This window comes from Trachypithecus francoisi, unplaced genomic scaffold, assembly GCF_009764315.1.
Source record: "Trachypithecus francoisi isolate TF-2019V2 unplaced genomic scaffold, Tfra_2.0 Lachesis_group0, whole genome shotgun sequence".
In the NCBI taxonomy this organism is placed as follows: Eukaryota; Metazoa; Chordata; class Mammalia; order Primates; family Cercopithecidae; genus Trachypithecus; species Trachypithecus francoisi.
The window spans coordinates 6,551,251-7,046,018 of record NW_022681453.1 but is presented as its reverse complement, the minus strand read 5'-3'; the positions used below and the strand labels follow the sequence as shown (position 1 = coordinate 7,046,018).

Genomic DNA, 494,768 nt, shown 5'->3' with positions numbered 1-494,768 from the left:
CTCCAGATCATATCAGAGACCTTCATGGCAGCCCCTCTCATCACAGGTCCCAGGAGGAAAAAGTAGGTTTGTGGGCCCAGCCCAAGTCCTGTGCTGTGTGCAGCCTAGGGACTTGGTGCCCTGTGTCCCAGCCACTCCAGCTGGGGCTGAAAGGGGCCAACATACAGCTTGGGCTTTGGCTTCAGAGGGTGGAAGCCCCAGGTCTTGGCAGCTTCCACATGTTGTTGAGCCTGTGCATGGGTGCACAGAAGTCAAGAATTGAGGTTTGGGAATCTCCGCCTAGATTTCAGAAGATGTATGGAAATGCCTGATGCCCAGGCAAAAGTTTGCTGCAGCAGCAGGGCCCTCATGCAGAACCTCTGCTAGGGCAGTGCAGAAGGGAAATGTGGGTTCAGAGCCCCCACACAGGATCCCTAGTGGGGAGCTGCCTAATGGAGCTGTGAGAAGACAGCCACCGTCCTCCAGACCCCAGAATGATAGATCCACCAACAGCTTGCACCATGTGCCTGGAAAAGCTGCAGACACTCAATGCCAGCCTATGAAAGCAGCTAGGAGGGAGGCTGTACCCTGCAAAACCACAGAAGCGGAGCTGCCCAAGTCCATGGGCACCCACCTCTTGCATCAGTGTGACCTTGATGCAAGACCTGAAGTCAAAGGAGATCATTTTAGAGCTTTAAAATTTGACTGCTCTGTTGGATTTTGGGCTTACATGGGCCCTGTAACTCCTTTGTTTTGCCCCATTTCTCCCACTTGGAATGGCTGTATTTACCCAATACCTGTACTCCCATTGTATCCAGGAAGTAACTAACTTGCTTTTGATTTTACAGGCTTATAGGTGGAAGGGACTTGCCTTGTCTCAGGTGAGACTTCTTACTGTGGACTTTTGGATTAATGCTGAAATGAATTAAGACTTTGGGGGACTATTGGGAAGGCATGATTGGTTCTGAAATGTGAGGACATGAGATTTGGAGAGGCCAGGGATGGAATGATATGGTTTGACTGTGTCCCCACCCAAGTCCCATCTTGAATTGTATCTCCCAGAATTCCCACGTGTGTGGGAGGGACCCAGGGGAGGTAATTGAATCATGGGGCTGGTCTTTCTCATGTTATTCTTGGGATAGTTAATAAGTCTCATGATATCTGATGGGTTTATCAGGGCTTTCCGCTTTTGTTTCTTCCTCATTTTCTCTTGCCACTGCCGTGTGAGAAGTGCCTTTTGCCTCTTGCCCGGATTCTGAGGCCTCCCCAGCCATGTGGAACTGTAAGTCCAATCAAACCTCTTTTTCTTTCTAGTCTCAGGTATGTCTTTATCAACAGCATGAAAACAGAACTAATACAGTGGGTATTTTCCTGAAAGACAGCTTATCTTGTGATTTTCCAGGTTATAACATCGTTATAGTTATTGATCCCTGAAAACGAGTGTTTTTTTTTTTCTAATGGCTCCTAAAGAAAACTGCCTGCAAGGATTCTGGTTGCTTAAAGTGAACCAATCACTGTTCTCGGGGGAAAAATGTCAGATTGACAAAGCTGGTTCCTGGGGACCACACCTGGTGGGGTGTAGGAGGGTCAGCACTACTAAACTGCAGAGTAAGAGAAGAGGATTTCTCCAAATAAGGAATAAATGCTGGCAGAGTCACGTCAAAACAGGTAAGAGATTAATGATTGCGCCATCACAGGCAGCAGGATCATGAGAGAGGAAAGGGAGGCAGGCAAGCAGTGATTCCAACATTCACACACACTCAGGAGCCAGAGGCAGGAATAAGGACCTCAGTGGGGATGGACTCTACAAATATATCTGACTTTATTTAACCACGCCCCAACTGTTAACCATGTAGAGTGCTTTCCAGTTTCCTTCTACATCAGTTACTGATATGGTTTGGCTCTGTGTCCCCACCCAAATCTCATCTCGAATTATAATCCCCTTGTGTTGAGAGAGGGAAGTGATTGGAGCATGAGGGCAGTCTCCACATGCTGTTCTCATGATAGTGAGTGAATTCTCATGAGATCTGATGGTTTAAAAGTGGCAGTTTTTTCCTGTATTCTCTTTTTTTTTTTTTTTTTTTTTTTTTTGGAGACGGAGTCTCGCTCTGTCGCCCGGGCTGGAGTGCAGTGGCCGGATCTCAGCTCACTGCAAGCTCCGCCTCCCGGGTTCACGCCATTCTCCTGCCTCAGCCTCCCGAGTAGCTGGGACTACAGGCGCCCGCCACCTCGCCTGGCTAATTGTTTTTTTGTATTTTTTAGTAGAGACGGGGTTTCACCGTGTTAGCCAGGATGGTCTCGATCTCCTGACCTCGTGATCCGCCCGTCTCGGCCTCCCAAAGTGCTGGGATTACAGGCTTGAGCCACCGCGCCCGGCCTCCTGTATTCTCACTTCTCCCTCCTGCCACCTTGTGAAGTAGGTGCCTCCTTCCCCCTCTGTCTTGATTGTAAGTTTCCTGAGGCCTTCCCAGCCTTGCGGAACTGTGAGTCAATTAAACTTCTTTCCTTTATAAATTACCCAGTCTTGGGTAGTATCTTTATAGCAATGTGAAAACAGACTAAGACAGTTACTCTGCTAAGAATTACTTTCTTTTTCATTTATTTTACAGTCATATTTCTTTATAATTGTAAAATAAACATATGTTCACAATAAAATGCAGATGTGTTCATAATAAAATGCAGAAAGATAAATACCTATATTTTTGCCATCCAGGAGCAACCAAATGTCTGCATGTGTGTAGATACACACATACATATGTATATATACATACACAAAATTAATATCATACTTCAAAATTTTTTGTGTATGATTTTATTTAAAACTAAACCAGAAAGATTTTCTGTCATTGAATAGTCTTTGATATCAGAATTCTGATAGCTATATATTTCATCATGTAACTTTTATCAAAAATGTTTAACCATTTCTTGATTTGGGGACATTTAAGCCGCATCCATTTCTCCACTATTATATCTATATTAGGTATAAATATACGTCTGCATCTCTGATTATTTCTTTGGCATAGATTTCCGGGAGTGGTGAAACAGGGCCGAAGTATGTGAACAACCTTATGAGTACAAATACAGACTAGCCTGGAGCCAACCATAGCAAGGTGTAAGGTAAGGGGAAATGACTACATTCTACAAAGGCTCAGACAATGGGCATGGGGAAGGTGGGAAGCCAAGAAGAACTAAGTTGAACATGAAGACTGTAGCACTTGCCTCATGAAGCAAAAAAACAAGATTTGTTTAAGCTGGTATTCAATAAGATTAAATCTTGTTAATAGATGAATTTGGGGGTTTCTTGTTTTAGTTAGGCAGCTGTCCCTAGTGGATTGACCCATAGCAAAACAAGCCCTCCTTCACCCCTCACCCTCATTTCACTTCTAATTCAAGTTGAGTCTCATCTGCCCCCAGCTACTCAAGCTGTCCTCAAAGAGAGTTACCCCCACCCAGGAATGCAGATAGAACAAAGTGAAGAATTTTATTTACCAGGAATACTTCATGGTCTTTTTTCACACCACAGTCAGAGAAAGGGAACACTTCTCAGAGCACTCCACAAACTGCTTTGTGGAAAGTAAGGAGAAACAGGGGTGGGGGACAAATAAAGAACTCTCCAGCATCCTAGGGCAACCTGGCAGAAATGGCAAGTAGGGGCAGGAGCCCAAACAGTTAGCTACAACTGGGAAAGTAGCACTGGGGTGAAGGAGGAGGTGAAGAGGGACCACTGTGTGGACCAAAGGAAGGAGGAGAGATTTTTAGGGGCTGCCATGAATGAGCTTTGAAGAAAAGAACTCTAGCTGAAGAGGACTTACGGGATGCTTTCTAGAAGGTGCTATGTATCTGGTCTGCTTCTTTAGGGACACCAAGGGTAAAGATATACATAATCTTCAAGGCTTCCAGAGGCAACTTCATGCTTCTTTTGAATATGACTCTGTACAGAGTGAGCAAAATATGAACCCACCATATTCTCCTTGGAAAGAGGAACTCACTCTGTTTTGCATAGGATGTGCAAAATTTATTCACTACACTTTCTTCCTCTGTGATACTCTGCTTAAACTCTTAATGACTTCTATTTTATGGCTGGATTGACTTGTCATGTAATTGTGGAATAGGTATTCTTTTGGTCTTTGCTCTATAAGTTTCTTTCCTCACCTTACCACATCTGTTAACTAGTAATAGCCCATTATTATGGCAAAAACCTTGCTTTACTTGTCCTTGTATACTCTACAGATTTGATCCATAACTTTATACCCAGTGTTGCAATATTTGTACTTGCTTGGTTACAGTGAAGGCAGAAAACAATAACAGTGACTTGAAGGAGAATTTTTTCAGCTATTAAAGAAAAGAAATCTGCTTTGTCTTCTTTTACTCATCAAATCCATAAACATGTATTGAGGATTTAATAAAGATGAAACTCTTATTTCTTCAGTCTATTGTACCATCTGTTATCCTATGCACCTCAAGAATATGACTTTTCATCTGTTGATCATTTTAAAATTGATTCTAAGCAAAGAACATCCTGGAAAGAAGAAGAAAGCAGAGTTTTGGAAGAAGAAAGTAGTTTTTCTTCCAAAGTCATGGCCTCTATTGTCCTGGGGAGTTCTAAAGGGCAAAACACCCTTTTTGTATTGAGATGTTTATGGTTCCTTAATCAAGAAGTGTTGTGGCTGGATAATTAAGGTATGTACTTGACTTAGTTTATCCTACCTGAGGATGAGAGAAAAGAACTGCAGAGGTCCAAGGTAGGAGAAGGGAAGAGGCCTTAGGATACTAGCCTCAAGGTGAAACAAGGTGTCTCAGAGGCAAGAGATGTCAGAACACCCTCCTCAAAGAAATCGTGGTCCTGAAAAAAACTGGGCAGGGACTTCAAGAATTAAATATATGTGTGTGCTCTACTACACTAGAGTAAGAAGACAAATGGAGTATGTATTAGTCCATTTCCATACTGCTATGAAGAAATACCTGAGACTGGGTAATTTATAAAGAAAAAGAGGTTAAATGGACTCACAGTTCCACATGGCTGGGGAGGCCTCACAATCATGGTGGAAGGTGAAGGAGAAGCAAAGGCACATCTTACATGGCTGCAGGCAAGAGAGCATGTGTAGGGGAATTGTCCTATATAAAACCATCAGATCTCATGAGACTTACTCACTATCAGGACAACTGCATGGGAAAAACCCACCCCCATGATTCAGTTACTTTCCACTACGTCCCTCTCACAACATGTGGGGATTATGGGAGCTACAATTCAAGATGAAATTTGGGTGGGGACACAGCCAAACCGTATCAGAGTAGAAGGAAGATAATAGAGTGGTGCTGTGCTCTTCAAACAATTATTGGTGTCTTCTTTCACCACGTTGGCTTCCCACCAAAAACCTGGCACACAAACCAGATATGTTTTCTGCTAGTCTCACAGGCCATATGAAAGCAGGAACTTTGTCACTAATAAGGGAATTAGGATTATTGAGGGAGAGACAGCGAGATATTGTAGAGTGATCAATCCTTCATGTTTGCCTGGGACTCTCTAGGCTTTCACATAGAAAGTCTGGTGTTCCAGGAAACTCTCAGTTCCTTTGAAAACCATTGCAGTTACTCTTCTCACCTACCTGGAGTGATCTTACAGAAAATTCAACTATCCATGGATTCATATAGACCTACTTTTTTTTTTTTTTTTACAACTTCAAAGTGTCTAGATTGCATCTGCACAAATATCAGTTATTCAGTTATAAAACCAGAAAGGCAGTGAGTATTGGACAAGACCAAATATGGGAAGTGTGGGAAATCAGCTTGTGAATGAATTTGGAAACATCTCATTGCAAACACAGAAGGGGGATATCTTGCCATGTTTTGAGGAAGCAAATATAAAAATATAGAGCATTTATTTTTTACTCATTTAAAATATGTTGAATGTGGTTGATATTCTCTTTATTATGGATGTAAGTTTTAGTGTCAATAAAGGTTTTTGTTTGTTCATTTGTTTTAGATATAATAAATGTAACTATTTACAAGGGATTTCCTTGGTTAGTTTGCAACCAGCCACCAGCCAGTGCTTCTCATAGTCTTCACTTTTTCAGCTTTGAATTATCCTAACATGACATGAAGAATGCAAACCTTGTACTTAAAGAAGTGCTGTTTTTTCTTAATGTTCTGTTTAGAACCATCAGCTTCACATCCTGCTGACACTACATGTTCAGGGTCTCTAACCTAAACCAGGCACTCGACATTTCCAAGTCCTCTCCACGCTCTCCTCCAAATGCTAACCTTACCACTGCCTCCCCCTCTTTTCTATAATAATTCACAGAGAACACAAGATGCACTAAAAGGTCACCTCCTTGCCTTCCTGCCAGAAGAAACTCAACCCCAGTCCCACCCACACCCGTTTAACCCTTTCTCTGGTCATAGTAAAATAATGCTTTTCCTGTCCAGGGCTTATCCCCTACCTGTGCTGACTATCCTGGCCCCCATCTCAGGAGCCCCAAACCATAAACTATCATCATCTCTGCATCCATATACTTTCAGCTGCTTTTCCTCTATGACTCCCATCTTCAGCATTTGGACATAACCAACTCATTTCCACCTGAAAAGAAATTATTTTTCTATCTCAGTTGCTCTCAGCTCTGTCTGCTCATTAGAATCACCTAGGTGTTTAATAAGTTTTTGGTACCCAGACTGTACCTCATAACAATCAAGTCAGAATTGTCAGGGGTTGGGGTCAGGCATCAAAATTTTTTCAAGCTCCTCACATGATTCTAATGTGCAGCCAGGGTTAAGAAATACTGATCTAACCTAATCTATCCCTCCACCTACCCTCATTTGTCCTCATTCATCATTAAACTTGACTTGTTGCCTCCTTTTTCTGACCACTTATTCACACCTCTACCACTATAATTTGGCTCAGTGTACTCCACTCCCCAATGCTTCCCAATGCCTCAAGGTCACTGAAGAACTTTTCATTGCTAAATTCCTCTTTTCAGTCATTACCTTATTTGACTGGGCAGCACTGACCCTGCTGACCATTCCTTCCTTCTTAAAGCATTCTGCTCTTCTCTGCTAGCTTTCCTCTTATCCTCCTTGGCCTCTTTTATTCTTAGGGTCTCAGAATTCATCCCTATTCTTCTCTCTCTACACTCCCATGTTGGGCAATCTCATTCACTCTCTGGGCTTTCACTGCCATCCATATGTTAGTGACTCCCCAAAAGCCTAAACAGCTTTCTTGGACATCTCTCTATCCAACTGCCTTCAAATAGCTCTATTTGGATATCTCAGTAACACCTTCAGCACTATGACTGAAACATGTTATTTCTTCATTGTTTCCTATATCAATTTGTATCCAGTTGCCCAAATAATGTTGGCATTACCCTTGACTTGCTCTCTCAAACCCCCATCCAATCAGCCATGTATCTTCATTTAGAAATGCTGACTAAACCTAGAAGCCCTTAGACCTAAATTTGGTATACAAATCTAAGCATTTTAATTCTGTAAACCAGTCAGAAATAAATAACCCCAATAAAAACTCTTGGTGTATCTGTTGCACGATTTATTATGTATTTATAAATACTATGTGCATATTAAGTATTTGAAAATGTGTTATGATTTATTGTATACTGCTTTAAAATTCTACTTGCTTTCCCTTTCTAAAAAGAATCATGCAGCTGTTCATTGAAGGAGGCACATATTTTAGTTTTCTTGCACTGTTTCAGCTAAGAATGATGTGGTCCACATGTGATGGGAACCCTGGAGGAAAGATCAATTTTGGGGATGATACTATGCTCCTGGTTAAAATCCTGTGACCATCAGATGTTTGTTCTCAAAGGGAACAATGTAAAAAAAAAAAGTTATAAAAGCTGTTTTTCTTACTCTTTTACTAAACCACAGTTACTGAAATATAAAATAAGTTCCAGTTACCAGTTCTAAGAGAGGCTGCTTTTCCATAGGACCCCTATGTGGCTTTTAGGAATTTCTGGGGTTAATAATTTGTCTTAACATCAAACCCCTGCTTCATTTCTTCCTGCCCATCTGCACATTTTGCATGCATAGAAGCTGTTAGTGTGCATATGTATCCCATCCTTCGCATCTGGAATGAATATGCTTTCAAAAAACAGTCTCATAAGAGTTCTAAAGGAGGCAGTGAGTACTTGGAGGGGGTCCAGCCTCACGCTGCAGACGGTGCCATGGCAGTGGGGAGGGAGGTATAGTTCACAGCTCCAGATCAGCTGGTCTTTGCTCCATGGACCCTCTCTGCTCTTGAATGGATGGCACAAGTTCTATGCATTCACTATGTATGAGATGCTTTCACATGGCACTAAGTAGTAAATCCATGAAGGAGAACAAAAGGCTATTTTTAATGAATGCAGAATAATGTCTGCTCCTCTTTGTTTGAAACTTGGAGCAAAAAAATTAGTGTAAAGGCTAAAACCAGTGTCAGTGTTAATAATGAAGAAAAACAATAGTGATCATCAAACTTTCTAACTTGCTGTGAAAGGGTAAACAAATAACAATGGGCCAGTTTTGATCTTGGGAGTTTCTCAATTTTTTTCACCTAGCTCCACAGAAAGCCAGTTGCCTGTGAATGTAATGGTTTATATGGTTTTAAGTCATGCTACTGCCTGAGAAGGCTGCTAGATGGGAAGGAAGAGGGAGGGAGGATTTGATGTAAGAAAGAACATTTCAAACGTTAGGATGGGATAGCTGGGGAGCATTTGGAATGTCTAATCTTGAATTCAGTCTTTTTTTACGCCTAAGTTTGTAGCTGTAAGTTAAAGTTGTAATAAAGGTTGGGATTGAGAGCAAAGTAACCAGCACTAGCTCCTTACTGGTTTTGACACTGAGCTCCAGCCACAAAGCAATTGTATTTGGGAATAGTGGCTGACAGCTCAGGTCAGGCCTGGAAACCAGAGGAAAGGGACAGAATTACTTTGGAAGATTCTTTTTACTTTTATCTTGCACTCCTCAGTGCCTAGCACAGCTCTTCATATACAACTGGCACTCAAAAATGTTTGTTGAGCTGATGATTTGCTACCAACTGGACAAACACAATAAAGGGAGGGGATAGAAGATGTGGAGACACTTAAATGAGCTTGTGCAGAGGAGCGAGAATTGCCCAAAATAGTTAAGAGTGACCCCAAGGAAGGGAAAGAGGAAGAAGTGGCTGATGTGCCCTGTCTCAGATCTTTTGATGGGATGACAACACAAATGCTTTGATACTCGGTTAAGGCAAAGCAATGAGAATCAAATGCAATCTAAACCATTTACAAGGAAAGGCACAGTTTGTTTTGGAAGGATAATTTGGGGATGTTATATTTATACATACATTCATCCTGGGAATGGACATCCTACTCAGTAGGGGTCACCCTTGATCCCTTACTAAGGTTTAGCCAGCTAGGAAGCAATGGAGTGGCTGTACCCTCCAAGTTAATACTTCAACATAGGGTATTTCTCAATGGATTTTTTGAAATACTACACTGATTTGGCAGTTGTTAAAGCTGTGATGAAGTGGCTTTAGAGGAAGTCCATTGAAAGCAAGATACAGTCTGTTCATCTTAAGACTGAAGCATCAGCTGTCAGACAGAGTGGTGGAAAGGGTCATCAAAGGTTAACACATTGTTTTATATGCTTATTCTTTGATAATCATTTTTAAGAATTATCTGTTATTCAGAAATGAAGGCTGATGAAAACTTTTATATTAAACTTATTTATGAGCCATCAAGTACCAACTCTGAGGGGCTGTTGAAGGGTGATTCGTATACAGAGGTTCGCAGCAACGAATAGAGTAAATGAGGTTCTCCAGGGGAGGGTACAGAGAGAAAAACACAGGACTTGGGACAGACCAGGTGAGCTTGTACCTTTTAGGGAAGCACAGAATGATGAGCCTCAAAAAAGAGAGAAGGAATAGCCAGACAGGATCACAGGAGAACCAGGAGAGGCCACTGGGTGATACAGAAATCATGGGAGTTTCCAAAAAGAGGGAGTGAATTTTAATAAATTATAATAATGATATTTATAGATGTATTCCATTATAGTATTTTATTTTGCTAATTAACTTCTTAGTTCTGCACTCACCTAGATATTTTGGGCCTTAATGATCCACAAACATATGAAACCTATCCAGATGCTTCAGGAGCATATGCGTTTTGAATAAGTCTACCATGACATGACTCCTGAATCAAATATTGAATCACGTGGTCTGACAGTGAGGCAAAATATTTGACATTGGGTGGTGCTGGAAAACTGTGAGTAAAGGTCAGTTATGGGTGTTTCCTCCCAGCCTTTGCTCTGACACTGAGGAATCATAATCATGATATCTTCATGGGGAAGCCTCTCCATCTCTCAGTAATTTTTACTTCCTATTTAAAGACTACTTCGCAGGCCTTTATTCCTTGTTTAAAAATAAAGATTTTTAGGATGATTTCTACTCTAAAATAGTACTCATTAGAGAAAATCCTCATTACATAAAATATAAGAAATTGGAGAAAATTACTCATTATACCAGGATCCAGCCTCTGTTAACATTTTAAAGCACATTTCTTTTCTGTTTTTTTCTCTACAGACTTAAATTTTTCCTTTTTGCAGTTCTGCTTCTTATACATATTCTATAGGTCAATTTTTTCCCACTTGACATTGTGTAATACAGCTTCCCACTTTATTTTAACGTCCTCATAAAGATTGTTTCTAATATTTGCATTACATAATTTAACGAGGTCCCTATGGTTAAATATTTATATTAATTTCTGATCTTTACTATCACAAGGAAACTCTGCCTTTCGTGCATTTATTCTTAAAGCTTTTATAATTTGTCACAATATTCAATAGATTAAGAAATATGAATGTTTTTGAGGCTACTGATTTAATTTGCTATATTACTTTCTAAGTCGATTCCCTGTGGTCTGTGATGAGCACAGGCTTTGGAGTCACATCAGGTTGAATCATGGCTCCCTGGGCTGGAAAGAGACACTTAGAGGCCCTCAGCAACAATAAGAGTGTGTGTGGCTACCCACCCACTCATTTAGGAAACTCAAAGAAATACAACACCTAGCTGAAAATCAGTTGTGAGGATGGCTCATAATGAATGTTTCCCTGTGGTATCTACTTTAATGTTTTTATTTTTTAACATGAAATGTCAAATTCTATTTAAAATTTTTTCTCAAAAATATTTTTGAGGGGGCCTCCACTTCACCAGTGCTATTGGCACGTGTTTGTTTCATTTATGGAATCATCTTTCCACAAAGGGTCCTTTGTAGCAGTGAGACTTCAGCAAGTCAGTGGGTCTCTTCAAACCTTCTCCTTAAACTACAGATAATAATAATACTCATTTCACTGGAATAAGGGTTAAATCCATTTGCTTGCTTTGCATACTGCTTGCCATGTAGTAAGCACTCGATAAATGATAGCTGCTGCTGTTATTTTTAAAGAGCTATGAGAGTTTACATTCTCAAATGCCACCAAAGTATGGCAGTACTCACCTTTAAAAAATCTTTTGTCATGTAATAGTTTTTAAAAACCAGATTCTCGTTCTTGATTAATTTACCTTTCTTTGATTACTAATGAGGTTGAAACTTTTTTCCATATGTTAATTAATCGGTTATATTCCCATTTAGAATTGCTGAAACTTCTTTTCCAAGTGTTAGTTAATTGGTTATATTCCCATTTAAAATTGTGAGTTCTATGGGTTCAAACCTCAGTTCTTCAATTTACTTGCACTGTTTAGGCCTTTGGCAGTGAGCAATGGAACACCCAGTTTCCACAGGACTAAATATTAAGGAAATGTACTATCTCCCAAAAGAGGAAGTCCCTAAATAGAGCTGCATGAGGGAAGGGATGAGTATGATTAGGGCTCAGACCTTTTTCCCTGAGATGGTGTGGATCTGCCCCACCCACTTGATCATGAGATCATGCACTTGCAAACATTCTGTTAAAAAAAAAAAAAAAAAAACACGCTATAAGGTGGACATTTCTACTTGACCCAGGTAGAAACTGAGGGTTAGAGATGTGTAGAGGCACGCCTAGTCACTTATCTAATGAGGCATCTTATGTTTTTGCCTATGAGACAGCTGTTTCTTCCCAGCCCCACCTCAGCCAGGTTCATAATCAAACTCTGATTTCCTTCAGATAGCCACTCCTCCATCCTCCATCACCCTGTATGCAGGTGAAGACTTCCATGTATCACACTTACACACAACAGCATCCAGAAACAAAAAAAGCCACTGTCTGTTTATAAGGGCAAAAAATTATTTGCCAAAGCCCCTTAGATGATTTCTCCCTCTCTTGTTAACCAGAATTTGCCAAATATCCACTCCTGATCACGGGAACCACACTTTCCATTCCACATTGAGACCATTCAGAACCCACCTCCTAGTCTGGGGATGGGCCAGGCTCCCTTGAACACAGGGAAATGTACCTGCAGGGAATCAGGGTTCAATTATGAACCTGGCTGCTGTGGGGCTAGGAAGAAACAGTTATTTTGTAGGAAAAAACAAAAGGTACCCCATGAGGTGAATTACTAGGCATACTCCTCTATAACTCTGACCCTGAGTTTCTAACTGGATTGACTGGACACATCCACCTTGAAGTGTTTTTTAACTGAATGTTTGCAAAGCATCCAGCACAGACCTGGCCTGGGGTAGGTGTTTAGAAATTAAGTTTCTGCTGATTTCAATTCATATGCCTGAATATTTTACATAATAAGCTGTTCTTCATATTGATGCAAAAGTTATTCTAAGTTTATAGAGAATGTTTTAATTGAGGGAGTAAAACATTTATAGAAATTTATAATGTTTGTGTGGTCAAGTGCACTAATTCTTTTCTTTTTAAAATTTCTTTCAACACTTTCAAGTTTAGAAACTACCCCGATCCCTTTTTACTTCCTCTCACTTACAACTACTACAAAAGCATATTTTTTTTCATCTGGTATTTTAAATGTGATTTGTTATGTTCTTTTTATTCTGTATTGGATTTGGTATGATGTTAACTATAAAATGAGGATCTATTCTGATTTCTTTCCTAAGCAAGTATTGAATTGTTTCAGTATCATTTACTAAATAATGATTTACCTCATAGATTTGAATGCCTTCTTTATGACAGATTATATTCTTACAAAAGTTAGGACATGAGACCAGGAAAATCTCTCCTCATGAAAACCAGAGGAGTAGGGAAAAAGCACCCCACCCACACCCTCCTACACACACTGCAACCAAATCTGTCAGTTTAATAATTGACAGTTGTATAAAATTTAGTCTTTTCACCTGGTCGACTATTCTTCATTTTCTCAAATCTTCCTTTAGCGCATTCAGTTGATTTTCTGTAGTTTTGAGCCAAGCTTGGGTATTACCTGAACTGTGAACAACCTAGCCAGGAGAAACATCATACATCCTGCAGAAACCCCAGGACCAGCCACTGCGTGCCACTTTGCCACTTTGACATTAGCACCAGAATTTGAGAACTCCTTCCAACTACAGAAAATCTACTGAATGCACGAAAAGAAGTCCTCACAATGCTGAGTCAGGTTATTATAGTTATAGCAATTCTTCCCAACACTTATAATTTGTAGCTCTTAGAACAGCATGCTGGAGTTTCCATGTGGCTGCCCCATGATTTTGTCCATGACAACTTCCTTATTTTTTTTTAGCAATAAATATAGTACAAATTCGCACACCTTTTTTCATCTTCAGCTACCCTATCATTAGTACACTATGCAGCAGAGACTCTATTTTTGTAGCTAGTTCTGTTCCCACTATTCTTCGACTCCAGCCAAACAGGATTATTCATTAATCCTTAAACACACTGTGTACTTTCTCGCCTCCATTCCTTTTTCTATGCCATTCCCTGAAGCTGACAAACACTATGCCACATCCTCTCTCCTCATCTTCTGTCCAAATCCGAACCAACAATGTTTGACATACTGGAAATAACCTTATAGTTAGATAAAGATATTTAAATTCAATAGAATATTATACAATAACCAAAAATGAACAAAAGAAGAGGTAAAAGAGGAGGAGGAAGAAATGTTTACTAAAATATGCATAAACAAATTCTATGAGTAACTTGATTATAAATAGGTATGTTGGTCAGGTTTTGATCAGCATGACATAAGGACTACAGGAACTAGGGTGGCCATGTCAGGGCCTAGATCCTGAGACCTGTCCTTGCTAAAACTAACTCTCTCTCATACCTCCTCTTCCATTTCTCATTGTTACTTTTTTCTACTGTACGTAAGTCTCTTCCATCACAGACAGACTTTCTCGTTGGAGATTAAGGGAGGATTACGGCAGATAATGGCTACCAGAATCCACAACTCTGTGAGCGAGTCCTAAATTTTAAAAATCCCCAGGAAGAATCTGACAGGTCAGAACTGACTCACAGCCCCACTTTAGACCAATCACCATACTCATAGGAATGGCTATCAGGACTGGTCAGATCTAGAACAAGAGACCTTTCCTGTCATCAGGGATGAGGGTACCATGATTGACAGGCTCATCAGAATCACCTGTTGGAGTGGAGAAGCAGTAGCTTTCCAAAGGAAATGTGTGTGTATTGGAGTGGAAAGAGGGGAGCAGAAGATTAGAGGAGAAGCAGCCAAGGTGCTGAGCAGAGAAGAAAAACAACAGTTGCATTCTACAAATTGGCATGCAGGGCCATCTGTGAATTACCCCTGCCACTGCCACAGCCTCCTTTTTCTTCACTCTGTACCTCTCATCCTGTGTAAGGGATATTCTGAACTAATTAGAGTTCTGCAACTTCTGGGTTCCACCTTTGCACATGTTGTTCCTTCTTTCTCTAAGCCTTCCTAGTCTTTCTGCCTCTACCTGGCTAATTCCAACTCATACTTCAGCTGATATTGCAGCTATCACCTGCTCTAAGAAGCCTACAAGGATTCTACACTTGCCCCCACTCAGAGTTTTAGAATCTCACATATGCTTATAGTGCTTGAAGCTTACCTCTAGCACAGCTCATATCATGTCATATTGTGATACACTCCAGCTAGTTTAAGCAGAACAGGATTATTACAGGATCCAAGTGAGCTTACAGAATTTCTGGGAAGCTGGGGAGCCAAGCTTGGGTATTACCCGGACTGTGAGCAACCTAGCCAGGAGAAACATCCACAATCATGCAGAAACCCCATGGCCAGCCGCTGCCTGCCACTTAGCCACTTCAACACTCCACCAGAATCTGAGAACTCCTCAATAACTGTCGCTAGAGAACCGAGCACCTCAACTGCCCTTCCAGCCACCAGAAGAACATGTGGCCACCTCACAGCAGCTGCTTTCATCTTCCAAATCTCTGCTTGGCAGAAGCTCGGTCATGTGAAGAATCTAGATGCAAGGGAAACTGAGAAATGTAGTCTTTTCCATGATAAACAGAAGGCTGAGTCATATTGAATGAGCCAATTTCCCAGTCTTCTACCAAACCTTCCACAATAACAAATTTGTTGTTAAGGGCAAACCAATTTATGGTTGTCCTACTGTCTTGGTAAGTAGTTTCGTTGTCTGTATAAGACCTTGGTTCCTAGAAATACTTTTAATTTAATATCCATTTTTATCTAGTACTAGTATTGCTAGGCCATCTTTGTATTGTTGTTGTTGTTGTTGTCACTAATTTTCTGGTATGTCTTTTTTCATCCCTTTATTTGTAATCTTTCTACGTTATTTTGTTTGAGGCATATAACTTATAAACAGATATATACCTGGATTTTTGAAAAACCTATCTAAAAGTCTTATCTATTAATAGGTGAGTTTAAATCTGACAATTTATCTCTGACATTTTATGGTTCCGATTTGTGAAGTTCTTTTTTTCCTCCTTTTTTTTTTTTTTGTCTTCTTTTGGATTATCCTAATTCCTTTTCTTTTTCTTCAACAGGTTTGGAAATTACACATTTTAGTTCTAATCATTTAGTGGTTTTAACAGACTTAGGTTTATATATTTTTAACAAAGTCAGTAGTTAATCCATATATCTAGCCTCTTCCTGCACAAGACAGAGCAATGAAACTTCCCTCCTGACTCATCATTTTCCCCAAATGCTCATGTTATTATTGTCTAGATTTTGATTTAAAATGTTTTTCTCTGTGCTTGAAAAGAATCACACAGAAGAGCCCCCCTCTGTATGACCACTCCATCATCTTGATCTGGATATTACAATAGCCTCTTTATCTCTTCCTTTCTCTGAATTCTTCCTGGCTTCATAGCCTTTAACCCCCATTCTTGAGTCCCCATTCTGTATATCATTTCTTCCACAACTTACAAAGACCCCTAGTTCCCTCACTCCTTGCCTTGCCACTGTACCACCCTGCAAACCTTCAATTTGGGAGAGGTGCCCATATGTATCAAGAACAAGAAAGCACTGAAGATTCTCAAGCCTTCTAACCTACTCCTGTCTTCTGTTTTAGCACGTGATCCTGCTTCCTACTTTGGAGGAAACAGAAACCATCAAGTAAGAACTCAACATTTTCCACTTCCTCTACCATAAATTTATCTATATCCCCCACCCATATTTCCCCCTCAGTCTCACATGAAACTATGACCTTCCTCCACTCCTAGGCTAGCTTTAGGACACAGTTCAAAATTACTACTCCTGTCTGCTGTATTTTCAACTCTCCTTTATTGCACCCGAGACAATACTAGCTAAATCAATACCTTGCTTGTAGAGAACATTCGATAAACATTTATTACATTAAATAAATATAAATAAATGAATAAATCTGTCAGGCAAGATATTTACTAAATGGTCATAATAGCTACATTTTCATCTGATATATTGTTAAGAATATTGAGATATTGTAAACACTCAGCAGTGTTACTTTTTACAAATATTTGAAGATCATATCAATTTATGGAACAAATATCTGAGTCCTACAATTGTCTTATTCCGCATGCTGGGAAAAGAGAGTGAATAAGACAGACAAAGACTTCACTCTCATGAGGCTGACATTCTAGAGCAAGAAAGCAGGAAATAAACAAGTAATCAGATAAAATCATTTCAAATGGTGGAAAGGGCTATGAAGAAATTAAAAGAGGATAATGGTTAGGGAGTGGCATGTGTAAGGGAAAATGAGAAGGCCAGGCCTGTGCAGCAAAAACATAAAGAACAAGGAGGAATAAAGTGTGAGATGAGGAAAGGAAGGCAGTCGCCAGATCACAATATGATTTATAGAGTCAATTGTAAGTGCTTTGGGATGCCATTGACTTTTTATAACTGAAGAAAAACATTCATAATTATAGTGTGCACAAAAACTGTACAACTTGATCACACAATCACACACACACTATTCATGAAACAACTATCCAGCCCAGTTCAAGATATAGAACAGTTCCAAACCTCAGAAGATTCCCTCATGCCACTTCTCAATCTAACCACCCCGTCCCCAGTCCTTAGCAAAGGTAAAGTCCAGTAATCAATCATTGGCCTTCTGTCAATGCAGATTAGTTTTGCCTATTCTTGAACATAAATAAATAGAATCATACAGTACAGACTTTTGTATGTCTTCACTTGCTTAATCCAGGAGATTCATCCATGTTATGGGATGTGCCAGTAGTTCATTCTTTTTTATTACTTGTTCTATTTTGTTGTACAAATATATCACCATTTATCTATTGTGCTGTTAGTAGACATTTAGGTTGTTGCCAATGTTTGTATATTATAAATAATGCTAGTGTAAATAGTGTTGAAACTTTTGATGGACATAGGCACTCATTTATTCTGATATATGCCTAGGAGTAGAATTATATATATTTAGCTTTATTAGATGTAGCCAAACAATTTTCCAAATGTGTCATATATTCCTTTTTACTAGCAGTGCATGAAAGTTCTAGTTTCTTTACATCCTCAACAGTATTTGGTATTGTCAGTCTTTTTAATTCTTAAAAAATTTTAGCTATTTTGGTGGGTGCCTAGTACAGGTTGAGCATCCCTAATCCAAACATTCAAAATCCAAAATGCTCCAAAATCCAAAACTTTTTGAGCACTGACATGGCACCACAAGTGGAAAATACTGCAGAAAAATCACCTATAGAGGACATGATAAAAATCTGTGATGGGCTTATTGAAGGACTAGAGTAGTGTGCATTCATAACAGAATAAGAATTCATGTCAATCTATAAAATCAGACTTGTAACACAAAAACCATAGTTAATGAGGCAGATGACTCTGGGGGAAATATTTTTAAAAGCCATCCAGCAGAAAGCTTCCTCATCCATAGAGGACCCACTTGCTGGTCCCTCAAGTGCTTCTGATGTTTCTTCTCACCTTTAAAAAATGTGTATATAGTAACCTTTTAAACAAAACACAGCATCATAGGCAGAGACTGAAAGCCTGCCATTGTTTGTTGTTGCTGTTGTTTAACAGTTAATACATTATTCTGTTGATGCTATTGTTCTGCCTAGTTTCTGTAAACCACATTATTTTTTCACTGTATTAATATTATGTCTTTTTTTTTACAGTTAAGTGATTATGTGTAAATAAATGTTAGAAAATGATTACTTCTTGTTAGCATATCAATTCAGAGCCAGGAATGATGGTGATGCCATGCAACCACAGATTGTCCACATGGGTGGCTGAGATAGTGACACCTTTGCTTTTTGATGACACCTTGGCTTTCGATGTACACAAACTTTGTTTCATACATAAAATTATTTAAAATATTGTATAAATTTATCATCAGGCTATGTGTATAAGTTATATGCACAATATTGTGTTTAGGCTTGGCCTCATCACAAAATATCTTATTATGTATATACAACAATTCCAAAATTTAAAAAAGTCTGACATTCAAAATACTTCTGGTTCCAAGCATTTTGGATAAGGGATACTCAATCTTTAGTATCACATTGTAGCTTTAAGTTTACCTTCCTTGATGATTAATGATGTTGAACACCTTTTAAATATTCAAATCATATATTTGAATTTAGACCATTGATGGTTTAGGCAGAAGTTTGATCTTATTCATATTTTTAGGGATACCTCTTATTGCTCCATGGAGAATTGGCTGTAGGGAAATACAGTGGAAGTAGAGGGAACATTTAAAAAAACTATTGCTGTAGTCCTTTCAGTGGATGTAAGTGGCTTGGATAGATAGTAGCAAAGGAGTTAGAGAGAAGTGAAAAGATGCAAGATATATTCTGGAGGAAGTCTAGCAAATGTGCCTACCCACTGGCCATGGGGGAGAAAAGAGGAATCAAAGGTGGCCTAAACAGCAGAATGAATACTGGCATGTTTCCCATGGTATGGAAACCCCAGAGCAGGTCCATTGAATGTTAGGAGGAAAATTATAGGAGATGAAAGAAGAGACTGAATCATACCGCAGCAAACTATGCCAACCCCAAAATAAAATTTAAAAAATTCCAGTCACAAACTGTGCTCAAAGAAACATTCTGGGCAGAGAACTGCAATGGACTTTGACTTGCTTCCCTGTCTTGCAAATGAACTCTGTAGCACTGTGCAATAGGAGTTTGCCAGCAAAACTTATATGACTTATTTTATCACTAATGTCGGGTGTTTTGTTCTTTCCTTCCAAGAATAAATATGTCTCTACATAATGAAATGAAAAATCAAGAAATTTAAAATTAGATTAGTTTGGAAATTACTGGCATTTTTCTTCTTGTGTGAGGTCACTCTGCCCTTGCAGGCCAGTGCTGGGGAAGTGACACATTTCTTTCTCCATCCCACACTTCTGCTTATTTTCATGCCATAAAAAGCAGATCTTCAACATTTCAAATGCTTAGTGCATGTGGCAAATATTTTTATCCTCATTTAAGACTTTAAGTTATGTTATGTAAAAAGTAGCATGCCAGACCACTAGTTTACTAGGCCATTTTCATACAGAAAACAAAATTCTGTCTTTGCAGAAATAATAAGCTGACTCTTCAAGTTGCCTGGTATTAGCCTGCCTGCTGCTTTTAGGTGGTGCTTTTCAGTTCTCAAACCAGTGACAACTCCGCATAAAGAAGAACCTCATGGTTGTTAACAGCTTACTATAGATAGTCCCTGTGCTAAACATCAATCCTGTGAGGTATGCACTATTATTATCTCCATTGAACATATGAGAAAACTGAGTTCAGTAGCCTGCCCAGGATCACTTGGTTGATAAACAGCAGGGATGAGATCAGAACCTAGGTTTATCTGAATCTAAAACTGAAGCTTTTGATGGTTCCCAAGCTAGGACAGTGTAGGTTGGAAATTAAGTGAGTGTGTGCCCAAGCCAGCCCCCGTGGATTTGCATCACAGCTCTATGATTTACTGGCCATGTGGCCCTAGGCAGTTTTTTCTGGGGACCATCATGGTACCTATATCATTGGATATTGTAAGAATTAATAAGTTAACATATATACAACACTTAGAACTGTGCCTAGGTTATGCTATGAAAGTGTTAGCTATCACTTAAAAAATAGCTTTATTGGGCTGGGCACGGTGGCTCAAGCCTGTAATTCCAGCACTTTGGGAGGCCGAGACAGGCAGATCACGAGGTCAGGAGATCGAGACCATCCTGGCTAACACGGTGAAACCCCGTCTCTACTAAAAATACAAAAAATTAGCTGGGCGAGGTGGCGGGCGCCTGTGGTCCCAGCTACTCGGGAGGCTGAGGCAGGAGAATGGCGTGAACCCGGGAGGCGGAGGTTGCAGTGAGCTGAGATCTGGCCACTGCACTCCAGCCTGGGCGACAGAGCAAGACTCCGTCTCAAAAAAAAAAAAAAAATAGCTTTATTGAGATATAATTCACATGCCATTCAATTCAAACATTTATGGTCTACAATTCAATGGTTTTTAGTATATTGAAAGAATTGTACAATCAGGCTGGGCGTGGTGGCTCCCATCTGTGATCCCAGCACTTTGCGAGGCCGAGGCGGGCAGATCACAAGGTCAAGAGATCGAGCTCATCCTGGCCAACATGGTGAAACCCTGTCTCTACTAAAAACACACACAAAAAATTAGCTGGGCATGGTGGCACATGCCTGTAATCCCAGCTACTCAGGAGGCTGAGGCAGGAGAATTGCTTGAACCCGGGAGGCAGAGGTTGCAGTGAGCCGAGATCGTGCCACTGCACTCCAGCCTGGTGACAGAGCGAGACTCTGTCTCAAAAAAACAAAAGAAAAAGGAAAGAATTGTACAATCATCACCACAATCAACTTTAGAGCATTTTATCAACCCAAAAAGAAACGCAGCACCTATTAATAATCACTCCCTCTCCCATCCCACCTCCAGCCATAGGCAACCACTAATCTACTTTGTGTCTCTATAGATGTATAGATCTATAAGAATCTATAGAATATAGATTGCTTATTCTGGACATTTCATATAAATGAAATCACGTATGTGTCCTTTTATTTCTGGCTTCTTTCACTAGCATAGCATTTCAAAGTTAATTCATATTGTAGCACATATCAATACTTCATTTCTTTTTATTGCTCAATTATATTGCATTGTGTATATATACCTCATTTTATTTATCAAATCATGGACATTTGATTTGTTTCCACTTTTAGCCATTGTGAATAATGACGCTATGAACACTTGTGTACAAATTTTTATGTGGACCTGTGTTTTTATTTTTCTTGGGTATATATCTGGGAGTGGAACTACAGCTATTGCTTGTCACTGCCTCTGTCTCTGTATATGTGGATATGCAGATGTAATTCTCTCATATAAACACAAGCCTTGGGGTTTTTACTCTAAATGACCTAATGTGGTAACTATCCTTTCTGTTTCATTTCACAAATGAAGAAACTGAGACTCTGGGAGATGTGCCTTACTGCTTCTTGGTCTGCAGCTTTGCCCAGGCTATCTCCCCTTTTAAGCATGCCCCCTTGACTCTTCGTTTGTCAGTCCTTTGGGTTTGAGCTAAGGCCTTACTTCTGGCCAGGAAGCCTTGATTAGACCCCCTGGCTGGGGCAGGTAACCTGCTCTGTGCCTCCACGATGTCCTAAGGGTTGCTTTACCATCAGCTTTGTCACATTTTCCTGTACTATCACAACCAACCAGGTGGTAAGATGCTAGGGAAGGGGCACTGTTGTCCTCAGCTCTGTCTTCCATGCTAAGCACAAGGGCTGGCACGCAGTGGTTGTTCAATAGATGTTGGTAGAAGTTAAGAAAGGAGGAAGGAATCTGGCCCAGATACATGCTAAAAAGTGACACCTCTGGTCTATCAGACTGATAAAATCTTTTCTGTCACATCATATGGCCCTAGTTTGAATTGATAAAAGAGAAAAACCAAGGAGTGATTATTCAGATTGGAAAAAGAGTCTTTCCTTCTTTTTTTATTTTTTAAATTAATTAATTAATTATATTTTAAGTTCTAGGGTACATGTGCACAACGTGCAGATTTGTTACATACGTACACATGCGCCGTATTGGTGTGCTGCACCCATTAACTTGTCATTTACATTAGGTTTTTCTCCTAATGCTATCCCTTCCCCTTCCCCCCACTCCATGGCAGGCTCCAGTGTGTGATGTTCCCTGCCCTTTGTCCAAGTGTTCTCATTGTTCAATTCTCACCTATAAGTGAGAACATGCAGTGTTTGGTTTTCTGTCCTTGCAATAGTTTGCTCAGAATTATGGTTTCCAGCTTCATCCATGTCCCTACAAAGGACATGAAATCATCCTTTTTTATGGTTGCATAGTATTCTATGGTGTATATGTGCTACATTTTCTTAATCCGGTCTAGCACTGATGGACATTTGGGTTGGTTCCAAGTCTTTGCTATTGTGAATAGTGCTGCAATAAACATTCGTGTGCATGTGTCTTTATAGTAGCATGATTTATAATCCTTTGGGTATGTACCCAGTAATGGGATCACTGGGTCAAATGGTATTTCTAGTTCTAGATCCTTGAGGAATCACCACACTGTCCTCCACAATGGTTGAACTAGTTTACAGTCCCGCCAACAGTGTAAAATTGTTCCTATTTCTCCACATCCTCTCCAGCTCCTTTTGTTTTCTGACTTTTTTTTTTTTTTTTTTTTTTTTTTGTTGAGACGGAGTCTTGCTCTGTCGCCCAGGCTGGAGTGCAGTGGCCGGATCTCAGCTCACTGCAAGCTCCGCCTCCCGGGTTTACGCCATTCTCCTGCCTCAGCCTCCCGAGTAGCTGGGACTACAGGCGCCCGCCACCTCGCCCGGCTTTTTTGTATTTTTAGTAGAGACGGGGTTTCACTGTGTTCGCCAGGATGGTCTCGATCTCCTGACCTCGTGATCCGCCCGTCTCGGCCTCCAAAGTGCTGGGATTACAGGCTTGAGCCACCGCGCCCGGCCTGACTTTTTAATGATTGCCATTCTAACTGGTGTGAGATGGTATCTCATTGTAGTTTTGATTTGCATTTCTCTGATGACCAGTGATGATGAGCATTTTTTCATGTGTCTGTTGGCTGCACGAATGTCTTCTTTTGAAAAGTGTCTGTTCATATCCTTTGCCCACTTTTTGATGGGGTTGTTTGATTTTTTCTTGTAAATTTGTTTGAGTTCTTTGTAGATTCTGGATACTAGCCCTTTATCAGATGGGTAGATTGCAAACATTTCTCCCATTCTGATGGTAGTTTCTTTGGCTGTGCAGAAGCTCTTTAGTTTAATTAGATCCCATTTGTCAATTTTGGCTTTTGTTGCAACTGCTTTTGGTGTTTTAGTCATGAAGTCCTTGCCCATGCCTATGTCCTGAATGGTATTGCCTGAGTTTTCTTCTAGGGTTTCTATGGTTTTAGGTCTAATATTTAAGTCTTTAATCCATCTTGAATTAATTTTTGTATAAGGTATAAGGAAGGGATCCAGTCTCAGCTTTCTACATATGGCTAGCCAGTTTTCCCAGCACCATTTATTAAATAAGGAATCATTTCCCTATTTCTGGTTTTTGTCACGTTTGTCAAAGATCAGATGGTTGTAGATGTGTAGTGTTATTTCTGAGGCCTCTGTTCTGTTCCATTAGTCTATATCTCTGTTTTGGTATCAGTACCGTGCTGTTTTGGTTACTGTCATCTTGTAGAATAGTTTGAAGTCAGGTAGCGTGATGCCTCCAGCTTTGTTCCTTTTGCTTAGGATTGACTTGGCAATGCAGGCTCTTTTTTGGTTCCATATGAACGTTAAAGTAGTTTTTTCCAATTCTGTGAAGAAAGTCATTGGTAGCTTGATGGGGATGGCATTGAATCTATAAATCACCTTGAGCAGTATGGCCATTTTCACGATAATTGATCCTTCCTATCCATGAGCGTGGAATGTTCTTCCATTTGTTTGTGTCCTCTTTTATTTCATTGAGCAATGGTTTGTAGTTCTCCTTGAAGAGGTTCTTCACATCCCTTGTAAGTTGGATTCCTAGGTATTTTATTCTCTTTGAAGCAATTGTGAATGGAAGTTCATTCCTGATTTGGCTCTCTGTTTGTCTGTTACTGGTGTATAAGAATGCTTGTGATTTTTGCACATTAATTTTGTACCCTGAGACTTTGCTGAAGTTGCTTATCAGCTTAAGGAGATCTTGGGCTGAGACGATGGGGTTTTCTAAATATACAATCATGTCATCTGCAAACAGGGACAATTTGTCTTCCTCATTTCCTAATTGAATACCCTTTATTTCTTTCTCTTGCCTGATTGCCCTAGCCAGAATTTCCAACACTATGTTGAATAGGAGTGGTGAGAGAGGGCATCCCTGTCTTGTGCCAGTTTTCAAAGGGAATGCTTCCAGTTTTTGCCCATTCAGTATGATACTGGCTATGGGTTTGTCATAAATAGCTCTTATTATTTTGAGATATGATCCATCAATACCTAGTTTATTGAGAGTTTTTAGCATGAAGCGCTGTTGAATTTTGTCGAAGGCCTTTTCTGCATCTATTGAGCTAATCATGTGATTTTTGTCTTTGGTTCTGTTTATGTGATGGATTACATTTATTGATTTGTGTAGGTTGAACCAGCCTTGCATCCCAGCGATGAAGCCAACTTGATCTTGGTGGATAAGTTTTTTGATGTGCTCCTAGATTCGGTTTACCAGTATTTTATTGAGAGTCGTTGCTTTATTAAACTACTTAGAACAATCTTCTTGTAAATAGTGAGCCCCTGGGAAAGTGTTGCTTGAAAGACAGTGTGTGTATCACAGTGATACCCAGGATGCTTTTAGTGGTATATGGAGGACAATTTTAACTTCACAGTCTATTATTTATTTCATATGAATATAGAATATAGCTATATTATATGAATATGGCTAGGATATAAGACCCACAATATCATTTTTAGGAGCAGGCTAAGGTCTTTTTTTTGTTTTTGTTTTTTAAATTAAGACTATCCTTTTTTTTTTCTTTTTTCTTTTTTTTGATGGAGTCTTGCTCTGTCACACAGGTTGGAGTGGTGCAGTGGCGCCATCTCGGCTGACTGCAACCCCCGCCTCCCAGGTTGAAGAGATTCTCCCTGCCTCAGCCTCCTGAGTAGCTGGGATTACAGGTGTTCGCCACCATGCCCAGCTAATGTTGTATTTTTAGTAGAGACAGAGTTTCACCATGTTGCCCAGGCTGGTCTCAAACTCCTGACCTCAGGTGATCCACCTGCCTCGACCTCCCAAACTGCTGAGACTATTCAAAATATCTATTAAATAAGTAATGGTGCAGATGAAACACAGATATAGGAAATCTTGTATAGGTGGCATAAAATAATTCAAGTTTTAGAACACCATTTAACATTTAAAATGTGAAAAGTTCTAAGTACAAAGTACACTTTATAAAACAGTGCATGTCCAGGTTGACTGAACACACAAATCACCTCAAATCTTGCTACAATGGAGATATTGAGTCAGCAGACCTGTAAAGGCTCTGAGGCACTGTATTTCTTACAAGTACTCAGGGAGTACCGATACTGCTGATCCTGGACCACACCTGGTTATAAAGCACAAATGAAAGTATAAAGTAATAACAATAATGCTACCTGCTACCTTTTGAGTTCTTCTATGCACTAGGTTCTCTCTCTCTCTATATATATATACACACACACACACATATATATATACACATACATGTATACGTGTGTGTGTATATGTGTGTGTGTATATATATACGTGTGTGTGTGTGCTTTATAGATGTCAAACTTAACAGTATTTGCAAAAATCCTGCAAGGTAGTTATTAATATCTCCAGTTTACAAATGAAAATTTAAAAATCAGAATAATACTACCTACTACCTTTTAAGTTCTTCCATGTACTAGATACTGTTCTAGGTGTTTTATAGATGTCAAACTCAGCAATGTTCACAAAAATCCTGCAAGGTAGTTATTTATATCTCCAGTTTATAAATAAAAGTTTAAAAATCAGAAATGGCTTGACTTTTAGACACAACTTTTTTTCCCCCCACAAATCAGGACACACAAACAGCAAGGAAATGATAATATCCTTGTCTCTATTATTGTCATTATTACTGTAAAATAAATCAAGCTAGAGGGGCCTGAACTATTGCCTTGATTTTGGCCAGTGCAAGTTCTCAGCATTTGTTCCATTCACAAGTCCTGTCTGTGACCTCAGTGTGAGATAGAAAGTAATCTGGTCTAAGGATCAAAGCCTGAAGTTTTCCCATTTCCCCACATTCAAAACAAAATAGCTCTGGGCAAGGGATGCATTTCTATCCCATGGTTATAATGAAGGAAAAAAAAAAAAAAACCTACTAAAGTCCAATTTGGATAAAAAAGCATTCTTAAAACAAGTAAAAATAAACATATACACACATACACACAAACATACATATGTTAATGCACAGAACAGTTTCAGCTGCCTGCAGGGTGTTTTTTTTGTTTTCTCCAGTTAATACTACTAATTCATTTTCACATGGGTACTCTGTGAGTTAAACACTTTACATTTATATGGTTTTTTTTTTTTTTTGTAAAGATTCCAACATGCCTAATTAAGAATAAACCCAAGGGAATAAAAAAATAAAACCAATGATTTCCTTTCAGAGGGCTCCAGGGCCCTTTGTGGTGTGGTAGGGGGAAGGGAAGGGAGTCTTCTATTGCTAGTCACAGGCCACTAAGGTGCCTTCCATAAAAGCCTTCATGAGGGAATGTTATGCCCTACCTGGCTAAATAGCAGATTTCAAAAACCTAAGGGCTTGGGCTCAATCTGGCCTGTTTTTGTTTTTTGTTTTTTTTTTCTAAGTTGGGAAATGTCCTTATAAATCTAGGCATCTGGGTTTTCTGGAAAAATTGGAAGACCTGGAAACAGTGGGACCAGATTCTTGCAATAGCTTCAGCCTACTTGCAGCAAGGAGCAGCTGTCCCTCTTCACTTTCCCAGCAGTCTTCACTCATTTCCATTACCTGCCTGGCCCTGGAGGCTACTGAGTTTGGAATCCCTAGTTTATAAGTAGAGTTTTTGAACAACCAACCTTTGCTCTCCTCATCATTATCCTAAAAAAAATCTGTCCAAGCAACTATGTGTTGGAACAATGAAAAGCAGTGTCCTTTTAACAAAGTGAAAGCAGTTGGTTCATACAAGAATTATTCATTGACTCTGTGGAAGCCAATGTGTCCGGATTTTAAATAATCTGTGTTGTTCAGATATGCAAGTGACAAATTCCCTGTGTTTCCCTCCGTGTCATGCAACTGGTCGTCAGTTGGTATACTCTTGGCCCAGTTCCTGTGAGGATCATGTTAAGTGATGGGAGTCTAGAGGTGGCTCAGCGATTATTCTGTCCAGTTTGCTGGTAAGTGGGAGTTGAACTCCCCAGGTCCAAAATGGTCAACAGAATGAATGGATGGTATATAGGTATATGGTGGGGAGAGATGATATCCAGAAAACTGAGATACCTTTTTTAAAAGCAGATACTTTTTCATGCTTGATTTAGAGGTGGAGAACATTACAGTCCTCTAATCTGTTATTCATTCAATAAATATTTATTAAGCACCAACCATATGCTATGCACTGTCCTAAACAGGGAACGCAATAATGAATGAGACTGAATCCCCTGCCCTGGAGAAGTTCAGTCTGGAGGTGGTCATCCAAATATATGTACCTTGATAGCTACGTGAAAAGTGACCGATGCCACCTGATAGGTGGAGCAAAGACCTGTCCATTATGTCATATTCCTAATCCCAAAGAGATTCCACAATATTCCCATCAGTTTCATTCCTCCTTCTACAAACAGACAGATACATTTTGCTTTGAAAAAGCAGTAGCAGAGGTGGGCAGGACAGACCAAACTGGGGCTGTGCCGAACTGCAAAGGAACTGTCACTACTCAGGTAGAGCCAACCTTTAGTAGGCAGGCACGCTGCAAGGTTGCCAGAATGTCGGGGTTTGTGAGGAAAGCCAGAAATTGGATTTTTTAATACGACATCTTCTTTTTTGATAGTGTTTTAAAACATTTTAAAACCCAGTGTAGATTAACAAAAATGGGGTTTCAGGCAAGTTTAATTAGGGAGTCCTAAGACTGTGATCTGATTTCAGGAGTCCCCATGTCCAACCTTTTCATTGTATTTAACATCGCATCTTACCAAGAACTGGAAGCCTGGAATTTGCTTTTTCCAGGAAGTCCCATTGGGTCTCTCATGTTTTCGAAAATCCAACACATTGAAATACTCAGACTTCCTGTGTATCTCTTTCATTTCTCTCTCTTCTCCCTCCTTCCACTGCCTCTCTTTCTCTCTCTCTCTCCCTTTCTCTCACTCTGTTACCTAAAAATAATTATCTTCATTAAAAGAGTGGTAATTTGAACACATTTATCAACAAGTTGTTCTTTAAGAGTAACCTTTGAAATATATAAATAATTAAAGGCATCATTTGGTTCTTCTGACATTAATCTTTAACTTTTCATATTCATGTCACTCTGGCTTGGAATCAAAATCCTTCACCAGGCACTTGTCCTTTACTTCTGAACTGGTCTTGAGCTAAAATGCCCCTGAGTGGCTTTATCGTTCAATGCTTACAAAGACTTTGTTCTCTATTATTCACAGGTGTCCCATTCACCTTGCCTAGACTGTGTAAGGTAATTACATGAATGGTTTTGTTTGTATTTTCTATCTCCCGATTCTCAGAGCTGCTTCCTTTTTATCCGACTGTAGCTAAAGAGAAATAAGATAGAATTGAGAGGGTAAAGCCTCCCTGGCTTTTCTTTTTATTCAGAGAAAATATTTTCATTCTTTAACTATTCACTGCAATTTCTCACCTCATTAGGACCTAATTTATGGACAATAAGTAGAATTAATTTTACTTAGTAGCCCTAGATTTCTGACTTTCCTTAACAACATTCCAGGGAGTCTTAAGCTTTAATAATTCTTCACCTTCCTTGCTTTTCTAGAACCATATTCTAAAAAGCCAAAGCAAAACAGAAAAACCAGTGTCCCTAATACAATATATTCATTTAAAACATTCTAACATCTTGAGACACTCTGATATTTGGTCTTATTTTTCTAATCTCCTTATATTTGCCATCAAAAGTATATATGTTGAGCATGGTACTAGTATAGAAAGCACAGAGACCAATGGAACAGAATAGAGAACCCAGAAATAAGCCCAAATACTTACAGCTGACTGATCTTTGACAAAGCAAACAAAAACATAAACTGGGGAGAGGACAACATTTTCAACAAATGGTGCTGGGATAATTGGCTAGCCACATGTAGGAGAATGAAACTGGATCCTCATCTCTCACCTCATACAAAAATCAACTCAATGGATTAAGGACTTAAATAGAAGACCTGAAGCTATAAAAATTCTAGAAGATAACATTGGAAAAACCCTTCTAGACATTGGCTTAGCAAGGATTTCATGACCAAGAACTCAAAAGCAAATGTAATAAAAACAAAGATAAATAGTTAGGACTTAATTAAAAGAAATAGCTTTTGCACAGCAAAAGGAACGCTCAGCAGAGTAAACAGACAATCCACAGAGTGGGAGAAAATCTTCACAATCTATACATCTGACAAAGGACTAATATCCAGAATCTACAAAGAACTCAAACAAATCAGTAAGAAAAAATAATCCTATCCAAAAGTGGGCTAAGGACATGAATAGACAATTCTCAAAAGAAGATATACAAATGGCCAACAAACATGCAAAAATGCTCAACATCACTAGTGCTCAGGGAAGTACAAGTCAAAACCACAATGCGATTCCACCTCACTCCTGCAAGAATGGCCATAATCAAAAAATAAAAAAACAGTAGATGTTGGCATGGATGTGGTGATCAGGGAACACTTCTACACTGATGGTGGGAATGTAAACTAGTACAGCCAATATGGAAAGCAATGTAGAGATTCCTTAAAGAACTAAAAGTAGAACTACCATTTGACCCAGCAATCCCACTACTGGGTATCCACCCAGAGGAAAAGAAGTAATTATACAAAAAAGACACTTGCACACACATGTTTATAGCAGCACAATCTACAATTGCAAAATCATGGAAGCAACCCAATGCCCATCAATCAACAAGTGGATAAAGAATCTGTGGCATATATATGTACGATGGAATACTACTCAGGCATAAAACAGGAATGAATTAACAGCACTTGCAGTGACTTGGATGAGACTGGAGACTATTATTCTAAGTGAAGTAACTCAGGAATGGAAAACCAAACATCATAGGTTCTCACTGATATGTGGGAGCTAAGTTATGAGGATGCAAAGGCATAAGAATGATACAATGGACTTTGGGGACTTGGGAAGAGTAGGGGGTGAAGGATAAAAGACTACAAATAGGGTACAGTGTACATTGTTCAAGTGACAGGTGCACCAAAATCTGACAGATCCACTAAATAACTTATTTATGTAATTTAATACCACCTGTACCCCAATAACTTATGAAATAATAATTTTTTTTAAAAAGGGGAAAAAAGTGTATGCATTGAGTATTGCCAGCACTGACTCTCCTCTAGAAATACCTTGTCCGTCAGGAATTTAAAAGTGATGGTTTTACCATTATGACTTTAAGCTGAGGCCTTAGTAGTTAGCAATGCCTAAATGTGATCTAATTTTCTGATAATGAGGAAAGTGACAATTTACAGAGCCCAAGACAATAATAGCAGCTGGCATTTTTTTAAGTTGCTTACTACATGCCAGCATTTTTCAAATCACTCTGCCTCTCGGCTGATTTAACTACTGTTATCATCCCATTCCTATAGGTGGCACAGCTGAGGCATGAGGAGGCACTATGATTTGCCCAAGGTCACAGAGGTGGTGGCAGAGTATGTATTTGAAACCAGGCTTCTGGCCCCAGTCTGTAGCCTTAACCATTTGACTGCCCTACCTCCTGGAATTGAGATAAAGCAAAGCAGAGATATGGTTAAAGCTGATGTGTTTTTCTCTTACAAGTTTGCCTTGAGAACATTTAGCTCCTTCTTTTGTCCCAAATTCTTCATTTGTAAATTCCAACAGTCTATTTACCAGAATGTTGTGGCAGCTCATTATTTAAATGTGTTCATAGTTCCTTGCAAGAAAGGCTACATACATATTACAGAACTGCTTTAAAAATATATGAAATGTGTTCACCTGAATATATGACGGTTGTATTTCTCACTATAAATAAATAAATGAGTGCTGATTTTCTGAGTCCTAAGGACGTGGTCGCACCAGGTCCCTCTTCATGGGCTCACAGTCCAGGCTGCTGAGACTATGGGGCTGAAGGTCAGACCCTGTCCCAGGTGACAGTCCCCTGAGGCCTCAGGAAAGTGCCTCCAGGGCAGTGGCTAGGCCTCCTCATGCCTTTGCATTCAAACCTTCTACAATGCTGAGTGCCATGGGAAAAATATGAAGAAGCAGCGAAAAAATGGATACATTGTGGTTCACTCACACAGCAAGACATACTAACTCAGCAAGAAAGAAAGAATGAACTAAATTACTGTACAACATGGATGAATTTCACAAGCATTGATTTTGAAAGAAGCAGGCATAAAATAATACATATTATATAATTTTATTTATATAAAGTTTAAGAACGGGGAAAACCTGGTGTGGTAGGTGGAGCATATACAGACTAGGAAGGACACTAGAGAAATTTGTGGAGTAGAGAAAATGTTTTGTGTATTGACCTGAGTGTGGTTATATACAGATTCATACATATGTAAATATCATAAGGTTGTACCCTGTTGATTAGTATATATTATGTATATTATACCTCAATAAAAAATAAAATGAAATAAAAATTACACAGAAGACTGTCAAGCTGAAATCACCTTGGGATTTGAGGCCAGCACTGAAGGCAAGGACCAGCACACGATAGGGTTTGAATGCCAAGCTAAGCAGTTTGGAGTTCATTTAGGAAGCCCAGGGGTCTAGTGAAGAAATGACAGGATCGATTTCGAGTGTTGAAAGCTCATTCAGCATCATTCTATATAGAGGGAGCCCTGCAGCTGGAGCAAGGCAGAAAGCAGGGAGACAAGATCACTCTAAAATTCCTCTTCTGGGAAAAACCTAATTATGTTTCTATCAATTTGGTGAGTGTGCACTTTCTTTATACAGAAAATGTTCCCCCCATGAAGCTGGAGCAGGAGAAGGAGGTAGCTATATGTGTTCACCTTGCCACACTTGGCATGCTGACAATTTAGAACTGTTTTTCACCACGCAGGCTCACAGAGCCTTCATGCTCCCCAGGGCAGGCCTTTCTGGCTTCTTGCCTTTCTCAGCTTCTCACACTTTCCAACCCCCAACCCCTGTCATTGTCGCAGTTTTCTTCCTTTCCTCACAGCAATTGCATGGAGGAGGACAAGGTGGTTACTGCTGGCCACGCTGATCTAAATAAAATGCAGGGGTCACAGGTCATTTCCATGGGGATTGTGTACAATTTGCATACTCTCAGTCAGGCACGCTGTCAAAATCCAAGCAATTTTCCATATTAAATATTGCTCACTTAAAAATTAACATTTTGAAAAATGGAACTGGGCACAGATAATTTTTAATGTATCTATATCATAGCTGCAGGTCTTTTAATTTTTTTATATTTGTTTGGAGCTGTTTCCATTTATTTAATAAACATTTTTAATATAAAACTGCTTAAAGTATATCTGTTTATTCATTTTAAAGATATACACATAGGAGAACACTATATCAGTAACCTGGGCTCTTTTCTGAAAGCTACTTCAGGTACGCTCTTGTATTTTTCATCAACACTGAAGTATCCACTTACAGACCATTAAATGAAGTAGGATATTTAGACTTAAAATCAACACATTTCAGCATCTGTAAGTCTCTAATTAAAAAAATGACCAGGTGCAGTGACTCATGCCTGGAATCCCAGCGCTTTGGGAGGCTGAGGTGAGAGGATTGCTTGAGCTCAGGAGTGTGAGACCAGTCTGAGCAACACAGCGAGACTTCATCTCTACTAAATATTAAAAAAAAAAAAAAATCAAGCATGGTGGTGCGCTCCTATAGTTCCAGTTACTCAGGAGGCTGAGGTAGGAGGATCGCTTGAGCCTGGAAGATTGAGGCTGCAATGAACTACAATTGAGCCACTGCATTCCAGCTTGGGTGACAGAGTGAGACCCTGTCTCAAAAAAAAAAAAAAAAAGTGTGTGTGTGTGTGTGTGTGTGTGTGTGCACACATGCACTGGGAAAGACAGGATAATGAGAGAACAATGTTGAACTTGATCACATCCCTAAGAAGGAAGAAAGAAAAAATTGATGGTGAGGGGTCAGCTTTGTGCACTAGCCACTAATTGATAACTATTAATCTAGGATGACTTGGTCACTGCCTAGATTGATGGAAATGGGAGAAAGGTTGGAAGGCAATTTAGATATATAAGATGGTTTTTTAAAAATGAAATTAATGCAAAATATTCAATGATGAACAAACTATAAATTATAAATTTAAATAACAGGATCTAACCCTGCATTTGCATGAGCTTGTCTCATTTGCCTCACCCTAATCCTGGCCCTAGTTCCAACAAAACTTTATTTACAAAAATAGGCAACTGACCTGTGAGCCATGGTTTGTCAATTTGGTTTTTTAAAGCATTGCATTAAAATACAGTCATGGATTGCTTAATGATGGGGATACATTCTGAGAAATGCATCACTAGGTGATTCTGTCATTGTGCGAACATCATAGAATGTAGTCACACAAACCTAAATGATATAGCCTACTACACACCCAGGCTATATGGTATAGCCTATTCCTCCTAGGCTACAAACCTATACGTTACGTTACTGTACTGAGTACTATAGGCAGTGGTAGCACACGTGTTGTGTGCCTACACGTATCACTTAGGCTACACTAAGTTTATTCTAAAAGTTTTCTCTCTTCAATAATACATTGACCTTGGCTAGCTGTAACTTTATAAAACTTTTAATTTTAAAAAACTTTCAGATGTATTTGTAATAACACAGCTTAAAACACAACACATTGTACAGCTGTAAAAAATATTTTCTTTATATCTTTATCTCACAAGATTTTTTTTCTATTTTTAAAAGCTTTAAAAAAAGTTTTTAAACTTTTTTTTGTTGTTGTTAAAAACTAAGACACAGACATTCTTAACCTTGGCCTACACAGAGTCAGGAACGTCAATATCACTACCTTCCACCTCCACATCTTACCCCACTGGAAGGTCTTCAGGGGCGATAATACACATCGAGCTGTCATCTCCTATGATAAGAATGCCTCCTTCTGGAATACCCCCTGGAGGACCAGCCTGAGGCCATTTTACAGCTAACTGTTTTTTAATATGTAGAAGGAGTACACTCTAAAATAAGGATAAAAAGTATAGTGTAGTAAATGCATAACATGGTCATCTATTATCATTATCAAGTATTATGTACCATACATGATTGTGTTGCTATATTTTTATATGACTGGTAGTGCAGTGAGTTTGTTAACACCAGCATCACCACAAATACATGAGTAATTTGTTGCACTAGGACATTGTGACAGCTACAATGTCCCTAGATGATAAGAATTTTCAGCTCCACTATAATCTTATGGGACCGCCAACTGATAAAATATATTTAACGTATCTTTATATATTTTACATGTGGTTCATCATTGACCAAGATGCTGTTATGTGGACTTATATTTTTTATCTTGATTACTGAGTATTTTCTGCATTACCTTAAACTATGTGCCTAAGGTGAGTACCTTGCTCACCTCACCCTAGTTCTGGCTTTGAGTGGAACTGGTAAATTGTGACTTCCTTTCAGGTTAAATGACAAAGAAGTTTTAATGTAAAACAAAGTTATGCAAAATATATCATGTAAAACAAAATGAAGTTACATGTACATTATGTTTATGTAATTCCTCTTACATATAACTGCCTTAGACTCCAGATAGTACAATTTTTATGAGTGAGAGAGAAGATGGACCACATGGTACCTTCTAGTCCCAGGTGGAGTAGATCTAGGCACAAGAATCCACCAGATCAAAAGCTCTTTCAGCCAATCAGGAGCAAAGGAGCAGTGCCAGTACATCCAGAGCCGACACTAGGGTTTCAGCAATTCCCACATTACTTTACCGTATAGTATCCTCTAAGCTCATATTTTTGTGGTATGTCTAAGGTTTGTGTCTCCTGAAGCTTCATGTCATAGCTACTTGATAGGTCATAAGCACACATTATGGTTCAACAGCAACTCAGGGTTTCAAAGAAAACCACAGTGTACAGATGAGGTCAGAATTTCTTCAGGGTGTAAGTGGTGATTTGTCTCAGTCTCATGATTTTCATGCACTCATTTCCCAAATAACTCTAGTCTCAAAGAGCACATCTCAAGCGTTACACCTCTTGCAAGAAAGTACAGTACAGCGATTCCCTGTTCCAGGACATTATATGCTTTAGTGAGTCATTAACAGGATATTTCATTTTCCTACTAAGGTGTCAACTAAACTCATAATCCCTTCTAGGGTCAGCGTGATTTCCTTCTAATTGATTTAGTACATACTTAAAGATTTCCTGATGTCCAGTTCTGGGAACATCACCATCCATGGGATCAGCATGAAAGTGGTCACAGTTGTCTTTAAAATCTGCAAACAGTTCTCAGAATGGTTAATGTGATGTTTATCACATCTACCCCTAGAAAACCAAACTATTAATTTACTTGTGTGGGAACATTTTGGGCTCATCTGTACAATCATTTATTTTGGGGCAAGTTCATTCCTTGCCATTTTTAACTATTTATATTATAGCTTTTGGGCTTAGTTGTTGTCAATTGTGATAATTATATCCAGCAAACTTTTTTTCTTCTCCCTTTTTTAAAAAAAAAAGTTTTCTTTTGTTATTATTGTTGTTGACTTTGAACATATGATGAGGTCTTTTCTCTTTATATTTTACCAGCTAAACTATTTGATATATTACAAATAAGTAACACATAGTACATAGTAATTTACTAAAGAAGATAAAGTTAAGTCACAATGAGTTTCCTGGAGCCAAAGAACACCCTTTTCTTTTCTCTCAGGCCATTTGGGATATAAAATTAGAACAAACCTAAGAACATGTTGGTATGCATCTTTGTGCTTTGGTTGCCAAGTACAAGAGGTGGAACATGTCTCCAATAAATATCGTTGGGGGCACACACTCGTGCTGGACAACCCGAAAATGAGTAACCTGTGCTGGAAAGAACAGAGCGCTCCCTTCAGTAATTTAAAAGTTTCTTTTTCTTACTGTGGCTGCCCATACATGCTGGGTAGTTCGGTTGGCAGGATCATTAAGTACTAAATGCTCCACAGGAGAGAACAAGCCCAAAGTGCTCCAGAAGTGCAAAAACGGGAATGCTCAGTGCAGACCTGAGAAGATAGAGTCCACAGGTGAGCCCAGAAGAGCCAACTGCATTCTGGCAGGATGGGGAGCAGTCTGGCTAGCAGGGTCTCCCAGAAGTTAAGGGACACCAGGGCCACGTCCATCCTTTTAAGAGTCCTGGTATATTAAAAAATAAAAGCTGAAGAAGGTGTTAAGATTGTGGTATATTTTGGGTGTTTACAACAATTATAATTACAAATTGAATATATTTATATCCCACTGATATATTTCTAGGGTTGCTCCCCCTCATTGGAGATTACAACCAAAGTCCACATTTGAGGCTACCAGTGAATGGTAGGCCCTAGCTAAACACCTTCCTGGCTGCCGGTGCCACACAGTTCACCACCAATTTGGACCAAAGAGTCCAACTGGCAAGGCACATGCTGTCCTTAGAGTTTCTTTCTTACCCTGTACCTGGAAGGCCTGTGCCCCAAGCAGGCCCTTAATAAGTACATATTGAATAAATGAATTGGCCAGTCTTGAAACATCAGCAAGACCATTCTCATCTTGTTCCATTCCTAAAATGCTTCCCCTTCCCAACTTGATTCACCTCAACCATGTATCCTACTCACCCTCGAAGTTCTAGCCAAGCACCGTGTTTTCTGTGAAGAGTGTCTGCTGCTGTTACTATACCTACTTTCCTCTGTGTGCTCAAAAGTCCTCCTGCATTTACAGTTAGAACCATGTATAATAGTTTGGCACCCCCACTCCCAACCCAGCCTGGAGAATTCAAACTCTTTACAGCCAAGAACTATGTCTTACTCTTCTTTTGGATCTATAGTGTACAGCCTAAAGTTTTCTGTGCTGCCTTGACATCTTTGAGCTTCCTAGAGCCCCCAAAACTTAACTGTGCATTCTGCTTTTGCCAGATATGCCTTCCCCAATGGAAAAGACTCTTCACTTGGCTAATTTCCCTATTAGCTAAACGAGCTGCACTCTACCTGGTCTTCAACCTAAGGGCTTCTACTTCCCTGTTAGCCTGTGAAATTATTCAAGTAAGCCAGTCATCCTCCAGTGGGAACCAGGGGTCACTCCAGTCTGTGTTGCTACAAAGCTTGCCTCCCATAGGCCATGCTTGTCCACTATACTCCTGAGTGCAACCCCAAGTGACCCTACATGGTGTCCTGTGTCCTCCCCTAAGTTGTGAGCATATGTGCATCATAAACTGCCATTAATCTCACCTGTCCAGTGTGGGGTGCTGGGTGTTCCACCATCTCATACTATTTAGGGTGGGGAATTCCTCTTTCAATAATGGAGTGAATAGAAGGTGATCAGAACAGTATCCCACACAGAGGTGTCACTTGCTAAATTTGTGCCGATTGTATCATCTTCATTTGATGAAGTTCCTAACCAAGTAGAAGACTGGAAATTAATTAAATATTTGCTGTAGATGACTATAGATTTTTCTACAAATAATCCACTTGAAACATATAGCAACAGCTTCTATTTGCATAATTATGCTTTAAGCAGTCTTTTTCTTTGCTGCTTATCGTACTGCTAACCAATACAAGCAAAATTGCCTGAGAGCAAATCTGTACTTAATTTCTGTACTACTGATCTGACATTTACACTGCAATCCTTTTTTTTTTTTTTTTTTTTTTTTTTGAGATGGAGTCTCATTTTGTGGCCCAGGCTGGAGTGCAGTGGCGCGATCTCAGCTCACTGCAACCTCCACCTCCCGAGTTCAAGCAATTCTCCTGCCTCAGCCTCCTGAGTAGCTGGGATTACAGGTACCCGCCACCACGCCCAGCTAATTTTTGTATTTTTAGTACAGACGAGGTTTCACCATGTTGGTCAGGCTGGTATCAAACCCCTGACCTCGTGATCCACCCACCTCGGCCTCCCAATACATTGCAATTCTTAATAAATAATCAAGGTAAATTGTAACTGTGTCCAGCCATGGAAATAAGATTCCAGTATCAGTCAACATTGGGTATAATCAAGAGACTAAAAACAACTGAAAGTGCATTAGAACTCAGACTTTCCCCCCACAATGACCTACTTAAGGTATTGCATTGTCTCCCTTTATCTCACTTCTTTGTAAGCAAAATGGCAACACTTGGAGGCACTGAAAGAGAGACTTCTAGAATCTGCAATTAGTTTTCTTATTAGTGTTTCAGGGACAGTTTCATCCGCATTGCTGTTATTTTAACACTTGGTTTCCAAGGTCCAAGAGAGAGAGAGAGAGAGAGAAAAAAAAGGCACGTATTTTCCCTTCTGGGGGCTCCTGCTTTTTATACTAAAGCAGTAGGGGGAAAATGTACACCAGCAAGCAGTTCTCCTGTCCAGTTTCCAAGTCACACTCATCAGTAACGGGCCTCAGCCCCTCCCAGCACCCCGCCACTTCTCTCCTCTGCTGAGGGCTGGATGGGTGGGGACTGGGGCTCTGAGAGGGACCAGGGGATCAGGAAAGCTCAGATCCACGCCTTACCACTCCTTGACCACACTGGAATGTGATGACTAGCTTTTCAGCCTGGGCTCTGCATGACAAAAGTTAGTGGAAAACGGTCATTAAACATTTCCAGCAAACTTCAGACTTCTCCAAAGGACAGGGCCCTTCTCCGAAGGACCGTCTGGCGCCTGGATTAGGCGGCTCCTAGCCTAGCCTCCCTGCTGCTCCTTTTCCCGGAGTGGTCGGTACACAGGACGTGCCGAACGTGCGATTATTATAAGGCTATTACCAGAAGCAAGGGGATGTGCTCAGGGTGAGACACAGGCAAGGAAAAGACATTTCCAAACAACCCAAACAGCTTGCGACTGGGGACAAACCATTTCACAGGGGCGGTGGGGAGCCAGCCGACTGGCTGACCCGGGGTGCGTGTGCCCAGAAGCTGTGCGGGCCCAGTGTGCAGACGCTCTGGCTGCCCACCGCGCGTGCTCAAGTTCCAAAGCTCTGCTCTCCACAGCTGCTGGAAAAGGTGGAAGAAAGGACAAAATAAAAGGAACTTTCCCCACACATCGCTAAAGGGAGTGGGCAGGCAGGGGGCCAAGCTCTGAAGAAAAACTCTAAGAGATCTGCGGTGAATGGAGGAGAGGCCCAGGGCAGAGACTGGTGCTGTATTTGTGTCCAAAATTTGCCTGCTTTCCTGCTGTTTGCTGCTGGCTTGATTGGCCAGAAAAAGTCCCCACATTTTACCCCTAGATATGGAGACCTTTCTCAGTACTCCACACACACATTATCCAGATTTATTTAAATAAGAAAAAAAGCAGAGGGAAAAATATTTTTCATAAATATCTAGTACTAATAGTTTCATGTGTAAACTGCCAGTAACTGCATATATACATATATGTATATGTTTTTAAACCAGAACATACCATAGTTGTGTAATCTATTTTAAGAATAATTTGATTGTGGTGGAAAACTCATAACTTTAAATTTACCATCTTACCATTTTTCAGTGTGTAGTTCAGGAGTGCTAGCATATTTACATTGTTGTGCAAGAGATCTCTAGGACTTTTCCATCTTGCAAAATTGAAACCCTATTAAATGCTAATTCCCTCTCCCCTCTACCTTTAGCAACTGCCTTTCAACTTTCTGTTTAATTTTGACTATTTTAGACTCGATATCTGAGTGGAATTATGCAGTATTTGTCCTTTTTTGACTGGTTTATTCACTTAGCATAATGTCCTCAAGGTTCATCCATGTTAGCATGTGACAGAATTTCCTTCTCTCTTAAGGCAGCGTAATATCCCATTAGATGTGTATACTGTTATACATTTTCTTTATCCATTCATCTGTTGGTAGACATGTGGGTTGCTTTCACCACTTGGCTATTGTGAATAATGCTGTGATAAATCTGGGTGTGCAAATACCTCCTCAAAATCCTGCTTTGAATTCTTTTGGATATATACCCAGAAGTGAGATCTCTGGGTCATATGGCAATTCTATTTTTAACTTTTTGAGGAACTTCCGTACCGTTTTTATAGTGGTTGAACCATTTTACATTCCCACCAACAGTGTGCAAGGATTCCAATTTCTCTGTATTCTTGCCAACATTTGCTATTTTCTGTTTTTCAGATATTGGCCATCCAAATGGGTATGAGTTAATATGTAATTATGGTTTTGATTTATCTTTCTCTTATGATTAGTGATGCTGTGCATTCTTTTCATATATTTGTTAGGCACTTGTACGTCATCTTTGGAGAATTATCTATTTAAGTCTTTTGCTCATTTTAAAAATCAGTTCATCTGTGGTTTTGTTATAGAGTTATAGAAGTTCCTTATATATTCTGGATATTAACTCCTTCTTAGGTATATAATTTGCAAATATCTTCTCCTATTCCACAGGTTGCCTTTTCACTCTGTTGATTGTTTCTTTTGATATGCAGAAGTTTTCAGGTTTGATGTAGTTCTACTTGTCTACTTTTGCTTTTGTTGCCTGTGCTTTAGGTGTCTTAGCCATGAAATCATTGCCAAATTCAATGTTCCAAAGCATTTCCCTTATGTTTTCTTTTAGGAGTTTCATAGTTTTAGGTGTTAAATTTTGTTCTTTAATCTATTTTGAGTTAATTTTTGTATATGGTGTAAGGTAAGAATCTAACTTTATTCCTTTGCATGTGGATATGCAGTTTTCCCAGCACCACTTGTTGAAGAGACTGTCTTTCCCCAATTCTATCACGCTTATCTTTTCATGTTAAGAAATATATTCAACTTCATGATTTTTAAGGCTGCATAGTATTTCATACAAGCAGATACATCATGATTTACCCAACCAATCTTCTATTATTGAATAACCTAGGTACGTTCAATTGTTTCTGGATCATAAAATACAATTTCCCTCTCTATGTAATTGGCTTCTAGAGTTGTCACTTTAGCGAGGCTTTTTGAAGTTTCCACATTCTTTCCAGCACTGCTGCTCACAAACTCCCACCTCCATGCCCTTACAAATGCTACTTTTTTACTGCTAAGAATTTTATCATACTCCATACAGATATTATGCAGAAATTCAGTATTCTTTTCATTGTGGTAAGAAAGTGCAGCTGGGAGTTGGGAAATGCGGATCCTAAACTGAGCTCTATCTAGCATTGTGTTAAGAAAAGTACAGTGTAACTGGTATGGGCTGAATTGTATCACAACAAAGTTCATAAATTGAATCCCTAACTCCCAGTGCCTCACAATGTGACAATAGTTGGAGATAAAACTTTTAAAAGTGATTAAGTTAAAATGAAGTCGCTGGGGTGGGCCTGAATTCAATCTTACTGGTGTCCTTATAAGAAGAGGAAATTTGGACACACAGAAAAAGTCCAGGGACTTATGCACACAGAGGAGAGACCATGTGAGAAGCCAGAAGTTTGCTATCTGCAAGCTAAGGCGAGAGGCCTCAAAAGAAACCAAACCTGCCACACCTTGATCTTGGACTTCTAGTCTCCAGAACTGTCAGAAAATACATTTTTGCTGTCTAAGTCACCCAGTTTGTGGTGCTTTGTAAAAGCAGCCCTGGAAAATTAATACAGCAATGCTTGAGTAAATTACTTGAATCTGTGAGCTTCAATTTCTTTCAAACAAACTAGAGGATGAGATTATGAGATCTGGACTATTCTTAAACCTTAAATATGTGATTTATTTTAATGGGGTCGCACTAGAGAGAACACTAGCACACATAACCAAAAGTACAGAGAAAGGACAGACTTCAGGGCTGATTCTGTGGATTAATCTTTCGAAGGCCCAGATTTATTTATTTATTTCTTTATTTACTTTTTAATTGCCTCTTTGCTCTGCACACCACAGTTTGGACTTTTTCCTAAGTCTACATATCTTTACGATGCTGAGATAGATGACTGCCAGCAGCAGTAAGGGCAAAATCCTTTCTTATTTACATCTAAAACGGGCCAGCACACTTCTACTTATATTTCATGAGTCTGAATGACTTAAACATGTCCATTCACAACTCACTCACTCATTTAGAATTAAAGATACTGTGAAAGGCTTGGAGCAATAATCCAGCTGGAAAGGACATAGAGAGGCAATAGTCACGTCCACTAACACTAGGAATAAATTATTTAATTTCTGGTTAGGTGTGATTTCTATGTAATCATCATGCATACTCAGAAAAGTGAGATCATAATCTACAAATATATTTCAAACATAACATTTTATGAATACTAACCTTAACAGTTAATATATTAAGTATATTTTGTAGAGATATTTAACTACATATTTAATGATTTTTGATATCACTGTTTCCTTTGTGCAGTTAGAAACCAATATATTATTTTCAGGTCTTAAATATTTAGGCCCTGAAAAGCTCTTAGACTTTAGGCATTGTGTGCAATGAATGAAAAGGCCCTAGAGGCAAGACTGAAATGTGATAGTAATTAAGAAAATCCAAAATGTGATAAACTATTTTGTTCTTTGCTAGAAGAAAAATTATGCTTATGGGAGAAACAAAGTCCCTCTGGAAGCTGGGAAAGGGGAAACAAAAATTGTAACAATTTTCAATGTGTATCCAGCACCATCCACTGAAATAAATTTTGACTAAAAAAATCAAAGAAGTGTGGGCAGGCACTACTAGAAACCCCTTTTCCTTACTAATATATCCTTGCAGCAATGTGTCCAGCAAAACAAAAACAAAAACCAAAGCCAATAAAAAGAGCAACAAATAACAACAGCAACAATACAACAGGAAAAACAGAAAGAATTGTCTTTTTCACTTTTGCAAACCCAGGTATCATTTGACATAATACTAGCCAATGAAATACAAGTGAAAATCTGCTGAAGATTTCTAGAAATTTTTGTGTTACTATAGGTGTCTCCTTTCCTCCTTGTTACTTTCTTTTTCTTCCTCTACCTAAAATGCAGACATATGGCTGGAAGCGGAGTAGCCATTCTTTGACTAGAAAGTGACCAGGAAGAGAAAAGCCCCACACCAAGGATGGTGAAACAGGAAAGGTAGAAAGAGTCTGGAGGTTGATGATGTCCGGAAGCTGCCACTCCAGTCCAGGAGTGCCCACCTCTAGACACATGAGAAAGAGAAATACCTATTTGGTTGAGGTTCCTAATGTGGTTTCTGTTGCATGCTGATCTGATTAATGTAACCACATGGAAAAGGTTAAAAAAAAAAAGTAAAATTAATTTAAATAATACATTTTATTTATCCTATATATACATGTCATTTTTACAGGTAAATATAAAAATTATTAATAATGTATTTTACAATTTTTCACTGGAAGTTTTCAAAATATGGTGTGTCTTGCAGCACCTCTCAATTAGGACCAGCCACATTTTAAGTGTTCAATAGCCCATGAATGTGTCTAGTGAGTACCATATTAGACAGTCCAATTTTATAGCCTTAAGTATCATATTCAAAAGTTTTGAACTTTACAGAATATAAACAGAACCATAATTTAACTTCTAAGAAAAATGAATATATTAGAAACATTAACAGCATTATGTTTATTTCAAACTGCTATGGCTTATAGTTTTTGAAGATGAAAACTAAAAATGTAGTCAATTTCCAAGATGTTAACCCAAAGGCAGGGATATCTGCTGAGTCCTGTTAACCTTAGGTTGCTTCTTTCATAATAACATTTTAGGGGTATTTTAAAGAAGAAATAGAAGCCCATAAGAAATAAAACTAAATCAGTTACCACAAATAACTATAATCAGCATAGTAAGAAATTGTCTTCTTGAATTTTTTTTTTTTTTTTTTTTTTTTGAGACAGAGTCTCGCTCTGTTCCCCAGGCTGGAGTGCAGTGGCATGATCTTGGCTCACTGCAACCTCCGCCTCTCGGGTTAAAGCAATTATCCTGCCTCAGCCTCCCGAGTAGCTGGGATTACAGGCATGTGCCACCATGCCCAGCTAATTTTGTATTTTTAGTAGAGACAGGGTTTCTTTTTTTTTTTTTTTTGAGACAGTCTCGCTCTGTCCCCCAGGCTGGAGTGCAGTGGCCGGATCTCAGCTCACTGCAAGCTCCGCCTCCCGAGTTTACGCCATTCTCCTGGCTCAGCCTCCCGTGTAGCTGGGACTACAGGTGCCCGCCACCTCACCCAGCTAGTTTTTTGTATTTTTTAGTAGAGATGGGGTTTCACCATGTTAGCCAGGATGGTCTCGATCTCCTGACCTCATGATCCGCCCGTCTCGGCCTCCCAAAGTGCTGGGATTACAGGCTTGAGCCACCGTGCCCGGCCGACAGGGTTTCTCCATGTTGGTCAGGCTGGTCTCAAACTCCCGACCTCAGGTGATCTGCCTGCCTTGGCCTCCCAAAGTGCTGGGGTTACAGGCGTGAGCCACTGCACCTGGCCCTTGAATTTTTTATGTATTAATACTTTCTTTTCCCCCTGAGATGGAGTCTCACTGTGTTCCCCAGGCTGGAGTGCAGCGGTGTGATCTCTGCTCACTGCAGCTTTTGCCTCCTGGGTTCAAGCAATTCTTCCTGCCTCAGCCTCCCAAGTAACTGGGATTACAGGGGTCCACCACCACGCCCGGCTAATTTTTGTGTTTTTTAGTAGAGATGGGGTTTCGCCATGTTGGCCAGGCTGGTCCTGAACCCCTCACCTCAGGTGATCCACTTGCCTTGGCCTCCCAAAGTGCTGGGATTACAGGCGTGAGCCACCACGCCCAGCCTATCAATACTTTTAAGACAGTTGAGATTACACATTTTATACTAATTTTTATTTTTAACATTATTTCGTAAGCATTTTTTATATCATTAAAATTTTTTCAAAACATTCTCAATGATTACCTTATACTATGTCTTCATATGAATAAACTATAATTTGTCTATTACCTTAATGCAGATACTTAGGTTGTTCCAAACTTTTTATTACCGTAAATAATTTGTTCCACTATCTTCACACATAAAACTATTCTCACAACTTGCTTTATCTTCTTAGGATAGATTCCCAGAGGTGAAATTACTGAGACAAAATGCGTGAACACTTCTTAATCTTCTGATATAGACTTGCCAGACTGCTTCCAGGAAGATTAGAACCAATTTACACTCACAAAAAAATTGTGTGAGCCTTTATATCCCTACATACTGTTACAAGCATTCTGTATTAACCTTTTTCTTTTCTTTTCTTCTTTCTTTCCCTTTCTTTCTTTCTTTCTTTCTTTCTTTTCTTTCCTTCCTTCCTTCCTTCCTTCCTTCCTTCCTCCTTCCTTCCTTCCTTCCTTCCTTCCTTCTCCTTCCTTCCTTCTCTCTCTTTCTTTTCTTTCTTTTTTTTTGAGACAGGATCTTGCTTTGTCACCCAGCCTGGAGTACAGTGGCATGGATCAAAGCTCATTGCAAACTCCACCTCCCTGGGCTCAAGTGATCCTCTCACCTCAGCCTCTTAAGTATCTGGGACTACAGGCCTGTGCCACCATGACCAGAAAATGTTTTTATTTTTTGTAGAGAAGTGGTCTTACTTCTCAGGTTGGTCTGAAACTCCTGGGCTCAAGCAATCATCTTGCCTTCCAAATGCTGGGATTACAGGTGTGAGCCACTGTGCCTGGCCCTGTATTAACCTTTTAGAAAAGGTACTGGGAGAAGATAAGAAAGGTGCTAATTTATGAGGAAACTATTATCTCAGTGTGCTTTAATTTTGATTAGTTGATTACCAGTTAGAATAAACATTGTTTGCTTTTGTTATGTAACAACTGTTTTTTGTCTTATAATTTTTTATGCAGCTTATGTATTAACAATATGAATACTTCATCATGCTTGTTTTAAACACTTTTTCAGTTTACTTACCTTTAAATTTTATTTTTAAAAGTCAAGTTTATTGTGGTATACTTTTCGTACAGGAAAATTCATCCTTTTTAATACAAAGTTCTATGCATTTTCAAAAAATGTATAAAGTTGGGTAATTAGCATTGCAATAAAAATATAGAATACTCCATCATTTCCAAAAAATTTCCCCATGCCCTTTTATAGTCAACCCTTCTCCCACCTCCAGCCCCTGGCAACCACCCATCTGTTTTCTGTCCCTACAATTTTGGCTTTTCCCGGATGTCATATAAATTGAATCATATATAATATAGCTTTTTGAGTCTGGTTTCTTTCAATTAGAATATAACATTTGAAAACAATCCATGTTATTGTGTATGTCAGCACTTTGTTCCTTTCTTATTGCTGAGTAATATTCTATTGTATGGAATCCCACATTTTGTTTATGCGTATACCAATGGAAGGACATTTGGGTTATTTCTAGTTTTTGTCAATAATGAATAAAGCCACTGTAAACATTCACATACAAGTACTGGAACACAAACTTTTATTTCTCTTGGTAAAAATCTAGTGGGATCGCTAGATTGCATGGCAAGTGTATACTTAACTTCACATGAAAATGTCAAACTGTTAAAAAAAAAGAAACTGGTCAAACCATTTTCCAAAATGGCTCTACCATTTTGTATTCCCACCAGGAATGTATGAAAGGTTCAGTTGTTCTACATCTTTGCTGTCTCTTGGTATTGCTGGTGTCATTTTTCATGTGGGTTTTTGAATTGTCATTTATTTGGATTTTTTAGCTATTCCAATAGATATATAGTGGTATTTCATTATAACTTTAATTTGCATTTCCCTGAGAATGCAAAAACAAGCAAATAATATCTAATGAAATAAATATCCTAAAGAAAGTAACAGTGTTTGTGAATTTAAATGTATTGATCTTTTAATATATTTTTTCCACTTGTTTTAGATTAGAAAGTTCTTTCTCAATGAGAAATTAGAAGAAAATTTAGCTATAATTTTAAGGTTTTCAAAAATTATTTGTTCCAAATTATCCACCATTTAGTCTATCTGGGTACACATTTATTTAATTAGCTACCTATATGATGATGGTGAGCATCTATATTCATGTTTTTCCCAAAAAAAAAGGATGATCAGGTTTTTCTATAACTTTTATTGACTAATCTGTTCATCTGATTTACTTGTGAAGTCTCGCTTATTAAAAAATAGAAGCTGTTTCTAGGCAACCAAGTCAGTTACAGGTATCTATCTGTCCATGCATTCAACAATTATGTATTAAGCACTTACTATGCGCCAGGCACGATTCTAGTTTCTGGGACTATAACAGCTAAAGAAGTAAAGCCCCTGATTACCTGGAGCTTATATTCTAGTCAGGACAGGAAGAAAATAATTAAAGAAATTAATAATTGTATAATATTTTGTGTGGTGATAAATGCTAAGAAGGAAAGTAAAGAAAGTAAGACGGTAAGAGGCATGTAATGACAAGCAAGCACCCTTTTGGGCAGGTTGGTCAGTCTGACCTCTCTGAGAGAGATATGAGTAGAAACCTGAATGTATTAAAGTAGCAAGACATGGAGATATCTGGAGAAGAAGCTTTCTGGACAGAGCCACCTCAAAATGTAAAGACTTCATAATAGGAAGGAGGCTGGCATGCAGGGGAAACAGCAATGAGGCCATTGTGCATGAAGCTAAGCCATGGAGGTGGTGAATAGAGATGAGGTGAAAGTGAACTCTGAGGGCTCAGATCACATACAGCTTTACAGACAATTTTTATACTAAATTAGACATAAAGCTACTAGAATACTAAGCATAAGGTGATGTGATCTGACTAACATTTTTAGATCACCCTGGCTACTATGTGGATAATTGTTTAAAACATTTAATTTAAACAAGAATGAGTCTATTGAAAGAAAAATAATAAGTCAATGATGATAGTGCAAATGGTACTTGGATATAGTAAAAATGATGAAGGTAGTATGTTAATGCCCAAAGTGTGGGAAACACTGGTTTAACTGGTTACTGTTACTATCCAGACAACTACAAATTCCTGCAAGATTTATGACCAGCCATTTTCCTCAACCTTCTTGATAATTCTAAGAGTTCTCCTACTGATTCCTCAATAGAGATTTCTCATCTTTCTGGTATTCAAGTCTGGTTCCAGGGCTTCACACTTTACAACGTTATTGCACATCTATTATTACAACAGAGCTTAAGGGAACTCACCTCAGAAAGGTCTGAAATCTTGAAGTGAATCAAAGCTCTCCCAGCCTCCATCAGTGATCCAGCTGTGTGCTCTCAGGGCACCAGAGAGAGAAGGCTGCATAATCACAAATAAACTGCCTTGAAGGCATATTCAGGCAGAACTTCCTCAATTACAGCACCTGTAGTTTTGGACTGGCATTATCAACAAGCAGTTCAGAGAGTTGTGGTGTGATTCCAGATGTGCCAAGGCAATCTCCACAAACAGTTTCAGGTTATGATTCCAGGAACAGGGTTTGAAAAATGCCTTGTTACCCAACTGAATGAACTGGGGAAAAGTGTCTATTTGTTTTTGAAAAGTAATCTATACTCATGGTTAAAAAAAATCCAAACAGCACAAGAGCACACAGTGAAAAGTTTAAAAAGAAGCAGTATGTACACAACGCTATGAATGTCTTAGCATATGCATGGAATGTTTCTGGAAAGATGCATAAGAAATTATTTACTCTGGTTGCCTCTGCAGAGGGAAATCACAGGGGTCTGAAGTGGAAGGAAAATTAAGAATTTACTTTTTACTGATTCTTTGTACTTTCTGAAGTATGACTGAATATTTAATTATGTGTTTATATTAATTTTTCAATTAAAACAAGTTGATAGAAAACAATACAAATATGGCATTCATTTCTGTCACTCCCATTAGGGGTCCTTGAAGCTCTCACAGCAGAGGCATTTAGCCAGGGTACCTCAATTCTAGCCAGAGCAAAAGACAGTGTACTTGAGCCTTGGCTTCCTAGATGCTGTTGAGCCAGGATGGCGTGGAGCCCCCTCCTAGAAGTAGAACTATAGCCTTACCTTACCTCGAAATAGAACTGTAGAAGGAAGGGGAGCGTTCAGCTTGAATGCCAGCTCTGCGACCCATTGTAGGACAGGAGACAAATTACTTAGCCACTCTGAGCTTCACTTTCTTCATCTGTGAAATGGGGAAAAGAATACCTGTTGTTGGTTTTTTTAATGACACAGAGGGCTTTTGTGTATGCAAGGGAGCACTTCCAATTACTTGGGTTTTAGTTAACATACATTATGTTAAAGGAGTTCATTTTAAAACCTGATGTTTCTTAAGCCATTAAGCACAATATCCAAATATTATTTTTATATTATATTTAAGCTATTATACATTAGATGACATATTTTCATAAATCAGATGGAATACAAATGGCAGATACAGAAAGCTCGAAGGAGATCTAGTCCCAGATGACCATGGAGTACCATGCTACTCTTGGACTGACTACATAAAGATTTAAGTGAAAGAAAAATAAAGTTCTATCTTGTTGAAGTTATTGTTTTTCAGGTCTCTATTACTCACATCTAGACTTAATTCTGACATGTATCTTATTTGTTTTACCCTCCTCAATATCAGAACCCTTTATTATGAGCTAGAAGATCTAGATATTTAGATCTAATTATATCTAACATATAATTAGATACATAGACTCCTTATAAAATCCATAGTTTTAATTGTTGCCATATTAGGGTAATAGGTTCAGGGGCATTTAAATTTTTCTTTTATGACATGTTTCAGATAAATTAGGACTAAATAATAAGGTCAAATTGATTATTTAAAGAATATTCAAAATGTTCCCTTTAAAAATGAAAAAAAAAAAATAACATTAATCAGTGATGCCTGCCCCATGCCAGGATCTGTGTGAGATACGGGCCCCTCTGTGGTGCATGAAGCAAGCCCTGGGCCCTCAGCCAAGGTAACTGGAGTCTTGGGACTAGCTGATTGTACCTCACCTATGAACCCTTCTAGCCTTTGGCTCAACCTCCTCCCCATCACCTCACACTGTCAGGCTGTCTTTCCTCATCTATTGTTCCTAAAGAACCGTGGCAGAACTATAACAAGAGGCTGGAGATTTTTCTTTCATTTAACACTTAAAATATTTGAAATTGTACGAGATGACTCAATTCCAGGAAACTTCAAGTATCCTGTGACACTTGTTCAGTGAAGTGTTGAAAAAAGGCCTGCTCTAGGGTCTTATGGAAAGATGTGAGCAAGCCAACTTGTAGGAGGTAAGAACAAAATGTAACTTCAAGAGTGTCTCTTTCATTCCCTTGTGGTTTGCAACATCATCTTCTCTGCCCTACTCCTACAATGTTCTCTTGAGCCAAGCCTCTGTGTGTTGGCATCAGAAAAGCTCTGCATCCCTGCCACTGGCTTCCCCATAGCAACTGGCTAGCACCCTCCTCCAAATTCTATTTATGAAAGCGTGTGTGTCTGTGTGTACTTTAATTATAAACTCCTTTGAAGGGAATATTTATCAAATAATTTTAAAAGCCTTGATATTAAACACTATCTTCTTTAGTTCTCTCATCTATCCTTTAAGGTTGGCACTGTGAGGCCCATTTTATATACGAGAAAACTAAAACTCGGAGGTTAAGAAACTTTCCCAGGGTCTCAAAGCAAGGATGTACTGAAGCTAGGCATTCATCTCAAATTCATACGATTTTCTCTGTTACCCCCTCAGCCATGCCAGAAAGAAACTGGGGTATAAATGTCACTTGCTGCCAGCGAAATGAAAAGATCACAGGCTTTGGAATCCAACGTACCTGGGTTTAATTTCATTTGGTTATTTCCTAGCTAAGTGACCTTGGATAATAGACTTAAACTCAGTTCTCTCATCTATAAAACGGGAATAGTGCCTACTTGATTCGATTGTCAAGAGAATGTAAAAAGGAATTGGACACAGGCTAGATGCTACAGTAGCAATGATGGCTCTTTAAAATTAAATTTTAATATTCAAGATAATAGGCTGAGAATCCAGCACATGCCAGGTCTAGGAGTTCCACTTTATTTTATTTTATTTTATTTATTTTATTTTTTTATTTATTTATTTATTTATTTATTTATTTATTTATTTATTTTTAGAGACAGGGTCTTACTCTGCCACCTAGGCTGGAGTGCAGTGATGTGATCATAGCTCATTGCAGCCTCAACCTCCTAGGCTCGAGCAATCTTCCCACTTCAGCTTCCCAAGTAGTTGGAACCACAGGTGTATGCCACCATGCTGGGCTAATTTTTGAATTTTTTGTAGAGACTGGGTCTTCCTAGATAGCTCAGGTTGGTTTTGAACTTCTTTACTCAAGTGATCCTCCCACCTTAGCCTCCAAAAGTGCTGGGGTTACAGATGTGAGCCATTGCACTCAGCCTTGATTATTATACTTTTAAAATAGCATTGAGGAAATATAAATTCATTCCTTCTACAAATGTTTATTGAACACCTACTCTAGCCCAGGACTATCTGAGGGACTGGGAATCCTGGAACTTATATTCTAGCAAGGTACTAGTGGGGGAAACAGTAAAGATAACAAACAAGTTAATTATATAGTATGTTAGAAGATGATAAGTGCCATGGGGGGAATAAAAAGCAAAGGCATGAAGGAACAAGTTGCAGAATTATACAGAGAGGTCATAGCAGGTCTCACTAACAAGGAAAGATTCGAACAAAGCTTTGAAGGAGGGAAGGAGTCAGCCAAGCAGACATTTGAAAGAAGAAAGTAGGTACATTTACCATTGAAGCTAGTGAAATTCACATTGCAAGGTCCCTAACTTGCAGGGGCCCCTTCAAGGCCTGAAATCTAATTTTGTATTTGTGGTTTCTTAAGGAGGATCCACAAAATTGCATATGTTTCAAGATTTATCCCCACAGGAACATATTTTTTGGCAGAAGGACCAGTTAGAGCAAAGGCTCTGTGGTAAATGTGCCTGAGCTGCTCAAGAAATAGCAAGGAAACCACCATGGCAGGAACAGAATGAACAAGAGAGGTGAGAGGATCATGGAAGGTCTTGGAGGCCACTTTACGAATTTTGATTTTTATGAGGAATCATGAGAGCTTGGGGCAGAGTTGTGATATGATCTGACTTATGTTTCAAAACATTGCTTTGCTTAGTATATTGGGATCAGACTTAAGAGAGGCCAGGGCAGAGTGCAGGAACTGTTGGGGGCCATGGCAGTAATCCAGGAGGGAGAGATAATGGTGGTTTGAACCAGTATGGAGGCAACGACAGTGGTGAGAAGTGGCTGGATTCTGCATATTTTGAAGGTCAAGTCAATAGGACTTCCTGATGGATCAGATGTGGGTTGTGAAGACAGATGAATATTGAAAGTGATCAGACAGCATGAGGTCACCAACAAAGTGAGCCTAAAGGACAAAAGAGGACCAAGTTCTAAGGCAGGTGGCATGCAAACCCTTCAAGAAAATAGTTTGGAAACATTATCCTTATATGTGATTGAAGTAACTATTTCAGATGAAGGTATATTGAGATTTAATTCATTCAGTATTACAGCTTTACTATACAGATTGTTTAATTAAATTAAACTAAACTGTAGTGTGTATGAGGCTCAATCTTCCCTCTCCCACTCTGAAATTTAACTGAGAAAACTTATTACATTAGGTCAAGGAATTTGAGTCTACAGACAAGGGGTCTAGTACCAGTTATACTGTTAATAGGACTGCATGCCAGTCATTCAAACTGTCTGTTCTCAATTGCCTCATCAGTGAGATGTGAATTGGAACAAATGTTCCTTCTTTTACTGCATTGATGTTCTTCATCTTCAGATGAGTGTGTACCCAATCATTTTGTTTTGTTTTGTTCTTGCTATGGTGTAAGGAAGATAATTTTGAGCAAAGGCAACTTGAGTGCTTTATTTCTCTCCTTCACGCCCATGTTGATTTGTAAGGGAAGGATACACACTGAACCAAATGCTTCAAGCAAAACTGAGTCAAAATATACTCCCCTGTCTCTTTGCAGGATTCCTCTGAGAATATATAGTGAATCTCCTGAAGTTCAATGCAATAAGTGCTCCATTGGTGCGGCAAAGTGGAACCTTCTATAGGTATTTCATCAGACTTTTGCCATTAAAGAGAGTACAAGGCTGAATGAAGCCAGAGGCAGCAACTCCTTTTTTTTTTTTTTTTTTTTTTTTTGAGACGGAGTCTCTCTCTGCCGCCCAGGCTGGAGTGCAGTGGCCGGATCTCAGCTCACTGCAAGCTCCGCCTCCTGGGTTTACGCCATTCTCCTGCCTCAGCCTCCCAAGCAGCTGGGACTACAGGCGCCTGCCACGTCGCCCGGCTAGTTTTTTGTATTTTTTAGTAGAGACGGGGTTTCATCATGTTAGCCAGGATGATCTCGATCTCCTGACCTCGTGATCCGCCCGTCTCGGCCTCCCAAAGTGCTGGGATTACAGGCTTGAGCCACCGCGCCCGGCCAGCAACTCTTAACTGTGTTGGATCATGAACCCCCTTGAGAGTCTGATGCAACTACTCCTCTATCTGGTCAACAGGAAAAACATCATGACCACCAAATCTTAGAAATGGAACCCTCATTCTTTTTTTTTTTTTTTTTTTTTTTTTTTTTTTTGAGACAGAGTCTTGCTCTGTCACCCAGGCTAGAGTGCAGTGGCTCGATCTTGGCTCACTGCGAGCTCCACCTCCCGGGTTCATGCCATTCTCCTGCCTCAGCCTCCCTGGTAGCTGGGACTACGGGCGCCTGTCACCACGCCCGGCTAATTTTTGGTATTTTTAGTAGAGACGGGGTTTTACCATGTTAGCCAGGATGGTCTCGATCTCCTGACCTCGTGATCTGCCCACCTCGGCCTCCCAAAGTTCTGGGATTACAGGCGTGAGCCACCGCACCCAGCTGGAACCCTCATTCTTTAATAAGTAAGGAGGCTGAAAACAGAGGTTAAGAGACTTGCTCTAGCCCTTGATATTAGTAAGTAAAGACTGCAAGCCTAAAATTCAGGTCTTGACTCTCAATGTTCTTTCCTTTTTATGAAGTTGCTTGGTAAATTTCATATTTCCCCTATTTTTGATACAACACTAGTTTCCTTTTCTGGTCAGTGGGTGAGGGGCTATGTTTTGTTCTTAACAGCTTTATTGAGATATAACTCACACACCATAAAATTCGACCAATTAAAATGTAGAATTCAATGGTTTTTAGTGTTTTCAAGTTGTGCAAACATTGCCACTATCTAATTTTAGAAACTTTTTTCTCCTACACAAGGAAATACCATATGTATTAGCAGTCATTTCCATTCTTCGTACCCCGCAGCCCCAATCTACTTTCTGTCTCTGTGGAATTCTTTATTCTGAGGATTTCATATAAATTGAATCATACAATATGTGGTCTTTCGTGATTGGCTTATTTCACTTAGCATAATGTTTTCAAGGTTCATTCACATTGTAGCATGCATCAAACCTCCTTTTGATTGCCAAATAATATTCCATTACACAGAATGTTTTGTTAACCTTTTGGTAAACAAATGATGGACCTTTGGGTTTTGTCCACTTTTTGCTATTACGAATAATGAAGCTATAAACACTTGTATACAAGTTCTTGTGTGAACATGTTTTCATTTCTTTTTGTATATGCCTAAGAGAATTGCTGGGTCATGTAATAACTTATGTTTAACATTTTGAGGAATTGCCAAACTGTTTTCCAAAGTGGCCACATCATTTTATATTCCTACCAGCAATGTATACAGGTTCCAATTTCTCCACATCCTTGCCAACAGCTGTTATTTTTAAAATTATCTATCACAACCATCATCATTATTTTTATTATTATAGCTGTCCTAGTAAGTGTGAAGGGGTGTACATGTATGTGGTTAGTGGCTACCATATTAGACAAAGCAGAGTCAGGGGCTAAAATGAAATTTAAAAACCACGTCATACATTCTACACTGATTTTTTTCAAGCCAACAAGTGTTGAACTTTTACTATGTGGCAGTTACTATACTAAGCATTATCTTGGACTATCTCATTTAATTCTCACAATATATGATGGAATAAGTACTGTTACTGGCTATAAGGGAAATGCCTGCACTTTAGTCAGGAGTAGGCTGAGGTGGCCTTCATCCACACCGTGACTCAGTGGATTTGGAGTACAAGTGCACAACCCTGCACATTATGTCATGTGAGGGACATTAGGTGATCACCCATGTGAGCTTGTGCTTGGCTCAGAGCCACTATTGTCTCTAAAAGATATAATTACTCTGCCGATGCTGTACATATTGCTCGCTTGTGCCCAGAAAGAGAGTAAAGCCATGTCAAAACTGTCTATGATTCCTTGAGTGTTTTTCCAGCTACCCATCACTCACCCACTGATTCGCCTCAGACATCAGTTAGAACCTAACAATTGGCATCATGAACAGGATCCTGAGGTGAGTGAACCTTCGGTCCCCACTGATTCTGGGTCATCCATGTGGCCACAACATGGGTTGTGGTACCCGGTGGCAGCTGTGCTGCTCAGATAGGCTCTGGTGGAAACTTGAATGGTATTAGATGGGTCCTCTGTGAGCATGAAGAAGGCACTGAAGGAGCTGGAAGTGCAGAGCACCGAGAAGGAGAGAACTTTTGCCGGCAGAGTTGTATGGGCATTTTTGACTGTGCTATGAGAAGTACACACACAGTCCCTGAGAGATGCAGCACAGCATTTGCAGGTGAGCAGGTCGCTGGCACAGGGCGAGGTGACCACACCCTGAGTGGCTATGGGCAGCCATACAGACTGTGTGGAACAACACCAGTGAAATACTGAAAACCATGAGTAAATGGGAGTTGTATGCTGAGTTGGTGCAAGTCATCTGGGAGATGGGTATGTGGCAGGCTATGTTTGACTTGAATACCCAGAGGCCAGATGATGAACGTTTCACCTCCCACATGAAGGATCTCATGTTGAGTTCTGTGCCCCCGTGTGTCTCTGGCTCCCTAGCTGCTGTCCTCACCCTGTATGTAGGGCACTGCATACATGAAGTGACCACTGCTATGGCAGCTCTTGGGGAAGCAGAAGGCTGTCGGTGGGACTGAGAGGTCTACGCTGTACAGAAGGGGAAGATGCTCTGCCCACAGGGCCCCTCCCCCCATGGGAGAAAAGAGGGCCCCAACAAGTAACATGCTCACAGATGTGGCTAGATTTGATTTTGGCCGGGGTTGACCGAAAGAAACTCAATAAGCAGCCCAATGAAGTACTCTTAACTTTGTGGAGACAGTTGTCTCTGGAGCAGCAATTCCAGAAAATGCCCAAGGGGGAGAAGGACATTGCTGTGTGACCCAGTCCCACCTGGACACTTCAGCTCAAAGACTACTTGCTGCAGCCAGGTGGAAATGTAGAGCTTTTTCTGTTTGATTAGGGAACTGGCTGAGGTGCCCATCTTGGGGGGATACCAGACAACCAGCAGCCACATGTGGAATTAGTGACCCACTGGTCTTCCACCAGCCTACAGTAGGTGCTGGTGCTGGTGGATACCGGCACAGATTGTGGCCTTGTTTATGGGAACCCAGATAAGTTTCTGGGCTAACCTGCTTACATTGATGGATATGGAGGCCGGTCAGTAGAAGAGAAACCTGTATCTCTGCACCTTGGCATCTGCTGTTTGGCTCCCCATTTATATGCTGTTTCTTTCTCTCCCATACCAGAATACATTCTGGGGATGGACATTTTACATGGCCTGGCATTACAAACCACACCCAAGGAATTCAGACTCCAAGTGCATGTGGTGAAGCCAATGCTGCGTGGACATACACATCACCAGTCTCAGGTCTTGCCACAACCCCAACAGGTTACTTCCACCCGTCAATACTGTTTGCCAAGTAAGCATACAGAGATAACTGAGACAATTAAAAAGCTGGAGGAGGTGCAGATAGTGTATGGCACCCACAGCCCCTACAATTCTCCAGTGTGACCAGTTAGAAAGCCTAATGGAACTTGTTGGATGATGGTGGACTATCGGGAACGGAATAAAGTAACACCCCTTTGCATGCAGCTGTACTGTCAATCATGGATGTGATGGACTGTTTGATGACAGAACTGGGACAGCATCACTATGTAGTGAACTTGGTCAATGCATTTTTCTCCATTGACGTCACTCCAGAGAGCCAGGAACAGTTTGTATTCATGTGGGACAGGCAACAATAGACTTCTACAGTGTTGCTGCAGGGCTATGTGCATAGCCCCACCATATGTCATGGTCTAGTTGGAATGGATTTAGCTCCTGGCAATGTCCAGAATGGGTCCACCTATTCCATTATATTGATGATATGTTAACCTCTGATTCTCTTGCAGATTTAAAAGTGGCGGCACCCTTCTTGCAGCAACATTTAGCAGCACGCGGTTGGACCATCAATGAATCCAAGGTCCAAGGGCCTGGATTAGCTGCCAAATTCTTGGAAGTTATCTAGTTGGGTAAGACAAAGGCCATCCCAGAGGCTATGACTGATAAGATTCAGGTATATCCCTGGCCCACCATGGTGAAGAAGCTGCAGATTTTTGTGGGGCTCCTGGGATATTGGTGGGCATTTGTGCCCTTTTTAGCTCAAATGATAAAACTGTTGCATTGGTTAACAAAGAAGAGAGCTAGCTGGGATTGGGCTGACGCGGCTGAGATCGCCTTCCTGGCAGCCAAGAGGGCTATTCAGCAGGCACAAGCCTTATGGGTATATGGGTAGTTCACCTGGGGCACCCATTTGAGCTGGATGTGCATGTGACCACAGATGGTTTCGGCTGGGGGCCTGTGGTAGTGCATAGAGTGCTTGCGAATGCCAGTAGGCTTTTGGTCCCAACTATGGAAGGGAGCTGAGCTCCAGTATTCCCTGACAGAGAAACAGCTAGCAGCTGTATATGCCACCCTTCAAGGTTGTGAGAGTGTGATAGGATGGGCTGCAGTCATCGTGTGGATAACTTACCCAATAGTGAGATGGGTGCATTCACAACCCGCCGGACTGGGACGGTGCAGACATCCACTTTGGCAAAGTGGGGTGCCTATATGGAGCAGCAGAGTACGCTGAGTACAAGCCCCTTAGCAGCAGAATTGCAAGAGGTCTTGGGACCTGTAGTTCTAATGCAAGATAAGGCCATGAGGCCTGAGGCAGCCCTAGACCCTGAACCTTCACCATTTAAGGAAGGGCATCCCTCCATTCCTCATGGGGCATGGTAAACAAATGGGTCTAGCTAAGGTGCTACTGCTGCCTGGACCACTGTTGCAGCCCAACCTAGTACTGACACCATATGGGTTGAAACCTGGTGTGGACAAAATAGCCAATGGGCTGAACTTAGAGCAGTATGGATGGTGATCACAAAGGAGGTGACACCTATGGTAATCTGTACCAATAGCTGGATGGTCTCTCGAGGCTTAACCTTGTGGCTAATTACCTGGCAAATACAGAAGTGGCTAGTTGGACACCCACCCATTTGGGGCCAAGCCACGTGGCAAGACCTCTGGGAAACAGATTATCAGAAAGAGATAGCTATTTATGTGTCAGGCCGTATGCCTTTGGCCACCCCTGGCAATGATGAAGCAGATGCCTTGGCCAAGGTCTGATGGTTAGAGTCAGCACCTCCACAAGATGTGGCCTTGTGGCTACACTGGAAACTGGGACATGCGGGGGGTAAACTGATGTAACAGGTCAATAAGTGTTGGGGTCTGTCCCTGCCCATGCAAGGTATTTGGGAGACTTGTCAGAAATGTCTGGCATGTACTCACGTATACTCTAAACAGAGGCAGCTGCCCAGTGTTATACACGTGATGATAGGGCGAGTGCCCTTGACCAGGTGGTAAGTAGACTACTCCGGGCTGCTGCCGAAGTCACAAGGGTATACGCATGCACTAACAGCTGTGGACACGGCTACAATCCTGTTGTTCACCTATGCTTGCAGGGTGGCCAACCAACAGAACACCATCTGGCCTCTGCAACACTTAGGTGCCCTGTATGGTCACCCTCTGGCCATTGAGATTGATAGGGGAACACATTTTGCTGGACAACAGGTATAAGAATGGGCACAAGAAATGGACATAAAGTGGGGATTCCACATGCCATACAACCTGCAAGCTGCAGATATGATTGAGCGATATAACAGGCTCTTGGAGAATGGGTTACGCTTGCCTGTCACCCTTGTCTTTGCGGGGCTAGAGTTCCAGGCTGGACCTGGTGCTCCAAACCTTGAATGAATGGCTACGGAAAGGTAGCCTGGCCCCAGTGGAGGCTTTGTTACACCGAGCCACTACCCTCATTCAGTTGCAGATGCATACCAAGGATGACCTCCTCTGTCCAGGTATGAGGATGAACGGTAACCTGCTATGATGAATGTTGCCTGCCCCAACACCCCTGAAGGCAAGGGAACAGAAAACCTGGCTGTGGCCATGGACCCTCCAAGCCCCCACTGCAGTGGTTGGCCATTGTAGCTCCCTTGGGGGAGGGCCTACGGTATGACTTGCATGTCACTCCTTGGGTGTTCAATACATAGTCCCTATGGTTGATTGTTTGTCGGGGAATGGCCAGGGTAGGAACCCTCCTCAGGGGACATATGTACTGTCTGTGTGGCCTATTATGAGCTCCCCTGTGACTTTTGCATGGAGACGGGATTCAGAGGAACCATGGGGAGCTGAGAAGGTATGGCAAAAGCCCTTGGTGACCACGTTGTTATCCAGGGATGAAAGTTTAGCTTGTATTTTGCCTGAGGGATGTGATTTACCTCTGTTAGTACCTGTGTCTGCTCTGTCATTTTGGCCGTAGGTTAACACGTTCCAACTGCATTGTGGACTGGGCCCACACCTACGCTGAGGTGACCAATGTTTCCAACTGTTGGATCTGTACCACCCTTCCAGCAGCAGCTGCGGACAGCTTGCCTTGGCACATACACCCCGCGTCTTCAGTGAACTGGACATGGTTGGAGACTTGGGGTCCCATGGCTGATGCCTGGAATACAATGCAGTAAGCTTTGGACAAAGGACGCCTCAAGGCCCATGGTGCACCCACCCCCTGGCTGGCCCATAGTGTTTATAATGGGCGGGGCTGGCTAATGGGGGAACATGTAGTACCCTCAGCCCAGGTGCCGTGATGCATAGAGTAACATTGGGATAACACCACTGTGGGATGTGTACCTGTCACAGCCTGTGTAAACATAACACATGTCACTGTATCGAAGGTATGGTGGAACAAGCAGCCCCACCAAGGTTGGTTCCCGATGGATGTTGTGGCCCCCGGGAGTTTATGGATCTGTGGGGACACAGGGTGGCCTTACCTACCAGCACACTGGACTGGACATTGTACCTCGGGGTGGCCTTACACACCTGCCACGCCCATGCCACCTGCCGTGTGTTTTTCCCACATTGCCCAGACCCTTGCATAACTGGGAGGCACTACACTCTCAGTTTTTGTGAGTGCACAAAGCCCCCAATAGTTACCCCTTGGCAATGACTGTCCCTGGAGCAGGTGTCATAATTGTAGAAGCACAAGTTACTGCTCTGTGTGGCCTATTATGAGCTCCCCTGTGACTTTTGCAGAGCACAGTACTTGGGCTCTGAATTACACCCAAGTGGCCCTCCTGCTAATGGATGAGGTTGATCAGATCAGAAAGGTTGTGTGGCAAAATCAAATGGCCTTAGACATAGCAACAGCTGCCCAAGGAAGCACCTGTGCCTTTTTAGGAACATAGTGTTGTACCTTTATCCCTGACAATCAGCAGAACATAACAGTAGCTCTGCAATAGCTCTCATGGGAGATTAAGGCGGTCCAGAGCCTTACTGATGACCCCCTGCAGAAACAGTGGACATCCCTAGGCTCTGGCCTACTCTGGGCCCTAATAGTCATAAGTAGCATAGCTGGGATCCTAGTAGTGAGTTGTTGCTCTCTGTATTGTTGCTATTGTTATTGTTATGGATGCAGGGCTCTGCCCTACAGGCACATGTCAATGCCCAGAGGGCACCCTTAGCCTTGGGGGTAGAGTGTAAGGGAAATGGCTAAGCTTTAATCAGGAGTAGGCTGAAGTGCCCTTCCAGCGCAGCATGACTCATCGGGTTTGGAGTGCAGGTGTACAACCCCACACATTATGTAACCACACCATGTGAGGCGAATTAGGTATCACCCACGTGATCTCGTGCTTAGCTCAGAGCCACTGCTGTCTGTAAAAATGTATAATTACCCTGCTAACACTGCACATATAGTTTGCTCATGCCCAGAGAGAGAGAGTAAAGCCATGTCAAAACTGTCTACGATTCCTTGAGTGTTTTTCCAGCTACCCACCACTTGCCCATTAACTCCCCTCAGACCTCAGTTAGAATCTGACATTTTATAAACGAGGAAAACAGTTTAGAAGTTTAGTTACTCATGGCTGGTAAGTGGCAAGGCCAGGATTTAAGTTTAGTTCTGTTTGTCTCCTGAAGCAGTCTTTAGCCACTACACTGTACTGTTGAATATTTTATTTAGTAGATTCACTTTTGTAAAATGATTCTAATCACTCATTACTTTTCTTTCTTTTTTTTTTTTTTTTTTTTGAGGCGGAGTCTCGCTCTGCTGCCCAGGCTGGAGTGCAGTGGCCGGATCTCAGCTCACTGCAAGCTCCGCCTCCGGGTTCACGCCATTCTCCTGCCTCAGCCTCCCAAGTAGCTGGGACTACAGGCGCCCGCCATCTCGCCCGGCTAGTTTTTTGTATTTTTTTAGTAGAGACGGGGTTTCACCATGTTAGCCAGGATGGTCTCGATCTGCTGACCTCGTGATCCACCCGTCTCGGCCTCCCAAAGTGCTGGGATTACAGGCTTGAGCCACCGCGCCCGGCCCACTCATTACTTTTCAAATTCAAAGTTTTACCCTTACCATGTGTTCTCTCTACCTCCTAGGGATATCTAGTACAGTTGTTTTCAAACTTGGTTAGGTATCAGAATCACCTACTTGAATATGCTTCATTCGCTTTGTAGGTGTTTCTGATATATATCAAAGTTTGAGAACCATTGAGTCTGTTAGAATAAGGTTCAGCTATAAAGAAAAGAAATAGTGCTATAAACTACTTTCTTTTTCTCCCCCATTAGGAAGCTCAGAATAGTCATTCTAGAGCTGGTATCAAGCTTGATGTGGGAAACCAGACTTCTACTTTCTTTGTTTCATGTGGCTTCCATTCTTCTAAAGTCATCTCATTGACCAATTGCCTGTTGGAGCTTCATGTATTATGTCTGCATTCTAGCTAGCAAGAAGGTGGAGGAAGGGTGGAAGAATACATACCTTCTTTTTAATGATTGTCAGGAATATGCACCACTTCCACTTAATCCCAGGGGTCAGAATTGAAACATACAGCCATGCCCTCCTGCAAGGAAGGCTGGGAAAAGTAGTCTTTATTCTGTGTGGCTACATAGGCAGCTAAAAGTTAGACATTCTCTTATGATGGAGGAATTAGGAGGAATAAACATTCAAGAATAATTAATCTCTGTCACATTCAGCAGGGAGGGAAATTTACCTAATCCTTATATCTACATTTGACCATGAGACCTAAGAGAAATTCTTTCTATGAGAAGTTTTTAGATCTCATAATGAAGATGACTAAGGCAGTGGCTCTCAAACTCTGCTGCACATTAAAATCGACTGGGATCTTACAAACTAATGATGCCTGGCTTCCACATCCAATCATTCTGACTTAGTTGGTGTGAAAGAGAACCTAGACATTAGGGTATATAAAAGCCCCTCATAATGATTTTGATTTGCAGCAAGAGTTTGTACTAAAGCAGGGAAAACACTCCTAAAACTTTTCCTTAACTCTATCACAGGATCTTCAACCTAAGATACAAGTAGTGTGGAGAAGATCCACTGACTGTTGCTTTGCTCCATTGATGGGATCCTATTTTTTCCTGTGCCATTGAAATCTCAGCAGTTGAACTAGTGAATGTTACTGGTAATAAAGTTACATCTGACCGGGGAAGATTCATTATCAGTATCGCAAAAGACAAAGACAACTCAGACGATGTATCCTACTCACAATAGCCAGGGACATTTTCATGTACAAAGAACACATTTTAATTGTAGCTATATTTATACACATGTTATTTGTATGTGGCATGAAAATAGCTATTTTGGTTTTCTGTGTGTGCATGCATGTAGCAGGACCCAGACACAGTAGTGAGTCATCCTTAAATACAGCATTTACATTTTAAACACAGGAACCTAGTCAAATCAAATGCGGATGGCCCTCTCTATTTGGCAGTACATTTGTCATCTGGAAGCTCAAAATAGCCTTTTAGAGATCTAAGCAGTTTGAGCTAGTGGGATCTCAACCTATTACTAGCTGTCAGATATTTTATCCATTCAAGCAGATAGGTGGGCAAAGGTTATGTTTTCTTTGAATTGCTAATGCAGAGGTCTGCCTTTTAAGTTGAGATGTGAAATGAGAAGAACAGGAGTAAAAGAGGAAATTCTCAAAGACGAAAGCTAGATAGGTCATTTCATTGACCTCTTCACCTTCAGAAAGAATGACATTAAAACATTCTAAACAGATGAGAATCTATACTATTTTTATAGCTCTTCAATGACAGGATTGCACAACCACATTCTTACCATACCACATTTCATTGCAACAATTTGCAGCTAGGAAATTTCTTTTTGCATCTAACCCAAGGATTCTGACCAGGTTGATCCCATTTCCTCCTCGCTGTTCTTCAGTTCAGAGGGACAACAGCATTCTTTATAAAATTATCTTGGTACTTACGTAATTAAATTAGTCTTCAGGTTTCTCGTTTACAATCCAAATATTAATAACATCCCTTCACACCTTCCTTTTAAATAGTTTTCAAATATAATCATCTTTGCAGCAATCTTCTTTTAACCTGGGGTTCCCAGGCTTGTTTGCACATCAGAATCATCTGAGGAGCTTCAAAAACTTCTGATGCCTGTGTCCCACCCCCCAGATATTTTGATTTAAGTGTCCGGAGTATGTACTAAAGTGGGGATTTTTTTTTAAAGATTCCCAAGTGCTTCAAAAGTGCAGCAAGTTTGGAAACCACTATCTGAACCTGCTGCAGCCTATTACCCCCTTCTTCTCTTTGCTAATAGAACCTTGATAATAGGCCCAGATAAGAAATCATGAGTGGCCTAAAACAGTGGTTTCCAGTTCTGCTACCATTAGAATCACCTGGAGAGCTTTGACTGTAAGGAAGCCTGGACTCCATCAACAAATTAAATCAGAACATCTTGGGGTGGCACCATGAAACGGCATCTTTAAAAATGCTCACCAAATGATTTTAATGCACCACCAGGGTTGAGAGCCATTGGTGGAAGTCAGTGACTCTCAAAGTGTTTTTTAAAGTCCGGAAGCATCCGCATCAACTGAGATATTTAAGTAATACAAATTCTCAGGTCCAAACCCAGGCCTACTGAATCAGCATCTCGGGGTGTGGAGCCCAGCAATCAGTGTTTTAACAAGTCCTCCAGGGGATTTCAATGCTTGCTAGAGTTTGAGAAGCACTAGTCTAAACCCATTACGATAAGCCTGTTCCCTGATTTCCCAGCTTTCCTTCAACAACAGGTGGCTATGTGACCCAGTTCAAGCCAATGTCACCCAGCAGAGTTCTACTGAGAAGAGGTGGTTTCTGGGAAAACTTTTGCTTTCTTGGTACAAGGGAACACACATCATGCACTTCTGCTTCTTCTTTCCTTACAGTCTTGGGGGTAAGCAATCCCTGAAGCCTCAGCTGCCATTTTGGGACCATGAGCAAGTCACACTTGTAGAAAGTCCAAGAAAATCACAGTGATGCTGCCCAATACCAGCAGTAACTAACCTGCAGACTTCTAGTTATAAGAAAAACCCTATTTGTTTAAGCCATTGTTAGTAGAATTTGACATTGCTTGCAGCTGAACAAAATCTTTTATACAGAGTCAAATTTCTAAGTACCTTTTACATGGAGAAAACTCAGAACTGAACCCAGTACTTTTACTTGGAGCTAGTAACACTAAATTTCAGGAAAGGTTGTCTTCTAATTGCAGTATTCTAAACACTTCATCAGTAGATCCTAAACCTGGCTGCCTATCAGGATTACCCGAGGAAGCTTATCTTAAATGATTTGTGAACCTCACCCCAGATATACTGAATTTGAATCTCTCAAATTTGGACTGGGAGAATCTGTAACGTAACGAGGTGATTAGTATCCCTCAGCTGACCCCACTCCACAGCATGGCTGAGACTAGGGTGAGGCAAGTAAAGAGCCCAGGGTGCAAAATTTAAGGAGGCACTCACTCTCAGGGTTGTGCAAGCATAGGGTCAACAGTTGCATGTACAGAGAGTAGATGCCTACTTAAATTTTGTCCTAGGTGCCTCGTTTGGCCTCTTCCTAGTCTCTACCCTGATTCAGATAAGGTAGATGTAACAGGTGGTGCCTGTCATTTGTCATAACATGGTGGCAACCCCCAGCCAAATATTCCTTTACAAAAATTCACTGATTGTTCCAAATGAATTATTTTTTAGTAGTGGTTCCTGCATCATAAAGACATAGCCTATACTCTATAAATAATGATAATATGTAGTTTATTTTCAATTTGGGTTATGCATCTAGGTGTCAAATGACAACAATTTCCTTCTGAGTTGAAAAATACTATAGCACTGATTGTCTCAGCCCCTGTTGACCCACAGAAAAACAGGAATGTGATCCTGAGAGAGAAGAATTTAATTAGGTGAGTCAATAGGTGTCAGATATCAGCATGTTGGTGGCAGAATCTAGGGCTACAGTCCTCATGTAGCTACTAAATAATCAAGTATTGGTTACTTGTATTAAAAGTGGAAACTAGTAGGTATTGGTAAAAATGTGTTGAACTTGGCTACTCCTGTTTTCCAAAAGCATTGTAGGACACATATATGCTGTAGTCTCCCAGAAATAGAAGTGTGGGTAACTTAACCCAAAGTTGTGGTTTCTGTGTCCAGCCTGTGTTGGATGGTGTGTCAGCACAATGAATGCTGAAGAATCTCTGTGGACTGTCATTCTAGAGCTTCCTAAGAATGCCTCACTAGGGTTGGCAGGGAGGTAGGGGTGCTGGCCAGGCAGACGAAGGGAAGTCCACACATGGCTTTGGTTGAAGCAGTGCCAAAGGCCAGGATAAAAGCTTTAGACTTGTTTAACTCTAGATTTTAGGGCTCTAGCTTTTGATTTTATAGGTGTAGTACTGATGGGAATAGCTGGTGGTAGGTAGCAGGAGGACAGCCTGAACAAAGTGAATATACAAGGTTCCTGTCATCATGGCTCCCTACTTCTGCAGAGGTGGCGTTAGAGCACCTTTCATCTTAATGTGACTAGTGAATACCCCAGCATCAGGCAGATATTTCACACATGCTTGCCAAAAATAATAACCACTCTTTTTTGCCTGACGGATGCTAGACACTCTGATTCTTCGATCTATGATTGTCCCTCAGGTCTATGGCACTAGGAATAGATGTCCTGCATCTTACCATGGAGAGGGAATTAGTTACAGTTCTACTGGTGAACCAGGAATTAACTTTACTGGAGGCAGCCTCTCTACCTCCTTTCCTGACAGTCATTAAAGCAGGCAAGGTGGCACTCAGCAGCAACTGACAAGCTGGAACTGAATTAAATCAACACCTGAATGGTCAGAGGGTTTAGAAGGAGCCAAAAATGTGTTTCCCAGGCAGGATGATTGAGAACCCACACCTGGTACCAGAGTGCAACACACAGGTGCCTGCCAGGGCACCCAGGCAGATATGCTATGCTCCTAGTATAGGGTGGGTGGAGGGGGTCCTGCCTACAATGTCATACTCCTTTAAACACAGGTCGGGTGTTGCTACAAGATGCATCCTGAAGTATGAAGAGAAGAAATGACACAATACCTGAGGGTTGTTTTGACATACTTCAATTTAAGAACTTCAGCAAAGAAAAATAATAAAGGAGGCCAGATAAAGCAAATGTAGCAAAATTGTGATCATTATTGAATCTGGATGTTGGATATATAGGGATTTTCTATTAGGGTAAACAGGATTATTCTATTGCCCTAACAAGACAAAAAGGAATAGAATAATTTTATGGTACATAGGATTGTTCAAATTGTTCTTATTTTGTGTATCTGAACACTTTCATAATTAAAAATCTGTTTAAAAATTCCGATCAATCATTATAAAGCTTGTAAACCTTGCATTAAGTTGATCTATGCCTTTGAATACTACTCATTTCTTTCAGATGACAGCAAGCAATAGGGAGCCAGAACTGCATGGAATTTGGTTTGAAATGTCCTCCTCATGCAGCCCCATCCACCACCACCTACTTGGGCTCAGAACCCTTATTTTTTAGTAAAAAGATGGCAGGACTGAGGCTTATGAAATCTGAACATGAGTTCTTGTTCGTATATTAACAGTGAGACCTGAAACAACTCACTTGCCTGCTCTGAAGCCTCCTTTCTTCCTCTGTAAAATGGGGATGATCCTTTAATATCAGCCTTGCAGGTTACTGGAGAATCACATGAAATAACATACCCTGTGAAGTGTGAAGGCAGTGTTGGTTGTTATTAACACCAGCAGCATGACCTTGAATCAGGCAACCAAATACTGTCTTAGAGCCCTCATCTATGAGACGAGTGAGGGGATTATATCAGGGTACACAGGCTCTGTGAGAACCACTTAGGAGGCATGTTAAAATTCAGATTCCAGGCCTTCTGTGGTTTGGATATATGACCCTCCAAACCTCTTGTTGAAATTCAACCCCCAATATTAGAGGTGGGGCCTAACGGGAGGTGTCTGGGTCATGGGGGCCTATCCTTCATGAATGGCTTGGTGCCAGTTGTTGAGGTAATGAGTGAATTCTTGCTCTATCAGTTACCATGACACTTGATTGCTTCCTCTCTGGCTATGTGACCTCTGCACATACCAGGTTCTCTTCCCCTTCTGCCAAGAGTTTGTCCCATGGTGAACTGAAGCCCTCACCAGAAGCAGATGCTGGTACCGTGCTTCTTGTACAGCCTGCAGAACTGTGAGTCAAATAAACTTCTTTTCTTTATAAATTGCCCAGCCTCAGGTATTCCTTTATAGCAACACAAATGGAGTAAAACAGGGGCCCACCACAATCTACTAATCAGGATTTCCAGACGTGGGGCATAGAGAGGTTATACAGCTGATTCTGCTTTGCAGCCTAGTTGGCGACAGCTGAATTCAGTAACTGTTGGGGTCCTTTCATGCTCTAACAGCCAAAATGGCTGTTTGGGAATTTTGAGTTGATTGAGCTGAGTTATTTTGATGGTTAGGTGCAGATCACAGATTTGGGGTAATTTAATGATGATAAACAGTTAAAGAGAATCAGAATAAATGAAGGGGAGGAAGCTGGGCACTGGCGTGGTGGACTGTGGCCTTCATAGCTAGGAGTAGACATACACATTAATAGAGTGGAGGGGGCCACCTGTTCTGCCCATGCAGCTGTCATATAAAAATGACTGGGGACAGGGGCTTCCCAAGCCACCTGAAAGAGCTTATAGGAGGAGAGTGAATTGTCTCAAATCACCTATAACTCATACAGTCTGTGGAACTCTTAGGGTGGCTTGTCCAGGCAGCAGGCCACATGTGGGAGGGTGGCCTTGAAGTCCTGGCTTCAGGCCTACAGCTCCTTCACTGCCAGGCCCACACGATTGGCTGTCTACCACGCCTGCACTCATCCTACTGGCTGCTCCTCTGCTTATCCTCACGGTACATTCCAACATTTGTGAAGGCTTGCTCACAAGTCTCTCTTCCCACATTCTAACTTCTTTCAGAATTCTTGTTTGTCTCATCTGAAAAGCAATCCAGTTCAGTATTTGTTGACTGCATGTTATATTTAAGGCCTTGTGCTAAGGATCTCAGTTAACACAAACAAGAGGAGAAAGGAGTTGTGCCCTTGAAGCATCAGTCAAATGTGGGGAGAGAGGAGAGAGTCAGACAAAGCACACAGATAACCCAAACCCCCCAAAACTAGCAAGTACCCTGAGAATAGTGTAAGTTGTGAAAGGATTTCAAGGAGGATGATCACATTCAAAAGATTTTATGGCAAAGGTGGTATTAGAAATGGGTTTTGAATGGTAAGTAGATTTTTACCAGGCAGGGAAGGATTGGGGGACAGTAGGAACAAAGACACAGAGGTGGGGAAAGAGGATATGTATTTGGAGAAAAGCAAGCAGTGACATCTTGACGAGGTCTTGGGAAAAGGAGGAGGCCAACAGGACCCAAAGGTAGGCTGGGGCCAAACAGAAGCAGCACTTACTTCAACTTGGTAAGTAAGAAAGGTTCCTGAAGGTTTTTGAAAAGAGGCCTGACATGATCCAATCAGTATTTTGAGAAGTGTGAAGACTAGAGAGCCAGATGGACTAAGCTACCTAGAGGGGATGGGACAAGAGAGTAATGGGCCACAGGGGTTCCCCAACACCTCAGCTCCCAGAGTCCAAGAAACCATGGAGTCAGGGCTAAGAAGGAGGGTGTCATGAGGTGTTATTCTTAAAACTCTTAGGATGAGATAAGAAGCCCTCCACTCTAGACCTATACCTGAGGTCGGGAGAGGTCAGTGCTTTCCTGCTGTAAACCAAAGGCATACAATCACCGTTCCTGAGAGAGATTTTTTTGAACATTGGCCAATTGACCTTCTATTAATATTACCAGTCATTCCATGAGGATCTGCAAAACAAAAACAAACAAAAGTGATTGAAATGAAGGCTAGGACACCTTGTCTTCTTTGTACCTGAGAACTTCTAAACAGCCCCTGAGTGTAGATTTTACTCTTTCATGGAAGTTTCTCTCCTCCCCTTCTTTATAGGATCTGCAAGATCCCCCTCTCTGATGGCTTCATCCCCTAGCATCATCTGGCCACTTCTCCTGCTCCAAACCACCACTCCTCCTGCTCCAAACTACCATCTCTCATCCCAAATACTGCCAGAGCCTTTTAGCTGCCTGCTTGTACTCATGCCCTCTCCCTGTTCCCCCTCCAAGTCACAGACAGCCAGAAACAAACATCCAGTTATGTTAAAGCATACATAACATCATATCACTGCCTGGCTTCAGCCCTCCAATAGGCCTCTCATACTTAGGTTAACATCTGAAGTCCTTAGTGTGACCCACGTGGTCTTCAGTGATCTGGCCCCTGTGTCCCCCTTTACCCTTACTCTCCAGCCACTCTGGCCTTTTGGCTGTTTTCACACCCACTAAGTATGTGCCAGACTCAAGCCTTGTCCTTGCTTTCCCTTCTGCCTGGAATGCTCTCCCCCAGGTATTTGCATGGCCCACAACCTCACTTCCTTTAGAGTTCTTTTAAAATGTCACCTCCTCAGAGAGGCATTTCTGAATCTTCTGGTCCCTCTCTGCCCACTTGCCCTGCTTCATTTTTCTTCATAGAGCTGACCACAATAGACACTTGTATAATGTCTGTGTGCTCCAGCAGAATGTAAGCTCCCCAAGGATAGATCTCCATTCTGCCACCTCAGTTTGTTTGGGGCCTGGATAAGGGCTAATGTCTCAATAAATATTTGTCAAATGAGTAAATTGTAGCTCTTCTTTCTAGCAAACACCTTCCTCTGGCTCTGCCTTTGTTTCTTAGTCCTCATTCTCTTTAGTCTTTGCAGAGTTTGATCTAACTTAGTACCATGTCTTTCCCTTTGATCAGCATGGAGCTGAATTCATCTGTTACAGCTCTGATACTTTCATGGGCTCCGTCAGTATAAATATGCCTGAGGATTCAATCCTTACTCTTCAGCTCTTTTCTCTACTTCCCTCCCTCAGCCTTTCCTCCATCTTCATCTCTTCCCTCTGTGCACATGATGCCCTAATATTTACTTTCAGCCTAAACTCCTCTAAAAACTCTCCTTCCAAATGCCTCCTGGGCATTCTAAAGGCACCTTATGTCTCATGTACTTAAAAACTTCATTCTCTTCTTCACTTTTCTGTCTGTTAATGGCACCACTATTTTCTTGACCCCTGAGTTAAGAGCTTTAGAGTTGCTTTTTCCTTCATTCTTCAGACCCCTTTCAATTAGTCACAAAGTTCCTATTGAATCTTTCTTTCAAATGGCTCTTACATCACTCCCACTGTTTCCATTGCCATAGCCATGTTCCTAGTCCAGCCTTTACCTACGTGACCAGAACCAGCTTGACTTTGTTGGTAACGTTCCTGCTTATAGCACCCTATTTGAGGCCCCTTTTTCCTATTATCTCTACTTCAAGGAACTCCTCCAGGCTCTGAGCCAACTAACCTAACCTCACTGATGACATGCATTTCCAGTACAAGTTTGGTTCCCTGTTCACCCCTGCACTGCCCAAACCTGCCAACCCTGATCTTAATGTCTAGAAGCCACACAGGCCAAGCCCACCAGTTCCACAGCCTGCACCCAGCTCCTAGCTCCCATTTCCCCCAGTGTTTTACTCTGTTTGTGCAGCTCTAACAAAACACCTGAGACTGGGTAATTTGTAAAGAATAGAAATTTATTCTATTTATGCTATTCCAAGGAGGTTTGGAAGTCCAAGATTAAGACACTAGTAGGTTAGGCGTCCAGCAAGGGCCAGGTCTCTGCTTCCAAGATGGTGTCTCAAACTCTGCTTCTTCCTGAGGGAATGAACACTCTGTCCTTGCATAGTGGAAGACATAAGTGCAAAAGGCCCTACAGTGCTTTCTCCAACCTCTTTTATAAGATTGCTAAACTATTCACAAGGGTTCTGTCCTCATGACTTAATCACTTCTTAAAGGCCCCACCTCTTAATACTATCACATTGATGATTAAGTTTCATAAGAATCTGGGGGAGATACATTCAGACCATAGCATCAGGAAATGAGGTTTGAACCCCTTGCCTTTACTTTCCTATCCTTATTCCCAGCCTCAAATAAAAATCAGAATATTTTTTCAGAATCATTTTGAAAGAGCTGTTTTAAGGCTTGGTTTCCCTCCCCAAAAATTATTAATGGGGCTGGGTGTGGTGGCTCATGCCTATAATCCCAGAACTTTGGGAGGCTGAGGCAGGTAGATCTCTTGAGGTCAGGAGTTTGAGACCAGCCTGGCCAACATGGTGAAACCCTGTCTCTACTAAAAATACAAAAATTAGCCAGGCATGGTGGCAGGCACCTGTAATCCCAGCTACTCGGGAGGTTGAGGCAGGAGGATCATTTGAACCCAGGAGGCAGAGGTTGCAGTGAACCGAGATCATGCTACTGCACTCCAGCCTGGGCAACAAAGTGAGTGAGACTCTGTCTCAAAAAAAAAAAAAAAAAAAGTATTAATGGCTTTCTATTTCCTATAGAATGAAGACCATATTCTTCAGCTTGGAACTCAAGTTTGCTACCTTTTAAGCCATAGAATTCATAAAACAGGTATAAGACTCAAATGCCAAAAGGGCCTGGGAAGATAATAGAAGTGAATCATATGGGTCCTATATAAACAGCAAGGAGTAGTATGGACTGTGGCAAATGGGAGAACATGTGTCCTGTTCAAAGGTGAGAGCTGGCTGTTGCCATGAAGAAATTTGGGCTGAAGGTTGTCAGATGTTCTGTTTATTCAATGGAGGCTAGAAATCTGAATTTTTAGGCCAAAGTTCCTGAGTTTTTAAATGTTGGCTCAAAACAAAAAGTAAAGCGCAGTGCAAATAAATCATATCTGCAGGCTGGATCCAGCCTCAAAGATATCTGTCTGGAATTCTGCCCTCAATGGCAACCAAGTTGGTTTATTCACTGTCTATCAAACACTCCTTACAAGTTTTTTTTTTCCACTGTTCCTGATCAACCTGGCATGCATTCTCTGTTGGTCTTCACCTGGAAGTCCTGGCTCCTTCTAGTCCCTTTACTTCCTCCATGAAACTTCCTCGGGCAACTCTGACCCTGAGTAATTTTTTACCTCTGCTCTCATAGTACTCATAGCCCCCAGCCAACACAGAGAGTGAAATAACTAAACCAAGTGTCAGAGGAACTGGGTCATACTGCTCCCTGCTAACCAGTTAGGTGACCTTGGCAAGGACCAGCATCTTTCAGAGAATCAATTTTCTCATCTACAAGTTGGAGCCAATAATTTTTGTCCTATCCCATGTAGACTTCAGATGAAATAACACAATTATAAACTGTAGAACATAATATAAATTAATAATCATAAACCTAAGAAGTGCCTTTTATATGGTCTGAGAAGCACGTTCCATTTCCCTGATCCATTCAAACTTCTACTCTCCTAGATAACTATTTCATACCCTTCTTTCTCTCTTCAAAACTTCATCCCCAGGCTAGGCTGATAACCTTGTTTCCTATTTCACTGAGAAAATGAAAACAATCAGAAGAGAATTTCTACAAGTTCCCACCAACACATCTACCACCCACTAGCATATGCATCCAAACTCTGCCCTTTTTCATTACTGTGGATGAATCTAGCAAAGATCTAAATGTGCACTCGATCCTATTGCTTCTCACCTACTGAAGGACACTTCTTCAACAATTCTCCTTTGTCCTGCATCATCAGTTTTTTCCTTTCTACTAGATCTTTCTCATCAGCTTAGATCTTTCTCATTGGCCTATAAAACTTAGAGTAAATAAAAAAGACTGTCTTGATTTTACTGCTTCCTTCAGGTATCTCCTTGATCTTATACCAAAACTCAAGAGTTGTCTGTGATTGTTGCCTCCAATTCCTCTCTTCCCATTTCCTTTTCCCCACTCCCCCTGTTTTTCTCCTTCTTTGTAGAGCCTACTCTAATCAGGCTATTGCTCCCATCCCTCCACCCATATTGCTTTTGTCAGAATCTCCAGGCCCCACCACACTGCTAAATCCAGTGGCAGCTCTTAGCCTTCATCTTATTTGGCTCTTGAGTAGCATTAACAGAGTTGAGCATTAGGCTTCCAGAATACTACACTCACCCGCTTTGTCTCCTACCATGCTTCTGACTGCCTCTGTTGTCTTTGCTGGTGTTTTCTCATCTCTACAACATCTAAATGTTGAAGTGTCCCAGGTCTCAGTCCTTCAACCTCTTCTCATTTCTTTTGCATTAAGTGTCTTGGTGATCTCATCTAATCTCATGGCTTTTAAAGTCATCTCAATACTGCCAATACTGATGATTCCCAAATTTATAGAAATCTAACCCTTCACTAAACTCCTAACCTGGAAATCAAACTGCCTATTCACTTGATGCTAATAATGATCTCAAACTTAGCACGGCCAAACCTGAGCTCTAGCTTCCCTTCATACCCCCACATCTCTCCTCCCAAAGTATTTTCTTATCTGGCAGAGCCCATTCCTTCATCCATCAAATATTTATTGAGTACCTATTCTGTGCTAGAGCCTGGTGCAAATGCTTATAGGCTTACTGATGGCCTGAGGGTAGAAACAGCAAAATTCATGTAGGGTTGGCATCACTCATGATGCCTCAGTTTTTCATGCTCACAGCTTTACTTTCAAAACATATCCAGGATTGGGCCACTTCTCATCACTTCTACTGCTGTGATTCTGGTCCAAGCTGCCTTCTCTCTCACCTGGCTTATGGCATTACCCTCCTAATTGCTCTCCCAACTTTTTTAGTCTTGCTCTTTTGTGGTCCATTCTCATGCCAGCAGCCAGAGCAACCCTCTAAAAATGCAAGTCAGAGCATTGTCACTTTGCTGCTCAAAATCCCCTGATGGCTACTTATCTCACTCCACACAGTCAAAGTCACTACAATGGCCAACAAAGTCTTTCCCACATCTTCTAATTTCTGATTGCCCTCTGACCTCATTCCCTAAAGTCCTCTCTCTTACTTATTGTGCTCCAATAATTCTGTCCTGTTTTTAGTTTCTTTCTTTCTTTCTTTCTTTTCTTTCTTTTTCTTTCTTTCTTTTCTTCTTTCTTTCTTTCTGTCTTTTCTTTTTTTAAAATTCCTTCCTTTCTTTCTTTGGAAAGATGAAAGAATAAATGAAAGAACTGGATAAATGAAAGAATGTCTACATGCCATAAAAATAAAACCACTGTGAAGGGCCCTTCCTTCCTTCCTTCCTTCCTTCCTTCCTTCTTTCCTTCCCCCTCCCTTCCTTCCTTCCTTCTCTCTCCCTTCCTTCCTTCCTTCTTTCCTTCCTTCGTTCCTTCCCTCCTTCCTTCTTTTCTTTTTCTTTCTTCTTCCTGGAACCTTTTTGGCATGGCCCTGTCTCAGGCCTTTGGACTTGCTATTCCTTCTTCCCACAAGGCTCTTCCCCCAGATATCACCATGGTTCATTCCCTCAACTCCATCACGTCTTTACTTAAGTGATACCTTATTAGCAAGGCTTTCCTAGGTCCCCCTATTAAGACACTACTTTCCCTTTCTCCCTCATGCACAATTCCTTACATTCCATATTTTCTTTTCCTCTGTTATTAGATGGTATCAAATCTACTGCAGTTGTCAACATCTAACATGCTATATATTCAGTTAACTTGGTTTTATCTGTCTCCCACACTAGAATGTAAGCTCTACACAAGCAGGAATTTGTTCATTCGTTTGTTTGTTTTCATTGATCTGTAGTACTGAAACAGCACCTAGCATGTAGTAGGCATTCAATAAATATTTGGGGGAATGAATAAATGAATTTGGCAGTTGATCTCGTTATCTCTTTGTATTTTTTGTTGTATTTCATGTGCATTTTATTAGCCTTTCCTGTGAATATTTTAATACCTTTTACCAAATTATAAAATCATTTACATATTTTTGTTCCATAACCCAAATAGTACTTCCAACTGCACATAGAAGATTTCTTTAAAACGGGAACATTTTCAATAGTACTATTCTTCTCTAGACTTCAACTCATGCACTATTTCTTTTTTGTTGTTGTTGTTTGTTTGTTTGTTTGTTTGTTTGAGATGGAGTCTCACTCTGTGGCCCAGGCTGGAGTGCAGTGGCATAACCTTGGGTCACTGCAACCTCCGCCTCCTGGGTTTAAGCGATTCTCCTGCCTCAGCGTCCCCAGTAGCTGGGACTGCAGGCAACTGCCATCACACCCAGCTAATTTTTGTATTTTTGTACAGGTGAGGGTTTCACCATGTTGGCTAGGCTGGTCTCCAACTCCTGACCTCAGGTGATCTGCCCACCTCGGCCTCCCAAAATGCTGGGATTGCAGACGTGAGCCACCACACCCTGCCCCTCATGCACTATTTCTAAGATCCAGTGGCTTGTTTTCTACTTTGCACTCAGCCATGGGTAGCCCCAGGTCCACTCAGTATTGGGAAGAGGCAGGAGGATTTCCCATTTGGGTGGAATGGGCAGATCTGTTCACCAAGACAAAGTTGCAGTCAGAGACAATCCAGGTAAACAAAAAATTGTAGAAATGCAGGCTTGTTAATTTACATTTGCAAATTATGGCTAACAAATTCTCACACTCCTGCTTGTCTTCATGATGGCCTTGTGGAAAATAAAAAAACTAAACTTCCTAGATTGGATTATTGCCATGATGGATGTCAAAGGCCTTCCTCAGAAGGATTCTAACCATTCTGGCTAATGACCATCCTCCACTTGCTTGATCCAGGGACAGCAGTGCCCACCTCACCCACCTGCCTTGAGGATCTCTTTGAGGCATTAGAGAACAGGGAAGTGCATGAGATTGGCTCAGACCAAGTACTGATTCTATTACATTACATTTCGATTATATTTAGACTCTTACTCATGGTCCTGACAACCAATTGCTTTGTAATATATAGTCTGTCTTCTGTATTACATTATAAGCTTCCTGGGGTTTTAATTTATTTTTAACTTATCTCTTGTTACAGTCATCCTTTTCTATTCCTCTCAACCCCTACCTCCTGTGGTTTTGTGTAATATCTTGCACACAGTAGATACTCTCTGCTGGATAAATGAAAGAATATCTAGATGGTACTAAAAATAAAACCACTGTGAAGGGCTTTCTCAACCTGGGTAGGCCCGTCTTCCCTCTGAACTGTCTTTAGGATTAACCTGCTTGATTTTGCTTAGGCAGAACTCACCTTCTACTTCCAAAGTGTGATGGGATCAGGAGTAGTCACTCATACCTGTAATCCAAGCACTTTGGGAGGCCAAGGCGAGCGGCTCACCTGAGGTCAGGAGTTCAAGAAGAGCCTGGCCAACATGGTGAAACCCCTTCTCCACTAAACATATAACAAAATTAGCCGGGCATGGTGGGGTGTGCCTGTAGTCATCCCAGCTACCCGGGAGGCTGAGGCATAAGAATCACTTGAACCCAAGAGGCAGAGGTTGCAGTGAGCTGAGATGGCGCCACTGCACTCCAGTCTGGGAGACAGAGCGAGACTACATCTTAAAAATAAAAACAAACAAAAAAAAACAAATAAATAAACAAACAAACAAATAAGTGTAACAGGATGCTGGTCCGTGGGTTGTAAGAATTCTGTGGCAAGGTAAGTGCAGAAACAGAAAGTAAGCATTTAATAACTTATATAGCAACATGACATTGTCTTTAAACCCAAGCACATGATGTTTGTGATAATTCATTTTTAATATATTTTACAGCAGCAATTGGTCATGATAAATTAAAAATGATTTTTAAAAAACCCTAGTTGTTCCCTATGGGTAGCAAGAAGCACTGTTTTAATGAGTTTGCTTTCAGTCCTTTTCTTTATCAAGGTGCTTGATAATATGTGAAAGCGGGGCTTCCCAAATTTTTGAACATACTTTTGCCATGTTGCACAACATCATAACTATTTCTTTCTTTAAATAGAACTTTTATGTCTGACTTAAGTTTATTTTTAAAACACATGATCACAACATAAAGGGAAGACCAATATCAACGACCATGAACAAAAGTTAATTATAAAAATACATGCAACAAAACAAGGCAAACAAATTAAATTCTAGCCAGAAACCTGCCAAAAAGCTCTGAACATATGGCCTGTTAAAACAGTAATAATAGTAACAAGCAAGTGTTGGAAAGGTGTTCAAATCCATTAGCTCCAAACTGAAACAACCTCCTTGTTGTAATCAGAAGGAAAGAGAATTAGAGGGTCTCACTGTGTAATTCAAGGGCACTTCCTGCCCTGTCATTGTACATCCCAGAGCACCAGCTGCAGTGACCCAGTTTATGAAAGCACAGACAGTGTTTCCAAGCCTGGCATAGGATGCATGAAACATGTTTGTTTTAGTAGATAGGTGGCATTTCCAGAGGCTATAAGACATTATTCTTTAAAGAGTCTGTGTTTCAGATGTTTGTTTATCAGGGTTTTGTTTTTTGCAACACAGAGCACACTTTCTCCAGAAACAATGATATAAATAGGACCACAGAAGCAAGAATGCAGATGGATTACTTCACATTTGCAATGAAAAAGAGTAGCAAAGAAGGCTATTGCAAATGTGTGGTGTGGTGTTTCAAACTCACAGGCTTTCTCTGCCCTAGTGGCTGCTGGTTCTAAGCCTCCGGCAGGCAGTCCTTTCAGGAGAATGGGACAGAAGGGCCAGGGAAAGCCTCTGGCAGCCCATAGGGCTTCTGAAGTCCCTGGGAGGGAAAGTGTCAGCCCCCCAACCACTCCCTGGACTTAGCAGTTGTCACAGGAATGGCCCTTCTTTGAAGCTGGGGGGCTTAGTGGTTATGGCCAGAGCAAGGAAGGTGAGCGCATACCGAGAGGAGCATCCCTCCTGCCAACCTAGAGCTTCAGGGAGTCATGAGACAATCCAACTATCCTTCCTGACGAGTGCTAGCACAGCGAGGCTGAATGTGGGGAGGGAGCACATCCGGAAATATCTCCAATTTATTCAGAGCGGGGGTTCCTCTCACCTCCCTACACCTTCTTCCCAGTACTGCCTCTGCCTGGAAGCCGGCTAGAGGCATTTCCTTTACCTAGTATTTCACTCTTTCTCCAGAAGCTCAGCAAGTAGAGCTGACAGTACCCCAGGGGACTCCTACAATTTCCTCAGTCTCCAGGGAGATGCCTCCTGAATGAAATGATCTAAGAAAAGAAACACACACAAATACACACTCCTTCCTGTTCTCTCTCAAGCACCAGAATATTTTCTGCACTGGGCTCCCACACTCAACAGCCTCATTATTCTCTCTGAGATTTTCCTCTCCTTCCTCATTCCCCTGCCTCTGCTACCACTCCCACCTTTCATGCAAACACATGCGTGCCTGCACATACACACACATTCATGCGGTTTCCGCACAGCTATCTCTGAGGGTAGGGACAGCCACTAAACAGAGCGGAGGAACTAGATCTTCATCTATCTTGAAAATTTGCCTCAAGCTCAGTAGATGAAAACTAAGAAAGCTGTTCTGGTAGTTACTGGAGGGCACATAACTCTTTTCCCATTCTCCTGTTAAGTGTGGGAGCCCAGAGCAGAAAATAGTTTCCTCCCCTCAACCCATCCCCCTCATCAGTGAGCCTATAACTCATTTCAAGCCTGCTGTTGAAACCGAACTTTCCTCAGCCAGGACAGCCACAAGAAGTTATGGCTTCTCTTCTTCCACCTCCCTTGCTCTGCTCTGCCATCCCCCCAGTTTAGAAAACTATGTCTGGCTTTTCTATTTTTGCTGTTGATGAGATAGATACAGAGCTAACGGCAAGACAGTGTGTTCAAAATAGTGAGGATACATAGGACGAATTTGTTTTAAACAGTATTTTAGTTATATTTCCAAATAATACGCTGAATGAATGTTTTTTTCTTCAACCTCCAGACCCCCTTTCAGGTGAAGCATCTCTAAAAATAATGCAATGGGTCCAATTGTTAATCTGAAAAAAGTACAATAAAAACACTACAAGAGCATCCAGAAGTCTGGAAACACAGATGAAATTGTGCACTTATTATTTCAGATTAACAACGAAATCCACTGCCTTAGAGATTCATCACCTGAAACGTAGTTGAAAACAAAAACATTTTGAGTATTTTTCAAATGTGAATACCATAATTTTTTTTTTTTTTTTTTTTTTTTTTTGAGACGGAGTCTTGCTCTGCCACCCAGGCTGGAGTGCAGTGGCCGGATCTCAGCTCACTGCAAGCTCCGCCTCCCGGGTTTACGCCAGTCTCCTGCCTCAGCCTCCCGAGTAGCTGGGACTACAGGCGCCCGCCTCGTCGCCCGGCTAGTTTTTTGTATTTTTAAGTAGAGACAGGGTTTCACCGTATTAGCCAGGACGGTCTCGATCTCCTGACCTCGTGATCCGCCCGTCTCGGCCTCCCACCATAATTTTAAAATGCCAGTTTCTCCTATGCTTTGTCCTGTAATTTTAAAAATTTAACAAGTGGACACTATGATTGGTGTACATTCCTGCCTACAATCTTCCAAGTTAATTGGATTAATGTAAGAGCTACTTGTCTACACATAAACCATCCTATGGAAAAGACTGACCAATTCAAATTAGGAGTGAGCTTCTAACAATATATTTACCAGAAAATACCAAAACTGAGCATGATTTGGGGTTTTGCATTTTAATGAAATCCTGAAGCTTCCAATAAGAGTAGGAAAGGGTCACAGTATTCTATTTCTCTTTTACTCTGAAAATAGAATTCTAATTACATAAATATTCTGTCTGTATTACACAATAAATCTAAATAAGTGAGAGGAAACTTTTGCTTACAATTTTGTCACCTCAGCAGATCCAACTTTTTGTTCGGCCCTGATCTTTTCTAGCCATTGTGGATAATCACAGTGGGTGCATTGTGCCATTTTCAATTAATACAATTTCAGAAGCATGTTTCATGTTGCTGTGTAGTCCTTTTAATCTACATTTTAATAGCTATATCATCTTTTACATTATTTTCCTGTTGTCCAACATACATTTCATAATCTTTTCTATAAGAAATAATGCAGAGAATCTTTGTTTATTTGGCTTTTGTTCCCTTATGGATTACTTGTTCAGAATCTATTCTAAGAGGTTGTCTCAAAGGTCAAAACCCTGCATATGAGGAGGTTTTTATTTCCTCTAATGACTGAGGAACTCTGAAGGTTCTAGCCACAGCCTCCCACCTTTTACATTTGAGATAGACATTTCTCCATCAGAAATGTATCCAGCCACTGCAGCGGCCCCTCTAGAATGCTAGGACAAGCTCAGGTTCATTTTCGGGAAAGTAAAGGCTTAAAGAGTATGATTTAACCCATATGAGCTTGTTATGTGTTATACATAGTTCCTACAAGGAGTGTCACCAACACTTTAAGATTATAACAATTTCACTGAAAAAACAACTCATAATCAAGTAGGGACATTTAAAGAGTGGTGTGCCCTTTTTTTTTTTTTTTTTTTTTTTGAGAGGGAGTCTCGCTCTGTCGCCCAGGCTGGAGTGCAGTGGCCGGATCTCAGCTCACTGCAAGCTCCGCCTCCCGGGTTCAGGCCATTCTCCTGCCTCAGCCTCTGGAGTAGCTGGGACTACAGGTGCCCGCCACCTCGCCCAACTAGTTTTTTTGTATTTTTTTAAGTAGAGATGGGGTTTCACTGTGTTAGCCAGGATGGTCTTGATCTCCTGACCTCGTGATCCGCCCATCTCGGCCTCCCAAAGTGCTGGGATTACAGGCTTGAGCCACCATGCCTGGCCTGCCCCTTCAATAAGTACAAAATGGCCCTCACATTTGTTTTAATTTGCATTTCTTTTACCACTAGTGAGGTTGAACTCCTTTCCATGTATTTGTTTACTGGTTATTTCCTCTTGGAAGAAGTATCTCTTTCCTCAGCTCATTTTGTACGGCATTTTATAGAACATAGATTTTAAGCTTTTTCATTAACGCTAGTGATATTTTCCAGTTTCTTTTCCCTCTTTAATGTAATTCTAAAGATATGTTAATGAGCTATATTCACCTTCTATTCTCACAGAATTGCTTCAGAAAACTTTGGATACTGGTTTTGTTCAAAGGGCAGATACAAATCACTAATATGCATGTTTCCAAAGACAGCAATAGAAAAGTATCAAGTGTTTGCATTTTTATAACACTCCAGGTATAAAGAATAGAAATGTTTTCGTCAATGCTAAATTTATATGGTTAACTCACTCTTTTGCACAGTATAAAAAGAACAGTCAATTAAAATAGACTAGGACTCTGGGGAACCTTGAGGTAGGTCATGGGGTTAGAGCCTTTGGAATGTGGAGAGACAGGAGCTGGGCTTTCTTGGGATGGCATAAGATAAAGGCATGTTATGCAGGATGGATATGTGCAGGTGGACTGGCAAGCAATGAAGTAAGAGAACGTTTTCCTTTCTCTCATCTTTCCCATTTACTTCTCTTTACCCCTTTCTTATCACTGCATCTGATTTCCTTAAGAAGTAGTATGCAATTATTTTTAATATCTCGCTTCCTTTCCTTTCTTTCTGCTCATTCCTTCCCAACTCCTTTATTTTCCTTTTCTCATTTGATGGCAGTATAACACAATTACACTAGGGTCAGACAATCTGGGTGTCCAGGCCTTACCATTTCATATTGTTTGACTTTTGCCAGGTTACTCTCTGAGCCTTAGTTTATTCATCTTTAAAACAGAACAATAATAGTACCTATTTCTAGAAGCCTGTTATGAAGACAAAAGGAGAAAATATTTGAGTGCTTAGTACAGTATAGTAGACTACTTTATTATTCACAAATATTTGGTGTTTCTCCCTGGGGGAGCATTAGACTTCCCAATCCCACTGATGTCAGCCTAAGCCATGAGACTTGATTTAACCAATGAAACATGAGTGAATGTGACACATGACATCTTGGGGAAGAAGACTGAAGAGCCAGTAAACCATTTGCTGTGTTTCTCTTTTCCCTCTACCTTAATGACCTGCAATGTTCCAGATAGCTATTGCTTCATTCCTCAAAATCTCATAGTTAAGAAAATATAGACTAAAGTCAGAGCTAGCATACAATAAAGATCTAAAATAGCAAGAAAGAAGCCTTTGTTATTACAAGTTATAAGCCACTGAGCTTTGGGGATTGCTTGTTATCACAGCAAACCTAGGCTATACTGACTAATGAACACAATATATGGCATATTGAAAGTGCTGAATATTCAATGCTAATATTATTCATAATTATTCTCTTTTCTCCTTTTATCCTCCTACCATAAATCATAACTCTGCCTCATGGGGTGAAGTAAAAATTGAGGAAAGAAGTAGATCAGAAGCTTTGAAGAGTTTTTTTCCAGGTAATGGTAGGACCAGCCACTGGGAAGAAGTCATTATTCAGCAGATATAGGAGAGAAAAGAGAGTTCCTGAAGATTCCATTATTTATCTGTAACTAATGTATGAAAGCTTGACTGGTTTTTTCTGAACATTCACATAACACAAATATACAACATGGAATATATTTCTGCTCTACATTTATTGTCCCTGGAGAAAGAAGATGAATGAATGCTTACTAAGTTATGAAATTGGTCATAATTAATGTGAGATATATGTAAATGTATTATTTATGAATGAATAAATAAGCACTACTTACTGAAATCCTAAAAGCTGGTGAGAATCTTTAGAATCCTTAGGAATATTAGCTCTGGCTTAATTCAAACAGAATAATCAATGCTCGAAGTCAGGGGTATTAGTTAAACTATTTTTCAGAGTTCCTGAAACTCTTGAAATCTAAATATTTCCAGTATTTTTCAATGGATTTTCTCCTTTTAAAATTCTCCTTTGTTTACGTAAGCTATAATTTGTCAATATTGCAGTACTTTGGCCTCTTTTCAAAAGTTACTGACTTCTGCTTTTAATCATGATGGAGCAACTGGGTCTAGACATACCTTCCCGCTCTAAGCAAAATGTACGAACAATTGTTTGTAGTCATTGAACAACAACAGGTAATTCAGTGCTCTGAACCCTGAGAGAAGGGAGAAAAATAAGATGAGCCCTGCAATAGTACTAGCTTTCTGCCTAGGATACTCTTTTTATGGTGGTGTGGCATGGCCAAGCAGAGTGTGGCAGTCTTGCCAAATTGAAAGATTAGAAATTCAGAAGGTGGAAGCTGGGATTGGAATAGCAGAGTTGTAGGAGGGAGAATTCTACTAACAAAAGAGAGAGAGAGAGCTTCAGAAACTTGAGTAGGGGTAGGGCTGCCCTTGAGATCGTTGCTGAATAAGTCATCATGAAGACATAGGGGGAAATTCCAAAGAAGCTTCATTATGAAATGACTGGGGAGTTGTAAACCAAACAATTCACAGTGTTCTCATAGGCCTGGAAATCATTTGACTTCTTTCCAGCTGGAGAAGTGTGTCCTTAATGACAGCTAATAACATAGCTTCCAAATACATGAAGTGAAAACTAATAGAATGTGAGGAAAAATAGACAAATCTACAATTATAGTCAGAGGTTTCAATACTTCCCTCTCAGTAACTAATAGAACAAGTAGACAAAAAATCAGTAAGGACAGAAGACTTGAACAACACTACCAATCAACTTGATCTAATTGACATTTGTAGTCTACTCTACCCAACAATAGTAGAATACACATTCTTTTCAAATACACACAGAATAATCATCAAGATAGACCATATTCTAGGCCATCAAACAAGTGTCAATAAACAGAAATCATTCAGAGTATAATATCTGACCACAAGGGAATTTAATTAGGAATCAAAAATAGATATCTGAAAAATTCCTAATTACTTGGAAATTACACTACACACTTCTAAATAATTTATGCATTAGAGAAAAAATACAAGGGAAATTAGGAAACATCTTGAAAATAATACAAATGAAAATACGACATATCAAAATGTATGGGATACAACAAAAGCAGTGCTTAGAGGGAGATATATAGCTCTAAATGCTTACATTAGAAAAGAAGACAGGTCTAAAATCAATAAAGCTTTCAACTTAACAAATGATAAAAAGAGGAAATAAAACGAAGTAAGCAAAAAGAATAAAATAATAAGTATAAGAGCAGAAATCAATAAAATAGAACACAAAAGACAAAATCAATGAAATCAAAAGCTGGTTCTTTGAAAAGATCAATAAAACTGTTAAGTCTCTAGGTAGACTGATCAACAAGAAAAGTATACCAACATTAGAAGTTAAAAAAGGAACACTACTACAGATTCTATAAATATTAAAAGCATAAGAATGGAATATGAACACCTCTGGCAATAAATTTGACAACTTAAATGAAATGAACAAATTCCTTAAAAGACATAAATAACCAACCTTGATTCAAGAAGAAATAGAAAACCTTATTAGCCTCATATTTATTAAAGAAATTGAAGTTCTAATCTGGGTTTTACTGCAGGCCCAGATGACTTTAGTGGTGAATTTCATCAAACACTTAAGGAAAAAATGGTATCAATTCTTTACAAAATTGAGGGGGCAAATTTCCCAACCCATTTTGTGATGCTACCACTACTGTGATATCAAAGCCTGACAAAGACATTACAACAAGAAAAGGAAAGCACTGACTAATATCTCTCATGAACATAGATACAAAGATCCTCAGTAGATATTAGCAAATCATATCCAGTAGTATTTAAAAGGATGCTGTATCATGATCCAGTGAAATCTCAGGAAAATGAGGTTGATTTGAAATTCAAATGTGATCAGTGTAAGTCACCATATTAACAGAAAAAAGGAAAACACTATATGGTCATCTCAATAGATACAGAAAAAGCATTTCATAAATGCTTCATTTATGACAGTCTCTCAGGATATCAAGAACAGAAGGAAACTTCCTTAACATAGTAAAGGACATTTATGAAAGGCTGCAACTAACCACATGCTTAATCGTAAAAGACTAGATGAGAAAACATGGGAGAAAATCTTTGTGAACTTGGGATAGGCAAAAGTTTCTTAGAATAAAAATAAGGACAAATCATTAAGGAATGATAAATTGGACTTCATAAAATTAAACCTTCTGCTCTTAAAAAGACAAAATTAAGGAAATGAACAGACAAGCCACAAACTGGGAGAACATATTTGCAAAATATATATTTGACAAAAGACTGATATCCAGAAAAATTTTTAAAAACCCTCAATAGGAAGTAGTCAACTCAATAGTAAGAAAAAATAATCTAATGAAACAAGGGGCAAATGATTTGAAAATAAGATATAAGAATGTTGTGTAAATACAAGAAAAGATACTCGCTATTTATCTTCAAGGAAGTACAAATTAAAACCACAGTGTGTCACCACTGCACATCCATTAGACTTTAGACAGGCCAAAATTAAGAAGACTGAAATACTCGCTGTTGACAAGGACATGGATGGTCAGAACTCTCACACGTTGCTAGTGGGACCATAAAACACTACAACTACTTTGGAAAATAATTTGGCAGTTTCTTTTTTTTGAGACAGAGTCTCGCTCTGTCACCCAGGCTGGAGTGCAGTGACGCAATCTCGGCTCACTGCAAGCTCCGCCTCCCGGGTTCACGCCATTCTCCTGCCTCAGCCTCCCGAGTAGCTGGGACTACAAGCACCCGCCACCACGCCCTATTATTATTATTATTATTATTATTTGTATTTTTTTTTGTGAAATTAGCTAATGTAACTAGCAATTAGAATGAGATTCAGTTTATATATTTGGAGGTATAATGGAAAACTCTTGTGAGGAGTCTTTTATTGCACACCAAGAGAAACATGAGAAAGAAAAATAAGTTGCATTTTTCTGTATTTTTCCCGAAATGAAATGCTTGGCAACATCCTCAGAAAGAAAAAGAATACACGAGTAATATGAAAGAAAACTATATAAAGGATTTAATTATTTCTTCTTTTTTTTTTTTTTTGTTATACTTTAAGTTCTAGGGTACATGTGCATGACGTTTATATCATGTATAACTCCCCAATGCAATCCCTCCCTCCTCCCCCCTCCCCATGATAGGCCCCAGTGTGTGATGTTCCCCTTCCCGAGTCCAAGTGATCTCATTGTTCAGTTCCCACCTATGAGTGAGAACATGCGGTGTTTGGTTTTCTCTTCTTGTGATAGTTTGCTAAGAATGGTGGTTTCCAGCTGCATCCATGTCCCTACAAAGGATGCAAACTCATCCTTTTTTATGGCTGCATAGTATTCCATGGTGTATATGTGCCACATTTTCTTAATCCAGTCTGTCACAGATGGACATTTGGGTTGATTCCAAGTCTTTGCTATTGTGAATAGTGCCGCAATAAACATACGTGTGCATGTGTCTTTGTAGTAGAGTAATTTATAATCCTTTGGGTATATACCCAGTAGTGGGATGGCTGGGTCATATGGTACATCTAGTTCTAGATCCTTGAGGAATCGCCATACTGTTTTCCATAATGGTTGAACTAGTTTACAATCCCACCAACAGTGTAAAAGTGTTCCTATTTCTCCACATCCTCTCCAACACCTGTTGTTTCCTGACTTCTTAATGATTGCCATTCTAACTGGTGTGAGATGGTATCTCATTGTGGTTTTGATTTGCATTTCTCTGATGGCGAGTGATGATGAGCATTTTTTCATGTGTCTGTTGGCTGTATGGATGTCTTCTTTTGAGAAATGTCTGTTCATATCCTTTCCCCACTTTTTGATGGGGTTGTTTGTTTTTTTCTTGTATATTTGTTTGAGTTCTTTGTAGATTCTGGATATTAGCCCTTTGTCAGATGAGTAGGTTGCAAAAATTTTTTCCCATTCTGTAGGTTGCCTGTTCACTCTGATGGTAGTTTCTTTAGCTGTGCAAAAGCTCTTTAGTTTAATTAGATCCCATGTGTCAATTTTTGCTTTTGCTGCCGTTGCTTTTGGTGTTTTAGACATGAAGTCCTTGCCCATGCCTATGTCCTGAATGGTACTACCTAGATTTTCTTCTAGGGTTTTTATGGTATTAGGTCTAACATTTAAGTCTCTAATCCATCTTGAATTAATTTTCGTATAAGGGGTAAGGAAAGGATCCAGTTTCAGCTTTCTACTTATGGCTAGCCAATTTTCCCAGCACCATTTATTAAATAGGGAATCCTTTCCCCATTTCTTGTTTCTCTCAGGTTTGTCAAAGATCAGATGGCTGTAGATGTGTGGTATTATTTCTGAGGACTCTGTTCTGTTCCATTGGTCTATATCTCTGTTGTGGTACCAGTACCATGCTGTTTTGGTTACTGTAGCCTTGTAGTATAGTTTGAAGTCAGGTAGCGTGACGCCTCCAGCTTTGTCCTTTTGACTTAGGATTGTCTTGGCAATGCGGGCTCTTTTTTGGTTCCATATGAACTTTAAAGCCGTTTTTTCCAATTCTGTGAAGAAAGTCATTGGTAGCTTGATGGGGATGGCATTGAATCTATAAATCACCTTGGGCAGTATGGCCATTTTCACGATATTGATTCTTCCTATCCATGAGCATGGTATGTTCTTCCATTTGTTTGTGTCCTCTTTGATTTCACTGAGCAGTGGTTTGTAGTTCTCCTTGAAGAGGTCCTTACATCCCTTGTAAGCTGGATTCCTAGGTATTTTATTCTCTTTGAAGCAATTGTGAATGGAAGTTCATTCCTGATTTGGCTCTCTGCTTGTCTGTTACTGGTGTATAAGAATGCTTGTGATTTTTGCACATTAATTTTGTATCCTGAGACTTTGCTGAAGTTGCTTATCAGCTTAAGGAGATTTTGGGCTGAGACAATGGGGTTTTCTAAATATACAATCATGTCATCTGCAAACAGAGACAATTTGACTTCTTCTTTTCCTAACTGGATACCCTTGATTTCTTTCTCTTGCCTGATTGCCCTAGCCAGAACTTCCAACACTATGTTGAATAGGAGTGGTGAGAGAGGGCATCCCTGTCTTGTGCCAGTTTTCAAAGGGAATTTTTCCAGTTTTTGCCCATTCAGTATGATATTGGCTGTGGGTTTGTCATAAATAGCTCTTATTATTTTGAGGTACGTTCCATCAATACCAAATTTATTGAGCGTTTTTAGCATAAAGGGCTGTTGAATTTTGTCAAAAGCCTTTTCTGCATCTATTGAGATAATTATGTGGTTCTTGTCTTTGGTTCTGTTTATATGCTGGATTACGTTTATTGATTTGCAAATGTTGAGCCAGCCTTGCATCCCAGGGATGAAGCCCACTTGATCATGGTGGATAAGCTTTTTGATGTGCTGCTGAATCCGATTTGCCAGTATTTTATTGAGGATTTTTGCATCGATGTTCATCAGGGATATTGGTCTAAAATTCTCTTTTTTTGTTGTGTCTCTGCCAGGCTTTGGTATCAGGATGATGTTGGCCTCATAAAAAGAGTTAGGGAGGATTCCCTCTTTTTCTATTCATTGAAATAGTTTCAGAAGGAATGGTACCAGCTCCTCCTTGTACCTCTGGTAGAATTCAGCTGTGAATCCATCTGGTCCTGGACTTTTTTTGGTGGGTAGGCTATTAATTGTTGCCTCAATTTCAGAGCCTGCTATTGGTCTATTCAGGGATTCAACTTCTTCCTGGTTTAGTCTTGGGAGAGTGTAAGTGTCCAGGAAATTATCCATTTCTTCTAGATTTTCTAGTTGATTTGCGTAGAGGCATTTATAGTATTCTCTGATGGTTGTTTGTATTTCTGTGGGGTCGGTGGTGATATCCCCTTTATCATTTTTTATTGCGTCTATTTGATTCCTCTCTTTTCTTCTTTATTAGTCTAGCTAGCGGTCTGTCAATTTTGTTGATCTTTTCAAAAAACCAACTCCTGGATTCATTGATTTTTTGGAGGGTTTTTTGTGTCTCTATCTCCTTCAGTTCTGCTCTGATCTTAGTTATCAATTCAACAGGAAGAGCTAACTCTCCTAAATATATATGCACCCAATACAGGAGCACCCAGATTCATAAAGCAAGTCCTTAGAGACCTACAAAGAGACTTAGACTCCCATACAATAATAATGGGAGACTTCAACACTCCACTGTCAACATTAGACAGATCAACGAGACAGAAAGTTAACAAGGATATCCAGGAATTGAACTCATCTCTGCACCAAGCGGACCTAATAGACATCTATAGAACTCTCCACCCCAAATCAACAGAATATACATTCTTCTCAGCACCACATCGCACTTATTCCAAAATTGACCACATAATTGGAAGTAAAGCACTCCTCAGCAAATGTACAAGAACAGAAATTATAACAAACTGTCTCTCAGACCACAGTGCAATCAAACTAGAACTCAGGACTAAGAAACTCAACCAAAACCGCTCAACTACATGGAAACTGAACAACCTGCTCCTGAATGACTACTGGGTACATAATGAAATGAAAGCAGAAATAAAGATGTTCTTTGAAACCAATGAGAACAAAGATACAACATACCAGAATCTATGGGACACATTTAAAGCAGTGTGTAGAGGGAAATTTATAGCACTAAATGCCCACAAGAGAAAGCAGGAGAGATCTAAAATTGACACTCTAACATCACAATTAAAAGAACTAGAGAGGCAAGAGCAAACACATTCAAAAGCTATTTGTATTTTTTTAGTAGAGATGGGGTTTCACCGTGTTAGCCAGGATGGTCTCCATCTCTTGACCTCTTGATCCGTCCGCCTCTGCCTCCCAAAGTGCTGGGATTACAGGCGTGAGCCACCTCGCCCGGCAGCAGTTTCTATAAAGGTTAAACACATACTTACTATATAACCCACCAATCTCATGTGTAGGTATTTATCCTAAATAAATTAAACCCTACATTTGCTTATATTAGTACATGAATGCTTACAGCGGCTTTATTCATAGTAGTCAAAGATGCAAACAACCCAAGGGTCTATCAACAGATGAACTGATAAATTGAGATATATACATACAGTAGTATATTACTCAACTGTTAAAGAAACTACTAACACATGCAACAACATCAGTGATCTCTAAGTTTACTGAACAAAATAAGCTAGACAGAAAGAGTACTGTATGAATCTATTTATATGAAATTATGGGAAGGAAAATCTAATCTATAATTAAGCAGTTTAGTGGTTGCCTAAAACTAAGTGTTATGGGTCAGGGAGCATGGACTGCAAAAGGGTGCAAGGGAATATTTTAAGGTGAGGAAAATGTGCTATTTCTTGATTATGCTATGCATGGTTGTAGTCACTTGTTAAAATTCATTGAACCGTAACTTAAATTGGATGCATTTTCTTGTATGTCCATTATGCCTCAGTTAAAAAAAAATTTTTAGGTTGCGCACAGTGGTTAAGGGTACATACTCTGTCAGCCTGGGTTGGAAACCCAGCTCCAGCTGTTATTAGCTGTGTGACCTTGAGCAAGTTACTTAACCCTCCTTTGCCTCAGTTTCACCACTTGTAACATCAGGATAATAATACTAGTACCTGCCTCATAGGGTTGTTGTAAACATTAAATGAATTAATATAACTAAAGTGCTTAGACAGTATTAATGTTATTACTGGTGTTTTAGTTGGTCAGCTGGCCTCCAGGGGCACCAATTTCTGAAAATGGGCCACTATCTCCATTGTTTATTCTTTTCATCTCACATTGTTCTCATTGCTCATCTCTAGTTTCTAGCAGATGGTTACACACATGGTAGATACTTGATAACTATTTGTTTAATGGATGAACTATTTCTTAATGAATAAACATTTATTCAACATATTGCATGAAAAATGTACCTGGTGATGGAGTTTCTGTTTGGGGTGATGGAAAAGTTTTGGAAATAGTGGTGATAATTGCATAACATTGTGAATGTTGCTAATGCCACTGAATTATATACTTAAAGTGATTAAAATGGCACATTTTGTTATAGATATTTTACCATAATGAAATAAAAAGTTTATATATACCTAATGGACAAAAGCCCTACAGCTTTGTATTCCAGCTTTGCAGAGACTTCATAACCTCAGAAGAGTCAATATACTTGTTTCGTCTTGTCTATGGCTAAAACATGCAGGAAAATGATGTTCATTTGTAAAGTTCTTTTAAGTCTTTAGATGGGGGATGTTTGTGAACATCTCAACAGGAAAAAGAAGTGAAATTTGGGTCTATTGTGAGACACATTAAGTACCAAAAATGCTTGATCTATCAAGCATTTGTCTAGTAAGATAAAATTGCCACCAACTCCACTACAGCTTGCTTCCCACACAAAAGCTATAAAAAAATAGAAGATTCTGCACCTGTTAGCAAAATTATGAATTGAAATATCTTGAGTTCCGGTGTTAAGTTGCTCAATAACTGTATGATTAACACCCTTCGTCTTCAGAACTTATGTAACATGATTTACCTGAATATCTTAAATACCTCTATAGAAACACTGATCTTGCTAATAATGGTCAGTTTTTAGGAAATGTTCTCAAAGTGGCAGCTTGAAAAATATCATTAGTTTGATTATTTCAGACCCATTTAAAGCACATGGATGAGCGTTCATATTATGTATATAAAATATTTACATATTCTTCCTTTCCTTGACAAAAACTACTTCTTGAGAACTCATGCTGTCTGAAATGATTAAAATTACATATACACATTCAAAGGAAGAACAAAGAACTTTAGAGCTTTAGTAGTTGAATTAGTTTGGACTATTGTGTAGTGTTACTTCCTACCATTAAGGCAGGATAAAAAGAAATCCAATAGTTTCACTAAAAAGAAAATTTTGTTCATTTCTTTCTCTTCATTTCTCTTTTTACTGCTGCATGATGAGTAGAGAAAACAGGAAGCACGTCAGATTCCGTGGTGGAGTCTGCTATGTATCCTGGCTCTGGTAGACTATGAAAACCTCAATTAACTCATTTTCAAAATACCACTATGATAGAAGTTTCTCTCCTTCAAGGAACCGGATTCACTTACAGTTACTAATCTGCAAAAAGACACAGGGAGACTTTCATGAAGAAAAAAGATACATATGGTAAACAAACCATATGTATTATTTTCTTTACAAAATACACGAGCTAAAGCTTTGAATGAAACACCAGGTGGGGGTTGGCAAGATATTTTAAATATTTCGAAAAGCTCAGTAAAATTTTATTGACATTAAAACAAAAGTACCTGATCTTGCTTTTGGCTTGCATTGTTATGTTGACTAAATGCCCTAATTAGGGGTTATATACATCTAATTGGGGATTACATATGATTTAAAGTGAAAAACAATTATCAAATGGTAAACGTAGTTTGTTTAGTAAGCAAATGTTTTCAAAAATATGAGGTCCTTGTTGGAAAAGCATAATGAACAAATCCTTACTGATGAAAATGTTGTAAACCATGAGTCTGTACTAATCATTTGGCAATTAATTAATAAATACTGCTGCCAGTATGTATTATTTATTTATTATTTATATCTTAACTTCTGCTGAAAGTATTTACATAGTCTCACACTACATATTGTTCTTTGAATATTTTGATTATTTTTTAATCTGCCCTATGAAATAAGAATCTTTAAGGAAAAGGAGATAAAGATATCTATAAGAACATTCTGTTTTTCTAACAGGCAGTTTCTGGCACTTAGTGAGTGGTTTTCCCTTGTCCTCCTCACTGACCAATGGGTTGTTGGTAGAATTTTCCAGTCAGATCCATTCGTTGCACTCATTCAACAAATACTTACTGAGAGCCTACTATGTATCAATTGCTGTACCAAATGTTAAGTGTAGTTAGGCAAAGGATATATATATATATATAATAATTACATACATGTATGTATATATGTATGTATATATATAAGTATATATGTGTGTGTATATATATTCCATATATATATGGTGTAGGCAGAGAGTGTTCAAAGGAAAAGGGGACAATTTATGCAAAACTTTGAAGCAGGAAAAAGCTGGGCTAGCCCCAGGAACTGAAAGGACAGCAAGTTTAAGCTCTGTGGGCGAAGAAGAGAAGGGAATGAGATGAGCTTAGAGAGACTAGCAAAAGCCCAATCATGCATGGCCTTGTGAGCTACAGTAAGTTCTTAAATGTTTACTCTCCAGCTGTTCTCAGTGAAGATATTGGGACAGAGTTGGACTGAAGATGTCAGGAGGTATATCAGAGAAATCAGTTTGGAGGCCATTTCCAGAGTCTAGATGTTGGCTTAAATCAAAGTGGTGAACGGATGGTAGGAACCACAGAACTTACAGATGAATTAGATGTGGGAGATGGGGGAAAGGGAGAGATTTCTGATCTGAATTAAATGGAGTGCAGTTTACTGAGCTATAAAGACTTGGGATTGACAGAGCTCGGAGGCTTTCAAGGGAATCTAGAGTTTGATGGAGAGTATATTATGTTTGAGATGCCTGAGAGACATCGAGAGAGACAAAGAGAAAGGTTGAGTTACTAATTACATTTGCAGGTCTGGAGCCCATTAGAAATATAGTTTATCAGCATATATTGATAATATTTAAAGAAATGTCAGAGGATCTCTATATTTTAGAAGTTGAAGAGAAGAAGACTATCTAGAAATAGCCAAAGTAGAAGGGAAACTAGATGGGTAACGTACCAGAGATCAAGAGAGGAGAATGGTCAGCTGAGAAGCATGCAGCTTGAATGCTGTTGAGCAATGAGCATGAGGACAAGCAAAGAGACTATTCAACTGCATGCTACCAGGGTCACTGGAGGCTTTAACCAGGCAGCTTCAGAAATACCTAGGATGCTGAAGGCAGATCAGAGAACATGGGAGAAGTAAAGCATTTTGAGACAGCACAAGCAGACAACTCTCTTTGGGAGTTGGGGAGAGTACATAAAAAGACAATTCAAGAGGAGGAGACAGATTTGGGGGAGGGAAATGGAGGTGAGATGTGAACTAAGGTTTCAGGTATGATGAGCTTCACTCAGGTAGCTGCAGAGCATCCAAGTGAAAATATCTTACAGAAGGCTGGATTATGACTCAAGAGAGAGCTTGGAAAGCATGCATGTGCAGTCAAAACTGGAATAAGAATCTTTAGCCCAGCTGGGTGCAGTGGCTGACACCTGTAATCCCAGCACTTTGGAAGGCCGAGGTGGATGGATCATGAGGTCAGGAGATAGAGACCATCCTGGCCAACATGGTGAAACCCCATCCTACTAAAAATACAAAAATTAGCTGGGCGTGGTGGTGCGCACCTGACTCCCAGCTACTCAGGAGGCTGAGGTAGGAGAATCACTTGAACCCAGAAGGCAGAGGCTGCAGTGAGCCAAGATCGTGTCACTGCACTCCAGCCTCGGTAACAGAGTGAGACTCTGTCTCAAGAAAAAAAAAAAAATGTTTAGCCCAGAGCCCCCTTTGACGTTACCCTGTCTGCTCCTATAGTCCACGCTCAAGGTCCTGACATAAAAAGGGAGATTTAACACAAAACCCCTCTTCCAGGCATAAGTCCTGGACTACTCTGCTCAGCTAGCAACCATTGGCTCTATCTTCTCTCTAGAATCTATAAGCCAACTCAGTTCCTTACCTTGCCCTTTGACTTATTTTTCTGCAAGCTGAATTTCTACGAGCAGCATTTCTGGACTATAGTATGTTTTGATCTGATGGGTCACAGGCAGCCGTGCACCCTCTTAGGGACCACTGGATATTGGAATGGGATGTGGTATGTTTCTCTGTTCTTACTCTGAATGGCACCTCACTTCTGCTTGGTTTCTGTAGGCTTTGCTAAATAAATTGGAAACTTAGTGTTTCCTGGGATCAGTTAGTGTGGTCTGTTGGGCCATCTGTGGCCCAAGAGTTTCCTTCAATATTAGGGAGAGGAGAGAAGTTATGAAAGTCAAAGGAGGTGGGCGGACTTTTGAAAGTGAAACCCATTATGTATGACTGCTGAGTTTTCTCAGCACTTTTGCGAAAACTGGTTTAATAAAGATTCCTCATGAGAAGTGCTTTCTCATGAAAGTAGCATACAAGTATATTTATAGGCTTATTTTCCTTTTTTCAAAATAACTTTAGCATACACCTACTCAAATAAGCTACCAATCTCATATGAACTGACTCATTTGTCAATGATAAATGCAGACGCCAGTGTGGGGGCTGACTACTCCATCAAGAACATATAAAGTATATTGTGTTTTTAGCTTAAGCATGTTGGGAAGCAGTAGACTTTTCTTTTTCTTGTTGTTCTAATGGCATCATCCACTGACTCGAACATGGTTTCTCTGTCCTGAGAGAGACTGTAAGTTCATTGCAAAGGGGACAAAAACACAACATGGGCAGAATGTAGGAGAGATCATAAACCTCAGAGATGATTTATGGCACACCAAGAACGGAATATCTCAACTTTATTGTATTAGTTTCCCAGGGCTGCTATAACAAAGTATCACAAACTGGGTGACTTAAAACAATACAAATGTACCATCTCAGTGTTGTGAAAGACAGAAGTCAACATTAAGGTGTCAGCAGGGCCATGGTTTTTCTTAAACCTATCAAGGAATCCTTCTTTCTCCCTTCATAGCTTCTGGTGGTTTGGCCTTCCTTGGTTTACAGCCGCAGAACTCTAATCTCTGCCTTCATTATCACATGGCATTCTCACTGTATGTCTCTGTGTCTGCATGTGGCCATCTTCTTATAAGGATGCCAATTATATTGTATTAGGGACCCATCTTAACTGATTACATATATTTCCAAATTATCACGACTCTATTTCCAAATAGGGTCATATTCTGAGACACTAAAGGTTAGGACTTCAATAGATCTTTTCCAGGGGAGATACAGTTCAATCCACAACACTCATATTCACAAAAAGAAAAAAAATGGGCCGGGCGCGGTGGCTCAAGCCTGTAATCCCAGCACTTTGGGAGGCCGAGACGGGCGGATCACAAGGTCAGGAGATCGAGACCATCCTGGCTAATACGGTGAAACCCCGTCTCTACTAAAAAATACAAAAAACTAGCCGGGCGACGAGGCGGGCGCCTATAGTCCCAGCTACTTGGGAGGCTGAGACAGGAGAATGGCGTGAACCCGGGAGGCGGAGCTTGCAGTGAGCTGAAAGCCGGCCACTGCACTCCAGCCTGGGCGGCAGAGCAAGACTCCGTCTCAAAAAAAAAAAAAAAAAAAAAAAAAAAAGAAAAAAAATGAAAAAGAATAGTTATGGATAATGGGTTGAGAGGCTAGCTGTCCCTATTACTGTTCTTAGACTACTCCTTCTTTACCCTCATGTAATAAAAAGAAAAAATTGCTTCCTGGGAACTCCTGCTATTTGGCTAAATTGCTCTCTCTTCCTTTCTTCGGGTAGATATGGTTGTGTACTTATTGATCACTTACTACTCACCACTAAATATTGGGTAGAGGTTCTCAAATTTTGTTGTATATTTCATACTACCTGAGAACTTGTTGAAAATATACAGAAACCCAGGCCCTATCCTACTTCAATAAGCCTGGGCCCCTCTATCTTCTAATGGCTCTCTAGGTGGATTCTAATACACTCTAAAGTTTAAGAACCACTGACCTTGGGCTTGCAGTCTTTAAACCCCAACTTTTGCCAGCATCATGGAAGAATTCATTATCTGCAAAGATGACTCAGCCATCACCAAGTCTTCTCACACCTTGACTTCTTCACCCTCAATGACCTTCTAGTCCACTCCATCAGGGCCAGCTATGTACACAGCCACATTCTGGACCTTGTTATCATTATTTTACTAATCTGATGTAATCAGTATTATAGTGAATGAACTGAATTTTATAGAGTAGAATGATAATACAAGTTTGGTTTTTTTTCCTCTAAATCACTCTATTAGTCCATTCTTGCATTGCTATAAAGAAATACCAGAGACTGGGTAATTGGTAAAGCAAAGCGGTTTGATTGGCTTACGGTTCCGCAGGCTATATAGACAGCATAGCAGCTTCTGCTTCTGGGGAGGCCTCAGGAAGCTTTCAGTCATGGAGGAAGGCAAAGGGAGAGCAGACATCTCACATGGTAGGAACAGGAGCAAGAGTGGGGAGGTGCTATGCACTTTCAAACAACCAGATCTCATGAGAACTCACTATCTTGAGAATAGCATCAAGGGCAGTGGTGCTAAACCATTCATGAGAAACCACCACCATGATCCAATCACCTCCCACCAGGCCCCACCACCAACATTGGGGATTGCAATTGAACATGAAATTGGGGTGGGGACACAGATCTAAACCATATCAATCACCCTTTTCCAACTCCTCTATAGGCTAGTTGTTTTTTTGTTTGTTTGTTTTCCTTGTTCCTAGTGCAGATTTACTTTCCTGGCTTCTTTCAGGTCATAAAAATTCTCTTGGTAACTCAACCACAAGAATGGTCTCAGTTCAGTAATTAAAATGTTCAATAAAATTTGAATGACACTCATAAAAGTTTGAGCCTCCCCACCCCCATCTTGTTGCTGCAGTAGACTGGAAAATCTGAGGGGGTGGGGAGAAGGGATGAAAATACAGATGGCTGCTTCTTCTCTCTCCTCTCTGTCCACCCACACCCACCTTCTTAACCCCCCAATTAACTATCTCTGTGTCCTTCAAGGGTTGGATCAGGAAAAGGGAGGAGAGGTCATCAAGGTCCCACTTGGTAGGCACAGACACAGTCACCTATGGCAGCCTCTTGGCATGGCAGAATCCTGTTGCTCACTCTTTCCTTCACTGGGTATTTTTGTGAATTTCAGGGAGATCCTCCCTTTGGAACATCCAACTATTCTCCCATTGTGAAGGCAATGACTCTCCTCAGGCTGGCCCCCTACAATTCTCTCCTTAGCCCCTGGCCACTCCCTTCCCTGTGGTCACATACGCCCTCCAGCCAGTTTTGGCATCTGAGGTTGCCCCAGGCAAGCTTCTCCACAGGCCCACATCTGGCTCAGGAGAAACAGTCACCCACCCTTGCCTCACTGCTTGTGGATGCACAGTTTGCTCCCAGTGCCCCTGCCCACTTCTCCCCTTTCCTCCCCACCTTCTCTAACCTGGATGATTTGCACAGAGCTACTCGTACCAGTCCTTAATGCTCTTCAAACTCCAGAGGCACATTGAAACCTCTTCAGGTGATTTTGATACAGTATCCTTATTTGAGCTAAGGAGACAGGGACGCCATTACCTTTCCCCGTGAGAGAGGGAAGGAAACACCCAAGGCACTCCAACAATTCTCCAAAGAAAACAGGTCTCTCAATTTCTCAATTTCAATACTTGTACACACTACAGGTGGTTAAGGAATTAAGTGTCACACAACCACACTGACCCTCCTTTGGCAAACGTCGCCAAGTGATATAGCTCCTCATTTTGGCACTTATTGTTTTCCTTTAAGGTTTTAGGGTCTCAGTCAAAACTAAAAGAGAAAGGGCCCCAATTGAACATCCTGTTCACACAGCACATTGCTCCCCAATTTAGGAAATGATTAGCTTGCTTATTAAATGCTTCTCACTAGGACTACTACAATGGCCTCAAGGAGATCCTTCTTAATTCATGGTCCCCTCTATTTTCTCCCTCATCACTAAGCCCTCTCCTACTACTAATTCCCTCACAGGTTAGATTTCATGGTACATACTTTCAGTAATCTCCTTGCCAATACCTTAAATTCTCTTGTCTATCTTTTCCTCACATCCATCTGAAAAAATCTCAATCCTGGATGAACTCAACAGCTCACACTCTCCATGCCTGTGCCAAGGCAGCTGAGCCACTGGCAGCTGAAGTAAGAAACACAAAAGGGCAGACTGATAGAACTATAATTTTAAGGTCAGTAACTCTGGGCCCTCCACACTGCCAACAATGCTGTTACAGTTCTTTGGCCAGCAGGCTCTCTTATTCTCTGCAAGAGTCATCTCAAGTCTTCCACACTGTCTTCAACCTCTAATCCCCTACTGTGCTGTCCATGCTCAAAAGATGCCTCACCTTTTATTTCTTGGAGACTACAAAATTAAATAACTTCTTCTCCTTAACAAATTTACTATCCAACCTATACCTTCACCCATCCTATTCTCTCTCCTTCCTGTTAAAATAGAGATGGTCTTAGTGCAAGACCAACTCCTCTGTTTCTTGTTTGGATCCCATCCCCTCCCACCTTCTTAAGAAGGATACACCATTAACTATCTCTTCTCCTAGCTTCAACCTTTCTCTTCTGGATTCTTATTAGTATCTAAAGATAGTAAAGTCTCCCCCTCTTAACACATCTGTACACTTAGAATTACTTCATATATGAAAGTTACTTAACCATCCATATTACCCTATGAAGTAGATATTCTTTTAGCCCTGATTTTTAAGAGAAACAAGTTCAGAGATATTCCATAACTTGTCTAAGATCACATGGCTGGTAATTAAAGTGAGATTCAAATCCAGGTAGTTTGATTCCATAGGATTTTCTAGTCTCTGGATTCCCTGTTTGTCTGTTTTTATTATCTATTCTTTCTCTAGATTTTCTATTGCATTGTCTTATCTCCTTATGATCTGCTTCCTTCCCACTCTCCCACCCCTAACTTTTATTAAGATAAATTTGAAAGTGACAGAAAAGCTGCAAGAATAATACAATGGGCTACCTATATACCCTTTTTCTAGATTCACACACATAACTATGTATATATGCACATACATATATATACACAAAGGCAGTTACCCAATGACATGATTCAAATTTCAGTGACTAGGCTTACTAAATGTAATTACACAAAGTACAAACTTCACTGCAAGAACTTCAGTCTGCCAATCACTATGTAATTAACAAATGTGCACCATGATCAGTGACAGCGACCAATCATTCACTGCTTTCAAAATCTGTCAGCAATTGATCACTGCACATGTTTTTCAGTTCATGCACAGACAGCAAGACATGAAATTGTGTTACTTCCTTGTCTCCCAGTGATAAACTCACATAATATTTTATAAAAATAGATATTAAAGGTCGGGTGCAGTGGCTCATGATTGTACTCCCAGCACTTTGGGAGGCTGAGGCAGGTGGATCACGAGGTCAGGAGTTCAAGACCAGCCTGGCCAACATGGTGAAACCCCCCCGTCTCTACTAAAATTACAACAACAACAACAACAACAAATTATCTGGCCATGGTGGTGCCTCCCTGTAATCCCAGCTACTCAGGAGGCTGAGGCAGGAGAATTGCTTGAACTGGGACCAGGTAGGCAGAGGTAGCAGTGAGCACCACTGCACTCCAGCCTGGGCTACAGAGCAAGACTCTGTCTCAAAAAAGCAAAACAAAACAAAACAAAATAGATATTAAAAAGAGGAAATTGGCCAAGAAAAATGAAAGTGAAGGAAAAACATGAGAAGTAGTAACATTGGAAGTGAAATTCAAATCAAACAGAGTTATAGAAAAGATAGTTGGCTATGGCAATGTTGACACTGTGATCATTAGAAAGACTAAAGGTATGCAGTCAGGGGAACTTAGTAAAGGTGAAATTATTGACATTAATGAAGAAAGTGGCTGTGACAAAAAAGGATGAAGATGTCCCAGAGGAAGTGACATTGCCAAAAAACTTCACAAAAAAAGTAGGTAGATTGATAGAATTAGAAAATCTCTTTAGAAACATTTCACAACAGTGAAAATGCAAAGGATAAAATAATGCAAGCTAATCCAAACTTAGAAAGGAATATGATGATTTGTGAAAGTGGAGAAAAGATGCTTCATCCATAAGATAAGTTATATAATCAGAAGAAGCAGCATGGTTCAAATTATTCTTGGTAAGTTTCTTGTTGTTGATGTTGTTTGTTTGTTTGTTTGTTTTTGAGACAGGGTCTTGCTCTGCCACGCAGGCCGGAATGCAGTGGCATGATCATGGCTCACTGCAACCTCTGCCTCTTGGGTGCAAGCCATCTTCCCACCTCAGCTTCCTGAGTAGCTGGGACTACAGGCACACACCACCATGCCTGGCTAATTTTTGTATTATTTTTAGAGACACAGTATTTCACCAGGTTGCCCAGGTTGGTCTCAAACTCCAGAACTCAAGCAAACCACCTACCTTGGCCTCCCAAAGTGCTGGGATTACAGGTGTGAGCCAGCAGGCCTGGCCTTTGGTAAGTGTTAACAAAGAAATAAAACACTTTAATCCTCAATATTTCTAATGTTTTAAAATACAGTGCACTAAATACAAATTAGTTTTGCTTTTTTTTTTTTTTAACAATTTTCTGCATTTATGATTGACCATAAGAGTGTTCTTAATGTTTTGGTTAACATTTTTAAAGGTGACAGAACAATTGTGATTTTCCCCATTGATTATTAAAAACACTTTGTAGTTTCAGCTTGCATGGTCATTTTTATAATCTTGTACTACCATATCTTTTTACAGTCCTGCAAAATGAAGACTGCATGCATAGTACAGATACAGATATTACAGAACCATTTGAAAGTCCTCTACATATAAAATGATGTTTCATTTCCTACACATTTCAACATATATCGCTTTTAAGAACAATGATATTCTCCTACATGATCACAATATCTCTCTTATCACACTCAAGAAATTTAACATTGATACCATAATATATCTAATATTCACTACATATGCAAATTTCTTCAATTGCCTAAATAACATCCTTTATAGCATTTTAAAACATCCCGTATCTATATTAGGTTTAGGCATTGTCTTTCCTTTCATCTAGAATAGCTCCATTGCCTTTTTTCCCCCTCTCATGACATCAATAGTTTTTAAAGAGTTCTGTAGAATGTCTTACTATTTGGATTTGTCTAATGCTTAGGTTTAAATTAAATATTTTGGCAACAACACTACATAGATGATGGTTTGTCCTCCTTTATTCATTAATATCAGAAGGCTTGTAATGTTCATTAGTCCCATCAGTATTCATTTTTAAGCTTGATCATTTGGTTAAGGTGATATGTGTTGGACTTCTCTACTGTCAGATTATCTCTTTATGTTATTAATGAGTAATGTATAAGGAGATACTTGGAAACTATGACTATTTTCCAACCTCTCACCTAGTGGCATTAATATCCATTGATTATCCTTTCATTGTCAATGAAGAGCCATTCCTGGCTCTTCAGTTTACCTCATATACTATTATTATTACTTTTGTAATTGCAAAATGGTGATTTTCCAATTCTGTCAATCTGTCCACATTTATTAGCTAGCATTCTTCTATAAAGAAAAGCTTTCCCTCTTTTTTTGTACCCCCTCCTGCTCCTTTTTTTTTTCTTTTTTTTTAAGAAAGAGTCAGGAGTTCAGTGGCTACCATCTCAGCTCACTGCAACCTCTGTCTCCAGGGTTCAAGCGATTCTCCTGCCTCAGTCTCCCAAGTGGCCGGAATTACAGGCACTTGCCACTATGCCCACCTAATTTTTGTGTTTTAATAGAGACAGGGTTTCACCATGTTGGCCAGGCTGGTCTCAAACTCCCAGCCTCAAGTGATCCACCCATCTCGGCTTTCCAAAGTGCTGGGATTACAGGCATGAGCCACTGTGCCAGGGCCCCCAACTTTTTCTGAGTATTTTTATAGACTCATGGATTTTCTTTTTATCCACTATTTTTTAATGAATTACCATCATTATTCTTTTTATCATTCAAATTGCCCTATTTTGGCCTGTAGGAGGACCTTCAATTTGATTTCTTTGTCCTTTGACTTGTGACCAGTTTGTGAATGCTTTCTTGGTTATTTTTTATGAGTGCTAGATATTGCATTTGGATCATTGTAAAAATAGTTTGAGACCAAGAAGAATGTTATTTTTCTTCAAGGAATTTTTATATGTGCTTCTAGTAAGAGATTAAGGCCAGTAGCAATCCTACATCACCTTAATTCAATCCAGTTGGAAGGCCTGAGAGAATCCGAAGTGGGTGGTTCAACCCCCCAGGAGGGTTGGCCTATTTCTAGTTTACCCTTACTCTCATGTAGTCCTTTGGGTCCCAGCCCAAAACCTGGCATCACTCCCCTTGACCTTCCTTGAACTTCAGTTTTATCTCCCTATCCTTGTTAGTCTGTCAAAATTTCTATTCAGCTTCTCAGACTCCTATTCGGAAAAGTGGTTCTAAATGCTCTACTCATGTCTGAGTTTCCTTCTCCCAGATATTATTCCAGATGTTGTCATGTTAACTCTCAGAGTAAATTTCAAATTATTTTGTCCAACTTTTGTGGTTTTACTTGGTAAGAGTGTTAGCCAAATTGCCTAATTCATTACTGGAAGTGAAAGTTTGCCTCATTACGGTCTTACTTTTAAAAATTAAAATATGATCATGGCATTTTCCTAATTAAAGCACTTCAATGACATCATTTTTTCTTCAGAATTCTTAACTAGGAGGCCTAAAGGTCTACATTTCCAAGTAATATCCAGCCACTCTCCTTCTCACTTTCTATTTTCCAGACACAGTGGTTCTCTTTGGCATGCCACAGCTTCACGATTCTGGCTTTGCACTTAACATTCTGTCCCCGACCACCGTTATCTGCTCCCACCCATATCCTTTTGATCTAGTTCATGCTTACTCCATCATCAGAGCCAACCAAATGTTTCTTCAGCAGGAAAGGCTTCTTTCAAAGCACTTATTAAAGTTTACGGTTGTAAGTTGATTTGAGTGGTTATTTGAGTTAATATGTCTTCTTCCATATGCAACATGAAGGCAGAGATCATGTCTGCTTTTTTCACCATTGTGTGCCCAGCAACTACTTGTAGCAGGCATTCAACAAAATAGAGGAATAAATAAAAATTATGCCAACCAACAAGTTCTTTTCTGGGTCACTTATCTGTGTAACCATACTATTTATTTTCACCAACTCCCTGTACCTAGGGTTCTGTCAATGCAGCTAACATTTCCTGCCTTTCAACTTTGAGGTCTGATAAAAAGTTTTGGTTTCCATTTCTCTAATGCTGACATTTACTTCATTTCAATAGAGAGCTATTTTTAACCAAAGTAACATTGTTTTTTGGTGACTTTGCAAAACTTTCAAACCAAGAGGTTATCTTTGTTTCAATGTAAACACACTGATAACTGAGAAAAAAGCCATTCAGAACCTTGATTTCTAATTTAGCTAACTCTTCAGAAAGTGAAAAATAAAAACCAAAGAGTCTCAGGCAGGTGATGAAGTAAAAATAATGCATACAGTAAATAATGCTGCAAGTGTTTTATTTGGCTTAGTATAGATTTCCCCGGTACCATAAATTTTCATCTGTTTTGCATTTGAAAATAAAAGACAGCTGCTTCCTTAGTCTGTAGGCAAGAAGCCAGTAAATAATGGGAATGCTAATTGATACTATAAGTTTTTGTTTTAAGGCCAAATTTAGGCTTACATTACTAGGAACTTGCATGAGCCTGTACCGATATTTTATTTTCATATGTTTGGCCTGGCTATGAAAACATAACATACAAATATCAACTGTTTGATTTCTTTAAAGAAAGAATATGTCACATAACATACAAATATCAACTGTTTGATTTCTTTAGCCTCAAAGTCATTTCTCAGTCAGCTTCCCAGAATGGGGTCATCAGGTCACAATTGGGTAATGGGAACTTTAAATTAGCTCATTTTTATAGGAATTACAGCTTCCTTCTGCAAGAGAAATATGATATGAGTGGACACACTACTGGGTAACACCTCATTCCCAGACTTCGTGAAAATAAATCTCCCTCCTCTGCAAGTGCAAAATATGGCCCACTGCTCCTCTTTTAAAAAACACACTTTTAAGACCTCCTAATTAACCTACATGTAAAATGGATGAATGAACATGTTTGCTACGTAAGTTTGGCAGTGGGGACTTTCTTAGGTATGGTTGCAAGTGGCTCCAACGTCTCCCCTAAACTTTAGACTTAATTATGCAATTTCCTACTAACTTTCCCACTTAAATATCTAATATGTCTCAATCTTAACAAGTCCAAAACTACATTCTTGTTTCTCCCTGTTCCCCAAAATGTGTTCTTCCTACAGTCTCCACCATCTAAGTGAAGGACAGATCCATTCTTCTAGTTGCTTAAACCAAAAACTGAGGACCCATTTTTGGTTCTTCAGTTTCCCTCATACACCAAATCCTCTCAGCTTTACCCTCAGCATGTGTCCAGAATCTAACCACCTCTTTCCATTATCATGATCCAGGCCACCATCATCTCTTGCTTGGTCTATTAACTAATCTTCCTGTGTTCATTCTTTCCATCCTCTCCACACAACACCACAGTGATCCTTTTAAAAGGTAAATTATATAGATTTCTGTCTCAGGGTAAAATCCAAAGTCCTTACCATGGGCCTAGCCTAAAAGATCTTATGAAATCTGGCCTCTGGCCATCCCTTTGACCTCATCAACAGTACTCTTGTTCATTCCACTCCCATCAAACTGGCTTCTGTGATTTCCCTCTAATACGCAAAGCTTGTCCCTACACATGCTATTCCATCTACCTGGAATGCTCTTTCCCTTATGCCTTCATTGTCCTCAGGCTTCTACTTAAATGTTTTCTTTCTGGGGAGGCCTTCTAGTAACAGCACATCATATTTTTGAAAACACTTCATTTCCTTTTCCACAGTACTCTCTAACACCTTATGTAGTGACCACATATCTTGGTTTTTCCATGAAAGTCCTGATTTCAGCTGTACTATATTGACATAATTGTGAATAATTATTCTCAAAGTGTCCTTTTTAGATAAAGTATGTGGTTGTCCTATCCTTACCATGTCTTGTTTTATTTTTACAGCTTTCATCGCCACCTGATACCTCCTGATACCACCTGTCTTCCTCTTATTAGAATGTTAAGAGTTGACCATTTATTTTATTCTCTACTGTATTCCTAGCACTTAGAAGTACCTAGACCACAAATGCTCAAGAGTACGTGTTGAATGAATAAGTGAAGTCATTGATTACATGACTTATGTCCAGTGCTCTACTGGGAACCAAAGAGAAGACAAATACAACACAGTCCCTATTCAATGCATAGGGCCCATGAAATTTAAATATATATGTATTTACATATAGTAAATGTATATATATTATTTATATAATAAATGTATTTATTATATAATATATATTATTTATATATATTTATTTAAAGTGGCTCAAGTGATTCTCATGTGCAGGTCAGTTTAAAAACCCAGGAGCTATCTGCCTAGTGGAGGAGTCAGAGATGAAAGGCAGGTGAGCATCAGAATGAGCTCTCTTTAGTGAATGGCTAGGATGTCCAGTCTGCCAAAATCACCATATTGAATTTGGACATCAACATGAAAACGTATGCCGCGTACAGGAGACTGCATAGTGAGGCTGCCAAGGAATATTAATGAATTCAATTTCTAAATTCTATTACTGTGCTGGGGGAAAACAAAACAAATAAACCAAAAACCTTCTTTACTATAAAAACAGAGTATTGGCTTCTCAGTGCCTGAATAGCAAAAATGGGAACTCTTCATGTCCCGGAATGTCTTTGACAGTATAAGAAGTGGGGAGTGGAAAGCTTTCCCACAGAGAACTGTGTCTGGGGCTGGATGAAAATGAGCACTCAGTCACAATTTATTTGCTGTAGGAAAGAGATTTGTAACCAAACACATGCACATAAACTCTAATTACATCCTCAGGATAAATTCACACAAGTAGAAGTGCTGTTAACTCAGATGATCTCTGCACACGATTATCAAGATCTTTAATTTTAGTTGGGAATTCACTTTTTTTTTTTAAGTAGAGGTTTTAAATTTTTTTTTTCTATTGGATTTTAGATGTACCCCAAGTAAAAAACAGCTGAGTCTCTTAACATTCTAAAGAATAATACTTCTAGCTACTTCAAGAAATCTGCTGATGGTAATCCTCTTCTCTGACAATATAGTTAGACTTAATTCATCATCTCTATGCAACTGTCCCTCGGTATTCTCAGGTACAAGGTTCCAGGAACTCCCAAGATACCAAAATCCATGGATGCTCAAGTCCCCTACAGAAAACAGTATAGTATTTGCATACCCTATGCACATCCTCCATCTACTTCAAATCATCTCTGGGTTACTTATACTACTTAATAAAATGCTATGTAAGTAGTTGTTATATTGTATTTTTATTTGCATTGTTTTACTGTTTTCTTTCCTAAATATTTTTGATCTATGGTTGGATGAACCTGTGGATGTGGAGTGTGCAGATGTTGAGGGCTGACTGTATTTGGCCTTGCATGTAAATCTCTATTATGGCACTTACCATGCTAGTGTGTTTGTTTTCCTACTTGGCCACACCCATAAGCCACCTCCTCCCCACCCACAAGTGTTTTAAAATACTATGAGCTCTTAAAGCAGTAGTGCCTTGAGAATTTCTGCAAAGTGCAGATTCTCCTGACCTGTTCTCTGAGATTCAGGAGGACTAGGGCATCTGCAGCAGGCTTTCCCAAGTGATTCTGGGTGGTCAGTTCACAGACTTCCCTACAAGAAACTGACAAATGGAGACTGTCTTAGTCACCATTGCATAACTACTGCTAGATAAATGTGTGTTGAATCAATTGATTGAATGATCAGGAAAACATCTGGGGATTTCTCTGAGGAAATCATCTCATATAGAACTAAAGCCAGTTAGATGAGACAGTACTTTCAGTATGTGCTGTGAGAATTACTCAACTGGTCCAAAACTGAAGGGGATCGAAGAGAATACTTGACTGTTAGGGATCTTGAGAAAACAAAACAGTCAAGCAGATGATTAGGCAATTTACAAATGCAAATCTTAGATAATCAGAATAGTTTGTGATCTTGCTTAAGCATTTTAGAACTTGTCCTATTCACACTTTATCTGTTTCATTTTCTGCTAGGCCTTGGAACCCTCACCTTTCCCAGACAGAAGCACTCTGCTGCCTTGTCAGTTTCAAGAGGGAGGAAACTATAACTGAAGAGATATTTTTAAAACTTGGAAATGGTCTCCAAGGTGCATATTCCATCACCTTATGAAAATATGAATTTTAAGTTTACATTTATCAAAGCATGCTTGTTCATGACAGGCTCTAAACCAACCTACCTTTGAGGTTACCTTTAATTCATTAATTCCCTACCTTGCTGCCTGACATATTCCCTAGGAGCATTTTCTAATTTTCTCCCACCAACATCATATTTAAAACCTACTTGAAGTAAATAAATTACAGCCCAAATCTTATCTTGTTCTAGAATCCCACGAGTGCAGGGAAATAGGAAATCTTCCTTCGGGTAAGTTCCAGGAGTTAGTTCATTATAACAACATCAAGACAGTATTTTTAATAATAAATTTTATATGTTTAAAAACAACAGTACTTCAGTTGCCTAGATAATAATAGTTTCATTTTATTTATTTATTTATTTACTTACTTACTTACTTACTTACTTACTTACTTACTTACTTATTTATTTAGACACGGTCTTGCTCTGTTGCCCAGGCTGGATTGCAGTAATGTGGCCATGGCTCACTGCCACCTCCTTGGCTCATGTGATCCTCCTGCCTCAACTGCCTCGTAGCTGGGACTATAGGTGCATGCCACCATGCCCGGCTAATTTCTTTTTGAGAATTTTATTAGCCGGGCATGGTGGCTCACGCCTGTAATCCCAGCACTCTGGGCGGCCGAGGCGGGCGGATCATGAGGTCAGGAGATCGAGATCATGCTGGTTAACACGGTGAAACCCCGCCTCTGCTAAACAATACAAAAAATTAGCCGGGCGTGGTGGCGGGCGCCTGTAGTTCCAGCTACTCTGGAGGCTGAGGCAGAAGAATGCTGTGAACCTGGGAGGTGGAGTTTGCAGTGAGCCGAGATGGCGCCACTGCACTCCAGCCTGGGTGACGTAGCGAGACTCTGTCTCAAAAAAAAAAAAAAAAAAAAAAATTGGTAGAGATGGGGTCCCACTGTTTTCCAGGCTGGTCATAAACCCCTAGCCTCAAGCAATCCTCCTTCCTTGGCCTTCCAAAGCACTGGGATTATAGGTGTGAGCCACTGCATCCAGCCTCTTTCACTTTAGATATATGAGATACACGTACATATGCAATTTTGAGTTAAAGAATAAATTACTCTTACATATCCACTCATAGAAAACATTATAGCTTGGACTTAGCCCTCTTAGATAAGGAGTTGTCAGTCTGCCATTTACACAAGTTGGCTGTATTTCCCATATACAGCATGGGAAATACTGTATTTTAGTACAGCAAAGCTAAAAGACAAAGCCTTTGTTTTCAAATCTCAGGTTTTTCATTCTGCTCTGAGTCATGTTATTCACTGTTTCCTTATGTGGTAACAAAAAATGATTATCTTTCCACAAGAAGGATGTTAGGAAATTAATTAACAATTATAAAAACAGAAAGCAACAGAATATTGGTATTTACATTTGATAGCACTTACTGTTAATGAAAATGAAAACTGGAGGCCTTGGGTCACTTGAAATTCAAGTAAGAAGGAATGGCTTTTATATTAATAAACTATTCATTGTAAGTACTCTACTGATAACTGATCAGTCATGCTAAAGGCAAATCCGGCAGATAAGAATGACAGAAATTATCAATAAAAGGAATTGGAAATTAAAATATTTCCATTCTATAAGCATATTTAAAGATAATTTGGCCAGGCGCAGTGGCTCATGCCTGTGTCCTAGCACTTTGGGAGGTACAGGCAGGTGGATTGCTTGAAGCCAGGAGTTTGAGACCAGCCTGGCCAATGTGGTAAAACCCTGTCTCTATTAAAAATACAAAAATCAGCTAAGTGCGGTGGCCCATACATGTAATCAAAGCTACTCAGGAAAATCACTTGGACCTGGAGGCGGAGGTTGCAGTGAGTCAAGATTACGCCACTGCACTCCAGCCTAGGGGACAGAGCAAGATCCTGTCTCAAAAAAAAAGAAATTTAAAAAGTAAGGGTAATTAAATAGCTTATTAAATAGCTTACAGTCACATATAAAAAGTATACACATGCATATGCCATGTATACATATATATTGCATGTACATATGTGTCTTTTATAGTTTTGAAGAGTGCTCAGGGAGGAACCACATCTTATTCATCTATGTGTACTTATAATATTTAGTCCCGTCACTGGAATGTAGTAGATATGCAGTGAATAAGTTATGAAAAAAAGTGATTTGACATGTGCAATGAGAATGAACTAGATAAGCAAAAAATATAATTACTTGGAACATTAAACAGCTATTTGTTTAAAAGACAATATTAACATGGAAAGCTGTTTATGACATAATGTTAGGTAAAATAATATAGAAAAATACCTTGAATAAGACAGATCATAACTATATCAAAGTGTTAAAATGAGATTTAGAGACAGGGTTTTGTTCTGTTACCCAGGCTGGAGTGCAATGGTGTGACCATAGCTCACGGCAGCCTTGACCTCTTGGGCTCAAGCAATTCCCCTGCCTCAGCTTCCGAGTAGCAGGGACTAGAGGTGCATGCCACCGTGCTCAGCTAATAAAAAATTTTTTTCCATAGAGATGGGGGTCTTACCATGTTGGCCAGGCTGCTCTGAAACTCCTGCCCTCAACTGATCCTCCTGCCTTAGCTTCCCAAAGTGCTGGGATTACAGGCATGAGCCACTGCGTGGTCAAAATGAGACTTTAAAAGGTTCAACTATGGGCATTGTTATTTCTTCTACTTCCTGTTTCTTCTTTAATTAACATGTTTCTTAATCTTACAATAATTTGGTATATTTACAGAATTATCAGGAAATGTTACAGGAGTTGTATTTGTGACAGTTCTTCTATTTCTGACATACCAACTCACATTACTATCTAATTGGCAGAGCCTAGAAGACGACTAGTTAGGAGACATGATAGTTTATTAGCTAAGAATGTGTTCATCTATACAGAACAGGTAACAGTTTAATAAAATTGGGATTTACTTTTTAAACATATTAAGTCTAGAGGCAGCCAGTCTAGGATGGCTACAGCAGTTTCAAGATGTTATGAGTGACCCAGTTTCCTTCTATCTTTCTGCTCCAGCATCCTTAGTTTGTTGTTTCCATCTTTATATATTCCACATCACATTCACCTTCATTTTTGTCATGAAACTCCATCTCCATCCTGTTATTATTCTAGAAGAAAGAACAAAAGGAAGAAATTCAAGGGGTGACTCTGTATTAGGAAAGGAAATGCTTTTCTAGAAATCTCAAGCATGTATCTAGAAGTGTATCCCACAGCCATCCATAACTGCAAGGGATCTAGGGAAACGAATTTTTCAGGTAGGCACATTGTCATCCTCCTTCAAAAAAAGATGGGCCACATCTGAGGTAGAGATTGTAGAGGATACCTTTTCTGGAGTAGTAAAACTTCAGCAGTCTGAGGAGCCTAAATCCAAGATTTTGAGTTCAGAATTTGGTGCCATTTTTCCCTTTGAGGCAATTAACATTCAGAAAGTAGTAGTGGAGAGAGGCTGAGAAGCTAGCCAGAGTTTTCAACTGCCTCAAGGGGAGTGGGTGTGGGATTGGGTGGGTAAAAATTTTGAGTTCAGGACCTAAGGAAAAAAGATTTTAAGCTGCAACTGGGTTATACCATGGAAGTAACTTTTAATTATTCTCCGATTGGATTAAGGTGGTCTGTCCCTAATCTAAATGACTACCAATATGTCACACCTCCCAATATTCACAATCTTGTGTAGTTCCTTCCCACACTGACGCTGAGCTTGGCCATGTGACTTGCTTTGGCCAGTGACACATTAGTAAGCATGATAAAAGTAAAGGCTTGCACATTGAGGCTTGTCTTTTTGGAATGTCCCTCTTGCAATCCTAAGATTATGATGCTGTGAGGAAGCCTAAATTAGCCATATGGAGAAGCTATGTAGAAAAAAACCAAGGTATATAGCTAACAGACTTCTTTCTGTTCCAGCATCCTTAGCTTGTGGCTTCCATCTCCATATTTTCCACATCATGTTCACATTCATTTTTGTCATGAAACTCCATCTCCATCCTCAAGTCCCAAGACTTATGACCCTAGTTAAGCCATTCCAGCCAGGCCCCATTATGCCCACACTAATTGAAGCCCCAGACATCATGGAGCAGAAATGAACCACCTGTACTATGTCCTGACTGAATTCCTGTGCCAGAGAATTCAGAATCATGAGCAAATAAAAGAGCCATTGTTTTAAGTCGTTATATTTTGAGGGTGGTTTGAACACACCATAAACAACTGAAGTACTACTAAAAGCATGAAGAATCTATAACAACCTAATTGTTAGAAGGGAGTGGAATTAAAAATAATCTACAAGAAGGCACAAAAGGACAGAAAAGAAACAGAACAAACGAGAAAAATAGAAAGCCAAGGGTAATATGGTAAATTCAAATATGAGCTTCTAGTCAATTCTTTGTATGAGTAGACACAGGCCAAGATCTGTCTCAGTAAGATTTTAAATGTAAAGATCTTCATCTTTTACCTATTGTCCTCTGAATTCCGCCCGTATCATTCTCACCTTAGTTTAATGGCCCTGCCTTGATGCAATTTGAAATAAGCTGCTGAGGAGATAACACCCTTAATCTATTCATTGCTGGTGTGCTTACCCAGTCTGGTTTAGAACAGTTTAATAAAGGCTTAGAATCATAATGTCTATGATTATTACCTCTTAACTCCTAGTTTTACTGACTTCCATGTCTGGAATTACCAGCACTTTTGTTTTTTCATATATACGGATTATATGAACTAAATGTATTGTTTCTTCCTTCACTACTGAAAATCTATTCAATATATGGAGTTACACTTTAAAGTATTTTACAACCCAGAAAATATGGCCATTCCGTATGTGCTGTATATTTCAGAGGTGCTCTGCAAGCTCCATGAGGACAGGCATGAAGTCCAGGCTACATGATTGGTACGTAATAGACGCTCTGAGAGATATTTGCTGAATGAATAAATTAGTCACTACGGCGTTTGTGGGCTTTAAAACACAAGTAAATGCGCTTCTATCGTCAAAACCTCAGAGCTAGGTTCCCCTTCTGCAAGGTGGCGTACAAGGCCCACGAAACAGTCGGCTGCCGCAGGTGCGCAGCCCGTCCGGCTTGTCCCGCGCGGGGCAGGCGACCTCGTCTGGTGGCAGTGGCGGAGGCAGCCGTTTGCTTCCTCACAGGGTGCGTCGACATCAGGGGCTGGAGGCATCTGGGGAGGAGGCAAATAAACAAAGCCAACCGCACCGAAACAGGTCGTTCCGTTTCACATCCTCCCTCGGATGCCTGGGTCTCCTCGGAACAAAGTGACCCACCATCTGTCCGCAGGCAGGTGGAGCCCGTCCCACGCGGCACACGCCTTCCTTTCTCACAGCCGCGTGGAGACGCGGACACGCAGGGACACCGCCGGCGCGAGAAAGGACACGCCCCCTCGCGGGAATACAAGTCCACGGCACACAACCCGCGCGCCTCCCCTCGAACGAACGCGCACGCGCGCGCAGGGGGCGGGTCTTCTTCTCGGCACCCACTGAACGCCCGGCCTCCTCACCCCACCCCACCGCGCTCCGGCCGCCCAGGCTCCGCCTCCGCGACGGGCCGTCGGGAGGAGGCGACCGGAAGCCACTTAAAGCAGAGATCGAGGTGACAGGCGAGCTGGCTGGACTCGGAGCGCGATCGAGGCTTTCTGCGTTCGCGGCGGCGGAATGGCCCGTGCGCGGCTGGCCGCGTCGCCGCTCTGTGGTCCCTAGACGCCGGGGCCCGCCTTCGGCGCTGACCTCCGTCGCGGACACTGCTTTCGACTCGGCTCCTGTCGTCCGTTCTCTCAGGGTCCCTTTCAGGTAAAGGGCTCCGGGAGGGCACTGAGGGGCTGAGGGACCCTAGCAGGGAGTGCGAGCGCCGGCCTCGCGGCTCCGGCCCCGCGCCAGCAGTGTGCCGGGCTCTTGCGGATCGGGTGATTGATTTTGAGACTGCCCTTTGTACCGAATTCACTCGGGTCCCGTCAGCATCAAGATGGAATTGGTTACACTTCTTAGGCACTTAGAGCCTCTGGCAGGTGTATACATCAGACCGAGGCGCCGAAGGATTTAGTTGGGGTCGCCGGCGCCTGCCCCTTCCCGGTTCGTCAGGGTGGGGGCGCGTCTATGCGGCCTCCCCCGCGGGCCGACCTCGGGTGCTCTGAGGCGCCGAGGAGCCCTTCCCAGACCCGGGGGAGGGCACGGCGGCTGCGGGAGTCTTCCGGCTACCCCGCGTTTCGGGCTGCAGCCGAGAAGTTTGGAAGCTGTTTTCACGTTAACTTTGAGAGCGCGCAAGTCTTCGTCTTCCTCCCCGCCGCCGCGGGAAGCGCCCGCGGCGTTTCCCCGGCGCTTCGCGGCTCAGTTCTGCGAGCCCCCAAGACCCGCTGGACGCTCTTCGGGAGGTGGGCTGAGGGGGTAAAGAAGAATTAAAGGGAGAAGGCGCTGCGAGTGGCCTCTGGGATGTAGGGAGGCCGGGGCGGGTCGTTGGTCCGAAGGAGGCTGGACAGGGGTTGGGGGGCGCCCAGGCGTCTGCTGAGGGGAAGGCGGGGGCGGGGACGCCCGGGAACACCCGGAATTGCAGAGCCGGGCGGCGCCTCAGCGGCGCTGCGCGGACTTGGCGCGGCCCGGGACCAGGAGCTGAGCAAACCGCCGCGGCCGGCAGGAGGCGTCGCTCGGACCCGGGCTCGGCGCCGGGGTGTCGCGCGGCGGCGGGCAGGCAGGCTTTGGAGCGGCGGTTTCTTCGGAAAGTGCATTCGGCCGGGAGTGATGGAGAACCCCGGCGTCACGAAGTGAGGGGTGTCGCGGTGTGTCGCCTGCCGCTGGAGACTGGAGGATGTGTCCTTCGCATCTTTATTTTCCTGTTATGAAAACTAATTGAGGAACTAGGTTCTAGTGGCTTTCCCCCTCCAGCCACTCCTCCAGTTCTCTGCTTCTTCCTCCCAGTTTTGTTTCCGAGTTTGATGAAGGGCAATAATAGGAAAAGTTGCGCCGGCGCTTGCGTGTGTACGCGCAGACACACATATAAATAAAATCGATTTAGTGTCTCTTTTACCTTGATTGAGTTTGATAGGAGTGGTTAGAGTGTGTGCGCGTGGGGAAAGCGCAGTCCGGTTTGGTATGGTGGAGAGGGAGTACCACAATCTGTGCCAATTGTGCCTTGAGGCAATAGCACCAAATGATGAATAATAACGCCTGGCTTGGCTGCTTTCCAGTTGATTTATGTCTCGTGTCAGATCCCTTCTTCTTCGTGAAGCTTTCCCTAACAATGCCAGCTCACAGTGAACTCTCCTTTTTCTGCCTTTTCTTTTTGTACTTATCATGTACATTTAACACTTTGTTATAAACTGTGCTTTGTATTTTACTTTTCTAAATGTGATGGACTTCTTACACATAGATTTATGACTCTCTCCAATTAGATTTTTAATATTCACTTTTGATATGTGCTTTTCTTAACTAATTCAGCCGACAAAATATATGTGGAACACCAGCTGTGTGCATTGTGGTAGCTAGGCACTTTACTGGGCACCTAGGATTCATATTTGATTAAGTCATGGGACCTTGCGTCACAGATCTCTTTCAGTTTATTGGACAAGAGAGAAGAGGATTAATTGCTCATCACCATTCCTTTCTCACCTGGCACAATCTCAGTAAATGTTTTCAAATTTCAGTTTTTTTCAAGGGGTCTGATTCTTGGAAGAAAGGACTTTTTTTGTCTCTTTCAGTAGTTGATTAGGAATCTGAAATTTGGTGTGTGTTTTATATTGTTTTATTTTGCTATAATATGCCTTCATTTGCCCTTTAAAAATGTATATGTGTAACTTTTCTGAGGACGAGAACTAGGAGGCTTTTTCTGTGTTACCAAGTTGTGCTTGTCTTCTGACACTGTGCAGTGGTTGTTGCTGATGGGGCTTCGTTACTAAACACACCGTTATATTCTATCAGTAATGGTAATGTTTTTGGGGGTTGCAGAAGTAGACTCAACATTCTTGGGTAGTATATTAGAGCTTTCTGAATATAGAAATGCTTAACAAACTCCTGGCTTTCTCCCATATAATATTTCAGTTGAGAACCCCTGTTTCTTGTGTATATTCTTATACTCTTAAATTCACTCACTGTTTAAGTTTGAAGTTTATCTTTCATTTGATGAACTTTTAAACTTTTTGTCAACTCATGAGATAGGTGATGCATCAACAACTATGAAGAGAACCGCAAAGCTGAGGGGAAGTGTGGTTTCCCTGCTGTCATCATCTAGACACAGTTATTTCTACCTCCCATTTCCCACCCCACTCTAGCCTTATAGTAAAAATTCATAACCTGGCAGAATTTCAAACTGTTGTGTATTCAGCCCACAAATGCATGCCAATGGCCTATTGAAAGACTCTTCTACTTTTACCTGCTGTGTGCTTTTGAATAGCCTTGGGTGCTTTGGAGCCTTAATTTCTCAATAAAATTTAACATTGGCCTGTAAAAACTAAATATAGTATAAGAGGAATGGTTTCAGGGAATTAGGACAAAAACAAAACATTTTAGTGAATGAGTGAAATCCAGTTGCTGTCAGTTTGTAAATGATCATCTTCCTTCCTTTCCTCGTAGAATTTTTAGACTCTGAGGAGCAGTTGGAACTAATCCACATCATGGAAATGGAAACCACCGAACCTGAGCCAGACTGTGTAGTGCAGCCTCCCTCTCCTCCTGATAACTTTTCATGCCAAATGAGACTCTCTGAGAAGATCACTCCATTGAAGACTTGTTTTAAGAAAAAGGATCAGAAAAGATTGGGAACTGGAACCCTGAGGTCTTTGAGGCCAATATTAAACACTCTTCTAGAATCTGGCTCACTTGATGGGGTTTTTAGATCTAGGAACCAGAGTACAGATGAGAACAGCTTACATGAACCTATGATGAAGAAAGCCATGGAAATCAATTCATCATGCCCACCAGCAGAAAATAATATGTCTGTTCTGATACCTGACAGGACAAATGTTGGGGATCAGATACCGGAAGCCCATCCTTCCACTGAAGCTCCAGAACAAGTGGTTCCAATCCAAGATCACAGCTTTCCATCAGAAACCCTTAGTGGGACGGTGGCAGATTCTACAGCAGGTCACTTCCAGACTGATCTCTTGCACCCAGTTTCAAGTGATATTCCTACTAGTCCTGACTGCTTAGACAAAGTCATAGATTATGTTCCAGGCGTTTTCCAAGAAAACAGTTTTACAATCCAATACATTTTGGACACCAGTGATAAACTGAGTACTGAGCTCTTCCAGGACAAAAGTGAAGAGGCTTCCCTTGACCTCGTGTTTGAGCTGGTGAACCAATTGCAGTACCACACTCACCAAGAGAACGGAATTGAAATTTGCATGGACTTTCTGCAGGGCACTTGTATTTATGGCAGGGATTGTTTGAAGCACCACACCGTCTTGCCATATCATTGGCAGATCAAAAGGACAACTACTCAAAAGTGGCAGAGTGTATTCAATGATTCTCAGGAGCACTTGGAAAGATTTTACTGTAACCCAGAAAATGATAGAATGAGAATGAAGTATGGGTATGTATTTATAACAATTTGTAGAACTGTTGTTAAATGCTATAGAGAAGGTAAAGAAGCCTAAAAGCTTAGTAGGGTGGTTCTTTCAGTAGTAACAGGTTTTCTTTTTTTCCACTATTATTCTTTTGACTATGCTATCCTGATTTTTCATGGTGAGTGAATGCAGGCTATTAACTCAACCAGACAATGAAGGTTTTATGATTTGAACAATTCATATGTCACTCAGTTCAACGTGCGTGTGACTGAGAAGTTGCACATACATTAAATATTGTGAATTAAATACTGTTTTAATCACCCAAGAAAAGCTGGCTTTTGAAAGAAAGTCTGGTGAATCTTACTATAACATAAATAATGAACACCTAATTTGTTTCATTTTAAAGCTCTGCACATTGAATAGCTATTATTTTTAAAGAAGAAGAGTATTGTCGAGAGATGTTTGTGGTCCTCTTCATTTCGAATGGTATAAACATCTTTTCTGTGAGTGATTCAGAAGTTCCTCCCATACTTCTGGATCTTTTTATTAGTTTCCTTGGAGCTTTTCTCCATTAAGTTTATATTATAGATAAAATAAACTTTTCCACAATTTAGGATACTTTTTTTTTGACTTGAAAGAGTCCTTTAACAATCAGTGAAGGGATGAATTTATGTTAAGATATGTTTATTACTCAAACAATTATCCTTGAATTTTGGTATGCAAGATGTATGTATACATGTAATTCAGTTCTTTTAGTATGGATGTCTAAGCAGCATTCACTGGCAGGGAACTGGTATTTCTACATCTGAATTCTTCTTTAAAATTTAAAATGAAGAAAATGATAGTTGCCTGATGTAAAGTTGCTTGTGCAAAAATGGCTATATAATAAGCATTAATCTTTGCATCTCTAAGTTATTTCTCCTGTAGCATAGAAGGAGCTAAAGTGTGTGGTGTTAATAGCTATTTGTGTATGACCAAGAGTAAGGATTAAAATTAAAAGGGAGAGAAGAGCACTTCTGTCCATGCTGCCTGATTGGGGAGGCCATGAGGGCAACCTAACAGCTTCATAGCTAATGAATGGCCTGGTATAGTACTGAGATGCATGACCTATATTGGGGTGGGGAGAGGGGAGTGGAAATACACTGAATATACCATCCCAGAAGTCCAGGAGAAAACACTTCCTTAAGAGTCATCTTTGTTCACAGATATGTTGGTTTACACTACCCATGTATTTAGAGAGTCAGCAAATGATGGCAGTAAACCATTTCCAAGTTGTCTGATTCTGATAGTTTTCATGTCAACCTTCTGAATCCTGACTGGTGCGAGAGCTTGTTCGTATTACAGAAATTGGTCTTTTTTTTTTTTTTTTTTTCATTTATCTCGTTCCCCTTAAGTAATAGGTGAATGGTTGTCTTTTAATAATTTTAATATTTCAGTTATATAGTACAGAAATCCATGTGTCTTTTTAGCAACTTAATTATCATGAGACTTGAACTTTGCATTTTGTGTTTCAAAAGGGAAGTGTGGAACAAGAAGAGAAACAGTATAAAGCCCAAATTCAAAAGTATTACATAGAAGACCCTATGAGATAAAAGTAAGGTCATATCAAGAGTGTAGTTTTCCTGACTGTAAATGTATTATCTTAATAATATATTACATTTAAGATTCCACCTTGCTTTGGTAGTGAATATCTTATAATACAGCTAAGTACTTTTAACTTACTTTTTAAAACCAGCATTGGAAGAGAAAAATGTTTTTCCATTTTATCTTAAAAATCTTTTTAATAAAGTATTTTCCAAAATCTCTGTTGCCTATGAGCTAACAATTCTAATTGCTATGTCAAGGGTAATTAATTTTATATATTCTCAAAGCCACTCTAATCCTTCTATCTCCAGATTGCAAAACTCTGCAGAACAGTGGCTCCCACTTCACTCTCATGAAGCAAATTTCCAGTCTGCTGAGTACTTCAGCATCTTGGTACATTAAGTTTCTATCTGTTTGAATTGATCAGGAAGAAACTAGCAGGATTATTGGCCAACACATGACATTCTGTTACCATGAGAACAAGGCAAGACAATCATTTTGATCCTAGAAAATCCAGGAATTCTTAGGTCAGGAGCATATGGGTATTTTTTATCCTTTGGTAAGATTATTTTGCTTAAGAATAGACATAGATATAGGCCCATAAGCATGCATTATTGTATTATGAGGTAGTTGCAATGGGTGCTTGATTTCCAAATCATTTTTAATGAAGTAAACTAATGTTTATCTGACACTTGGGAGAAGAAAAGTATAAGTGAATTATTATAATTATCATTGCTCCTACTACATTGTTAGTGGTAATAAGTGGTCCTATCCTGGGAAAATAGCAAAAAGTGTTACCTGTTAAATTACTAGTAAAGTGAAGTTCTCTGAAGATTACAGGAAGAAATGTTGTAATATAGCAGATAGCTAAGTGTCAAAAATTAGGCTTTTGGGAAGTTGACCTGTGGTCATTGCAACCTGGTTTTCCTTGTATTCTAAAGCGATGTTGTGTTTCCTGGCAACAAGATGCAGATAACGGCATGTTGAGCCTTGCTGAGAGATTCACAAACAAGCTGAAGCAGCCCAGGTTCACATGGTTACCACATTATTTGGCTAAAGCTATTAATCTCTGTGGTCAGGCCTGTAAAGCTGGTCTATCTGTGCAGATTGCACATAACCAGGAAGTATGTGTTCAGCTGTGTATATGTCCAAGTTGGAACCAGCAGTCTTTGGATTCAGAAATAATGAATAATGAATGGCAGTTGTTTATCCCACTGTTTTCAGTAGTTTATATGGTTTGGTAAATCATTATATTCTGTATCCATAACATCTTCATTGTGTGATACTTGGGGAAAGTTCATAGTTCTGGGTCTCTAGCAGAGACGAAAGTTCATAGTTTCAAACTGCACAGATAAAAATATTTTTGTTTAGCTTTGCAAATGTATTGGATTTAATACCTAAATCTAAATTAGATGTATAGTGTTCATTTTATTCTCAGGAATGAAATTGGAAAGGAAGTCGAACTAGATAAATTCACAGGACCTTTCCAACTTTTTAGTCAAGATGCTTAGATACTAAAAGCACATTAAGAAAGGATTTCAATAATACATGCTTATTTATTCCTTGTAATGAAATTATGATGTGATCCCACTTTGCTTTCTCATTGTACATCTACAAACGTTCATTGCCAACATCAACCGCATACTAGTGTGTATGAACTTCCCAGATATAGATGCTGAGGCTTCTTTTTTGCACACGAGATGAGCCTTGGAGAATTTCCAAATTCCAAATATACAGTTGAGAAACAACATTGAGTGTTGTGTTTTAGATTAAGAAAGCACAGTCTCGAACAGTATAGGCACTCATCCTTAGTAGACGATGACATTGGATGGCAGAATTAAGCAGTTTTAAAAGAGCCTTGCACACTGTGGAGTACTGTTGTGGATAATTGAAATTATGGAGGTTGTGCAAATCTCTCTTTAGCAAACAAGATCACCACTAGTTTCATATTACATTCATTTTAAATTGAACAATTTTCTAGTTATTTCCACCTATCAAGAAGGGACACACTGCAAACCTTATTTTGGAGGCTACCTGCAGGTGCACATATAACCAGTGATTGTTTCTAATTCTGAATTTATTGAAAGAGAGTGGAGGTGAAGAGGAAAGTTGCAAACCCTGAATCCATTATTAATTTTTTTCAGAGGACAGGGTTTTTTTCTTTTGGGATTAATGCTCACTGATAGGGAGTTTTAGTTGCTTTAAGACTTAAGGCTAGAGTCTTGTCATAGTTTTAGTTGCTGAGTGATTTTGATTGCTAATTGCCCTTAGAAGTCTATTTTCAAAATCTGTCCAAGGGACAGTACCATTAGATAACTTCACAGAAACTCTATATAAAAGAGAAGTGTATATTAATGATCATAAAAAGCATATACTGTTATAATCCCTATATGACTTGCATAGTGAATTAGCTAAACTAGGGCAAGCTCCTGAACTCTACTGGAGTAGTTAAATTAGCCAAGTTAGCTGTGGCGTGCACAGCTGTGATGATGTATGAACTAACTCATTACGTGTTATTGATAACACTGGAGAGAGGAGAACAGCTGAAACTTACTATGCCTTGTGACTTTTGGTAGTTCTTGAATATACACAGCTGGATGAGTTTAAATTTATTTTAAAAATTTCTGCCTAAGAGAAAGAGAGCTCCATAAGCAAGAACTGTGTTTGAAGTGACTTTCAAAATGTGTGCCTTGTGCTTTAGGATAAAGCAATCCAATGAATTATTTTTTGTACTTCTTTATGCTACTATTTACATATGAAATACAACTAATTGGCTTCTATCTATACTAATCCAGAGAAGTTACTGGATCTGTGTAGAGCTATCATGGGAATCAATAGCAATCATTTATTCCCTTTTTGGTTTTTCATCAACAAGCAAATTAGACTTTTTGAAGCAGCTGCCACCTGGCTTCAGGTTGGGGTCATTCTTTTCCTGATGTATTTATGGTAATGAAAATGAACCTTGTCAAAAAGATTTATAACTTTTAAATCAGACAGTTGGAGGAAATAGCTTATAAGGTTATGTGGCATACCCTAAAAATAATTGCATGATACATTATGTATTTTATCATTGAGTTAAATCCAAAGCTCTTACTTTTTATTGTAAGTAAGAAAAAAAGGGAATACGAGTTGAATATCTCTTATCCAAAATTCTTGGGGACCAGAGTGCTTCAGATTTTGGGTTTTGGAATATTTGCATAATGCCCCAGTTAAGCTTCTGAAATCCGAAATGCCCCAGTGAGCATTTGGGTATCATCTTGGTGCTCAGAAAGTTTTGGGTTTGAAACATTTCCGATTTTCAGATTTGGGGTGCTCAATTTATAGTAGTAACTCCATTCAGCATTTAAAACTTCCTTCTGCACATAATGGGCATGAAAAAAAAATGCTACTTTTGACTGATAACTCTGTTGTGTCCCTGTAAATCTACTTTGTATTATACTATAATTATCCTATTATACTAGAATTTCTAGATCATAGATTTACAATCTACTATAAAGCAAAGATAAACTTCATAAGTTCTTCTGTGTATTTCTAATCGTGGTCAGTGATCCTCAGTTTTATTCTGGGTTTGGGTGCTATTCCTAAAGGGTAAAGCAGTATGTAGTCCATGCAAACCTTGACTACTCAAGGAATGCTACAGAAATACAGCTATTTGAAATTATGACTTTCTTCCCATGGTTTCTTTTATTTTTATTTATCATCTCCTGATTTGAGACCACGAGATTCTGCATCCTTTGTCTGATGGTGATGATTCTGGATTGCATTTAAATTAGGACCTTAAGTCCTCTTAACCTTGGCCAACAACCTTTAATAATTATCAGTCTCCAATTTGTGAGTTGCAGTTGTCTTTTTGTGGAAGGAAAACTTAGTACATGTGTATATCATTTTTTGCAAAGGAAAAAACATTTCAAATTGCAAGATAATTATTTTGGCACAACTTGTATGGCTAGTTCAAATTGGACACTGTCAAAGTTTTGAAAGAAACTCACTTTGTAAAAGTAGTAGAGTTTCCCTTTTATAGTAAGATTGGGGTCTTAAGGTAAAGTGAATTTGAAAGATTTTTTATCTTTGAAAAAGACCACAGTGCTGAAGGTTAAGCCATTTTCCCTTTCATTCTGGGTTTGAAATAGGTGATAGCCTGAGAGCTTGGTTTTACCTCTACTTTGCAACACCTTAAACATAAACTGTACAAGGAATAAAATGCTTCTGAAGTTCACCATTTCTGGGAGCAAACAAGCTACATTTTAGATGTGAAAGATTTTTTTTTTTTTTTTTTTAGACAGAGTTTCACCCTTGTTGCCCAGGCTGGAGTGCAGTTGCACCATCTCAGCTCCCGCAACCTCTGCCTCCTGGGTTCAAGCAATTCTCCTGCTTCAGCCATCCTGAGCAGCTGGGATTACAAGCATGTGTGTCCATGTCTGGCTAATTTTGTATTTTTAGTAGAGACGGGATTTCTCCATATTGGTCAGGCTGGTCTTGAACTCCCGACCTCAGATGATCTGCCTGCCTCGGCCTCCCAAAGTGCTGGGATTACAGGTGTGAGCCACCGCGCCCGGCTGATGTGAAGGAATTTCTTTAACAAAACTAAATAGGGCTTATTTTTATATTTATAGATTGTTTATGACAGTGCTTTCTAGGGACTGAAAATTATACCATATACAGACTCACCGCAATTTAAAATTTCTTCCTTCAAACATTAAACCTAATCCACCCCAATCCCTGACACAGTAACTGAAAGCTTCAGATTTTTAATATAGATAATTCCTTGTTAATAGGGAATTTGAAATTACAAGTGATATGTTCTGAAATACGTTTTTGAAAATTAAGGATTTTATGTACAATAAATTCTGTTTGTAAAGATTTATATTCAATCTGTGAAGAGGACAGTATTGCAGACTTGAGCTAAATATAATCAATTCTGTGATTAGGAACTCAATTTTTAGAAGTTGATGACATTAATAAACTTCTAATTGTCATTTGTGAAACTTCCAATTTTCCTTGCTGACTTAGCTAGTTACTGTTACTAAGGCAAGCATAGAAGAGAGTTAACTAAGCATTCCTATTTGCGTTTCCACACAACAAAATGTATCTGTCTCCTGGATCTTTCTCTGCTCTGTGCTGTTTACTTACTGGTAACACCCACTTGACAAGTAAAGAACCTTTGCATGGTCATCACAATGAAAGGATAAGTTCTTACAAGAGTGAGAATGCTAGAGCAACTATTCCTTTTCACCTTCTACAGAAACCAGTGACTTTCGAGTATGTGTACCACAAAAAGTTGTGTAAGGAGTGTGTTGAGAATCTCCCATGACTAAGTTGTCTGAGGAAGAGTTCAGTAAATTTGTATTCTTTATGCAAATAGAAGTCCTCTGTTTTGGTGCTATTGCCTCTGAGTATAAGGAAGGATTTGTGAAGAATATGTTGAAACATAGTACTTGTAATGATTAGAAAATATGTTTAGGCTACACTTACAAGAATTTCTCTTTATTACATTAGCTTTTTTTTCTTTTTGAACTAATTTGGAGAATTCTTAAATTGTCCCACTTATATAGCCAAAGAGTTTGGATGATCATCTTTGTCTAATTTTTCACCAGCACTTGAATGGCAAGGGCGGGGATCAAAGGGTGAACTTTGCTTGCTGTAATGCATGTGCTTTCAGAATCTTGCATGCACCCTGTGATCTTCACAGTTCCTGCAGCTGATCAAGGTGTATAGAGGGCAGATGGCACAAAATACTCTAAATAATTTCCTGCTGTGGTTGGTCTTTGGTTTCTGACTGTCACCTGGCTTAGCTCTTTCATTTCCAGGCATTTAGAGAGTAAAAATTAGCACAGGATAAACACTGGGTTTGCCTTCTAAGGTTTAATTACATCCTAATAAAAGAAAGACATCCCCAACAGAGTCAGGGCAAACTATGTGAAACAGAAGGACTTTTGCTTGCTTGCTTTCTGACATTTGGATTATCCAAATGCTGGCGGACATCAGAACCATTATGTAAAGTGTTTTACAAATTTGTTACTCAGAAATAATTTCGACTCTCTTAACTGATAAAATTGAATCTATCACAGAAACTTGGCTTTGTAGAATCCAACTCCCTCAGAAAAAGTTACCAATTTAAGACTATGTTGAAAGGTTTTGTTATAGCTTATAAAACCTAGACAATAAAAAGACTGTCTTTTCGATAGGAAGTCTTTTTCTCCAGCAATTTGTTTAAATAACTATCAGAGTGATGAATTCTCTATATATAGTTTGCTTGTATGCATTCAAATCTCTAGTCTCCTGAAAGCTGTTTACTCATCTCTGGGTTGTTAGTATCAAATACGTAGTAAGTCACCAATGAGTATATTTCTGATTCTTTCATTGATCAGTTAGTTCATCTGGACTAATTGGGGAAAAAGCCAAAGCTAAATAATAGAAAATTCTGAATAAAAACCTTTTTATGGGAATCATTTGTGATTTAAAAGTCAAAGCAGAAATAAATTAAGCTAATAGTTTATATCGTACTAGGCATTATTAGAAAATATTTTTGTGATAACTATAACTAGTATTTATGTGTAAATGAGTGCTGAATTGAGGTATTTGAAAGCAACTTATTTTTAAGTAATTTTATCATTTACATACAGTATTATATTTATGTAGAAAAAATTATAAACACATTTATTTTATTCCTTTTTAAGGGATGTCAAATTCTATATTTAAAAAATTGAATTAACCACTATTTGTGCCTTGAATACATGGGAGACATTTTTTATTGTTTACTTTGAGATTAGATAGAAACCTCAATTTAAAAAATATTTTTCTTAACAGAGGGGCTATCTACTCTTCTTTATAAAAATCAGTGATTGCATAATGTAAGGTAGTATAAGGCATGCTACCAATTTTTAAAAACTAACCTGTGCCTTCTATCCCAGCTATTCTTACAGAAATTAAGTTTCACTTTCTCATCAGGCCATGGTTGCGAAGTATGTCTCACTTATAGTACCTTCTGTAATCTTAGGACATGTGACTGAACTTGAATAAAAGTTAAGGCTGTATGACATTTCTGGTACCTTCATGGTGCAAAATTTAATCCCACACTACCATAAATAGATGGCAATGAGATCTTCTGATCTTATAAGTGTAATTTTTATTTATGAAAGATTTTAGACTTATCCACATTTTATTGGAAAGTCTTTTTGTGTTCTTTGCTTTGATCTGTAGTTTTGTAATAGAAAACAAACAACAAAATAAGCCAGCATAACAATATTTTAGTAGGTTCTTTTCCTTAAGTAGATATTGTAATTTGCTTTTAGTGGTTGCGTTGGGGCCGGTGGACTTCATTGTGTGGTATTATTTATTAGGGGTTTAGCAAACATCTAGATGTATGCAAATGACCATGTCTTAGCATCAGTGTGTTTTGAGAATAAGCTGTGTTATGTTTGTTTAGTTCTCCGCATGCTTTTGGAGAATGTATAATTAAAACGTTTAAAAACAGATTATCTTTTTTCATTTAGGAAACTTACCTCTCTTTCTTCTATCTCTTATCCTTTCTTTTTCATTTCACTGGGTTCACTTCTAGAATGACTTTTAAGACTACAGATGTCTAACAGTTTATGAATCAGACATGAGGTTTGGCACACAGATAAATGTGATTTCAGACAGCATCCTTCCCACTAACTTGCTCCCTTCTTGGAAGCAGGAATTTCCAAGATGTCTCAGGAGATACCAAGGGAGCAGCAACATAGAATTTTGCCTAATGATCACTTCTTCAAGAACTGATCCCGAGAAATACATTGTATCTTAAGGTGGGGAACACTTTTACCTACCCAAAAATCTTTTGAGGTATTTAGATAAATCCATGATCTGAGTTTTATGTTAATAGTTTTACAGTGTCATAGTGTGGTAATTAAGTGTAGAATTTTAAACTCTGAGGCTGGGTGCAGTGGCTCACACCTGTAATCTTAACATTTTGGAAGGCTGAGGCAGAAGGATTGCTTGAGACCAGCCCGGGCAACATGGCAAAACCCCGTCTCTACAGAAAAATACAAAAATTAGCGGAGTGTGGTGGAGCGTGCCTATAGTCACAGCTACTGGGGATGCTGAGGTGGGAGGGTAGTTTAAGCAAGGGAGTTCAAGGTGGCAGTGAGCCTAGATGGCACTATTGCACTCCAGCCTAGGTGAGAGAAGGAGACCCTGTCTCAAAAAAAAAAGAAAAAAAAAAGTGAAAGAAAAATTTAACCTCTGGTGAGTGTTAAAAGATACTGCTTTGGATGTAAGCATTTATGAATAAGTTTTATTGCCGCCCCCCACAACAGTCCTCTGCTACTTACTTATAGCAAAAATCTTAATTAGCGACAGAATAAATGACAGTTTTGCTTCTAAAGAAGAAAATTACAAATGCATAGTTTTCTGAAGTTTAATAACTACACTGTTTTCACAAAATGTGTTGGTATTGTGTATGCCATGGCTTTGATTCTCATCACCTTGTAACATATTTGAAGGGATATAAGCTGCCAGATATTCCAGCATTGCTAAATGAGTCCTGGAAATATCAAAGCCAGGTATCAAAAGCCAGCTATATTTTGTTCGCCTGTGAAATTCTTTAGCAGCGGCAAACGTATCCCATCTGTCATGCCTGTCTCAAGCCAGTAGCAGAACCTCAGTACTCTCCACATTGCATTTAATCTTTATCCTTGTATCATTATGGCACTCCGTTTTGGGAGGTATTTTCACTTTACATCATAATAATAAAAGGGCACTACTAATTGTGTATGGTGAGTCTAGCTGATTAAGGTATGTGTTAATTAGTTTGAGGTCACAGGCTTATCCTTGTAGAAACCAGTTAACTCTTACAGGCAGGAAGCCACAGTTCTGAAGTCTTACCGATCTGGTTAAAACTGTGCAGAGTAGGGTTCAGGAAACTTTGTATTTAATCAACCTATGCCAAAGTCTGAGTTCTTTGTTTTATTTCTATCACCTTCCCACTTAAACCTGCTGTACGTCTTGTAATTTGTCTCATTAATAGCACCGTTATCCAACCACCCAGACCAGAAACATGGGACACATCTTACTCTCTTTTCACTCTCTTCTGACCCACATGTAATTATCCTTCATGCAGTTAAATTCTAACTCTTAAATCCTTCAAATCATTCCTACATTGCCTCCTTAGTCCTCTTTTATCATATGTCTCGTGCAGTTCTAATAACTATAGATGACTGTTCATAGAATAATATTGATAAATATTCTAATATTTAGCAGATGAATGGTTTTCTCTCTCCACTGCCAAAATAAATAAGTAAATCATTCTTCTATACCACTACAATTGGAGTGACCTTTGTAAAGGCAAGTCTGGACTTTGTTGAAAATTCACTGATGTTTCCTACTGCCCATAGAATCAAGACCTAACTTCTTAACACAGCAAACAAAGCTCTTCATTATCTGGCCCAAGCCAACTTATCCAGTCCAGTTTTATCCCTTATTTCTCATAGATACATATACTCTAACCTCCCACATGAACTGTGTGTGCCTCTTGCACACTATTCTTGTGTGCCTTGTTTGGTTAGCTTCTACACATGGAGTCATTCTGCATGTGGTGTCCTGCCTCCCATTGTTTGCCTGGTAGCTGGACCTTGCTCACATTTTATCCACTCTGGGACAACTCCCTTGACCACCTTTCTTGACACCTCTCCCAGCAGAGGTAGGCCATCTGCTTCTGACCACCTTTGTGCAACATTTCCCACTATGCCACAGGGTTTCCTTTCCCCACTCAATTGGTGCTCTGTGTCATTTTGCCTTTTTCATTTTTTTGTGACCAAAGCAGAGCCCAGTACCAAATTAATGTGTCTACTTTAAATTACTTTGCTTTTCTTTGGTCTCATTTTCTTCTTGGTTACAAACACTTTATAAATAGAGAAACTGCCTAAAATGGTTACACTCTTTACTGAGCTCCCAAATGCATAAACCCAAGAGCTATTTATCTGAGAAAGAAGTTGTGTTCTTACTATTTTCTATTTCATTTAGCATCTTTTTCTTTTTTAGTTTTGGTTTGCATTCCAACTCTGTTTATTATTCATGTCATAGGTCCTTTTTACTTTCTCTTCAGGATCTTAAATACTAAGATATTAGTATACTTATTAAAGAAATGTGTGTGGCATGCTGTCTGACTTAGTGTGGGTGTTGGTGCTCTGTGCATTGGTAATGTATGTCGGAAAATGTTGGCTTAATTGGTATGTGTAGATATTTGTTGAATAAGAGGAGAACCATTGTTACAAAGCATCTAAATTATGAGAATGGGCGTCCTTTTCAGCATTTTAAATTAGTGTTGTATATGGATTTTTATAGCGGGATGTGTGGTGGTGTGTTGGTGAGACATGCAAAAACAGAATTTTTAATATTTCAGCGGTTCAATTTCATTCTTTCCTTAATAGCAAAAATCAGCAGTCTGTTCACAAGGTTTTGTTTTTTTCTGGTCCATGATAGGGCTGTATCTTAGATAAAAGAATACTGATGGATTTAGCCATGTGATACAAATAGCAAGATACAAATCCTCCTGTAGAGTGGCTATCACTCATACTCTTTTTTGGCCATCCCTCAGAGATGCCCTTAGGCCAGACGGAGTTTTCATCCACAAGGATTATTGCACCTTGCTTTTACAAAGACACCCTCAATCTCTAGCACTGGCTCTCTTGCTCAGTTTCCAACATCCTGTAATTACTGCTTTGATTCTAACTTATCTGCTCAATACTTTAAATTCCTAACCTTATATCTTAAGGCTCTGACACCCTGGACTTCAGCATCCTCAGTTCGTTGCCTGAAGTCTCTCACATCACTTGTTTTACCCCCTTATAGGAATTTACAGTTTCCCATTTTCTCATCTCTCAGATACCCCTGTTTAGAAGGTCTCCTTTTCCAGCTACTTATACCAATCCTGTCTCCACTTGTCTTTCAAGAAGCAAAGTGCTTGGAGACCTCTTTTTCCTTGTTCTTACACACAGCTCTTTACTTACCAGTGATATTTCCTGTATTTAAACTGCTCCTAAGATTCTTTTTCTTGCAGAAAGTTATCTTGGATTGATAAAGTAAAACCTCTTAATTTTCCTGATGTTTATCCATTACTGGATGCCAATAACCACCTCCTCTTCCATATTGCTGCATGTTTATTCTTTGTCTCTTATTTCCTGAATGTACTTGCCACTGATGAATTTAGACAGGCAGATGTACTGCTTCTTTGGCTACATTTTGTTAGTTATTCCTCTCTTAACACTCCTGGAAGACAGGGACTATATCTGTTTAATTCTTTGTGTATTGCCCAGTAGATCCCACCATCACGATTACCACATATAGATGACTCGTAACTGCTTTCTGATAATAGGAAACAATAGTTTGGTAAGGAAGAATGTGGTGGCTGTTGAACATTTGGTATCCATATTGCACGTATTTATGCTGATGCAGATTATGGAGGAAAAAATCTCTTGGCTTTAGATTTTTAAAGCATTCCCTGTTTAAGGGAGAGCAGGTGGTAAAATTAATCTCACAATAAGATAATTTAATGTTTTTCAAATTTGTGATTTTGTCTCTGTCAAGTTTAGAAAAAGCATATTGAAAATCAAATAGAGCTATAACAGCACTTTGATACATCAATCCAAAGAACAGTTGATTGTAGTAAATTAGGATTTGTCGTAGAAACGTCATAATGCCCAAAGGACTGACATGCACGAGAATGTAGCAAAAGCTGCAGTTGTAGATGTCTTTCTCATGCAAATCATTATCTATGAAGTCTCAGTAATACAGGCTTAAACAGAAATTGCTGGAGTGATGTCCAGAATAAAATCTGACACTAAACAGCAAAAAGCATTGGCTGTTTATATTATAATGCATGTTAACATAATGACTGCTGTTCTAAGAACTCCTTAAAGGAAATACTGAGGATTTGTGACTCATAATTGGGAACAGTTGCTGGGCGATAAGCTTAAAGCAGGAAAAATATGTTTAGAAACTTGAAACAGTCTTAACAGGGAGAAAGTTTTTTATCTCACTTCCCAATCATAACATCAGATTCTCCTGAAGTTAATGAAAATTGCTTAAGGCAACTTGATAGGACGTTTAATTTAAGCATAGGAGTTCCAGTTTTCAGGACTTTTTTTTGTTTTGTTTTGTCTGTTTGTTTCACTTTTTAGGATTTCCCAGAAACATTTTTCTGTTTGAGTTAAATATTCCTATTTACCATAAATCATTTTAAAACAGTGGCCAAATATTATTTTAAACTACATTATATTGTCTTGTTTCATGCTTAATTAAAACTATATGTTGTTTTTGAGACCACATCCAACTAGTTAGTACTCTTTCTAAGCAAGAAGTTTGGGGTTTATTGGCAAGATCTTTAGGAATTTTAAAGGAGTATACTGCTTTTTATAAGTTCCATACTTTTTGGCATCATTGGTTATATGATTGAGTGTTTTTTTCAGTGTAGAACCTGATTCATAAATTGTGAACACTGGGATGGAGAATGGCAAGTTATTTGCATAATCAGTTTTTCAAATATTTGACTGCAGAATCTTTTGTGCACAGAATACCTGTTAATAGTTTTTGAAACAAGTATTCCAAGAGCAGATTTTGGAAAATGTGCTAGCTAACAAAACCCATAGATCAAATTTTTTTTAAGACAGAGTTTCACTCTTTTTGCCCAGGCTGGAGTGCAATGGTGCAACCATAGATCAAATTTAATATCCTTTTCAAAATCCTAATTTACAGCAAGGAAATAAGTTAATTATTGGGAAAATCTGTCTCAGCAACTAGACTTCACATGTACCAGTCTTTCTGAATGCCACTAGATCTAGAGTATTTCTTGTGTTGTAGACATCCATTTAGAAATCTGTGGTAGACTATGCTACAATATCTATGCTGTTATCATATATTTAATTTTTTATATTTTCTTATAGTAACTTTCAAACATACACAAAAAAGAGAAAAGAAAGAAGAGTATAATGACCATTATGCCAGTTATTTGAAATAATGGTTCAAATGTTTCCAACTCTAATGAAGTTCCATAAAAGAGGAAACACAAATGTTGTTATTGGTCTACCTTTTATAAATTATTAAATGAGTCTGATTCATATAGTGGGACTTCCCCTCCAGCAGTATGGAGACATTTGTAAAGTAATGATTCAGCAGCAGTAGACCAGATAATAAGATGACCAAAATATTCTCAAAGCTAAACCTCATAATAATCCAAACTATTTTTGTTCTTCATGTTTTGCCAACATTTTTCAGCCCACGGGATAAAAGATAATATTGATGTTGGGTGGATTAGTACTGGCTTTATCTGGATTCATTTTATTTTTCCCTTCTTTTGTTGTCTTTGATCAGGCAATACTGTGTATTCCTATATTGTCTCAAGTAAACGGATGGCCTCTGAAAAAAAGGTCAAGCTTCAAGAGAAATTTTCTTTTGTCTATATTTAGTTTCTACATAGCTTCATAGTAAAACTGACTCCCTGATTGGCTGAGGCCAGCCCACCGTAGAGTGGAGGGTGGGCTTATTTTGATTGGGTTAAGCCAGTAGTGCTGTGGGGTTAAATCAACCTTACTATAATTCCATGGCCTAGAAATTTTGGTCTTGATTAGAAAGGGCATGTAGGAAATGGATGTTATGGAAACAACCAGCAATAAATATGCTTTTACTCCAGGTAAAGCAAGTTTAGAAAATTCTGCCAACAGGCTATGCTATATATTTTTAATGTCCGATGAGATTTTTGGGTATTTTTGTTTTACAAATGTATTAACAGGTTTTTGGGGGTTTTTTTGTTTGTTTGTTTTTTAGAGGACAAGAATTTTGGGCAGATTTGAATGCCATGAACGTGTATGAAACAACTGAATTTGACCAACTACGAAGGCTGTCCACACCACCCTCTAGCAATGTCAACTCTATTTACCACACAGTCTGGAAATTCTTCTGTAGGGACCACTTTGGATGGAGAGAGTATCCTGAGGTATTTACAGGTTCTTTGTTAACAAGTACATTTTTCAAATTTATTTATTTTTTCTTCCTCTATTCTTTTATTCTTTCTTTACAACAATAACTAGGCAGAACTATGCATATAATCAAACAGCTTATGAATATAAAATTGAGTCTCATTGATACAAGAAAACTTTTCTCTTTTTCTTAAAATTTATTTCTTTCCATTAATTTGAAATCCAAAGATAGCATACCACTATTATCAGATTAATAAAATGCTTTCCACAGAATCTTACATTATAGAGATGAAATACTTTGACCTGTTGCCACCTATGGAGTAATTTTCACGAAATGAGAATTGGTATAACTTTTGATTATATCTGGCTCCTGGGCTTATGGAGATTGGATCAAGTGTTACACATAGGATTTTAGAAGCCCAATGGAAACAATCGCTCATGTCTCTGGAAGAAGTACTTGGAAATGTTTATTGAGCTGTGGTCAGAGAAATCAGTTATTTACAATTTTCTCCTATGTACACTTGCATCCTTAGTCTGAGACAGTGATAATAGCCCTTCAGTCTCAAAGCAAGGTTTTAAAATGATGATGGTTTACTTTGCTTCTGAATGACAATTGTGAGTCGTTTAAACATCCTCAGATGGACTTTAGAGATTAATTTCACATTCCAAAGATCTGACTTTCTCAATTTAAGTTCATTTCCAGCATTACAACAGGGGAGAACAACTTACCTACCTTACTTTTATTTTTAAAGACAATAGCAAAAGAAGAAAACCTAGTATGTTAATTATTGTAAAACACAATATTAAACTAAGTAAGCTTAAGTAATCACTAGTATCTGCCTTCCAGAGAGAATACAAGGCTGTTTAAAATGTACTCTCAGAATACGGCCGGGTGTGGTGGCTCACACCTGTAATCCCAGCACTTTGGGAGGCCGAGGCGGGTGGATCACAAGGTCAGGAAATCAAGACCATCCTGGCTAACATGGTGAAACCCCGTCTCCACTAAAAATACAAAAAATTAGCTGGGCATGGTGGCTGGTGGCTGTAGTCCCAGCTACTTGGGAGGCTGAGGCAGGAGAATGGCATGAACCTGGGAGGCAGGGATTGCAGTGAGCCGAGATCGCGCCACTGCGCTCCAGCCTGGGCAACAGAGCGAGACTCCATCTCAAAAAAAAAAAAGTACTCTCAGAATACTTGGTAATCACTAGTTATCTACCTTCCAAATAGAATACAAGGCTGTTTAAAATGTACTCTCAGAATACTCAGACTGTTCCTGTGTTTTTCCTCTGAGAAGGTTTTTGGGTTTAGAACTTGAACTTTATTATATACCACCACCTTTTCAAAATTAATTAATTAATTAATTTATTTATTTATTTATTTTTAGAGATAGGCTCTTGCTCTGTTGCCCAGTTGGAGTACAGTGGCACAATCATAGCTCACTATAATCTCGAACTCCTGAGCTCAGACAGTGCTCCTGCCTCAGCCTCCCAAATAGCTGGGACTACAGGTGCATGCCACCATACTCAACTAATTCTTATTTTTTTATTTTTTGTGGAGACAGGATCTTGCCATGTTGCCCAGTCTGGTCTTGAACTCCTGACCTCAAACAGTCCTCCTTCCTCTGCCTCCCAAAGTGTTGGGAGTGGCTCACAGGCCTCTCACAGGCGTGTGCCACTGGGACTGGCCAACATCACTATCTTTAGTTCCTGTTTTGAAAACTCCCTTAAGAAATATGAACGAAAACTCTCTATAATATTATTAAGGCTCAAAATAGAATAAAATAGTTCCCTGGGCCCTACATACTTGGAAGGAAAAAAAAAATCTTAGCATATAAAGGGAGTTAATTAGACTCACTGTACTTTATTGAAATTCCTGTGAGGTTAACTTTTGTCTTTGGTTAAATTTTCATTTTTAACCATGATTATTTGTTAACTTTCCTTTTTTTGTTGTTATCTTCTGTTTTCTCCTCCATAGTCTGTCATTCGATTGATTGAAGAAGCAAACTCTCGGGGTCTGAAAGAGGTTCGATTTATGATGTGGAATAACCACTACATCCTCCACAATTCATTCTTCAGGAGAGAAATAAAAAGGAGACCCCTCTTCCGCTCCTGTTTTATACTGCTTCCATATTTACAGTAAGTGTTGAGTATAAAGTCTCAATCTTTACTTTCATTTTATGTAAATGCACTCCTGAATACTAGAGAGAAAAAATATCTTAAGAGTCTACCTTGGTTAGTACCCCTAGAATGTGAAATTTCAAATTATTCTTTGGATTTTAATTCCTCAATAAATGGAGTGCAAATAAGCTACAATAAACCCAGTCACACTAAAAGAATGAGTATCTTACTGGATTTTTTAGAGTTAACATTTTTCCACAACTAAATATCATTGTGTCTGGAATGAGGCACAGAACTTGCATTCACCTCCTTCACGGAAGATTTTTTTGCTTCCATGAAACTACTTTCAAGATGAGACCCTTCTGTGTTACAGGACAACTTAGCCAAACTTCCAGGTTAAGTGAGGAGAACCCTACAAGGTGATTTCTTGATTTCCTTTTACTTGAGTGAATTTGAATGGGAAAAATTCATCTTTTCAAATAATGTACACTCTCATTTGCTAGGTAAGCCACTTCTTCTTGTGATACTCACTAAAATTACTTGTCATACTGAGAATACAGCTTTTTTAATATAAGGTTAGGACTGAACCTACCCTTCTGAATTGTAGGTGAGCTTTTCTTCCATTTTTCCAAGCGTCATTTCTTCCTTTCATCTTCAGACAACCCAGTGGCACATCTTTATACATACCAAAAGGTGGGGCACATTACCATTTGCATGCCCACCTTTGAAAATTAGTATCTCTAGGGAAATCATTATGTACCCTAGTCAGATATACTATTTTTAGAGACTGATTTTGAAAATGATACAGGTTTACTTGGTTTTATGAACTTTACAGGTCTAGCATAATGGTTGTTTTTTTGTGCTGATCTTTGAGGTAAAGATACCATTTTTATATTCCTACTGTTTTTATTCTAGCTCAAACTGTTTTCCCTAAGTTGTTATGACAGAATCTTAGTGATTCTAATCCTGTGATTGCAAGGGAAACAGTAAAAACAAAATACAAATAAAAATCCTTGAAGTGATCAGTATCCAAAAGAAATTTGTAGTAAGACTTATTTTAGAAATATATATTGAATTGGGTTAGGTGTGTTCTTTCTTCTAAGTGGCAGTTTGAAAAATTTTACCTTGTAGGGTTTCTTAAAACATTAGAACTAGTAAAAATGCCATTTCTGTGATTTTACTAGCACAGCTGGAGATAGTGTCAGTGTCCAGTAGTTAAGAATATATTGTCCTCCTGGTGAGATAGTAGAACTCATTAGTGAGACCAGCAGCTTGGCATGCTGAGCCAATCAAGCAAGATACAACTTCTGTGTGAGGTTAAGAATGCAAGTTCTGCATTGTTGGAAAGTTTTAGTGAATGGTGAAAATGCATCTGTTTTGATCTCAAGATAAGTAATTATGGAATATGCCCTCCTTTTTTATTTATTTTTTTTGAAACTTAGGCTTGTTTTGTAAAAGTATGAACTATAAAGATAAGCAGCAATACAGTTAATGCCACAAATATACCTTCATTATACAGGCATATCTTGTTTTATGGTGCTTCGCTTTATTGTACTTCACAGATCATTGCGTTTTTTACAGATTGAAGGTCTGTGGCAGCCCTAGGTCAAGCAAGTATGTTAGTGCTATATTTTCAACAGCATGTGCTCATTTTGTGCCTCTGAATCACATTTCGGATATTCTTGGGCTATTTCAACTTTTCATTACTATTGTATCTGTTATGGTGATCTGACCAGTGACCTTTACGTTACAGTTGTTTTGGGGTGCCTAGAACAGTACCCACATAAGACGGCAAAGTGTTCAAGTGATAGGAAGAGTTATACATCTCTAACTTTAAGTCAAAAGCCAGAAATGATTAAGCTTAGTGGGGAAGGCATGTCGAAAGCTGAGATAAACCAAAAGCTGGGCCTCTTATGCCTTAACATTAGCCAAGTTGTGAATACAAAGGAAAAGTTCTTGAAGGAAATGAAAAGTGCTACTCTAGTAAGCACGCAAATTACAAGAAAGTAAAACAGCCTTCTTGCTAATATAGAGAAAGTTTTAGTGGTCTGGACAAAAGATCAAACCAGCCACAACATTCCCTTAAGCCAAAGCCTAATCCAGAGTAAGGCCTTAACTTTTTTCGGTTCTTTCAAGGCCGAGAGAGGTGAGGAAGCTGCAGAAAAAAAGTTTAAACCTAGCAGAGGTTGGTTCATGAGGTTTAAGAGCCCATCTCTGTAATATAAAAGTATAAGGTGAAGCAGGGAGTGTTGATGTAGAAGCTGTAGGAAGTTATCCAGAAATCTAGCTGATATCATTGATGACAGTGGCTAAACTAAACAAGAGATTTTCTTTTTTTTTTTTTTTTTTTTTTTGAGACAGAGTCTCACTCTGTCGCGGCCCAGGCTGGAGCGCAGTGGCCAGATCTCAGCTCACTGCAAGCTCTGCCTCCCGGGTTTATGCCATTCTCCTGCCTCAGCCTCCCGAGTAGCTGGGACTACAGGCGCCCGCCACCTCGCCCGGCTAGTTTTTTGTATTTTTTTTTTAGTAGAGACGGGGTTTCACCGTGTTAGCCAGGATGGTCTCGATCTCTTGACGTCGTGATCCACCGGTCTCAGCCTCCCAAAGTGTTGGGATTACAGGCTTGAGCCAGCACGCCCGGCCAAGAGATTTTCAATGTAGACAAACTTATATTAGAAGAAGATGCCATCTAGGACTTCATAGTTAGAGAGATGTCTATGCTTGGCTTTAAAGGACAGGCCTGACTCTCTTGTCAAGGGCTAATGCAGCTGGTGACTTTAAGTTGAAGCCTAGGGCCCTTAAGAATTATGCTAAATCTACTCTGCCTGTGTTCTATAAATGAAAAAACAAAGCCTGGATGACAGCACATCTGTTTATAGCATGGTTTACTGAATATTTTAAGCCCACTATTGAGACCCGCTCAAGAAAAAAAGATTTCTTTCCAACTATTACTGCTCATTGACAATGTACCTGGTTACCCAAGAGCTCTAATGGAGATGTATGGGAGATTAGTGTTTTCATGCCTGCTATACAGCATCCATTCTGCAGCCCACTTATCAAGGAGTCATTCTGACTTTCAAGACTTCCTATTTTAACAGTATATTTTGTAAGGCTATAGCTGCCATACGTAGTGATTCCTTTAATGGATCTGGGCAAAGTAAATTGGAAAACTTTTGGGAAGGATTTACCATTTTAGATGCCATTAAGAACATTGTGATTCATGGGAGGGGGTCAACATACCAACATTAACAGAAATTTGGAAGAAGTTTTATTTCAGCTCACCTGGATGATTTTGAAAGGTTCAAGACTTCAGTGGAGGAAGTCACTGCACATGTGGTGGCAATAACAAGAGAAGTAGAATTAGAAGTGTAGCCTGAAGATGTGACTGAATTGCTACTATGTCGTGATAAAACTTAGATGCGTGAGGAGTTGCTTCTTTTGGATGAGCAAAGAAAGTGGTTTCTTGATATTGAATCTACCGGTGAAGATGCTGTAAAGATTTTTGAAATAATAAAGGGTTTAGAATATTACATCAACTTAGTTGATAAAGCAGCAACAAAGTGTGGGAGGATTTACTACAATTTTGAAAGAAGTTCTGTGGGTAAAATGCTTTCAAATGGTACTGCATGCAATAGAGAAATCTTTCATGAAATGAAGGGTCAATTGATGTGGCAAATTTCATTGTCTTGTTTTAATAAATTTCCACTGCCACCTCAACCTTCAGCAACCACCACCCTGATTAGTCAGGCCATCATCAAGGCAAGACCCTCCCACCAGTAAAATTACTATGACTCACCAAAGACTCAGATGATTGTTAAAATGAAGTATTTTAAAAGTAAGGTGTAAATATTCTTTTTTTAAAGAACTAATGCTATATGTACTGAATAGACTATGATATAGTGTAAACATAACTTTTATATGCACTGAGATACTAAAAAATTGTGTTACTATATTGCAATATTTGCTTTATTGCAGTGGTCTGGAATAGAACCCTCAATATCTACTAGGTAGTAATATATTCATAATATGGGCTTACAGGAGAACAAAAATAGTTACTCTTTATTTTCCTTTTTCTTTTAAAAATTTTCTATTTTAATCTTTCTGTCTAAAACTGATAATCAGATATAAAGTAAGAGGTCAGCAAATCAAAGAAATATTAGGTAGATAAACTTCAATGAGAAAAGAGCAGAGAAATAGCCAGTCTACCAGGGTGAGATAGGTAAATGCAGTGATCCTATCTACCCTAGAGTGTGGGGCTGAAGGACCTAGTAGGGAGAAAGATGAGGGGAATTGGTTCCAAAAAGCATATTTTAGAAGTAGATTCCAGAGGCTATGATCTTAGCCAGGGAGAACGTTTCTTTTTTAAGTAGTTTTTGTTTTGTTAAATCTTTAAAACTTTTTTGGAGACAGAATTTCCTCTATCGCCCAGGGTGGAGTGCAGTGGTATGAAAATCATAGCTCACTATAACCTTGAACTCCTGGGTTCAAGTGATCCTGCTGTTTTAGCCTCCCAAGTGGCTGGGACTTACAGGTAGATGCTGCCATCCCTAGCTAATTTTTTCTTTGGTAGAGACAAGATCTCACTATGTTGCTGAGGCTGGTCTTGAACTCCTGTCCTCAAGCAGTCCTCCTGCCTCAGCCTCCCAAGTAGCTGGGATTACAGGCATGATGTTTTGTTTTTAAGTGTTTTTAAATGCAAAGGGTCAAAAAATAAATAAATAAATAAATAAACCCAACAAAAAGACATAAGTGTTAAAGAGGCCACAATTCTCAGGGAATCAGTGTCTAAGAGTGGAAAGAGTGGGGTAGGAGGTTGACTTAATGAATTTTCTACAAATTCAGCTGTTTTTGAAAGGTTTCTCTTGCTTTTTAATGGGGCTGATAAACAGGAGTTTATTCTTTAATAATCTTAGAATACTTGAATTGAGACTGCATAAGCAAACAAAGCTTAGGGGTTTGGGGGTTCAGTGCTTTCAGCTGAAAGAACATTTATCCCATGCAGTCACCTCATGGTCATGAGAATGTCTGGCACAGTTTCTTTAATACCCCCCTCAAAAGGATAAAATGAATTAATTTATATTTCATCGCTGAAATTGATTTGGTAAACATCTTTCAAAATGGTAAGGGGAAGGAGGGAGATAATAAAAGGTGACTTTGGATTCTGAAAGTTCATTCTTCAGAGATCCTTGTGTAGAAGCTCAATTCCCTTTGACTTTGCCTCTCTAGAGAAGGCTAGTGTCAGTCTGTGAAACGTGCAGTATATCTTTGGAATACCCATGAGGTGAATACAAACTCATCATTCTCAGAAAATAAAGGCACATTTGTAACTGCTTGAAATATAGTTTTTAACCCATGGCAACTAGAGTGTTGAAGCCCATCAGACAGATGTGTATATGCATTTTTATGTTTTAGGCAAGTTAGGATGTTGGCTTGTTACAAGTAAGCATTTATGGGTTGGAATGGATGTTAAGCATATACATAGTCCAATTTAATATGTTAGAATGGATAGGATTTATTTATCTCGGCTCATCTTCAAGCATATGTTAGTAATAACAGACCTCCATCCCCCCCCTCAAAAAAAGGAAAAGCTGTATTTGAAGATTTCATTTTGTGGAACGGGTCCATAGTAGTGATATCAGAAAGAAAAGGGGCAGAATCTCTTCTGTTGTCACGGCTAGGTTTGCTGTACAGGCTGACAGTCTGAAACCTCTAGGGAAGAGTGTTTGCGGAGAATCTTACCTTTCTCCTTCAAACCAGGAGACTGTGTGGGTAACTTCAACCCCTGATAATAATAGAAAACCTAGTGGGCTGGGGACTTACCCTTTTGTTTGCAAAGCTTGATAGAGGGAAGAGCTATTAAATAAAAATAAGGGGCTTATATTCTTTGCTTCCCCGCCATTTCTCCAGAATAGTGATGGCTTTTTAAGGAGTTACAGATATTTGAGAATCTGATTAAAGCAGTGAGGCCTCTCTTCAGGAAAGTGTACCAGTGAAAAATGTACCATTGTACCAGAAAAATGTATCAGTACTGAGGATCCAGAGGAATCTGTGTGGGCTCTGAGAAAATGCTACAGAGGACAAGAACTGTTGTGCCTTTCGTTGTGAAGGTTGGATAAACCAGCAGCACTTTAAATCTGTCCCTGTACTTAAAAGCACCTTGGAGATTCAGTAAGCCCTGGATCCACCCATCCAGGACTCTCTGTCTCACCAAGAGACTTTGAGGCACAGTAAATTGAAGGCATAGTCACTTGTAGAAGGTGAGGGTTGGAGATGGCAGTCATGCTTCCATAACTTTTAGCTTCTTGAAAGTCATCTCTTAAAAGACTGTGTGTTGATGATGATAATGTGGTGGTTGTGGTGCTGGTGGTGGTGATGGTGGTGGTGGTGGTGGTGGTGGTGGTGGTGGTGTCAGGCAAAACTAGGTTGGAATCCTAGTATCCTGTTGATCACTTTCTAGCCTTGTTTTTAAAAAAGAAAAAAATATAAATTGTGAAACATATGGAACTGAAAAGAGTATGAAATTAGAAACTATCTAGATGGGCCTGGCCTAGATTCAAATTCTGTCTTTGCTCTTTGCTAGCTATACTTGGGCAAATTATTTAATCTCTCTAAACCTCAGTTTCTTCATTTGAAAAGTGGGGATAACCAAGTCATCTTACAGAGTTATTGTGACAATTAGTGACGTTGTATGTAAAAATGACTGGCACATAGTATTAATTGGCTATGATTATGATGGGAGAGATGGTCAGCTATGCTCTTTGGAGATGAGACACACAAAGCTGTAGTCTCTGTGTCACAAAGCTCTTACGAAAATTTCAGTTTCCTAATCCATTTTGGCACACATTATTACTTCCTTGTGACCAGTATGTGCCAATGAGTGTTATGGCACCTGGCCCTGAACTAGGTCTCAGGGTCAGGATTTCCTTGCTCTTTACTTCTTCTCTTTTTCTCCATTTCAAAAATGGCCAAGAAATATGATTTAAATTTAAGCAAATCTAGGCAGGAATAAGTAACTTACCAAAGCTGCTACTTATCTAAAATCATTGTTCAAAATAAAGACATGAATTTAAAGGCTCACGGATATGCATTCTGGTGTCTAGAGTTTATAGTGATTAGCTCCATCTTAAGCACACTCAAAGCTGTAAAAGTTGGATAGTATTGGTGGTTTTGTTTCTGTATGTGATCTTGGAAAATGAAGCAAATGTCAAATATTTATCAGCATTCAGGTCCTGTTCCATAATTTTTGTTTGTTTTTATACAGAAATTAAAGTAGCTTTTTTTTCTCCCTATAAGCTCCCTCCTTGCTTCATGCCTTACTTTGTCTCCCACCCACACATCCTTTGGTAATGAAATCTTTTCTGCTTAGTATCAGCACATTTGGAAGAAAACATATAACAAAGTTTCTTTAGCTATAGGTAATAAAGAGGAGTCTAAGATTCAAAAGTAAAGGTATTTGTGAATTGGCTCTTGCTTGTTTGCCTTGTAGCTATACATTCCAGAGTTTTGTCCACAGGAAGGAGGCCCAGAGAAGACTAATAATAGGTTATTCATGTACAGGCAATGTTTGCTGTAAGACTTTTTTTTTATTAAATAGGTAGTATTTTTTATTTTTTAAATAAGCACTTAAGCTGTACAGATTATAATATTAAGTAGACACTGATATAGAACACTATAATGTGAGGCGTACTTAATTCTTAATGTTTTACATTGATGTTTCTTCCTCTCCATTTTAGGACACTTGGTGGGGTTCCCACACAAGCTCCTCCACCTCTTGAAGCAACTTCCTCATCACAAATCATCTGCCCAGATGGGGTCACTTCAGCAAACTTTTACCCTGAAACTTGGGTTTATATGCATCCATCTCAGGACTTCATCCAAGTGCCTGTTTCTGCAGAGGATAAAAGTTATCGGATCATTTACAATCTTTTTCATAAGACTGTGCCTGAATTTAAATACAGAATTTTGCAGATATTGAGAGTCCAAAACCAGTTTCTTTGGGAGAAATATAAAAGGTGAGTCAGATGTATGAAAAGTTCAAGAGAGCTTTATTGTAGCTAATGTCAAATGAGGAACATAATAGTAAACATTTGCGCAGAATTTATGTTCATATTTTCTGTGTATTAACTGACATATAATCCTCATAACAGCCATAAGTAGGATTATTACAGTTTACATTTTACAGAGAAGAAGAAACTGAGTCACAGAAAGCTTACTTGCTGCAGGTCATGCAGCTATTATGATACGGTGCTGGAATTTGAACCCAGGCAGTCTGGCACCAGAGGCCTTGCTCTTAATCTCTTTACTGTGGTGCCTCTCAAGTCAACAAACTAATGTAGTACAAAGGGAAGGAATACATTTAGATTTCAGGAATCTCAGAATCTGAGAGACCCTCAGATTGGAGGAATTAGGCAAGGAGGGCATCCGGAGGAAGGAAAACACATGAGAACTCTTAATAGATTTAAGATGAAAGAGAAAGCAAGTGAATGATTGGTGGAGAAAGAAGGAAAAGGGCTTTTCTACAGTGGAAAGATAAGTTTCCACTTTTAATGGGATCTTTGATGGCATTTTGCCCTTGATAACTAGTTTAATATTTCCTACTCATTAAAACCATAAAGAGAAGGTTATGACTACATCATGCCTGTTAAATTGACCTGTATTTCATCCTTCTGAATTCCCTGTCTGTTCTTTCCATTAGGAAAAAGGAATATATGAACAGGAAAATGTTTGGCCGTGACAGGATAATAAATGAGAGACATTTATTTCATGGAACATCCCAGGATGTGGTAGATGGAATCTGCAAACACAACTTTGACCCTCGAGTCTGTGGAAAGCATGCTACAATGTTTGGACAAGGCAGTTATTTTGCAAAGAAGGCAAGCTACTCTCATAACTTTTCTAAGAAGTCCTCCAAAGGAGTCCATTTCATGTTTCTGGCCAAAGTGCTGACGGGCAGATACACAATGGGCAGTCATGGCATGAGAAGGCCCCCTCCAGTCAATCCTGGCAGTGTCACCAGTGACCTTTATGACTCTTGTGTGGATAATTTCTTTGAGCCTCAGATTTTTGTCATTTTTAATGATGACCAGAGTTACCCTTATTTTGTTATCCAATATGAAGAAGTCAGTAACACTGTTTCCATTTGAAAAATCTTGGTACTGCTAAATTATTTAATATGAACTCAATCCAGCATTTGTAGCAGGTTTTGAATGGGTGGGACTGGGTGGGGAACAGCATTGGACATTAATAGGGCACTTTTCAGACCCATTTTTTAAAGTGCTAGAAAATGTTTTTTTAAAAAAAATACAAGTTTTAAAATGACCACTTACTCTTTAATTATATACTAATTATTAGTGTACTCAGTGTGGAAAAGACTACAGATTACACACTCTTTTCATTCACACTTGTACATATAGACAGCAATGTTATTAGGAGCATTAAATTGAAAAACTGAACAGCCTAATTTAAATGTGGCTTGGGCCTGATAAAAGTTTGACCAAATGGAATGGAGGCTGTGAGCCATGTGAGGATTCTATTTATTTATTTACATTTGATAAAACTTACAGGAACTAGTACTACCATGCATATTCCCTGTCCAAAGCTTCACTGCTTTGGTATAAGTTTATGAAATTCTGGTGAGTAGAAAGAAATTTTTATTTCTATCGGTAGTACTAAAATGTATCAGCCAACCAGAGAACATCAGTGACTTTAACTTCTGCAGAGTTTGCCCCAGAATTCAGAGTTCTGTTTAGAGGAAGTTAAAACAACAAAAAACCATTTGAAAAATGTTTGTCACCAGCAAAATTTTTCACTAACTAGTGATATGAAATGTGATTTTTGTGTTGTTAAACTTCAACTTTGGAAAAAGTCTCTTTCACTATCATCCATTCCAATTTGAAGGAGTTGGACAGCTAATTCGGTTAAAGGCAGTCTTCAGGATTAGAAGTATTACTTTCTTTTCGAGTTCCAGACCTCGCTTGTGACTGAAAGTTTTAGAAAAAGGAAGTACATCTACAGCTGAATTGCTAAGGTTATATTACTGTGTTTTGCACAAAGTATATTAGCAAAAGTATTTGCTGGAATTATTGGTAGATGGCAGTTCCACTCCTACACCTGCTGTGTCAGATACAATTGGGTTCCCTGGCTGACTCTACCTTACTTACACTACTTACTTAATAGAAACACAAACTTGGAAATTGTGCCGGTGGCCCAGCACAACGTTTGGTGAATATGCTGTTTCCTCAGTTCAGAGAGGTAGCAACTAGGTATACTCCTTATAAAAAGCAAATACCCAGATTTACAAAAGTGAGAGTAGTCGTTCACAAAAGGATTCACCATGGAATTCTTTCAGTTGCCAAGCTCTCCTGGTATGTTTGTGGTTATATCATTTACACAAAACTTTTCAGGAACTTGTGTTGTTTAAGCAAGATGTATCTGTACTGATGTCTCAGTGAATCAGTCTGTTTATTAAGCACTTATCAGGGCTTCCACACAGTTATTTATTTTGCCCTAGTTAATCCTGTTGTTTGCTGCCATTGGCATGAAATGGCCAACTGTGGCTGTTACAGTTCTTTCATTCAATTATAACTTGTAAACCAGTGACTCCTAATCTTTTTCAAGTTAAGACACCTTACCATTGCTTATTTGGTTTTATGAGACTTGTTCCTTTTTTTCTCCCTAAGGAAAAAGAAAGCTTTATGACATATTTATTTTTTTAATAAAACTAAGCAAAAATAAAACTTATGGTAATTCTTTAAAAATTTGTTGTGTTTTGGTTCCATTTAAGATCACTGGATTAATACATAGTTGGTGATCTGTAAACATTCATTGGTTGGTTAAATGTATGATTGAGTGACTGAATGAACAGACCTAACCAGAACTTGCTGCTTAAACTTTTCTGCAGTGGGAATATGCAGAAAGTACATTATCTAGCAGTCCACTATCATTCACAAGAGAAGAGTCAATATTTTATTTTGCAGATAATACTTGGAGAAAATGGACAAGTTTTTTGTTTGTTTGCTTTGAGACAGTCTCGCTCTGTCACCAGGCTGGAGTGCAGTGGTGCGATTTTGGCTCACTGCAACTCCACCTCCCAGGCTCAAGAGAGATTCTCCTGCCTCAGCCTCATGAGTAGCTGGGATTAAGGCAACCACCTCTATGCCTGGCTAATTGTTTTTTTTTTTTTTTTTTTTTAGTAGAGACAGGGTTTCATCATGTTGGCCCAACTTCTGACCCTCAGGTGATCTGCCCACCTTGGCCTCCCAAAGTGCTGGGATTACAGGTGTGAGCCACTGCACCTGGCCTCGAAAACTTTTTGAGCATCAACATGATACTGAAAGACAATGCTCATTGAAACATATCAGATTCTGGATTTTCAGATTAGGAATGTTCAACTGGGAAATACACAAATACTTAAAAACCTGAAATCCGAAACACTTCTAGTCCCAAGTGTTTCCCGTAAGGGAAACTCAACCTGTATCAGCAGACAGCTGCAGAGAAAAACATAAGCAGGTTGTCCCGTTCACTGGGTGTGAAGGAAATATAAAAAGGAATTGTATCGCCAGGCATGGTGGTTCATGCCTATAATCCCATCATTTTTTTTTTTTAATTATACTTTAAGTTCTAGGGTACGTGTACACAATGTGCAGGTTTGTTACATATGTTTTGGAGGCTGAGGCAGGCAGATTGCTTGAGCTCAGGAGTTTGACACCAGCCTAGGCAGCATGGTGAAACCCTGTCTCTACAAAAATAGGGAAATTAGCTGGGTGCAGTGATGTGTGCCTGTGGTCCCAGCTACTCAGGAGGCTGAGGCTTGAGCCCAGGATGCAGAGGTGCAGTGAGCCAAGACTGACTAAATAGAAACCCAATACCATACTGTCAGTTTAAATGAGAGGTTTTTTCCTCCTTCATTTAAGGAAAATAAGATTACTACAAATGTTTCTAGAAATCCTTAGTTTGAATCTAACAGTCAAAACACATTTTAGAAAATCCTACATAGTACTTTTCTAGAATCTAATCCATACCACATATGTTATTGCCATTACCATGTGGTTTTAAAGAAATAACTTAAGCTCGTCTATCGTAACTAAACTGTACAGCCTTGAACAAATCACTTAACCTTCCACATGGTTAATTTTCTCCTCTTTCTCGTCTTTGACTTTTTTTAATGACTATAAATGATGAGACTAACTTTAAAACCCTACATTGCAAATTTTTTTTGTAAAGTGTTATACAAACAACTTACAGTGTGCTTACAAATTAAAAGCCAGATACATTTTCCATTAAAAGATAGTTTTAAAAACAGTCCCATCTAGTTTATTGATTTAAGTACTCTTATTATAGCCAAGTTGAAGAAATTAAACTTTTTACCTTCTTTAACTTTCTAATCTTAGTTACTTGTAAGTTATTGTTATAGAAAGAAAAAGATGCTATTGAAAGGTTTCATCAGCATTAATTAGTTGGTCTTATTTTATTGCTGGACTCACTTCTTCACATATCTTTTGGAAGACTTAACTCCTGTATAGAACTGTCAGATGGCAGCTCTTTTGAGGCTTTAATCTTACATGAATGGAAGTATTTGTGTGGTAGAAGTGTTTCATGAACACTTGCCAAATTCTTCAAGCTAGAGGAGCAGTGCCCAGCCATTTTAAATATGTCAATCTCATCAATTATCGTAGTAATTATTAATTACCTAATGATTTATAAAATGCAGAATGACCAAAAGCTACCAGGAATTCAATGATTTTTTTTTTTAAATCAAACTTGGATTACTCATCACAAATGTATATATCTAAGTTTGATATGCAGGATATACTTAGTCTATAGACATATTTGATGCTTAAATGGATTAACGGTTCCTTATGATAATTCCCATATGCTGCTGGTGTTCATAGTTAACAGGCTAGAACCACTGGGCTAGACTATTTATTAATGTTTCAGTAATTTCCTTTTGTAACTAGGTGCATGTCCTTAATTATATCCAACCTTAAAATAGCCTTAAATCAGATAGCTAATAGGTTCAACCCAGTTCAAGAGCCTCTAACCCTTTTAATGCTTAGCAAGTCTTAGGTGCCGAATTGTCTATTTGGTGGGCCTCATGTTAGATACATCAGAGCTGCTCTTCAAAGTGTATCACAGTATATTAAGGATCTCATTTAACAGATCTGCGTCGCGAGAGTACACTAAACAGATGCTATACAGCACATGATAATATAGTACTCTTCAATAAGAATAAGAAATTATTGTGCAACCATCAGTTTATAAATTGTTTTTTGAACAGCAGTGATAGATTTGGGGCATTGGACAAAGGTCTCACTTGAAGGTCGTGCATTTTATAGTATTTTGGTCAAGAGTTAAGTCATAGTTTCTAAACTGGGTGTAATTAACTATTCCCTATAGGAGTAGCAATCATGAGTCTAATTAGCATTAGTCTCAGTGATCTAAGCTAATTGAACCCAGTATATATAAGCGTTAGTTCCAACTACTCATAAATGCAGCTGGATTTCTAAATGCCAGTTTCTATCCATTACTATAGATTTATGACTATATTTTTCTAAGCTACAAGTTTGTAGTCTTATTTATAATTGTTGATAACATAGGCACATACAAGTCAGTGCTAGACAAGAGTGGGAATGCAGATTTTGTGAGTCATTGTTAGGGGAACTCAATTTTGTGATAAATTAGTGTCATTTACTTATCACAAAGCAATGACTTACTCACAAGCCTGCCCAAGAAAGTTATTTGCACAATTTGCGTATGTGGCTTGTGGGCTGAGATAAAGAATGTAAAGTAGAAGAGTGCCTGGCTCTTGATATACAATCAAATTTTAATGAGTGGTAGTAAGAATAGCAGTAGTAGCAGCAGCAGAAGGAATAGTAAGTACTGTGGTAGGCCGAATAATGGCCCACAAAAGTGTCCAAGTCCTAATCCCAAGAACCTGTCAATATGTAACCTTATATGGCAAAAAAAGCACTATTGATTAGGAATCCCGACTCCTGAGGTAGGTTATCTTCTAGTGAGCCTAGTGTAATCACAAGGATCCTTATAAGGAGACAAGTCAGAGATGGAAAGATGCTCTGCACTGCTGACTTAGAAGATGGAGGTTGACACCATGAGCCAAGGAATGCAGATGGCCTTTAGGAGCTAGGAAACGTAAGAAAACACCTTCTCCCCTAGAGCTTCCAGAATTAATGCAGCCCTGCCAACACCTTGATTTTGGGACTCTGACCTCCAGAACTGTAAGTATAAATTTGTGTTGTAACTGTAAGTATAAATTTGTGTTGTTTAACATTGCTAAGTTGTAATTTGTAATAGCTGCAATATAAAACTAATATAAATAGTAAAAATAATAGTAATGATATTGGAGAGTCATCAGAGAACTGTTCCAATATAAATTAATAATTAAAACGAGCCCTACAAATGTGAAAAATTCACAAAGCCTGTTGAAAGTGTTAAAAGTTGTGTGAAATTCCAAGAGAGTAGACTACCAGTGGCTTTCCAAAAGTGGTACATCTACATGCTGAAGACAAACCCCATTTAAAGTAAGATTTCTTCAAAGAAGCAGTTAAATACTGAATAATGGCAAGCACTACAGTTAGTCAGATAGCCCAGTAAAACAGATCTCTTGTGGAAAATGGGGGAGAATGCAAATTGGTTAGTGAAAAAGATGTAGGATGGAAAATCTTAGCATTGAGATTGTCTAATAGTAAATTTACTTTGCAGATTCAAGCGTCCTTTAGGTGTTTTTACATGGGGAAGAGAACCAAGCTAGTTTGAAAGTTATTAACTAGCTCAGAGCCCAAGAAATTCCTTTCTCTGGGATATAAATTAGCTTTCTTAAGCTTAGCAAGGTACAGAGTTTTCTTTAGCCCCTTGTTCATAAAGAATATTATCTTTCGTAAAGACATTGTTAAGGTCTCAAACCTTATTAAGAATAATCCCAGCTCTAACCAGCTTTTTATTGTTCATAAGCAGGAACTTCTTACCAGAGGACCTCATTTGAAGCTTTGCTTTGAAGGATGGGACATCCACTTAACTTTGTTCTCTATTGTACGTTTCTCCAAAGAATCTTGTGGAGAGGGTCACGGTGATTAGATTGTTTCAGTAAAGACACACAAAAATATCTTAAATTATAATTAATATAATGAATTCCATATCTCTCCTAACAGAAATCTAGAACAGATTAATTTAAGATTGATTAATTCAAAGGTGCAACATTTCCAAGGATTCTGTGTGATTCTCTTGGCTCTTCCCTCATGATTGCAAAGACTGTTCTGGCTCCAAATACTACATCTCGTTTGCAACATCCAAATGTAGAAAGGGATGATCCTCATGAAGTGCCTTTTTTTTTTGGTCTCATAAGAGTTAGAAAAACCTTACAGTAACACTCTAGTGGACTTTTATTTATGTCTTGCTCTCCCGGGTTGCATCACAAGACCATGCCTAAACCAATCCCTGGCAAGGGGACAGATTCATTATGAATGCTTTGAACTAACCAATATTTACTCCCTAGGGAAAAGGAGTTATCCATTAAGCAAGTGGTCACCCATACCTGAACAAGATTGGGCTTCTATTTGTAAGGGAAAAAGAAAATACAGTTTGGCCTACAAGCCATAATTTGCCAATTCCTATGCTACTGCAGCATTTTACAACTTCCCTGAGCCTTCTTAGGACCACCTGGGACTGTGAAAACTAGATTCTGGACCCTTTCTCAAACTTCCTGAATTTTGACAAGCATATTAGATGATTCTTAGAGAAGGCAAGTTAAGAACCCTATGCCCTGTGAGGCCCTCTCCCTCATATTGTGTGATGGAAAAGACAGAGGAGCCCCCCACACTAAAGTAGATGCTTCGGCTGTTTCTTATCCAGACATGGGCTCACAAGAACATTACTGCTATGATTGTGTCTGAAAAAGCCAACTGACATATAACTGAAACAATTTTTGGGATAATAGAACTCATAGGTGCCAGACACTGTTCTAAGCACTGTTCATTCATTAACCATTTTAAGCCTCATAACTTTGTGAGGTAGCTACTGTTATTACTCCCATTTTACTGATGAACAAATTAAGGCCTCAAGAGGTTAAGTAACTTAACCAAGGTCACATAATAAGTAAATAGAGGAACTCAGTTTAAACTCAGGCAGTTTGGTTTTGGAATTTGTACTTATAGTCACTGTAGCCTGCTTCCACCTATACTATATACCACTTTCATTCAATTCGGATAATTGAACCAAAAGTTAGTTTTTGATTTGTTACTTGAGATGTTCAGGTACTGTTTCAACTTTTTGCTTCTAGCTCCTACTATAGAAGTGCTTCTAACTACAGGGAAAGCATTATTATTTTTTTAATCTTGTTTTTGAGATAGAACCTTTTTCTGTTGCCCAGTCTGTAGTGCAGTGGCGTGATCATGGCTCACTGCAGCCTTGACCTCCCAAGTCAAGCACTCCTCCTACTTCACCCTATTGAGTAGCTAGGACTACAGATGTGTGCCACCACACCAGGCTAATTTTAAAACTTTATTTTGTAAAGATGAGGTCTCACTATGTTGCCCAGGCTGGTCTCCAACTCCTGGGCTCAAGCGATCCTCCTACCTTGGCCTCTTGCATGAGCCACCATGCCCGGCCTACTTTTTAAAATCTGATTTCCATTCCCTCTCTGTTCTGTATTAGACCATATTCAGTTTTTTAAAAAAAAATGGAAAGGCTTTAGGAAGGCTGTGCCTTCATGGCCAATGTTATTTGTGAAGGCATGCCACAGTGCTTATAGTTTCCACTCAGGGATCAGTGATGGATCATGAAGCTACTGCAAGAAGACTTCTACCATTGCACTGATACACCCTCCAAGTGAAGGCAGTCCCAACCCTGCTGTTCTTGTTCAACAGAAACCTCCCATTTCTGGAGGGTGAGAAACCAGCTGGCTCCAAGAGTGGCAGATGTTCAGTCTCTTACTGGGGTGCCAAGTGGATTGAAAACTTTTCTGACTAGAGTTTTCTGTCACAGGATAGCCAAGCACCTAAAGGAGCCAATAAAGGCAAAGGGTCACTTACAATTACCGATACCCCTTTTCACGAGTTAAAGAGTTGTCTGGATGGCACTTGGTCCAGGAAGTAGAACAGGGAGTTTTCTCCAGAGACAAAAGGAAACAATAGGGTGAAAAGGGTAGAAACAATATTATGGAAGCTTGGTTACATGCTTAACAAAGCTCAGGATCAATCCCAAACCTGAAGATGCCAATGTCAGAGCCTATAGTTGGGCTGGGTGGAAGCGAGAGATCAGAACTTGGAAATGAGTTTTGTTCTATCCTTTTCTCTAGAAATGGGGGGAAAGGGTATCTGGCTAATACACAAAAAAAGTCAGAAGCAGACAGCTGGCAGACACGCCTATAGAATTCCCAAGATAAAGAATTTGGAGAGCTTTAGCAGCTTTTCAGACAATTGCCACAGGGCCTCAGAAAAGCCAACAAGTAGGTAGTAATGGCTGTAGTGATAGTGATCATTATTGTTGGGGTGATGATAGTGGTCCTTCATGTTGATGGTGATTGTGATGTTCATGATAGTAGTGATGGTGATACAGCTGACCCTTGAAAAACATGGGAGTTATGGACACTGACCCCTACACAGTTGAAAATCCACATATAACTTTTGACTCCCTCAAAACTTAACTACTGTTCACCAAAGTCTTACTGATAGTGCAAAGTTGATTAACATATATTTTGTGTATGTATTATATACTGTATTCTTACAATAAAGTAAACCATAGAAAAAATGTCATGAAGAAAATTATAAGAGGAGAAAATATATTCCCTGTTCATTAAGTGGAACTGGATCATCATAAGGTCTTCATCCTCATCATTTTCACGTTGAGTAGGCTGAGGAGGAGGAGGAAGAGGGGGTTGGTCTTGCTGTTTCGGGGGTGGCAGAAGCATAAGAAATTCATATGTAAGTGGGAATTGAACTGCACAACTCAAACTTGTGTCTTTCAAGAGTCAGCTGTATAGTGGTGATTGAGATGGTTATGGTGGTAGTGGGGGTGGTGATGTTCATGGTCAGGGCGATCAAGCAGGTCATGATGATGGTGAAGGTAATCATAGTATTGTTGCTATTGGCAGCGGTGGTGGTGAAAAGGGGAGGAAATCTAGACACATAGGACTTGATTGAGAAAGGGGTTTAATAAATGTTTTATTGACCTAGTTCCAGCATAGAGACTTGTAGAAGGGAAGTACAAAAATGTTGACCTTGATCTCTGCCTAATAATTCAATCTAATAACTTTGGAGTCAAAAGCTTCTATTGTTTGTTTAGGGAGAGATAGTGACCTATAGTGAATGGCATTTTTATTTAAGATACTCTTAGCTAATGGGCTTCTTGATTTTGAAAGTGAAGTTTTTGCATTCACCCCATTCTTGATGAAAAGAGGCAGGGCTATCTTACTGTACAACTCCAGGAAGCATTCATTATTCAGTTGTCAGTGTGAATGGCACCCCCAGAAAAGTTTAGTGCCCAGACTGCAGCTGTACTCATGGCCTTGGCATAACAGTAGCCTGCAGTAGTCTGAGAAACTGGGGGCTGGGGTCTGAATTCAGGGAACATTTAGGAAGACAAAGTTTTCTGAAAGGAAAAGAATAGTACTAACAACAGGGAAACAGGCCAGGCTCAACACTGGACAGAATTATTAAGACATTCCCAGCAATGGGCAGCAGTCCATGAACTTAGGGCATTGTTTGATACCTAAATTGTAAATTCTTTCCAGTTCTTAATTGTATTTACCTGTGTTACTCACAAGTCTTTTTTATTATTATTATTATACTTTAAGTTCTAGGGTACATGTGCACAACGTGCAGGTTTGTTACATATGTATACTTGTGCCATGTTGGTGTGCTGCACCCATCAACTCGTCATTTACATCAGGTATAACTCCCAATGCCATCCCTCCCCCCTCCCCCCTCCCCCCTCCCCATAATAGGCCTCAGTGTGTGATGTTCCCCTTCCAGAGTCCAAGTGTTCTCATTGTTCAATTCCCACCTATGAGTGAGAACATGCGGTGTTTGGTTTTCTGTTCTTGCGATACTTTGCTGAGAATGATTGTTTCCAGGTGCATCCATGTCCCTACAAAGGACACAAACTCATCCTTTTTTATGGCTGCATAGTATTCCATGGTATGTATGTGCCACATTTTCTTAATCCAGTCTGTCACTGCTGAACATTTGGGTTGATTCCAAGTCTTTGCTATTGTGAATAGATCCACAAGTCTTAAGAAAGTCTTACAATAGTTACTCTTAGAGTCATGTAGATAAGGAATAGATAAGCCTGCAGGTGATAGAGAACTGAGCCAAGAAAGGGACATTAGGCAACCAGAAAAAATGTAACATAGCAGAAGAATTCAAGTACTGCTCTAGGCTGAATGTTTGTCTTCCCAAAATTCGTATGTTGAAATCAATCCCCAGTATGATGGTATTTGGAGATGGGGTCTTGGGGAGGTGATTAGGTCATGATAGAGCACTCAGTGGGATTAGTGTCTTTATAAAAGAGACCCCAAAGAGCTCCCTATTCCCTTCTGCCATGTGAAAACACAGCGAGATGATACCTGTCTTATGAACTAAGAAGTGGGCCCTCACCAAATCTGCCAGCACCTTAATCTTGGACTTTTCAGACTTCAAACTGTGAGAAATAAATTTCTATTGTTTATAATTTCCCAGTTTATGGTAATTTGTTATAGCACTCTCAATGTACTCGGACAGGACTTTCTACAAAAAAATTAGGGGCATATACTTAGCTTTCCCATAAGTGGGATGGGAGGAGTTGAATTATTTTATTTAAATATTAAAGAAAAGGTGACCCTGGAAAGCTGGAGAAGTTGGAGATATATAGGTACAATAATTATATTTATTGAACATTTACTATGTGCTAGGCTTTGGAGTAAGTGACTTATGTGCCTTATCTCAATTCACCATTAAGAAAATAAGGCATACAATAAATTATTTTAATCAAGAGAATGTAGCCAGTAAGTGACAGAGCCCTATTTAAACCTAAATCTGCTAAATTCCAAGTTCACACTCCAAATTATTGATCACTAATTTTTTGACTATACATTTCTATCACTGAAAACTTTGGGAGCATCCACTCCAATGTATGTATATTTATATATTCATAAATTATATATGTATTTTCTCCATTAATAAATACATTATAAAACAAATACAAAAATAGAAATAAATTAAGAAATAGATTAATATAAAAGATAAAAAGATTTTTAAAAAAGAAATGTTAGTATTTTCATATTTATTAAATATACACAAAATACTTTTTTGTTCTCACTAAAAAATATTAATAGTAGCTGGAAAAAGAATATCCCAAAGACATGTCTGAATGGAAGAAGCCCATCACTGGCTGAGCTTACTAAATCATAATACCACTTTTTCATTCTTAATCTCCTTAAGCAAAAATTTCTGTTGAAAATCAGCTAGCAAACATTCATATTTCTAGAGGTCTATCAGTTGTCCTTGCAAACTAATAGAAAAGTGTATTTTTATAAATTTTATTTGTTTTGAGACGGAGTCTTGCTGTGTCCCCCAGGCTGGAGTGCAGTGGCGCGATCTGGGCTCACTGCAAGCTCCGCCTTCCAGGTTCACGCCATTCTCCCGCCTCAGCCTCCGAGTAGCTGGGACTACAGGCGCGCACCACCAAGCCCGGCTAATTTTTTTGTATTTTTAGTAGAGACGGGGTTTCACCGTGTTAGCCAGGATGGTCTCTATCTCCTGACCTCGTGATCCGCCCGCCTCGGCCTCCCAAAGTGCTGGGATTACAGGCTTGAGCCACCGCGCCCGGCGTATTTTTATATTTTTAACATATCTCTTCAAATTTTACTGAAACTCTTCATTTAGATAGCTTTTAAATGAAAATTCTGCTTCCAAGTGTTTCTAAGAATGCAGATATGGACATTTTTATGTGATAATACTTTTTAAGAAACAATTACATAAAATGGAAACACAACATTATTTTTCAAAATTTTTCATAGTAGGTTTCTTGTGAAATTACATAGGTTTTTCTCACTCACTGTTTAAAAGTGTCCTTTTACCTTGAAAAGACAGTTTAAATTGTGAGTCTTTTTTCATTTTTCCCCCAAAATATCTTCTAGGTCATTAGGATCAGCTACTTGTCGTCAGGGGGAAAAAAAAAAGATCAGCAACTTTGAGAGGTGTGTTTTCATAAAATAAAAATATCATGAGATAACCTGGGTGTAATATAAAGATTTTCATGGGTACAATTCTCCTTCCCACTGTCATCACCCCCTCTCCCACAGTCTTATAACATTTTGCAAAAGTGGAGCTATTTAGGACAAGGTTTGGCAAATGTTTTCTGTAATGGGTTTGATAGTTACTCTTTTAGGTTTTGTGGGACATATGGTCTCTGTCACAACTACCAAACTCTGCCATTGTCTGAAAGCAGCCATAGACAATATGCAAAAGAATGAGTACGCTGTGCTCCAGTAAAACTTCATTTGCGGCCGGGCGCGGTGGCTCAAGCCTGTAATCCCAGCACTTTGGGAGGCCGAGATGGGCGGATCACGAGGTCAGGAGATCGAGACCATCCTGGCTAACACGGTGAAACCCCGTCTCTACTAAAAAAATACAAAAATCTAGCCGGGCGAGGTGGCGGGCGCCTGTAGTCCCAGCTACTCAGGAGGCTGAGACAGGAGAATGGCGTGAACCTGGGAGGCGGAGCTTGCAGTGAGCTGAGATCCGGCCACTGCACTCCAGCCTGGGCGACAGAGCGAGACTCCATCTCAAAAATAAATAAATAAATAAATAAAACTTCATTTGCAAAGATAGGCAGCAGGCCAGAGTTGGCTCAGGGAACATAGTTTGCCAACCCCTAATTTAAATTATATAATCCTAAACCCACTCAACCAAAAGCAAACAAAATGCAATATGTTACAACACCCTGAAAGGGAAAAAAAGGGTGGATACCTCCCTCTGCTCCAGGAACCTCTTATTCTTTCTGGAGGGTCCTATGCCTACTGTACATGATATGTGCTCATTCAACAGACAGCCCTAATGAGAGCATTAAAATATGAGGAAACAGCATTTTTTTCTTCATTTTTTAAAGATAAAAATAAATAGATGTTATAATATTTGTGTCTTTCAATTGATCATTAAATGCACCCCACTTTCAAGATACAGGCTTAAAGCTACTGCACATCTTCCTGCAAAAGCAGGTCATTGCGGTAAAAATGGTAAAGGTACACAGGACCTTTACTCTCTTCTTCCAGCTTTCAGATGTGAGGCACCAATGTGATAGCTTGGTGCCTTCAAGGATGAAGTTCAAGTGTTTCAGAGATGAACTAATGGATGAAGAAACAGAACAGGGCTTGTGGCTCTTGGACAAACATTTTAATCACCAGACAAGGTCTATCTAGACACGGTCTGGAAACCAGATGTGTCAAACACTGAATAAATAATGTTTCCTTAGTGAATGACTGCAGAGACCACAGCGAGGTGCGGAAAATTTGGTACCCATTCTTAAGGAATAAGGTTAACATAAGTTTAACTTAAGACGAACTAAGACAGACATATAAAAATATAGTCTGTCTGCCAAAGTGTCACTGTGCATCACAGACCCACTCCCAAGTGAAGGAGGGAGGAAGTCACTCTGACTGAGCAGAATGGTGTATTTCACCATCTCTAGGAGATGTGTTACCTGAGAAGATATATGATAAGGCACCAGATTTTTTGAATTGTGTTCTTTCACAGATAGCCACAGTGGCAATAATTTAGTTGATTTGATCAAGACAGACTGCCAGTTTGGAAAATTCTGGTAAAACATGATCTACTTGATGTAAAATGATGTGGTTTGTTTAGACTTATTGAACTGGAAAATGCCAAATTTCTTTTTCCTTGGCACCACATGAGTATTGTCTGCAATACCAAGTGCAGAATCCCAGATCAAATCAAGACATCACCAAGCTGATGGTGCAGTGTCCTTAAGCAGCCATGGCTTCCCCTGAAGACAAAGGTTAACTCTATCTTCTCTATTTCATAAGTTTGAGCTAGAGTCAGCTTATATGTGTCAAGTATTTGTAAATCTGGACATTATTTGTCAATTAAGGTTCCTCTGATCACATTAAGTTTTGTGGGCCCTTGTAGACCCCCGCCCCGACCCCCTCTGGAAATTCCTGCTCAATCAACATATTCTGTTCTCTTTGGGACAGAGAAATGGACCATACAGTTTGAAACAAAATGAATAGAAATGTGAGTAGAATGTGAAAGCAGGAAATTAATGTTACTTTTCAAGTAGCAAAGGACTCTGCCTAGAGAAAGCTTGAATTCTAGTCTCAGCTTTTCTTAGAGCTTTGACCGTATCACTTAACCTCTCTAGGTCTCAGTTTCCTCATCTTTAAAATAGTGGGGCAGATCTTTACTGTCCTTTCCAACTCAATTTCTCTTACAAGAAATTGTAAATCTGTAGCTTAAATCATTAATAGTAAAGACTTTGACCTTAGAGACATAATAAACTTCATAGGGAATGTCATCTGATTCCAACTGAGTGACTCTAAAGAGGCATGTCAAAAATAGAAGGTGGAAAATACAAGTCAAAATTCAAGATTATTCACAATTGTCACACAGATCTCCACAGGACTCTCAAGGCATATTTGCTGCCTGTATTAGAGCAGTCCCTCCTTGGGATGGAGCTACTGTCAGAGTCTTGAGTTATAGAATTCTTTCTGAATTACTCTTTCACTCTCTCAGGTTTTTCTCTCTCCACCTCTGCTATCTAGTGCCCACATGACACCACTTCCCCTCCCTCCCACAAGAATACTAGAGGGTATGTGTTGTTAAGAGCCACAAAAACAAAAGCCTTTCCTGAAACCTGATCATGAGGACAAGGGACCCTGATGTGGAGCGAGCCCAGCCTTCTCTAATGACCCACTTTTTGATAACTTCCTCTCCTATGACCAGGTTCTGTCAGCATACATAACAGGCCTGCGTTTGGAAAGGCCTGCACTTCGCAAGACCTCTTGCAATATTGACTCTGGCTTTCTCCCTTGGGGCTTGTGCCGCAGTGGAAGACCAATAGCTATTGAGCTGGCGTCCAGAAATACCTTTTATCTGTACCCTACTTCACAGAGTGGGTAGACTCTGCCACCAACTGATAGCATTCATTTCTTGAATGGAGTGTTCAAAGATTCTGCCAAAAAGATGATGAGCAGTTTCTGTCCTTTTTTCCCCTTCTTGGTCAGGTTGTGCTCTCTGACTCAGCTCCACATGCAGCTGCTCTCTGGGGTGTTACCATGGCTTTTTGTGATGAACCATTTCTCCTTCCTGCAGCCCCACTGGGACTCAAACTGTAGGCCACGCTGCCAATTCTCCAAGCTCTGCCCCTGTGCGAATTCTCACATCCAGCTTGTAGTCGATGGAAATTTTTACAACTGACTTAATTTCTCACAATTCCACTAGATACATATTTAATACATTTTTAAAATAGATACTGAATGTCATTTCCATGGCTCTTTCAGATTATTGATGGGAAACTTTCAAATAAAACTTGTGTGTGCTTAAGTGCTTTATTTAACAGGAGACAGATTTTATTTCCACAAGAAGCAGAGATTATAAGTATTATTAGGTGTCCTTCCCTGGCACAGCATTGTAGGAAACAATAGTGATTGTGCTCAAAATACAGCAAAAAAAAATTTTGATTTCCATTGTGTTTCTTAAAATTTTACTGGTAGCTAAAGGCTCTTATCAATCTGTAATTATAAATGGTCCAGAATATAAATTAGCTGTGAGAACTGAGAAAAACATTTCAGCTGGAGCAAGTTCATTCTTAGAAACCAAGACCTACCCCACCTTAGAAGAGGAAAAATTATATATGTGTTGGAAAGTTTTTCAGAAAAAAAATCATCTTTTTTCAATTCTCTATCTGAACATTGATCAAGTTAGTTATTCAAATCTTTCAATGGATCAGAATTGAGTGTCCTATCTTCCAAATAGCGCAGGATATCTGTCCTAAGAGAAAATGCCTTTTCTGAAATGTTTCCTAAAGACCATACCCAAGCACAGGCTGAGAAATGCCCATACACTGGGCCAGCCAAGAAGGTAACTACATGACTGATTTTAGGAGCTTTTCCCCTTTTAACATTTAAAATGTATTCCAGCTGAAACTGTGATGTGTAAGTACACATGGAAAGAACTTTGGATAAAATATATCTGTAATTATTTATACTGCAATGCTTTATTTTGCAAAACATCTGTTTATTTAAATAGCTAATGTATGCACAAGTAAAAACAATGTGAAAGTTACAGAAGGACATACAGAGGTTATAAGTATTGTTTGATGTCCTTTTAATTCTAATTCTCCCCTAACCCCTGCTGAGGCAAAAACTGTTATCAGTTTTTTTTAATATATCCTCCCAAAGATTATAGCATATGAAACAAAACACATAGTTCTTGCACCTTGCTCTTTTTCATTTAACAATTTATCTTGGACCCCAACCTCATTGTTTAGTGGCCAAAAAGTGTTCTCTCGTATGAATGTTCCATAATTTACTTAACCAACCCCCGACTTGCATATGTACCATTCTTTCTATAGATTTAATTCCTAGAAGTGGGATTATTGGATCAAAATGCATTTTAATTTTGGATAGATACTGCAGTGTTGCGCACCTTAGATATTGAACCAATTTACCAGCATTCCCTGAAAACGTCTGCCCACCAAAAAGAAAAAAGAAAAAAAATAGTATGAGAGCACAATGGTCTCCTAATCAGTCTCTTTGTTCTATTTGACTTTATATCCTTATGGATTTGCTTTAAAAATAGAAAAGTAAATGTAACAATGTGATGCAATTAGCATAATATTATCATTCAGATCTCAACTCAAATGTTACTCCCTCAGCAAAGCTTCCGGACCACCTCAACACTCACATCCCCAGTCGCTCTCTAGGCCATTATCCTTTGTGCTATCTTAATATTGCTTGTTACTATCAGCAGTTACTTTGTTGCTTCTTTGTTGATTTGCTTATTTTTTCCCCCTACCAGCCACTCACCACTAGAAGTCTTGGGAAAGCAGGAAGCATTCATATTGTTTGCCCAGCATTTTGAACAGTACCCTGGCACTGATCAACACTCAATAAATGTGTGTTGAATGAAACCCTGGGTCCAAAGATAATGTTGGTACCAAAACATGTGAGTTTGCTCTGGAATGAGTTTCCAGAGCCCTCCAAGAAAGACACAAGCTTCAGGCTCAGAAGAGTTTCTAATGCATTCTGAGTATATTCTACAGACTTTGGGGGAGGAAAAAGAGGTTCCCATCAATTTCAAGGAAAACAAATGGTGCTGGTAGAAACTATCCAGTCATTTGATTAGGACCTGAAGAAAAATAAACTGCATTATTCTTGGTTCTGAGCAAACTATGGGTCAAAATGAAATATACATTAATATTTGTAAAGTGGTTTGAAGAACAACATTTTAAAATGAAAAAACAGAGGTCTTTGACTTTTAGTCGATGAAGCACTGTGTTTTGAGGAAGTTTCGTCAGGCAGTATCTGCAGCAGAGTGATTCACAGAATACAGGTAGTAATAAATGAGTGTGTGTCGAAGGGGTGTTCCTAAATCCTGGAAAGGTTATTCAGCTGGGTCCTGGGTGTGGCTGACAGAATACAGGTAGTAACAAATGAGTGTGTGTCGAAGGGGTGTTCCTAAATCCTGGAAAGGTTATTCAGCTGGGTCCTGGGTGTGGCTGACAGGTTTAGCTAGGCCTAATTAATTGGATTCAGCCCTGTGGGAAACTTTAGTAACGACTGTTGGTATAAACATTTCACACCACCCATTCACTGGCTTGGCACCAGGAAGACATGAAAATGTCATTTGAGCTTTCTAGATGTTATATATCCTGAAAGATAGAGGAGACATGTGAATTTTCCCACTGGAAAATATTTCTCAGTTTTGATTAATTAAATACCTGAAGCGGGTTCCTCTTAATTGCTGAAAAATGTGAATTTCTCAGAATAGTGACAGAATCTGCTGCTCAGTTTCTTATGTAAAAATTGCATGTAGGCTTTTAGGCATCAGCACCATGCCAAGCGGGGGCTTTGGGACTTGAGGCCAAATTTATCACCATCGGGCCACCTTCCCCAATTCTTTATATGAACAACTGGTGTTTTCTTAAGCTTATATGAAGTGCTACGAAAGCATGGTTTCAAGGTCCAGCTGGCACCCACTTCCAGCTGAATTGCTGTTCCTAATCCTCCCTATAGAGAAGACACTCCTGGGCATGGTCATCCAGACTTGAAGACAAAGGAGGAAGCAGCCATCCCTGCGCTGTCTAAAGACAGCCTCATTTGTCAGGCTCTTCTGACAAATGAGGTTCTTCTTCTGAGGTTCTTCTGCTGGTCAGATGTACCACCTCCAGGAAATTTATTCTTAGTAGCCTTTCATAGAGTTTTCTGGTGTAATCTCAGTGAGCTCAGCCATCTAAGTGAACTTCTGACTTTGTGGAAGAATGTTGCGGGACTGGGTGATCCTGTGTAGGACAAACCAGCAGCACTTGGTTTAGGAGAACTTCTCCAAGTCTGCCAAGTGGTTTCTTCTCAGGCTCAGGCTCTACAAGTAGAAACTTCCAAATATTAATATTTAACACTTAGCAAAAGGGCCTGATTGTCATACAGGACCCTCACTCTAAGGGCTGTACCAAGTTCTGACCCCTCTAGACCTGGGCACTTGAGCAGCTACCCTCTCCAAAGCTGGGAAGAAAAGATAATGTAGAATTGGGAGTGACCAGAGGCATTTAGGATTTCTTTGAATCACCTGATTTCTAAGATATAAGGACCAAAGTTGATCCAAAGGGTTAATACTTCTTCACATAGTATATTTTCCCTAGCCCTTTTGTAAAATACCCTTCACAGAAAAATGAACTACACATTTGGATTTAAGAAATGTACAAGACTCTGAAAAGAGGAAATGCTAGAATTCTGCCCTGCGGAAGATTCCCCAGTACATTTCCATACAAGTTATCAAATATCTATCTGCCTGCCTTAGATTTTCTATCCAGGAAATAAGGATTTTCCTTCAACTAACTTAAATTTCCTGAAGAAAAAGGTAGAGAGAAACAGATATTTCCTAGCATGTGAAATTGGGAGCACTGTTAGATTCCCACTCACACGAACCACCAAGATTGTTTCTGAAACAAAATCCCATCAAATTGAGTTGCCCCTTACAAATGCTCATTTTGCCAAGCCTGGCTTAGTCCTCACATTGTCTGCCCTTCAAATGAATATCTCATATCTGTGGATCAACTCAGTTTTGCAGGGCTGAGGGCACAATGGTGAGGATAGGGCTTTCTCTGTAGTTTCTAAACCTTCTACATGACTGTTCAGTCCAGGACCTGTGGACAGCCAGCGTGGCTACAGCTATAGCCTAATCCTGAGGCAAAACTGTATTTAAAAACCCAGTGTGGGGTATCAAGTCAGGAGATCTGAGATTTTGTCCCAGCTGAGGGAGTGTGAACAAATCATCTGACCTCTATATATTTATACTTTGTGGCATAGAGGCCATTCTATGAATGGCTATAAATGGCTATAAATAGACGATCAGATCATCTGTGATTTCTTCGGAGACCCTCAGTCACAAGCCTAGTTAAATGTCCTTTCTCACTGAGGTGGGTAAAAGGAGTGCAGGGTTCACAGGGGCACCAGCCAGACAAGGCCTAGCTGTTATCCCCAGTGGCTAACAGAATGTAGTCAAGGTTCATTCATCACTCATCTAGTACTTACCGAGTCCCTACTGACCTGAGCCAGGCACGGGTCTAGGCACTGGGGATAGAGCAGCCAAGAAAACATCATCATTTCCTGCCTTCATGAAGCTTCATTTGCATATGGCATGAGAGGCTGGCCCACAGTCATTCCACTACAGAGCTGGAGACTTTAGAGAGCTAAGGTGCTAGCACTCACCCAGTGCTGCATTTTTCATATGTGTATTGATGTGTTCTCCCTGTCAAGCTTACAAGATATCCCAAGAGTGTAAGTTGTCCAGAGGCAGCAGAGCCACCCAGGGTGGGAGCAGATGAATGTAAGCCTAGCCCCAAAAGTAGCACTTGACCCTGTTACTGACACACTTGTTGTGTAGCCCTGGACCAGCAGCTCCCACTTTAGCCCATTTCTTTGTTGACAAAGTAGGGATGATGCTATGTGCTTGTCTCCTAGGAATGCCTGTGAATCATTCACCAGTCACTATTGGAAAAGTCCATTTCAGACATAAGGGCAAGTCAATGAAATGAGCTTTGCAACCTGCCTTCGCACAGCTAACTTGCTGCTAGCCTTTCAGGAGACCCACGTGTAAACACAGGACCGTGTAATTAACCTGATGTCAACACCAGCTGTACAAAGGCACAAGGCTAAGGGGAGTCAGGTGGCCCAGGAGAGAGAGACAATCAGCAAGCTTTGGGAGAGAAAGAGCCCTTTTCTCTGGCTCTTTATTCAGATCCCTTTAAGGGAGGAATGACCTACCAAATGTGTGTAAACAGTTTCCAGGAGTGGTGAGTTTCATTCACACAGAGAGAACAGAAAGTTAGCCTGGAAGGCATTTATTTTTTGAGAGGCCATTGGCAGCCAGTGGCTGTGGGCATTTATCCACGTTCTTCAGGTGGAAGCCTGAATTGCCTCCAGCAAATAGTTTGATATGGTGGTGTCTGTTGTGCTAAGTAGGGCATGGAAGATGCACTGCGTTTGGTCCTGGTGGCTGCTGACAGAGTTGGGGGAGAGGTGGAATTTAATGGTTAAATCTCTATCCCCCATTTTTCCCAATGTTTTTCTTCACATGGGAAAAACCTAGATATTTTGATGAGATTATAGTGAATAAAGCAACTTGAAAGCTGAAGGAGTGAAAGAAAGCCATGTTATAGCAACAAAAATTGTGAAAGTGAATTCAACATGAGGTTAAAACATAAAGAGCTTTGAAGAATGTGAGGGCAAGACATGACATTGCTAAGGGATTCTTGTTTCCACAGCTTAAAGGAAACTTTTTAAATCAACTCGTTATCCCTCCTCCCCTCAGAAATAATGAAAAGCTTACCCTAAGAAAGGTAGAGCATCCTAGCAAAGGAAGAAATGTTTTGAGTTTAAGCTGATATAAATTAGGAGCCAGACTTCTTGCTTATTTGTGACTAGTAGCCAACAGCCCACCTGCCCTCCCTTCCTTCATTCCTTTTCTTCTTTTTCTTCCTGTCATTACTCCCTTCTCTCCCCCTCTTCTAACCAGGATTAACACGTTTTCATAGTTGAAGTAAAAATGGACACCTTTTTGACCTCTCTGTCCTCTGAGGTGTTCAAAGTGCATCACATGCCTAGCTTGACTGAAAAGTTACAAGACAGAGTTCCAGGTCTGGCTCTGGGAGATCAGTCCCATCACTTTGCAGTCATAGGGCATTGTTTGGGGGATTATCAGCGTCCAGAGAGGGAGTTGGGCAGGCAGGCAAGTGACCCGGTAGGAATGCGAGTATGTGGCAAGCAGTGCTCTGAGTTAGTTTCACAGTAAGCTGCCCTCATTGCCTTCACTGTGGGAACTGCATCCCGTCAGAGCACCTGGAAGGCGCAGGTACACATTAGAGGGACCAGGTGCTGCACAGCCTTCTCAGGACAAGGTGTCTGACTGCAAGGTTTCCTGGCAAATTCCACACAGTAAGAACAAGACAACAGAACCAATCACTGCTGCCATGGACTTGAGCCCTTGTGCCTTCTTTCTGTCAATCCCAGACTTCCTGAGACTTCAGTGGGTGCCTCAGAACCTGCTGCAACATGCCATTCCCAACAACACCCCCCCTCTAGAAGAGCTGTCTTTTGCCCTGGATTCATAGAATAAGAACTACATGATGATGAATCCTGACTTCAATTCTGAACAGTCAGCAGAGATGAACTCTGAACTACATTGGTGGTTGGTGTTTTTTCCCTTCCTTTTCATATTTCGTTTGGGCTCTGGTCATTCTTTGTGAAACTGATCCATTTTTTATTCAACAGTTAACTTATGAACAAACAAACATTGGGAGCTGCAAGCTCTCACTGGGGTTGTTAGTATATTAGAGTGATGATTTAAGAGCAACGAGCCTTAGAAACGGCCAGACACAAGGACCACATGTCACCTTGTCAACATGCTAACACCTGCAGGGTCTTTTGGGAATGGAGAAGTCACAAATGAATGTCCTTTGTACTCTCAAATAGCAAACTTTTGACCCAGCGCAGCAGGCCCAGGATTTCACCCTCACAGCGCTTTCTTCACTCTGACAGGAGCTTCTTGGACAAGCAGGTTTCCGCACATGATGTGCAATGGCTAGAAGGATGTGTTGGATGTGACTCCTCTATGGATTTTCCAGTATCACACTGTTCCTGTGCTCAGAACAGCAAGGTTCCTTTGCTTTTTGTGAAAACACGTCTGTTGGACTAACCTTGCAATGCCACCCATAGCATGTTCCCACAGCTGTTAGGAACTATCTGGCCCAGGCAGTGGACTTGGTTGTAGATACACTGTGCAGACCTATGGGACTGCATTGGGATGAATTTTGTACAGTTAGAACTTTGGGGAAAAGTCACTACTGCTTATGCATTTGTCAGGGATAAGTGCTGACTTACACTGGGTTTTCCTAGTGTATTTTTTTCCTTCCCCCAAAAGGTGGCATTATCTTTTAGAAGGTTTAAAAAATACTAAGCATAGGTTACCACAGAAATTATTATATTTCTTACCACTTAAAAAAATTAAACAGAATTACAAGAAGGCAGAGCAATGTGTTGATAATTGTAGGAGCTAGGGAATAGCTATGAAGAGGGCTATTATGCTATTTTCTATATTTTTAAGTACATTTGAAAGCATTTAAATAAAATTTTTTAAAGACTCTGAACACCCAATTGAAATGATATAAAGACAATTTTTTTCTTTATTCAACTCAACTACTATTAAGAATTATCAGGCCGGGCACAATAGCCTGCACCTGTAGTCCTAACTTTTCAGGAGGCTGAGGTAGGAAGACCATTTGAGGCCAAGCGTTTAAGACTGTATTTTGCTATGATTGTGCCTGTGAATAGCCACTGCACTCCAACCTTGGCAATATAGAAAGATCACATCTCTTTAAAAAAGAAAATTAAAGGATTATTAACTGAACACTTGGAGGATATTCTATGTGCCAGGCTTTTATATGCATGATTTCTAAACCTCACAACAATCCTGTGAAAACTGGATAATTGATCCAACTTACAAGCAACATTCATGGGAGCTAAATGATTAGCTCAAGCCACTTATCTAGTAACAGAGTCAAGAGTCAAGAATTAAACTCAGCTCTTTCCATAAGAAGAACAACTTTCCACAACTCCATTCTACCTTCAGCTTTGTGTGAATGCAGAGTAGGTGATCACCTAGACCAGTGATTTCCAAGCTCAGCTGGTCACAAGAATGGTGCAGAACACAGACTCTTAGGTCCTTCTCCTACAGAGCAAAGGTCAAGAGTAAGGTTGGGAAAAGCTGAGTTTTACCCTCAGGTGATTCTCTTTGGGAGAATTTAGGAAATGGCTATACTCCAATTCTTCTTGATTGCTGGGTCTTGTATTCCTCCCTCCCCTATAGCCAAAAAAGAAACTTGCTCCTTCAAAGTGTCTTTAAAAGTTGCCTTTTAAAATGTATTGCTTTTGGGCAGCATAGAGCATTACAATACAGTCCTACTTCCTTTCCTTTGAATTAATTCATTACATAGCTGCTTTTCCCCTGTTGGGAGAGGACGTAACATCCTAAGAGCATGGAACAACTCCTGCAGGGGAATTATTAAAAGATGATAAAAGGTTGCAAAAAAGAGGGTGTGGAAAATCCAAGGTCCTTTCCTTTGCAATTTCATCTAAGACCAGCCAACACCACATACTTATGGATGTACATTTGATCACTGTACATTGTAAAGTCTAAAAATAAAAGAAATCTCATTGAAAGAGAGCATCATGCCCCCCGTTTCTATGGAATATTTGAATCCAGTAATCAGTTCTGTTTTGCAAAGGCCAATTTTGGTATCTGAATTTTCTTCCTCACTGCCTAGTCTTGACTTGTGTAGTATTTGCTGAATGGATGCCAGGGTCAGTCCCAGGCCAGAAAGAACAGTGGATATATTAGAGTTGCCAAGGGTCAGAAAGAGAAGCATTTCACATCATAGGTCTGAGTTCCAGAAAACCATGAAATTCCTGAGCTCTTTGGAGACACTGGCATTCAAAGACAGATGGATTATCGCAGCTTCTTTTCATGTCTCAGGCGACTGCATTGGGTTGTGAAAATCTGCAAGAAGGAACACACACACACACACACCCTACCTAAGAAAACCACATAATCTCAGTGACTCCTGACAGTCTTTGACAAAGGTTTATCCTTCTCAATACCGTATCCACCCCCAATGAGAGGGATCCAGAGGGCTTTTTAACACACCACTGTGAGAGATGAAAACACACACAGGACTTTTCTCCCATTTGTTTGCTTCTCAAATCTAAGAAAACATTCAAGCTGATGGCTTCTCTCAGCCAGCTGAATCAAGAGCAGAGGGATAGTGAATAATGTCTGCACTGACCTCAAGTCCAAAGATGGCAGCCTTCTTCAAAGAAAGACTTCCTTGAATGTGTCTGTGTAATCTTGAAACAGGGGATAAGGGCGGTTTTGGTCTGTGGGCACCCAAAGTAGGAATGGATCTTGTATCCTTCCAGCCATCACACTAGGTTGGCTGGGATAATGACTAGACACACCGCAGAGATGCTGGGGTTCACTATCCGCAATTACTCTGAGAAGAGACTGTATGGCCAACTGCTCTCACAGTCTTCTCCTGGGCCCTGAAAGCATCCAACATGGACAGTGGCTGTTCCAACAGACAATCTCCTCAGAACCATTTATATCATTATATGACCTTAGAGGCCCAGGCCTCCATGCATATAAAATCTTAGGCCTGGAAAGCACCCTGGAGCCACATAACTGTTGTGCCTGCTCATAGCAAAAGACAGATTTCATAAGTGAACTTTCCACTTATCCCTTTAAGCTCTAAAATGTCTCTGGTAAGCTACTTCTGAAGGAAATATTTCTAATCTAGGTTATCTACTAACCTGTTTCATTAAACAGACGTTAAACATAACTCAACAGTTTCTTAATAACTTGATGTCTCCCTTAAGTTTCAGTTTTCCCATCTGTAAAAATGGAGAAAACAATAGCCCTGAATTTATAGAGTTATTGTCAGGACTGAATGAGACATGACATATAAAGTGCTCAGTCCAGAGCCATACCCACCATCAGTGTTAAATAAATAGCAGCAAGAATCAGGACACCAGAAGTCCTAGCCAGAACCATCAGACAAGAGAAATAAAGAAAAGACATCCAGGTAGGAAAAGAAGTCAAACTCTCTCTGTTTGCTGACAGTCTGATTCTATACCTAGAAAACTCTAAAGACTCCACCAAAAGGCTGCTGGAATTGATGAATGACTTCAGTAAAGTTTAAGGATACAAAATCACTGCACAAAAATCAATAGCATTTCTATACATCAATAAGGTTCAAGCTGAGAGTCAAATCAAGAATGTAATCTCATTTACAATAGCAGCCCATATGAAAAATAAAATACCTAGGAATATATCTAACCAAGAAGGTGAAAGATCTGCACAAGAACTGCAAAACACTGCTGAAAAAAATTACAGATGACACAAACAAATGGAAAAACATTACTGCTCATAGATTGGAAGAATAAATGTTGTTGAAATGACCATACTGCCCAAAGCAATCTACAGATTCAATGTTATTCCTATCAAACTACTAATATTATTTTCCACGGAATTAGAAAAAAACTATTCTGAAATTCATATGGAACCAAAAACGTGAATAACCAAAGCAATTCTAAGCAAAAAGAACAAAACCAGAGACATCACATGACCTGACTTCAAACTATACTGCAGTTAACTAAAACAGCATGGTACTAGTACAAAAAGACACAGAGACCAATGGAACAGAAAAGAGAACCCAGAAATAAAGCTGTACACCTAACCATCTGATCTTTGACAAAGTCAACAGAAATAAGCAAGGCGAAAAGGATACCCTACTCAATACCTTTTCCATATGCAAAAATTAACTAAATCTAGATTAAAGATTTAAATGCAAGACCTCGAACTATAAGAATCCTAGGAAAAAATCTAGGAACTACCCTTCTGCACCTTAGTCTTGGGAAAGAATTTATGGCTAAGTCCTCAAAAGCAACTGCAACAAAAGCAAAAATTGACAAGTGGGCCTGATTAAACTAAAGAGCTTCTGCACAGCAAAAGAAACTATCAATGGAGCAAACAGACAATCTAAAGAATGGAAGAAAATATTCACAAACTATCCATCTGACAAAGGTCTAATATTCAGAATCTATAATAAACTTAATTCAGCAAGAAAAAAACAACCCCATTAGAAAGTAGGCGAAAGACATGAACAGACATTTCTCAAAAGAAGACATACAACAAGCCAACAAACATATGAAAAAATGCTCCACATCACTAATCATCAGGGAAATACAAATTAAAACCACAATGAGATACCATCTCACACCAATCAGAAGGGCTACTCTTAAAAAGTCAAGAATAACAGATGCTGGCTGGGCTGCAGAGAAAAAGGAATGCTTATACACTGTTGGTGGGAATGTAAATTAGTTCAGCCACTGTTGAAAGCAGCTTGGAGATTTCTCAAAAAACTTAAAAGAGAACAACCATTCAACCTAGTGGCCCCATTACTGGGTATATCTCCAAAAGAAAAGAAATAATTCTACCAAAAAGACACATTCACTCACGTTCATCACAGCACTATTCACAATAGAAAAGACATTAAATCAACTTAGGTGCCCATCAATAGTGGACTAGAAAAAGAAAATGTGGTACATATACACCATGGAATACCGTGCAGCCATAAAAAGGAATGAAATCACATCCTTTGCAGCAACATGGATGCAGCTGGAGGCCATTATCCTAAACAACACAGGAACAGAAAACCAAATACCACATGTTCTCACTTAGAAGTGGGAGCTAAACATTGAGTACTCATGGATATAAAGACGGCAACAATAGACACTGGGGTCTACTAGAGCACGGTGGGAGGGCAGCAAGGGTTGAAAAATGAGCTATTGGGTACTATGTTCCTATCTGGGTGACAGGATCATTTATATCCCAAACCTCAGCATTACTCAATATACCCATATAACAAACCTGCACATGTACCCCGAATCTAAAATAAAAGCTGAAATTATATATATTATATATAATTTCATACATAAAATATATAATTTTATATAATTATATATAATTATAATTATTTATATATAATATATAATTATATAATATGTTATATGATTATATATTATATATAATTATATATAAAATATTTATATAATTTTATATAATTATAAATAATTATATAAAATATATAATTATATATAATAAATAACATATTAATTAATATAGTTATATAATATATAATTTATATACAAATATATAATTATATATAATATATTATATATGAAATTATATATAATTATATATAATAAATAACATATTAATTAATATAGTTATATAATATATAATTATATTTAATTTATATATAAGCATATAAACTATATATATAATTTCATATATATGTATATGAACCAGGATACCATGACAGTCATGGCAAACGAAACTATCAGATATCATCTCTGTTGACAACACAGTGACTGTCTCTGACAGCTCCCTGCCACATTCTCATTCAGATTGTTGTTTCTTATTTGCTGCATACTGGGGAACCAGAAAAATCAAACATGTCCAGAACTATCTGTTTATATGACCAATTAGAATCAATGCAAGTCAAAGTGAATGCTTCCATATGTAGCTCTGTGTGTCATATTTGATCTGAAGAGACTTCCCCCAAACCAGGAATAGAGTCTGTATTTTGAAGGGTTGAATATATCATAAATTAGTTATCCATGGTCTAGTTATCCATGAGCTATTACTGTACTTATTACTCCCTGCATATACAAGGTCATAATTCTCTTTAATAAAATAGTTTTTTGTGTTTTTTTTCGTTTTTTTTTTTTTTTTTTGAGACGGAATCTCGCTCTGTCGCCCGGGCTGGTGTGCAGTGGCCGGATCTCAGCTCACTGCAAGCTCCGCCTCCCGAGTTCACGCATTCTCCTGCCTCAGCCTCCGGAGTAGCTGGGACTACAGGCGCCCGCCACCGCGCCCGGCTAGTTTTTTGTATTTTTTTAGTAGAGACGGGGTTTCACCGTATTCGCCAGGATGGTCTCGATCTCCTGACCTCGTGATCCGCCCGTCTCGGCCTCCCAAAGTGCTGGGATTACAGGCTTGAGCCACTGCGCCTGGCCAATAAAATAGTTTTAATCACATATCTTTGAGATCTTGTTGGAAGTTTGTGTTTTCACCTTCTGGCAAAGAGGCATGCTAGAGGACACTGGAAGTGATGTCATCAACATAAAACAAAGCCATGGCTCCTTGTAGGACCATCCAGACATAGGGATACTAGATGCATATCAAGCCAGGAGAAATCTCTATAGTCTTAACTGTGCAAAAGCAAATCTCACAGGGGAATAAATTTACCTCTGACACTATAAGAAGGGTAATGGAAAATGACGATATGTTTCTGGGTTGGAAGTTTGGCATTGGCTGCCTTCATCATAAGAGAATCAGTGTAATATCATGTAAGTGTCCATTATGAAGCCAGATAGATATAGATGTGCTTTTGCAGTCAACTGTGGTCGATTATGCTAGCTTAGCGCCATTCATTCTTCTTTTGCTAACAGCACTCCAGTCCAGAAATGGGCAAGTGACTGAAGACTGGCCAATCTGAACAACTTATCCTAAAGGGCTCACAGTGATTGTTTCAGATATAAATATTCTAGCCAGTGAAAGCTTACTGGGATTTTATTGGTGCTAATAGGAAAGAGTTTCCTTTTAAACTGGAGATGCAAGCCTAAAGCTGCTTGTGGCCATCTTGCTGATCTGAGCATCAAACAGATGTACATCATTTAAGTACATCATTTAAGCCCCTTTATCCAACAATATCAACACTTTTCAATTATAGATGCAAGTTCTCTTTTGATTTTTTTTCTTGAGCTAGTTTGAGTTGGTTTTGGTCACATGCAACTGAGAGATTTCTAATAATATGGTCTGAACACTTCTCAAAAGAAGACATTTATGTAGCCAACAACAACAACAACAAAAAGCCCATCATCACTGCTCAATAGAGATATGCAAAATCAAAACCACAATGAGATATCATCTCACACCAGTTAGAATCGTGGTCATTAAAAAGTCAGGAAACAACAGATGCTGGAGAGGATGTGGAGAAACAGGAATACTTTTACATTGTTGATGGGAGTGTAAATTAATTCAACCACTGTGGAAGACAGTGTGGCAATTCCTCGAAGATCTAGAACCAGAAATACCATTTGACCCAGCAATCCCATTACTGGGTATATACCCAAAGGATTATAAATTATTCTACTATAAAGACACATGCACACATATGTTTATTGTGGCACTGTTCACAACAGCAAAGACTTGGAATGCCCATCAATCACAGACTGGATAAAGAAAATGTGGCACATATACACTATGGAATACTATGCAGCCATAAAAAAGGATGAATTCATATGCTTTGCAGGGACATGGATGAAGCTGGAAACCATCATTCTCAGCAAACTAACACAGGAACAGGAAACCAAACACCGCATGTTCTCACTCATAAGTGGGAGTTGAACAATGAGAACACATAGACACAGGGAGGTGAACATCACACACTGGGGCCTGCTGGGGGGCAGGGGGCTAGGGGAGGGATAGCATTAGGAGAAATACCTAATGTAGATCACGGGTTAATGGGCGCAGCAAACCACCAGGGCCCGCATATACCTATGTAACAAACCTGCACGTTCTGCCCATGTATCCCAGATCTTAAAGTATAATAAATCTTTTTAAAGGCATTCTTATAGTACATTTAAGATGAAAAAAATACAATCTGAAAATTTACAGCTCTTAGCTCTGTGTGTCCTCATGGTAGCCAGCCTCCAAGATGGCCCCCAAATGAACTTTGCTTGCTAGCATTCATATGCCTGAGTAGTCCCCTCCCACACTGACTTATGGCTGGGCTGTGTTACTATTGAAGACAGCAGAAGTAATAGTGTGTGACTTCCAAATGTAGGTTAAAAAAATGCACTTCAATTTCTACCTTGACTATTTGAATTGCTCATCCTAGAGGAAGTTAGCCACAATACTGGAAGAACACACATACACACACACACAACCATGTGAAGAAGTCCACGTTGAGAAAATTAAGACCTCCTACTAATAGCCAACATCAGTTAGCCAGCCCTATCAGTGAGCCACCTGGAAATGGATCCTTCAGCCCCAGTCAACCTTTGCAAACAACCTTGCAGTCATGACTGTATCCTCATGAGAGATCCTGAACTGGAACCCCGGCCTACCAATTTGAGTCCAAATTCTTAACCCACCACTATGAGACATAACAAGTAATTATTGTCGTTTTAGGTCACTGTGTTTTGGAGGGATTTGTTACACAGCATTAGATAACACAGACTTCTGCCACTTCTCATCCCCTACCCCTGATGGGAAAAACAGGACTCTGTTGTAATGTGTACTTCCCAGGCTTTTGTTCCTCAAAGTCTCCCTCCGTTTCTGAGAGTTCCCAGAAGGGAGGTGACTGCCACAGTGAAATCCCTCCCACCATGTGCCATCACCTTCTCTGAGGATCACCATCCTCTGTCCGGGCACTGCCCTCACTTCCGCAGGGATCAGTACCCAGTGACTGGACTGTCCTCTGGCTCCAAAGCCTCCTCCATAGGCGCTCTCAAGTTCCCAGAGTTCCGGCGTCATGGACTTTTGTGAGCCCAGGGCTCACTGTGTCCCCTGCAGTAATGGGGCTTCTTCTCTTCCTCTTTCTGTTCTATCACTTTAAACTTTGACTTGCCCAGGAAGTTTGGAATGTGTAATTTTGTACATTCTAAATGACATCTTGGCAGTCCATCTTGGTCATGATCTCGTTCATCATTGGAACTAATAGCATTTTCTTTCACACAGAGTTGCCTAATATAATTTTTTGTGAAGATGGAAACATTCTGCATCTTTCAGTATACAGATTCAACAGAGTAGCCACTAGGCACATGCGATTACTAAGCATTTGAAATGTGACTAGTCTAATATAACAATTGAATTTTCAGTTATATTTAGGCAGCCACACATGACTAGTGGGCTTCTGCATTAAACAGCACAGCTTTAGATGCAGTGGTTGGCAAGTAAAACACTTTCTCTTGACCGGATTTTGCAATAAGATAAATGTGACTTGAGAGCAAAGCTTTAACACCAATGTTTTACCCAATTTTAATAAAAGTGGCTCTTTCAGTTATTTCGGTACCTCCTTCCATCTCCTTCACAGGACTCAGATAGGAGCCCAGGGCTGACTAATCCCACCATCCTCCAGACTTGTCCACACACAACTGAAGCCCAGTGATGGGTGTGACTCTCTTTCAAGTCTGCTCTAGCTACAATCAAACCTCGAGTCTCAGGGTAGGAAAGGATGTGGAAGTATATGTAGTCCACACTTCCACAGGCCCTTCGCTATTTATGATTCTGGAATTGTTTACTAGGCAGTCCCAACTCAGCAGCACATAAACAAAATGGCTTTACTTTTTCCAATCACTATCTTCCAGTTTGATTTGCTCCTAAAAATAAAAAGCAAAAGTCTTTTCCCTTAGCACATTGTAGACAGATTCCTTTACTCTTGTCACTTTCAAACACTAAACTGAGGTTGGTTCACTCTAAAACCTCTTTCCCGTATCTAATTCAGAATGCCCTCTGGCCTACTTCCCTCACTTAGTTTTACAATCCTCCAGGTGTTGGAGTGGGAAGGTGTAGGAAAGAGGGGACCACACCATTCCCTGATGTGGAAGATCCAGCTTGAAAGGACATCTTCTGCCACTTCTCAGCAACGCTCTGGTGGCACACCCCACAGCCTATTGTTTCTGGGTCCCTATGCCCAGTGGGCAGGCCTCTTGGGTAGATCTTGACAAGACAGTTCAAGACTCACACTTTCTCCAGGTGCAAACCATTCCTCGGCTGCCGTCTCTCTTCAGTTCACTTTCTCCTGCTCAGGTAGGCAAAGGGGAAACCTGCAAGTCCATAGCTGAAGCAGATGTCCAGCTGGGGAATGAGGTGCTGCTCTCTCCTTCTTGCAGCCCTTCCCCCATTTCTTTTGCCTTGGGGCAGGAGTGGACAGTGGGGAATAGGGAGTCTCTTCCTACTGTAAACCTTGTCTAAGGCTGTTGGCCTAGATGACTTCTTTCCGCTCTTCTCCATACAAAACAAGCAGTGAGGTGGTAGGGATAGGAGCAGGGCTGACTGTGGAAGCCTAGGGAAATAGTATCTGGCCCTGGTTTCTGAGGGCTCTCTTTTGAATGTGAGGCATTTAGCACCTCTTCTTTTCAGCTAGGACCCTAGATACCAGGTCCAAAGCAGCAGAAAAACTCATTCCACCAACCGTACTTATTATCTTGGGCAGGAAGTGTGGATCTTGGTACTTATTATCTTGGGCAGGAAGTGTGGATCTTGGTAAGCTGCTTATGGTCTTGGGTGAGCTTCTGGTAGAAGGGCTGTAGGCAGAAGCCGGCTTTGGTGGGGCATGTCTGAAGATCAGAAGCTGGACAGAAACCCCAGCACCAGGAGTAGCTCCCTGGATTTTCAGGCAGTGTCACCCCTGTTCTGGGGTCCTCACATTGGGCAATGACTGCTCTGCTGCCTTGCTAGGCCAGGAGGACAGACTCCCAGCATGCTGGCCCAGGCCTGAGGGTAAAACTCTTGGCTTCCTTTGTTGACTCACAGGTGGGTGGTGGAGGAAGTTCCAGCCTAAAGTGGTCTTACCCCTTGGGATCACAGACACCAGGGGCAGTTGAGTTTCCCTGGCGAAGCAAACCTTGAAGGCAGGGTCTGGGGGGCAAAGCAGAGGGTGGGTGCTCTGCTAGGCCTGCTGCCATGGAGGACTGGCACAGCGGTAGTTCACAGCAATTCTTGGGAATGGATTATTCTCCAGTGTCACACTCCGTATCTGGCCCTTGCACATTATTAGGCCAAATGCCAAGCTACTGCCATTCTTAGTGACCTGCACAATCAATCTTTGTGCACAGATGCCCGTGGAGGCTAATGGGAGTGGTAGCTCAGGCCAGGTTCTAGCATCTACTGCCTCCCCTTGACCTAAACCACTATCCTGTCCCAGATACCCAAACCCTGTTCCCATCTACCCAAGAGGAAAACAGCTCCTCTGTCTTTCCTTTTTTCTTTCTCTCTCTCTCCTTCCTTTCCTTTTTACACCCAGGATAGTAGGGACAGCTCACTGCATACCTACTATTCTCAGGGAAGCTTGCTGCATTGATTCTAAGGTGGTAGAAGTATCTTGTACTTCTCTCACTAAAGAACAGAAAATAAAAAAAAGAAAACACAAATTAAATCTCCAGGACATGGTTCTGATAGAGTACCTGCTCCCCGTGTACAGAGGAGAAAGAGAAAGAAAAAAGCACCATTGCTCTTAAAGCATTAACCTCACATCGGCTTTTGGCAGTCTTTTTGTAGCCTGAATATGTCCCCATTCTCAATACCATCTGTTCTCACACACTCGCAGTCTTTAACTGGGCCAAACACTCCTATGACAGGTGAAAGATGACTACACGCAACACAGCCTGTGAAGGAAATGGGGTTTCTTTAAACTCACTGAATTCTGAAACTTACTTATAATTCATAAGGAAAACATCCAAAACGAGTGCATAATAAAAATTATATAATATGATTGCCTTGTCTCTTTATTAAAAGGAAGATATAGAAGCTGAAAGCTGGGTCAGCCTTTCCTCCACTCCCTCAACTGAATTGCTTTTTCCTTGTGGTTTGACCAACTTTTAGAAGACTTTCTTTTTTTTCTAAAAAAAAACAAAAACAAAAAAAACTATTGGTTCTTTTTTCTCCCCCTTTTCTTATTTATTTATTTATTTATTTATTTATTTATTTATTTATTATTGAGACGGAGCCTTGCTCTGTTGCCCAGGCTGGAGTGCAGCGGTGCGATCTTGGCTCACTGCAAGCTCCGCCTCCCGGGCTCACGCCATTCTCCTGCCTCAGCCTCCTGAGTAGCTGGGACTACAGGCGCCCGCCACCATGCCTGGCTAATTTTTTTGTATTTTTGGTAGAAACGGGGTTTCACCGTGTTAGCCAGGATGGTCTCCATCTCCTGACCTTGTGATCCGCCCACCTTGGCCTCCCAAAGTGCTGGGATTACAGGCGTGAGCCACTGTGCCCAGCCTACTTATTTATTTATTGACAGGAACTCACTCTGTGCCCAGGCTGGAGTGCAGTGGCGGGATTATAGCTCACTGCAGCCTCAAATTCCTGGGCTCAATCCTCCCACCTCAGCCTCCCAAGTCGCTGGGACCACAGATGTGTGCCACCACACCCAGCTTCTACTGGTTCTTAAAGACGAGGTTTTGCTCACTGCACTCAAGGTAACATTTTAGTTAGAATTGTCGTGGCAATTTAGACTATTCGTTTTCTCATAAAAGAGTCATGAAGCAGTATTGTTCCATTGTATTTATGAGAACATTGAGGCACAAAAATTTAGGAACATTTCTCCAAGGTTATTATAGATGAATTGACCTAAGATTTTAAGTCACCACGCTGCCTCATATATTTAAGCAGTTCTGCCATGTTGATTTTCTGATAGGCTATTTCCCTTTAGTTCTTGATGCCAATTTCTTTACCAATATTATAATTTTGTGTTATCTGATGGTAGGTTTAGAATGATAAGCATATTAATCAGAAGTGTCACTTTTTTTTATAGTGGCTTAACAAAATATGTAGGTAAAATGTGCCCAGAATTTTGTCTTAGTTTCTGTATATTGTTTCAATTATCTTATTGGCAAATCTTATTTCTAATGCTTGTTTTAAATGAGTCCTTACTAGCCTCTTGGAAAAAACATAGAAGGGGTAATAGTTTTAAGTTACTGCATAAAATCCTCTTCTCAATGTTTAACTTTTATATGAAGGGATCTTCTTTCATGCTGTGTTTCATGTATATTACTACTTGGTCTGTGTGTTCTAGAATTATTTTCCTAGTTTGTTATCTTTGTTTCCCTTAGAACCACCAAGATTCCCCTCTTTTTCTACAGATACATAGCCAACTGGCTTTTCTCATTGCTTCTTTTTAAAAGTATTTTCTTCTTTCATCCTTTGGTCACAGGCAGCACTAACATCACGCATCACACAGGGAGTAAACGTTAGTACTCCCTGAGTGCTTGAAGGCTTCAAACATGTAGGCCAGCAATGTAGGCGGGAGTTTGTCATTCTTGGTCACAGGAGTAGGAACCTAAGTTGGCCCTCAGCGGCCCTGTGTGCAGCAGCTCTGGGCAGCACTCATATGCCTGTCCTCTTCCCTAGAAACTGGCAGCATTCTCTCCTTCCCTTTCACCAGAAACCTCTTCATGTGGCCACTAGGATGTGCTACTTGAGGAGCATAGTGCCAGCATTTGCTTCTGGTGAAGGCCTCAGGAAGCTTATATTTATAGTAGAAGGCAAAAGGGGAACTAGTGTATCACGTGCGAGAGAGGAAAGCAAGGGGGTGTTGGGGGAGGTGCTGGGCTCTTTCAAAACCAGCTCTCATGTGAACTAATAGAACATAGATCAAGAAACTCACTCATTACTGTTGGCATGACACCAAGCCATTCATGTGGAATTTGCCCCAGTGACCCAAACACCTCCCACTAGGCCCCACCTTCAGCACTGGGAATCACATTGCAACATGAGATTTGGAGGGGACAGATATCTAAACCACATCACCAGGTCTATGGACCACTGGAAATTCAGCCCTCTCTCCGATCCCCATTTTACACATGAAGCCCAGAACAGGAACATGACTTTTCCGGTATCTATGGCCATTTAATGGCAGAACTAGGATGCAAAATCTCCCAACTTATTGCTCCATCCCTTTTTCTAATAAGACACAGAAATAGGCCGGGCGCGGTGGCTCAAGCCTGTAATCCCAGCACTTTGGGAGGCCGAGACGGGCGGATCACGAGGTCAGGAGATCGAGACCATCCTGGCGAACACTGTGAAACCCCGTCTCTACTAAAAAATACAAAAAAAAAAACTAGCCGGGCGAGGTGGCGGGCGCCTGTAGTCCCAGCTACTCGGAGGCTGAGGCAGGAGAATGACGTGAACCCGGGAGGCGGAGCTTGCAGTGAGCTGAGATCCGCCACTGCACTCCAGCCCCGGCGACAGAGTGAGACTCCATCTCAAAAAAAAAAAAAAAAAAAAAAAAGACACAGAAATAATGTACTAGAACTATGCTTAAGGGGAGAAAGGTGTTCTACCAGCATAATAAGAGCTAAAGTACTGAGCAAATGTTCAATGTCAGGGTAAAAGGAGTAGCAAGCGTAAGGATATACAAGGCCAATCACCAGGAATATTGTAGAGGTTTGAACCCGTATTCCCCACGGCCAAGTCTGAGTTTACATGCACACTCAAAAACACCAAGGCCAGGCATTTTACACAGAGAAAAGTAAAATGACCCAGATACGGGGAAAAAATTTGCCTGGTGTATGTTTATAACCCCTGCTTCCTCCTCTTTCCCTTCCAAGCTTTGGACTGGTCCTGAGGTGTAGAGTTTGATGAATTCACCGTGAAGATTTAGAGGCCCAGAGCCAAGGACATCATTGCAACTCCTGTGTTCCCAACACAGAGCACAAAAGTGAGGGTAAGAATGTGTGATGCAGGTGTTTTTTGTGTTAGAAAACAATAATAAAACAAAACAAAAACTCCAGGGAGGCCCTGAAGGAAAGAACATTTTAGGTCAAAAATTAGGAAAAACTCGCTAAAACTCAGTCATTTCTCTGATGATCTAGGGAACTTACCTCCTCGCCACGTTCAGATCTCTCTTTTTTTTTTTTTTTCATAGCAGTGCAGTAAGACAGAAACTATACTCTGCAGAACAAGTTCATGTCGATCTTTTGGATTGTCTGTCTTGCTTCTGTGCTTTAAGAAATTATCTCAGTAAACATAGAAGGCAAGCAGCATGACTGGCATTTTCCCTAATTTGATTCAGCCCTCAGCATCACTGCTAGTAAGGAATAGGATTCTTTTTTTTAACCCTTCAGATGGCACCAGGGCAAATTCCACAGTGCATTCATGAGTCAAGGGACAGTATCTCCATGCGAGAGATATCTGTCTGGCTGGAATTTCTAGATGGCTTTCCCACTATAGGAATCCAAGCAAACCATTGTCATTCTTCCCTCTCTAGCAAGAGAAAAGAAAATCTCAGCCTTTAGAGCATTCGTCTGGCTCAAGAACATGGGTTTTCTTTCCTGGAAACAAGGACTGGCTCAGTGAGACCTCGAAAGTTGGTGCTTTGTGGTGTTACCAAAATGCCTATTTCTGGCAAGCAATGGGGGGAGGTGCTACTTGAGGGAATCTTGATGCGCCTCCGAGTGAAGCAACACATTCATTATTTAATAGTTATTCAGCATCGGAGAAATGTTAGCCCAGGAAAAGGCTGAACTTAGACGACTTCACTAATAAGAGTATTTTAAGAATTATAAACAGAAATCACACTACATTAAATAGTGCGTTTCTAAGCTGAGTACAAGATAAATTGGCTGACAGGCTGAAAAGGGAAATAAAGAACTTAGTTGTGGATTCACAGTCTTGTGAATGAGTCTGTAACTGGTAGCACTGGGTGAGCCCATTTCCTGTGCCCTCCATCCTAAGGCCTCACAAGCACCTCAGCACCTGGATACTCCTAGGACTCCTCTGTTACCAGCCTCATGTGCTGGCAATCACTGAGGCAATAGTGACACTGACCCAAATAAAGGAGTCAGAACCATGATATGGCACATAATTCAGTATCTTCCAGGCCTCAACAATAACCATTTTGTGTCCATAACTTCTCCTAAGAGACTTTATTTCCCAAATAATCACCTACTATAGCAGTTCTCTAAGATCCCTGGGAAGGCCAAGGCTACTTCAGGTGGTCCATTAGATCAATCTACTTCCATAATCACACCAAGATGCCATTTACCTTTTTCACTGTATTGACACCTGCACTGATGATGTCAAAGCAATGATGATGAAAACTGCTGATGCCTTAGCATATTTCAAGGCAGTAGCATCAAATAGCTATTGTATTCTTTACTGCCACCCATTTCATAGTACTCAAGAAAAAATCACTGCCAGTTTCATTTAAGAGTGTCCTCAATGAAGCTGTGAAAACTACTCATTTTATGAGATCTCAACCCTGAAGCATACATGTTTCTAATACTCTGTGTTATGAAATGGGAACGCGCATAAAGCACATACATCTGTTGCATATGAAAGTACAATATTTGTCTCAAGGAAAAAGCACTTGTGCAGTTGTTTGTGTTACAAGCTAAACTAGCCAGTTTTGTCATGGAACATCACTTTTACTTGAAAGAATAGCTGGGAGACAAACTACAATTACTCATACTTGGGTATTTGCCAGGCATTTATTGATTGAATAAATATTGTACTATATTCAGTATAACAATGAATGCTTTTGGTTGCAAGGAACAGAAATGACTTTAACAGTAAAACAGTTACATCTCATAACTAGAAGTCAAGAGACAAAAGAGCTCAACAATGTCATAAGATCCAGGTGCTTTCCGTCCCTCTGCTCTGACCTCTCAGTGTTGGCTTTCCTTGTGTTGCAGGTAGCAAGACAGAAGCAGAATGTCCAAGGCATCATGTTTAGGCAGGACAATGTCCTGAGACATTTTTTTCCCCTTCTGTGGCTTTCTCTTAAGGAAGAGGACACTTTTTCTAGATTGCCCCTGCAGACTCACATTTTATTGACCTGAATTTGGTCACATGTCTATCCCTAAATTAATCCCTGGCCAGGGGAATGGGACATGCCTTTGGACTACTCAGTCCCAATATGGGGTCTAAAGGTGGGATAAAGCTTCCCTGAGGCAAAGGCCTGGTGGGTGAAGGGCTGATCACCCTTCAAAACAAAATTTGGGCTTTGTTAACTAGGAAGAAAAATGGGAGACTAGAAGAAACCTGCAGGCAATCACACAGGGACCACTCCATTCAGTAAACGAAGGTCTAGAACAGTGGTTACCAAATGTGAGTCGGCAGCCAGGCTACAAAGGAATCACCTGGGAGCTTGTTAAAAATATAGCTGAAAGTGTAACGTGCATATGAATTGCCTGAGGATCTTGTTGAAATACATATTCTGCATTTGCAACAAGCTTCCAGATAATATAACAACTGCTGGCTTATGGACTACACTTTGAGTAAGAATGATACAGACCTTCAAATTACTGACTCAGAATCTCCCAAGTGATCCTGGTTTGAGAACTGGGTTCAATGTGGTGAACATCAACAATGTACAAGATTGGCATTCATTCATTCATTCATTCATTCATTCATTAAGTATTCATAGAAACCAAGCCCTGTGCTTATTGCTGAAACTACAAAGCATCCATATGCTATTGGGGAAGAGGAGTGGGCTGACCTGGATACAGATATCTTTAATGTAAAGTGAGAAGGGCTCCAGCAGAGACATGCACAAAGCGTTCTTCCATCTGATCAAGGAGCAAGGAGTGACTTCGTAGTGAAGGTGGGCTTGACGGGAAAGGTTTCACAGAAGAGGAGAGGACATTGGAGCTGAGCTTTCCTTAGGTGCCCAGAGTCACACAATGTATGTGCAAGACAGCCTGGAAATATGAATGAGCCAAGTACATTCAGAGACCAGTGAGAATGTCTCTGTGGCTTATGTACAGGCTGAGATGGGGTGGGGGAAGCAAAAATTAGCCTGAGGCTAGATTATGAGAGGCCTTCAATGCTGTATTAAATCACTCTATAGCAGCTGTTCTCAACCTTGACTACACTTGGGGAGCTTTTAAAAATCCTGATGCCGGCCAGGGGCTGTGGCTTATGCCTGTAATCCCAGCACTTTGGGAGGCTGTGGCAGGTGGATTGCTTGAGCTCAGGAGTTCAAGACCAGCCTGGGCAACATGGTGAAACCCCATCTCTACAAAAAAATACAAAAATTAGCCTGGTGTGGTGGTGTGTGCCTGTAATCCTAACTACTTACGGGGGCTGAGGCAGAAGGATCTCTTGAACCTGGGAAATCAAGCCTGCAGTGAGCCAAGATTGCACACTGCACTCTAGCCTAGGCGACACAGTGAGACTGTCTTAAAAAAAAAAATCCTGATGCCCAGACCACACCCTAGAGCAATTAAATTCTACTTTCTTTAGGGGCAGAGGAGGGAGGAAAGCAGGCATCAGTAGCTTTTAGAGGAGGTGATCCAGCGTGTTGCGAAAGCTGAGAACCACAGCTCTACAAGAGCTAGTGCCTGAGCAACGTGTTTGCATAGAGCATGTTCTTCAATAAGGCTAGAGCCCTTCCTTCCTAAATGTACTTTTCATTTCCATTTGATATTCAAAATCAGAATTATTAAAAAGGGTTTTGGCCCGAGAGGTCATGTGATGGGCACTGAAATGGAACTCCTCTGCACAAGGGCCTGTGGGATGCAGGCAGATGAAGCCTGCCCTTTGTTCCCCTGCCTGCATTGGTGAAAGCGGATCCCCGTGAAGCCGCTGTCACTGGGCAGAGGGCACGTTTTTCTCTCACTAGCCTGGACCACAGGGATCTTTGACTAGAAATACCTGCAAAGTGTTTGCTGAATGAGAATACATTTCATCACCCCACCCTCTTTTCCTAACTGAATGTCTGTTCAAGAATTCAGGTATAATTTTATTTGATAAGATGAAAAGATGAACTGTCCACATTGTGAAGGCTGACAGAATAATCTTTTTGTAGGTGCTTCACAATATGAATTTGAAATGCTCGCTCTTGTTTTGATCTCTGTACTCAGGTGCCGACATGTTATAGTTAGGAGAAGTTGTCCCTTCTCTCATTTATCAGCATTAAGGTTCCTGAAATAATCTTTCAAGTGTCCAAATGTTGCCATAAAATGCTCGTCACTGTTGTCTCCTCAAGTTGCTGAATTTCTGGGGTGTTTTGAATTTTTAAAATATATTTTAAGCACGTCAATATATAAAACAAACATAACTTTAAAAAGAAACAAAAAGCAGCACTCTAAACTTGTTTACCATCTAACTCAGGCCCCCAGTTTTCAGTCAATAAATTATTCAACCCTCCCACCCCATCTTCAGTGGAATGGAACATGCTCTTCTGCTGTGTGACAATGGAGAAAGGAGGGTGACGTGTGCAACTGCCACAGCCCCCCAGCTTCCTGGGAATGCCCGCCTGACTTTGGGCAGACATTGATGTGGCCCTAATGACTATTTTGACTGTGTTCTGTTTTACAGCTCTACCCAACACACAAGAGGTGAAGTACTGCTTTGTTTTCAGAATTAAACTGTCTCCCAGGAAGCCTTCTGGGGTCCCCTTTGCTTTTCCTTGGAAAGGCTCCAGATAAGAGGCAGGCTGTTGTTCCTCCACAGCAATTCACAGGCTTACTTTTCAAATAATTTACCCAATCTCTTCCCTCCGTGATAGCCCAGGCTTTCCCCACAATCACATGATGTGACCTGTAAAGAAAAATAAAACAAACACTTATCTGGAGTTCTGACTCAAAGAACTGGATTCTATGGAAATTACAGGCTTTTGCTCTGGCTGTACAGATGTGACTAGGAATCCATGCCATTGCTAATGCAGGAAGGGAACTGGCCTCCATGTGCACAGGCCTGCCAGTGTGTGGGTGGCCCAGGATGAAGCCAGCCCCTCCTGGACAAGCCTCAGCTGGGTTTGAGTCTCCAAGCAGGAGGCCTGGGACTCACACCTGTCCACTTATAATGTGACAGCCCCCACCACTAAACTTGCATTCACACAGCCCCAGAAGATGGACTGTCTCCAGCATCCTCACTTGTGTGGTGGCCTCTCATTCCTGTGGCCACTTTAACAGAGCTTGGCTCACCCAGGCCCCTGCTTGGATACAAACAAGCTAGCCTTTGATGACAGGAAGGGAGTGGAGATTCCCTCAACGTCGGAGTTTTAATCTTGGTTCTGGGGGACATCACCTCCCTTTTTGTGGATCGCTGATTGCTTTCAAAACACCAGGAATCATTTTACCTTACAGGGCTAGTGTGTGCTATGATTAATTTAGCTAAGGCTCTTAGAAAACAGTAAATGGTGAGCAGCCCTGTTAGTTCCCTTTTTAGAAAGCACTTTAACACCCCTGGGCAGCTAGTTTGATGAGAAGTGCTACTCACCGTGACTCTCATGCACATTCCTTTTTCTTGACTGATTCTCGAAAGGCTTTTCAGTCCCTCTGATAAAAATGCACTGCTTCCAAATGAGTCTAAAAATTAAGTAGGAATACAAATTTTATCTTTAAAAAATCAATCCTAATTTCTAATGAAGGAAAAAGAAGAAATAATTTCATGCTAATTAGGAGGGAGAGACATAGCCTGCATTTTGGAGATAAATAGGACAAGCGTTTGAGTTTAAAGTTTAACTGGAAAATGTCTGCCTCAAAGGAAAGCTCAATTTGAAGAACTTGCTCACAGCCTAGGGATCTCACTCAGCCATTCTTACCCTTTCCCCTTCTCTTTCCTTTCCTCTCCCACCCCCTCTTTCAATGCCGAACCCCACAGGCCACGGGAGTGAGTCTTTACAAGGCGCATTAGTACATCTTGGGTGGTGCCGAAAAGCAGGGATTACACATGCTGGAGACAGTTTGGCAGCGGATGTGCCTTAACCCAGCTCTGCGGATTCCACATTCTTCCCCTGGAGGGGGGCAGTCTCCGCGGTTGCCTGAAATCCCACACTGCCAGCAGCCAGGGGTTCAGCAAATGCCTGGGGAGCTGAAGGGTTTTCTGGAAACCTGTCCAATCTCTGCCTGTCTCTGGGGTTGCACAAGGATGTGCCAAACTTATCCCGTTTGATAGTTTTAAAATTGCCGCTTACATGTGTTTTTAATTTTTATGTAATAAAGGAATGAATGCTTTATAATTAAAGACCAGTTGGTGATTAAAATCAGTTTCGTTGATGACTAACAAACACAAATAAAACCAGATATAAATCTTTATGAGACCTGTGAGGCCCACAGCAGCGACAATTCCTCTTCTCCTGACCATGTTTTCTCTGAAGCAGCAAGTCTCTCCACTCTCCCCCAGCTTTGTTTTGGCCTAGTGTAATTCTCTCTGGCTTCTACAATTGCCTATCCTTTAACCTCCTGTTTTTGATTACCAACTAGTGTTTATTTTAAATGTAGTTACTCACCAATTAAATAGAAATTAGCTACATTTACAGACAGGGTTCCTGATTACTGCTTCTTCCTTTGGCAACTATTCATTCTTCTTTAGGCAGTCCTGAAAGCAGAAATCCCAAGGTCCAGATCACTGTGCCAGGGCACCTTAGGGTAGCTACCTGTTAAGTCCAGAGTTGAAGGAAGTAGGGATGAGATGCTCTCTTCGCCCATTGGGACCTGGAGCAAGCTGGGCTGTCACTGGAGATGTTTCCTGTTGTAATTCAGTTAACCATTTTTATTTTTTTTTTGACAGAGTCTTGCTCTGTCGCCCACGCTGGAGTGTGGTGGTGTGATCTTGGCTCACTGCAACCTCCACCTCCCGGGTTCAAGACATTCTCCCACCTCAGCCTCCAGAGTATTTGGGATTACAGGTGCCTGCCACCACGCCCGGCTAATTTTTGTATTTTTAGTAGAGACAGGGTTTCACCGTGTTGGCCAGGCTGGTCTCAAATTCCTGACCTCAAGTGATCCACCCACCTCAGCCTCCCGAAGTGCTGGGATTACAGGCGTGAACCACCGTGCCCGGTCAACCCATTTTTGATTCAAGACAGACTCTCCTACCAGTAAGTGAGGCTTATTTCACAGAAGGAGGAGGAAGAGGAGGAGGTGGGGGTGGAGGAGCGGAGCAGAGGTGGGGAGAGGAGGAGGAGGAGGTAGAGGAAGAAGAAGAGAAAGAAGGAGGAGGAGGAGGAGGAGGAGGAGGAGGAGGAGAAGGAGGAGGGGGAGAAGGGGAAGAAGCCATCTTCAACTTTTCTTTGTTTTTTAGGACAGCTGAAATCCATCTTCCTTTTCACCCAAACACTGATACAGCTGCCTGTTTGGGTGAAGGAGAGATTCCCTTTCTGGTTTGGGTAGAGCACATAGGCTATAGCAGTCAGCATGAGGGAACAGCCAATATGTAGGCTTAATATTTTTAAATCAAAGCCATTGTGCTAATCACCCAGATAATCTGATATGGATATCATTTATTCTAAAATGAGAACAAGAGACACATCTATGACAGAATTCACTAGTGTGATCCTTTTTCAGTCCCAGCATGTGCTTCTGCAGATTCAATAATGTCTATATCAATTCTATAGGTTGTATTTCAATGTATATTGCTTCTTCATAAGGAAATGTCTTCTCCCATTGCTGTGGTTTGGATATTTGACCCCTCCAAAGCTCATGTTGAAATTTGAGCCCCAGTGTTGGAGGTGAGACCTGCTGGGAGGTGTTTGGGTCAAGGAGGCAGGTCCCTCATGAATGGCTTGGTGCCATCCTCATGGTAATGAGTGAATTCTCACTCTATTAGTTCTCACAAGAGCTGGTTGTTCAGAAGAGCCTTGCCCCTTCCTCCTGTGTCTCTTGCTGGCTCTCTTGCCATGTGATCTCTGCACACAGCAGTTCCCCTTTGCGTTCCACTGTGAGTAGAAGCAACCTGAAGTCCTCAACATAATCAGATGCTGGCACCATGATTCTTGTACAGCCAGCAGAACCATGAGCCAAATAAACCTTTTTTCTTTATAAATTACCTAACCTCACATATTCCTTTATAGCAACTCAAAGATGCTTACAAGGGTCAATTAACTTTGTTTATAATAGGAAAGAGTGGAAAATTGCCCAAAGGCACAATAGTAAGTGATTGGGATTGGTTAAATAAAATAAATTACACATTCATTTAATGAAATACAGTTCAGCCATTAAAAATGGAAAGAAAGGACTTCCACTCTGTAGAGAGATAGAAGAGACATCATTCTTACACTTACAATGAAGGTAACTGAGTTAACTTCAAATTCAGAACTTTTTTTGAACTTATTAGAGAGCTAAAGTGTCAGAACAAACAACAGTCTCAAAATCTGAAGGCACTGGGGTCAGCCTGATGCCTGAGGACACAGAATAGACCTGGTGTTGGAGCATCTTAAAAGTTTTGTCCACAGTTGCCAGCCTGGAGACTGGGACATGGGGGCTTGCATGGCACCAGGTTTCACTGGGGCAGGTCCGGTGCTGTTTTCCAAAGTTACTTAGGGGAGCTGAAGGGTTTTCTGGAAACCCTTACTTAGTTGACCCTTACTCAGGTCAGCTTATTTCTTCCCCATCCCTTTCAGGGAAGTTATATAATTAATTTGTAACATAGTAAAATGCATTTATCACAATCTGCATTCCATCTTTTCTCTCATATCCTGGTTGAGGTTTTGTTGTTGTTGTTTTAATTTTACTTTAAGTTCTGGGATACATATGCAGAAAGTGCAGGTTTCTTACATAGGTATACATGTACCATGGTGGTTTGCTGCAACCCATCGTCTAGGTTTTAAGCCCTCCCTCCCCCTGCCCAACAAGGGAGGGAGACAGACCCCCAACAGGCCCCAGTGTGTGATGTTCCCCTCCCTGTGTCCATGTGTTCTCAGTGTTCAACTTCCACTTATAAGTAAGAACATGCAGGGTTTGGTTTCCTGTTCCTGTGTTAGTTTGCTGAGAATGATGTCTTCCAGCTTCATCCATGTCCCTGCAAAGGACATGATCTCATTCTTTTTTATGGCTGCATAGTATTGCATGTTGTATATATTCCACGTTTTCTTTATCTTGGTTGAGTTTAAAAAAAAATTTACATGCAATAAAATTCACCTCTTGTGGTATAGTTCTATCAGTGTTGGCAAATGCACGGAATTGTACTATGGACCACTATAATTCTATACATAATAATTCCATGACCCCAAAGTTTCCTTGTGCTACTCCTTCATAGACAACCCAACCCCCAACCCCTGATCCGCTACCTACTCATCTGTTTTCCTCCCTATAGTTTGGCTTTTCCCAGAGTGCCATATGAATAAAATCAAACAATTCTGGGTCCAGCCTCTCAAAATGCAGGTAAGATTTATCTGTGTTGTTTTGTGAATTCAGCTTTACTGCTGGTGGCATTCCATTACATGTAGGTACCACAGTTTGTGGTACATCTAGGTTGTTTCCAATTTTTAAATCAGCTACAAATATTTACCTATAGGTTTTTGTATTGTAGGAGACCAGAATATGCCACCCCAAAATATGCTTCTTTAGCATATGAATTGTTTTGTGCTCATCATTTTGAGAAACTACAGACACAGAAGAAGATCTGAAAACAGAGTAGAAGTTGCCCTTTTATAAAGGACATTTATGTCGATAAAGAAAATCTCCATTTGTAAGGGTGTCTCCCTATGTACTATGAAGAGAAGGACAACATTACGTCACTAGAGACTCTTATCAAAGGACAAGGCACCAGACTTATATCTGTGTAAGAAATCTTACTCTTGTTATCCTGCTTTCCTGGGCATCTCCTTATGTCTGTCCTTCCTCACATCCTTCCCTCTTTATTTCAGTAGACAATTGTATTTAAGCCTGAAATCAAAGCCACACTTTTGGGATTTACTTATTTCTCTGGGTATCTCCCATGTATAATAATGTATACATGTTGTTAAATTTGTTTGCTTTCCTCTTGTTAATCTACTTTTTGTTATAGGAGTTTGTTCTAACTAAGAATCTGAAGGGTAGAGAGAATCCTCTCCTATAGTTTGAACATCTTTTCTTTTGTTTTGGATATATAGCTAGGCATGAGATTGCTGGGTCATATGGTAGGTATATGTTTAACTTTATAAGAAACTGCCAAACTGTTTCCCAAAGTGGCTGTACCATTTGGCATTCCTACCAGCAATGTATATGAATTCCAATTGCTCAGAATTCTCACCAGCACTTCAGATTGCCAGGCTTTAAAATTATAGCTATTCAAATAGGCACGTTGTGGGTGTTTTAGTGTGGTTTTAATTTGTATTTCCCTAATGATTACTAAAGAACATTTTTTATTATGCTTATTTTACATCTAAATATGTTCTTTTTGTGGGGGAGGGAGGATGGAGTCTTGCTCTGTTACCCAGGCTGGAGTGCAGTGACGTGATCTTAGCTCACTGCAACCTCCGCCTCCCAGGTTCAAGCGATTCTCTTGCCTCAGCCTCCCAAGTAGCTGGGACTACAGGTGCGTGCCACCACGCCTGGCTAATTTTTCATATTTTTAGCAGAGATGGGGTTTCATCGTGTTAGCCAGGGTGGTCTCAATCTTCTGACCTCGTGATCTGCCCACCTCAGCCTCCCAAAGTGCTGGCATTACAGGCGTGAGCCACCACGCCTGGCCTAAATGTGTTCCTTAGTAAAAACTCTGATTCAATTTTTTGTTTTGAAAAATTGGGTTTTTTGTTTTCTGGTTGTTGAGTATATGAGTTCTTTATATACTTCAAATATAAGTCCTTTGACAGATGTGATTTTAAAATATTTTCTCTTAGTTTGTGGCTTGTCTTTTTTTTATTCTCTTAATCAAAGAACCAAAGTTTTTGCATAAGTTTTTAAAAAATTTAATACAATTTATCAATTTTTTCTTTCATAAATCATGCTTTTGAGGTCATATCTAAAACCTGTTTTCCTAACTCAGAATTTCTCAACAGATGCACAATTGACATTTTAGACCAGATAATTATTTGTAGTGGGGACCTATCCTGTGCCTTGTAGGATGTTTAGTAGTATTCCTGGCCTGGTCTCTACACATCAGTGCCTGTAGTGTGCATGTGTGCATGCATGTGCAAACACACACACACACACACAGGCCCCAAGTATAACAATAAAAAATGTTGCAGACATTGTCAAATGTCTCCTGAACTACAAAGCTGACCTTTGTTCAGTGGCCTAACCCAAGGTCATATACACATTGGCCAGGCTGGTCTTGAACTCCCAACCTCGTGATCCGCCCTCCTTGGCCTCCCAAAGTGCTAGGATTACAGGTGTGAGCCACCGTGCCCGGCCTGACTTTCTCCTGTTTTTTTGTTTTTTTTTTTTTCCTCAAAAAAGTTTTATGGTTTTATGCTTTATGTTTAGGTCTATGATCAATTTTGAGTTAATTTTATATGAGACGTGAGATACAGGCTGGGGTTCTCTTTTGTCATTTTAGTATATGGACAGCTATGGTCTAAATGTTTGTGTTTCTCCCAAAATTTACAAGTTGAAATCCTAACCCTCAAGGTGATGGTATTAGGAGGTAAGGCTATGAGAGGTGGTTAGTTAATGAGGGTCCTTATAAAAGGGAACCCAGAGAGTTCATTGGCCTTTCTGCCATGTGAAGACACAGCAAAATAATGGTTGTCTATGGACTAGAAAGCCGGCATTCCCTAGACAGTAAATTTTCCCACATCTTGATCTTGGAATTTCCAGCTTCCAGAACTGTGAACAATAAATTTCTATTGTTTATGAGCCACCCAGTCTGTGATATTTTGTTATGGTAGCTGAGATAGACTAAAATGTAGACATTCAGTTGTTCCCAGGCCACTTATTTGAAGAGACTTTCTTCTCTCTATTGACTTGCATTTGTATCATTGTCAAAAATCAGTTGACTGTATTTATGTGGGTTTATTTCTGGTTTTACTTCTCTGTTCCACTGATATATGTGTCTGTTGTTTCTACATTACCACGGTCTTCATTACTGTAGCATTACAATAACACTTTAAATTAGGGGGTCCCCCAATATTATTTGTTTTCTAAAATTTTTGGCAAGTCTAGTTCCTTTGCCTTTCTGTATAAATTTTGAAACCAGCAGTCAACATCTACATAAAACGCTGCTGGAATTTTGATTGAAGTTTCACTGAATCAATCTAACAAATTGGGCAGAATTAACATCTATCTTAACATACTGAATCTTCTCATCTATGAACATGGTATATTTCTCCACTTATTTGGATCTTCTCAGGTTTTTCTTCAGTGTTTTTTACTTTTCAGCATACAGATCCCACATAATTTGTTTCAGTTTTATACTTACATGATTTTTGGTGCTATTGTAAATGGTATTGTTATTTTAATTTTGAATTCCAGTTTTCCTGCTATTATATAGAAATACGATTGATTTGTATGCATTGACTTCATATCCTGAGACTTTATTAAATTCATTAGTTAGTTCTAGGAAGTTGTGTGTAAGCTGTTTAGAAATATCTATGTAGGAAATCTACATAGTTACGTTATCTGTGAATAGTGCTGACATTCCCTTTATTTCTATGTATTGTCTTATTATAATGGCTAGTATTCCCTGGGTGATATTAAATGCACATTGTGAAAGAAGGTACCTTTGCTTTGTTCTCCATCTCTGAGAAAAGGTCTTCAATCTTTTACCATTAAGTGTGATGTTGTGATGTTAGATGTAGATTTTTTGTAGATATTTTTTATTAATTTAAGCAACCTTCCTTCTTTTCTTTTCTTTTCTTTTCTTTTCTTTTCTTTTCTTTTCTTTTCTTCTTTCTTTCTTCTTTCTTCTTTCTTTCTTTCTTTCTTTCTTTCTTTCTTTCTTTCTTTCTTCTTTCTGTTTTTAGATGGAGTTTTGCTCTTGCTGCCCAGGCTGGAGTGCAATGGCACGATCTTGGCTCACTGCAACCTCCACCTCCCAAGTTCAAGCAATTCTCCTACTTAGCTGGCATTACAGGTGTGTGCCACCACACTCAGCTAATTTTTTTTCTATTTTTAGTAGAGATGGGGTTTCACCATGTTGGCCAGGCTGGTCTTGAACTCCTGACCTTAGGTGATCCACCTGCCTCAGCCTCCCAAAGTGCTAGGATTACAGGCATAAGCCACCACACTCAGCCACAAGTTTTCTTTTATTTCTACTTTGCTGTAGAAATAAAATAAATGAATACAAATAGAATTTTGTCAGATGCATTTTCTGCATCTATTTTCTTCTGTAATCTGTTAATAGCTTACAATGATTGATTTTTTAAAAGTTGAACCAGTCTTACATTCCTTAGTTCATTGCCTCTTGGCCATGGTGTATTATCCATCATATATATTAAATTTTAATTTTAAAAATTAAAACATACATATACATATAAATATTTACAGAAAACTTACAGAAATAGATATATAGATATATCTATGTGTATGAGTTAGTGCACGTGTGTGTGTGTATATATATATGTAAAACACACACAGATATATATCTGCACATATATCTCCAAGCTGTATCCTCTGAAAGGGGTTAGAAACAATGATGTCTCGGTTAAAAGGAGAGCACCTAACTCCTGATGACATCGGTTTCTAAATACTGTCCTCCAATAATAGGAACCAGGAATCATTGGAGAACTGTCTGATTCTAGGGCCGGGGCAATGGAAATAAATATGAGTCTGGATATCTTGTGGTGTTTCAATGTAAGGAAATTAAAAAATAAATAAATAAATAAATAACATAAAAAATGTGCAGGAACCAATCTGAAAAAGCTACCATGAAACAATTTGAGCAACAAAATAAATAATAAGAGTACAATGTTAGTTTATAACTAAAAGAATAAATATCCATGATTCCACAAATAAATGAATAAATGATTAAATAAATACATAGGTGGGAGAAAGGGAAAGCTCTTTTTTAGAAAAGAATCTCAGTTATTATAAATATAGAAGGCCTGGGGGAAATACAAAAGTACCATTAAACCCCATAGTAACCATTGCTGCAGGTTAAATCCTCCAAGGATTCTAAAAAGAATGGGTGAATGTTCAAGTAGAAACAGAATTTTGCATAGTCTCCAAGTATGTCTGTAAGACTTTGTATGACTCTTCTTCAACTTCAAAACTTTTTCTAAATAAAAAGTAAAATATAATAATAAGGGAGAGAATACTTAGTGATGTGGAAAAATGTTTATGATCTATTACATTTTAAAAAGCCATTTGATTCCAATTTTATGCACCTAAACACTTATACACATACAAACAAACAACCAATTAAAAAATTAAATTTTGATTTAAAATAGCTTATACCATTGGTATCTCTTGGTGGTGGCATAGAGTGCAATAGTAGTGATTTCAGTTTTATAGCATCATCATTATTATTATTGCTTATCAATATTTTCTAAAATTTTCTATCATGACCATGCATTCATATTAGAATAAAAATACATTTAAAACATTCCTGGAGGATATGTTTCATGCTTCATATTCTGCATTGTTTTGAAAACAATAGTGGGTGCTGTCAAAGCGAACTGTTGAATTGAAGCAGTGCCTTACTATTTCCTTTTGCAAAATAGATCATCATCCACCTAATTTATATTTGTATACAGAACCTATCTTAGTGCTTTGGACAAAATAGTAATAGTTGAGTTATAAATATAGGTTTTGCTCTATTTAAGTTAGTATAAAGTTAAGAACATCTGGAAAAATAACATGTATGGCATCTAATAAATGGAAATCACAGAAAACATTTAGTGCTAAACATTATCCTAAGCACTTTACATATCTTAATTTATTAAATCATTAGCACAACTCAGAGGGGCAAGGATACTACTATTACCCTCATTTTACAGATGAAGAAACCAGGGCACAGAGATTAAGTAATTTGCACAAGGTCACACAGCTATAGCAAGTGGCAAGCAGTGATATAAAGCACTTCTATATTTATTGTTATTTAACTTCTCACAGCAACTCATTGAGTTAGGTATCTTGATCTCCAATTGTCAGATGAAGAAACTGAAGCTCAGAGAAGTAAGTGACTGGCCTAACTAAAAGTGTCAGGGCTGGGACACTTGACCTCAAAACCCTTGCTGTTTCAGCTATAACATGCTGCCTCTTGCATTAACATGAAGTGGGCAAACCAAAACAGGATATTACCAGAGAGCTGTCAAAACACATCTCCAGTGGAGAACTCCACATGTGGATTAGTTCTTTCCCAAGTCTGCTTAAATTTCACACCATCCACCTACAGGGTTGTTTTTTTTTTTTTTTTTTTTCCTACCAGCTGAGAATGGTGACATTTCTTCTTCTCTGGTCTAAATCAGAAAAACTTGCAGCACTACAGTAACCACTAAAGAAGGTATATATTAGCTTACAGAGATTTTTTTTCCCCCCTCCCTTAATTTAAAGAGGCAGGGAAAAAAAAAAAAAAAAAGATACAATCCTGCTTCCATTCTTGTCTGTGAGAAAGTGACAGTGGGCATTCTCAGGCAAAAAATAAAGTAACTTCATTTTTAGAGTAAACGCCCTGTTGACAAGTTGGCAGGGCTGCCTTGTTTGGAAAAGAATGTGCAGAAAACTCAAAGGATAATTAGTGTGAGGTAACCTAACAGCATGCAGCAGGGCTGTAACGTGTCTGGCAGAGGCAGATGTGGCCACACAGTTCATTAACGCTGTATAGTTTGTTTAATTCCAGTTGGGGTAATTAGAGAAGGCTCTAGAACCTGCCTAGAGCTCCAAAATAGACTCTGATTTCAGCAGCAGTGGGGTAGATCTAAGCCACCACAGTGGGCCCCAGGAGATTAGAAGATTAGAATTCCTCACAAACCCATTTGCTTTTCTTTGACAATCGTCTCTGCACTGGCCATCATGACAGAGGAGAGGAACAGCATGATGGTCATAATAAAGGAGAATTTTTAAACTGGCTTTACAATGCACTCTATGGTGATTCCATTATTTAGCTTATCTCTTAACTTATATTTTGCTTAAGTGTCCATTAAAATCACAGCAGTTTCTCATTTTTATAGAGTGAATAAATTTTAGTAAAATTGTTTATGAAGTAATTTTTCTATTAATGTAGTTTTATCTTTCTAATAATTTCTTTTAAGAAAATTAAAGCTTTTTCATTGGAGAAAAAAAATTATAGGTAATATTGGATGTTTTGTATATAAAAATGTTTGATAGGCCTTTGAGAATTATATCACTTTTCTGATTTCTCTCCTAGGCTTGCTTACCTTCTTTTTTCTCCCCTCCTTTCATATTGCTCTTCCTCAGACCATGGAAATCACACCTGTGCCCAAGATTCTCTGTCTCCACATTCACAGCTCTTGAAATTCAGCTCTGATAGATCTCTTTCTGCTTGTGTATTTATACTGCCCAACAGAGCTAGGATGAACCATTACATACAGCCAATAGATGGCCACTTTAAAATAGAAGGGGCCACGACTTGATGTTTCCACTTAGTAATTCTCTCGTGCAAATGACTATTGCATTTTATAAGTTCGCTGGACCTGAAAAATCTATCAGATGAATTTGTTTATAATGCTACACTTGCAGTATATACTTTCTGATCCTAGCAACTGATGTGAGGGAAACAATCCAGCTATGCTGAGCAAATAGGGAAAGCTGAGTTGCTGCTAGATGTTTTTCAAAAGTCTTTCTCTGTGTGGTTAATTGGCCAATAGATAACCAAGTGGCTTTGAGTCTTTTTAAAAAAAGTTAAATAAGAACAGATTTTTTTTTCTAGGCTACATGTGTAGTCTGTCAGAACAACACAACTATTTGCCAAATTCCTGTAGCCCCTGTCTTTAGCAGAAGAAAGAGAACATGTGTGGCTTTTGTTTATAGCTGTAGGTCAGTGTGGTGTGTCACTGATCTGATCAATGCTACCATGTACCCTGGGCATGACTCCAGCCTCCCAGCAAAGGATTGCTGCATCTTTCCAGGATTTGCATTGAGACATTACGTATGTTTTCTTTCTCTCTTTTTACCTGTCTTTTCCTGACTGCCTAGAAGGGGTAAACTTGCTTTGCTTACCCATCCATCACCCATTTGGACTCCCACATCTAGTTTTCTATGGAGTAAGGCAAAAATAATTGTGAGACTTCTCTCCTACCACATTAGAGGAGTGGTGACCAACATCCCAACATAAAGCTTGTTGTTGGTACCATGCCCAGTCTGGCTTCTTATCCCTAGTGAAACTGAGTAGTTCAGTGAGAACAAGGTATTACCCAAAGTCAGCTCCATTCAGCAAATGGTGTAGGCTTCCTGGCTTTGTTTCCTCAGCTCTGGAGTTCATCACACCATAAACCACAGGGACTTTGTAGGCATGTTATTGTATTAGCACCATACGGAGACTGCTCATGGAACTCACATGCAGAATGTGTGATGTCAGAGCAGTCCGCATGAATCCAAATTTTGTGCAGCTGTTAGACACAGATGTTTCATTTCATCTTTTATGTCAGCACCATCCCAATAAATCCACTGATCCTGAGATTAAAAAGTAAAGAAAACTCTGTGTGCTCACACATGTTTCAGAGCCAGGAAGCTCTATACCACTTATATGTAGATGTACACTCACTACCAGGGGTCACATCAGAGCTATGGCTCTCATACTCACAGAAGGACAAACATAGCTGTGGAAATCAATAGAAAAGCAAATGCAAAAGGACAGTAGCCCTCACACAAATCAGAAACTATTATCTAGAATCAGATGCACTCTTTGCAATAGGTGCCTGCAAAGGAAAATTTCAGGATGGACGTTGCAGTTTCTTCAGAAGACATTTGATAAAAATCATTCAACAAAATGAATTGGCTTCTGAAAAAGAAAAGTCTTGGCTAATGAGTTCCCCTGACTCTACCTTACAAGGCTTCCTTGGGTTTGCCTTCACTGGGGCAAGATATATCATTGTCTTTTACTAGTAAAAGAAAACCTTCAAAGATTGCCACCCAAACAATGCTCATATTCAAAAATAAATAGCTCTCAATGTTTCCTTGGATTTTAGAAGGCTACACACATGTTTTTAAATGCCTGAATTTTTAATTATATATGCTATTTATGACTCTCCATAATGTGACTAGATGTGTTATTTAAAAATAAATGGTGAGACTGGATTTTCTGTGATTCATTTTGGTTAGGTTGGGGTTCTTCATGACTTCATAAAGAAATAGAACTTTGGGGATAAAAAAAGAGGGCAAGAATTCTCTGCTTTTCTGGACAGGTGTGGGCACACTTTCTGGCCCCAAGTTAAGACTTTGTTTCAGGTTTTTTTTCTCCCTCTTTGCCTCGTCCTTATCACCTCACTCCGGGGACTTTTACAGAGTCATCTTCTTGCATTGTGAGATGGCAGAGTAAAGCCTTGCACACACATTGCCCTGTCTGAAAGTGGCTCATGCACAAGAAACATGTGGAATACACATTGCCCTGTCTGAAAGTGGCTCATGCACAAGAAACGTGGAATTGTTTGTTTGACTTGTCTTCCCTCTCCATCATGTTTTGTTGTACTTTTTTTTTTTTAATCAGAGAAAACAAAACAAAACTATTCCAGCTTATCTTCTGAAGAAGATAGAAAACATTCAGCTGCAACATGCTGTGAACATTTTAGGGCATGCTTCTCATTTCAGATGCATGGTGTGCCTAGCTACTTAAGACAGAAAATCCCCTGCTGTGTTCTCTAGGCAGGCACTAGAGCAGATTTTGTGAGATCCTGGACTCAGTTTAGACTCTGGCTCTTCATGCTCAGTCATTAAACTGCCATAGGAGATGTAACTCTACTTGGTATTTTGGGGAAGATCCACTAAGTGGCTCCTCCCAAATTTGGTGGGGAGAAGAAATGGGTATCAATTTAGCAGCAAGGGGAAAGTGTGCTTGAAATGAGGCTTACTCAGTTTGATTTGGAAGATATTGCTCTTTGAACACAAAGTTATGCTCCATTGCACCATCAACTTCAATGATTCTACTCTGTCACCCAGGTCGGAGTGCAATGGTGTGGTCTTGGCTCACTACAACCTCCACCTCCCAGGTTCAAGTGATTCTCATGCCTCAGCTATTCCTGAGTAGCTGGGACTACAGGCACATGCCACCATACCTGGCTAATTTTTGTATTTTTAGTAGAGATGAGGTTTCACTATGTTGGCCAGGCTAGTCTCAAACTCCTGACCTCATGATCCGCCCATCTAGGCCTACCAAAGTGCTGGGATTACAGGCGTGAGCCACTGCGTCCAGCCAACTTCAAAGATTCTTGAAACTCTCTGGACCTGGTAAAAGATGCTAAAGGGCTCAGGGTCCCTTTTGAGTACAGTGCTGGCTAGATTGTTGTAACTCAGGGGAAGGAATTCATGTAATAGCGCATGGCTGACAAGAAACTGCTGGAAATTCTCATCTAGGAAAATCAGAAGGTTTGCATGGAGACCTCATGGCAATCATAACAATTATACAAATGCCTCAAGTCTTGAAAGCTAAACCTTGTGAAAGGTTCAGTTCTTGGTGAATGAGACTCTTTTAAATGTTTTCTTAACTCATTCTTTTCGTGACTCATACCACTCAAGACTAGGCTGTCATTCTTCTATTAATAATCATATTGTTTCCCCTGTGATAAATATATATCCATTTAATGAGTTCATGTAGGAATTTGCAGCATAAAACAAATCTTATAAAAAAGTAATATTCTTTTTTTATATTATTTTTTCCTTTTTTTTTTTTTTTAATTTCCTTTTGAGACAGGGTGTTTCTCTGTCACTCATGCTGGAATGCAGTGGTGCTATCTTGGCTCACTGCAACTTCTGCCTCATGGGCTCAAGCAATCCTCCCACCTCAGCCTCTAGATTAGCTGGGACTACAGGCACACACCACAATGCCTGGCTAATTTTTTGTATTTTATGTAGAGGGGTGTTTCACCATGTTGCCCAGGCTGGTCTCAATTCCTGGGCTCAAGTGATAGGCCCGCCTCAGCCTCCCAAACTGTTAGGATTATAGGCGTGAGCCACATGCCTGGCTGTACTCTTATATTATTGCTGTTTTTTATATCCCTCACTCGCAACACCTTATTCCCTGAAAAGATAACTCATCTTTGAGTTGAAAAAAAATCCAGTAACTCTTTCACTGCAGAAAATCCTCTAATCTGTTCCTACCAAGGTAATGAGACTTAATGATCAGATATTCAAACACATGTGATGAGAATACATAAAATTTAAAAGTGGACTAACCAACCTCCTTTTTGGCTTTATCCTAAATAGGCAGTTTATTTGTCTGATAATCTAATTTACCAAGAAATATTTATTTCAAATAATTGATCATAATTTTTTATTCTCTTATCCTTCCAGTATTTTAATTATGCATATGTTACCCCTTTTGATATTGTCCACAGTTCTTCAGTGTTCTGGGTTTTTGAGATTCTTTTCCTCTTTGTGCTTCAACTTGGGAAGTTTCTATTTAAACTATGTTCAAATGCACTGATTCTTTTTTTTCTTCAGCTATGTCCAGTAGGTAAACCTGTTGAAGATGTTTTTCATTTTTGTTACAGTTTTCCATTTCTAGTATTTCCTTTTGTTTCTTATATCAGTAGTTTCTATCTCTCTGCTGATATTATCGATTTGGTGTTACATGCTGTTTATTTTTCCATTTGAGCCCATAACATATAAATCAGTAATTTTAAATTCCTCATGTGACAATTCCAAAATCTGGGTCATATCTGATTCTAGTTCTGATGATCTCTCTGTCTCTTCTTCTGACTGTCCCTTTCTTATCTTTTAGTACACCTTGTGATTTTTTGTTGAGAGCCAGATATTATGTATTTCTTTTTATTTTTGTTTTTTTGAGATGGAGTCTCACTATGTTGCCCAGGCTGGAGTGCAGTGGTACAATCTCGGCTCACTGCAACCTCCACCTCCTGGGTTCAAGCGATTCTCCTGCCTCAGCTTCCTGAGTAGCTGGAATTACAGGCACATGCCACCATGCCCAACTAATTTTTGTATTTTTAGTAGAGTCGGGGTTTCACCATGTTGGTCAGGCTGGTCTCGAACTCCTGACCTCATGATCCTCCCACCTCGGCCTCCCAAAGTGCTGGGATTACAGGCATGAGTCATTGCACCCAGTCAATATTATGTATTTCTAATAGGTACAGAAATAAACAGGCCTTTGGTGTGAGAATTTATGTTAATCTGGCCTGGAGTTGGGCTGTGTTTAATGATTGTTGTAGCTGTAATTTCCAGATGCTTCAAATTCCTTTAGTGTCCTTGTTTTTGTCCTCTCTCTTGCCTTTGTGGCTTCCTTTGTATTGTCACTCAGAAAGAGTCTGGATCATGCAGTTCTTTCAACTGTAATCCACTGAAAGTATATTGGTATGGTGGTAAAGTATGGAGGAGGGGAGGTGTTCTATAATCTTCTAATTAAGTCTTGTCTTTCAGTGGGCCTATGTCTCAGGAGTGTGGCCTTCACAAGTGTTTCTTTCCCTCTTCCCTGATATAGGATCCTCCATCACCCAACCCCTCCTTCTCCTACCATACTCGATTCCTAGTGCCTTACTATGTTTGTTTTGGTTTTCCTTTTGTTTCTTTTAGGTTAGACAGGAAGGCTAGGAAGTGGAGTGGGGTGAAAATCCACCCCACCAGGTGGAATAAGGCTTCAGTATTGCCCTATACAGTAGTTTCCACTTATTTGTGGCCAATACGTTCCAAGACCCCCCAGTGGATGCCTGAAACCTCAGATGGTACTGAACTCTACATATGCTATGTTTTTTTCCTGTGCACCTGTGGTAAAGTTTAATTTCTGCATTAGACACAGTAAGAGACTAACAATACCTAATAATAAAATAGAAAAATTATAACAACATACTGTAATAACAGTTATGTGAATGTGATTTCTGTCTGAAAATATCTTTATACTCTATTCTACTCTACTCTACTCTACTCTACTCTACTCTACTATAGGTAACAAAGCATGAAAAGAAAAACTATGGATAAGGGGTGGGGGAGACTATTGCAGTAAAGACTTTCCTCTTGGAGAGTAAGCTTTTGCTATAGAGAAGAATCTGGGAGGGTTACACTATTACTACTCTTTCCATCTCCCTTCCAGGGCCACAAGGAGGGTTTTCTTAGCTCCTCACCCTGAGAACCTGGTGGGATTCCAAGGGAGAAACACCTCAAAATTGTGGGAAGAAGTATTTAATACCCCCGTGATTGGGGATCCTGTGTTCTCACTGTCATTAGTCCACACTCGACTTCTAGTAATTCTTCACATTTACCAGTGAAGTAAGTGTTGCTACTCTTATTCCTCCAGCGGCTTCTGCTGTATCTCTCTGGATGCACCTGTCTCCAGATCTCAGGGTGTGGTTTACTCTGAAAGTTTAGTTCTCTCATAGATTCAAAAAATCATTGATTTTTAGTTTGTCCAGCTTTTTCTCGTGGGGATGGGAATGGTGACTTCCAAGCTTTTTACACACATCAAAAACAAAATTACCACAAATTTAGTTATAGATCGAATTGACTCTTATTTTCAACTCATGAATTTGGGCATCCTCCAATTCTACAAAAATAGAACAACAGCTCACCCTGGCAATGATAGAACAGTGGGTTTTGTAAAGTGAGGACAAGGAAACAGAACAACAGAACATAAAAAAGCTGACTGAGCCCATACCTGTAATCCCAGCACTTGGGAGGTCAAGGTAGGAGGATCACTTGAGGTCAGGAGTTCAAGACCAGCCTGGGAAACATAGTAAGACCTCATCTCTACAAAAATAAAAATAAATGAGTCAGGCACAGTGGCATATACCTGTGGTCCTAGCTACTCAGGAGGCTGAGGTGGGAGGATGACTTGAGCACAGGAATTCGAGGCTGTAATCAGTTATGGTCATGCCACTACACTCCAACCTAGGTAACACATCCAGACTCTGTCTATAAAAATAAAAATATTAAAAACTGATTGGTTAATATCAGGTTACATTCTATGTAAGAATTAAAGCAGACGAGACTTCCTTAACTGACTCAGGTAGACTGGTGTCTCCCGTTTTCATGAAAAACTGGTCTGTTTTGGGATATGTCTGCTGTTGTAAAATTTCACTTTGTTTATGTGGCATTTAGCATGAGTGACTCCATTTTGATTTGGTCTGGTTTGTTGGAGCCTAACGTGGGATCTCGGTCCAAAACAATGGCCTCTATAATTTTTGTTTAACATATGTCAGAATGGACACTAGAAGTCTACAAACTAAAATAAAATCCCAGACTGGGAATGGCGGCTCACACCTACAATCCCAGTACTTTGGGAGGCTGAAATCAGAGGATCCCTTGGGGCCAGCAGTTAAAAATCAGCCTGCACAACATAGTGAGACCCCATCTCTACAAAAAAAGAAAAAAAAATGGCTGGGCTTGGTGGCATACACCTATAGTTCTAGCTACTCAGGAGGCTGAGGTGGGAGGATCCCTTGAGGTGGAAGGAGTTCCAGGCTGAAGTCAGCTGTGATCATACCACTGCACTCCAGCCTAGGTGACAGAGTGAGACCCCCATCTCTAAAAAATAAAATGAAATCTCATTTTTTGCCTTTCAGTTTGGCAAATATTAAGAATGATAATAATACTCAGTATTAGAGAGAGAGGGAAAAAATGGGCATTCTCATATTGTGCTAATATTGCCTTTCTTGAAGGCAGTTTCACACTATCTGAGTTTAAAATGCCCAACTCCTTTGATGCAGCACTTCCACTTGTCAGCTCGTAGGAATCCATCCTAAAGACAAGCTCACACAAGTGTGAAAATATATGTACAGGGTATTTACGAAATAATTGTCTATAATAGCAATACACTGGAAACAATCTAAAGTTCCATCAGTAGAAGAATGATTAAAACACAAACTATGATTTGTTTATTCTATGGCTATTGTACAGCACACTAATTAAGTAGATAGATTAATAAACAAAATGGTAACATGTTCATGATATATTGCTGTGTTAAAAATCAAGTTATAGAGTAGTATGTAAAAGTGATATTATCATGGTAAAAACAAAACAAGCACTATGTGTGCATGTGGGATGAGGCTGAGTATCAGAAGTAAGTATTTGTATCTCCTTAGAAAAATGTCTAGAAGTATAGACATTAAATTCTTGCGATTAATAGCTTCTCCTCTAGCAAAGAGGAGAAAACTTCCATTTTAAAGGAGATTAATACATTTTAAAACACGTGTGCACTATTTTTGTAATTGAAAATATGCACACACAAATCAAGCATGTTCTCTTCTTTGATTAAAGAGAAAGCCGTTTGGGAAAAGATGGCAGTAGCCTTTGCTTCATGTTTCTAAGCAATTCTAGGAATCTCAAACAAGTTGCATTTCTGTCTGAGTAAAAGTCCTCTTAGGAATTTAGCAGGGGAAGAAAGTCATTTCTCTGCCAGTGGAATGGGTTGGTGAATCTTGGCATGTGTAAAAGTGAGGGCAGGGACTGTGTCTATTTTATGTATCTTTGTCACTCTACTATCTATACTATGTTGGACACTTAGCAGGGTCTCAGTATATATTGGTTGAATTAATTATGTAAAAAAATGACAACGTCTCTGTGACAAATTACTATACTATGTGCTATAGGGAAATCTGGCAAGCAGTTAATAGGAAGTTTCTCTGTTCTTAATGAGTATTCTAGGATTTAAATACTGAAGTTACTAGCACCATAGCAATGTTGAAGAAATGAACCAGACCTAGAAAGAATGCTGCTCACTGACTGAGAATCTTTCTCAGACTGAAAGAGCAATGAAATTGCCTTGGCAATTTTCTCTCTGCCAGCTCATTAAAAGGACCACAGACTCAGGAAATGACCTAAAAGTATAACATTTTAGCTTTAATTTTTGCATTCAAAAAATAATGTAGCCAATAGGGCCACAGTTAGGATTTCTTGGGGTTATCATAGGTTGTAGTGTTTGCCCACGAACTATTGAGATTAAAAGACAGAGAAGAGACCAGAATTTATTAAGCACCTCCTACCTACTCACTGAGGAACTAGGCACATGGTACCTAGTCTAGTGACACTAGTCAATCAGCATATGGTACCTCATTAAATCTCACAACAAGCTAGTGAAGTGTTGTCATCATCTTACAGATGAGGAAACTGGAAATGGGAGGACTTGGATAACTTGTCTCAGGACACACAGCCAGAAAGTGGCAGAGCTGGGATTTGAACAGAGATAGGCCTGGCTCCAAATGCCATGCTTGCCTCTCAGGCAAGCCAACCTGGACTGGTTGGCTTTGGCATGCCTCACTTATCATATGAACATGAGAAAAGTCCCTGTAGAAGACTCCTAAGGACTTGGTTACAAAGAACTAATTAGACTGAACCATCCCATCTGTAAAACTAATACAGAGATTTTACACCCATATGTAAGATCCCCACCCCATCTTTAACTTCTACAAGCCATGGGGATATGACTCAGTATTACTGAACAAGACTCTCAAAATCTTGAGTAAACACAGGTGTGCTGTATAATTCTCTGAACCCATCCCAGGATGCAGACACCCCCATACCGAGACAAATCACAGTCTCAGTGAAGAACTGCTTACGAGGTCATCAGTGATACGGAGACGATCACTTGTTATAAACACCCTCATGGAATAATGTTCTTCGTTTATTTTTCCATAATATTTGCTAACTCAGATGAAATGATTTTCATCTTTATTTTCACCACAGCAGAAAGTTAACATGCCAGAGTGCTGCAGCTTTCAGCACGTTTAGGCAACATTTGAGTCCTTCTCTCATGTGTCTTATGCCTGGGGTTTGGCCTCCATTTAGAGTACATTAAATGCTACATCTATTTCCTTGACACACTCTCCTGGGCCTCTATATGTTGAAATGCCTCAAATTATCTCCCTCTGCTGCCTGCTTTTCTCTCCTCCCATAGCTTGATATATCTTTTACACACCAATCACATCCACTTATTTCTCCAGCCTTCATATCTCCAGTCAGATATCCAACAGATACGTTTATATCTCCAGTTAGATATCCAACAGACATCTTTATATCTCCCGTCATATATCCAAAGCCATCTTTGTAACAGAGCTGCAAAGAAGAATTCTTGATTCCTACCTTCATCGCAAACCTATACCTCCCTTGCACCCTGAATTCGGTTCTCTACCTCAGTAAACATCACCACCAAACCTGAACATTTTCCTGGTTTCCTACCTTTCCTTCACCTCTATATCTAATTCTTCAGCAAGTTTGCAGATTCTACCTCCAAAACATCTCAAATCCATCCACTTTACCTCATGATATTGCCAACATTAAGCCACCAATCTCTTGCCTCAACTACTCTAATCTGGTCTTCTTGCTTCTGTCTATTTCCCATAAGGCAGCCAAAATGATAAATTTAAAACATAGGTAATATTGATCTTTTGCTTGAAATCACTCAATGTTTCCCAGTTGTATTTTACCAATGGTCAATAGGACTTGCATTATCTACCTCCTACCAATCTCTATTCCCCCACCTCGTATGTCTCTTCTAACTTGCAGCCCTGCAGTCGTGTTGTCCCCCTATTCTTTGTACATACCAAGGTTATTCTCCTTGGGGTTTCCCTTGCTGCTCCCCAGGTTTTCCCCCCAGACTTTCCATGGAGTCTTTCTCATTATTTAAGTCTAAGCACAAATGTTACTTCCTCAGTTGTTCTATGACCATCCTAAAGTAGTTATCCTTTATCAGTCTCTATCACTGATTTAATTTCTTCATAGCACTTTTAATTTCTTCATAGCACTTACAATTATCTAAAATTATTTTGTTCAGTTGTTTATTTACATGTTTATTGTATGCTTTCCTCTGTAGAATGACACCTCCACATGAACAGGGAGCTTTTCTCTTTTATTCAGGATTGTATCTCCAGAGCTAATTTTTAAAAAACTGAAATAGCAGTAGACGTTGGCTGGGCAATTTTCTCTCTGCCAACCCACAGAATAATAGATCACTGAATCGCAAAATAACCTAAAAGTATAAAATTTTAGTTTTCAGTTTTTTATTTTAAAAAATAGGACCAGAATTAGGATTCCGAATCAGAAACAGACTAGCACATAGTAGGTGTTCAATAAAAATGTGTTGACTGTGGAGTGCACACTTGCTTGAACATGATTACAAAGAAGTGAAATCCTGCCCTTAACTAACCTGAGGCTATAATTATGATAAGAAGAACACTGTGATGATTTTAAGCAGCATTCTAACTAAATGACAAATTCTGGCTTCTGTTAAAAATTTGCATTGCATTGTATCATGACTTGCTGGATCATTGATCATATCAGCTGGACATTGTGAAACATTCTCCACTTGAATCCATCCAAAGAAGAATAGTATGGGGGAAATCTGCTTTCCTAATTGTGAATAGTTACCTTTACTGAACATTCCTATCTGATTTTCATCACTTCAGAGGTCTAACATAATTTCTAAAGTGCTGAGATGGTCAAATAAGGGCTGCCCTGATTTGTGACCTCTATCTCCCCTTCAAAACAATCCCTTTCAGTTAGTTAAATTGGACTCTAGCAGTCCTGGCTTCCAGTCAATGAGTCAGTAGTAAAGAGGGCTGATTGCCTTTGAACAGCACTATTCTTCAGCAGAGGTCCATGATGAGGACCCCAATCCCTTTTAGGGTAGTAGCATCATTTTGCTCCTTCTCTTTCTCCTTTCAAACAGTAATATATTATTTATTCTCATCACTACTTACAAACGTTGTCTGAAAGCAAAGATGCAGAATGCCAACACTCAATAGAAGCTTGAGCTTTCCTTTTGCCTCCTAAGGAGAACTTCCAAATAGAGGCATTTTATAAACAGCTTGCATGTTCTTTTAGAGAGGAAATTGGAGGAACTGGCTGAATGAATATGAAACATGGGGCTGTATGAAAGCTTTTTCGTCTGATAAATTGTGGGTGAACCTGAAGGAGCAGAGGAGACAGTGGTTCTTTTATTATCTGCAAACTGAGCCAGAGACATGTCAAATGGCCTAGAGTATCTTCTTCAAACTGAACTTTAACTGTAGGTTAAACAACAACAACAATATAAAATTAAAAACAGTCTTGAGAAGTTGCAAGGAGGGGTCATTCACTTCCATTAAATTAAATTGGGCAAAGTTGTCTTTTGCAGGGTGTAAGAGATTTATTTCAGAAGTTTATGTCAACGAAGAGTGCAAAATGAGTTCAAGTCAGATTCCACATAGATTTGGAAGAAGGAGAACATACAAATCACAACGAATGAAGTAGGGAAAGGTTTCCTGAGAAGTCACAGCAGTTAAATTCTTTGGGTTATTTTTTCGTTTGATCTGGAGAAGGGAATGCAAGATGACTTACACCTGCAAGGGAGTTAGGCTATGCTGTTTGTTCTTGAGACTCAGGAAAGTAAAAAATCTCATTTGAGCTTAGTTGAGGTTTGAGCATATTTTAGGACTAAAACATGTAAAGACAAGGAAATTCAGAGTTAGACAGATCCTTGGGGATCTTCTACTCAATTTATAGATGAAGTCACAGGTCTAGAAAGGTCTATGTCCCAAAGCTAAAAGTGAAGTTCATTTTAGGCTTACACCACTCTCCTCTTAATCTCTCTCTCTCTTTTTTTAAATCTGTCTCTCTCCCTTCTAACTTGGAAATTCTAAGCCTATTTGAAACTACGTAGTAATAAAATACCTTAGAAAAGGATAATAGGCTGGACTTCATGTCGTAGTTGGAAACACATCTCCAATGCCAAATGAAAAACAATTAGAAAAAAGTGCAATAGAAGAACTTACTTCTACTTAAGACAAATGTTCATGAGTGCTTCTGTTTTATGTATCAAGGTATTCCTTTATTTTCCAGAGGTTTCCAAATGAAGAGAGTAAAAAGAGCTTTGGTACGATTTGATGATGGTAATTTAAGTTCCATTTTAATTTCTATTCCTCAAATCTATACCACTCCACTCCCAAAGTCAAATGCCACCTATTTGGATTCTACATCTGTGTACTCAAAGAGAAGCTGGAGACAATGAAAGTTCAGGCATGTAGATCTACTGCATCTGGAATACTTGGACATCGGCATCTTGATTTGCAAGTCATTAAGGAAATATTTTAAATTATTGTGAGTCAAATTATGTCACTGGCCTTCTGAAAACACGATGGCCTCAGAAGTATCCCCTAGGATTTAGGCCCACCATCACTGACACCAACTGAGAAAAATAAAAATTCTTTAAAAACAAACAAACAAAAAAACCTCATGCTCTATCCTTTTAAGAAAAAAAATTGGCCGGGCGCGGTGGCTCAAGCCTGTAATCCCAGCACTTTGGGAGGCCGAGACGGGCGGATCACGAGGTCAGGAGATCGAGACCATCCTGGCTAACACGGTGAAACCCCATCTCTACTAAAAAATACAAAAAACTAGCCGGGCGAGGTGGCGGGCGCCTGTAGTCCCAGCTACTCGGGAGGCTGAGGCAGGAGAATGGCGGGAACCCGGGAGGCGGAGCTTGCAGTGAGCTGAGATCCGGCCACTGCACTCCAGCCCCGGCGACAGAGTGAGACTCCGTCTCAAAAAAAAAAAAAAAAAAAAAAAAAAAAATTGTAACTCTCTTTACAAGAAAACAAACTACTTGTACAAAAAGTGCTCTCTTGAATTAATTATAGTAGTGAACATCGGAAACTATCTTAATATCCAATAATAAAGTAGTGATTAAGTAAGCCATGGCATATAACCTACATAAAATACATGCAGAGATCAAAAGGGATCATTATGGGAACTGCAGCAATATGGAAATGCTTACTTAATAATTACACATTAAGTATCTACTATATTACAGGATTCTTCCAGGTGATGGAAATAAAGGAGTACCTCAGATAGTTTGCAATGTACTAGAGGAATTACACATGAATAAGCATTTCAGGAAAAAATGATGGTGAGGACAAAGGTGTGGGGGTGTGTTCTGGGAGCTCTAATCCATTCAGTATGCCTGGGATGAAAGAAGTAGGAGAGAGACAGAAAGGCAGGCAGGGGCCAAATTAAAGGGGCCTTGAAATTTATTCCGTGTATAAAGAGTTGCCATTTTAAGTTTGAACAGGATACAATGCATGACTAGTCTATGTATATAGTTATGTTTTCCTTAATTAACTGAATACATACATAGTCATATATTCATTAATTCATTTGTTCATTTAATTTAATAGTCATATATTCATTAATTTGTTTGTTCATTTAAGGATCACTTACTGAGTTTGTCCTCACTTTGATGAACATAGGTGATATAAAAATAAATAAAATATGATCTCTATCTCTGAGCCCTAACAATCTAGTGTTAGGGATACTGTCATCTAAGAAAATAGTAGGCCGGGTGCAGTGGCTCACGCCTGTAATCCCAGCACTTTGGGAGGCCGAGGCGGGCAGATCTTGAGGTCAGGAGATTGAAACCATCCTGGCTAACACGGTGAAACCCCGTCTCTACTAAAAATATCAGAAATTAGCCGGGCATTGTGGCGAGCGCCTGTAGTCCCAGCTACTCGGGAGGCTGAGGCAGGAGAATGGGGTGAACCTGGGAGGCGGAGCTTGCAGTGAGCTGAGATAGGGCCACTGCACTCCAGCCTGGGCGACAGAGAGAGATTCTGTCTCAAAAAAAAAAAAAAAAAAAAAAAGGAAAACACTAATACGTATGATAAGCACTTAAAAGGAGCCCTCTGCAAGGTGCACAAAAACAAACGCTTTGGCAGAGAGTGGACAAAATGGCTTAGATAGTCTTAATAGAGAATGATTATAAGTCTGGAAAACAAAAAACACATAAAAAATTTCAACCAAGAGGCCAGGTGCAGTGGCTCACGCCTGTTATTCCAACACTTTGGGAGGCCGAGGCAGGCGGATCACAAGATCAGAAGTTCAAGACCAGCCTGACCAACATGGTAAAACCCCATCTCTACTAAAAATACAAAAAATTAGCCGGGCGACATGGCAGGCTCCTGTAGTCCCAGCTACTCGGGAGGCTGAGGCAGGAGAATGATGTGAACCCGGGAGGTGGAGATTGCAGTGAGCCGAGATCGCGCCACTGCACTCCAGCCTGGGTGACAGAGCGAGATTCCGTCTCAAAAAAAAAAAAAAAAAAAAATTAGCTGGGAGTAGTGACGTGTGCCTATAATCCCAGCTACTCAGGAGACTGAGGCAGAGAATTGCTTGAACCCGGGAGGTGGAGGTTGCAGTGAGCCAAGATTGTGCCACTGTACTCTAGCCTGAGCAACAGAGTGAGACTCTGTCTCAAAAAAAAAAAAAAAAAAACCCAAGAAATTTTAATATAAGGAATTGGTTAACCAGATCTGGAGAACTAAAAAGGCACAATGGGCACACTGAGGTTTCACAGAGGCAGTAGCTTCACAAAGCAGCTGCGTGCCCCTCGGTCTGAGTAAGCAAAAGGAAGAGATTGGGGTTATGTGAATTTAGAAGCTTGAAGACATACCTTATAGACATAAGACTTAGACCTCAGGGAAGGGGACATTAGCCGGTAGTGCTTGTGTTTCTGAGGAAGGTGGGATGAAACCTGGTTATGAGAGTGCCAACAAGCTGGATACTGGAAACAACTGCTGCTGTCAGGATAAAGGGTCATTACCAGGTAACAAGGACTGGAACAGCAAGCAAATAGAAGGAACGAGCCCCTTCATCCTCTCATGCCTCGTGGTCTTCCTTTAGTGTCCCACACAGACAGAAACCAAAGGAATTTTGCTGGCAAAAGAGAAAAGTGGTTTGCATAGTCCCAACCCGAGCATCACAAAACAAGGTAGACAAAGGTGGGTTTGGAGATGACAGAAAATAGCTTAATCTCTAGCACAAGAGTTTAAAATCTTATAAAGTGAGGAGGCTGGCTTAAGGGAAGGCATTTCAGACAGAAGGAAACCACATGTGCAAAGACATGATGCCATCCAAGTGCTTGGTGCTCTTGGGAATTACATGTACTGAAAACAGTTGTAGCCGGAATACGAAATAAATTGGGAAACTATCAAGAAGTGCAACTGACACTATAGAAAGGGACTTTGTGTCCTGAGAGGTAGGGAATTCCATGTTAAGAGGAAAGCAGGATAATACTTTTAAAAATCTCATTGTATTTTTCCTTTTCAGTAATTCAGGATTTTTTTTTCAACCTTACAGCCATTAAAAACAGATAGATTCTGAGGCTTTTTATCATTCTGGCTTCAATTGCTAGCATGCCACTGAAATTGATCTTGTCAAAATCACCAAAAATCCCCAAAAAACCCATGTCAAATGCAATGCCTTTTCTTCATTCTCATTGTACTCGACCTGTTAACAGTACGCAACACAGATGAGAATGGTCTCCTTTTTTTTGACTAACTTTATGCTCAGGGCTGGGGAAACATCACACTGTCTTGATTGTCTTCCTGAGTCACTGAACTCTTCTCAGTTTTTATAGCTGGCTCCTTCACTTCTGCCTGATATCTGAAAGTTGGGGTACCATACGACCTGGTTTTCAATTTTCTCGTCTACTTCACTTTCGCCTTAGTTGTTCTCTTCTGGTCCCATGGTTTTAAATGTTACTATGTGCTAATGACTCCCAAATACACACACACACACACACACACACACACACACTGATCTGAACTTTAAACTCATATATCCAATTGCATACCTCACATTCCCAGTTGGACTTTTCTTTGCAAACTTAATGTACATTAAAAAGGATTCCTAGATCGGAGGATCATTTGAGCTCAGGGATTAGAGGCTACAATGAGGTAAGATTGTGCCACTGTACTCCAGCCTGTGTGACAGAGCAAATCCTCTTCTCTAAGGAACTCTTGAGTTCTGTTCTAAATTTGATTTTCTCCCAGTCTAAGTAAATAACTCTATCATACACCCAGTTTCTTAATCCCAAAAAGCTAAGATCCAAATCAATTTGGAACCTCCCCTTTCTCTTATCCTCTGCATCTAATCCATTAGCAAGTTGTAGGTACTACCCTCCAAAATATATTATGAATCCGTCTTTTTTTTTTTTTTTTTTTTGAGAGGGAGTCTCCTTCTGTTGTTGCCAGGCTGAAGTGCAGTGGTGCGATCTCCGCTCACTGCAACCTCTGCCTCTTGGGTTCAAGCAATTCTCCTGCCTCAGCCTCATGAGTAGCTGGGATTACAGGCACATGCCAACACGCCAGGCTAATTTTTCGTATTTTTAGTAGAGACAGGGTTTCACTGTGTTAGCCGGGATGGTCTCAATCTCCTGACCTTGTCATCTGCCCTCCTTTGCCTCCCAAAGTGCTGGGATTACAGGCGTGAGCCACTGCACCTAGCCATGAATCCATCTTTTTTTTTTTTTTTTTGAGGCGGAGTCTCGCTCTGTTGCCGGACTGGAGTGCAGTGGCCGGATCTCAGCTCACTGCAAGCTCCGCCTCCCGGGTTTACGCCATTCTCCTGCCTCAGCCTCCCGAGTAGCTGGGACTACAGGCGCCCGCCATCTCGCCCGGCTAGTTTTTGTATTTTTAGTAGAGACGGGGTTTCACCGTGTTAGCCAGGATGGTCTCGATCTCCTGACCTCGCGATCCGCCCGTCTCGGCCTCCCAAAGTGCTGGGATTACAGGCTTGAGCCACCGCGCCCGGCCCATGAATCCATCTTTACTCCATCTTCTCTGCCATTTATCCTCATCTAAGCCACCATCCTCTCTTGCCTTGACTACTGAAATAGCTTCCTAATTGATATCTCTGCTTCTGTTATTGCCTCACCGTAATTTACTCTCCACTAGCTAGCCAGAATAACCTGAGTTAGAACAGAACATGTGCTACCTCTGCTTAAAATCTTCCAAAGGCTTCTTGCACTTCAATTGAAATACAAACTCCACACCATGACCTACAAGGTCCTGCTGAGCTGACCCCCAACTACCTCTGGGTTCCCTGCTCACCAAATCCATCCCCATTAGTTTCCTTTTACTTCCTCAAATATGCTAAGCTCTTTCCCACTTTTAAAGGCCTTAGCACGTGCCCTTGGCTCACTGCATGACTTTATCTCCTCATCATTCTGCCATCAGCTCAAATATCCTCAGAGGGACCTTTCTTACCTCCTAATAGTGCCACCCACCACAAAACATTTGAAATTATTTATTGGTTTACATGTTTGTTTCTGATAGCTTGGAATTGAATTCTTTGAGGGCAGGGCCCTGTCTATCTTAGTTATCACTGTATCCCTGGAACCTGGAATAAAGGCTGGCACCAAAGAGGTGCTCAATAGATATTTATTGAATGGATAAAAGCCTCCCTCAGAGGGAGTGTGTGTTGTGATAAAGAAAAAGAACAGCTGACTGAGGCTTGTAGAGTGTCTTGCTTTTTTTTTTGGTAAACCACTATGCAAAAATGGGCATGCAAATGGACCTGGTAGAAAAAGGCGCAAAGAGAAGTGAAAACAACTGATGTTAGGAATAAATGTTAATGTCATTTCTTTCCATTATTGTTGTTTTACTATTCGTTTAATAAATCAAATTAGTAGAGAAAATTAACTTTTCGTTCACATATTGTCACACTGAAATGGGCTATAGTCAGCTTATAAAAACAGATAGTATTTATGATTCTGGAAGAAGAAATGAAACCTCATCTGAGTGTTCCTTTTCACCTTGTCTGACAATCTAATTTATGTTCAAGACACTAAACTTACACATTTATTTAAAAATCTTAAATAATACTCCATCTCCACTGCTACCATAATGTAATTTAATTTATAAATATATATTTCATGTTTAATCGATTTTGAAGGAGAGATTTGAAAAATTCTCAATATTTATATTATTTTTCTCTTGGCTTTCATTATTGTTTTAGTAATATTTTATTTGGATGTATAAATGAAAATAGACCAGGGCTAATACTCCGCTTGACAAACAGAATGTATTAGAATAGTCAATAAATGATAATAAATATGTACCCTACAGTTGGTTAGTGTCTAACCATCTAAAGTGACCCTGCCAATAGCCTACAGATTTACTGGCTATCTCAGAATATGACTTTCAACTTGGAGTCCCTCCTCTCTGCATAGTCCATTTTTATTTATATAGACATGAAAATTTATTGCTGAAAGTAGATTAAAATGCCACTTTGTATACTCAATAATCATCATTTTGCTTTTTCCATTTTCAGCTCTCTAGAAAAAAATGCTTAAATGTTTAAATGTCTCCATATATGGTGCTACAGAGTTTGTTTGTTTGTTTTCCTATGTGAAGTGTAATGATTTTTCAATGCCTTTCTGGGTACTTTTGGAGATGGTAAGAAATCTAAGCCAAGAATCCAGGAAAGGCCAAATTCTTCCTTGGTCCATCTGCCTTTAGACAATTTTAAGAACACTCTATCAATTTCTCAATTTTGTTGATTAGCAATCAGCTGATTTGACATTCTTGGTCCACTGGGCTTATCCCATCCCCAAAAGGTAGGCACTGTCATTCCCAGAAAAGGTAGTGCTAGAAGCATCATGGGCACCTGGGACCTCAGTGACCCTCTGGCCTGATTTTTCTTTAGCCAGATGAAGAGCCTGATATAGAAAAAGTTGATAGAAGTAGTTCAAGCACACACAGCTCTCAGCTTGTTGATGGCAGGAACAATATTGAATCTGAGATTCCAAGCTCTTACTTTTTTTGCTTTTCTCTGTTATATCTTACTACATCTTTTACTGTTGTTGAAAACACAGACATTATCTTGTAAGAATACATTAAAATGCTCTGTCCCAACCTTGCTATTTACCCTTACCCACATTCACTGGGACAATCAGTAGAGTTCTCTGAGCATTTAATGTGATCTACTCCATCTTTCGGCAGGGAAATTCATTACTAGCTCAGAAATACAAACTGGTGGTTTATTGGACATTGCTTATGAGTCTGGGCTTCACCACTAATTGTGTGAATTAATTAATTGGTCAACTAATTGAAATAATTAAATGAAATAAGTGGGTTGGATAAGTGGCCTATGATGTACTTCCCAGCTCTTGTATTCAGGGTTTTTATGAGCTATCATTGTGACTGCCAATTATCTTGTCCGTAGGTGCATTTGGAACACATAATAATCCTTTTAGGTCTCGATTAAATGAGATCATGTTTTTTAGTGGCTTAGCCAGTTTTGCTTCCTTATTTTTCCCATGTTGCTTTCAGCGCTTAGTACCCTAACCCTCTAATACTGTTTTTTTTCCCTCCAAATTACCACTAAATATATGGTGACCTGTCATTCTGTTCCGGCTAGTCTGGTCATTTTGTTTTGGGTCAGGGAGAGGTCTATTGCTAAAATCAGTAGAGAAGAAAATCTTCCAGGGATACTCTACAGCATCCCAGGGACCAAGTCAACAGTTGTCACACTTAGGACAATCAATATGCCTCTGATTAAACTAAGTGTTGGTGCCTGGTCCTAAGGCCCTAGGAATCCTTACGGGGAAACTGATTTCAGAACTTAGCCCAGAACAGGTGCTTAGGACAGATCCTCTTTCTTGGAGCTTTTGAGTAGAGTCACAAAAGGTGGGCCACAGACAGAAGAGAGCATCAGAGACTCAGAAGCATGATGTGTAAAGGTTTAAAGCAGAAGCAATGAGGTAGGAGAAGACATGAAGTGGAGAAAAGTTACAAAAGGAAGGAAGATAAGAGAATGGCTGAGTCACAATAATTGTGGAGTCACTAGATAAATAAACAAACCTGAGGTGATGACCAGATGACCAGAGCTCTTGTCATACTGTGAGAGCTTCAGATACCATTACTATACCATGTTCTAGTTCTCTGTGAGACCGGGTCACCTACAAGGGGCTTCTTGTAACTCTATAGTTTTCCATGTGTTTTTCTAGCAATTTCTGTCTCCTCAAGCAACCTAAGTATGCCTCTGTACCTCGTCAAGTAAAAGAGCCTAAATAACACAGTATCTTTGTCAAGTTCACACCCTAAACCATTGGAGTGCCTGCATATTGCGTGGCAGTAAGCACGCATACAGTGAGCCAGCATGCAGTAAGCCTTCAGTAAAGTTTGCTGAATAAAGCTGAGGAGTGTGTGATTACTTTGGGAACGACTGAGTCCATGTTAGGCCGGCAAAGAGTCTTTCTATATTTGGATCAAGGTATATCCAAAGTTACCTGAAAACTTGCGGGCTGGAGCAAAGTGAAGCCTTGTGAGTAAGTGAAGGAAGAAATAATTTAAGTAGCAACATTACCAGGAAGGGCCTCAACTCAAAATATTTTTGCCTCCAACTTGCCATACTGCCTAAAATCTAGACATGATATTAACTCCTTCAGTGGAAGGCAGTGGCTTCTAAGTGCTTGCTTACAAAGTATTTATGTTCTGAGACAGGCGTAACACGTAAAGCTGTTATCGTATTTCATATCTTAGTGTGCATTCATTTGGCAAATGCATTTCTAGACAGATTTTTGTCCTAGGAACTGAGGAAATAGGACTCTTGATGGTGTCAGGTCATGGAGTGTTGGAAGGTGGTACTTTTGGAGCATGGAGCACTACTGAAAGAAATTAGGATGACCACGTGGAACAACATAAATTCTGGTTACTCCTAGTGAAAGAAGAGGGAAGGAAATGGTAGAGATGTGAAATTCTTCCAGGCCTCATTCTAGATGACCCCAATTACCACATACAATACAAAAAGAGTAACAAAGATGATATGTGTTGTATGACAAAGATTTTAGGTTTTGGAATAAGAAGATTTGAGCTTTATCCTCTACTGCTGTTTAATATATATGAAACTTAGGGTTTCTGGGCTTCAGTTTCTTCATCTATAAAATGGGAGATAATAATATATCATTCTTCAGAGGGAGGTGGTAGAAACCATCTGAGAGAAATGGTAGTCAAATGATTTCAGTAATTGTAAACTGCACGTGTTGCAGTTCAGCCTGGAAGGAGCAGGGACATAAGAGCGACCTTAGTTGAGAGTAGGCACTCCCTGCTGCTAAGGCCCCCTATCTCTCCTAGACCCAGGGAGAAGTACATGGATTGACTTTTCTCCCACCTCACATGACAATGGTGGTTACTCATCAAATCAAAGTAAATCTAGAGGTTTTTGCTGAGGAAAAGTTATGCTTTCTTTCCTGATAGACAAGAGCACTGGCATTAAAGGCACGTGAGACATTTTTTTCCCCTCATCCTTTTCCTATCCTTTCTTTTCTAAATCTCTTCCAACAGATAGGTATGGCAGTTACAAAGCTTTAGTTGCAAGTTACAGAAAACGTGAATCAAGCTGGTTTAAGTAATATTGGAAAGTTAATGGTTTATATTACTAAATGTTCCAGTGATAGATTTTCAGGTAAAGCTTGATCCAGCAGCAAAATGATGGCATCTAGGGCCTGGTTTCTTCTAATTGTTTCTCTGTTCTGGCCTTCATAGTATTTGCTTTATTTTAATGCTGCTACTCATCATGATCCTAAGATAACTGTCACTTGATTCAGTGCTTTTGTCTATCAGGAAAGAAAGCATAACTTCTTCCCAGCAAAAACCTCTAGATTTACTTTGATTGGATGAACTTAGGTTACACATTCCCTTTGAACAAATCTCTAGCTAGAGGAGATAATATACTGGATAGTTTAACCGAAAGCACATTATCCATTCTGGGGCTGGAGGTGGATTCAGTTGTCCTAAAACCCCATGGATCCCAAAGCAGTTTATGGGCTGATAAGAAAGTGAATGGGGAGAAATGGATACTGAGGAGGTGCCACTAACAAAGACCACTATTATAGATTAGAAGATGCCGTCCTTATATGTAAAGCTGCAGTGTCCAAATGCTTAGAGACTTTGTCATTTGAAAACTAGAGCGCATATTGTTTAAACCAAATTTGGTGTGTCTACTGTAACAGAAATTGACTTTCATCAATACGCATGAAAAACAATCATTAACCTTTGGATTTTGTGATTTTATAAAGCATTGAATTCTATACTTCTGTGCTCTCAGGAGGGAAGCTTTTTTGTTTATACATTTTGGCCATTTTCAACATGCTCTAAATTGAAATGGAGAATGTACTTTTTTTTTCTTCTTGTGTAAAATTGAATAAGCAACAGCACAATGCAGGAAGTCAGTCTAGCCACAGCAAATCTGTACTTGTTTTTGTGAGAGGATGGGAAGAATGAATATTTGCCCTGTGGCATCAATTTCCTGTTTAATATTCTCCAAGAGGCATTTGGAAAATGCCCAGAAACACAGATGTACGTAAATGCCACACATAACTTGTTTTCATGAGTGGAAAGAGGAGCCTATAAAATTATGACAAGGCTGGTTTACCCTCACCTCCTGATAGTTGGTGAGTCACTCTACCTTTCACTTAATGATTTGGAGGATGGATTATTCCAGAGTTTGGCACTGGAAGAATAAGCAGTATAGGAATAGCATGGCTTTTGGCTTCTTAGCCTAAGTTCTTATTCATTTAAGGCTACTTTTATCCCAAAGTTTGACATATTCCTGCTGGAAACTGCCTGTAAGAAACGTATACGTGGCTAGGCGCAGTGGCTCACGCCTGTAATCCCAATACTTTGAGAGGTCAAGGCGGGCGGATCATGAGGTCCAGAGATGGAGACCATCCTGGCCAACACGGTGAAACACCGCCTCTACTAAAAATACAAAAAATTAGCTGGGCATGGTGGCGGGCACCTGTAATCCCAGCTACTTGGGAGGCTGAGGCAGGAGAACGGCAAACCCGGGTGGTAGAGCCTGCACTGGGCCAAGATAGGGCCACTGCACTCCAGCCTGGGTGACAGAGCAAGACTCCATTGCAAAAAAAAAAAAAAAAAAAAAAAAAAGAAATGTATACGTACTAGGACAGGCTTTATAAAGCAAGCAAAGAAACAAAATCCCTCCCAAAACAGAAACTTATCTTTAAGATTTGCAGACACAAATTTGTTTTCAAACCACAGAAAAACATATTTACATACCACATAATATCTCTTAAGGCATGGGCAGATGTGTTCTTACCCAGACCACTTACACACCATTTTTGGACATCTTATTTAAAAGGTCATGATGTGGTTGAAGAATCAAAACCTACTTTTGTTCAACAACTAATCTCTAGGGTTACTATAGAATTTAAAACTTTGACACAGAAAATTCAGATATAAAGAATCTGTCCTCTAACTTACCCTTTTGAGCTACCTCCTGACATAAAGATGAGAAATAATAGTTATGATCTATTAGGCACCTAGTCTGAACAAGAAATATCTTTCTGTATGTTAATGCTAATCCTTACAATACCTCACTATTTGTTCCATATCCCCTCATCTTATAGATGAGGAAATTGGGACTTAAAGAACATAAATAACAGTCTAAGATCACTCTGGTAGCTAGTGGAGCTGCATTCAAACCTAGATCTGTCTGGCCATAAAGCCCAAGCTCTTTTCTCAAATTTAGAAATTGTCAGTCTAGAATTCCTAAATGGGCCTCAGAAGATTCTCAAGAGCCTAAAATTGGGTGCAAATCTGTAAGCATATGTGTATATGCATTTTTCTGGGGAGAGGATCTAAAAATTGTATCAGGTTTATCAGCTCTATTTACAAAGCCTATCACAGTCTTGAAGACAGTAGGCACATGATAAATATTTGTTCAATAAATAGTATGGGTCTGTGACACTAAAAAGGTTAAGCATCATTCTTTTATTATATGTCCCAGTACTGCTGTAGCTTGTCCCATTACCTATGCTATGGTTTAACAGATTTGAATTTCCAATTCAAAACTAGTTTTGTTTTGGACATATACATTCATTCTTTTTTTTTTTTTTAAAAGAAGGTTTAAAATTCAGAATCTAGTTGATATGCCATTTAAAACTATTTGATATTTATGTTAAAAAATTTAAAACTTTTATACAGTATTGTCCAAGGATGATTTTTCTTAAACAGATCACAACAGTGGAAAGGACTGCAAACTATTTAGACTAGCAGTATGGAATAGAAATAGAATGTGAGCTCCAAATGCAAGCCACATTTGCAATTTTAAACTTTCTAGTAGTCACACTTTAAAAAGTAAAAAGAAACAGGTAAAACTAATTTTAATAATGTATTTTATTTAAATCTCTATATCCAAAATATTATCATTTCAACCTGCAAGCAATATCAAAGATTACTGAGTTATTTTACATTCTTTTTTTCATGCTAAGTCTTGGAAAGCCAGTGTACATTTTACACTCAATTCAGAAAGCTCCCTTCTTCATACTTGGTGGCCACATTGGCTGACGGCTGTCATACTGAACAGTGCATGTAGAGACTCAGGTGACTGAAAGAGGTGGACAAGGTTGATGAAGCCTGCAACGAAGTAGGGAGAAAATGCAGCAGGTTTTGGCACGTGAGGAGACACTTCAGTGATCCAAAGTCCAATGATGTGAGGTCAGGCCGCCAGCTCATATTGCCAAAATTGCAGCTTTGTAGATGATTATTAAGATGGGCCCAAGAAAACAGCATAACATTCAGCATTTCAGCAGAAGTCTTTTTCTATTCCTACAGTCACCTTTTCTTGGAAACAGACATGCACATGGGTGCACATGTAGGGGAAGATGTGATGCAGAGTGACTAAAGTTACGCCTAGTAATTATAATAATTTGTTCTTTTAACCACACCTAGAGCGAAGGATCTATGAGATGTTTTTTATTTTTATTTTTATTTTTTGAGACTGAATCTTGCTCTGTCGCCCAGACTGGAGTGTAACGGTGTGATCTCGGCTCACTGTAAGCTCCTCCTCCTGGGTTCAAGCAACTCTCCTGCCTCAGCCACCTGAGTAGCTGGGATTACAGGCGCCTGCCACCACGCCCGGCTAATTTTTGTATTTTTTAGTAGAGATGGGGTTTCACCATGGTGGTCAGGCTGGTCTCAAACTCCTGACCTCAGGTGATCCACCTGCCTCAGCCTCCCAAAGGGATCTGTGAGTTTTATTGTGTGGGGTTTAGGCAGTCTCTGGCCCCTTAGGAGAGAAAGGAGAGTAGAGGTCCAGAGTTGCATTCTTCCATTTTACTGATAAAGGAAGGAGGCTACAGAGAGTCTGAGTGTATAGACTGCAAGACCAGACCACACCTTAAAAGAGCCCAGGAAATTTTGTTCCATATCCTGACCAAGCTTAAGTCACAGATACTATAAGCGCTTTTTGAGGCGCAACAAAGCCTTATCCTACTTTACGCTGTGGCTTGCCTCTTCTGAGGCCAGACATATGGCACACTTAAAACACCTTCTGCTACCAGGCAGGGCAGTTATGTTATCTTGAAACCCACAGATGTAAAATTTCTTTTCTTTTTTTTTTTTTTTTTGAGACGGCGTCTCGCTCTGTCGCCCAGGCTGGAGTGCAGTGGCCAGATCTCAGCTCACTGCAAGCTCCGCCTCCCGGGTTTACGCCATTCTCCTGCCTCAGCCTCCCGAGTAGCTGGGACTACAGGCGCCCGCCACCTCGCCCGGCTAGTTTTTTGTATTTTTTAGTAGAGACGGGATTTCACCGGGTTAGCCAGGATGGTCTCCATCTCCTGACCTCGTGATCCGCCCGTCTCGGCCTCCCAAAGTGCTGGGATTACAGGCTTGAGCCACCGCGCCCGGCCGCCTATAACTTTTCAAACTATATTTCTTTTTTTTTTTCCCCAGGCTGGAGTGCAGTGGGGCAATCTCGGCTCACTGCATGTTCCGCCTCCCGGGTTCACGCCATTCTCCTGCCTCAGCCTCCCCAGTAGCTGGGACTACAGGCGCCCGCCACCGTGCCCGGCTAATTTTTTGTATTTTTAGTACAAACAGGGTTTCACCATTTTAGTCAGGATGGTCTCAATCTCCGGACCTCGTGATCCACCCACCTCTGCCTCCCAAAGTGCTGGGATTACAGGCATGAGTCACCGCACCCAGCCATATTTCTTGTTCTAAAATTTTCAGTTACTTAACATGACACGCATGATATTGTCTTCCTCCATAAGATACTTATAATCCATTTGGGAATTTATACTTTGGTTAGCAGGGGTACCATATCTAGAATTCTCCCAAACTGAGAAATTATCTGAATCAATTTGACATGGTTTTATTTTATCCCTGGCCTTAAATTAAAAGCATTTATCTTAGACTGAATGTTAGATGTTTTAAACTTTAAAAAAAAAAAAATGAAGACCTATATACAACTTGAAGAAAAATGAGATACTGTTTACTTGGGAATCCTCAGTTTTAACAACCTCATAGCATCCTGATAAATTATGAAGCATTTATAAGATAAATCCAAATTATCAGAGAGTAGACTGGTGTGAGGTTCCACGTGACTGGTAAAAATTTCTCCAACACCACTGTTACCACTACTCTTACCAACACCATCACCAGCATTACTACTACCATAATTGTTACTACTATAGGTCGTCTTCCATATCCACAAGTGCCACATCCATGGTTTCAACCAACCACTGATGGAAAATATTTGAAAAATAAAAAATAACAATGCAACAATACAAGTAAAAAGAATACAGTATAACAACTACTTCCATAGCATTTACATTGCATTAGGCATTATAAGTAAGCTAGAAATGATTTAAAGTGTATGGGAGTATATGGGTAGATTATATGGAAACACTACATTATTTTACATAAGGGACTTGAGCATCACAGATTTTGGTGTTGGAGAGGTGATTCCTAGAACCAATTCCCTGTGGGTACTGAGGGAAAATTGTACCACCATCATCACCACAACCAACGTGCCTCTCCTTCCATAAAAGACCTACAAAAATAACATTTTATGGGGAGCTTCTTTTGCACTTAGGGCTACATCTTCGCAGCAGGTTACAAGGTCACGGCGTGGTAGGAAGAGGAAAGTGTAGCATCTGTAAACCAATCCACAATCCAAACAATTTTTTCCTGTTTTATAATGATGAAAAGTTACTTGCTGAGGTACCATCGAATAGCAGAATAGAAAAGTCTAAGAAAGCAATTAACTAGCAGGGTAAAAATACAAGTCAGAGATGAGTGCTGCTGAAACCCCATGGGGAGTAATGAGATAAGAATTCTTAGGGCTTAATTCATAACAGAGACAGAGTGTGGAGGAGTGGATGGGTAGGCAATGACTCATGTCCCCTGCCCAGGGTACAATCTCAAAATAGTGAGACTGATCCTGCAGGCATATATGAAAACCAGTCTCAGAACTGCACTCACTAGTCATGGATGATCTTTGTGCTGGTTAATTTCTAAGACGGATTTTGTAACAGAGTGGTGCCCTGCTCACAGCTAGTTTACAATCAGAAGTAGCTGAGGAGGCTGGTTCTTCAACATGTATGATCTTGAGCAAGCTTCCTAATTCTCTGAACCTGTGTCTTCATCTGCAAAATGAGAATAATTCAGAATAAATTAGAAAATGCATAATTACATAGAATCTTCAAAACATATTGGGAATGATAGTGATAATGTGGACCTTGTTTACCAGCAGAATGCTTGCCTTCTCTCTATTCATCCCCTCTACATTCCTAGGAAATAGGTAGTATTATTATCTCCATTTTACAAATGAGCAAGGTTACTAAAGCTTATCAAGGTTAAGGTCACACAGCTTGCAGAAAGATTTCTTCTATTATACAACTTGATCTCTTTAACATGTAAACTGTGTAATTTGCAATAGTTTGAAAATCAATGGAAGATGAAAATGATCCAAACCCCCAAAATAAATACATATAGGAAAAGTCACTGATCTGGACCAACTGCATTCAAAGGAAATGCAGTTTTATTAGTTTCAAGGACATACAGTAACCAGAAAATGACTAACAAGTGCTGGCAGTTCAGGCCCAGACTTAGTAAATAGATAAAAATGATTAGCATATCTAAGAAGTTCTTGCCTTGCTTTCTATAATGGTTAACACTGAGTGTCAACTTGATTGGATTGAAGGATGCAAAGTATTGATCCTGGGTGTGTCTGTTAGGGTGTTGCCAAAGGAGATTAACATTTGGCAACAGTCACTGGGCTGGGGAAGGCAGATCCACCATTAATCTGGTGGGCACAATCTAATCAGCTGCCACCGAATATAAAGCAGGCAGAAAAACGTGAAAAGGCAAGACTGGCCTAGCCTTCTAGCCTACATCTTTCTCTTGTGCTGGATGTTTCCTGCCCTCAAGCATCGGACTCCACAGTCTTCAGTTTTGAGACTCGGACTGGCTCCCCTTGCTCCTCAAGCTTGCAGACAAGTCTATTGTGGAACTTCGTGATTGTGTAAGTTAATGCTTAATAGACTACCCATTATATATATCCTATTAGTTCTGTCCCTATCAGGAACCCTGACTAAAATACCTTCATTTTGAATAGAGTGTTTTATAAATAAAAGAAAGCTGAAGTGTTGGAAAACAAATTATTTTCTCTGGTAAGTAAATGTTTCTTTTCAACTATTACTTAAAATGTTTACTTATTAAGCAATTTTTTTTACAGATAGCATAAAAGTACACCTCAATCCCTGCAGAAATAATTTTAAAAATTAGAGATTAAAAATGTCCAAATTAAGTTTTATTGTAAATGTTAAAATTTCTAACCAGGTTGTGTTTTAATTCTTTAAAATAGAATGTTCTAAATAAATGTAAATTTCTAAAATGTTTTTCAAATCTTAGTTATCCAAACTTCACAAAAAAGATTTATTCTGGTATGAGCTATGTCCTTTGTTACTTGACAGAGTTTTTGAGAAATGCAATTTTTTTTTAAATGAAATACTTATGTAATTTCTGGTTACTCTTTATGATGGAAAATTGAAAGAGAAGAAAGTGTTCAGACTATGGGTTTTGACAACACTGGTGGTAAGTCCACCCTCAGTCACGAACCCAAGACTTCCATTCACTTTGGTGTCCCAGACACGGCCCAACTTGGGTGTAGAATCTTTTAGCTATTGCTGTTAATCCATGTAAACTATCTCAGTGAAATGTGTTCTCTTTATAAGTTAATGAATTATTGCAAAAGAACAATGAAATTTTTTAAAAATTATATATGGATGTCCCAAACCATGCCAAATATTTTGTGGTTTTCTGGGAATACAGAAAAGGTAGTTATTGGTATTGAAATAAATGCAGATCTTAGTAAGTTCCAGCTGTTGAACATATGATCACTACTTGGGAGAACAAATAGCAATATTTTTTCCATCCCCAGAGTACATTCTGCTCTTGATATGCATGCATAACTACAATGAACAATTAATGGGAGTTACAGAGAAAGGAGGCTAAAGGACTACATTTCTTTTCTGTTGCCTAAATGAAACTTCATTTGGTTGATATCTGTCTAGAGTTAGACTTTCCAAATGATATAAATGCTGTGTTAGTATTTTAATTCCATTTTGATAGGATGTCTTTCTTTAAAAAAGCCAACGAAACATCTGTAATAAATTTTTATTAGGTGGCATTTGGTTTTTATTACATATTTGTGGATATAACTAAATTTAATGTTAAACAAACAAGTACTAAGCACCTGCTTTATGACCAGCACTATAACCTGGACAAGCAAAGGAGAAGCACCAGGCACTGCCCTTGAAGAACATTAAGTTTGAGTAAACAAGTAAAACATGTTTATTCAAAATCACAGCTATGTAGAGTTGGAAGGTACCTCAGAGATAATACAATCTTAAGTTTGCATATTGAAATTCCAACATGGAGTTAACAGAAGTGAAATATCTGAACAAGTTGAGCAGCATATCATGTTGGTGTCTACACCTGATGTTAAGGGACAGCTGCTTTCTTTCTCAGTGAGTTTTCTGCCACCTCAAAATGTGGGTCTGTTCTGATCTTTTTCAGAGTGTATATAATTCCAAGCTTTCCAAAATTTCTCAGTTTTTAAACACTGTCAACTAATTTGAGTTTTACTAAGGCTGAATGAAACACATATGTGGCCCTTATCCAACCAAGACAGAGCAGGACCCCTCTTAAGAGTCTGCTGGGCACCTCCCACCCTGCTCTCCAAGCATGGAAATAAAGGAAAATCTTGAGTTCCTTCAAGGGAAATTCCAAGCACCTAGCGAGCCTCCAGAAGTAAATGAGCAATTTAGCCCTGGCACAGTGACTCACACCTGTAATCAAGCACTTGGGGAGGCCAAGGCAGGCGGATCACCTGAGATCAGGAGTTCAAGACCAGTCTGCCCCACATGGTGAAACCCTGTCTCTACTAAAAATACAAAAAATTAGCCAGGTGTGGTGGCGTGCACCCATAGTCCCAGCTACTTGGAAGGCTGAGGCAGGAGAATCGCCTGAACCTGGGAGATGAAAGCTGCAGTGAGCCGAGATTGCACCACTGTACTCCAGCCTGGGTGACAAGGCAAGACTGTCTTAAAAAAAAAAAAAAGTAAATGAGCAACTTGATAAGCAATAAGGTAATAGTAGCTTAAAACAATAGCCAAGAAAGTTATTCATTAGATGTTTGATTCCCTATAGAAACTAAAGATATTAATAACATCCTAACATACATCCCTGAGTTGTTTTTCAGAAACTTGGACACTATTAAATGGAAAATGCTGTCTGCTGGCATGTAGACTTCAGGTAAAGGGGAACTGAGGACCGAACTATGAGCTCTGTTCTTTGTTCTAAATTTCTTCCTGAAGAGCCGGGAGGAAGTCACATCCACAGGCTCAGCATTCCTTTCTGCAGACTCCAAATTTTTAGACAAAGCTTCACCTCCTTAACCAATAAAAAATCAGAAAATCTTTGAATCTACCTATGACCAGTGGACCCCTGCTTTGAGATGTCTGGCCTTTTCAGCTCAAACCAAAGTATAGCCTCTATGCGTTGACTTATGACTTTACTTAAAACCTCTGTCTCCCCACCTTTAAAAACCCCTACATGCAAGTCATTGGGGAGTTCAGGTATTAATCATAAGCTTCCCAATTCTCCCTGCTTGGCACCCTGCAATAAATGCCTTATTTTCTTTCACTGCAAATCTCAATGTCAGTGTTTGGCTTTGCTGCACCGGGCAGGCAGACCAAAGTTTGGCTCAGTAACACAATCTGTGGCCTGCCATTTTGCAACCTCAGATCTGCAAATGAAAGGCCTAACCCCTTGATTTTACAGATGTTGAAAATGGTCTGTCCAAAGTCTGAAATTGTTAGCCAGAACTCATAGTCCAAAGCTTTCTTCACATAACGATATCCTCTCTCAACAAGAAAATAACTAGATGACTCAAAAAGAAAAACATTGTGTTATAAAGCAACATGTTAAAAACAAATTGAAGCACAAGATAATATAATGAAAACTATAGGGGTAAATCCTGTGGGGAGGAGAAGTAATATAATGCTCATGGCAGGAAGAATTTGAGAAGGCCTTTTTTTAAGTGGTCTTTCAGCTAGATTTTGAGGAAAGTGACTAATAAAAATTGACAAACAGAAAAGAGTGAATGGAATTCAGTAGAGGGAAATAGAATGAAGAAAACATATGTCTAAGAATTGGCAAATAAATGTGCAAGACATCATAGAGAATTGGTTGGCTTAATTGGGGAGTAAAAATTATGTCAGCATAATTCATTCAACAAATATTTGTTGGGTTCTGTGTGTCAGGCACTGTTCTAAGTCTTAGGAACACAGTAGCCAGCAAGAAAGCTAAATTATAGGCCCTTGTAGGCTACTTATTCTAGTGGCACAGATAGATAATAAGTAAGTGAAAAATAATATGAAGTACTATGAATAAAATAAAACTAAGAAATGTGATGGCAGTGGCTGTACGTGTACAATATTAGACAGGATTGTCAGGGAAGGCCTCGCTGAGGAGATGGCATTTGGACTGAGTCCCAACAGAGAAGAAATCATGCAATGACCCATGTGAAGAGTTCTCAAGGCAAGAGAGAAGCTAGCACACAAGGCCTGGCTAGGAACGGACAGGAAGAACTGAGCATGGCTACAGCAGAGTGAGCTGTGGCAAGGGTGGTAGGTAATGAGGTCAGAAAGACAGGCAGACACTTCTTAGGCCTGGGTAAGGAATCTGGAATGAAATGAGGTTTCCTACAGGGAAGCAGTATAAATTCATTATAAATGGAGAGTTTCCAACAAGAAAGTAGCATTATTTGATAAGAAAAGGAAGTAGAGAATAGAGATCCTTGAATTGAAGCCGACGGAACGTAGTCAATTTCTGGGAGATGCTATAAATTTCAGTGGGCAGAACAAGAATGAAAATGGGGAATAAGAGTCTCTTCTGTTTACTGAGTGCAGAATGGGTTGGGGTCAGGAGCTCTGGGTGAACCCTGTTGTAGATGCCCAGGTAAAAGGGAGGATTATAATTCAGTCAGGAGTGGTGGAAATGAAGAAGAGGAAGTAAAGTATCATGAACACTAAACAGAATGAATGGATGTAAGTCGGAACAAATGAAAGAAAAAAACTGTTGTGAGAAACATGCACGTTTCAGTGCTGGGAGGCCATTTTAGGAAGTGGCCTTAGTAACTTAAGATGAGAGAGAACTATCACTTTGTAAACTTTTAGGGAATCACAAGACATGTATTACAAGCAATTAGAAATATAAAATTAGAGGCCTTGGGGGTGACAGGCCAAGGCAGCAGAGAGGTTTGGAACTACTCTTTGTATCAATAAAAATGGAAGCTAACAAGAGGTTTAACTCCCAGAAGGTAATGGAAAGAAAGAGAAAGAAGTCAAAAAAACAAATCCTAAATATATCCACAGCAAGCATGAAAGTTCAGTGTCGCTAGGTGTTTATTCTGTTTTATTTTTTAAACTGGTCTGTTCAGTCAAGGAAAAAAGAACAAAGCCCCTTTGTGAATTCGGGGCTGGAAAAAAATAGCTTGCTGGAAACAGACAGCTATTCTTTATCAGTGTAATAAACACTAATATGTTTTATTGTAAGAAAGTATTATTTGAAACAAAATTTAAAGACACTTAAAATTTACACTCAGTTGAATGGATTCTCTGTAATCTTTACTTGCTATTGATGATTACTCAATGTCTGAATGTAAACTTGAGTCTTTTCCTGGATTCTCCAGCCTCCCTACACAGTCTAAGGCTGATAGTCCTGAACTTGAAGACTCTGAGTTTACAAATCAAACTAAACAAAACTTCAGCCAGACTTAAAAAAACAAACAGCTCTTTACTTTAACCATAGGAAAGCATTAATTTTATCTTTCAACAAAAATAAAATTTGATAAGACCTTTAATAGTAGAGGAATAACTGTTTTAGCATAGCATAGAGCAGGAGATCATTTGAGGAATAAAGCAGTTGATCGTTTGGTAGGAAGACACTTGACTATTGTCAGTTCCTCTTAAAAGTAAGAATCAAAGGCCAGGCATGGTGGCTCATGCCTGTAATCCCAGCACTTGAGGTCAGGAGTTTGAGATCAGCCTGGAAAATGTGGAGAAACCCCATCTCTACAAAAAAAAAAAAAAAAAAAAAAAAAAGCCAGGCATAGTGGTGTATTCCCGTAGCCCCAGCTATTCGGGAGTGTGAGGTGGAAGGATCCCTTGAGCCCAGGAGGTGGAGGCTGCAGTGAGCCAAGATCATGCCAGTGCACTCCAGCCTGGATGACAGAGTGAGGCCCTGTCTCAAAACAATAAGAATCAGCACTGTAAAATGAGTATAGAGAAAAACAGCAAGGACCAATTTTACCATTCAAAATGCCACATTGTGCCTTCCCTGAGAAAATGCTGAGAAAATTATACCATTCTGAAAAATTCTAAAGAAATTTATTTGAACTGTTTTTAAAATGCTTCCACTTTTGGGTTTGTGTTTTGGGAAAATTACTAGTATTGTTTTTGTAAACATTAAATATGTTCACCAGTGCTCATCATCAAGAATTAAAACAATGCAAATCTGAACATGAAAAAAATCATCTCACTTTTCACCGCATATCATTAAGAGTATAAAAACTTATCCAGCTGGATGCAGTGGCTCACACTTGTAATCCCAGCACTTTGGGAGGCCGAGGCGGGAGGATCACGAGGTCAAAAGATCGAGACTATTCTGGCCAACATGGTGAAACCCCGTCTCTACTAAAAGCACAAAAATCAGCTGGGCATGGTGGCATGTGTCTGTAGTCCCAGCTACTCAGGAGGCTGAGGCAGGAGAATTGCTTGAACCTGGGAGGTGGAGGTTGCAGTGAGCTGAGATCGCGTCACTGCGCTTCAGCCTGGTGACAGAATGAGACTCCATCTCAAAAACAAACAAACAACCAAAAAAAAACTTATCCAGATGCGTTCTCCGCATATATGTAAATAAGAAGATAGGTAGACAGAAGGGTAAAAATGTAGCATGGAGATAGAGAAATACTTTAATGAAAGTTAGGTACTGTGTGGCTATTTTTGGTAAACTGTATTGCATTTCATTTGACCTGAATTTCAGTAGAAGAAAAGGCAAAAAATAAAGGAGGAAAAAGATGGAATAAAATATCAGAAAGCATAAAAGCACTATAGTACTTTGGCCTGTAGTGCCATGCAATTATGAAGTGTGCTAATACTTTGATTTAGTAGACATTTATTGGCTTTATGTATGTTATATATGTATGTACATGTTTAATACTTCATTTTGATATATTACCCTGATTAACCTTTCATGTTTAACCCATTCCGTTATAATGTATAAAATGGCTTTCCATCAAGAGAACATATTTTCCATTGATATATGCTAAAAACTAAGAGAATGTAGTATAGGCAACCCTCTCTTTGCATAGTTCTGATATGCATGAATTTCAGTTACCACATTTTAATTAAATAATACTAGTCCTCCATTAACACAGTTCAAGTTTCAGTTACCATGGTATATTAACTGTAAGTAATCATATAAAGTACAAAGTTGGCTCCTATAGCTCTTGACAAATCACTAAGTAAATAACAAACACGTATCACGATCCATGACCAATTACATCACTTCCTTCGGAATAGTGTGTGATTGGTCACTGCACATCTGTTATTCGGTTTACCCCCAGACAGCAAAGTGTACAGCTGTGTTATCTTCTTGTCTCCCAGTGATTAACCCCTGTAACATTTTCTAAAAATGGGTAATCAAAAAAGTGAATAGACTTAGATGGAAGTACAGCAAAGAAATGAAAAGTGAAAGTGCTGGAAGTGAAATTTGAATCCAATATAAATGGAGTTATAGAAGAAAATGCTGACTGTGGCAATGTTGACACTGCTGGGGTTTCAGTGCTTCTAGATATGCAGCCAGAGGAACTCATCAACATCAGTGAGGAAAGTGGTTGTGATGAAAAGGATGACAATGTCCCAGAGGAAGTGATTCCAGGAAGATATTTCACATTAAAGAAACTCTAGGAGGCCAGGCGTGGTGGCTCACGCCTGTAATCCCAGCACTTTGGGAGGCTGAGGTGGGCGGATCACCTGAGGTCAGGAGTTCAAGACCAGCCTGGCCAACATGGTGAAACCCCATCTGTACTAAAAATACAAACATTAGCTAGGCGTGGTGGCAGGTGCCTGTAATTCCAGCTACTCAGGAGGCTGAGGCAGGCAGAGGTTGCACTGAGCTGAGATTGCAGCATTGCACTCCAGCCTGGGCGACAGAGTGAGACTCCATCTCAAAAAAAAAAAAAAAAAAGAAACTCTAGGAGATATTTCAAGACATAAAAAAGGCAAAGGATAAACTGTTGGAAGCTGATCTAAACCTAGAAAGGTATACAAAATTTGCCAAGGCATAGAAAAGATATGGTAAGTTATACAATGAGAAGAAGGCAAGTACTGTTGAAACTACTCTTGATGAGTTTTTTACAAAAAAGTAAAACACTTTGCTCCTCAATGTTTCTAATGCTTATAGTATATTAAATGTTAATTTTTACTATTTTTTTTCACTTCTTCACACATTTGTAATGACTGTAAGAGAGTTTTTAACGTTTTCTCAAAAATTTGTCAGGGACGTGGAATAATTACGTCCCACCAATTATTAAGATCCCTTCCCATGGCTTCTGCTTGCAGTCTTTCTCATGATCCTGTGCAAAAGTGAGGTCTGCCTATACCTAATTATATCATGCAAATTAGCACTTATTTTGTCTCCATTTCATGTATCTTGACTACCTAACTAGATTTTAAACTACTTAATTGCAGAAATAAGGCACCCTCTAACTTCCACATTGCCTACCTCACCTAGCACATCATTGAATATTTGGTAAGTGCTTAATTAGTACTTACTGATTCACTAATTATTCTTATATTGAATGTTAGGGTGTTGATAGTGTGAAGTCATAATAATAAACATTGTTTTTTTCATTAGAGTATAAGCTTTACCGTTCTACTTTCCACTGTTAGGGCTACAAATATGACCTCTAGATTGTGCCATGCTAGCTCCAGGGTGCACTGCTGCAAACAGTGACCTGTGGATTTCCTTCATGTACAACCTTTATAATCCCACAGGCAGCCCTGATGCCCATTCACAGAACCTAGAACAAAGGCACAGAATAAATATTTGTTGATGAATTTAATTAATAATTACTGTGACTGTGCACTGCACATTACTTTATGCCAGATGTTTTACATACATTATCTCATTTTATCTTTACAATAATAATCCTATGACCCCAATTTTATAGATGAAAAAAGCTTAGCTCAGAGAGATTAAGTGACCCACCCAGGAAGGACATGTTAGAGCTGGAATATGAATCCAGGGCTGTCTTATTCTAATGTGTCTCAGCCACTACAACTGATGAAAAACTGACATCAGTGCCATCAAATGATGTGGAAATGGATTATACAGAAAGATGATGCAATCAAAAATCTCTTCAAATTCACTCCTTTTTTAAATCACAGGCCTGTTTTGACAAGGTGAGTACTTCTCATCAAATTTATGTTTGCATAATTTTCCATTTATAATTTCCCTTATGATATTCCTTTTTTAAAAAACTAATTCTCAAAAAGAATCACAAAAATGTATTTCCTATAATATTAGCCATAAGTGGTAGAATATGAGACATAAATAGTAAAAAATTATATTATGGTTATTTAGGACAGCCTCTATATTTATAGGTCACTGTAAAAAGTTCTTCTGTTGTACAAAAGTATGTGTGAGTAACATCTGTTACATTTTCAAAGGTTCGTGTTTTTTAAAAAATTGGTTTTCTGCTTTGATATATCATTTGATAGACACTTCTGGCTAATAAACTATTGACTGCAGGGGAGAAGTATCACTGTGGTAGTAGACAAACTATAAATATCTATTCATTTTAATTTCTTACCATAGTAACAACACACCAGATCAACCACAGTAGGCCTTTCATGGGAAATGCCAGGTAGCACATGAAACTTGAAGAGGCCATCATGGACTATAAGAGGCTGTGACGGAGCTGGGTAAACCCACTATTACTAGAGAGCTGTTATCACTGTCAACTTAGCAATGCCCCTGCTTCACACTTGTTTTCTTTTACTTTGTATATAATAAAATATGCTTTTGACTACTCTTCTCCCCATAAAATAGACGCATATATACTATTTGGTGGAAGTTTCCATTTGAATCCACTGCTGAACAGATATTGTGCCTTACTATCTAATTTCTGCCCCCCAGCCCCTTCCCCTTTCCTCTCTGAGGATTCTGTTAAAACTGCTTTTTAAAATCAGGATTTTATTCTTTGAATTTATCTCTTTGATATTTGTTCTACTTTTAGACTCTTGCTGTGTGCTATTTACAATGCCTTTTTCTGGTAGTTCACTTTGCCTTCGTTCAACCCTTCACAGTTGTCTTCCTTTTCTTTCAACAAGAAGATCAACTCATTTAAAAGATCAACTACATTTAGTAAATGCTCAGGTAATGTGGCACCTTGGCCTGTATTTGGGACCTAAAATGATATGAATAGTGGTCAGTTAGTAGGGCTCTTCTGTTGACATTCTCTCTTTCAGATATCTCAGCCTCCTTGGGGCTTAAATCATATCACCTCTGTGCAGATTCAATCATTTAACAACTATTGAATACTTGCTATATGCCAGGCCTATAGAGATGGTGGTGAAAAATACTCCTCTTACTTTCATTGAGCTTACATTTTCATGGGGAGGATATTAAACAATATAGTAAGTAAAAGAATAAGCAATATAAATTCTGATAGATAAGTGCAACTGTAGGGGAGGAAAAATTTTCTCTACTCTTTTAGTTTCTGTACCTGAAAATTGTGAATTAACTGAAGAAAAGCATACACATTTTATTTGATGTTAATATTGTTACATGGTATGGGAGCTTCACAAGAAAGATATGAAAATCCCAAAGAAACAGTTGGACTCAGGGATTATATACCATTTAAACAAAGGGCAATAAATTGTGGAGAAGAAACTAGACAAAGGAAAGGGGTTTTGGTTCATAGGGGTGGTAAACTGTGGGAACATGACTAGGAAATATATGGGTGAAACTAATAAAATTTAAGGGTTATTCTTAAATTTTATTCCTTGTGCACACTCATCTCAGTGTCAACACCTCATCTCTGGTGACAAGAATGTTCTTTTCTTCCTGGTACCAGGAATACCAGGAAGACATTTTTTTCTGAAAAAACAAACAAACAAACAAACAAAAAGGCCTTTTGCATCTGCTGTCTCTCGATTACCTTTAGCTCAAATGGTTAATATGTCAAAGCAGCTCTGATCCCAATCACTATGAAGGCAGTAAGTGGGTACTATGGTGGGCTGGGAATGTACTACTTTAAATAGGGTGATTAGGGATTATGTTTTTAAGAAACAACATTTTCTCTGAGAACTGAAGGTGATATGTTGGTCAATCAGCCTAAATCCCAAGAAAGACATTTTCAGGAAAAGGAAGCAGTACGGAGGTAGCAATGAGCTTGTCCTGTTTGAAGAGCAGAAGAAGGTCAGGTGGCTAAAGAGGGGTAAGCAAGGGTGAGAGTGGAGGAGGTAAGGCCAAGGAATAGTCAGGGGCTGCATCCTGTGAGGCCACTGTGGGTCAGGGAAGGCATTTGGGTTTTATTCCAAATGTAATAAGGTGGGACTCCTGAAGGATTTAAAGAGGAGATACATATGTCAATGTATATTTTTAAAAGTTCACTCAGAATATGTGTGTAAAATGGATTTTAGGAGGTAGGATAGTGTATTAGTCTGTTCTTATGCTGCTAATAAAGACATACCTAAGACTGGGTAATTTATAAAGAAAAAGAGGTTAAATGGACTCACAGTTCCACATGGCTGGGGAGGCCTCATAATCATGGCAGAAGGTGAAGGAGGAGCAAAGGCTCATCTTACATGGTGGCAGGCAAGAGAGCATGTGCAGGGGAACTCCCCTTCATAAAACTATCAGATCTCGTGAGAATTATTCACTATCATGAGAATGGCATGGGAAAAACCTGTCCCCATTACTCAATTACCTCCCACCCATCCTTCTCATGACATGTTGGGATTATGGGGTCTACAATTCAAGATGAGATTTGGTTGGGGATACAGCCAAACCATTTCAGGTAGTAAACATGGGAAGAATGGTTGAGAGCTGAATGGTGGCTTAGATAAGGTGACAGCAGTAGAAATGGGAAAAAGCAGATAGATTTAGAATATATTTTAGAAGTAGAATCAGCATGACTTGCTGATGAAGTAGATATAGGAGGAAGAGGTAAGTAAGGAATTTTAAAAAGACTGTTAGGATTTGACTTGACTATTATGGTGTATTTATTCAGAAGGGAAGACTAGGGGAAGAACAGGTTGGGAGTGAAGAATTAGAAATTCTGTTTGAACATGTTCAATGTGAGATGTCTATTAGATATCCCAGGGAGATGTGTACAGTAGAGCTTGGATTTCAGGGGAGGTTGACATCTTGCCCCTAGGTTTGAAGAAAAGTTTGAAGAGCAGTTTAAGAAAAATATATATATATGTATCTTGAAATCAGGCATGCTGGGTTCAGTGGCTCATGCCTGTAATCCCAGCACTTTCGGAGGCCGAGGCAGGTGGGACCTCCTTGAGGTCACGTGTTTGAGACCAGCCTGGTCAACATGGTGAAACGCTGTCTCTACTAACAATACAAAAATTAGTTGGGCATGGTGATGCAATCCTCCTGTAATCCCAGCTACTTGGGTGGCTAAGGCAGGAGGATCACTTGAACCCAGAAGGTGGAGGTTGCAATGAGTGGAGATTGAGCTATTGCACTCCAGCCTGAGTGACAGAGCAAGGCTCTGTCTCAAAAAAAAAAAAAAAAAAAAGATTGTATCTTCACTAATTAATGTTTGGCTCAACTGCCTCATTTTGGAAAACAAAATAACTGATGACAGTAGGTTGATACTACAGGGTACTTTTGACATTTGCTGTCAACTCAATGTAGACAGTATTTCTCAGAGTAGCATTTTCAAAGTGTGCATCTGGGAATGTTCCAAACAATTTCCCAATGGATTTTAAAGTTAGACTTACTGGATTTAAATCCCAACTCCATCACTTACTAACTTCGTGACTGTGGCAAATTACTAGATTCTCCAGGTCTCAGTTTCCATGTGTATAAAATGGAGATAATAGTGGCTTTGCAGGGTAGATTTCATCAGAGGCCTCTTACAGTCTTACGTGGAAATTACATGGAAGGAGATACAACAGCAATGAAGGTTATGTTGTCTGTGGTCCCAAAGCCAATTTAGGCTGGAGCTGGACTGACCCAGGAGGAGTTGCTTAAGGTGCTCAATTCGGCAATATAAAAAGAACTGAGCCCTTTCTACAGCCTCCTCCATTTTGAGATGTACTATGAAGATAGTGAGGCCTGCTGCCAACTGAGGAGGATGTGGAACAATACCAGTCTTGGCCTTGGGCTATTAAGACTTGCCTTAAGAAAGAATGCACGTTTGTTGTTCAGACAGATACTGGTAATGCAGTGCTTCTCGAACTTAAGTGTGCGTTAGAATCCCCTGGAGGGTTTGTTAAAGCTGAGCTTGCTGGACCCTACTCACAGAATTTTACACTGAGTAGGTGTTGGATGCAGCTGAAACAAATTTCCAGGTGATACTGATGCCCCAAGGACCATACTTTCAGAATTACTGCCCTAATGCATCTTAGAGACCTAGGAAGTTGGTGTGACTGACCTCATAATCTGTACCTGTCATAGGCAGGAGTTATCCATATTGGCAACAATGTTAACAATGAATACAAAATTCTCAAACTATGGGGAAATCCCACCTCTAAATACAAAGTCTCTCAGCTTCCAACATCAACTAGATCAGAAACACAGTTGACATAAAGTTTATTTAAAAAGTAAGAAACTTCCCTAAAAAGCACCTTCCCCTGTGTTGTACATCATCCAAGGGCTTGGCTTCCCTAGCTGAGACCCCTGCATTCTCCATAGACTGCATTAACTATAGAAATTTGGACCAGACAGTAGCCTGACCAGAAGCACAACTTCCATGCCTCATTTGAAATGGCACACTTCCTCATGGAGATTTGTGTGATCTATCTTAAGAATTTCATCTGGGGCTTTCAATCATACCTTAGGTGGTCAAATTTGGCCCAGAAGAAAGAAAAGGCTGGGAGTTTCTCTTAGTCCTAGTCCCAAAAGAAGGCTTCATTTCTACTTTACAGGCAACTAAGAATAACATAGTTTTTTTCTTTAATTCATTCTTTTTCTCCCTGTGTTAGTCTATACGGGCTTCTATTGACAAAAATACCATAGACTAGCTGGCATATGAACAGTACAAATTTATTCCTTACAGTTTTGGAGGCTGGAAATCCCAGAGCAGGGTGCTAACATGGTTGACTTCTGGTGAGGTAACTCTAGGCTGTAGACTGCTGACTTCTCATTGTATCCTCACATGGCAAAGAGCAGAGAGTAGCATGCTCTCTCATGACCCTTATAAGGGCACTAAACCCATTCATGAGTGCTCTGACATCATGAGCTCATGTAATCTTTACTTCCCAAAGGCCTCACCTCCTAATACTGTCACACTGGGGAGCAGGGTTTCAAGATATAAATTTGGGGAGGGGAACACTTAGTCCATAATACTACCCTCCTATTTCCTGAAGGGAAGTGACTGTGCAGGTTTGTTCCATTTGGATCCTCTGGTCCTTAATATTCCTGTCAGAGCCTGTATTATTTCCTTTGGAGGCTTCTTTGATGTCTAATTGGCAGCTAAATCTCCTCTCTCATGTTGTCACAATCTCCTTGAATTTTTTTCTCTCCCAAACATCCCTATTGCTGTTTTCCCTTTGCTTTCTGGAATTAATGGGTAGATCAATAGTCAGGTCAAGCTAAGTTATGCCGCAATAACAAGTTACCCTGATATTTTAGTGGTTTAAAACAAAAGCTTTTCATTTACATTAATTCCTCATTCATGTAAATAGCAGGTCATCTTCAATTTCATTCCATTCTACTTATTTTTTCCCTGTCATCCAAGCCATTAATAGTTTCTTGGGAATCTACAAATGATCTGAAGCCATCTTTAGTTGAGAAATCGAGAAAGGGAAGAAAGAGGTTAAACAGGGAGAAAAAAAGAAAAGATGCTCCTCTCTTTTTAAGAAGCTTAAACTGATGGAATTCCATATGTATCCACAAAACTATGCTTCAGAGGAAAATTTCATCTGTCCTGCTCAGCATAGGCTAATGACATTACCAATTGTTGGTGGTCATTTTAGTCATTGATCCTGTTTGCTATGATTGTGCAGAGATCTCGGGGTACTTAATGAACACTCAACTCCACTGTGTCCACAAAGTACAAAGGCTTAAGACTGTTCGAAGAGTTACTAAGAGGATGCATATGCCTATGACGGAAACAAAAGTGAAGAGAATAAACATTTTAAGTGAAGAGAAAATGGTGACAGTTGCATGTGTAAGGGATGAATTATTTCACAGAAGAAATAGTTTTGAAGGACAAAGAGAATCAGGAAGCAATTGAAGAGCTGGGCTTTTGCAATCAGGAGTAATCAGCAAGAGATGAGGCAAAGTGATTAGCAAAATGGGAAGCCTGGTCCTTGGAGTTAGACAATCAGAATCAACACAGATGTCCTTTAGCCCGTGTTAATTCAAAAGGCCAAGTGTTTGTTTGAGAACTTAAAGGCTAAATATGTTTGTGGTAGACCAAGGACAGGCCTGCCTGCAAAGTAAGTGGAAAACTACACCCTGCTGCCCAGGTGTAGATAAGGAGAGATTGCACCAGGCTAGGCACAGCAAGCATTTTCAAGATCTGGAATCTGAACATTAGCGTGAATGAAGCAGCTTGCTGGGTAACTAAATTTTTGCCTTATATGGTAGCATAAGTTGTTTCTGGTTGCTAATGTGGCTGGAGGTATGAAAGATAGTAAGCACACACTTCTGGGCTCCCGTGACCTCCAAGACATCTCATTCTCTCCAGTTGCCAAGACCATCAAATTTATGTCGTCTCTGGAAAACAAACGAGGCAATGGACAGCTGCATCTCCCTTACCTCATATCTATCCTTTGTACTGCTTACATGCAGCTTTGGAAGTAAATAAATCAAAATAAAGCATCTCTGAACTGAACTCAAAATGTAATTCTTGCCCCTTCTCTCACCTAGACCAGACTCCAGTCTGACTGTATAAGGTGAAAGTGCTGCCAGGGAAGCTCTTGCTAAAAGCCATCAGTGGTCCATTAGTTCAAGATCTAGCCCCATCTAAATTGTCAAATATGTGGTAAGTGTGGGTATTATATCTGCTGAGGTCAAGGGATTACTACTTCAATAGATTTTCAATTCTCTGTTTTGGTAGGAAAACAATGCCCAGGAGAGAGAGAGAGAGAGAGAGAGAGAGAGAGAGAGAGTGTGATGTATAATCAGCAGACAGAAAACAAGTACATCTGATTTAAAAGGTTTAAGAACCATCTACTTCCTAAAAGGTGGAAATCTGTTCATTTATTGTAAGCTTACACTTCTCTTAGTCACATTAGACAGTAACAATGGGTCCCAAATCCCACCTGCTTGGCTTCTTTTTCCCCTCTAAATCTCTCTCCCTGGGCACCTTTACAAACCTCCAGGGCTCCTTACAACACAGTATGAATAGACCCACCTTATGCAATATTAGTAAATTATAGTCCAAACTGGAAACTTATGAGAATGAAAGGAGCACTATTAGTAATCAGGCCACACACATAATGGGGACTGTCCTGGGAAACCTGGGATTATATTTGCCCTTATAGATATGATAACCCAAGTGTTTGTCCAAGGCTCCTTCCAATAAGACCCTGTTCAGTCAACAGCCCCTGTTAAAAAGGCAGCTCTAGGCTCATGGTGACCCTGAGCCACCAGACTGGACTTTAGTTGAGGTTGTAATAACCAAAGTTGGTAATAAGCCTGGGCTGGTGACTTTGGGAGACCCTGAGGAGGCTGGGCTTGACATGACAAGCCTGGTCAAGCAGATTCTCTCTTTGATGAATAAAAAATACTAACTAAAAGACATTGGGGGGCAGTGATTCTACTTTTTCTGCCTCCACACCATTCACATGTGGAACATACTCTCCCATTGTCAGTAATATCTGTTATTACACTGCAGCAATTCTCAACTGCTAGGGAGTGGGAAGGGTAAGTGGCAATATACGAATCTCCAGCTACGTCTACCAAAACTACAAATATACACACCCTTGACCAGGTAATTCCAAGTCTAGAAATTTATCCTCCAGATATAATTGCACACTCATAAAATGATGTATATCAAAATTATTCATTGCAGTAATGTTTTATTGACAAAATGTTGGCCAAAAAAACCCTAAATTTTGATCAACAGGGAACTGATTAAATTATGAGACATCTATAAAAATGTAAACAATAATTGTACTAAATGAAATGATCTTCAAGATATGTTAAGTGAAAAAAGGTATTAAGAATGAAACATTTGGAGAGGAGATCCACTGATTCAGTATTATCATGGAAATCTGTTAGAACCAAAGGCATACCCACATCTTTTGCATGCTTTCATAAGCTTTCTAGTAGCTTTGGTGTTTATTAAATAAAATTCCACTCCAAAAACTCCAAAATATGTAGTTGACCTTTTTCTGTTATTCCTGTTGTTTAAACCTACTAATGCAGTGAACTGAATTATTGCCATGCACAACATAATCAGTCCTCCATACTTAGGAGAAAAATGTATTATTTTGAGAATTAAAATATATGCAAAAGCACATATTTTATTCATTTGTTTCCTTATGATTTAAAGCAATTGTCAAGAAGCCTACATGCTTTTAGGGTGGTGGCCTGCTTTAAATGCTGGTGTGTATTCTATCATATTTCAAGTATGATGTGGAGGGTTCGACATTATTTTAACTGAACTAAGAACATGTCACAATACAACTATAATTGGAAAAACTTTTGGGGAGAGTTTTTTGCTTCTCAGCAGAAATGGTTCAAGTATGATAGTGTACAATTGCTTACTTTTACAAAATGCTTCTCTCTGTCCTATGATGTTCTATTATAACTTTGTTATAACCATTGTTGTCTACACACACACATGCACACTACTCCTCCTTCCTCCTTCTCCTGCTCCTCCTTCTTCAGACATTTCTAAGATAATTTTTTTCCCCTGGGGGAAGATAAGACTTAAATGTTAAAAAGGGTAGAAAATATTGTGGGATCTTTGCTAGAATTATAGAATATTTGTGGCTGAAATGGCTTTAGAAAACATTTGCCCAAAGATTTCATTTTATAGATAAGGAAACTGAGACTCAGAGAGCCCAAGTTACATACCCAAGGTCACACAGCTGGATGGTCAAAGGCAGGACTGGAATCCATTTCCCCTGACTCTCAGGTTGAAATACTGCAGATTCATCAGAGGGAGTAAGACTTAAAACAATTTATGAAAAAAGTGCCATTTTGAAAAGATATTCCCTTGCTCCTGGATACCTTCTGCTGCTTCCTCCACTTTCTTATCAGTACTTTTGGTTGAGACCCATAGCCCAGACTTTTCTGTGTCCTTTACCTGCCGCTAACTTTTCTTTTTATCTTCCCCCAACTCTACTCCAATTCTTAAGTGTACTGCTGCTTCTTCCTAGTAAGAAAATATTTTACAAACCTGCTTAGAACTCAAAGGAGGTCACTGGGAAACGGACTGCTTAATGCAAAAGTCTAACGGTAGAAATGTAGACAGCAATGGAAGAGGAGCTTTTATGTTTTAAATTAAGTAACACGGGTTGGAAGAGGGGAGAGCTCAGTTGGTAAAGTGATTCTCAGCCTTTAAATAATGGTTTAAATAACCATCAAGGCAACAATCAACTGCCTAACTCTTCAACCATCTGTGTATAAAGTGAAGCTTAAAATCTATAGTAAATATGAGAACTATTATTACAGGATTGCCCGTTAAACCTGTAAAACAGCTAACATTTTTAAAGTTCTTTATAGTTTAAAAGGCACTCACACATCTATTATCTTCTTTGGGCCTTAACCATGTTGGCTCAGTGAGGCAATCCATATTGTTATTTACAGGTAAAAACAGAGGTTCAAAATTATAGAGATGCATTCAGAGTAGAGTCAAATCTAGGTTTGAGTCTATAAATCTCATGTTCTTTTCACTTCACTACTTTATCCCCCAGAAAGCCTGACAGCTGACCTTCACAGTTTTAGAAATTATGGAAATTGCACCAAAGCAGTTTAGAAGGTTATATTAATATCATTTTAAGACAGCATTTCTTGGGTGCCTGACAGATGAGGTCAGAATGTGAGGCACATGCATATATACTGGATAGAACACAGCTGGTTTTAGATGGTTCAAATATGATAGTACCAAGTTGCTTAGTTTTATTTTTATGAAAGGCTTCTCTCTTGCACAATACACATGGAGATTTTATTGATGAGAGAAACTGGTATCTGTGGGAAAGTGCGCTTCCTAATTTTAAACCCCAGTAGGAGACTTGTCTACCCAATCACAAGATCTGAAGAGGACTCCTGCTCCTGTTCTCCTTAGGGCCTGGAAGAGCAAAGCTGAACAAACATTCCCTTCAGACAGCTCGGTCCCCCATCACCCAAAAAAAAAGAAGGGAAGGGGCTGGATTACTCATGCGCTGTTACTCTTTCCTAACTCAGATAAGTCACTCTCCCCTTGGGTAAAGTAAATGAGGCAACAGAGGAGCCAGGATTATTATGGTAATAGAGCTCCCTACACACAGGAGGAGACATCAGGAGTGGGAAGGCACGTTCCACCCTACTCGTAATTAGTGAAGGTTATATGACTTAATGTAGGTGAAATACTTAGGGTCTGGTATACAGTCAGTACTTGATTAATGGAAGTCTTTTAGTTTGAAATCTAGAGGCTCATTTCTGGTTCCAACTCCTCCATTAACTTTGTGGTGATTCAGGGCAAGAGACCACATCTGTCCTGTTCACTGCTGAATCCTCGGACTAATACTAGTGCCTTGCATAGTACTGGCAATAATAGTAATGGTATTTAAAAAATTAATTATCCTGTCTGAATTTGTTTCTTCATCTATAAAATGAGGAATTTGATCTTGATGACATCTAAATTTCTTCATGGCTGTAATGATATGATTTTATAATAGTTAGGCTCAGTGAGTCTGATACACCTCTGCAATTTTTCTGGTTTTTAAAAAAAGACAAAAAGATTTACTGCCAACATTGACATTTAACTTTTGTATATAGAATTCCAATATTCAGGCGATTCAAGTAGAATAGCAACCTATGTATAAGTCTCCAATCATGTTAGAGTTAACTATTTTTTCACTATCCCCCCAATATCCTGGTCAATTTTAGTGATTGTGTTAGCATTTTCTTTCATTTCTTATAACATAAAAAAAACCTTTCATTTTGGGGAGATAAAAAGTCTCTATGAGTAAAGTGTCCATAGGTATGCTGCTCTATGGTCTCTTCACTTTAAAAGTTTAGGGTTTTTAGGGAAAATTTATATTCAATGTTGCCAAACATTCAGATAGTTATTTTAGAAAATAATCCTTTTCTTGCCCATTGAGCCAAAAAGCAAATCCATTCTCCAATTGTTACCATATCAGAGATCAGAAAAGGCATTCAAAAGGTAATATAACAGAGCACAAAGTTGCCTAGTCTAGTCCAGATCACTTTTTAAGATGCCTTTGTGTCTTATTATCTTTACAACTGGGACCTACAAACACGGGCCCTATTATCCACTATGCAGCTAGAAAGTTAAGATGCTTCAGAACAGGGCATGCACAAAAGAGTAGAATTTAGAATTTTTTTCATTAGGAAATATAAAATTTTTATTTATATTTGAACATATTTACCAACAAAGGCAAATATCATAAATCTAAAATGAATAGCCTCAAAAGGCACAATGAAAAATACTGCATTAGCAATACTCAGCAACTCTGAAAGAAAAGGTTCTTCAAGACTCAGATCTCCTTTATGCCCTGCTGTTTCAGTTTGAAGTCTAAAAGACAATCTACTTTGTGTCTGACTTATTTTCCTGTCAGACAGGAACTGGAATTTGAACTTTGCTCTCCAAAAGCCAAAGGCCAACTAATTTAGAAGGAGACTCTCACAATCGATGATGGTTTCTTCTAGTTTCATTAGTTCTGTCTAAAGTGATTAAAGGATTTGATTCCCAGATAACCATGATCCTTATTGCTATTTTTACAAATCACATTAATTTCTATACTTAGTTCTGATCACTTGTGGCATTCCTGAGACAAGTCTGGATTCATGTAGCATTCCAACCCTGAGTGCCTTTTCAAGTTTCCAACAGAATCCTGTGCTGGTAAGTGATGATACCTTTATTGTAGTAGCCCCAAGGTGTGGAAGTTGTTTCCTGTGGCCTAGACTCAGCCCAACCCCTTCACTTGTTGAAACATCTGCAAATACTTTGTTCATTTCAGAGACATCTGACCACAGCTATGCTCCCATCTGGATTGCTTCCTTTTTCCTTATTGCTCATACAAAGCATCAATAATCTGGAAAGGCATTCAGTAAGAGAAACAGGGAGGGCCTAGGGATTAGAATGGGAGGTTAGTTCTTATGGGTTTTCTCTCACGCTCATTCATTAATTGATTCATTCAACCATCATCACTTATTGGGTAGTACGAGCAATGCAAATATCAACAAGCAGCAGTATCTGTCCTTAAACAGGGAAAATATATATTACATGCCACATTTATTGTTTCAGGTGGGAAATTATATTAATTAGTTTAGAGTAATAAACTATATTTACCAAGTGTCTTCTAGGAGTAAAGTTCCACAAATGCTTTAATTCTCTTATTTTTGGTTGATATAGTATTTATGGAATATTTTACTTAACATCTTTAATCTGTCTCCCCACCTTGAAACCACATAAAAGTAAAAGCAACACTCTCAAAAGCCTTTTGTAAATAATAATCATTAATTTAAAAATCTCATAGGAATCTTTACTTAAGTGAAATGACAAACTGCATAGTACAGAGTAATAAGATTCCTTCATATGTTTCATTTTCTTTAGGCCTTTATGTTAAGCTACAAAACGAACTGCTTAACTATTACTAGGAATAAACTATCTTTTAAAAGGTGTGAATCCAGTTGGATCATTTCTATGCCCTTATAAGACATTAATTGCAAGTTTGTTTTATACATTTATATTATGCACACATTTGTACATTTTTAAAAGTTACATTTAAAAAGTTACATTTATGATAATCACATCATACAAAGATCTAATTAACCTGGAGTTGTTGAGCAATAATTGTACCATCAAAGCGCCAGGAGATTTAAGGTGTATGCAGGGTGTGGCCCATCCACCCAGAGTTTCAAAACCACATGGTTCTTCAGGTCCTGTTGGGGCTCATCTATCTGCACGTCTCCCCTGCAGGAGTTTGGACTAATCAGGTCACTACACCCTGACACAGCAGTCTCCAGTCTCTACCACTCATTGTTTGCAACATGATGTAATGTCAACAGACCACAGAGAAGTTAGCAACAGGGAAGGGAAAACACTTTAATCTCAAGGCCATCCCCAGGGTTCAGCAGGACATATATCCTATATCAAATTATCTGATATCAAATCCTACAAATGAGCTCGGCCAAAAGGTTGAGCCACGCTGTCTGACTGTATCATGTTCTCCAGTTGCAATGCAAAACTGAGGCAATCTGTTGTGAGCTGACAATTCTTCCTGTTTGCTAAAATTGAAAAGGCAGGTTGTTGTCCGTCGTTGCTTTGCTTTCTTTTTGCTGCAAAACATTTCACACAGCATCATCATGCCTTAGTTAGTCTTCATTTATCTAGATACTAGACATCTTGGAAGCTGATAGGGGTTGGTTCACTTCTTCAGCCTTGCCTTCTCCTCATCCCCCAATGTTCCCTGTCTGGCAACTCATAGCAGAGCAATGCTATTAAATACAACAGGAAAATACATGCCAAAGGGCAGACAGGGGTTAGATGCCTGAGAACTCTGAAGAACAAAGAGAGCTACTATGGCCCCATGGTGCTTTTGTTCAAGATGCCCCTACCTCGGGAGGATGCAAAACACCTGTGTTGGCAGATGAAGCTAGGTCTGGAGTTTAATGCCTACCTACCTCCTCCACCTGGCACCACCATGCAGCCAGCAAACTGCACAAGTGCCTATGACTCTGGTAAAAATGATACACAGACTTAATATGATGGCAGAGAGAATTAAGAAACATGAGGACAACTTTAATGGGGAGAATGATGGAAAGCAAAGTATTGTATGCTATTGTCTTATGATTTTCTAAACAGGAAACCTTGATGAAGGACTGGTATCTGCCTTCTGATTCCAGTTAAAACTGCCTACCACTGTTCTGCCTTCAACTCTCTTTCCAGAAAGCCCCTCTGTCACTACTCTTCCAATCCCTCTTAAGGACCCTCCACCAAGAGCTTAGAACAGGAAAGAGTTTACACAAAGATGTACACAGTGCATTACTATTCCTAAAGTAACATGCATTAAATAGAGAACAAAAACATTTAAACATGAAGTAATCAGTTTTGTCTGTTCTCTGCTCTATCGCCAACACCTAGACCAATGTCTGATACACAGTGGGGCTCTTAATATGTTGATTGTATCTCTAGACTTTCATTCGGCAATAGAAAATTATACCAAAAAGGTCCCTTATCTTCAAGATTCCACACATCAAGTTAAGAAAAGTTACCAAAAGTTAGTTTTCTCCTATACACTTCATACACCAGAGGTCTCCACTCTCAGAAAATACCATCACCACAAATACTACTGTAATAGTATTTAACTATATAACAGTATATTAATACTATTATTACAGTAGTATATATATTACTAATCACTATTATATCATTATTAATTATATATGCATATTATTAGTGAAGTATAGTAGTACTGATTAAAACTTCCATTGCACATCATGAAATATTGGTACAACGATGAAGATTCTATAAGTCAAATATTTTATATAAAGGTGCAATCTCCTATACTGTATTTCAGTACTTGATGGACTACACACAAATGAAAAAAATTGGTGACACTACTGTATTTAAAATCTATACTTTTAAAATTTTACATGTGGGTTGTCCTAACAGTGGTGTATTAATTTATAATAGTTGAACGTATCATCCTCCTCCAAGGATCTCGAAGCACCTGTAGTGAGTAAGGAATAGCTCCCTCTATACCTCTGCCAAGGTAGGTATGTTGTAAGCATTATTTCTATCATACCAAGATCGCACATGAGTCAGTGGCAGGGCTGGCACTACTCACTCATGACACTTTAGTTCACAGATCTAACCATTAGAGTACTGCCTACACATTAATTCATTCCTTTCTTCATTCATAATATTAATTTAATGCAGTTTGCTAGGCACTAAGGATCAACTCCTTATTTCCTACTGAACTCACATTATATGAATATGACGATCTGTAAAATAAATAAATAAAGTAAAATAAAATAATTCTGGCCTGGGCATGGTGGCTCATGCCCGTAATCCCAGCATTTTGGGAGTCCAGGTGGGAGGATCGCTTGAGCCCAGGAGTTTGAGACCAGTCCAGGCAACATAGGGAGCCCTTATCTCTACAAAAATAAAAAATCAAAAATCAGCGCGGCGTGGTGGCGCACCTGTGATCCCAGCTACTGGAAAGGCTGAGGTGGGAGGTTCGCTTGAGCCTGGGAGATAGAGGCCGCCATCAGCCCTGACCACACCACAGCACTCCAGCCTGAACAACCAAACAGACCTTGTCTCAAAAGGAAAAAAAAAAAAAAAAAAAAACAAAAAAAACTGATAAAAATTTTAAATTCACGGCAGAGCTTTTTCTGTACCCGGTGATTAATCCTAATTGTTTTATAGTAACATACCTATCAGTGAACCAAATGTATACTAAGGAAATGACTGAAATACAGAATTTTAGAGAAACGCTCTTATGGCCGGGCGCGGTGGCTCACGCCTGTAATCCCAGCACTTTGGGAGGCCGAATCACGAGGTCAGGAGATCGAGACCATCCTGGCTAACACAGTGAAACCCTGTCTCTACCAAAAATACAAAAAAAAAAAAAAAAAAAAATTAGCCGGGCATAGCGGCGTGCGCCTGTAGTTCCAGCTGCTGGGGAGGCTGAGGCAGGAGAATGGCGTGAACCCTGGAGGTGGAGCTTGCAGTGAGCCGAGATCGCGCCACTGCACTCCAGCCTCAGTGACAGAGCAAGACTCCATCTCAAAATAAAGAAAGAAAGGAAAGAAAGAAAGAAGAAAGAAAAGAAAGAAAAGAAAGAAAATGTTCTTACGTTATAGATGTTATTTGATCTGTAATCCCAGCACTTTGGGAGTCCCAGGTGGGAGGATCGCTTGAGCCCAGGAGTTTGAGACCAGCCCAGGCAACATAGGGAGCCCTTATCTCTACAAAAAAATAAAAAATTAGTGCGGCGTGGTGGCATACCTGTGATCCCAGTTACTGGAAAGTCTGAGGTGGGAGGATCGCTTGAGCCTGGGAGATAGAGGCTGCCATGAGCCCTGACCACACCACAGCACTCCAGCCTGAGCTGGAGTCTGTCTCTAACATGAGGCTTTTTGACGCTTGCCCGCACAGCTTTTTCTGTGTCTAATTAGAAGTTTCCGCTGGGTATTATTGTTGAGTTGGTTGGTACAAGATGTTCAAGACCATGAAAAGATGAATGTAATAGCTTCCTCATGGACTGCATTTTTTTTCAGTTCCTTTGTCCTTTTAAGTAATCTGTTTGTACCCTGACTCTTACTGAATTCACAATTATTCCTCTTGCCAAACCATGCTTCCAGACTTGACTGTATAAATTAAATTTCATGCACGCATATGTAAGCCGTGTGTACTGCCTGTTAAACTAAGTAATATAAACACATTGAAGGCACATTTGAATGACGTTTGAATTCCGTGTTAGTTTTTAAACAGTTATCTACCGGGCAAAGTGTAAGACACAACCATTAACAGAGGTGATTTTCAGTGTGCTTCTTGAAAGCCCATTTACTCATAGAATCCAGCCTCCTAACCATGCAAGTTGCATTTTGTATGGTTTTCTTCTCCGGCTCCCCACCCTCTTAGAATAGTTCTGACGCCCCCATCGGTGACCGCCTGGAAGGGGCTGATCCACCCCCACCTCCCTCTGCTGGAGCGAATCGCCGGGCGGCTGTGGCCACCCGGCCAGAGCCGGCGCTGCGCTGCGTGACTGGCTGTATGTCTCAGCCCCGACGCGGTGGTTATTCAAACTGATCTCATCGCAGGTCGTCACGACACGCGCTTCCCCTCGCCTGCACGCGGCGTGGCGTGAGAGGGGCCTTGGCAGCCGGCCACCCACCCCTGATCCTTCGAGGCCCACAATGAAGCCCATCCTACTTGCAATAATGGCCCCAGTCTCATCCCAGTCGTCAACAAAGAATCTACCCTACACAGCGCCGGCCCTCGCTCCTTTCAGCCTCAGAGAGCGCTGCCCCTCACTGCCCCCCAGCGCACGTCTGGAGGCTGCGCCGGGTCGCCGGGGTCAGCCGCCCGGTAACGAAAGTCGGGCCGGGCTCTCGGCTCCAGGCAGGCGGGGTTAGGCAGCTCCGCAAAGGCCACTAGCTGGGGACCCCTTCCCGGGTCTCCTAGCCCTGGGCGGGCTGCCCCCGCCCCTGCCTGCGAAATCCAGGCAGCGCGCTAGGCCGCCTTGCTGCTTTCGTCGCCAGGCCAGGGCCGTCCGACGGAGCGGGCAGGGAGCAGGCGCCAAGGAGGCTGACTCCCCGCCAGCTGTCCGCTTCTCTCACGTTTCGCAGCCTGAGGTGTTTGCGGTATATCGGGAACGGACACTTTTCGGCGTCAAAATGAGGGCGTCACCTGCTCGAACTAAAGTCGACGGAGGGCGTCGGGGGCCGGAGGGAATATGGATTCCTCGTCGGATTACGCGGCGGGATCGGCACGCGAGGCAGGCTCTGGGCGCACCAGGAAGCCCGAGCGTGCACAAAAGCGGCGGAAGCAGGCGGCGGGGGCGGGGTCGGCGGGCTGCAGGCACGCAGGCGGGCGCGGCGGCCTGGGGTTGCGTGACCTGCTGAGCTGCGGTCGCACGCACTTCGTGCTTCAGGCGGCCGTCGCCGGGCGGGAGGTGCAGGTGCTGGAGGGCGGCGCCCGGCTTCCACTTTCAAAACACCGCCGGGGAGGCAGTCACGCTATATTTCTGGGACTGGGAGTGAGTTCACCGGGGGAGGACACGGCGTCCCCTTGTTATCAGAACGTGGGTAACATTCAGTAATAAAACGCGCTCGGACAGGATGTATTAAACGAATTGGGAACCGGAGCTGCTCTTTCCATAAGCAATCAAGCTGGGGAAACTTTCAAAGGAAAGCTTTAAATTGCGATGCATGGTGCACAAGTGTGGTTCGTGTGACATGCTTACAGAGAAAGGAACCAGAGCAAAGACGGTGGCTTTGGGACGAAATTTCTGTTCACTCTGCACAAAGACTAATTACAGAGTCGTGATTTGGGGCATGCTCTCATTCCTCCCGGAAGCTTTCTTTGCAGTGTTTTATTTTAAAATCAGAGGTGCCTGATCTCCCTGGCATACTAACTTCAGAGACCTCATTTATATGATGACTCGAAAGCCCCAAGGACATAAAAAAGGTGCCGCATTTTAAGACGCCAGAATCTAAGTTCCCTCTCAAGATCATGTGAGCAAAAAGTGTTTTGCCCGCACAGATATCTATTTACATAATGTTTGTAGATTTGCAGATAAATCAAGTTTAGAGGGCGAAACAAAAAATGTTAACACCACGATAGTTTAACACAAGAGCACCCAGTCCAACTGGAAGTTTGGGAAATTCCACATTAGTTTATTTTCTATGCACTTAAACTTTGATTTGGTGAATCTATGCTCACTTATTTCCCTATTATGACTCGTAGGCCTATGGTGCCTCGTTACACACACATTTATTTTTGTGATACATGTAACATTATAGGAAAGGGGGGGATTCTCTAGGGTTGGAATAGACACAATAAACTCGTAGGAAGCTTTCTTAAAAATACATATTCTCATCTCAGCTTACGGCATGTGGGAAAAGAGAGCAGGATTCACTGTTTAATTTTAAAATGTTCTCCCAGCTGACTGATTCTCACGTTAAGTACATGTGGGATTTTTTTTTTTTTTTTTCCTGGTCTGCCCAGCACACTTACTTTCTTCTGGGACAGAACTGCCTACCCTTCCTGCCTGGATTCTGCTTCTGCCTTTACTCTTCTAGAATGTAGTTAGAAAGGGAGGTGTTAGTGTGTGTGGCCTTGCCTACTTGGTCCCCACAGTTGGTCGAGAGGCATATACCTGACTCAAGCTGAGCCAATGACAAACAACACTTGACTCCTCTGCCCTCAGTAATTTGGTTAAAAAGATTGCATATCATTCAAGGTGTGCCAAAGAAAGTCATTTCCTGGCAATTTTCTAACAGGAGGGCAGGAATAGATGCCTTCTCCCCAGTTCCTTTTGCTGACAAAATTGGACCGTCAGCCACCACTGCTCTGCCATGTGCGGAGACTGCCAACAATAAAAGAAAATGGAACCAACTTTCATTAAGTGGTAGATTTTAAGGGCTGAGCCTTTTTATGGCTTTCGCAAATTTCACATTGCTATCTGAGATTCTCAAAGCAATACTGGCTCCTGCTTTCCTGAAACTTGTTTACTTCTTTTGATTCTATGAGAAGAGAGATATATTTATAGAAATAATAAAATGTACATTTAGAATGCTGTTTAGAATACTGTGGGTTTTTTTTTTCCCTTGTAGTTAATAACACTATTTTTAACTTGCTTTTTTTCACAGAACAATTTATTGGGACATTCTACCACATCAGCAAAGAACCACATCATCATTTCTAACAGCTGCACGCTCTTGTTTGAGTAAATCAATGTATTTCACGTTTTAGTATTTCCTATTTTTAAACATTTTAAGACTGTGGTGAATGCTGAATATATGTGCTAATAAGAAAGAATTTTCCTAAAGCCTCCAGCAAACGTCTCTTGGAACTTCTAGTCATTATTGGATCATAGACGCTTTCTGATTTAATCACTGGTAAAGGGGAAGGTGCTAACAGAGTTGATCTAATCTGAACTCACTTCTGAACTTGGACTGATTCATGTGTGCTTGGGGTAGGACGAAGGGAGGGCAGTACAGAGGTCTGAATTCCTGAACAAAAGGAAGAAGGAGGATCACGTGTCAACTCTAACAGTTTTGAACATTTCAAGGGGTTTAAAACATAATAAATGTTCTAATTTTTCACCCAAACAGTAGTGTTTAAGATTGCTAATTGCTCTACATCATTGCAAACCAGGGCTACTATAATTATTTTAATATTTTTCATGTGTTTGATAGATCTCATAAAATGCTGGATATTTGATATCAGTAGTTCCTAAGAAAATATCTTTAAGATGATTTGGAATTCATCTAATGGCATTAAAAACACTATTAATGGAGGCAGAATAAAATGACAGAAAAATTTTTATACTTTGTTTCCTGTAAATTCAGTAGCTATCTAAAATAATAGGTATAGAAACATTAACTTCATCTTTACAAAGGGAGAATGAAATCACTTTTACCAATCACTTGTCAAAACAAATGTGAGTTGGATTCTTAGATTCTTCATTAGAATCCTATGAAAATCTCAGAAATGAAGCAATAATTTCACTAAACCAAGCAAATAATAAAGTACAAAAGTTGTTTTTAAGTGTATAAGGCAGTTATCAATTTTCAGTCTTTGAACTTACTAGCATTTATTAAGTGCTTATTATGGCCCATTTATTGGATGCTGAGTTTAATAAAGGGAATTTGGTTAATTTACATTATAGAATAATCTCTTTAAGAGCTATCAGTACCACGTTTTGAGCATCAAATTCATTACAAGAGTGTTCAGTTAGTGCCATTAGAGCTTCATTCTTTTTTTTTAAATTGAGACAGAGTCTCACTCTGTTGCCCAGGCTGGAGTACAGTGGCACGAACTCGGCTCACTGCCAACCTTCACCTTTGGGTTCAAGCGATTCTCCTGCCTCAGCCTCCCAAGTAGCTGGGATTACAGGCATGAGCCACCGTGCCCGGCCTATTCTTTTTGTTTTTTAAAAATATAATAATGTAATAAATACTAAGTTGTATTTGGCACATAGTACAGTTTTGGATAAAAAGCTCTTATCAGTAGTGAACTTACCACAGGAAATACCTTTACAATAATCAAAGGTTTTGCTGTAATGCTTGACTTACTGTTAATATTTGAGGATATTTATCATTTAAAGGCCTAACTTGTCTCATCGGAAATTTTGTTCAATAATCATATTCTCAGGGCTAAAAAGAATTCGGCACACAATTTATTCCTGCACAGATGACAAAGCATTTGAACTAAAGAGAAATGCTATTTAAACATTGTGACATTTATTTTATTAGGTACTCAAGTTTGCACTGTATATATGATGGATTTAAAAAGATACAGAGCTTAAACCCACAAATAGTATTTTGTGGTCTAAGCCACCTCCAGACTAGAGTTATTTGTGGTCCAAAATATGCAAAGCAGCTTTTTAAAGCAGTTTAAAACTTTAAATGTTAATAATGTTAATAGCAGTTTTAACAAACATAAAATGTTAAGAAAATCCAATCCACATCTCGGTGGGAACAAAATGTGTTGGGGTAAGTAAAACAAAGCAAGTGGTCCCTTGTGGCTGTTTTTGAAAACTGGAAGCGACATCAGAAAAGTCATGAAGACAGTAAGTGTAAGACAAAGTTAGGTTTACAGAATTAAATACTTTTTGGATATTTACATGTTACTAATCCACTATAGGCTGATGTCCCCTGGGTAGTAGCTGGCTGGCAGAGTCAACTAACACTGTATGTGAGGCCCAAGTGCTTCCTCTTATATTGGGTCCAAGTACACTTCTGTGCTCATGTTAGGCCATGCCCTCAGCCATTTCCATTATTTGTGTGAAAATAATAAGTAGGATCTGACTTGAGTTATGTTTGGAAGGGTTCTCAATTGGATGAGACATTGTGTACGAAGTGCCTGGCAAATAGAAAGAGCCCAATAAGTATTAGCTTTTCAAAAATGTTAGGTTTTTTTCTTTTGTGCACTTGCCTTGGATGGAACCCAGAAATAGCAGTGAAAGCTGTGGTTGCTTCCAACCTGCGAGGCCTGTTTGTAACTATTTAATTCCCATTTTTGAGGGGACAGAGTTGTACTGGGTTCTGGTTTGCAGGATGAAAATAAAGTTGGGGCTAACTATAATTTTGCCATGCTCCCTTTGTACAGTTTTAAGCTCGCTTTAAAATTAGCAATCTTGGGCCAAGCGCAGTGGCTTACGCCTGTAATCCCAGCACTCTGGGAGGCTGAGGAGTGTGGATCACAAGGTCAGGAGTTCAAGACCAGCCTTGCCAACATGGTGAAACCCCATCTCTACTAAAAATACAAAAAATTAGCCAGGCATGGTGGCAGGTGCCTGTAGTCCAAGCTACTAGGGAGGCTGAGGCAGGAGAATCCCTTGAACCTGGGAGGTGGAGGTTGCAGTGAGCTGAGATTGTGCCATTGCACTCCAGCCTGGGCGACAGAGCAAGACTCCGTTTCACAAAAAAAAAAAAAAAAAAAAAAGCAATCTTGGATAGAGTTCCTACACTGTTATCAGAATTGCAGGCAACATGCCTCTTGTACATGCTTTTCATGGGGGCGGAGGAGGAGGAAACAAAGGAGGAAGCTTAAAACTACTTTTTGAAGTGAATAAGAAGAACAATTCCTTGATGGATACATATTTACATATTTTATGTAAATTCACAACAGTAACAAAAGCACAGACACTGTGTCCTTATAAACCAACACAAAGTTCTGCAGACCATGTGGAAAGCCCTAGGTTAGTTGCTTTAGAAAGTCTATTCCAAAAACTAGAGAGCATTTCCTTCCCCAGGGGTCGCTGACAATATGGGGTTGGGAGGGGGGAAATTAAGGGTCATAAAAAGAAGTTAGCAGCTTAATTTGGTTATTACTGGATAATTTTTAAAAGTCGCAGTAAAAAGCGAAAATTCGCTCAATTAAAAATTAATGGGGGCCGGGCGCGGTGGCTCAAGCCTGTAATCCCAGCACTTTGGGAGGCCGAGACGGGCGGATCACGAGGTCAGGAGATCGAGACCATCCTGGCTAACACGGTGAAACCCCGTCTCTACTAAAAAATACAAAAAACTAGCCGGGCGAGGTGGTGGCCGCCTATAGTCCCAGCTACTCGGGAGGCTGAAGCAGGAGAATGGCGGGAACCCGGGAGGCGGAGCTTGCAGTGAGCTGAGATCCGGCCACCGCACTCCAGCCTGGGTGACAGAGCAAGACTCCGTCTCAAAAAAAAAAAAAAAAATTAATGGGATAATTCAAACTTTATTCAATATGCCCAATGATGGGATTATTTTAAATTGTACTTCAGTTCTAGTATGGACAGTAACGGGGTGGGAAGAAGGATCAGGGAGGGCAAGTGAGAAACCTGAAAAGACAGAGACCAAGACAAAACACCAACACAGGGCACAGGATTCATGGCTTTTTTTGTTTTTTTTTCTTAAACCTAATTTGTAACATCTTGTCACAACACTTCCTGTGCACTTCTTTCAGGAATAACACTTTTTGCTGCTACCTTTAAAAAATGTCATTCTTCATAACTCTTATCCCTTGAAATTGTTACTGGGGTCCACTGCTTTCCAATTTTCTCTTTGTTTTCTTTTTTTAAGAGACAGGGTCAGGCTCCTTCACCTATACTGGAGTGCAGTGGCCAGATCATAGTTCACTGCAGCCTCAAATTCCTGGGTTCAAGTCATCCTCTCATCTAGGCCTTTCTGAGTAAAGACTACAGGTGTGTGTCACCACACCATGCTAATTATTTTTTTTATAGTGACAGAGTCTCACTATATTGCCCAGGCCAGTCTCAAACTCCTGGCTTCAAGGGATCCTCCTGCCTCAGCCTCCCAAAGCTCTAGGATTATAGGCATGAACCACCATGCCCAGCCCAACTTTCTATGATAATGAAAATGTTCAATATCTATGGTGTATCATACCTACATGACTACTGAGCACTTAAAATGTGGCTAATGCAATATAACAATGGAATTTTTAAACATACTTTATTTTAGTGAAATTAGTTACAGGAAGCCACCTTACTGGACAGTGCAGGTCTAAGGGAAATTTACAGTGGAAATTGGTCACAAAGGCAATATGCAGATAAATAAACACAGATGAAATTAAACCACAGAGTGAACTGCAGCCTTTGAACTAGATTTTCTCCGATCCTTAAAGCGTTGCTTTTCCTTATCCTATACACAAAATACTCAATAAATAAAACTAGCCTCAGAACAGAGTGATCTTGCATCAGGCGTGCAAATTTCTGTCCCAGATAGGTACCGGTTTTGGTGCCCTATATCTAAACTTCCATTATTACAAAATGACAGCAGTCTTACCTTCACTATCCCTCAGATAAATATGAGGATGAATAGCTCTGAAAGTTATTTGGGCTTCTCATAAGCATATTGTACTTGACCACTTGGTTGACTGTCCTCCAGGCCTCTTAATCCTTTCCTCTTTGAGGGAGTGGAAACAGAAACTCAAGGGTAAGCACTGGGGCAAAAATATCAGTCAGGTTGCGTGTACAAGATACATCTGCTAGACTTTAGTGCCAAGGAATAAGGCACTGAAGTGTTCAGTACTTCCTGGTGTCATTAATCAATAGTTATGAGTAAGCAGTTTGGTGTACTGATACTGCTGTGCGTCATTTAATCATTTATCTAAATCTATAGGTTCAATTAATTTTCTTTGTATTTACTTAACCTTATTTTATTCAGTAGCAAACCAGTCTCTTTGCCTGCTAGAGAGCCATCGATGTTTTCTCTGGTTCTTGGAAGAACTGTACTTGGACCTTATATAATCCCCAGAAAGGCAAGATCTGGACTACGAATGAGTCACCTGCTAATTATACCAATGGCTGCTCCTTCCTTGACCAGTAACAGAGTATTACCCTATCTCGGTATGCTGCTCTGCTTGTCGCGTAGTAGGTCAGTAAGTATTTGTTTTGTGAATGAATGTATGAATAAAGGGAAGTTTGTCACGTGTAAGGGTGGGTAGCCTGCGATAAATAAAGTGTAGACTAGGAGGTCTCAAAATACTTTTTGAACTAAGCCCTTAATCTTCACTACTTTGGAGTAGAATGGAAATGTCACCAACGCCTTCCCAATTAATTTGCCCTTGCTGTAATGACTGAAACCAGAACTTCCCTTTACACCCATGACCCCTACAGGCATCTCTTTCCTCCGCTTAAGAACAGTAACTGCTCACTGCTGTGTCGGCCACATAGCCCCAGAGCCGGGGTGAGAGGTAGGGCTATAGGCTCCTGACTCCCGGCAGTGCCTCTCTCCAAATCCCCACGAGGGTGGGACAGCTCCCTCCATCTCAGCAGCCGCTACCAAGCACACGACCCACTCTCGCCCGCCTCATCCCTCGATCCCCTTCCCTCCTTCTCACGGCACTTCGCGTAAAACTAGCCCAGACTTCCCAGCCCCACCACCAGTTTTCCCACTTCCGCCCGGCCCGTGAGGCCCTGGGCGGTGCAGGGGGGCGCTGACGACAGACGTGGGCCATGACGTCGCCGCGCCCTGACGTCAAGCCGACGGGCGGCGCGGTCGCCCGGGAGACCGGGAAAGCTGTTTCACACCCGTCGTAGTCGAAGTCGAGGTGAGGGACGATGGCTTTCCTCAGCCTGGGATGACCCGGTCCACCGGAATGCAGTTCCGGAGTGGAGGCGTGCTCGCACCCGGGGAGAGGACCAGAAAGCTGAGCCGCGGTGCCCCAGCGAGGGCACGAGGTCCCGGGCCTGGACTCCGCCGCCACGCTCTTCTGCGGCCCCTTCCTGCTCTCTGCCAGCCCGCGGGTACCAGGCGCGGTCCGCCTTCCTCCCAGCCACAGGGAACGCGCGGCTCTGCTTCCTCACCCCCGCACCTTCCTCCTCCTCCTCTTCCGGCCACGGCAGGTCCAGGGGGAACGGGGTTAGAAAGGGACAGATTTGAAAGCCGTTCCAGCAGTTTTGTCTGGCCTTGCTTTTGGTTTCTGTGCGGAAGATCCCGCCGCTTCAGGGAAGTCTTAGGACGTGAACTCCCGCCTTCACCTGCCCCTGACCTGCTCGTAGTGGGGTGATTCACGCCAAGGGAATGGTTCTTTACGTAAGGGCTTGAAAGCTGAACGTGAGTTAATGGCCTAACGTGACACTGGTGTGAGAAACGGAATTGGAAATGAACAAGGACGTGTCTGCATTTTAAATTAAAAAATGTCTTTTCCATGATCTTGTTAGAGAGGAGGTTCACAAACACCCACGTAGCTGCAGCCACTTATCACTGCACCTCTTGCCAAAGTGCAGTCCACACACGTGCAATGAGAAAAATTAAAGGGACTTGTTTGATAACACACGCAAAACTATGTAAGACTAAATTTTAAAAAATTACAAATTTTCTGTTGCCAAAAGGGAAAGAGACCCTTCTTCTTTCTCGAGAAACTTAGTATTTGTGAATTCTTCCTCTGTTTATTTAATATGTATGAAAATCTTTTTTAAAACCTAGGAATGCTTTTCTTGAGGACCTGGAAGCCATTTCTTTAAAATGTAAACATCAAGGAAGATAGGGCCCCATCTCCTTGTCACTTTGGGAGTTTAACCTACCCGCGTTATTCCTAATTGTAAACACCTGCTTTGTTATAGCGCTATGCATTCCTTAGGAGGAAAGCCGTTAGCTAACACAGGTGGTTACCCCAATTACCAGATGAATTAAAGAAAAAATATAAAAGAATGTATAGAACACTATGTTAAGCCTTCTTCCATGAGGACACGTTACCAATTTCCTTGAGAATGTGTGTGACGGATTATATCTCCTTGACTGTATTAAGAAGAGTGGGATTTCCTTCTCTTTTTGTAACCTCATTAGCAGATTAGCTGTGATGTGCATCAAAGTCTAGTTGAATGCCTAATTACTAATTGTTGTCTTTCTGCATTGTGGAGCATTTTCTGAGTTGGCAGGATATTTTACTTTTAATTTCCCCCAAATAATCAGAACCTGCGAATTCCTCCCCTTCTTATGCTAAGGCCATAAAGTTGGAATAGATTCACAATGAGGGCACTACACAAAAACTGTTCTACTGGTGCTTTGTTTCTACTGTCATTAGATCCGTGCTCTCAGATAGTTTTATGGGTGAAATTTTAAAAGGATGTTTAGATGGTAATTTTTTGGAAAATTCTCCCAATAGAGTTGAAGTTACTGTTTTATTTTACTGATGGCAAATCCACCGTTAAATGACAGAAATGAGAATAATGAACCTTCTGGGCTCCTGCCACATGATTATGACAAATCTGCCAAACATCCGATTATGGTTGGACCTCTGCTGACATGGTTAGTGGTACCTCCATTGCAGACCTCAGTTAACTTTAAGACACATGTAATATTATGTTTTATGTGGGAAGACATAAAGCTCGTTAGTTTTTGGTTTTAAACAGCACCTCACTGAAATGAGTCTTTGTGCTAACACGAGGAACAAGGAATCTTCTCTTCCACTAGTGGTTGCATCATTTACAGAGATAATGCCACTATAGGACTTCTTGACAACTACAGTTTTCCTGCTACCTTGCTGTATGGCTGGGGTTGCTGTCTCTGATAGAGTACGTTGCTTCTCCAGTCTCTCTTTTCAAAATCCCGCCCTGATTGAATGCGAACAACCTCAGGAAGCCTTCAGTAACTCCCACCTCTCATCTGAAACATAAGATATTTTCCTCTTTTGAACTCTTAGACTGCTCTTGTCTATAACTCATGGTCCTCAGGCCTTCTTCCCTGCTATGGAATTGTGCCTGTATCCTCTGACTCTGCTGCCACTGCTCTCCCCCTTCTCCTGACTCCTTAGATATGTACAAACAGCCCTCACTCGTGAGGGAAAGATTTAAAAAAAGAAAAAAAAAAAAAGGAACCCAAAGTGCTCCTCCGTTTATCCTCTGTGGTTTTATGAAAGTAGTGACTCACTTTTATATTGAATGGCTTTTATTAGCAAAAGAAAATCTGTTAAAAGTAAAATATCTGCATAAAATTATGTAAATGTCCATCTTAGATAAAATTGGCACTTGACTTATTTTTTGATCAGTCTTCTGTTCAGTATTTGCATATGATATTTAATCTGGTAACTCTAAATTCTCTTTTTCTGTATTTAATCCAGCATTCATGACACAATTGCTTTTTTCATCTGCTAAACTTAAATGCTATATTTTCATACTTTTTCTGGCAGCATTTCAGAAAAATACTTGATTTTTAAAATATACTGAAATGTGTATTTAAAATTTTAGTCATTATGTATTTGAAAAACAATTGGTAGTAAATCACAGCAGAAATTACTATTAGACTATAAAGTTCTAATGAAAGAGAAAATATTCTTTCTAACTTAGCAGTCTCTATAGTTCTCTCCTGTTCTATTGGCCCAATAACTAATGGAGAAAACCCTAATTGTACTTTCTAACATTGAGCTGATGAAATAAGCATCTGTTGAAACAGTTATCACCATTCATCCCCAAATCCTCCCAAGAATTTATAAAGCATCTTAGTTTGAATGTTCTCTACATTATTTCTGTTTGACTGTTGCCATCAATGTTCTTAGATTTCTTTTTGCTTCGAAGCTCTCTTACCATATTTTGGGAAGTTATGGATCATCACATTCCCGTGCATGCTTTGCCTGAAGCAATCCAAAAGGTATGCTATTATATTGTGTTGCTACAGCCTAACAGTGGGAACATTTAGTAGTTAGATAATTCTGAAACCTAGAGGAGTGAATTCATTAATTTTGGTCATAGGATCTGAATGAATTGGTGGAGTGGGAGAGGGAATAATTATTATCATAAGGAGCAGAATTGTAGAATTCAGTTCAGTATAAAGAATTTTGCTACTACGAAAGAAGACATATATCTAATTCCAATACAGTATTTGACCAGGTGGTTGTGGAGCCCTAGTGAAAAGCAGGCATCAGAAATGTCCATGTGTGTTTCAGTGGGGCTGGATTTCTAAGCCTCTATTATGGTTTCACCAACATTAATTCTCAGTACTTACTATGTGCCAAGCACTGTTTTAAGCCCTTTTTATGCAGTTGACCCTTGAACAACATGGAATTAAATTGTGTGTGTCCACTTATATGTGGGTTTTTAAAATAAATATATTGGAAAATGTTTTGAAGATTTGGAATGGTTTGAAAAAACTCATAGGTGAACCAATAGCCTAGAAATATTGAAAAAATTAAGAAAAAGGCATGTCATAATGCATAAAATGTACGTAGACACTAGTCTATTTTATCATTTACTACCATAAAATATGCATAAATCTGTTATAAAAAGGTAAAATTTATCAAAACTTATGTACACAGACAACAGACTACATGGTGCTATTTGCAGTCAAGAGATGTAAATAAACATAATGATGAAGTATTAAATTGTAACTACATAAAATTAACTGTAGTATATACTATACTAATGTAATAATTTTATAGCTACCTCCTGTTGCTTTTGCAGTGAGCCCAATAATTGTGATTATCTCCTTAAAACACTGTGTGGTAATCATGGCCATGTGAGCAGTTCCTCCCTTCAGGAAAAAGTGATCTTGAAGTTCTATTGTATTTTTCATCATGTTTAGTGCAATTTCACAAGTTTTGGGTAACACCAAAGGACACATTTAGCATGTCACTACCTGATGCTGGAAGTACTTTCAAGAAGCAGAGAAAAGCCATGACATTACAAAGAAAAAGTTGAATCGTTTGATATGTACTGTAGAATGTGGTGTGCAGCTGTGGTTGCCCACTATTTCAAGATAAGTGAATCCAGTGTAAGGACCGTTGTATATATCTAAAGGAAATTTATGATGTTGTAGCTACAGCTATGCCAACAGGTGCAAAAACCATGTACTTTTTGCAAAACCTCTTATAACGAAAATCCAGTTTTTATGTGGGTGCAGAATTGCTATAAGAAAGGCATACCTGCAGACTCTAATATGATTCAAGAAAAAACAAAGTCATTCCACATAGTGAGCAGAGAGTGGTGAAAAGTCTGGGATGTTAGTGGTTGGAGGAAATGGGGAGGCTGGAAATGGAGTAGGAAATCTAGGATACAGCCAGGTGTTGGAGGATCTTGGATGCCCTGGGAAGGAGTTTGGATTTTAAGCCACAAAGGAAAAAAAAAACAAACATCATTATATGGCAACTTACAAAAAAAGGTGAAAGATCTAAAGCTGGATAATTGAATGCTAGCAAAGGATGGTTTGGTAATTTTTGGAAGAGGTTTGGCTTAAAAAAGAAAAAGGATAACAGGAGAAGCATCTTTTGCTGACCAAGACGCAGCAGACAAGTTCCCAGATGTCATTAAGAAAATCATTAAGAAGAAAGGGGGTTTTGGTTTCTTTTTTATTGCTTTTGTGTGTGTTTGTTTTGTTTTTTTGCAGTAAAGAAAGTTTAATTGATATGAGGCCACTGTGGCATGTAATCAAATCAATCTCCAAAAATTAGCAGGCTAGGGATTTTCAAGGATAGTTTGGCAGGTGGACTGGGGCTAGGGTATGGGAGCTGCTGATTGATTGGGGATGCAGTCATAGGGGTGCAGAAAATGGTCCCAGTGTGAAGACGGAGAGTCCAAGTGGGACATCAGTCATTAGAAATACAAAAGCCTGAAGAAACATCTCAGAAGGCCAATTGTAGGTTCTACAATAGTGATGTTAATTACAGGAGTAATTAGGGAAGTTGCAAATTCATTGGAATAATGGCTCCTAGTCATTTACACCTACATATTAGCAGAATGCAGACCCCTCTAATTCTCTTAACCTGTTGGCTAAAGTTTTACAAAGATGGCTTAGTTTAAGGGATATTATTTAAACTATAAAGTTCTCCCAAAGTTAGATTGGCCCACACCCAGGAATTGTGTATTAGTCTGTTCTCATGCAGCTAATAAAGACACACCTGAGACTGGGTAATTTATAAAGGAAAGAGGTTTAATTGGCTCACAGTTCCACATGGCTGGGGAGGCCTCACGATCATGGCTGAAAAGCAAGGGATGTCTTACATGGCGACAGGCAACAGAGAACTTGTGCAAGGGAACTCCTCTTTGTAAAACCATCAGATCTTGTGAGACTTACTATCATGAGAACAGCATGATAAAGGTTCACCCTCATGATTCAGTTATCTCCCACCAGGTCCCACTCATGATGTGGGAGTTGTGGGAGCTACAATTCAAGGTGAGATTTGGGTGGGGCACAGCCAAACCATGTCAAATGACCAAGAGCAGTTTGGAGGTTAAAGACAAGACTGAGTTGGTTAGGTCAGAATTTTCTCACTGTTACAATTTTTGCAAAGACAGTTTCAGTCCCCCTCCTTTGGGTTTCATCATACCTTATTTTTAATCTGTGGGTTATGGAAATGGAAAAAGGCTGACCGCCACTGTAACGTCTTCCTGCTCATAGGGGCAGATTTGGAGTAGGAATTGCCCTCAGGGTAAGAGGATTGAAACTGTCTTGTAATTGTTGGTATGTATTCATGTGTGCCAGGTTGAGGTCCCAAGGTCTGCATAACAAAACATTGGTGCCCTTGTCCACAACTTTCATACAGCACTTAAGTGAACAGGTGGATGATAAGACAAATAATGAGCCCCAGCATAAGGAGAGAAAGTCCTCACTTCAGGAATCCCTGTAGAACTGACCTGAAGCCTTAAGGGATACAGGTGATTGACCCCAAGAATCAATCAGATATGGGGTCATTAGCAGAGACTCAAACATAGTGGACAAGGCTGGAATCTAATAACAGTTGTACTATAGTTTTTTTCTGAAACAAATTTTCTCTCTCCAGTTCCCCATTTCTACCAAACACAAATCTTAGTAGGACCAGTTTATTTGCAGAATAAGTTCCAGTCCCATTATATTTGGCCTGTTTATTTGCATAAAATGCAGAAAGAATAGTTATTTGCCACATAGATTCTTTTTCTAAAAATAATTGGTTTTGCTGGAATTTATTTCATAAGGAATCTCAGATTAGACCTTTTAAGAGTCTCTAGCCCGGCCAAGGATTCATCTGTGCCTGCAGATACCTGTATGAATTGGGTGAATTTCTCTCTTCTTGAGGTCCCACAATGACTTGGGATTCCTGGGTCTGTCAGAAAGTGACATTCTTTATTTACTACAGGTTAGGAGCCCTGTAAAGGACAAGGTATGAGACCAGTATTTCCAAGGGGCTGTTATCAGCTCTGTAAGTCAACCTCAGTTACTCAAAGCAGCCTGAAACCATGCCATTTCCAGTCAAAGCCTTGGTAAAATAATCAGTATCTCCAGTTGTGTCCTGTTACAGAAAGCAAAGTAAAGCAAAACAAAAAGCAGATTCTTATTGAACTTATGCAAAAAACTATATTGCCATATGCTAAGAATACTCACAATTAGTTTCAAAATTCTGGAGAAATCAGGTAGAGAGAAATATCCTCCAAAGTTTGCAGATAGAAATATGCTTCATTCAATTGTTAAAAGGTATAAACAGCTCAAAAGGAAAGTTGTTGTATTTTTTGACCCTGAAAAACAGAAAGGATCAGAAATATTTCAAACAGTCATAGATTATTTCATTATTCTCTTAGTTCTGACCATACAGTTAATTCCTGTTCTGTTTAATATTCATGAACACATCAGCTCTTCCTGAGAGTCCTAGAAGTTTTTCCCTCTGTTAATGGCACAATCTTTAAAGATATCAGAAATGTGCATTCAAGAGCACCTGTTAGAGTCCCATAGCTGATTATAAAATCACCTTTTGAGAAGGATCAAAGTTAAAATAATTTTGGATGACAAGAGGCTTAAAACAGCAATGGTTTAAGACTTAACAAGGAAATTTGGTTATTTTTGTGGCATACAATTTAGTATAACAGTTATTACTGATAACATATACTAAGTCATATTGAAATTATAGGAATCTTGCACAATTCTGGAACACATACCAATAACACTTTCATATAAATACAGCCCAAAGAAAGCCAAATACCAATTCATACTTGACAGTGCTCACTCTATAATTTCAACATGCCAGATAAGCCAGATGTCTCTTTTGGACTTCAGGGGACCTAATATTGAAGAAGTTAATGAAATCAAAAGGACTTAATTTAGAACTTGAAATTTTGATTTTGGAAGGTTTGTCAAATATCAAAGATTTAGAATACTTACTGTTACAAAATAGTAATCATTATTGGTTACTCATTTAGCAGAAGTGATAACTCAAAAATTTCAAAAGGCAAAAACCTAAACAGCATACCCAATAAAGATAGCATGTGGCTGCCTGAGTCTCTCTCCCCTCTTTTTCCTTTTTTTTTTTTTTTTGCAGTTTACTTAAAAGGCAAAAACCTTTCATTGTGGCTCAGTATTAAAAATAAACTTTGTTCAAAAGAGGAAAACCAAATTTTACCTTTGTATTGATGTACTACTAATGTTAGGCCCAATTTTCAAATAAAACCTTATAAACAAATCTATACAGTCTTAATCAATTTGACCATAAGGTAAGATTTTCATAAACCCCCCATAACTTTTTATAATTTATTAAAGAGCAGATCAGTGTTCTAAGAAAACCATTATTCTGACACATGAGTCCAGATTCTGGCCTTGTAACAATGTGCTTTTTATTTTAATGTTTTAATTTATAGAAAAACTAAATAATCCCCTTCAACTTTTGGCTACATTGCTCACACCCACAGAGCTTCCTTTATAAGATCAATCTTATATAAATCTTTTATAGCTTGCTTAAACCTTCATTATTGTCATATCTTTTTGGGACAATCCTCAAAAACTCTAAACTCAACATGATTACTTGCCTTTGAACAAAAGTCATGTTTCCAAGCCAAAAACACATTCTGCTTTCTTTATATAACTTGTATGTAAACTTTCTCTAGTAGTCTCAATGTTACTATGTTAACGTTTAGTGACTTTTATTTCTGGTTAGGAACCTGGTAAGTAAGTAATTTTAACCATGTGTCGGATTACAGAGCCTAGGACAAGGACAGAGCTTCAGACAGTGTCTGACTCTTCCTAGCCTAGTCGAAGGACAGGGCTATTTCCATATGTCCCCAGATCTTACCTAGAATCTAATGGCTGAAGAATAGACAAGTCAGTTTTCAAAAATATCATAGAAGTAGTTTATAACCTTAAAACATATAGCAAAGACAGTATTCAGTCTGCCTACTTTAGACCAAATGTCTAAATTTTGAAGATGTTTTTATTTTACCAATAATTTTAAAAACTAAACAAAGATTTCTAAAGTCATCTACACTAAAAGGCATTAAATTTTCTATTTTTCTGACAAAATATTTTATTTTAGGGCTCATTCTTCCCTAAACCAGTTAATTAGAGCTCTTTTATATAAACATCCCACACACAACACATATAATTACATGGAAGGAAATGAATCTGGTAGTTGTAAGATTTTTTTGTTTGCCAGTTTTTAAGTTTCTGTTTCCTATTTTAGACTATCAGTTTCTTGATTACCTATTCTCTGCCCTAAACAATTGTCAGCTAGGCAACTCTAAATTTGCATTTCTAAAGGGACAGCTCCTAGGTGAAACAGGATAGAGAACTTATATTTTAAAAGCACGGAGCTGAGACATTAAGCCAGAACATTGTACGATAAGAGTTTCTAATACACACAGGCAGGCACCCTTACCAGTGGGGGTTTTCTTAAAGATGTAAATTTCTAAGTTGGATTTGTGGCTTCAGGGTGGAGCCCTTCAAAGAACAGGGCCAAGAAAGCGTACAGCTTCCAGGGCCTGGTAGGCAGAGCTGGAAGGTAGAACAGATCCCCAAAAATCCAGGGCTCCATTTTTATACCTAATCCTGGGTCCCCCAAAAGAGAAACACTATAGGACGAGATAGTGATTTTATGATGTATCTCACTGCAAGGAGATTTTCGCTGAGGCTAGTGGGCAACCCAAAGCCAATCAGCTCAATCTGTAATCAGTCCATTCCCCAATCCATACTTTCCAGGTGCCCAAGAACATGGTTGTCTTATTCAGTGTGCAAAGAACCGAGTATCACCCTGTAGTAACTCAATTGTAAGTGTCTGCCATTAGCCATCCCTAAGCTAGGTAAAAGCCATCTCTTACCTAGCTATTACACACCAAGGCTAAAAGTTCTCTCATAAAGCCTCTCTCATAAAGCGATTCCTTCCTTCCTTCCTTCCTTCCTTCCTTCCTTCCTTCCTTCCTTCCTTCCTCCCTCCCTCCCTCCCTCCAAGTCTTGCTCTGTCTTCCTTTTTTTATTTTATTTTATTTTATTTTTTTGAGATGAATCTCACTCTGTCACTAAGGCTGGAGTGCAGTGGTGCAATCTTAACTCACTGCAACCTCTACCTCCTGGGTTCAAGCAATTCTTTTGCCTCGGCCTCCCCAGTAGCTGAGATTACAGGCGTGTGCCACCATGTCTGGCTAATTTTTGTATTTTTAGTAGAGATGGGCTTTCAACATGTTCAAGACTGGCCTTGAAATCCTGACCTCAGGTGACTCACCTGCCTTGGCCTCCCAAAGTGCTGGTTTTACAGGCATAAGCCACCAAGCCCAGCCAAAGCAAAGTAATTTCTGATACCCCCAAAAGTTAAAAAAGGTCGGATAATGTAATACAAAACAGAGCAGAGTCAGACATTTTGAGAAGGATTTGTCTACTTACAATTTTGTGGGTTCCATGAGGAAAGCAGGTTTTTCCCCAGATGGGGCCTGTGGTACCTCCTCTGTTTTTCCTAAGGAATCCCAGGCTGGCAAAAAGAAGTAAATGGATAAACAATTCAGCCAACCAAAAAGAAAAAAACTTTTTCTCAAAAAAACAAGATCCAAGAAGGAAAAAGCATAAAGACCTTTAAAATATATGTATGGTGTAGATATCAACTTTTAATTAAGCCAACTTTTAACCATAGAGCTTCATTAAAGAAATCCTTTTAAATCTTTTGTTACTATACTTTAGCCAGGACAAACATCCTCTGGCTTTTAAGCTTTTTTTTCCCCTCAAAGGTCTTCTCCTAAGTGAAACCAGTGTCTTAGCTAAGATTATGACTTATCCATGGATGCATGAGTTGTCTCCAAAAGAGAAGGCAAGCATTTTTACAATGTCTAGAATAGCCCCTGAGGTAGCTCAGAGAAAAGAAAATTCAAGACAGGAAATCAGAAGCTGTCCATGGAGAAGAAAAAAATCAATAAATGGCAAAAGTCCCACAAGTATCCAACCAGAAATGACTCATTCTCAAAGCCAGCAATTGAACCCAGACTGCCACTATAAAAAGGTAAAGTCTTAGCTACTGAGCTACAGCATGGGGCAGCTGCCATTGCTCTTCCAGGAAGGAGTGTGGGGCGTCATTTTCAAGCTTGTAAAGGATTGTAACTGCTCGAGAGAATTTTCTGAAGCTAGTTATGACATTATTCATCCTTTTTAAAATCTTTAATTGTGGAGAATAAAAGATTTCTAAAATTTCTTTGTTTGTTTTTTTTAAAATGGTATACTCAGTTTCAGTAGTGACTTAATCTGAGTCTTTTACAAGCCCAGATGTTAATGTTCCAGGATTTTATCATATAAGCAAGAGGTATTCTTAGAGAGGGGATAGATGAGACATCTTCATCATCCCCAAGAATTCACTCTCAGTAATGGCTTAAGATAACAAAAGATGACAAGAGCTCTGTAGAACTGCAATCTTTTAAGACAAGACTCACCCAATGGTATGACACATTTGGGATGAAGAGTGTGCTGAGTTATCTCAGATACCTGGTCCTCTCATACTGACGTGAACCAAAAAATTCCTGCCCTTTGAATGGTGGAGACCGAGAGTATATCCCCACATAGTCACAAAGTCAAGCTCCCAAGGATGTAAAACAAGATGAGAGGGAAATCTTGTCCAGATTTTATTTCAGGGACCTGCAGCAAAGTTTGTAACTGACCAGCCCACAGGGCCAACTTGAACATTGGGCTTATAGGGATCCTAGGACCTTGTTATATCCTAGTGTGCCCCTCTCCATGACAGAAGATACATAAAGATAAAAACTGAGAGGAAAGGAATGAAACAATATGAACGCTCATAGCACAAAGTACACCAGATTTGCTACAACCTCAGACTAATCACACAAATCTTTTTCCCGTTAATCAGACTTTGCAAAGGAGACAGTGATTTTTACCATTGAATCAAAACAGTTTGCACAGAGAGAGGCCAGAAGCCTGACTGATAAGAAATCCTTACCCTTTTGCTGGCATGCTAGCTTTCCAGGTTCCTTTTCTCTCAGCAGCTTTTTGGACCCTGCTTGCTGTACCATAGCTATGGGGGCCATGCCACGTTACAAAATAAAATAATCTCTTTCTGTTTCATGGAATCATAGTCAAAAACCTCTTGTTTTGCAAGATGTAGCCAAGCTACATGGGGGAAACGAAATGACATTTTTTATTCTAGGCAGAGGAAAATACACATGACAAAACAGAGACACCAGTCACCCCGCATAGCATCCAAATGTTGACCTGGCAAGGCTTAAAATTGTCTCTGTTGGCCCGTGTTGTCTTTGATCCACTCAAAGTATGGTGGGATGTTCTCCAGCCAGGAGTTTCAATGGGTGATCTTTGAGCAACATGGAAGAGTGGATAGTCACCCTGAATTAGACCTGTTGAACTTTCTTCATGGGTCACAGAATGTGACCAACCAGACAAACTAGTAGAGCCTCCTGGACTTTCATCAGCAATTCTTTCAGGGAATTCTCTCCATATATACAAATACAATTAGATAAAGACAAACAAAAAGGCCTTCCAAACCAGGATTCCTAACCAAAAATTTCCAGAAGTAATTCTTCTGAACTAACCTCTTACTCTCTAACTGGGGAGACATCTCCTCAAACCGAGACTCTTCCTACTATTTTGGGAGAGCCAGCTAATGCCCCCAAAGGAGCCAAACCAGTTGGGAGAAGGAAGAAGGTTCTGGCTGTGCTTAGAATACTCAGCAGACCAGTTTAAAGATGTCTTTCTAGGAAGGATGTCTTTCTCCACTGCAATTAGGCCCAAGCACTATGGGTCAACAGGGCCTCACTGAGCAAGGACAGCACCAAACATGGCCTTCAGTTCCAGAGAAATAAGCAGCTGCCAGAGCTCACCTACAATTCTGCCATACTGGTGGGGGCTGACAAACTGCAGGCAGGCACCCACAAAAGCAGATCCCAGACAGACCCCCAGATTTATAATAGCCCGATGGGTTCTTCCTGCCTCCCACACAGATGAAATCAAGCCACTGAGACCGTGGCATTGCAGTAGAGAAAGAGTTTAATGGAAATGAGGATGGCCATGCCACACAGAAGATGGAGTTATTACTCACATCAATCTCCTAAACAGGTTTTTAATGCAAATGAAAGTGCCCTATTCTGGAAAAAAATGACACAAAATACATTAGTAAGGAAGAGAAGTGAGCACCAGGATTTAAGGAAGGAAGGGATAGCCAACTCTATTGTTTTGTGCAAGTGTAGTCAGGTTTATGATCAGTACTGCCATTATCTATAAAACTGCTAATCTCCAGCCTTGATGGGAAAAAATAAACATCAGTTGTTAGTCTTTTGGTTGTGCAACACAAAGGCTTGGACAAGGAGATAACTTTTTCTAGACTGATTCCATCAATGCTTTGTCCCTGAAGTTAGGAACTACTTCAATAGTACTCTATGGAAAGGACTGTCAATGCTATGGAAGAGAACCCTGATAGAACATTACCAGAGTCTTGAAAGATTACACCATTGAAGATGACACCATTATAGAAAAAGCCATGAAAGTCGTCAAGCCTGGAACAAGAAATTCCTTCTAGAGCAAACTGACCAGACGTTGTGCATGACTTCAAAGGATTTACAATGGAGCCAATAAAGGAAATTATAAAAGAGAATGTGGATATGGCAAAAAAGGTCAGAGGGTGAAGGAACGGTTTCAAGATACTAATCTTGGAAAAATTCAGGAGCTAATAGACACCACACAAGAGGAATTAGCAGAGGACAACTTGGAGATGATTTTTTTTTTTTCCTGAATCAGTGCAGATAATGAGAAAGAAGACATAGTAGAGGCAGTGCCAGAAAACAAATTCATGCTAGATAATATGGCAGAAGGGTTTCAGTTATTCAAGACTGCTTCTCACTTCTTTTGTAATATGAACCTTTCTATGATAATGGCACTGAAACTAAAGCAAAATTGGAAGAAGGATTGGCACGATATGGAAATACTTTCAGAGAAATGAAAAAGCAAAAAAGTTCGACAGAAGTTATGACATATTTCCTCAAAGTTACTCCAAGCGTGCCTGTCTTTTCTGCCTCCCCTTCCACCTTCTCCACCTGTGTCATCCCTGAGACGGCAACACCAACCCCTCCTCTTCCTCTTCCTCCTCAACCTACTCAATGTAAACATGAGAATGAAGACATTTTTGATGATCCACTTCCACTTAATGAAGATTAAATATATTTTCTGTTCCTTATGATGATTTTCTTAATAACATTTTCTTTTCTTTAGCTTACTTTATCAAATATGCATTAATTGAATGTTTATATTATCAGCAAGTCTTCCTGTCAACAGTAGGCTATTAGTAGTTAAGTTTCTGGGGAGTCAGAAGTTGTACTTGGATTTTCAACTATGTGGAGGGGAGGTTGGCATCCCTAATGTCCGTGTTGTTCAAAAGTCAACTATATATCAACTCATTTAATCTAATTGACACTCAGTTCTTTAGTTTTTGTGCTATTCTCTTCTCTTTTGGTTCACATCTGTACTCAGGATAGGGCATTTTTCCCATATTTAGCTTGCAATCCATACATTGTTAATAGTATAATTTAAAAACATCTCGTTTTGAAAAAGTTGACTTAAATTGTGAGTTATAACCTCAAACTTTAACTATCATTAATCTTTCAGGTTTTTCAGTAAATCTACAGTTAACTGTTAATTAACAACCAATCTGTTACATTTTGATTAAAATTTGTAGTCAGCTCTCAGATATGCTTTTGTCCATTGTGCAGGTTCCTTTGGGCTGCCTGTTAACATTAATCATGCTATTGATTTAACGTGATGCTTACTGTTGCTGCCTGCCCTTCAGGTTTATGTAAACTGTAACCTCGCAGGAACAGGAAGAGAAGTCCATTTACCATAAAAGACCTTTTAAATCATTACATTCAATTATCTTCACCTTTTAAGTTAGGTATAAAAGAGTAAGCACGGAGAGGGTTCAGCTATACTTGTGCTCACCTGAGAAATAGTGCTTACATATATTTGAAGACATGAAATATCCTTCCTCTTGCCCTGAACTAAGTTCCTTTCTTGTACTAGCCTAGGTGTGATGGAAATTAAAAGAAACAAAGCAAAACAGACAAAATCTACAAGAAACAATAGCTGCACTTCAGACCCTAATCACCTCTCAGGCAGAGGATGTATAATGACATGAAAAAAAAAAGCTCTACAAGACAGTGTATGATTTAGTGCCTTGTAAGATAGTATCTGCTATGAGAATGAAGAAAGTGGAAAGAGGAATCCCTGCATGGTGGGATGGTCAGAGGGGGAGCTTTATGCTGTAGGTGAAACTGGAGTTGCCTCTTGAAGGCCTAGTATTTCCACAGGCAGCAGGTAAGGCATCCTAGGGCAAAGGAACAGAAGCTTTCTCGTGAGAAAAGCTGGCTAAGTTAGAGAATGTTTAACAACTTCAGTGTTTTGAGAACATAAAATATGTGTTTATTTTGATAAGGTTTTTATGAGAGTTATAGAGTGTTTTCTCTCATGTTTGAGATACTTTACAAGTAAATTGTTTAAAACATACTAAAACCAAGCATTTCATAAATCTGCATTTAGAGTCTAAAGCAAGAATAGCAGGCAGCCATCCAGGCAGTGCAGAGAAATGAGGACACCAGGAGAGGCTCAGCTGCTTAAGGTCCTGGACAAGTGTGCTAGTCTTAGACTTGGTCATGTTAAGTGCAGCTTTGCACTTTTTCAGACCTAAGTTAGATGCATTTATACCACAAGTATTTATTATGCCTCTTATGTGCCAGTCCCTGTTTGGGGTGCTTGATTTTAAAGCAGCCAAAATATGTATATACATCCCAAAGCCTATGAAAGCACTGTCTTTTAGAATAAATGTGTTACATAACTTCTTACCTATATTTGATTTACCTAGATTGTCTGTAATTTACCTTAATTTCCTAATGACTGGGCAGTGTATCTATTTAGTCAACTTGCGTGTATTATTCTATACAGAATAATATTAGAGAGATAGATCAAGGGTCCCCAAACCTCTGGCCACTGATTAGTACCAGTCCATAGCCTGTTAGGAACTGGGCAGCACAGCCTGAGGTGAGTGGCAAGCCAGTGAGCATTACCACCTGAGCTCTGCCTTCTGTCAGATCAGCAGCAGCATTAGATTCTTATAGGAGCAAGAACTGCACATGCGAGGGTTCTAGGTTGTGTGCTCCTTATGAGAATCTAACTAATTCCTGATGATCCGAGGTGGAACCATTTCATTCCAAAATCATCCCCATCCCCCGAAATCCATGGAAAAATTGTCTTTCACGAAACCAGTCTCTGGTGCCAAAAAAATTGGGGACCGCTGATTAGATATATAGCTTATAGTGGTAACAGGAGCCATTTGGATTAGAACCATTTCACTTCATCGTGAAGAAAACAAAGACTTTTTTTTTCATAATGGCTTGGAAATGGCTCTCTTTCTTTATTGAAGAAAAAAGAACTTGAGATGGGTGGATCAGTGTGCAGAGACAGGTCTTTCAAAGGCTGTTTTTTTTCTTTCTTGTTCTGTTAACTTTTTATGCTGGCTTCTCTTTCTAGAGAAGTCCCTGCTGTTTCCTTTTTTTTCCAGTGTATAGGCAAGGAAGGTGAGTGTAGAAATCAGGAAAGAGAAGGTGAGGGCCTTTCCTATTTTTTTCTTTATATATTTTTGCTACGTGATATGGAAATAGATGGCTGGTAAATTAGAATTTGAAAATGACTATGCCACACTGTACTATTAATACCAAAATGAGTAGTAGAAAAAGGACAGTTGCAAAAAAATGTAAAGGTGGTGGGGGAGATGGCTAGCAAAGAAAAAATGTAGAGAAGAACTGTGATGATAAAAAGCTACAGTTAGAGAATCCATTGCCTGATTAGAAGGCTAAGATTGTTAAACCGTTTTCCCCTGGTGGCATCTCCTCAGGGAATTTTAGGGAAGAAGGAATAAGATAATCTTGGACTCTCATGTTCGAGTCCTTTTCCTTTTTTATCACAGTTCCTGACTGAGCATAGTATGCTTGTCAGACTTGCATCTTCTTAAGTGGCAGAAAATGTAAAAGCGGCCCATGGGCTAGAGAGCAAAATCACATTTGGCTCCTTTTTCTACTGCTGCACCGTGCAGGTTACTTCTGTATGTATTTAGATCATATCTCTTTTCTTTTCTTTTCTTTTTTTTTTTTTGAGACGGAGTCCTGCTCTGTTGCCCAGGCTGGAGTGCAGTGGCGTGATCTCGGCTCACTGAAAGCTCAGCCTCCTGGGTTCTCGCCATTCTCCTGCCTCAACCTCCTGAGTAGCTGGGACTACAGGTGCCCGTCACCACGCCCGGCTAATTTTTTTGTATTTTTGGTAGAGACGGGGTTTCACCGTGTTAGCCAGGATGGTCTCCATCTCCTGACCTTGTGATCCGCCCGCCTTGGCCTCCCAAAGTGCTGGGATTGCAGACGTGAGCCACAGCACCCGGCCGTATTTAGATCATATCTCTAAATCTGTTCTCTCTCCAGGCTGAGCTGACTCCTACCTGTCTCTGACCTCAGATAACCAGCAGACTTACTAGCATTTTCATTAAGTATTCTGAAAGCAGAATACACTTGAAATGATAGTACTGTTCTGGGTTTAGGATTTTATTGCCACAATTTAAGACTAAAGCAACACTTATAGATCAGTAAAGTCATACTATAATTGTATATCTCTTTCCCTCGTGAATGTCAATCCACTTTAGAGACATATGGACTCCTCTCTTTAGAAAAGAGCAATGAATAATTTTCCTTTTGCTGTTTTTGCTAGGGGACATATGTGGAAATCAAAACAACAGCAACAAACTAGTGGAAAAATCAGTTAGTTTGCAAGAAGTGAAACTGATCTTTTGTTTTTTTAAAATGGTGACAGAATGAACACTTGTAATAAGATTTTAGCTTCAGGAAATCTTTATTACCACAGGACACAAAAGTAAAAAAAAGAGACCAGAGTTGTTTATTTTGCAAAACAGAAGTAGCGATACAAGGGCTAGAGAGCGCACTGTTCTTTCAGGGATAACAATCCCTTTCCCCAGCAGTAACAGCTCATTTTGTCCTGTTTCAGTAAAGTAATTTTAGTACTTTGGAACTTTGAAATTTATTCAGAATAACAGTGTTACATTTCCAAGCACAGATTGTCATTGCCAGAAAAAATAAACTTAATTTCCAGGTTATTTTGGGCCACTGTGGCAAGGTTCAGATTTTGTGTTGAGTTGAAGTGGAAGAAAAGGAAAAAGAATGGTCATACAAATGTTAGACCTAGCATCCTGGGAAAGTTGTGATATGTGTGTGTGTATGGACGTTTATGTGTTATGTGTTTTTAAGCAATTGTAGTTTTATTAAAACCTTATGACAAAGGGAATAGGAAGCTGTATAATTTTTGGAGAGACTATTCACTTAATATTGTGACCCAAGGCAGTTCATTAGAAAAAACATTTTCTGCAAAATATTATGTGTCTTGAAAAATCTGAATTTGTCAATTTGCACTCAAAAATACTTTTGCCAACTGACCATAGAAGGTCATCAAGTTCACTAAGGTGAGGATTCCCAATGGAAAAATAGGTATTGGAGGAAGTATGCTTTGGAAGTATATATAGATAGACATAGGCATATCATTTATAATTTATATAGTATAAAGCCAACATTTCTGATATTGTTCAATAACGTGTCTTTATGGATGAATCTCCGGTATTTTAGTCCCAGAATAATTTTTTTCTATTTTTATTATTTTAAAATTAAACTTCTTATTTTGAAATAATTGTAGATTCACACGCAGGGTAAGAAATAACACCAAGAAATTCCACGTATTCATCATCTAGCTTCCTGCAGTGGAAACATCTGGCAAAACTGAAGTGCAGTGTCATAACCGGGATATTGACAATTGATAAACTGATACAATCAAGATACAGAACACTTTCATCACAACAAGGATTCCTCATGTTGTCCTTTTATCACCACATTCACCTTAACTTCCCCAATCTCTTCCTTACTCCCAGTCCATGGCCCTGGCAACCATTGGTCTCGTCTCTAATAATTTTATGTCAAGAATGTTATATAAATGGAACCATATAGTGTATAATCTTTTGGGACTAGCTTTTTTCAATCTGTAATTTTCTGGAGCTTCATTAGGTTGTGTGTATCAATAGTTTATTCCTTTTTATTGCTGAGTAGTATTCCGTGGTATGAATGTACCAGTTTGTTTAACTATTTACCTACCTATTGAAGGGCATCTAGGTTGTTTTCCAGTTTTCAGTGCTTTACATATAAAGCTGCTATAGACATTTGTTTATGTGAACATACGTTTCCATTTTCCTGGGATAAATGGCCAAGAGTTCAATTGCTATGTTATATAGTAACTACAGGTTTATTGTTTTTAAAGACACTACTAAACTGTTTTCCAGAGTGGGTATACCATTCTACATTTTTTACCTGCAGTATGTGAGTGATCCAGTTTCTCCACATCTTTACCAGCATTTGATGTTGTCAGTGATGTGTAGTGAGTGATATCTCATTGTGGTTTTAATTTGCATTTTCCTAGTGGCTAATGAAATGATGTTGAATATCTTCTCATGTGCTTATTTGGCATCTGAATATCCTCTTATGTGAAAGGTCTCTTCAAGTCTTTTTGCTCATTTTCTGATTAGACTTTTTTTTTTCTGCTGAATTTTGGAAATTCTTTATGTAATCTAGGTACTAGTAAGATATGTGGTTTTCAAATATTTTCTCCTGGTCTGTAGCTTATCTTTTTATCCTCTTTGCAAGGTCTTTTGCAGATCAGAAGTTTTTAAATTTGATGAAATTCAGGTTATCAGATTTTCCATTTATGAATCATGCTTTTGGTATTAAATATAAGAGGTCTTTTCCAGTTTAGATCCTGAAGATTTTCTCCTATTAATTTTCCTAAAAATATTTCTCTAATTTTTTCTACTTTTATATTTTATATTTTTGTCCCTACTTGTAGAATATGTGAGGTTTAGGTTGAGGTTCCTTTTTTTAAAACAAAATATATGGATATCCAATTGTACCAGCACCATTTGTTGAAAAAGCTATCTTTCTTTCACTGAACTGCTTTTGTACCTTTGTCAAAAATCAGTTTGGCATATTTATGGAAGTCGTTTTCTGTTCTGTTCCATTGATCTATGTGTCCTTCCTTCTGTCAATACCATACAATCTTGATTACTATAGCAATACAGTATGTCTGGAAATCAGGTAGTGATTCCCCCACTTTATTCTTCTTTTTCAGCATTATTTTAGCTATTCTAATTCCTTTGGCTTTGCATACAAATTTGAGAATAACTCTTTCTACATATAAAATATCTTGCTGAGATTTTGATAGCAATTGGATTATACCAATTTAGGGAAAATTGATATCTTTACTATTTTGAATCTTCCAGACCATAAATTTAGATCTCCATTTATTTAGATCTTCAATATATTTCATAAGCATTTTGTAGTTTTCAGCATACAAGTCTTGTACGTATTTTGTTATATCTACATCTGAGTATTTAATTTTTTGGAGCAACTGTAAATATATATATATTATATATATATAAATATATATGTATTGTATTTTTAATTTCAGTGTCCAGGTGCTCACTGGGTATATATAGAAATGCAATTGATGGTTCTGTTTGTATCTTGAAACATGCAACCTTGCTGAACTTACTAATTCTAGTTTTATTGTTGATTTCTTGGGATTTTCTATGTGGGTAATTATGCCATCTCAATTAGGGAGAGTTTTATTTTTTCCTTCTGATATGTATGCCTTTTATTTCCCCTTCTTGCATAATTGCTCTGGCTAGATATTCTAGCACTATATTGAATAAGTGTAGTGAGGGTGGATATCCTTGCCATTTTCCCAACCTTAGGGGAAAAGCACTGAGTTTTTTACTACTAATTATAATAAAGCTGTAGGGTTTTTTTTGTAAGTGCCCTTTACTAAATTGATTTTTAAATTGATAAATAAGCAGGCTAACTTAATGATGAGGAAGGGTCCTAATGGCTTTATGAAGTAGTCAGGTGGTCTGTGTGACTAATGAGCTTGAAGTATCTATTGCCCTATCTCAACAACTTTCTCCTAATCTGAATGAAATTTACTAAACACTCATTGTTTTGAGTAAAGGCATCTTATTGAATGGAAAACCTCTTAGAAGGATTAATATTTCATACTGCTATCACTCTTATCTACAACGAATAGTTTATTCTTGTCTGAGCACAAAAAGCATCATATGGAGAAGGAGGCACAATTTTATTTATTTGTTTATTTATTTATTTATTTGGAACAAGATCTTGCTGTGTTGTCCAGGCTGGAGTGCAGTGGCACCATCTCAGCTCACTGCAGCCTCTGCCTCCTGGGTTCAAGCAGTCCTCCCACCTCAGCCTCCCAAATAGCTGGGACTATAGGCACACACCACCATGCCTGGCTAATTTTTTAAAAAGTTTTTGTAGAAATAAGGTCTCACCATGTTGCCCAGATTCATCCTGGGCTCAAGCGATCCACCCACCTCGGCCTCCCAAAGCACTGGGATTACAGGTGTAAGCTACCATGCTTGGCCAGGAGGCACGATTTTGAAATAGAGAATGCCACAATTGGGCAGCAGGAAGGTACTAAGTAGTTTTTCTAGTTCAAGCACAGACAGGAGCTCTGAAAAGGATCTGAAGCCTAATTTAACCTTTTAAAAATTTACATTATTTTCATATTAAATAACTGTAATTTTAGAAGTATGAACACTGCATTTGAGAAGTGTGTTTCACAATTTATTTTCAAATGGTTCTATGTTTGTTTAATATACTGCATTTGTTACTGTCTCCTCCGAAGTGCATCTTGTAGAACACCAAAACATCCTGTTAATGACAGGCCTTTTGTCAAGAATGACAGCGTGTCATTATTTTACTTTCAAAATGAGAGGATGATATAACACCAAGTTATAAGAATGAAGCACAAATTATATTTCACAAAAAGCAGACAACTTCATTTGGGAACATAATTACAGTATTTCATATCTTCTCAAGTTTCACAAAAATGCCCTAAGTAATTAGCTCATATAGACACTAATAATTTGAAAGGGTTATTACTTTTTTTTCTACAGCAGTTTTGCTTACAGGATGTTATTTACAATTTAATAGCATTGAAAAATTTTATGCAATATACTTATTTAACATTGCTCACGTAATGATTCAGGTAAAGTCAGAAGACGACTCTTGTGGACCTATTAGTTTAAAATCACATTGTCTCGTTTTCTACATCATAATGAATATCATGTTTTCTCTTTCCTTGCTGGACTTCTAGAAAACCTATTCTCTAAAATGTATTACTTCACATAAAATACATTTCAGCCTTTTCTCCCTTGACTGCTATGATGAAATAACATTCTAATAGCTTTCACAATGTGAAGTTTATAGCATTTCTGTTTCGTTCTCAGACTGCAAATCTACTCCACCCATCAAGAGTTTTCTTTAGAATAAAGATAGGATACTTCGTCAGGAACAGGGCAAGAACTGCAATTAATAGGCAAGGATTAATGATGAAAGTGACTTACAGTAAGCAACAATTTTCAAATTGAGAAGAAGAGACCGAAATGCAAGATGGACAAAAATTTTAAGAAAATATCCATCTATTCCTAATTAGTTCAGGTTTATTGACATAAATGGATTATATTTCTGAGGGCCGATAGTGTCTTTGAATAGGATTGCAGAGCCACTCTTGGTTATGTTTGAAGATGTGTAGAGAGTAACAGGATAATGAACAAATGCCATTTCATGTATACAGTGCCCATAAATTACAACCAATTAGCTTAATTTCAATCAGAGACAAGATTTAGAATATATTATGAAAGGGTGGTTTGTGAGGATATATTAGACAAAACAATAATCCTTGAGCCAATTTTATGTTCACTGAGAGCAAGCCTGTAGGCTTTGTCATTTCATTTTATGTAGGATTACTAGATCCAGGAGCCATATTAGGCATAGAATATATGGACTTTATGAAAACATTTGACAAAGTCTGTCATAATATTCCTGAAGACAGTATAAAATAAATATAGACTGGTAACAAAGATAATTGGATGATTTAATGATCAGATTAAGAGTTGTACCTGAAATGTGCTGAATAATAGAACAGTATCAACCAATGTGATATTACATGCTGTGGAGTTCTGTCCTCAACTTAGTCAGTTCAGCATTTTAAAATCAGTGAGTGAGATACATAAAATGACTTATAAGGATCAGCTTTGCAAAAGACATGAAGCTTAGAATTTCCTGGATACCAATGGCAATAACTAAGGCAATAACCAAAGGCAATAACTATGTCTAAGACATATATATCTATGTTATATACTCAAATATATGTGAGTCTGAGATAACATAAGATATATATTTTTATATATTTTATGTATTTACATTTACATCTGTAGTTTTGTACTTGGATCTGAAAAGCCAAATGCAGACATAATAGAATGGGAAGTTCTGGTTGCAAGGAATAGGGAGCTTAAGGGAGAAAAGGGAAAACAGTAGAGGAAGATTGGGCATGAATTCCAAATGGCAAGTAGGGCAGCCAGGTCTCAAGAGGGACTGAAGTGAGGAACTGGAAGCGTTTGGAGTTCCTTATTTTCTCTTTCTGGAGCTACAGTGTCCTCATCTCAGCTTCTGTCTGTGTGTCTGCTCATTCATGTCTCAGATTTTAGTTATGTTAGTTAATTTGTATCTTGTACATGACATTTTCTAAGGTGACCTAAGTGCCTGAATCTTCAACAATTGCAGGCCCAGTTGGCTCATATCAGCTGGCGCTTGGTCCTTCTGGGTCTGATGTCCAATCCTGGTTCACCAGTCACCATGGCTAGGGTAGATGGGTAGAGGGAGTCTTAGTCACATTGCCAAACATAGCAGCCAGGGCTGTGGAAAGTGGATTATCTAAAATGGAAACATAGATAGAAAGGAAATAATTGGTATATTCAGTATAATGAGACATTGGTTTGCACTGCAGTATTTTTAAGATCAGGGGTTTTATGTAACATAAAGCCAGTTATGGTAAATAAAAGCAAAATATAATTGCTAAAAATATGAAAGACCAATGAGATCTAAGGTTTCATTAGAACATATTACAATGATATTAGTAATGAGATATTAGAATGAGAGAAGTTTGAGTCTTCTCTTACTATATTTCAGTGAGACCAGCCACACTAAACTGTTGCATTCTGGACACCATACTTTGAAACACATGTAGAACATTGGAAAAAATTTAGAGAAATCTAGAATAAGGAAGAAATTCAACTGAAGCAATTGTAAGTGTTGACCTGAAGAAGAGAAGACATAGAATGTTCCTGATAGCTGTCTTCAAATGTTAGAAAGACCTTTGTGTGAAAGAGGCCTGGGGATGTCACACATAGTTTCTAAGAGGACTGGAACTGGTGCGCACTTCAGGGAGGCAGATTTGTGATGAGCCTGAGAAAGGATTTCCTGAGAGACAAAATTGGCAGAAGATGGAACAGAATGCTTTAGAAAGTGGTTTCCCATCATTTGGGATGTTAAAATAAAGGATAGGCAACAACGTATTTAGGTTGAAGTAGATTAATGGAATTGAATCCATGTAGAACTTGAACCAGGTTATCTTTATGATTACTTTTAAACCTGATGTTTTATAAATCTATACATTTTATATAGTGGCAGTTGGTTGATATAGTCATTACTCTGTATCCCACAATACTGTATTATGGTTTTGAATTTAACATTTTTATTATTAAAGTTTAAATGAGCCAAATTTTATTTTATAAAAATGTGTTATTTTCTTCCAGTTGACATTTCTGTAATGACTTTGGTAGGTAGATATGGTGCCATTACTATTAGTTACAGAAACAGTTTCTGTAGTTTCAAGGGAGGTTACTTTAAGAGTAAATCTTGTATAATCCAAGAGTTAATTTCAAATTTAGTGCCCTGGAGCAAGTATTTTATGAAGCATCTCTTATCCTTTGTGAATAGGAAAACAAGCAGAGGCTACTGAGAAAAATTTATACTAGAAACAGAAAAAAGAGCTATCTCCTTTCTGACCTGGCTAAAATTTCATTTTTCACTGGCTGGCCCTATGCTGGCCAGAAGTCATACAACACTTTATTTGAAGGAAGGAAGAGGATCTATCCAATATACATGTGATAGATAAATATAATACAGTTGGTTAAAGGCACAGGTGCTGGTTTTAAATAGACCTGAGTTTTAATCCCAGCTTCTCCACGTATCAGCTGGTTATTTAACTTCAGTAGTCTCTGTGGGTTTTTTTTTTTTTTTTTTAATCTATAAGATGGGTATAACAATACCTATTAAGAACTGACTTGGGGAGAAGAGATTAGGTTCAAAGTGTTTTTCCTATTTGTAGATTTATGACAGAATGTTAAATTTCTGTAAAAATCATAAAATGCTGAAACGGAACAGAAACAGAATTCATTTGGTATAATGTCATACTTTTACAAATGAGGAAAATAAGGTCTGATAAAGCCAGGAGAACAGAGCAGTATGCAATTAAAGAACAGTGATTTCCTCCCACTTTGTGGAAAATTCATCTTAAAACCAGAATTATAAAGATTATACATTTTTCACTATTTTTGGTTTTATTTTACAGAAAATATTGTAAGAGTAAATCTTTCTTAGAGATACCATGGAGAAACAATTGCTCAGAAAGATCTTTTTCTAATCCCAGGATTTTGTGTCAGACTCAATATGCCTGTTTAAAATTTTTTATACAAATGTGGGCAATGTCATAATTATTGCTCCAAGGCATAGTATACTATATATTTAGTTCGTTCAACCAGCATGTCTACAGTATCTTCAGTTGAACTTTATTTTTCATAATTAAAAAAAAAATTTAATAAGTGTATGTTCTGTTTCCTAGATGTTGCCTGAAGAAAAAGTTTGTAAGTACTGTGGAGTCAGCTATCTAATTCTTCATGAATTTAAAGCTATGGAAGAAAAAGTGAAAGCAATGGAAAAAGAGATGAAATTTTATCAAGGAAGTGTAGATCGTGAAAAGAGACTTCAAGAAAAACTGCATTCTCTTAGCCAAGAACTTGAACAGTACAAAATTGACAGCAAATCCAAAACAGAAAGGTTAGAGTATGTTTTTCCTTTCTATCATTTATTTAGTTGAAAGAAAAGTACAGGAAATAAATACACTTTGAATGTTTTTCTGAAATTTCTCTACATCAGGTATAGTTTATACTTTAATACATTTGTTTGTTTCTTAATTATATTAATAATTACTAAATATAATTATTATAGTTTGCTTTCTTTCGAGGCATATATTTACTATCTGAAAAATTAGAAATCAATTAATTTAGTAACCACCAGCTGAGACGTTCAAGTTTTTTTCTCAGGTATATATCTTACGTTTTATTATTAGGAAAATTTTTCTATCAAAAATCAGATTAATTTTGGTAGTTTTTCATACATTTATTTTTAAATGGCTTTGGATTTTTAGATTTGTAGAGTAAGGCTTTCATATTTTGAAAAAGATGCCAAGACATTCAAATTAGTGTATGATTTTAAATTATTGGAATTGGAAAAAAATTTAAGAATGGGTTTCTAATATTGTAGAATCTAATCAGCAATCTAGTCTGCCAGAGACACTTCAATGAGCCTATACAGAAGAGTTTTTGCTGGTGTTTTATAGCTTTTCCTGTGAATGAAAATTTCTTGATTTAAAGTATTGACAGTTGATGTTAAGAGACCTTGAGTTAATGAATTTAATGAATAACATGTCTATGTAGTGGAAACTTGCTTAAGTCTCTTCGGATTAAATACTTCTATTACATTTTATTAAAAATATTTATATAAAATATGTAATTTCATTAAATGCCAGTTAAGCCAGATATTTCTTAGTTTTTTTTTTACAAAAAAAGTAGTTATAGTTTCTTTAATTTCTGAATAATAAAGTATTTTATGATATTTTCATGAAAAAGCTTAAAAATTTGAAGTATTGTTTACAATTTTTAATTTGGAGGGGTTTTACTTGTCAGGGATTCTTTTGTTTGGTGTATTCACACCTTGCTTTCTTTAATAAAATGTAGTATACATGTAAGACGTAAACACATGAAGTAAAAGAAGTATAGAGAATAATAAGGCAAGAAAGTCTTTGTACCCTGCTAATTGTACTATTACTGGTACCCTGCTGATTGTACTGATTGTATTCTTACTGGAGGTAAAAATCATTTTTTTTTTTCTTTTAAGATAGAGTCCTGCTCTGTCACCTAGGCTGGAGTGCAGTGTCATGATCTCAGCTCACTGCAGCCTCTGCCTTCCAGGTTCAAGTGATTCTCCTGCCTCAGCCTCCCAAGTAGCTGGGATTATGGGCACACACCACCACGCCTGGCTAATTTTTTGATATTATTAGTAGAGACAGAGTTTCACCATGTTGGCCAGGCTGGCTCAAACTCCTGACCTCAGGTGATCTGCCCACATGGGCCTCCCAAAGTGTTGGGATTACAGGCGTGAGCCACTGCGCCCGACCAAAAATCACTTTTAATGATTTGGTGTATGTCTTGCTAGATCCTTCATTGTACCTTTACCTTTGTTACAAATGTGTTTTCTTTTCTTTCTTTCTTTTTCTTTTTTTGAGACAGGGTCTTTCTCTGTTGCCCAGGCTGGTGTGAAATGGCACTATCATGGCTCACTGCAGCCTTGACCTTCCGGACTCAAGCTGTCCTCTCAAGCCTCCCGAGTAGCTGGGACCACAGGTGCACACTACCATGCCTGGCTAATTTTTGTATTTTGTAGCTTTTTTTTTTTTCTAGAGATGCGGTTTTGCTGTGTTGCCCATGTTGGTCTTGAACTCCTGGGCTCAAGTAATCTGCCTGCCTTGGCCTCCCAAAGTGCTGGGATTACAGGCATGATCCACTGCACTCAGCCTTATTTTCTTAATATGTGTAGTTTATATCTTTTTCTCTTAATAGACTAGTTTTAACATAAGCAGTATATCAAACATACTGTTGTGCTGCTGACATTTGCCGCTTAATTATATATATTGGAAATTGTTCCATGTTAATGTGTGTAGATCTACCTTGTTCTTAACTACACCAACATTTTTCTTACCAAGAACATGCTATAATTTACTTAATTTTCTTTTCAAAGTTTATATTATTTCCAATTTTTGTTATTACATGTAGTATTTGTAGTTATGTTCTTGTGAACATATGCTGTTCCAAATGATAAATTTCTAGAAGTGAAACTACTGAAAGAAAACAAATGCCAGTTTAAAATTTTGATAGGTATTATACCAAGTAGTCCTTTGAGAAAATAGCATTCACTTACATTTGGCCAATAGTTGATGAAGTGACCACTTTCCTACATTTTGTTAATATTGGGTTTTTCTTAATTTTTTTCAATCTCTTGAGTGAAAAATATTACCTCATGGTTATTTAATTAGTATTTTTTTTTGCCAAAGAAGCTGAACAATTTTTTGTGTATTAGACATTTATATTGATTGCCTGTAAACATATATTGCCCATGTTATTGGGTTATTTGCTTATATTTGTTTATTTGTAGGCACTTTTAATGTAATATTGGCATTATACTTTGTTTATATATGTTGTGAATATTTTCTCATGGTTGCTTGTCCTTTCACTTCATTGTATTTTTTTGCTGTATCTTTTAAAAGTTTTAATAATATCCTGTGCCAGATTCTGGTTGGTTAGAGTTTTGTGTCAAGTTCTTTTAGTTGCAAACAACGGAAACTTATCTGACATGAACCTAAACACAACAGAGAATGTATTGGAAAAGTACGAGGTGATAGCTCATTGAAAGGAAGGAAAAACTCAAGAACCCTGGCTTTGGAAATGGACTGGAAACAGAGCTTGTTCAGGGATCTGGGAAGTCTGGGGTAAATTCACTCAACTTCTTTTTCCTTGCATCATTCCCTTCAAGATTCAAATCCCAGAAGAGTCTCACTGGCTTTATTTCCTTTACGTGACCACCCTCCAATTCCACCCCCTTAGCCTGATGAAGGGGATAACCTTGATTGATAGTTCTATGAAGACTTCATACAATGAAAGCAAAGGTATTCACTAAAAAGAAGTTAAGAGTATTGTTATCAGAAGATGAGGGAATAGACTCAGGCAAGTAGAAACAACATGTGTTTAAACTTATTGTATCAGAATTACCTTTTAAATCTATTTAGTATTAATTTTGTATATAATTTGAGGTAGATTTCCAATTTCATGTTTGTTGTTTCTCAGATATCTGGCTGTTGGCCCAATATCATTTATTAAATTCTTCATCCTCTCTCTCTTGAGTTGAAATGCCACCTATTAATTTTTCTTCTAGCATATTTCTGGATGCTCTGTTTTGTGTTATTGATTTATTGTCTATCATTGAGTCAGGGCCACACTTTTAACTACTTTAGCTTTATAATGTTTTGATATTTTGTAGGACAAGTGTTTGGTTTGCCTTCGGGTTACCCTGGCTTTTTAGTATATTTTCTTTTCTGGATGAACTCTAGAATCAGCTTGTCAGATTCCATAAAATATGCTATGTTATGATTTAGACTGGGATTGCATTTACTTTCTAGAGCAGTTAGATTATCTCGATAATTGACATCTTTATAATCTTGAGGCTTCTTATCCTGGAACATGGATTCCTCATTTATTCAGATGTTCTTTAAATCCTTCAATACAATTTTATAATTTTTAAATATACTCTGTATTAGTTTAATCCTTGGACATATTTTTGTTGCTTTTGGGAAGGATGCCTTTTTATTACATTTTTTTTGAATGCTGTTTATTTCTGTAGCTAGCTTCCTTATTGAATTCTTTTATTAGTTGTTAGGACTTTTTAATTTTCTTGAATATTTGTTATATATGTTTATCACATACACGTACATGTAAAACAGTCACATCATATGCAAATAGTGCCTGTCATCTTTTTATTTCCAATAGTTATACCCTTTTCCTCCTTTTTCTTGTCTTATTAAATTGGATTGGACCTGTAGAACAGTGTTGAATAGTAAACTTGTAGAATGCATCTTTATATTTATTTGTAAGGTAATGCAATCCTGTCTAGGATGTTTCTGTTTTAAAAAGAACATCTGCTATAGGTTTCTTAAAGATACCTTTTATCAATTTAAGGAATTCCTTCTTTTATTTCTAGTTCTTTAAGTTTATTTAAAATCAGATGACTATTGAATTTTAATAAATGCTTTTCTGTCTTCTATTGAGATGATCATATGATTTGTTTTCCTTTAATCTGTTAATATAGTAAATCATACTAATGGATTTTCTAATATGAAGCTAAACTTACATTTTTGATAGAAAGCCATTTTGATCATGTTCCGTATTTCAGGGTTCCCAGAGTCTCATGTATTTGCTTGCCTTCTTCATGATTCTTGCCACTGCTATAAGTACTCTGCACTGTTCTATTTTTCTGTGAATGCTCCCTTAAATGTATGTATTTCTATGCATATAGTAAGTGGAAAAACATTTATCACTTGCCATAAATAAAATATTTAAAAAATAAGTATATAACTACAGGTTGAGTACCTTTTATCCAAAATGCTTTGGGTAAAAGCATTAAATAAAAGTACTTTGGTCCAGAAGTGTTTTGGATTTTGGAATATTTTCAGAATACATACCAGTTGAGCATCTAATCTGAAAATCCAAAATGTGAAATGCACTAATGAGTGTTTCCTTTGAAAATCATGCTGACACTAAAAAAGTTTTGGATTTTGGATAATTTCTTGATTAAAATAAAAGTGTTTTGTCTCTGTAACACTAACAAAATTGCCCATGCTAATAGTAATATGTGAAATAGTTTATGAAGAGCGTTGTTCTTTTGAAATAATACTGCTAATATTTTACATAGATATTTGTGTCTTCGCAGGTGAGGTTGGCCTATAGTTTTGTTTCCTTGTGGCATACAAACTATGTTATACTTACCTTTTCTAATAAGTTAAGAAGGCTTTCATCTTTGGTGTGCACCAGACATCTTGAATAGCACATGAGTGTTTTGTTCCTTGAAGCTTTGGTAGATCTTCATTAAAAATGTATTTTGGTGGGGGGAGGGTTGGTGGAATTTTGATGACCTATTATAGTTCCTCTATAATTATTGGTTTACTTATGGATTTTTACCTCTTTTTGAGTCATTTTTGGAAATGCTTTCCTGGAAAATCAAGCATTTCACTTGGCATTTCAAATTTCTTGATGTTTAGTATTATATAGTATCCTCTTATTTAGAAGCTTTCCTCTGTATTTGTTATGACTCCATTTCTCTTTCCTTGGGTAGCTTATTTGTGTTTGATTGAGAAGGAGACAAGAAAGAGAGGGAAGGACAGAGAGTGTGTTTTTCCTAGGAAAATAAACAAATTTGTCTATTTTGGCCTTTTTAAAGAACCAGATTTTTGTTTAAATTATTCAAATATGTTCCTTTTTAAAATTTATATTTATCAGGCCAGGTGTGATGGCTGATGCTTGTAATCCCAGCAGTTTGGGAGGCCGAGACAGACTGATCACCTGAGGTCAGGAGTTTGATACCAGCCTGGCCAACATGGTGAAACCCTGTCTCTACTAAAAATACAAAAATTAGCTGGGTGTGGTGGCAGGCATCTGTAACCTCAGCTACTTGGGAGGCTGAGGTGGGAGAATCCCTTGAACCTGGGAGGCGGAAGCTGCAGTGAGCCAAGAATCATGCCACTACACTCTAGCCTGGGCGGCACAGCGAGACCCTGTCTAAAAGAAAAAATATATATATATATATATTTTCTATCCTTTCTTTAATGTTTAGTTTTCTTTATACTCACTTGGGTTGAAGTCTTTGGTTAATTTATTTTCAGTCTCTTTTTCTAGTAAATAAATTTAAAGCTATTAAGTTTTCCTGTCACAACAATCTTTGGCAACAACAAACTTTTTGATGATAGTATTTTATTTTCATTTACTTCTAAATAAGATGAAGTTTAGTTTTTATTTCCTTTTTAATCCAAGAAGTACTTGGAGGAATGTTTTTAAATTTCTAAATGGATAGATTGTTTTTTGGCTATCCTTTTATCTGTGTCTATTTTTATTCCAGGTTGCCAGAGAATGTAACCTATTTGGGAGAATGTATTAAGAGTTTAGTAAACAATAAGTTTTGGAAATATTCTGTAGTTACTCTAAAGGGTGCATAGTCTTCTTTTTATGGATGTAACTTTCTAATAGATCCATTAAATTACACTGGTTAATTGCAGTATTCAGATTACATATATTTTTACTTAGTTTTGTCAATTCCATTTGAAAAACCGTAAGGGAATATTGAAGTCTTTCAAAATGAATATGGATTTGTCAGTTTCTGTTTATGTCAAAATTAGGTTCATGGGAGTATATAAAACCTATCTTTTTAGATTTTATATGTTTTGCTAATATAGAATATCCTTCTTGACCTTAAATTTTTCTAACACTGGATTTAAAAAATTATAGTTTGTATCTTTACACTTCACAGATGTTTTATACTGACTTTTTAACAAATTAATAAACTTTATTTTTTAGAGCAGTTTTAAGTTCACAGCAAATTTGAGTGGATCAGAAAGTTTTCATGTAACGCAGTTCCCACACTCACACAACCTCCTCTTCACACCACAATGATACATTTGTTATAGTTGATAAAGCTATATTGACACATCATCATCACCCCAAATCCATAGTTTACATTAGGTTTTACTCTGGGTGTTATGCATTCTAAGGGGTTTGACAAATGTATAAAGACATTATCCACACTTGTAGAATACAGAATAGTTTCATTCATACAGAATAGTTTCACTACCCTGAAAATACTCTGTGTTCTACCTATGCATCCTCCTTCCCCATTAACACTTAGCAGCCACTGATCTGTACTGTTGGTGTTTGGCTGGAGTAGGGCAAGTACTGCTAAGAATGCTTTCTGTCATTCAGTCACCCTTCCCATACTCAGCTAGGTGGATTAAATTTTTCTTGGAGCTCTTTTTTGTCTATGGATGTTGGTGGTTCTGGGTTGGAGACTTCAACAGCACCTTGTCTGGGATATGTGAGAGTCAATGAGGAAAGTCAGGGATTTTATTGCCTTGGTATTTATCAAGTCCCAAGGTCCCTAGGCCATCTGTCTTCTTTCCACTTTTCAGAGTCTTTCTATGCTGCTTGTGTTACGTTCAGGGTGTTTTAGTTGTAAGAAGGAGGATCTGGGAACAATGGGACTACTCCATTTTGGTGGAAATCTTGGGTTGGTTTTTTAAGTCAAATTAAATATTGTTTTGAGTAACTTAGAATATTTCTAAAAAAGGTAATTGGTTAAATTCTCACAAATGTCAGTAGATTACAGAAGTCAGTAGTTACACAATGAAATGCATCTCTAAGTGGCTATTAAACATTTCCTCTTCAGTTTCTCCTCTGCTTATGCCAAATTGAGACTGTCATATGGAGAGGTAATCCACAGTAATGTAGGCTTGTTTATGAGGGACGGCACTTAAGAGTTTGGTTGATCGTAGTTGGCAATTATCTCATGTTAGGTAAACCAGATAAGTCAGTTTAGAGCAGTCAGCCCAAGAATGGGGCTACCTAAGGTAGGTACTAAAGGTCGAGAGCTAGATTGAGTCTATAGTTTGAGACCAGATTAATGCAGAGAGTGTGCCTGAATTTACAAATGGTGAGAATTGGAGGAAATAAGTGTACCTGGCTGGTGTAGAGAGTGATGGGGGCAAACAAGGCAGCTTTTGTTAGTCATTTTCCTTCCCTGGTAAACCTACTTACCTCCAACCTAGACTGGCTGGATCAGTTAAGAATACAATCTATGGTAAGTGGCTTAAATGGACAAAGGTTTATTTCTTGAAGGAAGAAGAAGGGGTATGGGTAGCTTAGTGATGTCACCAGGAACTCAATCCCTTTCTCTCTCTCATTCTGTCTTCCTCAGTAAGTAGGCTTTTAGCCTCATACTGGTCTTATGATTTCATGATGGCTTCTGCATCACCAGATGCCATGTTTAATTTCTAGGCAGGAATATGAAGGGGGAAGCAGTCAGGGGAAATGCTTATATTAGGAGATCAAAAACTTTTTCAGAAAGCTTCACCCTATGTGCCATTGGTCATGACTACAGAAGAGTCTGGGGCATTGACTGCAGGGTGTTGGCTTGTTGCTCCCTGAAACAATATCAGGTACTGTTGTAAGGAAGAAAAGGAAACAGACACTATCAGGGCCTGCTCACTGGGCCATTAGATTTTTCTCCAGAGTATCACGTGTATGCTTAATTTCATTCATTGAGAAGAATAAAAGTAGTATCTTGAGAAAATAGATATATCAACAACTCCCTTTGTAAAAGGTCTTATCTTTTATACATGTGTCATCCAGGCTTCTGCTTTTTGTACTTTTGCAGCACTTTTTGGTGTTTATGGAAGTAGCGTAAGGGGCATTTATGCTAAAAATGATTGGGACAACTTAATTTTGAATAATCAAGATTTTATAGAACGAAGAACTGATGTAGAACTGTAGTTCTTATAGGGTGGGGCCTACTTCCTAGGGAACTATTGTCGATCTCTGGGGCCTTTTCAATCCCTCACATTGCTCTTGAGATTCTGATTTGCCTATTTTGGGACGTGTTAAGAATTCAGTCTACAGTACAATGAGGACTGTTACTGATAGAAGTGTGTTTGGGCAAAGGAACATGGGAACGGCAGGGAAAAAAACGTTGAGTACCATTGTGGAAACACATTCATTTTCAGGCCATTGAAAAATGGCTCCAGTAGACACAGGGCCATTAAAAAATTATTTAAATCTGGAAGTTCATGTCACTTTTTTTGTCTAGATGTATAGATATGAATTTATTACATTGATGTTTGTACTATGCATTACTTGAACTTTGAGGAACCTAAACAAGTTTATTTATAGCATGTAGACCTAAGATACAGCTCATCTTTTTATTTCTTTTCATTTTTCTCCCACGCCAACACTAGATTGTGCTACACACCAAAGTCCTTAGGTATAGAACATACTATTTTCTTTTATTTCTTCTCTCCATGAACATGTGCAAACAGTAAATAGAAGTTGACAGGTGTTTTTATGATCAGTATAAATAATGTTTACCTGAGTTTCCTTGTTACTAAATCTGGCAAGGTTATGAAGATTGATATTTATTTAACAATATTGTAGACCTATGTATATGTATGTATCTTTTATTACCAGTATAACTTTGAAAGCCCTTCGTGTATAATTCTGATGTTGCTGTAGCAACATGGTTACCAAAATAAGGTACATTTTTTTTCTGCTTTGTCTTTTTAAGGCATTCTTTTTCTCCCAAAGCTTTTTAATCAGCAGTAGAGAGTTTCAGGCCCAACCACTTATTATTTTTTCTATTCATCTTTCTACTTTGAATTTCCCTTGCTTAAAATTGGTTACTTATTATTGTAACAAATGAAATATAATTTTTATTGGCATACATATAGTGGGAATTGTAAGAATGAATTCGAAGGGATGCAGTGTATGATATGGTATAAAAAGTATAGGCTCTGCTAGTACCTAATCTTATGACTTTGCCCCTTAATCTTTCTGTGCTTTGGTTTCATCATCTGTAAAATGGATAAAGAGCTACTTCACAGGGATGATACACACATTATGCATTGCTTGGTAGGAATTCAGTTACCTTTCACTTCCCTCACCTTCCTTTTTCCTTTTTCTATGTTTGTTAACTAAGGTTAATAGCATACTGTTTCTCCCTATAAATATTGTCACTTTCGTACCTAACTTGGATATCTAAATAATTACTGATTTCACAAAGGAAGTTCTTGAGTCTAGGAAATATCCTGATCTCAGCTCTCCCACAATTAATTCCAATTTAATTGGTATTTTAACCAAAGCCTAGCCCAGCTTTGGTTAAGTTCACAGCCAGTGGAGTTCCACTCAGTGGAGTAGAGATTTTATGGAAAGCATAGCTGTAGAACTCAATCATTGCTTTTGTTTATTATATCTCCTTTCTTTGCAAAAAGGATATTCATTGATTTAAAAGGCATAATAAAATAAACAACATAGGAGGGAAAATGGAGGGAGATGTTGGACAAAAACCAAGAATTTGAATATGTCGACCTCAAGGGTTAAACGTTAAGTTTGGCTTTCTAGCAAATCCTTTTACCTGAGCTCCAGGGATTTTCATACTCATAGCCTTTTTGTAGGAGTAGGAATAGGGCAGGGGTTGGGGAAGTGGGTTTTTTGTTTGCTTATTTAAGCAAGGCTGACTTAACACTGGAAGAAATCCCCAGGAAGTCTAAGGGAGCTAATTCAGGAGAGTAATTAGGCTTTGGTGAGAACTTCTACTATCTATGTATCTGAAGCCAGTCCTAATAGGCAATAGGTGGCCACCCCGTATAATGCTGGACTCAATGCTGCTCTTCATCAATGAGGCAGGAAATTATTTTAAAGAGTGCACCTCTGGCTTGTCTTTCAGTTAGCTTTTCTCTTGACCCTCATGCCTCCACCCATCTCCTTACTGCCTCACTTACCGTAACGCCTGAACAAACAAGTCAGATCATGTTATTTTAGCTTAAAAATAGGTTAAATTTTATTTGTTGCAGGTTTGAATTAATACGTCTTCACAAAAGTGGACAATTTGAATTTTTCTCAGATTCTTTATATATTATTTACATATTTATAACTGGCAACAGCTTTCAAATAGGAGAAAAATGAATTAACTCATTGACTAAGGTATGATCCTCACCTCTTATATCCATTTTACAGATGGCTAAGCAAACACAAAGAGATTAAATAATGATGCTCACACAGCTGGTCAAGTTCTTTATCTTTCTCTTTTATATGATACCACTATTCAGGTTAGTTGAAGAAACCAAACAAATACAGCTATGGTAAATTATGGTAGAGTGAAGAGACTGTCATTGGAGGTATGTATTTTAAAGGGACAAGGCACACCAGATCTTGAGCCTTGTCTTGTTGGACTGAAGAAACTCAGTTGTACAAAAAGCCATGCAGTGTTAGCAAGAGACAGGGTTGGTTGAGTTGGCAGAACTGTTAGGGAAGCTGTCCCTAGAAACATTTTGAAGAACTCAACAAGAAATCTTCATGTATTATTTGCCACATTTTAAACTAAAGTGAAGATGTAGTGAGATGGAAAATCATTTTAATCAAAGTGGCTCCACATTTGAAGTCACTAATTTAGACATCCCATTCTTTGTGTACTTCTCATTGTCCAGCTTGATCAGTTTCATTGCATCTTGAAGTCTACTTTCTCTACCTTCTCTCTTTCTTTTTCTGTTATCACTTTCTTTCTTCTCCAGCTTTGATGCCATGTTTGTAATGTCAGTCATCCTTTGACAGTATCTTCAAGTCCCATTTACATTATCCTTCCATCATATCAGCTGGGAAAACTGCTAATGTGGATGACTCCAATTAACCACACTCTTCATGCAAGTACCCTGGCTGCCAGGAATCTGGCAGTGCTTATTATTTCCTCTTTTTATGGTATTTCCATCTTTTCTTTCTCTATAAGCTCCTTCTTTTCCAACAGTATTTCCTCAGGACTCCAAATAAACAAACGAAATCTTCACTTAAACTGAGGCATCTTCCAGGTACTTTCTTAGCTCCCTCTTGTCATGCCATTCTTACTGAATAAATTACCTGGACTTACTGCTTTCATTTTGTCACATCCATACATCACTGTAATTTGGCTTCATTCATTTCCAAAAGTGTTCTAATTCAGATCATCATTTATTTCCATGTTACTAAATCCAAAAAGTATGCTAGTTATTTGTCTTTCTTGACTTCTTAATAGCATTTGACACAGTATTTTAGCCCTTGTATCTAGAACACTCTCTTATTTTACTTTCATATCATATTCTCATTTTTGTGTGGCCTTTCATGATACCTATTGCTTTTTATTGTCCTTTTTTGGCCTCTCCACTTCTTCCTGCTATGTAAATACTGGAGACTTCCAGGGACCTGTCCACAGCTCTCTTCCATTTTTATTCTACATTCTCTTTTCAGTTTCCAGTTGCTTTTATTCAGCCCTGAGGATTTAGTTACCCTCTCTTGATGTAGGCTTCTGAATCACCACTTCCACTTCTAAGTTTTCTTGTGAGCCCCATACTAATCTCTTCAGCTCTTTTTTTAACATCTTCACCTGGCGTTCCAAAGTGAACTGCTTATCCTCCTTCTTCTTGTGTTCTACCTGATACTCTTGTGTTCCTAACTTTAGCATATGTTACTCCCATCATCACTCTGCAGCATTAAGGTAGTGTTGAGGCTGTGTTTTGCAATCAGATTGCCTGGATTTGAATCCTGGCTCCATCAGTTATTAGTAGCTTGGACTTGGGCAAATTACTTAAATGCCCTTTGCCTCAGTTTTCTAGTCTGTAAAATGGGAATACTAATACTACCTTTGTCACAGAGTTACTCTGAGTACTGAATGGGGGTGTGTGAGATTTGTATCTTATATGGATTTAATAAAACATATGAATTGCTTATATAATGTAATTATGATTATCATCCATCCTGGGCATTATCTTTGATTCTTCCCATATCACCTTCCTCTTAAATATTTCTTGAATCTGTCCATATGTTTATCAATTCATTCAACCACCATGCTAGTCCATTCTTTGCTTTAACATCTACAGTCATCTCTCTATCATCTCCCTGTTGCCCATTTTCAATTCATTCTTTATTCTGCAACCTGGTGGTTGTGTCAGAATGCATATTGGATCATTGCACTTTAACACTTTATCTGTCAGAGGTTCAAGTTTTCTTTAGAATAAGGCTCAAAATCTTCTCTATGGTCTGAGAGTCTGGGTGACCTCTCACCCTTGGTTATCCCCCCAACTTCACTCTCTTTGTTTCAGTCACCTTAGACTTTTTTCCCCTGTTTTCTAAGAGATTATCTACCTCTTTTTGCTACCTCTTTCTGCTAAGAGATTATATACCTCTTTTTTCAGGGTTTAGCTGAGATGCCAGATCATCAGGACGGCATTTGCCGACCTCTAATGGGGTTCCCATGAACATCCTTTGTTTTCCCTTTTATAATGCTCCTTAAATACAATTATTTGTTTAATGTTTGCATTCCTGGCTAAGTTCCATAAAAACGAGTCTAATTCTTGGCTTTATCTGTTTCTAGTACCTAACAGTGTCTGGCACATAGTAATGCTCTGAAAAATATTTGTTGAATTAATTCATTTATGAGCAGATATGAAAAACGTATGATTGCTATGTTTGAGGAATTCTCCTTTGTCTGATTGTTATAGGCAGAAGAGCTGAAGTTTCTCTATAGATGCTGGGAAGGCCAGACACTTACTTTCCAAACCTACCTTGAAATTAAGGATGACTTTCTGTGAAGGTTCTGTTCAATTAAATGTGAATGAAAATCTGCTGAGGGATTCTGGGAAATTTTGCACCACCTCTTTCCTTTCTTTCTTCTTCCTCTTCCTCCCCATAATGCAGAGGACAGACTGGAGGCAGATTGGTCTTCTTGCAATGGTGAGGTTACTGTGAGGATGAGCATGACGTTTTAAGAAAGACAGAAGGATTCTTAGTCTTTGATGATATCTTGGTGTTCTTGTGCCCACCCTGAAATGCCTCTCTCCAGACGTCTTACTATGTGAAAATAATTAACCACTATATCATTAATATACTATAGTCTGGTTTCTGTTATATGTAGCCAGATGCAATCCCTGATAGGTGCATATAGTGCTTACATAACTTATTTGGTACCTAGTGATATGATGTTTTAGGATTGTAAACCAGTGGGCAGATGGCTGGATGGCTGGGTGGATGGATGAATGAGTAGCTAGATGGATGGATGGACAGCAACCAGTAGATTATAAACTACTGGAAAATAAAGACCGTATTTTATATTTTTTGTATTCCCCTTCCCCACACCCAACTCTATGCACCCTGCATACTGTCCTTCATATAGTAAATGCCCAACAAGTGCTTCTTGATGATAGTGTTGATTGAGGTTTGAAGAGGATATTTCCTTAAGAATGGTTCTGAGTTACAGGTTTCATTTGGATTCTGAAAATGAAATCTCCTAAGAGAGCAGCCTCTAGACTTAATTTAAAGAGATACATCAACATTTGGGTCAATATTTGCTGTATCTCTGGTAATTTAGAAAATGAAATACCTTGTAAAAGTAAGAATAAAGGATGTATCTTGGCAAATGGCCTTGCCAATAATGTTCAAAACAAAAGAACCATTATTAAATGAAAGGATGTCAAGTAGTATAATTCTCTGCTGATATAGCTTATTATAAGTAAGCTGACCGTAAAATTTGTAGTCCAAATTGGAAATTTTTGAGTAAAAGGAGGTGCTATCAGTAGTTATTCTTGAACAATAAACTCAAACTGGAACTGTCCTAGGACTTATGATTAATTTTAAGAAAATAAGTCATTTCTATATGTCAAAAAAGTCTACAATTTTGATACAGATTTGAGTTATTAGGTTGGTGAAAAAGTAACTCAGGTTTTTGCCAATAGTGTGAAAATCTCTGAGGCCATTCCCTTTTCAGCATTTTGTACATGTGTATTCCCCTGGCCAAAATAAACTACCCATTTGATTTTTCTCTTTGTGGTTAAATTATTTTTATACCTCAAGATTCTTCTTTTTTATATTGTTACCTCCAATTACTCCAGTCCACAATAATCTCTTTTTGATATTGGATAGCGCTTACATTTTTTTTTTTTATTATTATACTTTAAGTTCTAGGGTACATGTGCATAACGTGCAGGTTTGTACTTGTGCCATGTTGGTGTGCTGCACCCATCAACTCATCAGCAGCTATCAATTCATCATTTATATCAGGTATAACTCCCAATGCAATCTCTCACCACTCCCCCCTCCCCATGATAGGCCCCGGTGTGTGATGTTCCCCTTCCCGAGTCCAAGTGATCTCATCGTTCAGTTCCCACCTATGAGTGAGAACATGCAGTGTCTGGTTTTCTGTTCTTGTGATACTTTGCTAAGAATGATGGTTTCCAGCTGCATCCATGTCCCTACAAAGGATGCAAACTCATCCTTTTTTATGGCTGCATAGTATTCCATGGTGTATATGTGCCACATTTTCTTAATCCAGTCTGTCACAGATGGACATTTGGGTTGATTCCAAGTCTTTGCTATTGTGAATAGTGCCACAATAAACATACGTGTGCATGTGTCTTTCTAGCAGCATGATTTATAATCCGTTGGGTATATACCCAGTAGTGGGATGGCTGGGTCATATGGTACATCTAGTTCTAGATCCTTGAGGAATTGCCATACTGTTTTCCATAATGGTTGAACTCCTTTGCAGGGGGAGATGCGCTCTTATTTTTTGAATTTCCAGCTTTTCTGCCCTGCTTTTTCCCCATCTTTGTGGTTTTATCTGCCTCTGGTCTTTGATGATGGTGACGTACTGATGGGGTTTTGGTATAGATGTCCTTCCTGTTTGATAGTTTTCCTTCTAACAGTCAGGACCCTCAGCTGCAGGTCTGTTGGAGACTGCTTGAGGTCCACTCCAGACCCTGTTTGCCTGGGTATCAGCAGCAGAGGTTGCAGAAGATAGAATATTACTGAACAGCGAGTGTACCTGTCTGATTCTTCCTTTGGAAGCTTCCTCTCAGGGGTGTACTCCACCCTGTGAGGTGTGGGGTGTCAGACTGCCCCTAGTAGGGGATGTCTCCCAGTTAGGCTACTCAGGGGTCAGGGACCCACTTGAGCAGGCAGTCTGTCCCTTCTCACATCTCAACCTCCATGTGGGGAGATCCACTGCTCTCTTCAAAGCTGTCAGACAGAGTCATTTGTGTCTGCAGAGGTTTCTGCTGCTTTTTTTGTTGTTGTTGTTTAGCTGTGCCCTGTCCCCAGAGGTGGAGTCTACAGAGACAGGCAGGTTTCCTTGAGATGCTGTGAACTCCACCCAGTTCGAGCTTCCCGGCGGCTTTGTTTACCTACTTAAGCCTCAGCAATGGCGGGCACCCCTCCCCCAGCCTCGCTGCTGCCTTGTGGTTAGATCGCAGACTGCTGTGCCAGCAATGAGGGAGGCTCTGTGGCTGTGGGACCTTCCCGGCCAGGTGTGGGATATAATCTCCTGGTGTGCCCTTCTGCTTGAAGCGCAGTATTGGGGTGGGAGTTACCTGATTTTCCAGGTTTTGTGTGTCTCAGTTCCCCTGGCTAGGAAAAGGGATTCCCTTCCCCCTTGCGCTTCCCAGGTGAGGCGATGCCTCACCCTGCTTCAGCTCTCGCTGGTCGGGCTGCGGCAGCTGACCAGCACCGATTGTCCGGCACACCCTAGTGAGATGACCCCAGTACCTCAGTTGAAAATGCAGCAATCTCCGGTCCTCTGTGTCGCTTGCGCTGGGAGTTGGAGACTGGAGCTCGAGATCCTGTCTTTCTCATCCTCTTATTAACCCCACTAACACTTACATTTTTAAACGTGCAGCAAATAGCTATATACTGTCTTATTTTGTATTTTATGTGTTCTTAAGTTTCAGCTTTTAAATATGTCACTATCTTTCAGAACAGACACTATGTCTTTATCTGCCCTTGTATTACCCATAGGACCTTGCATAATGGTAGGTGCATCGTAGGTATTAAATAATATGTTGAGTGATTGAGATATGTGAGATAAGTCATGAAGCCAAGCTTTTCATACCATATCTCATTTTTATTTTACCACTATACATAACATAGGAATATTTATATACCTACTGGAAGGTACTAAGCTTATCTGTTGTTGTATATTATAAATGATTTCCATGTCAAGAAAGGAGAAATGGAAACAGTGTAGCTCTTGCTGATACCTCTGTTTTCCATTAACAATAATGCATGTACGCCTATAGATGGCTGTCTGCCAGGAATTGCATCATTTATACTGGTTTTTAATATGCCTCCTGGCATTTCAGTTTCCGTTCTCAGCAGGCAACCTTACTCACACTGAATTCTCTAATATTTGTACTCAGGTAAATGCCTAGAGAGCTGTGAAAGGTATTTCTTCCTTTGCATCTTTGTGGTTTCAGATGGTTGGAAAGTGATTTATTCAAATATAATTTAAAAGATGAATCATAATAATTTCCTAGAATGTATATTCCATTTTTCTATTAATGGACGTGAATTTTTCTGTATTAAGTTTTGTCTCCTATATATGATTACTCCCGGGCTTTGTCATTGTCTGCCCTCAGAAGATAAGGAATATATCTTACCTGCTGCCAGAGAGCAGGCACCCTGTGGAATGCCTGTGCTGGAGCTCATAAAGGGAAGCAAAGAAAGAGGTAAAGGAAAAATGAAAAATTATTAATACTTTCCTTGAACAAATTGGGGGTAGAGTGTGACAAGGAAGCAGGGAAGAAGGGAGAAGAGATACATAGAATGTGTAATGATTAAGCCACGGTATTTGTGGTATCCGTCACTTTGAATTTCTATAATTTCTATAAATTTATAATTTCTAAGTTGAGAGTATTTCAAATTATCTCTTCTGGCTACTTTAAATATAAAATACATTGTTATTAACTAGAGTCACCTAACTCTGCTATCAAACATTGAGACTTATACCTTCTATCTAATGTATGTTTGTACTCATTTACCAGCCTCTCTTCATTCCCCCTCCCACCATACACCCTTATCAGCCTCTGGTATCTATCAGTTTTCTCTCTACTTCCATGAGATCAACTTTTTTTGCTACCTTCTGCATGTAAGTGAGAATATGCAGCATTTAACTTTCTGTTCCTGGTTTATTTCACTTAACATGATGACCTCCAGTTCCATCTATGTTGCTGCAAATGGCATGATTTCATTCTTTTTTATGTCTGAATAGTATTTCATTTTGTATGTATATCACACATTTTCTTTATCCATTCTTCCATTGGTGGACACTTAGGTTGATTCCATATCTTTGCTATTATGAATAATTCTCCAATAATATATATACTGACATACTGATTTGATATACTGATTTCTTTTCCTTTGGATAAATACCCTGTAGTGGGATTGCTAGATTGTATGGTAGTACTGTTTTTAGTGTTTTGAGAAATCTCCATGCTGTTTTCTATAGTGGCTGTACTAATTTACATTCCTATCAACAATGTATAAGAGTTCCCTTTTCTCTGTATCCCTACCAGCATCTGTTATTATTTTCTCTGTTTAATAAAGTAGCTGTTCTAACTGGGGTAAGATGATATCTCATTGTGGTTTTGATTGGTATTTCCCTGGTGATTAGTAGTGATGAACATTTTTTTCATATACCTGTTTTGTATTTGTATGTCTTCTTTAAAAAAATGCCTTTGCATGTCCTTTGCCCACTTTTTAATGGAATTATTTGGTTTTTTACACTAAGTTTTTTTTTTTTTTTTTTTTTTAAGTTTCTTGTGTATTGTGGATATTACTCCCTTGTCAGACAAATGGATTGCAGGCATTTTCTCCCATTCAGCAGGTTGTCTCTTCATTCTGTTGATTGTTTCCTTTGCTGTGCAGAGGCTTCTTGGTTTAATATAGTCCCATTTGTCTATTTCTGTTTTTGTTATCTGTGCTTTTGAGGTCTTAGCCATAAAGTCTTTGCCTAGACCAATGTCTTGAAGTATTTTACCTATGTTTTCTAATAGTAGTTTTATAGTTTGGGGTCTTACATATAAGTCTTTAGTCCATTCTGAGTTGATTTCTGTATATGGTGAGAGAGGTGTCCAATTTCATTCTGCTGGATATGGATATCCAATTTTCCCAGTACCGTTTATTGAAGAGGGTGTCCTTTCCCCAGTGTGTGTTTTTGGTGCCTTTGTTGAAAATCCTCTGGCTGAAAATATGTCAGTTTATTTCTGGATTTTCTATGCTGTTCTCTTGGTCTATGTGTCTTGTTTTTTATGCCAATTGCATGTTGTTTTAATTACTGTAGCCTTGTAATATATTTTGAAGTCAGATGATGTGATGCTTCCAGCTTTGTTCTTTTTGCTCAGGATTGTTTTGGCTTTTTGGACTCTTTTGGTTCCATGCAAATTTTAAGATTTTTTTCTATCTCTGTGAAAAATGACATTGGTATTTGAAAGGGACTGCATTGAATCTGTAGATTGCTTTGGTCATTGCTATGGTCATTTTAATGATATTAATTTTTCTGATTCATGAACATACAATGTCTTTTCATTTGTTTTTGTCTTCTTTATTTCATCAGTGTTTTGTTTACCTTGTAAAGATTTTTCACCTCCTTGGTTAAATTTATTTCCAGGTATTTTTTTGGAGCTATTGTAAAGGGAATTGGCTTCTTGATTTCTTTTTCAGCTAATCCATTATTGGTATATAGAAACATTACTGATTTTCATATGTTAATTTATGTCCTGCAATTTTACTATTTTTATCAGATCTCAGAGGTTTTTTTTGCTAAAGTCTTTAGGTTTTCCTAGATACAAGATTATAATCATCAGCAAAGAGGACAATTTGACTTTTTTCCCAATTTGAATGCCTTTTATTCCTTTCTCTTGCCTGATGCTCTGGCTAGGACTTGCAGTACTGAGTTGAATAGGAGTAATGAAAGTGTGTATCCTTGTCTTGTTCCATTTCTTAGGGGAAGGGCTTTCAGCTCTTCCCCATTCCGAATGATGTTAGCTGTGAGTTTTTCATATGTGGCCTTTATTGAGATATGTTCCTTCTATGCCTAGTTGGTTGAGTTTTTATCATGAAGGGACATTGAACTTTATCAAATACTTTTTCTGCATTAATTGAGATAATCATATCTTTTATGTCCTTCATTCTTTTGATGTGATATATCACATTTATTGATTTGTGTATGTTGAACCATCCTTGCATCCCTGGGATAAATTCCATTTGATTATGATGTATTTTTTTGATGTGTTGTTGGATTTGGTTTGCTACTATTTTGTTGAGAATTTTTGCATTTATGTTCATCAGGGATATTGGCTTGTAATTTTATTTTTTAGTTGTGTCCTTGTCTGGTTGTTTTCTTATCAGGGTAATGTTGGTCTCACAGAATGAGGCAGGGAGAATTCCCTCCTCTTCAATTTTTGAGAATATAGTTTGAGAGAATTGGTATTAGTTCTTCCTTGAAAGTTAGGTGTAGTTCAGCAGTGAAACCATCTGGTCCTGGACTTGTCTTTGTTGGGAGACTTTTTTTTACAGATTTAATCTCATTGCTCATTATTGGTCTGTTCAGATTTTCCATTTCTTCCTGATTTAATTTTGGGAGGTTGTATGTGTCCAGAAATTTTTCATTCCCTCTAGGTGTTCTAGTTTGTTGGTGTTTATAGTTGTTTATAATAGTCTTTTGTATTTCTGTGGTATCAGTTGTAATGTCTTCTTTTTCATATCTGATTTTATTTATTTAAGTTTTCTCACACTCTGTTTTGGGTTAGTCTAGCAAGTGGTTTGTCAATTTTGTTTATCTTATCAAAAAAAACTTTTTATTGATCTTTTTCATTTTATTTTATTTTTGTAGCCTCTATTTTGTTGAGTTCTGCTTCAATCTTTATTATTTCTTTCCTTCTGCTTATTTTAGATTTGGTTTGCTCTTGCTTTTCTAGTTCCTTCAAGTGTATAGCTAGATTATCTATTTGAAATCTGTCTACTGTTTGATATAGGTGTTTACTGCTAAAAGATTCCCTCTTAGCACTGCTTTTGCTATTCCATAGGTTTTTGGGATGTTGTATTTCAATTTTTGTTTGTTTCAAGGAAGTTTTTTATTTCCTCTTTATTTTTTTCTTTGACCCAAAGTTGTTCAGGAGCATGTTGTTTAATTTCCATGTATTTGTAGTTTCCAAAGTTCCCCTTGTTATTGATTTTTAGTTTTATTGTGGTTTGAGATGATACTTGATACAATTTTGAGTTTTCAAAATTTATTGAGAATTATTTTGTGTTCTAACATATAGTCTATCCTGGAGAATATTCTATGTGCTGGTGAAAAGAATGTGTATTCTGTAGCTGTTGGAGGAAATGTTCTGTATATGTCTGTTAGGTCCCTTTAGTTTAATGTACAGTTTAAATATAATTTTTTTTGTTAATTTTCTGTCTCATGCTGAAAGTAGGGTGTTGAAATCCTCAGCAATTGACATATTGAGCCGATCTCACCTTTTCAATCTAAAATTTACTTTATATACCTGGTTACTCTGGTGTTGGTTTAGAATTGTTATATGCTGTTGATGAATTGATCCCTTTATCATTATATAACGACCTTTTTTGTATCTTTTTTACTGTTTTTGACTTAAAGTCTGTTTTATCTGATATGAGTATAGTTACTCCTGTTCACTTTTGGTTTCCCTTTGCATGGAATATCTTTTTCCATCTCTTTCTTTTCATTCTATATGTCTTTACAGGTGAGATGATTTTCTGGTAAGCAGCATATAATGGGGTCATGTTCTTTAATCCATTAAGCCAGTCTGTATTTTTTAAAGGGAACATTTACTCTGTATTCAAAGTTATTATTGATATGTGAAGGCATGTTGCTGTCATTGATTTCTGGTTGGTTTGTATATCCTTTATTCCCTTCTTTCTCCCTTTTTGTTTATCACTGGAGTTTGGTGATATTCTGTAGTAATCTTTGAGTTTGTAACTCTTCTTTGTTTGTGTGTTTGCTCTACCAATGGTCTTTATATTTTGTGTGTGTTTTCATGATGGTATTTATTGTTCTTTTAATTCTGGATGTAGGACTCCCTTAAGCATTTCTTGTAGGACCAATCTAGTGGTGATGAATTCCCTCAGCTTTTGCATGTCTGGAAAAGACTTTATTTCTCCTACATTTATGAAAGATAACATTACTAGGTATAGTATCCTCACTATATTAGTTAGAAGATTTTTTCTTTCAGCACTTTTAGAATATCATCCCATTCTTTCCTGGCCCATAAAGTTTCTGCCGAGAAATCTGCTATTAGTGTGATGGGGATTCCTTTAAGTGATTAGAGACTTTTCTCTTGCTATTTTTAGAATATTCTCTTAGTCTTTGACTTTGACAGTTTAACTATAATGTCTTATGGTGAAGACCTTTTTGAATTTATCTATTTGGAGATCTTTGAGCCTCTGTATCTGGAAGTCAAAATCTCATGCTAGACTTGGGAAGTGTTCATCTGTTATTTTGTTAAATAGGTTTTCTAATCCATTTGTTTTCTGTTGCCTTCTCTTCTACTTGATCTACTCTATTATTTAAGCTTTCAAATATATTTTGCATTTCATTCAATGAATTCTTCAGTTCCGGAATTTCTGTTTGGTCCTTTTTTACAATATCTTTCTCTTTGGTAAAATTGTAATTTATATCTCAAATTGTTTTTCTAATTTCTTGGTATTGTCTTTCAGTATTCTCTTTTTTAAAAAAAGGAAGTCTTTTTCATTAGAATTATGTTATTGCTAAATGATCATACATTTGTTTCATATGCTTATCAGTCATTTGCAGTTTGATTTTTCATATACTACCTCTGACCATTTTTATTTGGGGGAGGCTTTTTAATAAACTAGTAGTTCTTCTTATAAAATAAAGTTATAATTTTTAACATGTGTTCAGACATTTTCCCTTGGCTTGTTGTATGTGATGTTTTAAAAAACATTTTTTTTTCAATCGTTTTTGGAGCACAAGTGGTCTTTTGTCACATGGATAAGTTCTTTAGCAGTAATTTCTGAGATTTTGGTGTATTTATCACCTGAGCAATATACACTATACCCAGGGTGTAGTCTTTTATCCCTCACATCCCTCCCACCCTTCCCCCCAAGTTCCCAAAGTTCATTATATTGTTCTTATGCCTTTGTATCATCATAGCTTAACTCCCACTTATAAGTGAGAACATACAGTATTTGGTTTTCCATTTCTGAATTACCTCTTTTAGAATAATGGTCTCCAACCACATCCAGGATGCTGTAAATGCCATTATTTTATTCCTTTTTAGGGCTGAGTGGTATTCCCTGATGTATCTATACCACATTTCCTTTATCCACTCATTGTTTGATGGGTATTTAGGCTGGTTCCATATTTTTGCAATTGTGAATTGTGCTGCGATAAACATGCATACACAAATGTCTTTTTCATATAATGAGTTCTTTTCCTCTGGGAAGTCAGTAGTGGGATTTCTGGATCAAATGATAGTTCTATTTTTAGTTTTTTAAGGAATCTCCACACTATTTTCCATAGTGGTTATACTAGTTTACATTCTCATTCTCACCATCAGTGTAAAAGTGATCCCTTTTCACTACATCCACACCAATTTCTTTTATTTTTTGATTCTTTAATTACAGCCATTCTAGCAGAAGTAATATGATATCACATTGTGATTTTGATTTGTGTTTCCCTGATAATTGGTGATGTTGAGCGTTTTTTAATGTTTATTGGCCATTTGTATATCTTATTTTGAGAACTGTCTATTCATGGCCTTAGCCCACTTTTTGATGGGGTTGTTTTCTTGATGCTGATTTGTTTGAATTTCTTTAGATTCTGGATATTAGTCCTTTGTCAGATGCATAGTTTATGAATAGTTTCTCCCATTTTGTGGGTGGTCTGTTTACTCTGTGGATTATTTCTTTTGCTATGCAGAAGCTTTTTAGTTTAATGAAGTCCTGTCGATTTATCTTTGTTTTTGGTTGCATTCGCTTTTGGGTTCTTGGTCATGAACTTAATGACTACACCAACATCTAGAAGAGTTCCAGTGTTACCTTCTAGAATTTTTATTCTTTCAGGTCTTAGATTTAAGTATTTGATCCATATTGAGTTGATTTTTGTATATGGTAAGAAATGAGGATCCAGTTTTATTCTTCTACATGTGGCTTGCCAGTTATCCTGGCACCATTTGTTGAATAGGGTGTCCTTTCCCTACTTTGTTTTTGTTTTTTGTTGTTGAAAATCAGGTGGCTGTAAGTATTTGACTTTATTTCTGGGTTCTCTATTCTGTTCCATTGGTCTGCATGCCTGTTTTTATACCAGTACCACGCTGTTTTGGAAACCATAGCCTTGTAGTATAGTTTGAAGTTGGGTAATGTGAAGTCTTCACATTTTTTTTTTTTTTTTTTAACCTAGAGTTGTTTTGGCTATGTAGGTCTTTTTTGGTTCCATAGGAATTTTAAGATTGTTTTTTCTAGTTCTGTGAAGGATGATGATGGTACATTGATGAAAATTGCTTTGAATCTGTGGATTGCTTTTGGCAATATGGTCATTTTCACAATATTGATTCTACCCATCCATCAGCATGGGGTGTGTTTCCATTTGTGTTATCTGTGATTTTTTCAGCAGTGTTTTGTAGTTTTCCTTGTAGCGATCTTTCACCTCCTTGGTTAAGTATATTCCTAAGTATTATATTCTTTTGCAGCTGTTGTAAAAGGGATACAGTTCTTTATTTGATTCACAGCTTAGTCATTGTTGGTATATAGCAGTGCTGCTGATTTGCTTACATTGATTTTGTATGCTGAAACTTTACTGAACTCATTTATCAGATCCAGGAGCTTTTTGGATGAGTCTTTAGGGTTTTCTAGGTTTACGATCGTATCATCAGCATACAGCAGCAGTTTGACTTCCCCTTTACCAATTTGGATGCCCTTTATTTATTTCTCTTGTCTGACAGCAATGGCTAGGACTTCCAGTACTATGTTGAATAGAAGTGATGAAAGTGATCATCCTTGCTTTGTTCTAGTTCTCAAGGATGATGTTTTCAGCTTTTCCCCATTCAGTATAATATTGGTTGTCGGTTTGTCATAGATAGTTCTCATTACCTTAAGGTATGTCCCTTCTATGTCAATTTTGCTGAGTATTTTAGTCATAAAAGGATGCTGAGTTTTGTCAGATGTGTTTTCTGCACCTATTGAGATGATCATGATTTATTTAAAAATATATATATATTTATGTGATTTATCACATGTATTGACTTGTATATGTTAAACCATCCCTGTATCTCTGATATGAAACCCAATTGATCATGGTGTATTATCTCTTTGATATGCTATTGGATTTGATTAGCTATTAAATAGTATTTTTGTTGAGTATTTAGCATCTATGTTCATCAGGGATATTAGTCTATAGTTTTTCTTTTACTTTTTTGTTATGTTATTCCTGGCTTTGGAATTAGGGAGATACTTGTTTCATAGAATGATGTAGGGAGGAGTCCTTCTTTATCTTTTGGAATAGTCTCAGTAAGATTGGTATCAGTTCTTTGAATGTCTTAGAGAATTCAGCTGTGAACCCATATAGTCCTGGACTTTTTTATTGTTGACAACTTTTTTACTCTGTTTCAGTCTCACTGCTTGTTATTGGTCTGTTCAGAGTTTCTATTTCTTCCTGATTTACTTTGAGAGGGTTGTCTATTGACAGGAATGTATCCATTTCCTGTAGATTTTCTGGATTGTGTGTATAAAAGTGTTCATAGTAGTCTTGAATAATGTTTCGTATTTCAGTTGTACTGGTTGTAATATCTCCCATTTCATTTCTAATTGGGTTTATTTGAATCTTCTCTCTTCTTTTCTTACTTAATCTCACTAATGGCCTATCAATTTTATCTTTTTAAAAAACATCTTTTTGTTTCCTTTGTTTTTATTTTTATTTTTTTTAGAGACAATGTCTCACTCTGTTGCCCAGACTGGAATACAGTAGCACGATCTCGGCTCACTGCAACCTCCACCTCCTAGGTTCAAGTGATTCTCTTGCCTTAGCCTCCTGAGTAGCTGGGATTCCAGGTGTGCACCACCATGCCTGGCTAATTTTTGTATTTAAATGTATTGAGACTTGTTTTGGTCTATCTTGGAGAATGTTCCATGTACTGAAGAAAAGAATATATATTCTGCAGTTGTTGGGTAGAATATTCTGTAAATATCTGTTAAGTTTATTTGTTCTAAGATATAGTTTAAGTCTGTTGTTTCTATGTTGATTTTCTGTCTTGATAACATGTTATATGGTTTGACTGTGTCCTCACCCAATCTCATCTTGAATTGCAGCTCCCATAATTCCCACTTGTAGTGGGAGGGACTCAGTGGGAAATAATTGAATCATGGGGGCAGTTTCCCCCATACTTGTTCTCATGGTACTGAATAAGTCTCATGAGATCTGATGGTTTTGTAAGGGGAAACGCTTTTTCACTTGGCTCTCATTCTCTCTTATCTGATGCCATGTAAGGTGTGCCTTTTGCCATGATTAAATAGTCCATTAAACCTCTTTTTTTATTTTTTTATTTTATAAATTACAGAGTCTTGGGTATGTCTTTATCAGCTGCATGAAAACGGACTAATATAGTAAATTGGTACCAGTAGAGTGGGTCACTGCTATAAAGATACCTGAAAATGTGGAAGCAACTTTGGAACTGGGTAACAGGCAGAGGTTGGAGCATTAGGAGGGCTCAGAAGAAGACAGGAAAACGTGGGAAAGTTTGGAACTTCCTAAAGACTTGTTGAATGGCTTTGACCAAAATGCTGATAATGATATGAACAATGAAATCCAGGCTGAGGTGGTCTCAGATGAAGATGAGGAACTTGTTGAGAACTGAAGTAAAAGTTATTTTTGCTATGTGTTAGCAAAGAGACTGGTGGCATTTTGCCCCTGCCCTAGAAATTTGTAGAACTTTGAACTTGAGGGAGATGATTTAGAGTATCTGGTGGAAGAAATTTCTAAGCAGCAAAGCATTCGAGAGGTTACTTGAGTGCTGTTAAAAGCATTCAGTTTTCATGAATCAGCATAAAAGTTCAGAAAATTTGCAGCCTGACTATATGATAGAAAAGAAAAGCCCGTTTTCTGAGGAGAAATTCAAGCCAGCTACATAAATTTGTATAAGTAATGAGGAGCCAAATGTTAATCATCAAGACAATGGGAAAAATGTCTCCAGAGGATGTCAGAGACTTTTGTAGTAGCCCCTTCCATCACAGGCCTGGAGGCCTGTGAGGAAAAAATGGTTTTGTGTGCCAGGCTTAAAGGTTCTCTGCTGTGTGCATCCTAGGTACTTGGTGTCCTGTGTCCTAGACACTCTAGCCATGGCCAAAAGGGGCCAGGGTACAGCTCAGATTTTGGCTTCAGAGAGTGTAAGCACAAGCCTTGGAAGCTTCCACGTGATGTTGAGTCTGTAGGTGCACAGAGGTCAAGAATTGAGGTTTGGGAACCTCTGCCTAGATTTCACAGGATGTATGGAAACACCTGGATGTCTAGGCATAAGTTTGTTTCAGGGGCTGGGCCCTCATGGAGAACCTCTCCTAGGACAGTGAGGAAGGGAAATGTGGGGTGAAGCCCCAACACTGAGACCCCACTGGGGCACTGCCTAGTGGAGCTGTGAGAAGAGGACCACTCTCCTCCAGACCCCAGAATTTTAGATCTGACAGCTTGCACTGTGCACTTGAAAAGTCTGCAGATGCTTAATCCCAGCCCATGAAAGCAGCCAAAAGTGGGGCTGTCCCCTGCAGGGCTTTCAGACCTTGCCCCTCCACATATGCCTACTCCATCAGTGGCACCTCCTGGGCTCTCCTGCACTTGCTGGTATCCATAGCAACTCCCCTTTGTCCCCTGGACTCTGCTCAAGAAAATTTGTACCCAGTCAAAATCACTACCAATTTCAGTTGGGAGCTTCCTTTGCCCTGTGACCCCCACTCCAATTCTGCTGGCTACCTTCCTCAAGGTTCCCTGTCAGATATAGTCAGGGATGGCTTCACTGGACTCAAGCAGGAGACTGGGAGTATATGCAAGGCAGTTACCGCTGCTACTTCTACTTTTATGTTTTGTGGGACTCCCTAAGTCCATTTCATCTCTAGGTAAGGTTAAAACCTCCCATGACCTGGATTTCCAGATTCCCCAGTGGGGATGTGTGTTTGGAAGTAGGTTTTTTCCCCTTCACACTTTGGTAACTCAGTTTTTCACCTGTTTTGCAGTTTGTAGCAACGTGCTACTTCCTTCAAAGGATCTGTTAATTCTGTCTTCCTGGTATGTTCTTGCAGTAGTTCTTGGAGCAAAAGATCATGGTGTGAGTCTCCACATGCTGTTTTGTCCATCCATGTGGGAGCAGCACATTAACTCTGTCTCCTATCTGCTGTTTTATGTTATATGTCTGTTTTTCAATATTCTCTTATAGCTCATGGAGCTTCTTTAATATCAATATTTCGAATTCTTTTAGGGATTTTGTAAATTTCTTTTTGATTGGGATCTGCTCCTGGAGAATTATTTTCTTTTGCGAGTATCACATTTTCTTGCTTTTTTATATTTTTTTATTTGTCCGTATTTTTATGTTAATATCTGAGTCTCTGGTGTAACAGTTGCTCCTCCCAATTTTTAAAATTTGCTTTTGGAGATTTTCTTGTCACCTCTCTGCCTTCTTGGTGGGCCCTTGAGGTGCACAGTGCAGGTGTGGAGTGAGGCCGTGAGTGTGACTGTAAAGCCTAGTATTGGAGCCTGGTAGGCAGAGTGTGGGGTGCACAAGAGCTACAAATGTTACATTAGTAAAAAGTAGAATTTTTTTTTAGGGTATGTTACTTCATATTCAGAAATGTGTTCATAAATATTATGAACTGTTATGTAGATGTTTTGTGTGGCCAACAGAATGATGCTTTGAATTCTGAACACTCTATTGAAAAATATTTTAATGATTAATTTATACATTCTGATGTACATATTGGTGCAAGTTCTCTGGTAATTGCTCAGGAGAGAGCAATCAAACAAGAACTCATATAGTAATGTGAATTTTAATCATATAGTTAATCTAATTTAGAATCATTTTTATTAGACACAAAAAGTTTAAAATTGAGCATAGTTTTTGTGTTACAGTTCTGGGATTGGGGTAATCTTTCTGCCTCTCCCCCAAACATTTGATTAACATTTTATAAAAATTTAGGTTAGCTCATTCATTCATTCTTTTTTCCAGACGGTATATCTTGAGAAATATATTTGAATATTCACCTCTCTATATGTCATTTGAATAATTACATGTGTTTTATATCATTGTTACTATTTTGACAAACTCAAGATAGTTGGCCATCTATATTTTATCATTAATATGTAGATAAAATCATAATAGAGGGAATCTAGTGATCTATATCAGAGAATGGAAAGAATATCACCCTTTCAATATATGTAATGTTGTCTAGTATGTAGCCTCAGTTCATGTAGCTTTTTAGTATCTTTGATGGCACTATCCAGTTGAATGTGATTGCATAAGAGGGCTCAAAAAAGGTAGCACAGTAGGAGTGGGGAGAGGATTGGGTTAGGGAACGGACAAAAAAGTAAAGCAATTGGACAACACTTCTATTTAAAAGGAATGCACAGTTGATAGAAATGGTAATGTTTATGTTCAATCTTAACAGCAAAATATATTTCAATCTCATGCTTAGACTGGAAGTAGAACATTGCCAGCTGAAAAAACGAATGCCAGATCTACAACATTCTGTCACTGAGCCATACGTAGGTCTGTGATTTGTTTTCCTTAGCTTTTCTTAATAACTTTGTTTTTGCAAAATAAATATTTTTTTTGAAATGAAGTTAATGGATTTATTATTATGTTAAGCCAGAAGATTTTGGAGAGGCACAGAGGGAGAAACAAATAAAAGGATTGAAAGGGCCTGGTTAGATTTGGGAGCTGCTAATAGAAAGAAAGAGAGAGCTAATTAAGCATGCCATGTTCTCTAGCTCCTTTTATTTTGCTTATGTTTGTTTGTCTTCTCTTTCTCTAACCTTTTGCTTTTAGCCTGTCTTTATTTTTTAAGTTTTCTGTTAAAAGCAGCATTTTCTTCGAATACTTGTCATCATCATCCTTCTATGTCAGATTTTGTCCAGTATTCTCAGATTCTTCTCACCAGAATCACATTCCAAACACAAGCCTGTCTTTGTGTCTTTTTAAAAACTCAGTGAAAAGCAAATTAGAATATGAGCTGAAAAACAAAACATACTTTGTTAATGTCTTTGAAAAATTAACTTTAGCATAACCTGTTTTGTAGCTCTTATTTTCTAAAGAAGAAAGTTTATTTTCTTGCAAATGCTAAATCATAGATTTCTTTATTAATAGTCTTATTTTCTTTGGCTAGATATTGTATTCACTCATATGCTTGTACCTAGGAGACTACATTATCATTTTCTCCATTTCCTATCCTCTTTTAAAGGAAAAAAGTTGGTTACTGAAGTAAAGCTCAGAATTGTCACTGAGTTAGAAGAGAGTCATTTAGTACCTCATTTTACTCTGTAATATTTGCCTGATATTATATGTTATTATGAGAGGAAGGACTGCAACTAAAAAACTTTCTAGGGTTGATAGCGAGAATTATACTAAAAAGTTACATTTTGCATAATTATAAGCATGTTTTGTTTATTGTTGCTGAAAAAAAAAGAAGAAAACCCAGCAGCAACCACCACTGTACCTCTTTTTTTCTCTAATGCCTTTCTTTTGCTCAAATCTTAAATCATTTTGGAGGCAGTTAGAAGGAGATGAAAATGATTTGTTGTGGATACTAGAATATTAAGTGGTCTGGCAAGCATTTGGATTTCTCTCTCAGAAGGAAAGGAGAAACATGCCAACTCTTTACCATGCCGAAATACAGAAACTAATGGGCTGATTCTGAAAACATCTTATGCCAGTGAAAACAGATGTTTGTTTGTAAGAATTACCACCTAATTATTTTCCTCTGTGAACCCCTGGGTTTTGTAAGAAGAGATTTAAAAAAACATATATTTGGGAATACATGTAAAGTTAATATCCTGCTTAACTTTTCTTCATGCCCATAACATTTGTGGTTTTTAGCTGCTACTAACTTCCTTTTCTTGGTAATGTCATTCCTCACTCCTCAATTCCTGTGAATCCCTCTTAAGCATCTTTTAAATCAAAGCAGAATTCAAAGTACAGTGTACAGTAAAAATCCACCTTTCAAAATGATATGCAAAGAAATAATCAAAAGGTAAAAAATCAGAGCAAAGGATAGTCCCACTACATATTAGTAGCAAGATAAGAGTCAGGCTACCTGAGTTCAGATCTCAGCTTGGGCACTTGCTTGTTTTGTCGCCTTGTTCGTTCAACTTTCTTACATCTCTGCCTCTCCATTTCCTCATCTGTCAAATGATGTTGATATGGGTCTACCTAATAGTAAAATTGTGATGTTTAAATATGATAGCTCATGTAAATTATTAAGTCCAATGCCTGGTACTTGGTAAATGCTCAATAGAATTTTATTTTTGTTTTGTTTTATTATTGTTATTATTTGTATAAAAGTTTTCTTAACTTTAGGAAAATGTTACTCTGAAAAACATTTTAATATCAATAAAATAGCATATAAAGTAACATTCTGAACTAACTCATTTATTTAAGTGCCAAAATGAAGAGAAATGTAATCTGAGAAGTTATAATCAACTCAATATATATTGTATAGCTTCACAATTCAGAGTGGTTTCCCAAGAGCAATCTAAATCAGTAAATATCTAAATGATAAAATATTAATTCATTTAAGTACATATAATTGATAAAACCAAGACAACAAATTATTATGTGATTTACTACTTTGTGGATTTGCTTTCATAAGCCCCTAACCCTAATATTACAATTTTTAATTATTTCTAAATATGAATAATTCATATTATTTTTCTGAAGTTGGTAAACAGAAATTATATTAATATTTCCATTGTAAAAATGCATGCAAACTTCAGCCTAGCCTTTTGTTCCAACTATCAGAAATTCCCTGTCATTGTGTTTGTAATCAGTAAGTTTAATGTAACATTATATTTACCAGACAACTGAGACCTCTCCGTGTTGGTAATTGAGATCAGTGTAATCAGTTTACCCCAAAGTAATGCTTAAGCAGCATTATTTTGACAGGCAACAGATGAGAAAAGAGGCAGCAACCCTGGATATGGACAGTTAATTGTTTTTTTTTTCTAAAAGTCATGCTTTTTTTTTTTTTTTTTTGAGACAGAGTCTCGCTCTGTCACCCAGGCTGGAGTGCAATGGCGTGATCTTGACTCACTGCAACCTCTGCCTCCTGGGTTTAAGTGATTTTCGTGCCTCAGTGTCCCAAGTACCTGGGATTACAGGTGCGCACCACCATGCCCAGCTAATTTTTTTTTTTTTTTTGTATTTTTAGTAGAGATGGGGTTTTGCCATATTGGCCAAGCTGGTCTCACACTCCTGACCTCAGGTAATCTACCTGCCTTGGCCTCCCAACGTGCTGGGATTACAGGCGTGAGCCACTGTGCACAGCCGCCATGCTTCTTTTTAACAACGAGAACTGAAGAATTTATGGGAAACTAGAAAAGCATCTTTGTGTTTGTTTATACTGTTACATTTCAGAAGAATTTAATTTTGGAAAATACAACCCAAAATTGCTTAAGGGTAAGAAAAAAGTATATACATTTGCCTTTTGGGGTTATATGAGTCCATTTGTAATAAATTATTAGTACTTCAGAATAGGTTCAATACTGTCTAGTTTCTAGGAGTGGAGGAATTGAAGGGCTTATTAATCTTTTTAATCTAGATGAGGGAAGTAAGGACCTAAAGGGTTAGTAAGAGACAAACATAAGGTTTTTGTTTTTATGATATGAATGGAAGGTAATCAGTGAGGATTAATCTGAGGGGCAATGTTATTATCTGAGAGAACAGTTCAAATTAATTATAGTTGTCACTTCCCATAACTCAACTGAATGTAGTTCAGTTTCTTGTGACAAGTACATAGCTTACTTGAAGGGACCGAGACCTGGAGTTATAACCGTCCTTTGGCTAGGACAGGTGTTGAGGAAAACAGCCGAAGCCTTAGGTACTATATAGGTGTAGTCTTCCACCACCATTCCCCCTACACGTACCTCTCAAATCTCCAAGATATTTGATGTTTCTAGATGAGTAGTTAACAAGAAAAGTTCAGGGTGAAATAATAATGAATTGTCCCAACAGATGGCAGGGTTCATTTTGGGGAATCCAAATGTCTAATCACTTAGCCAGGGACAGTTAGAGAAACTGAATTGCAAGACTGTATTCTTGGCATGAAAAGAGAATATTAGAGATCTTGGTGTTACCAATAAAAGACAAGATTACAAGAAACCAAGTTGTAAGCCTACTATTAAAGCCAGCCCCGCCCCGCCCCCAAAAAAATCAGCGACAGGAATAAATTGATGCAGAGTTGGACAGGGGTTTCTGAACTCAGACCTGAAATCAGGATTGGTCCTAACAGTCAGGGGAGAGGGGATGAGAAGAAGAAAGGCAGGTGGGTAGGAGGTCTCTAAGTGGGGGAATCATATGGCAATAGATGTGAGATAGAATAAACACCACCAGACTGAGGGTAGATAATTGATGTTATGTATCAGTGAGAGCATCTATAAGTTGAAGAGACAAGATTCTGAAGGAGAGGACTCAATGGGAGGACAGATCGGTAGAAGGGGTGGGCTCAAGCAATACAAATATTCCTGGACCAAAGTCTCTGGGGAATTTTCTTGGGTAAATTCTAGTAGATTGAGTTTCTTAAAATGAAAACATAATTCTTGCTTTAAATCCTCCAAGGGACCCATAACACTGAGGAAAAAATGCAAATTCCATAACGTGGCACACATGATCTCCAGTTTGCCTTTGATTTTTGTCATTACAGGTGAGCAATTAAGAATTAACTAGAATGTGCCATCTTCTTTGAAGCTACTGTGCTTTGGCTTAATTCCTTTCTGAAATTTCCTGCTTGTTATACCCTCCTCTGCCTCACACTGACCATAACTCATTCTTTACCATTCAGCTTCCTTGACTGAGTCCTCCTCTTATGCTTGCATAAAATTTTGTGCATACCAGTTGTTATAGTACTTACCCTTGGTGCTGGTTGACTGACCAATCAATCTTATTAACTGGAGTTCTTTGATGAATGACTATATGCATGACTAAGATGAGACTCTGAGAGGAGTGAATTATGGCTAAAATTTAGCACAGTTTGATGGTCTGCTTGTTTGAAGGGCCTCAGGCCTACTCATGATAACTTCCTGTTTGCAATGAAGGAGTCATCCAAAAACTTTCAAAAGATCAACCTTATCTGGCATCTGATTCTCAATAGAGCCCTTTGTGGAATACTGGTGTCTTATAAGGTCAGGATATATAGGAAAATCTCTGTTCTTGAGGGACTCTGGAATTCTGATTATGCCTTGGCTGTCAAGGGAGGTTTCAGTTTCTATATTTTGGAGAGTGTATTTTGAAGAAATGTAGAAGAAATTACATAGTCTCTGTCTTCCAGTCTGGTGGAGGAATGGCATTGGGGAGGACTTCTTGGGTGAGATTTTTATTCATGATTCTTGAAGCAGATACCTGGAGATCAGATAAGTCAGACTTTTTAGATTTCACAATGTAAGGGAGTTGTGGTGTGACAAAACACTATTTATTAATTATTTGTGTGCATCTGTGTATATTAGCCCTATTTATATTTTACAAGAAAAGTATTAGCATTCAGCTACAGTAAGATTATAAGAATAGCATCTGATATAGTTTAGATGTTTGTCCCCTGCAAACCTCACATTGAAATGTAATTCCCAGTGTTGGAGGTGGGGCCTGGTGGGAGATATTTAGGTCATGAAGGTAGATCCCTCATGACTGAATTCATTCTGTCCTCACCACAGTAAGTGAGTTCTCCTGATCTGATTGTTTAAAAGTGTGTGACATGTCTCCCCATTGCCTCTGCTTTTTGCCATATGAGATGCCTCCTCCCGCTTTGCCTTCTGCCTTGACTCTAAGCTTCTTGAGGCCCTTACCAGAAGTAGATGCTGAAACCATGCTTGTACAGCCTGCAGAACTGTGAACCAATTAAACATCTTTTCTTTATAAATTACTCAGCCTCAGCAATGCAATAATGACATAATATAGCATCTCCAGGTATAGGACTGTCTATCTTCTCCCATAGTCAAAGAAACCATCTAGATCTGGGGCAGAAAATTGGTCTTGGGGTAATGGACATGGTCCAACTACCCCTTCCAAGTTGGGAACAGGATGGGGCACACTGACCTGCTGAAGAGTCTTCCGATTCTAAAGCAGTGGGCTAATGGTGAACTTAGAGGCTGAAGTGAAGGGTCAGGAGTTGGAAAGCAGTTTGATGACCAAGAAAGTTTATGGGGAAGTACCAAAAGCAATCACCTGAAACAGTGTGTAGGAGAAGGAAGTCTTTAATGGAGCAGACTTCGTCTTGGTCAGGAGTACCCTCTGAAAGGGACAGTTCCTCTGGACAGGTGAAGCCTCTTTGGGACTCACCAGGAAAAGAGTAATGTCTTTTTTTAGATGGAGTACCTGTTATCCATTTGACTTTCCCTCTTTTGCTGATACTTTCTGATACCCTATTGAAGTGAACAACACTTTAAATAAAAGTGATCACATAGAATAATTATAAAATTAATACTAAAAACTAAAGCATTGCTCCTCAAAGTGTGTTCCAAGGGATTCCTAAGAAATTTTATTGAAAAAGTTATCTGTGATTAAATTTATGTTTGGAAAATATTCTGCATCTATTCTTGGTGAATCATTCTGCATATTAGCATAATGCTATGATCTGAATGGTTGTGTCCTTAAATTTTTATGTAGTGATATTTTTCATAGAATTAGAAACAACTATTCTAAAATTCATGTGGAACCACAAAAGATCCCAAATAGTCACATCCAATTCTAAACAAGAAGAGTAAAGCCAAAAGCATCACACTACCCAACTGCAAACTATACTACAAGCCTAAAGTAATCAAAACAGCATGGTACTGGTACAGAAACAGACATGTAGACCAATAGAACAGGATAGAGAACCTAGAAGTAAAGCCACAAACCTGCAATCATCTGATCTTCAACAAAGTTTACTAAAACAAGCAGTGGGGAAAGCACTCCGTATTCAATAAATGCTGCTGGAAAAACTGGCTATGCATATGTGGAAGATTGAAACTGGACCCTTTGCTTTTACCATATACAAAAATTAACTGAAAATGGATTAAAGACTTACATGTAAAACCCAAAACAAAACGTAGAAGAAAACTGAGGCAATACTTTTCAGGACATAGGCATGGGCAAAGATTTCATGATGAAAACACCAAAAGCAATTGCAACAAAATAAAAATTTGATAAATGGAATCTAATTAAAGAGCTTCTGCACAGCAAAAGAAACTATCATCACAGTGAACCTACAGACCACCTACAGAATGGAAGAGAATTTTTGCAGTCTATTCATCTAACAAAGGTCTAATATCCAGAGTCTACAAGGAACTTAAACAAATTTACAAGAAAAAACAACCCCATTAAAAAGTAGGCAAAGGACATGAACAGATGTTTCTCAAAGGAAGACATTCATGCAGCCAACAAACATATGAAAAAAAGCTCAACATCACTAATCATTAGAGAAATGCAAATAAAAACCACAATGAGGCCGGTGCGGTGGCTCACACCTTTATCCCAGCACTTTGGGAGGCCAAGGTGGGTGGATCACCTGAGCTCAGGAGTTCAAGACCAGCCTGAGCAACATGGCAGAAACCCCATTTCTACAAACAATACAAAATTTAGGCATGATAGCTCATGCCTATAGTCCCAGATACTTGGAAGGCTGAAGCAGAAGGATCACTTGAGCCCAGAAGGCGGAGGTTGCAATGAGCTGAGAATTGCACCACTGAACACCAGCCTGGACGACAGAGGGAGACCTCATTTCAAAAAAACACAAAAACAGAAACAAAACAAAAACAAACACCACAATGAGATACCATCTCATGCCAGTCAGAATGGCAATTATTATAAAGTCAAGAAACAATAGATGCTGGCAAGATTGCAGAGAAAAAGGAATGCTTTTACACTGGGGTGGGAATGTAAATTAGTTCAACCATTGTGGAAGACAATGCACGGATTCCTAAAAGTTCTGGAAGCAGAAATACCATTGACCCAACAATCCCATTACTGGATATATATCCAGAGGAATATAAATCATTCTTTTATAAAGATACATGCACGTGTATGTTCATTGCAGCACTATTCACAATAGCAAAGATACGGAATCAGCCCAAATGCTCATCAATGATAGATTGAATAAACAAAATATGGTACATGTACACCGTGGAATACTATGCAACCATAAAAAGGAACCAGATCATGTCCTTTGCAGGGACATAGATGGAGGTGAAAGTCATTATCCTCAGCAAACTAATGCAGGAACAGAAAACCAAGCACCACGTGTTCTCAATTATAAGTGGGAGCTGAACAATGAGAACACATGGAGGGAAACAACACACACTGGGGCCTGTCAGATGGCATGGTGGGGGGAGAACATCAGGAAAAATAGCTAATGGATTCTGGGCATAATATCTAGGTAATGAGCTTATCTGTGTAGCAGATGGCACCTGTGTAACAAATCTGCACATCCTGTACATGTACCCTGGAACTTAAAATAAAAGTTGATGAAAAAAATAATAAAAAATAAAATGGACAAAGGACATTAATAGATGGGTATCTTCTCAAAAGAAGATATACATGTGGCCAAAAAACATATGAAAAAATGTCCAGCATCACAATTCATTAGAGAAATGCAAATCAACACCACAATGAGATACCATCTCACACCAGTCAGATTGGTGATTACTTAAAAGTCAACAAATAACAGAGGCTGATGAGGTTGCAAAGGAAAGGGAATGCTATACACTGTTGTATAAATGTGAATTAGTTCAGCCACTGTGGACAGCACTCTGGAGATCTCTCAAAGAACTTAGAACTACCATTCAACCCAGCAATGGTGTTACATATACTGAAAGGAATATAAATCGTTCTACCATTTATACATACATATGCATGCATATGTCCATTGCAGCACTATTGACAATGGCAAAGACATGGAATCAACCTAAATGCCCATCAGTAGTGGACTGCATAAAGAAAATATAGTATATTATATACCATGGAATACTATACAGCCATAAAAAAGTATAAAATCATGTCCTGTGCAGCAACATGGATGGAGCTGGAGGCCATTATCCTAAGCAAATTAATGTAGGAACAGAAAGCCAAATACCACATGTTCTCATTTATGAGTGGAAGCTAAACCTTGAGTACACATGGACACAAAGAAGGGAACAATAGACACCGGGGCCTACTTGAGGATAGAGGGTGAGAGGAAGGAGAAGATCAAAAAACTACCTATTGGGTACCATGCTTATTACCTGGATGATGAAATAATTTGCACACCAAACCATGTGACACGCAGCCCATATAACAAATCTGTATGTGTAACTTAAAAGTTGGAAAGAAAAAATTCATGTGTTGGAATCCTACCCCAAGATGATGGTATTCGAAGATGGGGCCTTTGCGGGGAGATTATGTCATAGGGCTCCACCCTCATAAATGGTATTAGTGTGTCAATGAAAAGAGTCAAACTCTGTAAAATTTTGAAGGGATTTATTCTGAGTCAAATGTGAGTGACCATGGCCCGTGACACAGCCCTCAGGAGGTCCTGAGAACCTGTGCTCAAGGTGGTTGGGGTGCAGCTTGGTTTTATACATTTTAGGGAGGCATGAGACATCAATCAAATACATTTAAGAAAAACACTGGGTTAGTCCAGAAAGGCAGGACAACCCAAAGTGGTGGGGGCGGGGGGAAGCTTCCAGGCTGTAGGTAAATTTAAACATTTTCTGGTTGATAATTGGTTGAGTTTGCCTATAGACCTGGGATTGTTAGAAAGGAAATGTCCAGGTTAACATAAAAGATTGTAGAGACCGGGGCCTGGTGTGGTAGCTCACGCCTGTAATCCCAGCACTTTGGGAGGCCAAGGCAGGTGGATCACCTGAGGTCAGGAGTTTGAGACCAGCCTGGCCAACATGGCGAAACCTCATCTCTACTAAAACTACAAAAATTAGCTGGGCATGGTGGCAGGCCCTGTAATCCCAGCTACTTGGGAGGCTAAGGCAGGGGAATTGCCTGAATCCAGGAGGCAGAGGTTACAGTGAGCTGAGATCGTGCCGCTGCACTCCAGCCTGGGTGACAGAGCAAGATTCGTCTCCAAAAAAAAAAAAAAATTGTGGAGACTAGGGTTCCTTTGAAGACTTATAGTGACTGCCCTTAGAGACAATAGATGACAAATGTTTACTATTCAGATCTTTAGAAAGTGCCAGACTCTTAGATAATCTCTTTAGGATTAGGAAGACTTGGAAGAAAAAGATCTAGCTATGTTAATAGAGATTCTTTACAGATGCAAATTTTCCCCCACAAAGGACAGCTTTGCAGGGCCATTTCAAGTTATGCAAATAAACATGTTTTGGGGTAAAATATTTTGATTTTTTCCTCCTCTAGAAACGTTATGCCAGAGTAGGGTTGGAAAATAAGTTACAGCATATAGGGTTAAATAAAACCCATCTGATGAGAATTTATGGTTTGTAGGGCATGACTCCCCAAAACCCTTAGATAGGAATTTGGGCAAGATAAAAAAAAAAAAAAATCAGAGCTTAGTCCTCAAATGCATTTATTAAAGAATTCCCAGAGAGAGCCTTTGCCATGTGAGGTTATAGTGAGAAAAAGACCATCTGTGAACCAGGAAGCAGGCCCTCAACAGACACCAGACCTGCCGGCACCTTGATATTGGACTTCTCAGTCTCTGGAACTGTGAGAAATTTCTGTTGTTTATAAACCATCCAATCTATGCTATTTTTGTTACAGCCGCCCAGATGGACTAAGGTGCACAATAAAAGCTCTTAGAAGCATTACAGGAAAAAAAACCCCAAGATTATTATTTCCAATCTTAGTTTACTGTGAAACCATTTTTGGGATGTGATGGGGAGCTTAGTGTAGAACACACTTTGACCACACTAAAATATGGGTTAAAAATGTTAGTAAAGTATTTGCTGTGGCAAAGAAACTGCTAAAACAAAACAAACAAACAAAAAAACAGGATTAAATTATTTTATCCGAACCAAAAGGAAATTGAGAAGCTTGAGCTAGGATTCCCCAAAAGATTTAAATGAAAAACCATCTGTAAAACATGTTGCATAGAGCCTTTCGCATAGTTGATGCTGAATCTCTTGTTGCTGCCATTGCTGTTGCTGTTGCTGTTGCTTTGTTGTTTAATGGGGAAGGAGACAAAAAAGAGCTACTCTTGCCAGCTGTATGAAAGACAGGTTGCTGTCAGTGGGGTAGACATCAACTAATTTATTCCTTAACTAAGGAACCATTATAATTTTGGAGCAGTCATGGTTTCTTCTTGCTTTCAGATTTTCATATCTTGGTAATTGTCAGTACAAATTCAAACTTTCCCCTATGGTTTTCACCATTCTCTGTTCCTATCTCTATCTGTATTCATACACATATATATGTGTGTGTGTATATATACATACACGTATGTATATATATTTACATATATGTGTACATATATATGTGTGTGTGTGTGTATTTAAGTGTGCAAATAAAAATAGAATTTATTTATTCTAAAGAATTCCTTAAGTAAATGGCAGGCAGCTACCCTTTGTAATTTGCAGAGAAAAATATCCACGTAGCAAATTTTTGAATTAAGTAGTGTGGCAAACTCAAATGCCTAGGAGTTATCTAGAATAAATGAGTAAAACAGACGGGGGGGACTATACTAAACCAATAAATACATACTCATTAAAGATAGCAGCTGCTCCAGGAGACTGGTTTTGTGGGAGGAATGTGGGTCCATTGTTTTTGAATCACTTGACTTTTAGAGAGGTGGGGAATCTAGGTTCTTAGCTAAAATCTTTCCAAGTTTAAATGTTTATGCTTGTAAAAAACAGCACTCTGCAAGACAGATAAAACATGTTCAAAGACCAGTTTGTGACTTCTAAATTAGGCAAATATCAAACTGCACATCGTGTAACCTAGGCAAATCTTCATACCAACTCAGCTCTAAGTTCTTTTTATCACAGAATCCTTTACAAAGCAACTAGTGTAGTGATGCTCCTAGCCAGTCTTATAACTAAGGTGGTTTTTGTGAATCTCATAACTATCCACTTAAAATTAACTTGAGATCACAGTGCTATTATTTGATGATCTAAAAAAAAAAAATCACATTACATTTCCTAATGGTATTACCAGTAGGCAAGAAACTTTCAATGCAAGGATATAGGACTTGAGTTAGAAAATATTTAGTGAAACATTGGTAACAGAAAAACTGGCCAAAAGTGAAATATGTTTCCTAATTGTTTGCTAGATTATTTGGCTTATTATATTGTTATGTGATTTGATCACTTACAGTTGAAGAGAATTTTCCTCAGAGTATGGCAGACAGTAATTTGAATTTTGAATAAATACTACTACAGTTTTTTGTGTGTTTTTATTTTTTAATGGTGAAATGAAGAGCATATAATATCTTGTTAAATGATTCAGCATTTATAAATCTTTAGTTGGGCATTATTAACGAAACTTTTTGAATGATCTTTGTTTTGGAAGTAGCCATAATAACTCACACCTTTTTGGGTTATTTTTTAATTTTTTGAACGATTAAATTTTTTTAAAGAGATGGGATCTTGCTGTATTGCCCAGCCTGGTCTTAAACTCCTTTCCTAAAGTGGTTGTCCCACTGCAGCCTCCCCATCCCCAGTAGCTGGAATTAAAGGTACAATCCACTGTGCCTAGCTTGATTATTAAATATTTTGAGAAGAAAATAAAAGTCTTTCTAACAGATTTTCTTTTCTTTCCTTCATTAGTGCAAACAACTTCATTCTTCTTTTTCCTTCCTTTTCTTCTTGCCTGCTTTCAACAGTACTTGTGATGCAAGCATATTCTCTAATTGGAAGGTTCTTCATACTTTCCAGGACACACAAAGAAGCAGCTGGGTACTTGCCTCTCTTGGTTGCCTCCTTTACCATATTTATCACAATATAACTGTCTTATCTTTTATACTCTTCATACCTAACCATGAGCCTCTTGAGAACAGGTGCCATTCCTTTTTTCTCAAATGCTTAATTATGCCAGGTATTGTATCATGTACATAGTGGGCTTGTAATTTGTATTTTTGAGTGAATGATTTTTAGTTTTCCCTTTTCTCTCTAGTGCAATTAATTTTATCAGAGAATGAAAATAGTAATCCAGAGGTGTTGCATATTCTCTTTTCCTCTTATTGAACCAGTTACTGTTGCTTCAAATCCAAAAATGGAAGAATAGAAAATCTCAAATATTAATGATCCTTTTTTAAAATTTTTTATTTTATTTATTTATTTATTTTTGAGATGGAGTCTCACTCTGTTGCCCAGGCTGGAGTGCAGTGACGTGGTCTTAGCTCACTGCAACCTCTGCCTCCCGGGTTCAAGTGATTCTCCTACCTCAACCTCCCAAGTAGCTGGGACTACAGGCGCCAGCCACCACACCCGGCTAATTTTTGTGTTTTTAGTAGAGACGGGGTTTCACTATGTTGGCCAGCCTGGTCTTGAACTCCTGACCTTGTGATCGACACGCCTTGGCCTCCCAAAGTGCTGTGATTACAGGTGTGAGCCACCACACCTGACCAATGATTCTTTTCTTATAGTTCTCTGCCTTATTTCCAGAAGCTCACATATAATTTTCTTGAATGTTTTCAAAGAAAAACAGAGGTATAGACCAGGGTTTAAAACAACAAATGTAATCTAGTGATATTTTGGGGTGCATCAATAAATGAGTTTTGTATTGTTTCAAGTGCTTTCACTCTTTTCATAGTTTCAAGCGTGAATTTATTATTGATTTGCTGATCTATTACCTATTCTTTAAAAAAAAATAAATCTTGTTTTCACTGTGCACATTATAGAATACTTGGAAAATAGAAATAGATGAAGAAGACTACCCTTAATATCACTTCATAAAATAACTTATATTAAGTTTTAGGAGTCCGTCTCTTCTTTTAAAATGGGTTCGTTATATTGCCCAGTGAATGTCAGAAATTATCTTTTTAAAAGTGTATTTCAGTGAGAAAAATATTTAAAAGCTGAGTTTCACAATTAAAATATGTTATGTTTTCTGTAATAATTTTAATAAAATTTTTAGTCTTTTATAGACATTTTATTATTCAGGGTAAAAATAATAAACAGATTTAGCTGAGGGACAAACATATAGCTAAAGATCACTGAAGGCATCCTGGACATCATGTAAGACTACTAAAATTGGGTTTCTAGAAATTGTTTTACATTTCATAACCACCAGCAGTAAAGAAAGGAGGCAAGGCCAACTTTTTAAATGGAGTAGCTATGTGTTCCTGTATTTGGAGAACAACTTTTTTCTTTCACTTAAGGTGCTAGTTCCTGGTAGAAATCACCTTTCACTAATAGCATTCCTCAGAATACAAATCATGTTTCCTGTTAACCTACTGAATACTATCTAGCTTATATTATAAAAGCTTTCATAGAGAAATGCTTGAGTTATTTTTATAATATATATAGTTTTAAGAACATTTAATTATACAGTTTAATATCCTGATTTTAAAAAATTAGCACCATAATGTAAGCATTTTTGTTATTTTATACCTACTGGAAACATTATTTTTAATGACAAATATTATATTGAGTAAATAATTTTCTTACTGAACCGTTTGTATAACTCTGAGATTTTTTTGCCACTGCAAATTATTGCAGTGATTAGCTTTCTTCAAAACCAAAGCAAACAAAAATGTTTTCTATATTTAGATCTATTTCTTTAGGCTAGATTCCCAGCAGTAGAATTCCTGGGTTAAAGAATTTGAGCATTTTTATGCTTCAACTAGTCTATAAAAATGAATATTCCCACAAATGATGTTAGAAAGTACCTTTCCATTGTAATTTGACAATATTGGTTATACTCACTTTTGATATATCTTTGTTAATTTGTTAGATTAAAATATTGTTTTAATTTCCATTTCTCTGACTTTTAGTGATTTTTTGTTTTTTACTTAGAATAATTATTTCCCCTTAATTACATATTTACTTTTATTTGCTTATTTAACTGTATACTTCCCATTCTTAAGGATCGGTAGAAGCATCCAGTCTTCAAACCAACTTCTTGTAAGTTAATTTTAAGGTTGTTATATGATAGATCCTGGGCCATACACTATTAGTTACGACTCTTGGTTGTAAGTGACTAAAATTTAGCTTGAACTAGCTTAGGCAAAAAGTGTTTAATGGATGATAGGTTTTAAGGAAAAATTGAACTCTGGGAAGGGCCTATGTAGTTAGACCTTACGAATAACCTTAACAAAGGACATTACTACCCTTAAGATTTTCCTTTTGTATTTCATCTCTGCTTCTCTAGTGTGTCGGCTTTATTCTCTTAAACTGCAAATCAACTTTCTCATAGAAGGAAAAGTGGTTGTCCACAGTTCCTAAGTTTTACTTCTTACATCTACTGCTACCTGAAAGGGATTGCCTATTGTTTTCTCTAGTCCCAAGGAAAGAATTCTACAGAAGAACTCTGATTGACTCCGTGTTAGGGAGATGTTTTATCCACTTAGCCAGTTGGGTTGGGTCATAGAACATGGAAACTTCTGTGGCAGTCTTATTATTGTTTGAAGCTAGAAGAGTGAGTGGAAAGAAACAGTTCCTTGAATAAAGGGTTAATTCCCCAAAGAAAGGTAATTATATTGGGTGGCCAAACAGTGATTACCCACTACATGACAAAGACTATCCAAGGATTTTTATATGCTTTTCTATCCTTTAGAATTCATAAATAGAAGAATATTTACCAGTACCTACTGGGCATTGTTACCAGAGCTGGGAGAGAGCAAAAAGGGAAGTAAGAAACATTCTTGCACTAAAGAATAAATAATGTGATTTTATTAAGGATACTTTAAAATGATGGTAGCAGTATTTAAGACAATGTTTTATATAAACAACATGATTTTATTAAGAACCCTTTAATATGATGGAGATTTTAGTTTTTCTGAAAACTATCTTCTATCTCCTTATCCTCAAGAAAAATACACTAAACCCTTTTGCCTCCTTTTGTGAAGTTATGTATCAGCTCTGCAATACAGAATCATGTGGTGGTTGTTTTTTTTTTTTTTTTACTTTTTAAAATATTTTTATTTTTGTTTTTAGAGACAGGGTCTCACACTGTGTCACTCATATTTAGTCCCAGGCTGGAGTGCAATGGCATGATCATAGCTTACTGCAGCCTTGAACAGCTGGGCTCGAGCAATACTGGTGTCTCAACCTCTGGAGGAACTGGACTACAGACACGTCACACTACACCCAGCTATATTTGCTATATATATTTGAGACAAGATCTATCATATAGCATGCATATATAAATATATGCACTCCTCCTCCCTGTCCTCCCAAAGTGCTACAATTATAGGCATGAGCCACTGTGCCCAACGTGTGTGTGTGTGTGTGTGTGTGTGTGTGTGTGTGTGTGTTTTAAATTAAGTCAGGGTTAAGATTTTTAACTTCTGTTTCTGCACCAGTAAAACTTGAGTACCATATTCAGTCAAAGAAAGATCTATTATTTTAATAGACTATCTAAATATTGAAGAAACAGGAAAATAGATGAAGAATCAAAGATCAAATAGAGCTCGAATTAGTTTAATTAAATGAGGTTAATTTAAAAATCTATGTTGAGTCAGTCTAATGCAGGTACTTGTTTCCTGCTTTTTTGGGAGAGGTGGGGAGAAAGAGATAGAGGGGTGAGGGAATAAATATGAATGTGTGGTATCAAAGTCAAACCAATAGCTTTAGAAGATAATGTTGTCGGAATATTGAATCCCTTACCTGTTAGCAAAGGTAAATATTTATGATCCTTAACTCAGTAGGGCAAGCACCCTTAAGAAGGAGTCAAGTTATAAAGGAGTAAATTTGTTGTCAGTGTACTGATGTACTAAAAGTACATTGATATTATACAGGATAATGACTCTTCAGTATAAAATTAAGGCTATCTTAACAGAAGGATATATCTGAGTAAATTAGAATTCATAGGAAGACATAAATGGGTGTCATGTTAATTTTCTAAACAGAAGCAGTATAATACCACTGAAGAGGAAATTAAGTAATTGTATTCTCAAATAATTTGGTTTTAAATATTGCTACTGTTCCATACTCCTGTGTGTTAGTGACATTTCTGGTCTTGTGCATTCTCTTGTTGACATTTTTGAAGTTGCCATAGCTCCTGAGAATGGGTACAGTGATTTAGATTTTGCCTGAAGGATTTCACAAGGTGCTTATGAGTTCTCTGCAATATAAGAGTTCTTTCTGGTTGTATTAAATATTAAATTATTTATCTATCTGTAATAGTTGCATCCCCCCATTCCCTGCTTCCTTAAAAGGCAGTTTAATTTTCTGAATGGATTCAGGTAGTGGTTAATTTCAAAGGAGCAGGTATAGAAGCCACTTCTCATAATTGGCAATTGTATGTCAATTTCTGAACTCTGTTTCCCAAGAACTCCTGAAGTACTACTTGGTTTTGATTGATTTCTTCGTCACAGTTCTAATTTTCCCCTTGATATTTGGATACCTTTGCCTGTCCCACCTTAGTAGGATGTAATCCTGAGAATCCCCCACTTCACTTTTTCAGACCCGGAACTTCCACCTGTCATCTTTGATTGCTGCAAAGTCAGTTTGAGGGAAAGACTACAAATAAATTAATCTTTAGAATCAGGAGCTTGACAAAAAAGAGTGCAGATAACAGGTGGCAAAATCCTCACTGATGTGGCCCGCTTTCTTGTGTTTTCTAAAGTGTTTCATTATAGAGTGGAGGGAAGTTAAAAGTGAATTTTAAAAGTATTTCCCTTTAGAATATTTTCATTATGAGTAATATTAATCCAAATGGAAATAATTAAGAAGGGACTATAATATCTTTCTCTAATTTGTTTTACAACTCAGTGATTCTCACATGCCCCATTTTAATTATGTTAACTAAGAAAAACAGAAATACTTAAGGTTAATAAATGTACTTGTTCTCGTGGTTGCATTGGCAAGAGGATTATAATACAAGTCATCTAACTCCCAGTACAGGACTCTCTCCACTAGAACATGCTGTTATTACCCACTGTTTTAAGGAACACCCTCTTACTAGACAACATTATGTCCTTACATCAACGTAGTGTTCACATTCTGTGCCGAATTATGACTGTTAGAGAAAACTGTGCTAGCACAGTACATACTGTATTGTAGTATTTCATGAATTATTTCATAAAGTTGATGTGTATGGTAAAAGTAAACATTTGTGCTTTTCCAGTAATGTCATTTTTAACCATATCATTTTGATATGAAAGAAGAAATGTAGACTATTATAGCCAAGTCAGAGTGAACTAATGTGACCACACGTCTCAGGGAGTTTAGTTAGATGGCTTGAGAAGCTATTTGTATGTGACATTCATTTGGATAAATATATATTAAAGAAGTGACCTTGGAAAGTGTTTCAGTGTGCATGTTTTTTAAAAGTATAAAGAGAAAAACATTTTATAAAAACAGAGAATTCTTTTCTGAGTGAATGTTAATAGCTGGAATGGGCTTCTATTAAGGAATGTTTAATACATATGTTTAATCTTATAATTTAGCAGTGTACAATATAAGCTTAAATATCAACTATTTTTGCATTTTTTCCATTTATAAACCTGAGATATTTTTACACAAATGTAATGAGACTGTCTGGACTTTTTAAAACAATCTTTTTAGATCTTTAAGTAACACATAGATACATCTTCATTTTAAATAATCTAAATACAATAGGAAAGAAAGCTAAAGTTCCCATGACCAGCCTTCTCAATCCTGATTCTCTCTGTAGAGATCACCCTGCTTTAACATGGATGAAGATCATTTCCTTTCTTTTTCTAAAGTTTTAAATACATATATGTACATATAGAACTATCATGAAAATATATGGTTTCATGTCATATTTATTGATCTGTAAGTTACAGCTTGCATTTTTTCCCCATTGATAAATCTTGGCTTTCTTTCCATGCTAGGACATACAAATCTACTTTATTATATATTTATTTTTTGTATAGTATTCCATAGGACCATAGGTTATTTAACTGTTCCTCTAATACTGACCATTACTGGCATATACTGACCATAAAGACTGTTTCCTTTTTTGCTATTAATATTTCATAACTCCAAAATTTAAAATGTACCCACTCTTTTATACCATAATTTGCACTAGAGATACATTTGACTCATATAGATTACTCATTGTAGGTGCTCAAATCATTCCTTTAAAAAAATAAGTTTAGATTTATACAAAGTTCCAAAAATAGTACAGATAGTTTTCAGATACACAACTTTCAACAATGTTAGCACTTTGCATAACTGGGGTACAATTATAAAAAACTAAGAAATTAACATTGTTATACTGTTAACTAATCTACAGACTTTATTTTGGTTTTATCAATTTTTCAATAATATCTTTTTTTTCCAGTCCAGAATCCTATCTGGAATTCCACATTGCAGTTAGAGTTCATATCTTCTTCTTAGACCTCTTTTACCTGCGACAGTTCCTCAGTCTTTGTCTTTCATGGTGTTGAGGCTTTTGAAGAATACTGGTCATTTATTTTGTAGAATATCCCTCAATTGGGGTTTGTCTGATGTTTACTAATTATTATAATGAGATTATTTATTTTTGGCAAGAATACTACAAAAATGATGTGCCCTTCTCAGTGCATCATATCAAGATGTATATCATGATGTCAGTATCTTATTACTGGTGAAGTTAACCTTACTCCCTTGGCTAAACTGGTATTTGCTAGGTTCTTCCACTGTATAGTTATTATTTTTCCCTTTGTAATTAATAAATATCTTATGATAGATATTTTGAGACTATCCAAATATTCTGTTTCTTCTCAACCTTTGACCTGTTTTTTTCAGTAACTGTCAATAGAATTTGCCTGCAGTGGCTTTTACTGTACAGTTTTAATGGTGATTTTCTCATTCCCTCTTTCCTTCTACATTTATTAATTGGAAATTTTCTGTGAGAAAGAGCTGTCTTTTATTACTCATTTTTCATTCATTATTTATTTATATCAGTGTGGACTCATTTACTTTAGTTTTGTGGGTTATAATCCAATACTATCATTATTTTATTGCTTGATTGTTCTTGTTTTGGACATTAGTAGCTTCCTTAGGTCAACTTGTGCCCTTTTAACCTGCCTCTGTCCTCTGTTGAGTTCTTCTTTGCTTTCTGGCATCACAAAATGTTCTAGGCTTATCTTGAAGTTTTCCTGCCTTAGCACTGGAATCAACAGTTTTCTAAAATGCCCTGATTTCTTTAATTGAAGAATGATATTTAGAAACCAGCATCTGGGGTTTGGGTATGTTCATTGTTACTTTGCTTCTGAGCATTCATTGTTTTTGTCATTTGTACCCTTCTCTTGGGTCATAACACTAAGAATATTCATTATTTGTTCCTTAATAAATGAATTTAAGGCTATACATTTTCCTCTTGATACTTGATATGGTTTGGCTGTGTGTCCCCTCATCTTGAATTGTAGCTCCCATAATTCCCACATGTTGTGGGAGGGACCCAGTGGGAGATAATTGAATCATGAATCATGGGGACGGTTCCGCCATACTGTTCTTATGGTAGTGAATAAGTCTCATGAGAGCTGATGGTTTTATAAGGGGAAAACCCCTTTCACATGGTTCTTATTCTCTCTGCCAGCCACCATGTAAGACATCCCTTTTCTCTGCCTTCATCTTCCACTATGATTGTGAGGCCTCCACAGCCATGTGGATCTGTGAGTCAATTAAACCTCTTTCTTTTATAAATTACCCAGTCTTGAGTATGTCTTTATCAGCAGTGTTAGATTAGAAAATGGACTAATTAGAAAAATGGACTAATAAAGTACTTTTATATGTAGTGCTTCCATTATCCTTTATTTCTAAATAGCTTATAATTTCCATTTTTATTTTCTCTTTGGCCCAAGGATTATTAGATGTATGTTTAAATTTTCATGTATACAGATTTTTTTACTGCTCTTTGTTGTTAATTTTTCATATAATTTTATTGTGAGCAATGAATGCAGGTATATGTTGGTTTCTTTTTTTTCTTTTTAAGAGTATCTTAAGATTTCAACTGTGGCTAATTACATGGTCAATTTTTTTGATTATATGATGTGGTGAGGAAAAATGATTACTAGATATAAAATCTCAACTATTAAATATATCCATACATCAAGTTTGTTAATCTGGTTATTTAAATCTTCAGGCCGGGCGCGGTGGTTCATGCCTGTAATCCCAGTACTTTGGGAGGCCAAGGAGGGCTGATCATGAGGTCAGGAGATGGAGACAATCCTGGCTAACATGGTGAAACCCCATCTCTACTAAAAATACAAAAAATTAGCTGGGCATGGTGGCATGTACCTGTAGTCCCAGCTACTTGGGAGGCTGAGGCAGGAGAATCGTTTGAACCTGGGAAGTGGAGGCTGCAATGAGCCGAGGTCGTGCCACTGCACTCCAGCCTGGGTGAGGCAACAGAGTGAGAGTCTGTCTCAAACAACAACAAAAAAAAAAACAGAAAAAAAAAACTTCAATATCTTTACCTATTTTTATGTTATTGTGATCCTTTCCATTTCTGTGAGAAAAGTATAAATACATCCCATTATGATTAGTAATTTGTTTTCATTGGATTTTTAACAGATTTTTCTTTATATATTTTGGAGCTATGTTGTTTTTCTTGGTGCATTGGGCTTTTTATAAAGATGAAAATTTCTTTGTTCCACTTAATGCTTTTGCTAATTTTTAACACTAGCATATGTATGTTATTTTAAAAAGCATCTGTCTGGACTATACTTTTATAAGTCTTTATTTTCTACATTCCTGTGTCAAGTTTTTAAAGATGTGAACTCTGAAAACAATGTTTGGTTGACTCCTTTCTTTTAGCATAATAAGAGAAGTCCTTGCCAAGGTATTAAGTGGGGATGAAAAAAGAAGATTCCTTAAAAATCTATTCTTTTCCCAATTAGGCAGAGGTTTTATTGTTATTACTATTTTAGATTCAGGGGGTACATGTGTAGGCTTGTTACATGGTTATATTGCGTGATGCTAAGCTTTGGGGTATGAATAATTCTGTCACCCAGGTAGTGAGCATAGTACCTAATAGTTTGTTAGCCCATACTGCTCTCCTTCCCTCCGTTCTCTAGCAGTCCCCAGTGGCTGTTGTCCCATGCATATTTAATCTTTTTTTTTTTTTTTTTTTTGAGACGGAGTCTCGCTCTGTCGCCCAGGCTGGAGTGCAGTGGCCGGATTTCAGCTCACGGCAAGCTCCGCCTCCCGGGTTTACGCCATTCTCCCGCCTCAGCCTCCCGAGTAGCTGGGACTACAGGCGCCCGCCACCTCGCCCCGCTAGTTTTTTGTATTTTTTAGTAGAGACGGGGTTTCACCGTGTTAGCCAGGATGGTCTCGATCTCCTGACCTCGTGATCCGCCCGTCTCGGCCTCCCAAAGTGCTGGGATTACAGGCTTGAGCCACCGTGCCTGGCCTGCATATTTAATCTTTAGCTCCCACTTATAGGTGAGAACATGTGGTATTTGATTTTCATATCCTGTATTAATTTGCTTAGGATAATGGTTTCCATAACAATAGATACTGTGGGAGATAATTGAATCGTGGAGGGATTGATTACTAGGGGTTGGGTTGAAAAACTAACTGTTGGGTACTGTGGTCAGCACCTGAATAATGGGATCATTTGTACCCAAAACCTCAGCATCACCCATGTTCTATGCTGTCTGTTTACTCTGTTGATAGTTTCTTTTGCTGTGCAGAAGCTCTTTAGTTTAATTATGTCCCATTTGTCAATTTTTGTTTTTGTTTCAGTTGCTTTGAAGAGTTAGCTATAAATTCTTTGGCAAAACTGATGTTGAGAAGGCTATTTCCTAGTTTTTTTTTCCTAGGATTTTTTTCTAGGATTTTGACAAACCTGCACCTATATGCCCTGAATCTAAAATAAAAGTTGGGAGGAAAAATGATAATGGACTCCAGCTGCACCCATGTTGCTGCAAAGGACATGACTTCGTTCTTTCTTATGGCTACATAGTATTCCATAGCATATGTGTGCTACATTTCTTTATCCAGTCCATTGTTGATGAGCATCTAGGTTGCTTCTGTGTCTTTGCTATTGTGAATTAGTGCTGTGATGAACATGTCTTTTTGGTAAAACAATTTATTTTCCTTTGGGTATATACCCACTAATGTGGTTGCTGGGTTGAATACTAGTTCTGTTCTAAGTTCTTTGAGAAATCTCCAAACTGCTTTCCACAGTGGCTGAACTAATTTACATTCCCACCAACAGTGTACAAGCATTCCCTTTTCTCTGCAGCCCATCCCAGCATCTGTTATTTTTTTAACTTTTTAATAATAGCCATTCTGACTGGTGTGAGATGGTATCTTATTGTGGTTTTAATTTCCATTCCTCTAATGACTAGAGATATTAAGCATTTTTTCATATGTTTGTTGGCCGCTTGTACGTATGCTTTTGAGAAATATTTGTTTATGTCCTTTGTCCACTTTCTAATGGGGTTGTTTGTATTTTTCTTGTTGAATTGTTTAAATCCCTTATAGATTCTGGATATTAGATTTGTTGGATGCATAGTTTGTGAGTGTTTTCTCCCATTCTGTATGCTGTCTGTTTACTCTGTAGTTTCTTTTGCTGTGCAGAAGCTCTTTAATTAGGTCCCATTTGTCAATTTTTGTTTTTGTTTCAGTTGCTTTGAAGAGTTAGCTGTAAATTCTTTGGCAAAGCTGATGTTGAGAAGGCTATTTCCTAGTTTTTTTTTTCTAGAATTTTTATAGCTTGAGGTCTTACATTTAAATCTTTAATCCATCTTGAGTTAATTTTTGTATATGGTGAGAGGTAGGGGTCCAGTTTCTTTCTTCTGCATATGGCTAGCCAGTTATCTCAGCACTATTTATTAGTAGGGAATTCTTTCCCCATTGCTTGTTTTTGTCGACTTTGTCAAAGATCAGATGATTGTAGGTGTGAGGCTTTATTTCTGGGTTGTCTATTCTGTTCCATTGGTCTATGTGTCTGTTTTCATACCAATACTATGCTGTTTTAGTTACTGTAGCCTTATGGTATAGTTTGAAGTCAGATAATGTGATTCCTTTGGCTTTGTTCTTTTTGCTAGAATTGCTTGGGGTATCGGGGCTCTTTTTTTATTTCATGTGAGTTTTAGGATATTTTTTCTTCTTCATTTTTTGATACATTGATATATTTTGTTAAATTGCTTTTCTGAAATGTACCAATTTATACTGAGTATTTTCTCATGAGCCTAGAGTATAATCATTTTAATTTCTTTCAAAAATTTTTTTATTTGAATAGCTTTTGAGATACAAGTGGCTTTGGGCTACATAAATAAATTATATAATAATGAAGTCTGAGATTTTAGTGTACCTATCACCTGAGTAGTATACATTGTACCCAGTATGTAGTGTTTTATCCTGTGCCCCTCTCCCAACCTCCTCCTTCTGAGTCTCCAGTGGTTTTGTGGCCACTGGGGTAATATTCCAGGAAGGAGTGTAGCTGCCTCTGCTGCACAGTAGAGTTCGCTTAAGGAGTGGGGAGTAGATATGTCTCACCCAGCTCCCATGCACTGGGCAAGGCAGGTTTCTCACCTGCAGTGTTCACTTACAGTAGCTAGTTAAATTCCAGGCAGCCTATGCTCAGAACTCAAAACTGTCCCAGGCCCTCCCTATCTGCTGTCAAAGTCCAGGCACCCAGCTCCTGTGCCTGTGGCTACTGCACACTTCCCACTCACGCCTGGGTTCTGGCCTAGGGAGTTCATCCCCACTCGAGGATTGTATTGTGAATTTCAGTTGGTAGCTTCCTTCAACCTGCCACCACTGTTTGAGTTAGTTGGCAGACTTTCACAAGGTCCCCTTTAATATAGAATCAGCCATGGCTTCCCTTGGTCCATACTTTAGACTGGGAATGTGCACAAGGCTCTTCATTGTGCTGCTCTTACTTCTATATGTCCCAGCATTCACTGTATCAGTTCCAGTGCTGTGTAGGGTTAAGGCTACACAGATTCCCTGGTATGAGTGGATGTCCTGGAGGCAGTCTCCCCTACCTCACACTCTTGAGAACTTACAGTTTTTCACCTGGCTCATAGTGTAGGCTGCAGCCTGTTTCAAAGGGCCTGTGATTTCCTTCCATTTTCCTGTTAAGGTCGTGCATTGCTTCTTGGAAAAATGTTCACAGTGTGAATCTCTACTCACTGTTTTGACTTTGCAAGTGGAAGAGGAATTCTAACACTGCTTCCAGTTTGCCATCTTGAAAAATAAAATAAAATAGTTTTTTTTCTTTGTCTGTGAAAAATGACATTGGTAGTTTGATAGGGATAGCACTGAATCTTAATAAGTTTCTTTTTGCAGTATGACTATTTTAGCAACATTGATTTTTTTCTATCCATGAGCATGGAATATTTTTTCATTTGTTTGTGTCTTGTCTGATTTCTTTCAGCAGTGTATTGTAGTTCTCCTTGTAGAGATCTTTCACCTCCTTGATTAGATGTATTCCTAGGTATTTCCTTTTTCTGTGGCTATTGTAAATGGGATTGTGTTCTTAATTTATCTTTCCACTAGAATATTATTACTGTATAGAAATGCTACTGATTTTTAATTTTTTAAAGGTGCATTTAGGCTTCTAGATCTTCTTTCACACCTGACCTGCTCAAAACATATAATTAACTTTCCCTGAAAGAGTTCTGGATGTTGTATCTCTGATCTCAGTGGTGCTAGCTATAGTTAAGGATAGAGAGTGGTAAAAGGGAGGTGGTGAGATGAAAATAAAGAAATTAAGTGAAAGTTGACTTTTGGAATAATGGCATCGTATCCCCTGAAATGGCTCAAGTGCCTTCCCTTAATTCCCAGAACTTTGTCAGAGATTGGGAGAATGACTGGTAGAGAGGAAATATCCAGAGATTTTATCAAAATAACTATTTGCTCACCTGATCATCCCAGAATAAATCTTGTCATTTAACAATTTTTGCACACACACAGAAGCTTATAGGCAGCATTTCAGTCCTTTGTTTTAAATTTTTTAGGAGAAAATGATAAAATAAATACTCATTTACACAGATTTTAAAATTATCAAGATTTTATTAGGTTTATTTTATCATTTCTTTTCTTTACTGAAGTATTTTAAGGCAAATTCTAGTCTCCTAGTCTATGTGCTATTTTATCTTTATTTACTTCACTGGGATGTGACTTCTTAAAAACATAAGCACAATATTATCATTCCAAAATTAGCAACAGTTCCTTGGTATTCTCTAATTCCCAGTCCATAATCAAATTTTCTCAATTCTTTAAAAACAATTTTTACTGTCATTTTTTAAAATAGTTTAAGTTCTGGGATACATGTGCAGAACATGCAGATTTGTTACATAAGTATACACGTGCCATGGTGGTTTGCTGCATCCATCAACCTGTCATCTACATTAGGTATTTCTCCTAATGCCATCCCTCCCCTAGCCCGCCCCCCCACCCCCGCAACAGGCCCTGGTGTGTAATGTTCCCCTCCCTGTGTCCCTGTATTCTTGTTGTTCAACTCCCACTTATGAGTGAGAACATGAGGTGTTTGGTTTTCTGTTCCTGTGTTAGTTTGCTGAGAATGATGGTTTCCAACTTCATCCATGTCCCTGCAAAGGACATGAACTCATCCTTTTTTATGGCTACATAGTATTCCATGGTGTATATGTGTCACATTTTCTTTATCCAGCCTATCATTGATGGGCATTTTGGTTGGTTCCAAGTCTTTGCTATTGTGAACAGTGCTGCAAAGCCACTGTCAATTTGTTTTAATTGAGTTTTATACAAGGTCCATATGTCATATTTAGTTATTAAATTTCTTGCTTCTCTTTTATCTATAAAGGCCTCTCTTCCTTTTTTCCCTTTGTCATAATTAGCTTGTTGTAGAAACCAGTCCAGTTGTGCTGCTAGTACCTCATTTTTTTAAATTACACTTTTATTTTAGGTTTGGGATACATGTACAGGTTTGTTATATAGGTAAACTTGTGTCATGGGGGTTTGTTGTACAGATTACTTCCTCACCCAAGTACTAGGCCTAGTATCCAATAGATATTTTTTCTTATCTTCTTCTCCCTCCCACCCTCCACTCTCAAGTAGGTCCCAGTGTCTATTGTTCCTCTCTTTGTGTCCATCCATCCTCATCATTTAGCTCCCACTTACAAGTGAGAACATGTGGTATTTTCTTTTCTATTGCTGTGTTAGCTTACTAAGGATAATGGCTTCCAATGCCATCCATGTTCCTGCAAAGGACATGATCTCATTCTTTTTTTATGGCTGTATCCAATCTGTCATTAATGGGCATTTAGGTTGATTTTGTGTCTTTGATATTGTGAATAGTGCTGCAATGAACATACGTATGCAAATGTCTTTATGGTAGAATAATTTATATTCCTTTGGGTTTATACCCAGTAATGGGATTGCTAGGTCGAATGGTAGTTCTGTTTTTAGGTCTTTGAGGAATTGCTACACTGCTTTACACAATGGTTGAACTAATTTACACTCCCACTAAGAGTGTATAAGCATTTCCTTTTCTCCATAACCTTACCAGCATCTGTTATGTTTTTGACTTTTTAATTATAGCCATTCTGACTGCTGTGAGATGATAGCTCATTGGTGTTTTGATTTGCATTTCTTGTAATGATCAGTGATATTGAGTTTATTTTCATATGTTCATTGGTCACATGTATGTCTTCCTTTGAGAAGTGTCTGTTCATGTCTTTTGCCCGCTTTTTAACGTTTTTTTCTTGTAAATTTAAGTTCCTTATACATGCTGCATATCAGACCTTTGTCAGATGCATAGTTTGTAAATTTTGTCTTCCATTCTGTAGGTTGTCTGTTTACTCTGTTGATAGTTTCTTTTGATGTGCAAAGCCTTTAAGTTTACTTAGATCCAATTTGTCAATTTTTGCTCTCGTTGCAATTGCTTTTGATATCTTTGTCAAGAAATCTTTGCCTATTCCTATGTCCAGAATGGTATTGCCTAGGTTGTCTTCCAGGGTTTTTATAGTTTTGGGTTTTACATGTAAGTCTTTAATCCATCTTGAGTTAATTTTTGTATATGGTATAAGGAAGGGGTTTAGTTTCAATCTTCTGCATGTGGCTAGCCAGTTACCCTAGCACCATTTATTGAATAGGGAGTCTTTTCCCCATTGCTTTTGTCAGCTTTGTCAAAGATCAGATGGCTTAGGTGTTTGTTCTTATTTCCAAGCTCTCTCTTCTGTTTCATTGATCTATGTGTCTGTTTTTGTGCCAGTACCATGCTGTTTTGCTTACTGTAGCCCCGTAGTATAGTTTGAAGTTGGATAGTGTGATGCCTTTGACTTTGTTCTTTTTGCTTAGAATTGCTCTGTCTATTTGGGCTCTTTTTTGGTTCCATGTAAATTTTAAAATAGTTTTTTCCAGTTCTGTGAAGAATATCATTGTTAGTCAGACAGGAATATTATTGAATCTCTAAATTGCTTTGGGCAGTATGGACATTTTAATGATACTGATTCTTCCTATCCACGAGCATGGGATGTTTTTCCATTTGTTCATGTCAGCTCTGCTTTCTTTGAGCAGTGTTTTATAATTCTCATTGTAGAGATTTTTTACCTCCCTGGTTAACTGTTTTCCTAGATATTCTGTTTGTTTTGTGGTAATTGTGAATGAGATTGCATTCCTGATTTGGCTCTTGCCTTAGCTGTTGTTGGTGTATAGGAATATTAGTGATTTTTGTATATTGATTTTGTATCCTGAAACTTTGCCGAAGTTGTTTATCAGCTGAAGGAGCTTTTGGGCTGAGACTATGGGGTTTTCCAGATATAGAATCATGTCATCTGCAAACAGGGATAGTTTGACTTCCTCTCTTCCTATTTGGATGTACTTAATTTCTTTCTCTTGCCTGATTACTCTGGCCAGAACTTTTAATAATATGTTGAATAAGAGTAATGAGAGAGGGCATCCTTGTCTTGTTCTTGTTTTCAAGAGGAATGCTTCCAGCCTTTGCCTATTTAGTATGACTTTGGTTGTGAGAGTACCTTATTCTTGATTATGAACAGACAACAAAGGATCATCAGCCTTCTGAGCAGAGCCTCAAACATGAAAGCCAAAAAAGCAAAACAAAGAGTCTCAAAGAGAAACAGCACCAATGCAGCAAACTGAAGAAATCTTCAAAAACACACTATAATTGGTATCCTCAAAGAAATACAAATTGTATTCATGAGACAAGAAAAGGGGCAATTAAAAAAGACCTTTTGGAGAATAAGAAGAATTTTTGGTAGTTAGAATATGATAGCAGAAGTTAAAACTTTGATAGGATGGAAGATAATGAAAGAATACAAAGTTAAAAGTGGTAAAATGGTAGAGAAAGAATAAGAAAGTTAAGAGATCTGTTCAGGAAATTCTACCTCTGAAATAATAGAAAGATGTTCCAGACAGAAACAGAAATTTGACTGGAAAGCATCATTATCCCTAGGGTAAATTTCTGAAAACCAAAGAATCAGTTTCTAAAGGAAGTACTCACCAAGTGCTCAGCACAGAGAATGACAAAAGATTAACATGATAATACATCCTGATCAAATTGAAGAATCCCAAGTGAAAAGTAAAAAATTTTATTTCAGAAAAAGCTTCGGAAGCAGGGGGAAGGGTGGGGGGCCCACCATATATCACACAAAGAAATAGAAATGAGAATGTCATTGGATTTCTCAGCAGCTTCACTGGAAATTAGGAAACAATGGAATGGTATCCTAATTTTCTGGTGAATATTTTTTCAAATATATGATTTTCTATTCAGTCAAACTGTTCTGTGTGAGATAAAATAACGTGTTCAGACATCCAGAGTCGCAAATTTACTTCCAATGCATAGGAAATTTCTGGATGATTTGCTCCAAGGAGTAAACCAAGAAGGAAAAAAACTTCTGAACCAGGGTATAGGAGAATTGACATGAAAGAGAGATGAGGACAGTTCCTGAAGTGATGGAGAAGGGAAGTCTTATGATGACAGTTGTGTAGTCAAACCGGAGCATAAACCAGACTACAGCAGGGGAATGGAAAGCTCCAGGAAGGCTACCTCCTGGAAAAGAAATGATCTGTTGTGTTTGAAGGTGTCGGGAGAAGAATTACCTCTCCATCAAAGATGGAAAAAGAATAAAATGATGGTACCCAGAAAACTACGAAAGAAGAAAAGGAGACAATTTTTAATTCCAGAGACAACAGAAAGTTGTACAAGAAAGAAATATAATCATGGCATTATATGTGGCTCACAAGTGAATAACAATATAAATACTAATATAATTTAATAAAAAGTACTGATTTATATTGGGAAGATTAAGAGAAGAGCATGTAGATATGTGTAGGAGGGTCAATTCTTATTAACTACCTACCTCAACATTCATTTTGCCTTGTAAGTAACAGAATATATCTGGGCGCTAATCTTTAAAGGATGACACCTTCCAGCTGCATGTACAGCTAAGTATGGCCATATATCTAAGTTCAGTAGAAGTATTCAGTGGTACTTTAAGGAGATTGACTTAAAAGGGATGGAGTAGGCCATTATTCTCCTCTACCTAGCCTGGAATGGGAATGTAATGATTGAAGCTTTCACCACCATCACGGACTATGACAATAAAGTACAGATACCAAAGATGGTAGACCAGAGAGTTGGTAGGATATGAGGCCCTAATAACACTATAAAGCTGTGATATTAGCACTGAACTGATTACCAATGCATTTGTTTTATGTGAGATTATATATATATATATATATTTATGCCATTATAGTCAGGTGTCAATTATATGTAGCACAACTAGATCTTAACTGATATGTATCACTAAATACACTAAATAATATAAAAAATTAAATATTAGGAAATATCAGTGTAAACATGTTAGTAATATGAGTGATACAGTAATATGGAAGTCAATACTAGGAGAAACAGGGAAAAAAACATTAAACGTGGTTGCCTTTGGCGGTGGGAATTAGAGTAGAGGCACATGATTACTATTTTTTTTAATAACTCTTTTAGTCGTTGTTACAGTTTGGATGTGGTTTATCTTCACCAAAACTCATGATGAAATTTGGGCCTCAATACAGCATCGTTGGGAGGTACGGCTTCATCGGAGGCATTTGGGTCAATAGGGGCAGATTCTTCATGAATAGATTAATCCCCTCCCTTGTGAGTGAATGGAGTTTTTGCTCTGGCAAGAATGGATTAGTTCCCAAGTTAGCAGGTTGTTAAAATACAGGGGGAGAGGTGCATGGCCGCTGGCTTTCAGCCCATTGTCCTTATTCTTTGGCTTGCAAATTAAGAGTCCCTCCAAATCACTTGACTTTCCTTTTGTCAGAGTTGTAGATCTCCAGAGATGTCCCCAGATGCTCCACATTAAAAATACATCCTTTCATTGCTTTTTCCCCCCAGCAATTATTAAGTGTTTACTAGAGAACTAATTCACATTATCATGGCTGGAAATATTCTCTGATGTTCAACTCCCCTAATCTATAGATTGAGTTGGTTTAAGGTCTCCTTTGTATTAGGAGCATTGTTGTTCCTACTGATAGTGACTTCGTTCTTGATTCACGCAGACAGCTACTATGCTGCCATAAAAACCAATTAGGTGGGAGCTTATTCCTCTGCTGGATTGTGCAGTGACTGGTCTCACCCAAGACTTTCATGTGAGAAGAAGCACCTTCTCTTTATCAGGAAATTTCTAGAATTTCTTGTTATTCACAGCTGAATGTAATGCCTCAGTTCATTTTCAATTGATAATATGTGATAAAAAATGTGTTTTCTTGGCAACCAGTATTTCTGTACATTTATCTTAGAAATAGATTAATAACTGTTTATAGCAACTACATGCTAACACATCTTACTGTCTTTTTAATTAATTAAGCTAAACATCCCATTGCCATGATGTGTTAGATCAAGTTTATAATGTTACCATGTTATTCTTTGGACATTGTGAGTTAGTGTTACCACGTGGATAAAATGTCAGGCATCTTTTTCCTCATGTAAATTTTACTTTTCATGCTTATATACTTACAGTTATAATTTTGATCCTAAGTTTTCATTCATTCATTATACCAAAAGTTAACTCATATTCTTCCAAATGACTTCTTACCAAAAACCACACACACAAAAAAAGAATTTAGCTTCCTTGATTTTTTTTTCTCTCTTGCTCCCTTTCTCACCATGTGATCTCTTTGCACATGAACCCTTCCACTTTCTGCCATAAGTGGAAGAAACATGAGGCCCTCACTGGATGCAGCTATCCAATCTTGAATTTTTCAGTCACTAGAATCATGAGCAAAGTAAACCTTTCTTTCTTTATAAATTACCCAGCCTCAGGTATTCTTTTATAGCAACACAAAATGGACTAAGACAGTAATATTTGACATTTTAAATTTGAACCTGTATTACTTTAAGTGAAAATTAAATTAATATTTTAGTTATGTTGTGATTAATATTTATGTTCATTGTAACAGTGGAACAATACAAAAGAATATAGAGGAAAAGTTCTGCCTCTCTTCAATATTCTTTACTTTTTCCCCTGCCCATAAATTCCACTCTCCTCCCCAGGGTTTAGTTCCCAAGATTTGGTCTCTCTATATTTTTTCTGTACATTCATATAGCATATATAAGAGACATAGTTTCTTCTTCTACTCCTTTTTATTAAAAGTAAGTATATTTAAATGGTAACTTAAAAATAGTACATACATAGGAGAGAATACTTAAGGGATGTTTGTTTGTATTTTTAGAATTTACGATGTAGGCATGCAGTTAAAAAATCAGCAAAATGAATTTCAGAAAGTAGAGAAACAACTGAGTCATTTGCAAGATGAGTTAAAAATTAAATATAGACAATCATACATCTTCAGGTAAGATTAAAGAACTGAAAATTATAAAGAGTGAAAAGATATGCTTAATACTAACTTTGTAAATAGCCAAACACATTTTAGTAATATGGTTTCTTTTCTTTTTTTGTTTTTGAGATGGAGTCTTGCTCTGTCGCCCAGGCTGGAGTGCAGTGGCTTGACCTCTCACTGCAAGCTCCACCTCCCGGGTTCACACCATTCTCCTGCCTCAGCCTCCCAAGTAGCTGGGACTACAGGTGCCTGCCACCACGCCTGGCTAATTTTTTGTATTTTTAGTAGAGACGGGGTTTCATCATGTTGGCCAGGATGGTCTTGATCTCCTGACCTCGTGATCCACCTGCCTCAGCCTCCCAAAGTGCAGGGATTACAGGCGTGAGCCACCGCGCCTGGCCAGTAATATGGTTTCTATATCTGGTGTGATTGAGAAAAGTGAAACAGCATTACGTTTTCTTTTTTCCTTTTTAAACCATTATCTTAATGAATAGTGTTGCTAATTAAATTTAAATTAGGCATATACCTTGTTCTATTAGTGCCTGTTATTGTTCTTATTTTGTGGATGTCATTTAGAATGAAAGCACAGTTACAAATTCCCCTCTTCACCAATATTTCTTGGTGTAGTTGATCCTCTGAGTGATAGTCCAGTGACAAGAAAAGTAATAGAATAGGAAAACTTCCTAAATAATATTAACATAGTCCTTAAATTCAGAAATCTCTAGTGTAAAGCATGTCAATTCTGCTTTTATATAATCTTTGGAGGGTTTATAATACCTAACAATAAAATCCAGCATTCTAAAGAAACTAGGAAGTACATTTTCTTTCCTAAAAATTGAGTTGAATATTTTGAGAATGTTTATGAGAAAGAATAATTCCTTTTGGAATTGAATAACTTTTAGCTCTTAGAAAAGGGAAGGCAATGAGTTAATTCAACCTGGCAAATGACACAGGTTCTGGATGACTAAAAAAGTATGCTGGGTGAATGTTTTGAATGATAAGTTTTTGCTTTTTATCTAATAATCATTACCAGGAATTTTCTGAAAAAAATTCTGTGGGCTAATAATTTTTAATTCATTATCTGATAATAACCTATTGAACATCTACCTTTTATAAATGCTTTGCACATAACTGATGCTCTATACATAATTTTTGAATGAATCCATGAATGAAATCCACTCAAAAAACAAGTGACCATTTTTATCATCAGAAATCACCTTGATCCTTTCCTAGAAATCTGATGTTGAACCAACAGGATAATGCCATCCAGGTGACCTCAACTTTTGTATTTTAATCAGGACTATCAGTATTCACTTTTGGCTTCTGTAATAGCTTTGACTTATATCAGCTGTAGAAGGCTCATCTGATTTATCCACTAAAGCCTTCACGGATGGTAAGATTGACCTTTAAAGGCTGGATTGGGACTAGATCAAATAATTATTGCTGCTTCAGGATATTATGGGACAGATACACTTGATCCTAATTATTTTCATTTTTGCATGTTCAGTATTTTAAATTTTTGAAGAAACGTAGACATATAAATAGAGTGTTATTTTTATTCTGTATTCTAATGTTGTCATCATTTTGAGTTATACTTTTAACAGCTTATTTTGTTCACATGTTTTCATAGATCTGTGATTTTTGCTCATTTTTAGCTAAAAGATCACAAATTAGGAGTCTGGGATCTGACTTATATAAAAATAGTACATACTAAAAACAATTTTGAAAGTAACTAGTCAACTAGACACTTAGTACAAATTACAGTTTATAATAGATGAATAGAAATAATTATTGTTTTTATACTCTCACTGGTAGACCTAATGCATTCCATAGAAAAAGGCATACTGTTAAAAATAAAATCAAACGAAATTTCTAGAGTTCAGTGACTTTTGTTGCATTAGTGAAAGCTGATTTTAAGCTAGATTATTGATTATTTTAAAAATATTAGACCATAAAACTTAGTGATTGCTCTGGATAAAGAAAAGGAGCTTATAATCTTCTCTCTTGAAGAGGTAAAGGATTCATGGGCCAAAACATGGGATGAAAAAAAAAAGAGGTAAGGGAAAGAAACATGAGCTTTCTACTCAGATATAATCATCTTTATTTATGGAGCCTAAAAGGAACTTTCAGTAGATCAGTGAACTATGTTTCTGGGTCCATTACTGTTTTTAAATTCTTCTCTCATTTGTTTAATTACAATTGGGCTTAATCATTAGCCTTCAGCAAAGTATTCTTTCATGTTCTGTGTTTTCCCTGACATCACTTTCAGCCTGTGTCTTGCAAGGGCTCAGCATGTTAGTTGGCACATTGGTTGGCTCAGCACATCTGTTACTTAGAATAAAGTGTTTTTTGAAAATGCAAATTAATTGTAGAAGGCCTATAAAGTAGCTATTAAAATCCTGAATGAAATATAGATATACTTCACCTCACAAAGTTGTGTTTAAGTTCAATCGATATTCCAAATCAGACCATATTTGAAATATTCTATCAGTATTTACTTTTAGAGGATTACTATTTTGAATCTTTTATAAATTATTTGAAATAAAGAGTATTTATCCTTTAATTTTTCTTATTTGTAAAGCTAGACCTTGTCATCTCTAGAATTTTCAATGTCAACTCCAAAAATTTATCTTGCAGCTCTCTCACTTTCACTTCACTTCTTCAGTCTAATTAAGGATGCTAGTATTTTTTCTTATTTTCCCAAACATATTTTGGCTTTACTTTGTTTTCTATCCTTGATCCCAAGTTTATTACCCCATACCATTTTAAAAACATACTCATTGAGATATAATTTGCACACCACAAAATTCACCTCTCATAAGGAGGCAATTTAATTATTTTTAATAAACCTACAGAGTGGTGCCACCAAATATTAGCTATTAGATTGGCAACCACATCCAATATTAGAACACTTGACTCATTCCAAAAAAGACCCTCCAGACCCTCATGCCATCTTCAATCAATCTCTGTGCTCACCTCCAGCTCACCAGGCAACTAATCTTTCTCTTTCTATAGATTTACACTTTTCTGGACATTTCAGATATATAGAATCATACAATATGTGGTCTTTACATCTGGCTTTTACTAATTATGTTTTTGAGGTTCATTCATGTTGTGACACTTATCCATACTTTTGTTCCATTTTATTGCTGAATAGTATTCCACTGTATGGATATACCACATTTTATTTATCCATTTACCAGTTGATGGATATTTGGATTGTTTCCACTTGTTGTTGCTTATGAATAATGCTGCTGTAAACATTCATATACAAGTCTTTGTGTGGACATGTTTTCAGTTCTTTGGAGTAGATGCCTCAGTGTGGAATCACTAGGTCATATGATTAATCTATATTTAATTTTTTCTTTTTTTTTGAGACGGAGTCTCGCTTTGTCGCCCAGGCTGGAGTGCAGTGGCACGATCTTAGCTCACTGCAACCTCCACCTCCCTGGTTCATGCCATTCTCCTGCTTCAGCCTCGCGAGTAGCTGGTACTACAGGTGCCTGCCACCAAGCCCAGCTAATTTTTTGTATTTTTAATAGAGATGGGGTTTCACTGTGTTAGCCAGGATGATCTTGATCTCCTGACCTCATGATCCACCTACCTCGGCCTCCCAAAAGTGCTGGGATTACAGGCATGAGCCACCATGCCCAGTCAATCGATATTTAATTTTTTTAACTGCCAACCTGTTTTCCAAAGAGGCTGCACATTTTACATTCCCACACCATGAATGAGGATTCTGGTTTCTCCATGTTTTTGTCAGCACTTACTATTGTCTGTCTGTTTTGTTGTAATCATTCTAGTGGGTGTAAAATAGTATCTCATTGTGGCTTTGATTTGTGTTTCCCAAATTACTAATGATATTGAGCATCTTTTCATTTGCTTGTTAATCATTTGTGTATCTTATTAGTGAAACATCTACTCAAATATTTTGCCAATTTTTAATGGGTTTATTTTCTTGTGTGATTGTAAGAGTTCTTTCTGTATTCTGGATATAAGTCCTTTATACGAAATATGATTTGCAAATATTTTCTCCCAGTGGCTTATCTTTTTATTTTCATAATAACGTCTTTTGAAAAGTTATTTTTGATGAAATATAATTTATCTGTTTTATAGATTGTGCTTTTGCTGATGTATGTAAGAACTCTGTCTAAGCCTGTCACAAGGATTTTCTCCTGTATTTTCTTCTAAGAGTTTTATAGTTTTAGCTCTTCTTTAGATCTATGATCTATTTCAGCTAACTTTTGTGTCTGATATGAGGTAAGGATCTAAATTCATCCTATTTCACATGGATATTCAATTGTTCCAGCACTGTTTGTTAGAGGTCATTTTTTTTTCCTTATTGAATTGCCTTGGCATCTTTGCCTAAAATAAATTCACCATAAATGTAAGGGATTATTTTTGGATTTTCTATTCTATTCCATTAATCTATGTCTTATGTCAGTGCCACACTCTCTTAAATACTATGGTTTTTAATAAATTTTAAAATCAAGACATATAATTCCTCTAACTTCCTTTTTTGTTTTCAAAATTGTTTTTGCTATTCTGGGCCCTCCATAATGAATTTTAGGATCAGCTGGTAAATTTCTGTGAAGTAGCCTGCTGGGACTTTGATAGGTATAGTATTGAATCTATAGATCAATTTGGGGAGAATTTCTACCTTAACATTTTTGTATCTTTTGATTCATGAATGTGGTATGTTTTTCCATGGAGATCTTTAGCCCTCTCAAAAATATTTTGTTTTCTTTAACTTCTTTTATTACAATTTATTTCTAAGTGTTTTATTCTTTTTATGTTATTATGAATGGGACTGTTAATTTTATCTTGGGGATTGATCATTGTTAATATACAGAAATAAAATTAATTTTTGCATATGTATTGTGTATCCAGTGACCTTGATGAATTTGTTTATTCTAGTATTTGTGTGTGTGTGTGTGTGTGTGTGTGTGTGTCTTTAGGATTTTCTACATAGAGGAGTTTACCAACACTCCAAGTCCTTTTACCTCTACTCATTTAGTTGTATTTACCCTTAAATCCTTTGGCCTTCATACCTACTTCCAGGTTGTTAAACACTAAATCCTTAGTGAGGAATCCTCAATATTCTGCTTAGGCTCCTTGGTGCTATTCATCTCTTAGCAGCCATTTTTCTTGCCTCTTATTTCACAGAGAAGGTTAAGGTTACCAGTAGAGGCAAATTTATTGTGAACTAGATGATGCTTAAGTTTCAGAGTCTGTCACTTAGGACTTCCTTCCAAGGTTCTGAAAAGGCTTCTGGTGAAAGCAAGATGATTGAGTTGTAATTTGGTTAAAAATTCTCTTTCTGCTCAGGTTTTTCCTCTCTCTCACTTTAAAAAAAAATAATTATTTTTTGTGATTCTTGCTACTGTTGTAAGTATACCATTGGAGTAGTCACAAGCATTTGGAGGATCTGAGTAAGGGAAAGTTGACATAGGAGTACACCATTGTAATTGCCATTTGGAAAGATACTTTAGAATGCTTTAATGAAACAAGCAAGAAATTACATTAATTTGGATATATATAGGTTTTTTTAATTAAATAAAAGCATTTATAAGCAAATTAAGCAATAGAAATTATTGTGGCCTAAAGAAGCAAGCTGTAACAACTTCTTTGATTACATCAAAGCAAATTTATTAATAGAACGAGATCTTTTTTTTTTTTTTTTGAGACGGAGTCTCACTCTGTCGCCCACTCAGCCTCCCGAGTAGCTGGGACTACAGGCGCCTGCCATCTCGCCCGGCTAGTTTTTTGTATTTTTTAGTAGAGACGGGGTTTCACCGTGTTCGCCAGGATGGTCTCGATCTCCTGACCTCGTGATCCGCCCGTCTCGGCCTCCCAAAGTGCTGGGATTACAGGCTTGAGCCACCGCGCCCAGCCGAAAGAGATCATTTTTTAAAGTTCTTGGGTTATTTGATAATCTAATGTAAGGGAGTTAATTATTCAGATACATTGGAGAAAGATTTAAGTTTACACTGATTTTACAGATATGACTAACATCATTGAATGTAACATACAAATCATAATACACTACTTCAGGCAGACCATCTAAGATAAATTGGCCCATGAGTTTCATTATTTCAAAGACAATTTAATTGCTTTCCAAGAAAACTTGAAATGACAAAATCTTACGTATGAGAAAAGTTTAATAAGGATTTCCCCAAATTTGACAATACTAAGAATTTATGTGGCATTACTGATCATCAAATTACTAATTACTAATTACCAAAGGCCTCCCAGATACAGTGGACTCTATTCAGCCCTTTTCTGCAGACTTAAACACTGATCACTACATTTTTCTTAAACTATTCGTATCCCCTGGCTTATCTGACATTATTCTTTTGGCTTATCTTCTGACTCACTGATGAATTCCCCCTAGTCTCCTCTGAGGGATTCTTTTTAGTTTCAGTCCCTTAAATGTTTGTGTTGTCCAATGTGTTATCCCTAGCACTTCTCATTTTTCCATTTCTCCAACTGAGGAGGAATTTATTTTATTTACTCTTTCATTCAATATTTGTTGAAAACATATTATGCAGTAGGCACTCTGCTAGATGCTAGAGAGACTGTGATGAGCAAGAGAGATATAACCTCTGCCTTATACTCAGGGATACAAATATTGACAAATATACTCTCATGGCTTCAGTCGTCACCTTTTTGCTGCTCTCAAATCTGTGTCTATATTTTATTTGATTATTAAGATAATTAAAACCAGAATAAAATCACTGAGATGACAAAAATGTGATTACTTTGAGCTGTCGGATTTTATGAAGCAAATGCACTGGATCAGTCACTTTGAATTGTTTTACTTATTATTACCCCAGATTTTTCACTCCTATATAACTATGGTATGTGGGACAAATGCTGTATAAGACTTTAAGATTCTCATTTAGGATCTAAGACTAAATTGCTCTGACCTAATTTTCTCCACTAAATGCTTACTGTTGAATATAAAAGGATTAATAGAATAAATGTGTATGAAGGTAGTTCGCTGTGTTTCTTTGTAGTTAAAATAATGGCAAAATGGAAGTGAGTTAGAGTTACCATACACTTCAGTTTACCTGAGATATTCCTAGTTTGTGTGTTGTTTCAGCATAATATGAATACCACCTTCTTCTGCTTTCAAAATTGTCTCCAATTAGACAGTAGATTATATAGTCACTCTAAAACTATTTTTGGAGAAGTTTATTATGCTTACTATTTTTTAAAATCCTATTTTTTTTTTTTTTACTTTGCAGTCAAAGATTGTCAGAGTACAAATATTTCTGGAATAAGACTCTTTCATTACTTACTTTTACTAAAAGGGAGCTCACCAGTATTAAAAATGAAGTGTATGATAATTACCAAAACTGGACTTCATTGAAAGGAGAAATTTTTCTACAAATTAAATCTATAAGTGAAACAGCCTTGACAGGTTTGTTACATATATTTAGAATATAATTGTCCCTTTTTGGTAAATGGTACCTCATAAGTAATAAAATAATGGTATTTCATTTTATTTGATGGGAATTAGGATTAACTTTGCTATCACTTGGTAGAGTAGATGACCATTAAGATCTATTTCAACTCTGAAATTTAATTATTATAGGTTTATCTAAGATAAGCTGTGATACATCTATCTTGAACTGTGGCCAGAAGTCTGTTCATTACTGTTAAAAGTATTAATTTATGTTTTTAAAACTCCTCTTCTCTTAATGGGTGAGTAGCTCATACTAGATCAGCCTTCTTATAGATAACAACTATAAATTCTAGAAAAATAGCTACCTAAAGACAATAAAGAGTGACCCAAACCAAACACATAATGGAGGGAGTATCAAAAATTGAAAGAAGGCATACTAAGTGAAAGATGCCAATTTGAAAGGGCTACATACTATATTATTCCAACTATATGAAGTTCTGGAAAAGACAAAACTATGGAACAGTAAAACAATCAGTGGTTGCCCCGAGTTCCTGGCAGAGGATAAATGAGAAGAGCAAAGAAGATTTTTAGGGCAGTGAAACTAATCTGTATAATACTGCAATAGTGGAGACATGTCATTATACATTTGTCAAAGTTCATAGAATGTACAACACAAAGAATGAACCCTAATGTAAACTATAAATTTTGGGTAGTAATAATAATGTTGATTCATCAGTTGTACAAAGTACTACTCTCCTGAAGGGTGTCCATTGTGGGGGAGGTTTTGCATGTGTGGAGAGAGGGGGATATGGGAATTCTCCATACTTTCTGCTCAAATTTCCTGTGAACCTAAAACTGTTCTAAAAAATAGTCCATTAAAGGTTTTTTTTTTTTTTTAATCTTGAAAGAAATGCATGGCAGTGAGTGAATTTTTTCTTTTTAAGGATATTGGACTGAGAGCAGGGTACAGTTTGCTCCATGCAAAGAAGCTAAAAATCTGATAGAAAACTGTAGACTAGAGGATAGAGATCAAGGCAACCTCACTCTCTGAGAAGTAAAGGGATATCCCAAAGAAGTGAAAGCCAGAGAAACAGAGCTCAAATTTTGCATATAAACTCTTTCCAAATCTCAGGCTTATCCCTGAAATACATGTGCTCAAGGAAGATGCTGAATAGTCCATCTAAAACTAAAGTAATTGATATTTTAGCCATCACCTACCCTATGGGAAACAGATTTAACACTTTAAGTTTAGCTAGATTAACTCCTTGTTAAAACAATACAAGAAAAAAAATAAATACTCTTTGCAAGAACGTAAGAATCCAGAGTCTCTGTAACATAACACCCACAATGTTCAGTATACAATCCAAAATTACTCATATCCAAAAGAATAGAGACTGGTTGACTCAGATGATATAATTAGCTGGCCAGGATTTCAAATTAGCTATCATAACAGTGCTCAAGGATATAAAGGAAAATATGCTAGTAAGGAATAAAAAGAAAATCTGAGTTAGCAACTATTAAAAAGTGAGAAATTCAAGAATTGAAAAATATGGTGTCTGAAATAAAACTTTACTGGATGGAGTTTTATAGCATATTGCATTTACAGAAAAAAGAATCAGTGAATTTTAAAATGAATCAATAGAAATTGTCCAATTTAAAGAGAGAGATAAACATTGAAAAAAACTGAATGGAACCCCAGCATCCTCAGGAAAGAATGAAATGCACCATAAGTGACAAATATGAGTAAATATAAAAGACTCCTTTTCCTTTAAATTTTTTAAAACTCACCTGCTTATTTAAAGCAAGCATATTATTTTGTGGGGCTTATAAAGTATGTCAATGTAACATGACAACTAGAGTCTAAAGGATGGAGAGGTGGATAAATGGATTCATTTGGTTGCGCTATATTTATATTTTATGTGACATGGTAGAATATTTAAACCAATAAATTAAGTAGTATAGTATAATTTCTAGAGCAACTACTAAAAAATTAAATACAGAAACATGTAGCTAAAAAGCTAATACATAATTTAAAAGATAACTCTTTAAAAAGTATTCAAACAATCCAAAAGATGGCATTTTAAACATTATCTAAGATTTATACAGTAATCAAATCAGTATAGTGCTGGCATATGGATCAACAAAGATGAATGGAACAAGATAGCCTGGTAAATGACCCTACTTATATAATCAATTGACTTTTGACAAAGACACTAAAACAATCCAATGAGAAAAAGAAAGTCTTTCAACAAATTGTGCTAGAACAACTGAATACCCATGTAGAAAAATATACCTCAACTTCTGCCTCACACCATACATCAGAATTAATTTAGGATAAATCATAACCTAAATGCAAAGGATAAAATTATAAAACTACTAGAAGAAACATAACAAAATATCTTCATCACTTGATGATAAATGAAGATTTCATGGATAGGACATAGAAGTAAGAACTATAAAAAAATGAAAATTGGTGAATTAGACTTTATCATCATTAAAACATCTGTTCATCAGAAGCTATCAGTATGAAAATGAATAGTTAAATCACAGAGAAAATATTTACAAAATGTGTGACAAAGAGCTGTTGTACAAGTTACATAAAGAATGCCTACAAGTCAATAATAAAAGTATTCAATCAAAAATGACCAAAAGATCTGAACAGACACTTTACACAGGAAGATACATAAATGGCTAATAAAGACACAAAAATGTTCTCAATATTATTAGCTCGTCTGATTGGCTAAAATGAAATGGTCTGATGGCAGCAGATGTTACTGAGGAAGTAGAGTACTGGAATCCTTGTACAAATTGGTGAGAATGTAAAATGCTACAGCCACTTAGAGAAAAGATCTGACAGTTTCTCATTAAACTAAATATACATTTATCCAAAGACCCTGAAATTCCACCCTTTGGTATTTACCCAAGAAACATGAAAACATATGTCCACAAGATACTTTTATGAGAATATTCAGCAACTTTATTCAAGCTTAATTCAAAATATCCTAAAACTGCAAAAAGCTCAGGAGTACATCAGTAGTAGAATGGGTTCTCTAAAAGAAAACAGTTGGATATATTCAGTAGAATATATGATGAACTGCAGATAATGTAGTAGCATGGATAATCCTCAAAAATATAATGCTACTTGAAAGTAGCCTTACACAAATAATACATATTTTATTATTTCATTTATACAATGTTGTAGAAACAGGCAAAACTAATCTACAGAGGGGAAAAAACAGAACAACAGAACAGTGGTTGCCATAGAGGATAGGATTGATTGGAAAAGCACAAAGGCACTTTCTTTGATGATAGTAATTCTTTATGTTTTGATAGGGGTTTGCATTACACAGGTCGATGCATTTGCCAAAACTCATCTATTGGTGCACTTGAGATTTGTACATTTCTGTAGGTAAATTTACTCAAAAAGAAATATACCCAAATGTTGAACTCTATCTCTATGATGAAATGTTTAGGAGAGAAGTATATTTATGTCTGCAACTTACCTTGATATTCATAGGATGGATTGATGGATGTATAAAGTGTTTGATAGATATATAATTACATGATAAAGCAAATATAGTAAAATATTCATTGTAGAATCTAAGTAGTGTGTATATTTGTGTCCAGTATACAATTATTTTAACTTCTGTATGTGTTGTAAAACTTTCATAGTTAAATGTTGGGAAAAAATCATGTTAAACCATGAAACTTTAATTTCACTTACTAACAATTTTGTTATATAATATGTGCCTTCAGAAATACATTTTATATAAGGATATGCTTTTAAATTTGAAATTTAACTTTAATAATTAAATTTAGGCAAATAGAGGAATATTGTAACAAACATGTAAAAAGTATGTCTATATTAGGCCAAGTGTGGTGGCTCATGCCTAGCACTATGGGAAACTGAGGCAAGTCAATAGTTTGAGCTCAAGAGTTTGAGACCAGCCTGGGCAACATGGCAAAGCCCTGTCTCTACTAAAAATACAAAAATTAGCTGTGTGTGGTGGTGCACACCTGTAACCCCAGCTGCTTGTGAGGCTGAGGCATGAGAATTGCTTGAACCTGGGAGGTGGAGGTTGCAGTGAACATGTCACTGCACTCCAGCCTGGGTGACAGAGTGAGACTGTCTCAAAAAAAAGGGGAGGGGGGATATCTACATTATTAAATGGAGCAAGCCAGGTGTGGCTCATGCCTGTAATCCCAGCACTTTGGGAGCCTGAGACAGGCGGATCACGAGGTCAGGAGATCGAGACCATCCTGGCTAACATGATGAAACCCTGTCTCTACTAAAAATACAAAAAATTAGCCAGGCGTGGTGGTGGGTGCCTGTAGTCCCAGCTACTCAGGAGGCTGAGGCAGGAGAATGGCGTGAACCTGGGAGGCAGAACTTACGGTGAGCAGAGATTGCGCCACTGCACTCCAGCCTGGGTGACAGAGCAAGACTCTGTCTCAAAAAAAAAAAAAAAAAAAAAAGGAACAGACACTGAGAGTGTGCTAGTCATATTCTTTGGACCTTTAGTGTTCTTCTGCTGACTTTTAACTTCCAGTATCTGCATATCTGTGCCAGAGGAATCTTGCTTCTGCCACAGTTAATAATATAGATATACTTTACATAATTGTATTTCATTTTGTAAATATACTATATATTATGCATCATTTCCATTATTTGAACATTCATATGTGTCTTTTTTTGGATATAATGTTTTTGTTCATTTTTGGGTAAATACCTAGGAGTGGAATGGCTGAATTGTATAGTAAGGTATATTCAACATTTTAAGAAACTACCCAAGACTTTTCCAAAGTGGTTGTTCCTTTCACATTTTTACCAGCAATGTATGAGAGCTCTAGTTGTTGCATATCTTTGCCAACACTTAGTATCGTCAGTCTCTTTAATTTTATTCTTTGTAATGAGGTATTCATATAAAAGATATAAATGTACGTGTAAAATAGTCGTCTTGGTAATTTTCTCATTTTTGAGTGTCTTGTCACATCTTATAGAATACTTACCTCATATCAATAATTGTGAATTCAATCATGCTAGACTTGGAGAGACATCAACTCTAATGTTTTTGTTTTCATTTGTGTTGCATTATTAATATTTTCTGTAATCCATATTTTCTTTTTCAGGAAACTTTTAAGGCAACTATCCATTTTAGGACTGTTAATTAAACCACATAGCTGGGAACAATTATATCAGTTATGTCATAGTGCAGTGTATCACAATCTTAGAAAAATAACAAAAAAAAGGAGACACTGACGCCCCCTCTGTGTAGAGGAACAACCCTCCTCCCTCAGAAAGCTTCACTCACTTTATTCTCCCTGCATGTGACCTGTGGCTATGACTGTGCAATATGTGAAAAGAGGGAGGCCCTTCAGATTCATGCAGGGGAAATTGACTAAGGGTCTCCCAAACAAGTAGCTATTCCTTCTTGTAATTGAAAGTCTCACTTCAAATGCCACCTCCTCAAAAACATCTTTACTGACTGCCCTAGTTAAAGTTGTCTTCTTTTATAGTCCTTCTCTATCCTTATTTTCTCTTTCATTTTTAATAATATTTACTACTACCAGAAATATTCATTTATTGATTTATGTGTTTACTGCCAGTCTCCTCCTACTGGTTGTAATCTCAGTGAAAACAGGAATTTTGATTGTTTTCCTGAATGCTGTATTACTAGTGTTTTAAGAGAATTGAACCTGTCACATAGTAGGTGCTCAGTGAACTTTGTGGAATTGAAGTGGAAGTTAAAGTACACCCACATTTGCATAGTCAGATTCCTGATAATATTTATATTAGGTTTTGGAACCTCTTGAGTATTCTCTAAGATTTCTTAGTAATGCTTACATATTCTGTAATCTGGAAAGGGAGGAGAGGCTTCATTTATTAGCTACACTTGCCTGAAAACCAAGAGCAAATTTAATGTAGGCTATTATCAGTAGTACAATTTCAAATTGGATTTTAAAAATCAGTTTGAAAGATTTTTATTGAATTTACAAGAGGAAAATATAAACACTTAATAATTAGTTTTTCCCAAATTCAAAAGGATATAAGAATTGTTGCAATCATAAACATAAAACAACCTCAATATAAAAACAGAGAAAATACAGAAAAGGGGCAAAAAAGAAGAAAAATTGACATAAATCATCTGTAATATGACACAGAGATAACTGCTGTTAACATTTTGATATAGAGCTTTCTAGACTCTTTTCTGTGCATATATATACATATATATATAATTAAAATATATCATGAAAATATAGTCATGCCAATTAACTATGTTGACAGTATTTTATTATAGGCATGTATTTTATTTAACTAATTTTCTATTCCTGGACATTTAGTTTGATCATAGTTTTGCTATTGTAAATAAGGTTTCACTGAACATCTTTATACATGCATCACTGAACATCTTTATACATGCATATTTATTATTTTATCCTGTTTTTTTCTTTAACATAGTGAATTCCTAGAAGTGGAATTGCAGGCCGGGCGCGGTGGCTCAAGCCTGTAATCCCAGCACTTTGGGAGGCCGAGACGGGCGGATCACGAGGTCAGGAGATCGAGACCATCCTGGCTAACACGGTGAAACCCCGTCTCTACTAAAAATACAAAAACTAGCCGGGTGAGGTGGCGGGCGCCTGTAGTCCCAGCTACTCGGGAGGCTGAGGCAGGAGAATGGCGTAAACCCGGGAGGCGGAGCTTGCAGTGAGCCGAGATCCGGCCACTGCACTCCAGTCCAGGCGACAGAGCGAGACTCCGCCTCAAAAAACAAAAAACAAAAACAACAACAACAAAAAAAAGTGGAATTGCAGAATCAAAGTATATGCCCATTTTGCTTTTCATTTGCAAGTGTTACATTTTATATTTTATTGAACATGAAGAAATAGGAGTTAGTTTTCAACCCTTGACTTTTATATTTACCATTATAGTATACCACTTTTGCCTCAGAAGCTGAAGGACCTTGTTTAGAAGTTACACAATGGTGATGACAGAAGCTGTAAGGTGGAAATGCACACACGAGGAAAGTATATTCAATTCCCAAGCAGGAGCTTGGTGAACACAACAGATGGGGCGTGTCAAACTGAAGCTATATTATTATAAGAGCTTTTTTCACCTTTTAAAAAACTTTCTTCTTAGTGCTATCAGAATAGTCAAATTTCCAGGGCATGGATGTACAAACATGTGCAAATACGTGTAAAACTTGAAAGATGCTGATGCTTGCCTTTTTACAGTTTCTATGATCAGTTTGAACACATTTTAAATTTAACAGCAATCCTAGTAACTACATAAATATGCCAATTTTGTAGAATAAAATTTTAAGCAAATAATCTGTATCTTAAGTATAGAAAAAATAAATTGAATGTAATGTTTTTAAAGGATAATTCTAGTAAAACTTGAGGAACTATCCCACTTACATGAAAAGATGACCAGGAGCCTAAGAAGCAGGCAGACCTTTGCTTTCCCATGGGTTAGCCACCAACCACATGGGGCTATTGAAATGTGGATATAGCCTTCTGTTGAAATAACATTTTGGATATGTGGAATGAAATAAAATACACTATTAAAATTAATTTTTGTGTTTCTTCTTATATTTTTAATATGGCTACTGGAAATTTAAAATCACTTGTGTGGTTTGCATTATATATATTTCTATTGGATATGCCTAGTGTGGATGAACAGTGAAATGAACATTTTAACATACAAAAATTTGTAAATGTTATAATTTATTTGAAATTCACAAAAATGATTAGGACAATGGGAATTATAGCTGAAGAACACTTTAGCAGTCACTCTTAATCCTAACCTGTTAATGTTTTTTTCTGGTTGTCTTTATTATTTAATTCATATTTTACTTAAATTTGTTAAACAAACACTATTCAGAGTCAGGAATGTTAGAACTCTTGGCAGAAATCAGGAAAAATTTGGAGGGGAGCGTAGGATCCTTGATGGCATTGCCCTTGTACAGACTTACCACCAGGTCTGGAGAAGGGCACACAAGCCAATATGTCTGCGCTCAACTGTGCTGGCCTCTGTCCTGCAGCTTGAATTCTTAATTCGTAAAGATATATAGGCATCCTAAGAGCAGGTCTCTAGAGTCAGCCAAAGTATATATCCTGACTCTGCCACTTAACAAAAAACTGGGACTTCAGTGTCCTCATCTATACAATGAGAACGCACATACATACACACACACATCCCATATGCCTAGCAGAATAAGGAAGCAAGATATGTTAGCTATAACTATTCTTTTTTATTCTAAAGTCCATGTTTTTCCTATCATATTCGTTTCTCATTTCTGTTGCCGAATGGTTCATTGTAATGGGTTTATAGCTTTTCTCCTAAATAAAGTAACAAAAAGTGTTTTCACATGTAGTTTTTTAAAAATCTACATAATTAGGCCAGAAAAATATACTCAACTGATTTTTGATAAGGACACACAGGCAATTCAGTGGAGGAAGAATAGCCTTTTCAACAAATCATACTGGAACAATTGAATATCCTTAAGTAAAGAAAAAGAGAGCCTTGTCCTAATGTGCGTACTTTTTACAAAAACTAACTCAGTGGATTAACCACAGACTTAAATAGAAAATATGAAACTTTTAGGGAAAAAAAAATCTTTGGGGCCTAGGATTAGGCAAAGAGTTCTTAAACTTGAACTAAAATCATGATACCTAAAAGGGAAAATTGATAAATTGGATCTCAGTAAAATTTAAGAACTTTTACAGAGTGTAGTAGCACATGCCTGTAGTCCCAGCTACTCAGGAAGCTGACGTGGGAGGATTGCTTAATCCCAGGAGTTTGAGGCTGCCATGCTCTATGATCATACCTGTGAGCAGCCACTGCACTCCAGTGTGGACAACATTGCAAGACCCTGTCCTAAAAAAAAAAAAAAAATTTGCTCTGTGAAAGACCTGTTAAAAAGGATAAAAAGCTACAGTACAGATTGGGAGAAAATACTTGCAAATCACATATCCAACAAAGGATTTATATGTAGAATAAATAACTCCCAAAATTCTATATTTAAAAAATCCAATTAAAAAATGGGCAAAAGATATTGGTAGAAATTTAACCGAAGATGAAATATAGATGGCAAATAAGTACATGAAAAAAATGTTCAACATCATTAGCCATCAGGAAAATACAAAACTACAATTAAATACAACTACACATTTATTAGAATGTCTAAAATTGAAAAGACTGACCATACTAAGTGTTGACATGGATCAGAGAAACCAGTTTTCTCAGCACTGCTGGTAGGAATATAAAATAGTTCAGCCATTCTAGAAAATAATTTTGCAATTACCTCTGAAATTGAAGATGCACTTACCACATGACCCAACATTTGCACTCTTGAGCATTTATCCCAGATAAATAACCTATGTTCTCAAAAATACTTGCATATAAATGTTCATAGCAGCTATAGTCATAATAGCCCAAAATTGGAAACAACCCAAATGTCCTTCAATGGATGAAAGAAAAACATCCTATGTCCATACCATGTAATACTACTCAGCAACAGAAGGGAGCAAAGTATTAATATGTGTAACAACTTGAATGAACCTCAGCTAAATTATGCTGAGTGAAAATAGTCTCAAAAGTTTACATAAGATATGATTTTGTTTATATAGCATTCTTGAAATAACAAAATTATCAGAACAAAATTGTAAGTGTTGAGAACAGATTAGTGGTAGCCAGGGATTAGGGATGGTGGGGATAGTGGCAGGTTTGGCTATAAAGGAATTGCAGGGATCAACTTTGTGGTAATAGAGCAATTCTGTATTTTGATTGTGTTGATATGTAATGAAGCTACATTTATGATAAAATTGCATGGAACTATATATACACACACACACGAGTGTGTATACAATTGGTAAAATCGGAGTGAGTTCTGTGGATTTTACCAATGCAATTTTCTAGTTTTGACAGTGTGCTACACTTATACAAAATGTCAACAAGGGAAGAAGTGAGGTGGCGTTAAGGTTGAATAGGAACTCCCTACACATTTCTTTGCAACTTTCTGTAAATTTATACTTATTTCAAAATAAAAAGTTGTTTTAGGTTGTTTTTTGTTTGTTTGTTTTTTGTTTTTTGAGATGGAGTCTTGCTCTGTTGCCCAGGCTGGAGTGCAGTGGCATGATTACTCACTGCAACCTCTGCCTCCCAGGTTCAAGCTATTCTCCTGCCTCAGCCTCCAGGGTAGCTGGGACTACAGGTGCATGCCACCACCCTCGGCTAATTTTTGTATTTTTAGTAGAGACAGGGTTTTGCCATGTTGGCCAGGCTGGTTTCGAACTCCTGACCTCAGGTGATCCACCTGCCTCAGCCTCCCAAAGTGCTGGGATTACAGGCGTGAGCCACTGCACCCAGCTATTGATTTTTTGATTTCTTTATTTAGTAAATCTGGTCACTGAGTCTTTTTCCCTATTATTGTAATAAAACTGTGAAGCTTTGTGAATTAAGAATCACACTGTGTTTGTAACATCAGAATGCCTTGATAATAAAGTTATAGAGGTTTCCTAATAATATAATGGCCTAGCATAATTTTGAGTTCATTTCCCTAAGCTCACAGGACTAATAGAAAAACAAAGAAAAAAAACTCATCAAGGTAAAGAAATTAATTGCATAGCTTAATAGTAATAATTGTATTTGCATTAGCTAGTAAATTATGTGATAATGCTTATTCTAAAAGCTAAAAACATGTATTGGCTATAAATTTTGATAATAGTACAAACATTTTAAATAACAAGTATTCTAAAATATAGTGTGATGGGCTGAATTGTGTCTCCGTCCTCAAATTCATATATTGAAATGTTAAAGTCCTAATCTCCAGTACCTCCTACAGTAACTGTATTTGGAGATAAAGTTTTTAAAGAGGTCATTAGGGTAGCCCCTAATCCAATCTGACTGGTGTCATAAGAAGAAGAAATCTGTACACAGACACCTACAGACACCATGTGAATACACAGGGAAAAGGCAGCCACCTGCAAGCCTAAGGAGAGAGACCTGGAACAGATCCTTCCTTCGCTGTCCAAGAAGAAACCAATCCTGCTGACACCATGATCTCAGATTTCTAGTCTCTGGAGCTGTGAGAAAATAAATTTGTGGTGTTTAAGCATTCAATCTGTGGTACTTTCTTTCAGCAGCCCTAGCAAACTAATAAATGTAGTAAACCCCATATATATTGCACAATATTATTCAGTTACTTTAAAAGATTTGCATGTTAAAATTAGGCTTTAAAATCAAAGTCCAAAACAGAAACAACATTCCTAGAAAAGGGAATTGCTTAATATTTTCTTGCTGATAATGTATGCTGAATATTGAGTAGCAGGTATGAGTAAAATATTTCCTATTCTAGCAAATGATTATCACTTTATGTAACTGAAATTTTTTAAAATGAAGTTTTTATAGATGAAATTTTCTTAAACAAGAGCATACTTATTTTAATAAAATAAATTTCAGGAAAAATATTTTTACCAAGGCAGAATACTTATCAGGTGAATTCCACTCCCCAAACAACTATTGACTGAATAGTTATTGAACTTTTAAAATTCAAATCTACAATTAGGCTTAGAAATGTAGTCCACATTTTTCACAAAATTGATTAAATTAGGGGTAGAATTGATCGATTCATTTATTCAATTAAAAATATTTCTTTTGGATATGTGTTTTAACTGCCTATCCTACTCTGACATTTACAAATGTGGGGCTCAAAATGCCTGCCTCTGAAATGAAGACTGAGATAAACACATATTCAGGATCTTCAGCTAGTGGTATATCAAAAACAGTCTAGAAATTTTGCTCAGCAATGCCTTTACTTATTTATTAGGCATTTATTGAGCTCTTGTTAATCCTAAGACATCATGGTAGAAATAATGGGGGAAATAGAAATGAATAAGATACTATCTATGGCCTAAAATAACTTATAGTCCAGTAGTAGGTCACATGTATGCATGTGATCAGTGCAACACAAATGATGTAAATTGCTCTGAGTTCCAGGAAGATGAAGATCACATCCAGATTAAGTCCAAAAAGATTTCTGCACAGAGGTAACATTTGAGCCATGATAGCTGAATATATGAGGATAGGAGGACCTTCTTCATGGGATGGTGCTGAGACAGGAAAGGTTCGAGGTGGATACAATGACCAGTATAGGTTGACCTTGTGGGGAATCTTAATTTCTGAACCCCAAATCAGGACACATGTCTGACAAGTATGGAATTGTATAATGACAAGGGTAGAATTGAGTCTTTGACACTAGGATTGCCATAGGCAAAGGAGTGTTTATTTTGCAAAAGGTAAGTTAATTCATCTCCATTGAGTTTACTTTTTCCTAACTCCGTGTTAGGAATGTTGTAGCTTCTGTTAGTTTTGAAATCTTGATGTACTTTTCCATGTCTTAGAATATATTTCACAAATAAATTTGTATTGCAGATTTTTATTCTTTTAATGTCAGATAGAAAGTCACATTGACATTAATAGTTATTTTAGAGTATAGTGTATGTTAACAGAGTCAGCTTGCTAACCTAAGCAGTGTCATTTTGGCAAATGATAAATAGGTGACAGCATGTGTGTGGTGCTGTGCAGTGTCATTTTGACCTAAACATAGATATGGTTTTGGTATATTATAGTTTATTCAACCTTAAGAAGCCACCTTTTTGGCTACAAAAATACACAGACTTTTTAGGTACGTAGGGAAACTGTAACCTCCTTATTTTCTTTAACTCCATTCTTTTAAAAATTTTATGTACTGTGTGTTAGTAGTTTTCCTCACACAAATTGGTGCATAGTCGTAAGTTTTTAGTAGCATATAACTATTTTGAGGGAAAAAAATTCCCACATAAAATAATCATTGGACTATATTAAAATCCCACTTATTTGGTTCCTGCAATTTATTTATCTAGGTTTTCCATTTTGAGCAGGAACTAAATGTAGTGAAGGTGCCAGGCCCCTTGTGCTTATTCCCCAGGTCTATCACAAATGCCACTTTTTCTCCCAGACATGCTTTCTACCCATGGAAAGATATTTTGCTTTTCTCTCCTTGTACTACATTCCTGATCCTCCTCATCACAATCCCTTAAAACATGCTCTTTTTCCTGTGCTCTGTTCTAGCTCTCTGCTTTACTTCTCCTATAACCATTTCCTGGCCATATTACCTCTACTGGGTGTCTGTCCTATGTATCTCTACTTGTGGTCTTCACTGGTCCACGTGGTTGCTGTTTCTGCTGTGGTGGCACCAAAAGCAATAAACGAAACCAACCACTTTTGACATCTCAGCACATAAACCTATCACATAGTCCAGGATGGGCTAACCAAGGAAGGGAATTCCAATTGAAATGTCTGAAAAAGCAGACTGTCCAAATTTTCATGTAAATCACGTGCTCATCAATGCAATTAATTGTGGTTGTACAAATTTTATAGCACTTATTTTATCTTTGTTGAATGTGTGCTCATGTGTTTTAATGATCGTTTAAGGCAATAGTGCAGAAAAGACTGATGAACGGGGAGCTTGTTAATTATTCCAAAGGATAATATGCTCCATGCATTTCTCATGAAATTATATAAAATTAGCACAGTTAAATCTAAGTAGAGCTATAAAGACATTTTTATTAAACAATCTAAATAGAATAATGACATGATTATTATGATGAATTCTGGTCTTATTGGGGGACAAAGTACTATTAAAATCATTAAGAGATTATTAACTATGCTTTCTGCCTATAAATTTATTAGTTTTAGACACTACATCCTTCTAGTCCACTCTACTCCTAAAATCTTTCTTCATAATTTGTAGAGAATGTATCCCTAGTTAACCCCTTAGAAATGCCACCCAACCAGCTCATGCTAGAACATTTAAATTTACTTTTCTGAATCAGGTTGCCTAAAAAAAAATTTCAATAAAACCCATAACATTACACAGATCTTATATTATTCATTTATGTGAGTATTTAAAAAGCAGGCTGTATTACCACTTAATGCAATTTAAAAGCTAAAAAAAATTGTTAAAAGATTTCATGCATCATGTAGCAATAAAACATCATTTTCAGAATGACTGCTGAATTTAAATTTAACTTTTTAGTTAGATGTCATTATAATCTCAGAAATGTCATATTGCCTTTCAACTATTAATTTTCTAAAAGAAGCTAATAAATCTTTAGAGAAATGTTTTATGATTCAATTATTGGCTATTTGTAAACTTTGAATTCTTTTTACAGAAATAGACATACTGAATAAAAGTTTAACAGTGTCCCAGAGAAATAAAGTATGCCTTGAAAAGGAAATGAAAAATCTGAAATTGTTGTCAGATGCAGCCATATTGAGATCTCAGCAGATTCAGACATCTAGACAACAGGAAGTAAACTTGCAAACCAGATGCTATGATTTGGAAAAAGAAGTACTAGGTAAAGAAAAGTCTTTTTTGCTGTTGTTGGTGACTAGTTATATAACTACATGAGGAAATATTTACATTTTTACTTATAATTATAACAAAATCTTGTTTTAATTATTTTGGGTTGCAAATATGCCTAATTATTAGTATCACTATGGTGATAACTGTGCCTGTGGTCAATACTTACTGTCATTTCCAGTTTTGCCATTTAGTGTGGTAAGACTTAAGTGGATATATAAAAGACATTTCAACTGAAATGTAAGATTTCAGAAAACTAAAGTGAAATTTACTTTGGTATATCTGTGCTTTACTATGTTTCCTTGTAAAGGTGAATCCAGATTTGTAGGCAATCCTTCATTTTTCCAAATGAAAAAATTTAAAGTGTTTGAAGCATCTTGGGCAAGGTTTTAAAATTTGTCTCCACCTCAGAGGAATGAGTGTCTTGACAGTAAATGTAAACAGTTTGTAATTTTCCCTGGAGGTAGTAAGGGATCGATAAAATAGGTAATCAGAAGAATGATATCACAAAAGCAGAGTTTTAGAAAAAGTAATCTGTTATTAATGAATAGAGGTGTTTCAAACATCAAGACACTGGAGCCAGGTAGCCATTTTGAAAATATCTTTGCCAGTATCCCAATCCCAAGACTAACCATAAGAAGCTGAAGTAGGGAAGGGAACTCACATTTTTTAAGTCCTAAGTGTGCTAGACACTTTATATGAATTATTTCTATCTGTTCTTACAGAGACCATGAAAAACATGTATAATTATCCTATCTTACAGCGAACAGAACCAAGGCCCAGAAAGTATCATAACTGGTACTACATTCCTAGTAAATGGCAGAAAGTAAAAGCAAAACTGGTTGGACTTCAATGCTCATGCTTGTCCCACTGTGTCTATTTAGCCTTCTCCGTGGCCCAGTTGGAAGGGTGAGATAGAATCAGGGTTGAAGTGACTACCCAAGACCGGGGAGATGAACATCTGTCTGGTAAACACGGAAGAGAAGGAAGTCAGAAAGGGTTCTGAACCTCCTGTGTTTGGGAGTCTTTAATCATGGAAACATACCACAGACTATGGAAATCTGGAGAGAACCTAGTGTTGGAAGAGAAGATAACAAGTCATCATGTTAACTTTATAGCAGTATCAACAGATAAAAATTTTAAAATCAGATAAAATTTAAAATAATCATATATTTTTATTTTCTCTCCTGAGAACTACCTATTCATAGATTCTGGAAATTTTCTATTGCATTATTGGAATTTTTCTTGATAATTTTATAGCAAATTTTATACAGTATAGGTATTCTATATTCAATTTTTTCTAATGTATAATTTATCTATTGACTTTTTATGGTAAATTTTACCATATTGAAGTTTTTAATTTTGGTATAATCAAGTATTATCTTGTATTGTTTCTGGGTAGTCTTATTAAAGTAGTCCCATTCCTAGATAGTACATACAGTATCCTGGTTTTGTTTCCCAAGTGAGTCATTAATATGTATAGAATTTATTTTGATTTTATTTAAAAAATTTAGTCACCTATTTGAAATTTTGTCTTTTTAATTTTTCTGGGTACATAGTAGGGGTATATATTTATAGGATAAATGAGATATTTTGGTACAGGCATACCATGTATAATAATCATGTCAGGGTAAATAAGGTGTCCTGCCTCAAGCATTTATCCTTTCTTTGTATTACATACAATTCAGTTACACTCTTTTATTTTTAAATGTACAATATTGTTGACTGTGGTTACCCTGTTGTGTTATCAAATACTAGCTTTTATTCACCCTATCTAACTATATATTTGTACCCATTAACCCTCCTCACTTTCCATCCCCCCAGCGCTGCCCCATCACCCTTCCCAGACTCTGGTAACCACCATTCTATTCTCTATCACCAGGAGTTCAATTGATTTAATTTTTTTAGTTTCTACAAATAAATATGCAAAATTTGTCTTTCTCTGGCTGGCTTATTTCATTTAAAATAATGACCTCTAGTTTCATCCGTGTTTTGCATATGACTGGATCTCATTCTTTTTATGGCTAAATAGTACTCCATTGTTTATATTTACCCCATTTTCTTTATCCGTTCATTTGTTGATAGACACTTGGGTTACTTCCAAATCTTGGCTATTGTGAATAGTGCTGCAATAAACATGGGAGTGTAAGTAATTCTTCAATATACTGATTTTCCTTCTTTCAGTATTACAACTAGCAGTGAGATTCCTGGACCATGTGGTAGTTCTACATCTAGTTTTTTGAGGAACCTCCAAACTGTTCTCCATAGTGATTATATTAATTTATATTACCACCAACAGTGTTCAAGTGTTCTCTTTTCTCCATAACCTCGCCAGAATTTCTATTGTCTGTCATTTGGATAAAAACCATTTTAACTGGGGTGAGATTATATCTCAGTATAGTTTTGATTTGCATTTCTCTGATGATCAGTGATGTTGAACACGTTTCCATATACCTGTTTGACATTTGTATATCTTCTTTTGAGAAATGTCTATTTAGATCTTTTTCCCATTTGTTTAAATCAGGTTATTAAATTTTTTCCTATAGAGTTGTTTGAGCTGCTTGTGTATTCTGGTTATTAATCCCTTGTCAGATGGATAGTTTGCAGATATTTTCTCCCATTATGTGGGTTGTCTCTTCACTTTGTTGATGGTTTCCTTTGCTGTGCAGTAGGTTTTTAACTTGATGTGATTTCTGCAGAATGTTTTTAACTTGATGTGATCCCATTTGTCCATTTTTGCTTTGGCTGCCTGTGCTTGTGGGGTATTACTCAAGAAACCTTTGCCCAATCCAGTGTCCTGGAGGGTTTCCTTAAGGTTTTCTTTTAGTAGTTTCATAGTTTGAGGTCTTAGATTTAAGTATTTAATCCATTGTGATTTGATTTTTGTATATGGTGAGAGATAGGGATCTAGTTTTATTCATCTGCATATGGATATCCTGTTTTCCTAGGAGTATTTATTGAAGAGACTGTCTTCCCTCAACCTGTGTTCTTGGCAGTTTTGTCAAAAATTAGTTCAATGCAGGTGTATGAAATTGTTTCTATGTTTTCTGTTCTGTTCCATTGGTCTCTGTGTCTGTTTTTATGTCAGTACCCAATTGTTTTGTTTACTATAGCTCTGTAGTATAATTTGAAGTCAGGTAATGTGATTTCTCCAGTTTTGTTATTTTTGTTCAGAATAGCTTTGACTTTTCTGGGTCTTCTGTGATTCCATCTAAATTTTAGGATTATTTTTGCTATTTCTGTGAAGAATAACATTGGTATTTTGATAGTGATTGCATTGTATCTGTAGATTGCTTTGGGTAGTATGGGCATTTTAATAATATTGATTCTTCCAATCTATGAACTTGGAATATCTTTCCTTTTTGTGTGTGTCCTTTTCAATTTCTTTCATCAGTGTTTTCATTTTGGAGAACTTTTACTTCTTTGGTTAGGTTTATTCCTAGATATTTTATTTTATTTTTAGTTATTGTAAATAGGATGATTTTCTTGATTTCTTTTTCAGATTGTTCACTGTTGTCATATAGAAATGCTACTGGTTTTTGTATGTTGATTCTATATCCTGCAGCTTTACTGAATTAGTTTATCAGTTCTAATAGTTTTTATGGAGTCTTTAGGTTTTTCTAAATATAAGATTATATCATCTGCAAACAAGGATAATTTGACTTTTTCCTTTCCAATCCAGTTTGGATGCCTTTTATTTCCTTATCTTGTCTGATTGCTCTAGCTAGGATTTTCTGCACTGTGTTGAATAATGGTGGTGAAAGTGGGCATCCTTGTTTTGTTCCAGACTTGGAGGAAAGGGTTTTAGTTTTTCCCTGTTCAGTATGATACTAAATGTGGACCTCTTTTATATGGCTTTTATTATGTTAAGATATGTTCCTTCCATACCCAGTTTTTTGAGGGTTCTTATCACAATGGCATGTTGAATTGTATCAAATGCTTTCTGAGAATCAACTGAAATGATCATATGGTTTTTGTCCTTCATTCTGTTAATATAATGTAGCACACTGATTTGCATATGTTGGAACATCCTTGCTTTCCTTTTATTATTGGCCTGTTCAGGTTTTGGATTTCTTCATTGAGCAATCCTGGTAGATTGTCTATATCTGGGAATTTATTCATTTCTTCTAGGTTTTCCACTTTATTGGCATATAGTTGCTCATAGTAGCCTCTAATGATCCTTTGAATTTCTGCAGTATCGGTTGTAATGTCTCCTTTTCATGTCTGATTGTATTTATCTGGGTCTTCTGTTTTTTTTTTTTTTCTTATTAGTTGGGTTAAAGGCTTGTTAATTTTGTTTATCTTTTCAAGAGACCAACTTTTCATTTTGTTGATCTTTTATATTGTTTTCTTCAGTCTCAATTTCATTTATTTTTGCTCTGATCTTTATTTCTTTTCTTCTAATTTTGGACTTGGTTTTCTCATGCTTTAAGATGCATTGTTATGTTGATTTGAAGCTTTCTACTTTTTTGATGTGCTTATTGCTATAAAATTTTTTTCTAGCGATTCTCCTGCCTCAGCCTCCCGAGTAGCTGGGACTACAAGCGCGTGCCACCATGCCTGGCTAATTTTTTGTATTTTTAGTAGAGACAGGGTTTCACCATATTAGCCAGGATGATCTCTATCTCTTGACCCCGTGATCTGCCCGCCTCAGCCTCCCAAAGTGCTGGGATTACGGGCGTGAGCCATCGCGCCCAACTAGTGTTTAGTGTTCTTTATGTGTGGGCCAAGACAATTCTTCCAATGTGGCCCAGGGAAGCCAAAAGATTGGACACCCCTGGCTTATACACTGTTGGTAGGAGTTTAAATTAGTTCAGTCATTGTGGAAAACAGTGTGGCCATTCCTCAAACACAACTACCATTCGACCCAGCAATCCCATTATTGGGTTCTTACCCAAAGAAATACAAATCATTCTGCCACAAAGTCACATGCATGTGAATGTTCATTGCAGCACTGTTCACAATAGCAAAGACATGGAAACAACACAAATGCCCATCAATGGCAGACAGGATAAAGAACACGTGGCACATGGAATACCATGCAGCCATAAAAAGAATGAGATCATGTCCTTTGCAGGAACATGGATGGAGCTGGAAGTCATTGTCCCTAGCAAACTAAGGCAGAAACAGAAAACCAAACACCATATGTTCTCACTTTTAAGTGAGAACTAAACGATGAGAACACATGGATACATAGAGGGGAATAACACACACTGGGGCCTATCTGCGAGTGGAGGGTGTGAGGAGGAAGTGGATCAGGAAAAATAACTAATAGGTACTAGGCTTAATACCTGGATGATGAAATAATCTGCACAACAGACCCCCATGATACAAATTTACCTTTATAACAAACCTGCACATGTACCCTTGAACTTAAAAGTTAAAAATAAGCATGTCTTCTGTAAACAGCGTATATAGTTAGATCATGTTTCTTTTTTTTTTTTTTTTTTTTTATTATACTTTAAGTTCTAGGGTACATGTGCATGACGTTTATATCATGTATAACTCCCCAATGCAATCCCTCCCTCCTCCCCCCTCCCCATGATAGGCCCCAGTGTGTGATGTTCCCCTTCCCGAGTCCAAGTGATCTCATCATTCAGTTCCCACCCATGAGTGAGAACATGCGGTGTTTGGTTTTCTCCTCTTGTGATAGTTTGCTAAGAATGATGGTTTCCAGCTGCATCCATGTCCCTACAAAGGATGCAAACTCATCCTCTTTGATGGCTGCATAGGAGGCGGAGGTTGCAGTGAGCCAAAATTGTGCACTGCACTCCAGCCTGGTGACAGAGTGAGTCAAAACAAAACAAACAAACAAACAAAACAAAACAAAACAAAACAAAACACTAACAGTAGCTCATGAGCTAAAAAAAAATTGCAAAACAAAAATCTCATGTTTTAAGAAAGTTTATAAATTTGCGTAGGGCCACATTCAAAGCCATCCTGGGCTGTATGTGGCTTGGGGGTCGCAGGCTGGACAAACTTGGTATAAGCATTCCTTTTTATCTGCAACCTTGTCAGCAACTTTGTAATATATCCATTCTGACTGGTATGAGATGGTATCTCATTGTGGCTTCGACTTACATTTCTCTAATGATCAAGGATGTTGAGCTTTTTTTCATATGCTTGTTGGCCGCATGTATGTCTTCTTTTGAAAAGTGTCTGTTCATGTTTTACCCACTTTGTAATGGGGCAACAGAAAAGACATGAGGCATAGAAAACAAAAAGTAAAATGGCAGATGTAAATCCAACCATATCAATACGTATGAATAGATTAAACAATTCAATCAAAAGACAGATTATCTGACTGGGAAAAAAACACATCATCTAACTCTATATGCTGTCTACAGTAGACTTGCTTTTTTTTTTTAACTTTTATTTTAAGTTCAGGGTCCATGTGCATGACCTAGAGAATCCCTTTACACAATGAGAGCATCTATAAGGAACTTATATATAGATGCTGGATATTAGACAAAGGTCAAATTTAAGTTCCTTGTAGATGCTGGATATTAGATCTTTGATGCATAGTGTGCAAAAATTTTCTCCCATTCTGTAGATTGTCTGTTTAGTCTGTTGATAGTTTCTTTTGCTGCGCTGAAATACTTTAGTTTAATTAGATCCCATTTGTCAATTTTGCTTTTGTTGCAATTGCTTTTGGCGTCTTCATCATGAAATCTTTTCCTGTTCCTAGAGACAGAGATTATCTGATATGCTTTTTATTTAAAGATACAAATAGAAAGTAGAAAAAATATATATTATGCAAACAGCAACCACAAGAAAGCTGGGGCAGCTATACTGACTGATACAAAACAAAACACACTTCAAAATAAAAAACGTTCCTAGAGACAAACAGGGGCATTTTATAATGACAAAAATTAAATTCATCAGAAAGATGTAACAATTATAAACATATATGCACCTAATATCAGAGCACCAAAATACATGAAGCAAAACCTGACAGAAATTAAACAGACAATTCAACAGTAATAGTTGGAGACTTCAACATCCCACTTTCAAAAATAGACAGAACCACTGGACAGAAGATCAACGAGGAAGTAGAAAACTGTAACAACACTATAGACCAACTGGACCTGACAGCCATCTATGAAATGCTCTGTCTAACAACAGAATATACATCCTTCTCAAGTGCACACGGAAGATCTGGGATAGGCAATATGCTAGGCCATAAAACAAGCCTTAATTGCACTCTTGGGCATTTGTCTGAGAAATAAAAACTCATGTTCACAACAAAACCTGTACACAAGTGTTCATGGCAGCTTTATTTGTAATACGTGAAAATTCAAAATAGCCCAGATGTCCTTCAACAGGTAGATGATTAAACAAACTATTTTATCATGATTATATTATTATTATTATTATTATTATTATTGAAATCTTGAAAAACGCTTGAAAATCTCACCACTCAGAGAAGACCGATGCTGTCATTCTGGTGAGCATCCCACTGTCATCTCACACGCATACACACACAAATGGATATGTGTGCACCTCCAGCAGTTCTCTATCCTTTTCCCTTCCTGAAATGATTCTCAAATGTAACCATATCTCCCAAAGGGGCATATCACACTTTCCTGGGGTGAGTGATTGGGGAAGACGGTGGTTTATAAAATCTCCCCAGGTGATTCTGAATGATGACTCCATTCTTCAGAGAGGCACCCCACCTTCACCCCAGTACCTACAGAATCCCTGGGCACTTTACACAAATGGGAGCATACTACATACAGTATTTTGTAAACTGCTTTTCACATTCTACATCATCCTACCTACTGGTTGCATAGTATTACATTTTTGGTTTTGGCGTACACAAGATTTAAAACTAATTCCATGTTGATGTTATTTAGCTCTTTCTGTCAAAAAATATAAAATGTTGTGGTGACCAATTTTGTATGTATAAAATCAGCACTTTATGTATTCCTTTTAGTGGAATTTCTGGATCAGTGGGTTTGAACAGTAAAAAAATTTAAAATAAAATGCATATACTTTCAAAAAAAAAAAAAAATTTTTTTTCTTTTACTGCTTTTGCTGGATCCCATAGGTTTTGCTATGTTGTGTTTACATTTTAATTTGTTTCAAGAAATTTTAAAATTTACTTCCTTATTGCTTCATTGACCCACTGGCTATTCAGGAACATGTTTTTTAATTTTTCACGTTTGTATGGTTTTTAAAATTCCTCTTGTTCTTGATATCTAGTTTTATTCCATTTTGGTCAGAGAAGATATTTAATATTATTTATATTGTTTTGAATGTTTTAAGACTTGTTTTGATGCCTTACATGGTCTATCCTTGAAAATGATTCATGTGCTGAGAAGAATGTGTGTTCTGTAGCCATTGGATGAAATGTTTCTTAAATTTCTGTTAGGTCCATTTGTTCTACACTTCTATTGTTGTACTAGATTATTATACTAGAGTCCATCTCCCTTTTTAGCTCTAGTAATATTTGCTTTATATATGTGGGTACTCCAGTCTTGGGTGCATACATATATACAATTATTACATCCTTGTGCTGAATCAACCCCTTTATCACTATGTAATGACTGGTCTCTTTTTATAGTTTTTGTTTTGAAATCTATTTTGTATTGTATAAATATAGTTTTTTGTGCATTTTATTTTGTTTGTGTCCATTTGCATGGAATTGTTTTCCATCCCTTTGCTTTCAGTTTATTATGTCTTTATAGGTGAAGTACGTTTCTTGTAGACAACAAATCATGGGGGTCTTTTTTTTTTTTTTTTTATACTTTATGTTCTAGGGTACATATGCATAATGTGCAGGTTTGTTACATATGTATACTTATGCCATGTTGGTGTGCTGCACCCATCAACTCGTCAGCACCCGTCAATTCATCACTTATATCGTGTATAACTCCCCAATGCAATCCCTCCCTCCTCCCCCCTCCCCATGATAGGCCCCAGTATGTGATGTTCCCCTTCCCGAGTCCAAGTGATCTCATTGTTCAGTTCCCACCTATGAGTGAGAACATGCGGTGTTTGGTTTTCTGTTCTTGTGATACTTTGCTAAGAATGATGGTTTCCAGGTGCATCCATGTCCCTACAAAGGACGCAAACTAATCCTTTTTGATGGCTGCATAGTATTCCATGGTGTATATATGCCACATTTTCTTAATCCAGTCTGTCACAGATGGACATTTGGGTTGATTCCAAGTCTTTGCTATTGTGAATAGTGCCGCAATAAACATACGTGTGCATGTGTCTTTGTAGTAGAATAATTATAATCCTTTGGGTATATACCCAGTAGTGGGATGGCTGGGTCATATGGTACATTTAGTTCTCGATCCTTGAGGAATTGCCATACTGTTTTCCATAATGGTTGAACTAGTTTACAATCCCACCAACAGTGTAAAAGTGTTCCTATTTCTCCACATCCTCTCCAACACCTGTGTTTCCTGACTTCTTAATGATTGCCATTCTAACTGGTGTGAGATGGTATCTCATTGTGGTTTTGATTTGCATTTCTCTGATGGCGAGTGATGATGAGCATTTTTTCATGTGTCTGTTGGCTGTATGAATGTCTTCTTTTGAGAAATGTCTGTTCATATCCTTTGCCACTTTTTGATGGGGTTGTTGTGTTTTTTCTTGTATATTTGTTTGAGTTCTTTGTAGATTCTGGATATTAGCCCTTTGTCAGATAAGTAGGTTGCAAAAATTTTCTCCCATTCTGTAGGCTGCCTGTTCACTCTGATGGTAGTTTCTTTAGCTGTACAAAAGCTCTTTAGTTTAATTAGATCCCATTTGTCAATTTTTGCTTTTGCTGCCGTTGCTTTTGGTGTTTTAGACATGAAGTCCTTGCCCATGCCTATGTCCTGAATGGTACTACCTAGATTTTCTTCTAGGGTTTTTATGGTATTAGGTCTAACATTTAAGTCTCTAATCCATCTTGAATTAATCTTCATATAAGGGGTAAGGAAAGGATCCAGTTTCAGCTTTCTACTTACGGCTAGCCAATTTTCCCAGCACCATTTATTGAATAGGGAATCCTTTCCCCATTTCTTGTTTCTCTCAGGTTTGTCAAAGATCAGATGGCTGTAGATGTGTGGTATTATTTCTGAGGACTCTGTTCTGTTCCATTGGTCTGTATCTCTGTTTTGGTACCAGTACCATGCTGTTTTGGTTACTGTAGCCTTGTAGTATAGTTTGAAGTCAGGTAGCGTGATGCCTCCAGCTTTGTTCTTTTGACTTCGGATTGTCTTGGCAATGCGGGCTCTTTTTTGGTTCCATATGAACTTTAAAGCAGTTTTTTCCAATTCTATGAAGAAAGTCATTGGTAGCTTGATGGGGATGGCATTGAATCTATAAATCACCTTGGGCAGTATGGCCATTTTCACGATATTGATTCTTCCTATCCATGAGCATGGTATGTTCTTCCATTTGTTTGTGTCCTCTTTGATTTCACTGAGCAGTGGTTTGTAGTTCTCCTTGAAGAGGTCCTTGACATCCCTTGTAAGCTGGATTCCTAGGTATTTTATCTCTTTGAAGCAATTGTGAATGGAAGTTCATTCCTGATTTGGCTCTCTGCTTGTCTGTTACTGTGTATAAGAATGCTTGTGATTTTTGCACATTAATTTTGTATCCTGAGACTTTGCTGAAGTTGCTTATCAGCTTAAGGAGATTTTGGGCTGAGACGATGGGGTTTTCTAAATATGCAATCATGTCATCTGCAAACAGAGACAATTTTACTTCTTCTTTTCCTAATTGGATACCCTTGATTTCTTTCTCTTGCCTGATTGCCCTAGCCAGAACTTCCAACACTATGTTGAATAGGAGTGGTGAGAGAGGGCATCCCTGTCTTGTGCCAGTTTTCAAAGGGAATTTTTCCAGTTTTTGCCCATTCAGTATGATATTAGCTGTGGGTTTGTCATAAATAGCTCTTATTATTTTGAGGTAGGTTCCATCAATACCGAATTTATTGAACGTTTTTAGCATGAAGGGCTGTTGAATTTTGTCAAAAGCCTTTTCTGCTTCTATTGAGATAATCATGTGGTTCTTGTCTTTGGTTCTGTTTAGATGCTGGATTACGTTTATTGATTTGCAAATGTTGAACCAGCCTTGCATCCCAGGGATGAAGCCCACTTGATCATGGTGGATAAGCTTTTTGATGTGCTGCTGAATCCGGTTTGCCAGTATTTTATTGAGAATTTTTGCATCGATGTTCATCAGGGATATTGGTCTAAAATTCTCTTTTTTTGTTGTGTCTCTGCCAGGCTTTGGTATCAGGATGATGTTGGCCTCATAAAATGAGTTAGGGAGGATTCCCTCTTTTTCTATTGATTGGAATAGTTTCAGAAGGAATGGTACCAGCTCCTCCTTGTACCTCTGATAGAATTCAGCTGTGAATCCATCTGGTCCTGGACTTTTTTTCGTGGGTAGGCTATTAATTGTTGCCTCAATTTCAGAGCCTGCTATTGGTCTATTCAGGGATTCAACTTCCTCCTGGTTTAGTCTTGGAAGAGTGTAAGTGTCCAGGAAATTATCCATTTCTTCTAGATTTTCTAGTTGATTTGCGTAGAGGTGTTTATAGTATTCTCTGATGGTTGTTTGTATTTCTGTGGGGTCGGTGGTGATATCCCCTTTATCATTTTTTATTGCGTCTATTTGACTCCTCTCTCTTTTCTTCTTTATTAGTCTTGCTAGCAGTCTGTCAATTTTGTTGATCTTTTCAAAACACCAACTCCTGGATTCATCGATTTTTTGGAGGGTTTTTTGTGTCTGTATCTCCTTCAGTTCTGCTCTGATTTTAGTTATTTCTTGCCTTCTGCTAGCTTTTGAATGTGTTTGCTCTTGCCTCTCTTAGTTCTTTTAATTGTGATGTTAGAGTGTCCATTTTAGATCTTTCCTGCTTTCTCTTGTGGGCATTTAGTGCTATAAATTTCCCTCTACACACTGCTTTAAATGTGTCCCAGAGATTCTGGTATGTTGTATCTTTGTTCTCATTGGTTTCAAAGAACATCTTTATTTCTGCTTTCAATTCATTATGTACCCAGTAGTCATTCAGGAGCAGGTTGTTCAGTTTCCATGTAGTTGAGCGGTTTTGATTGAGTTTCTTAGTCCTGAGTTCTAGTTTGATTGCACTGTGGTCTGAGAGACAGTTTGTTATAATTTCTGTTCTTGTACATTTGCTGAGGAGTGCTTTACTTCCAATGATGTGGTCAATTTTGGAATAAGTGCGATGTGGTGCTGAGAAGAGTGTATATTCTGTTGATTTGGGGTGGAGAGTGCTATAGATGTCTATTAGGTCCACTTGTTGCAGAGATGAGTTCAATTCCTGGATATCCTTGTTAACTTTCTGTCTTGTTGATCTGTCTAATGTTGACAGTGGAGTGTTGAAGTCTCCCATTATTATTGTATGGGAGTCTAAGTCTCTTTGTAGGTCTCTAAGGACTTGCTTTATGAATCTGGGTGCTCCTGTATTGGGTGCATATATATTTAGGAAAGTTAGCTCTTCCTGTTGAATTGATCCCTTTACCATTATGTAATGGCCTTCTTTGTCTCTTTTGATCTTTGATGGTTTAAAGTCTATTTTATCAGAGACTAGGATTACAACCCCTGCTTTTTCTTGTTCTCCATTTGCTTGGTAGATCTTCCTCCATCCCTTTATTTTGAGCCTATGTATGTCTCTGCATATGAGATGGGTCTCCTGAATACAGCAGACTGATGGGTCTTGACTCTTTATCCAGTTTGCCAGTCTGTGTCTTTTAATTGGAGCATTTAGTCCATTTACATTTAAGGTTAATATTGTTATGTGTGAACTTGATCCTGTCATTATGATATTAACTGATTATTTTGCTCGTTAGTTGATGCAGTTTCTTCCTAGCATTGATGGTCTTTACATTTTGGCATGTTTTTGCAGTGGCTCGTACCGGTTGTTCCTTTCCATGTTTAGGGCTTCCTTCAGGGTCTCTTGTAAGGCAGTCCTGGTGGTGACAAAATCTCTAAGCATTTGCTTATCTGTAAAGGATTTTATTTCTCCTTCACTGATGAAACTTAGTTTGGCTGGATATGAAATTCTGGGTTGAAAATTATTTTCTTTAAGAACGTTGAATATTGGCCCCCACTCTCTTCTGGCTTGTCGAGTTTCTGCCGAGAGATCTGCTGTTAGTCTGATGGGCTTCCCTTTGTGGGTTACCCAACCTTTCTCTCTGGCTGCCCTTAAGATTTTTTCCTTCATTTCAACTTTGGTGAATCTGGCAATTATGTGTCTTGGAGTTGCTCTTCTGGAGGAGTATCTTTGTGGCGTTCTCTGTATTTCCTGAATTTGAATGTTGGCCTGCCCTACTAGGTTGGGGAAGTTCTCCTGGATGATATCCTGAAGAGTGTTTTCCAACTTGGTTCCATTTTCCCCCTCACTTTCAGGCACCCCAATCAGACGTAGATTTGGTCTTTTTACATAATCCCATACTTCTTGCAGGCTTTGTTCATTTCTTTTTCTTCTTTTTTCTTTTGGTTTCTCTTCTCGCTTCATTTCATTCATTTGATCCTCAATCGCTGATACTCTTTCTTCCAGTTGATCCAGTTGGTTACTGAAGCTTGTGGATTTGTCACGTATTTCTCGTGTCATGGTTTTCATCTCTGTCATTTCGTTTATGACCTTCTCTGCATTAATTAGTCTAGCCGTCAATTATTCCACTCTTTTTTCAAGATTTTTAGTTTCTTTGCGCTGGGTGCGTAATTCCTCCTTTAGCTCTGAGAAGTTTGATGGACTGAAGCCTTCTTCTCTCATCTCATCAAAGTCATTCTCTGACCAGCTTTGATCCGTTGCTGGCGATGGGCTGTGCTCCTTTGCAGGGGGAGATGCGCTCTTATTTTTTGAATTTCCAGCTTTTCTGCCCTGCTTTTTCCCCATCTTTGTGGTTTTATCTGTCTCTGGTGTTTGATGATGGTGACGTAATGATGGGGTTTTGGTATAGGTGTCTTTCCTGTTTGATAGTTTTCCTTCTGACAGTCAGGACCCTCAGCTATAGGTCTGTTGGAGATTGCTTGAGGTCCACTCCCAACCCTGTTTGCCTGGGTATCAGCAGCAGAGGTTACAGAAGATAGATTATTGCTGAACAGCGAGTGTACCTGTCTGATTCTTTCTTTGGAAGCTTCCTCTCAGGGGTGTACTCCACCCTGTGAGGTGTGGGGTGTCAGACTGCCCCTAGTGGGGGATGTCTCCCAGCTAGGCTACTCAGGGGTCAGGGACCCACCTGAGCAGGCAGTCTGTCCGTTCTCAGATCTCAACCTCTGCGTTGGGAGATCCACGGCTCTCCCCAAAGCTGTCAGACAGAGTCGTTCGCGTCTGCACAGGCCCCCGCTGCTTCCCCTGTTGGTCTTCAGCTGTGCGCTGTCCCCAGAGGTGGAGTCTACAGAGATAGGCAGGCTTCCTTGAGCTGCTGTGAGCTCCACCCAGTTCGAGCTTCCCAGCGGCTTTGTTTACCTACTTAAGCCTCAGCAATGGCGGGCGCCCCTCCCCGGGCCTCGCTGCTGCCTTCCGGATAGATCGCCGCAGACTGCTGTGTTAGCAATGAGGGAGGCTCTGTGGGCGTGGGACCCTCTTGGCCAGGTGTGGGATATATTCTCCTGGTGTGCCTGTTTGCTTAAAGCGCAGTATTGGGGTGTGAGTTACCCGATTTTCCAGGTGTTGTGTGTCTCATTTCCCCTGGCTAGGAAAAGGGATTCCCTTCCCCCTTGTGCTTCCACGTGAGGCGATGCCTCGCCCTGCTTCAGCTCTCGCTGGTCAGGCTGCAGCAGCTGACCAGCACCGATTGTCCAGCACTCCCTAGTGAGATGACCCCAGTACCTCAGTTGAAAATGCAGAAATCACCGGTCTTCTGTGTCGCTCGTGCTGGGAGTTGGAGACTGGAGCTGTCCCTATTCGGCCATCTTGCTCCGCCCTCTCCGGGTCTTATTTTTTAATTCATTTAGTTATTCTGTCTTTCAATTGATGGTTTAGTCTGTTTACATTCAATGTTATTATCGATAAGTAAGGACTTACTCCTGCCACTTTATTTGTTTTCTGGTCTTCTCTCTCTTCTTTCCTTCCTTTTCTCTTTCTTTTGGTGAAGGTGATTTCCTCAGGTGTTATGTTAATTTTTTGCTTTTTATTTTTTGTATGTCTGTTGTGTGTTTTTTGGTTTGAGGTTTACCATGAAGCTTGCAAATAATATCTTATAACCCATTCTTTCTTCTTGATCAATTCTGCTGTTAGTAGACTCTGATGAATTCTTTAGTATGTCAAATGCATTTTTTAACTAAAGAACTTCTACTTGATTCTCTTTAGTTATTTCAGTCTCTTTGTTAAATTTTATCTGATAGAATCCTGAATTCGTTCTCTGTTATCTTGGATTTTATTGAGCTGCCTCAAAACAGCTATTTTGAATTATCTGTCTGAATTACATATCTCTGTCTTTCAAGGATTGATTCCTGGTGCTTTATTTAGTTCCTTTGGTGAGGTCATGTTTTCCTGGATGATCTTGATCTTTATTGGTGTCTGGGTATTGAAGAGTTAGGTATTTATTGTAGCCTTCACAGTGTGGGCTTGTTTGTATCCATATTTCTTAGGAAGACTTTCTAGGTATTTGAAGAGACTTAGGTGTTATGATCTAAGTCTTTGGTCATTGCAGCCATACCTGCTTTAGAGGGCACCACCTGCTCAGTAATACTGTGGGTCTTGCAGACTTGTAGATATACCACCTTGGTGGACTTGGGTAAGATCCAGTAATTCCCGGGATTGCCTGACAGAGACTCTTGTTCTCTTTCCTTACCTTCCCCCAAACAGAGTGTTTCTGTCTGTACTAAGCTTCCTGGAGCTGTGGAGGGGGTGATACGAGTAATCCTATGGCCACCACCACTGGAACTGTGCTGGGTCAGACCCAAAGCCAGCATAGCACTTCATTTGGGTCTCACTCAAGGCCTACAGTGACCACTGCCTGGCTACTGCTGATGTTCACTGAAGGCCCCAGGGCTCTATAATCAGCAGATAGCTAATTCAGTCAGGTTTATGCTCTTCCCTTTCAGGCGGTGAGTTCCCTCTGGCCCTGGGCAAGTCTGGGGATGCTGTACAGGAGCCAGGGCCTGGAGTCAGGAAGCTTAGGAATCTACCTGACGTTCTATCCTACTATAGCTAAGCTGACATCCAAGCCACAAGACAAAGTCCTTTCCACTCTTCCTTCCCCTTTCCTCAAGAAGAGGAATATCTCCCCATGGCCACCACTGCCCCGGCCATATAACAAGTACTGCCTGGCTACCACCACTGTTAACTCAAGGCCCAAGGGCTCTTCATTCAGCTTGCGGTTAATGCTGCCACTCCTTAGTCTCTCCCTTCAGGGCCACGGGCTCTCCTCCGGCACAGGGAGGGTCCAGAAATTCTGTTCAGGTGCTAAGGCCTGGAATCAGGGACCTCAGAAGCTTGCTTGGTGCTCTACGCCTCTGCGGCCAAGCTGGTACTCAAGCTAAAACAATAAGGTCTCCTTTCTCTTCCCTCTATTCTCCTCAAGCAGGAATAGTCTCTTCCCATAGCCACCAATGCTGGAAATGTGCTACATCACACCTGAAACCAGCATAGTTCTGGGTTTCACTCAAGGCCTGTGTCAAGTACTGTATGGTTACCACTGTATTGCTACCACTGCTGACTATTCAGTTCTTAGTCAGCAGGTGATGAATTCTGTCAGAAATGGTTCCTTTCCTTCAAGGCACCATGTTCCCTTCTGGCCCAGGGTGTGTTTAGAAATGTTGTCCAGGAGCTAGAGCCTAAAAAAGGGGTCTCGAGATTCTGCCTGGTGCCCTACTCTACTGTGGCTGAGCTAGTATCAAAGTTGCAAGACAAAGTCTTGTTTACTCTCCTCTTTCCTCTCCTCAAGCAGAGTAAAGGAGTCTCTTCCAGAGTTGTGAGCTGCACTGCCTGGGGTTGGCATAGGGGTGACGCAAGCACTCCCTTGAATGCCTCAGCTCACTAGATCACATGCACCCCAAGTCCACTGGCTGCAAGTCCAGCACAGCACCAGGACTTGCCCAGGAATTGCAATTCCTGTGTCCCAGACTGCCTTTCTAGTTTGCTTAGGACCTCAGAGCACTTTAGCCAGTAGTGGTGGAGCCTGCTGGAACTCAGGTACCTGTCACTGGGATAGACAATTTGCCTCTGGCTAGGGCTGGTCCAAATGCTCCCTCTGTGAACACTGAATTCTGCCCCTGGTTGCTTTCTTCTGTGAGAGAGCAGCACTGAGTTACGATGAAAAGTCCCACAGTCACTGCAGTCTTTCTCCCCAAAAGACACAGATTCTCTGTCTGTGCCACAGGTCTGCTGCCAAAGGATGGGGGGAGGGGTAGCACTGGAAATTCAAGACTGTCTTTCCTGCCCTCTTCAGTGCTTCTTTCTTCAATAGGATGTTAAAACCAAGCATTATGATTGCTGATCTGGTTTTGGTTCTTATGAAGGTGCCTTTTGTGTGTGGATAGGTGTTCAATTTTGTTGTTCCTGCAGGGCGGATGATTGCTCGTGGCTTCTATTTGGCCTTCTTGCTCCCCCTCCCCTCTAGAATTTATCTTTAATATGGTGCAAGATATAGTGGTCCAGATTTACTCTTTTCCAACTGTATCAGTATTATGTATTAAATAATTTATCCTTTTCTCACTAGATAGAACTACTATCTGTTATATGTTAAAATTTTACAATGGGGTTATGTCCCAATGAACCCATCCTAACTTGAAAATATTGTAAGTAAAAAAATGCATTTAATGCTGGCAGCACAGCAGACGATCCCACCTTACCATGATTCGACTTATAAATTTTTTACTTTACTGTGGTGTTAAAGAAATATGCATTCGGTAGAAACCAGGACCCCGTCATAATTGGTAAGGAGCCTCTCAACTTATGATGGGGTTACATCCTGATAAACCCATCATAAAGTCAAAAAATCATATTGAACCATAAGTCGGGAACTATCTGTACTAGCAACTATTATTGTATTCTGTCTTCTGTTCCACTAATTTTTTTGATGCACCATTAATATTACATTGATTTGAATATGACTTATTAGCATATTCTTTTAGGTGCTAAACCCTTTCTGTCTCCACCGTTCTTACTTTTTAAATACATATTTGCAGACAGTCTTTCATTTTAACTTTAATATAATTTTATTTACCTCTAATCCATAGGCTCCAAGAAGTACCTAGTAAAAGTTTTTCTCTCTCTATTTGTTACATCTTTCCTACATATTCACAGGAAGTTATTCTTCCACATAAACTTTAAGATGATTACATTCACTCCTAGTGCCAACAAGGATTCTAATTCGAATTGCATTATATTTACAAACTAATTTTTAGAGAATTAAAAATGTTGGTAATATTGTCTTTTGAATATTGTTAAGTCTTTTCATTCAAAAACATGGTATGCTGTTTCATTTTTAATGCTATTATATGTTCTTTAATAAGATGTAATAGTTTTACTTAAATATGTTTCTTTGCCATTCTTGTTAAATTTGTTACTATCAGTTTTGCCTCTACCATGAATAGACTATTTTTCCTATTTCAATTTTTGTTGATAGAGTATACAAAAGCTATTGATTTTTATATATTTGTTTTATATCCATCCACCTCACAAAACTCTCATATTAATTCTACAGTAGACATTTTTTATTAGTAACTCTTGGGCCTACAACTTCCCAAAAGAGTTCTTCTATTTTTTCCCCAGTGTTTATATCTGTTATTTTATTTTCTTGTCTTCTTCATATCTTATTAAATTCATCTGAAGCTCTGACACTCTGTTAAATAATAATGCTGACAGTGAACATTCTATCTGTCATTGATGGGCACTTAGGTTGATTCCATGTCTTCGCTATTGTGAATAGTGCTGCTATGAACATTTGCATGCATGTGTCTTTGTGGTAGAATGCTTTATATTACTCTGGGTATACACCCAATTATGGGATTACTGGGTTGAATGGTAGTTCTGCTTTTAGCTCCTTGAGGAATTGCCATATGGCTTTCCACAGTGTTGAACTAATTTACACTCCCAGCAACAGTGTATAAGTGTGTCCTTTTCTCTGCAACCTCACCAGCATCTGTTATTTTTTGATTTTTTAATAATAGCCATTCTGACTGGTGTGAGGTGATACCTCATTGGCACTTGATTTGCATTTCTCTAATCATCAGTGATATTGAACCTTTTTTCCTATGCTTTTTGGCCACATGTATGTCTTCTTTTGAGAAGTGTCTGTTCATGTTCTTTGCCCACTTTTTAATGGGCTTGTTTGATGTTTTTTCTTGTGAATTTAAGGTCCTTATAGATGCTTGATAAAAGACCTTTGTCAGCTGCATAGTTTGCAAATTTTGTCTCCATTCTGTAAGTTGTCTGTTTACTCTGTTAATAGCTTCTTTTGGTGTGCATAAGTTCTTAAGTTTAATTAGATCCCATTTGTCAGTTTTTGCCTTTGTTGCAATTGCTTATGGTATCTTTGTTACGAAGTCTTTGCCCATTCCTATGTCCAGAATGGTAATTCCCTAGGTTGTCTTCTGGGTTTTTATAGTTTTGGGTTTTACATTTAAGTCTTTAGTACATCTTGAGTTGATTTCTGTATATGGTATAAGGAAGGGGTCTAGTTTCAGTATTCTGCATATGACTAGCCAGTTATCCCAGCACCATTACTGAATAGGGAGTCTTTTTCCATTGCTTGTTTTTGTCAGCTTTATCAAAGATCAGATTGTTGTAGGTTTGCGCCTTTATTTCTGGGCTCTCTATTCTGGTTCATTGGTCTGTATGCCTGTTTTCGTACCAGTACCATGCTGTTCTTTTGGCTTCAATATTTACTAGCTGTGTTATTTTGGATAAGTTACTTAACTTCTCTGGGCTTTAGTTTCTTTATTTACAAAATGGGTATAATAACAGCCCCTACCTTCTAGGGTTTTTGCAAGGATTTTGCAAGAATTCTCAAGTAGAGAATTGTATTTTACTTCATATTTCAAAGGAACATTTAATAAGATTTGATCACATACTCAACATAAAAAAAAGCTGTTTGTTTTAATTTACTCACATTTAGTTAAAAATTGCTACATCAATTTTCATAATAGAAATAGGCCTATATTTCTTTTAATATTTTTGTCAGATTGTGGGTACAGGTCACTGTGGCCTTGTAGAATGAGTTGAGAAATATACTTTAATTTTTGGTTCTTTCTAAAACATTGTATAAAATTAAGATTCTCTGTTTCTTGAAAGTTTGGTAGAATTTGCTTAGAAAATCATCTGGCCATGTCTTTGTGGGAAGACACTGTTTCAATTTATTAGTTACAGAACCTTTTGCTTTTGTTGAGTCAATCTTAGTAAAATATATTTTTGTAATAATGTGTCCATTTCATCCAAGATTTCAAAGCTGTTGGCATGAGGTTGTTCAGAGCATTATTTTCTTATTATTTCTTATTCTTTATTTGTAGTTACTGCCCCTTTTTCATTTCTTTTATTGTTTTGGTTACTATAGCCTGGTATTATAGTTTGAAGTTGGATGATGTGATGCCTGCAGCTTTGTTCTTATTGCTTAGGATTTCCTTGGCTATTCTGGCTCTTTTTTGATTCCATATGAATTTTTAAATAATTTTTTCTAGTTCTATGAAGAACGTGATTGATAGTTTGATAGGAATAGCATTGAATCTGTAAATTGCTTTGGGCAGTATGGCCATTTTACTGATACTGATTCTTCCAATCCATGAGCATGGGATGTTCTTCTATTTGACATCTCTGATTTCTTTGGGCAGTTTGTAATTCTCATTGTAGAGACCTTTCACTGCCTAGTTAGCTGTATTCCTATGTATTTTATTCCTAGGAATTTTGTGTGTGTGTTTGTGTGTGTGTGTGAATTATAAATGGGATTGTGTTCCTGATTTGGCTTTTGGCTTGGCTGTTGTTGGCCTATAGGAATGCTAGCTAGTGATTGTACATTGATTTTGTATCCTGAAACTTTGCTAAAGTTGTTTATCAGCTGAAGGAACTTTTGGGTCAAGACTAAGGGGTTTTCTGGATATAGAAATGTGTCATCTGCAAACAGGGATAGTATGACTTCTTCTTATCCTGTTAGAATGACTTTATTTCTTTCTCTTGCCTGACTGCTCTGGCTAGGACTTCCAATACTATACTGAGTAGGAGTGGTGAGAGAGGGCATCTTTGTCTTGTTCTGGTTTTCAAGGGAATAATTCCAGCTTTTGCGCATTCACTATGATGTTGGTTGTGGGTTTGGCATAGATGGCTCCTATTTTGAGGTCTATTCCTTCAATACCTAGTTTATTGAAAGTTTTTCACATAAAGGGAGGTTGAATTTTATCAAAAGCTTTTTCTGCATCTATTGAGATAATCACATAGTTTTTTTCTTTAGTTCTGTTTACGTGATTAATCACATTTATTGATTTGCATATGTTGAACCAGTACCTTGCATCACAAGGATGAAGCCTACTTGATCACAATGTATTAGCTTCTTGATGTGTTGCTGAATTTGGTTTGCAAGTATTTTGTTAAGGATTTTTGCATTGGTGTTCATCATGGATATTGGCCTGAATTTTTTTGTGTGTGCCTCTCTGCCAGGTTTTGGTATCAGGATGATGCTGACCTCATAAAATGAATTGGGGAGGAATTCTTCCTCCTCAATTCTTTGGAATAGTTTCACTATGAATAGTTCCAGTTCTTCTTTGTACATCTGGTAGAATTCAGCTGTGAATCCATCAGCTCCTGGGCATTTTTTTTTTTTTTTTGGTTGGTAGACTATTACTGATTTAATTTCAGATGTTGTTATTGGTCTGTTTAGGGAATCAATTTGTTCCTGGTTCAATATTAGGAGGGTGTATGTGTCCAGGAATGTATGCATCTCTTCTAGTTTGTGTGCATAGAGGTGTTTGTAGTAGCTTCTGATGGTTGTTTTTATTTCTCTGGGGTTAGTGGTAACACTTCCTTCTTCATTTCTAATTGTGTTTGTTTGGATCTTCTCTCTTCTCTATTAGTCTAGCTAGTGGCCTATCTTATTCACTTTTTAAAAAACCTACTTCTGGATTCATTGATCTTTTGAATGTTTTTGTGTGTCTTGATTTCCTTCCATTCATCTCTGATTTTGGTTATTTCTTATATTTTGCTAGCTTTGGGGTTGATTTTTTCTTTAATAGCTTAGAATTGTGAGATTCTAATGCTTCAAATAATTTTTTTTTTTTTTTTTTTTTTTTGAGACAGAGTCTCGCTCTGTCGCCCGGGCTGGAGTGCAGTGGCCGGATCTCAGCTCACTGCAAGCTCCGCCTCCCGGGTTTACGCCATTCTCCTGCCTCAGCCTCCCGAGTAGCTGGGACTACAGGCTCCCGCCACCTCGCCCTGCTAGATTTTTGTATTTTTTAGTAGAGACGGGGTTTCACCGTGTTAGCCAGGATGGTCTCGATCTCCTGACCTCGTGATCCGCCCGTCTCGGCCTCCCAAAGTGCTGGGATTACAGCCTTGAGCCACCGCGCCCGGCCAAATGCTTCAAATAATTTTTTACCATTGGGTATAGTATAAGGAATGAACAAATCAATTTTTAATCTTTGTATGAAAGTTGTATTCAAATGAATTACTTATACTTGTGACTTGAAATAGTCAAGTCAAATGGTCAATATAGGGTTTTGATTTTATGAACCAGAAAAAGTAGGGAATTAATGTGGCAAGCTCTATTTAAAGATGCACTCTTGCATTCTTGAGAAAACTGACATTCTTCTCATATATCCTGGATTTTCCTCTTGACCTGAAATAGCTGCTTATGGGATGGCCCCAGGAGTTGTAGATTCCTGGAGCCTTTTTAGAACTCGAAGCTATTTTTAGCTAAATGGAGGCACATCGAAAACATGTAAGAGTAGTAGCAACAAAAATGCATTTTTGGAATTTATTATACCAGGAGCTGTTAATGCTGACAATATAAATACTTGCGAAATTCTTTAATGTATGAATAATAGATCCTCATGGAAACTGTGAAGTTTTGGAGTTTAGCTTTGATCTTTTTTCCTTCAAAATAAAATACTGTCAAAGCTAAATATTTCAAATATTTATAAGATCAATAAAAAATGAAGCTACTAAGATAGTGATTTTCATGTATCAGACTAAGTAAACCCAAAAGTATGATAGCAGATTGGGTTGGTGAGGCACTCTAATGTATTTCTGGGTGGACTATCAATTGGTACAATTAGTATAGAGACTAGTTTGTCAATATTTTTCTGAAATACAAATGAACCGCCCTCCTTTGACCCTGGACTTACTTCCTTTTCCAGAAATTAACATGTAGATATGCCTTCTTATAAATGAAATAATAGATTTGCAAAGTTACTCTTTGAAGCATAGCAATACTAAAAGATTGCAAGCAACCTAAAACATCATGATAGGTGACTGGTTAAATAAATTGTGCAGTATTCAAACAGTAGAGTCCATATAGCCAGAGAGAGAGAGAGAGAGAGAGAGAGAGAGAGAGAGAGAGAGAGAGAGAGAGACACAGAGAAAGTTCCTTGTATATTAATGTGTAGAGATCTCCAATCTATACTGTCAAATAAGGAAAGGAAGATACATAACATCGCATATGCACTGTGGTATAATTTGTATACAAAATATGAAGTGAAATATATGTGTATTATTATTTACTTATACTCTGTATAAATTTTTAAAATCTTTGGAGATATACATACAAGAAACTAACAGCAGTATTTATTATTTGGAGGCAATCAGAATTAGGTGAATGAGAGATGAATGAGGGGAGTCTTTTTTTAAAAAAAAGGTTTATTTTTTACAGCAATTTGAGATTTACTGAAAAAATGAAAAGATAATATAGAGCATTCTCATATACCACTTCCCCAACACAGTTTCCCCTGTGGTTAACATTGTACACGAGTTTAGTACATTTATTACAATTAATGAATGAATATTGACATATAATTATTTTTCCCTCAATTTTTATTTTAAGTTCTGGGGTATACGTGCAGGATGTGCAGGTTTGTTACACAGGTAAACGTGTGCCATAGTAGTTTGCTTCACAGATCTCATCCCATCACCTAGGTATTAAGCCCAGCATCCATTAGCGATTCTTCCTGAAGCTCTTCCTCCCTTCACCCCACAGCTGACAGGCCCTAGTGAGTGTTGTTTTCCCCATGTGTCCATGTGTTCCTATCATTCAGTGAGAAAATGAGGTGTTTGGTTTTCTGTTCCTGCGTTAGTTTGCTGAGGATAACAGCTTCCAGATCCATCCATGTCTCTTCAAAGGACATGATCTCATTCCTTTTTATGGCTGCATAGTATTCCATGGTGTATATGTACCACATTTTCTTTATTTAATCTATCATTGATGGACATTTAGGTTGATTCCATGTCTTTGCTATTGTGAGTAGTGCTGCAGTGAACATATGCATGCATGTATCTTTATAATAGAATTATTTCTATTCTTCTGGGTATATACCCAGTAATGGGATTGCTGGCTCAAATGGTATTTCTGCCTCTAGATCTTTGAGGAATTGCAACATTGTCTTCCACAAAGGTTGAACTAATTTACATTCCCTCCAACAGTGTAAAAGCTCCTTTTTCTCACAAGCTCACCAGCATCTGTTGTTTCTTGACTTTTTAATAATCACCATTCTGACTGGTGTGAGATGGTATCTCATTGTGGTTTTAATTTGCATTTTTCTAATAATCAGTGATGATGAATGTTTTTTCATGTTTATTGGCTGCATGTATGTCTTCTTTTGAAAAGTGTTTGTTCATGTTCTTTGCCTACTTTTTAATAGGGTTGTTTGTTTTTTCCTTGTACATTTTTTTAAGTTCCTTGTAGACTCTGGATGTTACACCTTTGTCAAATGGGTAGATTGCAAAAATTTTCTCCCATTCTTTAGGTTGTCTGTTCACCTATTAATAGTTTCTTTTGCTGTGCAGAAACTCTTTACTTTAATTAGATCTCATTTGTCAATTATTGATTTTGTTGCTATTGCTTTTAACATTTTCATCATGAAATCTCTGCCTACACCTATGTCCTGAATGATATTGCCTAGATTTTCTTCTAGGGTTTTTATAGCTTTGGGTTTTACATTTAAGCCTTTAATCCATCTTGAGTTGGTTTTTGTATATGGCATAAGAAAGGGGTCCAGATTCACTTGTCCACAAATGGCCAGCCAGTTCTCCCAGCACCATTTATTAAATAGGGAATCCTTTCTCCATTGCTTGCTTTTGTCAGGTTTGTCAAATATCAGAGGTTGTAGGTGTGCTGTCTTATTTCTGAGTTCTCTATTCTGTTCCATTGTTCTATACGTCTGTTTTTGTACTGGTATCATGCTGTTTCGTTTACTATAGCCTTGTAGTATAGCTTGAAGCCGGGTTGCATGATGCCTCCAGCTTTTTTCTTTTTGATTAGGATTGCCTTGGCTATTCAGGCTCTTTTTGGTTCCATATGAATTTAAAAATAGTTTTTTCTAGTTCTGTGAAGAATGCCAATGGTAGTTTAATGGGAATAGCATTGAATCTATAAATTACTTTGGGCAGTATGGCCATTTAAATAATATTGATTCTTCCTATCCATGAGCATGGAATGTTTTTCCATTTGTTTGTGTCCTCTCTGATTTCCTTGAGCAGTCATTTGTAGTTCTCCTTGAAAAGATTTTTCATTTCCCTTGTTAGTTGTCTTCCTAGGGTTTTTTAAATTGTTTTTTTTTTATAGTAATTGTGAATGGGAGTTCATTCATTATTTGGCTCTTGGCTTACCTGTTGTTGGTGTATAGGAATGTTTTTGCACATTTATTTTGTATCCTGAGACAGCTGAAGTTGCTTATCACCTTAAGAAGCTTTTGGGCTGAGACAATTTTCTAGATGTAGGATCATGTTATGTGCAAATAAAGATAATTTGACTTCTTATTTTCCTATTTGGATACCCTTTATTTCTTTCACTTGCCTGATTGCCCTGGCCAGAACATTCAGTACTATGTTTTATAGGAGTGGTGAGAAAGGGCATCTTTGTTTGTGCCAGTTTTCCAGGGAAATGCTTCTAGCTTTTGCACGTTCAGTATGATATTGGCTGTGGGTTTGTCATCTATGGCTCTTACTATTTTGAAGTATGTTCCGTTAATGCATAGTTTATTGAGAAATTTTAATATAAAGGGATGTTGAATTTTATCAAAGGCCTTTTTGCCATTTATTGAGATCATCATGTGGTTTTTGTCTTTAGTTCTGTTTATGTGATGAATCACATTTATTGATTTGCATATGTTGAACCAAGCTTGCATTCCAGGGATGAAGCCAACTTGATTATGGTGGATAAGCTTTTTGATGTGCTGCTAGATTCAGTTTGCCAGTATTTAATGAGGATTTTTGCACTGATGTTCATCAGGGATATATTGACCTGAAGTTTTCTTTTTTTTAACATCTCTGCCAGGTTTTGCTATTAGGATGATGCCGGCCTTATAAAATGAGTTAGGGAGGAGTCTTTCTTTTCAGTTTTTTGGAATAGCTTCAGTAGAAATGGTGCTGCCACATCTTCTTTGCACCTCTGGTAGAATTCAGCTATAAATCTGTCTGGTGCTATAAATGTCCCTCTTAACACTGCTTTAGCTGCATCTCACACATTCTGATTTGTTGTCTCTTTGTCCTCATTAGTTTCAAAGAACTTCTTGATTTCTGTCTTAATTTCATTATTTACCCAGAAGTCATTCAGGAGCAGATTATTCAATTCTCATGTAGTTGTGTGGTCTTAAGTGAATTTCTTAATCTTGAGTTCTAGTTTGATTACACTGTGGTCTGAGAGACTGTTATTATTTTAGTCTTTTGTATTTGCTGAGGAGTGTTTGATTATGTGTGGTGATAAGAAGAATGTATATTCTGTTATTTTATGGTGTAGAGTTCTGTAGATATCTATCAGGTCCACTTGATCCAGAGCTGAGTTCAGGTTTGCTATCTTTCTTAATTTTCTATCTTGATGATCTAATATTGTCAGTGGGGTGTTAAAGTCTCCCATTATTATTGTGTGGGAGTCTAAGTCTCTTGTGTAGGTCTCTAAGAACTTGCTTTATGAATCTGCTTTTTTATTGAGTACATATATATTTAAGATAGTTAGCTTTTCTTGTTGAATTGAATCCTTTACCATTATATAATGTCATTCTTTGTCTTTTTGGACCTTTGTTACTTTAAAATCTGTTTTGTCAGAAACTAGTATTGTGACCCCTGCTTTTTTCTGTTTTCCATTTTCTTGGTAAATTTTCCTCCATCCCTTTATTTTGAGCCTATGTGTGTCTTTGGATATGAGATGGGCCTCTTGAAGACAGCATACCAATGGGTCTTGGCTCTTCCAGCTTTCTATTCTATGTCTTTTAATTGGGGCATTTAGCCCATTTACATTTAAGGTTAGTATTGTTGTCTGTGAATTTGATCCTGTCATCATGATGCTAGCTAGTTATTTTGCAGACTGTTTATGTGGTTGCTTCATAGTGTACCTGGTCTGTGTACTTCAGTGTGTTTTTGCAGTGGCTGGTAACATTTTTGTTTATTTGTTTGTTTTTCCATATTTAGTGCTTCCTTCAGGAGCTCTTGCAAAGCAGGCCTAGTGGTGATGAATTCCTTCAGAATTTGCTTGTCTGAAAAGGATCTTATTTCTCCTTTACTTATGAAGCTTAGTTTGGCCAGATATGAAATTCTGGGTTGGGACTTATTTTCTTTAAGAATGTTGAATTTTGGCCTCCAATCTCTTCTGGCTTCAAGGGTTTCTGCTGAGGGATATACTGTTGTTCTGATGGGCTTCCCTTTGTAGGTGACCTGTCCTTTCTCGCTAGCTGCCCTTAACATTTTTTCTTTCTTTTTGACCTTGGAGAGTCTGATGATTATGTGTCTTGGTGTTGATCTTCTCATGGAGTATCTTTCCTGGGTTCTCTGCAGTTCCTGAATTTGAATGGTGGCCTGTCTTGCTTGGTTGGGGAAGTTCTTCTGGATGATATTCTGAAGTATGTTTTTCAACTTGGTTCCATTCTTGCTGTCTCTTTCATGTACCCCAGTCAGTCATAGGTTCAGTCTTTTTACATAATCCCATATTTCTCAAAGCTTTTGTTTATTCTTTTTTTATTTTTTTATTTTTTTTCTCTATTCTTGTGTACCTGTCTTGTTTCAGAAAGAGGGTCTTCAGGCTCTGAGATTCTTTCCTCCCTTTGGTCTATTCTGCTATTGATACTTGTGATTTCATTATGAAGTTCTCATGTTTTTCAGCTCCATCAGGTCAGTTATGTTCCTCTCTAAACTGGCTATTCTGGTTATCAGCTCCTGAATTGTTTTGTCATGATTCTTAGCTTCTTTGCATTGAGTTATAACATGCTCCTTTAGCTCAGTGAAGTTCGTTATTACTCACCTTCTGAAGCCTATTTCTGTCAATTTAGCCACCTCAGCCTCAGCCCAGTTCTGTGCCCTTGCTGGAGAGGTGTTATGGTCATTTGGAGGAGAAGAGGCACTCTGGCTTTTTGAGTTTTTAGCATTTTTTGTGTTGCTACTTCCTCATCTTTGTGGGCTTATCTACCTTTGATTTTTGAGGTTGCTAAGCTTTCAGTGGGGTTTATGCAGGGTCATTTTTGTTGATTTTGTTGTTGTTGTTATTGTATTCTGCTTGTTTATTTTTCTTTTAACAGACCAATCTTCCAGTTTGCTGGGGGTCTGCTCCAGACCCTAGTTGCCTCAGTTTTTCTTGTACCTGGAGGTATCACCAGTGAACACTGCGAGACATTTAATATGGCAGCCTGCTCCTTCTTCTGTGAGCTCCATCCCAGGGGGTTTACTGACCTGTTGCCAGCCCAAATGCTCCTATAGGAAGTATCTGGAGACCCCTTTTGGGAGGTCTCACCCAGTCAGGAGGAACTGGATCAGGGACCTGCTTAAAGAAGCAGTCTGGCTGCTTTTTTGGTAGAGCAGCTGTGCTACGTGGTGGGGGACCCCTCCTTGTACGGACCACCTGGAATCTCCAGAGCCTGCAGTCTTGTATGGTTGAGTTGGCTGAACCACAGAAATGGCAGCTGCCCCTCCCCCGAGGAGCTCTGTCCCAGGGAGAGATCAGAGTTCTATCCATATAACCCTGGCAAGAGTTGCTGAAATTCCCGCAGGGAGGCCCCACCCAGTGAGGAGGAATGGATGCGGGTCCACTTAAAGAAGCAGTCTGGGCACGAACTGGTATAGCAACTGTGCTGTGTTATGGGGGACTCCTCCTTGTCCTGACTACTTGGACTCCCTGTTGTGGACAGGCTAGAATGGCTACGTTGACTAACTGCAGAAATGGCAGCCACTCCTTGCCCTGGGAACTTGGTCCCATCACAGGCAGTCTCCAGCCTATTGCTGCTGGCTGGCTGGAGTTCAAAGCCAGTGGGTCTTAATGTGTGAAGTGCCATGGAAGTGGGGCCCACAGGACAATGCCTCTTGGCTCTCCACATTTGGCCCCCTTACTAGGGGAATGTACAGAAAGATCTCGTGCCTGGCTGAGATTCCTGGGGCTGCAGTATGTAAAATTTCTAAGCCTCTGTGTGTGCCTGAGCAACTGTTCTGCTGAGACTCCACATAGCTCTGTGTATCAGACCCAGGGCCTTGGTGACTTGGGCTCAGGAGAGGATCTCCTGATCCATGGGAGAAGTGTGGTTTCCTGGGCAGGGTCATACAATCAATCACTCACCACTTCCCTTGGCTAAGGATGGGGTTTTCTTTGGTTCTGTGCCACTCCCACTCCCAGGTAGGCCATCACCCCACCCTGCTTTTCCTCCTTCTCCATAGGTTGAGTTGTGTGCCTAGTCAGCCCCTATGTGAGAACCTGGATATTTCAGTTGTAGGTGCTGAATTAATTCACCATTTTCATTCCTCTCTGTGAGAGCCACAAACTGCAGCTGCTTCTAATGGGACATCTTGACCCCTCCCCCAACAAATTATTATTAACTACAATCCATAGTTTATTCAGAGTTCTTTTTCTGTTCCTGGATTCCATTTAGGATAAACACATTACATTGAGTTTTCATGTCTTCTTAGTCTCCTCTTGACTGTGACAGTTTCTCAAACTTTTCCTTGTTTATGATGTCCTTGATGGCTGGAAGGTGTAGTAGTCAGGTATATTGTAGGATGTCCTTCTACTAGATTTACCTGATATTTTTCTCATATTTAAATTGGAGTTATGGGTTTGGGGAAAGAAAAACACGAAGGCAAAGTGCCATTTTTATCATATCTTGTCAAAAGTAAATATAATCAACATGATTTTTGACTATTGATATTGACTTTAATCACCTGGTTAAGGTAGTGCTTGGTTTCTCCACAGTAAAGTTTCTCCTTTCTTCCTTTCCATACTGCACTTTTTGGAAGGAAGCTCTATCTACATACATCCTAGACTTGAGTGGGAAGTTATGCTCCCTCTCCTGTAGGGAGGAGTATCTACATAAATTATATGAAATACTTCTGCGTAGAAGATTCCATCTCTTCTCCCCATTTATTAGTTTATTACTTATATGAGCATGGACTCATGGATATTTATTTTATACTTAGGTTATAAACCGATAGTACGTGCTTTGTGTATATTTTTGTGTAAAATTTCCAACTTTGGCCATTGGAAATCCTTTTTGTTGGTTCCTGTGTCCCATGGGTATATTCCCATCAATGTAGGTTTCTTTTTAAAACACTTCTGACTTTCTGGCTGTACAGTAAAAGCTCATTTTGTATATTTCCTGCCCCAGTCCTAGAATCAGTCATTTCTCCAAGAAGCTTTGTTTCCTTTGGCAAACAGTATTCAAAACTAAGATCTGGGTGCTAGCTGTACTTATTAATACTACAGTGTTATTTCTTTTGGTCCCCTCAGATTACAGAAAAAAGAAATATATATGTGTATTTATATACATATCTATAAATATTTCCATATAGGATCTTTATAGCTATATTAAGGTAACTCTTTTTCTTAACCAAAAAAGAGGGGGATACCTCCCCCACTTACAAAAGTAGACCATTGACGTAGCAAGTCTTCTAAGAATTTAAGGTAGGACAGTGTTTTTCAAAGTTGTCTGACCACATCTGGGGCTGTGAGTATTTGAGGGAAGTGGGTGGTAGGAAGGATGGGTACATAAAGTGACATTAAAAACGCACATTCTTATATATTCAGATGCACTGAATTAGAATTAGAATCTCCAAGATTCGAAGATACTTTGTGTTTAATAAATGCTCCTCTGGGTGGTTCTTATGACCAGACAAGTTTGGTACTAGTTTAAAAATAATAATAAGGAATGTGGGGAAAAGGATATTCATACTGTAGAATAGTTAAAAAAATTAAAAAAGTAAGTAGCTTACATTTTCAAAAATAACAGTATTTGTGAATTATTTTAGTCACAATCAGCCAAAACTAACTTTCATTCAAACAATACAGTAGTTTATTGAAAGGATATTATTTAGATATTCAGAATATCTAAGAGGGTAGAAGAACCAGGCTGAGAAAGTGGTTAGGAACCCAGTAAAGGGAGGCTGCCAATTTCACAGCCAAAATCATTCCACAAGAACTATCTGGTGAGGATGCACCTTCTGTGTCCCTAAGACATTGGACACCTACCTCACTTACTTTGTCCTCTGGTCCTGAACAACAGTTGATCCCTCTACTCCTTCAGCTTCTTGGCGTCAGTTGTTCTTGGATCAGATCTTGAGAAAAATGTACTTTTTAAAAGCCTGGAAATGAAAAGCCCTTGTCTGACCACCTAGCCTAGCATATTTAAGCTATGTTTTTATAGGGATGTTCTGCTGCTGCAAAAATGGCAATATATATCTTAAGAACAGTGTAGCAAATCCAGAAGTAGAATCAGATTTTAATGTAAGCATCATTAACAATGGGAAAAGCAAAATTAAATAGTAGGTGCTATATAGATAACCAAAGGAAATAAACATTACATCAAAATAAGCCTCAAATTAAGGCAAACTAGCACACAATAAAAAGACACAGAATGTATCCTAATTATAGAGGGATAAAGCAGCACCTTAAAAATTACAAAGAGTAAGACTGATAGAATTTGTCTATTTAAAAGGTAGCATTTTTGAGTTCAAATCTGCCAAACAACCTAAAAACAGCAACAAACAAAAAAGTATTTGTATCATATATGATATACAAAGTATTAAAATTCATACCATGTAAAGGATTTATTCAACTGTGTAAGGAAACTCCAAGACCCCAAGCAAATGGGTGATAGACAGAAACAGACCATTAACACAGGAAAAACATATAATAAACACAAAATGTTCAATTACTAATAACTAACTAAATAAAATGCTACCTTTTAAATTAGTACAGAGACTTTAATGGTAAAGTTTTCCTTCATTTGGTGATAGAAATTATTACTGTACTTTTTTCAGCCCATAGAAATGTTTGTAATTAGTAATCTCCTTTTTGATAATTTATACTTAGAAAACAATCAGAAGAAAAAATTATTTCTGTGGAAAGATCACATTTATAATAGTGAGTAATTAGAACTAATTTATGCCCAACACTAATAATAGACGTAATACATTATCACATGCCAACATTTAGGACATTACCCAGACTTTTAAAATGACAATATGACCACTGGGCATCAACATAGAAACATGCTTATGATTATGTTACAGTGTAAAAAGAATCCACAGAATTATATGTGTAATATAATTACAGTTACATCAAAATAGATGTATTTGTGAACAGAAACCAGAAGGGAACATGGAAATATGAAAGTAAATTTTAGATGATGGAAAGGAGTGATTTTTTTTCCTCTTCAAATTTTTTTCTGATGGTGTTTTAACAATAAATTTTTTTCAAAAAAGAAAAAAAAAATCACCCAACACATCTTTCAAGATTTAGCTCACATTCTACCTCCTAGAGTTAAAAAAAAAACCCACAAAACTCCTCAGAACAATACAGTACGATAATTAGCCACAGTTTTTATACTCATTAAGACTTTACCTTGGCTGGGCACGGTAGCTCACACCTGTAATCCCAGCACTTTGAGAGACTAATGCGGGCGGATCAGGAGGTCAGGAGATCGAGACCATCTTGGCTAATACGGTGAAACCCCGTCTCTACTAAAAATACAAAAGATTAGCTGGGCGTGGTGGCAGGCGCAAGTAGTCCTAGCTGCTTGGGAGGCTGAGGCGGGAGAATGGCATGAACCGGGGAGGCGGAGCTTGCAGTGAGCCGAGAGCGCGCCACTGCACTGCAACCTGGGCGACAGAGCGAGTGGGCGACCCGTCTCAAAAAAAAAAAAAAAGACTTTGCCTTTATTAAGTCCAGTCTATATCCAAAGCAAACGTACAGTGTAGATCAGTGTTCTCTGTACTTTTAGGATGTTTTCAGTCTTCATATCTAGATTATGCAGTTGTAGATAGAATACAGACTCTTCTAAAAGGCAGTGTAATTGCAGAGCAAAGAGCTATTTTTATTTATTTATTTATTTATTTATTTATTTATTTCCTTTCTCTCTCTCCATTTACAGACAGGGTCTTGTTCTGTCACCCAGCCTGGAATACATGATCATAGCTCACTGTAACCTCAAACTCCTGGCCTCAAGCATGAGCCACCATGCCTGACTCCATATAATTTCAAGACTAAATTAGGGTTTCATTTTTGCTGCTGGTGTTGAATAGATTCACACCATGGATAACACCCAAGCTGTGATAACAGAGAAAACATTTTGAAAGGCTGTTATATTTCTCTTGGTTGAAACCATTTAAAATCAATAGGTCAGAAGTGGACAGGATTATTAGCCCTATTTTCAACTAGCGATGATAAATACCACTTCACTATGTACCTATCTGTGAAGGGTACCAGGTTGGTTTTTTTGTTTTTTGTTTTGTTTTAACAACCAACACTCTTACTCGTTCCCATATCAGGGTCCCCATATAGAAATTGTCAAAACATTTAGAAACATGTTCACAAGTGTACTTCTTGCTTTATCCACAAATATCTTTCTGGTGAACTGATTATACCAACATATTTTTCTTCCCAATTCATTTGGCAAAAGTATTTACAGTGGTTTAGAAAGACTACAGAACTACAAGTTCAGGAAAGACTGCAAAGTTTCCATCTCAGATTTTGCAGTGTTTTATTGCAAAGTAGTTATAACTTTATTCTTGTCTCTAGGGTCCACGAGGGACTTTCCTGATTTTCCCACCTCCAGTGCCCCAAGCCTGCTCCTTTGCTCCTTTCCTACTACCTATTTCCTACTTATTATAACCTGATTTTATCTCTGCCTACTATCTATTAACCTATTCACTAGCTTCTAACCACAATAGATGTTTCCGTCTATTGACCTTGGGCTGACCATGTCCTAGAACTGATTTCATTTTTTCAGCAAGTATTTATTGGACATCTCCGGCATGCCAGCCAATGGGCCTTCTCTTCACTTTGACTTCTAGTCTGCAGGTGTCCTTCAACTTTTCATGGGTTTTCACAAGACTTCTCACCTCCTAGCTTCACACTGGTTTTATATACGGGTACTCTTAACTTCAGTGATTCTCAACAAGGATTTTTTTGCCCCCTGTAAATTTCTCTAGTTCCAGTTATGTTCCCATTCAAATCGTTTTGTTTGGCTTTACTTTCTCTACCATCTTATGACATTTACTTTCATAATTTTAATGAACTTCAGCCATCTTAATCTGCTTTCTTTTAAATGCATGCCTTACTTTTGTTATTAGCTGATTTATGTCTGTAAGATTTTGTTATCTTGATAAGCATCGTTCATAGCTTTTCCAGCTTATTAAAGTCTTTTTGGATATCATGTTAACCTTTTGAGAAAAGGAAAAACAATACATTACAGTGAATATCTTCTCCCCAGATAAATCATCAGGTTAAAATAATGGACATAGTATTTTAGATTTTCTTTGGGCAAATCAAATAAGGGCAGACTGATATACCACTCATCTCTTCTTTCTTTTGTTGTTTTTAAGAAAATAATTCTTTGTTTAAACAATATATTAGAAATCACTTAAATTCACTTTTTGTTATAAACTTTCTAAATGGCTTATTTTAATTAATAATCTTAAGTTCAATTCTAAGCATTTGCATTGTTTATATACTCCTTCCTATAAGCCATTTTACCAGCTTCTCTGCAGTTGTAGAACTAGCTTTAAGTGTTAAGTATCACAATAAGGTTTCTTTTGTAGTACTAATTGAACATCTTCCTTTCTGTGTTCCTGGCCTAATTCTCTGCCTCACCTTCTATCCCACCACCCTGCCTTTTTTTCTTCAGATATTTCAAACTCTATACTATCCATTTCCCCTGAATATTGCAATTCCTTCATTCATTTCACTCAAATTTCTATACTGTGGCCTTTTATTATCCATGCCCTTTGTTGCTCATCATTCTTTCTTAGGTTCTCTCTCCTAATAAATGAGTTAACATGTTATCCTTTTTTAAAACTAACATGAAATATATATTTTACACCTGAATTTTTTAACCTGTGCTGAATATTATATCACTATTGTGCTTCCTTATAATGTACTTTAAAAGCTGTTCTAATATTTTATATTCCCATATTTCTTACTTTTGAATTCACTTTTATTTATTTATTTATTTATTTTTTTGAGACGGAGTCTTGCTCTGCCACCCAGGCTGGAGTGCAGTGGCCGGATCTCAGCTCACTGCAAGCTCCGCCTCCCGGGTTTACGCCATTCTCCTGCCTCAGCCTCCCGAGTAGCTGGGACTACAGGCGCCCGCCTTGTCGCCCGGCTTGTTTTTTTTTTTTTTGTATTTTTAAGTAGAGACAGGGTTTCACCGTATTAGCCAGGATGGTCTCGATCTCCTGACCTCGTGATCCGCCCGTCTCGGCCTCCCAAAGTGCTGGGATTACAGGCTTGAGCCACCGCGCCCGGCCCTTTGAATTCACTTTTAGAATCAATTTTATCTTTCTTCATTTCAAACTATGTAAATATCTCTCTGTTGTGCCTTTCAACCCCCCACCCATGTTCCCTACCAATGTGGTGTTAATTGAAAGCATGCTAAGCCAAGAATCAGAACATGATGACCCTCCCACACATTAGGCAGGTGACTCTGACATGCCATTTATCCTTAATGAATATGTGTCCACACCTAAGCAATGAATGGATAGGACTAAGACCTTGGAAGGCCCTTTGGGCTCTGATATGCTATGATTCTTATTCTAACTCTGATGCCATTTTCTTGTTTCCAAAGTTAAATAAATGCTCATATTTTTCACATTTTGTTACTTTTTTCCTTGTAAATCACCATTGAAAAGTTTCAACTTTGATTCAAATATATGGTTTTCGGTTGTTTGTTTTTTTGTTTTTTTTGGTTTTTTCCTGAGATGGAATCTCACTCTGTTGCCCAGGCCGGAGTACAGTGGCGCAATCTCGGCTCACTGCAACCTCCACCTACCAGATTCAAGTGATTCTCGTGCCTCAGCCTCCTGAGTAGCTGGGATTACAGACATGCGCCACCACGCCCGGCTAATTTTTGTATTTTTAGTAGAGACGGGGTTTCACCATATTGGCCAGGGTGGTGTCAAACTCCTGACCTCAGGTGATCTGCCCTCCTCAGCCTTTCAAAGTGCTGGGATTACAGGCATGAGCCACCGTTCCTGGCCCAAGTATACGATTTTTGTGATCATTGCTTTCCTACATGAAAAACTTTCAACTTTGTTTTCTCCACATTTTCCCTTTATTTCTGTCTTGAAATGGAGATGGTCAGAAATTTAAATACATGTGTTAATTCTGGTGCATATAATTTAATAGTCATTTAAGAGTAAATAATGAGCTATCAATAGTAACCTAACTCTTAATGCCAAAATTTGATTTTTTCATAGAAAAGCCAACATATACAGCAAAAATTTGAATATCCAATTTTTTGTTTCCTTTTAAAGATTTATTTACCTAAGTTCTATAATTTTATGTTTAGCTCACACTAATAACTTCCAAAATGCACAATTTATCTCAATTATATAATCCTCTCAGAGGTCATTGTGACCGCAGTCAGTCTACTTAAATGATTTTCCTTCCACCTGCTAGAATAAAATGTCCTTTACTTTTTGTCAGCAGTCACAAATGTTGGAAGACAGAGTTCAAATAAGTCACTTCAGCATTCAGCTTATTTTTAATATTCTTCCTTAAATTTATTTTACCAACTTTCAAATTTATTCCAAGTGAAAAAACTTTTGACTTTTTTATTTTAGTAAGCTGTTCGGTATAGTAAATAACACAAATAATTTAATAAAATTATTTTACATATAGCATTTTTACATCCTAATTGAATTTTTTAAAACAGCTTTATAGAGATAAAATTCACAAATTACAAAATTCACCCACTTTAAGTGTACATTTCAGTGGTTTTTAGGATATTTGCAGAGTTGTGTAACCATCAACATAGCCAAATTTTAGGAGATTTCTTTCACACCAAAAAGAAACTTTGTGGCCCATCAACAGCCACTCCCCTTACACTCCTGCCCCTTTCCAACAATCCTTAACTCAGTTTCTGTCTGTATAGAGTTACCTATTCTGGACATTTTATACAAATAGAACCATATAATATGTGGTCTTTTGTGTGTGGCATCTTTCACTTAGGATAATGTTTGTGAGTTTCATCCATGTTGTAGCATGTGTAAGTACTGCATTCCTTAATTAGTAGCTTGTTTAGTAGCTTGTGACTCAAATCACAAAATGAGTGACGTGGTTCAGTTGGAAAAAATACTGAACTGGGATCCAAACACTTCTGCTTTCTGGTACTGTTTAAGCCTTTTATAGGCCCTTAGAATAAGTTATTAATTTCTTTGACTCAGTTATTTCATCTGTAAAGTGGGAATATGGTAGCTTTTCTTACCTACCGTAATACATTAGAATAGGCAAGATAAAATGTAGGATCACCTAAATAACTATATATTCAAATGTATTTTAAAGTGACTTTCCTGGTGTGATAGCAAACCAAATGATTATATTTTGTATAAAAGCATTCACATTTCTTTAAATACTACTTTAATTTCAGAAGAAAACTATACATTTTAATTTCTCTTTGCCCAAAGGTCTACTCACTTCGCCTTGTTTATTTTCTAGTCAGCCTTGATTAGCTGTAACAGTAGTCTGCCTGCTCTTAGAAAAGGTTACTGAAGAAGGGAGTGCCTATGTTTAATTCAGGAGTCATCTGTTTGTATGGCAGATAGAGAAGTCTATGAACGCAGATCCACTAGGACCTTACTTGCAAGGTCTGATTTTCAGAGAGCGCTCACTATGGGGACTTGACCAGCTTTCACAATTCCTTTTGAACCATTGAACTTTAGTTGGAATAATGTGACCTTGGCTTCAAATAAAAAGGGAAAGTGCTGATTTTGCAAACAGAAAACCAAGGAAATTTGTTATTATTTTTAGTTGTATTAAATCCAACAGCCCTTAAAAGAGACCAACTTGATGATTGATGACTGTGGGCTGCTTCTGTGCCCAAAAGTAGATGGACAAAAAGTTTAGCCTGATCTCTAGACAAATTGCAAGCCAGATAGTATTAACTAAAATTCTAAGAAATCTTTTTTAGAACCTGATCACCATGGAAATGTGAGTCTAATAAGGGGATCTCCTGTAGAAGCCATTTGATCTTTGATCACTGGAGTCGTCTAAGATTATCTTTGTTTTCTTGCCTTTTCATTTGCTCCCAACATTGAGCTTTCATCTAAAGATTACCAGTGTTTTATGTATCATCTCCATTTTATTAATGTTTGAATCATAGAGGAATTTTCTATAATGATCATAGGCATCTACTCCTTATAATGGATGTCGTTCCTCTGAGACTCCTTTCTCTCCTTTGAGATAGCTGTAATTCTGGTTCAATCTCTGGTCATTTTTCATTTTTGCCATTGCAACCTTCTCTCCTTGTTCTTTACCTCCAACATCATTTTCTTATTCTAAGGCTAGATTTTAGCCCTACCACTTTATTTGCCTTTTCTTTAACTGTACCATAGGACTTTGAGAATAAATTTTAGACCTCATTTTTTAAATTCTATGGGTTCTGATCTTTGCCTGATTTCCTAAATTCACCTCTCTCAGATAGTTTTCCCCTTTCATTCTTTCTCCCATTATATATACTTGTAGCCTGAGGTGTCTATATCATCCCATCCCAATATTAAGTCTCCTCCTGCTCATTCAGATACCAGTTTCCAATTTATTTAGTCATTCAGCAATATTTATTAGCCACTTGTCATATGATTAACAGTAGGCTTGATCAAGAACAACTATGATAGATGTTCTGTCTTCTCTGTCATACATGGCTTCTATACTAAGCATGATTCATCCTCAGGGAAACCTCAGCTAAGCAGTGAATAGAAAGGAGCTTTAATCTGCCCCTTCCCTAACACCTACGTGGGCACACCCTCCCTACACACACAGACAGTCTTTTACACATAGACTCACCCAGGCACAGAGCATACCTGCTGCTCATAGACATTTACAGATCATCCACATTATGGGCTGACAGCATGAATAATAGTGACACTGTCTAAATGAGGAATTAATGATCTCTCCCCATACTCCCACCCTGTGGTCCAATGTCTCTTACCTCTTGGCAGCATCTCTAACATCTCTCTCCCACTAGCTAATCACTGGTACTATTTTAACATCATTAAAATAATAATTCCTATGAGTTCAGATAAATTTCCTACTGTAATCTAAATAGCAGCTGACATTCACATACCACTTGAAGTATGTCAGCCATAGGTACCCCCTTACTATCACCCTCCTGGGTTAAGCACTTTTATTATCTCCAGTTTACAAATGAAATTACTAAGGCCTAGAGGAATTCAGTCATTTGGCCAGGGCTACACAACTACTAATCAGCACAACTGGAACCTGATTCCGGAACTTTACTGCCAGATTTCCACTGCCTAGGAGCACCAAAGCATATACATTGTTGTCATTAATGTATGCTTCAGCGTGACCTACTGTATCAGGCCACTTCCAGCCTGGCTGATAGTAAACATAAGCTTTTATGTGGGGAAGGCAGAGAGGTCTAGAGGAAAGTGGACACCTGATGATGGCTTACAAGAGCCATCCATGGCTTACGAGATGAGTTATAAGATGGGTATGAGTATGTTTAGTATTAGGCTACTTCAATATGATGGTTTTTTTGTTTTCCCTTACCAAAATAAGTCATGTTCACTATTGATTAGGAAATTCCAACTTTCAGATAGAATTGTAAACATTTGATGTGGATCCTTCTAGACTTTATTTTTTGAATATATATTTTTATAAATTGAGATAAAAGAGTTTTATTATCCCTACCCTTTCCCCCTCCTATTCTCTCTATTATGAAATCTTTCCAAGTCAAAAATATTCGAAGTATTCTGTTGTTTGGATTAATCATAATTTATTTGATCTTACCCTATTATTAGATAGTTATTCTCACTCTTTTTATTAAAATATTACAATAAACATCCTCATAATTAAATTTTTACATATCTCTGGGTATTGCCTTAGAATTCCTTTAGTCATAAAACTGTAAAACATGTTTGTGTTGTTTTGTTGCTTTTTACTTTTATATTATGTAATTGTGCTGTAGAATTAATTCTCAAGACGGCAATTAGTTTAGAGTAGTTTTGTAGCATGAAAAGACTCTTTAGAAGATAAGGAGAAAACTCCTTGTCTTTTGCCTATTTTACTGCCATCCTAGCACAGAGAAAAAGTGTGCAGAAAGAAGAGTCTGTACTCTGGGTGACTAAAGATACACTCTATCACCTTCGGTTTTGCACAGAATTAGCCCTGCATACAGGAATCTCTGCAAGCATGATCTCTGATTATGAAATACACTGATTCATTAAAAGAAGTTGATGTTTATGTAGTTATGTAACACTACTGGAAAATGTCCTAAATATTCTTAGATCTAAACTTCTCTTTTATTTATAAATTTACTTTATTATTAACCCTACGTCTTTTCTTCTTTATTCCCTAAATGTTTTCAGCTAATATTCTGTTGATTTCATTGTAGGTCCATGTTCCTTCCTACTTTGTTTACTCTAGGCTGTCCATATCCATTTTGTGGTCTTGAAAAATCTTGTTGTAACTTATAAATACATGTGATTGTGTGATTTTATGCAAAATTTGAAACAACAAAATACTGCTCTAAAACATTCAGAAAAGTTTCTAAATCCATCAGTATTATTCCTATGTTATAGGTAAAGTATTATATTCATTTTGCCAGTCTAGAGTGGTTAAATAATTTAATCATGATAAACATACGTATACACACACACACACACACACACACACACACACACACACAAACTAGAATTTTAAAATTCCTTTCTTGTCCTTTCATAATTTATCATATTTTATAAATCCCTATAAATTATAATTATCTTCATGTTATATTGGGTTGTTTTAATTTTCAGATAAAAAATGCAGTAGAAACTTAGAAGCATTTTTTGCATGAACAATTCTGAAGTGAAAGTGTTGGTCCTTAATATTAGAATGTAATTCATTTATAAATTTTAAATATTCTGATTATCTCCTTAGCTCGATTTAATCCACTCTCCCCTTCTATCCCCACACACAGCAAAATAATTTTCTGATTTTAATGTAACTACATCTGTATTGAATTGCATCTTTTAAATTATATATCCACATCTATTCTAGCATCTGATTTATAAAATCTCCATATACTATTTTAGTCCCTTCTGGGATAATGCAGGAAATGTTAAATGTACTTCAAGAACACTTGTTTCAAAATAGATGTAAATGAAACCTCTAAAATATAAACCCTAAAATGAAATGAATTATCTAAGTGGCTGTATTACCACTTGAGCTTTGAAAAATGTTTGCTAAAGTTAAAATATGTTAATTTGATATTGACATAGTTAAGTACTTATTAAAGAATTTCTTCTATTATTGGTATATATTTTTGCATGTGCAAAGGTTTACTCTGAATGCTCATTATAAAATTTTAAATGAGATATTACTTTTGTAAAGGGCTCATCAAACTGTCATATGATAATATATATGTATAAATTATATCTAATGCAGCAGACTGATTTTGTTTATTCAGGACAGTTATATTTTATTAGAAATCTCACAATTTCAATCATGTAATTAACTAACCTAACTAAATAAATAATTTAAAATAGTGAAAAAATAAAACAGATAAATAAAATAATTTAAATAGTGAAAAAATAAAACAGATTTTAGTTTAAATGAGTTATTAATTTGTTATTTAAAAGACTAATTTATCATTCACTAAGGCCAAATGAGGCACTTGATTGTAATTTATATAAGGACAAATATATCTTAATGATATTTATACACTGAATCTAAGCAGATAAAATAATATTATATTTTAATAATAAAATAATTTAAATAAAATAATTTAAACTTAATTTAAATAATTTAAACAGTGAATAAAATAATTTAAAATAGTGAAAAATAAAATAATTTAAAATAGTGAAAAAATAAAACACTTTAGTTTAAATGAGTTATTAATTTGTTATTTAAAAGATTAATTTATCATTCACCAAGGCTAAATGAGGCACTTATTATTTATATAAGGACAAATAAATATATCTTAATTGTATTTGTACACTGAATCTAACTAATATGAAACCTACCTACATAGAGTAGGTGTTTAATAAGTGTCTATTGAAATAAAATAACAAATAAGAAAACTACATTTTAATGACAAGACACATACCAGATAGTAGCAATGAAAACTGCAGAACTATTTTTGTTTCATGTACTGTATTTTAATCTTAGGCACTTAATTCTAAACATGTTTGCTGACACTCTTATTTCTAGAGTCTGCGAAGTTTTATTCATTCTTTCAATGATTGTTTTTTAAGCAACTTCCATATCTCAAGTACTATGACTATAACAGATAAGGTTCCTGTTCTCGTGAAACTTACATTCTAGTAAGTTTACATTGAAAGGATTCAATGAGTGTAAAGCACTTAGGATATAGTACCTGGTATATAGTAAGTATTCCATATTTATTAGCTGTGATGATGATGATGATGGAAGATACCCATATATAGATGCTATTCGAAGCCATGAAACTAGATGAGATTATCTTGGGAGATAATGCAGGTAGAGAAAAGGGCTAGGGACTGAGCTCCTTACGCTTCCCAGCATTTAGAGTGAATCTAAGGATAAGAATAATCAATAGAAACTGAGAAGATAGCCAGAGCATTGCCAACAGAGAGAAAATAAATGGGTCATATGCTGCATAATGTTTGAATTTTATAAGAACAGAGAATTAAATTTTGAAATTGCCAATATAGACCATCATTCATCACCTTGAAAAGAGCTGTTTCTGTGAAGGAGTGAAAAGGAAAGCTCAATTGGAGTGGATAGAAAAGAGACTGAGGAAAAGGCAAATCATAAAAGGGGAGTCATGAATGGCCAAGAAGTATAAGGTGAGGTGCTCAGCTCCAATAGGAAGCAGAGAACTGCAAGTTAAGCCAAAGACACTACTTTGTATTCTTCAGATTGGCAAAAATTAGAAAAATAGCTGTTTCTAATGAATATTAGCTGCTTCTAATGAATTAGTTATAAAGCAGGAGACTTTATTCAGTGAGGTAGGAATGTAAGGTAGCACCTCCATTTTGGGAACATTTGGCAGTATTTATATGTATGCCCATCATCTCATACTTATACCTAATATTGCCCTGGAGACATACTGCAGACAAACTGTCCTATAAGTACACAAGAAGATGGGTAAAAAACTTTCATTGCAGAATTATTTGTGGTGACAAGGTTTCAGGTAACCTAGGTTCTATCACTATGGGACTGGATAAGTAAAATGTGGTATGTGCACATGATGAAATATTATATAGCAGTCAGAGCAGAATGAATCATATCTACATGTAGCTACATGGATAGGTCTGAAAAAACATAATGTTGACTAAAAAGAATAAGAGTTAAAATGAGACTTGTAGTTTAACCTGATTTGTGTAGTAGACAGTAAATTCACAAGCATAAATGCTGTCTAGAATGGATCATTCCGAAATGAAAATAAACATCTCAGTTTCACCCATATTAAAAACAAAACAAAACAGACAACCCTCCTTGTTACCGTGTTCACCTCCAGCTGCAATTCAGTTTTTCTGCTCCCTATTCATGGAATCAAATGGGTTGTCTTTAATTGCTGTTTCAAACTTTATCTCCCCACCACCCTCCAAAAAGCTTTCTTGCCCTTTTTTGTTTGTTTTCTTTTGTACTTTGGGCACATTAAACAGAGTCGATTAGACTCTGTAGTACAAAACATGCTATCATCCTTGAACCATGCCAGCAACGCCCCTCTAATTAATATACCTATAAATTTTAACAGAAAAATAGAATAATACAACATGTGTGTGTACCCATCATCCATATTTAACAAGTTTTAACATTTTGCCATAGTTGCACTATAGATTGTTAAAGAAGGAAAAGACAAGTAACACTTCCATTTTTACTCCTCCCCATACAAAGATAGCTACTGGTGACACCAGGTCCAAGTGCAAAAACAACATGTCCTCAAGGTGAGAAGTGATGAGATTCAGGGCAGAAGTGGAAGAGTAGCCTTAATGCCACTACCAATGATAATAGCTAACATGCGTGTGTTACTCCCAATGTGCCTGCAACGATTCCCCTTCTTTCCATATATTAAGTGATTTAATTCTCACAACAGTCCTGTATGATAGTGACTATTTTACAGATAATGAAACTGGAGTGCCTAAAGTCATACAGTTAACAGGAAGCAGAGCCAGGATTTGAAATTAGGCAGTCTGGTACTCTAAAGGGCTCATGCATGACACCTTTAAACTATCCTGTCACAAACCAGTGTTGAGTTCTTGTTTTTCCTTGTCTTCAATTACCTCTAAAACAAAAAAGTACAGCCTTCTATTTTACATTAAAAAAAAAAATTTCCCTGTTCTCTGGGTGCCAGTTCATCTGCCTGCTTGTTCTTCCATTATGCTACTTTAACCTGAAATCATTTTCCTCCATATAGCACTTTGAACCAGATTTTTACATGTTTTGTATTTTCTTTATCCAGTAAGTTTTAAGTTTGAAATATCCTTCCACTATATAGGTTTTAGTTATTGTTTTCTCAAACATTATACTAACTTAATATGTCCTCCAAGTGACTATAAAGTTGCATGTCAGCCTATAAAATAGCTAATTATGAATGCCTTTTATGTTTGTAGTTTCTAGAAACCTTTAGGAATAGCAGGATTCTCTTAAATGACTGATTATCCCAAATCTGATGCCTGTGTAATGCTATCCAGCAAACAGCTGGCTTCATATGAAGAGAGGCTAAGAACTCTTTTTGTCTTGTTCATTTAAAATCATTTACTTCTTATTTAATATCTGCGAAGAACACAGTCACATCATAGTAGAATTTGCTGTTGTAAATTTTGTATTGTTTCCGTGGGTTCTGCCTTACATCTGCATGGTGTTTAAAGCCAAGACTTCCTTTATTTTTGTGGGCATTTAGGGCCTTGTGCCTCACAATCCAATGTCATGCTGAGTGACAGAAAATTAAAGTCGAGTTTCTTTATAGAGAAGGACTGGGCAGAACAATAACTTATTCAACAACTCCTTGCCTCAGAAACTGAAGGAGCTGTTTTGTGCAGGTGGCTTAATCTCTCTGCAGCTTATCCTGTGTTTCTTTATTTATTAAGGACAGGAACTAGGAATTCTGCTTCTAAAAACAAAAGGACCAGACTAGTCTACTCGAACCTATAGTGAACCAGTAGGATGTTTATATTTCATTCAGAACAGCAAAGCTTTGAATTAACTGCCATTTTTACTGTCTATTATTCTACTAATTCTCAGGTAATTGAGAATTAACTGCATAAAATCCACATATCAAGTACCAGTTCTTTGAAGTTCATTTTAAGATAAGTGTTCCTTTTAATTTATAGCTGCATTTAGAAGTAATAACATAAAATTTATCATATGGGCTCAGACCTATGCTTCATCTAGTTTAGGATCATATCCTGACAAAAACACCAGGGGCCATTTAATAGTAAGGTGTGATTGTTCTCTCTGATGAAATCTTCTCATAGAATCAGTCACAGTAACACCATAATTGTATTAATATATTTATTAACTATAATATATATTTAAGCTTTCTAAAACTAAAATCTAAGCCACCTTTTGGAGTTAGAAATTCTACCAGTTTATTACATATTTCATTGTTAAGTAATTCTTTTCATTTGTCTTAAGTATACCTCTTTAAGGATTCTGGGAATATGGTAACAGATTTGTAGCCACACTTACCACATTTTTATGGACAAGTATCATATTCTCTTGCAGCTTTTATATTTCAAGAGTTTATATTTCAAGTGTGAGAGAGATAAGAACTTTGGGATCAGGAAGACCTGAGTTTGAATTGTGGGATTCAACTAGCTGAGTGACCTTTGATAAGTTAATTACTCTGATCCTTAGCGTTTTCTTGGTAGTTGTGACTATACATGAAATTATATGAAATCAATAAAACCTAACAAGTATGGGTCATCTACTCTACACCATTACCTAATAAGTTTTTTCAGACCTGGGAAGGCTTGTTGCACGGAATACAGATGGAACCAGTAGACCTCACAGTAAACAAGTGGAGTTCACCCCATTTGGCTGGGAATTCTTCCTCTCTGAAGTTCCCATCCTTGAACTGGAGAGGCTCTCCAGGGCTGAGCATGCCTTCTTCTAGCCCATAATGAAAAACACTCACTCCCTTCTCTGGGCATGCAGCCCTTTGGCGTGCCACTGTCCATGCACCAGTGATGGCAGCTGCCTTCTCCTGGCACAGAATACAGAGCCTGGGGATCCTGCCTGGTGGTGGTACGGTCTGCCCCTTTATGTACATGAGTTACCTCCAGCAGCCTCTCATTGTTTCCTTGTTGGAGGAAATGGAAAATTCAAATAGTAGCATGCAAGTACCTGTAATTGAATCATATAAGAAGCCTATACCACAGGAAAAAAAAAATTGAACCTGTTATCAAACCACAGAGGACAGATTATTATCCTGAAGAAATGTCACTCCCCTTAATGAATTCAGTGCCCACCCACAAGCATTGTTGCAAGAGAATCTCCCTTAGGTCATAGTGCAGCCTGAGAAGAGACCTTTACTGGTGGAATCCGTGGATAACTCAAAGGAAGCAAAGGATACACAGATGTGATTATGACATATGCAACAAAGTATACACTAAAAGTTTCCACTTGAAGTCATACAGAAGAGCACACACAGGAGATAAACCCTACAAATGTACATGGGATGGATGCATATGGAAGTTTGCTCTGTCTGATAAACAAGACATTTCTGAAAACATACTGGAGTCAAATCTTTTTAGTGCCTGGACTGTAACCACAGCTTCTGTTCTGACTATCTTGCCTTCCGTAGGAAACGCCACGTGCTAGTCTGAATGCCTTTGTCTCCCACCTCAGCGTGACTCCCTACTCACCTGGCTCTTTCTCTATCCTCCCACCATTATCTAACACATTTTTTACATGTACATTTTAATTTTGATTCAGCTGGTCTGATCCTCTGAATTTATATCATCCAAAACTTCCATATGGTCAATAGCAGATACTCTCTAATCCTCCCTCTCTTTACCATGGGTGACCTAAGAAATGAGAACTTTCTTTTAGGGATGCTAAGCAAACTCTTCTTAGAGATAGATATATTTAATGTAATAAGAACAAGAAAACATGTAAACTGAAAAACAAAAATTAATGTATGTAAAAGCACTGGATAAACAAAGGTTTATACAAATGTCTGGTAAATACTAATTAAAACATTTGTTTAGGGTGAATTTATTTTCTAATTTAAGGAACTAACTCTTTGTAAAATAAAGTTAAGAATGCAGATTTATATAGTTTTATGTATTTGTATGGATGCATAAAGATTTTAAAGTTTACTATTGAAATATGTCACTGAAACACCTGAACAGATGGAACATAGAAATTTTACAACTCCAGTGTTTTGAACATTTTTTTTCTGAAGAAACAAACCAGTCTATCAGTTTGTTTTACATTATAACTTACTCTCAGAAAGCGTACCAGCAAGGGCTATCCCTGGGGCTGGGGTTCAGATCACAGTTTCCACGCACAAGACAATGGAAGGACTTAGATAATTCAAGCCATTTGTTTTTTCTGCTATAGTTTCAGTTCTGCATTCACACACTTGTTAGACAGGGCTGCTTGAATAATCATCCTCAAATACTGCTTACATTCCCCAGTTAAAGACTCTATGAAAGCCAGTTTCCTGCTTGTATTCTCTTGGTTTTGAAAGTCACTAAAATGCCTTTTAGATGCTACCCAGAGTTAACACGTTCTTTACTGTGAGCCTGGCACATGATTTGTCTGTTTTAGTTCTAGCAGGAAGACTCAGCCATGCTTCTCAGTTCTAGACCACAAAAGTGAGCTCAGGCAATCAAGTGTTTTAGAAACAAAACACATGATCAGAAATTCTTATGTTTGTCAGCTACATATATTTCATTTGAAAACTTTAGTAAAATTTAGCCTATTAGCTGTTTGAAAATCAGCATGGTGGTGGGGGCAGAAAGAGGCCAACAAATTGGGCCTGTCAAAACCCACTAAGTCTGTGGGGTGTTAGGATAGGGAGGGTTGAGTAGTCAATGACAAGTTGCATATGGACATACAGGCAAAGTGGAGTAAGCAGCTGCCTTATTCTTCAGGAGCTGACTAGCAACATTAAAAGAATATGGTTTACACTATGAAAATATCTGGACACTTAAAATATACTAATCAGATGAAATACATTGTGTCATTTCAGATTTGCAATGTCTAGTAGAGGCACTTGGAGTAAAACTTCAGAAGGCAGTGACAGAGATGGACAACTATAAAGAAATGCTTATGTAAGATGAAGAACATTAAACAACTTGTAAGATAACAGTGCTCTATAGATGTGTCACAAAATGGCAGGAATTAGAAAGAAATGACAATTATAAAGACCCTGGTGTGTTCTCTGTGATTCTTTTGGCAGTGATTTACTTGTGTGGGTAATAGTTTACTGCTGCTTTTCTTGCCCACTTTGCTGGCCTAGATTATATATTGAAGAACCTGTAAATATTTTTAAATATATGGAGGATTTCTTTCAGTAAGAAACTTACCTATCCATATATAAAAGTTTTCCCTGATAGTTCAGATGCAGCAACTTAATGTGAAACAGTCTTTGAACTTTTTTCTTATCTTTGTTTCTTTATTATCTCTCCATAAGAAACAATATTGAAGTTGTATCTCAAAATTACTAATTTTAGCTTCAAAGAGACACGTGAGTAGCTTTGAAATGCTGAAGTACTTATGCTTGATATAAGTGAGAAAGAAATATTAGAAAACACATGATAAGAAAATGATATAAAATCAAGAACACTATTTCTTTTAAAAATTAATTTTAGGCCGGGCGCGGTGGCTCAAGCCTGTAATCCCAGCACTTTGGGAGGCCGAGACGGGCGGATCACGAGGTCAGGAGATCGAGACCATCCTGGCTAACATGATGAAACCCCGTCTCTACTAAAAATACAAAAAACTAGCCGGGCGAGGTGGCGGGCGCCTGTAGTCCCAGCTACTTGGGAGGCTGAGGCAGGAGAATGGCGTGAACCCGGGAGGCGGAGCTTGCAGTGAGCCGAGATTGCGCCACTGCACTCCAGCCTGGGCGACAGAGCGAGACTCCGCCTCAAAAAAAAAAAAAAAAAAATTAATTTTAAGCCTGGGCAACACGGTGAAACTTTGTCTCCACAAAAAAATACAGAAATTATCCAAATGTGTTGGCACACACCTGTAGTCCCAGCTACTCGGGAGGCTGAGGTGGGAAGATCACCTAAGCCTGGAAAGTTGAGGCTATGGTGAACCATGATCATGCCACTGCACTCCAGCCTGGGTGACAGAGTGAGACCCTGTTTCAAAATGAATAAATAAATAAGTAAAAATTACTTTCATTTCAGAAATTTCAAAAATTATAGCATAAACATAGTATATCTATAATTATAATACTAAAATAGTATGTATATAATCTTTGAAAGGTAAGCAGATTCTTTTACTTTATGGTATATGTGATTTTCAGTTCCTATATTTTAGAAGGATGAACGTCATAAAAATATAAATATTTAGAATGCTTAGCAACCCAATGTTTGTGTTGACCATGAACTACTCCTAAAAACAATGTGTTTAATAAAATACTGAACACAAGAAGGAACAAATATTAAAAATGCCCTATCAAATTAATGTATACTTGGATTATTTGTAACAAAATAGTTTCTGAAAAGGAAGGAAAATAAAATATTCATACTTTATAACACTGTGGTTAATAGTACAGTAAGTACAGTAGTTCAGCTGTCTGTGTAGATGGCTGGGGTTGAAGGAATTGGTGACGGGGTTCCTTAGAAGACCCGCTAGGCCCAGGAAGTAACTTTTTGGGAGATTTTTTTAAATCACGAAAAAAAAACAAGGTGATGGTTGCTAGAAAAAAAAAAAATCGTTGTGGCTTTCCCTCTAATAACATCAAGGAGGGGTTTGGCCATGTGAATGTCTCTTGTGGAGAGCAGTCTAGTCAGGCCCCAGCTACTGTGTGATGATTGCTTCTTGGAGCTCAAGAAGTGAAGAGGGTACAGTTTAGGCATAGGGAGGTGGTGCTAGCACACAACTAAACTAAGAGGGAATTCGTTGTCATACCAAGACTCAGCATAGAAAGTGAAGTCTTGGAAAGTTAGGAAAGAAGCTAAACATAGAAATGAGCATAGTGAAGAAAAGGAATAAACTTACTGGTAGTGACATGAATTGATATTTTACAGAAAAAGTTTGCACAGAATTCTTTGTATATTCATGTTCTGCATAATGACATTTTGGTCAGTGACAGACCATGTATACAATGATGGTCCTATAAGATTATAATACCATATATTTACTGTACCTTTTCTGTGGTCAGATATGTTTAGCTATGCAAATACTTACCATTGTGTTACAATTACCTACACTATTCAATACATTAGCATTCTGTATAGGTTTGTAGCCTAGGAACAATAGGCTCTATCGTATAGCCTATGTGTGTAATAGGTTATACCATCGTGGTTTGTGTACACTCAAGGATGTTCACACAGTGACAAAATTGCGTAATGATACATTTCTTGGAATGTATCCCTGTTGTAAAGCAATGACTGACTGTGCATGGAGCCTGCCCATTTATTATTAACACATGCTTTGTGGTATTTTCTGTTTATTATAATTTTAACATAATTTGTGCTGAGAAATCGTGAGAGTCAGGGTAGATTGGAGATGGAGGGAGAAATACACCACTAAAGTCCATCAAACTAATTATCTGTAGGAAGTTACTGCATAATTGCAGAAATGCTGATGCTGTTTTTATCAGTTTATAAAACTGATGTTTCCTACACATACAAGACCTTCTTAAAAATTAAAAAATGGACATAATGCCCATTTTTAGAAATGCGAATTAGAAAAGATAGAGCCACTTAAATGGCTCCAAGTGCTGGAGACCTTTCTCTGTGTTACCTGTCTCTAGCTCTTCCATCTATACTCTATCTACTCTCCTTCACTGCTAGTATTAAGTTGGGGAGGGTGGGCATTTAGGATCAAAGCCTGGGACTGCTGAAGCCTCAGGTTGCTCAGAGGTCAGGAGGTCAAACTAGAGTCAAATTTGTGGCTTGGCCATTTTTGTAATAAGTTTGAAGTCAAAACAATTCATTCAAAAAAATTGACATATTAATACAATTTGTTAGTAAGTTCAAGATTTCCTGTGCACACTCAAACCTCTTTGGACTTCCAGAAATTGGAATATGCTATGAAATCAGGTTTCCTCAATTTTTAATCCTCATTCTTTGTGGGGGCTGGGAATAGGAATGTTCATCACCTGTAAGTTAATTCTTTGTGTTGTTTAAAGATTTTTAAATATTTGGATATACATTTTGTGAATTTTGAGAATAAGAGGAAGAAGCAGTTTATAAATGGGTGAAATTGGGGTTCTTTTTCCAAGAGTTTTTTCCCCAAGATTTTTAAGAAAATATTTTCCAAGGTTTAAAAGAACATTGCTATGTATTTTAAAATAGAGATTTTATCAGAATGCTTTGGGCTACAAGTAACAGAGGTAGGATAATGCCAGTTTTAGTTGATAAGAGTCTCAGCAATATCCCCAAGGATCTTGATGTTCTTTCTGTCTCCATCCTGCTGCCCTGAGCACTGGCTTCAACCCAAAGCTAAGTGAGGTCCCTATAATCACAAGATGGCTGCAGTTCCTCCACCCTAGAGGTCTTATTTGGATATGGTGCCTGCAGGCAGGAAGGGACTGGTTTTCTGGTGTCTTTTTGGAAGTGAGAAAAAAGAATTATCAGATGCCACCAAACAGCATTCTCCTTATATTTCCTTGACTAGAACCCTTTACCTACCCTCTCCTAAGTGAATCACTGGCAAGGGAACGGGGCTACTACAATTACCTTAGACCAAGCAAGATTTATCCTTAGAACAAATAATAATTGGGACTCTGATGGCCAGGAAAAAAGCTATAGTGAATGTTCAGAAGGTAACCAGTAGTGTTTGCTAAAGAGGTAGAGCATTAATGATGCTCTGAGAGCTTGATGAAATTTTCTATAAATTTTATTTTTAAGTACTATAATATCTAGATTAATTAAGAGAACGCCTCCCTGAAATAATGAAAAATATGAAGACCATAAAATCTAGTTCTAATGCTTTTATGCACATATGGATATAAAATATACTTTTATTACTTTCATATATATACATATATATATAATATATATATATTATTACTTTCATATACACACACATACACACACACACATAGATGGAAGACCTAGAGACAGGGAGCATAGAGAAAGGTCTCCAGCACCTGGAGCCATTTAAGTGGCTCTATCTTTCCTAATTCGCATTTCTAAAAATGGGCATTATGTCCATTTTTTAATTTTTAAGAAGGTTTTATATGTGTAGGAAACATCGGTTTTACAAACGGATAAAAACATCAGTATTTCTGCAATTATACAGTAACTTCCAGGATAAAGATAGATAAGTAAGGCTTAAAAGAAAGACTGTATTTACGGTGAGAAATTTTTGGGAATTCCTGAAAGATAATACATAGAAAGGATAGTAAAGGGTCTATATCTTTACTATAGAAAGGATAGTAGAAAGGGTCAACTCTATTGAGGAATAACCCAGACGAAGAGCAATTGAGTGGTGATGCTGGTGGGCATGGGATAGACAGGACCTTCCTCAGAATTAATTAAAACACAGAGAAGGGAGTGAGACCTGGTGAATCATTGAAATAGTGGTTTCACACTCCAATCTACATAAGAATCATGGGTAGCTTGCTAAAATTGTGTATTACAGTATGGCCTCTCCCACAGACTCAGCATCAGGACCAGATTTCTGGTTTTTACATTTAGGTCTGGGGTGGCTCCAAGCAATCACATTTTTAATGCACTCCCCACATGATACTGATTCAGGTGGTCCAGTGAAACCCACTCTGAGGAATCATATATGGAACATTTAAGCCAGCTGGCCCCTCATCAATACCCTATAATCAATCAGCCCTGTGTGAAGCAGCATTTGCAGAAGCATCTATACTCAGACTAACAAAATGAGTATGTGGACTAGAGTCAAACAGCCTGGCAGCTACTGAATCCCAGGAGAGCCCAGGGTCCCCACAGCCCAAGACAAACCTCCAGTGCCCCCACCAGCTAGCATACCCTGCCCCTTCATCATACCTCTAAAACAAGCTAGGGCAAAAATGAACAGCAAAGCAGACAAGCAGAGGATCTTAAGTCTGAGGATTCACACACGACCAAAGATTAGGGGTGTGAGGAAACACCCCCCACCAAGTTCCCCCGAAAAGTGGCTATGAATTCACACAGAAAATCCTTAACACCCTAGAAAATTGTTAAATAGCAAACAGATGACATTAGAATAAGTATAATTGATAGACTCCAAAGTATGTCCAGGATTGTAACCATAAAAGAACAGACAGTTATGGCAAGCTATTAGGAATTCAGGAGATTAGAAATATCAGAAAAATGATCCCATTCATGCCAAAAATGAATACAAATGCACATACACATGCATATGGATTTAAACACATTGAATAAATGATAGGATTGCAACAGTTACCTCTAGAAATGAAAGTGTGGGCTGTGTAGAAACTCTTATTTCACTCTATTACATATTGCTTGAATGCTTTACACTTTAGATATATTTATTTTCATGTATGTGGTAAGAACAAAATTTACTTAAAATGATTTATAATCTGTCACTAAGAATATGTCTAAGTGGTTATGTAAAATATGTTTTCTGGCCGGTCATAGTGGCTCACGCCTGTAATCTCAAAACATTGGGAGGCTGAGGCAGGTGGATCACCTGAGGTCAGGAGTTCGAGACCAGCGTGACCAATATGGTGAAACTTTGCCTTTACTAAAAATACAAAAATTAGCTGGGCGTGGTGGCAGGTGCCTGTAGTCCCAGCTACTCGGGAGGCTGAGACAGGAGAATTGCTTGAACCCTGGAGGCAGAGGTTGTAGTGAGCCAAGATCACGACATTGCACTGCAGCCTGGGTGACAGAGCGAGACTCTGTCTCAAAAAAAATTTTTTTAAAAAGGTTTCTAATTTAAGAACCTCTGTAATGTACTTACACTTTAATTCCTTTTTTTTTTCTAAGCAAGCTAATACAGGACTTACATTTTAATTTCATTAGCAGTCACCTGCTCCTCATTTAACTGATAATTTGAACAATAGTAAACTTTTGACCATCACAAAGTACTAATTTTTAAAGCTCTTACTTGGCCTTTCAACAGCATCTGACAGTTGACCAAACTGTTCTTGGGACAGTCTCTATTATTGAGATATAAATATCAGAGTTCTCCTGATTTTCCTCTCACCTTCCTGTTCACTCATGAAAATTTTTGCCTGGCAAGCAGAAGGTGACCTGGTGGCATTCCAGTGTCAGTGTATTTTTCACATGGTCTTAACTTGAACAGGCTATGTTTATTTCATTTATTTATTCGATACGAAATGTTTACTGAGAGCCAGGACTATTGTATGCAGGCAGTAGATATTGGAGTAACGAGATTGGTACGTTTCCATAGATGTACTTTTCAGACAATGCTAAGTGCCGCAAAAATATAAAATAGGCATAATAGAATGTGAGTAATGGAGAGGGGTGGTATACTTTTGACGGAGTGGTCAGAATGGCATCCCTGAGCAGATGATCTTTAAGTTAAGATATGAATAACAATCCTGGCTAACACGGTGAAACCCCATCTCTACTAAAAATGCAAAAATTTAGCCGGGCATGGTGGCGCCTGTAGTCCCAGCTACTCCAGAGGCTGAGGCAGGAGAATGATGTGAACCTGGGAGGCGGAGCTTGTAGTGAGCCAGGATTGCGCCACTGCACTCCAGCCTGGGAGACACAGCGAGACTACAACTCAAAAAAAAATAAATAAATAAAGATATGAGTAACAGAAAGGTGCTAGCCGTGATTACATCTGGGAGCAAGGAGATCAAGACAAGACCCTACGTTTCTTGGAAATGTACAAGTTCAAAAAACATGAAGGCCAGTTGTGGTGACAGAACTCCCCAAAGAGTTTCATGTCCTAATCCCTGGAATCTGTATGTTCTCTTACATGGCAAAAGGGACTTTGCAAATGTGATTAAGAATTTTGAGGCCAGGTGTAGTGGCTCATACCTGTAATCCCCGCATTTTGGAAGGCTGAGGCAAGTGGATCAGTTTAGGCCAGCAGTATGACTTGGCCACCATGGTGAAACCCTGTCTTTATTAAAAAGTACAAAAATTAGCTAGGTGTGATGGTGCACACCTGTAATCCCACCTACTCAGGAAGCTGAGGCACAAGAATCTCTTGAAACCGAGAGGCTGGGAGGCAGAGGCAGTAGTGAGGCAAGATCACACCACTGCACTCTAGCCTGGGCAGCAAAGCGAGATTCTGTGTCAAAAAAAAAAGAATTTTGAGATGGGTAAATTATCCTGGATTATGTGGGCAGGCCTAATGTAATCACAAGGGTCCTTATAAGAGGAAGCAAGAGGGTCAAAGTCACAAAAGCAGATGTGAGGATGAAAGCAGAGGTTGCAGTAATGTGATCTGATGATGGAGGAAGGGGCCACAAGACAAAAAATACAGGTGGGCTCTAGAAGCTAGAACAGGTAAGGAAATGAATTCTCCCCTGGAGCCTTCAGAAGGAACACAACCTGGTGACACCTTTATTTTAGGACTTCTGACCTCCAGAACTGTGAAATAATAAATTTGTATTGCTTTTAAACACTAAGCTTGTGGTCATTTGTTACAGGAGCAATAAGAAATTAAACTGGCCTGTGTTTCCTGAAGAGTTTCTGAGGAGTTTGGATTTATAAGGAGAGCAATGGGAAGCCTGGGGAGAATGCTAAGAGAGTAATCTAATCTGCGTTTTAAAAGGTCACTGTGATTGCTACTTCAAGAATGGACTGGAGTAGGAGTAAAAGAGGTATCAGGGAGTCTGGGTGGCAGGGTGTGCATTCATGCAAGTGAGAAGTAATTATGGTTTAGCCTAAGACTGTAGCATGGAGATGGAGAGAAATATTTGTCAGAGGTCAATCTGATTTACTGATAGAGAAAATGTGACTGGGGAGCAAGGAGACTGGAAGTGAAAGGAAAGAATAAAGATGGGCTTGAGCCTTTTTTCATCAGGGGAGACAGTTGAGAGGCAGCAAAGTGCAGTGACTGAGAGTTCACACTCCAGATCCAGACTGCTGGGGTTCAAATGCCAGTATTACAACTTAGTAGTTATGTCAACTTGGGCAAGTTTCTTTTCTCTTTGGTCTCAGTTCCCTAAATCGTAAAATGGGAATAAGGGCTTCTTTGAGGAGTGCACAAGATACATAATGTGTTAGTTATTACTGTCATCATTGTGTTTGTTCCATTTATTGAAGTGGGAAATTCTGTGAAATAGATAGATAAAGGAAGTGGAAGAATCAAAAACAATGCTTTTGATTTGTTAGAGCTGAGATGTCTTTGAGACTGCAAAGTGGAAATACCAAGGAGTTAGTTTAAGAATGGCTGTTTCATATAAGCGAGTGCAGTGGCATTTAACATCACCTTTCAAAGTGGGGCAAAATAGGCAGTTATTTTATTTTATTTTATTTTATTTTATTTTATTTTATTGGCAGGAGCAGCAGGGACCTTTCTGAAGATTTACTCATAGCAATTGAAGAGAAAGGATTACCACTATTTGCTAAGAGTAAAAGAAGGAATGCAATGCTTAAAGAGATGTAGGCATTCTTTCTATTCCATCCAATTTCTCCGTCCTAATGAAGGTGAAGATAACAATTGGGTAATGAAGGGTAGACCATAGAAAGACTGGCTTAACTGGTGTGGGGCAGGGGAAGGGATCATGCTGAGGGGACTTCCTGGGATGGTAGGTGGCTTTTAAAAAATTGCAGCCCAAATTTATTATCTACATAGTAAAATAACTGCTAAAAGGAGTTCTTCTGTCCCTGCTTCTAGATTTGGAAAAGTATATATAAGAGTCTGAACATACAGTGAAAGTTGTGGTGGGGCTGCTGAATCTCAAAGGGATTTGTAAAAGAAACATTTTTGTTTGATTTCAAAGCAAATGTGTAAAACTTGGAAAATACAAGGATATAAAAAAAGTCACAGTTACATTTTGATATATTTTCTAGTCCATTTTCCTTTTTTAAGTAATTTACATTTTATTTTCTTACCATTATGAATAGTAAAGTTCACAGTTCAGTTCCCAGGCAACATAAAAGTGAATGTTTTACGTATAAGACACCTGCATGTAATGTGATAACATGGGGCTTTGGGGTTTTTTTGTTTTGGGGGGTTTTTGGAGCCACTATGATTTACTAGACTATTAAAAGGTCATCACACAATTTAAAACTATGCAGTCATAACAAGGCAATCTTCAGGCAATTAAAAACAATGAATTGTTGAACCAATCTGGGAGATCTACTGAGTAATCTGGTCTTTCAAGTAATGTCAAGTGGAAACCCTGTTTTCTCTTTCCATCTGAGGATCATTAAAAAGAAAAAACAAACCTAAACCAAACCAAAAACCACCTGTTCTGACTGAAAATCAGGATTCAGGCCATGTGACTTCGAGGCATACTCTTCAGCTGGTTGGCAGAGGCACTATCACTGCAACATGTGCGGGAGCACCAAGAGGTCTACCTCCATGCCTGCAGCCCATTGTGCAAGCTCTGGAAAGTTGCCTGCTTCCCAAAGCGCTGCCACCAACAGACAAAGGCCTCCACCACCTGCAAGTGCACATTGTGGAGATGGTTGGCCTTACAGCAGTAGATATCTGTCTCGAACAGTACCAAAGACAGCACCACGGGCTTCCACTTAGGGCCCAGCCTCTGGGCCAGCTGATTAATCTGCCAGTTTGATGGGGAGCTGATGATGTGCGAGGGGATCCCAGTCATCGTGTCACCTGCAGGCAGCTCAGTCATGGCTTTTTCCCTTGCTTTCTCCAGCTTCTCCCTTACCCACAAAAATTCCTGTAGGAAATCTAGGGAAGTATCAAATGCTTTAGGACCCCTGGAAAGTAGGCTATCCAGCAGTAGTGTTTTCTTGAGGCTTGTAGCTTGATCTTTAATTTCTTGGATGTGGTTTTCTGTCAAGTTTCCTTCCTGGTAAAGGTACTGAAGAACCAGTCCCTCTACCAATGCCTCTGCACCCGGCTGCAGGCAAAGTAAGCAAAGCACTTGTTTGTGGCCTCCATTTCTCAGTCTACAATGATGTATCTTTGAGGGGGAGGGAACTCTAGTCCATTTTTCTAAGTAGTATGCATTTTTAACATATTTGGGAATATAGTTTATGCACTGTTTTGGTTTGTTTTCGTTTTTATTTTTTTTGAAATGGAGTCTCGCATTGTCGCCCAGGCTGGCGTGCAATGGCGCGATCTTGGCTCACTGCAACCTCCGCCTCCCGGGTTGACTCGATTCTCCTGCCTCAGCCTCCTGAGTAGCTGAGATTACAGGTGCACACCACCACGCCCGGCTGATTTTTTGTATTTTTAGTAGAGACAGAGTTTCGCTGTGTTGGCCCTGTTGATCTTGACCTTATGATCCGCCCACCTCGGATCCCAAAGTTCTGGGATTACAGGCGTGAGCCATCGCACCCGGCCCCTTTATCTACTGTTTGCCAACTTTTGCCTAGCGATATATCCTGGACATTTTTCCGTGTCATTACTTTATACATTTATGGGAAATTGTTAAATGGCTACATAATATTCCAATCTATGGATGAACCATAACTTATTAACATCTTGTTTTTAGAGCGTTCAAGTTTTTTATTTATATAAGTAAGGCACTTGGAAAATTCATGTAGCTAAATCTATTAACACACAATTATTTGTTTGGTGTAATTTTTGCTAGAATCAAACTTGAATATTTTTAAAGCTTTTAATGCATAATAACTCATTGTCCTCCAACAAGCCTATACAGATATGTAATCTCCACAGTGTTTGTAAATACTCATTTCTCTGCTTCCTGGACAATACTGGGTATTATAACTTTTAAAATTAATAAAATTTGTACCCCTGCATTTCTAGCTCCTTGTATTCTTTTCTTTGTGACTCACCTGAGCCTTTGCCCATTTTTCTAACTGTATGTTAATATTTTTCTATTTCTTCTTTTCTAATGTTTTATTTGGAAATAACTTCAAACTTACAAAAAGTTGTAAAAATAATAATAGTTCAAAGAGCACTCAGATAGTCTTTACCTATTTTCACCTAGTGTTAACATTTTAAGTCATTTACTTTCTCTCTCTCCCTCTCTTTACTCTCCTTCTCTTCCTCCCTCTCCCTCTCTCTCTACACACACACAGACACACACACACACACACAAATTATTTTTCCTGAACCATTTTGAGGATAAGTTACATGCAACATAGCCCTTTACTTCTAGATACTTCAGCCTACCTAATCAGTGTCATAAATTTACATACAATACTTTAATCTACCATTCTTATTTCAATTTTGTCAGTTGACCTAATAACATCTTTTATAGCATTTTCTCTTCTAGTACAGGATCCAATCTGGAATTCGTCTACTCGCATATCTCTTTAGCCTCCTTTAGTCTAGAATATTTCCACATTTTGTCTTTGTCTTTTAATGACACTGAATTTTTATAAGTGCAGAACCCCTCACACTTTTGAAAAATAAGAAATTCTTCATTTGGTATTGGTCTGATGTTTTCTCTCTATTAGATTAAGGATGTGTATTCTTAGCCAGAAAACCACATAGGGGGTGATGTGTCCTCAGGGCATCACATCTGGAGGCACATGAAAACCATTTTCCCCTAACTGGTGATGTTAATTTTGATCACCTGATCAAGATGTTGCTCAATTGTTCTGCATAATTACTGGGGGTTTTGTTCTCTTTCAATTAATAAGAAGTCTAGAAGAGACACTTTAAATGCATGTAAATATACTACTTTTCACCAAAATTTATCCTTAGATATAGCATCCGTTAATGATTTTTGCCTGATCTCAGTTTTACTATAGTGATTGCTAAATGATGACTTTTTTTTTTTTTTTTTGAGACGGAGTCTCGCTCTGTCGCCCAGGCTGGAGTGCAGTGGCCGGATCTCAGCTCACTGCAAGCTCCGCCTCCCGGGTTTACGCCATTCTCCTGCCTCAGCCTCCCGAATAGCTGGGACTACATTAGCTGGGACTACAGGTGCCCACCACCTCGCCCGGCTAGTTTTTTGTATTTTTTAGTAGAGACGGGGTTTCACTGTGTTAGCCAGGATGGTCTTGATCTCCTGACCTCGTGATCCGCCCGTCTCGGCCTCCCAAAGTGCTGGGATTACAGGCTTGAGCCACCGCGCCTGGCCTAAATAATAACTTTTTAAGATTCCCGATCACGCTCCCTTTTATTATTAGGCCTTAGCATTCTACTGTAAGCAAGATCCTACCTTCGTCTATTTATTTATTGTACAGATTCATCAATTCCTTTCTTTTAATGGCTTATAATTTATTACTGTACTGAATTATTGTGGTGCTCAGATTGTCCTAGGCTTAGTAAGTAAAGCCCCTTCAAACTGGCTCTTCTGACATTAGAACATTATCTCATCATCTTTTGTAAACACTTTGTTACTTTCTGGCATCACAAGATATTTCAGATATACTTACTTTGCCCCAGCCTTGAAATCAGTTATTTCTATGAGTAGTCCTGGTTCCTCTAATAGGGAATGTTAATAGAAGCCCAGATCTGCGTTCTGAATGTGCTCATGTGCTACTTGACTGTAGTGATGGCTCATGGGCATATACATATGTTAAACATACCAAATTATACACTTTAAAGATGTGCAGTGTGTTATACGTCAATACAATACCTTAATAGAGACATTTTTACAAAAACAGGGTAGTGGCAGAGAACTTTTTTTTTTTTTTTTTTGAGACAGAGTCTTGCTCTGTCAGTCACCCAGGCTGGAGTGCAGTGGCACAATCTCGGCTCACTGCAAGCTCTGCCTCCCAGTTCACGCCTTTCTCCTGCCTTAGTCTCCCGAGTAGCTGGGACTACAGGCGCCCACCAACAAGCCTGGCTAATTTTTTGTATTTTTAGTAGAGACGGGGTTTCACTGTGTTAGCCAGGATGGTCTCGATCTCCTGACCTCATGATCCACCTGCTTCAGCCTCCCAAAGTGCTGGGATTACAGGTGTGAGCCACCGCGCCTGGCCGGCAGAGAACATTTTTAATGGCTTTAAAATAAAAGCAACGTTAAAATATAGTGTTCGGAGATAAAACTTAGATAATAAAGCCCTAAGGAAAATCAGTGATTACAATATTATTCATGAGAATGGTTACTTTTAGGGAGCGGGGAGTTGGCTATGATTGGAACCAGGGACATAAAGGACTTCTAGAGTAGCTGGTAAGGTTTTGTTTTTTAACCTGGCTGGTAATCACCACAGTATTGTTCTTATAATAATTCGTTATATTATATAATTGTTTTATGTCAGACTGATTTACATGTAAATAAAAAGTATAAACTCTGCACAACATTAAAAAACAAAAACAAATAAACAAAACCGAAACACCAAAATACCTATGTGAAGGTATTGGAAAGTGACCAAAAGCAGGGAGATTCTGGAGAAAAGTTGACCCTTGGAATGAGGTGACAGCATGGGGTTGGGTTATTAAAAATAATTTTAAGCCTGAAGGCAGCCCCCAGTCAGCACTCTGCAGGGGAACTAAATAGAAATCTTCAGTCTTTCTGGCCCATAGAACCAGAGGGCATGGTATATGGGGCATCCAATTGTATCTTACAATTTTGTTATATTTTACAATAAAGAAGTTTAAAAATAAATGAATATTGTGCATGTTCATGATGATTTTTACATTATTACTAGAAATTAAAGTCATTCTGCAAGGAGGGCATTGATAATCTTACATATTTCATTGTGTAATTTACAAGCTATTTTAAGATGCATTCAGATTGTGACTTAACTAGTTAATGAGTAGTCTGAATACATTTAAATTGGATATTAAATTTTTAATATATTAACGTTTTGAATATTGTTACAAAACCCAATCATATAAGATCAAGGCAAAGGTTTCTTTCAGTTTTAGATCTTTCGTTTGGTTCTTTTTAATGGTTTTTATTTCCCTGCTGAGATTTCTCATCTTTTTATTAATTAGAATAGATTTTCCTTTATGTCTTTGAGCAGAGTTAATAATTGCTTCTTCAAAAATCTTTGTCTGCCCATTTCAATATATGGGTCATCTCAGAGTCAGTTCCTATTAACTGTCTTTCTCTTTAGAATGAGTCACACTTTTCTGTATACTGTTTTACTATGTTCTGGACATTGTGAATGTTATGTTATGGAGAGTCTGGATTCTGCTATATTTCTCCAAAAATATTGTCATCGTTGTTGTTGTTGATAGTGGTGAAGTGGTGTTACTTCACCTCAAATGGCAATCTCTGTCCAGGATAACAGCTCAATCTCAGTTCAGTTCTTTTTCTTTAACTAGGCTGCTTGGAATCTGCTTAATACATGTGTAGTTCAGGGGCAGAATTTATATGGAGTATTTGGGACTCTCTTTCTCTGGCTCTCCCCTTTTCAGCATTCCTTCTTTACTTTCCAACAGCTGTGGTTGCCCCAAATACCATGCCCTCTGGTTCTATGGGCCAGAAAGACTGAAGATTTCTATTTAGTTCCCCTGCAGAGTGCTGACTGGGGACTGCCTTCAGGCTTAAAATTATTTTTAATAACCCAACCCCATGCTGTCACCTCATTCCAAGTGTCAACTTTTCTCCAGAATCTCCCTGCTTTTGGTCACTTTCCAATACCTTCACATAGGTATTTTGGTGTTTCAGTTTTGTTTATTTGTTTTTGTTTTTTAATGTTGCGCAGAGTTTATACTTTTTATTTACATGCAGATCAGTCTGACAGAAGCTTTGTTGGCCAGTATAGAAGTGAACTGAATGTTTATTTCTTTAAACAAATAATAATATGAAGATGTTAAAAAATTTCTTCTATTGATGAGTAAAATAATGCTACAGAAAAACACATACTTTATTTTGAAATCATATATTTGAACTTCTTTTGTATTATTTTAGGAATAAATCTAATGAAGCTGATGACTGTCAAAGAGAACTTAGAAAACTGAAGTTTGAATCCGTTATTTCTGAGTCACAGTATGCATTACCAATTTTTAAATTTATATTTTAATAATTGAACTTAAAACTGTATTTAAGTAATGTTTTATTTTAAAAGGCACTTATTTTTTATTTTCTTATTATTTACATATACAATACCTAATTCAAGCTTATATTGTCTTGCAGTTGGTTATTGCTGTTGCCACTGCCTAGATGGGAAAATTTTAACATTATAGAACCATTCTTTTTTTAACATTTTTAATTTTTTAGAGTTACAGTTATAATCGATAATTTCAAATGAGCTCTTAATACATCTTTGATAAATATAAAATGTAGTATATAAAGCATGTTGGTGGGTTTTTTTTCCTATTTCTTTTTAGGCATACTATGCTGCTTAAGGAAAAAGAAGATTCTTTAATGACTTGTCAACAAATATATAAAGCATTACAGGAAGAGCTGACTGCAAAAGAAAAGCAAGAAGAAGACATAAAGAGAAGAATTAACCTTGCAGAAAATGAACTGGAGATAACCAAAACTCTTTTGAATCAAACAAGGGAAGAGGTTTTAACACTGAAAAATGAAAGGTGCAGTTAATAATAATTTCTTACAAAAACATTTTTGTTTAAGTTAGTATTCCATATATATTTGAGACATCAGTGTCTGACATATTATAATAGTGAAATCACAGGAATAAAGATATATTTCTCCTACAAAGTCATTGCATCGCACCACCTCATTTTACAAGTGATTAGACTGAAGCTCCAGTGGGTTACGTGACTTGGTAAAGTTGCAGTTGGTGAAGGTAGGAATGAAGCCCAAGTTGCATTTGGTGTCAAATTTTTATTGAAAACAAAATCAGACCATGTGTGATACTCATACTACTAAATTTCACCTGGTCAGTGATTGGTAGATTCTATCATTTTTCCAACAGAAACAACCTTTTGTATCACTTTTTCCTTTAATTGGCTCCTACTTTTCTTCTCTCCTCCTTGTCTGTCAGCACATCTTGTTGGAGGATATGGCACAAACAAAGATACCTCCTTAGCTGGTATCGAGGATACTAAGAAGCACATTGGTCCAGGCTTCCAAGATACTTTTGTTTACTTAATTTGTCTTTAAATTAACCTTATCTTTAATTAATATTTCAACCTTGCTTTCTTTCTTTTTGTTTTCATTTCCCTACTATGTCTTTGCTCATTCTTTCTGAATCCTTTTGTTTTAAATTTATATCTGATATATAGCACAAATCTTGGGGGGTTTTGTTTGTTTGTTTCATTGATTTTAAAATCTGGGCTTCTTTAGGAGATTATTTCATTTACATTTACTGATATAATTATTATATTCACTAAGAACACAAGTTTCATAAGGGCAGGAATTTTTGTTTTGTATCATTTTCTGTGCACAGAAGGCACATAATAGGTTGTTTTTCATTCTTCCTATCATTTTTATATTTTAGTTTATATTTTATTTTATGAATATAATTTAGAAGAGTTACAATCTTTTTTTTAGTTCCTCTTTGCAAACCTATTTGCTGAGTCTGGGGAGTGGGGCAGAGGAGTGGGCAGCAGTTATCTTAGAATTAGATTTTTTTGTCTCAGAACTCTTTCTTGCCAACACTGTTCCCTGGGCATCATATGTGTTTCTATACCAGGCAAGAAGGAAGTCTGTGTAGTTCATAGGGAAAAAGGCTTATCTCTCATCCTTCCTGGGATGATTTTATAATTACTTATATTCTATTGAATAAGATTAGCAACTGCAGAGCTGATATCCCCGCACCATTTATTCTTTACCCTTCAACACCAAAAGTGTACTTTCTACTTACATGACTATTCCACCCCACCTCCTCTGCCATTTATTAGAAGCTGCAATTTTATAACAATGAAATGTGTAAGAGCCAGGCTTATTAATAAAAAAGGAGTGATAGTTGAAAGATTGAGCATGTGTAAGCAGAGGTAAAAATCTATATATGCTAACGTATATAGTCAGAAAAATTAAAATCAGTTATATATTCCATACAAAAGACACACATCGTACGTCTTTGAAAAGACACCATGGAATAAATAAAAATTTTCGAAGTATTTGGTTTAGAACTTTGGTTATCTGAGCAGTTCCTATATTACCTAGAATATCATATTTCCAATGATACCAGATTAATTAGGCTTAATTGTTTAGTCAGATGAATGCTGTCTCCTTCACTGAAGTCATTGGGAAGAACCTGTCTTTGTCTAATTGTTTCTGGAACTCTTCTCCAAGGAATGGCTTAAGCACACATTTTAGACTCTTGTCAGTATGACAGATCTTTACCCTTTAGGAATACCTTTGATATTTGAAACAGTCTCAGATAGGTCCAGTGAAAATAAGTCCAGTGAATATGATGGGAAATCAATCTGGGAAATACTATTGGGGATCAAAAATGAAGTAAATTTTTCCCTTTCTTCTATGCTTAATAAATTATCTCTGACTGCAGTTTGAAGAAGGGAGTTTTATGAATGCTTTAAGGATTAGTGACCTCAGTAGAATATATAGAGAGCTTTGTTGGGGAATTGCTTTGAAATAGCATACACTTGGATGTATATGTTTTGCCATGTTTTTTAAAAAAATTATGACTGTAATCTTACCCTCTAAGTGTTGATTGAGAAGGACAGTTTCTACCAGCTTTCAGAGAATAGTGACGTTACTGAACTTAACTCCTATTCTTCTTCTTTTCCTTTCTTTTTTTTTTTCTTGTATTATTGCCCTTGTACCTTCTTTATTCTCTCTGCTTTAGTATATCCAGAGTATACATTTACTTAGTAATTGGTGACACTAAGTTTACAGACATGATGTCTGTCACATAATAAAAATTAAAATGACAGGCACAGTGGCTCACACCTGTAAGCCCAGCATTTTGGGAGGCTAAGGCAGGCAGATCACTTGAGGCCAGCAGTTTAAGACTAGCCTGGCCAACATAGTGAAACCCCATCTCTACCAAAACATCAAAATTAGCCGGGCATGGTGGCTCATGCCTATAATCCCAGCTACTCAGAAGGCTGAGGCACAAGAATCGCTTGAACCCGGGAGGCAAAGATTGCAGTCAGCTGAGATCATGCCACTGTCCAGCCTGGGCAACAGAGTGAGACTCTGTCTCAAAATAAATAAATAAATAAAATTTTTAAAAATGTCCTTGTAGACCAGTAGGTTATCATGTAATCATAGGATTACTCCTAAACATAAGGTTTGCCTTTTTATTTTTTCTAGGCTACTTTCATACTTTGCTTCCTTGTCCTCTAACTGCCCAGAGCCTGCCACACATATCCATTCAACAAATATTTGTTGAGTGAGTGAATAAATGAATGGATTGCTTTGGGTAATTCAGCCAGTACCCTGGGTACATAGTACCCAGCTTATATACCCTGGGTACATAGTACGTAGCTTATATTTTAAGGGTGGAGACAAACAGTAAAACAAAAAATGTAGAAAACTGACTAGAATAATTATAAATTGTGATAATGGCTATGAAGTAGTAGAAATTGATAGAAGGGGTACGTGCTTCAGCCAGGGTGGTCGTAAAAGTGACTTCCAAGATGATACTCTGCCCCTTTCCTAAAGGAAGACAAGTGGAAGTTACCAGGCTAAGAGCCAGGGAGGAACTTTACAAGCAAAGGACAAGCTTGGTGAGTTCTGGGAAAGGACAGCAGGGTAGCATGGCTGGTGGCATAGTGTGAGTGAGGCAGGCAGGGTCACATCATGCAGGGTCCTGCAGGCCTTTGGGAGTTTGGGTGCTGTTCTCAGTACAATGAAGACAAACCATTGAAGGGATTTAAGCAGAAGAGTGACACTATAGAAAGATCATTCTTGATGCTGGATGGAGAAGGTATTGGTAATGGGAGCAAGCCAGGACATTTACTCTTTTGATAAAGGATTTTATAGGTAGTGAAGCCTAAGAGATACGAGAAATATGAGAATCTCCAGCTCTTACCCCTGTCAGTTTCTGTTGAGTTAAGTGTCTATGTCAAGTGGATAGTAGTAAAATAGCCACGGCTTACTCCATAGTGAGCCTCAGGGTTAAAAAGATATTCTGGGACGGGCTCAGTGGCTCACGCCTATGATTCCAGCTCTCTGGGAGGCTGAGGTGGGTGGATCACCTGAGGTCAGTGGTTCGCGAACAGGCTGGCCAACATAGTGAAACCCCATCTCTTCTAAAAATACAAAAATTAGCCAAGCGTGGTGGCGGGTGCCTGTAATCCCAGCTACTTGGGAGGCTGAGGCAGGAGAATCATTTGAACCTGGGAGGCGGAGGTTGTAGTGAGCCGAGACCACACCATTGCACTCCAGCCTGGTCAAGAAGAGCAAAACTCCGTCTCAAAAAAAAAAAAAGATATTCTGAAGAACAAATGGACTTTGGAAGCTTTTGACATTACTGTCCAAATTTGTCTTGAAACGGTGGTCTTTTGGCTCCAGGGCAACCTGTTATTTGGTCTCTTTTCTAGCTCTGTTTTGGTTCTTTCCCCTTCCCTCCTGTGATCACCTGATAGCAGACATTCCTTAAAATTCACACTTGAACTTGACTTTCCTCTTTCCACTTTTTTCCTTTAGTAAACTGACCCTGTCTCAGCTTAGCAAGTTTGCTCTTGAAGCTTTGATTTGAAGCATCAATGGGACTTTTAAATAAGAAATTTCCTTAAGCAGTTGGAGGTGTGAATGTCCCTCCAAAAGAAGCAACTGGGCTCAGGAAACACTTTTAATATAGAGATGCTTGATAATATCATAGGAGATTCTGGTTCAGTAGGTCTAGGTAGTGCCTAGGAATCTGCTACTTGGTAAAGTACCAAACCACTGCTACGGAAGTATTACAACCAACCAGGCTACCAGATGTACTCACCAAAGGCCAGAGCTCAATTCACTCCCACTGACTGTGTGTGCTTTCATAAATCCAAGCAGTGTCAGATACACACCACCCTTCCTCCCTGACCCCTCAGGAGAGCAGAGCCCTTGCTGAGGTCACAAATTGTGCAGTTTAGAAGCTATGTAGTTTCAGAAGAGGAGGAAAAGATATAAAAAGCCAGAGGTGACCCTAGAAAAAACTAGCAGAACTTCTGAATTTGGAGAGATAAGGGAGTTTAATAACTAGGAAATAGTTCATTGATTAGTACAAATCTAGCTATTTGGGCATTGCTTTCTTCCCCACACTCAGCTGAGGAAGTGCTAGGTAGAGAAAAATCTTCAATGAAAGGAAAAGAAGTAGGTCTTCTGAGATCATGGGATTCTGCAGGTGGAGACAGTCTGGCCAGCTTGGTCACGGACACATAGGGACTGATGAGAGGAGTTTCCTTTATGGATGGAGAAGAATGCAGGAAGTCATAAGGATGATGCCAGAGAAAAGTGTGGCCATTTTTTAATTTCTTGAAAAGACAGCCCTCAGCTCCCATCCTACTGGGATACAAGGTCTCTGTGGCCAAGGCCAGAAGTCTGCCCAGAACTGTGAATGTGCAACACTCCTCCAGGCATATTGTGGGTTAAAAAGGGTTCTGTGGGCTTATGGGGACACCTAATTCCATCCTTAGGAAAAACTATTTCTATAGTGAAAAATGTCCTAAATTCTCTATAACAAATGTACAAATATATTTTATAAGGACATATGTGTTTAAGCTTGAAGACTGCCTACATATAGCACTTGGAGAAATTCGCTTACGCACTACCATGTGGCCTACAACCATACAGCCGGAACACACACTGTTTATAATAGCTCTCATACCCTTTGCATTCTTAGATGCTATATTATCTTTATCTTGGTAAACTCCAAGAAAAAATACAGAAAAAGACTTACTGTGATCAATTTGCCCATAACATGATGGGAATAATGAAGAGTGTTGTTAGAGGAAAAGCTTAGTCATAATTAAAGTTAGGTGCAAGTTGCTTATGTGTAAATTATTCTGAGATATAAATAATATACATCTGCATCTGTTTGACAGTCTCTCTACTTATGTATCTTAAATGCAGTTTACTAAATTGCCCCCATTTTCCCATAAAGCATAATTTTTAGGCTACAGGGAAGGATTTTATCTACTTCCTTCACCCCCACCTGCATTTTATTAACTTCTCTTTTGGCCTCTCCTCTCTCCTTCATCTTTTTCTTTTTAGTCAAAAGCTATGAACCCTCACTGATATGGTTTGGCTGTGTCCCCACTGAAATTTCATCTTGAACTGTAGTTCCCATAATCCCCATGTGTCATGGGAGGGACCCAGTGTGGGTGATTGAATCATAGGAGCAGTTACCGCCGTGCTGTTTTCGTGATAGTGAGTGAGTTCTCATGGGATCTGATGGTTTTATAAGGGGCTTTTCCCCCTCTGCTCAGCACTCACTCCATCCTGCCGCCCTGTGAAGATGGTGTCTGCTTCTCCTTTGCCTTCCTCCATGATTGTAAGTTTACTGAGGCCTCCCCAGCAATGCGGAACTGTGAGTCAATTAAACCTCTTTTCTTTATAAAGTACCCAGTCTCAGGCAGTTCTTTATAGCAGCATGAAAACAGACAGACAATACACTCACTTCAGAAAAGTATACACAAAACCCAGCACATTATTTCAAGAGGTTCGTAGAGTCTCCTGTTTTCAAATATATGGCAGGACCTCATGATTAAACATACCTGCTTTCTCGTTTTCTCTCTATCCCTTCTTCTGTCTCCTCTCCCCTTCTCTCCCTTTTTCTCCCCTCCCCCTTTCCTTTCTCTTTCTCAAGCTCTGTCACCTATGCACAGGTTTCACAATGAGGAGCCCTCTAAATGTTTCTGTAGACGTTATCTTATCTTGTCTTCAGGGAACCCTGTGCATAATGCCATGCACCATTTTGTGAGGCTCAGTGGAAGGGCTAAGGGGGACAGGAGGCCAGGCTGGGCTCTGCTGTCATAGCTACTTGCCAGAGGAAGGGGTTCACTTTTCTTGCATAGGTTTGCCATCCTTACCAAGCCCTGTGTCCATAGGTCTTCCCTCAGACCAAGGGGGCACTTTTTCTAATTCACCAACCCAGAAGAGAAGTCATTTCCAAATTTACACAAAGGCACTGGCTAGCAGAGCTGTGGCCTGCCACACCTGCCTCACTGGTGAAGCAGGTGTCATTTTCCACATTTTGGAGATGAGGACGTTAATGTTAATTTAACTGAGGCTAAATTTCTTGCTCAGGGTCACATTATTGGCAGAAATCAAGCTCTGTTGGGTCTGACCTTATAACTCATGTTCTCTTGTCTACCGTTTGCACAATTCCCTCAGTATTTGTCTTGAAGGGCTAAATTTTGTCATTCTTTCTCTGTGTGACATCTTTCTGAACCATGTTGTAACACTGAGTCTTTAGGAGACTCACAGTCCTGCAAAAAGCAGTGCTCTTTTTGTGTCCCTTCTCCTGTCCTCTCAATTTCTTGTTCACCCCCACCCCCTCAGTATTCTTCTCTTCACTCAATAAATATGAGATGCTGTCCTCTGCTTTCTAGTGCCTTGGTAGAATCAGAAGTAAAGCTGTATCTTCAGATGGAAAACAGAATAAAAACAATTCACAGCTACATTCTAAAAATGTAAACTAAGTGTTTAGTTATTTCATTGAGGCTTGTCATATTTTCATAAATTCTAGAAGCAATGACTAGTGATTAGCTATATCTAGTATTAGATATGAAAAAGGATTAAGAAGTGATGCAAGATAAAGTCCATTCTTAATATAAAAAGAATGGACTTTAGAATTAGGTAAAACAGAGTAAATCCCAACTTGACCACTGTTAAGCTTGGGCAATTAAGGCTTCTTTTCCCTATCTGTAATGTGGGCATTTTAATAATAGCTATCTTCTTGAGAATTTTAAAATATTGTGCCTGGTAGGTTGTATGTACTCAGAAAGTATTAGTTTCCTCTCTTTCTTCTTTCTTTAGATTGCTAACCCCTTAAAGCACCATGTCGTATTGATTTTTATTCCCTGCACTGGCCATGTAAGATATTCAGTAAATATCTGTTGAATTCATTATTATCTGCTTTACTCCTACAGTTGTAAAGATCAATCCTTGGAGTGATTCCATTTGGATGCTGTTATGGTTAGGCTTTGTGTCCCCACCCAAATCTCATCTGGAATTGTAATTCCCATAATCTCCACATGTCAAGGGAGAGCCTAGATGGAGGTAATTGAATCATGGGGGCAGTTTCCCCCATGGTGTTCTTGTAATAGTGAGTGAGTTCTCATGACATCTAATGGCTTATAAGGGGCTCTTGCCCCTTTTCTTGGCACATCTCCATCCTGCTACATTGTGAAGACTGTGCCTTGCTTCCTCTTCATCTTCTGCCATGATTTGCCATAAGTTTCCTGAGGCCTTCCCCAGCCATGCTCAACTATGAGTCAATTAAACCTCTTTCCTTCATAAATTACCCTGTCTCAGGTATGTCTTTGTAGCAGTGTTCAAACATACTAATGCAGATGCTAATCTGTTAGTTTAAAGCATTATGAAATGTTCTAAGTAATAATTAAAAACAATAAATCTTGTCAGGTTTTTTTCTCCAAGACTCACCTCTTTCTCTGATTTCCTATACATCAACAGCTCTCAGAACAAGAGGCTTGCCAAGCTTCTTATGTTATCACACACTTACTGCTTTTAACAGAGGCAGGAGTTATGGCAAAATCAAAATTATCTCTTTGATTGACAATGTGAAGACATCTCTAAAAGAACAACTTGTGAAACCGAATTTAAAACTGTCATTTTGGCATTATGGTTTGACATTTGTTTGCAGTTATGTTTTTAACTGCAATTAAGAGAATCTGGATTCGCATGTACATAAGAAATTAAGATTCTCATTTTCTTTTTGGTCCAAGAATTTAATAAAGTTTTAAAAATAAATACTCTTAATTGTGAATAAGTCCTAATTTATCTATTGTGGCAACTCCAAAAAATTTAATTTTAAATCTATCTGGTGAAATTTCAGGGTAGAATGTCGACAGCCACACCTCCATCTGAGATATACAAAGCAAAGACAGCATGACATACTGCTGGCTGGCATAAGCTTGAGCTAGCTTTGTCACTTGTGAATCATGTCACCTCAGATAGTCATTTATCACTCAGGTCTTCATTTCTTCTAAAACTGAGGGAGTTGTATTAACATATTTCTAAGGAATGAAAAGAAAGAACCACTATATCCCCAGAGAATAAAACAGTGCCAGACACATAGTCGACACTCAATATTTGCTGTAAGGGATGGATACGTGCATGGATGAGAATGAATTTAATTTCTATCAAACACTGATCACGGAATTTAAAACTGGGAAGCTCCAGTTTTTCTTTCAGGCCAGAGAGCTTTTGACTTTCAAAAATCAGACCTAGGAGTACAGTGAGAACTCCGGGATTCCAGTGGTAATCTTCTTTATTAAATTCTTAGTAAAATTTAAATTTAAGATCTAAATCTGTGTTGTTTCCTATAATTCTAAAACATCAATATCTCTTGAACTGATTCTAGAGAAAAGTCAGATAACTAAATAGCTATACATTTTCAGCTACTAATAACATGGAAAAATATGTACTATGCCTTTATAATATTTTATTTCTCATAATTCCTCTAAATTTCTAGCAAAAATCCTGCTTGAGTCAGAGTTGGTCCTTCATAGTTTTTTTCAACACAAGATTGTTTTCTCTTTACCAATGTCCTAAGATTGTTTTATGATCTTGAACAATGTGTGAGCACCCCCATGGTTGTACTGTACAAGTGTGATTTTTATTTTTGGAATCTAGATTATCTTTTTCACACATATAATCATTCCTGTATACATTACTCACTGCCCATTCCATTCTAATCAAGAACAATGAGTGCATATAACATCATGTATAATTATTCTTTCTGCTTTATCTCATTAAAGAATCTCACTGAAGATTTCTTAGAGTCAGGAATGGAGGCTCAGCAGGGAATCAAGGAGGTATAAAAGCCCTTCTCATTTCTGTCACCAAAATATCAAGTAAAATTATCATCACAGATACAAATTTATATTTTCATAACAATTTACTCAAAATACTATATACTTTATTAGAAATGTCATAAAGAACTTCACAATTCCTGGAAAATTCAGTGGATAATCATCACTTCATTAACATTGTTTGCATCCTAGCTTACTATATTTTAGCTGCTATAATCTACTAGACTTTTAAAGTTTTTCTTCTAAAATGTTACATTTAACATGAGTTCCATGCACTGAGTCCATCAGAGGAATGCATTTGGAATGGATTCTACTTTTTATGGTATCAAAATTGTAACTATATCCAGGGAGACTGAAATTCAAGCATCTCAAATATTCAGTACCATCTACTTTATAGTAAAGGTAGCTTCTAATGTATTCACAGGCACTCTCAGGAGATGCTCATTTGGATTTTCTAATCAATAAGACTTATTTTCCAACAAGAAACCTAATTTAAGAAATTAAGTGGATCAAATTGTTAGGCTGTCTGGACACTTCTATCAAGCATGTGACTAGACACATTTATTCTATGATCCTGGCATTTTGAAAACCAGGTGAAGTGCTACTTTATTTTCATTGACAGTTGCTCCTTAGCTTGATCAAGTTACTATCATGATATTCTCATATTATTGCTAAAGCTGTATAGTATCACTTATAGGAAGATGTTGTATTAGTTTCCTATTGCTGCTATAATAAATGACCACAAATTTAGTGACTTAAAATAACACAAATTTATTGTCTTACAGTTCTGGAGGTCAGAAGTTCCAATGAATCTTAAGGGGCTAAAATCAAGGTGTCAGCAGGGCTGGTTCCCTCTGCAGGATCCAGAGAAGACATTCCTTACCTCTTCCATCTGTTACAAGTTATCAGCATCCCTTAGCTCCTGGCCACATGAATCCAATCTCTGTTTCATTGTCATATAACCTTCCCCCACACTAACCCTCTTGCATCCCTCCTATAAGAGGACCCTAGTAATTACCCTTAGGGCCCATCCAGATAATTCAAGATAATCTCCTCACCTCAAGATCCTTAACTTTATCACGTCTACGAAGTCCCTTTTCCCACATAAGGAAACATACTCACAGATTCAGATATGGACATCTTTGGAGGCAATCATTCAGCCTATCACAACTGTGATAAGCTAAAAATGTCTATAGTCAACCCTATAGCAACCACTAAAATAAAACTAAACAAAGAGCTATAGCTAATAAGCCAACAAAAAAGATAAAATTGAATCATAAAATATGCAAAATCCGAAAGAAAACAGAAAGAAGGGAAAGGGAAAAAAAAGCAGATGGGAAAAATAGGAAAGAAATGGCAAAATGGTAGATTTAAGCCTAACTATATCAATGATTAAATTAAATGTAAATTGTCTAAATATTCTAATTAAAATGCAGAGATTATCAGAGTGTATAAGAAAGTAAGATTTAGATATATGCTGCCTGCAGAAAATGTATTTTAAATATAAAGACATATGAGGTCAAAAATAAAAGAATGGGAAAAGATCTAACACGCTGACTCTAATCAGAAAGCTGTAATGGGTTTACAAAGTAGATTTCAGAACCAAAAAATTACCGGAAGTAAAGAAGTTCATTTTATAATTATAAGTAGGTCAATTCATCAGGAGGACATAACAGTTCTAAATATTTGTACATCTAATACCAGACCTTAAAAATATAGGAAGCAAAAGCTGGATGGAATTCCAAGAAGTAGGCAAATTCACAATTATTGTTAAAGATGTCAATACCCCCTCTTAATAGCTGATAAAGCAAGTAATAGGACAATCAGTAGGCTGTAGAAGACTTGAACTTTGTCATCAATTAACCTAATTGACATTTGCACAACATTTCACCCAACAACAGCAGAATATACATTTCCCCCCTTCCCCGAGGTTATGCAGATTACTCATTGAGACAGACTGTATAATTGGGACATGAAATAAAACCAAAGAAATTTTAAAGGATTTAAATAATACAAAGTACAGTATGTTCTCTTCTCACAGTGTAATTAATGTAGAAATCAAATACAGAAAATTATCTGGACAGTCCCCTAAATATTTGTAAATTATATAACAATTCTAAATAAGACAGTGGTCAAATAAAATATCAAAAGGGAAATTAGAAAGTATTTTGAACTAAGTGAAAATAAAAACATCAAAATTTATGGGATGTCACCAAAGAAAAACTTAGGGACAAATGTCTATGTGGAAAAAAAAAAAATTCAGCTTCCACTTTAGGAAATTAGAAGAGGCGAGAGAAAAAAATCCCAAGATAGGCAGAAGAAAGTAAAAAATATCAGAGTTGTAATCAATGGAAAACAGAAAAACAATAGACAATATCAGTAAAACAAAAATTTGTTTCTTTGAGATCAATAAAATTAATAAACCTCAAGGTAGACTAATCAGGAATAAAAAAGAGAAGTCAAAAATTCCTAATATCAGAAATAAGAGGGATGATACTACTACAGATCCATCAGATATTAAGATGATAATAGAGAAATATTATGAACAGCTTTATAATAAATATTATGAACAGCTTTATGTCATTAATTTTGACAGCTCTGATGAAATGGACAAAATTTTTTAAACAAACTACCAAAGCTCACTAAAGAAGAAATAGATAACGTGAATAAGTCTATATCTTTTAAAGAAATTGAATTTGTAATTTAAAGTCTTCTCTCAAAGAAAACTTCCAGCCCAGAGGTTTTACCAGTGAATTTTACCAAACATTTAAAGAAAAAATAATACTATTTATACTCAAACTGTTCCTGAAAATTGAATAAGAAAGAGCAGTTCCCATCTTAATTTATGAAGTCAGTATTACTCTGATAACAAAACCTGACAAAGACATAACAAGAAAATTAACAGACCAACATTTCGAATGAGCACTGATACAAAAATTCTAAACAAAATTTTAGCAAACTGAAGGGGCTAAAATCAAGATAACATATAAAAAGGAAATAAATCATGAATAAGTGGAGTTTATCATAAGAGTATAGGATTAGTTTAACATAAAAATCAATGACATTCAACAGATAAAAGTGACAAATTCAGCTTCATCAAAATTAAAAACTTGTTCTTCAAAAGACACTTTAAGAGAATGAAAATAAAAACCACAGACTGGAATAATATATTTGCAAAGGATCTATATAATAAAGGAGTTTTTCTATAATATACAATGATATTTAGAAACTCAGTTATATGAACATAAACATCCTAATAAAAAATGAACAAAAGGCCGGGCGCGGTGGCTCAAGCCTGTAATCCCAGCACTTTGGGAGGCCGAGACGGGCGGATCACGAGGTCAGGAGATCGAGACCATCCTGGCTCACACGGTGAAACCCCGTCTCTACTAAAAAAATACAAAAAAACTAGCCGGGCGCGGTGGCGGGCGCCTGTAGTCCCAGCTACTCCGGAGGCTGAGGCAGGAGAATGGCGTGAACCCGGGAGGCGGAGCTTGCAGTGAGCTGAGATCCGGCCACTGCACTCCAGCCTGGGCGACAGAGCGAGACTCCGTCTCAAAAAAAAAAAAAAAATGAACAAAAGACTTGAATAGACACCACCAAATATATGCAAATGACCAATAAAATAAGCACATAAAGTGATGCTCCGTATCATTACTCATTAAGGAAGTGCAAACTAAAGCCACAATGAGATACTACTATACATTTTTAGAATATATAAAAACTTAAAACCTGAAAGTATCAAGTGTTTACAAAGATAGGGAGGAACTTGAACTCTTATAATCTACTGGTGGGCAAACAGTACAAGTTATTAGAAAAAGAGTTTGGAAGTTTCTTTAAGTTAAATGTATACCTATCTTGTTACCCAGCCATTTTATGCCTATGTATTTACTTAAGACAAATGAAACCATATATCAATACAAAAACTTGTACACAGATATTGAAAGCAGTTTAATTTGTAATAGCCAAAATATATACAACAACCTAAATGTTAACCAACAGATGAATAGATGAACAGATTGCAGTGTATCTGTACAATGGAATACTACTCAGCAATAAAAATGAATGAACTATCAATAAGGTACAACCTGGATGAATCTAAAATAATTACGCTGAGTAAAAGATGCCAGACCAAAAAAAGAATATACTGTATGACTTCAGAATCATATATTTTCAGAATATACAGTATTGCAGAATATATTTCAGAATATATCTACATATCCAGAAAATGCAGACTAATCTATAGTGACAGAAACCAAAGCATTGATTGCCTGGAGGAGAGGGCCTGGATTACAAAGAGGTGGCTGGGCGTGGTGGCTCACGCCTGTAATCCCAGCACTTTGGGAGGCGGAGGCGGGCAGATCATGAGGTCAAGAGATCGAGACCATCCTGGCAAACATGATGAAACCCCGTCTCTACTAAAAAATACAAAACAATTAGCCAGGCGTGGTGGCGGGTGCCTGTAGTCCCAGCTGCTTGGGAGGTTGAGGCAGGAGAATGGCATGAACCTGAGAGGCGGAGCTGGCAGTGAGCCGAGATGGCACCACTGCACTCCAGCCTGGGCCACAGAGCAAGACTCTGTCTCAAATAAATAAATAAATAAATAAACAAACAAACAAACAAAGAGGCAACCCCCTTAACCACCCATCAACATCTACAGACCATAAGGAAGTTGAGAAAGCTGTTGGTGTCTCAAGGGCAAAACCTAATAGCTTCTTCAGACGTGGCCAAGCCAGGTGATGAAAAAGAGGCATATTTCAGACAGGAAAGCTAGGAGCTATGGCAAAAATTGAACTTAGAAATTACTGTCAGTAAAAAGAATCACACTCCAAGCAAGAAATGTTTCCGTCCTTTAGGGTAGGTTTCCTGTGGGATTTCAGAGTTGTGATGGAGTCCATTGGTGCCAGTCAGGTGACTTACAGTGCACCTCCCAGTGAGAGGACAATGCTATCCACACCTGATTGCTATCAGACTTCGTCAATTGATTTGTTCTGCCATTGAAATGTGAGAGAAGTGATATATACCAGTTCCAAGTAGAAGCTTTAAGAGATTCTATGTTTTGGCTTTGTTTTCTTTTGTTTCTTGCCACAATAACAGCATTCTCAAGTAAGAGCTGCTCCCTGGGCTATATCCCAAAATGTGGAGCAAGGAAGGAGATAACACCTAATCCAAGAAAAATAAACTTTGGTATTGTAAGCCACTGAGAGTATATACATGTTAAATTTAAGATGTTTCTAAAATAAAGTAAAACAGTCAGGTGGAGAGTTGGATACATGAATCAGATACTCAGGAACAGATCTGAGCTAGAGATAAAATTTGGGAGCTGTCATCAGCTAGATTGCATTAGAGGAAGATGACTCTGCAAAGGAGACAGGAATGGCCAGATGTTTGGAAGAAAGCCCTGAGTAAAATTTTTAATGTATTCTCACTTTTGCTGTCCTCATTCTTTATTCCTTTTGCTTCACTTCCATTTTTCCAGCCTAGAGACTAATGTGCAAGCATCAAGCCTGCTGGGTCTGCCTCACCCGTTAATAGATCTCCTTTTTACATTTGCTGGATTTTGAGCACAATTTGAACAGTGACTCTTCCTTCCTAATTCACCTCTATATCTCCAGGGCTAGATGACACTGCCTTGTTCAGAGAGGACAGTAAACCCCACCACTCAGGAGAGAGACCGACAAGTCACCTGCACATTCCTTCACCTTGGTTTTTACCTTGAATTCTCTTTCTTCCACATGCACATTCTACTCTGTGCTCTGGCTATATCAATAATTGTTTTTCTTTATAAGTTTTGAGTAGATACATTGAAGGTTTGTATAGGTATCAAATATAAAGAGCTACAATACAGTGAATATCTGTGTATCAACCACGCAGTTTAGGAAAAAGAACCTTACCATTATCTTTGAAGTTTTTTTTTGCTTCTCCCCAGTTCCATCTCATTCGCTCCTTCCTCAGAGAAAACCACCAGCCTGCATTTTGTGGTTCTTAACAAATGAAGAATAGAAGGAAACTTCCTAAAACCGATAAAGAGCGTCTACAAAAACCTACAGATAACATCTATTGTGTCCATGTTTCTCTATATAATTTTAACAAGCATTTTTGTATTCCTAAAGAATGTTAGATTTTGCATGATTTTATCTTCACATAAATAAAATCATTCCATATGTATCATTCTAATTTGTTCTTTGTGCTCAATATTATGTTCCTGAGATTTGTTTATAAAGTTTCATGTAGCTGATGATTATTCATTTCTTCATCTATATTGTATGTTAAGGTATACCACAATTTATGCTGCTTTAACCTTATTCCATTCATTTTGATAGTAATTAATGATTTCATTATTGTTCAGTTCGAAGTATATTAAAATACCAATTGTGATTTTTATTTGACTCATGAACTATTCAAAAATACATTTAAAAAAATTTTCAAATACCTGAAGCTATTTATCTTTTGTTATGGACATTTCTTTGTTTTCATGGAATATACATTATCACAGTGCTGTTCTGTAGAAGTATTATGTTATACTTCTACATGTGTAATTTTAAAATGCTTAGTTGCCACATTAAAGACTAAAAATAAACAAGTAAAATCAATTTTAATTATTTAACCCAAACTATCCAAAATATTTTTTTTTTTTTTTTTTTTTGAGGCAGAGTCTCGCTCTGTCGCCCGGACTGGAGTGCAGTGGCCGGATCTCAGCTCACTGCAAGCTCCGCCTCCCGGGTTTACGCCATTCTCCTGCCTCAGCCTCCGGAGTAGCTGGGACTACAGGCGCCCGCCACCTCACCCAGCTAGTTTTTGTATTTTTAGTAGAGACGGGGTTTCACCGTGTGAGCCAGGATGGTCTCGATCTCCTGACCTCGTGATCCGCCCGTCTCGGCCTCCCAAAGTGCTGGGATTACAGGCTTGAGCCACCGCGCCCGGCCCCAAAATATTATTTAAATATGTAATTGTCTTAAAATGTTATCACAGGTATTTAGATTTTTTGTACTAAATTTTCAAATTGGTGTGTATTCTACATTTATAGCACATCTTAACTTGAGCTGGCCACATTTTAACTCCTCAATAGTTACATGAAACTAGTGGCTACCATATTGAATAATGCAGGTTATAGTATAACCATTGTTTGAAATTAGCTAAAACTTACTTTTTGTCCTAGAAGTGGTCAATTCCATATAAGCTGGAAAATAATGATGTATTTATCCACTAATTGGGTACAAGGTTCTAGATGTTAACCTTAAATCTGTCATATGAACCTTAAGTCTCCTGTATCTTTAATGAACTATTTATTTGCTTGACCCTGGACTGCTACATTACACAACTGTAGCAAAGACATTCACATAGCAGTCTAGAGTTGTGCAGTTTATACTTCCATTGACATATGTGGTGGTCCTGGGCTGATTTATCTATAACTGAGAAATCTATGGTAGATTCTACCACTAAGGTGTGGATTTAAGAATTTCTTTGTACAGTTATATCAAGTTTTGCTTTACATATTTTGAGGCTATTTTAATAGGCACATACAAGTTTAGAACATTCATAGTAAATTAACTTACCATAATTATCAACTATTCATGTTATCTATTTCTTCTTTAGTGAGCTTTGTTGTTTGTTTAAAATATTTTGTCCATTTCATCAGAGTTGTCAAAATTAATGACATAAAGCTGTTCATAATATTTATTAGAAAGCTGCTCATAATATTTCTCTATTATCATCTTAATATCTGAGGGATCTATAGTAGTATCATCACTGTTATTTCTGATATTAGTAATTTCTGACTTCTCTTTTTTATTCCTGATTAGTCTACCTTGAGGTTTATTTTATTGATCTCAAAGAAACAAATTTTTGTTTTACTGATATTGTCTATTGTTTTTCTGTTTTCCATTGATTACAACTCTGATATTTTTTACTCTCTTCTGCCTATCTTGGGTCTTGGTATTAGGAAAGGAGGAAAGAGTTTGAGGTTACCCCAAAGAAGTAGACTATGTAGAACTTGCTACTGCATGGTTGTGGTAGAAGAGAGAGAAGGAAATGTCTGAGATGATTCAAACCTTCAGAAATGACCCTTGAAGGTTTTCAGAAGTCAGGAGGAAAGAAAAGATTGTAGGAGATGATATTTAATTTGGTTTTTGATGTATAAAATTTTTGGTGTTCATGGACCATTAGGGTGGAGATGTTGAACACGCAATTATAAATGAAAGTCACAGGTTTTTGCAGGAGGGTCAGAGCTAAAAGGAAAAGAGTGATGATGGAAAACAAAAGGATTAGGAGAATGCATGAGCAATAGAGAAGAATCACATGCATAGAACATAAGAAGAATCATAGTGATCATACAAGAGGAAAGGGTCCCTGATCAATAAGCATACTTCTGCTGCTACTACTGATTTTTTATCTTAATTTCAGTGCCCCTGTGAAATGCTCTCTTGAATTTCCTCCTTTCCTTACTTCCATCCAGAGGATCACAAGCTAAGCATTAAGATCTACTAACGTGGATTAAGATAATAAAGTGATCTTTATTTTTTCAAATTTCTAATATGTTTTATGCTATATTGCATCCCTGACATAACACATCTCTCTACTTAATTTGGTTTGTTCCTATCAATATTTGAGATAAGTAAAAGAAAAGAAAATTTCACAGGAACTGCTAACATGTATTGGCTTAATGGCATATCCCAACATATTTTCCTTTTTTAAAGAAACCAAATATTGTCTGGTGCTGTTTTAGAATTTAGTCATATACTTTTTGAACCACAACTTATGACATTTTATTTTATTTTTTGCACACATGAATAGCCAGAAGACATTTTATTGTATTTGTGACTCTGCATATGTTGTTAGTGTTTATTGCCAAAATAATATCTTACTACTTATTAAGCAAAAATTGAGCCTGGGAAAAATACCATATATGCAGCCCTTGTAAATTGCTGTTAATAGTTAAAATGATAATGTAGTAGCAGCATATATACTGCTAAAGAAAATAAACAGACTAAGTTTTGAAGTAATATCTTCTGACCCAAGAACTACAACTTAGGAATTGTGTTAGGGGTAAGTATTGACTCATTTGTCGGGTTTATGATTTTCAGGGAATTGATGCTGATTTCACATCAGAAAAGCATCGAGCAGCTGCAAGAAACCCTTAGACAGAAGCTGCTGAGTGATGATAACTGGAAGGAGAAGGTAACGGTAGCGTGGCTTTCATCAGCATGCAACCTATTTGCTTTTTAAAAATTCTGACCATTTGTCAGAAGACTCTTCCAGATAGATTTATTTGCTTCTATGCACACTTTTGATTCCTTCTGGAATTTCCTAGACCAGACATGCTTATGGAATGTGTCTTTTCCAAAATATTAGACAACATAATGAAAAATAAACAATGATAACACATTTTGGAATCTTGTAAGATAGCTCTTGGTTCTCATGCAAAAGCGTATCTTTTTGCTTTTAAATATTTTCTTATTTCCTCATCAACTGTCACAATCTACATTTGATCATATTCTTAAAACCAGGGAAATAATTCTTACAACTTCTCTTCTTCTCCTATAAGAAGATGAAAGAATGGAAAATGACTTAGAATTATTTGGTTTTGGACTTTTGACATATATACCCTGACAAAGTAAAATGAATAAGCATTTAGCTTGCTAGTATTTACAGATAAATGTTTGCTGTTAGAGTACAAAAAAAAAACTGCATTGGTTTTGGTCTTTGGTCTTTTTTGTAGTTTTCAAAGTTTCAACAATGAATAGGTATTACTTTCATAATTTTAAATAATAAAAGTAATACTTTAAAAATTGTTAGTCCAGGCCGGGCGCGGTGGCTCAAGCCTGTAATCCCAGCACTTTGGGAGGCCGAGACGGGCGGATCACGAGGTCAGGAGATCGAGACCATCCTGGCTAATATGGTGAAACCCCGTCTCTACTAAAGAATACAAAAAACTAGCCCGGCGACGAGGCGGGCGCCTGTAGTCCCAGCTACTCGGGAGGCTGAGACAGGAGAATGGCGTGAACCCGGGAGGCGGAGCTTGCAGTGAGCTGAGAGCCGGCCACTGCACTCCAGCCTGGGCGGCAGAGCAAGACTCCGTCTCAAAAAAAAAAAAAAAAATTGTTAGTCCATACCTTCTCAGGTCATCCACAGCTCTAGTCACTGAGTTAAAAGCAGTCATCTTTCTGCCATAAACTTCCAGTACTCCTTGATTGATCCCTGGGCCGTAGTCTACACACTGACCCAAAACATTCCCAACTCATTCTCTTCCGTGACTGGTATCTATGCCTAGCACTGGCCTTCTGCCTTAGTTTTCTTATTATGCCTTAAATTTTCCTCTAGAAATGGAGCTGGTCACCAAAATTCAGATTGTTTGACTGAAGTCCTGACAACTTGTTTGGGTTTTATCAGATTCTTCTCCTTGGGGATTGAATCCCATAACTTGTAACCTCAGCAACAAGCAGTGGCCTCCTTCAAACTAACATCTCTACCAGGAATCCCTCACTCTACCATCCAACATACTGAAACCCTTTAGGTATTCTTGCTGGCTCAGGACAATTTTAAATTTGTCACTTTCATTTCCAATCTTCAAACAGTTGGCCATACTCAGCCAACAGTAGCCCTCTAAAAATAAGTACCCCTTCCCTTGTCCATCAGGGTACACAGTCAGGATATAGTAAAAATGATCACTGTAACAATAGTACTACATAGACCAAAACAAAATTGGAGAATATGGACTAATGTTGCTATTTGTGTCTCATTCTTATTTTGTTTTATTTTGTAGCATAGGCCTTTTCTTTTCCTTCTTCTCTGAGGCCCAGCTTCTTTAATTCTTTCTTATTTTTATTAGCCTCAGGGTATTCAACTGACAGGTCTGCACTTATTCACTTTCCCTATTCTTACCAATCTATGTGTAAAAATTGAAAAAGAAGATTATCAGCCATATTTTGTATAATCCAAAATATTCAAATTAGAACAATGAAAGATTGTTTATCCATCCAACTGATAGAAAAGTTTAACACTGTGGTTAAGATCTAGTGAGATCGTCTCTCATACCTACTCTTTAAGGGACTAGAAATTAAAGCAACCTTTTTGGAAAGCAGTTTGTCAATATGTACCAAGATATTGTAAACTTCCCATGTTTTGACTCAGAAATTTTACTAATGGAATTAATGTGAATAGAGATTCAGAGAGTTATTCTGCTTCTCAAACTCCTGAGCTCCTTCTCTTAGTATGATGGAGTAAATTTTCCTGCTTTTGTTTTTGTAGAAATTTCCCATCTCCATATTCATACTCCACTAGGGGTTTTTGGATACATTTCACTGGAGAAAAAGTCTCTGTTTATGATCCCCTCTAGTACTTCTGTTCACTGTACCCTGTCTTGAGGTGCTAACAGAGTAGAACAAGTTAGTGTCAGCATCTGACATATAAAAGCATTTATGTTCTTGCTTTATGCTATTAAGTTAATTTGGTGGTAAAAATAATTCTATATAATATTCTATAAGTTCTTGCTAGGACCATGATATCTTTCTAATGAATTAATTATATTGCAGAGGTATTTTGGCATGTATAATTTTCTATAGTATAAATGGACATTTCATTTGGTTGAAAAGACATGACTTCTTGTTAATAAATGTTATAATTTAGCTAGCAGTAAATCAAGATCCAGACCAGGAAAGCAAAGGACTAATAATTATGCCTTGGCTATGTTAGCTATTGAGACTATGAATAAAAAGTTATCTAAAAGTCTTCTCATGAGAAAGGAGAATCATTAATATGACATTGTCATCTCTTTCTTGGGTCACTGTGCCTTTGCCGAAGAATGAAATGTTCTTTTTACAAATATATAATACACATATTAAAATAAACTTCATAGATTAAATGGTTTTAATATGTAAAAAAGTAGATAGCAATTTGTGTCTGTGCTTAATTATTTTAGAGTATGTAAAAAGCACATAATAAGATCAATAGTTGCTATGCAACAAGGATGGCACATTTTTAAATAACTGCATATTTACTAATTGTCATGGATTTTTATTTCAAGTATTACTACTTGAAGAAACAAATTAATGTGAATGCTGAACCTTTAAAATTGGTTTTAAATTTACAATGTTGTTACTATTTAGTTAAAATTTTGTAATTAAAAAAATAGCCACCCTGCTTACATAATCAACTCACATTATTTAATCACTATCACTTTTTAGTGCAATAAGCAGATTCTAAGCAAATATTTTCTTAGATTATCATCAAGACATCATACTTAAGAACATTTTAGAATTAATTACCTCATTTAAAATAGTACATAGAGCTTAAATTTAGAATTTATAACTAATGACCTCATTTAAAATAGTACATAGAGCTTTTGAGAAACCAGTAGTTAAACAAACAAAAAGCTTATTTCTTGACAGAAGCAACTAGATTGAGAGTGAAACTGCAGGTGAGAAAAGTTTACTTCAAGAAATAGTCAATTTTCAATTTTGAAGGAAGGCAAAAAAAAAATCTCAAATTAGTTTTCAAAATTGAAGAACCAAATGACCTAATAATTCCTAATGTATTTTAGTATGCTATTATTAAAATTAAAACAGATAATTTCTGACATACAAAATGTGACACAGATGATGTTATTTATAAAATATCAATTTTAATTTATGCATAATAAACATGGATCAAAGGAATATTGAGGACATGCTTTAATTTTAATATTTTTTAAAATGCAGTTTTAGAACTTGAATTAATAAAATCTGAAAATTTTGGGTCAGGATTGGCCAGCAGAGATCATCTCATAAACCACTAATCTAGATAACAAAAATTATCTCTATTAATAATATAATTTTCATTATTATGACATTATTATTTCCATTTTGCACGTTACAAAAAAGACTTAGAGAAGTTGAGTAATTTACTAAAGCTATAAAGGCAGGAAATGAGCTGAGAATCAACTTCCATGTTGATTCTAAATACATGATTCTAAATACTAAATACAAAGTTCCATATTTCTGCATTTGGCCAAGATGGAGTGACAGGGACCAAATTTACCCTCCTACCTAAAACAAATAAAACAGTGAGGAAAAGTAGAAAACAATGGTTTCAAGACACTGGACATCTGGCAATAAAAGACAGTGATTCTTGAAAACAGAAGACAAACAAGGTGAGCCCTGTGATTGCCATAACTTAGTGTCCTGAAAGACATTTCAGGTCATGGTGCAGGGAGTGGGAATCTAGTTTGAGCTTGTCAGATTCTTTGAGTGGAGGAAACCTTGCAGAGTCCTGGGAGATCATGGTGGCTAAAGTTCACGGATTGTGTTCACAGGAGAGAGCTACACAAAGGAAGAACACCGGAGATCTACAAAGAGTCCCACCTTGCATATGTTCATGATCAAAGTGTACGTGTGGGAAAAGCACACAAAGCCAAGGACAGACCAAGCCAGAGAGAGTATTGAATACTCACACATTGCCAGTGATTTGCATTTCTATCAGCCAGACTGGAAAACCTGTAATTTATAAGGCCCTGGGTAGAGTGCTCAAAAGGGTCTTGCATCACAAGTTGAGAATAATTAGCCCTAGATGAAATGCTGATTTGATTCTGCCTAATACATTTTAAAAGGCAGACCTAAAATAATCAAGCTGATCTCAAGAAACTTAACTGCATCCTAGGACAGAGCTCAAGAATATTCATAGGAATACAAAAATATCTAGCACCAAACAAGATAAGTTACAACCTTGGAAATATACAACAAAATAGGGCTCAAAATGAAAAGAAATATCAGTAAATAAAAACTGACCCAGAATGAAAAGAAATATCAGTAAATAAAAACTGAAGCAGAAGTGAGAATTAGCAGAAAAAACATTAAAACAAATATGATAACTGTATTCCATATACCCAAAAGCTAAAGAAAAAATTGACCATGTTAAGTAGAGAAATAGAAGATAAAAAAGACCAGTTACTGAATTTTGAGAGACGACAACTAGATTATCTGAAATTAAAAGTACACTGGATTGGATTGATGGCAGAGTAGACATTCCAGAAGAAAAGTTTAGTGAACTTGAAGATGCAGCAATAGAAAAACTTTTTAAATAAAACAAGATAGACTCCAAAACAAAACAAACAAACAACTCAAAAAGAACATCAGTGAGCCATGAGACAGATTCAAGAGGCCCAATATATCTGTAATTGAAATTCCTGAAGGACAAGAGACAGAAGAGGGAACAAAAAAAAAAAAAAAAAGGAAGAAATAATGACTGAAAGTTTTACAAATTTAATGAAAACTAAACACCCATAGTTTTAAGAAGCTCAATAAGCCTCAGGCCCAAGAAACCAAGTGCACCAAGGGAAATTATAATCCAGTTGTCCAAAACAGTAATAAAAAGAAATATTTTAAAGCAGCTGGATTTCTTAAAGACATTATGTAGAGAGGAAAGAAGACAGCAGATTTTTTTTTTTAATCAGAAACAATGCAAGCAAAAAAAGTAGGATTGAAAGTACTAAAAGAAAGTTAGGGGAGCAATGAGGAAAGCTGTCAACCTAGAATTCATACCAAGTGAAAAAATCTTTCAAATATGAGAGTAAAATGGAGACCTCTTCAAAAAGCACTGAAAAAATGTATTACCAATAGACCCACACTATAAAAAATGTTCAAAGAAGTCTTTTAGTCAGAAGGAAAGCTATACCAGATGGAAATATGGATCTACACAGAGGAACGTAGAAACCCAGAAATGGTAACACTGTGGATAAAGATATGGGTTTTTTTCATTATTTAAATTTTTAAAAATATAATTGATGAGATTTATAACATAGAAGCAAAATATATGACAATAAAACACAATGGCTGAGAGGATAGAAGTGGAAATATATTATTACTGTGAGATTCTTATACAATATGTGTAGTGATAATATCATTAGAAAGTAGACTGTATTGAATTAAAGACATATTCTCCAAACCCTAAAATTATAGCTAATAATCCAATAAAAGAGACAAAATTGAATTTTAAATACCAGTCCTAAAGAAGACAGGAAAATAAGGGAAAGAGAAAAAATATGAGATGGGCCAAATGGAAAACATAGCAAGATAGTAGATTTAAAGCTAATTATATCAATAATCACTTTAAATGGAAATGATCTAAACCAGAGATCAGCAAACTTTTTCTATAAAGGACCAGTTAGTTAATATTTTTGGTTTTGTATGACATACAGTCTCTGTCACAACCATTCAACACTGCCATTGTAACATATAAAAGAAACCATAGACAATATGCAAATGAATGGGCATGGCTGAATTTAGTCTGTAGGCCATAGTTGGCTAAGCCCTGGTCTAAATATTCTATTAAAAAGGCAGAGATGGAGGGGCGGAGCAAGATGGCCGAATAGGAACAGCTCCAGTCTCCAACTCCCAGCGCGAGTGACACAGAAGACCGGTGATTTCTGCATTCTCAACTGAGGTACTGGGGTCATCTCACTAGGGAGTGCCAGACAATCGGTGCTGGTCAGCTGCTGCAGCCTGACCAGCGAGAGCTGAAGCAGGGCGAGGCATTGCCTCACCTGGAAGCGCAAGGGGGAAGGAAATCCGTTTTCCTAGCCAGGGGAACTGAGACACACAACACCTGGAAAATCGGGTAACTCACACCCGAATACTGCGCTTTAAGGAAACAGGCACACCAGGAGAATATATCCCACACCTGGCCCGGAGGGTCCCATGCCCACGGAGCCTCCCTCACTGCTAACACAGCAGTCTGCGGCGATCTATCCGCAAGGCAGCAGCGAGGCCCGGGGAGGGGCCCCGCCATTGCTGAGGCTTAAGTAGGTAAACAAAGCCGCTGGGAAGCTCCAACTGGGTGGAGCTCACAGCAGCTCAAGGAAGCCTGCCTGTCTCTGTAGACTCCACCTCTGGGGACAGCGCACAGCTGAAGTCCAATAGGGGAAGCAGCGGGGGCCGGTGCAGACGCGAACGACTCTGTCTGACAGCTTTGGGGAGAGCCGTGGATCTCTCAACGCGGAGGTTAAGATCTGAGAATGGACAGACTGCCTGCTCAGGTGGGTCCCTGACCCCTGAGTAGCCTAGCTGAGAGACATCCCCCACTAGGGGCAGTCTGACACCCCACACCTCACAGGGTGGAGTCACCCCTGAGAGGAAACTTCCAAAGGAAGAATCAGACAGGTACACTCGCTGTTCAGCAATATTCTATCTTCGGCAACCTCTGCTGCTGATACCCAGGCAAACAGGGTCTGGAGTGGACCTCAAGCAATCTCCAACAGACCAACAGACAGGCCTTCTGACTGTCAGATGGAAAACTATCAAACAGGAAGGACACCTATACCAAAACCCCATCAGTACGTCACAATCATCAAAGACCAGAGACAGATAAAACCACAAAGATGGGGAAGAAGCAGGGCAGAAAAGCTGGAAATTCAAAAAATAAGAGCGCATCTCCCCCTGCAAAGGAGCGCAGCCCATCGCCAGCAACGGATCAAAGCTGGTCAGAGAATGACTTTGACGAGATGAGAGAAGAAGGCTTCAGTCCATCAAACTTCTCAGAGCTAAAGGAGGAATTACGTACCCAGCGCAAAGAAACTAAAAATCTTGAAAAAAGAGTGGAAGAATTGACAGCTAGACTAATTAATGCAGAGAAGATCATAAATGAAATGACAGAGATGAAAACCATGACACGAGAAATACGTGACAAATCCACACGCTTCAGTAACCAACTGGATCAACTGGAAGAAAGAGTATCAGCGATTGAGGATCAAATGAATGAAATGAAGCGAGAAGAGAAACCAAAAGAAAAAAGAAGAAAAAGAAATGAACAAAGCCTGCAAGAAGTATGGGATTATGTAAAAAGACCAAATCTACGTCTGATTGGGGTGCCTGAAAGGGAGGGGGAAAATGGAACCAAGTTGGAAAACACTCTTCAGGATATCATCCAGGAGAACTTCCCCAACCTAGTAGGGCAGACCAACATTCAAATTCAGGAAATACAGAGAACGCCACAAAGATACTCCTCCAGAAGAGCAACTCCAAGACACATAATTGCCCGATTCACCAAAGTTGAAATGAAGGAAAAAATCTTAAGGGCAGCCAGAGAGAAAGGTCGGGTTACCCACAAAGGGAAGCCTATCAGACTAACAGCAGATCTCTCGGCAGAAACTCTACAAGCCAGAAGAGAGTGGGGGCCAATATTCAACGTTCTTAAAGAAAAGAATTTTCAACTCAGAATTTCATATCCAGCCAAACTAAGTTTCATCAGTGAAGGAGAAATAAAATCCTTTACAGATAAGCAAATGCTTAGAGATTTTGTCACCACCAGGCCTGCCTTACAAGAGACCCTGAAGGAAGCCCTAAACATGGAAAGGAACAACTGGTACCAGCCATTGCAAAAACATGCCAAAATGTAAAGACAATCAAGGCTAGGAAGAAATTGCATCAACTAACGAGCAAAATAACCAGTTAATATCATAATGACAGGATCAAATTCACACATAACAATATTAACCTTAAATGTAAATGGACTACATGCTCCAATTAAAAGACACAAACTGGCAAACTGGATAAAGAGTCATGACCCATCAGTCTGCTGTATTCAGGAGACCCATCTCACATGCAGAGACATACATAGGCTCAAAATAAAGGGATGGAGGAAGATCTACCAAGCAAATGGAGAACAAAAAAAAGCAGGGGTTGCAATCCTAGTCTGATAAAACAGACTTTAAGCCATCAAAGATCAAAAGAGACAAAGAAGGCCATCACATAATGGTAAAGGGATCAATTCAACAGGAGAGCTAACTCTCCTAAATATATATGCACCCAATACAGGAGCACCCAGATTCATAAAGCAAGTCCTTAGAGACCTACAAAGAGACTTAGACTCCCATACAATAATAATGGGAGACTTCAACACTCCACTGTCAACATTAGACAGATCAACGAGACAGAAAGTAACAAGGATATCTAGGAATTGAACTCATCTCTGCACCAAGCAGATCTAATAGACATCTATAGAACTCTCCACCCCAAATCAACAGAATATACATTCTTCTCAGCACCACATCGCACTTATTCCAAAATTGACCACATCATTGGAAGTAAAGCACTCCTCAGCAAATGTCAAAGAACAGAAATTATAACAAACTGTCTCTCAGACCACAGTGCAATCAAACTAGAACTCAGGACTAAGAAACTCAATCAAAACCGCTCAACTACATGGAAACTGAACAACCTGCTCCTGAATGACTACTGGGTACATAACGAAATGAAGGCAGAAATAAAGATGTTCTTTGAAACCAATGAGAACAAAGATACAACATACCAGAATCTCTGGGACACATTTAAAGCAGTGTGTAGAGGGAAATTTATAGCACTAAATGCCCATAAGAGAAAGCTGGAAAGATCTAAAATTGACACTCTAACATCACAATTAAAAGAACTAGAGAGGCAAGAGCAAACACATTCAAAAGCTAGCAGAAGGCAAGAAATAACTAAGATCAGAGCAGAACTGAAGGAGATAGAGACACAAAAACCCTCCAAAAAATCAATGAATCAGGAGTTGGTGTTTTGAAAAGATCAACAAAATTGACAGACTGCTAGCAAGACTAATAAAGAAGAAAAGAGAGAGGAATCAAATAGACGCAATAAAAAATGATAAAGGGGATATCACCACCGACCCCACAGAATACAAAAAAAAACCATCAGAGAATACTATAAATGCCTCTATGCAAATCAACTAGAAAATCTAGAAGAAATGGATAATTTCCTGGACACTTACACCCTCCCAAGACTAAACCAGGAAGAAGTTGAATCCCTGAATAGACCAATAGCAGGCTCTGAAATGGAGGCAACAATTAATAGCCTACCCACGAAAAAAGTCCAGGACCAGATGGATTCACAGCTGAATTCTACCAGAGGTACAAGGAGGAGCTGGTACCATTCCTTCTGAAACTATTCCAATCAATAGAAAAAGAGGGAATCCTCCCTAACTCATTTTATGAGGCCAACATCATCCTGATACCAAAGCCTGGCAGAGACACAACTAAAAAAGAGAATTTTAGACCAATATCCCTGATGAACATTGATGCAAAAATTCTCAATAAAATACTGGCAAACCGGATTCAGCAGCACATCAAAAAGCTTATCCACCATGATCAAGTGGGCTTCATCCCTGGGATGCAAGGCTGGTTCAACATTCGCAAATCAATAAATGTAATCCAGCATCTAAATAGAACCAAAGACAAGAACCACATGATTATCTCAATAGATGCAGAAAAGGCTTTTGACAAAATTCAACAGCCCTTTATGCTAAAAACGCTCAATAAATTCGGTATTGATGGAACATACCTGAAAATAATAAGAGCTATTTATGACAAACCCACAGCTAGTATCATACTGAATGGGCAAAAACTGGAAAAATTCCCTTTGAAAACTGGCACAAGACAGGGATGCCCTCTCTCACCACTCCTATTCAACGTAGTGTTGGAAGTTCTGGCTAGGGCAATCAGGCAAGAGAAAGAAATCAAGGGGATCCAGTTAGGAAAAGAAGAAGTCAAATTGTCCCTGTTTGCAGATGACATGATTGTATATTTAGAAAACCCCATCGTCTCAGCCCAAATCTCCTTAAGCTGATAAGCAACTTCAGCAAAGTCTCAGGATACAAAATTAATGTGCAAAAATCACAAGCATTCTTATACACCAGTAACAGACAAGCAGAGAGCCAAATCAGGAATGAACTTCCATTCACAATTGCTTCAAAGAGAATAAAATACCTAGGAATCCAGCTTACAAGGGATGTCAAGGACCTCTTCAAGGAGAACTACAAACCACTGCTCAGTGAAATCAAAGAGGACACAAACAAATGGAAGAACATACCATGCTCATGGATAGGAAGAATCAATATCGTGAAAATGGCCATACTGCCCAAGGTGATTTATAGATTCAATGCCATCCCCATCAAGCTACCAATGACTTTCTTCACAGAATTGGAAAAAACTGCTTTAAAGTTCATATGGAACCAAAAAAGAGCCCGCATTGCCAAGACAATCCTAAGTCAAAAGGACAAAGCTGGAGGCATCATGCTACCTGACTTCAAACTATACTACAAGGCTACAGTAACCAAAACAGCATGGTACTGGTACCACAACAGAGATATAGACCAATGGAACAGAACAGAGTCCTCAAAAATAATACCACACATCTATAGCCATCTGATCTTTGACAAACCTGAGAGAAACAAGAATTGGGGAAAGGATTCCCTATTCAATAAATGGTGCTGGGAAAATTGGCTAGCCATAAGTAGAAAGCTGAAACTGGATCCTTTCCTTACTCCTTATACGAAGATTAATTCAAGATGGATTAGAGATTTAAATGTTAGACCTAATACCATAAAAACCCTAGAAGAAAATCTAGGTAGTACCATTCAGGACATAGGCATGGGCAAGGACTTCATGTCTAAAACACCAAAAGCAACGGCAGCAAAAGCAAAATTGACAAATGGGATCTAATTAAACTAAAGAGCTTTTGCACAGCAAAAGAAACTACCATCAGAGTGAACAGGCAGCCTACAGAATGGGAGAAAATTTTTGTAACCTACTCATCTGACAAAGGGCTAATATCCAGAATCTACAAAGAACTCAAACAAATATACAAGAAAAAAACAAACAACCCCATCAAAAAGTGGGGAAGGATATGAACAGACATTTCTCAAAAGAAGACATCCATACAGCCAACAGACACATGAAAAAATGCTCGTCATCACTGGCCATCAGAGAAATGCAAATCAAAACCACAATGAGATACCATCTCACACCAGTTAGAATGGCAATCATTAAAAAGTCAGGAAACAACAGGTGTTGGAGAGGATGTGGAGAAATAGGAACACTTTTACACTGTTGGTGGGATTGTAAACTAGTTCAACCATTATGGAAAACAGTATGGCAATTCCTCAAGGATCTAGAACTAGATGTACCATATGACCCAGCCATCCCACTACTGGGTATATACCCAAAGGATTATAAATTACTCTACTACAAAGACACATGCACACGTATGTTTATTGCGGCACTATTCACAATAGCAAAGACTTGGAATCAACCCAAATGTCCATCTGTGACAGACTGGATTAAGAAAATGTGGCACATATACACCATGGAATACTATGCAGCCATCAAAAAGGATGACTTTGCGTCCTTTGTAGGGACATGGATGCAGCTGGAAACCATCATTCTTAGCAAACTATCACAAGAAGAGAAAACCAAACACTGCATGTTCTCACTCATAGGTGGGAACTGAACAATGAGATCACTTGGACTCGGGAAGGGGAACATCACACACTGGGGCCTATCATGGGGAGGGGGGAGGAGGGAGGGATTGCATTGGGGAGTTATACATGATATAAATGATGAATTGATGGGTGCTGACGAGTTGATGGGTGCAGCACACCAACATGGCATAAGTATACATATGTAACAAACCTGCACGTTATACACATGTACCCTAGAACTTAAAGTATAAAAAAAAAAAAAAAGGCAGAGATGTTTATCTTAGATAAAAAATGCAACACCTTACTATATGTTGCCTATAAGAAATGTACTTTAGGATGTGAGGAAGATCTGACTGTGACATCTGTCATACCCTGTTGATTGCCAGGGTTGATCTGGCTGATCTGGCTGGCTAAGCAGGTGTCCCCATTCTCCCTTACTGCTTTACATGTGACCTTCTTGAAGCTGCACATGTTCTGGTGGAAGAGGATGACCTTTCTTGATAGAGGAGGACCATTCTTCTGTAAAGGGTATACGAGTAGCTGTGCTCCTCCCCTGCTAGAACTTCTAAATAAGCTCTCAAGAAATGCACTTTACTATAAAGACACCATAGATTAAAAGTAAAGAATGGAAACACAAATCAAAAGAAAGCTGGAGGTCAGGCGTGGTGGCTCACGCCTGTAATCCCAACACTTTCGGAGGCCGAGGCGGGCGGATCACGAGGTTAGGAGATCGAGAACATCCTTGCTAACATGGTGAAACCCCGTCTCTACCAAAAATACAAAAAAAAAAAAAAAAAAAAAATTAGCTGGGCGTGGTGGCGGGCGCCAGTAGTCCCAGCTACTCAGGAGGCTGAGGCAGGAGAATGGCGTGAACCTGGGAGGTGAAGTGAGCAGAGATCACGCCACTGCACTCCAGCCTGGGCGACAGAGCAAGACTCCGTCTCAAAAAAAAAAGAAAGCTGGAGTAGCTATATTACTATCAGGCAAAGTAGATTTCTGAGCAAAGAAATCAGAATACTTAATATTTTGCTAGGATTAAAGAAAGATATTTAATAATGACAAAGGGGTCAGTTCACAAGGAGGACATAATAACCCTAAATGTTCATTCACCTAGTAACAGAGCTTACAAATACATGAAGCAAAAACTGATAGAACTGTAAGGAGAAATAAATTCACTAATTAGAGCCTAAGATATCAATTCCTTTTCTCAATAATTGATAGAAAAATAGCCAGACAAAGAGTAAGGATTTATACAATGGAAAATGGTATAAATTTATTAACAGATACATTGAACATATTGTTAACAAATTTGACCTAAATGGTATCTATGGAATTCTCAATTTGACAGCAGAATACACATTTTTCTCAAGTGCACATGACCTTTTACCAAAATCGACATATTTTGGCTTATAAATAAGTCTCAATAAGTTTAAAAGGATTCACGACAAGTATTTTCTCTGACCATAATTAAATAAAATTAGAAATCATTAGCAGATCTGGACAATCCTCAAATATTTTGAAACTAAATAAATACCAAGTCCATTCCCTGAGCCCACTATGCTGTATAGATGTAGGGGTGGAGGGGACAGGTTACATGAAAAAAAACTAAACACATTGAGCTATAGAGTTCACCGGCAACACCTAAGTATACATATCCTTTCCACCTTGTAGTTGCTCTATGATCTTGGTGAAGTTACTCACTTCTCTTAGCTTATTTCTTAATCTAGACAGTGGGAGTAATACTTCTTTCATTATATGTTATTCTCAGAGTTGTGTAAGAATTAAAAGAGTTAATATATAGAAAGTGTCCTATAGCATACCACCCTAGCTTGTATTCATTTACTCAGTGAACATTCTCTCCTTCCATCCTAAGTTCACACAGTTCTTGACAGGATTTGACCTGCAGCCTACATATTCTGATTCCTTAGCATTCATTTTTCGACTGCAAATTCTGTTTCGAATAATCATCTGCTTTTATTATTTATTCAGTAGCTATTTCAGAAATAATCTGAAGTACTGTAATAATTTGCAATCAGTATTTTTTTGTAAAATAGTATAATAATTTATTTTAGGAGATATATCTTTAAAAATTATGTATGCATATCAAATATAAGCAAATTATTTGATTCCTACTTTGGCAACTAAAATTCCCATTGGTTTTAAAAGTATCATTGAGTAATAAATGGTCAAACATGGTGTTTGGCTCCATGTTCAACAAGAAAATCATAATAACAAAGTCAACCACAAACATCTCACTTGGAAAATAGTGAAAAGGCAGTATTTTGCATATTGGTATAAGACACAGATTTTATAAAATACTAATTATGCATTTCAACAACAAATACAAAAGAAATTTAAAAACAATGCTCTGAATGCTCTGGAGTCATCTGGAGGCCTTCACTGAGGAGATGAAGTTTGAGCTAGAAGAGGATACAGATAAATAAAAAACAAAAATAATTAAAACCTAGGATGTGTACAAAGGTAATAATTGATTTTACTTTGTGTGAATCTTCAGTTAATATTACTCCTGCTTTTTTAGAAATCATAATTTTCCCCTTATCAAAATTACTATTAGTTATTGTATAAAGTGGTTCCTGCTTTATATGTACGCCATCAACAAATTTATTCTTTTTGCTCAAACATCGCTCCTGTCATCTAAAATACTTTAAATTATCAGCTCATATCAACATTTAAAAATAAAAACATGGCAAGTTGGCATGAATGCACCTACTCAAAGACAAATAATACACCCCTTAAGCAAATCATTGTGTTTATGGGCTCATCATTTTGTTCAAACTAATCAGATCATGAAGGAACCAGTAATCTCATTTCTCTGTGCTAACTCCTCAACACATTCAGATGGCTCTTAGCATCCCATTGCAGCATTCCTAAATGTTGGAAATCCCATGTGAAGCTCATCACTTTGCTTCTCCTTCTCAGATTGTGCAAATTAAAAATCAAGCTAGCAATAGTCAATCATTCTTCTCCCTTTTGTCTCCAGTGCTTGTTCTTTCCCACTGACCATATACTTATTCCTTCCTTGTTTTCTCTCTTTACCTACAGTAGTTCAAGGAATAGTTCAGGGGCAAGAAGATCTTGCTTTCTAACTCAGGTAAAACAAAGCATTCAACTCATTCAAGCCATCAGCCATCACCTTTTCTTCCCTGAATACTTCATTTCAACTTCATCAAAGGAACCCTGCTGATTTTCTAAGTGACCTCATCTCCATAATAATTTTTGAAAACTTTTTTTAAAGGTTCTTCTAAAGTCCTTCTGTCATCTAATTTTTGTCTTATTCCACCAAGTTTGCATATATTCTCACTGTCTTAATTTGAGCAATCAGTCCATATTTGGAAAGATGTCGTTTTGTCCTAAAATAGCTATTGAACTCTACTAATTAACCACACAAGATTTTTTAAAATACTTGATATCTTAGCACCTCAATACACATTTTCTTGAGCTTCTCAAAATAGCTTGTTGCTTTTTTACGAATAGTCTCAGGGCATCTTATGAACAATTAATGCTTATATTATTCACTTATTATTGATTACTATTAACAATTATTAAGAACTATGTGACTATTATTTATTAATAATAATTGAATGTTATTGATTATTGACTTTTATATTAATATTATACCTTCCAATTTTTCCAAATGTTTTACATTTGGTTTCTCTTTTCATAGATTCTTGACTTATCTATGCCAGTGTGGTCAAAGCACTGTGATCAAATGAGAAAAGTAGTGGCAGTCAGACTGGAGGAATCCAGGACTGCCACCATATACAGTGTTTAAGTTGCAGCCTGCACCAGGCCAAGGCAGCAAAGGGAGCTGGAATCTAGCCTGTACTCTGCTCATCAAGTCCTATGCCTGGCATGAGACTGTTTTCATCTAAGGAAGGGGTGCTTTGTCAGTTTACACAAAGATGTCATATGTGCTAGTAGTGGCCCTGTAAAAGGTCATATACAGGAGTTTTGATATATTAATGCCTTGAGAAACCACGAAGAAGGAATTTTAAAAATCTAATTTATACTTTGTAAAGAATACTGTGCTGTGTGTCATAGCATGGGTTGGAGCGAAGCAGGAGTGAAAGTGAGGCGGTCAGGAAGTGATGGTGGCCAGAACTAGGTGATCGGGAAGTGCTGATGAAAGTTGAGACATAGAGAAATGGATGCAAAGCATCTTTTGAAGGTAAAATGAACAGGATTTTGTGTTGGATTGGGTGGGGAGGGTAAAGGAGAGAGGTGTGAAAGATGATGTTCCAGTTACTGACTTGAGTAACTAGATGAATGGTAGAGCTGTATCCTGAAATAAGGGGGAGAAACAGGCTATGGGAAGAGTGTAGTTACAAGATTTCTGGGTCATACAATTCGTTGGAGGCACCTGTGAATTATCTAAATGGCTACCAGGAGGCAAAGTGGATTTACGTACCTGAAATTCAAAAGAATGTCTTCTTTTTTTCTGAGTGCCCCTGAGACTTCCTTTGTCTTCAACAGTCTGAGAGCAGCCCATCTGAGTAATTCCGTAATTCTGTAATGTTGCTAAAAGATCATCAGTAGCCTATTATCCCAAACAATCCAGAAGTTTATTTTGAAAGAGCCAAAATCCAATACTGTATAAACATAATTACTTTCCCTTAAGGCAGATGCTCAATCTTATACCCAGTACAATAAAACCAATGGACCCCACACTGGGGCTAGTCTTCCATCTAGTATTTTATTTAATGTAAAGGACTTCCTTTAACTTTCTTAGCAAAATTTGTGTCCTTGTACCCTGATTTCATTGTTCCCTTGAGAAATTTAGGTTAATCTCTTTCCTTGTCTTGGTGGCCTAAATCACACAGTCACAATCAGTTGTGAGTTTTTCCTCCCAATTTACCTGGCTTTATCCCTTCTTAGAGTTTATAATCCTGGCACAGTGTAAGCCTAGAGCCAGCCTGTCACTGGGATTGCCTTCTCCAGTCTCTCTAGATGAACTCCCAGGAGTAAATTACTCCAGTACTCATAGATTTGTTCTCTTTCTTGTTTCAGTAGGCAGAGCCAAAACCAATGGTTAAAAACCACATGGAGAGAGATGTTGGCTCAACTACAGGAAAGACTGCCTAATGCTTAGTGCTGTCTGAAAATGGAAATGCCTTCTGGGGAAGGAGTGAGTTATAGTTTCTGGAGGTGTGAGGCACCCAGCAGTCAGTCATTTAGTATGGAGTCAGTAGTAGAGACTGAAGGGTCAGAGTGTGGAAGTACTCTCCACTGACTATTAAATTCCTACTCATGTTAGAGCTTTACACAGAAGCTTTGCCTCCTTTAATCCTCATAACAACCCCTAAGGGAACTAGTTATAACCCTACCAGGAAGGGTTACAGTCACAGACTTAAGATCACTCAGTTAGCAAGTAGCAGAGCCAGGATTAAGAGCCAGGATTTAAACTTAACTTCATCTGCATCCAGATTTCTTGCTTATTCTTTCCACAATTCATGGAAACATGAGAGATTGAATTAGGGGACTTCTAAGGTCCCTTCTAGCATTATGATGCTATCTGAGTCAAAGTATGGATACAGATGCTCTTCACCTTTCAGTGGAGTTACATCCTGATAAACCCATCATAAATTCAAGGTATTGTAAGTCAAAAATGGGTACTCTGTAGACATGATGGAATGTGAAAACACAGTATCTAAAAAATACTGGCAACACAGTACATACACTGTACAGTATCAGTTGTTTGCCCTCATGAGCACATGGCTGACTGGGAGCTGCGGCCCATGACACTGCCTAACATCCCAAGAGAGTATCATACTGTGTATCAACAGCCCAGGAAAAGATCAGAATTCAAAATTTGAAGTATAGTCTCTACTGAAAATGCATATTGCTTTCTCACCATTATAAAGTCAAAAAATCAGAAGTCAAACCATTGTAAGTTGGAGACCATCTGTACAGGCATTACTGACTCTTTTCCTTTAATCATCCTTCCCACTTTAGTCACATTAAAATGACAATCTGTGACTCCAAAACTTTCTATGACCTCCATCAAGAAAGGGCCACTTGAAAAATCAACATTTGTACTTTGTATTCCCTCTGAGTTTTAAGCAGAACTTAGTCTAAAGCCCTCAAAATCTGCTTAAAAACAAAAACTTTAATTTTCTGAGTTGCTGGCAAGGACTGAGTTCACAGTATAAATGAGCAAGTAACTAGGCTTTTAGTATTTCTGAAAACTGTCATATAGTTCTAACTCCTCTGCTAATTTTTCAGGTCTTAGAAGGTGGTGGAATATTTGGCACAAGGTCAGTTTTTCTGGCCCAAGTTTTAAGTCACATAATTTTTTAGAATTTTAAAAATAGTTTAATTAAAAATTTAATGTCAGAACATTTTAAAACTTAAGAGTTTGAAAATAAGCTTAATGTACTTATTTTAAGGTAAAGTGGTTTTACATATGTTTTAAATGCCATTTCTAGATTGAAGCAGAACTTGCCAAGGAAAGGGCCCAACACTTGGTTGAATTTGAAGAGCAAGCTCTTCTCTTTAAGGAAGAAACAAAACTGCAACTTGATATTGAAAAAGAAAAACACCAAGACATAATCCAAAAGTATAAGAAAGAACAAGAGGAACTACAAATGAAGGTCTGTAATTATGACGTTCATCATTGTTTAACAGATTTGAAACTGCAGATGTTGTATATTTCGCCTTAGAACACTATGGTATTTATGATTCCAGTAGCTTTCACTCATGGTCACTGTGTCTTGGTTTTAGCCATGCAGGTAAGATGGTTTGGCTAATTCTCCAGAATGGATAACTGAGATAAGTTATACAAGCGTGTAATCCAGCTATGTATGGATTTTTTCTACCAGAATAAACTTATTTTTTAAACATCATAAATTATATGACTAAAAATTAGTATGGCTAGATATTTCAACACCTCAAATACCCAATATCAAAAGATAATGAGGTATTTTACATAATTAAAATTTTCCCAATAACTAAAGCATATACCCTTTCATTGCAGATATTTTTCATTCTCAACATTTCTGAATGAAGAGAAATATTTTTAAAATGTAATCGTATCTTCCTAAATTTCTTAAACAGTATGTTCTAAATACTAAAGGTTTTGTTAAAGTTTTCCTGTTTTTATAGGACTTGAGTGTAGAGTGTGTATGTGCATATCTGTATTAATCAAGACCTAGTGGGGAAATAACATTTTGAATACATACATAAAGACTCTGTGTTAATTAAGCATCAGACAAGACCTAATGGCTTCTACATTTGTGTACAGGAGGTATGGTACATCCATTTCAGTAGTCCATTATGAATAACAGGCAGCACCAGCTACATGTGTACAACCAGTGCAGTAGCACATGGTCCCACACTCAGAAAGGTCTCATGCTTTGGATTTAATGCTCTGCAGATACTACCCTGAAATTCTTAATAAGCTAACTGGGCATAGTGGCTCATACCTATAATCCTAGCACTTTGAGAGGCCCAGGCAAGAGGATCACTTGAGGCCAGGCATTCAAGACCAGCCTGGACAACATAACAAGACTCTGTCTCTATTTAAAAAAAAAAAAAAAAAAGATTTAATTAGCCTAGTGTGATGGTTCATACCCGTAGTATGTTCATACCACTTAATACCCTGGCTACTTGGGAGGCTGATACATGAGGTTAACTTGAACCCAGGAGTTCAAGACCTCTGTGAGCTATAATCACACCACTGTACTTCAGACTGGGCAACAGAGTGAGACCCCTTCTCTAAAAGAAAAAAAATTCGTGGTAATTTTTGTCTTTGAACTTGTGTTTTGTAAGTGAAATCCTACTGGGGCAATGGAGCATGTGCCACAAGCTTACAGCCTTGGCTCCCCCAAGGTTCTGCCTCCCCTAGAGGGTTCTCACCTCTAGCTTCCTGGCTTCTGATGCCCCAGGCTCCACTGAGTCTCCCCCTTTCTTCCTGCTCTCACTCTGTGACTGCTGTTGCAGCCCTGGGTGGTTCAGGATCCCATCAGCAGGAGAATGCAGACAGGCAAGCTGGAACTTGCCAGATGTTACAGTTTCTCAAAAGAAGTCACAAATCCACATTTTGTAGGTGAAACCTCCTGATCTTTAAATGTTGACTGCCTTTTAAAAAATAAAAACATATTTGTGGTTATGTGAACCTCTTCTCCCAAGGATAACTTCCTTTATTTCAATGTCACCTCTTCTCTGGGTGATGGAAACCACTGTACAGACCTGACAGTGACCTTCTTCCCTCCTGGATTAATTGAAGATAATAGAATATTAATTTATAAAATTACGAACTATGGTGAAGAGACTTCTCACACCAGTTATTCTTTCTGTAAATTTAACATTTGAAACACATTTTGGATACACAACTCTTTTTATGTAATAGTTCACAAAGTCCTTGGAACCTTGGTCTGTGAATGTTTTCCAGATTCTTAGTGGGCTAGTTTCTTGTTGTGCTAATATTTATAACATGACAATAATTGAGCGTAAGTAATAAGGATATGTTCCATTAGAAGCAGCTCTTGTTTTGTTGTTTTGTTTTTTAAGGAGAAAGAAAACAAGAGGTCTTTTCCTTTCTAAAGACTTTCATGCTATGAGGAAAAGCTTCTCCAAGTTATTCTCTCATTCATTTATCTAGAGGTACCACCTTGAGAAGCAGTACATTTTCAGAATATTCAGGTGTTTTCTACAACTGTGGCTATGAAAGTTTCCATTAAATTAATTAAAATTAAATACAATTTAAATTCAGTTCTTTGGTCACATTAGTCGTATTTCAGGTGCTCAATAGTCAATACTCTTTTTTGAGAGCTATGGTTAGAGTATTTACACCGTGGAAATTAGATACAATCTTGCTTTTTTTTTTTTTTTTTTGAGAGTCAGTTGTTAAACATTTACCAGCACTGTCAGTAGTCACATGTGCCTAGTGACTACCATATTGGATAGCGTAGAATATTTCTAACACCACAGAAAGCTCTGTTGGGCAGTACTATTCTGGAAGGCATAGTATCTGGAGTTTCTCCCACCATTATTTACAAAAAAGAAAAAAAATTATGTCAAAGAAAAATTTATTGGTATACTTAGGGTAAAGTATAACTTTAGTGCTCCCCTCCTTGCATTCCCCAAAAATCAGGCATTTTGAGATCCCAAAGCCAACCTAGTTAGGTCCAGACAGGCCCCTGATCTATTTGTCAAGACTTGAACTGAGGCTGGCACAGTGGCTCACACCTGTAATCCCAGCACTTTGGGAGGCTGAGGCAGGAGGATTGCTTGAGCCCAGGAGTTTAAGACCAGCCTTGGCAACATAGAGAGACACCATCTCTACAAAAAATAAAAAATTACCAGGCGTGGTGGCATGAGTCTGTGATCCAGCTACTGGAGAGGCTGAATTGGGAGGATCGTTTGAGCCCAGGAGGTCAAGGCTGCTGAGAGCCATGATTACACCTCTGCACCACTGCGCTCCAGCCTTGGCAACAGAGCAAGACCCTGTCTCAAAAAAAAGACTTGTCCTATCCTTTGTAGCTTAATATAGTCACAGAAGTTTATGTATTTCCAAAAATTCCCAAGTGATTAGTGTGATGCTGTTTTAAGTAGAAAAATAAATGTTTTAGTCTTTTAAAAAGAAAATCTTGAAGGCCTGCATATCATGGGTTTGTTTTCATCTGATCAAGTGAGTACACTGATTAATGAGAATAAACCTCTTAAAAACCATAAGAATTCTGTGGTTACCTAGAAACTATCGCCTACAAACTAATATGAGATTTATCTTACAGATATCTGACTTAATCACAGGCGCTACAAGAGATCTAAGACAGGAAGTGACCGCTCTTAGAGAAAAACTTCACGAATCCCATATTTGGTACACTGAAGAATCTGAGTCAAAGGAAAAAGAAATTGAAAATCTTAAAAATTTGGTTGCAGAATTTGAATCTCGCTTGAAGAAGGAAATTGACAGTAATGATTCAGTTTCAGAAGACTTGAGGAAGGAAATGAAACAGAAGTCAGATGAACTGAAAAGAGTAATGCTGGCTCAAACACAACTGATAGAGCAATTTAACAAGTCCCAGGAAGAGGTAGGAAGCAGACAGTGGTACCTTTGCAATTAATCAAAGAGCACATATTCTTTCAACAAACAAACAAAAACGTGAAAGGCAACTTAGTTTCCTGGAAAGAGCCCTGGAATGTTAGTCTGACCTAAGTCACATCCTGGTGCTCTGTCCTTAACTTTAGGCAGTCACTTAGCCTCTCCAGATCTGGCTTTCCCTTAAACTACATAATCTCTAAAAGTTTTCTCGGCACCCAGTTCTTTCTTGCAAATAACTATTTTAAGCCTCTAAGACTAGGAATCTTTTTATGTTTATGTCTTATTTGTTTTAACGTTAAATCTTTGGCAAATAAACTTTCAGAGCACTTTCTGCATACTTAAAAAAAAAAATTAGACTGTCTTTTAAATACAATTTTACCATAGGTTTTTACCTTCCTATCAATGTAAACTTAATAAGGTAATAGGTATGCGTCAGTTTTCTTTCTTATGTATGCTTGATTATTTCAGTGATGTTTTTCATTCAAACTGCAGTAGACTTATTTTGATTTGAAAACATTTTTCAAAGTATTATGTCTGAACTATTGAACAGTTTAGAAATAGTGAAACAATTCATCTGTTCTCTAATCACCAATATCATATCACATTACAATATTTGATCCCTTTGATGACAGTATAGCAAATAAAGGCAAATGGAGGAAGATTCTGAATGTTGCTGAGAAGTAATATTTTTGTTGGTTTGATTGACATCAATAAAGGCATGAAAGGAAAGCGCTAATAGCAGTATCGATTATTAACAATTAAATATGCCATGGTCTTGCTGTAGTTAAATTATCAGTCAAAATAGAAAGTTTACATCATCATTGTAATTATGTAATCATGAAGTGAACCTATTACAACGAAGTTATAAATTTAAAATAAAATATGGAATAGACAGAATACTAGATCAAGAATAATGCCTAAAACAACTCTATAAGTAGAAATTATTTACATGTTACAAATGAGGAAGAGACTGAAGAAGGCTGAATAATTTCCACAAGGTCAGATAGCTTGGTGGAGCTAAGATTCAAATTCATATCTCTATGATATGATGTTTCCTCTTTTGGGAAACCTAGTTCTTATTATTCTGCTTCTGTATTTCACAGTGACTACAGACTTAGTTAACATCTCCAGGGACTCAATTTTCTTTTAGTACTATAATTAAGACAAAAAGATGATGAAGTGTCTCTTGTTGTTACACAGCAGCACAGTCCTCCCAGTGAAGGAAGCTGCACCCCCAGTTCAGGCAGGAGTAAGGTGGAAGAGCACACATGGACTTAGCTCCACTGGAGAAACCCTGAGAAAGAGAGATGTGATGTTGATTTGCCTCAAATGCGACAGCAGTAGTGATTCTCTAGAGGAGGGAAGCAGGGTAAAAGACAGAAAGGTCAAGGCCAACTAGACTAGCAGGTTTCCTAACTATTCATTCACTAAAGAAATGGCAATATAGAAAATGAGGAGTAAATTATAAACTAGGAGAGGTAGAAAAAGACAGAAGGGTCAAATTTAGTAAACGTGTATTAGCATCTGTGTACTCTGTTCTTGCCTTACTCTAAAGGAATATGTGAGACTGGATACTTTATAAAGAAAAGAGGTTTAGTTGGCTCATGGTTCTGCAGGCTGAACAGGAAGCATAGTGCCTGCCTCTGTTTCTGGTTAGGACCTTAGGAAGCTTGCAATCATGGCAGAAGGTGAAAGAGAAGCCCAGTGCATCATGTGGTGACAGAGAGGTGGGGGGAGGTGCCACATTCTTTTGTGAACTACCCCAGCAAGAACTCATTCATCAGCAAGGGGATGAGGGATCTGCTGCCATGATTCAAACACCTCCCACCTAGGCCCCACCTCCAACATTGAGGATTACATTTCAACATGAGATTTGGAGTTGACAAACTTCCATACCCCATAACAGCATCTATCTGGGTACCAGGCACATGTTAGGTAGGTACTGATGATGTAATTATGAATAAGACTGACAACTGCCACTTCCTGCTCTCAAAGAAGAATTTAAAGAAAACTTTGCATGAGTAATTAAATTAATATCCAAAGGAAAGAATGATCTAAACAGAATTTATCATAAAAACAGCATAGACTGAAAGCTAGAATATTTGCCTGAAGAGACTGTATAAATTATCTATTGCTATGTGACAAATTATCCCCAAGTTTAGCAGCTTCAAACAACAAACATTTGTTATCTCATAGCTTCTGTGGGTCAGGAATCTGAGCATGGCTTAGCTGCATGTCTCTGGTTTAGAGGCTCAAGTTCTCTCATGAGACTGGTGTCAGGGTGTCCACTGGGCTGCAGTCTCATCTAGAAGCTCAACTAGGATGGGATTGGCTTTCAGGCTTACTTATATGGTTGTTGGCAGGATGTATTTGGCCAGAGGCTTCCCTCACTTCCTTGCCACATGTACCTCTCCATAGAACAACTCAGTGTGTCAGTTGACTTCCCTCAGGGCAAGCAAGTGAGTGAGAATGAGAGAGAGAAGGTGCTAAGACAGAAGCCACAGTCTTTTTGCAATGTAATCTCAGAAGACACATCCCAATGCTTCTGCTGTATTCCATTCATTACAAATGAATCAATAAGTCCAACCCACACTCAAGGTGAAATCATTGCACAAAGATATGAATATCAGAAGGGTAAGGATCATTAGGGTGCATTTTAAAGGCTTCCAATCACAGGGCTTCTGGAGGTGATTTTGGCAAGAGAAAATAGACTAAAAGTGAAGAGTGGATTTCTTCATCAACAAAAGGAGCTGCATTTGGAACTCTTCCTGCTCATTAGTTGTTAAAAGAAGCCACTTAGGAATAAAGCTTCTTGAAAAATGTGGACTGAAAGACATAAGACATTGGGTTGGTATGTAAATGATCATAGATCATTGCTACAGAGGAGAAAAGGATCATCTCAAAGGTAAAGAAAACCAATTAAGGGCATACTTAGGGGGGCAATATCCTTTTGTAGGAGCAGGGAGAATAGACTAGATTTTCCTTTAGAAGTTACCAGAGGCCGGGCGCGGTGGCTCAAGCCTGTAATCCCAGCACTTTGGGAGGCCGAGACGGGCGGATCACGAGGTCAGGAGATCGAGACCATCCTGGCTAACACAGTGAAACCCCGTCTCTACTAAAAAAAAAAAAAAAATACAAAAAACTAGCCGGGCGAGGTGGCGGGCGCCTGTAGTCCCAGCTACTCGGGAGGCTAAGGCAGGAGAATGGCGGGAACCCAGGAGGCGGAGCTTGCAGTGAGCTGAGATCCGGCCACTGCACTCCAGCCTGGGCGGCAGAACGAGACTCCGTCTCAACAAAAAAAAAAAAAAAAAAAAAAAGAAGTTAGCAGAATATCACCTCAAAGTTAACTAATTTGAACTGAACTGTAAGAGTAAATAATTAAGGCTGCTTATCTGGCTAAGCATGCCAGAGTCCAAAATATGCTTATAAAAATAGGAAATGAGCCAATAAAAGGGATAGGATTTATGAGCTAGAAAGAATAGAGGCCATAGCATGTAAAGTGAAAATCACCACGTTTTTTGATCATGCATTCCAGACACTTGAAATTTCTCAGATTCTGGAGAAATAAAGCTGCATTTAAGTGGAAAACAAATTCCCATTAGAATGAAAATGAATTAATGGTTTAATAAGGAGGCTAATTAAGAGGAGGAAAGCCCTGTTCTCTTTCAAGTGGCCAAATAACGGGTAGACTTTGTTTTTAATTGTATGAAGAAAGTTCTCAAGGATAAGAAGAAAGCCAAAGCCTCTAAAGGGCAAAATGGGCCTTCCTAAATGGAGCAGGGATTATTGGAGCGCATCCCCAGAAACAGCAAGTGTCACAAAGCAGAGCAACAAAGGGTGCAGGTCAATAAAAAGAGAAAATGGAAAATAAAACTGTGCTAGAAATGTAAATGTGAACAAGGAGTCCCTGAAAAGATACATTAAACATTAGAAAGGAGGGAGAGAGGGAGTGAGAAAGAAAGACAGTTAATATGTTAGAGAATAACACTTATCAGTAAAACCAAAGTCAAAATGGGTCATGTGCTTCTTGATGCCCATTTTCCTTCCTACTGGTTCCATGTGAGTACAGTCAAGACAGTGTGACCCCACTGTTAGGGACCTTGTTGTGATCCAGAGGAAGAATGTGGTAAATTCAAATAAACAGCTCACATACAATCACTGAAGGAAAATCAGTACAGATAGTTCAATATTTTTGTTGTTTGAAGACCACACATAAGGGAGTCAAAAGAGCAGTAGTTTTAAATGCTATAGTTATTGTAGTCATACAATGAAGATGAGTGATACTCAAAAATACAAAATAATGATCTTGATTAAACATGGAGAATTGAATACGTATGTTTATCTCTACTTCATTCCACTGCCACTAAAATGGCAATCAATTAATAAAAAGTGAATAAATCTAGTAGGACAAAGAGAACAGGAGAGAAGTTAGCACTTGATAAAAAAGATGTTGACCAAAGCTTACAAAAATGGAAAGCAAGTGTCTAGGAGACAAATGGCTCATCAGACTAGAGAATATTGAAACCTAATACCTGTGAGGATTAGGGATGGAAGGATCCAAAACAGAAAAAATCTAGTTATGTGACACAACACTAGAGAGGCTCAGGAACTGGAGAAACTAGGTGCAGGAATAATTTGTTTTATTGCATGTCACTTTACTGTGCTCCATAGATACTGTGAGTTTTATTACAAATTGAAGGTTTGTGTCAACCCCTATGTCGAGAAAATCTGTCAGTGTCATTTTTTCAACTGCATGTGCTCACTTTGTGTCTCTGTGTCACAGTTAGGTAATTCTTGCAATATTTTAAACTTTTTCATTATTATTATATCTGTTATGGTCATGCAATCAGTGATCTTTGATGTTACTATTACACTTGTTTGTAAGTGCCAAGAATGGTGCCTATATAAGACAGCAAACTTAATAGATAAATGTTGTGTGTGTTCTGACTAATCCACTGACTGGCCAGCCTCCCATCTCTCTTCTCCTCAGGCCTCCCTATTTGCTGAGACAAAGCAATATTGAAATTAGGGCAATTAGCAACCCTACAATGGCTCCTAAGCATTCAAGTGAAAGGAAGAATTACACATCTCTTACTTTAAGTCAAAAGGCAGAAATGATTAAGCTTAGCAAGGAAAGCAAATCAAAAGTTGAGATAACCCAGAAGCTAAACCTCTTGGTCCAGTTAGCCAAGTTGCGAATGCAAATGAAAAGTTCTTGAAGGCAATAGAAGTGCCACCTCAGTGAAGAATGATAAGAAAATAAAACAGCTTGGCCGGGCGCGGTGGCTCAAGCCTGTAATCCCAGCACTTTGGGAGGCCGAGACGGGCGGATCACGAGGTCAGGAGATCGAGACCATCCTGGCTAACACGGTGAAACCCCGTCTCTACTAAAAAAATACAAAAAATTAGCCGGGCGAGATGGCGGGCGCCTGTAGTCCCAGCTACTCGGGAGGCTGAGGCGAGAGAATGGCGTAAACCCGGGAGGCGGAGCTTGCAGTGAGCTGAGATCCGGCCACTGCACTCCAGCCTGGGCGACAGAGCGAGACTCCGTCTCAAAAAAAAAAAAAAAAAAAGAAAAGAAAACAGCCTTCTTGCTGATATGGAGAAAGTTTGAGTGGTCTAGGTAGAAGATAAAACCAGTCATATTATTCCCTTAAGCCAAAGCCTAATCCAGAGAAAGACCCTAACTCTCTCCAATTCTGTGAAGACTGAAAGAGATGAGGAAGCTGCAGAAGAAAAGTTGGAAGCTAGCAATGGTAGGTTTATGAGGTTCAAGACAAGAAGCCATTTCCATAACATAAAAGTACAAGGTGAGACAGCAAGTGCTCATGTCGAAGCTGCGGTAAGTTATCCAGATCTAGTTAAGATCATTTATGAGGTGGCTTCATTAAACAACAGATTTTCAATGTAGATAGAACAACCTTCTATTGGAAGAAGGTACCATCTAGGACTTTTGTAGCTGTGGTACAGAAACTTTGAAGCCAAACTTCAAGAATTAGCCTTCAAAGGACAGGCCATCCCAAAAATCCTAGCACCTTTAAGAATCATGCTAAATCTACTCTACTCTGTCTGTGCTTTATAAGTGGGGCAACAAAGCCTGGATGACAGCACATCTTTTTGCAGCATGGCTTCTTGAATATTTTAAGCCTGTTGAGACCTACTGTTCAGAAAAAAAAAAATTCCTTTCAAAATATTGCTTCTCATTGACAATGCGTCTGGTCACCCAAGAGCTCTGATGGAGATGAACAAGGGGATTAATGTTTTCATGCCTGCAAACACAACATCCATTCTGCAGCCCATGCCTCAAGGAACAGTTTTGACTTTCAAGTCTTATGATTTAAGAAATATATTTCATAACATGACAGCTGCCATAGTTAGTGATTCCTCTGATGGATCTGGGCTAAGTAAATTCAAAACCTTCTGGAAAGGAGTCACCACTCTAGATGCCATTAAGACCATTCCTGATTCATGGGAGGAGGATAAAATATCGATAATTACAAAAGTTTGGAAGAAGTTGATTCCAGCACTCATGGATGACTTTGAAGGTTTAAAAGTTCAGTGGAGGAAGTGGCAGAAATAGCAAGAGAACTAGAATTAGAAGTGGAGTCTGAAGATGTGGCTGAACTGCTGCAAACTTGAACATGTAAAAAGTTACGTCTTATAGATGAGCAAAGAAAACCATTTGTTGAAATGGAATCTACTCCTGTGAAGATGCTGTGAAAAACATTGAAATGACAACAAAGGATTGAAATATTATATAAAATTAGTTGATAAAGCAGTGACAGGGTTTGAGAGGATTCACTTCAATTTTGAAACAAATTCTACTGTGGGTAAATGCTGTCAAACAGCATCACATGCTACAGAGAAATCTTTCATAAACGGAAGAGTCCATTGATGTGGCAAACATCATGGTTGTCTTTTTTTTTCTTTTTCTTTTCTTTTTGAGACAGAGTTTCACTCTGATGCCCAGGCTGGAGTGCAGTGGCGCAGTCTCAGCTCACTACAACCTCTGCCTCCCACGTTCAAGTGATTCCTGTGCTGTTGTCTTCTTTTAAGAAATTGCCACTGCCATCCCAATCTTCAGCAACTTCCATCTTGACCAGTCAGCAGCCATCAACATCGAAGCAAGACCCTCCATCAGCAGAAGATACAACCCACTGAAGGCTTAGATGATTGTTAGCATTTTTTAGTAGTAAAATATTTTTAAATTAAGGTATGTACATTTTTTAGACTTAATGCTATTGTACACTTAAATACAGTATGGTGTAAACATTATTTTTATATGCAGTGGGAAACCAAAAAATTCATGTGACTTTCTTTATTGCAATATTTGCTTTATTTTGGTCTAGAACCAAACACACAATATCTCTGTATGCCTATGCCTCTGAAAGAGGGATGTAAGGGTGGAGTGGAAAACAAGACTGTTTGAAAGATTATAAAAGGAGCAAAGAGATCCTTAGAGATGTCTTCCCAGTTCCTAAGAAGCCCCTGCCCACCATCCTGGCAGAGTACTAGGGGGTTACTCTCTAGTAAAACTGAATGAGAAAAGGCACTGAACCTGAGGACAAAAGAGATAAAGCAAGGGTATATTAAGTAGGGAGACCTCTCAGTACCCTTCACACTCTTACTTTTCAGAACACAAGTAACCAGGCTTATGTATTAATGGCCATAAAAAGAGAAATTGGAAGAGCCCCCTCTGGAGAAATGAACTGCCTCAAAAGAGAAGACCGGCCTGGCGGAGTGGCTCACACCTGTAATCCCAACACTTTGGGAGGCCAAGGCAGGCAGATCACATGAGGCCAGGAGTTTGAGACCAGCCTAGTCAACATGGTGAAACCCCGTCTCCACAGAAAATACAAAAAAATTAGCTGGGTGTGGTGGTGCACATCTGTAATCCCAGCTACTCAGGAGGCTGAGGCACAAGAATCACTTGAACCTGGAAGGTGGAGGTTGCAGTGAGTGGAGATCACACCATTGCACCCCAGCCTGGGTGACAGCAAGACTCTGTCTCAAAAATAAATAAATAAAAAAGATAAGACCCATTGATACTGACAGTTGGGATATCCCAATGAAATGGCTGTATCCATGTTCAATCTACCTACTTAGAAGGATATCAGCCAATAAACCGAATACAAGCACACTGAGCTTAAGGTAACATTTTGGGGACCCATTTTTATTTTTATTTTTATTTTGAGACGGAGTCTCACTGTCTCCCAGGCTGGAGTGCAGTGGCTGGATTTTGGCTCACTGCAAGCTCCACCTCCCAGGTTCATGCCATACTCCTGCCTCAGCCTCCTGAGTAGCTGGGACTACAGGCACCCGCCACCATGCCCGGATAATTTTTTGTATTTTTAGTAGAGACAGGGTTTTACTGTGTTAGCCAGGATGGTCTCGATCTCCTGACCTCATGATCCGCCCATCTCGGCCTCCCAAAGTGCTGGGATTACAGGCATGAGCTACCGTGCCCGTTCGGGGACCCATTTTTAAACACGAACAGCCAAGGATCACCAATTATTTGAGAAACATCTCTAATGTGAAGAACAGAAACAATAAGCAAAAAAGAACTTCACAGAAAAAAAAATACAAAACAATACAGGGAGCAAAAGAGAGCTTAAAAATATATAATAATAATTAATATCCTCAGAGAGAAAAGAGATGATATTGTATTCATTAAACATAAACAGCCAGCTACGAAAAAAGAACAAGAGTGCGTATTAAATATATAAGGACTGAAATGTTTAAAAATCAGTATTTGGGTTAGATGATAAAGATGTGAAATCTAGAAAGCAGGAAAAAAAAGCAAAAAGATGAAGAAAAGAAAAAGAAAATTCAAGGAAATAAGAAATAGAAGACAATGCGTTCCAAATTCCAAAGGAAAATTATGCCCAGCCTAGAATTCTATATCCTGCCAAAACAATCTATCAAGTATCAAACACGGGTATTTTCAGACTTCAGACTTCTCAAAAATAATACTACCCTGGCAACATTTTTCAGGAAGCTGTTAGAAGATATATGACAGCACAATGAGGGAATAAGTAATAAAGGAGAAAATATAGGAATCAGGAAATAAGGAATCCAACACAGGAGAGAGATGAAGGGAATCCCAGGACAATGGTGGGAAGAAATGCTAGGATTACAGCAGTGCATCAGATTGAAAGAACAAGCATACCAAAAGAAAGTTCTTAGAATGTTGAGCAGAAACATAGTGGGTTCTTAGAAGTATGTCTCCAAGAACAAAGAGAAGCTGATAGCTTACATGGGGTGTTTGAATATGTCGAGAGGATATTTACACTTCTGTAAGTTTGGTGAAAAATTAGTATCAATACCCAGAAAACAAAACAGAAGAATTATGAGGCAATAACTCTGGATAGAAGCTGTGCAAGGAAGAAAATGTCATCATAGTACATAACATGGCCCAGATGTGCATATGTTTATATACTATAATCATATAAAGATGAATATAGATTAAGCTAAAAATTGTGACAGAAATATGAGGATAGGAGGAGCAGCAGCATCTGTTGGGAATTGGTATAGAAAGCTGAACCCTCATCTTCCGTTCCATGCAGTCAGTCGATATGTTCAAAACTGAAAAACAAAGAGATCAATGTATAATGATGTTATTTTGAATTACGGAGGGTAACTATCAGAAGAAATAGTTTAAAGATCTGAAAATGGTTATTCCTGGGAGGCAGGACTTGGGAATGTGAAGAAGTGTTTTTTTCATTGTGAGTTTTAGTATTATTTTACTTTTTAGCTATATGTAATACTTTAATTTTAAAAAATTAAAAATAATAGAAAGGAATAAAGTATAAAAAGGACCTGGTAGAGAAGGCGACAGTGACAAGAATAAAGGTCAAGCAAGGAATATTAAAGAAAAATCAGGAAAGTTACAAGTAAAACAAAAGCAACAAAATATAAACCTTCATGAGATTTTCTTTTCAGATTATGAGAAATGAAAAAATTAAGATAAAGCAGATTCTAGCTTAAACTTTAGTAACAGGTGCCTGGCACACTTCTGTTTATTCCTCAAGTCTAAGTGCAAAGAGAACCCCTCCATGAAGCCACAAAATCTCAGAGGCAAAATTAGCTATACACCTGTGCGCCTACTGCAGTTGCTTATTTATGCATTCATTTAACAGGTAAACAGTTTTGTTGTTTTTATAGATGCTAAGAAAAAATAAATCAGGATAAAAGGGATACTTTCTGAAGGAGGGGTGCTATATTAGACGGGGTGGTAAAAGGCTCTGAGAAAATAATGAGGCAATGAACATTCCAAGGAAAAAACACTCTAGGCAAAGGTAATAGTTAGTGTCAAGACCCAGAAGCGCCGGGCGCGGTGGCTCAAGCCTGTAATCCCAGCACTTTGGGAGGCCGAGACGGGCGGATCACGAAGGTCAGGAGATCGAGATCATCCGGCTAACACGGTGAAACCCCGTCTCTACTAAAAAATACAAAAATCTAGCCGGGCGAGGTGGCGGGCGCCTGTAGTCCCAGCTACTCGGGAGGCTGAGGCAGGAGAATGGCGTAAACCCGGGAGGCGGAGCTTGCAGTGAGCTGAGATCCGGCCACAGCACTCCAGCCTGGGCGACAGAGCGAGACTCTGTCTCAAAAAAAAAAAAAAAAAAAAAAAGACCCAGAAGCAAGGAGCATACTGGAAACCTTAAGCCACAAGGAAGTCAGCAAGCACTGCTGGAGCTTAGTGAGCAAGGATAGTGATAGAAACCAAGGTTGAAGGGCCAGTTTGCATGCAGTCTTTGTAGGCTATGATAAGGTCTTTGGATACTTTTCTAAGTGTGATAGAAAGTCACCTAGGAATTTTGAACAAGGAATTGACATGATCTGACTTATTTTTAGAGGATAACTGACTTCTGATTAGAAAATAGGTTGAAGAGGGCAAAAATGAGAGCAAGGCTGTGAAGGAGGTGACAAATCACCAGATTTGGGATATGTTTTAGGGATGAAGGCAATAGAAGTTGCTGATGGATTGGATGATATGAAAGCATAAAAAGGAGTCAAGGATAACTCCAAAGTTTGGAATCTCAGCAACTGAGAGAGTGCTGAGATGGGAAATGCTAGAAAATAAATACAATTGGGGAGGAATATCAATAATTTTATTTGGGACATGTTGCTCTTAATATGCCTATTAGATACCCAAGGGGAGATGCTGACTAGGCACTATGGCCACAGGGAAGGCAAGCTGGAGATGTCAATTTTGGACAAATCCACATGTAGCTGATACTTAACCCCTGGGACTGAATGAGATCACCCAGAGGATTAGGCAATAGAGAAAGGGTGGAGAACAGGCACTCCAACTTTTAGAGGCTGGGAAGAGGAGTAGAATCTAGCAATGGTGACAGAAAAGGAACTTCTGGTGAGGTAGGAAGAAAACCGGAAGAAAACACTATCAAGGACTCTAAAGAAAGACAATATTTAAAGAAGAGTACATGCCATATAGACAGGCCCACAGTCCCTTATCTGAAAACTTTGGGCTCAGATATAAAATTATTTTGAATTTTAGAAAGTTAGTACAGTATGTCCTCATAGATGTAGGGCAGCCTCCCCATGCAATGACATTAATACTTCTGCAGTGAAACATCTGAATGTTCACACGAAATGGGACAAAGACTGTAATTAGCCTTCTATCAGTTCAGTCAGATTTTATCACTAAATGTAATGAGCTACATTTTTTTCTTTTCAGAGCTTTTTGGGTGTCAAAAGTAAGGCTAAAGGACTATAGATCTGTATTGGCTTTCATTACAACAGCTGTTTTTATTGTTTATGTTAGTTTGCCCGACCATCTCCTAGCATCTTGAATCTGTTTTGTTTAAAAAACAAAGGAAAGTACATGTGTTTCTCTACAGGGGTACCAAGATGATAGGAAAAAATCAAGGATTTGCCTCCTATTAACAGTGGTCACCTTAGAAGTATAGGAAGAGATAGACAGGGATTTTACTTCTTACATACTTTTTAAAAATATTGACATCATGGGTTATTTTTAACATTTTGGTGTTTTGAAAATACGTTTCCAATGTAAACTCTATTTTTAAAAAAGGAAAGAAAGAAACTCCATTTACATAAGAAAGTTTAGGCCAAGCATGGTGGCTCACACCTATAACCCAGCATTTCAGGAGCTCAAGGCAGGAGGATCACTTGAGCTTGGAGTTCAAGACCAGCCTGGGAAACATAGGGAGACCCTGTCTCTACAGAAAATACAAAAATTAGCTGGGCATGGTGGCACACACCTGTAGTCCCAGCCACTTGAGAAGCTGAGGAAGGAGGATTGCTTGAGCCTAGGGGATAGAGGATATAATGAGCCGTGATCGTGCTTCTGTACTGGAGCCTGGGCAACAACCTGAAACTTTGCCTCAAAAAACAAAAAGAAAAAAGTTTATTAACAAATCTAGCAAAGATGGATTTATGTAAACTCTAAGATTAAATTGTAGGAATACATGGTATTTGCAAGCACAAATAGTTTACTTGCAAGAGGGATTTGCTTAGTTTTAGGATAAGCTTTTATTTTATTTGCATGTTTAATCAATATACAGAATATGGCACACACTTCTCTGATAATTCCATCTATGAGAATGGAGAAACCAAAGTACCAGCAAGTAAATTACCAAAAAGTAGTTGTCAGTTTGGGGACATAATAAAATTAGAATATCTATGTCTTTTTTAAAGAGTAAGAGGGTAAAGGGAGGTTCTCCATCCTCCAGCAGGAAACATGGGGAGGATCAGGAAAGCTTTTAGGGGACAGGGACTATACCTAGGCTTGGTTGGCAGGGAGGATGAGTGAACTGAGAACCTGAAAACCTTAGCCTTGGGCCATGGAGCAGAAGGGGGCTCAGAATGGGAGTCTCTGTGGTGAGGAAGATACCAGAAAGTTGACAGAATGAGAAGGTGTATTGAGAAATTTTTGTATATTTAATTAGTGCTAGTTAAATTGTGTATGTTTAATTAGTGCTAATTAAATCTAAATTAAGTTGGATTATTGACTTAGAAAAGTAAATCCTGCATACTTGGTCATCATGGGCTCTTCCTCTCTGTCCTGAAAATCTGCCTCTGAAGCATATCAGTCTGAGGGATTATTGCCCTCTGTTGCTACAACTTTTGTTTGAATATGTCTACTGTAGTTGGTTTTATTATGTTTGTAAGCAGGGAAATATAATTTTGAAAACAACCAGCCTGACATCCATCTTACTTCTTTCCTGGAAATCTTTTCAGATTCTCATTCTTGTTTTACCAAAAGGTCATTTCCACTAACTTTTTGCAGTGTTTTGGGCTGATCAGATTAGTTGAACAGAAGCCTAGAAGGCTTTGAATGGGAGGTGGGAACATCCTTTGCAAACTCCCACTCATTGTTTTGGTTTCCACACTTTTCCACAGCATTTCCTTTTACCTCAGCTCTCCACCCACCCGACCAGCTACCCACTCACCTTGGGATATATCCAGTTAAGGCTGGTGGAAACTGTAATCTGATCATTCCGTGGCTGATTCACATCTTACGTCGTCTAAAGCATGAACAAAGTCATCTATCTGTGATTGTTCTTCACTGAGGAGGACTTGCTTTCCTGGCATGTTCCCCCCAAAATTGTGCCAAATACAGCTGATTCCCATTGCAGATGGGAGTCTTACCTTCAGAACAATCAAGTTACACAGTAAAGCCTTCTCTCCCTTCTTCCACGGTTTTTGGAATTGAAAGCAACCCAGCTGTCTCTAAGAATAAAAAGGAAAACAAATATAAAAATAAACCACCCTTATATTGCAAGGAGTAGGGGAAATTGGCCACTTTTTAATATTAGAAATTTCAAACATATGATCAACTAATTTATATTTTCATTTTGACATTTTCCTTCTCAGTGGGAGGGCAATTAAGCCATATTTTAAGCCCATTCAAAGTGGCCTTATTCTGAAAATGTTGTAGTGATATCTATAGATAATGCTCACCACCAATCAGCAGAGCTTAAGGATGCAGGAGTGCCTAGTTCTCCCCTCCCTAGACCACCTGACCCAAGGGGCACTTGAGATAAGGACTTCCTCCATGAAAACTTGGGGCTCCTACTGTCCTTCCTGGCTCCCATCTTGCTCAACTTCAGGCTGTTTTCCACAAAGCTGGCAAAGGGATCTTCCTTTCATGCAGATTTGATCCTGCCAGCCATCTGCTTGAAATAAATTTTCAATGACTCCATGTGAACCTCAGAATTAAGTCAAAACCCTAGTATTAGCACACTAACAAATTTTCTCTTGATCTGACCCTGCTCACTCTTCCCTACATCAGCCCTGGTCTCTTCTCCCCGTGTGCACCTGCCTGAGTCATATTAAGCCATGTTTTATCCCAAGTTGTGCCTCTCCTCTCACTGCTAGGCATTTGCACTCACTGCCTGCTCTGCCTTGAAAACTTCATTGCCTCTTCTTCACCTGACTCATGCCTTCCTTTCCATTTTGACTTCCAGTCTAGTTACAATCCAATGATTCTAATTTGCCATGTTAAAACATGGCCAAAGAAAATTTTATCTAAAACATAGAATACTATGCATGATTTTCAGTCTTACTGAACATATTTCATCTTGCACATTTGTGCTTGTTACTCAGTGAAAACACATTAAAATTCTGCAAAAATCCACCCTTCATCTTGACTAAATTGCTGAAAACTAACCACGAGCAGATGATTGTTTTCACGTATGATGGAATTTTCCACTAATGTGTCTACTTACTCTAGCCACATCCACATGTCCTCTAGTCATGCCCTATCAGATTACACCCCGAAATAGCAATCCCCTACACTTCCATTGTTTTATTTTCATTTTTAATCCCATAATTGAATAGATTATAAATCTGAATTGCCTGTTGAACAAAACAGAGTTATAATCTCAATTGTAGAGGAGGAGGTAATGGTGGTAGATGACATGAAGATATTGTGTGGTTCACCTAACATTTCATAATGTTTTGGCACAGAAAAGAGTAGAAGTATCAATTTTGGATCTTTTTTTCAATTCAGGGGTCTCCTGGTTTGGGAACTAATAGAAGAAAGAGAATTAATCCTTTGTCTTGCAAGTTAATAACCTTGAAGAAAGATGAGTTGCAGAGCAGTGAGCCCCAGACAGTCAGCAGCCCCTCCCCGACTCTGCTGGCTGGCTCCATTCTCTTACTTTGGAATATGTCTAGTTAGTGTTGGTGGAAACTGTGGAATCTGATCCTTCCATGACTGGTTCAGACTTCACTGGATATAAAGCATGGGTACACAGTTCAGCTTGGAGTCTGCCAGGTCTTTGCTCCCATTGAACTTGCTATGAGGACATCTTTTGGCTCACTCTATCCTTTCATGTTCTCCTTAGTGGAATGTCACTTGCCTGAAATAGCTTTTATGTGACTTGCTTTTTGGTTGTTTTCTCCAGATCATTACTCCTTTCCTTTGAGACTTGAATTTAATCTCAGTAAATTGATTGAATTTTATTTTTCTTTTAAGGAAAGCTCTTGTCATCACATCCTCCATCACTTTATCATTCCATATTGTTGTGCCTGTTATTCATGTCACTGATATGTTGGCCTCATTTTTCATTGCTTTTTTTTCTTTCACATATTCAAATAAAATTAACTCTTTCTCATTGCTTTCTTAGCGATATTTTTATACTAATTTATTGAAAGCCACTTGATGTGGTTTGGATCTCTGTCCCCACCCAAATCTCATGTTAAATTGTAATCCCCAGTGTTGGAGGTGGGGCCTGGTGGGAGGTGTTTTGATCATAGGGGCAGTTTCTCATGAATGGTTTAGCACCATCCTCTTGGTGCTGTTCTTGTGATACTGAATGAGTTCTCATGAGATCTGGTTGTTTAAAGTGTGTAGCGCCTCCCCCAACCTCTCTTGCTCCTGCTCCTGCCATATAAGATGCATCACTATCCCTTTGCCTTCCACCATGACTAGAAGCTTCCTGAGACCTCCCCAGAAGCAGAAGTTGCTAAGCTTCCTGTGCAGCCTGCAGAACCATGAGCCAATTAAACCTCTTTTCTTTATAAATTACCCGTCTCAGGTCTTTCTTTATAGCAATGCAAGAATGGATTAATACACCACTTTAATAATTCCAACACTTTGCCAGCTTACTCTACTAGTAGACAAAAAATATAATGGATTGGGTCTTTCCCCCACTTTAAAAGAAACTTTGATTAATAGAACTTAGAAAACCTGGGCAAAACCAGATGAAAATGTCCTACTGTTTTTTTTTTGTTTGTTTTGTTTTGTTTTGTTTGTTTTTTTCAGTGTCCTGGGAACAAAATGGTCCCTGCATGTTTGATGTAATGAATTAGACAACTAATTTAGGCATAGGCAGCATGGAGCAGGGCTCTGAAGGGAGCTTTAGTACTTCAGAGTGGAGTTACTCTCAGCAAGTTACATAACAGTGTGAGCTTCAGTCTTTATTAGTCAGATATAATTGTTGGGAGCAGGAAATGAGATGACACCTAACATGGCACTTTGTTAATCTTCCTCTCTAGTCCCTCCTCCCCTACCTTTTCCACAAGTGTTTCAGCTAGAGTTAATGAGAACTAGGTGATAAAGCCACAAACACCGTCCTTGCTCTCTCCAATTCCTCCAAAAATTAAAAATAATGAGAAGCAAGTGATTAACCCATGATTGTTTTTAATGTGTGTCATGTAGTAAGTAAATAGTATATGTAAATGATGAGGATTTGTTTGACCCAGGAATGCAGCTTTTATAGAAAATTACTGTGCAATTGGCTAATCTGGAATTGCTCCATATTTTTCCATTTTGATTACCAAATTTGGAATTGAATAGAGTTCTGTCTATAATCATGAGAAACTCAAAAACAGGAAGATGCTACTTTCCCTGGCGCTTTGTTATTTAGTTCTACTGACAGCAGATTAGTCAGTCAACCCTTAGGGAGGATGTTTTCCACTAAGAAGCAGACTTGGGAATGCCTTGGCTGTTTTTACAAACAAGCTAACCCAATGGAAATTCATTTTTGAGTTGATGAATCCTATAGCACACTCATTTTCATTGTGTTTTCTTACTAGGATACTACTTTGAATTATTTACTTTTCAGCCTCATTTTTGACATCATAAAGACATGAATGTCAGGACACTAGGGAGATCCAAGACTTAATTCTTACCATGGGACTTGAAATAATTTTTATGAATTTCATAGACAAAACATAGGTAACTCCTCAACTAGAAATGTAGAATTTCAGAATTTCAAAGAGACAATGATCTCTAGTCCAGTCACACATTTGAAGCTTAAATTTGCTTCAGCACATCCCTGTCAAGTGAGATTCAACCCTTCAGTGTCTTCCAGATAGCTCTATTAAAAAGTTCTTCCTTATTTTAAACCCCATAGCTTTCACCTTGGGTCTAGATTCTTTTATGGACATAGAAAGCAGTTCTGCTCAAACCTACGAAGGTACAAACTTCTTGAGGGCAGGGATTGTATTCACTACAACTTCTAGTAACTTGGTAAATGATTGTCAAATGAATGGAATTAATAGCAGAAGATCTTCTCTATTTTGGGATATTATCTTACAGAATGGCAAATGAACATTTTATTTAAGTTCCATTGAGAAAGCATCATATGAGAACTGATTTTATTGTTTAAATGCTATAGCTGATTTTTTTATTCTTTCAATCTTACACTTCAAGCACTTTTACCTGTTTATGTTATTGTAGTATACCTTTACTGTAAAAGAATATATTTAATGACTCTATAGCTATTAACTATTGAGTATTACATGTGCAGAGCATACTGTATGCAACTTGATGCAGAGAAGTTGAAACCCCACTGAAGCCAATATTAGAAGTCCTGGGCTCTAACACCAGCTGCACCACTAACATCTGAATGTTAGGTCACTCAATCTCTGCAGTTATTGATTCCTCATCTGCAAACTGCAAGGGTTGAACTCTTGCAGGTCACTCAATCTCTGCAGTTGTTGATTCCTCATCTGCAAACTGCAAGGGTTGAACCAAATATGCTCTCCAACTTCTTTCCACCATCACAGATTGTTTCTGTTCTTGACTTGTCTGTCCCGTGTGGTAGACTATTACAGAGACAATCAAAGAATACAGACCTCTTCTGATTTCCAGTTCAGTTCTCAAATTGTATCGTCAGTAACTATCTACTTATGCACATTATTTAAAGCTAAGTCTGCTTTCTTTTCCCTTCTCTCTTTTCAGAATACTTTTCTTCAGGAGACAGTACGTAGAGAATGTGAAGAACGCTTTGAACTGACAGAAGCTTTGAGTCAAGCCAGAGAACAGCTCCTGGAACTCAGGAAGCTTCGTGGAAGTTTACCATTCTCACCGTGTTCCCTCAGCAAGGGCAGCCTAACCTCCCCTGCTGCAGCGGTCAGTAATCATGGAGAGAGAAGCCTTGCAAGACTGAACTCTGAAAAAGGAATCCAAATTCCCAGCCTGCGCAGAGTGTCAAAACCCACCACTTTCCCAACTTCAGATAAGCCCAAGAGGGTTAGCAGCTCAGGCTTGCCCATTCTCCCCCAGCCACATCCTCCCAGAGGTGGAGCATCTTCAGTAAATGAGACTAAACAGAGACTGGCTGCCATTCTTAGGAGGAGGCGGAGTCAGCAATGATCCACAGTGAGGAGCAGGCAGCTCCCCACAGTGTGCATGCTCTTTCAGAGAGTGCCAGAAACTCACTGTAACTGAGAATGACAAAGATAAAAGTATTTTCACAGATCAGGAAGGCATAACTACAGATATATTTAACAAAAGACTGTAAAAAGCTGGAAAATTGTGAAGCCATATTTTTCAAGAGGGTTTTGATAGAGTAACAGATAATTAAGTTGTTGGTATTCCAGAGGTCCAATTTCCATATTTATGTTGAAATGTGCTCTATGAATATAGCCTTTTAGAGATCACAGGTAACATTTTTCACCCATAACATCTTTTCCATTTCTTGCACCACTACAAGCAGATATATTTCCACAAAAAAAAAAAAAAATAGATTGTTTGGGTTTTGTTGGTATGTGTTCATTTGTTTGTTGAGCTGGATAGGTTAAATTGATGTAATAAGTATTCCAAACAAAAAAAAAGTACTTTATCTAATTAAAAGTAGATAATCTCCAAAATGCTTAGTTCAGGTAGTTGCAGAGATCATCATCATAATCAAAAGCTTCTTTTCCTCAGCTTACAATCTAATTGGTTAATCTAATTTCTCTTTAGGCTAGCTCAGAGTTAATGATAGATAACCTTCAGGAAGACAATCTTCTCTGAGTGACTGGGGACCTTCTAGAAAAAAGATGCTAATGTCAATTCAAGGAAATAGTAGTTTATTTCTCAAATTATATAGATTATTTTAGTAAACAAATAACCTGACCATATTGATAGATATTTTCCACAATGAGTGCTTTTTGGTACTCAGAGTTAGGTCTTTATTTGGCCTTGTATTCTCGAACCATTGGGAAAAAAACTAAGTCAACACAGTTTAGTAAAGTTAGAGCTAATTTGGGATTCAAATTTTATTACCCCTGAAAATGGGTAACTGGTTAACATGTTTTCTATTTTGAGTGAAAAAATAAAACCAGAAGCCAGATCAGCTATTTTATCTTAAACCTGCAGACACCTCCGGTTTCTTAAAACACAACTCTTTTCCTTAGTCTAGTGTTCGTCTATGTTTTTCTCCATCTAATAGAAGGGTATTTTCCTTCAAAAACTAACTTTACTTAAATACTCCATCTGACTGCCTCATGAACGTCCAGCCTTCCTATTCCCATTTTAGAATAATGGTAACACATTTAAAATATGCTACATAAAATTCTCTATTTGACCATCTTATTGACCAGAGAATTCAAAGATATTTGGGATCCCTTCCATGTGCAAAAGATGTAAAATTACTAAACAAAATCAAATTTATATCCAGTCTTCCAAAGGATTAGTCTACTCTATTAATAGAGTATCTTAACCTCAAAAAAATTCCACATTAGATCCACTGATTTGCCTGACTAGTTTAAGTATGGCCTCTTGTGTTAAGAGTTGAATGCTTACTTTTGTTTTGCAGAGATTGGCATCCCTTGTAATGGCCTTTGACAAGAGAGCACAACATCATTGAAGAATGGCACTGGGTGGATCTTAGAAGTCACCCCAACTGTAATTTTACGGATAAGGAATAGATGCCCAAAAAGATTGTGACTTGGTTAAGGTAGTACAGTTAGTTAGTGACAACTAGAACCAGAACCACAGTCACCTTACCCCCCCAGACTTTCCACCTCACTGGAGCTTTCCAAGCCTCCTCATGACCTTTGTCAATAGCACCTACACTATATGTAGTTTATATTTTTCCTAAATGCACTTACTTTTTAACCTGAAATTTATGTAAAAAGTAAATTTGACTCAAGAAGTAGCTATAATGAGTTTGATTTGCTGTTTTTTTCTTACACACTTTGAAATAAATGTGTATCTAAGAAATGTTGGCTGGGCACGGTGGCTCCATGCTTATAATCCCAGCACTTAGAAAGACCAAGATGGGAGAATTGTTTGAGCCCAGGAGTTTGAGATCAGCCTGGGCAACATAAGGAGACCTTGTCTCTACAAAAAACATAATGAAAATTAGCCAGGCATGGTGGTGCTTGCCTGTAGTCCTAGCCACTTGGGAGGGTAAGCTAGGAAGATCCCTTGAGTCCAGGAGGTCAAGTTTGTAGTGAGCCATGATTGTGCCACTGCCATCCAGCCTGGGCAAAAGAGTGAGACCCT

General features: G+C 38.4%; 3 protein-coding genes, 1 long non-coding RNA gene and 2 pseudogenes across 10 annotated transcripts; 3 read left to right on the top strand and 3 right to left on the bottom strand.

Moving 5' to 3' along the window:
- Nucleotides 1-111,513: 111,513 nt before the first annotated feature.
- LOC117084542 lies at nt 111,514-114,686 on the bottom strand. The gene is made up of 4 exons (XM_033213283.1): nt 114,648-114,686; nt 113,940-114,500; nt 113,693-113,836; nt 111,514-111,786 (listed from the first exon to the last, which is right to left on the bottom strand). The coding sequence occupies exons 1-4, from the start codon at nt 114,684-114,686 to the stop codon at nt 111,700-111,702; spliced, it is 831 nt and encodes a 276-aa protein (XP_033069174.1). The 3' UTR covers nt 111,514-111,699.
- TIPARP (TCDD inducible poly(ADP-ribose) polymerase) lies at nt 114,190-146,569 on the top strand. Of its 3 annotated transcripts, none has more exons than XM_033203374.1 (6): nt 114,190-114,461; nt 117,231-118,188; nt 133,544-133,712; nt 135,670-135,830; nt 143,546-143,824; nt 144,508-146,569. In XM_033203374.1, exons 2-6 carry the CDS (start codon nt 117,272-117,274, stop codon nt 144,953-144,955), a joined length of 1,974 nt encoding a protein of 657 aa, XP_033059265.1. In that variant the 5' UTR covers nt 114,190-114,461; nt 117,231-117,271; the 3' UTR covers nt 144,956-146,569. The 3 variants fall into 3 exon arrangements, with proteins under 3 accessions (XP_033059265.1, XP_033059271.1, XP_033059258.1); XM_033203380.1 differs by lacking the exon at nt 114,190-114,461 and adding an exon at nt 115,217-115,426; XM_033203367.1 differs by lacking the exon at nt 114,190-114,461 and adding an exon at nt 116,259-116,284.
- A 36,778-nt stretch (nt 146,570-183,347) lies between these two features.
- Nucleotides 183,348-252,679, bottom strand: LOC117079469. Its single transcript, XR_004435458.1, has 3 exons — nt 252,505-252,679; nt 187,106-187,194; nt 183,348-186,424 (listed from the first exon to the last, which is right to left on the bottom strand). It is a non-coding gene; the product is annotated as an uncharacterized LOC117079469 (long non-coding RNA).
- Nucleotides 252,680-260,283: 7,604 nt separating this feature from the next.
- LEKR1 (leucine, glutamate and lysine rich 1) lies at nt 260,284-494,414 on the top strand. 5 transcript variants are annotated; one of them, XM_033203290.1, is made up of 14 exons: nt 260,297-260,566; nt 263,317-263,408; nt 285,834-286,048; nt 347,381-347,500; nt 354,739-354,914; nt 369,114-369,299; nt 418,019-418,100; nt 432,836-432,913; nt 433,255-433,458; nt 451,863-451,956; nt 470,445-470,609; nt 473,751-474,050; nt 492,237-492,407; nt 493,242-494,414. In XM_033203290.1, the coding sequence occupies exons 1-14, from the start codon at nt 260,401-260,403 to the stop codon at nt 493,290-493,292; spliced, it is 2,100 nt and encodes a 699-aa protein (XP_033059181.1). In that variant the 5' UTR covers nt 260,297-260,400; the 3' UTR covers nt 493,293-494,414. The 5 variants fall into 5 exon arrangements, with proteins under 5 accessions (XP_033059209.1, XP_033059198.1, XP_033059181.1 ...); XM_033203307.1 differs by lacking the exon at nt 493,242-494,414 and having other exon boundaries at nt 260,291-260,370; nt 263,336-263,408; nt 492,237-493,031; XM_033203284.1 differs by lacking the exon at nt 493,242-494,414 and having other exon boundaries at nt 492,237-493,031.
- LOC117079460 lies at nt 415,711-416,645 on the top strand (annotated as a pseudogene).
- Nucleotides 427,404-428,868, bottom strand: LOC117084499 (annotated as a pseudogene).
- Nucleotides 494,415-494,768: the final 354 nt, after the last annotated feature.

Bases quoted from the DNA above. Each gene is read 5' to 3' on its own strand.
- TIPARP (XM_033203374.1), top strand. From the start codon at position 117,272: ATGGAAATGGAAACCACCGAACCTGAGCCAGACTGTGTAGTGCAGCCT. The intron at 135,831-143,545 runs GTAAGTGTTGAG...TCTCCATTTTAG, and splicing joins ATACTGCTTCCATATTTACA to GACACTTGGTGGGGTTCCCA. The intron at 143,825-144,507 runs GTGAGTCAGATG...TCTTTCCATTAG, and splicing joins CTTTGGGAGAAATATAAAAG to GAAAAAGGAATATATGAACA.
- LOC117084542 (XM_033213283.1), bottom strand. From the start codon at position 114,686: ATGTATACACCTGCCAGAGGCTCTAAGTGCCTAAGAAGT. The intron at 113,837-113,939 runs GTGGGTCACTTT...CCTCCTCCCCAG, and splicing joins CACCTGCCTGCGGACAGATG to ATGCCTCCAGCCCCTGATGT. The intron at 111,787-113,692 runs GTACGCCACCTT...TCTTTCTTCTAG, and splicing joins CCGACTGTTTCGTGGGCCTT to AATAATAACAGGATGGAGAT.
- LEKR1 (XM_033203284.1), top strand. From the start codon at position 260,401: ATGACCCGGTCCACCGGAATGCAGTTCCGGAGTGGAGGCGTGCTCGCA. The intron at 260,567-263,316 runs GTACCAGGCGCG...CAATGTTCTTAG, and splicing joins TGCTCTCTGCCAGCCCGCGG to ATTTCTTTTTGCTTCGAAGC. The intron at 474,051-492,236 runs GTAGGAAGCAGA...CTCTCTTTTCAG, and splicing joins TTAACAAGTCCCAGGAAGAG to AATACTTTTCTTCAGGAGAC.